The 576716-nt window shown below is 43.4% G+C and overlaps 1 protein-coding gene across 2 annotated transcripts; it reads right to left on the bottom strand.

Annotated features, from left to right (window-relative positions):
• Window positions 1-8400: 8400 nt before the first annotated feature.
• Window positions 8401-344803, bottom strand: IFNLR1 (interferon lambda receptor 1). Of its 2 annotated transcripts, XR_013608730.1 has the most exons (8): window positions 344700-344803; window positions 288351-288468; window positions 176585-176775; window positions 145015-145163; window positions 26839-26992; window positions 26623-26741; window positions 10545-14404; window positions 8401-10506 (listed from the first exon to the last, which is right to left on the bottom strand). XR_013608730.1 is itself a non-coding variant. In XM_078681256.1 (7 exons), exons 1-7 carry the CDS (start codon window positions 344770-344772, stop codon window positions 13502-13504), a joined length of 1707 nt encoding a protein of 568 aa, XP_078537382.1. In that variant the 5' UTR covers window positions 344773-344803; the 3' UTR covers window positions 8401-13501. The 2 variants fall into 2 exon arrangements, 1 of the variants encoding a protein (XP_078537382.1); XM_078681256.1 differs by having other exon boundaries at window positions 8401-14404.
• Window positions 344804-576716: the final 231913 nt, after the last annotated feature.

Consider the following 576716-nt stretch of genomic DNA (forward strand, 5'->3'; position numbering starts at 1 on the left):
AAGCAGATACGAGTGCAACCACCCTAGTACTTGTCCCTGAAGGCCAATCTCCTCCAGACGTTGTAATAGTCTGCTGTGGTCAACCGTATCAAAGGCGGCCGATAGATCCAGGAGCACCATCATAGCAGATGTTCCTGAATCCAACGGCCACCTAACTGACTCAGCCACCTCGATCAATGCGGTCTCGGTGCTGAAACCGGGCCTAAAGCCCGACTGGGTTTCGTGCAATATGTTATTATCCTTCGTGAATCTATTCAATTGACGTTGAATCAGTTTCTCCAGAATTTTGCCTGGTGCTGCCAGTAGCGAGATTGGGCGTAGATTGCTGAGATCCGCCGCATCTCCGTTAGGTTTCTTTTTCAGAGGGAGGAGTGTGGCGTGTTTCCAACAATCAGGAAACACCCCCGTGGAGATAGACATATTCCATATCTGCCGAAGAGTGGGCGCGATTGAGTCCGCCATCAGACTCCAAAGCTTAGGTGGACAAGGGTCATCTGGTGACCCTGATTTTCATCTCTTTATTTCCTTCAGAGCCTCAGCGAGTGTTATCGGCTGAAATTGACATAGGGTCACAAGAGGGGCGCTAGCCTCCGCCGTATCGGACATTACCGTGGGCCTAGATTGGGTGAAGGTGCCATTCACTTTCGTTATTTTATCATCAAAAAATTCAGAAATATTATCACAGAGAATCTCCGAAGGAATAACCTCAGTTTCAATGCTTCTAGGTTTGAAAAAGGTCTGCACCACTTTAAATACTTCTTTGCTAGAATGTTCTGCTTGTTGAATGGAGGTGGCAATAAAAAGTTTTTTTGCCTTTTTTATTGATTTATGAAGCTTGCGGATGGCTGTCTTATAGCGCTCCCTAGTCAGTTCGCAATAGTTTGCCCTCCACAGCCGCTCCAGCCTCTTGCAGTCTGCTTTTTCTGCCCTCAACTCCATTGAAAACCAGGGGGCAGAGGGAGAACCCCTCTGTGATACCGCACGTTTAGCTGGTGCAATAGAATCCACCATGTCGCCTATCCACCGATCCAGCGCCTTAGCATTAGCATTCGCATTAGCGGCAAATGCAGGAGGGTTCAGGGCCAGGGCTGGGCCAATGGATTCAGGTTGTAAATTTTCCATTGTCTCTGCAGGAAGGAGCATCTTCCCACCTCCCGCGCCCCACCTGGCAGTGTAACAACGAAGGGGATCAGAGCGTGATCCGACCACAGCAATGGCTGAGGCGCCTCAACTGACGTGTCCCTAACGTTGGAAAAAGTCAGATCAAGCGAGTGTCCCGCTCTGTACGTGGGCCCAGTGATTGTCAGTGTCAGGTTGGCCGCGCTCAGGGTAGAAATTAGCTGCTCCGCCAGGGGGCAATCGGCTCTATCAGCGTGCATATTGTAATCCCCCACTACTATGAAATGTGGGTGGAGAAGGGAGCTTTGGACAATGGAGTCCATAAGTTCAGCTGAACTAGCCTCAATACAGTCCGGTGGTCGGTAGATAACTAAGCCAGCCAGTGACTGTTGCGGGTTGACTAGGAGGCAAAAATGCAGCCCTTCCACCCCTGGAATCGTAGTTGGGAGAGACGATGTAAGCGTGTACCATTCTTTAAAGATGAGAGCCACCCCTCCGCTCCTTCTGGCGCCAACCCGATTTGAAAAGCATATTTTAAAGCCTGGAGGCACAGCTAAGGCAATACTGGTCATATTGTGGTCATTCAGCCAGGTTTCAGTCAGAAACATGGTGCCCCACTCCAAGCTCTCCCGCAGCAGCCAGATATCTTCTGCATGCCTCGCTAATGATCTGCAGTTCAGCAGGCCTGCTCTAAAGTTACAAGTGAGAGGGCCTGCTGAAGCATTAAGTTTGTAAGTGCTAGTAAAGTTAACCGTGCCGAGCGACTTCCCAAAGAGCACACACTCCTGAGGTAGTATGGAAGTAGCCAAATCAACTCTGTCTGTTTTGCACGGCTGTGCAAAATTCTGCACCAGTAGATCCTCCCTTAACCAGGAGATCCGCCTGGTATCTCTCCCCAAACTAGCAGCGTAACTGGCCCTGGCCGCATTCCGGTCGCAGACGGGTGCAGGCGGGCACGCCTTTGGCGTGCCAGCGGCGCGCTAGCTGCGCACGTGCGCTGCGCGGTCGTGTGCCCATCTCCCTATATGGCAGAATTCCCGGAAGTGAGGCAATAAGGAGGAGGAGTCACAGCAGCCGTGACGGACCGGGGACCGACCGGGAAAGTGCAGGGGAGAAATGTACAAAATAGCAATATGCAAAGTTCTGCCTGTAAAATCACACACGTAATTAAAATGTTCACAGATGCTCCAGCTAAATCACGGAAGTTTAAAAGTAATTTTAAAAGTGCGGCGGTTCTTGAGTCAACCACTCTTTCGCTTGAAGGAAGAACAAACACCTCTCATCCCCAGCGCCTAGCTCGCGCTGCTCACACCAACGCGGCCGATCACCCTGGCGCTTTTGTAGGCAATGAGGGGGAGGAGTTGCGTCCCTCCGTTCAAGCGGCACAGCAGCCGTGACGGACCGGGGACCGACCGGGTAAGTGCAGGGGAGAAATGTACAAAATAGCAATGTGCAAAGTTCTGCCTGTAAAATCACATATGTAATTAAAATGTTCACAGATGCTCCAGCTAAATCATGGAAGTTTAAAAGTAATTTTAAAAGTGCGGCGGTTCTTGAGTCAACCACTCTTTCGCTTGAAGGAAGAACAAACACCTCTCATCACCAGCGCCTAGCTCGCGCTGCTTAACAGGAACAGTGCCCATAATTCTCGCCCTGTTTGTGGCCATCCTACTACTATTTTTGCTTGTAAAAAATGGCTGCACTCCCTATAGTAACAACCATGTCCGCCAGAATATGCCTGTACGCAAAGCTACATCCATATCATTAAAAAATTGAACTACTTTTCCGCTGCCTGCCTCTATCTATTATCAGAGCTAGCTACAGCATGACATTTATTTACACATATGCAATCTGCTTGCAACCATCTTTTTATTGCAAAACTTGCCCATTCGACTGGCGAATGGATCTATGCCTTGCCAACATCTCAACAATCGCTCCCGATATCCAGCAGGTAATGGAGTATTTTGACAACCATGAACTTGATTGTTCGGGCACTGGAGCAATGGCGGATGCAACGCAAAAAAGTATCGTGGCAGAGCAGGATTTCTGCGCAGCTGCAAAAGATCTCCTGCAACGTGCGATCCTTGACAACATCGCAGATTGCCTGCCAATTCAAATTGCTGCTCCAACATTGGAGGAGCATTACTGTCCCTTTGAGGATATGAATTGGATCGCTTCCCTTTTCTCACACGATGGCAACAATGACCTCTTGTAACATTACGCATCTCAAGCCGCTGAAGAACTTCCGGACTGCAATCTCCAAGACTTGTAAGAAACTAACGTTATTCTTGGATTGATTTTTTCCATCTTTTTTTACTTTTTTCATGTAATTTGTTTTAATACACATTAATTTTACTACTTTCATATATTAACTATATCAGATGGAACTGTAACATGTATTGTGGAATTCACTGATGCAGGAGCTTCGATTTGAATACAGCAAAAGTGGTTGGAGTTTGCCTCAGCTCGATACCTTAGCTCTCTGCACAACAATGTTTTTTTGAAACAGCTGAAGACAATAATGTATGGTTTGACCAGAAGGGTACCGAATGTGCTTCTCAGAAGCGCAGTGTTTGAATTCCTCCTCAAAATTCCAATGCGGGTAGAACTATTACCAATTCTGACACGCACCAGATTGAATCTACGGTACAACAGATTGCTGACTGTTCTACTGTTGATATGTTGATAATTTTGTGTTACAAAAAAGCAGTACCAGCGTACCTAAAAAGTTTGATGATTACATTTTGCAATTTCTTTTTTTTCTTTGTTTTCCTAAAGGATACATGTGGTAATTGTATCCTACCTTTATTTTCCTTATAGAATTTAGTCATTCAAGTCTAATTGGTATTGTTTATGTCGCATGGAACTTTAAGATGTAATGTAATGTGGAATGCACTGATACAGGAGCTTACATTTGAATCCAGCAGAACAGGTTAGAGTTTGCCTCAGCTGGAAGCCTTAGCTCTTGCACCAATGGGTCCATTCATGGCACTTAAATGTAGACACTTTTTATATAACTTTCATACTCCATCGCTTTATTACACACAGCCACTTTCTTACACACACCTGATTTCACCATTTGTCTTCTGTGGCATTGCAACATTCTGCATTGTATTCTTCCAGATTATTTCTTTATTCCTGCTTGCTAAAACACTGCATTCTAGTCTTCAGACCGGTAGAGGTGAATAGTTTGCTTCCCACTCTCTGTATAGTATAAACGCATACTAACACTACTTACACAGGTATGCTACAGCGGCCAGTATACTACAACACCCCCATCACATCACTTTACAGCAATCAGCTCACGGCTTAGACTCACGGTTTCATCCCGTAGTCTTCAGACCGGTACCAGTGAGTAGTTTGCTTCCCTCTCCCACTATACTCTAAACACATACTACCACCTACGCACCTATGCTACAGCACCTAGTATGCTACAGCGCCCAGAGCACTCATCTCACGGTTTAGACGCAAGCTTTCATCCCTGACTATACCGACACCTCACCATCTCACTCTGGGCAAAACAGCACTTTCACACAGGTAGGGGTAAATACTTCACTTCACACGCCCTATATAACACACCCTGAACACCCCACAGATGTTACAGTGTTCCAACCCTCCTCTTTACTACTTATTTTGCCCTTTTTCCCCTTTACTCGCTTCAACGGAAACACAATATGGCAGGCAACACTTCCTAGTTTCAACCGAGTGCCCTGAGCACATGAGTTTATAGCACTCAACTCACAGTTTACACGCACGCTTTCATCCCCGAATGTACCAGCACCTCACCACAGCACCATCTCACTGTGGGCAAAACAGCACTTTCACACCGGTAGGGGTAAATACTTTACTTCATACTCCCTGTATAGCACTCCCTAAACACCCCACAGATGTTACAGTGCTCCTACCTTCCGCTTTCCTACTTTTTTCAGCCTTTTTTCCCCTTACTCGCTTCAAAGGAAACACAAAATGGCTGCCAACACTTCCTAGTTGCAACCGTTCGCAGCCAATAAGCAGCAAGCTCGTGCTTGTAACGTCTCAGCCAATCAGATGACAGGATTCCCAAATATCAATATCTGTAAATTTCGATATCTCCAAAACTACTGAACATATTGACACCAAATAAACAAAAGCGTGCTTTGGGGTAATTCCGTTCACCTGTTCGACCTGTAGCCTTGTCTAAAGTTACCGCCAGTAGCTAATTATAATATATATATATATATATACATATCTGTGAACAAGGGCGGACGCCCGAAACGCGTAAGATCTGGTGGCCTTGAGCGCTAAATAAATCGTTTTTAGCCCATAACGGACGTTGGAGTGGCGTGGCTTTCTTTTCCTTTACTGCTGTGGCGGCTGCTGCGTGCTGGTTGGGTGAGAGAGCTGCATTCGTGCATATATATACATATATATATATATATATACAGCAACGCTCCCAAGAGTGCCACGAACCGCAGCACCCTCTCAGAGAAGAACGGACACCAAGTCAGGTAGCGAGTGCAGCAGTGTCTTTTTTATTTATTTTTACATGTGTAGCAGGAGTGCCACGATCCGGACGCGTTTCGGCGACCCTGTCGCCTTGCTCACCAGATTACAGAGTGTTTGCCATCACACACAAGATTTTTAAAAAACGGCAAACCACCAATCAAAACACTTATTTCCATGTCATGTGACCGCAGATTTTGCCTCATAGAGATAGACAACAGACTTCATCTGAGTGAGTCGTCTACCAGAATTGACGAGTTTGCATCATAAATATTATCTGTACAAATACATACATGTATATGCTCCTAGGAATGTTCAAAAAAACAATTAACCTGACCACTTTTTATAAATAAATAGATAATATATATAAAATGTGATCCAGCTCGCGGATGACAGCGAAACGCATCAATGGAGGGCACTAAGGCTCATATCTGAGTCTTAGAGAGACACCACAATTGGAGCATCACAACACATTCCTGCTCGGCATGTACTGTTAAGTCCATCCCGTGCAGGAACTGGGGTTGCATGCATACAGGCGGGCACTACATATTCCCCCATCTTGCATTCCCTGGCTCTGAGGCAACAGGGGGCCCTGTAAGGCCCTCTTAATTTCCTCATCGCCACACTTTTTATGACAAACTCACTGCCAGAGAACTGTGTCGGTGAGGAAACTCGTAACATGCTTGGCAGTGCTTCAATGGCACCGCCAAGTATATTGCAGGCCTCAGACTACTGCAAGACCACCATGGATCGTGGATCCCTGGCAGTAGCATCAGTCCTTTGGTCGTCCTACTGCCCAACTCATAAAACAGTGGTTGGACTGCCGGTGCAGTAGCAGCACCATGACCACGGGTTTGACAGTCCATCCAACCGGCAAACTCGTAATTAGCCCCTATGATTTAAACATTTGATAATAAGTAATGCTGCACACCTGCAAGCCATAATGGATCATCTCGCTGTCTCCCAGGCTCTAGCTGAAAACTTTGAAGATTTGAAACTCGCACTCTGGAAGCATTGCGGTGCAGGACTGGGAGGCGTAATATAAGCAGTAGAGAAAAAACAAGCTTCAGACAGACTCGGTTTACCATTTGAAGCGCCCACAAAAAAAAAACAGACAAAGTGCATGTGAAGCCTGGTGGAAGTGTAGTTGGAAATAAATATGCTCTCTTAAGAGACCTGCACATAAGTAAATTATGCACTCCAATGCACTTGCAATAGAGCCTTCCAAGAGAGTATGTTCGAACCTTACAAATGCATGTAAGCACTATAAGGTATTGCTTGGAAATGTGCCTGCTCTTCTCTTTGCAGCTGTTCCTACAATGCTGACTACAGCGTGTTCAAGGGGTCCTGCTAGTCTTATTTTCTTCTTTTTCTTGTATGAGGCAGCCGTACAAACACACCAAAGAAAATCATCTCTATGTAACTCGAAGGCCAGATGGATACAAACATGTGTGCCACTTTTTAGTTATTGCAGACGACGTACGCTGCTCTTTTTGGGTCTGCAGGTTTCTGTTTCTACGGGCATAATAGGAGTGGCATAACAGAGGCCTCTACGGGGCCCCCCTCAGCACAGTACTCAGGCCTGAGAACTCTAGATTCAATCCAGAGCGGGAGACCCTCCATGTACCTAGCAGGGGGGGACCCGTCAACTTTCGTTACAACACTGGCCCTCTGATGTTTACCCTGGCACTTTATACTGAAAATGCCTTTGTGCTACAACCCCAAACAAAAGAATGTGCATGTCTGGAGAAAGAATGGAAGCCACACAGGAAACCAGCTTCAGGGCCTATAGAGCAAAGGGATCACAAATTAAGCTCAACATGCCAGGTATTTAGAACATTAGAGCAGCTCCTGCCTCAGCAGCGCTCAGGCTGTAACTACTGACAAGAACCAACAGACTTTTCTGGCGCCCCCTACTTGTTGTTCTGGGCACCTGCTCAACAATCAGTTTTGGAGAAGCATAGTTTAACCCTTTATGTTTTACTTCTGTTTTTCTTTTAACATTTTGATGGGAGTACATAATAATCATGAGTAGTCCACACTCACGTTTATTCTGTGGGACTAATTTAGTACTAAAAGGGTTAAAGTTCAAGATGTCAAAGTAATTCTTGAATTAATATAATTATCCATGTATGTTAGAAATGTAACTGACAACTTTGAATCTCATATTGACATCAGGTATAGTGTGTTTATTTAATATGCATAACATGGTGACATCTTGAGGGCAGGTAAGTAGCTGACAGCGCTCGCACTTTACCTGGGTCAGAAGTCATTCCCCCATCAGATAATATGTGCTTAAATAATTTAAGTTTGGTCTTGTGTAACTCCCACTTTGCTGCATTCAGAGTGAGACCCGCATCAGCAAGTAACTGGCACACTTTTCTGTGGCTCCAAATCCCAAAATGTAATTACTGTAATTAAAAGCATGCATGACAGGTTGAATTATTAGACATATAACATCCTGAGAGATTGTCTCTGTGTTATGGCGCAACACAGTATTTCTTCTTTCAGCTTTGCGAGCAGATTCTGGTCGCTTTTCAAATGTGCTCCTCTGTAAAGCCTTCAACGTCTTTGTGGCCAGTACATTGGCTGCAGCGGGGCTTCAACTCCATACACACCAACCTTGAAATGCTTCTCATCGTTTTGGGCGAACATGGCACATACTAGCAGTTTGCTGTTTCGTTGCAAACTCTTAGGGAGAGGTGACTCGTTTCTTCGGGTATGTATCCCCTACTCTTCGCCAGATGTATCATTCTCCCCAGCCATGCAGCATGCAAATGAATATACCAGACATGGAGCTCTGTAACAAATGCCTTTATTCCTCAGCACACGATCACACACTGCACTCTGATTACGTCATAACTGTTAATGACCACACCTTTTTACCTTCAAGCAAGTTATTTAATCCCTCTTTTGAGTCAGCCGAGAACTGTGAGGGTCGTAGCACACATAGTCTCACATTGCTACACACACTTACACACCTACCAATACTTTGTGAATTTGCTGGCTTAAAAACAATCAACGACAACCAATTTTAAGAGGAAAGGCTGTGACTGTCCACCCAACAATTCAAATATACTGGAAGTACAATATTTTAAACTGGCAACTTTGTGAAGCTGTATTTTTGAGTTTATAGTTAATTTTGATGAACATAACTTGTTTCTAAAGCAATAAATATAAAATACAAAACTTGTAATGAAACACGTCATGAAACATACCACAAATAACAATAATTAAACTAACAAATGGCACATTGAAAGCAATAAAACAAATGTATTGCACACTGTACAAGTGGGGGAGAGAGCAATAGACATAAAAAGTGCAAATCGCCTGATAACACAGGCTCGATTTTGGTTAGATATATATAATTGTATAGTGCTTCCCTAGTCCCAAAAGGAAATTTCAAAGAAATAAATTAAAAAATCCGTTAATATGTGTGTAAAGGTCCAGAAAAAATGGACGTTTAGCAGCGTCAAGAATCTTAAGAAAATATTTTCCATTTAAGTAGTTCACACCAAAAACTGAATGGTTGCTTACATAAAGTAGCGTTAGTAAATAATAGAGCTGGCATAATTATTCCATAACTGAGCTCCGCCCAAGTTGGGGGTCCCAAACATAAAATGAGGGGACCAAAGGAGGGGGAAGGGAAATTATCTACAAGAGAGTGCCAGTCCCAGCGACTGCTAATGGTATTAGAAAATGCTGGGAAGAGGATTGAAGCATACTCTGAGATCACCAACACGTCCAGCATGTTTTGCTGTCCCCCTGTTCCCTAACTGCAGTACCACTAGAAAGATGTGGCTGGGGAGGTTCAAAATATGCGGGAAGGTGAACTAAATTACACGTCAAGAAAAGGCAAATTATACAACGTGATGCAGCCTATTTATTACTTCATTAGTTTGCCATTGGCACACATGTGTTCACTGTGTGGACAAAGGTTTCACCCCATAACAGTGCGATTTAACACCTAAAACAGCAATAAGCAACAGGTAGGTGTTCAGTCAACCTCTATGAAGGACCTTCAACTGCTCTGTGACATGTGATGCAATTTAAAAAAATGTGGTCCGTATAACCTGGAAATAATTTTTTTGTTAAAATCTGATGAGGGACTATTTGCATATGCGGCAAACACAAACATTTGTCGAAAATGCAGCAGCTGCCAATTTACATAATTCCCGTGGCCTTTTCTAACTGTCATACTTTAACAGAAGGAGTTGCAAAAGGTGATTGGAAAACAGATCATCCTTTCAAAGAGCAACTGGAAGTCGAAAGCTCCCCACCCACATCCTGTAAGTATTCTCTCTCTCACGCCATGGCTGGTTTTACTATTCTCTTTATCCTGGACAAGCCCCACCACCACCACAGGTGTTGAATGTGGCACAGTAACATTGTTTTTTTGTAAGTAGCCCTGCACTTTTATCAGTGGGTCAATGTATACGACCCCTTAAAATGTACCTCTAAACACACCACTGTGGCTGCCTTTGCTGGGAGCAGCAAGGGGTCCCCAGCAGCCTTGTTCCTCAGATCCCCTCACAAATATACAAATTATAAGTAAAGGGCCCCTTATAATAAAATGAGCTATCAAGGAGGCAAGGTTGCCGTGGATAAAACGTACAACAGTGAATTAATACTGTTCACCCAAGTAAAAATCACCAGAAAGATATTTGTCCTGTGAGTGGTAGTTGTTTGGTGCCAACAAATTAATCTAAGAGTGAATGGATAAAGAAATTGCCATGAAGATGCACCAATATGAATGCTTACATGGCAGTAGTGAATGCCAATTTTGCACTGGTACTAGGTATTTTAAATCAGTTTTGAGCTGACATTTGCACCAAATGACATTTACAAAATTTTATTGGTCAGTGTGTTTAAAATATCGACCTGAAGTCTGGCTTGACAGCACAGCTGTTTGACAGATCTACTGTTACCAATTCTGTAAACACTGTATAGAGTGAGTCTTGGGAGTGGCACACTCCTCTCTCACCTCATTCTATTGCCCATTTGATGTATCCTGCCACCTCCTGTTGAATGCTTACATTTCAATGCAAATGTTATACATTTTTTTAAATCAGTGGTGGTTGATGATCTTTGAAAGGGGTTGGTCGTCGTACCTGCCCTAAACTGATTGAGTCAGTGAAACAACTGAGTCCCGCTCAAGGGTTGGCCGAAGAGTTTTCTCACAAAAAAACATAATATATGGGTTAAAAAGTGCATTTTGTTGCAAAAAGTTCCCCTCACATTTAAAAAAGCTTATCCAATTGAATGACACAAAATATTCCAGTATGTTTATGATGTATCAAGCAAATCCAGATGGATGGAGCAAGCATGTTTTTGAACTTGGAAGCTGGGAAGAGAGCATCGCGATAACTGGCCTGTGAATAAGGGTGGGAGAATAAAGACCATATCAGCTGCTTACCTGTGTCCTACATTGTCAATGTTGTGTGCAGCTGGAGAACGACTACAATATTGATCAGACGCAATTAAAATACACACGAAGTCCTCTGTTGCCTGGCTGTAATGGAGTACATGCAAGGCTTGTGAAAACTAAGTGCCACGCCTCCGCACCAAGCCAATCGAAGCCCTGCTCTCATGCTGTCTATAATAGTAAACAGCTGTGCTAGGATTGGCTGGAACAGCCGAACATAACGCTCCTCCTAGACTGATGGGACTGTGTCTCTACTTCCCCACCAAGCCAATAGTAGCACTGCTCTCATACTCTCCATAATAGTAAACAGCAGTGGTAGGATTGGCTGAGAAAGGTGAATCCAACGCTCCTTCCTAGACGATCAGACTGTGTCTATGCTTCCTCAGCTCCCTGACAGTGCTGATTGTGGAAGCCTGAACTGCGCAAGGTAGGCTGGCCACAGCAAGATACGCTTAATTTGACATGCGCAGTTCAGTTACACAGCCTCAGCTGACTCCCCTAATCAATCATGCCTACTGCGGGGAGAGACGGGCCCGTGGTAGTCCCTCCCCCATTCAGAAAGCAATGAATGTCATGAGGTACCATACGGATAAAGTATTTTAATTTCGATTTTTATTTTTTAATAGAGAGTCAGGAATGTTGTGGCACCAGTGGTGGTAGGGGGTCAACGCCCCTAAGCTACTCATGGCGTAACCGCTCCTGTTTAAAATATATATAGAGAGAACACATTTTGAAGTGACATATCCTCTTTCACCTCATGTTATTGGCTGTTTGATAAATAATTCCACCTCTGTGGAATACTTTCAATGCATTGGAGACTATTTATATCTCAATTGTACCCTCAAGCGCCACATATGTTGCGACATTGAATCCTTAATCCCACACATGCATGCATACATAGAGCATGATGCTAATGTTCCTACAAAATTGCACGACCATAGTGTAAAAGTGCACAGATAACATTAACCATGACTGCTGCTATGTTTGATATCTGTTCCATAAAGTTTCAATTGTTTGTGATACAGCAAGAGAACCTCAACACAACAATTGACTATTTTTCATCTGTGTTTGGACTGGTGTAGGGCTTCTCCATTGTGAAGAATTGCATGTTGGGATATGTTTTGCACCCCGTACCACAGATGAAGTCCTAAAGCACTTTAAGGTGAACGAGAAGAAGGTTACTCCCTTTCTTGCACTTGTTTGGAGGCGCGTGAGTTCATGAAGTAGCCTGTAAGAGAAGAGCTTTGATGTCAATCATGTTGTTAGAGGGGGGGCTCCATAGGCGTTGCAGCGAACCTGTCGCTGCACCTCCGGTTTGCGTGCGGTGAGGCAGAAGTGGTCAGTGAAGCAGCATAATGCCTCGGTTGCGGAGACATACTAATTATCTGTAAAATGCGTCATATTTGATCCCTTGCAGAGATGCGTTTAGAACGGGAGACCATACGTCGAAATCCAATCAAGATAGTTGGTTAATACACCAGCTACCATGATCTCAGAAAAACCTCTAGGCTAAAATTCAAGCAATAACGACTTGATCTTTCATGCTTCCGAAGTATTTGAAATTAGTTTCATTAATTTTGGGGAAATTATTAGCACATATTCAGTTTTCCAAAGAGCATTTAAAAATGTGACCGGTACATGGTACATTACACAAAGGTAGCTACACAAAGGTCTCAGAAGCAAAACGATGGCCCCGTGACGCTATTGGAGGACTTATTTTATTTTATGCCAGCTGAAAATAAAAAGCATTATTTTTGGCATCATGTTTAAGTTCCTCTGCCTTCTCTGAATAGATCAAGGTCAGTACTCCCACCTTTGAACCTGTTCACTAAACTATCTGCCATGCTGCAACTGCTATGTATCTTTTCCCCCAAATTCCTGCAAGATTTATGAAGTTCGGAGAAGCCGTTGAAAATATTGGTGATTTTGGAATTGTTCAAACATATTTACCCACTCACACTGGAGCATATCAGTAGGGCTGTACCATGGGATCAACACGATTGTATTAAATGTTATCCCTGTGAACGCTTCTAAATCTTAATTCACTTATATTCAAATGGAGCAAATTTCCATTTCCAACCTGACGTCATTGTTGCTGCTCATTGGTATTCATAGAAGGCCTAGGACCAATGGCAGTTTTCTGTCTATTAAATATCTTCTGATTTCTCTGGATTTACTTAAACCCTGCCTGAAAGTGTGAAACGTTCACTAAAGTGTCTTGTATCATGAGCACAAAATGCGATATTCATATTTTTCTGCCCATGCTGAATGATGGATGGGTAGTGAAGTTAGTAGGTAGAAAGACAGACAGACAGCTAGATCGATAGATAGGCAGACAGATAATTTAGAATTTTAAGAAATGAAAACTTGAAACTATGTATACACAATACATTAAAAAGGACAGTTTCACGAATTAGCAAAACCATGCTGTGAGGTAGTGTTTGAGGTTGTGGAATACTTCTGTGTTGATTGTTCTTAACACACTCTAGACATATATGCACTGTGGCCCTTTTCATCTTTCCACTTTTGTCCCTGAATATTGTCACAAGAGCTGTCTTCACTCAGACAAGTTTCAGTAAATGGTTCTGATTCGTCATCGCACTCTGCCTTTGAAAGCAGCTCGTCCCAATCTTCGATCTCAGAGTTGTCCAACACATCGCCAATGTGAGTGTTCGTTGCTACTAGAAGGCACATGCTCTGTTTTTTTAATTCTGATGAAGACATCAGATATGGAGTCTGTAACTGAGGACAAATGTCTTGCTGTGAGTGATTTATGGCACCACGTTGCATATTGGTCCAAATATCTCCTTTTGCTACTAATGTCAAATTGGAAGGTGACAGAGTGGCAACTCCCAACCCCCCTGGGACTGGCATAGTTGTATGAGGGACCTGGCAAAGGCATGGCAGACTGGTGTGTTTGGAGTATGCCTCCACCAACCTCCTTTCCTCCATTTCAAGGCCTTTTGGAGGCAAAATATTTTTAGTAAACAATTCACATAATGAATTCTCTGTAGATTCCACTTCATAAGGTTCTTTTAGATTTGTGTTTTCAACATTAAGCAATCCCGAGGGTTCCAAAGCTGGCGCACTGTCAGTTGACTCTGAATCATTGCTTCTAATGGAAGGCAGTGTCCTGTAAGGGTATTTCTTTGTCTCATTGGGGTCTTCGCTGGGTGCGTTACATTTAGGGTAATGGTGCTTTACACTGTAACCCCTGCAACTGCTACTGGTTTCTTCATGGTCGTCTAGTGATTCATAATATCCATTATCAACATTCCGTAAAGGTGGATCACTTATGGATAATTGGGATAAATTCAAGAGTAAATCATTTGGATCACATATATATGGTTGCAGGGAATGCTTGTCGATTGATAAATCCTATTTGTGAAAAAAAGAGGAATAACAATTAATAGGTCCCTGCTTCTGGAGTAATAAAGACACATTAATTTGATATTAAGCCTTCAAAGAAGCACTCACACATTTTAAGTTTTTGTATATCTCTTTTTAAAAATGTTAAGCCCACAGCTCCAACAACACAGGGCTAACGTAAATAATTGCTATAAGAAAACACTTATGACTCCATTAAAACCTCCGGTGTACCTTATTATCAATTAACACAATTCGGATGGAATTCAATTAGACAGAAATGTATCAACTGATCCTGTTAGAAAATACTAATGAATGCACAACAATAACTTAACATGCTAAAATATTTTGTAGTAGCTCCGTAGAATATACTCCTTCCATTTACACTACTTACCTACTTCAGATTTCAGAAGAGCCATCTGTTTAGTTTACGACCCTTTACAATTTCATATCAATGGAATCTATGAAATCTCAAGTAGGCTGCCACAATAGATTTAAAATACAAGTCCCCCTACTTTTTATAATAATAGTTAAAGTATTTTATTCTTGTTGAAAGGCTGCGGTAATGATGAAGCAGATAAACTGCTGAATCCTTGTAGCTGACACATAAAACTGATTTCAACACTTTTGAGATAAAAATGACAAACATGTACAAATAGTGCTAAAAATACATTGGAGAATCATGAAAAACAGATCATGAAGACTTAGGACCTTATTATGATGGTGGTCGGACGAGCATTTGGCTGCCAATATTGCGGGATGGATACTGGCCGACATGTAGTCAAATTATGATTCGACTGCCGCGCAGGCAGTCAGATATATGATGTTTTCTATTGCGGCTTTTGCAGCGGCCCAGAAAATGCACAAGCCACAATAGAAATAGACCTGGCACAAGGTCCATGGATGTCTAGGGGGCACCACATGCACCCCCCAACACCATAGCAGAGGCCAACAGGGGCCCTATTAGGTGCCCCCAAAGTCCTTTCCGTCTGCCTGTACATGGCAGTCGGACCATCATGTACAGGCTGAGGTAAACGGACTTTGTAACCCCTTCGGTGGTGCCTGAGTAGGCACCGCCCCTGTTTTTGGCATTACGTTTGCGCCTGTAAGAAAATGAGCAGTCTGTCCCTACGACCGATGCCTACGACTGCCGTATCATAATCCGACGGTTGGACTGCTTCTATGGATGGTGGTGGTCTCACTGCCATCTTAATGAGGCCCTAACGTACTGCATCATAAAAGCATGCAGAAGAAGAGTAGTATAGATAAAAGCATTAATTTGAATAACATAGGTTCGTGATTTACTAAATTGGGTTGGTATGTTTAACGTGTAGTAGAAAAATGGAAGTGATGGAAGTCTCATTTTAAAACTCCATGCTTTGCATACGTGAAAATGTGCACCAAGTGGTGAAAGGGAAACGGATGCTGCACATTTATTATAAGATTAAATGTTTTTACATTTTCAGAGAATAATATTCATATATGTACTAATGAGAATTTCCAGAAATTAAATTGATATGCTATGTTTTGAAATATTTTTATACACTAGTACTTCGAAAATGTAGTTATAAGTCATAGTTACTTGTGCTAATTACAATAAAACTAAATTGTTATATGAGTGCAATTGAGTTTAAAGAAATATATATGGATCTCAAAACTCTAGAAGGAAATGTATATTTAAATTATTTTATTCAATTTAGACCTGCATTTTCCTTACTTACTTGCATTTCATTCCCATGGAAAGGCTTCGTCAACTTACATTGTGAAATGAAACTATGTTTTATAGAGAAAGTTCCCAAGCACATACTAGGACTACTTGCAGACTTTTTGTTACTTTGGGAAGATCTGCCATGAGAAACTGTCTTTTGAACTTACTCATGTGCTTTTGCAAAAGAACCATTGTTAAAATCATATACACAGGATGGTTCGATGGCTTACGTGATGGTCACTACCTTTTTACTGTATAATATGTGTCTTCTTTATGTTGCAGAACAATCACCCTATACAAAGCGACCAATGGACTGAAGATGAGGTGACCCAGGAGATGTCACCCCAGAATTTATGGACTATTATACACTGTGATGAAGCAACAGAGTTGTTGGAGACCCTTATAATTTTCTTTGGAGATAATGCTTTTTTGCAGACTGAGAGACATCACTTGCTCCTTGAGGACTGTATTGTCTGGCATATGTGCTGTGTGCCCTATTCCCCAACTTCTTTCCTTCGTGGGAGAGACCCTTTGAGCTGTGATGGTTCATGAACTTTCCTGAACTTTCCTTTTTGGTAATCGATGGCCCACAAAAGAATACATTTGATTATTCTGTACTCCTAGAAGAAATAAATGCCGGATATTGATGTATTTACTCTTCTTAAATTTACTGATAAAACTAAACCATCCTCAAATTCAGTTTCTGTCTCTCTATATCTCATCTGGACAACTGATTATAATGTTAATATTCTGCATAACTCTGAGTGATTGGTTTGTATGATTTGAGTCTGACTGAATTTCTTCAGGAGATTTGGTCCAGCTGTGATAAATCTGTATTTGTATTGTGTAGTGTTCAGGGGTTATACATATGAATCTAATTACTAGTTTGTAGGACAGTTATTCAATTCTTGAGTCTCATTGGATAACTGGATTGGATCTCCTGTATCCAACACCTCTCAGCATGATTCAAGATCCATCAGAGGACCAAGTAAATGATACTTGAAATGTAGTGTCAAACGAAAAGGTGATAAAATGTAAATGGGCCTAGTGGTGCTACACACACTATGAGGGGTGGAGAGCACAAAACAACACATACAACAAACCAGAAAAACTCATCTGTTTGGAAAAACTGCCCTCACTCACATACCGAAGTATGTGACATGCTTCATCATTGGGCCTGCTTACAATACGCCCTGGTGTAGCCACACTCAGGGCGAAGCATAAGGGAGGGGTAAAAAAATAAAATACACACAACACAACGTAAGACCACAGAACTCAACACGTAACATACAAAGTGATAGAACAGTGCATATCACCAAGTGATTGGAACTAGTGATGCGACATAAAGTGCAGTTGAATGAGGATGTGATTTAAAACTGGTTAAAGGATACCAAACCAAACTTTATTCCAAGGTTCCCCCACCAGGATTAAAAAGAAAAAGGATGGGTAGTGCCTCAAAGAGAAAGTGAAGTTTCTCAAAACACCCCTCCTGGTACTGCTAGTGTCAACATGTTTCGACCGACTTACTGTGCCTGCACAGGCCACCCCTGTCTTCTTCAGGACTGATGTCGCTCCCAGTACCTCTTAAGGCCCCCCCGTAATTCGGTTGGTATGCCACAAAGAACATGAGCCGGTCTATTTAGATCCTGGCCCCTTTAGTCACGTGTGTGGAGAGTGCTCCCAATGTTGTAGGAGAACATAAACAAGTTTATATAATATATAAGCTCAAAATGATGTCTGGCAGGAGGGTATCCCAGGAGCACAACAGTTCCGTAGGCTTGCCCTGTTTCCTCTGCCTGTGAACCGAATCACCGTGAAGATGACACGTGATCCGTATAGTTAGTATTTTAAGTTTTCTCATTGGATAACTGGATTGGATCTCCTGTATCCAACACCTCTCAGCACGATTCAAGATCCATCAGAGTACCAAGTAAATGAAACCTGAAATGTAGTGTCAAACGAAAAGGTGATAAAATGTAAATGGGCCTAGTGGTGCTACAACAGTAACTATTACTTTTATTGCATGAGTAAACGTGAATTCTTACCAATCAAATAAGCAGGTTTCAATACTGTGACTTTCTCCTCTAGTAGATGGTTGGTTAGTGGTCCCCATCACAGTCCCTTTCTCACTTGACTTATAATTGTTTATTGTATTGTATTCAATTCTATTCTCTGCATTTGTAGAATGTGCTATTCTGGTTCAATGGGAATCAGTGGATGATACCAAGGAAGGTGGGAATAAAATATTAGTTTTGAGCAGGAAAGTTTTCAGTGATTTGCGGAATGCTTAGGGCCTTATTACGAGTACACTGCTGTACTTGTGTGGGTGGCGGTCTGACCACCGCCATACTGCGGTTCTGCCAGCAGTATTCTAAGTGTGGCGGTCCGACCACCATGAGACCGACAGCTTCACCAGGATCAAGGATCCCCCAGTCTGCAACCGGCCTGAATATGCTGCGGGTGCGGCTGCCAGCACCGCAGAGCAAATACGAGTTTCATTTTCACCGCTCTTTTCATGGCAGTGACCCTCCATGATGATGGTGGTGGAAAGGCAACTAAGGGGGGGCCCCTGCTGGATCTGGGCCTGTGGATGCTTGCATGGGGGGCACATGTGCCCCCTGTAATTTCACCCCCCGTTATTGCACAGTGTGGCATGTGTGCATGCCACACAGTGCAGGAATGTGGTGCAAACACTGTCACAACAGCAGGCTCTGTGTTAGGCTCTGGAGGCAGTATTGAACCACCTATGGATAAATTGACTTTTGTGAGTACTTTTAGTAAAAAATCCAATAACATCCCAAAGATAGTGCGGAGACGCTGGCGTATCTTGAACCAAAATAAGGACAAAATTGTACAACCTTCCTTTGCCTTTAAGAGGGCAACCAGCATAAGAGATCGTTTGGTTCATACACGCCCAAAGGAGGCGCCCAAAAGGATGATTGGTACTTTATGGAACCTCCCAGCTGCAGTAGGCCATCACCCTTGTGGGGTCTGTTCCGTCTGTCCCCAAACCAGGCATTCCGTGTGTGTGGACATTGGCACGGACCGTCCATGGGAACAGAAATGTTTTTCTAACTGTAATAGTTTGAACCTCATCTATCTTTTGACTTGTCCTTGTGCTATTAGATATGTGGGCATGACCGCACGAAAAGTAGGGATTCAAATGCTTGAGCACAAGAGTTCTTTCCGTTGCAGAAAAACCATCACAAGGCTCACTAAACACTACATAGACAAACAACATGGTGAAGAGGACTTCCAATGGACAGTATTGAAAAAAACGGTAATTCCATCTCACATAAGTGATGTCTCAAGGTATTTATTCCAAAAGGAGCGGAAATGGATTTTCAAACTTTGCTCTGATACCTTTGGGGCTGAACGACAATATCCCTTGGTCAAGTCTAAAAGGTTCATTCTTTACATCTTGAACATGAGATCTATACTGACCTTCAGGTAATGTGGTGACTCGAGACCGGGCCACTTTCATCGGCCATTTATACACTACTGACATGCCGAGTCAAAGTGCACAGTCAAACGGCGGATTGACAACGAGGCTGTTTGTAGGCATTGCTCACTGCAAGCTCTCGTTTTCACTGCAGACTGAGCATGGTGTAGAGATGACTAACTTTGATTATTTCAGTTATTAGAGCATATATTGTCACCTCTTTTGTTACACACCGTTGAAATTGAGTTTGATTACCTGCCGGTTTAATTTGGCATATTCTGGAGAACGGAATTTTTGGTATTTGATGTCTCCTTTCTGAGTACACACAATATGATAAATACATTTGGCAGTCATCATTAGCATCCTTCCCTATGAACATTTACTAGTCTTTATATATACATCGTGTTACCCACTTACTTATCTGCCTCCACATGTAGGGCAGTTTCATAACATATGTTGGATGAGTGGTTTAGTTATCCTGCCCTTTAGTCTTTACACGACTTACATTGAGAGCTGTTTGTGTGAATATCCTATCTTTCGATCTTTAAGGCAATAGGGATCATCCAAACTACAATATGCCGCCATTATGATGCCTTTCCGTAGTTTTGGGGGCTGTTCCATAAACCACGTGACCCGGATCGCGCTGAACTACACGCGCTATTTTTAATGACGTCATCTCGTAGTCGCGCGTCTCGTGAGCACGTCACCGTTAGTTTGCTTTGTTTGCACTACGCTTTATCAGAATACTTCGCAGGATGACTGAAACAGAAGGTATTTTACACCGAGTGATATCGAAGGCGACTGCTTGCTAAGTATTGAGTCATAGTCTTAACAGATGCACAGATATTTAAAGGAGCCTCCTCCCTCGGTCAGGTGCCTCCCCCTAGACTCAGAGCAGTCTCGAGGTACCGACGGATCGGTAGGCTCGAGCATACATGATTTTCAAACAAATGGCCATTACATCTATAGGACTTGCTTCCTTTTTAAACACACCACTTTCAAATATAATGTTTGGAAGGATTTGGGACTCTTGTTGTATCTAGTAATTGTTCAGTAGATACTGAATCAAGTGTCAGAGCATAATTAGCTGAGATAACCGACTAGAGGTTCGGTTAACAGCATATCCTCTATTTTTGTTGAGGTTGTTTTTGCGGGGGCGGGGGGGTGATTGAGTGATCATTAGCTGTCAAAGACAGATTGCCTCCTGGACAGTTCTTTAAGAAACAGAGATTTGTGCTGTAGGTCTCATGGTGAAATCTATTATCTTTCAAGTCCATGGTTCCTCTCGTTGCATCTCTTTGTTTTATATTACTGTTTACGGTGCGGGGCCTCCACACTCTGAGCATGGTCCAGGTGAGATGAGGTCCAGTCCCCGGTCAAGCTGGGTGAGCGAATTTACATTCATTAGATGTGGTATTTTTGATTATAAAAGGTACTCGAAGAAGTAACTAGAGACTTATAATGGTTTATTTTGATTTATTACAGATGATATTTACATCCCTTGATGTGGAGGATCTGATTTTGTTGGTTTTCACTTAAATCACAGCAAGACCCTAGAATTTAGATGTGCTTAATTTCACCATTGCAGTAGCAATTGTATAAGAGCAGAGGCCCTGAAGAAAGCTTTGGGACCAGTGGCCCACTCGGCTGAAACATGTTGGCCTTTTTTTGGCAGTAATTTGTTTAATACTGCAGTTTGCACTGTTCTGTTTTTTAATTAGGGGGTTGTTGTCTGCATTCTGAATAAAAGTTCCATATTGGGGCACACCACCCTATTTTAACTTCACCACTTTTCCTTGCACTGCTTTCCCTTTCTGCTTTTTCCAGTGGGTAATTACAGTATTACTCACTTAACTTTTCTAGAGTGAATTAGGGCAAGATCAAGCCTTCTATATATCGGTATGGCGTGCTCTATGATAAAGAGACCCATCACCCCTCGAACTGGCTAACCAAATGATAATATTGATCACCATGATGAGTTGATGGTCACCCAGAATCTGTTATAGGCCGATCCTTACCAAATATCACTTATAGTCTCAAGTTTCTTCTGTTTGAGTTTCTGGTTTTTGATGTAACGTAGGCTAACACTTTACCAGAAGGAGAGTGCCTTTGATGAGCCTGAATTGAGGCTTTTAGACCCCTGGTTCATTGTGTTGTTTACAAGGCTCTCCTATGAGCCTAACAGCCCACCGCTGTGAGACCGCCGCATCACCACCACAGCACCGCATGCCATAGATTACACTCGGGCTTGGCGATCCTCCTGTTAGCACGGAGGTGGTGGGATGACAGAAGGACTGCTCAACTCGTAATTAGGGCCTAAGTAATAATAAGGTGATGTGATAAAAAAGAGAAAGGAATTCCGTGTTTTGGCACGAAATATGAATTTTTTTGGGATTTCTTTTTATAATTTAACCCTCAGAAACAAATGTTTTGCTTAATTTAATATACTCTCAATAATATTTTTTTATTTTAAATTATTCTCAATTCTATTAGATTTTATATTTAAAATAAATATCCTAAATTATGAAACATTAATATTAACATAAAAATATGTTTACAATTTTTTTCAAAAAACGTTTAATACATTTTCACACTGTTCCCTATACTGGAGTCTCCACCAAGTGTGCGGAATGCCAAATATGGTTGTAAAATCCTTATTAGAAATAACATTACAGTTATATATAACTTTTTACTGACTTCTCTCCCCTTTTCAGGAGTGTGTACATGTAAGTCTACTTATTTGAGTAACTTTACACTCGTAAATGGTAAACAGTCAAAAGTAGAATTGGTATTCAAAAGTGTAAGAGTAAATTTACTTGTAGTAAATATAGACATGTAGATTTACCTTTATGAATAGGAACTAATATGTTAAGGAATTGGTAGCCTGTGAAGAGAGGAGCAAAATTGTGTGATAGAATAGTGACAGGGAACCTTGAAAATAAAGCAGTCTCTACATTCTAAATTCAAGACACACGAGAAAGGTAGAAGGAAGACCAATACATAGAGATTTATAGTAATCCAGGCTAGCATGAACAATGGCTTGAATAATAATCTGACATACATTGTGAAGCAAGAAAGGGGTAAACTTATGAAGCAAGAAAAGATATAAAAAAACAAAAATAGGAAATACGACTGAGTTAACGAGAGAGTGGCAGGACTTTATCCAGCGGAAAACTACTGACAAGGCAACAAAAGATCGTGTGGGTCCCAGTCTGAAACGCTGCCAGTCAGATGCCCAATTAGTGTAATTCAACAACTAGGACTACAGTGTTGATCTTAAGAACACTGAAATTCATCCAAGAAAGAACCAAAGTGACGCAGCTCTGAAAACTGATGCAATTGACATGTGAACAACCGTTTTGTTCTGACCAGGATCTCTGTGTCATTGGTGTATAAAACCAAGGAGAGACTAAAAGTATGTGTGAGATTAGCAATTAGAATGACATAGGCAAAGATATGAGAAGAGAGACTAAAAGAATGTGTGAGGTTAGCCATTAGAATGACATAGGCAAAGATATCAGAAGAGATGATAGACAATCCCTGAAGGGCCCCATGATGCACACCGAGTAAATGAAAGTAAATGAAAGTGGAAATTAGCACGATGGAAAACCTAGGAGTGGTCACTCAGTTAGGGCCTGATTTACAGTTTGCCAGACAGGAAACTCAACCACAATAGATTACTGTGCTTGCCAAAACCTCGTTCTTCCCACCTTATTGCAGATGGCCGGACCTTAAGTATTTTGCTGAAATAGCCCTGATTGGCTCTGTCCATGGAATACTTCCTCTCATGGCCCAAAGAAGGAGAGACCATCGCAGAAAGGACATTAACCTGTCAATTCTATTTAAGGTTGACAGTGTGCTACCTTATTTTCCTTGTCTGTTACCATCAGTAACAACCTGGTGGTGAGGGACAGGAAGAGAACAATAATGACCCTCACACTCTAGGAGAAAGCTCCGAGGTTGTTTGGGTTATTGGTGTTTTGTTTTTCAGAGAAAAAATTCCCATGACATTATAGGAGACAGTATCAAAGGCTACAGATAGGTCTTTAAGGATCAATACCACTGATTTGATTCCATTAGGGCTTTTTTAATAGTAGTACAACTAAGGGCTGTTTCCAGTCTTGAAGGAGCGAGTGGCATGTTAACTAGGGGTTACAAAAATAAGTAAGCAAGGGGGAGACAAACGATGGTAGATGGTTGATTATTGATCTTCACCACACTACCTTTCTCAATTGCTCTGATACTCGTTTATTCCACATTAAAACAGTGGATTTTAAGAAGAGGTAGACACCGTGGGGAAGGAGATTGTAAAGAGTAAGAAGGACAGTAAGAATGTTTTTATTTTAATGACAATAGATGTAATCTAGCTGGTGCATGGCACAGTGAAATAAATAGAGGCTCTCATAATGATGTGTTTAATAACTGGAAACTAATGGAGAGAGGAATGAAATAGTGTGATTCATGAGGTACAGGATCCTGCGGGGTCAAAAACTCAGGTGAGCACCTTTGCAAAAGCAGGTCGTTTTGTAATCGGTAATTATGATGTCTCCACAATACGTTTTGGGTCCTTCTCTGCTACGGCCACCTGGCCCACCCACACAAGAGAGGTACCATTTTTATCAAAAGGCTTTGGGAAATGTGGGGTGAGTAGAATTTTTTGTGGATCCACACAGAACCCATCACAGAACTTTGAGGAAAATTTGTTTTTTTACAAAGTTTGAGGGTTGCAAGGGATTCTGGGTAACAGAACTTGGTGAGAGCCACTCAAGTCACCCCATCCTAGATTCCCCTGGGTGTCTCATTTTAGAATTTTAATCGTTTTGCTAGGTTTACCTAGGTGCTAGTAGAGCTAAGGTTCGAAATCTACAGCTAGGCACTGTGCCAAAAAAAAGGGTAAATTTTCACAGTAAACATGTGGTGTGTCCATGTTGCGTTTTGGCCTGTTTCCTGTTGCGGGCACTTGGCCTACCCACACAAGTGAGGCACCATTTTCATCAGGAGACTTTGGGGATTGCAGTGTGTGGTAGACTTTTGTGTTTTCATGCAGTTTCCAGAACTTTCCATCACAAAAATGTGAGAAAATGTGTTTTTTGTGACAAAGTTTAAGGATTGCAATGGATTCTGGGTAACAGAACCTGGTAACAGAACCTGGTGGGAGCCACACCATTCACCCTCTACCGACACAAGTGAGTTAACATTTTTATTGGAAGACTTTGGAGAATGCAGGGTGGGTGGAATTTTGTGGATCCACACAGATACCAGAACTTTCTATGACAGAAATGTGAGGAAAATATGTTTCTTTTTAAGTTTGAGGTTTGCAAGTGTTTCTGGTTAACAACCTGCTGAAAGCCACACAAGTCACCCCATCCTGGATTCCTCTGGGTGTCATATTTTCAAATTTTATAGGTTTTCTGGGTAACTGAACCTGGTGGGAGCCACACCAGTCACCCTCTCCTGGATTCCCCTGGGTATCTAGTTTAAAAAAAAAAAATAGGTTTGCTAAATTTCCCTAGGTGCCGACAGAGCTGGGGTAAAAATCCACAGCTACACACTTTGAAAAAAAAGGGTCACTTTTTACTGTAAAAATATGGGGTGTCCATGTTGCAGTTTTTTTTACAAAATTCAAGGTTTGCAAGGCATTCTGGACGACCGAACCTGGTGAGAGCCACTCGAGTAACCCCATTCTAGATTCCTCTGGGTATCTAAGTTAAAAAAATGTATAGGTTTGCTAGGTTTCCCTATGTGTTGGCTGAGCTAGGGTTCAAAATCCACCCCTAGGCACTTTGCACAAAAAAAAGGGCCTGTTATAACTGTAAAAATGTGGGGTGTTCATGTTGCTTTTTTGGACCGTTGCCTGTCGCGGTCTCTAGGCTTAGCCACACAACTGAGGTACCATTTGTATTGGGAAACTTTGGGGAATATAGAATTGTATAGCAACTGTTATTACCTATTGACTTTCTATGCATTTCTGCCTTCCAAATGTAAGACAATGTGTTAAAAAGAAGTCACTTTGAAAAATGTCCTATAATTCAGATGCTAGTATGGGTACCCACAATTTAATTTGGCGATCTGCAAATAGCTACTGCTTCTAAACTCTATAGTTTTTTTCAATGTCAGAAAACCACAGGTGTCCTTGATACCTATTTTCCACGCTTTATATTTTACCAAATGAATTGGTTACCCGTTACACAATGAAAAACCATTGCAAGATGCAGCTCAGTTATTGGCTCTGGGTTCCTCAGGTTCTTGGTGAACCTACAAATCGTATAAATCCTTACAACCAGAAGGGTCCTGCGGATGTAACGGTATATTGCTTTAAAAAATCTGTCATACTTAGCAGAAGTTACAGATGAAAATGTTGGCACACATGGCTGTTTTCCACTCTTTTTCAAATTTCCTTTTATTTTCAACTGTTAGTTTATATAAAAAGATCAGAAGGATCTACACAAATGACTCCTTGCTGAATTTAGAATTTTGTCTACTTTTCAGAAAGGTATAGCTTTCCAGGATACATTATTGCTTTCACACCCATTTCTACCAGTAACTGGAAGGAGGTTGAACATACAAAAAGTAGCAAAAATAGGCAATGTCCCAGTAAAATGCCAAAACTGTGTAAAAATGTTTTGTTTGCTGACAAACATCTGCCTGTCCCTGAAAGCTGGGAAGATGGTGATTTCAGCACCACAACCCTTTGTTGATACCACTTGAAGGGAAAAAAACAGACGCTTTCCTCTGAAGCACTTTTACTCCATTTAAAAAAAGAATGCAGCTGTATTTTAGCTCATCTCTGGGTGCCCTCCAAGGAAATCCACAAACCCTGGGTACCTTTGAAATCCCCATGGTGTTGGAAGAAAAGGATGCACATTTAGCATGGATACCGTATGTGGACAAAACGTTACAGGGGCCTAAGGCAAACTACCCCAAATAGTCAATAAAAGGCTTCACACAAGGGGGAAAAGGGCCTAGCAGTGAATGGGTTAATTACATTAGACTGGCAGCCAACAACAGACCTAAGAGAAATGTGCTTATCTTGTACAGATTGGCCCAAATTTCTTAAAATAATTAAATGTGTGTACATACCAAAGAAGCTGGAAGTTTTACTCTGGGAAGTGTTTTAAATTTCATGATCAGACAGATGACCCCCACAATAACCACAACGAGAATAACTGATATTGCCAACAGTAAACTCCAATCAGTATCTAGGTCAGGAAACAAATGAACAACACAGAGGGTTGATGAAAGACATTTTCAGGAGAAACAAACATGCAATGTTGAAAGGTTTTATGTGATACTTACTTTTTTGATTCAGTTGTAGACACAATGGTTCAGAAAATGGGCTAAGCTTTTCTTTCGTCCCAATAAATGTTGTCCTGGCAACCATGCAGTAATTGCCATGAAGTCCTGCAATACTTATATTCACCTCCTCATACATTAGATGAGCTTCTGATATCTGTGGAAGAAGGTGCCAGATTTGCCAAAGTTGAAAACTCAAAGCTTAACATGTTGAATCTTTACATGATGTTGAAGGTGCATGATCACAATACTGAAATGCAGTCAACAACCAATCACCACTGATGAATCACATTCTCACTAAAATACGGGGGCCAAACAGAAAGACAGATCAATGAGACAGTCAGTCATTCCTTCCACAAATTAATGCAAAAGTTGAACATTATCAACAGATGGTCTGATTCACAAAGATAAACTTACACCTTTGTATTAGTTTATTCCTTTCTGGTAGTCACAAAACTGAAATGTAATAGCAACTCTATGACTGTAGAGACTCTGCAGTTGGGCCTATAACTCTGCTAATAGAAAAAGGCCTGTGTCATCTTTTTATGTGTGGAGTTCTTCTCCCTGACTGCACAGTCTTCTCATTTGTAACGTTACTGTTGAATTGCAGTTTGGTGAATACTGAAAAAGAGTAAACACACAAATGTTTACCTTTAGGAATCAGGCCCACAATTTGTAATGTGTTAATTGTGGTAGTTTAACTGTCTGCCACAGCTGCACTACAAATACGTTAATGGTATAAGAGTACTTGGAGCCTGATTTAGATCTTGGCAGATCTGGTCCTGCCATCACTTTTCCATTGCTTAATACAACCAATTACTAGGCGGTCCACCCACTAAACTTAGATTCTGGTGGTTCTATGGATGATAGTTCATCAGAGTCCCACCATTTCTGCCAGAATTTTCCCCACCCCGTGCCAACTGTGTTATAGGCAAAAACCCCAACCCACAAATGAAACTACCCCTGAGGTCTATCACCAAGCATCAATCTCAAGACGTGTAGAAGTTTATGTGAAGCTTGAAAGTCCTCCCCCACCCTCCCCCCCGTCCGCCATCAGTGCATTGTTGATAGGACAGACACTATGGAGCAGGAGTCTCGCAGTCAGCAGTTAGGGAATCATGTAGTGTACCTGTCGTGTTACGGGGTTGCAGTCAGATCGTTGCCTTCAGCGCCTAAGTCACTCTGTGTGTCGTGGTCGCGTAAAGCCTACACTAAGGCCTCCCATGCATGCGCAGTTTCCAGTGCCCTGTCATTCTGTTGCCGCCGCGCTAGCTGGTATCTCAAGGTGCTCTCTCCCCCAGCACATTTAAGAAACTCACTGCGCCATTTAGCCCCTGTTGGACCCATTCGTGCCTTCCATTGTTGCGTGATTTCCCGTTTCGCTAGGATTAATCCCATTTCTATAAATTTGCTGGTGATTTTCGTCTTAGGTGTATGCGGAAACCAATGAAGGATCCCCACCGCCATGTCGTACTGCAGTGTTCGTTCTGTCACCTCATTAAGAGTATCCCCCACCGTTCTCCAGTAAGAGGTCAATCCCGGGCAAGTCCACAGCATGTGACCCAGTTCCGCACCACGTGCTTGACATCTGGGACAGGCCGCAGAATCTGAAGCAAAATATTTTTGTATCTTTCCTGGGGTCAGATATGCCCGGTGTAGGATGTAGAAGTGGACTAGTTGGAACTGCGCATTGCGCGTACTCTTTCAAGCCCGGCGCATCAACTGAGCCCATGTGGTCCCCGGAATTTCCTTCCCTATGTCCGCTTCCCATTTTCCCCTGAGCGCCTCCAACGGAGGCAGCCTCTCATTAATCATCCTGGTGTACAGACATGTCATTGCCTTGACCGTTCCTGCTGCCATCATGACATATTGGCATGCCATTGTCGTCTTTGGTTCCTCCAGTCCCCCCTTCCAGTGCGCTTGTATTGCCCTCGCGATCGCCGCATGTAGTAAAAAATCGCCCCGGGGTATGTCGAATCGGTCCGAAAGTGCCTGAAACGACCACACCGTCCTCGTACAGATCGCCCATTACTTGGATCCCTGCCTCCTCCCAATTTTGCAATTGCGACAAATCCCCCCCATGTGGCAATGCCGTGAGCATTCCCAATGGTATTTCAGGGGCATAGCTCTACGCTGAGTACGGTTCCAACATAACCTAATTGTACGTTCTTCTTGTGTAAGGTCACGCAGGGCCATTCTCTGTTGCATTGCGATGTAAGAGAGTACGTGTCTAGGTATTCCTCGCACATCTTCAGGTCCCCGGAATTCACGTGCTATTTCCTGGGTATAGATCTGCAGCTTAGCTGCTAAGTAATACACTTCGAAGTCAGGTACAGCCAGTCCCACCTCTGCCTTGGGTCTCATTAAAGTCGTAAGCGCCACTCTGTGAAGGCCCGATCCCCAGAGGAAGGACACAAACAGTGTTTTCAAGTTCCAAAATACAGCGGGAGGAATCCAAATCGGTAGCGTTCTAAAATAGTACAGGAGTCTGGGGAGCGCTACCATCTTGAGCAGCGCTATTCGTCCCGCCACCGACAGGGGGAGAGTGGCCCAAAAGGACATGCTGCCCTTCAGCGCTCTGATACTACGGGAGATATTACCCTCCAGTACATCGGCCGGACTGTGATAGATATAGACCCCTAAGTACTTCAGGCAATTGGGTTCCCATCTGATCGCTCTGGGCGTGGTGGGTTGGGCACCAGATAAGGCTCCGTCAGCATCCTCAAGGAAGAGCAACAGGTCATCCGCGTATAGGGAGATGAATTGTTGCCCTGACAGGGTCCGCAGGCCTCTATAATGGACCCCCGTGCGGATCGACAGTGCGAGGGGCTCCACCGCCAGTGCAAAAAGCAATGGCGATAGCGAGCATCCCTGCCTCGTTCCTCTCTCCATCCGATATTGTGGGGAGATCAGAGCGCCCGACTTCACTCTTGCCAGCGCTGAAGCGTACAGCACTGTAGTCCATTGCAGATAGCCCTCTCCCAACCCGTAACAGATGAGCGCCTTACGAAGATAATCCCATTCCAGACTATCAAACGCCTTTTCCAGGTCAATCGATAATATCATGGGTGAGGGGCCTCCTCATGGTCCTCCTCTAACAGGCGGACTAGCCGGCGTATGTTCATTGTGGTATTACATTTGGGTATGAACCCCGCTTGGTCCACATGAACCAGAGTGCCCATGTGCTCCAGCAGTCTGGCCGCCAGAATGCTACTTAAGATTTTATAATCCGCTGTGAGCATCGACAGCGGTCTGTACGACGCTGGGTCACTGCTCTCCTTGTCAGGTTTAAGCAGGGGGATCACCAGCGCCTCACGCATCGTGTCCGGGAGATACCCCAGTCGTTTCGCCTCTTTATACACTATTGATAATCGTGGAGCCAACAAGTCAATATAAGCCGCGTAAAATTCGATGGGTAGCCCATCCAGTCCTGGGGTTTTGTTGCGTGCCATTCATTTTATGGCGCTACGGATTTCCCCTATTTCTATGTCTTTACCTAAGTCCTGCGCCTGTCCGGGTTCTAGTTTCGGGATGGGCAGTCCTCTTAAAAAGTCATCTAGGGAAGAGGTACCCACTATCAACCTACTCTGGTAGAGAGTTTCATAATAGCATGTAAAACTGTGGAGGATTTCGGGTTGGGTGTAGACCTCCACCCCCTCAGTATTACACATGGAGACCGTGGGGGAGCTGGGTCTCGTGGGGTTGGCTAGCCAAGCTAGCAGCGCTCCTGATTTGTCTCCCTCCGCGAGGGACCTGGTTATGTAAGCCTTATGGTCGAAGATACGCAGTCTTTCCACTTCGATTGCAACCGCTTCCTTCGCCGCTCCAGTCTGCTGTTGCAGCTCAGGGCGTCCGGGCCGCAAAAGCTCAATTTTTCGGAATTTCCGATCTGCTTTATCAAGGTCATCCAGGAGTACCCTTCGCGTTCCCACCTTCATAGCTATGCAATAGCCTCTCACTACTACCATAAAGGCATCCCATTCTGTCGCTCTCTCCCTAGTTGTGCCCTCATTCTCGGTGAAATAATTATTGATCCTTTCCCCCAATTCCCTTCGGAATATCGGGTCTTCTAACATTTCAGGGCGCAATCTCCAGGTTGGAACACAGGAGGCGCCCGGAAACCACTTGACGTCGGCTAGAAGAGGGTTGTGATCGGAAATCGTCCTCGCCAAATATTCAGTTCTTGTGATCGCGGTCACCAACGCCGTGGAACACAAGAGCACGTCCAGCCTCACGTGTAATTCGTGCATGCCTGAAAAATGAGAGTAATCTCGGGTGTGCGGGTGTTGGGCTCGCCAAATGTCGGTCAATCCCCATTTTGTTTGCCATTCTAATCTACCCTTGGCTATTCGGCGTGTTGGGGAGTCTGCCAACGGAGGGTGCGATCTATCAAGGGCTACATCCACACCCGAATTGAAGTCGCCTCCCATCAGTAGTGGCCCCACTAAGTAGTGGGCCAGGGAACCCGACAGTGACGCGAAGAAGGCTAATTGATCCACATTAGGTGCGTAAATGCTGCAAATATTTATGTCCTTACCTCCCAGTTTTCCCGCTATGGCTACAGACCGCCCGTCTGGGTCTATCATGTGTTTGGTCACCTGGAAAGGGACTCCAGCCCTTATCCAAATCAGCGCGCCCCTAGCATAAGCTGAGTATGTAGTATTGTATAACTGTCCCCTCCATCTGCGCTGCAGTGCCAACCCTTCCGTTTTCGTGAGGTGTGTTTCCTGTAGTAGCGCTATTTGCACTCCTCTGCGCACTAAGTAAGCATGTACTTTGTGTCGTCTCGTCATAGTATGCAGCCCTCGTACATTCCAGGTAATACATTTCAGATTAGATAATTCAACCATTGTCCCACAATGCCCTACTCACCCTCCTCCGCCCAGTCGCTATTTGGGCCAAATATAGTAGTTGCCCTGCACCGATGGCGTACCCACCCTCCAACAAATTAACATCCCCAAATCCCTCATCCCCCCCCCCCCCCCAGAACAGGACCCAAAGACCGTAATCTAGGTCCCATCCAAACTCTCCCCAAAGAACAGTTAGAAAATCCCGACGGTAGTCACCGCAGGCTTGCCATAAGGCAAAAATGGGGGCAGAGTACCGGCGGGAAGTCGCCCTCTGCCCGAGCTTCCCTTGTGCGATCGAGCTCTAATTACTTAAGGTCAATTTAGGGCTTAACCCCCAACCCATCTGTTAGTAGGCCATCAGTACCCCCCCCGTTTAAACACCACAATCCCTCCCATTGTTCGTTCCATTGTCGAATCAGCTCACCCGGAGTCATCCTTGCCCGTCCAGCAGGCCTTCCGCCGTCTCTGGGGTGATCGTGGGCAGGGGCACACTGTCAGTCTCAGATTCCTCCGTATCCGTATGGTCTTCCCCCTGCCAGATTCTGTACTCTCCGTTATGGGCACCCCTTGCGAGCCCGACATACTGGACACCACCTCCAAAAACCCTCGCCGCTCTGCTGTCGTCTCCAGTACTGAAGGCCGCCCAAGCCTACTTCGGCCATTTCGAATCCTCCTAGACTCCCGCCGTGGACTCTCCTCTAGTACCGTTGGAAAAAGTGAACCAGGGCCGTCCTTGCCGGCTCTATACAGTTCCAGCCAGTTAACCGCGTCTTCAGGGGTATCGAAAAATTTGGTCGTACCGTCCAGTATTATTCGGAGCCTTGCCGGGAACAGTAAGGAGTACTGTATACTTTCACTTCTCAGCTCACGTTTTATCGCTAGGAAAGAGGCTCTCTTGCGCTGTGTGTCATAGGTATAATCCGGGAAGATGTTGACCCTACTGTTCTCTACCTGGAAGGGACCATTCAGCCGGGCATTGTTAAGTAGTATATCCCTGTCCCGGTAGTGCAACAACCGCGCAACCACTGGGCGCGGGGGGCGGCCCTGTTGCGGCGGCCTGGATGGAACCCTATGTGCCCGCTCCAGAGTGTAGAATGAGGTCAATCCCTCGGGCGCCACCACCGTCCGGAGCCACTCCTCCAGGTAACCAACCATGTCTCCCCCTTCAATTTTTTTCCGGCAGCCCCACTATCCGAATGTTGATCCGTCTATTGCGCCCTTCAGCGTCCTCTGCCCTCTTCTCCAGTGCGTCAATCCGGTCCAAGGCATCCTTCATGCCAGCAGAGAGTGATTTTTGTGTCGGTTCCAAAGTGCTGATCGAGCTCTCCACCTCCTTGACCCTGTCCGAGAGCTTACCGTGATCAGCCCTGAGGAGTCCTAGGCCTGTTGCAACCTGTGCTATATCCTGTTGGAACGCCGTTCGAGTGTCCGTTATTGCCGTCAGGATCTTGTCTAGTTGATGTTGGAGGTGCGGGTCCCGCGGCGTCTCTGGGTCCAACTGGTTACCTCTGTCCGGCATCTCCGCATCTGATGTAGCCTGTGCGTTGCCCTTGGCTCCCTTTGGTTTCCCCATGGTACTCGTAACGCCCAACACTGATCAGGGGAAGCGGTGGGCAAGCTGGCCAACGGCAACCAAGCCACGTCAAGCCCCACTTCAGTACACTAGTCGCCGCTCCTCAATAAATATCTTCCTCAGCCTCTCTCCGTCCGGGTTCAGGTTGAGTGGTGCGGGGGGTCAGTCATCAGGCCATTCATCTCGTGCCTCTGGGATGCCAGGTCAGGGCAATACTAACCAAAGCTCATCAGCTCTCAGCTCCAATAGGCTGCCACAGTTCATTCACCGCTTCCATTAAAGACCCACCGGGGACTACAGGCCGGTCAGCCGCGGCACCAGCCCCGACCACCGCGGTCGGCCGCCTCGTGCTCCAGGCCTCCTGCAGATTCTCTTATGGCGGGCCGCGCCGCCGGGAGCCCAAGCGCAGGATGACTCCAGCCCCCCATGGCCCGGACTCCGGGGGGGCCTCCAGCTACGGCCGTCACTGACCTTCAATGTTCCTCCTGGGCCGTCGTCTCCCCCACTCCACCTCCAGCGCTACAGGCACTCTCCGCTCTCCGCGCAGACCCCACCAGGCCCCCAAGGCACCGTCCGGCTGCCCCCTTCATGCCGTTCCGCCTTCAGTCTTCCGCTCAAGCCCCGGAGGGCAGGTAGTGCATCCGCAGTGGTCACAGCGCCCTTCACGGGCTGCACCACCGATGGGGGCCACTATCAGGTGCTCGAATGCTGCGTTTGTTGAGTCTCGCACTCGGGCCTCCAGTGTCCGCCCCGCCACTCGGCCGCCTCTATAACCGTCTCCCTGGGGGACCACGAGCAGGCTCTACCGGCTCACATTCGCCTCGCAGTGCCCGGAGGGACGGATCGTCGCTTCCAAGTCCCGGTTTGGCGGAGGCCGTACTACTCCGGGGCCCGCCATCTCCTCAGCGCTCTCCTCCCTAGGGGGCGGGCCGGACCAGTACCTCCGATAGAAGCCGCGCGGCGGGCGTGCTCGGGAGCCGCTGCGTGGGAGTCAGTGAGTGCCACCAGCCGCCCAGATAGCCGGTACTTCTGCAATCCCGCTTTGGAGGGGGGATTCCGCTCTAGCCCCCGACGCCGCAAGCCCGCTGGCCGCTCCTGCTGGGTTATCACGGTGCGGGCGCCATTTTGTCCCCGGTGCCGATCGAGCCACAGGAGCTCGCCCAGCTCTGCTCACTGGTCACAGGCGCCCCTGGGAGCCGTCGATGCCACCTTTCAGCTCAGCGCCCCTTCCCACACAATAACTCGTGGGTTGGGGAGCCACCAGCACCCGAATACCAGGATTAATGGAGGCTCGATCGCGGAGCCGAATGCTCAGGCGACCTCCACCATCGGCGCTCTAGCCACGCCCCCTTGTTGTTGACTAATTTACATTTAATATAATTCAGTAATTGCACTAGACAAGGTAAAACCTTTTTTTTTAATAAATGTAAAATCAATGTTAGTTTTAAACTTAAATCAAATTCTTATTTATGCAGCATTTCCTCTTGTCTAGTGCATTTCCTATATTTTGTTAAATTGTATTTCATTGGTGTAAGGTGTAATGCATATGTGTTTAGTTTTTCACTTATTAAGTTAAGATAAACACACCTGTATTAACCCCTTCGCTGCTAGGTCTTTTCCCTAACTGTGCTAAGCCTTTTTTTGGCTATTCAGGGTAGTTTGTGCTTAGGCTGTAATAACTTTTGTGGATTCCCCTTGAGGAGACTGAGAAATTTGCCCAAAATACAGGTACATTTCAGGTTTTTGGGAAAAAATGGGAAAAAAGTGCTGCAGAAAAAAGCTTCTGTTTTATCCCTGCAAATGGTATCAATAAAAGGTTTGCAGTGCTTAAATCACCATCTTCCCAGCATTCAGGAGCAGGTAGACGTTTGTCAGAAAACCAACATTTTCTATACAGGTTTGGCATTGTAATGGGACAACGCCTATTTTTTGTGCTTTCAAACTTCTTCCAGTTAGTGGTAGTAATGGGTCTGATACCAATAATGAATCCCAGACAGCTATAGATTTCTGAAAAGTAGACTAAATCTTAAATTCTGCAAATGGTCATGTGTGTAGACCTGTCAAGGTTTTCCATTAGTAATAGTTGAAAACAAAATATTGAGTTGAATAAAACAGCCATTTGTGTCTACATTTTCACCAGTAACTTCTTCTAACTATGGCCGATTTTTTAAAGCAATATATTGTTACATCCACTGAACACTTCTGGTTACTGGGCTATATAGGATTTGTAGGTTCACCCAAGAACACGTGGTACCCAGGGCCAAAAACGGAGCTGCACATTGCAATGTTTTTGCTTTGGGTACCAGGTATACAGTAATTCATTTGGTAAAAAAATAAAGAGTGAAAAATAGGTATAAAGGAAACCTATCTATTTCCAAAATGGGAACCAGATTTGGAGTTTAGAAGCAGTGGTTATTTGCACATCTCTGCATTTGTGGGTACCCATTCTAGCATGTGAATTACAGGGTATTTTTCGAAATTACTTCTTCTTTACACGCTGTCTTACGTTTGGAAGGCAGGAATGCATAGAAAGACAATAGGTAATAACACTTGTACTACTATTCTGTGTTTCCCTAAGTCGCCCTATAAAAATGGTAGCTCACTGGTGTGGCTAGGCCTAGCGCCCATGACAGGAAATGTCCCACAACAGAACATAAACACATCACATTTTTCCACTGAAAACTGACCATGTTTTTTGCAGTGTTCCTAGCTGTGGATTGTGGGCTCTAGATCAGCCAGCACTTAGGGAAACCTAGAAAATCTGTGCATTAATTAAAACTAGACACTCAGGAGAATCCAGGATGGTGTGACTTGTGCAGCTGTCACCAGGGTCTGTTACCCAGAATCCCTTGCAAACCTCAAAAAGTTTGAAAAAACACATTTTCTTTGCATTTTAGTGATGAAAAGCTCTGGAATCTGAGGGGAGCCACAAACTTCCTTCCAACATGCATGTCTCAAAGTCTCCCGCTAAAAATGGTACCTCACTTGTGTGGGTAGGCCGGGTACCCGTGACAGGAAATGTCCCAAAACGCAACGTGGACACATCACATTGAAACCGGACCCTTTTTTTTGCAATGTACCTAGCTGTGGATTTTGGACCCTAACTCAGCCGGCACTTGGGGAAACCTAGAAAACCTGTACATTTCTAAAAACTAGACACACATGGGAATCCTGGATGGGGTGACTTGTGTGACTGTCACCAGGGCCTGTTACCCAGAATCCCTCGTAAAACTCAAACTTTGTCAAAAAACAAATTTTCCAAACATTTTGTGATGGGAAGTTCTGGAATCTGTGGGGAGCCACACATTTCACCCAAGGCTCTCAATAGGAATGGCATCTGACTTGTTTGGGTAGGCCTATTGCCTGTGACAGGAAATGGCTCAAAACACAACAAGGACACTTCCCAGTGTTCCACGGAAAACTGACCCTTTTTTTGCAAAAAAACTAACTGTGATTGTTGGACCCTAGTTCACTGTGGAAGATTAGCAAACCTGTACATTTTTTAACATTAGACACCCAGGGGGATCCAGTATTGGGTGGCTTGTGTGACTCTGACCAGATTCTATTTTCAAGAATCCCTTGCAAGCCTCAAACTTTGTAAAAAAAAAAGCACATTTTTCTCAAATGTCTGTTTTGGAATGCTCTGGAATCTGAGGGGAGCTACACATTTCCTCCCATCCAGCATTCCCCGCTGCCTCCCAATGAGAATGGTACCTCGCTTGTTTGGGTAGGCTTAGTGCCCGCAATAGGAAACTGCCTAAAACACAATGTGGCCACATCACATCTTTCCACTGAAAACTGACCCTTTTCTTGCAGTAAGCCTAGCTGTGGATTTTTGGCCCTAGCTCAGCCGGCACTTAGACAAACCTAGCAAACTTGCACATTTTTTAAAACTACACACCCAGATGAATCAATCCATGATTGGGTGACTTGTGTGGCTCTGACCAGATTCTGTTACCCAGATTCACTCGCAAACATCAAACTTTGTAAAACAAAACCACTCATTTTCCTCAATTATCTGTGATGGAAAGTTCTGGAATCCGAGGGTAGCCACAAATGTCCTTCCACCCAGAATTCCCCCAAGTCTCCTGATAAAAATGGTACCACACTTGTTTGGGTAGGCCCAGTGCCCTGGATGGGAAACTTCCCAAAACGCAACATAGATACATCATGTTTTTACACTGCAAACTGACCCTCTTATTGCAATGTACCTATGTATGGATTTTGGACCCTAGCTCAGCCAGCACCTAGGTAAACCAATCAACCTGTACAACAGACACACAGGGGAATCCAGGATGGGATGACTTGTGTGGGTCTCACCAGAGTATGTTACCCAAAATCCCTTGCAACCCTCAAACTTTGCAAAAAAACATATTTTCCTCACATTTCTGTGATGCAAAATTCTAGAATCTGCTGGGTGGGTGAAATTTTGTGGCTCCCCACAGATTCCAGAATTTTCTATCACAAAAATGATTTCTCACTTGTTTCGGTAGGCCTAATGCCCGTGAATGGAAATTTACCAGAACACAACGTCAACACATCACATTCTTCTACTGCAAACTGGTCCTTTTTTTGCAATGTGCCTAGCTGTGAATTTTGAACACTAGCTCAGTCGGCACCCAGGAAAACCTGCAAACCTCTAACAAATGTTAAAATAGACATCCAGAGGAATTCAGTAGGGGTTGACTTGTGTGGCTCTCACCAGGTTCTGTTACACACAATCCCTGGCAAACCTCAAAAGTTTCTAAAGAACACTTTTTCCTCTCATTTCTTTGACGGAAAGCTCTGGAATCTGAGAGGAGCCACAAACTTCCTTCCACCCAGCTTTTCCCCAAGTCTCCCGATAAAATGGCACCCCACTTGTTCGGGTAGGCCTAGATCCCTCACCAAGAAACGACTTAAAACGTGTTGGGGAGACACCAAAATTAGCTATCACAAAACCATCTGGTTTTGCAGGGGGGTAACCTGTGTTTTTGGTTCTGGCTCAGCGGCCATGCAATGAAACTTACGAAACCCAGGCATTTATGAAAACTAGACACCTGGCTGGGGGAGTTAAGGGAAGGGTGGCTCACGTGTATCCCTCAACGTTTTCTTGCCCAGAATCTCCTCTAAACCTCAAATCCAGCTAACAAAATTAATTCAAACTCAGCGTACCCCCAGGTCTTGCAATAAAATTGCTACCTCACTTGAGCGGAAGAACCAAGTGCCTGCGACAGGGAAGGCCCCAATTTTATTGTGGAGGCATCAAAATTATCGATCACAAAACGTCCAGGTTTTGCAAGGGGGTCACCTGCATTTTTGGTCACTGGCGTGGCGGCCATCTAGTGAAACCTACCAAATCCAAAACATTTTTTAAACTAGGAACCCGGGGCTATCGAGGGAGGTGTAGCTTGCATGAATCCTTCAACCTTTTCTTACACACAATCCCCTCCAAACCTTCAATTTTGCCCCAAAAAATCAAAGTTTCTTCACATTTCTGTGTAAGAAAGTTATGGGATCACCGGGATGACACTAATTTCCTACGACTCACCATTCTCTCAGGTCTCCCAATAAAAATGGTACTTCACTTGTGTGGGAGAGCCAAGTCCCTGCGAAAGGGAAAGGCTAAAAACTTATTGTGTAGTCATCAAAATTATCTTTCACAAAAATTGCCAGGTTTTGCAATGAGGGCGCCTGTGTTTTTGGTCCTGGGCTTGGCGGATATCTAGGGAAGCCTACCAAACCCAGACATTTCTGAAAACTAGGCTTCGGGGGTAGTCCAAGAATGTGGCAGATGAGCTTATAAATATCACTGATCTGCCCCCAAGGCTGGCAGAATCAGCTAAAATGTGTGGTTAAAAATAAGTTGAGCAACCCTCGACTATGGGGCTGCTCCCTAACATGCCCATAAAAATATTCCTGGTGATTAATGGGCTTTCTGCAACCCTCCCGAGGGGGTGGGGGGAAGGGTAGATTCGGTGTAATAACCACCTTCAGCCCCCCCAAGGGAGGCAGAAAGATGGTGCCCATTTTTTTAGAAGGTGGGGCATTAGCATATCCCTTCAGGGCAGCCAACACCCCTGCAGGCTATTGCCCCCGTATGCACCCAGTGGGGTGGAAAGACTGTGCCCATTCTTTTGGGGGTGGGGTGAAGCATTGACATGCCAACTCTGTGCACCATGAATGTGTGTATTTATTTAGTAAAGAGGTGTATATCACATACCCTATGTTAAACTACAATTAATAATTCAAAAACAAGTATCAATTTTTATTAAATTTCCTCCTTTTACACCTACAGTGGCAGGAGAACCCCCGCCATTATATGAACGCCTAACCGCAACACAAGCCAATTGAAAAGCTTGTGTATTATCAATTTGCCAGTTATTAAACAGGACAGTTGGGAACCACTTCTTTGTATGCAATATGGTAATAGATGTGTATTGACTTACAGCCAAACTGAATATCAATATCGGTGGCTCCTACTACCAGAGCATGAACCTTCCCAATACAAGCATAAGGTAGATGCCTGTTATGAATATTACAAATGCTTAGATAATCAGAGCATACAGCATATTGATCTATATCCTATTACTATTTTCAGACCCTAGTACTGCACATGCTACATCAAAAGCATTGAGAACATACAGTACAGTCATTTCCCGGATTGCATAACCGGGCCCCTGGTCCTCTAGGATATATCTGGAAACCAGTAATAAAATACAGGTAACTTAAGTCCCTGTTTGACATTACGTATTAGGTGATGTCACTATCGTAAAAGCTTCCCGATAAACAAATTTGGGGATTCACTAGCGGTGCCCCCTATAGAAGGTCATGTATTTTGACAATACCAATAAAGTTACCAATAATCAGTTTTTGACTAGCGCCAACCACTTAGTAGTTATAAAATGTCATATAGTATTAGCCAACAGGAAATGTTTTCTGGTAATATGCTTTGTTTATAAAAATCTGTAAACACAAAAAAGTAATTGTCTGTTTCCTTCTAGAACTTGGTCCTGAAGAAGGTTGTTAATTGTTTCTCCTTAACCGAAACGCCGCGTCGACCCCTGTTCTTGCGAATATATTTTAACCCATATTGTATAAATTGGCTTCGTTTATTATTGTGTTTTTATATGTTTTTAATTAAATGTACAATATACTGCATGTATTTTTTAACTATTCGTTACTATTGTGATAATTTTGTATTTTTGAATAAATACACAAATGACATATTTTTCCAAAACAATCTTCCTGTTTTGTGGTAAATAAATAAATAATACCTCTATTTTTGACTGGATATAACAATAACAGATAGCTCAATAAATAAGAGTCAAGATTCGAGGTAGTAGGAGTTTGCAGGTTTAATACAGCATAAGGACAGGAACAGGACAACCTGCACGGACAAGATCTGGGATGGCTAGCCAACAGGGGGCCCCGACAGCTGTCGGGCAGGAGCTGGAATGAGCGCGCTGGCTTTTAATAACAATACACAAGTATATATACTAAAACAATTGCATTACAGTACATACAGTAGGTGTGACAGTGGGTGGAGTTAGCAACAGTCGCGAAAGATAAGGATGAAAGTGGGTGTAACAGGAGGCGTATACATAGACATGTGATGTAGACGTAACAGAATATGTCATAAATGGGGCGGAAACATGGAGGGGGCTACCTAAGGAGCCGGGACCTCTAACCTAGTGGTGCGCGCAAGCTGGCAATGACGTGTTACTAGGGAGAAGCTAGGGGCTATGACTTCTGAGCTAGAAGGAGAGACTGAAGTCTGGAGAGTCAGAGCGACATGTACCTAAACACTATCTAGTATCTGATGTTTAGAGAACATGTTGATAGAATCCAAAAGTTATCAGGGTAAAGGCTAACAGACACTAAGACTGGTGCATGCATTATTCTACATGTAGTGTGTGTTGAGGAATATTAAATGACCATAAATACAGTATTTCTCTTACATGGAGACGTAAAGGCTAGACGATGACTGAAACTATTGATGCGATTCAGTAGCTTAGGAATGCAGAGAAGGAGAGCTGGACTGATAACTGGAATCATAACATACTCTTGGCAGACTGGCAGGCAGAGCCAGGCCGAGCCGGGCACTGTGAGGCAGGAAGTAAGTGAAGGGTCAGGGATACAGGTGGGGGCTGTATCGCTCCTCAGCGAGGGTTCAGGAGACAGGAGCTGAATCTGGTGTCCGGGCCCTTTTGAGGCCTAGAAACGGGGACTTCGCAATGAAATAACGTGCACACTGTAAAACGTGGCAACATAACTTTACATAGGCCTAATACTCGTAGCTTTCACGAGAACTGGAAACTGGCATACTAGAGATGGACACAACTGTAATTGCGTCTTTAATCGATCAGGGGGAATACATATGCATATTAATCATGCACATATAGCATAAGATGGGGAACACGTAGGGACACAGAACATGGCAAAATTTACTTTTCCACATTCCCTCCTTGTCACTACGTTTCCATCAAGAAACATCAATATTCATGATACCATCTATCATTTCATACAGTATCATTTGCTCGTCTCGAATTTTCTTGGAACGGGATCTAGGACGGGACTTGGGACTAGGAATACAAGAGGTAGCACAAATGCCGCAAATCGCAGGGCCACATTGTATACAGAGGCAGCAACTGAATATGATCGCTACTGCAATACCTAGAAATGACAATATTTTCCATCCCCAGGCAGAAATTATACTCCAAAACCAACCGGACCATGTCCAGGTGCCTGGATTCTGGTGTAACTGATGGGCAATTTTATGAAGTCTGGTTATAGCTGAATAAACAGACGGCGCGTTATTAGGAATAAAAATGCAGCAACTAGATCCGATGACTCTACATGCTCCTCCTCTATCGGCCAGTATGACGTCAAGAACGAGACGATTTTGGAGCACGACAAATCTCATAGCAGATTGCTCTTCGGTTAAGTTACCTAGGGCAGAAGCAGTCTCATTCACTACTGCCTCAAGGGTTCTGGTTAATCTACGGATTAACTTACTATTCTGGATAGGTCCTATAAAGAAAAAGAATCCTCTATTGAAATCTGTATACTGTTCTAGAGCAGTTTCAGTTTGATCGACAATCGGGGACTCAATCTCCCTTCTATGTCTACTGTGTACTAGATGTGTGTTTCTATGATAATCAGATGGGGCTAGGAAAACTGGTGGCAGTAGGAAGGCAATGTAACAGGTTCCATCCCAATCGAGGGGCAGACGAACATATGCGGTCTGACCACAAACAAAATAAGAATGACGTGAAGCTTTGAAAATAGATTTCCCACTGTCACTATACTTGACAATAGTAGTACAATCACTATGTCCTACATGTACGGAACCATTATTTCTGACACATAATTCGCCTTTGACTGGTAGTACTGAAATAGCAGGTAAGTCTGGAGTAGGATCAGACTGAACATTCAGGACCATAAAATTCGAAGAATAATTACCTAAATTATAAACTTCATTTTCTAGATCTAACCCTGTTCTGTGGGGAAGACCTTGCTTGTCTGGAAAACATATACTGTTCAGAAAGGAAATATCAGTTGAGGATGACGTTAACATGGACCATGCTCCACATGAGCCATTATGTGAGAATGGATAAGGAAAGAGTGGCAGAACTCCCTTCGGTGTCTGGAAAGGGGGGAGTCGACCACACACCCAACAATTTGTGGCATTGCTGGTCTGGTGTGAATAATGTAACATACGGATAAATGAATTGTTGCGCATAGCAAGACGATAAGATAGTTCATGAGGAGGCAGATCACTAAACGTGTGCTCTACTGTAGCATTAGAAAACTTATTTACATGAGAAGTTGGAAAACATAAATGAAATGCATAACTCGTGCAGGTAACCATCAGGCTGAGAAACAATATAAAACTTAGAAGAACGATACATCGGATTGAGTTTTGACTAACTCTCTCACTATGGGGGTCTATTTCATACATGTCAGATACCTGTCTAACCGTTTCACCTAGGGGAGGACTTAGACAATTAAACTGGCTGACTTATTTTACTAGACCGGAGCTTCAGTTTATACTCCTGCTGCGGAGTTTTCTCTAACAGGGAGGGCTTGATATCAATGTCATTTGCGGGACAGTCCTTAAGAATAGTATCTTGGCAGTCTTTAAAATCTTGACAATCCTTGGAAATGTTCTTGGAAACAGTTTTTAGTCCGTGAAATTTCTTGACGTGTGACAGGTGCACCCACCCCTTCCTGCCTTCCAACTTGACGGCAGTACGGGTGGTTAGAAGGACTAACTTCGGCTCCTTCCAGCGAGGCTCCAGCGGACTCGAACGATCGAAATTCCGGACAAGCACTAGACTTCCTGGAACGATTTCATGCGGTTTCACCTCGGTATTGTCTGGAAATGCGGCGGCAACCTGTGAACGACAAGAGTGTAGGGCAGACATCAAGGAAGCTAGGTAATCTGTCAGCATATTACTGGAAACATCTGTAATACTTCGGGGTCTAGGTGTACCCCACACGTTCGGGGGACGGCCGAATACGACCTCATAAGGAGACAGACCTGATCTGGAATGTGCGACCATGCGCATATAGAACAGAGCGACTGACAGGGCAACTAACCAGTCTACACCTTTTTCTTGACAGATTTTGGCAATGCGGATTTTCAAGGTTTGATTATGTCTCTCTACGAGACCGGCTGCTTCTGGATGGCGTACACAATGGAACTTCCACTGGTACCCTAACAACAGGGAAACGTGCTTCATTAATTCAGATGAGAATGGCTGGCCGTTATCAGAATACACGACCCTAGGGAGTCCATAGCGGGGGAAATATTCACGAACCAGCTGCTTGGCAGTGGTCGCGGCTGTGTAATCTGGGACTGGATATGCTTCTGTCCACCTGGACAAAGAGCATACAACTACAAGGACATACTTGAAACCTCGACATCGCTCCATCTGAATATAATCCATCTGGAGGACTTCAAAAGGGTGGTCAGGGGGCTGGAATCCACCTTGTTCCACCGGGACACTTTTACCTGGATTGAATTGACAACATATCATACAAGTACGGACTTTCTGCTTGGCTGCAGCTCGTAAATGCTTGTTAAACCAAATGTTCTGGATACTGTCTAACATGGCTTTTTCTCCTAAGTGTGCAGGACTATGTGCGGTATTGATAATGACTTGAACCATTGAGTCGGGGAGAAACCATGTGGCTCTACCCTTCGTCAACCATCCCTGATCTGTCTGGACCCCTCCTTGTTCGGACCATTTCTTGATTTCTTCGGGAGTAGCATGTAACTGGATATCTATGACATCTTGAGTAGGGTCCTTAACTGTCATACAAGTAGTCTGTTCTAGAGTGGATGTCGGTGTCTTGTTAACTGGTATGTCTGGTGTCTGTGCTGTAAGCTAGGCTGTTCGATCTGCTAGATCATTACCATGGGAAATAATGTCTGTAACTTTCGTATGTGCTTTGCACTTCATGATAGCAATAGATGTCGGTAAATGTATTGCATCTAACAGAGCTTGAATAAGGAGACCATGCTGAATCTTGGTTCCATGAGAAGTCATGAAACCTCTCTCTTGCCAGAGCACTCCAAAGTCGTGTACAACTCCGAATGCGTAGCGTGAATCTGTGTAAATATTAATTTTCAGGTTCTTGGCGTGTATGCAGGCTTGAGTCAGAGCAACTAGCTCTGCTGCTTGAGCAGACAGGGTGTCAATACGATGTGTTTCAATAACTTCAGTGTCAGTAGTCACTGCATACGCGGCTACTAGTTCTCCTGTACTCGTTCTCATACATGAACCATCCACATAAAGTGTCAGGTCAGGATCTGGTAATGGAATATCTGTCAGATCTTGTCTTGGTTTAGTCATAGTGTTAACAACTTCCACACAATCATGTGTGACAGGATTTGAAGTAACTGACGGTAACAGTGTAGCAGGATTTAGAACGTTGCAGCGTCTGATTTCTATGTGTGGCTGGAACAGGTGCTTGGCATAAGGCTTTCTTTAATTCATTAAAACTAAGTGTATGTTCAGATGTCCAAGGGAGGACAGTCGATACGGCTGCCTCCTGTGTCGTTAACTGTATCAGTGGCTTGGCTAGAAATACATACTGAGGAATCCATTGTCTGCAATAAGAAGTGAGGCCGATAAAAGCTCGTACCTCCTTCTGGGTCTTGGGCTGAGGAAGACTCGCTATTAACTGGATACGGTCGGGTGTCAACTGCCTACCCCACTTGGACAGTAAGTGGCCTAAGTAGATCACTTGCTGGACACAGAATTGAAGCTTTGAAGGAGACACCTTGTGCCCCATCTCGGCTAGGAAATACAGGACTGTAAGCGATGCTCGCTCGCAAGCACGTTCAGAACGGGCTGTGATCAGTAGATCATCGACATATTGGAGCAGGGCAGTGTCAGTTGGCATGTGAATGTTGTCTAGTTGTCTCTTAAGTGCTTGACTGTAAATGCTAGGACTTTCTGTGAAACCTTGAGGAGCTCGTGTGAATTTATAGCTCCTTCCATTTAAACAAAAACCGAAAAGGTACTGGCTGTCTGGATGAATGGGGACACTGAAAAATGCGTTTTTGATGTCTATGACTGTGAAAAATGTAGCCTCAGAATCAATGGCTGTCAATAGAGATGAGATATCTGGGACAACTGGGTACTGGGGGATGATACATTTATTAAGTTCTCGAAGATCAATCACTAATCGATATACTGGAGGTGCATTTAGATCAGTACGTTTCATGACTGGAATGATAGGAGAATTACATACATTGGAGTCAGTTTCTACAACTACTCCTTGAGCCATAAGCTCGTCAATAATTTTGGATAAGGCTGCTACAGCCTCAGGTGGCAATCTGTACTGTCTGATTCGTGGCAAGACTATACCTTGCTTGAGAGTCACACGATGGGGTGTGATTTGCATGAAGCCAACATCAGTTGGACCTTGCGCCCATAGATGCTGCGGAACATTAGATAATCTCGGATCAAAATTTCGTAAAACATAGTGACCCTTGAAGTCACGTAAAAACAAACGTATTCCCTCTGGGGAACAGCAAATAACTGCACCTAATTCTTTCAGTGTCTTAATGCCTAACAAATTTTCTGGACAGGACTTCGTAAGCAATAGATCAGTAGTTTGGGACAATGGACCTACTTCTAGAGTAACTGGTTTGGAAATCTCGTTAACAATTGGCTTTCCTGAAAATCCAAGGGAAACATTTCTAGAGCCTGAGAGCGGAGCCCCTGGAACCTCGTCGTGACTAATGGTAGTCCTACTTGCCCCTGTATCAATCAGAAACTTTCTGTCTTTCCCTAATACTTGACTGTGAACATAGGGACCTTCTTGATCTACAGGAATCTCGATGAGAGGCAAGCCTACCTCCCTCTCTAGGCTGTTTCATGAATATGCTTGATACTCTGGATACTCTGTCTGTGCATACTGGTACATCTGCTGTGTAACATGCTGTGTTGCAGCGATAGGCTGCGGTGCTGGAACTGTCTGTTGTGCATTCTGTGGCTGAGAAGTCTGTGAAACTTGTTCTTGTCTAGGCGGACGTGGTCTTTCTTTAGTTTTACCAGTGGCTATGTTGTGTTTCAGAACTGCACACTCGTTTATAAAATGACCTGGCTGTTTACAATAATTGCATGTCCCTTTAACGGGAGCTGCAGGATGACTGGCTTGATTCGGACCCCTCTTCTGACTGTCTTGAGGAACAGATTGTGCAACTAGTACTTTCATTTTCGTGTCTTTCATACGTCTTCTCTCGTGTTCTTGCTCTTCTCTGATTCTATTCTGGTGATACTGGAGCATTTGAAGCATTTGCGACGGGGTACTAGCTTGCCAAGTACTTTCGACTTTCAAAACTCGATTTTTAACTTGTGGACTTGAATTCTCGACTAATTTAGTAACAAAAAGATGAGGGTATGACTCACTACTCGTCTTCAAACCACTGTTGATGCTAAAACATTTCTCAAATCTAGAATAAAAATCACTAGTATCTTCGTCTTGTTTCTGTTTACAGGCTGAGATTGCATCCCAGTCTTCCTTTTTAGTGGCTAATAATCTAGGCAAAACTTGTATCACTAATTCTGGTAATTCTTTACATTTATCTCCAAGACCGGTACCTGGTACTCGTATCTTATCTTCAGCTTCTAGAGCTGTCCAATCGATCTTTTTCTCTCCCACCTCCCAATCTTTTTCCTTGAGTTTTTCGTATACCCCTGCGGGCAACAGGACTTTTAACATTTTAATAATATCTGGATACGTGTATTCTCCCATACGGAGCATGTCTTTTAATTCTCGGTGGAACCCTGCTGGATCTTTGTCGTGACAGGGAATTAATTTCTTCATCTCTAAGAGTTCCATCTTGGTAACTGGGGTGTAAACAAATACTCGTTGCATTTCACCATCTGGTGTCCTAACTGGGTGTACTTCTCGTAACGGATGCTGCCTGTCTATGTAAAACGGTTTACTTTCTGGAGGTGAGACATGAACAAAATGCGGATTTAAAAACGTTCTGTATTTGTGGCGCTGTTCTAGAATGACACTAATTAAATCGGTACCTAAACCTTTCCATCTATACTGGAGTAACTCGTTCAGGACATCATGTAACGGACCTGGATCAGAATGTTGACCCTCATACAGCGTAATGAGGTGCTGGATCATATACATACCCACCAGTCGCTGCACGGCTGGGGGCAGTTTCAGAAACATTTGTGCCACTATTTCGTCTGGAAAAGTGGTAGAATCAGTAATCCATCGGACTGCTGATCGGGCTAGTTCTTGTTCATGCATAGTACTTAATTCACTATAACCGATTCGTGATTTCAGAATTTGATCGGTAGCTTGAAATACTTGTTCTAGGGAACCTTGTTCCGGTGCTGGAAGATGAACAGTTTTCTTGTGTTCTAGGCGTAAATGTCGGTCTAGAATTCTAGATTTACCTACATACGCTATTCTGGCGGTATTCTCGTCGTCTACCTCTTCAGTAGAAGAGTCATTTTCTTTCTCGCTTACTTGTGCTTCTTTGCGTTGTTCGTGTAACCTTATTATTTCTTTACGTATTTTCTTGTACATACTCTCTATACTATTGAGTGTCTTGTGCTTACCCTCGGCTATATTATCACTCCACTTTGTCAGAATTTTCATTTCGGTCGGATCTTTAGTCGGGGAATCTTGTTCCCGTATTAAACAATTGATCAGGAACTTTAATAACATGAACTGGATCTCAGCTTTTCTGAGAGACATGACTTCAGCAATACTTTCTGGATCTTGTCCTGTACGAATGAAACGATACATTCTGTCTAGATCTTCTTTCATATTCGGTAGGGTGACCAAATACTCGGACACCTGTCTTATACGTACGGAATATATAACCATACTATCCTCGCCTGGGACTGGATCATAACAGCATTCAGTAAGAAGTCGCCTGATTTCTGCAATAGTCTTATATTTGGGCGTACGCTGTAACGCACGTTCATGTAATTCGACTGCTCCTAAACGTCTACTTGGCGGCGGGGTACCAGGAGGACCTCCTCCCGCGGCCCCTAAACTGGAATCGTCGACTGATACTCTTCGAGCTGGCAAAGTGACTGATGTGGCGGGAATTTGTACTACGGGCTGGACCGGGGGTACCGTAACAGGTACTGCAACAGGTGCCCCGGTGGCTGGAAGACCATGAATTACATTATTCACAGGAGCTGGTGGAACAGGATTTGCATATTCTGGGACTGTGTCGTCCAAATAGGACGAGAGAAAAATCTCAGCTGCGGTCGGTTTGTGACGCAGATTGGTCGGAACTAAGGGTGGCGGAAAATTACTGGATGCTTCCGGGGTTGCGTTTGGCAAGCCCTCGGCAAGAAGAGGATACATACCATTAATGAGGGCATTTCTCTGTCTATCTGACTGTTCGGTTTTAACTCGTTCACCTATCTCGATTAGTTCCCTTTCTTGGGCTCTTTCTAAGGATTCTCTACTTAATTCTGACTTTCTGATTTCTTTTTCGGTTCTTTTATGAGATTCTTTGCGCCATAACTCGATGGCATCTTTCTGTGACTGTCTGGCTTTCTTTTTCCATAATACTTCTTCTACTCGCATGATGCACTCGGCATCCCATGTACCCGATACGGGCCATCTGTACTTTTCTTCTAACTGTTTGGTGTACTCCACCCATAAATCTAGATATAATATGGCACTTATGCCATGCTTTTGATACATAAAATGACCTGGACGGGACAGGAACTGCTTCTTCTAACAGACCTTTTCTAGTTTTTAACTTGGAAAACAATGGCATGACTGGGCTGGAGTCTAGACACAATACAATACACAATGAACACGATGATTACTAAACAACACATTCATACCACGACATTGAAATACATGAATGACATTTAGGATAACAGTTCGGACAAAACACTACCTGGAATACTGAAAACAGAATACATGAATTTCTCGAGAACAGAACGGACTAGAACAGAAACTAGATGCACTGCTAAAACAGTACGAAACTTACCGGTCTCATAAAGAGACACGTCAGGACCCGCATCCACCTAAGTGGACACTTCGTGTTGGATCTGCGTACCCAAACCCACGGACCAGAGACAATGCAATTAACCCTGTCTAGATACTACCCCAGCAACGGTACTCACCGGGCAGCAAGAACGGAAGGCCTCGGACTGGACTGGACTGCTACGACGCCGGACGGACGAACTTCGGACTTCTGTTACGGGTGGGCCTCCGGATACCTCGGACCTTGGACTCTCGGCTTGGGCTCTGGTCGGGACTCGCCGCGTTCCTCCACCGCCTCGTCTGGATGCTGGACCGCAACCTCCGTCTCCTCCGTGGGCCTGAGGGATACTTGAAGCAGAAATATCTGCACGTGCACGGTATGGTTCCGTCACGGCTGCAGAGGATCAGGGGGCTTGCGTGGCTTCTCCGGCGCGTGGGGAAAGGGCAAGTCCCTATTCGGGCGCCATTATGTGGTAAATAAATAAATAATACCTCTATTTTTGACTGGATATAACAATAACAGATAGCTCAATAAATAAGAGTCAAGATTCGAGGTAGTAGGAGTTTGCAGGTTTAATACAGCATAAGGACAGGAACAGGACAACCTGCACGGACAAGATCTGGGATGGCTAGCCAACAGGGGGCCCCGACAGCTGTCGGGCAGGAGCTGGAATGAGCGCGCTGGCTTTTAATAACAATACACAAGTATATATACTAAAACAATTGCATTACAGTACATACAGTAGGTGTGACAGTGGGTGGAGTTAGCAACAGTCGCGAAAGATAAGGATGAAAGTGGGTGTAACAGGAGGCGTATACATAGACATGTGATGTAGACGTAACAGAATATGTCATAAATGGGGCGGAAACATGGAGGGGGCTACCTAAGGAGCCGGGACCTCTAACCTAGTGGTGCGCGCAAGCTGGCAATGACGTGTTACTAGGGAGAAGCTAGGGGCTATGACTTCTGAGCTAGAAGGAGAGACTGAAGTCTGGAGAGTCAGAGCGACATGTACCTAAACACTATCTAGTATCTGATGTTTAGAGAACATGTTGATAGAATCCAAAAGTTATCAGGGTAAAGGCTAACAGACACTAAGACTGGTGCATGCATTATTCTACATGTAGTGTGTGTTGAGGAATATTAAATGACCATAAATACAGTATTTCTCTTACATGGAGACGTAAAGGCTAGACGATGACTGAAACTATTGATGCGATTCAGTAGCTTAGGAATGCAGAGAAGGAGAGCTGGACTGATAACTGGAATCATAACATACTCTTGGCAGACTGGCAGGCAGAGCCAGGCCGAGCCGGGCACTGTGAGGCAGGAAGTAAGTGAAGGGTCAGGGATACAGGTGGGGGCTGTATCGCTCCTCAGCGAGGGTTCAGGAGACAGGAGCTGAATCTGGTGTCCGGGCCCTTTTGAGGCCTAGAAACGGGGACTTCGCAATGAAATAACGTGCACACTGTAAAACGTGGCAACATAACTTTACATAGGCCTAATACTCGTAGCTTTCACGAGAACTGGAAACTGGCATACTAGAGATGGACACAACTGTAATTGCGTCTTTAATCGATCAGGGGGAATACATATGCATATTAATCATGCACATATAGCATAAGATGGGGAACACGTAGGGACACAGAACATGGCAAAATTTACTTTTCCACAGTTTTTTTCTCTAGTTTAGACTGAATATAAATTACATGTGTGCTATACTGGTATAATTTGGTGTTTGATATATCTCCACAATGGTTGGCCTATGTCTAGTGAATTGAGTTGCATAAAAAAAATTTCTTTCTATATCTGTGTGATTGGTATTGCTAAAAAACAAGAAACCTAGCACCACTAGTACACTCTTTACCACCTTTGTGGCTAATTTGTGGGGCGCTCTTGCTTTTCTATGTTACTCCCCTGTCCCAAACTTGACAGATAAGGGGGCCTCCTTTACTTTTTATGATAGAATTCTGGGCAGCCTCCACCCCTACACTAGGGAAAACATCCCTGGTGCCTAGTAGGCTTTCTGCTCCCCAGGGGTTCAGATTGAGAGTTATTGTCTCACCTGCCCCCTAGGCGAGGCAGAAAGACTTTGATCATCACTTTTGTGGTGTGGGGGCATGACCATGCCCATTGTGGGCAGCGCCCACCCCTCTTTTATGAATAAGAAAATCTTTTATATTTTCTGTTATAAATGTAAGTAAGAATATGTATATCATATTTTCATCATTAACATTTTTAAGAATCAATTAAATGTAAATGAATAATAATGTTGAGCCAAACTTTGTAAACTTAAACTTTTTTGGTACATAACTGTGATAATTCTCTCAGGTAGTAAAATTAATATAAATAAGAAAAAAAGGGTTTTCAACAACAACACCTCATGGCTTTGTTGCCCATAAATTGCCTCCTAAATATAGGCCAAAGGGTAACCTCCTCAGAAAGGGGCATCTTTATGGCACAGGGCAAGCACTTCCAGGATTTTTCTTGGGAGGGGTGGGTTTATATTTGGTAGTGGTCAAGGACAGATAGGAGTTTAAATTATTGGAAGGATGAGTAAGGGTAGGAGGGGTGGTAGAGGATTGGATTTTGGAGGTAGAGGGAACTGGAGTGGATGATGTGCTTGTGTCTGTGTGTTTGGCAGTTGTAAGTTTTTTTGGTGTATGTTTATATGTGTTTTTTTTGCTGGTGTTTGATATTCTGGTGAGTGTATGCATTTGCTTTTGGTTGGTGTTTTGTGAGTAAGTGTGCTTTTGTGTGAGTGTGTTGTTGTGGTTGGTGTGGCTGTGGTTGTGGTGCTTGTGGATGTGGTGGTGCTTGTTGGTGAGGTTGTGGTTGTGGCTGTGGCAGTGTTTGTGGTGGTTGTGGTTGTGATGGTGGTTGTGGGTGTGGTGGTGTTTGTAGTCCTTGTGGGGGTGGTTGAGGGTGTTGTGCTTGTGATGCTTCTGTGTTTTGTTTACATAGTGTATATATATTGTATGCGTGTGTGTTTGTGTTTATGTGTGTGTGTGTGATTGTGCTGCTTCTGTCTGTTGGAGTGGGTGCCTGCAAAGAAGCTTGAGATTGGGGTGGGAGTTTGGATTTGTGTTAAATAAGGGACCTAGGCTGAGGCAGAAGGTTGGGCTGGTAGGGAGGCTGGGGTGAGTGTGGAGGCTGCTATTTTGGCAAAAAAACTCTGCATGCTAGACATTGGACTGTGAATGGCACCCAGAAATGCAACCATTTGCTGCATTTGGCGGGATAGCCCATGGATGGCATTCACTATCACAGTATGGCCTACAGAGATGCTACGTGATAGATCAGTATCCTCCTCACTCAGCGCAGCTGGGGTGCAGGGACAGAGGGTGAGGTGCCTGTGGCAAAGGGGACCCCAGCCCTTTTAGGGTTTTGGGTTTGCCCAACTGCGGGGATCAAGAGAGAGGGTGGAGATGTGTCTCTGGCTGGTGGACAAGGATGAAGTGTTTACAGTTCCGGTAAGGTCCACCACCACTAGGTACTGGTCTCTTGTGGAGGTCTCTGATGAAGATGACAATATAGTGGCTTCTCTTCCAGTCCCTTTAACTTCCATGCACTGTGTCCATCCATGTCTGATGTTTCATCACCCATTACACAGTGGCCAGCTGCTTCCCTGCCTTCTTGGCCAATATCTCCTTTGCCTGCTCTTGAAGATGTTGTAAAGACATATACAATAATTTTATTGTATCTGTGTAAATATAACTGATCTCGACGTTTTTTTCTAAAAAAACATTCTAAATGTATACATTCCACCTGCTTCAAGGCTTCTAAAGTTGAATTTATGTGTATCTCCTGCATGTAGGGAACATCTTCAGAAACCATTTGGTCACAGTTTTGTAATTTTCTATTATTGCTCCTAATTTATTTTTGATAATTTTTCTTAACTATTTTCATTTCTCCTCAGTAAGTGTTTTACACTTCTGAATGGTTCTGATTTGTTGTTTTGAATAGTGAATTTGTGTTACAAAAATGTAAAATAAAACAAAAATCCCTTTGTACATTGTGTGTAAAGGCAAAAAAGCTGATTACTATGGTAATTGAAAAAATACAAATATCAATTAATGTGTGCTAATATATACTGTAGTGTTCTATTAATATTTGAATGAACTGAAAGTCTGTTTTGAGGGACATTTAACAATGGCAAAACTTACTTTAATTGAATAAAGTATTTTTCAAATGTAAAAAATACATGTTGTGGTTCAATAACTAAGTTGCTTATTAATGTACAATGGCCTATAGATTTATGTATGCTGTTAAAGAAATACAAAAGATTTTTTTGTTTGTTTCTAATTACCTCTACAGCATAAGTAAATACATAATTCCTGATACATTTTCAAGCCACTATAGTATAAATAGAAACATTTAACATTTTTCTCTTAAATATCTGAAGTTATTTTTAGTTTGTTTTACCATTGTGAAAAAATATATACTGGCTTTCAGTTTAATCAAAAATTGGTACAACATTATGGTATATTTTTTAACACATTGATTCATATATATTTTTAAACTTTTAATGCATTTATAATATTTCTAAATGAGTATTTGTTTCTGCCTGATTTTGAGTTTTGCAGATGGAATACTCCAACATATATGTGACGGAATTTTCATCTGTCTAATTCCAAGTGCATTGTAAAATACTGATCTTGGAATAGTTTGGACAAAATATCAATTTTGTTTTGTTTCTATCTGCAAAAGTCCCTTAAAGTATTCTATTTTTTTCATTCAGGGTTTTTCATCTTGACAAAAAACGTAAAAAATGAATGTTTTTGGTGTATGTTACCCTATCACTAATATGTTCACATTCCTTTTTTTTTTTTTTTTAGATTTATTTTATTGCAGAAACACAAAAAAGGTACATCATAGTGAGGAGTCTCCTGACTCCCCCATGCCTGAAAACATTTTTAAAGTCACAGTTCATCACACGGCCCTTCAGCCCGCAACCCGGAGGTCGGGCGGCAATTCTCATTTCTCGCCATACGGCACTTTCACAGTATTCCGTGCATACCGGCAAAACACTCGGAAGTTTCTGCTTTTTTCTGTTTTCTGTTTGTTCGTTATCCCATTTTGGTTTCCAACTTTAACCCCCAACTCTCCCTCCCTCCCAACTGTACACTGTCAACATACACCCGCGCCCGTGTCCCAGAAGCGGGCATTTCACACATTTCTAGCTGCAATTGCAGAAGGTAGTCCAAAGACTTTTGCAAGACAGTATGGAACTTCCCTATCCCACCACCATCTAGTGTCTGTGTGTTTTTGTAAAGTTTAAATATGTTTTACATATTGAAGAATGAGTGGATGTATGAAAGACTGAGTGTGTGTGTGGCTGGCTGGGAGGTGTGTGACTCTGTGCATATCAATGTGTACTTGTATCAGTGATTGTATAAGAGAGTAAGTATGTGTTAGTATATGTGTGAAAAAGTATGGTGTTCTGTGTTTAACTGTATAGATGAGGAAATCGAAGTGTGATTGATTCTTTACAGGACTGACTAGGTATGTGAGTAACTCCATGGATGAGTGGCAGTGTGTGAGTGTCTGCATAGGTGTATGAGTGCATATGATAGTGTTGTAATAATGAGTGACTGTATGTATGAGTGATTGTATGGGTGAATGAGTGAATGTGTGTGTAGACGTAGGAATCAGTGATTGTGTATGTAGTAACTGGTATTGGTGTGTCTTGATGTCATCAGTGATGTCATTTGAGATGTCATCAGTGATGTCATCAGTGATGTCATTTGAGATGTCATCAGTGATGTCATCAGTGATGTCACTGAAGTATGGTGTTCTGTGTTTAACTGTATAGATGAGGAAATCGAAGTGTGATTGATTCTTTACAGGACTGACTAGGTGTGTGAGTAACTCCATGGATGAGTGGCAGTGTGTGAGTGTCTGCATAGGTGTATGAGTGCATATGATAGTGTTGTAATAATGAGTGACTGTATGTATGAGTGATTGTATGGGTGAATGAGTGAATGTGTGTGTAGACGTAGGAATCAGTGATTGCGTATGTAGTAACTGTAGTAACTGGTATTGGTGTGTCATGATGTCATTTGAGATGTCATCAGTGATGTCATCAGTGATGCCATTTGAGATGTCATCAGTGATGTCATCAGTGATGTCACTGACCATGTCATGAATGATGTAATATGTGACATCATCAGCAGTGGATTGCGGGTGCGCGATATATAGTTAGTGCAACTAACTATATATGGAATTTCATTGGTTTTATGTCAATAAGATGTCCAGCTAACTATATATGGTCTCTAACCTATGTTTTTTTCAGTGAATTTTCAAGGTTTTGTAAATGCAAATTCCTAACTATATATGGTCTATAACCTATGGTTTTTTCAGTGAATATATATATATATATTCACTGAAAAAACCATAGGTTATAGACCATATATAGTTAGGAATTAGCATTTAAAAAACCTTATTTTACTCACACAAAACCATTGAAATTCCATATATAGTTAGTTGCACTAACTATATATCGCGCACCCGCAATCCACTGCTGATCATGTCACATATTACATCATTCATGACATGGTCAGTGACATCACTGATGACATCACTGATGAAATCTCAAATGACATCACTGATGACATCACTGATGACAACATCCAGTGACTGTATGTTTCTGTAAAGTTAAAATATGTCTTACATATTGAAGAATGAGTGGATGTATAAGTGTCTGGATGAAGGATTTAGTAGGTGCGTGACTGACTGTATGAGTGAGTGATTAAATGTGTCTCACTGAATGCATGGGTTAGTGACTAAACTGTCTTAATTTGTGCATCATTATGTCTGTTGTGATGTAAACTGCTGCATGTGTTGATCATTAGCTATACGAGAGGCTATATGTGTTATTAATTGGTTGCCCAAGTATTTCTATGGGAGATTGAGTTTGTGTGGGGGTGGCTGGAAGGTGTGTGACTCTGTGCATAGATGTGTGAGCAGTTTATTCACTAGGTGTATGAGTTCAAGAGTGCATGTGGAAACAGCTACATGGGCAGTTGACTGTGTGCATGAGTGTATTGATGAGTGAATGGATATCTCAATGCTACATGTCATAGTAAGTACATATGTAAAACACAGTACATGTGAGAGTTGGCATATATAAATAACTGTGCATGAGAGCCACTGAATGAGTGAGTGGTTGTATCGATCATTGTGAACTTGTATCAGGGATTGTATAAGAGAGTAAATATGTGTTAGTATATGTTTCAATAAGTAAGGTGTGTATAACTGTATAGTTGAGGAAATGGAGGTGAGATTGTTTCTTTGCATGACTGACTGGGTGTGTGAGTAACTCCATGGATGAGTGGCAGTGTGTGAGTGTCTGTATACACTGAGTGTATCTAAGGTTATATTAGAGTCTGAAGAGGTTTATCGTATTAGCACAAGAATGATGTCAAATGAGATGTCATCAGTGATGTCATCAGTGATGTCATTTGAGATGTCATCAGTGATGTCATCAGTGATGTCACTGACCATGTCATGAATGATGTAATATGTGACATGATCAGCAGTGGATTGCGGGTGCGCGATATATAGTTAGTGCAACTAACTATATATGGAATTTCAATGGTTTTGTGTGAGTAAAATAAGGTTTTTTAAATGCTAATTCCTAACTATATATGGTCTATAACCTATGGTTTTTTCAGTGAATTTTCAAGGTTTTGTAAATGCTAATTCCTAACTATATATGGTCTATAACCTATGGTTTTTTCAGTGAATTTCAATGGTTTTTTAATAGCAAATATCATAAGCTGTCGAATGTCAAGTACGTGGTAAGTAAAAACATTTTCGTGTTTATGCACACTGATCTGCTTTGAATGCTGCCCCCCACCCCTCATTTCTATTAGGAGTACTCTCTCTTTGCAGATAGTGAAGGGTAGTTAACGCAGGCCTTTGCCCCCGTTGCCCCCGTTGTAATCCGTCGTGCCTGCTTCTCTCTCCATTTGATTGATTGTTCTCTTTGGTTCATTCTCTATTTACAAACAAGCACAGAGTCGCAATACTCTGTTTAGTCTTTGCAGATAGCGAAAAATCGTGTAAAAAAACAAAAGGAATCGAGCAAAATCAGTAGGCCACTAATGGGATCTCTTTTTGACCTCCCTAAAATAGAAACATTAGGAACAACCTGTTGATAATACCAATGTGTATGTACATAAGCGGCGTTCATTTGTGTTCACAGTACCCCTTGTTGATTGTTTGAATCGAGCATTGAATTGTTCGAAGTTGATTCTCTTAAGAATCTTCCCTGCCTGCAAACGAGGAAGAATAGGAATATTCTCTCTCCCTTTGCAGATAGTGAAGGGTAGGTAACGCAAACCTTTAACACGTCGTGCCTATTTCGTTCCTCATTGATTGATTGTTTCCCCAAACATTGACTGTTTGGGAATTGGTTCTTTTTGGAGGTATTCCCTGTTTGCAAATATACGTAGGAAAATCTTTGCAAATAGTGAAAGGGTACGTAATGCGGACCTTTCTCCCCCGTTGTAATCTGTCATGCCTATCTACTCCCCACTGATTGATGCACCTGTTTCACCCGGACCATTTACTAGAGATACGTCATCTGGCCCGACCAGAGAGCACCCCTAGTGAAAAGGACATATGCAATAATAACGAAGTGATCACTGTATCCTGTTAACAGAAACTTTAGCATGAAACAACCTGGAAAGAAAAGAATACGAAAACGAAAATCAGTAGGCCACTGATGAACATGAACTTTTATTAAACAACGAACAAAGAAACGATAACATAACGTAATGATAAAACCTATTAATGTCCTAGAAACAAGAAAACGTTAAAATATGCCAGTGGTGAGAGACCAGAAAAACAGTAAGAGAAACCAAATCACCCCTCGCTGTCCCACCGCCTGCCACGCCAAAAAAATCGATAGAGTAGGGAAAATGCAAGTCAGTAGAACATCCGCCCCCACTCTGGAAACTTCCAAGGTGGGGCAGGGTTGCGGCTACGCCCAGCCGGGAGCAGCCCATATAAGGCGGGTCCTGCTGCCACGCCTCGGCCAGGAGATCCTAACGTAGGGTGTAGCCGGAGGAGAGGCCGAGGCCAGCGGGACCCGGCCAGGGGATTGCCTTTACAACGCTGAACAGTTGCAGGGGGGGGGAATGTCTCCTCGACCCTCCCCTCTCTCTCCCAGTCCGGCCGCGGTGGCCCTTGACAGTTTCAGGTAGTTCCGCCACATGCTCTTCCGGTCCGGCCACCAACGGTCGGGGGGCCGAGGCCGACGGGATCCGGCTGCAGCCGATAAACCAAGAAACCCGTTCATGGGGCCAGAGCCAGGGGCGTCCGGCCGACATCTACCGGAAGCCCGGCCCGAAGACGGACGGGACACTTCTTCTTTCTTGAATAATGGCTGCGACAACACTGGGGGGGATGTCTTGCACATGCCTCCGACATCCCCCCCCCTCGTCCTCATCGCCTGGTCCGGCCATAACAAATCTCAAGCGAGACGCCGTGGGGTGCACTGGGAGGGAGAGACGGTGCGAACAGGCCTCTCCCGCCTCCCCAGGTGGAGGCTTCCCAGCTGCACCCTCAGCGCTCCAGGCGCCCGGAAAAGGGTTCTTCCACTGTGGCCATGCTGCAACGTCTCGCCCGGCAGGGTGGAGCCCGTCCGCTCATTTGACCCCGCGATCGCCAGTAGCTACCGAACTCTCAAAATGGCGGTCGACCTGGCAAGAGCGGGCCCAGCATAAAGAAATGGCCCGGTCACTGGTTGACTCCACCACCGTAGTCCTCCACGACCTTGAAGATTCTAGAGGAGCCGCGGGAGTCTCCGACCCCCGATGGGGAATGACTGCCATGATCGCCCGTGGAGTGACGAAACTGTATCCGCGGGACGTCGGCGCTCCCATGCTGGCGCCAGCCTCACTTTGAATTACTAGAATCCTGCAGACCTCAGTTCCGGTGAAAGCACAGTGTGACCCGGTAGGAAAAATTGTTGCACCCCCTCCCCTTTTTGACTGATAGTTCAAACCACCGATCCTTTCCTTTGCCCTTTTAACGGAACTTTGGACTGCCTCCCCCTCTTTTACATTTTCTAGAGAAAACAAAACATTAACCACTACATTAGCATAGCAGTTGACACCAGAACTGTATTCAAATTGAAAACCAACAACATCTTCAACAGAATCCTTTTTGTTTCTGCTGTGACCCTGCTACAGCACAGGCATTGTCCCCAGCAGTAATTCTGCAATGCCGGTAAGAATAGCTGTGGTGCCTACTGGACTCACTCACCCCCGCGGCGCCCCACGCCGTTATTTGCTGGGCGGCAACTTACTAGACATCACTTTCGTGCCATCTAGATTTCAGCGCGTTCTGCTGCCTTGGAACTATTCGCACAACAGACTGCTACTGACGACCCACCCCCAGGCAACATCTTCTGAATTTTCATAATTTGAAAGAACTAGTAACATGTCCTCATCAGGAATTCAAAAGAAATTGCCACGGTCTCTTCGTTGTTTAAATGTTTTTACTGTTTTTGTTTTGTTGTATATATTTATATGTTATTAAAGTTTTATATTCCTACTACTTTGTTGGAGTGCTATATATTTTTAATGTGACACATAATTGTAAAAACTTTGATGTACAAAGAGTCATTCCTGGAATCTTCCGCTTCAGGCTCGGTCCCCTCCCCAATCACAATACAGGATGGTTTTCAGATAGTAGGAACACGTGTGGTGTGACGGATCTCATCGGGTGTGGGCCTTGATCTACTATAACTCCTTTGAAGAGGGGTGATTCTTTACAGCTGGGGCCATAAACTACATCTGCAGGGCTAGGTGATAGCCTGGACAATCGGACACAGAGGAAGAGGAGTGTCAGAGAGTGCGGTAGTGAATAGGGCGAAAGGGAGGTGTCGGGCGGGCACAGAGTGTGATTTTCAGGGAAGAGCAGCGCAGATGGGGGGAGGTTTATTGCCGATGCATAAGACAGAGAGCGGGGGTGACCAGTGCCTGGGGAAGATGCTTGCGAGGGTGGGGAGCCATGCTACGAATCGACAGCGTGCAGAGAGTGGGTCTGGTCAAGGCATCTAAAATGGCTGCCGTGCACGACAAAAGTGTGGCATTTCAAAAAAGGCAAGATGGCGCAGACAATGTTTTTCAACACTTCCTCATTTCCTTCGAATTGAACGTTAACAGACGTTGGTGCATATTACCAAAGTTAAGCGATATTTATCGCTAAAGATGCTTACCAACGAATTTTTTACCGCTAAGCATCGTCAGAAATTATCGAAGATAAACCTTGCTATTATCAAGGTTTATCGCAAATGCGATAATAAACGGCCGCAATGCATGAATATCGCTAAAAAGTCAGCGATATTCATGCATTACCGAGCTAATGCTCTTAGCCATGTTATCCACCTCCCATTGGATTATATGGCTAAGAACTGCTCATGGCAGGTGTTACTTTTTGGAGATATTCGCGCTTAGCGCGAATATCTCAAAGTTGGTAATAGGAGATAGATATCTTGCATGTTGTAATGCAAATTATTGTGGTATATGGAACTCATACCATAATCTCTCAGGAAAGCAGAAACTGATCCTTTTGGGACCGCCTAAAAAGGCCTAGGGGGTGAGGGGTACTCTACTTTGCCCCCTTTTCACGTTCCGAACTATTTTATTTTACTCTCTTCTGTAATTACACAAAATAGCAGCGATAAGATGCATCGGAGACACACAGTGAGAGAAAGGAGGCCGGAGATGAAGAAGAGATGTCAAATACACATTGGAGATAATATAGTGGCAGAAGGGAAGTAAATATGAGTAAACTTACCATGTAACATAAAAATGTTGCACTCTATACTATAACTCTCATTTTATACTACAATCACTTCGCTACAACCTCATAAATTAAAAATAAAAATGAATAATGTCTCAAACAATTTTTGATTTCTAAATATAAATTTATTCTTCAGAATTTTCTAAATTTGAAAGAACTAGTAACATGTCCTCATCAGCAATTTCCTCATGAAAAGTCTGCAATGATGATTCTTGTAACTCTATGGTCTCCAAACATTCGATAAATTCGCCATCAACAGATTGATCAAAAAAATCATTCAAGTCATCTCCTCCTTGTGACAATATTTCATTATTGGTGCTGTCAATTTCAATCAATGTAGTGGAATCATTCAAGTCATCTCCTCGTGACAATATTTCATTATTGGTGCTCTCAATTTCAATCAATGTAGTGGAATCATTCAAGTCATCTCCTCCTTGTGACAATATTTCATTATTGGTGCTGTCCATTTCAATCAATCTAATGGAATCATACAAGCCATCTCCTCCTTGTGACAATATTTCATTATTGGTGCTCTCAATTTCAATCAATGTAGTGGAATCATTCAAGTCATCTCCTTGTGACAATATTTCATTATTGGTGCTGTCCATTTCAATCAATCTAATGGAATCATACAAGTCATCTCCTCCTTGTGACAATATTTCATTATTGGTGCTCTCAATTTCAATCAATGTAGTGGACAATTCAAAAGAAATTGCCACGGTCTCTTCATTGTGAGCCATTTTATTTTGAAATTGCTTGCTGTAAATTGCAGAAAAAAATAATCACTTTCATTTATCGTTTTTAGTAATACATAATATAAAACTAACTTTATCAAGTATTTAGTATAACAGAAGTACTGCAAATAAATAACAGAAAACATTTTTCAAATTATCTTCAAGTGTACAACATAGTTCCCCTTACAAATTAACAACTCACCTTTTTAAAAGTAGGAGAAGTGTTAGTACTGTGTAAATCAAACACCAGAAATTCACCACCAAAAATTCCTCACAAATGTACCTCAGACAGTAGTATCACAAAATGGCTGTGGTTTCCTCTCATTTGACATATATACATAACCAATTAACTTTCATCACACACAAATACAAAACCAAAGTAACATTTTAATTGGTTCTAAATTTCAACACTTTCAAATGTGTTTTCCCCATGCAATTTTCCATTGGACATTTACATACGTCTACAGCCTGAATGGCTGAACGGAATTACACCAAACTTGGCAAAATGGTACATCAAACCTAAGAGGTCAGGAAGGATCTACTATGCCCCCTTATGCTCATTTCCCCCTTCGCTTTGGCCTCCTCTTGTCTCTCAATCCTACCGAGAGACAAGATGGCGGCCGCTACGGACTGTTTGGAATGTTGACAGACGCCGGAGAACCAATCAGCTTCGCAAAGCTCCGTAACGCGAAAAGTACGCGAAGCGGAGCGCTGTTACAGATATATATCTTTTTTTGAACGTTAATTTCTCAAAATCCACTGGAGCACACATATTGAGACCTAGCAAAGGCACATCGGGCTACCAGTCCCTAATATTTTACCAAGTTTCGTGCAAATCCATTCAGCCGTTCGATTATTATTATTATTTTTTTTTTTGCCCCGCGGGGCCCTTTTAAAACCTCCACATCAAACCTAGGGGGTCAGCGAGGATCTACTATGCCCCCTTATGGTCATTTGCCCCTTCGCTTTGGCCTCCTCTTGTCTCTTGATCCTACCGAGAGACAAGATGGCGGCCGCTACGGACTGTTTGGAATGTTGACAGACGCCGGAGAACCAATCAGCTTCGCTTCACAAAGCTCCGTTGCGCGAAAAGTCCGCGAACCGGAGCGCTGCCCGGTCCGCTGTTACAGATATATATCTTTTTTTAAACGTTAATTTCTCAAAATCCACTGTAGCACATATATTGAGACCTACAAAAGGCACATCGGGCTACCAGTCCCTACAATTTTGCCAAGTTTCGTGCAAATCCATTCAGCCGTTCGGGCTAAAAGTGAGGCCAACCGCCCTATGGAAAACTCAATGTTAAAAACACGTTTTGGGACCCCCCTTTTTTCTCAACCCCCCCTGGACGAACCCCCCCCCAATTTTCAGGGGCTGCTCAGAAACAAAATGTGCCATTTTCCTGAAAATTTCAGCCAATTCCGTCCACAAACGCCAAAGTTATTAGACATAGAATTTTCAAAAAACCCATAGAGAAAAAATCCTAACTATATATACCTACTGGCGACCGCCAGTAGGTAATATATATATATATATATATATATATATATATATATATATACATATATATATATATATATATATATATATATATATTACCTACTGGCAATATAACTATATATACCTACTGGCGACCGCCAGTAGGTAATATATATATATATATATATATATATATATATATATATATATACATATATATATATATATATATATATATATATATATTACCTACTGGCAGTTGCCAGTAGGTATATATAGTTAGGATTGATTTTCATAGGGAAATCGCAACATTCTATTTGGAATAACTTTGGCGCCGGTTGAGGAATCAGCCTGAATTTTCCAGAAACCTTGCCTCGCGGCTCTCCGCTCCTTCCCTGAAAGTTTGGGGGGGATTTGTCAAGCGGGGGCCGAGATAAAGGGGGGGTCCCAAAACGTGTTTTCCCCATGTTAATTTCCATAGGGCGGTCGGTCGCACTTTTAGCTCGAACGGCTGAATGGATTTTCACCAAACTTGACAAAATTGTAGGGACTGGTAGCCCGATGTGCCTTTGCTATGTCTCAAGATATGTGCTCCAGTGGATTTTGAGTAATTTAGGTTTAAAACAATGTATATATCTGTAAGCGCGCCCCAGTACGCGCACCGGGGAGCGCACCGGGCGCGCCACGCGACTTGCGCACGGCAAGCTGATTGGTTCTCGGGTGTCTGTAAACATTCTAAACAGTCTGCAGCGGCCGCCATCTTGTGTCTCGGTAGGATCGAGCACCGGGGAGCGTACCGGGGAGCGTACTTTGGTGAAAAATAGTGAAAATAATAGTGTAAAATAATCATTTTGAGTGATTACAGGTAGGGTAGCTCTGAAAAGAGCTTTTGGGTTCTGTGGCTGTTTTATGTACCTACAAGTACATAAAACCCCACACCCCCACACACTCCCCACACATACCTCACACACGCACACCTCCACCTACACCCAAACACCCCACAGCCCTACACCGACACCTTACACATCCACACCCACAACCACACATCCCACACACCCAGACACACACACACACCTCACCCCCCAACACACACACACACACGCACACACAGATACGTCACAGACACACCCCACACATCCCACACACACACCTCCCCTTCACACACACACACACACCCACACCTCACAGACACACCCACACATCCCACATATACACACATATCTTACACACATACCCCCCACATCCACACATCCCCACACACACCTCACACACCCACACCTCCACCTACACTCAAACACCCCACACACTCACACCCACACACACACCTTACACACCCACACCCCACCAACACCCACATACCCCACACACCTACACACACCTATACACCCACATACCATAGTCTGTCAGGAAAACATAAAGAACATGGAGGCAGGAGATGAAAAAGAGATGTCAAATACACTTTGGAGATAATATAGTGGGAGAAAGGATGTATCTATGAGCAAAATTACTCTGTAAAACAAAAAAGTTGCCCAGTATACTATAAGTCTCACATTATATTATATTCATTTTGGTACTATTTCATTGATTACATATAAAAAAGAATAATGTCTGGAACAAGTTTTAATTATTAAATATAAATTTATTGCTCTGATTTTTCAAAATGTAATAAGACTTCCAACATTATCTCGTCGGGAATGTCCTCATTTGGATTACATGATTCCATTTCTTCCACATATTTCAGAAACTCTTCATCAAGAGACTGATCAAAAAAATCTGAATTGTTAATCTCTTCCTCTGGGTTGTCCTGAAGATCAAGTTCGAATGAAATATTAAATTTATTTTGATCTCCTTCCATTATGTTGCTGTAAATTGCATAAAAAATAAATATATCAGTAGATATAGGGCACTGTTGGGTTTAAGTTCAGACAGGTAGTTTTGATTTTTTAACAGTGAAGTTATCTTTGGGCAGTGTATGGTATCAGGCTGGAAGTAGAAATATAAAAAAGTGTATGTGATGAAACCTAAGTAAATTCATAATTATACAAGACAAGCCTAACTCCATCCATAACTATAACAGAGAAGCCTATCTCAATCTATAACTATTACAGAGGGATAGTATATAACTATCAGAAAATGTTTTCCAAATTAACTTAAAGTGCACAATATACTTCAGTTTTCCAAAAAACATCTTACCTTTGAAAAAGCAATTGAAGGTATTAGTGAAAATCCTTTTGAATTGTACACCAGGAAGTAGTAGTCAAAATGGCTGTGTTTCCCTCTCTTTCTTTATATATATTCAGGTACATAACCAATCAAATGTCAGGTAAAAAAAAGTAGAAAATGAAAGTAACATTTTAATTGGCTGTCAATTCTAACACTTCAGATGTGTTTTTGTGAAGTAATTTACCTCAGGATATTTAGACAGTGCTACAGCTCAAATGGCTCAATGGAATTCCATCGAATTTGGGAAAATGATAGGGATTGCTATGTAGTATGAGCTATTCTATATTTGGTGAAAGTGTCTCCAGTGGTTTTTATGTAAATTCATTTTTTAACATTTTTTGGGAGCGCTTACCGGTGAGCACCCCGGTACGCGTACCGGTAAGCGCAACGGGAGTCCTCCATTTTGTGTTTCGGTAGATTTGAGTCAGAAAATGGCGGACAAACAACGTTGGGAATGGGTATAAGGGGGCACGGTAGGTACTCCCTGACACTCTAGGTTTTCTGAGGGGGTCTTAGGAGGCCCATATAGGCCACAAAAAAATATATATTTTAAAATTTTCGCGGTGGTAGCGCCCGGTACGCGCACCAGGAAGCGTACCAGGGAGCGTACTTTGGTGAAAAATAGTGAAAAAAGTTAGAAAAAGATGATCATTTGGAGTGATCAGAGATAGGGTATCCCTGATAAGGGCTTTTGGGTTCTGTGGCTGATTTAGGTACCTACAAGTAGGTACCAATGCACAGTCTTAAATTCAGGAGGAATATTCTATTCCCCTCATCAGAAAAGTGCACACCATCTCCCCTGTAGATATCTTGCATGTTGTAACGCAAGTTATTATTGTATATTGAACCCATTCCATAGTCTCTCATGTAAGCAGAAACAGATTTATTCACATGTTTCCGTGCTTTCTCAAATTGTGGACAAAATTGATTGGACCACTTCCATTTCTGCCTTTGGCATATATTGGAATATACCAAGGCAGTTTGAGGAAAAAGTGCCATCAATTGATCAAAGGTGTCCTTTATAGGCATTTCCAGACCTACCTCAGTCAAAGTGCCCAAGTCATTTCCTCCACAGTGCACAATTAACAGGTCAGGGTGTGGCAAATGCAAAAAGGTTTTCACCAATGGTATCAATTGGTGACATTTCAATCCTCTGTGGCCAATCCATTTAATCTTCACATTTGGTAAGTCAAGGTTGTGGAAATGTCTGGTAGCTGCATACCTTTGAGCCCAGTGGATATAGCTATGTCCAATAATCCAGACAGAATACATGGTGAGAGGAGATTCTGATGCAGTCAGATGAAGTGTGGAAAAGAAATGGCAGTTGGAACAATAGGAGTTTGCAAAAAAAAAACTGTGGAGTTTCAGTGCTATTGAATCACAAGCAATGATTGGTAGAATGAGATAGTTGAAAACTGAAAGTTAGGGTGCATGGTTGTGTTCTGTGTAAGAAGTAATTTGAATGGTTAAAAAAAAGTCATTTAAAGAAACATTGCACCAGATAAGCTGGTGTATTCGCAGGTCAAACATCCTTGCTGAGGTGATTTGCAACATTGTAAAATAAATTTTTAACCCTGGGAGCTCAGTGAGGAGGGAGTTGCTATGGTAACAGGTAGAAAGGGCTGAGGGGAGGAAGGGTGTTGGTTTGAAAATAGAGAAGGAAGAGATTTGATTGGTTAACAAAAAGGGATATCTGTGTAGAATTAGAGGTTTTCTGTGCCTTTATGGTTTGCAGTGTCTGGAGAACATATCTTTTGCTCTGCTAAAGAAATATTGGTGTGTGTATCTGACACTGTTCTGAATCTCCTAAAATATTTGTAAAGGTGAGTTATGATTCATTTAATATACATAGAGACTTGTATACTCTATGGAGAAGATTTGGAAGGAAATTGTGGTCTTTACATGTTGCTTTGTGTCATGCTTTTTGATAATGCTTGGTAAAAAGTTTTTACTGCATAGAGTAATTGTATTTTGTAAAATTGTGAATTTTTAGTCGTGACATGGAATGCTTCTACGTAGGACCTGTGCTGTGTTTTGTAAATGTGATGTAAAAAACGATTTTGGGGGAAAAAAATAGTTTTTACATTTTTTAAAAGGAATAAAGAATGTGTGTATGTTTAATAGAAATACATTTGACTCTTTACAATGATGTTACCTGTGTTAACTCAGTGTAGGAAGCATATTGAGTTTGTTTGCATAGAGGAATTGTATTTTGTAAAATTGTGAAGCTTCATGTGCAAGATTTTGCCTCAGTATTATCCCTGCTGTGAGGCAGATGGTTGTAAATATGATCTGTGCTGTGTTTCCTAAATGTGATGTCAAAAACGATTTTGGGGAAAATAAATGGATTTTACATATTTGAGTATAATGTGGCGCAAAGGTTTAAAAAATGACGCATACATGCGTCACTTTTTAAATATGGGGAAAAATGGTACATGTTTGGGCTTTCCAAGGGGAGCCTAGGTGGTGAGGATTGTATCTAAGTGTGCAGTGGACTAGGCTTCATGAAGCATATCCCTGTCTGCATTCTTAGACATAGGTGTCAATTTGACTCTTTACAATGATGTTACCTGTGTTTTAACTCAGTGTAGGAAGCATATTGAGTTTGTTTACATTGAGGAATTGTATTTTGTAAAATTGTGAAGCTCCATGAGAAAGCGTTTGCCTCAGTCTTATTCCTGTTGTGAGACAAGTGCAAGATTTTGTCTCAAAACACCTGTGTCTAAGAATGCAGCAGAGATAGGCTTCATGAAGCCTAATCCACTGCACTCTTAGACACAAGCCTCAACACCTATGCTCCCCAGGAAAGCCCAAACAAGTACCTTTTTTGCCCCATATTTAAAAAGTGACGCATGTAGGTAGATGCGTCACTTTTTAAACCTCTGTGCCACATTATACTCAAAAATGTAAAAACCATTTATTTTCCCCAAAATCGTTTTTGACATTACATTTAGGAAACACAGCACAGATCCTATTTACAATCATCTGCCTCACAGCAGGGATAAGACTGAGGCAAAATCTTGCACCTGCCTCACAACAGGAATAAGAGTGAGGCAAACGCTTTCCCATGGAGCTTCACAATTTTACAAAATACAATTCCTCTATGCAAACAAACTCAATATGCTTCCTACACTGTTTTAAAACACAGCTAACATCATTGTAAAGAGTCAAATTGACACCTATGTCTAAGAATACAGACAGGGATATGCTTCACGAAGCCTAGTCCACTGCACACTTAGATACAATCCTAACCACCTAGGCTTACCAGGAAAGCCCACACATGTACCTTTTTTCCCCATATTTAAAAAGTGACGCATGTATGCGTCATTTTTTAAACCTTTGTGTCACATTATACTCAAAAATGTAAAATCCATTTATTTTCCCCAAAATCGTTTTTCACATCACATTTAGGAAACACAGCACAGATCATATTTACAACCATCTGCCTCACATCAGGGATAAGACTGAGGCAAAATCTTGCACATGAAGCTTCACAATTTTACAAAATACAATTCCTCTATGCAAACAAACTCAATATGCTTCCTACACTGAGTTAACACAGGTAACATCATTGTAAAGAGTCAAATGTATTTCTATTAAACATGCACACATTCTTTATTCCTTTTAAAAAATGTAAAAACTATTTATTTTCCCCAAAATCGTTTTTTACATCACATTTACAAAACACAGCACAGGTCCTATGTAGAAGCATTCCATGTCACGACTAAAAATTCACAATTTTACAAAATACAATTAACGCTTTCACATGAAGCTTCACAATTTTACAAAATACAATTCCTCTATGCAAACAAACTCAATATGCTTCCTACACTGTTTTAAAACACAACTAACATCATTGTAAAGAGTCAAATTGACACCTGTGTCTAAGAATGCAGACAGGGATATGCTTCATGAAGCCTAGTCCACTGCACACTTAGATACAATCCTCACCACCTAGGCTCCCCAGGAAAGCCCAAACATGTACCTTTTTCCCCATATTTAAAAAGTGATGCATGTATGCGTCATTTTTTAAACCTTTGCGCCACATTATACTCAAAAATGTAAAATCCATTTATTTTCCCCCAAATCGTTTTTGACATCAAATTTAGGAAACACAGCACAGATCATATTTACAATCATCTGCCTCACAGCAGGGATAAGACTGAGGCAAAATCTTGCACCTGCCTCACAACAGCAATAAGACTGAGGCAAACGCTTTCACATGGAACTTCACAATTTTACAAAATACAATTCCTCTATGCAAACAAACTCAATATGCTTCCTACACTGATTTAAAACACAGCTAACATCACTGTAAAGAGTCAAATTGACACCTGCGTCTAAGAATGCAGACAGGTATATGCTTCATGAAGCCTAGTCCACTGCACTCTTAGACACAAGCTACACCAACTACGCTCCCCAGGAAAACCCAAAGAAGTACCTTTTTGCTCCATATTTAAAAATTGATGCATGTAGGTAGATGCGTCACTTTTTAAACCTCTGCGCCACATTATAATCAAAAATGAAAAAAACAATCATTTTCTCCAAAATCGTTTTTGACATCACATTTAGGAAACACAGCACAGATCCTATTTACAATCATCTGCCTCACAGCAGGGATAAGACTGAGGCAAAATCTTGCACCTGCCTCACAACAGGAATAAGACTGAGGCAAACGCTTTCTCATGGAGCTTCACAATTTTATAAAATACAATTCTATATAACTATATAACTCAATATTTTCTTGGGAAGCATCGGTGGTGAAGCCTGTGTATAAGAGTGCAGTGGAGTTAGACATAGGTCTGATCTTCTTTGTAGTTGTGGACAGAGCTGTCTTCCACTATATTTTTCAATACAGGCCTCACCTTTTGTGCACCACTGGAGAATCCTCACCTGATCTGAAACCCTGTATTGATCGTTTGCTTTTTGTCATTGCTTTGTTGTTTGGTAATAGTGGTCTATAATGTGCTACTGTTTTTCTTTACCACAGATTGAAATCGTTATTTGAAGAAAAAGCAAAGATGCCCACAAAGGAAAGGACAACGAAACAACGTAACCGGGAAAAATCAAAAACAGCAACGGAATTACAGCATTCTTCCACAACAGATACTTCCAAAAACAGGAACAAAGCTCCTGGTAAGACAACTAAGTCTTTTTTACGCAACATATGTACATCCAGAAAAAATGATTGACACTATGTAGAAAAAGAAAATGAGAGAGTAAAATTGAAAAGGAAGGAGAGAACTTCACAGAATCCTAAAACTGGAGCAGGAGAGAATAATATGTATAGGAATAGAAGGCAGAATCAGTTTAGAGACATTCGTAGACGAATGTTTCGCAATAGAGTGGTTTTAAATTTGTTAAAAAATATTAAAAAAGGTAAACAGAGAGCTGCTTTTTATAAGAAAAAGAAAAGTGTAGAGAAGATTGTTGATCAGGCTTTTGAAGTTAAGAAAAAATTATTTATTTTAATAATCAATAGAATTAGGACACTTAACAAGACAATTGATGTTTTCAAATCAAACAGTAGATGGAAAAGAGAAATTAATCGGACTAAATTTTGTAAAGTTTTTTCTGGAGAATGGATGCACAGTTCAAGTTGTGAGCCATTTTTTAATGAGGAGAGTTACTTCCAGGAGAATGATTTAGTGCATGCAGTTGACACCAGTGGTCGAGCGTATGAAGTGAAAGACGGTTGTCCGATTGAAAAAGAGAAACTTGTGCCTAGAGAACCAGAATAGGTGTTATCTGATGGAGTTTTAGGGAGACGTACTAAGGGTCCAGTGTACACTTGGAAGTGTAGTAGTATTTGTAGTGTGCGACAGGAATCAATTGATTTGTTTTGTAATGTCTTACGTACATATAGTAAAAAAAGTATAAAGCAGAAAGTGAAGTTGTTGCAAGACTTAGATCCTTGCAGAGTGAGAGGAATCACAGGTTTGCAAGGCCATTCACTGGCTTGTCTTTCTAGAAAAGTCTGTCAGAGTGTTTTTCATCATTTTAGGATGCTAGCAGTGCATCATACCAAAATGAGGAAATTAGTGAGAATGTTGTATTATGCAAAAAGTCCAGCACTTAAGCTTAAACAATTAAACAGTGCTCTTTTGCATGGAACAGAATTAGATGTAAAGAAGATTTGTGAAGAAATTGAGATTTGTTATTTTCGTGAGCAAGAGGACAGTGTAGAAATTGAGACAGCAATTCAAGGTAATGTGGAAGACAATGTACAGATTTTAAATACAGAAAAGTTTGAGAAGGAAATTACCAGGTTTAAGGTGAAATCAAGTGAAAGGCCGAATTTTACTTGTGTGTGTTGTCGACGGACTCATTATAAGATTCAGACTAGGTTAGTTGATTTATATGCAAAAAGTGAAAAGATGGATAATTATGAGTGGAAAGATTTAGCAATTTATTTGTGGGTGGAGAATTCTTTTGATTTGAGTTCTGATCAGCGTATTTGTAAATATTGTTATGACAAATTAAATCAAAACAGAACGCCTGCTAGAGCTGTTCATAATAATCTGGAGTTGATAGACATTCCCCGTGAATTGATGGATTTAAATACATATGAGTCTATTTTGATTCAATGTGTCCATCCTTTTCAGGCAATTGTTCGCATGGAGCCTAAGATAGGGAAATTGCCTCCTACAGATTTGCAGAGAGGATTAAAGGGAAGAATTGTTTATTTGCCCCTAGATTTGAAAAAAAATATTGATACAATTGGTATAGAAAAAGTAGAAGAGGAACCTTTAGTTATTCTAGTTAATGGGGTTCCAACAAAGAGTAAATAAATCTGGCAAGATTTAGTGGATGTTAGGAAAGTCAAAAAGGCAACGTTGTATTTAGTCAAAAACAATGAGTACTACAAAGATGTATGTGTTGCAGCAGAGGAAACAGCTACAGATGAAGACAGTGATTGTTCAGGCGGCCAAATTGAAAAAGTTGATGTGTCTAGAAGTGAAGAAATATATGAACATTTTACTGTTCATCCTTTGCATTTCAAATAAGTAATGGGGAATGCAATTGAATTGTTTCAAATGAAAACAGCAAAAGGAAGTCCCATTAGTGTATGGGAAGAAAGTTTGGAAGCTCGTTGTTTTCCACAGCTATTTCCAACAGGTCGAGGTGGACGATATGACGATCGACCACTTCAAATTCCTGCATCTGAATATCGAACTGTAAGATTATATGCTGAAGATGCAAGATTTCATCAATGCATTCCCTATTTGTTTCATTTACTGTATGAAAGTGACTTGTCTGAGCTTTCTTATGCAGTAAACCATATTCTGAAAAGTGGAGCACATCTACAAAATGTTTCGGCGATGGACTTTATGGAGAAAGTGAATCTGCAAGATAATATTTTAGAATCTCATCTAATCAATCTCATGGCATGTCAGCGTGGTACAAATGAGTATTGGTACCGTCGCCATGGGGAATTGAAATGTATGCTAAGAAACTTAGAAACTCCTACATGGTTCCTCACTCTTAGCTGTGCCGAGTATGCATGGGAGGACTTACTTCAATTTCTACGAGAGGCCAATGCTAATATACAAAATATAGAATTCAAAACACCTGGAGAACTGTGTTCTTTGGATCCAGTGAATGTATGCAGATATTTTAATCATAGATTTGAAGCTATGATGTCTTTTATTACCAACAAAAAAAATCCTCCCCTTGGAGAGGTTTTGGATTTCTTTTGGAGAAAGGAGTATCAAGCGAGAGGTGCTCCTCACATACATATGTTGTTGTGGATTAAAGATGCACCCAAATTTGGAACAGATTCGGATGAGACAGTGATGAGTTTCATTGAAGAGTATTCAACATGTGCTGTTCCGAAAACTACGGAAGAAAACAGTTTAAGGCAACAAGTTTTACGCTTTCAATCCCATCGTTGTGGAAAGTACTGTCGTCGAAAATTCAGAAACAAGGACAAGTTCTACACAAAATGTCGTTTCAGCTTTCCACGACCAGTGATTTCTAAAGGAAGAGTAAATAATTTGATGTCTTCTCTGCGACATACTGTGACGAGGAAATCACCAAAAAATACATACAATTTAAAAAGAGACGAAGAGTCCAAGTACATCAACGACTACAACCCAGTGATTTTGTCCATGTGGAATGCAACATGGATATTCAATTCGTTGCTGACAACTCTATTGCTGTGGCTCGATACGTGACGTCTTACATCACAAAAAAAGAAAAGACAGAACTAAAGGAAATGTGGGAGGACATTTCACATGAAAAGAGTCTAAGCAAGAAATTATACAGTTACAGTCTGAAGATGTTGTCACATCGAGAAATTGGAGCATATGAATGTTCTGATCGATTGTCGTCAGCAAGTCTCTATGCCAAATCTAGAACCATCATTTGGGTGAGTCTAGGTCTTGCTGCAACACGAAATCGAGTTTTGAAATCTGTACAAGAGATAGAGTATTTGGCGGAGAAAGAACCAGAAAGTACAGATATTTTGAAGACAAACATGTTGGATACATACTATCCAAATAGAAGTCATCACCTTGAGAACGCTCGTCTCTATGAAGTTCTGCAGAGATATATTTATAAGAGGAACATCAGAGAAGATATCAATAATGGAATATATGGAGTCATTGGATGTGAAGGATGTCTAGTGAAACAGAAAAAAGGTCATTTGATTAATCATCGCAAATTGAGTTGTGATAATCCAGATAAAAGAGAATTTTATTATTTGGCTCTTTTGCAACTGTTTAAACCATGGCGTGAAGAAGAGGAACTTCTTGGAGATTTTCTCTGTTATGAAGACTCCTTTAATGCAACGAAGGATACCATAGAATGTCCTGTTTTTCCAAATTATCTGCAAATGTTGAATGAAGAAATAGAGCAAGAAGCCACAATTGCTGCAGAGATTGCGAGAGACAATTCTCAAGGCAGTCAGAGTTCTGCTTCATTGAGTCAGGATCCACTAGGAGGACCAATTATCCGAAATGAAGCTGCTACTGCCATGGATGAGGTGGAAAGAGCTATGGAACAAGGTCAAGATGATGAAGTTAACTTAGAAGATTTGGTGAAACAACTAAACCTTGAGCAGAAACAGATATATGACAAAGTCACAGAACAGATTGAACATGGATTCAGTCATGAGAAAAAAGAGTGCTCATGTACATCATTTAAGCCTGTCCAACTGTACGTGAGTGGAGAAGCGGGAACTGGAAAAAGTTTTCTGATTAAAGCCATTGCAACTTATCTGCAGAAAAGGACTGAATCACCGCTGTCTTGTGTTGTTACTGCTCCAACTGGGCTGGCAGCACATAACATTAAAGGGATTACTTTACATTGTTTACTGATGCTGCCAGTGGAGCATGATAACAAATTGGAGTATCACAAGCTATCAGGAGTAAGCATGGGCGGATTTTGCGAATTGGCAATCCGCGAACTTGCGTATTTACGGATTCGCAATCCGCAAAATCCACGAACTCTCGCGAATTTGCGGTATTTTTTTTTGTGTGTTCGCAAGGATTTCTGCCAGTTTGCGAGGGTTCTGTACCAGTTCGCAATTGCGAACTTACTTGTCGGCTCGCAACGGCCGCGACTATGTTGTTTCTACATCTGGTTCATCATCACAGGTTCACAGCACCCTCTGTTTCACCACTGCCACCCTCTGGTACACCCATGCCACCCTCTGGTACATGACTGCCACCCTCTGGTTGGTTTATCACTGTAGATTATGGGGGTGAAAAAAAGCAAGCACACCTGCCCTGCTTCAACTGACATGAATTAATTTGGGGTTGATTGATGTGTCACTGAATTTAAACTTCCGGTCTGGCTGGCACCTGCTTCCTTATCTGTAATTTGCTTTCTGTTGCAGTGCACTTTTTTTTCACAGGACCTTTGTGGCCTATAGTTGCAAGTAGGCAACTGAACTCTGAAGGGCCCCCTCAGGAAGCACTACAGGGAATGGTTACTAATGATAAGATTGAACTTTTGCACCTGCTGAGTGCTTTCAGTTTTGTCTGTAATTGCTTTCTGTTGCAGTGTAATTTTTTTAACAGGACCTTTGTTGTATACTTGTAGCTATTCTCTGAGCCTGCTGTGAGGGTCAGAGCAGGGTCATAGAATAGTTGCAAGTTGGCAAATGAACTCTGAAGGGGCCCCTCAGGAAGCACTACAGGGAATGGTTACTAATGATAAGATTGAACTTTTGCACCTGCTGAGTGCTTTCAGTGTTGCAAAAATCCAAATATCCAGCAGCATCCACAAAAAGTAATCCTTTCAGGTCAAGATCCAAATCAAAGTGACCAGCACATGAACAAAGCACTGGGAGGAGCCTGGTGGACAGGAACAGGAAGTTGGAGACTGTGGGGCACTTCCTTCCTCCCACCCCCACTGCCCCAAAATGGACTCCTTGCAAAGAAAAAGTGCAGGCAAATGTCAACCTGAGGAGTTATTCTGATAAAAATCATAATTTTCAAGGTTTATGCTGCCTGCTGGTGGATTTCTTGTGCGAAATTGCAAATTTTGCAATCTCGCAATTGCGAGATTGTCGCTGCCCGCCGCATCTACGTGTTCGCAAGTGTTTACTCCCGCAAAATTGTATAGTATTCTAGTTGGCAAGTGCGACCAAGCAAAAAATCCGCTTCGCACGGATTTTACGAATTTTCGGCAAGTTCGCGAGAGTTCGCGGATTGCGAATTTACCGAAAATCCGCAAAATCCGCGAGCGGAACGGATTTTACGCCCATGCTTAATCAGGAGATGCGTGTTCCGAAGTTTCGAGAGTCCTCAAGAAAATGAAAATTCTTATCATTGATGAAGTAAGCATGGTGTCAAATATCATGCTTGCTTTTGTGCATTTGAGAATGCAAGAAATTCTTAGAACAGACTATGATGTCTTATTTGGTGGAAAACATATTATTGTTTTTGGAGATCTTCTGCAGTTGACTCCAGTGAAAGGACAACCTGTGTTCAAAATGCTCACACATGAAGATACCAGGAAGTGCTTAGGGAGCATTGGAAACGTTAATATATGGTTAAACTTTAAATATGCAGAACTGCTTCAAAATATGCGGTAGGCAAATGATGAAGATTATAAAAATATTCTACAAGATGTAAGGATCGGAAAAGTAAGTCAGCAAGGGAAAGAAGCTTTACATGCACGATTAATTTCAAATTTGTACCCAAATGAAAACATTCTTCCAGAGAACATATTTAAGAAAATTAACGAGAAGACATCTGGCATATGTTTGTTGCCAACTCTGAAAGAATGTTCCATGTTCAACAAAAAAATGTTACAGTTAGAAAATGAAGAGATAGTGAAACTGGAAGCTATTGATAAAATAGAGCATATGGGAGCAACAATTATTTTGTCTGAAAATTTGAAATCAAAATTGGATTCATTAGAGAAGACTATATCTAAAACTGCTGGTTTTGAAAAGACTCTGAATGTGTGTTTGAATTGTCGTGTCATTTTAAGAAGGAATTTAAATGTTGAAAGAGGTCTAGTAAATGGAGCAATGGGTTATGTTGTTGGTTTTGTGAATTACAAAAATAGAGATGGAATTGAATTTTTAAAAATTAAATTTGATGACATTGATGAAATAGAACAAATTTGTCGTTGTTCAGCTAGATTTTTGCTCGTGAAAGACTTATATGTTTGCCGAAAACAGTTTCCTATTTGTTTGGCATATGCGGTGACAATTCATAAGTCTCAAGGTTTAAGTGTAGATAGCGCTTTAGTGAACATTGGAAGTTCTGTGTTTAAAGAGGGTATGGCATATGTGGCATTATCACGAGTCAGAACTTTATCAGGATTGTACTTGATTGAGTGTCATGAAACAAAGATTTGTGCAGATTTAGATTGTGTAAAAGAATACAATAGGTTAAGAAGAGAGTATGCTCCACATTTGCCTCAATATCCTCTGATTGAAAAACGTGTGGTAGGCCGAAAAAGAAGAAATGAGAGTAATTGCAGTGAGGTATCATCAAAAAGGCATAAAGTAGATAAAAGTGTAATTGTAAAGAGAAACAAAAAGGATTCTGTTGAAGATGTTGTTGGATTTCAGTTTGAAAACAGTTCTGGTGTCAACTGCTATGATAATGTAGTGGTTAATGTTGTTTTTTTTCTTCAAAATTTACAAAGACAGATTGTTGAAAATCGGGAACAAACATTGTGCTGTTTATGGAATTCTGTGTTAGACAAATGTAGTAGTGATAGAGCAAAAATAGAAAGTGTTTCAGAAATTAGAAATCTTCTAGATATATGTTCAGGTCAAAATCAATTTTCACAGAATATTCAGCAGGATTGTCAGGAATTTTTAATATATATGTTTGATGTATTACAAGATGAAGGAGTAGATATAAAAAATCTATTTGGCCTTTCTTATCAATGGCAACATGACTGTGATAACTGTGCTTCATCAAGTACTACTAGAATAGACTCTGAAAGATTTATATATTTAACTTTACCAGACTGCAAATCAGTGTCTTTCAATAATCTAGTTAAAGCAGCGGATCACAATATGGTGTGTACCCAATGTAAGTCTGCAATGCTGTCCACATTATTTCTACAAAATTATGGTCACTATGTTATTTTAATGTTCCAACGATGTAGACCTGATGGAACTAAATTGACAACTTCTATTAAAAATTTTGTGGCTTCTCAGTTATCGATATCAGGAAGAACCTTTGCAACTGTAGCTATTATTTTTCATGATGGTCCTTCTACAACATCAGGGCATTACACATGCTATTTAAAAACTTCTAAAGGTTGGACCCAATGTAACGACAATCATTTGACTTTCAAACAACGTTTGCCTTTTGGCTTTATAAATTCATATCTAGTGTTTTTACAGCCAAAATTTAGGTAAAGGTAATTGGCCTATGAAGACGGGAGGAGTACTCATATATACTCATACATCTGACACTATTTGGCCAAATGGAAAGGTGCAAGAATGAGTAAAGAGTCATGACTGAAAAAAAGGAGTATATTAAAATTTTGAAAATATTTCAGATGTTCTTGGAGCTTTTCTTGTAGAAGGTCGATGACATGGATTTCTAAGTGAACAGCAAAATACTATGCAACGAGAAAAGGACCTCCATGATATACTATTTGGCCTCAAGGAAAAGTAAGTCAATCAAAGATTAGCGTACATTTGTCATTTGTCAGTATGTAAGGTTTTTTTTAAAACACAATCTTTTAGATTGTGGTTTTTTTCCCCCCTGTCATATGATGAGTAATTTGAACTCACTACTTTAAGTGAAATTTAATATATTCTGAGAACAGCAAAAATAAACTATGTAACATGTTGTAGAAGTTATTCTATACTTTGGATTGTGTAAATTAAATTGTATTCCTATTCTCTGACACTTACTTTCCTTTTTTCATCTTCTTTCAGCTCTTTTTACTCACTTATAATGTCTTTCTCTCACTCTCTGTAACCCCCGTTCCCTTACTCCACTTCTTTGACAACCCCTCATTTTCATTTCTACTGTGTGTATCCCGTCTCTCCCTTGCATAACTTTTCAGCTTTCAGTCTTTCTGCTTTTCTTCTCTTTTCCATATTTTCCTCCTTTGCTCTTTTAGTAATTCCTGTTTACTCACTCAGCAGTATTATTGCACTCTATCACTATAAATCACCCACTCTCCTTAGCTTATCTTTGTTTGCTGTTTACTTTTGACCTCTTCTCTCTGTTTTTCGTTCACTACTTCTATGTCCTCAGTGCTTCACTCTACTTGTGTTATTTTCACTTGTGTTTATCTACCTTCTATCACTTCTTTTACAACAACTTCACTGCTCCTCTCTCATCGTTCTTCATCCCATTTCTTTTACTCTGGTTCCGTTACTATCCATCATTTCCTTTCTTTCAATGTCCTTCTCTTTACTTTCATCACCAAATTATTTTCTCTCAGTACCACTGTTGTAGTCGTCTTCTCCTCTCTTTCCTTTTTTTTGCAGACTTACTTTTTTTCTTTTCTCACTCTTTGTACTCCACCTCACTCAGTTTTTCTCTTAGTGTGTCTACGTTATAACTTCCTCAGTCCATTTCCTTCAATTGTTGTATATTATTCTGTCTCCCTTCATCCTTTCACTGTATGACTGTTCTTCTCTTACTCTCAGTTATCTTCTATTCCTCATTCTTCTAAATGCATCCTTAATTAGACTGTTTTCTGTCTCAGTCATTATGTTTTTACTTACTTCTGTTTCCTGATTTAGTTTTGCTAACTCACATTGTTTTAGTATCTTTCTTACCTTCAGTTCATTTCTCTGTACTTCTCTCTCTTTTTCTTAGTGAATCTATATGCCTTACTCTTTGTAATTTGCTCTCCTTCTATTTCTTTTTCCCTCATTTTGTCCTTCTACCTTAGTTTATTTCCCTTTCTGTGTTCTTCACTCTCACTTTATTTCTAAATAGAGTGTTATGATGTTTTTAGCTCTTCATTTGTATCTTTTAATTTAAAATACATATTTTACTAATTATAACTTATTTTTTCTTCTCTCTTTCACAGATACCAACTGTAGTAAAAAAAATTAAAGTTACATTTATTATATGGTAAGTATGACTAAAAAAATGTAGTTTGTTATCACCCTTTGCTTTAAGGTCACTAACATTTTCTCAATCTACCTCACTCCTGTGTTTTTACTCTGCTTCTTTCACTTATTCTTATTCTCCATGTTTACTCCCCTTTCCCTATTTACCCTCTCATATTCAACTTCTTTTGATCCCTATTCTTTACATCACTTACCCTCTGTTCCCTTCCTTTGCTTCTTCACTCATTCTCTTTTTCTTAATGATTTACCTTACTCCTACACATATAGCTCACCCCCCTCCCAACACATGCACACACCTGTAACATACACCCACACACACCACACACACACCTCATACACACAAAAAAACCTCCCACACACACTCTTCAAAAACACACACACATTCCATACACACACATACATCGAACACATATACACCCCACACTCATACACTTTTCATACATATTTCACACACCCTCATTTCTACCCACACCAAAACAGTCCACACAACCACACCCACAGACACACCTTACACACCCAAACTCCTACCTACACCCACTGACTCCCTGTAAGTCACACACATTGCATTACTTAACTTTTTTTGCTGTTTTACTCAAGCCCATTCAGGTACTGTTTCCTTTACTCTCTATGTCCACTCTCTATGTCACTCACCATGTGTTATCCTAATTCAATATTTCTCCCTCTTTCACCCCTCTTTACTTATACTATGGGTAGCGCACCGGGGAGCGTAACAAGGGGAAAAGCAAGAGAAACAGTAAAATAATATTTTAGAGTGCTTTGAGGTAGGGTAGCTGTTGTGTTGTGTGGGTGATTTACTTACTGCACTCCTTCCACTCTTTTTCTCAGTCCCTCTGTTCTCACAGTTCCTCACTCCCATTCACTCAGTCCGTCTCTCTTACTCTAATTGTCTCTGTCTCTTCACTCTTTCACTACTTGTTCATTATGCTTTCTCCCTGAAGTTCAAGCACACTACGTTATTTACATTTCTTTGCTGCTTCAATTATTCCCTTTCTGTTACTTCTTCTTTTCTTCTTTCAGTTTTTTCTCTCTGTCAATCCACATGTTTTAACTTTAGTCGATTTTATCCATCTTATTTCATCCCTCTTTAGTTATGGACACTACTTTTTTCTCTCTCTCCCTCACCAGTGTTATTTAAATCTGGTTCCGTTATTACCTTTTATTTGTACATAATTTTTTCACTTTCCTTTTACTCTTTACAGCCACTCACATTCTTCATGTGCCTCTGCTTTAGTATTATTCTTCTCTCTTTGTTTCACAGCCTTATATTTTTTCATTTTCTCTCTTACACTTTCTTATATCTTTTACACTGTTTTACTATGTATTATACAGTACCTCTGTGTTGCTCTCTCTTGCTGTCTGTCTCTTAACATTACTCTCTCTTTCTCTTTCTCTTATGCTCTCCTTCTCTTGTTTTTTTTTTATTTATTTTTTTATTGCGCTAACGGGGCGCTCTCCGGTTCGCGCACCGGGAAGCGCACCTATGAGAAAAATGAAGTCAAGAGTGCTAAAAATGTTAGTAATTTTTTAGAAATGGGAGGTAGTTCTGAAAAGAACTTTTTTTTAATGTTTTTGTTGTTTTATATATATATTTTTTTTCTGAACATTTTTTGTTTTTTTTGTATTTTTTGAACAATTTTATGTTTTTTTTGGATTTTTTTGGGAGGAACAACGAAAAACAGGCATTAGAAATGGCTCAACAGGAGCAGGAGAATACTCATATTCCCATATGAAATTAGTTCACCACAATAAATGCACACTAGCTTCATGTGCACAAAATTCTGTTGAATGTTTGGGACCGTCTCCCTCGCCTCTGGTCCCGATAGAGTTACCTGTGACGATGTACTGGCCACAGGAGTTGGTAGGTTATCTTGGAGGTGACGCAGCTCAGCAGCGCTGTAATTGTTTGGATGCCACCTCTGCATGTGGCGGTGCATAGTATAGTTACCAAAACTATACTTTTTGTTTGTACCTCTAGACAAAACATCTTTACAAATGAGGCATGTCACATATCGGGCATTGACCTTTTTTTGGTCTCGAGGAAAAGAATAAAATTGCCATATAAAATGGTCTTTGTGGTGTGATTTGCGGGGCTGTTCAGGCAAGAACTGCCTCCACTCTACGTCCTCTTCCTCTTCTTCTTCCTCTTCCTCTGGGTTTGGAAGGAACTGCGCAGGTGGTCCTTCCTTCCTAGGTGGTTGTGGTGGGGGTGGGGGTCCACCAGCTGCAGCTACTACAGATGCCATTATTTCAACAAGGAGAAACAGGTCTTCCTCTCACAAAGATGAAAGTCAGAGTGAGGAAAAAAGGAGGGGTTTTCATCATTTGGGAAAAAAAATAGTTCTAAACCAATGAAAAGTGTTATTTACAGGTCACATGACCTATCACGCTTACGTTACGCGTCCCGCTCCGCGCCCGGAGCGCTTCCGGGGTGCTGCGCTTCGTGCCTCGTTTGCGCTCTGGAGCACTTCCGAGTGCCCGAACGCGGTGCGTCATAAGACGCATTACGCGGCAACGCGATACGTCGCGCTTACGCGACGCGTCGCGATGTTGTTCTCGAACGCGGCAGTTGTGCAAACCGGACGTTTCCCGGTGCGCGGACCGGGTCGGGGCATAAAATTGAGCTAACGGGAAGCTACCCGGTGCGCAAACCGGTAGCGAAACTAAAAAAAAATATATATATATATATATATATACATAACAAAATTATATTAAATACATATAAAATATATTTTTCCTTTAAAAAAAGAATACATTTAACAGCTTTTAATATTTGCTATTAAAAAACCATTGAAATTCACTGAAAAAACCATAGGTTATAGACCATATATAGTTAGGAATTAGCATTTACAAAACCTTGAAAATTCACTGAAAAAACCATAAGTTATAGACCATATATAGTTAGGAATTAGCATTTTTAAAACCTTATTTTACTCACACAAAACCATTGAAATTCGCATATATAGTTAGTTGCACTAACTATATATTTCGCGCACCCGCAATCCACTGCTGATGATGTCACATATTACATCATTCATGACATGGTCAGTGACATCACTGATGACATCACTGATGACATCTCAAATGACATCACTGATGACATCTCATTTGATATGACTGATCACATCACTGATGACATCATTCATGTGATAAAACGATGAACTTCTTCAGACTCTAATATAACCTTATATACACTCAGTGTAAACAGACACTCACAGAGTGTCACTCATCCATGGAGTTACTCACACACCTAGTCAGTCATGCAAAGAATCAATCACACCTCCATCTCCTCAACTATACAGTTATACACACCTTACTTCTTCAAACAGATACTAACACATATTTACTCTCTTATACAATCCCTGATACAATTTCAGAATGATACATACAGCCACTCACACATTCACTGGCTCTTATGCACAGTTATTTATATATGTCAACTCTCACATATACTGTGTTTTACATATGTTCTTACTTTGACATGTAGCACTGAGATATCCATTCACTCACCAATACACTCATGCACACAGTCAACCGCCCATACAGCTGTTCCCACATGCACTTTTGAACCCATACATCTAGTGAATCAACTGCTCACACATCTATGCACAGAGTCATACACCTCCCAATCACACACACTCAGTCTCCCATACAAATAATTGGGCAACCAATCAATAACCCATATAGTTACTCATATAGCTACTGATCAATACATGCAGCAGTTTACAGAAAAACAGACATAATGATGCACAAATTAAGACAGTTTAGTCACTAACCCATGCACTCAGTGAGACACATTTAATCACTCACTCATACAGTCAGTCATGCACCTACTAAATCCTTCATCCAGACACTTATACATCCACTCATTCTTCAATATGTAAGACATATTTAAAGTTTACAGAAACATACAGACACTGGATGTTGTTATCAGTGATGTCATTTGAGATGTCATCAGTGATGTCATCAGTGATGTCACTGACCATGTCATGAATGATGTAATATGTGACATCATCAGCAGTGGATTGCGGGTGCGCGAAATATATAGTTAGTACAACTAACTATATATGCGAATTTCAATGGTTTTGTGTGAGTAAAATAAGGTTTTAAAAATGCTAATTCCTAACTATATATGGTCTATAACCTATGGTTTTTTCAGTGAATATATATATATATATATATATATATATATATATATATATATATATATATATATATATATATATATATATATATATATATATATATATATATGTATATATATATGGACAAGACCCCCAGAACAAAAAAGAAAACCAGACTGGGCAACAAAAGAAACAAAATAACAGTATACTACCAGAGTAACAAGGAGCAAGAGGGGCACTTTCAGAAAGTAAAAAATGATCTAACCGTCATAAACCTATCTAACAGACAACTTACGAAAGATGAAAATCAGGTTCGTAGCAAAGGACTCACTTTCTGCCTAATTAATAAATGGGATTATGTACAAACTAGAATCGATCTTTATCATTTCATCCGGAAATTAAAATTGAAGAAAATATTCTCTGGAAGAACTGTGACATCTGCAGAGAACATGGAGAGACAATCCAGATCCATAGATATTTTTAACAGTAGGAGATCTTACAACTTTGAGAACCCTACATGAACTGGATGGAGAGGCAACTCCATCTAGGGATGACACAGTGGAGGAAGAACGAGAATTCTTGGAACAAATAGATTTACCGCAAGTAGGTGCAACAAGTCACCTAAAAAGGAAATCCAAATACATTCCTAAAACAGCCTTTGACATGATTAGCAGTTTTCATGAGGTCATCATCAAGGATTTGGCCAAATTAAGAACTTCACACCAAGGAAATAAAGGAATGTCGCAGAATATAACTAAAAAGCAACAAGAAGCGATAAAGGCACTCCAAGTGGATACATCTATAGAGATCAAGCCGTCTGATAAGGGCGGAAATATTGTCATACTGGACAAATCGTCTTATCAAGAAGAAGCTATGAGACAGCTGAATGATGAGATAGGTCATGGTAAAATCACGAAGAAAGAGTATAATGACAGTATTTTGGACTTTTATCTAATGATTACTATGTGGAGGGATAGGGGGAAACTTACATCAGGAGGAATCTGTTTTTTTTAAAGTAGAGCACCCTGTGACCCCTACATTCTATCACATCCCAAAAATCCACAGAGATAACAAGAAACCTCCTGGGTGACTGATTGTGTCCTCCAAAGGTAGTCTTTTGGAGAACACATTAGTTCTAGTGAATACAGTGTTATGTCCATTTGTCTGTGATCTGGTATCGTATGTCAAGGATAGCACAGATTTCATCAGATCAAGCTCAGACATTCCATGGGAGGATGAATTTCTCTTAGTTACTCTTGACATTACCAGCCTTTATACAAGTATAAACCACTTACAGGGATTAGAGGCGGTAAAAACTTTTTAGGAAACCAGACCATTGAAATATGCTGAACACAACCAGATGATATTGCAATTCATATCATTCTGTCTGAACAGCAAAATATTTGTATTTGGAGATCAGCTGTACATCCAAAAGCAAGGTACAGCAATGGGCAGATGCTTAGCCACCAGATACGCAAATTTATTTGTGGGCTGGTGGGAGAAGCATGTGGCCTGGGCTGGGACCAATGAAGTCTGGGCACAGAAAATCGCTGTCTGGACCTGATATATAGACAATATTTTTATCGTCTGGAGGGTTTCCAAAGAAGAATTTGAGGCATATCTGGATATTCTGAATACCAATGTTTACAACTTGCACTTTACAAGTAATATGATCTCTTCAGAACTAGCGTTCCTGGACTTGCTGGTGTATGTGAAGGACAGGCAATTGATGACAAGAATGTATCATAAGCCAACAGCTGGGAATGCTGTCCTTCATTATACCAGTGAACATCCAAGATGCCTAGTGAATAGTATCCCATACGGGGAGCTACATTGGATTAAATGAAACAGCACCAACTGTGAGAACTATGAAATGGCAAAAGGTGAGACGCTTGACCGTTTCAGTGCAAGAGGTTAACCCCATAAAACACAAAAAATTGTAGCAGATAGAGCCAATCAAAGACAGCGAGAGGAGCTCTTAAATAAAAATCTGACAACAAGCAGGAAGAAGTGACTAGATTAATCTTTACTTACTCCACTGATTAAAAAGAGATTAATAAGATAATGACAAAAACACTGGGGCATCTTACAAGCAGATGGAACAATTGGAAAGACACTCCCTCAATATCTTAGTATTGCCTATAGGAAGAATACATCTTTAAAAGATCTACTAGTACATAGCCATTTTGAGAACAAAGGTAGGGGAACAACAGAAGTAAGAGGCTTTTAACCCTACCTAAATTGTAAGGCCTGCAAGAAAAGCATAAAAGTAAAAGACTACCAGGTTGCAGGAAGAGATTCTAAGAAATTAATTTTGAAACTTCTAAACTGCAATAGAGAATTTGTAGTTTATTACCTGGTATGTTAGTGCAACCTCCTATATGTGGGAAGCACAGTACACCAGACTAAAAAGAGAGTCCTGGAGCATATGCAGGCAATAACAAACAAGGACAAAAACTATCCTGTCACCAGACACTTTGCCATACACCATCAAAGTGATAGCAAACTACTAAGTTTTTTCTGTATAGATCAGGCACAGGTGAAGCAAAGAGGGGGTGATAGAGTAAAAACCCTATGATATTTATAGTCAAAATATATCATAGTACTGAGAATTAGCTCGACAAGGCCTCAATATTGAAGAGGAACTATGGGAACATGTCGGTTAGAGACAGGAATCGTGTGTATGAAATGAGCATGATATACAGCTAACCATATGAAATGTGAGAAATATATGAATATCCTTCTTTTATGCTGATGTTTTGATTAGTGAAATTATTCATCTTTTTAGATTGATTAATTGGGAGATTTTTAAACGGACCCAGTAATGAACTATCTGAAAATGGCAGATAAGGAAATATGTTTTTAATAACTGGCCTGCCCATGATGGTTGAGATTGGTGGATGCTTAGGTTTGTGTTGATGTGAGAGGTCGACCAATTTATAATCCAAGGTGCAGGATAATTGTGCATCCAGAACATTATAGTTGAAAGTGTTGTGGGATGGCCGTTTGACCAATTAAATATTCACATTTTTAATTTATATGTGTAAAGGTTTGCTACATAGACATGAGCTGAATAATGTGTATGTCCATTCAGGGCTAAAATGACGGATTTTAGGTTTGTTTTGATGTGAGAGTTCGACCAAACCCATAATCCAAGATTGAAAAAGAGTAGGACAATTGCCAATTTAGGGCGTTATGGGTAAAAGTGATGGTGACAAGGGCAATGACTAATTAAATGTCAAATTATAAGATTAGAGAAAAAATATTTTAAAAAAATATTTGAAACATTGTCTGCATATATGGTAGTAAGAAGTCGATTAAGGGAAACTACACCATTACCCACTGATTTGCACGTTCAAAGATGGCCGCAATGTAAATGCAACATTTTCTGGAGTCCTTTTTTCATGTCAACGAAATGAAATGTAACGTATATTTTGGGATGAAGAAGGAGCTGACATTGACAAAAGTCATCATGGCTGAAACACGTTTGTCAGCTACGGTGGATTTTGGACAATAAATTTTGATTGAAACAACGCGAGAGTGTGCCATGTACTTTGTGCAAACGAAGTGTCTGGGCAACATATATAGATATATAGGACAGTACACTCTATTGCAAGTGTACTTTACCAAACTTGCGAAATTTGCACAGTACTCTGACATCAGAGTATGGTGCTACGCTATAAGAGTTTGCTACTCATGTGCACTGGCACTTTATTCTCTAACAATTTGTGTAAATTTGCACAATTATACTTTCAAGTGATTAAATCAAGACAGCAGAACCATTAAGCAAAATACTTCCATATGTCTTTGCACCACAGTTGAAGAAGGAAGCTCTGCACTGGTTAAGAAATTTCTAACATGCTGTTATTTGGGAACATGTTATTTATTGCACGTGCACTTTATTTAAAAAATAACTTGCACTAAGCACTTGCACTTCATTACCAGCCTATATTGTGATATTTAAAGTGTAGGCGGTTGGGGTCATTTTACAGAAAAAGCATGGCACATTAATTTACCTGGTGAGGACAAACTGTCAGGCTATCTAGTGAATAACACAGCTGTGATTGCATTATCCAGTACAATGAGGTCCTGGTGGCAGCAGGGTCAAGTGTACTCAATACTCGAGCTAAGGATTCCCATGATATAGGAAGTTACCTATCCCTGATACAAGATTCAAACACTGTGGTACAATAAAGTTTTTTGAAATGTACAAAATGCAGGTGGAGCCATTCTGATTCAAGCAAAAGAAAACAATAATAATAATAATAAAGGGGTTTATAAAGCGCCTGGTGACGCCTCCCGGCGTATCCCCGCGCTGAGGGAAAAAAAGGTCAGAGATCAAAGGAGGGGAAGAGCCTAAAGGGCAAATAGATACGTTTTTAGTAGTTTTCTGAAAGTGGCTTCATTATTTGCTAGCCTAATATTGATGGGAAGGGTGTTCCATTTAATTGCTGCCAGGGAGCGGAAAGACCGACCTCCGTTTCTAGATTTTTTTATACGGGGGATCATGAGGAGGCCCTTTCCCATCGAGCGAAGTGCTCTGTTAGGCTCGTACGGAACAGCTAGGTCAGACAAGTAGGACGGTGCTTTATGAGAGATAATTCTATAGCAGAAAAGAAGTGCTTTAAAAAGAATTCTCTTTCTAATAGGCAGTCAATGAAGGGTTGCCAAGGTGGGCTTAGAAGCAACTCTTCTGGGTAGTCTCAATACTAGCCGTGCTGCTGAGTTTTGTAGCACCTGCAATCTCCTGACGTTCTTTTCCGAAGTACCAAGAAGAAGTACATTGCCATAGTCCATGCGAGAGGTTACTAGGGCCTGAGTCATGGTACGCCTGGCCTCCAAGGGGAGGAGGTCCAGGGTACGGTTGAGAGTTTTCATGACCCCAAAGCACTTCCCTACAATTGTATTTACATGGCTGTCAAAAGAGAGTTTGGTATCCACCCAGACACCTAGGTTCTTAGCTTCTCTGCCAGGGGTGGGTAAAGACCCCAGACAGGATGGCCACCATTCCTTGGTCCAGCTATTGAAATAACAAAATGAAATAAATATATGTATGAGATATGTGGTCAAAACAAGAATGGTCTCGAAATGAGGATATTTTAAATAAGCAACTAAAAGTGAAAAAAAACTGAGACTGAAAATAGACACACAGGGAGTATGTTGTCAGTGTCTATCAACATGTGATGTCCGAGAGTTTAAAAATGAAGTCAAGTATTGTGGCACATTGTGTGAGCAAGGCAGGTGACCCTGCTGAAATGCGTAACAGCCCTACAAAAAAAATAATTTTGGGAAACTAACTTTTGGTTTGCAGTGTTGTCTTTCCTGGCAGTGAAACTTTGGAGATCAGAAGTGGTGAAGAACTATATATATATGTATGTATATATATATATATATATATATATATATATATATATATATATATATATATATATATATATATATATATATATATATATATATATATTACCTACTGGCGGTCGCCAGTAGGTATATATAGTTAGGATTTTTTCTCTATGGGATTTTTGAAAATTCTATGTCTAATAACTTTGCCGTTTGTGGACGGAATTGGCTGAAATTTTCAGGAAAATGGCACATTTTGTTTCTGAGCAGCCTTTAAAAATTTGGGGGGGGTTCGTCAAGGGGGGGCCGAGAAAAAAGGGGGGTCCCAAAACGCGTTTTTCCCATGTTAATTTCCATAGGGCGGTTGGCCTCACTTTTAGCCCGAACGGCTGAATGGATTTGCACGAAACTTGGCAAAATTGTAGGGACTGGTAGCCCGATGTGCCTTTTGTAGGTCTCAATATATGTGCTCCAGTGGATTTTGAGAAATTAACGTTTAAAAAAAGATATATATCTGTAAGCGCGGACCGGGCAGCGGCCTAGGACGCGTACTTTTCGCGCAACGGAGCTTTGTGAAGCGAAGCTGATTGGTTCTCCGGCGTCTGTCAACATTCCAAACAGTCCGTAGTGGCCGCAAACAGTCCGTAGTGGCCGCCATCTTGTCTCTCGGTAGGATCGAGAGACAAGAGGAGGCCAAAGCGAAGGGGCAAATGACCATAAGGGGGAATAGTAGATCCTCGCTGACCCCCTAGGTTTGATGTGGAGGTTTTAAAAGGGCCCCGCGGGGCAAAAAAAATAAATTATAATAATAATCTTACGGCTGAATGGATTTGCACGAAACTTGGCAAAATTGTAGGGACTGGTAGCCCGATGTGCCTTTGCTAGGTCTCAATATATGTGCTTCAGTGGATTTTGAGAAATGAACGTTCAAAAAAAGATATATATCTGTAACAGCGCACCGCTTCGCGTACTTTTCGCGTTACGGAGCTTTGCGAAGCGAAGCTGATTGGCTCTCCGGTGTCTGTAAACATTCCAAACAGTCCGTAGCGGCCGCCATCTTGTCTCTCGGTAGGATCGAGAGACAAGAGGATTTTTTCTCTATGGGATTTTTGAAAATTCTATGTCTAATAACTTTGCCGTTTGTGGACGGAATTGGCTGAAATTTTCAGGAAAATGGCACATTTTGTTTCTGAGCAGCCTTTAAAAATTTGGGGGGGGTTCGTCAAGGGGGGGCCGAGAAAAAAGGGGGGTCCCAAAACGCGTTTTTCCCATGTTAATTTCCATAGGGCGGTTGGCCTCACTTTTAGCCCGAACGGCTGAATGGATTTGCACGAAACTTGGCAAAATTGTAGGGACTGGTAGCCCGATGTGCCTTTTGTAGGTCTCAATATATGTGCTCCAGTGGATTTTGAGAAATTAACGTTTAAAAAAAGATATATATCTGTAAGCGCGGACCGGGCAGCGGCCTAGGACGCGTACTTTTCGCGCAACGGAGCTTTGTGAAGCGAAGCTGATTGGTTCTCCGGCGTCTGTCAACATTCCAAACAGTCCGTAGTGGCCGCAAACAGTCCGTAGTGGCCGCCATCTTGTCTCTCGGTAGGATCGAGAGACAAGAGGAGGCCAAAGCGAAGGGGCAAATGACCATAAGGGGGAATAGTAGATCCTCGCTGACCCCCTAGGTTTGATGTGGAGGTTTTAAAAGGGCCCCGCGGGGCAAAAAAAAAAAATTATAATAATAATCTTACGGCTGAATGGATTTGCACGAAACTTGGCAAAATTGTAGGGACTGGTAGCCCGATGTGCCTTTGCTAGGTCTCAATATATGTGCTTCAGTGGATTTTGAGAAATTAACGTTCAAAAAAAGATATATATCTGTAACAGCGCACCGCTTCGCGTACTTTTCGCGTTACGGAGCTTTGCGAAGCGAAGCTGATTGGCTCTCCGGTGTCTGTAAACATTCCAAACAGTCCGTAGCGGCCGCCATCTTGTCTCTCGGTAGGATCGAGAGACAAGAGGATTTTTTCTCTATGGGATTTTTGAAAATTCTATGTCTAATAACTTTGCCGTTTGTGGACGGAATTGGCTGAAATTTTCAGGAAAATGGCACATTTTGTTTCTGAGCAGCCTTTGAAAATTTGGGGGGGGTTCGTCAAGGGGGGGCCGAGAAAAAAGGGGGGTCCCAAAACGCGTTTTTCCCATGTTAATTTCCATAGGGCGGTTGGCCTCACTTTTAGCCCGAACGGCTGAATGGATTTGCACGAAACTTGGCAAAATTGTAGGGACTGGTAGCCCGATGTGCCTTTTGTAGGTCTCAATATATGTGCTCCAGTGGATTTTGAGAAATTAACGTTTAAAAAAAGATATATATCTGTAAGCGCGGACCGGGCAGCGGCCTAGGACGCGTACTTTTCGCGCAACGGAGCTTTGTGAAGCGAAGCTGATTGGTTCTCCGGCATCTGTCAACATTCCAAACAGTCCGTAGTGGCCGCAAACAGTCCGTAGTGGCCGCCATCTTGTCTCTCGGTAGGATCGAGAGACAAGAGGAGGCCAAAGCGAAGGGGCAAATGACCATAAGGGGGAATAGTAGATCCTCGCTGACCCCCTAGGTTTGATGTGGAGGTTTTAAAAGGGCCCCGCGGGGCAAAAAAAAAAAATTATAATAATAATCTTACGGCTGAATGGATTTGCACGAAACTTGGCAAAATTGTAGGGACTGGTAGCCCGATGTGCCTTTGCTAGGTCTCAATATATGTGCTTCAGTGGATTTTGAGAAATTAACGTTCAAAAAAAGATATATATCTGTAACAGCGCACCGCTTCGCGTACTTTTCGCGTTACGGAGCTTTGCGAAGCGAAGCTGATTGGCTCTCCGGTGTCTGTAAACATTCCAAACAGTCCGTAGCGGCCGCCATCTTGTCTCTCGGTAGGATCGAGAGACAAGAGGAGGCCAAAGCGAAGGGGCAAATGACCATAAGGGGGCATAGTAGATCCTCGCTGATCCCCTAGGTTTGATGTGGAGGTTTTAAAAGGGCCCCGCGGGGCAAAAAAAATAAATAATAATAATAATCGAACGGCTGAATGGATTTGCACGAAACTTGGTAAAATATTAGGGACTGGTAGCCCGATGTGCCTTTGCTAGGTCTCAATATATGTGCTTCAGTGCATTTTGAGAAATTAACGTTCAAAAACAAGATATATATCTGTAACAGCGCTCCGCTTCGCGGAGATAAAATTATATCTGTATTACCTAGCTGTTGCTAACACCAGTTAGCGACGGCTAGTAGGAGATAGCGACCATCTTGGGCCCCACTTTGCATGTGAGTGATATTTATCACTAATGACATGCAAAGTGGGCATGCCAAGATGTTAGCGACTGGAAACAGTCGCTAACATCGCTATCTCCTATTATCAACTTTTGGAAATATTCGAGATAAGCGCGAATATCTCCAAAAAGTAACAGCTGCCCTGAGCAGTTCTTAGCCATGTTATCCTATGGGAGGTGGATAACATGGCTAAGAGGATTAGCTCGGTAATGCATGAATATCGCTGAGTTTTCAGCGATATTAATGCATTGCGGTCGGTTTTTATCGTATTTGCGATAAACTTTGATAATAGCAAGGTTTATCTGCGATAATTTCTGACGGTAAAAAAATCTTTGCAATGCATCGTTAGGGATAAATATCGCTTAACTTTGGTAATATGCCCCAACGTCTGTTAACGTTCGATTCGAAGGAAATCAGGAAGTGTTGAAAAACATTGTCTGCGCCATCTTGTCTTTTTTCAAATGCCACACTTTTGTCGTGCACGGCAGCCATTTTAGATGCCTTGACCAGACCCACTCTGTGCACGCTGTCGATCCTTAGCATGGCTCCCCACCCTCGCAAGCATCTCCCCCAGGCAGTGGTCACCCCCGCTCTCTGTCTTATGCATGGGTAATAAACCTCCCCCCATCTGCGCTGCTCTTTCCTGAGAATCACACCCTGTGCCCGCCCGACACCTCCCTTTCGCCCTATTCACTACTGCACCCTCTGACACTCCTTTTCCTCTGTGTCCGATTGTCCAGGCTGGTCCTAGGGTATCAGCTAGCCCTGCAGATGTAGTTTATGGCCACAGCTGTAAAGATTCACCCCTCTTCAAAGGAGTTATAGTAGATCAAGGCCCACACTCGATGAGATCCGTCACAGCAGAAGCGTTGCTATTATCTGAAAACCATCCTGTATTGTGATTGGGGAGGGGACCGAGCGTGAAGCGGAAGATTCCAGGGATGACTCTTTGTACATCAAAGTTTTTACAATTATGTGTCACATTAAAAATATATAGCACTCCGACAAAGTAGTAAGATTATAAAACTTTAATAATTTATAAATATATACAAGAAAACAAAAATAGTAATAACATATAAACATTTTTAGGGAAAAACAACGAAGTAGCGGTCGGCTGTGCGAATAGTCCCAACGCAGCACAACGTCCAGATTTCCGGCGTGGGGCGGGTCATCAGTAGCAAACTGTTGTGCGAATAGTTCCAAGGCAGCAGAACGCGCTGAAATCTAGATGACACGAAAGTGATGTCTAGTAAGTTGCCACCCAGCAAATAACGGCGTGGGGCGTCGCGGGGGGTGGGTCTTCAGTAGCAAACTGTTGTGCGAATAGTTCCAAGGCAGCAGAACGATGGCACCAAGGTGATGTCCAGTAAGTTGCCGCACTGGTTTTGGTATCCTACAATGCTGCTCCGAATAACGGCGTGGGGCGCCCCGGGGGAGGCGGCGTGAACGGGCCTCTCCAGGTGGAGTGTCATCTGTTGTAGTGGGGCGCCCCTTTACCGTTTCAGTTGCCATTCCGTCCGTTTTTGGTCCACTGTGTCAAAAGCCGCAATTCAGCTGAGTTGCGCCCACTCTTGCGGTGCAGCGATAGGCGGCTGTCACAGGACTCTCAAAATGGCGGCAGGCTCTTTCCTTTTTGGGCCTGGTCCACTGAAATGGCCCTGGGACACCTTGGAAATCGGACGCTTGTCTGCTAGGTCTTGGACCCCATTCTCGAAAGCGTCCCCTCCGCCTTGAGAATTCATCAAAAGTTTTGGGGGCCCCGACTCCTGCAGGCTTCTGGTGGGGAGCGGCTGCCATGATTGCTCGCGGAATGACTACGACGGAGCTACGAGATGGTGGTGCTCTCATGCTGACGCCAGCTTCAGTCTGAAACATCCAGAAACAAGGTGGGGCTTTCATCGTTTGGAAAAAAAAAAAGTTTTCATCCAATGAAAAGTGTTGTTTTTAGGTCATATGATCAAGCCTTCCATCATTAGGAAACCAAAAGTAAAATGAACCAATGAAAAGTTTTATAAACAAGTCACATGACCTGTTATGCGGCATAGGGTATAAAATGCGGAGAAAATACGTTGGCACGTGAGGCGGCGTCAGTAGCGGACCGATGTGCGAATAGGCCGAAGGCAACACAGCGCGCCAAGATCCGGATGGCACCGAGGTGGTGTCCAGCAAGTTGCAGCACTGGTGTGGCCATCCTACAATGTTGAAAGTCGGCGTGGGGCGCCCCGTTGGCCTGTGAGTTTGCGTCAGTAGCGGACCGATGTGCGAATAGGCCGAAGGCAGCACAACGCGCCAAGATCCGGAGGGCACCGAGGTGGTGTCTAGTAAGTTGCCGCACTGGTGTGGCCATCCTACAATGCTGAAAGTCGGCGTGGGGCGCCCTGTTGGCCTGTGAGATGGTGTCAGTAGCGGACTGATGTGCGAATGGGGCCAAAGGCAGCGCAACAATATTTTCTGACTGACACCACAAGGCGCTGAGATGCCAAGATCCGGATGGCACCGAGGTGATGTCTAAGTTGCGGACTGATGTGCGAATGGGGCCAAAGGTAGCGTAACAATATTTTCTGTATGGAAGATACCACTAGGCGTTGAGATGCCAAGATTCGGATGGCACCGAGGTGATGTCTAGCAAGTTGCTGCACTGGTGTGGTCATCCTACAATGCTGAAACTCGGCGTGGGTCGCCCCATTAGCCTGTGAGATGGCGTCAGTAGCGGACCGATGTGCGAATAGGCCGAAGGCAGCACAACGCGCCAAGATCCGGATGTCACCGTGGTGGTTTCATAGTTGAGAGGCACTTCATCTGCAGTGGGGCGCTGAGATCCGGATGGCACCGAGGTGATGTCTAGCAAGTTGCTGTACTGGTGTGGTCATCCTACAATGCTGAAAGTCGGCGTGGGGCGCCCCATTAGCCTGTGAGATGGCGTCAGTAGCGGACTGATGTGCGAATGGGGCCAAAGGCAGCACAACGCGCCAAGATCCGGATGGCACCGAGGTGGTGTCCAGCAACTTGCCGCACTGGTGTGGCCATCCTACAATGCTGCGCCGAAAGTCGGCGTGGGGCGCCCCGTTGGCCTGTGAGTTCGCGTCAGTCAGTGGGGGCTGTTTGAGGATCTGACTGCATTGGAAAGCAATGTGATGCTGTGCGTCGCCCCCAAGATGGAGGTTCCTCGGCTGCAGTGGGGCGCCCCTTGGTGTTTCACTCGCTATGCAGCTGAGTTGCGTGCGCACTTGTGGCGAATAGGCCGAAGGCAGCACAACGCGCCGAGATCTGGATGGCACCGAGGTGGTGTCCAGCAATTTGCCGCACTGGTGTGGCCATCCTACAATGCTGCGCCGAAAGTCGGCGTGGGGTGCCCCGTTGGCCTGTGAGGTGGCGTCAGTAGCGGACCGATGTGTGAATAGGCCGGAACCAGCACAAGGCGCCAAGATCCGGATGGCACCGAGGTGGTGTCATAGTTGAGAGTTCTGAGCAGCGCTTGTAACACTGTCTGAAGCTTATTTGCACCTGCTGCAGCTTCACTATTGCCCTGGTGTGGCCTAAGATCGCCCATGACATAGGCGGCCACCTCCCGGGGTCCGGCGGAACTTTTTTCCTTTTCCTTTGTGCATCTTGTCCCACAATCCGTTTGACCTGAAGACACGACCAGGTCCCTGAATGTGTGCAGGGGGACGCTATTGATTGAATCAAAATGGCGGCTTCACACAAAGCTGACTCAAGCGTTGCTGCTGATGCTATACAGAGAAAAACTGGTTTTCAGTTTGTACATTCTTCAGGATTTTTCCATCCAAGGCTGGTTGAGAGTTTGTATAACAATGGCTTCAGATTTTCAACATACTACTCTTCAACATTCTTCCTAAATGTAACAATGTGAGACTCACTAGGAGAACGGTGTAGTGAGGGCCACAAACGGCTGTTTGTCTTTCCTTTCAAAATGCTGCCAACAATATTTTCGGAATGGAAGACAACACAAGGCGCTGAGATTCGGTTGGCACCGAGGTGGTGTCCAGCAAGTTGCCGCACTGGTGTGGCCATCCTACAATGCTGCGCCGAAAGTCGGCGTGGGGTGCCCGAAGGGGGGGGGGGAGGCGGCGCAAACGAGCCTCTCCCGCTTCTCCATGTGGAGGCAGTTCATCTGCAGTGGGGCGCCGAGATCCGGATGGCACCGAGGTGGTGTCTAGCAAGTTGCCGCACTGGTGTGGCCATCCTACAATGCTGCGCCGAAAGACGGCGTGGGGTGCCCGAAGGAAGTGTCCTTATCCAGGGCATTATCGCTGTATCATGTCCTCCACTAAAATGGCCCTGGGACACATTAGAACTCGGACGCTCGATTTTTTTTTCCTTTCCTGTACATGCAAAAAAAGGTAAATGCCCGGTACGTTACACGCTTCATCTGCCACGATGAACTCTCCAGAGGAACCGAAAAAAAATATAGTTGTGGTAACTATACCATGCATCGTCATATGGAGAGGTGGCACCAATTAATTATAGTGCTGCATAAAAGAGAGATTTGGAGGAGAACCCCTGACCTGCTAGTACATTCATCAAAGAAGTGGCACTGAGAGCTTCAGAGGCAAGGGAAACGGTCCCAAATTTTTAGAAGAACTTTGGAAAGATTAAAATGACATGTTTAGATTGTGGCAAATTAATTTCATGTGGACAGATGAGTGTTACTCTAATAAATACAGCATATGAACATCATCATAGTCGATGGTTGGTAGAGACATTTTGACTATATCCTGGACCTGCCCGTCCTCGCCCAAAATGGCGCCGGAATAAATGGGACTCGTAACTCCTTGTTGTGTACTGGTTGCAGAACCTTGAAATCACGAGATACGTATGCAGTTTTGAAGCACATGGCGGGCGGGGACGAGAATTGATTGAGTATTTCGACATCCCTATTGATATTAAGTTCTGATGTGTTATTGATTACTGTACTGTTGAAAGTTCGAATTAACGTCACCCATGGTACTTGCCCGCAAATGTATATCTAGATAATTTTATTGTAACTGGCCCTGTCGTATTTTAATTATAAAATGTACGTCCACCGATTCCGTAACTGTTAGACACCTTAGTTCTTGCAACCTAATGGCCCGCCCGTTACGTTCCTCTACAGTGTAAATGTCTACTCATCACATACGATTACAGTTTGCTCCGTGGCCGGCCCACGTGGTTATAGGCTCGTATTTGTATAATGAAATTTTCACAATAAAGGTTTTTAAAAGAAAACATGGTAGTAGTATATACATTGGTAAAGTTTGTAATAATAGTCACTGTTTTAGAATCATTAAAAGGCAAGTGAAATAAAGCAGACCAATTACATGAAGGGTAAAAGGTATAATACGAAGGAACGCAGTAAAGATAAATGGTCAAGGGCTGTTGTGTTTTCTATTCCTGCAACATAAAGTGATCGATAAGAATCTCATATTCAGGCGTATCGGCGACTAAGACAGCAGGTCGACCCTCTTTTGCTCAACGGCTCCATCATGGGACGAAGAAACGCTCTTTTTCTCGAAAAAAGAATATATTTTACTTGCAGGACAGTTGTAAAATTTCCGGGAAAGTACATTAGTCTGGAACATTATAACATATATTTAAGAAAAAATAATGTTCGGAAGTAATGAAAAGCGTAATTTTTAGGTCATATGACCAAGCCTTTCATCATTACAATAAGAAAAGTAAAATGAACCAATGAAAAGTTTTATTAACAAGTCACATGACTTGTTATGCTTACGTTACGCGCTGCGCGCCCCGGATGACTTCCGGATGCGCTAACGCGGCGCGTCATATGACGCATTACGCGACAACGCAGGTCCAGAATATAGTCAAAATGTCTCCACCAACCAGCGGTCGGAACACAACCCCTTTCAGCAGGCTAAATAGTTCTGTTAAATGACAACAGAAGGGACAGGCAACAAGAACCATCAGTCAAAGAGGGGAGGGCTAGTTCTTCTCTACCGGGTTACATTGGGGCGCTACCGGAACTGATCGAATTGGTAGTCTACAGTGTTTCTGGATGTTTCAGACTGAAGCTGGGGTTAGCATGAGAGCAGCATCATTTCGTAGCTCCGTCGTGGCCATTCCGCAACCAATCATGGCAGCCGCTCTTTATCGTTATTTTGGGCGGGGTGGGTGGCGGAGCCGAGCTGTTTTGCAGCCATCATTGTGTGGAGTTCAGTTCATCTCACTAGTTTTGTATTTGTCATGAGGGGTTGTTCCTAATGTTTCTATTTTAGCGAGGTCAAAAAGAGATCCCATTAGTGGCCTACTGATTTTGCTCGATTCCTTTTCTTTTTTTTACACGATTTTTCGTTATCTGCAAAGACTAAACAGAGTATTGCGACTCTGTGTTTGTTTGTAAATAGAGAATGAACCAAAGAGAACTAATTCTAAAACAGTAAATACTTGGATAACAATCAATCAAATGGAGAGAGAAGCAGGCACGACGGATTACAACGGGGGCAAAGGCCTGCGTTAACTACCTTTCACTATCTGCAAAGAGAGAGTACTCCTAATAGAAATGAGGGGGGGGGGCACCATTCAAAGCAGATCAGTGTGCATAAACACGAAAATGTTTTCACTTACCACTTACTTGACATTCGACAGCTTATGATATTTGCTATTAAAAAACCATTGAAATTCACTGAAAAAACCATAGGTTATAGACCATATATAGTTAGGAATTAGCATTTACAAAACCTTGAAAATTCACTGAAAAAACCATAGGTTATAGACCATATATAGTTAGGAATTAGCATTTAAAAAACCTTATTTTACTCACACAAAACCATTGAAATTCCATATATAGTTAGTTGCACTAACTATATATTGCGCACCCGCAATCCACTGCTGATCATGTCACATATTACATCATTCATGACATGGTCAGTGACATCACTGATGACATCTCAAATGACATCACTGATGACATCACTGATGACATCTCATTTGACATCAATGACCACATCACTGATGATATTATTCATGTGACAATACAATGCATCTCTTCACATTTTAATATAACCTCTGTTTCACCCAGTGTTAAAAACAGAGTATAATTTTTGAAACCATTGACACACCAATACTAGTTACTACATACGTACTCACTGATTCCTACGTCTACACACACATTCACTCATTCACCCATACAATCATTCATACATACAATCACTCATGTTTACAACACAATCATATGCACTCATACACCTATACAGACACTCACACTCTGCCACTCATCCATGGAGTTACTCACACACCTAGTCAGTCCTGTAAAGAATCAATCACACTTCCATTTTCTACTCTATACAGTTAAACATAGAGCACCTTACGTTTTCAACCATATACTAACACATACTTACTCTCTTATACAATCATTGATACAAGTACACATTGATCTGTACAGAGTCACACACCTCCCATCCAGCCACACACACACTCAGTCTCCCATGCAAATACTTGGGCAATCAATCAATAACCCATATAGTTACTCATATAGCTACTGATCAACACATGCAGCAGTTTACAGAACAACAGACATAATGATGCACAAATTAAGACAGTTTAGTCACTAACCCATGCACTCAGTGAGACACATTTAATCACTCACTCATACATTCAGTCATGCACCTACTAAATCCTTCGTCCAGACACTTATACATCCACTCATTCTTCAATATGTAAGACATATTTTAACTTTACAGAAACATAGTCACTGGATGTTGTCATCAGTGATGTCATCAGTGATGTCATTTGAGATGTCATCAGTGATGTCATCAGTGATGTCACTGACCATGTCATGAATGATGTAATATGTGACATGATCAGCAGTGGATTGCGGGTGCGCAATATATAGTTAGTGCAACTAACTATATATGGAATTTCAATGGTTTTGTGTGAGTAAAATAAGGTTTTTTAAATGCTAATTCCTAACTATATATGGTCTATAACCTATGGTTTTTTCAGTGAATTTTCAAGGTTTTGTAAATGCTAATTCCTAACTATATATGGTCTATAACCTATGGTTTTTTCAGTGAATATATATATATATATATATATATATATTTATTTATATATATATATATATATATATATATATATATATATATATATATATATATATATATATATATATATATAGCTCGTCCCGATGTTGTCCGGGTATGAAATAGAATGTGTAATGTGTGTATTTGGCAAGGGCAATTTATTTTAAAATCTTGCGGTAGACAGCATTTTTTGTTTCATTAGAATAGGGACGGAGAAGGGCCAGCTGCAGCCCTGGTTGATGTTAGCAGGAGCGTGAAATCGGTGTAGAGATCCGCCGCCTGGGCCCGGCTACAGCCCTGGTTGATGTTAGCAGGCGCGTGTAATGTTGTTGAATTAGAGAGCCGCGGGTAAATCCGTTTAATGAGAGAGTTGAGTGGCAGCGAGTAGGAGAGGCTGCAGTAATTGTCCCCGCAGACACGCTCATTTGCGTGTTCCCCTGCTTGAGGCCCGGATGCAGGCCTGTTTGATGTTAGCAGGCGCGTTTTCCCCTGCTTGAGGCCCAGCTGCATCCCTGGTTGATGTTATCAGGCGCGTGTAATTAGTGTACTGATCCGCCGCCTGAGCCCAGCTAGAGCCCTGGTTGATGGTAGCAGGCGCGTTCAGTAACAGCGCGCAGGAGAGGCTGCAGTAACGTTACTTACCAGGCCTCCAGGTGAATGCGTTTGTCACGCCCCCAGCACACGGTCACAGCAGACAATCTTCTGATTAATGTACGACCCACATGGCATGAAGGGCGGAACGTAGCACACACCCCCAGCGTTTCTCACGCCCCCAGCGTGCCCCTTGATGTGGCGCAATTGCGTTCACATGGCATGAAGGCCGGACACACCCCCCCAGTGTTTCTCATGCCCCCAGCGTGTCACGCCCCCAGCGTGCCCCTTGATGCTGCGCAACAACGTAATTGGCTCTTGTATGTACAACTCACATGGCATGAAGGGCAGACACATGCCCCCAGCGTTTGTCACGCCCCCAGCACACGCCCACAGCCCACGATGTGATGGCCATACCACACGCCCCCAGCATTAGTCACGCCCCCAGCCCACACCCACAGCACAACGCAGACACTTCCACAAGGGACTACTTTGCTGGCGCGGTTCTTTTACCTTTTAAATGTATAGAGGAGTTGGCCTAACGGCTAAGGCGCTCGACCTCGAACCTGGAGATCTGGGTTCGAGTCTTGGTAACGACGCCAAACATCCTGTGATTCTGGGCAAATCATTTAATCTCCCCGTGCCTAACAAAAATGAATGTGTGTCCTCATATAACGTAACTGGTGCTATGTAAAGTGCTCTGATACCTGATTCAGTTCGGGTCAAGTTCGCGCTATATAAAACTCTGCAAAAAAATATATATATGGTGGCCGTCTGCATAGCCTATGTCCTTCTGCTGCAACTGCCCTTTCCAACGCTGTATTGGGTGTTGTGATTGGTGCTGTGGTTACTGAGATTACCGGCCTCAAAGGTTTCGGCTCTCTCTTTATAATATTAGTATGGATATATATATACACACACACACACCCACACACACACACACACACACGCACACAAGTCAATTTGTATTATAAATATATTTTCCACTTTTAATTGACATAACATTGAATGTTGCCACCAAGGTAATATGTGCTGCTCAAATCACTCCAACCATATGTGGTAGGCGAGCCAAAACATAAACATCTCCTTTCACAAAGACAAAATACTAATTTTGAGGTAACTGTATAAAGCTATTGATGTGTCTCCTCATTGAAGAAAGAATATCCTGTCGCACACTACTGAAAGATGGTTGTGACAGTCACCCAAACACTGTAACAGTGTATTAGAATGATCCTGTGGGCACAAAATGGAGTACTGTCATTTCACTATTGGTGTCATTGATGTGGGATTCCTATTGTGAGTTAGAAGATCTGGCTCCAGTGGATGACACAAATCAATATTAGTTTGCCTCTTTATTCAGAGCCTTTTGATTTTGTTTATGAATAGACAATCTTTAACTTTTTTAAATGTATGATGAACAAAATAAAAAGAACAATTTGAGAAAAGCAAGACATCAGTCTTTGAATTTGTAATTTTTTATTGAATTCAATTGAACAAAAACAAAAATCCAAGATGAAGTAAAAAAGAAACAAAAGTTAATCATGGTGAATGAAACTAATATTGAGGAGCCAAAAGTGTTTGAAATCCAATCTACACAATATAACTGGCATCAAAAAGGTAAAGGTGTCCAGAACTTAGTCCACAGAGTCGATGCAAGTCACACACTGGAGGAAATTAGGTTCTGTGTCTCTTGCTGGTGGTGGTGGATGTCTTGCCATTCCTCTCCTGCTTCTCCTGATGAACATTCCCTCCTGAGGGGGACTGTTGGATCCACAGTTGCAAGGACTGAGGTGGGTGCAGGTATTTCCTCCTGTGGCAGAACCTCCCTTTCTGTGTCTGAGACATATGTACCTTTTCTGTGGCTGAGGCATATGTAGTAGTGCCAGATATTGTTGGACCACAAACAGGGGAAGATGTTGCTTGGAAAGCCCTGCACATCTGGGTCAAATAATCATGCAGCACCTCATTTAGGGAGCCCAAATTTGAGTTGGGATTTTCCATGTGACGTTTGTGCTCCCTCTGCAACTGCTTCATCTTCTTGAGCTCTGTAAGTACCTGGCTGATCATGTCTTGGGACCAATTGAGGAATCCCAAGACTTGGTCGATGGTGGACCGGGTGACAATGAACCCAGTGCCCTCACTTTGCTAGCCATCATATTCCCTCCCACAACCCTTAGCCCCACAACCCTGCACCCTTGAACCAGTGTGCCCTATCCCACTGGGTCCTGTCTGTACTGGAGCTGGTGGTGTTGGATCAATAGAAGCCAGGACTGGGGGCACAAGATTTGTGTTACGTTCCTTTAGACACAGGAAGTGGAGGTATACGGAGGCTGAGATGTGGTAACAGCTGGGGTGGGAGGTGTAGGTGTGAGCTGCGTGATACTCACTGTAGCTGTCTCCCCAGGCAGCCCAGATGGACCAGCCTGTACCTCATCATCAGGACTTGCAGGAGTGGATTCCTCACTGAATGCTTGTATCTGGTCTGGAGTGGAGGCATTATGAGTAATAGTGGCAGATGGTTGTCTACGTATGCTGGGTTTTGGACCTGTAATATATTAAAAAACATATATCATTTTAAAAGTCTCTGGATTATACATCAAATGAGTTTGAAGCAAAAAATGAGGCAACCAAAAAGGAAAAAAGGAAATTAATATAATTATTACCTTTCAGTAGAATTGTAACAAATAACATCAATTCGAAAATATAACATGAAAATTACAACATACACAATTAAACAAAAATATTTTCAAAACATAGCATAAACTAGAGCTTGATAAATACATAACACTTTGCAATATTATTTCAACAAAACAAAAAAAGCCATCATGGTAGTTGTAGTCATTTCAATTAAACATTAACAACACTTGCAAAATTGTAAGTTAAATATAACAAGTCAAATTATGCAACATAAATAAACAGACATTTAAAATATAAAACACACATATCAAATATGTTTTTGGGTGAAAAACACTTACAAGCACCATAACATCATGTGAAATTTAATAAGGATTTAAACCTTTCATCTTAACTTCAACAAAATAGATTCAAATTAACAAACAAACAAGGCAAAGAAAAGCCATGAAGAGAACCACTCATATTGATAAAACATATTAACAATTAGTAAACCGATAGAAACAACAATAATGCTACAAATTTCCAAAGAACAACAACAAATTATATATAGGTTTATATTTCAACAAAAGGTGCAAAACACATTAACAACAGCTAAATTAAAAGCAAAAATGATATTTAAGTTGAGTGACACATTCAAAAGAATACTTTACCCATCTCCACTCCATCAGGGATTCCTGTCAATCCTACAGGATGTAGGTTCTGCAAGACTTTCTCCTTCCATGGATATAGTTGTAAGTGTGAGCTGGGAGAACTACTACCATTACTTTGTGCAAACAGGTGATGCTTTTGAAGGCCAGGAAATGCACCTCTTTCTAATTTCTTCTGTGTGGGCAAGCTGCTTGCTACAGCAATCACTCTCTCATCTATTTTGGCCCACGTGCCTTTTCTGAGCTATAGTTGTATTTCGTACTTGGGCTCCAAATAATTGTGCTTCTACTCTAATAGTTTCACCCACCATGACTGACAATATCCCTTAGTAAAATGGGGGTTTCTGTTTCCTGAAATTAACAAATAACTAACTGAAATAAATGTAATAACCCACCACAAGAAAAAAAAGAAAAATCTGAAAAAAAATCAACACGAAACAGAGAAAGCAAAAAATTACAACAGAAAAAGTTCTCAACAACAATGTACTGCTGCAGTGGAATGGCAAAGTATCATGGTCTGAATTGAGTGTATTGTATAGTGTGGTATGCATGTGAAACCAATTAGCCAAAACATATTGTGTGTGATGGTAGCATCCATTCAAAAGCCACAGGAATGGTAAGTAAGTAAATATCCATCTCGTAGAGCGCGCAAATGCCAAGGCTTCTTGGTACTAGCGGATCCAGAGTAAGACTACCAACTCTTTACTTAGTTGAATTGGAAACAGCCATGTTTTAGCTATTTCTAAAAGGGACTAAGTTGGATATTGATTGTAGTTCCGGGAGGCATGGAGTTTCATAGTCTGCTGGCTCAAATGGAGACATTTTTCCCGCCCTCTAGCCTTCCTGATTATTTTCACTACAACCAATCTTGCGGAGCATGACCTCAAATTCTGCCCCAGAGTGTACCATGCAAAAACGGTCTCGAAATAGGCTGGACCCCCGCCTTCCACAGCCTTATGGACTATGCAGAGAGCCTTAAATATATTTATATTGTTTATGAGCAGCCAATGCATTGCCCTAATTCCTTTGGAAATTGGAGAAAATTATGGGATGCCCAAAAGCAGACTCGCTGCCACGTTCAGCTATGATTGGAGCTTCCCATATTTGTGTGTACCTAAATGTACTTAATAGTAGTGCATTACAATAATTCAATTGTCATAATACCAACACTACTACAACCGTCTTCTGTGAGTCACTGGGAATAAAAGGAAAAACTTTCCAAAGTACTCTGAGATGATAAAAACAGGTCAAGGTAGCCTGGCTAACCTGGTTTGAAAATCACAAAGTATTGTTAAAAAAGAGATTTTTAGCTTTTTTCACCAGAGAAAGAAGCAGCCCTAAGTCAATGGGACACCAGGAACTATCCAGAAGGAGGTATCAGCACCAAAGATGATTACCTCTGTCTTACCTGAATTTCATTTCAAGCAGCTTACCTGCATCCAGATGACAATATTGTCAATCAGTTTTAAAATTTGTTTGCAACTTACTCAATGTTTGGTGGCACTGCTCCGACTATTTGTGTATCATCAGCATATGACACAGCTGTAAACCCATATGATTGAATACATTTAGGCAGGGGAGTGACGTAGATGTTGAACAGAGTGGGTGATATGGATGAACCCTGTGGAACCCCACAAGGAAGAGAGAATGCCTCTGGAAAAAGAGTCTCCAAAGGAGACTCTTAGTCCTGTCTCTAGCAAAAATGAGTGGAGAATGGCAATGGCTGCGCCCCCAACTTAGCGAATTTCAAGCAAAAATCTTGTGACGGAACAAAAATCTGAGTATTATTATATTTTGAAAGAGGGTTTATGGTTTTTAACTCACTTGTCGAATCCTTCACTGCATTTATTTTTTCTGCAAAATACTTGGCTTTTTCTACCATTATCAATGCTAAACATTAATACTTTTGTTTTTCGAACTCCTGGTATGCTTTCCTCCACATGCGTTCATGTGCCCTACATTTTTGTTTACTTATTTACTGGTCAGGGGAAACCCAGGAGGCCGAAGAACCGCCTTTTCTAAACATGCAGTAAATTCACTAGTTGCTGGTTCTATATTACTACTATGTTTAGGGCCCTTTTCCTTTAGCAATTTCTCCAGCTCACCACCATCTATTTTCCTACAAGGCCTGATTTTTACTTCTTTGATCACATTTGAGAGGTAAGCTTTATTTGTTGGGACCTCTGTATTACAAAACTCTGCTCAATGATTGGTCCATGATAACGAAAGTGTCTTGTCAAAAATAATTTTTAGGGTATTTGAAAAAGTGCCATCTAAAGAATAACTGGATTTGTGAGTAGGTTGAGTAACAATGTGACTCAGACCAATACTGGCCAAACAGTCAATCAAATGACCAGTATCCAGATATTCTTTGAGTTATAAATGAAAATTGAAATCGCCCAAAATTGTGAAAATGGAAAATTCCATGCACAATTCTAAAAATGTACCCACTAATGTTGCAAAAATATCTTTGGGCCCAGGAGGCCAATATATCATTGCCCCATCAAATGTAGTATTGTTATTGGCCTTGAAGGTGAACATTAATATTACCCCTTCTCAGATGTGTATCAGGATTTAGCAATGCTTTCAAGTGATTGCGATAAACTACTCCAACTCCCCCGCCTGTTTCCCTTGCCTGTCAATCAGGGGCAGCTCCTCCCTAACTGCGGAGGAGCATCGCCCGACTGGTCAAAGCCAGCCACAAAATAATAAAATGATAATAAAACAATAATATTGTTTTATTTTTCTGCGTCTGGCTGTGGCTGTGGCGTGCATGAGTGCGGAACTAGGCAGGGAGGATTGGTGAGCACTTAGAAGTGCGCATGTCAGTTTGGCCGGCTGTCTTAGGCACAGCTGGGTTGGAGAAAAGCCACAGGTTCCCAAGTACTGTCTGAGTGGCAGACCAGGCTGCTCAGACCTATTCTGGCACTGCTTTTATAGCATGAGAGCAGCCTCTGGATTGGGTGGGCAGTCTGCCAGGTGACTGCGGGGAGTGAAGCACGAAGACAGCCGTCAGTGCAGTGACAGGTCTATTTTTTAGCATAATTACTTTTACCCTAAATTCCCCTTCCTCTTTCCCCGTGCCCCTCACTACTCTCGTTTTGCTGTGGCCGCTACTGCTGTCAATTCTGAATAGAGGACATCCCTCAATTATTGCAATTTTTAAATCAGGTATGGCCCTAAATCAGTCCAGCTCTCTGTGAGAAACGCTATGTCTAGCATATATGAGTCCCGTAATTCTGCAAATTCATGCTTGTTCTTAACTAATAACCTTGTATTTAATAGCATGCACCTAGAGGTTTATTAGAATCTCCTACAATTTCTTCCTGACCAAGAATTGGGGCCTTACTTCCAATAATCCTTCTTAAGGCAGAACACTGAATATAAAATTGCACTTAACACAGTGAAAGTCCCTGGCCAAGGCATTGCAGTTATACATTTCACATTGTGACAACTTACCCCCATGCCATATCACTACAAGCTCTTCCCTAAAATGAATTTGAGCAGGAAACTGACCAGGGGTCATGGCGCATTGTCTGCTGATGTGCGCAAACAGGCTTGCCTTAGGAGCGCTTTTGGCACGTCAGTGGAGCGTCTGTGTCAGTTTCCTATGAGGGCTGACATAGGGGCATGGACAGTAGGAGAGGGAGTTGACAGCGTTGGGGAGTGAAGACACACCTCCAAATTTCGAAAACAATAAGGTGAACAAAAATGCCAGACTGGGGTCCAGCATCAGGCTCTCCTGCTGGCAAGTCTTACAGGTAACACAAACTGAAACTAAAATGATCATGTGAAACATTTCAATAGTGATATGTTGGATGTCTCCCATAATGAAATCCTACCATCTTGAATCCGGCGCTAGGACAACCCCAGCAGAACTGAGAAATCTGTATAAACTGAGTGAATTCCCACCACCCTGACAGCGACGGAGTATTGTTAGCCAGCAGATGAGTCTGCTGCATCATCAGAGGTGAGAGGCCTATGCAACCAAAAACACTCTGGGCCTTATTAGAAGTCCATAGGACCTCCGTACTCACTGTGGTGGTCTGACTACTACCACACTGCAGGCCCGCCCGCAGTATTACGAGTGTGGTGGTTGGTCCACCACAGAACTGGAGTGTCAGCTGAGTATCCAGAATCCGACTGAGGTTTCGCAGCAGTTAGGAGCAACAATATGCTGACAGTGCTGTTGCAGCACCACTGAGCATATTATGAGTTGGCTGTCCACCACCCCTTTCATGGCATTGAGCCCTCCATGAAAAGGTGAGCAGAGAGCAACTGTTGTGTCCCCCCTGGATTTTCACCCCCAGTTCCCACACTGTGCAGGAACATGCAGTTGATCTCTCCCAGCAGCGGTCTGCATGTTAGGCTCTCCCATGAGCCTAACAGACCACCGCCATCAACATCACTGTTGCAACGCCCGCCTGCCTGTCCAGGACTATAATCGATATCCACAGGGTGGGCACACCACAGCCTTGGCAGTCCTCCAGTGGACGGTGTAGTTGTGGTGCCGATGAAGTACTGGGTATTTCGGAACCCAGCGGTGCCAGGGTTACACCCTAAGACTTCGGGTCCTTCCTGTTTTAGACCACAGAAACTCAGAGTCTTCTAGGTGAAGTCAAAGATCGAATTTATTGGCTGCAACCAAGTAACAGACGTCCTAGAAGTACAACACGGTGTATATTCTCAGGAGACTGCTCAATCTTACAAAGCCAGCCTTCTCTTTTTATCCAAAAAACTACGCTTCAGGCAAACATTCTTAAGTTTACAGTTGACCATTCACATATTTTCACTACAAAGAAAAAGCAGAGTCATGATGACAAGCCCATATTTCAGTTCGTCCAGCCCACAACAAATTACCCGGCAAGGCCCAGTATTTTCATCAGATATCGGCGGACCCCCAATAAAAGCGGGCACCTCCTCCTCGTAAAGCAGGTCATAAAGTAGGAAACAGGGACAGGTGTGTGCAAGATTAGGCGTGGTTTGTGTGCGATGAAAGGTTTATGGTATGTTGTGCCTTGATACTATCTCGTTCGGCCACTGGGAGAGGAACTGACCGAACAGGTTTGGCCTTGGGCAGTGGAGTCAGCTTGCCCAGGTCGCAGAGAAGTCAGCAAAGGTGTACGTGTCCTTCAGAATCGTGTTTGGCCTTAGTCATTGGCCTATGTGAGGGCAACTCACAAAATGGCTGCCGTACACAAAACACAGCAACTCGATTGGATCGCCCTACATACCCCACCTCGGTCTGCAAGTATGACGTCTAACGCGACCCTGTTCTGAAGGGTCATAAGACGATCCGACTGGAGCTCAGCAGTCAAGTTACTAAGGGCACCGGCAGTTTCAACTACGGTGGATTCAACCACCCTCGTCAATTGACTTATGTTCCTGCTGTTAACTGTGGGTCCCCAGAACGGCAGAAAACCCTTCACGAAGTCTCCAAATTCTTGTCCTGCAGTGTCTTCTTTACTGAAGACACCTCTAACTATCCTTGTCTTATGGTAATCTGCCGCGGCTGTGTAGGTGGGAGGCAACAGGAACGAAACAAAGCATGTGCCCGAAAAGTCAGGCGGCAACCATGTATAAGCTCTATCATGGCAGATGAAATAGGTACCCTTAGCTGCTAAGAACGAAGGGGAAGTCTGGGACGCAAAAACATATGTTTCAGTGCAGATACTCTTCCCTACCTGAGCTCTGGGATTCTTGCCAGTTCCTTGCAGACATAAGTGACCCTGATTGGGTACAATCCAGATCGGGGAAGATCTCTTAGCTTGCTGTTTCTCACTCAGAGTAGCCCCATATCCGGTCACGTTCCATCCTATGTATACTAGTGTCTCATCTCTCGGGATAGTCTCATAGGAAATATCTTCCTTAATCATATCTACTATACCCTTAACTAGAGCACTATTCTTAGGATTGTCTTTTGCAGAACGTAGGAGGTAGACTTCATGTGCGTAGATGAACATTGTTCTGTATGCCCACACAGAACCATTGTGGCTGAAAGGCAGGACCAGGTAAGGGATACCTTTATCCCATGTGTGAGGCATAAGACCACACACCAAACAGTTAGTCGTGTTCATTACTAGTTGGTGTTGGTGCAAAAGCTGAATGAAGGAGTTATTAATAAACTCTAATCTTCTAGCGGATTCATGTTCAGGAAGAGGTTGAAAAGAATGTGAGGAAACCGTAGAAGGAGGAGGTTTGGGCGATGTAGTGGGTGCAAATGTCACTTGCAAAGAGAATAAAACATATCCTATTAAAAACATCATTATACTGAACAACATAAAAATGCATATTATCAAAAAGCTTTTCTTGGTCATCATTCTACATATTCTGGCGTTAAAGTTCATTGTTTTGGCAGGTCTCTCCATCTCGAAAAACTCCATCCTCTCTAAATGCTGCTCGCGATGGTAGGGTGTTCTATGCTAAGGAATGCTTCTGTCAGTCCAGGGCAACTCCCTTAGACCAACCAGAACTGTCGACCTAGCATCTTCAGCTGCACCCCAAAGACTTGGGCAACTGCGACCCTACAGCTGAACCCGGATGGTGGTTTGAAAAACAAAAATAAAAAAGTTTCACAGATGAGAGAGCTGCACTTTCAATATTTATCAAAGAAAAGGAAAAAAAATTATTTGTCCCTAGTTCTCAGCCTCAGATTATAGCGTTTCTTCCCAGGTACTGTCTGATCCTGAAACAGGAGTTTAGGCTCTGTAGTGTCCAATCGAATTGACGGCGGCACAGCTTCTTGCAAGAGATTGTCACTTTCTTTTTCAGAAATTGTTCCTTTTATACGTGCATCGCTGAAAGGCAGAAAATGAGGCACAGTTTCAGTCTCTGAGTCAGCGACACCCTCCTTGACCCACCAGTCGTACGGCAGAGGCAAAGGTACCCTCTTGCAGTGTACACCGTGGATGCAGTGCTTCTTCCCTTCCACTCGAACGGCTGATCTCGTTGAGAGCCGGTCCACCGGGGCTGGTCATTCTTTGTTCGCTGAAATTTCTTCACCAGCACCCAGGATCCAGGATCGATGTGATGACCTGGAGCTTCAGAGACCTGAGGCAGAGTATTGTGAACCTGTTGGTGTAAAACACGCAATTTAGCCGTCAATTCGTACAAATAGTCAAGTAGTACAGGGTGTTCGATCTCACTGAATTTTGTCGGCCTTGGCACTCCCCATATGTTGGCCGGACGGCCAAACACTATTTCATAGGGACTAAGTCCCACTCGCGAATGCACAGTCATTCTGGTTGATAGGAGTGCTAAAGGCAGAGCGTCAGGCCATTTAAGACCAGAGCTCGCTTGAATTTTGGCCAGTTTTAGTTTTAGCGTGCCATTATAGCATTCTACTAGTCCAGCTGATTGGGGGTGATTTGCAGCGTGGAATTTCTGTTGGATGCCTAGCCCTTCACATACTTTCTTCATCACTCGACCCACAAATTCACTCCTATTGTCACTCCAGACCATTCTCGGCATTCCAAATCTAGGGAAAAACTCTTTCACAAGGGCTTTAGCTGTGGATAAGGCAGTGTTGTCCTTTAGGGGATATGCTTCTACCCATCTTGAAAAGGCACAAACAACAACAAGTACGTATTTCAAATTGTTGCACCTTTCCATGTGGATGAAATCTAGCTGCAAAACCTCGAACGGATACGTTGGAGGCGCAAAATGACCAGCTGGAGTTGGGGTTCCCCTACCAGGATTGTATTTCAGACACACCATGCAATTCTTGACCACATTCTCTGCACACTTAGGAATTCCAGCATTTTGCCATACTGGAGCCAACAACTTACAAATCCCTTTCACACTGATGTGAGCCATTCCATGGGCCATTGTAACCACTGCAAGCATATACGCATCGGGTAACAACCATCTCTGATGCTCTGATAATTCAACCCAACAACCATTGGCATCCATTTTACCCGTACTTTCTCTCCACACACTCAATTCTTTCTCTGTAGCTTCAGTTTGAATAGACTTCACACTCTCTATCGTGTCTTCACACATTCCAACGTCACCAATCCATCTTGCAGGGCCTGCAACATACATTCGGCTCATCACATCCCTCGCTGTTTCTTTTGCGATTTCATCAGCGAATGCATTTCCACGACCAACATCATCAGTCACCTTCTTGTGTGCACTACATTTCACAATCGCAACTTGCAACGGCAAAGTAAGTGACTCGAGAAGCTCATTCACCAACTGACCATGCTGAATCTTGGCTCCATGCGAAGTCAGGAACCCACGTTCTTTCCACAATCGTCTAAAACTGTGAGCCACACCAAATGCATACTGGCTGTCGGTATATATAGTCACTTTCATTCCTTTCGACAACACACACGCTCGTGTAAGTGCAATCAACTCTGCTGCTTGAGCTGAATTATGTGGGATACGTGCAGCTTCAACAATCGTATGCAAAGTCGTGACAGCATATGCTGCAGTCGTATCACCATTCCGAAGCTTGAAGCATGAACCATCCACCCATAAGGTACCATCACACTTTACAAGAGGAGTGTCTTGAAGGTCTATTCTACCTTTCGTTTCTTCTTCTGTTCTAAGAAAACAATCATGCTGTTCAGAAGCATCTGTCTCTGCTACAATAGGCAACAACGTTGCTGGATTCAGCGTGTTGCATCTTTTTATGTGTACATGACTCGCTAACAGTGTCAACTCATAACCTGACAATCGAGCACTAGTTAAGTGCTGTGTCTTGGTCCTGTTTAACAACGTGTCCACTGCATGTAGAACCATCACAATCAATGTATTATTCATCACTAAACCATCAGACTGTCGAATAGAAACAGCTGCTGCTGCTGTGGCTCTCAAGCAACTCGGCAACGCTTTAGCTACCGGGTCCAAAGTCGATGAAAAATACGCGCATGGACGCTGCTTGTCTCCGAACAACTGTGTCAACACTAACAATGCACAACCTTCTTCCTCATGGACATACAATGTAAAGGGCTTACTGTAGTCGGGGGTACCCAACACAGGAGCCGAACATAATGCAATGCGCAACTCGGAAAAACTTTTCTGACACTCTTCAGATCATGGTAGGGGATTCGGTGTATCTTTACAGGTTAATGCCACCAAAGACTTGGCTAACAAGGAAAAATTTGGTATCCATTGTCTGCAATATGATGTAATGCCTAAGAAAGCACGCACTTCTCTCTGTGTCCTTGGTACACTCAATTTCGCTCTTGCCTGAATTCTTTCTGGGGTAAGTTTCCTTCCCTCCTTCGATAAGAGATGACCTAAGTAGGTCACTTCTTGTCGACAATATTGCAATTTTGAAAGAGACACTTTGTGGTGCAACTCAGATAAATGACGCAACAATGACAATGTGGCTTCTTTACATATTTCCTCAGTATCTGCAGCAACAAGCAGATTATCAACATACTGAATAAGGGTAGCGCCATCAGGTAAAACAATCGTATCAAGCTGTGTTTTTAAAGCTTGACTATATATCGATGGACTTTCACAGTAGCCCTGGGGAGCGCGTTTGAAGCGGAAGCTTCGGCCTCCTAAACTGAAGCCGAAAATATCCCTACTCTCCTTGGCAATCGGGATGCTGAAGAAAGCATTCTTCAGGTCAATCACCGAGAACCAGGTCGCGGAAGCTGGAATCATAGTCAATAGGGCAGTGATATCGGTAACAACTGGAAATTGTGGCACAACTATTTTATTGACCTCTGTAAGATCAATCACAAATCTGTAAACAGGTGGCTGGGAAGGGTCAGTTTGTTTCAAAACAGGCAGAACAGGACTATTGCAAACGTTGCCTCTTGTCTCTTCAATCACATCTTTTTCAATCAAATCATAAATGATCGCTAGCAACGCTTTTTCACCTTCACTAGAGATTTTGTATTGGGCAATGCGTGGCATTTTAACATTGGCTTTCAATGTCACAACATATGGCGGTATTTCCAAAAGACCCACATCATTAGGACCAGTAGCCCAAAGAATATCAGGAAGAAATGACAATTCTGTCGGAAGTTTATCCTTCGACAAATACATTGGAGAAACCACTTTCTTACCCAGTGTAAGTTGTACTCCCGAAGGAGAACAGTACAAAGTCGCATACAATCTTTTCAACAGATCCAATCCTAACAAGTTTTCACCACAACCTGTCGTTAGAATAAGGGGTGCTTCGAATTCACAAGGTCCAACAGAAAGGGACATAGGACTAGAAACCGGGTTTCTAACCGGGGCGCCAGAAAAACTTACTGAAACATTCGTTTCGCCAGACAAAGGTGCGCCAGGGAGTTTAGAGTGCATAATAGAACTCTTTGTAGCACCAGTATCCAACAGAAAAGGCTCTGACACACCTGATGTAATCACCTCAACGTAAGGTCCACTCTGATCTACTGGAACTGAAACAACTCCCTCTCTTTGTCTATGGCTGTCCTAGCAATCATTACCTTCCATATTCTCATCTTCTGCATAGCAGTCATCAGCATAGTACTGAGTCGTCCTACCAGATGCGTTATTCTGCTGATCAAAACTATTCATTGAATTCTGAGGCGGAAAGGAACGTGTGTTCTGGGGGAAATTTCCACGTCCTCTACCTCTAGGAGCTTGTTGAACACCTCGACCTCTTGCACCAGAAGCACCATTCATACGCTGTAACAAAATAGGACAACTATACTTGAAATGACCCTCTTCCTTACAATATGAACACTGATTGGGACCTACAGGAACACGCTGTTGAGGATACTCAAACTTTTGCGAGTTCCTCTGAAACTGTTGAGGTTGCTGATAGTTACTCTGACCACCACGTGGCGGATACGCCTGTTGTAAGAGAACCTTCGTTTTTAACTCTTTCGTTTTCTTGTCTGCTCTATCTTTCTCATCTTTGTCCCTATTTTCGTAGTACTGTGCAGTAGCCAATATCTGCGCTGAAGAGGAACCTGCCCAAGAACTTTCTGAATCTTTTAATTTCTTACACAACTCGGGAAGCAAATTGTGCACGAACTTGTCAACAAACAACCGTTGACCACCTTCTGTACTCATATCTTGACCACTGTGGTCGATAAAACGTCTCTTCAAACCTGGTGAAGAAATCAGACACCGTCTCATCTTTCTTCTGCTTACATGCAGACAATTTGTCCCAATTCACTCGTATCGCAGGCATTAAAGTTTTCATGTAATTAATGATCCTACCAGGAAGGTCTGCTACTAAAGGCTCAGGTTTAGCACCACTAACTTGTCGGGCATACGCAGCACTAATATTAGCCCATGAGTCACCTAACTCTTGATCATGATCCGCATGACAAATCTTTCCCCATAAAGGCTGTGGAACAACATTTCCAAACAACATGTCTATATCAGCTAAATTCATAATGCAAGAGCCTGCAGTCTGTGACAATTCCTTGTAATACCCTGCAGGATTTTTACAGGGGTCAGGCAGTGTCTGCTTAAGGGCCAAAACTTCAGCTCGCTTCCAAGGAACATGTACCCAGACACGCTGAAAATGTGCTGGTACAGCATCAAAATGAAGAGCGGCATCAGCCTGAATTGCTTCCTTCCATACCGGAGGAACTTCTCTCATTGGGTATTGTCTCACCTTCTTTTTGACAGAGGAATCAAACTCAAACAATGACCGAGAAACACCTTCACTCCTGAATGACAACAATGTCGCAACTGCTTTCTTAACATCTGAACCCACAATTGCGCCTTTCCCAAACTCGAACCGTACCCGACACAACTCAGGCGGATTGGGCTCCAAATCATTCTCCTCTAAATCCTCACAAAGGAAAGTACACATTTTCTCGAAAACGTACCTCTGTTTTGGTGCTTCCCACAGATGGAAGACATCCATAACAGACTCTAGCTCATATCTTATCGGGTCGGTAACCCATTTATGTGCCAAATAATTCAATGTTTCCTTCTCCCTAGAATCAGTCAGTTGGCTACGCAACTGTTTACGCTCTGAGACAGGGGTTGCACTTGTTGCTCCAAAGAGAGGATATAGAAGGCTAGCAACAGTGCTAGTCATTCTCTGGCGAACAGAGGGAGAAGTCGATGAAAGGACAGGCGGAAAAGCAGAGTGAGGCAAGGCAGACGCAGAGGCGGTGTCAGGAGGAATATCAGGAGTGGTAGTCGATATAGTGGTCAAAGTTGTAGGAAGTAAAGGCAGAGCAGATGTCAAAGTCGATGGCCCTTGAGGAGGCTGCACCGGAGGAATAGGAACCAACTGAAGAGCAGCTGGTGGTTGTGGAGGAGCAGGAGGCAATACAACCAAAGGTTGCGCAGCTAAAGGTGGCGGAGGTGCCGTAGCACTCTGCGCATAAGGGGGTGGCGAACTCAATAAATGCGACATTGGGGGCCTTTTTCAAGGTCTTTTGCTGCATCTTGCTGAAGAGGCGGCAAAACTGGATAACATTTATCGATCACCATTTTACGTTGCCTGTGCAACTGCTCGCTCATCTGTTCTTCTTCGTTATCTTTGAACTGCATAGCAGCTTGCATTATCGAGATACCCCTTTCTCTCTTATTTCTCTTCGCTTATTTAATTTCCTTCTGTTTGGCTTCCTTACGCCATAGGCGAAAGAGTCAAACATCGCCGGCCGGGCTTTCTTCTTGAAAAGTTTAACTTCGAGGTTATCTAAGATTTCTGTGTCAAAGCTACCATATTGGGGCCATTTTAAAACACCATCCTTTCTGGTGTATCGGATCCACACTTCATTATATGTGATGGGGCCTACTCCATGTTTCACATAAAGTTCATAGGTCGGAGTTCCAATCGGAGGAACCGGACACGAGTCCTCCAATCGGGAATCCCTATTACAACTAAGACAAAACAAGTTTCCAAGTCTGCTAAGACCAGGCATCTTCGCTCTCTAGTCTAGCTTCAAACTTCAAAGGATTATCGATTACGATAGTCTCGTGAATACACAAGTCCCTCAGCTTTGGTACTTGCAAGTTCCAAATCAAAGATCCCAAGGGGATACCTAAACTAAGAACCAAACTAAGGACTGGGAGACGCTCCACTTATACTTAACTGTGGTATCGATGACGTCACCAGAAGACTCGTCTATCGTTTCGCTCTACCAAACATCAAAGGTCCAAATCAGGGCGATAGTCAGGGCAGCAGTCCTTCGTAGCCGTCGGGAAGCGGGGAACCTCGCAGCAAAGACTTTCGGACCACGTCGACATGCAGGGGTCGATGAAGTGGCGGCCTTCCTCCAGAATTTTCACACGAAGCTCCTCACGAACCTCTGGCTTGGACCGGTACCGCTGATATCGCCCAACGTTGGGCGCCAGATGAAGTACTGTTTTTTTCGGAACCCAGCGGTGCCAGGGGTACACCCTAAGACTTCGGGTCCTTCCTGTTTTAGACCACAGAAACTCAGAGTCTTCTAGGTGAAGTCAAAGATCGAATGTATTGGCTGCAACCAAGTAACAGGCGTCCTAGAAGTACAACACGGTGTATATTCTCAGGAGACTGCTCAATCTTACAAAGCCAGCCTTCTCTTTTTATACAAAATATTACGCTTCAGGCAAACATTCTTAAGTTTACAGTTGACCATTCACATATTTTCACTACAAAGAAAAAGCAGAGTCATGATGACAAGCCCATATTTCAGTTCGTCCAGCCCACAACAAATTACCCGGTAAGGCCCAGTATTTTCATCAGATATCGGCGGACCCCCAATAAAAACGGGCACCTCCTCCTCGTAAAGCAGGTCATAAAGTAGGAAACAGGGACAGGTGTGTGCAAGATTAGGCGTGGTTTGTGTGCGATGAAAGGTTTATGGTATGTTGTGCCTTGATACTATCTCGTTCGGCCACTGGGAGAGGAACTGACCGAACAGGTTTGGCCTTGGGCAGTGGAGTCAGCTTGCCCAGGTCGCAGAGAAGTCAGCAAAGGTGTACGTGTCCTTCAGAATCGTGTTTGGCCTTAGTCATTGGCCTATGTGAGGGCAACTCACAAAATGGCTGCCGTACACAAAATGGAACCCTAGGGTTCAGGACGAAAACGACAGTTTCAGGGTGAAATCGTCACTCGAACATGACGAAAATGCTTGTGCATAGTGTACTAGCCATTCTCGGTCTGCTGATATCAAAATCGTCATGATACGATGATGTTTATAACACGGGTCCAGAATTTTAAATACTACACCGCTGGAGGAACGGCAAAGTCATAATAAGGCCCTCTGTCAACTCAAACAAAGGATCAGCCAGTCCACATCTAAATAGGGCAGGCGGGAATCCATCAGCTTCACGGAGTACTTGTGAATGCCGCCATTGAGGGACAATGGAAGTCCCGCCAAGATCTAAATTAAGCCCTTAATCAAATAAATATTAGAATACCATTTTTCAATATCTATATAAATGATTGATTTAAGTATGCAATAAATAAAAAATCTTGCCAAGGAAGCGTTGTATAATATGACGTAATTTGTATAAAAATGTGAGCAAACATTTTAAAGCCTAGTCATTTCTGACATTTATCAAAAGGTTAAAAAACAATACCTTAATGAAAAACTAGACCAAAGCGACAAGCCATCATAACTGCAATATTCCTGGAAGATGAACAATGTTGACTCTTGTGTAAAATATTCAGTTAAAAGGCAGCAATAGGCTAATGGCTTTATGGTAGTTTTATTCCGTCTGTATGTTCTACATTCATAGTGTTCTCATTTAATTGCCATCTTTTCCCACTTAGTTATATAAAGATGGTGCCCCCTCGCGTAATACCTGTAGGATTTGTAGATTGTATTTTTAGGTAATGGGACAAGTTAGCACTGGCACAATAGTTACTAGATTAAAAGCATTGAGAAAAGAAGCCCTTAGGAACCTGCCAGAACCACAGCCACATCCACTAATTCCCAGTGGACATCTTGAAGTATTCAAGGTGGGAATACAACCACTTCGAGGCTACAACCAACTGTGAGTTTTGGTAACTGAGACTTTGGGCCAATCGCATTCAGATTCAAAATAGCTTAATGGATGTATTCTGCAGGCCTCGCCCACAAGAACTAGCCCCAACTGAAAAAAATCTGGAAATCAGAATGTGCAGCTTGCCCACGCCTTACACATTAAACTCTTCCATCCACAGACTAGCCTATTAATGTAGGTTTTCTGACTTTACCTATTGATGGACTTTGGACAATAGTGTCCTTTTAATGGCATTTGGACATTTTCCCATTATACATTTTAAATTGTTAATCTCCTTGGTCCCTAACTTTAGTTTCATCAAATCTATATATTTTTATCCACACCATTACACCTTTGATCATCCGATAAGGGATATGGGGCCTGATGTAATTGCGCATGTTTCAAAATGTGGTTATCAATTGTGCACCAAATTTTGTGACCTTTCTCTGATTTTGGGACATGACTTATGAACTGATAGGTTATGTCGTAAAATCTCATGTCAAAGGTGGTCACAGAATCTAATGAATATTAGTTGGGTGCTATTTATGACCCTGTCATTTGCTGCAAGCACAGGGATGGTGTTGTGCAAGGAACAACAGAAAACCATCTCTGTATTTGGATTCCCAGACTAGAATCTCTTTTTTAAAGCAGCCTGTGTTCCTTAAAAGAACTGATGTGGTGTTAAAAAGTAAATAAAAATAGTTTCTCGCTTGGGAAAACATCAGGGGGAGCATGCAGGGGTCACCTGCACCAAAGTCTGCTATCCCAGAGGTCAATGACACAATTCAGATGGTCACCTTTTCTTGTGTTAGTAACTTATCAATAATTTGTGACTACAAATGCAATTGCAAACACTTGATTCATAGTGTTCAGACTTGCAATTAGGAGACAGTACTCATTCATGTACCCTCCTAATTGCGATAATGAATGAATAAACTCAGTGAGTCGGAATGGCTTTTCTGGGTCACAGAGTTGGCGTAGTAGATTACAGATTACATTTTGTGCTCTCATACCCTGTGATTTTTGCCCATTGTAGAGTTTGCGAATGCAAAAGTATTTAGCATTACAGGCCCGTACGGCCACATGCATCAACCTATTTAGGAAGTGCAAACGGTGCGAATCGGTAAATTCGTCCGTTTGCGATTCCTAAATAATTTTTGGGGATGCATCATACATTTTTGTGTAAATCGCTATTTTTAACGATTTCCAAAAATGCGATTGCTTTTAAGGAATCGCAAATTTGCGATTCCTTAAAAGCAATGCATGATTGTTTTTCAAATTGCGAATTAGCAATTAGGGGGTGCAAATTACCACGAGGTTGAACCTCGTGGTAATTTGCGAAAAGTTATAGAAATGCCCAAAAATGCATTTTTTAAACTTTCATGTTACAGACACACATGTCCTTAGGACATGTGTGTGTGAAACATGCACTTTAAACTACATTTCAGGGGTCTTTTGGACCCCCCTCTGCACCCTTGCAATGCATCAACAAATTGCGAATTCCCCCCCAAAAAATGCAAAACGGCATTGATTCTTATGGGCCTATGGGATTTGCAATTAAGGAATCGCAAATTCCGAAAATTAAGAAATCCTAAACAATGTTAGGATTTCTTGATGCATAGGATTGTGCAATTCCTAAATTACGATTCCTTAATTTTCGCAATTTAGGAAATGCAAAATCCTACAATGATTACAATGATGCATGTGGCCGTTAGTTCTTAACTGTGATATTCTTTGGTTTTACTTGTATACAAACAATCATTCCTTGCTGCTCTAGCCTAGCAGCAAAAGATGAAACAAAAGAAACTCTTGGGATAACGTGTTTACTTTTGAAGACTGGGCCCCTTGTTCCCTGTGAGGTCAATTTATCACACTTCAGTCTTAATGTCCCAAATAATGGTTTTAGTTCAGACAAAAAGATTGAAAGTACTTACCTGAAAAGGGTCAACTCTTAATTGTAAGGCCAATGCCAATGTATAATAAACAACATAAAATATCTGCCTCTATACTCAAATATGATCTATCGTGTCAGCAGTCAGGCAGGATCATACCTGACCCTAAGCAATAATCCTTTATTATTATTATTCTACCTTGAGTCATAGTAGCAAAGCATTTATACATTGTTTCTACTAGGTGAAGAGAGGCAGTGATCACTTCAAGCGGTGATCAAAACTAAATCAGCAGAAAGCAGCTCTGGTGACTTTCAGGACGCTGGTCAACCAAGCATTTGCCTTGTTAGTTTAATGATGAATCTGACCGTAGTGAAAACAATGTCTAACAAATATGTAGATGATTCAAATAAAATAAAATAAAAATTGTAGATTTCACTGCGTCACTTTTATGAGAGTTTCTTATGTCGGAACTCCCACCCTGCATACATTATACCTGACGCAGGTATAATGTAGTGCAGGGCTTTACAAGGTGATGCATCTCCCTAGATGTGTCAAGTTGTAAATGTGTCGCAATGTGGTGCATTGTTTACTACGCCACTGCATCACAAAAGTGATGTGACAGCGGCATAAAAGTGTTGCAAGGAGCTTGTAAATCTGCCCCAATATTTATATATTTTATTTAACATTACATTATTATTCCTTTATAATTGTAACTATTTTAAATCATTTCATTCAATTTAACATCATTTCCAATGGAGTGCTGTTTTAAGTCTCTGACTCCATTACTTTCTGTGGAAGGGTGTTAAGGTACAAATAGTTGGCCATGTGGGGTGCTGGATTTACACCACCTTTTAAATGGAGTGACTTACTACTGTTTTGGGTCACCTTTTGGCTGTAGTAACTTTAGAAATGTGTGCAGCACTGGGCTTGCCTATATTATGCATGCCCTCCACTAAATCCCTCCCCCACCATCCCTAAACCCTTCACATTTAGTTGTAAATACATATATACTTAAAGGACCGTTTAGTCCACAGCCACTTCCAAAAGATGATTAACAAACCAACTCAGTGACTCAAAACCAAAGGATTTGTAAAATGCCATAATTGCAAAGTTTGCATGTTGCAAAGAATACAACAGAAAATAAACAGGCAAATAATAAAACATGGAAAATCCAGGAACTGATAACATGCAAGAGCCAATTTGGTGTTTATGTCGTCGACCCATGTCCTTTGAAGTATGTAGGGAGTACAATTTGCGATTAAAAAAAAAGAATCCTAGAACATGTCTGTGCAACAATTAATAAAGACTGCAGCAACGCTATGGCAAAACACATGGAGTTACATCATGGAGGAAACTGAAAAGTCTTGCAATTCTATGCAATTGAAACAGTAGCATGTAATGACCGGGGCGGGGACAGGGAGAGAAAGCTATGCCAAAGAGAATCTTGACATATTCTTAAACTACGGACTTTCACCCTGTATGAGTTAAATCAGAGTGCAGAACTCTATGTACACCTATGATTCATTACTTTTGCTCCCCAAATTGTTTTTAAAGCACAAAAATCAACTTTATTCACACTGTGAGCACCCAAAAACATTTTTTTAACATGAACATAATTGCCCGCCGAGTAAAAGTTGCATTGAATCTTATTTGCCATGATATTATTCCATCGAACGATTGGACAAAAAACACTAGAGGGCATGAATTGTGTAAAAGTTGGTATTGAACTGATGCTCAAATATTAAACACATATAAATTGCTAATCGAATGAGGCATGATGCAAATATTGGGCATAATTAGTGCAACTATAACATCTATTCGTTGTTTTACTCAATTTTCACATACACAGCACTTTTCTGTCACCCTTGACATTATTTGAAGGTGTATTTTGTAATAGGAAACTACATCTCCAAGAATGCTCTGTGATGCAAAAACAGGAAGTGACCCAATTTCAATCACAATGTATATAATTGGTTTATTACATCACAAGTGTAATCATGAGCAAGGTCTCAGTGGAGACCGAAACTCAACGATATTGCTTTAAACACAATGGAATAAGAAATTATCCAAAAAACCTTCAGTGTGGGCGACCCATTCCTTTTTGGGAGAAGCGTGGATTTGTACAGGCCGGGCTCCGCCGCAGGGTTTCGCACCACTTGAGAGCGCCAGTAAGCTAGCAAAAATTGAGCCACTCATTGCACTTTTGCACATACAGACAATATATATATATATATATATATATATATATATTCAAATGTGTCTGTAGGTGCAAATGTAGCACTAACCTTTTGGTGATAAAACAAATATACTCTCCTGTACATGCCATTCCTATAAGTCCTCCTAATATACGTTAATGGATCCTCATGCACCTAGATCTACAATTGTTAATATGTCCTTTGGGTCACTACAAGCACTCGCAGAGGCGTCTTCGCTGTCCACTTCAGTCAATCCTAGCGGAGATTCCATATTATGCACATTCTGCCTTTCAAACATAGCGGGCAAAGTCTGAATTCCTTGTTTAGGCATGCGTGAAGTCACTACACTCTTCCCCCGACTTTCACCTCCTTTTTAGGTCGAGCTGGCGTTGGAGCGCGAAGCGCTCCCGCCAGCGAGTTCTATAGTCACTGTGTTAACTGGCAAGGGAGATAGAGCTGTGCACGAGCCGCTACTGGCCTGTGCACGAGCCGATTCAGCTCTGTGAACGCGCACGTCTCCGGAAGACGTGCTGCGCCCGAGCCGCCTCCCGCTTGTTTTGTATGCAAGCAAGAAGGTCCCTGAAAATGGCTGCACACGGAAAGCGCCAGGCGGCCAGAGATAGACATCAGTGAGCAGAGGCAGAAAATGAACTCCAAGAGGAAGGGCAGTGAGACGCCACACTCACTCACCAGGACATGTGTAAACAAAGCTACAGCCAAACACGTGAGCTGAGATTAGATGCCAGTTTTCAGACCAGAAATAGAAAGCCAGGTGCTGGTCTGACAGTACTCAAACATCCCCGTTAAAAAAGGAGGCACTGTCCGATCGGGAATTGCACGCGTCCGGCATAAACTCAATTTTTAACATTTATTGTGTGACAGAAATGTATGGTCTACGCAAGCACAGGTCACTTCAGACAAAGGGGGACGTCATGGCCAGTTCTATATTTTGAGCAATGATGTAGACTCATTTTTCCAGGAATAGCGGTAACAAGCGTTTTAGTGAGTGTTTCAGGTTATCAGGAATTAAGCACAGTGACTCCCCTGTTCCTTTTGAACCTAGTTGCACATTTCCTGCCGCTACTGCTTTGGCAGGAAGTAAATAACATGCAGCGCGTGTGAACGGGAGCAGTCACCCATTTTGTGAGCGATGTACACATGTGTGCTCCGGTGCACGCACCAAGCATGCTCCGTCCATAAGCAGTAAAAGAATGCACAGCCCTTGTAAACACGAGCACTTGTGCACAGCTCTGTGAGCGCTGTACCACCACCATGTGTGCTCTGGTGCACGCACTGAGCCCACCCCGCCCATAAACAGTCAAATTACGTGCAGCCCCTATGAATGGGATGAAAACTAGGAATACCCTGACCTTTTCTTACTTCTCTTATTCTGTACTGCCTCCTTCCTTTCTGTTTATTTCAACAACCATATGATTCTCCCCTCACCTGTCTCTTCCCCCAACATTCTTTTCCCTACACCCTTCTCTCCTCATACCCTTCTGTCTCCTCAATGCCCATCGTCACTTTCCTTGCCCGTCTGTTTCTTCCCAGCCTTTCTGTCTTTATTAAGGCTCCTATTTCTCCCCTGCCCTTCTTTCACACCACTTGCCCTTCTGCTTTTCCCCTTGCCCTTTTGTTTCTCCCCCTGCCTTCCTATCTTTACCCGTGCTTCTGGCTGTACTCCAGCCCTTCTGTTTCTCCCCTTGACCTGCTGTTTCTCTCTTGCCTCCCTGTCTTTCCTGTACTTCTGTCTCTACCTCTGCCACTCTGTTTCTCCCCTGCCTTTGTATCTCTACCCATGCTTCTCTTTCACCCCTGCACCATTGTCTGTTCCCCTCCTATTCTGTTTCTCTCCCTGCCTTAGTCTTTACCCATACTTCTGTCTCCACCCCTGCATTTCTGTTGCCCCGCCCTTCTTCTTTTTTCATGCCGGTATATCACCCCCCTGACCTCCTGTCCAGGGCACAAGCCCTAACAAGCATTTGCAATGCAATAGGGCTCGCATTTACGCAAGTTTAAGCTATTGGCATTGTAAATCACAATGCCTTTTATTTATGTTTTAAAAACAAAAATAAAAAGCATTGTCGTTTGCAATGTCAATAGCTCAAACTCACGTAAATGCGAGACCTATTGCATTGCAAATGCTTGTTTTAAATGCGCTTTAACATTACTAGGGGAGCCAGGGGTATCAGAGACGCTCTCACCTATTTCACGGGCTGTTTTCTCCCCTGTTTTTTCAGTGGGGTCTCCGACGGTTGATCCCTGGTTCCCCCGCTACGGGTATTAGCCTTCGCTGCTTCATTTCCCTTTGCAGGCGCTTTCGGTGGCATCTTCTTTTTCAGTGTGGCTCCTCCACATCCACGGACTAAGCCACACCGATACACTAAAAGCAGAGAGGGAAGGCGCCAATGTGGAGCTCTGTGCCGGATTGTTAGCAGACTGCCCAACATCCGTTATGATATCTGCCAGCACCAGTTAGCCGCGTTTCAACAAAATGCTGCAGCTGCAACTCCGACCGCTAAGCCTCCCGCAACTTCTCCCGGTCCGCGCTCAATCCGTGCTTCCTGACAACGCCACCGCGCCCTTGATTCCACCACGGCTTTCCACTCCGCTCCTCCCGGAGTCTCCTCTACCGCAAGCAGCGAAAAACGGGCTTTCTGGAGCAACCGCTGCCCCCTCCTCTCAGAAAAGGGGGGCCAATCGGCCCCCACGCAGGCATGGCGGGGCCCGGCCCCTCCCATATCCCGGTCCCTTCGTGGTGGCTAGCCCCCCGCCCTCGCCCCGGAAGTAGTTGTGCACTTCCGGGGCAAGGGGGCGGGGCCGCGACGGCGAAAGGGTTCAGAGCCTGGGGAGCGCGGGAAGCGGCCTCTTTGTGCCCACGCTCCCAGGCTCGTTCCTCGCCCCACCGTGGGGCTGTGTAATTTTCTTTCGCTTTTTCTTTCAGGTGTGCTTCGTGGCTAGAGGACTGTCGGAGGTTTCCTGATCTCAGGCCGACGCGTTGTAGCGGAGCGGGAGAATTTGCCGGGATCGAGCGGGCGTGGCGATCTGAAGAGTCAGACCTACGGAGGACTGCGGTGTTTTTGTGGTGGATCTCAGGCCAACGTCTTTTCTGTCGGGACACCACTGAGGCAGAGCACGGAAAATTTGGCCGGGACCAAGCGAGCGAGGAGATCCAGCGAGCGCACCGCCGAGCAGGGGTTACCAGATCGAGCATCGGGACACGAGGTATTTTGCGGGGGGGTGGGCGGCTAGACAGCGGCTTAGCACGAGAAAAGCCGGTATGTAAAGTGCCCACAGCACAACGTGCAAGTTATTACTTATTCCTGGAGGACCCACGGAATTTAATCGAGATGCTTACTTTGCTCTAATGTTCCTGTGTGTAGCAATCGAGATGCTTACTTTGCTCTAATGTTCCTGTGTGTATCAATTTGAAAAACAGTATAAGCGAGTCGTGTGAGCGCTGCCTTTTGTGGGGGAGTTTTAGATTTGTTTTCTGTTTACATTCCACAAACGCGGGGCAGGCTCGGCTCTGTTTTCTGCACACCTATTGGCAGAGCGTAAACGAGGTTAAGCAGGGACAGCTGGGGCAGAGGGCGGATGGGAGACCAAAGAAGGTTCTTTCATTGAAAGCGAGTTGTGACACAACAAAGTGCTAGAGTTTAATTTACAGAGCGAAGGTGCCCTTCCTGTTTATTTTAAGAAGTGTAACGTAACTTAGAGGCTGATTTTGTTTAATTTTCTCATGTGGAAGTGTCTCCATGTAATTCAACTGGTGATATGTAAAGTGCTCTGATACTATTTGTAAACAAGTTTAAGACCGTTTGTGTTTCTTACAAAGCGATAAGTTCGGTTACAGCTGGGAAGAGAAGTTTCCCATGCATAAATAGCCACAATTGGAATTTAACGTATTTTCTAATTTCAGGTAAACAAGTCTAGGATCTTGGTCCGTGTATTCCAGCTCGGGCGCCTTCAACTGGGTCAGGTACGGAGCACGGTGTGCTCATAAATATGTCTGCAAGAAGGGGGCATGGGAATGCAAACGTGGGTTTAATGTTTCAAAAAATGATGCGCAGAATGTCTGCAATGGATAGGCGAATGGGGAAGTTTGAAAAAATGGGTAAGACCGTAGCAGAATTGGGAGCGAAGGTAGATGCTCAGGCCGGGCCATCTGGAAGACCTAAGCGGACGATAGTACCGCCCAAACCAAGGGGCGTATTTGAGACACCACCCAAGCGGGCAAAAACTAAGAGGGTGGGGGGTCGTCCACGGAGTCCAACTCCCAATGTACCTCCAGCTGCACCTATCCCTCCACCTCAGGCCCCGTTGGGTGTCCCGGCACCGGTACCCCAGCTGCCAGTGGCAGTGCCAGTAGTGCCGGCCATTCCAGTGGCGGCACCAGTGGCGCCAGTGGCGCCACCGCCGACTCCGGTTCCCTTGGGGGGCCCGGTACCGAGTGCGGTCCCTAATTCTCTGCCCGCGTCGGGCCCAATGCCAACAGAACTGGCAGCCCAGGTAGCAGCTGTCCTCCCCTGGCTAGGGGGGGGAGCGCTGCCGGCCAACACGAACCTCACAGCAGAGCAACAAACATTGATTACTCAGATATTGTTGGCTAGTGGTCGGGGCAGCACGCCGCCTGCACCAGTTTCTCCCCAAACAGGTCCAACGAACAATGGAGGTGCTGCCAAGACCGGGGAAGCGACGTTACCCAGCGACAATGGTAAGGAGATTGCCCTGCCACTGCTGGGCGAGGGCGCAATGCCCTCCAGGGGGGAGAGCCTAGCGCAACATGTGTCACAAAGCGTGAAAGAGATGATTTGGGCTGACAAATATGTTAATATTTTTTCATTACTGATAGACAACAGGGAATGGGAATATGCAAAATCACAGAAGGATATGATGTTGCCTAGTGAATGGAGAACAAAATTGTACAAATTTAGGGTGGAAGAAACCATCATCAATTGGGTAAGAGCCTTTGCGGTGTACAGTGCAGTAATTGGTGAACGTTTTCCAGGAATGCAATCTGTTATGAGCTGCTATCAGAGTAGGATTACAATGTACCATGAGAATCATGTGGGGGATGTTTGGAAAGAATATGATATAGCTTTCAGAAAGTCTAGGGAGTTCGATAAGTCTTTGGCATGGGACAAGGTGGATTCTATTTCTTGGCATTCGCAATTTGAGAAGGGGCAGGGCGCAAGCACTAGCACTGCCTGGAGCAAATGTTATTCTCCCAGGTCACAACAGCCATTCCAGCAGCCCTTTCGAGCAGCGCAGGGTGGGGAGACAACCCAGAAAACCAGAGGCAATGGAGGTACGAAGGGGGTATGCTGGGACTTCAACAGAAGGACATGCAACAGGGCACAGGGCACTTGTAAGTTCAGGCACGCGTGCAATCTATGCGGCCACCCTTCCCACCCAGAGGCGACATGCCGGAATAAAGGCAATGGGTCTGGTAATAGGGGAAGGAAGAAACCAGAATAATAAGATCCATCCCATTATAGCACATTCACCTATTCTTTTGTCGGCAATGATCCCCTGGCTTAATAGGTACCCTAACCACACTTCTGCGAGACTGTTGCAAGAGGGTTTCACCCATGGTTTCCGAATTCCAGCTGGGGGTTATGTCGGGACACCACAGTGCAGAAATCAGCTGTCAGTACTTTCCAATCCCACGCTGGTGGCGACCAAAATTGAAAAAGAGTTGCGTTTAGGTAGGGTAGCGGGACCTTTTTATGTCATTCCTACTCAGAATTTTGTATGCTCGCCTTTGGGGGTGGTACCAAAGAAGGAGAAGGGAGAGTATAGGCTCATCCACAACCTGTCTGTACCTAAGGGCCTATCCTTGAATGATGCTATTGATGAATCAATCTGCAGCGTTAAATATGCGTCTTTTGATCAGGCAGCGGACATGCTGAGGGGCTTGGGCGCGGGGGCACTGATGGCCAAATCAGATATTGAGTCAGCCTTTAGACTGCTCCCTGTTCACCCGGAGGACCAGCGCCTCTTAGGTTTTTCCTTTGAAGGGAAGTACTACACGGACAAGTGTATGCCCATGGGCTGCTCCATTTCATGTGCATATTTCGAACAGTTCAGCTCTTTCCTGGAATGGACTCTAAGGCAATGTACGGGTCACCAGTGGGTAATGCACTACCTGGACGATTTTCTTTTCCTGGGTCCGGCGGGCTCACGGGAGTGTGCGTCAGCATTGCAGGAATTTTGCGTGCTCATGCGCTCTTTCGGGGTCCCTCTGGCACAGGGAAAAACGGTCGGGCCAGTAACATGCTTAGAATTTTTAGGAATTGAACTGGATTCAGTGGAGGGCTGTTTTAGACCACCAATGGAGAAGATACAAAGATTCAAGAATACCCTAGGACTATGCATACAGGCTAAGAAAGTTACTCTACAAATGTTGCAACAGACAGTGGGTCAGTTAAACTTTGCATTGCGGGTAATACCCATGGCACGCCCTTTTTCACGCTCAATTGCACAGGCCATGAGGGGTCTTCGGAACAAACATCACCGGACACGGCTATCTGCTGAGGTTCGCCAGGATATGCGCATATGGATCGCATTCCTGGAGGACTTCAATGGCAGAGTGCTGTGGGGTGCACCCACGCTGTCCTCGGAGGACCTGGGCTTGTGGACTGATGCGGCAGGCAGTGTAGGGTTTGGTGCAATCCTTGGTAGGAAATGGGTGGCACAGAAGTGGCCCGCCTGGTGGGAGGAGAGCGGGCTGACGATGAACATTGGTTTCCTCGAGCTCTTCCCAATCTGGGTGGCATTGAAAGTGTGGCCCGAGGATTTGGCCAATAGATCTGTAATCTTCTGGTCAGATAATATGACAGTGGTGGAATGCATCAACAAACAAGCTGCGAGGTGTCCATTCATACTGCGCCTGATGAAGGAGATTGTGCTGTGTTGCATGTCATTGAATATACTTTTCAGGGCGAAACATGTCCCGGGGGTGTTGAACAATGCAGCTGATGCCCTTTCTCGTTTTAAGATGCAGGTGTTCAGGGATCACTTGCCGGAGGCGGAGGCAGCCCCGGCCCATTTCCCGTCGAGTCTCTGGCAGATTGGTGCCCCCAACTACATGACCTCGTGGCAGCCAGCCTAGCACCCAAGACAAGGACAGCTTACGAAGGGGCGTTCAGGTCTTACTGTCACTTTCTGGGCCAAGACTGGGAGAGTGGGTGGACTATGGAAGCTAGCTTCAATAGGTACATGACCGCCTTACACAAAGAAGGGCGCACGGCGGCAACAGCCGGCAGGCACAAGGCGGCAATCTCCTTTTTCGCATGTGCAAAAGGGGTCAGGGATCCTACAAACAGCTTCCTAGCTCAGAAGGCATTGAAGGGATGGCGGCGCCTGCAGGCACCTTCCATAGATTCTAGGAAACCAATAGGTTTTGAACGCTTGTCTGCAGTTCTCCTCGCTCTGCCGGACACATGTAGCTCTGCGTCCGAGGTGGGCCTCTTTAAAGCGGCATTTTCGTTAGCCTTTTATGGGGCCTTCAGGGTAGGCGAACTGGTGGCGGCCAACAAATGTGATAGGGTAGGCGGCCTCCAGCTGCACGATGTCAGCATAAGGAGTGACACAATGTGGATTATAATCAGGAAATCTAAAACTGACCAGGAAGCTAGGGGTCAAAGCTTGGTGTTACACCGGGCACGGAGCAATCTCTGCTGTCCGGTGACACACGTGGAGGAACTGATAAGACAGCGGGCGCAAGAGTGTAGGGGGCCACTACTGATGCATAGGGATGGTACACCATTGACCAGATTTCAGTTCCAGAGGGTACTAGCCATGAGTATGGCCAGGGCTGGTTATAACCACAAAGAGTTTGGTACGCACTCCTTCCGGATAGGGGCAGCCACAGAAGCAACGGCCATGGGGTTGAACACAACTAGTGTGCATAAAATTGGGAGGTGGTCCTCTAATGCCTATAAACGGTACGTGCGGTTGCACATGTTGTGAGAGCTGTCGCCATTTGGAGTTTTTCTAACACCTGCTGTTGTTTGTCTGGTTATTTACAGTTTCTCTGGCCTGCGACGCAAGACGGAAACTATCCATGGATCATCACATCAACTCATCAACATCATGGAAGTGCCAGGAGGACAAACAGAAGACAGTGGTAGTGTGGGTTGTGGGACATTCGTATGTCAAGCATGCTAATCCTATTTTCCTTGCAGGATCGGGTAGACGGAGGGTGGAGAGCGGGGGGTGCACGGTCTCCTTCCATGGCAGGGGGGGGCTTCGCCTCAGTCAATTCAGGGAATATATGTCGGATTTATTAAGAAGACATACTGCGCCTCCTTCGGCGGTGATCCTTCATCTGGGGGGGAATGATCTGACAGGTCTGGGTAGAAGGGTCCTCCTGGAAGAGATCATATCAGCAGCGGGGTGGCTGGCCAAGCGGTTACCGGGGAGCGTGATTGTATGGTCACAGCTGATACCGAGAATGCAATGGAGAGGAGGGGACTCAGTCAGCGCGTTGAATAACTCGGTAAAGAGGGTCAACAACAAGCTGGACAAGTTATTTAGAACTCCGGTCCTACAGACCATACCTCACGGTTGCATCTGGGGAGAGCACTTCTACCTGCGGGACGGGGTCCATTTAACAGAGGCAGGGAATGCCCTTTTTATAAGGAATATCTTGGCATGGGTTGAGGTCTTTGCAGGGAGGTTATGACCTTTCTATCGGATGGTTTGGGGGGGGGGCCAGATAGTCGGTCAACTACACTGGCCTGTGGCGGTAAGGTCATAATCGGTGAGTAGCATTTTTAAGGTCCTTGGGGGGGGGGCGGGCCCATTCACGAAAGGGGCCGCCCGTCGGGAGGGGCCATTGGTCTCTCCCAGAACTTCAGGGGCAGGATATGATATCCATTACTTAGAAGGGTGCGGGGGAGGGAGTCTACGCTTTCCTCAGGCTGGTAGCCACCCCTCACAGACACTATGACGTCATCAAGGTGCGCAAGTGTCAGGGCCCTCCTGTTATGGTTAAATGGAGTTCAGGGAGCGCACGTGGGTGAAACGTGCCCTGGGTTGCGCATGCGCATCTCGAACGTGAGAGCATAGCTGTAAAAGGATCTGACACCGGTTAGCGACCTTGCCGTACGACTTAATTATTAGAATGCATTTTTAATTTTCAGGATGTTAGATTCGGTTAGGAAACACGCTGTACTAGATATTTGTTAAGGTTAGCCCATCATACCATGTCAAAAATGGATGTTAATCTAATGTTCTGAAATGTGCATTTAATAATTGAAAAATGTTTATTAAAATTTTAATTTTGTTTTTATATTTTATTAAATACGGCCAGGGGGGGCCCAGACCCCCTGACTTCCAAAGACCCCATGTGTTGAATGGTTGAATTAAGTAATGCAGTCAGTGTGTTAAGGAGGGGGGTGGCCGGTAGTCCCAGACCATGAGAAAAGGGGGGGCCAATCGGCCCCCACGCAGGCATGGCGGGGCCCGGCCCCTCCCATATCCCGGTCCCTTCATGGTGGCTAGCCCCCCGCCCTCGCCCCGGAAGTAGTTGTGCACTTCCGGGGCGAGGGGGCGGGGCCGCGACGACAAAAGGGTTAAGAGCCTGGGGAGCGCAGGAAGCGGCCTCTTTGTGCCCGCGCTCCCAGGCTCGCTCCTCGCCCCACCGTGGGGCTGTGTAATTTTCCCCACCCTCCATCCCCTTGATTAGCGGAACTTGGGTACAGTCAATGGTAAGTATACTATCTAGCGATGTACAGGATCATAGGAATAACATGCTTGCTTCATTAGGCCTTTTTTCCCGTTTACAGGAGGAATGTACAGATCTAGATGTTTTGTGCTTTGCTGTGGTTTTTTAACTAATTTTCTCCTTAGGCCTTTTTTCCCGTTTACAGGAAAATGTACATATGTATATGTTTTGTGCTTTGCTGAGTGTTAACTAATTTTCTCCTTAGGCCTTTTTTCCCTCTTAGTATAGCAATGTTGTATTTATTATGTGGGTCTGGCGGTAAGGTCATAATCGGTGAGCAGCATTTTTAAGGTCCTTAGGGGGGGGCGGGCCCATTCACGAAAGGGGCCGCCCGTCGGGAGGGGCCATTGGTCTCTCCCAGAACTTCAGGGGCAGGATATGATATCCATTACTTAGAAGGGTGCGGGGGAGGGAGTCTACGCTTTCCTCAGGCTCGTAGCCACCCCTCACAGACACTATGACGTCATCAAGGTGCGCAAGTGTCAGGGCCCTCCTGTTATGGTTAAATGGAGTTCAGGGAGCGCACGTGGGTGAAACGTGCCCTGGGTTGCGCATGCGCATCTCGAACGTGAGAGCGTAGCTGTAAAAGGATCTGACACCGGTTAGCGACCTTGCCGTACGACTTAATTATTAGAATGCATTTTTAATTTTCAGGATGTTAGATTCGGTTAGGAAACACGCTGTACTAGATATTTGTTAAGGTTAGCCCATCATACCATGTCAAAAATGGATGTTAATCTAATGTTCTGAAATGTGCATTTAATAATTGAAAAATGTTTATTTTATTAAAATTTTAATTTTGTTTTTATATTTTAATAAATACGGCCAGGGGGGGCCCTGACCCCCTGACTTCCAAAGACCCCATGTGTTGAATGGTTGAATTAAGTAATGCAGTCAGTGTGTTAAGGAGGGGGGTGGCCGGTAGTCCCAGACCATGTCAGCGGTTCTCTCTTCTCTCAGCGGACCATGATTCCGCCAAGCAACCGAAGGGCAACGTCCCTCCTCTCCACAAACGATCATCAGCTCGGGGTCCAGGAGAGAGGATCTGAGCTGCCTACACAGGCCACGCCACGGCCGCCATCTTGCCTCTGCTTATTATTATATTAATAAATTCAGGAGAAGCTCTTGAAGTAACTTTAAATGAGGAGCGTAGCTGTTCAGGACAGAATGGTTCGGACAGTTGCATTGTGGGAAATGAAGTTCCTGAAACAGTCGATGAACTACCGAGGGGCAGTTTGGAAAATTTAGTAGTGGAAATAGACCTGCTTGCTTTAAGTGAGGGCGCTCAAGGAGGAACAGTGAAACATGAATCTGGTGAAAACTTTTATTCATTGTCCGAAGCATCCTCTGATGAGGGCTCGAATGCGGGTTATAGCGAAGGCAGCAGTCTTGATGAGGATTCAATTCTAATATTAGTGCTACCACTATTAAAAGGCGGAAGGGAACAATGTTAGCAGAAAGAACTTTAACCTCCAGTGAAGCTGCAAATGTTAAACTCAGCGGTCCACGAAAAGGAGACAGAGGGGCAAGGCGGAAAAGAAATATCAGACAGCTTACCCCCACAAGAGATTACTTTGGCCACTATTTATGAAACAATGATGGGCCATAGAGCAGAGAGTAAAGCGGAGAATACCCGAATGCATGCTACATGTAGCAAGGTCAAGAACGCTGTTAGGCGTGTGATGAAACTAGGCACGGAAACAGCTGACAGAGTTACTGAAGCGGAGGCCAGGATTTCAGCTTTAGAAGATCATGCTGCTGTACAAAAAGTTGAGTTAGAGTCTATTAAGGCTCTTCGTGATGATTTGAGCCACAAACATTCGGAACTTGAAAATCAGGCCTGTAGGAACAATTTACTTTTTTTGGGGGTTCCGGAGAAGAAGGAGGGCTCGGATATATGTAAATTTGTTGTGGAACTGTTACAGGAAGCTTTTCCTGAACTGAAATCTTGGGATTGGTCTAAGGAAATCCAGCGGACACATCGGTTTCCGTTTACAGCAAGGAAATCTCGTCAAGGGGAAGAGAGTCTCCCTAGGGCAATCTTAGTCTGTTTCAACAATTTTTTAGCCCGAGGAGACATATATGCCCTGGCACAACCAGACAGAAATGCATCTGCTAAAGACTGTAATTTTTTTGTTAGACCGGATTTCTGTCAGGCCACAGTCTCACGGCGGTGGCATTTACGTCAACTAATATCGGACTTTCAAAAAAAGGGGGCGGTGGTGTACTTACAGAATCCGGCAAAACTCAAAGTTATGTTTAAAGGTCAAACAAAATATTTTTGGTCAGAAGTTCCGGCTAAAGAATACTTGGACACTCTGTAAGGGAAAGTGTTATAAGATATAATGCAGGGGAATTTGGGATAAAATGGGGGGGCCTCAGCTACGCTTTAGAGATCTTTTTTTGCTGAGTAAATTAATGCTTTTTCTTTCAGGTTTTGGTTTCTCTCTTCTAAATTGAGATATAGGTATATTTTCTTGTCTTCGGGGCCAGGGGGGGCAGGGGGGGGCACGGCACACCATATTTTGCAGCGACTAAAGGTCCTTGGGCCTCATATGTTGGGTAGGATGGGTGGTGGTGGGGGGAGGGGTGGTAATGGGAGGAATAGAAGGGTGGGTAAGGGTTTGGGCACGGGGTTTAGGTGCTGGGGAAGGAAAAAGACAGCAACAGACAGGAAAGGGTTTAAACAGGAAGGTGATAAGCCGAGGAAATTAAAATTAGACAAGAGCTATAAAGGATGTGAAAGAGACTACAAAATATTTATAGTCAAGAAGATTGGCTGCCCAATCTGGGAATTTGTTTCAGGTAATAATAATGTTTATGGAGAGGAAAATTAAGATCTGTGCATTAAATATTTGCGGCCTCAATGACCCTAAGAAACGACAAGTCTTAGCTAAAATCGTGCAGATATAACATATTGATATATTGTGTCTGCAGGAGACACATGTTGCATGGGCCAACAGGGGGTATTTAAAACAAATGGGTATGGAGCTGGTGGTTTGTTCTAAACAAACTGGTGTGAAAAGAGGGATAGCCATACTTAAAAGAAGGGGAGTGGGTGAGTGTATAAAGGCTACGGCAGACAAATGGGGCCGCTGGGCTATCTCCGAGCTTAAGGTTGGTAAGTGCAGCTTTACACTCTGTAATGTTTATGGGCCTAATCTGGACGATGCGGGACTTTTTAACTTTTTGAATTTAGAATTAGCACAGTGGACGCTACCAATGTTAATGTGCGGCGACTTTAATATTAATATTGATGCAGGTGTGAATGTTAGATCTAATTACGGGTACTCAGGAAGAAAGAGGCTGGTATATTCTGCGATCCGGTGTCTGATCTTGGATCATGGCCTTTATGATGTATGGAATCTAAAATACCCTGAGGATCCAGGCTTTACTTTTTTTCTGCCCTCACTCAAAATTCGTTCGGTTAGATTATTTTTTTACTACTTCAGTATTATTAACTAAAGCCAAAATCGAGATCCATCCTAAACTAGTTTCCGACCACAATCCGATTATATTAGAGTTGGCTTTAGATTCGGAAGAAAAAGCAGAGTTTCAACAGTGGTCTTTTGACAGGAAATTGCTTTTGGATAAGGAATACTGTCAGTTTATGGCTAAAATAATTCAGGAATTTTTTTACATTAACAAAGGTACGGATGCTCAGGAAGTAGTCTGGGACGCATTTAAATCAGTTGTCTGTGGCGAAACTCTCAGTTATTCTAAATTCAAGCGTAAAAAGAACTGGCTTAAACATCAACAGGATTTTGATCAAGTTTTAGGGGCTGAGAAGAAGCTGTCAGAGACAATGAGGTTAGGGGCAGAAACAGAAACACTTTATTTGGTTCAAAAGGATCTTACTAATAAAAGGGCTAGTGCATATGCCAATATTGCTGATCAAATTGCCGAAAAATATGTACATCATAAAGAAGCAGCATATGAGTTTGGGGAGAAAATGGGCAGAGCGTTAGCAAAAAGGGCGAGGGAGAAAGCAGCTTATAACGACATCCTTAAAATCAGAGATCTGCAGGGGGTTATGCAAGAGACTAAGGAAGGTGTGTTAACAGCATTCCAAGGATTTTATCAATCACTATATAGTGAGGATACATGTGGGGTGGAAGTGGGTGAATATTTAAGGGATGTGATTCCAGCAACATTGTCGGACACTCAAAGCACGCTATTGGTGGCACCACTAGATTGGGCTAAAGTTGAGTTAGCAATTTTAGGCTTGGCTCAGGGAAAGGCTATAGGCCCTGATAATATTCCTTTGGAATTTTATCGGACATTTAGGGACATGTTGCAAAAAGAATTGCTAGAAGTCTGTCAGCAAGCTTTTTTGTGGAAGGCTCCCAACTCATGGTCTAATGCCACGATTGTGGTGTTTAAAAAGAAAGGTAAAATAGATACTGAAATGGGGTCCTACAGGCCGATTTCATTAATGAACTCGGATAGCAAAATGTATTCTAAACTTATTGCTAATAGGTTAAATGATCTGATGCCGGGTCTGGTTTCGTTAAAACAACACAGGTTTATACAGCGTAGAGATACTACAGATCATATACGTCGGATCATATCTCTGCTGGACTGGTCACAGGGTACGCATTCTCCTGTTGGTGTGGCCCTGTTGGACGTTGAAAAAGCGTTCGACAGGGTCTCATGGAGTTTTATGTGGTCAGTCCTGGCAAGGAAGGGATTTCCGCCGGAAATTGTTAGGGCAATTCAAACAATGTATACTCACCCGTCTGCTGTTATTCGGGTTTCCGGAAAATTATCAGGGAAGATATTGATAGGAAGGGGGACGAGACAGGGTTGCCCCTGCTCCCCCTTGCTGTTTGCATTGTATATTGATCCCTTTATCATTACCCTGGAGAAAATATGGCAATTAAACCTGTACAGATAAATAATCGGGATTTTAAAGTTTGTGCCTATGCGGATGATATTGCGGTTCTGACATCAGATATTCGTAATGCATTACCTAATATTATAGAGGCCGCTGAGATCTTTGGCCGGCTTTCTGGCTATAAATGAAATATTGAAAAGACACAGCTTATTCACTCGGAGGCCGGCCGCCCAGAGAATATCAGGTTTGAAAAAGAGGCTATTTATTTAGGCATAAAGATCAAAGCAAAAGTTGAAGATATCATCCCTGCAAACTTGGATCCAATCATAGCTTCCTCTAATAAAACACTAGAACGAATAAATAACTTACATCTCTCACTTTTTGGGTGCACCAATGTATTAAAAATGATCGTCTTTCCCAAATTTTTGTATTTATTTCGGGCTTTCCCCTATCCTATATCCACTTATTATTTTTCCCGAATAGAGAGAATGTGCTCTATATTTCTCTGGGGATATCATCGCGCTCGGAGAGCATTTAGAAAATGTACGCTGCCCAGAGAGAGAGGAGCGTGGGGTATTCCAAATTTTCAATTTTATCACTGGATAACGATACTACAGCACATGGGGGTGTTAATATTACCGGAAGATCCAACTGAGGATTTTTCTGCCCCATCTATATATGAGATGCTTTTGGGCACTGAGGCAAAACAATGTCTAAACCGCATTATTGAGCCAAGCTACTACAAGAAAACCAAATTTAAGATCTTTTATACTGCTTATGTTGTTTGGAGGACAATAAAAAAGAGATTTGGAATAGGCCTTAAATTAAACCTTTATACTCCTCTCCAAAATTGCTCTTTTTTTCCGGAGATATTTAATGACCGGGTAATGTTAAGGTGGCACAATATGGGGATCCGTAAACTCGGGGATCTGTTTCAGGGGATTTATTTTGTTTCTTTTGATTATCTAAAGAAGGAATATAAGCTACATAGCACTGACTTTTTTAAATACCTTCAAATACGAAGTTTTTGTGAACAGAAAATATCAAAGAATATGATTGTATTAGGGAAAATTGAGATTATTGAAGCAATTCAGAACAGATATAAAATCGGGCCCTTATATCAGTTGCTTTTGGAGAAGGTAGAAGATGACTTAGTGGTTAATGAAGCAAAATGGCAAAATAAATTGAGTATCGAGCGAATTAATCTGGGGAGAAGTATAGAGGTGGCTATGAAGGTATTATTGAACGGACCATTGATTAGTCAACATTTTATGTCAGTTTTTGAGTTATATTACACGCCAGGTAAGCTGGCTAAATGGAATTCGGGGCGGGGGACTGAATGTAGCCGTTGTGGTTCATATGCAGCAGATGCTGCTCATATGTTCTTTTTTTGCCCTAAACTTTCTCGGTTTATTGCTGATATTGAGTTTTATTTAACGAATAGTCTTGGCATCCGAGTACAACTAACGGCACCAATGGTCATTTTTGGCTGTGAAGAGAGTATGGCTTATAAGGGCTCAGTTGCTGAAGAAGGTTTTATTTTTATATGTATGTCTGTTTATAGATCATGTATCACGTCTCAATGGCTCGATGTCAAATCACCAAATTTCATTAAGTGGCAAACAAAACTATTGTCTATTTACTATCTTGAGACTGCATAGTATAAAATTAAGGGCATAAGAAAGAAAACTTTTGGGTATCACTTATGGTCTCCAATTACTAACTGGATAGGAAGTTAAGGAAAACTGTCGTATTTGTATCTGTATTTGTATTTGTACTAGTATTCTTTTTTTTTTTTTTTTCTCTCATTATTTTTCTTTAAGTATTTTCGTGGTTTTGCTAACATACCCATGTGTTTGCTTACTGTTATGTATGTACTTTTTTGTTGTCTGTTTGCTGTCATAAAACTAAAAAAAAAATAGATCTACAGTTTTGCAAGAAAGTGTCCCAATCTGCCAACTTTTTTACGTAAGTGTGAAAGAAAGTGCTTTTTTTGTCAATATCTACACACGCAGTCATTGATAGTAACTCTGTGGATATATGCCTTCTAAGTCCATTGGAAAGTGATATTTTGGTGTGCTTATAACTTTGTTGTTATTTGACTATATGAGTGACAAAAGTAAATATGTTTTGGCAGCTAACATTTTTTGTTACTCCATCTAGGGTTGTAAAAATTAAAGCTAGTGTCAAAAACTGGCTTTACTATTTCAGCTTGGATAACAAACTTTGATATCCACTACATCAATCACTGCTGAATAGATTTACACCAAATATTACCCAAGGCTAAAATTTGCTCAGATCAGGACCTTTTGTTGGGTTAGTGTGAAGCAGTTCAGTAATTCTTGAGACAATTACATTGTAAATATATGTCACATAGGCACTGAAGGTTTCGTTTTAGAGGTATATAAACCATTAGTTTTTGGATACTTATGAAATCCAGATTCTCAGTTGCTCCGGTGGCAACATATTTGTAAAAAAAAATAAACAAATAAGAATGGAACAGACAGTATATGTTTATTTGTTCAATGTGGGATTCTTGTGTCCACTTCGAGTTTGGGAATCATGGAGTACTGATTGGCTGGCAGCAACAGATTTTTTGTCTTGGCAGCCTTTTCACTTTGCAAGTTTCCAAAGTGGAATAAAAGGTTTAAGACCAGCAAACTCAGACCTCAGGTAGGATGTGGTGGGAGTCTCAGAGAGTGAGATATTGACCCCACTTTTAAAAAGAAAAGCATTGGCTTTATTACTGGATTTGCAATCTCAAATCCAAAACTGTGGGCTATAAATTCACTGCAAGATATGCAAATATTTGGAAACATTCTATGTTTTTTGCAAATACTGAAAAAGGTAATGCTCTGAAGGAACTGCTTCCCTTTTGGGCTGACATGCTGCCCCCTTGCCAGAGTGAAAAGGACTGAACATGCAACTCTTGAACCCAAAACCCAGCGTGACTCCAAGGGCTACTTGGCTGACTTCCTAATATTAAGCCTCAGTGACATAACAGGCTTGCAACAACCTTGCATCTGGACTCTGCTATATGTGAATCTACCCTGCCATGTGTTGTCACCCCTATCCTGGACCCTTGGATGTGGGCTTAAGGTGCTTTGCCAGCCTCTGTGGATACAGCTGAACCGATGCATCTGCTTTGCTGCGTATTGCAACCTCAAACAGAACTGACGCATCTCAGTTGGTGTGTGGATTGGCCCCTGCACAAAGACCCAAATCGCCTTGCAGCTCTTTAGAACTGCTGCATCTTCCTGAATGCATGACAAATCCTTGGCTCAGGCCCTCGCTTACTTTGTCATCAGCAGCCGGGACGATGACAGACTCCACTTCGCAGGCCCACAGCTCCCCAGAATCAATGCATCTCCGAAGCTGCACACCCCATCCTTGATGCCAGCCTTCCCAACACAAACCCCGTTGACGGGATTCTTGACGATTCAGGCCCTCATAACTTGGAACTGATCCATCGCTTCAGCTGCGTGACACATCTAAGACAAAGACATGCAACGCTCCACAAACCAGGATTTAGGATACTTTGTTCAGCAGGCCAAACTGTGTCCCTGTAGCCAGCCCACACCCATCTCGGTCAGCCTGAACTTGTGACTTCATCCCGATCCAGGTTGACCAGATATCCAGAGTTGGTTCTTCGTGCTATTTGGTGCTATTGTCACACAATCCCTTAAACTTGAATATTTTCAGTTCTACTAATTTGATTTTTGTCATTTTGGTCTTGGTTTATTTATTAATGTAAGTCCTAGTTTAAAAAAAAATTGGTGTGGGATATTTTTTATGTGGTGTTTTCACTTTATTACTGTTTTAAAGTGCTACACAAATGTTTTGCACATTGCCTCTAAGTTAAGCCTGATTCCTCTCTGCCTAGATACCAGAGGGTTGAGAACAGGTTCATTTAAGTTTGGTTTCTGCCTTGCCCTGACAAGGATTGTGGTTTCTGCTTGACCAGAGCCCACATCCCAGTCAACCAACACACAGTAAAACAATAAAAACAAATGGCAGAAACATGCACAATAAGAACAATGGAGCCTGGGCCATACCCTTTGCACGGAGCCCACTGTGAACTGACAAAGATCATGTGTAACAGGTCCAGTTGCTAAGGGGACTAGGGCAGGGCCTGAGTTGAGGTCAGCCCTGCTCACACAGCCCATGACACATGACTGAAGGCCATGTCACTCAGATTTCATGGGACGAAGGCTGATGTTTGGCCTGGTCCTGCACTTATAGCATGCTGCCCGCTGCCAAACACCATGGCATACACAGTAGTGTTCATTACCACATCCACCTACATCTATGCATTGCCGAGCAAATACACCGCCACTGCACAGAACATCAGGAGATGAATGCTATGAAGGTTTGACCCTCAGCCAAGATACATGGAACGCCCTACAGCCAATCCCATTGGGGATGGGTGTCAGCCGTGGCCTTTGCAGGTAAGAGCTGTGGGGCAGCGGGGCTGGGTGAGGAGGGTTTCCAAGGACAATGATAAGGGGAAATTAATTAATTTCCCTCGTCATCGTTTGTCGATATCCCCCCTCACCGAGCCCCACCGCTCTTACCTGCACGGGCCACGGCTGATGGGTGTACGCTTTGCCCAACAGGGGCTGGGTGCCTGCTCACAAAATATTGAACACAGGATTTGGCAGGCAACATCTACTCTGTAAAGTTCAAGGCAATGCTCAGCCTAAACGGGTGCAAGGGAGATTGAGCACAGGGATTGGTTCCAGTTTTCTTTCTTGCATATCGGATTTGCTAGTGTTTTATTTTTAAATGCTTCGGTAGCTGAGAAGCAATGATTCGGTGCCGCTGACCTGGCACAGACAAGGAGAGAAAGTAGCCAGCAGCTACTTATAAACTTAAAAATGATTACTTTCACCTTTTTAGTAGTAATAGGATTTCTGGCAATATTCAAAACACACTTCATTGATTTTATTCTGGACCATGTTACTTTTCAAGGCAATTTTGGCAAAGATTTAGTTTCTTTATTTTTCTGCTTTATTCCTTACCCAATGATTACTCTTTAAACATCAACCTCCCTCAGTCCAAGTCTATTGGATTGCTGTCCATTTTTACTTTGGATCGTAACTGAATTTGGCTTTTACAGTTTAGCTATGGATTTATTCCTTGTTCAATGTATGTTTAGGGTGAGAAACTACATATATTTAACTTCCTAATGATATTCTGCCTTGGAACAGACATGATTCTTGCCTGAAAATGTTAAAAGAAGCGCCAAAACGTTTTACTAATTTAGGGCCTCACTTATGAAAAGTGTTGCATCGCTGTATGAAAACAGCAATGTAACAATTTTCACAGTGCCCACCTTACGACACCATGGCTGTGCCGCATTTACTGTACGGTGCTCCATGTCGCAAGATTTTACAGATACATCAGTATTCCTGATGTATCTGTAGATGCGAAAGTGAAGCATTGCTGGTATGTGTCTGAAAACAGCAATGTTTCCTTTCACATGGGGCAAGCCCCAAGTTCACACGCCTGCATCAATCTTACGCCTGCTGTGAGGCAGACATAAGGATTTGACGCAGTAGCGTCCTAGAAGTGGCACAGTGACATCTCAGAGATGTCACTGCGCCATTTCTATGAACCTTAATTGTAGGGGAACGCCCACCTTCCATACATTAAACCTGATGCAGGAATAATGTAGCGCTGGGCTCTACAAAGGGACACTTTGTAAGAATGGCACAACGTGGCGCATTATGTACCCCGCCGCGGCAGCACGGAAAGATACACAACAGCAGCGCAAAAGTGTTGAAAGGGGTCATAAATAAGCCCCATGATCTTAAATAAAGCATACTACACCAACCCTGATGCTCTTTTTTTTACAGCACTTACAAAATAGTTTAGAAAATACCCTATCAAGGCAAATCCATTAGGCAGTGCTTGTTTTTTCACTTGTTTTCTTTTTTTGTATTTCTGCTTTGATAGAGCTGAACACATCTACAAGTAAATTACAAACGACAGGATTGGATGAACTGCTCGCTCCTGACAAGTGTCGACACTGCCTTGTTTATATTAAAGCGACGTTTTCTAATGCACAGATGCTTTTTTGGTGCGCCAACAGTACAACATCAAAGACATTGCCGAAGAACCACTCTTGGACATTAGGAACAGTGGATAATCCATTTTTTTCTGGAGTGAAATCAGGTACGAAACTGCTGATGCCATCTGTACGAACACCACAACATGATTTAATTTGATTTGACTGACTTACCTTAAATCCTTTCTCAACTTCCCAAAGTGTCCACTCATATTTTATATCCAGAAAGGGAATCGTTGCGCAGGTTGGGCGATGCAATGTGGCGTGGACGATCATGTGTGTTTCTGCCAGTTTTACATGTAGCTGAGGAGGCCCCAGTTCCACTGCAGAGATAAACATATGTTCGTAAAATATTTTATTGGTTAACATCTTGTTCGTGCTACAAACAGGGCAGCGGAAAGGACGCTCACAACTTACTACAGGGCTTGTTTAATTTCTGAGGTGCACTCTGGCAGATATAAGTATCAAGGCTTGCTCCACAGAAACAAGACTGCATAATGGCTCAGGTCCTTTTGGGGCTCCTAGGACAAGCCTAAACTGTTCAAAATAGTACGATTGAAAATCGTTAAATCAGTTGGAACCATTGGTAGTTGCATTCAGTCATTTTATAGCTCATCTGCACCAGTACAGACAGGGGCCAAACATATGCAATTAGTCTTGTATTCACCCTAAAAGCTACCATCCTGGCAGAACTACGAGTCTAGTCCTCTGATAGAGAAGACACACAACCCAAGACATGTTATGACTTTATTGGGTCTGAGTCTCTATGACACATGAAACTACAGTACAAATCTCTGGACTTTCTCCTGCCACACAGAGATTGATTTATACACCATAAAGTAATTACTAGTAATGGTATAGATAAGTTAAAAACAATATAATGGAATTTGTTCGGAGAATATGGCAGTGTTTTGGATTGAGTCGAGCATGTATGTCACTTTTTTAATAACTGTTCAGTGCTGCCTTGTATTGTGACTGTCGGATAGGGATAGAAGCATCAGTTGAAACCAGAGAAGTGACTAGAGCTCCAACAGAGAAGTGGTATGAAAAGTGAGCACAGGAGAACTGACACTGGGTGGTCAAAGAACAGAGAGTGGTAAGAGAAGTAAAAATAGTAATAGTAATAATAATAATACTAATTAAAAAAGTAATACTTTTCTCCTTCTCCTCCTTATTCTTATTATTAACATAGTAGATGCCACAATCTTGAAAATAACAGATATATTTGATAATCAGGCTATAGGTCACACAGACAGTGATTTGCAGCCATGCAGAATACCAGTTGTAACACAGTAGACAATGGCCCTGAGTAATCTATCAGCAGCATACATTATTAGTGACAAAGTTAGAACTGGGGGTCTCTAGTTGGCAGAGGTATGCACCTTTGTCCAAATAGGGACCCTTGCTTCTAGTAAGGGTAAGCGGGATACTAAGAATTTGTACTCAAAGCACAGAGTAACACAGTGATAACACCACAAATGGACTCCACACCAGTTTTGAAAAACAAAGTATCTTTCTCTAAACTCAACAAGACCAAAATGACAAAAATCCAACATGCAGGTAGTAAAATAACACTTTAAAACTTATATTTCCAAAATAAAGCATGGAGAAAACAAATAGCTACACAAGGGCAATTGCGACATCGTGACAGTAATAAAATCAACATACGGTGCCGACCGCGAGGTGCGAGGCGTCGGGCATGGAGTCACATGGACCCCCAAACAAACAGTCAGTACCTTGGAAACAAAGTATATGACAATGCATGGCGTCTTAGAGGTGAGGCGTTGGTGCAGAGGCCGGCTCCCTGGCTGCCATGGGGGAGGCAAGGCGTCGTGGCTGTAAGGAGGTGACATGTCAAATCCAGGACAGGGGATGCGGCATCGGTTCAAGTGATGATGTGAAGTTGGCGAGTTCGTGGAATCACCCTTGGCGGTTATCAGAGCCATGATAAAACGATGCAGGTGCTGGCGCCGGGAATGCCGATACCTGCAGGTGTTGGCAGGTGTGGAAGGGTGTCGGAGCTGTCATGCAGGCCAGGTGGTGCGTTGTAGACTTCACAAGTGGTGCCCCTGGCCTCAGGTCACGGCATCATCACTGACGGCGTCAGAGATTGCTTTACTTGCTTCTTTCACATTGCTTCCAGCTCCCAACAGCAGGAACAATCTCCAAAGGCCCAAAACTGGGACAGGCACTTCCTGGCAAGTCAGAACTCTCAGCAATTGAGTTCAGGGGTACTGGGGGTGTAGTCTTTCTGTCCCTGAAATTTCAGAACCGGAGACCGGCACAGAAAGGCCCTTGGAGATTCTTCTTCAAGGAGATTTCTAAGCAAAGTTCCAGTCTTTGTCCTTTGTCCAACTGCAGGCCAATCCCAACACAGCACACAGCACAAATGGCAGTACTCCTCCTCACAGCTCTCCAGCTCTCCTCATTAGCAAAGATTCTTCTTGAATCCAGAAGTGATCTAAAGTTCTGGGGTTTAAGATCCACTACTTATACCTCATTTTGTCTTTGTTCTTCTTTGTGCAAGGGTCTCTGAGCCCAGTTCAAACCAGTTCTGCCCTCACTGGTGCAGTATGATGAAAAGGGGGTGGGACAGCATTGTACAAGGGAGACAGGCCCTATTCAGGTGCAAGGAAAACTGCAGCCAAGGTCTATTCAGCTCAGCTCTGAGTCATCCAGGAAGGGGCAGGCACACCTCAACCCCCCCCAGTGGCAATCTTCAGTGAATGCACATCCTCAGCCGCTGTCACTATAAAGCCACACAGACAATCCACAAACAAGCAGAGGCACACAGAGTGGTTAAACAAGAAAATGCATACTTTCTAAAAGTGCAAAAAACACAGTTGATGGACAGAATGTAGAACAATGTCATACATTAACCCCAGTACAAGGATCTGGGCCTAAATCCATCGTTTTTTTGCACTCCACACCAACTTTCTAAAAGTGGCATTTTTAAACACACCATTTAAAAACCATCTTTCCTGAAAGATGTCTTATTACATTCAGTTCAGAGAGCCTATACTATATTTCTCCATCTTGTCTCAATGGAAAGTTATACTTGTAAGATGTTGCAAACTATGTCCCATGTTATCCTATGGGACAGATATCCTTTCAATAGTAAAAAACAAAATTGGCAGTATTTCACGATCAGGACATGTCACACACAATAGTACATGTCCTAACTTTCACATACACTTTACCCTGTCCTGTACCTTTCCGGCCCCCGTGGACTGAAACATGTCGGCACTAGGGTCTTAGGACCATTAAAATCCAGAAAAGACCCGTTTTATTTATCTTTTAACAACCGGATCTGACCCAAGAATAAAGGGAAACCAGGGGTCAGCTCCAGGTATTTTATCTTTAAGTCCCCCGCCCGTCATCTATCTAAAGAGCTACCCAACACTGTGGTTGAGCCCACCTCGACTTTTAGGAATCGTGGTGACCCGATGATGAAGCATGACATCACTAGGGTGTGTGAGGGTAACTAATAAGAACTAGTTGTTTTCCCCCTTAACAAACACGGTCATGATTAGCATGATCCACATACCCTAGGTAGGAAAGTGCGTGATCCATACCACTACTTACATCCCTTTCTTTAGAGTACGCACTATTTAGCAACACGCTATATCGTAGTGCAATTGGAGTATCTTTTGTGTAAATATATTTCTAGGGAGGACATACTCCGGTTTCTCTTCCTCTCTGAACCCCCCGACCCCTGGGGAATGCCCCAGTAGGTCTCTTGTGATAATGATAACCCAACATAGATACACCGGATTGTTTTGGGTGAGTGGTATGAATATTGGCACTATGCGCACATTATGACATCATCTGGATGGGATACTGTAACTGTGTGCTGGATAGGGATTTGGATAGCTCGAAGCTTACCACCTGTCTACTGGGAAGGTCCTCTAGGGAACTACTTCTAGGTATAGACTCGCTGAATTTACTGGACTTATGGAGGGCACGGCATGGGCAGACACCAGGCTATTCTTTTAATTCCCCACCACATGGGATATTCTCCAGAATCGATTACATGTTCATACACCCAGAACATGCAGCAAATTTTGGTTCAGTCCAGTATCTGGACTGGACTTATCTCCACTCATGACAGAGATGCAGGGCCAGACCTTTATGACTCTAGTGCCACAGCGGCCCTTTCAATCCAGGCTTTGCGTTTAGGGAGGACATCAGAGATGCAATACAGGAGCACTTTACTGTCAAAGCAAGGGTTGGCCCAATACACTGGAGTTATATGGGAAGCCATTGAGATGACCATATGGTGAAAATATATAGCCACAACATGAGAGGTGGAGAGATAACTGAGGCACACAGTCACACACCTGGAACAACAGATAGTGGACAGGCAAGCTCCACACACAGATACAGTCTAGGAAAGGCTACACAGGTTATGGGACGAGCTGGGTGAGGCCTGGGATACCTCCAAGAAAAATTATTACTGAACATATACAGAAATACAGCATGAGCAGGTCGATACATCTGACTGATTGCTTCTGTGGCTAGTTAACATAGACATGGGGGGGGATGCTGTTACGTCCCTTTGGGAGCAGGCTGGGGTGACCCTGGTGGCAGTTTGCAGAGTATACACAGGACTATATGCACCACAGAGTCAGGGCGATGAGGCAGGAATTGCCACAATACTTGATAAGCGCACTATCCACAGTGGATGACGAAACAAGGGCCCTACTGAATTCACCAATAGACAAGTCAGACATTTGGTGGGCTATCAAATGTATGAACACAGGGAAGGCACCAAGTAATGATGAGCTAGAGGTTGAATTCTGCCAACATATCTGAATCTTATGTGTGCACCCTTGGTGACCATTTATAAGGAGGCGTTTTAGTAGGCGGTGTTGACGCCATCTCTGATGGAGGCACACGTAGTGGCCCTACCTAAGCCAGGGAGGGATCCCACTGATTGTGAATCATGTCGGCTGTTATGGATGCACAGATGGTGGGGAAGACACTGGCCCTGTGAGTGATTGGTGAAGGCTGCAGAGGAAAACATGCACACAGACCAGGCGGGATTTGTGGGTGGCGGCAGTAAATCCACTAATATACAAAAAGCATTTCTAATTCATAGAACCTGGTGCTCTAGCCAGTTTGGATGCTCATAAGGTCTTTGATATTGCTAATTAGATGTTAATGGAGAGGACGATGCTACAGTATGATTTTCAGGTGGACTACCTGAAGTGGGGGAACTTATTCTATACTGATAGTAGGATGAGAGTGAAAGTAGGTCATAGAATCTCTGACAGCTGGCCAATTGAGAGGGAGACCCAGCAGGGGTGCCCTCTCTCCCTGATGATATTCACCATGGTTATATAACCGCTGGCAAAAGAAATATGTAATATACACAAGGAAGATACAATATTGATGGGGAGCAGACAGGAGGTCATCTCAATATATGCGGATGACATCTTACAGACCATGAGGAGCCCGGTAGCTGCATGAAATGAGGTCAGTGATACAATAGCTGAGGTGGGGGCACATTATGGGTTTCCATTAAATGCTGACAAATCTGTGCTGTATTCCATATCAGCAGCTTGGGTTTCATGTGAGGCTCTGCCCACTATAAGTTTACAAACCACCCCGGGTTAAGTAGCTGGGGGTATACTTGACCTCTGATGCCACAATCTTGAAAATAACAGATATATTTGATAATCAGGCTATAGGTCACACAGACAGTGATTTGCAGCCATGCAGAATACCAGTTGTAACACAGTAGACAATGGCCCTGAGTAATCTATCAGCAGCATACATCATTAGTGACAAAGTTAGAACTGGGGGTCTCTAGTTGGCAGAGGTATGCACCTTTGTCCAAATAGGGACCCTTGCTTCTAGTAAGGGTAAGCGGGATACTAAGAATTTGTACTCAAAGCACAGAGTAACACAGTGATAACACCACAAATGGACTCCACACCAGTTTTGAAAAACAAAGTATCTTTCTCTCAACTCAACAAGACCAAAATGACAAAAATCCAACATGCAGGTAGTAAAATAACACTTTAAAACTTATATTTCCAAAATAAAGCATGGAGAAAACAAATAGCTACACAAGGGCAATTGCGACATCGTGACAGTAATAAAATCAACATACGGTGCCGACCGCGAGGTGCGAGGCGTCGGGCATGGAGTCACATGGACCCCCAAACAAACAGTCAGTACCTTGGAAACAAAGTATATGACAATGCATGGCGTCTTAGAGGTGAGGCGTCGGTGCAGAGGCCGGCTCCCTGGCTGCCATGGGGGAGGCAAGGCGTCGCGGCTGTAAGGAGGTGACATGTCAAATCCAGGACAGGGGATGCGGCATCGGTTCAAGTGATGATGTGAAGTTGGCGAGTTCGTGGAATCACCCTTGGCGGTTATCAGAGCCATGATAAAACGATGCAGGTGCTGGCGCCGGGAATGCCGATACCTGCAGGTGTTGGCAGGTGTGGAAGGGTGTCGGAGCTGTCATGCAGGCCAGGCGGTGCGTTGTAGACTTCACAAGTGGTGCCCCTGGCCTCAGGTCACGGCATCATCACTGACGGCGTCAGAGATTGCTTTTCTTGCTTCTTTCACATTGCTTCCAGCTCCCAACAGCAGGAACAATCTCCAAAGGCCCAAAACTGGGACAGGCACTTCCTGGCAAGTCAGAACTCTCAGCAATTGAGTTCAGGGGTACTGGGGGTGTAGTCTTTCTGTCCCTGAAATTTCAGAACCGGAGACCGGCACAGAAAGGCCCTTGGAGATTCTTCTTCAAGGAGATTTCTAAGCAAAGTTCCAGTCTTTGTCCTTTGTCCAACTGCAGGCCAATCCCAACACAGCACACAGCACAAATGGCAGTACTCCTCCTCACAGCTCTCCAGCTCTCCTCATTAGCAAAGATTCTTCTTGAATCCAGAAGTGATCTAAAGTTCTGGGGTTTAAGGTCCACTACTTATACCTCATTTTGTCTTTGTTCTTCTTTGTGCAAGGGTCTCTGAGCCCAGTTCAAACCAGTTCTGCCCTCACTGGTGCAGTATGATGAAAAGGGGGTGGGACAGCATTGTACAAGGGAGACAGGCCCTATTCAGGTGCAAGGAAAACTGCAGCCAAGGTCTATTCAGCTCAGCTGAGAGTCATCCAGGAAGGGGCAGGCACACCTCAACCCCCCCCAGTGGCAATCTTCAGTGAATGCACATCCTCAGCCGCTGTCACTATAAAGCCACACAGACAATCCACAAACAAGCAGAGGCACACAGAGTGGTTAAACAAGAAAATGCATACTTTCTAAAAGTGCAAAAAACACAGTTGATGGACAGAATGTAGAACAATGTCATACATTCACCCCAGTACAAGGATCTGGGCCTAAATCCATCGTTTTTTTGCACTCCACACCAACTTTCTAAAAGTGGCATTTTTAAACACACCATTTAAAAACCATCTTTACTGAAAGATGTCTTATTACATTCAGTTCAGAGAGCCTATACTATATTTCTCCATCTTGTCTCAATGGAAAGTTATACTTGTAAGATGTTGCAAACTATGTCCCATGTTATCCTATGGGACAGATATCCTTTCAATAGTAAAAAACAAAATTGGCAGTATTTCACGATCAGGACATGTCACACACAATAGCACATGTCCTAACTTTCACATACACTTTACCCTGTCCTGGACCTTTACGGCCCCCGTGGACTGAAACATGTCGGCACTAGGGTCTTAGGACCATTAAAATCCAGAAAAGACCCGTTTTATTTATCTTTTAACAACCGGATCTGACCCAAGAATAAAGGGAAACCAGGGGTCAGCTCCATGTATTTTATCTTTAAGTCCCCCGCCCTTCATCTATCTAAAGAGCTACCCAACACTGTGGTTGAGCCCACCTTGACTTTTAGGAATCGTGGTGACCCGATGATGAAGCATGACACCACTAAGGTGTGTGAGGGTAACTAATAAGAACTAGTTGTTTTCCCCCTTAACAAACACGGTCATGATTAGCATGATCCACATACCCTAGGTAGGAAAGTGCGTGATCCATACCACTACTTACATTCCTTTCTTTAGAGTACGCACTATTTAGCAACACGCTATATCGTAGTGCAATTGGAGTATCTTTTGTGTAAATATATTTCTAGGGAGGACATACTCCGGTTTCTCTTTCTCTCTGAACCCCCCGACCCCTGGGGAATGCCCCAGTAGGTCTCTTGTAATAATGATAACCCAACATAGATACACCGGATTCTTTTGGGTGAGTGGTATGAGTATTGGCACTATGCGCACATTATGACATCATCTGGATGGGATACTGTAACTGTGTGCTGGATAGGGATTTGGATAGCTCGAAGCTTACCACCTGTCTACTGGGAAGGTCCTCTAGGGAACTACTTCTAGGTATAGACTCGCTGAATTTACTGGACTTATGGAGGGCACGGCATGGGCAGACACCAGGCTATTCTTTTAATTCCCCACCACATGGGATATTCTCCAGAATCGATTACATGTTCATACACCCAGAACATGCAGCAAATTTTGGTTCAGTCCAGTATCTGGACTGGACTTATCTCCACTCATGGCAGAGATGCAGGGCCAGACCTTTATGACTCTAGTGCCACAGCGGCCCTTTCAATCCAGGCTTTGTGTTTAGGGAGGACATCAGAGATGCAATACAGGAGCACTTTACTGTCAAAGCAAGGGTTGGTCCAATACACTGGAGTGATATGGGAAGCCATTGAGATGACCATATGGTGAAAATATATAGCCACAACATGAGAGGTGGAGAGATAACTGAGGCACACAGTCACACACCTGGAACAACAGATAGTGGACAGGCAAGCTCCACACACAGATACAGTCTAGGAAAGGCTACACAGGTTATGGGACGAGCTGGGTGAGGCCTGGGATACCTCCAAGAAAAATTATTACTGAACATATACAGAAATACAGCATGAGCAGGTCGATACATCTGACTGATTGCTTCCGTGGCTAGTTAACATAGACATGGGGGGGGATGCTGTTGCGTCCCTTTGGGAGCAGGCTGGGGTGACCCTGGTGGCAGTTTGCAGAGTATACGCAGGACTATATGCACCACAGAGTCAGGGCGATGAGGCAGGAATCGCCACAATACTTGATAAGCGCACTATCCACAGTGGATGACGAAACAAGGGCCCTACTGAATTCACCAATAGACAAGTCAGACATTTGGTGGGCTATCAAATGTATGAACACAGGGAAGGCACCAAGTAATGATGAGCTAGAGGTTGAATTCTGCCAACATATCTGGATCTTATGTGTGCACCCTTGGTGACCATTTATAAGGAGGCGTTTTAGTAGGCGGTGTTGACGCCATCTCTGATGGAGGCACACGTAGTGGCCCTACCTAAGCCAGGGAGGGATCCCACTGATTGTGAATCATGTCGGCTGTTATGGATGCACAGATGGTGGGGAAGATACTGGCCCTGGGAGTGATTGGTGAAGGCTGCAGAGGAAAACATGCACACAGACCAGGCGGGATTTGTGGGTGGCGGCACTAAATCCACTAATATACAAAAAGCATTTCTAATTCATAGAACCTGGTGCTCTAGCCAGTTTGGATGCTCATAAGGTCCTTGATATTGCTAATTAGATGTTAATGGAGAGGACGATGCTACAGTATGATTTTCAGGTGGACTACCTGAAGTGGGGGAACTTATTCTATACTGATAGTAGGATGAGAGTGAAAGTAGGTCATAGAATCTCTGACAGCTGGCCAATTGAGAGGGAGACCCAGCAGGGGTGCCCTCTCTCCCTGATGATATTCACCATGGTTATATAACCGCTGGCAAAAGAAATATGTAATATACACAAGGAAGATACAATATTGATGGGGAGCAGACAGGAGTTCATCTCAATATATGCGGATGACATCTTACAGACCATGAGGAGCCCGGTAGCTGCATGAAATGAGGTCAGTGATACAATAGCTGAGGTGGGGGCACATTTTGGGTTTCCATTAAATGCTGACAAATCTGTGCTGTATTCCATATCAGCAGCTTGGGTTTCATGTGAGGCTCTGCCCACTATAAGTTTACAAACCACCCCGGGTTAAGTAGCTGGGGGTATATTTGACCTCTGATGCCACAATCTTGAAAATAACAGATATATTTGATAATCAGGCTATAGGTCACACAGACAGTGATTTGCAGCCATGCAGAATACCAGTTGTAACACAGTAGACAATGGCCCTGAGTAATCTATCAGCAGCATACATCATTAGTGACAAAGTTAGAACTGGGGGTCTCTAGTTGGCAGAGGTATGCACCTTTGTCCAAATAGGGACCCTTGCTTCTAGTAAGGGTAAGCGGGATACCAAGAATTTGTACTCAAAGCACAGAGTAACACAGTGATAACACCACAAATGGACTCCACACCAGTTTTGAAAAACAAAGTATCTTTCTGTAAACTCAACAAGACCAAAATTACAAAAATCCAACATGCAGGTAGTAAAATAACACTTTAAAACTTATATTTCCAAAATAAAGCATGGAGAAAACAAATAGCTACACAAGGGCAATTGCGACATCGTGACAGTAATAAAATCAACATACGGTGCCGACCGCGAGGTGCGAGGCGTCGGGCATGGAGTCACATGGACCCCCAAACAAACAGTCAGTACCTTGGAAACAAAGTATATGACAATGGATGGCGTCTTAGAGGTGAGGCGTCGGTGCAGAGGCCGGCTCCCTGGCTGCCATGGGGGAGGCAAGGCGTCGCGGCTGTAAGGAGGTGACATGTCAAATCCAGGACAGGGGATGCGGCATCGGTTCAAGTGATGATGTGAAGTTGGCGAGTTCGTGGAATCACCCTTGGCGGTTATCAGCGCCATGATAAAACGATGCAGGTGCTGGCGCCGGGAATGCCGATAACTGCAGGTGTTGGCAGGTGTGGAAGGGTGTCGGAGCTGTCATGCAGGCCAGGCGGTGCGTTGTAGACTTCACAAGTGGTGCCCCTGGCCTCAGGTCACGGCATCATCACTGACGGCGTCAGAGATTGCTTTTCTTGCTTCTTTCACATTGCTTCCAGCTCCCAACAGCAGGAACAATCTCCAAAGGCCCAAAACTGGGACAGGCACTTCCTGGCAAGTCAGAACTCTCAGCAATTGAGTTCAGTGGTACTGGGGGTGTAGTCTTTCTGTCCCTGAAATTTCAGAACAGGAGACCGGCACAGAAAGGCCCTTGGAGATTCTTCTTCAAGGAGATTTCTAAGCAAAGTTCCAGTCTTTGTCCTTTGTCCAACTGAAGGCCAATCCCAACACAGCACACAGCACAAATGGCAGTACTCCTCCTCACAGCTCTCCAGCTCTCCTCATTAGCAAAGATTCTTCTTGAATCCAGAAGTGATCTAAAGTTCTGGGGTTTAAGGTCCACTACTTATACCTCATTTTGTCTTTGTTCTTCTTTGTGCAAGGGTCTCTGAGCCCAGTTCAAACCAGTTCTGCCCTCACTGGTGCAGTATGATGAAAAGGGGGCGGGACAGCATTGTACAATGGAGACAGGCCCTATTCAGGTGCAAGGAAAACTGCAGCCAAGGTCTATTCAGCTCAGCTCTGAGTCATCCAGGAAGGGGCAGGCACACCTCAACCCCCCCCCAGTGGCAATCTTCAGTGAATGCACATCCTCAGCCGCTGTCACTATAAAGCCACACAGACAATCCACAAACAAGCAGAGGCACACAGAGTGGTTAAACAAGAAAATGCATACTTTCTAAAAGTGCAAAAAACACAGTTGATGGACAGAATGTAGAACAATGTCATACATTCACCCCAGTACAAGGATCTGGGCCTAAATCCATCGTTTTTTTGCACTCCACACCAACTTTCTAAAAGTGGCATTTTTAAACACACCATTTAAAAACCATCTTTACTGAAAGATGTCTTATTACATTCAGTTCAGAGAGCCTATACTATATTTCTCCATCTTGTCTCAATGGAAAGTTATACTTGTAAGATGTTGCAAACTATGTCCCATGTTATCCTATGGGACAGATATCCTTTCAATAGTAAAAAACAAAATTGGCAGTATTTCACGATCAGGACATGTCACACACAATAGTACATGTCCTAACTTTCACATACACTTTACCCTGTCCTGGACCTTTACGGCCCCCGTGGACTGAAACATGTCGGCACTAGGGTCTTAGGACCATCAAAATCCAGAAAAGACCCGTTTTATTTATCTTTTAACAACCGGATCTGACCCAAGAATAAAGGGAAACCAGGGGTCAGCTCCAGGTATTTTATCTTTAAGTCCCCCGCCCGTCATCTATCTAAAGAGCTACCCAACACTGTGGTTGAGCCCACCTCGACTTTTAGGAATCGTGGTGACCCGATGATGAAGCATGACACCACTAGGGTGTGTGAGGGTAACTAATAAGAACTAGTTGTTTTCCCCCTTAACAAACACGGTCATGATTAGCATGATCCACATACCCTAGGTAGGAAAGTGCGTGATCCATACCACTACTTACATTCCTTTCTTTAGAGTACGCACTATTTAGCAACACGCTATATCGTAGTGCAATTGGAGTATCTTTTGTGTAAATATATTTCTAGGGAGGACATACTCCGGTTTCTCTTCCTCTCTGAACCCCCCGACCCCTGGGGAATGCCCCAGTAGGTCTCTTGTAATAATGATAACCCAACATAGATACACCAGATTCTTTTGGGTGAGTGGTATGAGTATTGGCACTATGCGCACATTATGACATCATCTGGATGGGATACTGTAACTGTGTGCTGGATAGGGATTTGGATAGCTCAAAACTTACCACCTGTCTACTGGGAAGGTCCTCTAGGGAACTACTTCTAGGTATAGACTCGCTGAATTTACTGGACTTATGGAGGGCACGGCATGGGCAGACACCAGGCTATTCTTTTAATTCCCCACCACATGGGATATTCTCCAGAATCGATTACATGTTCATACACCCAGAACATGCAGCAAATTTTGGTTCAGTCCAGTATCTGGACTGGACTTATCTCCACTCATGGCAGAGATGCAGGGCCAGACCTTTATGACTCTAGTGCCACAGCGGCCCTTTCAATCCAGGCTTTGCGTTTAGGGAGGACATCAGAGATGCAATACAGGAGCACTTTACTGTCAAAGCAAGGGTTGGTCCAATACACTGGAGTGATATGGGAAGCCATTGAGATGACCATATGGTGAAAATATATAGCCACAACATGAGAGGTGGAGAGATAACTGAGGCACACAGTCACACACCTGGAACAACAGATAGTGGACAGGCAAGCTCCACACACAGATACAGTCTAGGAAAGGCTACACAGGTTATGGGACGAGCTGGGTGAGGCCTGGGATACCTCCAAGAAAAATTATTACTGAACATATACAGAAATACAGCATGAGCAGGTCGATACATCTGACTGATTGCTTGTATGGCTTGTTAACATAGACATGGGGGGGGGATGCTGTTGCGTCCCTTTGGGAGCAGGCTGGGGTGACCCTGGTGGCAGTTTGCAGAGTATACGCAGGACTATATGCACCACAGAGTCAGGGCGATGAGGCAGGAATCGCCACAATACTTGATAAGCGCACTATCCACAGTGGATGACGAAACAAGGGCCCTACTGAATTCACCAATAGACAAGTCAGACATTTGGTGGGCTATCAAATGTATGAACACAGGGAAGGCACCAAGTAATGATGAGCTAGAGGTTGAATTCTGCCAACATATCTGGATCTTATGTGTGCACCCTTGGTGACCATTTATAAGGAGGCGTTTTAGTAGGCAGTGTTGACGCCATCTCTGATGGAGGCACACGTAGTGGCCCTACCTAAGCCAGGGAGGGATCCCACTGATTGTGAATCATGTCGGCTGTTATGGATGCACAGATGGTGGGGAAGATACTGGCCCTGTGAGTGATTGGTGAAGGCTGCAGAGGAAAACATGCACACAGACCAGGCGGGATTTGTGGGTGGCGGCACTAAATCCACTAATATACAAAAAGCATTTCTAATTAATAGAACCTGGTGCTCTAGCCAGTTTGGATGCTCATAAGGTCTTTGATATTGCTAATTAGATGTTAATGGAGAGGACGATGCTACAGTATGATTTTCAGGTGGACTACCTGAAGTGGGGGAACTTATTCTATACTGATAGTAGGATGAGAGTGAAAGTAGGTCATAGAATCTCTGACAGCTGGCCAATTGAGAGGGAGACCCAGCATGGGTGCCCTCTCTCCCTGATGATATTCACCCTGGTTATATAACGGCTGGCAAAAGAAATATGTAATATACACAAGGAAGATACAATATTGATTGGGAGCAGACAGGAGGTCATCTCAATATATGCGGATGACATCTTACAGACCATGAGGAGCCCGGTAGCTGCATGAAATGAGGTCAGTGATACAATAGCTGAGGTGGGGGCACATTCGAGGTTTCCATTAAATGCTGACAAATCTGTGCTGTATTCCATATCAGCAGCTTGGGTTTCATGTGAGGCTCTGCCCACTATAAGTTTACAAACCACCCCGGGTTAAGTAGCTGGGGGTATACTTGACCTCTGATGTGACTGAGACTTATGACTCTGATGTGGACACCCTACTGGAGAACCTGGAATGGTGTGCGCTAGTGTTTGCAATTCCTAATGTCTCTGAAGGGGCTATACCTATCAGTAAAATAATCATGCTGCTAGAGTCTTGCATGTGCAGCAACACATGCCGATGCATATACCAGAATCCTGCTTCCCCAAACTGAACACATTGCTCAGGTTGATGTACTGGAGACAAGGAAGGACACAGATTAACTTTGAGATCCTGAAACTACCACGGGATGGAGGAGGGATACAGGCACCAAATGTCAAGGCTTACTACTCGGCTGCCCATTTGCAGGATACAGTACTGTGGTTCGAGGGAGGGAGCACTGACCATGTGATTTGGTTTCTGGAGCACTTGGTCTGTCCTCAGGAACTTTTAGTGTTGTCTCTGGTCCCCCGGAAGGAAAGAGCTGCCTTGCCTCTGCAGGTCAGGACTCTGCTGGATATATGGGCGTGGGCAACCTAAAGGGACAGAGATGAATATATGTCAACATATAGCAACTGATTCCTTGGCACATGGGGAATAGTCCAACAATGCCTGTGTTCTTAAAACACAGAGACAAAGGAGATATCCCATGAAGCATAGAGCATGACTATAAAGATGGTCGAATGGTTGGTTATTCAGACTGCTGTGCTAGATGGGGGTGGGTGGCGGCTGCTTTCTGGCATATGCTGGTTTAGTGGCATCAATTCATAAAGCCTGGGTGTTTTTCTGCAGTATCCAGAGAGGCACTTTTTGAACCAAACACTATTGGAAATTAGGGCTGGTGACAAGCTTATGATGCACATGTATGCATTGTTGGTGCTGTGCTCAGCTGCCCGTATGGAACCACTGAAGCTACAGTGAGAGTGACGTGGGGAGGTGATGAGGGAACGCAATTGCATATTTATATTGGGCAATTTCAGAAAGGTCACACACAATGTGCACCTGAAACTGATTCACTATAAATGCGTTCATAGAGACTACACAATGCCCCAGTGGTTGCACAGATTAGAACCCTTGAAACCAGAGCAATGCCCCAAAAGCAGGACGGCTAGAGAGTCCTTTATACATATGTTTCGGAACATGCCTTGAAGTGATAGTATTTTGGAGTTAAGTGATTAGGGTACTAGGGGACTTGACCAATTTGCCGATTCAGCCAATAATTTTGCTATGCTTGCTGGGCCTAGTGACTTGAGCGAAGCACACCAAATACGCAGAGAAAGTGCTGTAGTTCGGATTGGTAGTGGCAAAGAAATGCATTGCTCTAAGATGGATGACAATGTAGAAAGCGAGGGCTAGCATAGCACGTGATGCCATTATGGCAGTCGTGCTCGTCCCCGGGGTTGGGAGAGGGGTGGGAGGCCGCGCCAGTCAGTGACGCGGCGTCCCCGCCCACGCGGGTGACCAATCATTGAAAGCCGGCACAGTTGAACCAGAAGCACTTCAGTGCTTCAGGTTCAAACATCCAGCCTGCGTCTAGGCAGACTGGTCTGGACCGGCCAGCCTGGGCGCTTTCCTTAAAAGGGAGCGGGGGGGAGCAGAACAGTTTTCTTGCTCCACACAGAACCATACACCGGGCCAACTGGGGCCCGTGACCATTTTCTTTATATTTTGCAGGTTTGGAGTGGTGCATCAGAATCATTGCGTCGAGAGTGTGCAAGAACAGGAGAAAGGAGCTGCGCATCGGACCATCGCGGCAGGAGCGGAGCGTTTTTTCTACTTTATCGCCCCTGCAGGTTTTCGCGACAGTCTGTGTGCGGAGGAAGGTCTGGAGCGGTGTGTTTCGCCAAAGCATCTCAAGGAGTTTTGCGGAAGCGGAGGTCGAGAGGACGTTGGGAGCCTCATGGCGGTGTGTGCATCGTGGTCTCAGCAGAGCAGTGCCTAAGGCAGTAAGCGTTCCCGAGAACCGCCTGCTATCCCCGATTGCATATGGCCTTTGAGTAGGGTGTTGTTTGCGAGTGCACCATCCTGGGGATTAGGCTCACACGCGGCAAAGCAGATCTCAGTAGGCTGGTTAGCTTACGTGTTTAGAACATAGTGCTGCTGCTTACTAGGGATACAGGCACATACAGGGTCACACATTTTCTCCTGATACAGGCCCATTATCCCCGCAGAGGAGTCTCTGTTAAAGGGAATCGCTACTTTTAATAAGGCACATGTGGCCTCAGTACAAGAACCCACGGGTGTTGGGCTGATTTGGGACACTACCAGGGTTAGCACAGCTATTTGAAGGGCCAAGCTGTGTTTTGGGTAAGTGGTGGCATATCTTGCTTTGTCCCCCCGATTCGCGTGTGGCTTGATACCTTACATTTAGCTGTTTTAGCTAATCCTATACTGAGCTACATCTAATTTAGTGCTGACAGCACCAACAAAGATGTGTGGTTATGCACCTGATGCCCAGTGTGGCCAGTTGCAAGGGACCCTGGGAAAAGGTGCAGGCAGGTGGCAAAACAGGGGAGCTAGGCTGCTTGGGTATGGGGCAATCAGAGGTGCCTGTGAGAGACAGATGCAGAGCCTCGTGCAGCGAAACCAGTTTTGATAATTTTTTCAGCAGTCACAGCGATCATTGCTGGGAGGACAAGGCTTTTGCCAGTTCAAGGAGGTCGTGGGGGGACACTGGAGGTATCTGCTTGGGCAGCACCGGCTATCCAGCATCTCATCGCTTCCGGGAGCCACAGAGGGTTTGAGCGGGCGGCTCACTTGAACCTACTGGGCTAGCCAGTAGGTCGTGGCTCTGGTTGCGTGGGTGCAAGGGTTGGCTGTGGCTGCTGCTTCTTGAAGGTAAGAGGTGACACAGTCATCTATCTGGGGCTGCGGGTTACGCGTGTTACAGGTTACGTACGGGCAAGTCCCAATAAAAAATAGTCTCAGCTGCCATGGCCCCTAAGGTACGGCGGAATGACAAGCATTCTCGCATTGACGTCATGCTGGAGGCATTAATGCAGCAAGGACAGGTAATGGGGCAGACCCTCCGCAGATTACAAGATAAGGTGGAGGGTCCAGAGGTGTAAGAAGGGAGGCCCAAGTGGCCTATTGTGCCGCCAAAAACCTGCTCCCCACCATTGCCAAATTGGAACAGGCACAAGCCCAGCGGGAGGGAGGCTGGTGAAGGCCTGGGGGTGGCACCAAGAGAGGCGGTGCAGGTACCCCCTACACTTACGCCAAGCCCTCAGAGTGATGGTGGCCCAAGTGATACATTGCCCGTTGGGCTAACGGAAGGCCAAGTTATTGTCCCGGTGCTCCCACAAGGGAAAGGTCCAGGGGATGCTACGCCGGATCAGCCGGACATAGCGTCCAACCTGGCGGCAGTACTCCCATAGTTGGATACGGTGGGGAACTGGTCTCACGCTGCAGGGGCGTCCTCCGGCAGGGGTGAACCAATCACAAAGAGTGGTTAAACATAATTCAGAAATACAGGGTGGAGGAGAATCTGGCCAATTGGATACAGGGCTTCACTATATACATGGCTAACATGTTGGGTCTGAGATGGCATGTTAGCAGAATAGGATCACCGTCGCACACGCTACAAAAGGGGTTGATGGGTGGAAGGAATATGACAAAGATTTTAGGAGGGCTAAAGCAAAGGATCCATATTTAAGATTGAACCAGACTGACATTTGAAACATTTGGTCCAGGGCCCAACAGATAACGTGCGGGGGCAGGCACCGGACAGCGTGCGGTTCCAACCATTTAGGGCAGGCCTTACCGGTAACACGGGGGGGTCACAGGAAAAACAGGGGGCACATGTAGAAAAGAGGTCTGTTTTGATTATATTAAAAGAACCTGCAGTAGAGTGCCAGATACATGTAGGTTCAAGCATTCTTGTGGTAACGCATCCCATCCTGAGTACAGGTGTCACAAAAAATCTAAAGAGAAAGGGGGCAAAAAGCAAGAATAGTAAGGATCATTTAGAAAAGGCTAGATCCCAGGTTAACGTCAGCGCCATGATCCCCTGGTTAGAAACGCTCCCCTGATCGTCCTGAAGCAGCCAGGACGATCAGGGGAGCGTTTGTTGAAGGTTTCAGGATACCAGCGCAGGGCTACAATGGGGTGGCCCACTGAAGGAACCACCTCTCGGTTTGGTCCAATGAAGGCATAGCAGCAGCATAGATTCAGAAAGAAGTAAGCCCAGGTAGGGTGGCAGGCCCTTTTGAGGACATCCCAATAGAGGATTTTGTATGCTCACCTCTTGGGGGTGCTTCCTAAGAAGGTGCCGGCGAATTCAGAATAATTCACAATCTTTCAGCCCCTAGGGTGAACAATGCTATTTCAGACACACTGTGTAGTGTAAAATATGCATCCTTTGACCAGGGAGTGGACATGCTCAGGTCGTTAGGGCAAGGAACTTTACTGGCAAAATCTGACACAGAGTCCGCTTTTAGGTTACTGCTAGTGCACCCTTCTGATTTTCACTTACTGGGTTTTCAATTCCAGGGGAAGTACTACGAGGACAAATGTATGACAATAGGTTGATCAGTGTCCTGTGCTTACTTTGAAAAATTCAGCTCTTTTTGGAGTGGGCCTTCGGGAGGGACATAGGGCACCAGTGGGTGCTGCATTACCTCGATGATTTTCTTTTTCTGGGGGCACCAGACTCAGGGGAATGCGGGCAGCTCTGTCAAAGTTTTGTACCTTATGCAGGATTTCGGTGTGCCCTTGGCACCCGGTAAAACAGTGGGTCCGAGCATACGATTGAATTCCTGGGGATTGAGTTAGATTCTGTGCAATGGGTGTCTAGATTACCAGCAGACAAGGTTGAGGATTTCAGGGTAGTGTTACAACACTGCCTCAACAGTGACACTGCATCATTTACAACAGGTAGTAGGCCAGTTGAATTTTGCGCTACGCATAATCCCAATGGGACGCCCATTTTCCAGCACCATCGCGCAGGCCATTTCAGGCCTCAGAGAAAAGCATCATCACACCAGGCTGTCCAGCAAAGTCAGACAGGACATGCTGATTTGGAAAGCATTCCTGCTTGAATTTAATGGTAGAGTGGTCTGGCCTAGCCTGCCCAGGTCGAATCCGTAACAGGGCCTGATGACCGACGCAGCAGGTAGCAAAGGTTTCGGGGCTATTCTGGGGTGCGAGTGGGTGGCTCAGTGATGGCCAGGTTGGTGGAGGGACTCTGGGCTCACAAGCAACATAAGCTTCCTAGAACTTTTCCCAATCCTAGTGGCACTGTCCGTCTGGGAAGAGGGGCTGAGGAACCAGTCTGTAATTTTCTTGTCTGACAACATGGCAGTAGTGGATTGCATTAATAGCCAAACTGCTAAGTTCAGCATGATGCTGCGCTTGTTGAAAGAGATTGTGTTGCAATGCATGAAATTCAATGACCCTTTTAAAGCTAAACACGTGCCAGGTATTTTGAACCATGCAGCTGATGCATTGTCTCGTTTTAAAATGCAGGCATTCAGGTCACACATCCCAGAGGCAGCGGTGCACCCAACAACTTTCCCAGAAAAGATTTGGCAGCTTGGTGCCCCCGATTATCAAACCTCTTGGCAGCAAGCCTAGCGCCCAGAACCAGGAGTGCTTACGAAGGGGCGTTTGGGCTTTTTTGTCTTTTCTTGGGGGAGAAGTGGGAACACACGTCACACAATACTGAGTCAGTGGTGGCATATCTTGCTTTCATGAGGGAACAGGGACGCACAGTAGCAGGGGCAAGGAGCCATATCACAGCAATATCATTTTTTGCAAAAGTAAGGGGAAGGGGGGGATCCCACGAAGAACTTTGTAGTGTGCCAGGCTCTGAAAGGATGGCAGCGCTTGCAGGGGGGTCAGCCAGATGTAAGGAGACCCATAGGACTTGAAACGCTAGGGGTACTATTGGGGGCCCTGCCGCAAGTTTGTGTTTCCCCAGGTAAAGTGGTCCTTTTTCAAGCAGCATTCTGCCTTGCATTTTATGGGGCTTTTAGGGTAGGAGAACTAGTGCCAAGGAACAAGAAGGATTTGCTGGGTGGCCTACAGATAGGACACGTAAACTTAGGTAGGGATTCCATACTGATTCCTGTACAGAAGTCCAAAACTGATCAGGAGGGAAGGGGGAGAGCATAGTACTACACAGGGCAGGGAACAATGCATGTTGCCCCATTTCCAGGATGGAGGCCTTTATGGCCCATTGTTCACAAGTCACAAGAGGGCCTCTCTTGATACATAGAGGCGGGTCACCCCTCACTATATTCCAGTTCAAGAGAGTCATGGTTCTGGCATTGCAGAATGCTGGGATAGACACTGCTGACTTTGGGACTCAATCTTTTAGGATAGGGGCAGCCACTGAAGCGGCAGCAAGAGGGCTGGGGGATGAGCGTCTCATGTGGATTGATAGGTGGTCTTCTCATTGTTTTAAGAGATATGTGCAGCTGCACATGCTCTAGCCTGTGTTACTAGTTGTTTTACATACAAATTGCGTCTTCCCTTCATCCTGTGACTCAGAGAGGAGGGAATAGTCCACTATGAGATACTGCTAGGTGCAGTTTGTTATGTGTTCAGCATGCTGGTGTAGCAATGTATTTACCTGGGCTCTCTTTTCCGCGTTACTTGCAGTTTCTTCATTCTGTGACTCAGGAGAGAAGCCTGCATTTGTCCTCAACCAAAAGCCACAGCGCCAACCGGAGGAACGTCGGACGACAAACATCAAGCAAACAACAGAGGTGTTGGCGCAAGTTTACTCTTCGCCCCAAGAATCTCAAGATTTGTGTTGTAGGGCATTCATATGTCCGCTGTTTAAAATCTTTCTTTTCAGGGACCTTTAAGGTCAGGGTTTAGCAGCTGGGGACTAGGATATCATTTTTCGGACAGGGTGGCTTCTGCGTAGGTCAATTCAGGGAGCTGGTGAACAGCGCTTTACAGACAAGTAAGGGACCACCTGCAATCGGGATCCTGCACTTAGGGGGTAATGACTTGACCCGACTAGGCCGGAGGGTGCTAGTGGAAGATCTGCTCACTGAGGTGGGGTGGTTGGCGAAGAAGTGTCCTCAGTCGATAATCGCATGGTCTCACATGATCCCTAGGTTCCAGTGGAGGAGGGGCAAGTCAGTAAGAGCATTGAATCACGGGGTAAAGCGGATCAACAACAAATTTGATAAACTATTCAGGACCCCTAGATTGAGGTCAATAGGACACCGATACATCAGGGGGGAGCAGTTTTTTCTTCAGGACGGGGGCACCTCTCACACAGAGGAAATCAGGCTTTCATGGATGACATCCGAGCTTGGGTGGAGAGTATGGGGCGCAGTACATGGCCTTCCTTGTGGGTGAGGGGGAGGCCAGATATTCGGGCAACTACGCTGGCCTGTGGCGGTAAGGACATGATTGGTAAGCAGAGCCTTCCGTCCTTAGAGGTCAGCACCATGTAACTCCAGGAGCAGTGAGAGCTGGTAAGTAGGCTGTTGGGGCACGAGGGCCAGGGGAGTCATCCTTCCTAGTGGGCCTGGGGCCAACCCCGTATGCGCATGTGCATCAAGGCACCAGTATACAGAAGTCTGCAGCCCCGGTGATGGAGTTGAAGGCACAGGACGTAGGGGGGGCCTGAGGGAAAGTATCCGTCCGACAAGCTGTACCCCCTGCGCAACATTACTCCGGGAGTAGTATTGGGAGTACACTGAGATCAGGGGAGCTGCCTGTCATTGACCTTGCCGTAGGCTCTAAATGGGACACGCAGAAAGTAAATATATGCATTGTTAGATTTACGGTAGGAGTGTCTTGTGTTTTAGACTGTGTTAAGGTTAGCCCCGTAACAACATTTGTCTATCAATGTATCTGTACTTTCTGCATAATGTTTTGTACATAATGTTTTTAAAGATGTTTTTTAATTGTAATAAATACGGCTGAGGGGGTTATACCCTCCCCAATCCAAACATGGTGTAGTTTCAATGATGTAGCCAGGGGGAGGGAGGTGCCGTCTATTCCCCATAAGTTATAGAGTCCAGTAGTAGAGTAGGGGATCTAGGTAAGTACCAGACCATAATAGATTTCCCACGCAAAAACAATGGCTGTAAAAATGTGCGAGATGGGTATGGGCCGAATGTCGGGTTTGACACCAGTTCATATACAGTGAGAGGGGCCATGCGGAATGGGATATGTTAAAAGTTTGCTTGAAGCAGGAAATGGAGGACCCTGCAATGGAACAGGATATCGGACAAGTATATGGTTGACTGAATGGCATGGAAATGGAAATATTGAGGTGCACAGTGCATAAAGGTCAGATATGAATATTACCTATACTGCCAGGTGCTATTTGCAAAAAGATGACAAATGTAATTGTTACAGCATACACACATTTTGGGTAGTGAGGGGCTGGTGGGAAACATTCTGTAAGTATAATGTTGTGTTCTTGCTGAAACCAATAAAAGAAATATGGACATTCTGGTTTAGATGGATATAATAGTCATGATTAAAACAATAGTGCCTAGTTTAAACACATGCAGCAAAGAGGAAGAAGATTCAATACCTGGTATTTTTATCTGACTCCACACCAATATAACTCTGGCTGAATCCATATGGACCTCCAAGTTCAGTTGCCCCGCCCTCCCCCCACCTTTCTTCCAGGAAAACCAACTTTTTTTAGGATGAAGCAATTAAGGGAGAACGCAAATAGACAAGAGTGTATGGTAAGAAAGAACATTAGTGAGTAACAACCTTCAGCAAGTCCAAGGACCAATAATCCCAACAAGAGACCAGCAGGATATAGATCGTGAAGTTAATCTCGCTCCATTTATTTTGTGTAAGGAAGAAATGGCGGTTTTGAAAAAAGGTGTTGATTTTGTCCCCACTAAATGTATATTCAAGCTATGATATGGAGTTGCTGAGTTCTTTTGAAAACTTTGAGTAAAACACTCTTCAGGGACTCTTCAGTCTCTCCGATTGATGGCAATAGTACAGACCTCAAAAGAAAGTCCTTTTTCCACCCTCCTACCACAATCATGCCTCCTGAGGTTATAACTTTTGAACAAGAAATAGTAAGGGAGATCCAAGACTTAGATACGCCAAAAATACATTACCATATCCAGACTTCTAAGTAGAGAGTAGCTCTTGAGAACCTCGAAAGGAGATATGATATCGTCATAAATCCTGGAGATAAAGGTGGGGCATTAGTTATACAGACCAAAGAGACATACCTGATTAATTGCACTAGCCTGCTGAATAATCAGTACAAAGTTCTTACAACAGAACCAATGAAGAAACTAGAGGTACACATTAAAGATCACTAGGGCATACAAACAGGAGTGCATTACAAAAAAGGAGACAGAGTTCCTTGTAACTTAAAATCCTCTTTTGCCATACTTGTACACATTGCCCAAAAGCCACAACCAGTGGCACCTAGTTGAAATTGCTTCATATATAAAGGTCACTTCACACCTGCTTAACACTATAAAAGGGAATACATTTTGATCTCAAAATGGAATATTTAGTAGACATAGATGTGGACGCACCATACAAAAGTATTCCACACGATGGAAGCTTAAAAACCATTGAATAACTTCTACACCAGACCATGGCTATGAAAACTCCTGATGGAATTCATTATGACCCTTGTCATTCTAACACTTAAAAGAAATGGTTTTGAATTGAGGAGACAGTTTTTGAACAACTCATTAGGTATTACCTGTCATTGATCTAAGGATTGGGTTAGAGAGGGGAAGATCGACATCAAGCCCACAGTTAAGGACACTTTGCTGCACTTTAATAGCGCCCACCCACGCACACTTACAGAAAGCCTGCCAGTAGGATTATTCCTTCGGATTAAGTGTAACTGATCTAACTTCGCTGATTACAGAGTCAAGGCCAACATGTTCAGTATGAAACTGATCGATAGAGGTTACCCCAGATCACTAGTAATGAAAGCAGAATGGAGAGCCAGATACAACCATAGAGACAATTTGGTAGCAGACATCACCAGAAGTGAACCACAGCAAGGAATCTGTGTAACCTCCTACACCAACACTTCCAATGTAGTGAGAAGTATCATAAATAGAAATTGAAGTATACTAAATAGCAATTGCCTCAACTTTGAGAAACCAATGTTTTTCGTTAAACGTAAAACTAGCATTAGAGACGTATTTGTCCATACAAGACCTAGAAGAATCGACAGATAGGACCACAACACTTTATGGAGTTTACCACAGGTAAAGGGCCACTTACCATGTGGCCAATGCTCAATGTGTGGACTTACTACACACAATACTAGAATTGACCTAGGACTAGAGCACCCCTGAGAACAAAGGTCCCATGCGAATTGTAACTCTAACAAAGTTATCTTCCTGATTGTATGCCCCTGTGGACTTCAAAATGTAGGAATGACTACTAGAAAAGTTAAACAGGGGATTATTTGACATTGTATCACTATTAGGTGCCAAGCCATACCAACTAAAATGAAATCTCACTTTGTACAAGCTGGGCGCAAGGAACAATACCTTAGATGGAGAGTATTTAAGAGACTATTACATAATGGTAACATGACCAGAACCTTATTGGATTGAGAGTAAATGTAGATCTATAGGTGTGAACCTATCAAATTCTCCTCAACAATGAAATCCCATGGGCTCTACTTAATTCCATGGGCCCTGTGTTCCCTCTGGGAATTTCCATAGGGTGAACACCTTATAAATATAAGTAAGATATGCTGATCAAACAATTTGTTAGAGTGTTGTTGCTGTTGACTGCAGGACTGTAGATGGTTTTGAATATAATTGATAAAAATGGTACCACAGAGTATTTCCTAAAGCTACTACTCCATAACAGAACGTTAAGGACTCGACATGTGCTAAAGAGATTTGTCACAAAAAAGTAATAGGAGCACGATTGGAGCATCAACTGTATCCAGTAAAAGGAGTGATAGTGTGGACAACCTAGAAATAAAGCTGGGAATAAGTGCGCCCGGTGGTTCCAGTATTTAACATTAGTTTTATGGAAATCTACCAATAAGGGTATGTTAATAATAATGAGGGAGGAACTACATTTCCCATTAGCCTTGTGGTATAAAAGGCCTAAGCATGTACACAACGTACACATGATAACAGGGACAGAAAGTAGACCCATGCATCGTAGCTGAAAGAAAAATACATTTCCTGGCATCCACATAGATACATACGCGGAATAACACATATGCATGGGATGATGCAGTGGAATTTAGTAAACAAGTAAGATAAAAGAGGGTCGTATAGTTGTGATTGGCCTCCAATATGTAACCTTTCTACTATAAAGTGTGGCTACAGGGGCATGACCTCGGACCTGTCCTTTAAAGGAATGTTTAAAGCTCCTTTAAAACCCCCTTTGGGGTAAGCATAGCTACAGGGTTTTATCACAGCATGTTCTAAGGTTGCTAAGTCTGTGTGTATATATACAATGATTTAAAACACACTCACACAACGCATTACTTGTCCTGAGCATTTCATATTGCATGTTGATAAGCAGTGTTTTTGTCTGTCAACTGCTAATGTTTTTGTCTGTCAACTACTCAGTGTAAAAAAAGTGTGTTCTTTGTTTTTAATATTATGTGTTCAAATGCACAAATTATTCATTGATCTCTCATCCCTTTTGATAAACAGGCATTAATACATGCTCCAACGATAGGCAAGTAAGCCTGCATTACTTTGCTTATTTATGTTGTCCATCTTGTATTGTCTTAGAGAGCCCTGACTGGTAGTACAAACATTCAGGATGTAGGGACGAACAAAACCCCAGAGTCTGAGTTGCCTACAGATTGAGGGCAGAAACATGTTGCTGATTACTAGGGTGTAGGAAATCATACCCAATCTATAACACCCTGCACCATACCAGGGGCATTTTAAAATAAATAGATGACTGGGTGTACCCTAGGTATATTTAATCATATATCATCTATTGGAGAAAATATCTCTAGTGCTCTCTAAAGTATGGTCTAGTCCAACCAGGTTTATAGGGACCAGGAAAATACCCAGTGATGAAAAATGACACCAATAGGGTTTGTGAAGGTCACTAAAAATAAACAGTAGGGATTTGGGACTTGAGGTCAGTAAAGTAACCTTGATATCCATTCAGGTAGTTTTTAAAACAGGAACAATTGTCATTGAAGCTATGTATGGCCAACAATGGTTGCATCAAAATATAGTTGAACGATTGTGACAAAATTACACCGCACTCAAGGTTGTTTCCTTAAATTGAAAAGTGCTCAATCCCAAGACCAATCGTTCACAAAGCCCCAATTTAGCACATCATAAAACCAGAAAGGAGGAGCACAAACAGATAGGCTTATCATTATGTATATACTATGTGATTATTTCACAAAAACATGTAACACACGGAGGTTACAACACAATAACAGTAAAAGACATCAGAAAGTTGATATTGTTTTATAAAAACTTCATCTTTTATTCCTTCTTTTCTTGCACATAGAAATAGGTACATGAACACAGTGAAGGACACAGCCAAAGACACAGCCAACGCGTTTCGTCCTTTTATATAAGGACTTCCTCAGGGCAGATTTTCTTGTTCTCTGTAACCAATCTTTAATACAATGCCATTGTTTTTTCAAAGAATCTGAAAAGGAACATTCCAGATTTTCCTATTCTCTATAACCAAACAACTGTGTGCTTAGGGCTGTTTAAGGCCGAACCTAGGAGTGACATATATGCATTAAAAAGGGAGGTTTAGGCCCAGCAAAAAGTTTATTTGGCAGTTTGTATTAGCAGTTTAAAACTGCACACAGGCTGCAATGACAGGCCTGTGGCAATTTTGAAAAGGCTACTTTAGTGGGTAGCACAATAATTTCTGCAGACTTACTAGTAGCATTTAATGTACAGGCCTTGGGTACATGTAGTACCACTTTATTAGGGACGTATAAGTAAATTAATTGTGTCATTTGGGTGTAAGCCAATCTTAATGTGTTTAAAGGAGAGGACACAAGCACTTTAACACTGGTAAGCAGTGGTTAAGTGCACAGATTCCTAAAAGCCAGCAGAAGCAGATTCAGAAAACAAGTGGGTGAAGGCAAAACATTTGGGGGTGACCCTTCAGAGTGGGCCAAGTCCAGCAATAGCCATAATGGAAATTCCAAGGCTATCCCTTAATTTATTTAAATTAAACTAAATTAAATTAATAATGGCAACCTAACCCTAATGCTACCCATAAATCTATTGTTACTTCAAGTGTAAATATTTTGTCTTTAATCCATCATTCTACTTTGTGTTTAACCTTACTTACCTTATTTGATGCAGTGGTGTTTTCAATAGTGATCATTTTAATTGGAGTACCTCAAGGTAGGGGGCTAAAAAAAGAAGTAGGTCACCATCTATGGTACAACATTGAACTACCTGAAGATTAAATGAAGACAACACACACAAACACATGCACACACACTAAACAGCCTAGGTAAAGTGGTAAAGATTTTTAAAGTACTAAGAAACTACCAAGAACTTCAAATGGAAATGGTTTTGCTCATTACACAGCAAAGTTTTGGAATCAACTACCACAGCAACCAAGAACAGAGCAGTACCTATGGAACTTTTATGAAGACTGTGCTATTCTGATCATCTGTTCTCTTCCCTCTCTTCATTGATGAGCCTGGTGATGGCTTAAAAGTATAGTAAGAACTGTATAAAAAAGGTACATTGTCTCTAAGCACTTGAAACATTTGATCAAAGACTGAGTGCATCCACTGCACACCATGACAATCTTCAGCCTTTATGTTATTCAAGGATGTCCGACATTCTTGCATTCTCCCATGTCAATTATTAGAGGGGGAGACAGGAAATGAATTATTTTACTGATAACAGTTGAATCAGCCTTATAAAACATTGTCCATCAAACTTCGCGATGTATAGCTTGTGAGTCCTGTTCCAGTTTAGAACCTACCATATGCATCAAGAGACAGTGTTGTGCACATATGTTACTAGGCTATCTTTGTGTTTCCAAGTCCCTGGTTGTGCCTCAGTGATGTTGCCCCTGCTCTGTTGGAAGGAAACCCATATGCCTGGGATTGGTCTGGATGTCCATATTGCAGAGGGGTATCCTAGACTAAAGGAGTAACATGCCCTCCATACTCTAAATCAGGCCATAACCTCCACCGAAATAAATCAGTGGAGGCCCTTATCTAAGAAAGAGAGCTTGATAATCTGAGGTGGAATGGGCATGCCATAGGGAGAAGAATGCTGAATGAAAGGCAGAATAATCAACCTGGGTGAGACATCATCTAGTGACGCACACTCCAATGTAAGCTGTGGAGAAACTACCCAGTGACAGGAATAACCTGGTGAAGGACCTCGTGGCCTAAGGGACAGATGAACTAGCTGGTGAGACACAGACCCTGATTTAAGATACAGATGAACTAAGTGAGAGACACCTTTTAGTTAGGTGTCAATGAACAGAGAAACCTTGCTCAAATGTTCATGAGTTAACCAGGTGTGACATATCCTGACCTTAGGTGCACAGGAAGTAAACAGGTGAGATCTGAGGTACACATGAACTTACTTGTATGGCCACACTCTGATCAGAAGAGCATCAAACTTGGAAAGAGAGACACCAAGATTTGAGGAATGTAGAGACCATTTTTCTAAGCTGCAACTATAGAGAGACAAGCCTGCATAGAGGCAGAGATCTTTGTCCACAAGGCAGATAATCACTTTGATCTAAGGGTCTGATATGCTGTCACAGCGAACATGAGAAAATCAGATATATTAGGGAGAGGCACTCTTGTCAGTGGTGCAGTTGCCCTAAGATAAGTTTTAAATACGTTTATTGGTACCATAGTTCATTATACTATCCAAAAGATAAGACATAAGCATATATACCATCATTAAAACACTCATCCCACTATTATAAATTAGCCAAGATCCAGGATATAAATACGTTAAAATATGAGTAGGTAAAGTCACCAAATCAATTACCGCCCCTTAATATTCTTACCTATTGTTTGTAAAAATGTCCCTTTTGCACTTATTGCCTCAAATGAAAGCACATAAAGACTGTAATGATGCCTGGCATATTTTGATATTGGATTTCATGTATTTCATTAAAATGGGCTTTAAAAATCTATAAATAAACAATTAAAGAGTGATTCCAAATAATTTGCTTACCCCAGGAGTCACAACTGTGTTTTAAAAGAACCCTTACTCACCAACCTAGTTGGTGACATGATTCATCATAGGGTTCCCACCCGAAGGGCTAAGTGCCTCTCGGGTGTGCTGCGACGCCGAATTACAGTGGAGCGGGTTTTGTTGGAATGTGCAGTGAGTGAACAATAACACAGTGAATATTAAAATTGTCTTTACTTATCCTAAACAATTTTAATAATGGAAAAGTAAGACAAGATTAAAAAATGGCGATAGTGGTTGACCTGTCATCACATATTCACTTATATTCACTTAAGGATGCCAGAGGTCAATTTAACCAGTTTAAACATGCACTATTGCCATTTTTTCTCCTACTTATCCCAGTCATGATGACCGCTCATGTAAAAGAGTTCTGCACCATAAAGAACTTTTGCTTGCACCATCACTTTGCAAGCTTGTAAAACGGGGTCATGTCAAACCCCCCTTGGTCCCTATTGAACTTGCCAAGGTTACAGGAAGTGCATTTGCTTTATTAGAACTCCGATGTGGTTTCCAGTCTAGATTTGAAGAGAAATTTGGACCAAAGTACCTATGTGTGGTAACTCAATCTACCCTTTCCCTATTAATAAACCATTGATATTAATCACTAATTTTTTCTTATCGCAATATATGGTGACAGCCTCCAATTTACTTTGTAGTCCTATTGATATTACATCCATGATTACCAAGTTGTCAACATATAGCAAACAAGGTATGTGTCATCCTCTCATTTAGGGAGAAAGTGCACACACTCCAAATAAAATGTGGGGTAGCTCTAATGAATAAAAGACAATCAAAGTGGGGGCCAAGACAAAGCCCTTTCACAGACCAATATTGATTAATATTTTTTGGGATAGCAGGGCTTCCTGATATACTTCCGCCCTTGCACAATTACCCCTGTGCAGTTCCTTCAGAATATTTATAATCCCTTCATGATTTTTTTAATTATTCATTTGGTCCCACAGAATATCCCGATTTACAAAATCAAATGCTAGAAAACAATGGTCAGTGGTCGAGTGACCTTTCCTAAACGCCCCTTGCCCTACCGGTGTAAAATCCATAATGCCTACACGTTCCCCTAAAAGTTATGAGAACACTTTTAATCTCAGGTCAGAGAGGCTAATAAGCCTATAATTCGAGGGGACATTTTGGTCACCCTTTTTAAATATGGGTTTCTTGTAACTCCTCCTTCCAACTTTCAGGCATAGTGCCAGTAGTTATTACCATTCTGAATATTTGAAAAAAAGTGATGACCACCAGTCACTATTAACCTTAATCGACATTGAAGGTAAATTGTCCTGGTAAGCATTACTGCGTTAATCAGCACTTTAATTGTATTAACTGGTATACTCTTCAAGAGATCCTCATCACATATTTCCTCTACTATGGGATGATCATTATACCCTTTACTACATCTCTGCACCAGAAATTCCATCCAGTGGGTTTCAGGGACAATTCAATTTACTTTTATCGAATCCATGCCTGTTACATCTTGTACTAGCTTTCGAAATTCCTTACATTCCTTCGTGTTTTTTGACTGAATCCCATTAAGCATCGTTTGCCATTTTCTCATTTAGAATGACCTCTTCTTCAGCTTAATTAGTGATCTATCTTCTTGTTTGACTCTTTGCAATAATGTACAATGAGAGAAAGAAAGAGAGAGCGCGAGATTTAAACAGAGTCGGAAAGAGACAGAGAGAGAGGCAGGGAGCTACCATCCCGCTGGCGCTACGTCAGAGGAAGAGGCTCTGACCTGAGACCGAGACATTCTCATCTAAGGGTCAAAGGCCCATACCCTCTAGTCTACTCCTTGGCGTAGGAGTAGATATGGGTGTGAGACTCCCTGGTGGCGTTAAATTCCCAAACCTTGCTTGAGACTCCCTACATGTGGTAGGGATATTCGGATGTAAGATGGGAACTAGCCTGAAGCAAGACACAGCAATAAGAAGAGACGTCCTTATCCACCCACTCACTCTTCATCTGGCACTTCAGACCAAATTGGTTAATGTCTTTGAAAAGTTCTGGGCCACAGAAAGCAGTCTTACTAAACTGATTGATCACTCCAGGTGCTCTGGCAGTCCCTCCAAGCCTTAAAGGATGAACATGTGTGACTTACCATCGAAAGCGAACGTGAAATTGTCCTCCGATTCTGTCCAGGGCGACTCCTGCGTCATCACAGCTGCTTTCACACGGGCTTTGTCTTTTTTATATACATCATATCCAGCCTTCTCACAGGTGACTTTGCATTGTGTGTCGGAAATATTCTGGCACTGGTGAAGAGGCTCCCAGTTCGGATGAGGGCCCTGCCTTGAAGGAAAACAAACAAATGGTTCCTGAAAAAAGCAGCAGTAAAATAATGCATGGGACAGATCATAAAGATGAAAGTTTGATACAAATGCAACACTAAAACATATATAAAAAGACACTGTGAGGAATTAATGTGAAACAGTAGAAAGATGACAGCCAAGAAGAGTACAGGGTATGCATGTGGTGAGTTAAGGGAAAGTGAGAGGGAGGGAGTGTAAGAAGAATATTTGAGGATGAAGAAGCAGAGACATAAAAAATAAGCTTGAGACAGGAGAGTGAGAAAGGAGGGGATGTCAAACCGAGAAAGGTGGGTAAGAGGTTGAGAAAGAGTAAGATGTGAGAAGCATGGATTTTAAGAAAGAGAATGGAAGAGAGAAATGATATCTAGAGAGGAGAATTGAGAGATAGAGGACAGAGTGTGATAAAGAAGGGAGGGCAAGTACATTTTTTGGGAAAAGAATACTCAGTCGATGTCTTGGCTGTCACCAGAAAGGAATGTCATGTTACTAGTATACATATCAAATTCCCCGCTTTTGATAAAAGGGGTAGTACAGAGAAGTATACCTTCATCTGAGGTGGTTAAAATCATTGATCTGGCCCTAGGTGGCAGGGAAGGAGATCGTAGTAGCAGACAGGAGAAAGTAAGAGAGAAGGTTGAACTAGAGGTATAGCCTGACCGTAAGGAAGATGTCCAAATTCTAGTTCTGTATATGGCCACTCCAAATTGGATGAATTTTGTGATGAGGCATTGTGACCTTAAATGCTAATGTCCATGCTGCCTTATGAAGTTTGCCTGTGTACACCAGAGGCGGGCAAAGGTAAGTGCGGTGGGGTGGGGTGGGGCTCAGCGGGGGAAGCCGACAGATGATGGAATAGGTATTATTTATTTATTTAATTATACCTATTCCAACGTCTGTCAACTTCCCCTCACTTCTCCCCGGCCTTAATACCTGTGCTGGCCGCCGCTGCCTGTGTAGTTTGAGCAGATATTGGTGTGATTGATGCCAGGCAATACAGCAGAGCAAGAGCTCTTACAGAAGGCTGTGTGTCCATCTAGACAGCTTACTGTGCATAAAACCAGGCAGCAGTGAAGGGAAATGTTGTAACAACGCGCGGTCTACTACAAGACCAAAACAGCAAAAATCCAGTAAGTGTAACCGGAGTTATGATTTTTTAAAGAGTTGGTGCTATCTCGTTGCACTAGCCTGGGCCTAATCCAAAAGTTGAGTCTGACCACAATGGAGCACAGGTCAGATATTGGACCATGCTGGGCCCCCTGCAAAGTACCTCAGTTGCGACATTGAAGGAGCCGAGATGCAGGAAGCAAAGAGGCAACGTGTCATTGTTGAACCACAGGTTGAAGGTGATGCGTCAGCGCAAAGGCAAAGATGCGCCAGAGTCCAGGTGCTATAGCAAGGGAGTTAGAAGTCTTGATATCCCTGAGACTTCAAAACCAGCAACCCATTGGAGTTACTTTGGTTCTGGGTTGGAAAGATGCAGGTCCAATCCTTCTCTCTCTCAGGCAAGGAGGGCAACAGGCAGCAGGTCAGCACAGCAGAGCAGGAGTCCAGCAGGGTAGCAGTCCAGCATAGTGCCAGTCTTTTCAGCCGTACAGAAGTCCTTTTTCCTGGCAGAGTATCCACAGGTCCAGACATGTACTCCGTGGTGTCAGAGGTCCAGTACTTATACCCAGTTGTGCCTTTGAAGTGGCCCAGCCCTTCCTGACCTGGCTCCAGACACACTACAGAGAGGGTATGCAGTCGTATGTGTGGGTTCAGGACAAAGCCTATTCAGAAGTAAGTGTCAGCTCCTCCCTTTCCACCATGCCAAAGAGGGCCCATCAGGATGGCCCATCAACCTCACCTAAGCTCTTTGTGTATGGCTGTCTAGAGGGACTGCACAAAACCCAACTTCCACCCACCCCAGACGTCTATTCAGAAACAGGCAGAAGGCATCAAATGGCTAAGGTAGGAAAATGTCTACTTTCTAAAAATGCAAAAAGAACAATTAATGGACGGAATGCTGAACAATGTCAAACACTCACCGAAAGTCCAGAGCTCTGGGCCCGAATCCATTGTTTTTTGCTTACCAGGTCATTTCAGTGTGGACCCAGCCCTATGCAAATCAGTCTTGACCCCGCTCCCCATGAGAACAGTTCAGCCCTAACTGCTAGGCCAGGTCCTACCTGGACATGAAACAAGCTTGCGGGCGACTCAATAAATTATAACTTTTGTACATGTCAGACATGCCCACTGGTGCAGCAGAGCACAATCTTGAGCAGATTAGAACAATGTTGCACTTTATTTCTCGGGCACAAGACTATCTACTTAACTGTCTCTACCAGATACACGTTGCCACAGCTAAGTTGGCCTTTTTTCTTCTCGGGTCTTCCCTCATCTGAGAGCTTCTTTGCCTCTGCGCCCGCATCTGTAATACTGTTGTGTTACATCAAACAAATGATAACCGGAATCCTGACAATGCAAACATTCTCCCCAGTCAAAAGATCTGGGTTAAATCCATCATTCTTTTGCCCACTACCTCACCCCAGTTTAGGCGCAGCCATATGCAATTCAGTCTTGACCCTGTGCCTCATGGGAACAGTCCAGACAGAACTGCCAGGCCAGGTCCTCCCTGGACCGGAAACAAGCATCACACTTAGGGCGAAAAGTGTTACATCAAACAAATGATGAACGGAATACAGACAATACACACATTCTCCCCCAGTCAAAAGATCTGGATTAAATCCATTGTTCTATAGCCCACTACGCCACCCCAGTGGCACAGGGTCAAGACTGATTTGCATATGGTTGGGTCCAAACCGGAATGGCATGGTGAGCAAAAAATCATCTCTGTACTGGGGTGAATGTATGACATTGTTCTGCATTCTGCCCATCAATAGTTCTTTTCACATTTGTCACCCCGAGTGGCACGGGTATGCTCAGACGTGAGTCCCATGCTCACCATGCCACTGGAATCAAGCAATCCTGGCTGAAGAGGGGTGAAACCCCGAAACCAGTCCTAGGATGCTTGTTTCCAGTCCAGGGAGGACCTGGCCTGGTAGTTTGGGCTGGACTGTTCCCGTTGGGTGCAGGGTCAAGACTGATTTGCATATGGCTGGGTCCAAACTGGAATGGCATGGTAAGCAAAAAAAGATGGATTCAGGCCCACATCTCTGTACTGGGGTGAATGTATGACATTGTTCTGCATTCTGTCCATCAATAGTTCTTTTCGCATCTGTAATACAGCACGGGCACAGAGGCAAAGGGATTCCCTCGTTTGCATGGGGCATGCCCCCATGCAAATTAGGTAACACCCCATGAAGATAGCGCTTTGCTATTGGTATTACAGAAGGGGACGCACGAGAATCTGCTGCCCCGTCTGAAATACCAAAGTCCCCCAGGGGGCACAATGGGCACAAAGCCCATTGTGCCCCTGGGGTACTTTGTGCAGGACGGATCTGTCTGTGCGCCCCCTGAGAGCAGCCCTCTGGAGGGGCCCTGTGGCCAGACATCCCATTGCAAGTGAGTGCAGTCCCAAGGGGATCCCTAATCTCTAATTCCCCCTTCAAAGTGTAGGTTGCCACCTGCACTGTGAAAACAGAGTGGCTTTAAAGCAGTGGCTCCATTTTTCATATGAATGTGCTGCACCCAGGGCAGCACATTTATCATAATAGGACGCATTTTCCTTAATTGCACTGGGCGCACCTTTTTTAAGGTGCGCCCAACGCAATGAAGGAGGATGCGCCTCATGTATAATGCAACCCCTGGTGTCATATCTTATAATCCAAATGTTGTTATTTTCTGTAGATACTACTACTATAGATTCCTGTAGGTACTACTGTTATTATTGACATGTATACTTGACATTAGTCTAGGCTCGCAAAGGTTGATACCATATTTTGCTTATACAGAGACCTTCCCAGCTTGTTGTGTAAAAGGAGAAGAGAGGCAAGTGCCTGCTGGGCATATCTGTAAACAAAAAACAAAACGGCAACAATAAAATCTGGACCTCTATACTGCTTTTGGCTTTCCTTCTCTTTTGCTCCCTACGATCTCTATATTGGCAACATTCACATATTAGCTTAATAATTACTTTAGATTAAGCACTTCTTTCAGAACTCTGTTGGTAACCCACATGCAATCAATACCTATGCGTGCATTTAATGAGCGATGGAAGCTTGCAGTGCTGCTACCGTCCTGTTTTAGGTCTCGTTGAGTCAGCGCGCATGCGCTGCATAGAGACATTTAGTAGCGGCTTTTAGAAGTGCTACCAAAGCGGTCACCAGCTTGCGCTAATGCGCACAAGCACGAGCGCTACTGCACGCGCATCCCTTGCGTGCTTTAGTGCGTCATCGCAATCACTTTCACTTTCACAGCGATCGTGATCACGATTACTTTCTCTTTCACGGCTGCGTGGCGTTACAATTACTGCCGTGCGGCCAATGCCATCAGTTGCAATACGACCGCCACCTTTTTCCCCCTCATCCTCTCCGCCCCCGAACCATTTCATTTAAGTCCACATCTCTCTCCAGCTCCCACGTGCACTTCCCCCACCCCTCTCACTTGTTTTCTCCATTGTTAATGCTTCTCTCTCTCTCTAGATCCCTTCTGTACATTTTCCAGCTCCTACGGTCGGTCGCTACTGGCAGCGCTCCTTCATTTAACAGAAAGCCAGCTCACCCTCTATCAACTGCTCCGCTCGCCCCCCTCGTCCCCGCACTCCTTCATTTTCCTGGAATCCAGTTTTAATTGATAAACTTGCACCTGAGAAATGCGGCATCAAAAAGCAATGGACAATGTCGAAGGTGAGCCACCGGCATCCGCGGTAGGGTACTGCAGACGCCAGCGGGGCTGTGTGTGCCCTGAAACATAAGCATGTGGAAACATTCTTCAAAGTCCTCCATTTGTTCATTGTTGTGTCGAGCATAATTTCAAATGTACCATGCACAAAATATACAGCTTATTAGTGCATTAAATGGTATAACAAGCAAAAAAAAATGTATGTTCGGTCACACATCACATTGAGACTCTGTTTTTGGCAACCTCACACTAGAACAATCAAGAAATTTCAGTACACAAACATTGGAAAAGGTTCCATATGAGTTTATCGTTTCCAGACTGGTGAACTCTGAGGTCGACAGGGAAGGCTAAATGTTAACAGAGGGGGTTAAGAAACCCCAACAATTGGGACTGTTCCGACTGATGCTTTGTGATGTACATGGTAGCGATATTTTATACGGGCTCTCGATTTGCATGACGCTTGATCACACACACCTCTGAACGTCTATTGTCAGCCGCAATCTCCTTTGTGCTAGTCTACACTTTGTAATGACCAGTAAACGGGCAACACTTTACAAAGCTTTAAAGAATAATTAATACATCATAATATTGTTTTTATTGGTGTGTAGCCGGAAGGCTTAAATAGAATTTAATGCACAGCATGTATTCACAGCAGCAGGAATAGAGCATACAAGACATTCAAGGTTGGCGCCTGCACTCTCGCGAAGCACAGAACTAACAGAAGACGGTCAGAAATTTAAAAAAACATCAACTACAGGGCCTCGCCGAGATTACGCTAATTTACTGCATGGTACTCGGAATTATTATTCATGCCATTTGATAAGGTTAATTAACAAGAGTATGTTTTTTCATGCCATTATGTTCCTTCTGCCTCTTCTCTCATTGTTGAGCTCAGGGTTCACCGCTATACAGCAATAAAAACATGAACCCTGGGATAAAATAAAAGCTAAAGTAAGCCAAAACACTGTTGTGTATTTTTTACACATTCTCTAAGTGTTTCACTTTCCCAAGTAGCTTGATCCCTTCACTAACCTTTAATACAAAGGGTTTTTGCGGAATTCTATCAAATTACGAAATAAGGAGATTTGTCTCTTTCTGTACCTTTTGAGAATGTAAATAAATTAGAATGTGCCAAACTATGCAGCTCAATCGTCGTATCGTTGCTATAGCAATTGGGGTAATAAACTTAAAAAGGCTGCAGAAGATTTATGTTTATTAATAAGAGCAAGGTCACCTGTGCAAGATGAGGTGCTTAAGTCGCCAGTGACGACAACATGTAAAAATCAATTGTTTGCGGGCAGAGCAATGGGTTTGTTTGCATTCATGTGCTCATGCTTGCCGAGTATGAATAATTTTACAATGTACTCATGCTTAGCCTCAGCCTCTGTTTGCAAGTTGGTGGGGAAGGGGAAATGTTTCACATAATGCACAGACATTAGTGTTCAGCATCAGTGCTCCTGTTTTAATCGTGCCCACCACAGCATCACTCAGGGCCACTACAGCATCACTCCATCACTCAGCATCACAAAAGTATCACTCAGCGTCACCACAGTATCACTCAGCGTCACCACAGTATCACTCAGCATCACCACAGTATCACTCAGCGTCACCACAGCATCACTCAGCGCCACCACAGTATCAAGCAGCGCCACCACAGCATCAAGCAGTGCCACCACAGCATCAAGCAGCACCACTACATCATCAAGCAGTGCCACCACAGCATCACTCTGGGCCACCACAGCATCACTCTGGCCCACCACAGCATCACTCTGGCCCACCACAGCATCACTTTGGGCCACCACAGCATCACTCAACACCACCACAGCATCAGTCAGCACCACCACAGCATCATGCAGCACCACCACAGCATCACTAAGTACAACCGCTGCATCACGTAGTACCACCACCATAGCTAATAGGTCTCGCTTTTGGGACCTTATAAGTATTTAGTTATGCAGCACAATATCCTTGGTGCAACAACATCAACTGTTGCATGGCTAAACACTTATAAGGTCCCAAAAGCGAGACCTATTGGCTATGCCAATGCTTGTTTCTGTTCTGCAGGGACGGGACAATGGCTCTGTGTCTGCCTTCTGTGAGAGAGACTTAAGGTCGTTTTGTCCCTGCCATTACTGGTTCTGTCTGATTTGTACCTTTCCTCTGAGGTGTAATCACCGCTGCTTCCCCAGTTGTTCATGTCCTAAGAGAGACAGATGCTTGTTTTACCTGGCCTATGAAGAAGGGATGTTGCGCCTTTGTTTCCCAGTATTTACCTGTTCTGAAGAAGAAAAGCCTGCACTGTTGATGCTCCTGTTCTACCTATTCTGTGAAGGAGGAAAGCTTTCAATATGTTACTCATGATATGTGAGAGTGTGTGTGTGTCTGTGTTGTGTGTGTGTATGAGAGAGAGAGATAAAGAAAGAGAGAGAGAGAGAGAGAGGGGGGAGAGAGAGAGAGAGAAAGACTGCACTACAGCTGCTTTTATTGTTCGAATGTCAAGTGCAAATGAAGCTTGGTATAACCCTTTTCACTGTACATGAGCCAAAAGTATTAACATTGTCTGTGCTTATTTTAATGCATGGTGTGAATGAAAGTGTGAACTATGGCAAAACATGTGAACAGAGTGTACTTCTGGTTTCCCTGTAAAACAAGCAAGCCCGATCTTTCAAAGTGGCTTAGACCACCTTGTAAAACGTAGCTAACAAGTTACCTGATAGCATGTGTGACACTTTTAGCCAATTCTGGATTTTTAGCAAATATCATTTGCTGTTGGGGTTTTTAGCCAAACTGCACACTTGAGAATTAAATATATTGTGTGTTGCAAAGCTAGGACTGGCTAATGGTGCCACAAGCCATAGAGTCACGTGGCAGCCTTGTGAAAAAGAAAACAACATTCACTTTTTAATTGTGAAGGCAAATCCCACCCGTCATTTGATTATTTACAGAAGGAACAGGACACAAATGGAGATAAAAACAATGACTAGGTGATTCCAACACCCAGTCGCAGTCTATGGATTGAGGTGCTCGGAGACTTTAGGGAACAGGCAAGTGGGCTATGGCTCAGGGCGTCCACCATTCAAAGGGCCCCTTCATTGGGCTCTCTAAAATCTTAAAATAAACAATATGTTTAATTGCTTTTTTTAAGCAAAAACATGCTGTCTGGCCAGCCTGCCACTGCCTGAGAGACAGAGAAGGTAAATTAAAAATATCTATTTGCTACGGCTAGATTGAGCAAGCACTTTAAGCTTTCAAAGTGCATAGGCCTTGCCTTTCTTCATCATGGACCGCTAAAATAAAGTTAGGCATTGTGTGCTCCCTCCGTGATTGCATCCTCCTTGTGGATCTGATGAAAGGAGGTGCAATCCCAGTCTGCTGCCTAGTGAGTCCGAATGCCTGTTGCACACAGCACAGGTAGTACAGTGAACAAAAGCACCCATCAGCACCAGAGCCTGACTGGTGATGACAGACTAACTACAACACACATTGCGGGCAGGAAACGTGATTGGATGACAATTGTTTCTGCTTTTCTGACGGGTTGGCCATGTGCCATTTTGCTGTGCAATGAGGCATTAATTGTTTCCGCCATTTTTGTACTGTACACATGAAGTATCTGTTGAACCAGTGTAATCACAATCACAGCCTAGTGCCACCTGGCTCAGAGCTCCTGTTCCTCTCTTAGCATTGGCTTCAATGTAGTAAACAAACAAATCATTCTCCATGTTCACAAGCCAACATTGTGAAACACCTGTCTATCGCACCACATGCAGTGGGCTTGTCTAGGCCGCTAGTCTTTCGGTCTCTCTGGTGCTGGGGGAGACCATTTGCTCTGGGCCCAGATACGGGCTGGCCAAGAAAGAGTGTTGTTAATGATTCGACCATTGTTGCTGAGTGTATGTTATGTAAATCCAAGCAAAGGGCCGCGATTTTTTTTTTCCGGAGGCCCCTAAATTCCTTTAGATATTCCTTGGTGTGCTTTAGGTGTCGCATCTCCAACACTTCTGAAAGTAACTTGCCCAGAAGCGGTGCCACACATGTTGCGGATCATGCCCCGTAAGTGTCGCCAGTACATGGAGTCCATTAGCATGTGTACATTAAAAACTGGTAGTTTGTACAGAAATGCCAACCTTATGCAGCAATGCCCCCAAGAAAAACTGGGGAATCACGGTAGGATAAGTACTATGTATAAAAGAGAAAAATAAATGACAGCTTCTGAACACATCTCTAATAAAGCAACAAACCTGTTCAGTTCAAAGCACTATAACAACAGAATGCGTCATTATTACCCAAGGCCAAGACAAACAAAGAAACAGTCTACTTGGCCAGCGAGCAAATGAAGCAAAACAGATACGTCCAACCCACTGGGAAACACAAATGCCAACAGAAAACCTTATGAAACCTGACACAGTATGGGGGAATGAGAAAGCGAATCAAAACAGTACTGCTTTCCAGTCTATAACCCTTGTGGGATTTCTGCTCCAAGTGAGCGAGAAGCCATTCCCGTCTCATTTCCCAAGTAATTTCTCCACCAGTAAGCATGAGATACCCCCAGAAATTAAGGACTACATCACACCTGGATCTGAAGTAGGTCACGTTCACGAAAAAAGATTTTTTGAATCAGACATTGTATTTTGATAATTCTGCGGCTTTGTTAGCATTCAGTTTGCAAACCCAATATTGTACTTCACTACCAGCATAAAAAATAAAATAAAATGATTTTTTTTTAAAGCACTATCGGCCAGATTAATCGAACGAAAATCGGCTCGCAAAGGGCCAGATTCTGAGAATCTGGCCCTTTGCGAGCGCAATTATTGCATTTGGGATTCATCATCCTAAATGCAATAATCGCTATTATAGAATTCGCTATTGTGCGAGGAATTGCATTTAAGGAATCTCTATTTGAGATTCCTTAAATGCAATTCATCAACCAATTTTAAATTGCGAATTCGCAATATTTGGCCGCTATTTACCACGAAGTCTGACTTCGTGGTAAATAGCGAAAAAATAGATTAAAGCACTTTAGTGCATTTTTTTCTTTTGCATGTGGATGCAACACCTGTGTAAATTTTCATTTCAGGGGTGCTACAGGGTGTCCTTTGGACACCCCTGGCACCCTTGAAATTGCATCCTTATTTGCGATTAGCAAATTGCTAATCGCAAATAAGGAATAACTCCCCATTCATTCCTATGGGGAGTTATTCCTTATTTGCGATTAGCAATTTGCTAATCGCAAATAAAGAATGTGTAGGAATCGCAATTTATTTAGCAATTCCTACATGAATCCCGTTTTGCAAGTCCTTAATAGCGATTCCTTATGAATCGCTATTAAAGACTCGCAAAACGGCCCTTTCATGAATCTAGCTGTATGTATTTCATATCTGTACTTTTGAAGAATACACAATGTGGAGGTATAAAGTGTGATTCAAAATGGCCACCTGAGTTCTAATATCTTGCAATCCTGTCAACCTCAAACCTGTTTAGTCACCTTTGTCAGTTAGTACGCTCTGGCATAGAAATTAGAAGCAATGTGTACTGCTACAGGATCTGTCTTCAGTGAGCTGTAATATAGTCTTATAGCACTCTGCTGAGGGCTTCACAGTGTTTTAAAGACCCTGAACCAGAGTTATAGGCCAAAGCCACAGGTGAGGGCCTATAATGACAGACTGGAACTTTAACAACCGATATACACCGAGGCAGAGCGGTTATAAGGTTATTAGAACGTTCCACTAATGGAGAGTAGAATGTTCTAAATAATAAAGGAAGAAACATAAAGAAAAACATTGGAATGTTATGGCAAAAGGCTTAAACCAGCCACTATTAGCCCTGAGCCACCCCATTCTCTTCAATGCAGTGCCCGCCATGCTAATGTTCTAATATCAATCATATTTCTGCAGCCCCAATCTGTAAGGCTGTGAATTCTCTCTCCTGGGATCATGGTCCTGCCAAATGAGGCACATCTAAAGATAAACACTTGCATATTGTGTGTGATGAAGAGGCACACAATAATTGTTGCACTCGCTCTCTGCTATCTTTTCAAACATGATATTTTCTAGTGGTTCAGGACCTGCTAGTGTGTAGGCTCTCACAAATGCTAAGTCATGTTGTGCATGTAAACACAATGCATGTGCGATAGGGAGGAGAGGAATTAGGTTGATTCTTGCCTGTCAGGTTGACAGGAGCATTGATGCCTGCGGACTGTAATATGGTTTTCTTCAGAGAGAGAATGTTTTAAATCCTATGCTTCTTGAAAAGCATTTATGTCATATTTTGGAGTGAGTGTGAACATATTTAATAATACATACGGCGCATACTGCCTTTTTGGGCTTTGAAATACATAAACTGCACGTGGAGGCCATATTTTTTAAAATAAAAATAAGCTGGTAATCCACTTTCTGTGGAAAGATTTATCAAGGTAACATTTATTGAGAAATTAACATGGTTTTGTATCATTAACCTACACCTTTAGGATACTTTTTGTAAAACAGTACTAATCTGCTAGGATAAAACACTTCCAATAAAAAACGACTTTTTAATACCACAATGGAATTATTAGGTTGCAAGATTTAAGTTCTTTTATTTATACATAAAATCGGTGTACTTGAACAGGGATATAAAGTCTGCCTTTTACAGAGGTACACAAATTAAGGTGCTTATTTATGAGAGCTCGCATCACTTTTTTACCATGTAAAGTGGCACATGCATGATGCAGGGCTCTCATAAATATGTATGAAGCCACGCAAAGCCATCCTGCATGGCTGTGAATGACCTCATAAATCATGTGTAAAGTGATGCAGCGCAAATTACTGCATCGCCTTACTCTGCGCCTGGGAGGTGCTCAATGGGCATTGCAGTGGGTTTTCCCACGCAACACACACTCAATTTGACGCTGCCTCAGATTTACTAAGTGATGTAAACCTGGAGAATCGTCAAATCCATCCACCTCCAGTGGTGAAGTATATTGAGGAAACATACGTTAATTTCTCCTCGTTTTTTCCTCTCTCCATGTGTTCTGCATTCTGCAGCACACATGGAGAGAGGAACACATCTTGTAGGAATGATTCTGTGCAGGAAAGTGCCTCTTCCTGCGCAAAAACAATCCTGCCTGCAACGGAGGCACCCTTGCACCATGGTGCAAGGGTGCCTAATGGTGCAAGGATGCCTAAGTTGGTGCTAGGCTGCCAAAACGGCGCCAACGCAGGCAGAAAGGACAGGAATGCACCGTTTTGCCTAAATATGGTGCATTCCTGCCCTTTCACTTTGGCGTAGGGCAGCACAGCAGGGTGCCTTGCTGCCCTATGGCAAAATGCCATAAATGAGGCCTTAAATTTGGGCAAGCTGTCAATTCTTCCCCTCATTTTAAAAGGAAATTATGATTGGATCAATATAAGGGTAATGTGTCAAAATTCATACATTTGAAAAGTGCATTTCCTTTATTTTTGTTTCATACACATTTATGTTTGTACAGGCATCTAGCTATTGGACAATGGATTTAATTCCTGGCCCAAATAAATATCGGTGCTTAATATACCAGTGCCCATCACAACATGCAGGGTTCTTATTCACAGGATTTTCTTATGGCGAGAAAGGAGTGGAGTTGGATGGCCAGCATGAGTTAGAATTGGTCTAGCTTTTCATGCACATCAAATTATCAGATCACACATTAGTGCCCAGCTCAAATATGGGAGAAGGAAGGAGAATTGATTGCTATTGACATCTGGTCCCAGACCCTCCAGAAATGTGAAGTTTCAGACCACATTTCACACAATAGGACCTTGACACTTCACTCCTTCTAAGGGACTAATATGAAACAGGTGCACCAACACATATTCAGTACTTGGGTGTTGAGGGATGGGACTATTTAAACAGCAGATTTTGCCCTATATGAACTGCAATCTGCCTACTGCTGATCTTAACTGGTACAAGAAGCCGGGTGTATATGCAAGCGTTTACACCCAGTTCTGTATTTGCACACCAATGGGGACCAGCGCCCCAGTATTTTCCAAAGTTAGGAGTACTTGCTTGAGTTCAAAGAAGCTAACATGGGTTGCTAAAAGTTCTGAAGGTCATTTATAAGACTTTTAGCAGTAAATCCAGCTTCTTGTGGCTCTTCAAGCTATTTCAGATCTTGTACACCTTAACTTTTAGTTGGTTGCCATGTTATGCTTAAACTTTCTAACATTTTCCTAAAGTTTTTTTGACCATCTCAACTATTCCATAAGGGAAACAAATACTCTGTATAATGTATGGCTTTAAGGTTTATTTTTCATAGGAGGCGAGAATCTTGCTTTCTGGCACCTTATCATACTCCCAGTACTCATTCTTACTTTTACCTTTTTATGTTTATAAATGTTTAAAAATAATTGGCAATGTGTGTTAACCTGCTGCCATTTTGGAATAGTGAGTATGGCACAGCTCCTGACCCACACACTCAACCAAAAATTGTGAAAGGGTGCAGCAAGCCTTCTAGGCACTCTTTCTGAACATAGGCACCCCATTTCTTGTAACATGGATGTTGTTGACTTATTAATTGCAATTGCTTTCCAACAAATACAAAAAATTGGAAATAATCTATGCAACTTTCTTTTCAGGCTTGGTGGTATAGTGTTTGCTATAATCATCGACTAGATCATGCATATGTCTCACCTATGTCTTTACTTCTGAAAAGAGAACATATTTGGTCCCCGGTCACTATTTTCCTAGACACATCTGCACACAAATCTTCCCATCACCACCCTCTACTGGAAGAAGTCTCCAAAACTCCATAAAATGTTTTTTTACTGTTATCCTATGTATTTAGTTACCTATTGCTATATAATTTCCTTCCCCTTTTTCTCCTCTTTAAAGCATTATTACAGCTATTACATTTTAAGAGGTTGATATCTCTTTATAGTATATTGAGTTTTCCTATGTATTATTACATATTTACATACCCATGCTATTATTGTATCCTTTCTCTTTCTTCTTTTCCTTCTCCTTCTTTTCTTTCCACATTCCTTACAATCCTTTTTCTAAATGCAACTATTTGACCTCTCTTAAACTTTCTCTTCTCATTATAGGATATTAACTCAATTATTGCTAACCGATATTCTGTGACTTTATTTCTATTATGTATACTTGGTTGTATTTCATTTTTCTAACTAAAGCTCTCTGTTTAAAAAAAAAAAAAAGCAAGCCTTCTTATATGAAGTCTTGGGAAATTAATATATAACTAAACAATTGTCTTAAATAGATGGTTTGCACGGTCTGAGTGCAGGAAGGAGACTTCCTGAATCAGTTACAAGGCGCTTTGTGAGTAGGCACTGTGCTTTGGGTTCCTATGGTGTCTTGCACATTATAGGGAAGATGCTACACTTGGTTCCATTTTATCAAATTTGATGCTTGCTGGATCACTCTCCTGTGTCCCGGCCTACCGCCAAGAGCCACTCCTCATCTGTGTCCTTGTCACCACCAGGGCTGGACGGGGAACCTAAACCGGCCCTGGCAAAGTGCTCGGCCACCTCCCCCCCCTTGGGGGGCTGTGGGTGCCGCTGAGCTGTTTGCCAGGGCCGGTTTTCGGCCGATTTTGTTACAGGGCCGATTTTGCAGCTATGCTGCAAAAACGGCCCTGTAACAAAAACGAATCTATGACATAATATCGACAGACAGAATATCTACATACAAAAATATCGACACAAAAATATCGAAATCAAAAATATCGGAGTCCTATCTTCATAAAGGTAAGTACAAAAATATCGAAAAATTAATATCGTAGTACAAAAATATCGAAAATAAAAATATCGTTTTTTTAAATATATTAATAATAATGTAAAAATAATTTTAAAATACATATAAATTTACAAATATTAAATAAAAACATTAAAACATAATTAAAAAATTAAAACTAACACATATACATTTAAAATAAATTAAAAACGTAATAATTTAATGTAATTTTTTTTTTTATTTCATTTAATTGATTTAATTTAAATATAAATTTATTTTATTTTTACCCTGCACGCCTGTACCTCAAAAACCCAAAACTGACCCTGAACCCTAAAAATACCCCTTTACCCAAAAACCCAAAACTGACCCTGAACCCTAAAAATACCCTTTTACCCAAAAACCCAAAACTGACCCTGAACCCTAAAAATACCCCTTTACCCAAAAACCCAAAACTGACCCTGAACCCTAAAAATACCCCTTTACCCAAGAACTAAAAACTGACCCTGAACCCTAAAAATACCCCTTTACCCAAAAACTGAAAACTGACCCTGAACCCTAAAAATACCCCTTTACCCAAAAACTGAAAACTGACCCTGAACCCAAAAAATACCCCTTTACCCAAAAACTGAAAACTGACCCTGAACCCTAAAAATACCCCTTTACCCAAAAACTGAAAACTGACCCTGAACCCTAAAAATACCCCTTTACCCAAAAACTGAAAACTGACCCTGAACCCAAAAAATACCCCTTTACCCAAAAACTGAAAACTGACCCTGAACCCTAAAAAGACCCCTTTACCCAAAAACTGAAAACTGACCCTGAACCCAAAAAATACCCCTTTACCCAAGAACTGAAAACTGACCCTGAACCCTAAAAATACTCCTTTACCCAAAAACTGAAAACTGACCCTGAACCCTAAAAATACCCCTTTACCCAAAAACTGAAAACTGACCCTGAACCCTAAAAATACTCCTTTACCCAAAAACTGAAAACTGACCCTGAACCCTAAAAATACCCCTTTACCCAAAAACTGAAAACTGACCCTGAACACTAAAAATACCCTTTTACCCAAAAACTGAAAACTGACCCTGAACCCTAAAAATACCCCTTAAAAAAACTAAAACATATAAAATTTAAAATATTATTATATACTTACCTATACTTACGTTGTAATGGTATGCGTTGTAAAGGTACCTGCGTTGTAAAAACATGCGTTGTAAACACATGCGTTGTAATGGTTTTTGCGTTGTAAAAATTTCGTTGGAATGGTAGTGCGTTGTAAAAGTTGCGTTGTAAAGGTTGTTTCCCCGGTGGATAGCGTAGGGGTAAAAATTACTATTTACACTCCAGAGGGTGCAACAGTAGGGAAAGCGTTGGATAGCATGGGGGTAAAAATGTATTCCCACTTTAACACACAACACACTACACATATAAAAAAGACAATTAATATAAATTTCAATTAATCAATTAATAATAATTAATATTACTAAATTGATGTAATTATAAATGAACTAATTAACACATATTAATTACTAATTAATTAACAATAAATACCAACAAATAAATACAATCGCTTTAATTAATTAAATTTAATTATATCACACCCTATCCACCTATAAACACACAACCCACTACACATAAATAAATCACATCATTTAATCACTTAATAATTATTAATTACCAATTAATTATTAATTAACAATAACAAAAACAATAAATATATTAGCACATTAACTCTAATTAATTTAATTAAATAATTAATAATATTTAATACGAATTAATTATTAATTAACAATAACAATAAATTAAATATATTAGCACATTAACTCTAATTAATTTATTTTACTAATTAATATTATTTAATTACCAATTAATTAATTAACAATAACAAAAATGTATATATATTAAAACATTAACTCTAATTAATGTAATTAACTAATTAATATAAATTAATTACCAATTAATTAATAATTATTAATATTTACAAAAATATATTAATTAATTAATTATTATTAAATTACTTCCCACCCTATTCCCCTATAAACCCACAACCCGCTCTGATACTAAAACGCAAAATGTAAACAAATTTACTAATTTTCAAACATACATTACAAAACATATTTAACAAACATATAAACAAAATAATAAAATACATAACACTAAACAAATTTTAGATATTACTAAATTTCGATATTTTCGATATTATTAACATACATACCTTAAAAAAACGATATTCTGTCTGTCGATATTTTGGACATCGATATTCTATACCATCGAAATTAAAACATCGATATTATTGTATATCGATATTTTAATTTCGATATTTTGTCTCACTACCAACAAAAACGGCCCTCATGGGCCCCAAACCGGCCCCCTGGGGGATCGCCCGGTGCCCGCTACGGCCAGTCCGGCCCTGGTCACCACTAACATACAGCCGCCGCAGACACTGGGGCCCACAGGGAGGAGAGGGTGGCTGTTTGCACCTTGGTCGTCGTCCCTGTCTGTCCACAAGGATGCGTATTTGTGGTTTAGGTTTATATACTTTAACATTCGCCTAACTACTTATTGAATTGTTGTGCCACTTTTCATCCCTGTTCTCCTCTTCTGCCTTCATTAGGGACTTTTCACAAATACTCTGATTCGAATCCATGAATCTTGTGTGCTTTGGTTTTCCATTTCCTTTTTGCAGTGTTATAAAGTGTGTTCTAGGCCGGGGTGGTATTAGTTCAATATTTTATGCAACTTATAAGAAGGAAACAATTACCCTACAGCCCTCTACTGGTAGCCGTCAGAGCCTATGAAATGGCACCCAGCGAAAGGTAGACACATATGCAAGAAATTCGTAAGCATTTTTTTCCTTCATCTAATTTTTCCTGTCATCTTTGACATTCACTTTTGATTTAAACATTCACAAGTCAACAAAAGTGCTTCAGATGAACGGGTAGACAATGTGGGAGACAAACCGAAATGACTTGGTCTAACCGCCCGGATGTGTTTCTGTTACAGGTAAGAATCTTCGCAAAGAGAGAACAACAAAAAAATAATATAGGATCACAATGCAATAAAGAACATAAAAGACCCTGACAGGACAAAAATCTCAGGAAATAAACAACACGTAAAAACTTAAACGCCAGACGTCTCAGGCACCCCTATGAAGAGTGAATGGAATCCGCAACATAGCAAATAGTGGACCAGCACGGTAAGCATAGCAGGACACCAAACACACAACAATAGGAAAGAATGTATGTACGTGATAAATGGGAGAAGTACAGGGATACACTCACTCAGTAAGGATATACTGCTCCTGCTGGGGCGTACTTTATGCTTAATTACCATCTTGGCTCTATCTAATGCTTCAAGTAACTGAACTAAAAATAAAGATATTACTTGGAACCTACAACCTGCTTTCTTGAAGATTCTTACTTGTAACATTTTAATTTCTATCTGCTGAGAAGGAAGAAGTGTTTTGGGGTTCACCTTTTAACCACATTGGGCACTGATCTATCGATGTTGCTGTGCAGCCAAGATAGTGGGGCACAAAGAGTGAACATCGTATGTCCGTGTTTTTTATGGGCTGTCTCGGAGACAGATTATGGAATTTAGCTGGGCTGATGTTTTCTTTTTGCATGGCTGAGCAATTACAAGAAGTAATTCATTTTCTCTGTAAAGGTGCGGTAATGGGTATATGAACACAATGGGTGCCGCAGGGTTGATAAGATATTTTTTGCCATTGGCTGGGGCTGAATTTAGGTAACTATAAAGTATGTTCTGAAATGCAGTGATTTCAGATATAGTGTTTTCACCATATGTTTTAAATGCTGTAATTTACTTGTAACATTTTAATGTTAAACCTGACATCCTTGATGTGGTACCCCAAAACGTTTTGCCTTCACATCTCCTGTTGGGCTTAATATGTTTTTGTTGGCCTTAGGGCTGTGTGCACTTTACCTCAGCTAACCAGGTATAAAGTGCTTGTACTGTCGCCTTAAAACATGATAAAACTGGCCTAAACCTAATTGGCACATTTAATTTACTGGAAAGTCTCTATTAAATGCTAGTACGTGTACATAGGGCCTGTAAATTAAATGCTACTAGTGGGCCAGCAGCACTTATTGTGCCACCAACTAAAGTAACTTTTTAAAACTTGTCTCGGGCCTGCCACATTAGCCTGTAGTGCAGCTTTAAAGTGAAATTTTGACCTGGCAAGATAAAGCGTTTGCCAGGCCTAAACCGTTCTTTTTAATATTTACACATCACCCCTGTGGCAGGAGATAAAGGCACATGGGGCAGGGTGCACTGTAGTTAACAAGCATTTGCAATGCAATCGGTCTCTTCTTTTGGACCTTATATGTATTTAGCTATGCAGCCCATTAGCATGGGTGCTGAAACACCAACTGTTCTTTAACATGGAGGGAAAGTAAGCACCAAACTGCGTGACACGCCAGGTGTGGGAACACATGGAGAGAAATATTGTCTTTCAGCAGGAAATGGTATAGTCTAAAACTCTGTTTTTAATTTGCAATCAGGGCCTTCAGTGGTCATATCACTGAGAATACAAGATTTGAAAAAATTATTATTGTCTACGGGTGCTTGTGGAAGACAATTTCTATGGACTAGAATCTAGAGAATGCTAAAGTGATTCTGGTATTTTACTGACCTCAACTGGTCGTTTTCTATCAAGACATATAATTAGAGGCAGTTGAACAGAAAAAATGTCCCTAAGCAGAAGCAGACAAGTTCTAGGGCTGAACTCCAAAGCCCACAGAGTACATACACATATGAGTATATACTAAAATATATACAAGAGGTCTTGAATGCTCGACCTAAATCTTAGGACATGTATAGTTATGTTATGTATAGTTATGTTTTACATGTCTTGGTAGTGAAAAAATCTCTCCCATTGACTAACACTAGGTTACCTTATTACTTTTAATAAGTGGTAACTTTGGATTGTTTTGATTGGTTCTGCATTCCGTCCATTAATTGTGTGTCTTTTGCTTTCTCACCCTAAGTGTGCTGGGTATGCTCAGACGTGGGTCCGGGGCTCACTGTGCCACTGGATTCAAGCTATCCTGGCTGGTATGGGGTAAAACCCTGAAACCAATCCTAGGATGCTTGTTTCCGGTACAAGGAGGACCTGGCTTGGCAATTCAGGCTGGACTGTTCCCATGAGACACAGGGTCAAGACTCATGTGCATATGGACAGGTGTAAAACGGGGTAGCATGGTAAGTAAAAGAATGATGGATTTAACCCAGATGTCTTGACTGGGGATGAATGTTGGACCCTGTGGGTCGTATCAGCAAGGTTATTGCCGTTTTACAGCGAACATCGCTGGAAAACCAGCGATGTTCCCTGTAAAATGGCAATTTCCCCGCTATCCATGGAATCTTTATCGCCCTGGAGTAACGCGTTCTTAATAACGCGTTACCAGGTGAGAAATTCCAGAGATAGACGGCGATAAAGAGCTTTGCGTTTATTTATCGCCGTCCTTGTAGATATGCCCCCTGGAGAGGCAGTAAACATTTTCAGGGATACATCTTGCAAATTAATCAGATGTGAAGAGTAGAATAATTTTCCATATTGGTGCTTACTGCTTGTCTGAATGATTCACATATTAAGGTGCACAATTTTATAGAGCATTGATTTTTTTTCTGCTGAGGAAGTGGGCTGCTCTTTAAGCAGGACAAGATAATGTCCGTACAGAAATGGTCTGACACAGATTTGGAGTGAGCCTGCTAAATAACTAAAGTAAATGAAAGAAAAATGTAGTTAATTGCTTACTGCAAGACAGAACTATCTTGAAGTCTGGGACAGCACCTCTACTCATCTTTCCATCGTTTCTGTAGGCGGTGGCTTGCTAGGTATTTTCTTGTGCTATTTTTCAACCAGGGTTTCCTGTCCTCATATGCTGGTGTTTCTAGGGTTTTCTTGTGGTAGAGATGTTTATATATTAACTCAGTTTTAGTTCTTTCGTGCCCTCTTTGGCGAGATCACTAAGTGCACAGGTACACTCATCCAAACTGTAAATGTGTTTAATCTAGTATTTATGGATGTGTGTTTAATATAGTAACACAGCAGCAGCACACTAATATTACTGCAAATAACCTTTGTGACCCCCTCTAATTTCTTACATGTGAGGTCCTGTTCTTTTCTAGGAAAGGTTTTCTCTGAATGTTGCATGAAACATAATAAAGTCTGCCATAAACTCCCACACATCACCCACATTAAAAATAAATGAAAGGAAAACGGCTTCCAAAACAATTTGTTGAAGAATTATTAAAGGTAATTAGGGCAAGACTCTGCAGAACAGAGCTGGCTGTATCACGGGGCCCTCTGAAAGGCTGAGGTCCTGGGCCAGAATCCACATTGCCAATGCATTTAAATGTGTACGAATGCTTTCTGCATTTACCTGCCATTAGCCCGAAGTGTGATCAAGGCTGCACTCAGCTAAAGGGCTCCTTCCCCTTGCCAAACAGAATTTGCAGCCTCACCATCACCTGTGCCATCTACTAAAGGGCAGTGATTAAGGAAAGCTAATCAGCAGTCCCTTGCTAATAAAGGCTACATTTCCTTTCTAAAGGAAGTGCTGTGGCCACCCCTTTTATACAAGTGGTTAGATCTCCACCTTTTAGCCACAGGAATGTAGGCAATACACTTCCACCATCTCTCCTCCCCCTCATCTTATGCAGTGTCAAACTAGAGACATCCACAAAAGGATCTCGCCTTTTCTTGTAATTAATACTGTGAGCCAACCTAGAGGGAAAACATCAGAAGATTTCCACTCCTGTATTTGCAGATTCTCCTTTGCGATGTTTGCATTAGTCCCCTCTATTTTCTCACATTGAGATGAGAATGATGTTACTGCTTACTTGAAGTACAGTCTGAAGCTCCTAGGATTTCTCTATATAGGCATCTAGGCATTACTTTACGCATCCAACTCCTGAGCTGATCAGCTCTACTTGCTGAAATAGCGGCCTAGCGGCTGCCTAGCAGTGACCAGAGTGTTTACTTTAAGACAGAACAGTGCATGGTTGGAAACTAATAATAAAGCACTAGACCACTAAAACATTTATGAATATACAGAGCATTAAGTTAGGTTTTGTTTTTCATGGGATGGTGTGGTGCAGGACACAAGGGCCTGACTGCCCATCAAATGTACTAATGTAGTTCTATCTTCACATGCACATAACGTTTCTTCCTGCAGTCTTGCTTCCTTATAGTGCACGCTATCTCAAAAATCATCCTCCATATGTCTAAAATATGGCATGAAACTGGCTGTAACTCAAAACGTCAGATTGTTCCTTTTTTTCAAATGGACATCTCATTCCCTTCCATCTTTTCCATCCACCTTTCTCTGAACACAACTTATTCTGAGTCACATGCATGTTTGCATTAGTCATTATTAATGTATTTTTGCAAATTGCCCACAACTCATTTCAAAGAGCACAACCTCTTTTACTTGAAAGTCGTACCCCTGCAGCCTAACAACACCTACTCTCCTCTAGTGTATCTATTAACCTAACAAACACTTTACATGAACTCACATACCTTGGCCCCATTAATGATCACACCTCACTCTTGACTATTAATTCCCTCTACTACAAAGAAACTAGAGTGAATGCATGAAATTGTTTCATTGAGACCACAAGATTAATTCCAGTATCCAATAACCTTGTGTTCCAGAGTAGCATGCTGCTTGACTTAAAGTGATTCAAATCTTTCTTAGGTGAGGAGTATGTAATAAATACATGAAATCACAATTACTCTGTATTCTGAGCAATGTTTTATTGCCTTGGTTTTCTTTTTCTTTTGCAGTTTTATGAAGCCTGAACTTGAGCCAAGGGAAATAGAGAATTTTATATGAGAGCCAGATTACATTACACAAACTCAGATAAGTGTTTTAAGGCATAGTTGGATTAAATGAATTGCCCAGCATCATATGATGTCGAGCCGATATCTGATTCAAGCCTGGTTACCCATGGTTTGCCCTGCTATTAGGCCACATCTTCTACTTTATGGATACAATCTACAAATACAAGGAAGTACAGGGTTTGGATAATATTTATATACAATGAAGAAAGTTTTTCCACAAACTGCACAATTCCAATGATTGTTTTCCTTATTTCATGTTTTACTTCCCATGATTGTGTGGTTGTTTAGTGTGCACAGAATGTCTTTCAGTGCCATACAAACATTTTAGCAAACAATATAAGGACTCTGCAACTATCTCTGTGTGCATACTACCCTGCAACGTATATGAGCATATAGCTAATTGTTAAACAATGCCCTATGGGCCATCATTGACATCTTGCTCATTATTAGGTAGCAAAAGGTCAAGGCTATCTGACCAGGCTAATTGCTATGCTTAAGAAAGAGATGAGGAACTCTGAAGTGAGACTGCCAGCAGGATACTTATTTAATACATCTTCTAGGAGTTTGACACTGTGTTATGCAAAGCTGATTAAGTAGAATTCACCAACGGGCAATCTTCATTACTTTGATGTTTCTTTCCTTGTCCCTGTATGTAACCACATGAGGGTGGAAGCAACCTTTACAACGCAACTTTTACAACGCGCTACCATTACAACAAACCTTTTACAACGCAAGATCCATTACAACGCATGTCATTACAACGCAACCATTACAACGCATGACACTACAACGCAGACCATTACAACCCATGTCATTAAAACGCAGTCGTTACAATGCATACCATTACAACGCATACCATCACAACGCATAGTACCCTTACACTATCCAACACTTACCCTACTGTTGCACCCCCTGGAGTTAGAATAGTAATTTTTTACCCCTACACTATCCAACACTTACCCTACTGTTGCACCCACTGGAGTTAGAATAGTAATTTTTACCCCTACACTATCCAACAGTTGCCCTACTGTTGCACCCCCTGGAGTTAGAATAGTAATGTTTACCCCTACACTATCCAACACTTACCCTACTGTTGCACCCCCTGGAGTTAGAATAGTCATTTTTACCCCTATACTACCAATACTTACCAAACATGCGTTGTAATGGTAAGCGTTGTAATGGTATGCGTTGTAAAGGTAGTATGCGTTGTAATGGAATCTGTTGTAATCTAAGCTGAATCTAACTAACACAAGACCAAAATGTAAAAAATCCAATAAGTAGAATGAGAGTTATGAATTTTGGAAGAATAGCTTGAAATATAGTACTTAGAAACATAAAGCTCCAACCGGGATATCTGGTCCCGCTTGACCGGGTCAAATCTGAAAGTTCAAGCCGACTGGGGTGGAGCACAGGTCAGAAACAGGGGCCAACCTTGTCTCGCTGAAAAAGTACTTTGGATGGAAGATGCTTCGATGTTGAAGACCCGATGCAGAGAGCAGAGGAGGCGATGCATCGGTGCTGATCCTTACAGATGTAGGCAACACCTCAGTTCTGATCTGCACTGTCAGAGAGGCATTGTTGGCAAACCCTTTATGAGGAATCAATGCATACCAGGTCCAGAAGTGTACTGGAGTGGTGGTGTCTGAGGTACACAGTTGTGCCTTTGAAGTGGAAGAGATTTCATAGAGAGGCCTTTGAAGTGCACAGAGTTGCTGCCCTTCTGCCCTGGCTACAGACCCACTACAGACAGGTATGCAGCTCTTTGTGCGGTAACACGCACACCCCATTCAGGGGCAGGTCTCAGCTCCTCCCTTCCACCCCACCCAGGATGACCCATCAAGATGTTGATGGCCATCAGTCACACCTAAGCTCTCTTTGTGTGTGGCTTTCTGGAGGGATTGAGCAAAGCCCAGCCGTCACCTACCCCAGATGAGTATTCAGAGACAGGCAGAAGGCACCGAATTGTTAAAGTAAGAAAATGCCAACTTTCTAAAAGTGTCATTTGCAGACATGCAACGTAAAATCCACTTTACCATAAGTTGTGATTTTAAATTGTGAGGCCAGTGACGCCAAACTTGAAATTACTATCTTTTTCCAAGTGAAAATTACAAAATGAAATTAGGTAATTCCAATGTTGACCAATTGGAGAGCTAGGCCTTGCAGTAGTGAAAAATGAATTTAAGAGTTTTTTACTATCTGGGCATATAAAACTTAAAAGTACATGTGCAACTTTTTAAATACACTGCACCCTTCCCTTATGGCTGCCTAGGGCCTACCTTAGGGGTAACTTAAATATATTAAATAGAAAGGCTTGGGCATGGCAAGAGGATGAATTTGCCAGGTCGACATGGCAGTTTTAAATGGTACACACGGGCTCTGAAGTGGCAGTCCTGAAACATGTTTAAAAAGCTGCTGTAGTGGGTGGCACAATAAATGCGGCAAGCCCACTAGTAGCATTTAATTTACAGGCCCTGAGCATATATAGTGCACTGTACTAGGGAATTATATGTAAATGTATTATGCCAATTGTGGATGAGCCAATGATACCACGTTTAAAGCAGAGAGCATATGCACTTTAGCACTGGTTAGCAGTGGTAATGTGCCCAGAGTCCTATATCCGACAAAAACTAATTCATCAAAAAGAGGACGAAGGCAAAAGGTTTTGGGGTGACCATACAGCAAGGGCCAGGTCCATTAAGTGTCCGAGTAGGTCAGGAGATGTATCAGAATATTGAGGGCCATTAAAACAAACTGGAAAACTGTTGTTAAAGGGGGGGCAGTACTTACAATGAACCATTTTCAGAACCAAGTAACCTATTTGGATAATTGACTGTCTCGGGGAGCAAAATTCAAATCCGCCTTTTCAAGACACACATTCTGAGGGAGGAATCCAAGTAGCTTATACAAACGCAAAGCCTGCAGGGGCATGCATCCGGGGTGGATGCAGACCCGGGGATGTAACTGGGTCTAAAGACAGTTTTAGAGTCTATATTCAATTTCAATTCTAGGTTTATGTTGCCAACCTCACAAAGCAAATAATTTGTGGGAAACAGTGATATTTTGAATGGGGAAGGAAAACAGAAAACTCCATCTACCATACTATGAGAGACTGATGGGCTATTTTAATTCTTGATTGTAAGGATACTCTATCGTATATGCAATGGATTTCTGTATTCTTGTAGAATATGGTCCACCCGTTAGATTTAGATGCAGTGGGAACATAGGTTCAATCAAGATGCAGACTACTCCATCTCTGCTATGAGTAAACCCTCTGACAGCCCTGTGGAGTAAGGGCCATTGGAGGCCTAATTGTAATTATACCCATCTCATTGTTGGAATTTTAGGTTAGTTTCCACTTTCCTTCACTGCCAGGAAAACCTTGGATAGTGAACGCTGCTAAATGCTTCCCTCGCCATCGGAAAGGACTGCCCTGGTGAGTTTGGTGCATGGCTCCATCATGCTGACAGAGCCATGCACCAAACTTCACAAAGCATTGACAGGTCTTGCCGTGATGGTGGCTCCAGTCAATGTTTTGAGTTAGCCCACGTGCATGGCAGCAATTTCTCAGTTTGGGAGGCAGAACCTCTGTCAGGACTACGCATTATCTTACTCATTCGCCCTGATGGAGAAACACCAACTTTTAAGTTAGGCCTTAAGTAACTATATTATGAAAATAATAAATCATAGTGTAGACTGTAGAGTAACAAAAATAAATACTTAATGAGACCGACCCACTTGAGAGGTAACCTATAACTTCTGATGCAGTTTGTAGCATGGACCCAAAGGTCGAGTGTCACCCAAGCAGCTGCCCTGTATATCTCTGCCAAATATAACCCTTCTGCCTCCGATGAAGAAGCAGATGCGTTTCTCATAGACCTACCCTAGATTGTGTCTGATCAGAAGAATGCTACCTTTTTAGAGGTCAGTGACATGACAGTCTTGTGCCACCTACTTACCAACAATATTTAACGTTTATATTAACAAACTTGATGTCTCTGTTAAGACCCTTGATGCAAACATCCCTCAAGTGGGACGTAAAACAGATTGATGGAGCAAGGATTCGCACGTAAAGCGCCTTGCTTGTAATCATGAACCTCGAATAACTTTAATGTATTAATCAACCTGTTTGTCTTATTAATTTACCCCGTATTCCGACATTTTGGGTGTCCGAGAGACGCTTGCCTTTGTGTTTACTAATCCTAATACGCTTGCTACTTAAGATGGCTGCTGCTACGCGCGAATTTCTTCTGTGCATGCGTCGGTCATCCATGTGACGTGACGTACTCGCAGTTCTGGTGGGAAACTCTTTGCACTTGCGCAGTAGAACTAAGATGGCTGCTTTGTGTCCTCACATGCCTGAAGCTTGCATCGCTGCTTTTGCTATGCTGTTTGTTCTGCATTAATCATTAAGGTTATAGTTATTATGAAATAATGGGAGTAATGTAGGGATTCATGGCATACAGTGCATCCATCTTTCCCGTGTTTTAAAACTGTTTCTATTTACTTTTCATGTATCGTAATCCTTGGGCATGAGGGACGGGAATACTCCATTCTGAAAATCCTTTCTGCGCATGACAGTCCACAGCCAGAGGATGAACTCTGTATCATTGAACGCTAGCCAGATGGAAGCACCAGCCAAGATGTGCCTGGGAACTCACGCTTGACCCTACTAAGAAGAAGTCAAAAGACTACAATGTATTTGTCAATAGACTGTCCATTGTTTCACAAACTGAAATCATCATGTGAACCTGAAATTCGGTGGGCGGGTATTAAAGATTCTAATGAGGGGCTTGAGAAAGTCAAATCCTCGGAGGTGTGATGACCTGTCCTCTCTTTCGCCCAATCGAAATTGAGGATCCTTACACTTGCAACATTTGGGGAGTAGTACACTGAGCCAAAAACAGTATAACTAGCCTAGGTTTAGCTAGAGAATTTGTCCGACTCGTATGAATAGCTGACCTGTCACTGACCCAACGCACTCAATAGCCGATCGAGAACAGAGGTGCTGGCGAAGCACTTTGCTGGGGAATTCGAGAACCCAATCGGGGTTTTGACTGATAGCAGCAGAGAGGGTGTAGCGCAGGTGTTGCAACTGAACTGCGGGTGCTGGTCTCAACTTTGGTGGTCCTGTCCTGATCCTAATCTGGTTTTCCTGTCCTGGGTTTCTATTTCTGCACCTGCTGGCCTACTGGCGACTGCATTCTTTGGGGTTCTCCTGTCCTTAACTGACCCGTGGCCAGGGTTGGTCTCCACACCGTTCTAGGTAAATATAATTATGTGAGGGAAACACATTTGCGTCCTTTCCTTGCTTTTCTAACTAGCTAAAAATCTTATTTGCACATTTGTTCCTTTTCTTACCCTCCCTGTGCTGACCAATAATAAAGTTTTACATTTTAGCTGTTTGTTAGCATGTTCCATCAATGGTGAAATACTGCTCATGAAATATAGTTGTTCCCTTTCTTTACCCTTCCTTTAGCCAAATTAAAGTGGTTGCTCTGAATTATTAGCGTGTTCCATTTTTCTTACCTTCCCTATAGCCACATGGTTATCTCAAAACTTCGTCATTAAATTAAAGTTCCTTTCCTTAATCACCTTTCCAATGGTACTCCAAATTTGACATTCTAGCATGTTCCTTATTTTCCCCGTCCTTTAGACACCCCATACCAAGTTTGATTTCTGAAATTTCTTACTAGCATGTTCCCTGTTCTTACCTTTCCTTTAGAGTTCTGATGGTTGGCATAATCTATTTTCTGCATGGTTATACGATTTTCATGATTTTGGTCATTGATAGTCTGCTCGCTGTGAATTTCATGCTTTCTGACTTTGATGAGAACTAGAGAAAGGTTTTTAAAACTTCCTGAGTCTGTGGTTATTATCAAGAGTGCAAATGTTATAAATGGTTGTTTTAGACTGCTTATCTTTTCAGCTAGCTCCCTGATCCATTGTGATCATAGGTACCTGTGACAAGGATTGGTAAGTCGGGTATATAGGAAATAGGTAGGAACAAACTGGGTTACTGGTAGTAGAGTGTAGGTTACCCGATTAATAAATATGGTAAATTAAAACTATGAGCCCAAATGTGCATATAATGAAATTATAGTCGGGTGACCTGCGCGCCCTATCAAGATCCTCTGCGTCATTAAGCAAATGACGTTTTATGGGCCAATGCCAACAATGTCACAAGAATTCTCTTTGGAAACAGAACTGTGCCTTGGGATAACAGGACGTCAGAATGTAGGGGCTGAGTCTCTCTACAACACCAGTACCTGCGGGCTCAAATCTCACTAGCGCACAGTGCCTCACATGAAATTATGTGTGGATGCTTCTTAGGAACTTGGGAATCATGGGTGGGTGTTTCTTAAGAGCTGGAGAATCATGTGTGGGTGCTTCTTAGGAACTGGTTCATAAAGGGGGTGGTGATGGACAGAGTATCTGAATTAAGCAGAACACTCCTACCCAGTCAAAAGATCAGGCCTTGATCTATCACCGTTTTTTAGCTCACTGCACCATCCCAGCTCAGAACCTGGCTACATGCAAATTAGTCTGACCCTGGCCCAGTGCATCATGGGAACAGGGCAGACCAAACTACCAAGCCAATTCTTTGCTGGAAAGGAAACAAGCTTCCGGGGACCGGTTTCTGGCATTACAGCCGTCTTCGGCCCGGCTTGCTTGAATCCTGATGGTGCAGTGAGCAAGGGACTCACATCTGAGCATACCCTTCCACACTTGTGGTGGCCAAAACGATTCATAAAGGGGGTGGTGATGGACAGAGTATCTGAATTAAGCAGAACACTCCTACCCAGTCAAAAGATCAGGGCTTGATCCATCACCGTTTTTTAGCTCACTGCACCATCCCAGCTCAGAACCTGGCTACATGCAAATTATTCTGACCCTGGCCCAGTGCATCATGGGAACAGGGCAGACCAAACTACCAAGCCAATTCTTTGCTGGAAAGGAAACAAGCTTCCGGGGACCGGTTTCTGGCATTACAGCCGTCTTCGGCCCGGCTTGCTTGAATCCTGATGGTGCAGTGAGCAAGGGACTCACATCTGAGCATACCCTTCCACACTTGTGGTGGCCAAAATGATTCATAAAGGGGGTGGTGATGGACAGAGTATCTGAATTAAGCAGAACACTCCTACCCAGTCAAAAGATAAGGGCTTGATCCATCACCATTTTTTAGCTCACTGCACCATCCCAGCTCAGAACCTGGCTACATGCAAATTAGTCTAACCCTGGCCCAGTGCATCATGGGAACAGGGCAGACCAAACTACCAAGCCAATTCTTTGCTGGAAAGGAAACAAGCTTCCGGGTATGCTCAGACATGAGTCCCTTGCTCACTGCACCATCAGGATTCAAGCAAGCCGGGCCGAAGACGGCTGCAATGCCAGAAACCGGTCCCCGGAAGCTTGTTTCCTTTCCAGTAAAGAATTGGCTTGGTAGTTTGGTCTGCCCTGTTCCCATGATGCACTGGGCCAGGGACAGACTAATTTGCATGTAGCCAGGTTCAGAACTGGGATGGTGCAGTGAGCTAAAAAATCGGTGATGGATCAAGCCCTGATCTTTTGACTGGGTATGAGCGTTCTGTTTAACTCAGATGCTCTGTCCATCACCACCCCCTTTTCTGAATCGTTTTGGCCACTATAGGAGTGGCAGGGTATGCAAAGACATGAGTCCCTTGCTCACTGCACCATCAGGATTCAAGCAAGCCGGGCCGAAGACGGCTGCAATGCCAGAAACCGGTCCCCGGAAGCTTGTTTCCTTTCCAGTAAAGAATTGGCATGGTAGGTTGGTCTGCCCTGTTCCCATGATGCACTGGGCCAGGGACAGACTAATTTGCATGTAGCCAGGTTCAGAACTGGGATGGTGCAGTGAGCTAAAAAACGGTGATGGATCAAGCCCTGATCTTTTGACTGGGTATGAGCGTTCTGTTTAACTCAGATGCTCTGTCCATCACCACCCCCTTTTCTGAATCGTTTTGGCCACTATAGGAGTGGCAGGGTATGCTCACACATGAGTCCCTTGCTCACTGCACCATCAGGATTCAAGCAAGCCGGGCCGAAGACGGCTGCAATGCCAGAAACCGGTCCCCGGAAGCTTGTTTCCTTTCCAGTAAAGAATTGGCTTGGTAGTTTGGTCTGCCCTGTTCCCATGATGCACTGGGCCAGGGACAGACTAATTTGCATGTAGCCAGGTTCAGAACTGGGATGGTGCAGTGAGCTAAAAAACGGTGATGGATCAAGCCCTGATCTTTTGACTGGGTATGAGTGTTCTGTTTAACTCAGATGCTCTGTCCATCACCACCCCCTTTTCTGAATCGTTTTGGCCACTATAGGAGTGGCAGGGTATGCTCAGACATGAGTCCCTTGCTCTCTGCACCATCAGGATTCAAGCAAGCCGGGCCGAAGACGGCTGCAATGCCAGAAACCGGTCCCCGGAAGCTTGTTTCCTTTCCAGTAAAGAATTGGCTTGGTAGTTTGGTCTGCCCTGTTCCCATGATGCACTGGGCCAGGGACAGACTAATTTGCATGTAGCCGGTTCAGAACTGGGATGGTGCAGTGAGCTAAAAAACGGTGATGGATCAAGCCCTGATCTTTTGACTGGGTATGAGCGTTCTGTTTAACTCAGATGCTCTGTCCATCACCACCCCCTTTTCTGAATCTTAGGAACTGGGGAATCATGCGTGGGTGCTTCTTTAGAGCTGGGAATCATGGGTGGGTGCTTCTTTGGAGCTGGGGAATCATGTGTGGGTGCTTCTTTAGAGCTGGGGAATCATGTGTGGGTGCTTCTTAGGAACTGGGGAATCATTGGTGGGTGCTTCTTTAGAGCTGGGGAATCATGGGTTTATGCTTCTTAAGAGCTGGGGAATCATGGGTGGGTGCTTCTTAGGAACTGGGGAATCATGCGTGGGCGTTTCTTTAGAGCTGGTGAATCATGGGTGGATGCTTCTTTAGGGATGGGGAATCATGCGTGGGTGTTTCTTTAGAGCTGGGGAATCATGGTGGGTGTTTCTTTAGAGCTGGGGAATCATGAGTGGATGCTTCTTAAGGGCTGGGGAATCATTAGTGGGTGCTTCTTTAGAGCTGGGGAATCATGGGTGGGTGCTTCTTAAGGGCTGGGGAATCATGGGTGGGTGCTTCTTTAGAGCTGGGGAATCATGGGTGGGTGCTTCTTTAGAGCTGGGGAATCATGTGTGGGTGCTTCTTAGGAACCGGGGAATCATGGGTGGGTGCTTCTTTAGAGCTGGGAATTATGGGTGGATGCTTCTTAAGAGCTGGGGAATCATGCGTGGGTGTTTCTTTAGAGCTGGGGAATCATGCATGGGTGTTTCTTTAGAGCTGGGGAATCATGGGTGGATGCTTCTTAAGGGCTGGGGAATCATGGGTGGGTGCTTCTTTAGAGCTGGGGAATCATTGGTGGATGCTTCTTTAGAGCTGGGGAATCATGGGTGGGTGCTTCTTTAGAGCTGGGGAATCATGGGTGGATGCTTCTTAAGAGCTGGGGAATCATGCGTGGATGCTTCTTAAGAGCTGGGGAATCATGCGTGGGTGTTTCTTTAGAGCTGGGGAATCATGGGTGGATGCTTCTTAAGGGCTGGGGAATCATGGGTGGGTGCTTCTTTAGAGCTGGGGAATCATGGGTGGATGCTTCTTAAGAGCTGGGGAATCATTGGTGGATGCTTCTTGTTAGAAACGGGACCCCCGGGCGGCCAAGGCTCACGCCAAGGTCAGTCAGGGATCACCATTTCTAAGGTCAGGGCAAGGGAGTCACACACCAAGCTAACCCCTGCTCACCCTCTAGGTAACGTGACGCGAGCAGCAAGGCTAATCTCGGAGGCGATGTGTAAAGCGTTTGCGCGCGCACCCCAGCGACAACACCCTAGGCCCACCACAAAGGAAACTCCACACAAGGTTATATCAAAAATAGCCTTTGTATTATAATAATAAAAACACATTAGATAACACACACACTTTACAATGTGCCAACAGGCACGGGCAAGATTTACAAGGGATTATGTACAGGACAGGGCCACCTGGACCACTGTCAGGGGTATGCACTTTTTAGAAATAATACTTGTAGGTATAACACTTAGCACATAAACATATAATGACTGTAACACAGAAATAGTAAATGTAGCATACAACCAGTAACTACTGGTAAAGGGTAAATACCTCCTACGCCACCCTAAACACTGTAGGGAAATCACGCAGGGAACTAGGACCTCATCATCAGGACCTATGGAAGGAAAACCTATCACCTAAGCAAGTCACATTTAGCAAAGGGAAGGAAACCTAAAATAATCACCTAAGCAGGTCACTTTTAGCAAAGGGAAATAAACCATAAACAATTACCTAAGCAGGTCACTTTTAGCAAAGGTAAACAAACATTCCTCTAAGCAGGTCACTTTTAGCAAAGGGAAATAAACCATAAACAATTACCTAAGCAGGTCACTTTTAGCAAAGGTAAAACAAACATTCCTCTAAGCAGGTCACTTTTAGCAAAGGGGAATAAAAACATAAAGAATCACCTAAGCAGGTCACTTTTAGCAAAGGTAATAACAAACAATTGCACATGAAACATTAAAACACATTCAGAGGTGCAGGTAGAACATTTGCGCAGGAATCACATAAGCAGTAAATCATAATGCGCAGGGTGCACATGGCACAACACTAGAACTGTCCCTCAGGCCAACTGGCCTCGCAAGGGGCTGAATGCCCTGAGTCTCAATGTCAGGGAAGGCTGCGCAGGCAGCCAGAACACAAAGCCTAAACGTAGCAACTGTCCACTAAGTGCTGGACAGTTGTAAATAGGGCTGGGCAACGTTGGAGCCTCGTGGGCTCAAGAACAATGGTGAGGGCAAGTACTGCGTGGGAGCCTCGGGGCTCTAACCACCTAACTGCCCTCTGAGCCTCACTGGGCCCTACATCAAATATAATGCCACCCAAGAGCCTCGGGGCTCGGAAATTGCTGTGGGCGAGGGAGCCTCTCGGGCTCTAAATAACAAATGGCGCCGTGAGCCTTCTTGGCTCGAAGAACAATGAGGCCGGGTCTGAGCCTTGCAGGCTCTTAAAGCAAATATGTGGCGCGCTGAGCCTCTCGGGGGACTCAGGAAACCATGGCCCTTCGTGGGAGCCCCTCACGGCTCTACACAAGGGCGGGCACCTTGGAGCCTCGTGGCTCAACTAACAAAACATGCCCCCGGATCGTCAGAGCGGCCCTCTGCCAACTGGGGCCGCTCACAAGCACAAGGAAACTGCCCTCACTCGGGGAGAGCACACCGGGGGGGCGGGCACCGGCAATGTGCCCCGACGCCCCCCTCTGCAATACCTCACACCGGGACCCACTCACCGGCTTGCTGTCAGCTGGGCTCTGCGGCGGCTCCTCTTCACTCGGGAGCCTCCTCACGACGCGGCAGGCTGCTTCCTGCTTCTCCGGTCCGCCCAGGCAGCCAATCACAGCGCGAGTCGCCCGGCGAGCCTCCGGCAGCTGTAACCAATCACAGCGCGGCTCTCCGGGTGACGTCAGCGGCTGCACTCTCTCGGTCCCGGGGCTGTGGCGGTGAAACCACGGGGCAATGCCGGGTGGGCTCCGGCTTTAAATAATAAAATAACAGCGGGGCAATGCCGGGTGGGCACCGGCGTCCAATACTAAAATATAAAGCGAGGTGGGCACTCGCTCTGCGCAAAAATCGGCAAATCGGCTCTGATGCCAGGTGGGCACCGGCAATGTCGATAAAGCGCTCCCAAGGCACAGAGAAGCGCGCTCAGCGCTAAGGGGGAAAATAAAGCGCTTCCAGGCGCTCTGGCCACAAGCAAAGTCCTTTTAGGCAGGCAGGGGAGCAAGGCAGGGCCAGAGCCAGCACACTGGGTCTCCAGGCAGGGAGACAAGCCAAGTGGCGGTCCTCCTGGCCCCAGCAGCAGCAACAGCCCCCTCTGGCAAGGATCCAAAAGTAGAACAAATTGTAAGGGGACACAGCCCCTTCTTATACTGTGAAATCCTTTGTCTTCAGGGTGCAGGGTGGGGGAAAACCAGTTGCAGCTGGCTTGGGAGTACCCTTGATGGCCCAACCACCCCTTTCATTCACTGGGGAGGCTTGGGTCGTTAGACAAACCACAGGGGGGCGGAGCCAGCATTGTGTGGGGAAAACCCCAGCCCATCAAGGACCCAGGTGCACTCCTCCCACACATCACTCATGCTGATCTCACACTCACCACCGGGCAGACCATCCAGACTTCCTGGAGCCTGGCATGCCAGCCAGCTCCAGCCAATCACGCTCCAGCACCCTCACTGCACACATACATCAATGTCCAGAAGTAGCCCTTCCCTTCTAGACACATACAAGCCACACATACCATCGCGCAGCATTCATTCTCACGAGTTCACACATACCAAACTCGAGCCTGCACTCCCCACACATCAGGAACTAACATGGACACACACATTCCCCATGCATTCCTATGGGAGAGCAGGCCAGGCATACTACATGCCCGCATTTTACTCTGGGGCACAGGGAAAAAGTGCGCAGAGACCCAAAAATCACTACACAGGGTCACAAATAAAAGCAAAAATATTAGGGGTGAACCTGCCCTAAGGCCCAAGTCCAACACTTCTTAAGAGCTGGGGAATCATGCGTGGGTGTTTCTTTAGAGCTGGGGAATCATGGGTGGATGCTTCTTAAGGGCTGGGGAATCATGGGTGGGTGCTTCTTTAGAGCTGGGGAAACATTGGTGGGTGCTTCTTTAGAGCTGGGGAATCATGGGTGGATGCTTCTTAAGGGCTGGGGAATCATGTGTGGGTGCTTCTTAGGAACTGGGGAATCATTGGTGGGTGCTTCTTTAGAGCTGGGGAATCATGGATGGGTGCTTCTTTTGAGCTGGGGAATCATGGGTGGGTGCTTCTTTTGAGCTGGGGAATCATTGGTGGGTGCTTCTTTAGAGCTGGGGAATCATGGGTGGGTGCTTCTTTTGAGCTGGGGAATCATGTGTGGGTGCTTCTTAGGAACCGGGGAATCATGGGTGGGTGCTTCTTTAGAGCTGGGAATAATGCGTGGGTGCTTCTTAAGAGCTGGGGAATCATGCATGGGTGTTTCTTTAGAGCTGGGGAATCATGGGTGGATGCTTCTTAGGAACTGGGGAATCATGGGTGGGTGCTTCTTAGGAACTGGGGAATCATGGGTGGGTGCTTCTTAGGAACTGGGGAATCATGGGTGGGTGCTTCTTAGGAACTGGGGAATCATGGGTGGATGCTTCTTTAGAGCTGGGAATCATGCGTGGGTGTTTCTTTAGAGCTGGGGAATCATGCGTGGGTGTTTCTTTAGAGCTGGGGAATCATGGGTGGATGCTTCTTAGGAACTGGGGAATCATGGGTGGGTGCTTCTTAGGAACTGGGGAATCATGGGTGGATGCTTCTTAGGAACTGGGGAATCATGCGTGGGTGTTTCTTTAGAGCTGGTGAATCATGGGTGGGTGCTTCTTAGGAACTGGGGAATCATGTGTGGGTGTTTCTTTAGAGCTGGTGAATCATGCGTGGGTGCTTCTTAGGAACTGGGGAATCATGGGTGTGCACTTCTTTAGAGCTCGGAATCAGAGGTCTACTAACCAGCGTAATGAGGACACATCCTTTGCGTGCTAGGATGAAGACCACATGCCTGCTAGGTTGCAGAAGGCTTAGGCAGTCACTTACTTATCTGCCACCGATAAGTATAAATCTAAGCACCAGATTTAGTTGCACTCCCCAGGAGGGTTCTCTGACCCTGGAAGCGGGAGTGAAACGCTGCACACTAATGGTCCTAGGACTGAAGCTCTGCAGCGGGCCAGAGGAGAGGTTGGCCCAATCTCTGAAAGATTTGAAACACGTGAACCCCACTGAAGTCTGTCTGCTCAGTCTTTGCATCGACGCCCGTACTTAACGGCACAAAAGCCCTGGGAGCATGGACCGGGGGTTTATGGGAAACGTCGAATCTTGGTGGCAGAGTTTGAAAATAATAGAAAGTAAACAGACACGTTCAGTATCTGTTGCTGCCTTCACAACCTCGCAGATCCATGGTCCCACAGGACAAGCAGGGGTAGCAGCACTACCCACTCTCTACTCCTAATTGACAGTTGGCTGCCCAGTCTACCTGGGCACGCATGATGAGTTTTTGAATCGAGTTTTGCAAGAGTGGAAGCTTTACAAAAACATTTGTGAGAAATGAAATGAAATAATCATCACAAACGTGCATCTTAGTTAGTGTGTCTATAACGACGTTTTGAGAATAAAGTGCCAGGTGCGAACAAAGGATTTTTTGCGCATTTGTTCATAATAAATGTGGTCATGTGCAATATGTACAACCCGCCAGTAAACTGTGCGAACAGACTCAGAATCAGTATTTTTTTTGACCGAAAACAGTCATCTTCATCTTGGTGTAATACCTTTGTTTGTTTATAGAATTATATTATTTTAATATGGGGCCTAATAAGTTTATAGCCCATTGCAAATTATTTATTTTTGATGCTCATAGATAGTGCTGGAGATCAAGCCAAATAGTTTCCAGGCACAGTTTTACCCCCATCCTTATATTATGTTCTTAGATTATTATAATATAGTGTATCATTTATCTCGTGGCGGCTGTGTCTGTGGAGTGCAATTGTGGGTTTTCCCATTGGGGTTCTCAGGATGGGATTAATGGGGCCTTGGTTATCCCTATGGTGGAACTGAGGAGCGGCCCTTATGGTGTTTGCAAGCTAGCCTGGGTGTAGGTGATGTGTGACTAAGGCTCACCCTAGTGGGTGGGTCCCGGTAGTAGAGTTCTTATCTGACAGCCTAATATTTAACCTAAGTCAGCTGTGTTGCCTGTCACTAACTTTGATCTTATAGGCTGATGCCAGCGGCAGGAATCATGCACCACTCCAAGGGCCAAGTGTGACATAATATGAGTAAACCTAGAGCGATGACTGATCCCTCCTGCTCTCTCCTGGGGAGTTGTGTCACTGATCTGGGAAAATGCCACACAGGCGGCTTGTTCTGAGCTTGTACTTGGGCTACCACAGCCTCCTCCGTGTGTTTGCCTGTCCCAGTGTCTTTGTGCCTCCTGGTACTACACAGCTACTATATGATGGGTTCTATATACCTTTTGTCCCCAGTGCTCGTGTTTCTCTGTCCCAGTGTTCAGATATTCCTGCTCTGTAAGCCCCCCTCCCACCACCATGCCCCAGGCACAGGTACCAGTACTGGCCATGGTCGGAATACACTGTGCTGTGAAGAGAGAACGACTGGGGCATAAGTGGGACAAGAGGGAAGACAGAATGAGGAGTGGGGGGGGGGGCAGAGCGATGGAGAAGGGAAAGTGGAGGAGAATGTTAAGGAAAGTAAAGGGGGAGACTAGCGATGGAGGGAAGTAGGGGGAGGAGAAGAGGGCGAGGAAAGGGAGAGGAGAGAGAAAAAAGTGTGATGAGAGAGGAGGAGAGAGACAAGAGGGGAAGAGTGAGACCAGAATTTTGAGAGGGAGAGGGGGCGGGAAGAGTGAAATGAAACGACGAGGAAGGGAGAAGAGAGAGAGGGTAATTGAGCGGATAAAAAGGAGGGGAATAGTAGGTGAAGGCTGAGGGAAAGAAAGAAGGAAAAGAGGGGTAGATTGGAGAGGGACGAAGCGAAAGAGAGAATGGAGAGTGACCGAAGAAAGCAAGGAAGTGTGGATAGGAGAGAAGAAGGTACACAGACAGACAATGGAATACGGGATATGAACCTTACCGGTAGCAGGGAAGGGCCAGGGAGCAGACAAAGAGAGAAGAGATAGTAGAGGTTAAAAGAGGAGAATACGAACGAAAAGAGAAGAGGCAAAGAACATACTGTGAGACAGAGAGGGCAGAAGAGGAAGTGAAAGAGACACAAGTGGTTACGAGGAGTGACGGAAGAGAAAGGAAGAATGAAGGAGGAAATGACGTGGGTAGAGGTGAGGGAAAAAGGGGGTTGGAAAAAAGGAGAGAATGAGTAGGAGGGAAATTAAGAGAGGAGAGCGAGGAAGCGCGGTGGGGAAGAAGAAACAAATAAGAGAAGAGAGACATTGAATTGAGAGGAATAGAGGATGAAAGAGGTAGTGCAGGATAGAGAGAGGAGGGAATGGCAGAAGAAGGGAGGGGGAGAGGATGGAGATACAGGGAGAGAGGTACAGGAAAAGGTGTAGTGAAAGTACACAGTTAGAGAGCAGGAGACAGGGAGAGAGAAGAGAGAGATGTCATGGAAGGGAGAAGTAAATATAAGGGACAAGCGGGGGGGGGGGTGAAGAAGAAAGTGCAGAAGGGAGAAATGGAGGGAGAAAAACGAGAGGGAAGGAGGTGAGCGGGGGTGCAAAGGAGAGAAAACGACACAGAAGACGATAGGCGAGAGATGACAGGAAGAGAATAATTAAAGGTGCGAGAAAAGGGGCACATCTTTTTGCAGAGGGGCAACAAAAAGTTGTGACACGACGGTGTGACACGACGGTGAGGCAGGGAGGAGAGAGGAGGAAGTGAAAGTTTTAAAGAAACGCGTCACACGTTGCTTAAGACGAGAGTGAGCTGTGGAAGCTTCTCTGCTACTCAAGTGACGCAAATAACCTTCTAGCCGCCTCCCTGGAATCCCTGGCGGCGCCTAATGATTCCCAACCAGCTCTCCCTATGGACTTCTCTTCTTTCGCTGCAGTTCACCCGCGCACTATCTTTACTTAGTGACAAGTGTTTTGATAATGTGGTGGCAACACACTGGTGCCTTACTTGAAATGCAGCAGGCGAAAGGTCACCATACCGATGAGAGCTGGCTGAAAAACAAGCACACTCGCGGATTTTGCTTTCTATCGAACTCTTTCACAGGGCATGAATGCTAAATACATACCAGAACTTCGTTGCCTTTTAGACACTTAAAGACATTCACCACCTTAAAAAGGTTAGGCTATCTGTGTGAGAAAGACACTTAGGCATGTGTCTAATTGTTGATTGGTGTTATGTGACACAGCGTATAGTTTTTGCAAAATAATTTTCAGGCTGAATTTTATTTTACTGACATTTTTAGAACCTACTTCTATAGGATGTCTTCTCGCCATAACAAAAAAAAGCTTAATGGTCCTCTTGAAAATATGATAGTTTTGAAAGAGGTTGCAGTAAGAAACTGTCAGCAACACACACACACACACATATATCTATATATGCATATAGATCTTATATATATATATATATATATATATATATATATATATATATATATATATTCTCTGAAAAAAACAAAGGTTAAAGCGACGTTAGGTGAAAATTTGTGCTAACATAACATTTGAATCTAAAAATACACTGAAATCCACAAGTTATGTTTAGTTCTAGTAACTCTAACTCATGCCCTAAGGTGACTATAATTTCGCACCCCCTCCATGCAGAGTTTTCTCATTAATAATTTTATTGCAAATGTTGCAGTGATATTATCAATGTCATAGAACATGTCATGAGTGATGTAATATGTTGGGAAATAAGCAGTGGTGACTGGGATGTCCCAAGGGTGACGGGGCAAAAAGAAAATACTTTAGATAAACTAACCTACCTGCAATGAGGTGAAGTTCTCCGTCGTCTTCTCTCCTTGAGGCAAGCACCCAAGCCAATCATGGAACTGCTCTCATCACAGCAGCACCCTGACTGGAGGGTGCAGCCTCTGTCAACGCTCCCGAGGGCACTGGATGTCTGCACTTACTCTCAACACAGCTATCTCAAGATAGCTGTGTTGAGAGATTTAAAGTACACGTGTCTGGCTGGACATCACAAGACAGCCGTCCAAAGAGACATGCACACTTTAAACAAGTGCAGCAAGGCAGCCCACCCTCCTCCCTACTGCTGCTGCCATTCAGCAGCCCCGCCCCCCTGTCCTTACACTCAGTTCAGGGCGGGGTGCCGAAAAATAAAATGGTAATAAATTAGCCTCATTGCATTTTCTTTTTCGTCTCTGGGGCCATTTCAGTGGGAAGACGTTCCTCCGCTATAACAGAAGACTCGCCCCTGGAAATTAGCAGTACATGGCAAGGGCATGAGTTGTAGTTACCTCAGGAAATATGTTATAGTTGCTGGAGACAGCCATAACTGGTGAATTTCAGTGTTTTTTTGTTTGAAACGTTGCATGGGCACTAACATTCCCACCTAAATATATAACACTTAAATATATAACGCTACTTTCACCTTTAGTTTTATCAGTAGATTTCTAGTGATTTTTTAATGTAAAGTAATATTTTTTTACCGTATGTAAAGTTAATCTCCGCCGTGCACAGCCTGCGGCCTGGCCCTGCGTTCAAACCCTCGCAGTCAAGCAACCCACTGCTCACACAGCCCCCTCCTCAAGGCACTATTGGCTCTGGGTACCCCATCCCCTGAGGCCAATACATTTATTATTAGGGAGGTTAGAGAGCAGCACCTCCCCTAACCCAAATTACTGATAGGGACCCCATTCCCCGGGGCCACATTTTGATTATAGGGAGGGCTGCATGGACGATTAAAAATATCATAATAAACATGGCTGGATGAAATGTCCCTACTTAAATTGACACACGAATAATACAAAGATTTAAATAGCAAGATGGATAAATCAGCAAATTATTACATCTGTTAAACAGTGAATCTATACTCATGGTAAAATTAAAAAAGTAATATATCAGACCTACAAATCTGAGTCACACTGTACAAAAGTTTATATTCTCAGAATAGTTTAGAGCCCCCAAAATCATAAACTGCAGAAACAACCATGAAGAAAAAGTGGCAGGTAATGAATTTACATTCAAAATATATCTGTTCAGGAGAGGCTTCGGGGCAAAAGCCCAGGGGTCATCAGTACTTTTTCGAATAGGATAAGCTCAAGGGTAGTGGTATCCCTAAGGTCGAGAAATGTATGTCAATCTGAGCATTCAAGAGTAAACAAAGCATATCATCTGTAAGTATCAATATCTTCTTAGATTCTAAAAGAGGGTTCCAATGTAATTTACTATCAAATAGTATCTCCTGGTGGCAAAAAATACATTGCTTGAAGTTGTATCACATACACATACCACAACAGTTTGAATTTATACTTGCCAAAATGGTAAGATATGAATTGTCTTTACATTGATTTTAAGATCATTGGCAGATGAATAAGAGGCCAGCTCTTTAACCGCATGCGTGCGGTAGGATTTCCGCCCGTACGCTGGGTTTTAGGGATTCGCACTTTACATGACGAGCTGGGCTCGTCATGAGCGTGCGAGGAGGCTACCTCATGACGAGCCCAGCTCGTCATCAGCGTCGAAGGGGTTAAGAGTGTTGCGGGTTGTATTGCTGTATTCTAAAGCGTAGGACGCCTTCTATGTGATGTACAGCTGTGATTCACAGGCCGGCCAAAGAAGGAGGATTCATATGGTCTTACCCCAGTGTTACATTTATATTAAAAAAGATACATTACTAGGATGTGTTCCTGGTACATATGAGACTGACATTCATTCTTGCCATGTATAATACTCTTATTGCACATTTTCAGTGTCAAGGTACAGCTCACCTACAAGCTAGAAAGACACTTCGGTGCAACAAGGTGTAACATTTTATTCCAGAGAAGGGACCTATTAATGGAATTGAAGTCTTTGGAAAAAGCTACAAAATCACTGTCCTGTAGAAGTACATTGCTGCATACAGTGCTAAAGCTATCATATAGTGCTTGACAGAAGAGCTCTTACGAAATCTAGTTTGAGTGGTGCTTATAATACTATTGTTTTACCCCGAGCTGTTAAGTCAGTAACATTTTTGCAAATACCTCTACAGGTGAGCAGAACTTTGAAACAATTTGTTTATTCCTAGGATCTTTATCTAAATCCTTCCTAAAGAGTGACCATAATCTCCCCTTTTCAAACTTGAGAAATGCAGCATTTAACTAGAATCCCATTGAGGTATTTGGCCAAAGGTAGAGGCCACAATTAGATATATTTTTCAGCAAGTTACTCTTCGTTTTATTTTGTGAATGCACAGTACATTTTGGTATGCAAATTACACGCAATTGCACTTAACTGCAAACTAACAGTTTTCTCTATATTTTAGTGTGAAATGCACCATTGCGTCAACTATGGACTTGGTGACTCATTTTACAGTAGAAAATATAGCATGAACAACACAACCACCGCAAAAAGCAGTCACTAGCGTTCTGACTGTTTGCGTTGTTTCCATGTACTCACATTAAATTTTTCTCTTGAACAGCGTGTAATTATGCGGCATGGCATAATAGCGTAATTTCAGAAAATACGCATGGTATGAAATTATCGAAATTAAACGAAATTACACCTGGGCCTAATTAAGACTCACAGCAGTAATGCCGCTGGCACCACGACACGAAGGGGAGTATGGGGGGACAGCGCCCTAGTCCCACACATCGGGCGAGCGTAGCCTGCAGCGCGCCCCCCTGAGACGCCCCCCCGGCCAACAGCCAATGGGGAGGGCTCACCTGGGGACGGGGGATGCGTGTCCAAGGTTATATGACCGGGCCAGCAGCTAGGCTCGGCCTCTTTAGTTCCCGCGCCTAGCCGAGGCTGCTCTGCGCTGGTGTCTCGCGGCGGTTTTCGTATCCTCGGTTCCCGGCGCGGCTCTAGCGCTGTTTTGCTCGTCGTGGTCTCGCGGCGGGTTTCGATCCTGAGTCTCCGGTGAGTGTTTGTTTATTTCTGTCCACGAGCCTGCATGCACGGGGGCTGTGAGCTGCCTTTTGGGGCACTGCCTCCCGGCGGGGCTCGGGAATCGGACAGAAGGGAGAAAGAATGTTTTGGAACAGCGGGGTAGGCGCGGAGGGCGCTACGAGTTGCGCTAAGACTGTAGTGCTTTGTATGCTGGTAATGTCTGGCGAGTGTAGGGTGGCGCGGGTCGGGAACGGTGCTTGGAGCGGAGACTCTTTCTCGTCCTAGCTCCCGGCACGCCCCCCCCCCCTTCTCCTGGTTCGGCTACTGTTGTCTTATGCCGGAGCGCGTGGGGTATGGACAGTATGCGTTAAGGCATCTTTTGGCGCATGAGCAGGGGTTGATAACTAATCAGGGCGCGCTTGGATGGGTTTCTGGTGGGCCTCAATAAAGCCCTCCCTTTGTTACGCTGTACACATCGAGTCCTGCTTTGTGCCTCAAGATAGTCGCGTTAGCTCTGGGTCACTGGGCCCATTTGGCAAGCCATGGAGGGTTGGCCTGATGTGCCAGGGCTCCCATTACGGGGGACACTAGCAATTTCGAATGTGGCGCCCACATGTACGAGGCCCCGCGGATTTATATATGGGCCCAAACAGTGCGCGGGTTTGAGTAGCATGTTTGAATATGTGTCGTTTAAGATATGGTGTTATAATTCCCAGTCCCCTCCATACAGCGGGCGGTGTCTGGCTCGGCGACCACACGGTGGCCGCGTGGCCTAAAGGGTAAGGAGTTGGGCTTCAGGGTAGTGAGTTGGCGGTTCGAATGTCTAGGTGGGAAGTCGGACAGTAGCCCGCATCAAGTTGCACATGCCACTATAAATTGCGTTTTAACTTAACATTGTTATTGTCCGAGTGCCTAGCGGGTAGGTCGTTGCTTCGCACGCGGGGCGTTTCATGCGCGTTGTCCCGTTTCGATTGTATACAGCATCTCTATCGGCCCGGGTGCACGGTTGCATGCGGCGACGGTCGGACAAGGTGAGGTTACAGGCCCAGCCTGATGGTGCGCAAGTTAATACCCTGGTTCATGAGCACAATCATAGTTGTCCTCCTACACCCTGTTTGGAACGTGCCCTCATTCCCTTACGTAAGGAACTAAAGGCTGAGAGGCAGATAGCAAATAGACTGCTTACGAGCCCGGAAGGACTGTAAGTTGCGACCAGATACTCTTATTCGGAGGGAACGTAAGATGTTAATACTCAGTAAGGAGGAACGTAAGATGTAAATCATCAGTAAGGTAATCAATGGATAACTTTTAAAATATAACGAGGGGACCGCGTTAATATATGAGGTGGTACCGTAATCCCTTAACTCGTCAGGGCCTGGTATCCCCATTGTCGTCATGAAACACTCGCCAGGGCCTGGTATCCCGATTGTCGTCATAGTGATGGGGTTCACCAGGAGGCCACAGGTGGAGGGCGAGAAGCTGTAAGAGCCCACTGGGCCATACTTTGAGTATCACTGTTTTAGCCAGTGTCCTGCGAGGCAATCTCAGCTCTTATTGCCAGTATTGCACAGAATGAGTCAGGTTTTCAGGTTTTAATGTCTTTATTTCGATAATAAAATCATAAAAGACAAACTGTCACAACATACAAACAATTATATAAAACCTAATTTAAACATGCTAACAAAATTACAATAAGGCTAAAACCACGACTAAAAAGTTATTAAACATTAGTGGGTTCCACAAGACATTAAATAAGCCTGGTTCCAAAAATACAATAAACACACAAAAAAAAATTACAGAATATAATTAAGAAAAAGTTGGGTTCCTTCTGACTCTAATTGCCCAGGCCCAGCCTAAAAATTTGGCCAAGCATATCACGATAAATTCAGAGGTGTTTGTTTTTAGGGCCCATATTGCGTCCGAGGATTTTCTACAGGGTAATCGTTTGAAAAGGGGTTTTAACCACTTGGAGCGGGGTTCAGTATATTGAGGACAGGCGAACAAGAAATGGCCCTCGGTTTCTTTATAGTCAGGGCAGCAGCTACAAGCACTTGAGGAGGTTTTACCCCAAGATGAGGTAAAGGAATTCAAGGGTAGCGCACCCAACCGAAATTGATGATAAAGTTTTTTATCCAATGGCCTGGTGATGGAATCCCAATAGGTCTCGCGGGCAGGATCCAGCTTAAAGCTTAGGAAACGCCCCGTTTGACCCTCAGAACTAGAGGCATGTACCAGGGAAAGGCGGGTTGAGGCCCAAAATAAATCCTTAAATTCCTTTTTCGAGGGAAAAGTGTTAATACCTGGGGACACCCACAAATGAGTTAAGCCCATGTCACACAGACTCTTTTTCACCGAGCGGAGCCATGGGATCCGCTCAGAACCCCACATGGCCTTCACTTCTGCTAACTCTTTTGCGAACAGTACAAGATCCTCAGAGGTCCATAAGCGCCTCCAAGTAGACACTACTCTATATCTTGCCATATCCGTAATTGGAGGACAACCCATATCATGACAGAGAGGGATCAATGGGGTCGATTGTGGTAGCCCTACCAGGTTACGAAGAAATCTACACTGGGTTCAATATAGACTCGAAAGATCCATAAACCCCCATAGCTCTGCCCCATAAAGTGTGGCTGCGTTTATTTTGGTATCATATATTCTCAGGGCGGGGATAACCCGTTTTGTGATGGATTTCTTCTGCTCACGCAGAAGACATCCAGTCAGTTGGGCGAGTTTTAACTGCTGGGTCGCTATTTGTTCTTTCCAGGACAGACGACGGTCCAGGGTGACCCCCAGGTACGTCATGGTTTCAACTTGTTCCAAGTTGACCCCATTTAATTGTACGCTGCTACGTATTAGGTTTTTCCTGGATAAAACCATAAACTTGGTTTTACCCACGTTTATCTGGAGGTCATTTTTTTTACAAAACTCCTCGAAATGGTTTAAGGCCCGCTGTAGGCCTCCCCTGGTCTTTGATAGGAGTAGGGTGTCGTCGGCAAAGATCAACATAGGAAATTTAGTCCCCGCCAAGGATGGAGCATCAGTATGTATGGACATGAAGAACTTAACTATTTGGTCAATAAAGAGTAAAAAAAGGGTGGGAGCGAGAACGCACCCCTGGCGAACTCCTCGTGTTACTCGGAACGAGTCCGTGAATTGACCTTGTGCTCCCCACCTTACCCTGGCCTAGTTCTCATCATGTAGTCTAATAATTATCTCGACTAATTCACCCGGCATACCCAGATCCCTCAGAACCTGCCATAGTTTTCCCCTCGGTACCAGATCGAAGGCTGACTTCAAATCTATGAAGGCAGCAAAAATAGTGCCACCGCCAAGTGTAACAACCTTCCAAAAAATCATACAGAAACGTAGCACCTGATCAATGGTACTTGTACCAGATCTAAAGCCCGCCTGCATTGGGGACAGTATATTTTCAAGATCCATCCACCCCTGCACTCTCGCCAAGATCATGCGAGCGAAGACTTTTTGAAAACAATCAATTAAGCTAATCAGGCGATAGTTGCCTGGGTTAGATCTATCTCCCTTTTTGTGTATAGGGAGAATCTCGGCCCCCTTCCATGTTTTGGGGATACAAGCTCCTCTCGCTATAGCATTAGCTATATTTGTTAGATAAGGTACCCAAAGGGCAGTATTAGCCTTAAACAGATCAGCTGGGATTTGATCCAACCCAGGGGCTTTCCCCCGCTTTGTCAAGCCTAAAGCTATCTCCGTTTCTGTTTCGGTGAAGGTCATAATCGCATCACAGGGGGGCATTACGTGTAACAGGTTTAGTATGGATGGTGGATCAACAACCTCTGTGCAGAATTGGGAAGAATAATAGTTTATCCAGGCTTCAGGGGATACATGGTTGGATGGGGTGCGAAAATCACCATCCTTACCACATTTAACAATTTCCCAGAATTTAGTCTGATTATTAGACTTACTAGCATCCAAGAGATCCGCCCAATAGTCATCTTCCCATGCCCTCTTAGCTTCCCATTGTACTCTTTTGTACCATTGCCTAGCCACTTTTACTTCGCCCATATTTCTGGATTTCACTTTCTCAATTAAGGAGCTATGGGCCTCCCTACACTCTCTGTTATACCATTTTGCTCTTGGGGCTTGCAAATGCCCAGTACCTTTCTTACAGGGTTTCGAGAGAAGTTGTTTAAGCTCGATAAAACATTTATCATGCGTGCCCATAATCTTATCTAATTCAGTATGACCCCTCCCAACAACATCAGTCCTCATGTTATTTAGTGCAAGCTTCACCACATTTTCTATACTAGCCTGTATAGTTACATCAGTTGATATAGTGGACCATTTGAGTCTCCTCCGATCATTTGATAAAGTTAAAACCCCTTGCCCCATGGGATCTGGTTCCGCCAGTCTTATCAGATCATACATTTTAAGTTTCATGGACAGGGGATTGTGATCGCTTTCCGGGCGCATAACAATTTCCATATCAACAATTAGGCTCCAAAGTTCCATTTAAAAAAAAATATAGTCAATACGGCTTTTTCTCACACCGTTATCAAATGTGAAGTTGGCGCCAATGTCTGATTTAGTACGGCCATTTATGGCCCTTAATCCCCAGGTAAGACAAAAAGCAGTCCAACTCAGGGCGGCCTCCGTTGCTTTAACTGGTGTTTGATTTGTTAGCTCCGGGATTTTCCATGTTGCGTCCTCTGCAAACCCCCAATTATCCTCAGGCAGATAAAGTGGCTCGATAGTACAATTTATATCACCAGCTAACATGATAAATGTTCCTTTATTCCAGCCAGTTAAAAGGTGGTCTAGGACACCTATCAACTGGGGGCATCGCCCACCAGGAAGGCCACGAGAATAAATATTAATAATAAGCATATCCTGGCCCCCTGCCTTGCGCAACCTAATTGCCAAGATGTCAGGATTTTCCACATATAATTCAGAGACTGAGTAACCCCAAGCCTGTTTTACCCACGTTGTCAGTCCCCCTGATGCACGCCCTTTATTGCTCTTTATTGCGGGCTTAAAAAAATGTATGTACCCAACTTTGTGTATGGGTGCTGTAGCCCAGGTTTCTTGAAGTAGCACAACCTCGAATTTATCAACGAACTCTGACCAATCCTCAGAGTCCAAACGGGTCTTTACTCCGGCTACATTCCAGGACACAAAGTTAGATATCAATGTATCCGTTTCTACAGGGTTCTTGCTTACATTGGCAGGGGAATTGGTATTAGGTGAACTAACACTTGTTGGTCTAATACTGACATCCTTTTCTACTATTTTAACAAACAGCGCCTTTTCCCCAACTGACGCAGCCGGTATTCTAACTTTCTTATTGGACATAGGCTGGTAGTCCATATTTAATTCCAAGACAGAGTTGGGTGGATATTGCACTACTTCCCCATTCTCAATAAACAGGTTAGATGACAAGCTGGATGCACACAGTCAATCAATCCACTCTAGGTCTGACAGCGCCTCAAAATGGTTAAAGAGCGGGGGGTACTGTTGGGGGTAGGGTGTTATTGGCTCTCGAGACCTCCCCCCCCTCATTTTCCACTGGTTGGCACCCATTGGGTAGTTAATGTGGGTATGGGGATAGAAGTAGCCAAGGTCCAGGGTCTGAACATCACCAAGACGGGCAAATCTAGCTTTCCTTCGAATTCTGTCCACCACCCAAGGGTCTTTAAAAGAAATAAAAATGCAGTCCCCCTCAAGATCTTTTAAACCCTTACCCACCCAATCAACTCTCCTTACATAGAGTATTTCGGTGGGGGATGAGGGAGGGAGAGGACGGTGTTTATTTAACCAAAATATAACCTTATTCCGCAAGTCCCCTTGTGTCTCTTTAGTACCATCTTTTAAAGGGGCCACCCCGGTTAAAACGATGGTGTATTGGGACGCTTCTGGTGGTAAGTTAACTCTGGGTGTTGATCGTATTTTTCGGTTATCCGTCCTCTGGGACCTAGACGATTGGGAATTGTTTTGATCTTTACCCATTATTGGTAATTGCACTGAGGTATTGTTTGCTTGGTTTAACATGCCATTTGGCAAGAGATGTTTCATTGGGGCGTTGCTACCAGTTAATGGGCGTTTATCCCTCAGAATATCCTTTGCGGGAGCTCTACTGACACTGGTCAAAGTGGCAGCAGGTTTAACCCCTAATGGGGGATTCTTATTATTAGCAGCTGAAGTCCCTGCAGGGATCGTTGTGGATTTTCCCACTTGTTGGTTTGTGGCCCAAGTTGAATTACAAGCCCCCAACCCAGTAACGGGTTTTGTTAGTTTTTGCAATAGACCCATATTGGTATTGACAGCTGATTCCAAAACATCTATTTTAGCGGTCATCAACCTTGTTCTCTCTAGGACAGGGAGCAATATGGTTTTTATCATTGCTTCCATTTTAGCCAACAGAATATCATCACTGCTAAGACAAGTTGGGCAGGGATTTGATGAACCAGAGGGGGCTAATGAAGGGCAATACACCATTGGTAAACTTTGGTGGGGCTGGGAAAGAGATAAACTCGCCCTGTTGGTTAGATCAATTTTAGGTTGTTTTTGGACCTTTTCCCCCTGTGGACTTGAAACATATTTTCTTTTCCGGGATGTTGGGTTTATACTATCTTGTGGCAAGTTAGACACACTGGGGGGAGTGGGAGCATAAGACTGTGATGCATCAGACGGGCTGCATTCATCATCCTCAATATACTGGCTATCATCCTCATAGCTTATATGATCGGTAGGTGGGTTCAGTTCTCTGTTTTCGTGAGGTGGGGATGTAATAACTCCATCGCCATCTACATGGACTATCGCCTCTGTGGTAGAAATGCAATTAAAAGCTGCATTTGTTACAGGGCTTTTAACATGGGCTAGGGCACCAATTGAAGAACGCTTCCCGGTAACTAGATCCAGGGACAGTCTATGTTCTACCATTTCTATTTCCTTTTCTAGGATTCCTGTCGCTCTGGTGATAAAAGCATCAAGGGGACCAGAAACAACACCCTTGGAGGTTTGTATAGGAACTAGACGTTGTTTCCCAGATCTTAATGCCATGTTTACTGACTGAGTGGGATAATATATAAAATACAATATAATATAAATATTAAAATGTCCACTATGCCACCTAGAAATACCAATACAGCCCCTCTCTGTTAAATGCAATAAGGCTAGATACCACACAAGACAAGTTAGTATAAACAAGAATAAATTTTAACCAGGGCTCTGGGCCCAACCCAACCTTGTCCGACCACGGACGGCCACAGACGGTCCCGCCCTTGTCCCGGGCTTCTCCCGGTCGCTCCCGCTCGCTCCCGCGAGGCGGAGATACTACACTCCTTATGACTCTACAACTGTATGTTCATTGGCTGATAGGCGGGGGGCGTGGCCAGCGGGGAGAGCAGCCCAGGTGTTGCTGGTTGGGCGCGCAGGGGCTACTGGACACTGGAGTCCCTGCCTGTGCTCGCAGCCCCGCTGGATCACTCGCCTTTCCCCGCGCTCCTCCTAGATGCCTCTCTGCAGCCTCCCAACACAAACGACGCGCTGCGGGACCCGCGAAGCGGGTCCGGCGAGTCGTGGAAAAAGTAGTGGCAAAGGTCAGCTCCGCTCAAGCAACAGGTCCGCCGCGCCGCGCTCCTCCAAGGACCAGGTACAGGCAGCCAAATCGGTTCAGAAGGGTCCCACAGGCTCTAAGGTAAAGCCCGCTTTTGACTCCGTCGGCGGGGGGCGGGGCCAGCGGGGAGAGCAGCCCAGGTGTTGCTGGTTGGGCGTGCAGGGGCTCCTGGACACTGGAGTCCCTGCCTGTGCTCGCAGCCCCGCTGGATCACTCGCCTTTCCCCGCGCTCCTCCTAGATGCCTCTCTGCAGCCTCCCAACACAAACGACGCGCTGCGCCGCTGAATGAGTCACTTTGTTATGCTGTTTTGACACCTCACTGATTGAGTGTTTATGGCTAAGGCTTGTTATTTGCAGGCCACAGGTTCGAACCTTAGGAAAAATGATGGAGCATTTCATCCTTTTGAGTTTATAAAAATGAACACCACGGAAATAGGGTAAAAGTTAATCCTGTTGTGTGCTTCTTAAATTGGAGGTCGCTTCTGCAATATAAGTCCTCAAAAGGAAAATATTTTCTACCAGAGTTAAAAGTTGCACTGATTTAGCATAACCACACTAGATTCGGCTCGATGTTATGGAGTGCGAATAATGAACCCAGTCAATGCAGACATGGTCTACGAGACGCTATTCAAACTACTCCATGTGGCCCACAGTCCTCCGAGTCTTAAAGCTACTCAGGCAGCTGGCATTCTTCCGACAACAGTGCATATGCTGCGCTCCACAAAGACGTTATGCCCCTAAGCCAGTACCATCTCCATTTTAGCGGGCCTGGGGAAGATATATTTTAGGGGTCTCCGTACAAAACAAATTTAAATGGGATTGCCAATCTGCTTCCGCCCTCCTCAGCCTGTGAAGTGTTTCACGAGATGCAAAGCACAAGCTCGTTAGAATCCGCTGCCTGAGTGACGTTTGATCTCTCAGTTTGGCTCTCATCTGAGCCTCCATTTGGCAGCGCCGGAGTTCTCTTGCACGGGGTGTGCTCTGGACTGCAGTTTTGTAAGCGGGTGTAGCGCGGTCGGTCTGGCGTGAAGTGCTTTGGGACCGGCACCAGGTTAGTGGTCACTGGTGAGTACTCGAAGTCTATGTATCTCTTTCACGGGGAATATAGTGTACCTCTAACCCAACTATGCGGAATATAGTGTACCTCTAACTCAACTGTGCGCAAAGAGAATTACACGGGTGTCGGGTTATGCCACAAGCTGTATTTTAGGCTGTTAATGACATTCCCTTATGTACAGGATTGCGTGACATTAGCACGTCCATTTCGATCCATATTAATTAGCTGTCCATCATATCTAGAGCAGGCACAGGCAGTACGTTGATATTTACATCCACTACAACCCTTAGTTGAAAACTAATGTTAATTTACATAGCGCTCCGTTCCTCATCGGCCGTTCTAAGCACTGTAATGAACAGACGACCCACACACAATGTATGTTGCCCTACACTGGCCTCGGAAGGATGTAAGGTTGAGAAGGCCGAGCACGGACTCATTAGCAACACGCAGGGGACCGTATTTGTCACGGGCAGCACAGGCGCTACAAACACAATACCTTTCACTACTTCTATCTGGGAAAGAAGGATCACTATGGCTCACATAATGTCACCAATAACTGATGTCACTGAGGCGCGCTCCGTAGGAATGCCCTTGGGAAGCGCTGCGAGGGGGAGAAGATCCGGTACCTACTCCGGTTCTGAGAGGGCAAAGCCAGTTGGGAAAAAAATAATGACATCTTCGCAGTTTAATTAAACAACATGAACAAGGCATAGATACCGGAATAATTGTCGTTGAGTTATGGCATGTGAATTTCTTTCATACAGCGAGCAGGAGGGAGGGGCGTTGCGGGCTCATTCAAACCGGCCCCGCTTCATGCTCGGTTTTATAGCACGTTTTAAAAACTCCATGCCAGCTCAGGCCCACCCACGTAAGAAAGTACGTAAGAAAGTGCAAAAGTCAGGAAGCGGGAGATGCTCATGCTTGGCTTGCTGCAACAGTGCGACGTGGCGGACACCATAGGGCAGGGTAAAGAGCTTCCGCCGGCAACTATTATATGGGCATATCTGCAGGATCATTTAGTGACTCGGCAGGGGGGCGAGTAGGCAATAGCCTGGAAGAATTCGAGTATAATACATAAGGAATTTCTTGCCGACATGTTAGAGAAGCTCCTAGTGGTGACTCAGGTCGGACTTTGTCACGATGTTTAATCAAATGTCACCGTAGTACTGCATGGAAAACACGTCCATGTACTGCCATGTGGGTTTCCTTAGCAAACCCGCTTCAATGTTAAGCCCTTTCGTTGCTACATTAAGCAATTTGAATGAGGAAAAAAGCCAATGCCCTCTTTCTCTAGGTCAGTAACGTGTTTCTGAACGCCAGATTTACCTGAAATGTTATGGATCAATGCTTTCGAAGCTCTCGGAAAAATGTATGCGCATCCCTGAGGGACCATGTGGCGCCTCACAAGCGGCAATTGAACTAAATCTCTCATAGCTATTTCCCATTGCCATAGAGGTCTGTGGATTCTGTGAAGGCCTGCCAATGAGCACTCGAGCAGTCCAGCGGAAGCCATCAAAGCCTGCAATGCTGTTCATGCTTTACAACTCAAACTCATTTAGATGATAAAAATGGTTCTGAGGGCTTGTTTTATAATCATTCCAATCTCAAGGAAAAGAAGCAATTTACGAGATCGGTACTAGACATGATTGTTTGTGTTTTCCCCATTTCTGTGAATAAAGTTCAACTTCCAAGTAGAGTCGACACTCCCATAATAGCAAGGGTTTCCATACTATCGAAATAACGAAGATTGTACAGGTAGGCAGGACGAACAATTCAGTGCGTGAGACGTGGGCTAGGTGGGAGAAACATGGGATTACATGCCACAGGGGTGATGTGCAAGAAAACGTACATGTGTAGTATTTTAGATGGGTGAACATATGCACTTATGTAGTGCAGCTTCGACCACTGGTCTCTCAATTGGCCTTCATCTCCGAGTTAGGGTGTAGTTTAATGTATAGCGATGCGTGAACCTCATAAAGTGAGGGTGTAGTTTCATGTATAGCGATGCGTGACCCCCATGAAGTCTGCAAGCACTTTTGAGTAATACGGTATTATGCTACTCCTTGTGTTCAGCCTGGTTGAAAGTGCGTGGTTGTATAGTGCGGAAATCTACTGGTCATTAGGTAAATTAAGACCCACAGGCCTATTAATGTAGCTGTTTTGACAATTTGGGTTTCTTGTTCAAAGTTTTCCTGTCTGAAAAATGGCAATACATAACGTGTTGTTTCTAAAATCGTGATTATTTCTGCAATCTACAGCAACGACAGCCTTATATATGTATATTAGTAATTTTTAATCAGAAGCAATAGAAAACAAATCATGAGCTTGTGTAACGTACCTACCTAGATAATTTATGTAGAGTAAACCTACACTGGAGCACCTTATAATGCAACAAGGAAATAGAACAGTGAGATAAATAAACCGCGGTTCCACAGTTCTGTATAGCATAAGCCAGGTGTCAGATGTTTTATACAATGTTGCATGCAACGGAAAACTAGAGAGGGAGGGACAGTTGCATTGCATGCGGTCACGTTGAATTGGGCAGGGGAGATTGAATTATTGGTATGGCAGTAAGACGGTGCATCTATTGCGACAAAAGTAAATGTTAACTATTGCAAGAAAAGGAAATGTTAACATAATTACAGCAGTTCTCTGCCATTTTGTGCAATGAGTTAACTTGCTGTGTTTATATAAACACATTCCCATGTGTTTTGGTGTGTGCTGCAAGTAATTCAGCAGTCATGAAATATCATCATGTCTTGCCTTAGTCCCGCCCCAGTTCCGGAGCATAAATCACTTGTGGGAAAGGAAAGGGTTTTAACTGCCATCCTTTCTGTTGAAGCATCTTCAGGCAAGGATGGCGGATCAGGGGGGATTTACCCAACAGTGACAATTTTGATGTCTTCCAAGTATGAGAAGAGATAACACGCATTACAATGCAACGGTCTCGCCTTTGCAAAATTTAGAGCAATTGGCATTGTAAATGACACAAATTTATGTATGGTTGGTCTTTGAAACAGACGAAGGGAAAACAGCAGGGGTAGTTGAGGAACGTGCGAGGCAGTGGAGCACAAACAAAAGTATGCACAGCGAGTACATTTTGTTCTTTCAGATCACGCCTAATACAAAAGAGTACCACGCACAGGTGCAAGGATAATATTGCAAATAATGGCAGATACTTCACAGGGACTGCACCACTCTTTCCAAGGCAGGATGGGGAGCGCTAGGAGGTAACAGGCACACGATACATGGACATACATTGCGTAAGGGGGTAATTACAGCAGTATACATGAGGGGTTACATGAGACGGCGAGGGATACAAGGGATAGGAGTACCACCACCTGTTAGGTGTATCTGCTACAGCCATCAGGTAATGACCTTGCAGTGTTTAGCTAGGACATGCACTGTCATAATTGTTTCGGCTACTGTGTCCAGCAGCAAGCAATTAATCCTGATCACAGGGTGACTTCCATAATGCCTTCGCTTGCTTGGTCACATATCACGGGTTTTCCAGCACCAGATACAGTAAGGCAAATAGGCACTGGCCGAAAACTGCTGACGCTTGTTCCCAAGCAGATAGTACGGAAGGTGTACTACTGACACCTTGAAATACCCCCTTAAGTTCCCTGAGGGGAAGGATGGAGCATGTGGGCGAGATCATGGCACTTGGAAGGCCTCTAGCAACGATACCGTTACAACATTACACTGGAAGGAGGATTGTTGGAAATCCATGGTCATATTGACTACATGCCGTGCCCGTATTACGGTTACATGTTACAAAAGAGTACTAAACACAAGTACAAAGATAACACTGCAGCCAAATGGCAGTGACTTAGGACAGTCATGCCTTGACTTGTTCATCCTACATATAAGTACAGGCACTGAAAGATTGCCAGATGTCTTTCTCTGTCATTGTACTTACCCAAATACGTTTGATGAAGCACTATTCATTCCTTACAGCACTACTCTTCTCATTCAGGATGGTAGAGCGCTTTTAGTAACATGCACATTATACAGGTACAATACATTGCGTAAGTGGGAAACCACAGCAGTATACATAGTGTTCATGTGACGGCGAGGGTCACAAGGTACAGGAGTCCCATATCCTTCACAGTCCACGGTGGTACGTTAGAAGGATTCTAGTATGAGCTGCAAGTAAAGCTATAACAAACACGAATTTAAGCAGTCATCTGTTGATACATGATGGCTTTACACTGCAGGCATTAACGTGATGCCTGCCATACCCATCCCTTTTGGTTCCTGGGATCAATACCGGTCTTCACTAGCATCCGATAAAATCTTGCAAACAACAGGCAGAATGCAACAGAGAAGCTCAATTCAGGTCTTCCATTAGCATCCAACAAATCTTGCAAATAACATGCAGAATGCAACAGAGAAGCAGGGACTAAGCGAGGACATGCGGCCCCTCTTGTAGAGATTGACAGCTAATGCCAAACAGCTTAATTCAAACTGCGGGATTCACAAGAGGTGGAGGGCCCTGGGCCAGGTACATATTAAGCGGGCGCCCTGAGTCAGTGAATTATGGGTTATGCAGGTCCCAAGGTGGCGAGAGCAATGTTGTGGTATCCAGTCCCGTGTGAGTAGGACCTACCCTTGTAGCATAATCCAGTGCGCGCAGGTTCAGATGGGGCGTTACCATGCGACAACTGGGTATCCAGTATGTGATAAAGCACTTGAGGCTCAAACAAGTACAGCACCCTGTGTACAAAGGTGTCCGTTCTACCTGTACATACGCATCCCCATATGAGGTGCGGCTTCTGTAACTAAGGGCGTGTCTACGCAATCCTCAGTAGAGGTGCGGCCAAGGAACTAAGGGCTTGTCCACACCATAGTGGTGTGGCAAAGGGGACTATGATAGAGGTGCATGAAACAAAAGGGGAAGATGATAGAGGTGCACGAAACAGTGTCAGAAAGTAGATAGGTGGGTGGGGGGCTCTGTCATCGACGGAGGCCTCCTCCAGAGCTGTGGCGGAGTACAGGGCGATCTGGAAGCAGATGGAGAGTAGGGGTACCTCTGCGGCAGAAGGATACAGTCTAAATACCTCTGCCTGGCACAGTAGGGTGCCCGAGCCAGGAACCTGGAGCCGAGGGGGTTCCAGGAAACAGCGTCGGCGCCCCGTTAGTCCTTCGGGCGGTCGGGGGGCCTGAACCGACCGGGGGTGTGCCTCATCTCCCGCCCTGACAGGGGGGGGCGGGAGTCTAACGAAATAAGTGATAATGTACTGCACCGTCAGAGCATCGCCTCGCCGTGCAAGATGGCTCCTTGGGCATGCGGGTCAGCGAGAGGCTGCTGCATTGGATCGACTGTAAGATGACCCACCTATCAGTACCTGTGTTGTACGCAAATAAACCTGCACCACTGGTTTCCCACAAATATGTCTCATGAGTTTCCTTGGTATGTAAGTGTAATGAGCGCATGGGCGAAGCAAGCACTGATGGTGTGGGCACTATGCCGCTGGCACCACGACACGAAGGGGAGTATGGGGGGACAGCGCCCTAGTCCCACACGTCGGGCAAGCGTAGCCTGCAGCGCGCCCCCCTGAGATGCCCCCCGGCCAACAGCCAATGGGGAGGGCTCACCTGGGGACAGGGGAGGCGTGTCCAAGGTTATATGACCGGGCCAGCAGCTAGGCTCGGCCTCTTTAGTTCCCGCGCCTAGCCGAGGCTGCTCTGCGCTGAACCCACCCTGAACCGTGACCCAGCTGCAGAGCGGCGGGCACAGTTTTTGAAGACCTTAATGATCTTGTTTTATGTTGCAGGCGGAGTCACAGGGCGATCTGGAAGCAGATGGACAGTAGGGGTACCTCTGCGGCAGAAGGATACAGTCTAAATACCTCTGCCTGGCACAGTAGGGTGCCCGAGCCAGGAACCTGGAGCCGAGGGGGTTCCAGGAAACAGCGTCGGTACCCCGTTAGTCCTTCGGGCGGTCGGGGGGCCTGAACCGACCGGGGGTGTGCCTCATCTCCCGCCCTGACAGGTGGGGCGGGAGTCTAACGAAATAAGTGATAATGTACTGCACCGTCAGAGCATCGCCTCGCCGTGCAAGATGGCTCCTTGGGCATGCGGGTCAGCGAGAGGCTGCTGCATTGGATCGCCTGTAAGATGACCCACCTATCAGTACCTGTGTTGTACGCAAATAAACCTGCACCACTGGTTTCCCACAACTATGTCTCATGAGTTTCCTTGGTTATGTAAGTGTAATGAGCGCATGGGCGAAGCAAGCACTGATGGTGTGGGCACTAAGGATTTACTGGATTGTATCACTCTAGGAATACTCTCAGAGGTTATCTGGTGAAACTGCTGCGGAAAATAGGACCGGCAAAGAATAGGGCTAGGTTCGAGATTGATCAGTATTACTAATATTAACTGAGCAGGTTAGATAATTTTTCTTGGATTTTCTTACTGCTGCCAGTCCAGGATTTTTCCTGTGCCCAGAAAAACCTTACATTAATATGAATTGTAGCATTGAACATGACAAGGCAATTTTTAAAAACATCGACTTTTATTTTGTCTTTAGTCTTTAAAGCCAGATTAGCCCATGTCATGTTATAATCAGAGGGCTTTTAGAGGTTCATTATTGTTCATTTAACTGCTCTGGAAAAATTACTTTAATGAAATGAAAGTTAAAAGGTAGGCAAAGGGTGAGAGTGAGGTATTTCATCCTGGATTTTGTTTTTTGAATACGAGAACAAGTAGGGCTGCAGAGCAGTCAGACAGTTAGCAAGAGGCCCACTTTGGGCATATAGGGCCCGATTCACAGAATTAACTTAAGACAAAATCCTAAACTTACTACTTTTGGGATTCACAGAATGCACTTACTACTTTTGGTATTCACAGAATGGATTTACGACTACTAACTTTACGTCCGCACTCGGGCCGGAGCTTCCGGCCCAGAGGCAGAGCTTCTAGCTCAGAGGTGGAGCTTCCGGCCCAGAGGCGGAACTTCCGGCCGGGGGTGGAGTTTTAGCCATGGCCTAAATCTCCACCTCCGGGCCCAAAGCTCCGCCTCTGAGCCAGAAGCTCTGCCTCCGAGCCAGAAGCTCCGCCTCTGAGCCATAAACTCTGCCACTGAGCCACAAGCTCCGCTTCCGGGCCGGGATCTCCGGACCGAGTGCCGATGTAAAGTTAGTAGTCGTAAATCCATTCTGTGAATACCAAAAGTAGTAAGTGCATTCTGTGAATACCAAAAGTAGTAAGTGCCTTCTGTGAATACCAAAAGTAGTAAGTTCAGGATTTTGTCTTAAGTTAGTTCTGTGAATCGGGCCCCCAAATTGTACGGTCAGATAACAAAATTATACATCTACAAATTTAAGAGCACTTCTCACTTACCACAGCAGGAAGTGACATTTTAAACACCTAACTTGCAATATAGTTGTTGATATTTCTTTATGCCAAGAAACGGGGATCTCTTGGGAGCACTTTATTAGTGATTTGAAATTCTTTTAGTTCTAAAGCTTGAAGAACTTTAGCAGCAGTGAGGGGCATATTTACATTAAAATGGCACAGCGCGGTGCTGCAAGCAACTTTGCTGCATCGAGCTGCATCATTTTTTCAAAATGCCAGGATGCGCCATATTAACAAGAATAGGCGCATCCCTGTGCTTACCCCTGTGCTGACACTAAAAAAGCTGCCTAGCGCCAACACAGGCACCCTTGCACCATCATGCAAGGGTGCCTGCATTGCAGGAATGATTGCGTTTGTGGCAGTGGCCCCCTTGAAAAGTACAGGAAAGGTGCCCCTACGAACCGGGACCCAGTTAGGAGCTCTCAGGCCAGCAGCCTGCTAATCATGCAGTGTTGGAGGGGGCCCCTCGGGGCTCAGGCCCTCCTTGCAGGTCAGTGACTGCAGGGGCTATTGTTCAACCACTGGCTTGTGCAGAAAGGAACACCTTGCACAAAAACAAACATTAATGGCATTTTGCTCCTTCTATGTGAGTTGCGCCACGTGAAAGCCTCCTTTTGAAAGGCGTTAGTTTTTGGCGCTGTCTCAGATTTACAGATTCTTGTAAATCTGGAGCAGTGTTAAAAAGCCCTGGGTGTTGCTGGGAACGCCCATAGCAACATCCACTGCACTCCCCTTTGCCATAGAAAACTGCGTTGCAGAGGGCTATATTTACAAGGCTGTGTTATGCACTTGCATATAGCGCCACCGCAGCGCCAAGAAAAGTGACACTTCAGTGGTGTTAGAGCCATGTCAATATACCCCCAAGTTCCTAAATATGACTTTCCGGATGATCTTTTATAGCGTTTTTGTCAACTTTTCTATAATTAACTAGATGGGACTCCGGTCTCTAGTCACTGCTGCATTTATAATTAATACCAGCACTTTTTGAGTAGGCCAAAGATTAAACACTAGCACTATATTAATGACTGGTTTTAATTAGGAGTGGACTTTTTTGGCAGTGGAAAGTCCTTTTAGTCTTCTTAAAAATAGTGTTTAGCATGAAACCTATTTTAGTGTGTTATCAATTGTTTAATGTCGCTGATTTTGCATTGTTTGGCCTATCTTTGAGAAACTTATACAATAAAGTATACTGATTCTGATTCTGAACACTCATCAGTATATTGAAGTGTAAACATTTGACTTCTTTTTTCACTGATTTCATGCATTTGTTTCTTTTAAACCACCCGGACATTCTTTAATTGAAGCTTTGCGAGGGCCATAGTTAACCTATTTTGGAGAGGACCACAGCCCACCTACATGGATTTAAAAACAAGTGCAACTTCCCTTGGAGATCCAAGAGTTGCGGATGTACCACATATGTCTACCATTTTGAGCTGCACAAACAAGTTGTATCAGAAAACACTGCTTTCTTAATGCTTTAATGCATTTGCCTATTATGCTTAGGCAAGCCCGTCTGCGCCCGTCCGCGGCCGACCGGGGCAAGGGGCCACACCCTCTGTCCAATCAACCCCAAACCATGCCACCACAATCACGTACGACTCCCAAACCCTGTTCAAACTCATGCCGCCTATCCCCTACAGCTGCCTACACTCTATTGTACTCGGCAACTCAACCAGCGCATGTACCCACTGCAGATACCGCCCTACGTGCCAGGCAAAGCACTCACAACCTGCCAAAATATACCAAATGTTTCTCCTAAACTGCCGCTCGCTTACTAAACACGCGGTTCAAATGTCGCTTCTTTTAGAGGACATTAGCCCCGATGCCATTTTTCTCACAGAGACATGGCTCAAAGAGGCATCAGACCCTGATATCACCTCCCTCCTGCAACAGGGATATCTACTCCAAAGAGTCGACAGGCCGGAGGGCAGAGGAGGAGTAATAGGTATCCTTTATAAAAATCAATACCATTGTAGGACTAATGCAGGCTCAATATCAAACTGCGAAAGTATGCAGTTCGCCCTCGATCTATCACCTACGGCGACCTTTTCAGGCATACTTATTTATCGCCCCCCAAACCAAATGGGAGAATTCCTCGACTCCTTACAACTCAAAGTCGCTGAACTAGCTGTCACTAGCTCACACTTCACCATATTAGGTGACGTTAACATCCATCTGGATAACCCAGATGACCCCTCAACCACAGCCTTGCTAGATAATCTGGAAGCCATCCAACTCATGCAGAAGGGCTTCGAACCCACTCACGAGAAAGGCCATCTGCTGGACAGAGTGTTTAGTAACGACCACAGACTGGTAGTAGGGACCCCTATGGCCCTCACATGGTCTGACCACCACTTGGTCCCCCTACGGTGGCAACACACCGCCTCTGCCACGCCACCCCCGCGTACATCGCTCCAGGGGAGAGAATGGACTAAACTCTCTGTCGACAGGTGGACAGATGCTTTGCTCGCCACCATCCCACAAACAAAAGACGACCCAACACTATTGTATGACAACTACTCCCTTTGGATATCCAAGGCCCTTGACTCTGTGTTACCACAAACAACCCTAAAAGAAAAGACTAAATCCAAGGAATCACCATGGTACACTCCCAAACTTAAACAAATGAAAAGACATTGTAGGAAGCTAGAAAGAACCTGGAGGGAATCTCGCAGCAACTCAGATAAAGTAAACCATCATGATGCTATAAAAGAGTACAAAACCGAGATTAACTCAACCAAGGCCCGTTTCTTTGAAGACAAAATTAACAACGCCCACAATTGTCCCAGAGAAATATTCCAAATTGCTAAATCTCTAATTGACACCCCGTCCACCCCCCCAGATTGCAGTAAAGCACAATTTCAATGCAACAATCAGGCGGAATATTTCTATAAAAAAATACAAACAATCTCATCGGCCTTTGTGGCACCAAATCTAGCTGACCTGGAAGGAGCTATGCCATCCTGCATCACACCCCATAAATTAGCAGAGTTCCCCTTAGTAGGAGCTGACGTTCTGGATCACACTATGAAAAAAGTTAAATCTGGATCCCCAAGTGATCCCGCACCTCCATGTCATTTAAAAAAGATTATAGACACAATACTACCAGTTATTCTCAACATCCTTAACAATTCCATCACTACTGGCATAGTCCCCACGGCCTGGAAAAAAGCGCAAGTACGAGCTCTTTTGAAAAAACCCACCTTAGACCCAGACAACATGGCCAATTATCTCCCAATATCCCTGCTCCCCTGGGTTAGTAAACTGCTCGAAAGACATATCAACACATCTCTCACACAGTATTTGGAATCAAATAGTATACTCCACGACTCCCAAGCAGGTTTCCGCCCCAGGTTGGGAACGGAAGCGGCCCTTCTGACAGTGACCGAGTTAGCCAGGAAACAGATGGACTTAGGCGGTGATGGAGCGAGATAGAAAATAAAATTTTGTTTAAACTCGCGAAGTCACACTTTCATAAAATAAATTAATAATATTAATGATTTGTGACGTGTTATTCTAACCTAACCCAGATTAAACTATATACATGGGGACCTTAACGTGTGTGCTCATAAATGTGCATTATTGTTGCATCTTTTGTTCGTGTAAAAATAATCAATTAATTTGTCGTTTTCATTTCTTGTCATTACTAACTGCTGCAGAGTTTTAAGTGGCATGTGCTTATTTTTCTTTCCTTGTCTATGTGATGTCATTTCTACTATTATAGGTGCATATAAGATTTCATGGATTCTTGAAGACTGGTAGATATAAAATGCTGCTTTATTTGTTTGCTTCTTGCTAGGTAACACTAGACTAATAGGGTGGGTTAATGAAGTAGTAAACGAAGGGTGGAACCAGAATAAAATAAGATTTCTTACATTAATACTTTTCTTGTGTTTGTTTTATACTAGAAAAATAAGTTGCCTGCTTTTGGGCCTAGTTTGCTCGAGTTTGCTAAAAGATGAATTCAATTTCTGCCTGAATCACGATGTCCACCATAAAGTTTCCGTGAAAGATACATTCACTAAACAATGAAGAAGCGCTGTCATTATTTTTGTCGGACGTGGCCAAGGTCAGAAACCGGCAGAAAGAAAATTTGATAACTTGGCATCTGAGGAAGTAAAATGAAGTCAGTGAGAACTCTTGTTCAAATTGTTGCAAACTAAGGAACCTTTGGAACACGTACAATAAAGACAATGGTCTCAAAGAATATGACAGAATGGAAGTTTTGAAATATGGGGTGACATGTCACTTGTCACTTTCGGACCAATGGGACATCGACTTTTGCAGAAAATTTTCCTTTACTTAGATTAGCTAGCTTAGAAAGGTAAAAAAAACCCTTGCCCTATGGTTAGGGCTGGCTGCTGCTTTTCAACTTTCGGATGAGGGTGTCGTGCCGACAGACTTTGCGTGGAGCACGTAAGAACCCTTAGAGACTTTACTTTCTTTCCATTTATTAAGCTTAGCTAGGGACTTAGGATTTTAGAAATGCTAAAATTATAATTTCATGCTAAAACTGTGATTTTCTATAATGTTTTCAAACATGCTTACTATGATTCTAATAAAATTACATTTATAAAATTATATTCACAACAATCTATAATTAGTTAATAAAATCTTACTTATGAAAACAAGCTGGTCTTGGTTATTCAGAAGTGTGGGTTACTATTAGCTAGATGCCATCGCCATGGTGGTCATATAAATAGTTAGGTTTGTTTTAAAATAATGAATTCTTTTACCGCGGTTGTATATAAATAGTAAATAAGTTGTATATAAGTTTAATTTGGCCACCTGATTCAGTAGGTCAAAATATGTCATATTTGATTAATGGGTCCATGAGTTAGAGTAGTGCTAAATGATATAGGTTAAAGAGTTAGGTAGCTTTGCTTATGACATATTTCCTATAGGCCCCTGGATCAATTCTTCTGGTAGCAGAGATTGATGGTTGCTAAAGGTAACCAGTTTGTTATGGTATAGATATAGGATCGATGTTTAACACATGTTAAGTTCGTTTTTGTGCTATATGTGAGTAGTACCGGTACAGATTGTGTGATGAGGAGGCAGTCACACAGGGCATTTGATCTGTTTCAGAGTAGTGATATCGCCATGTATCACACCTGTTGTGGCCGTGCAACACTTGTTAGGGCTAGGTGTGAATGTTGTATAGTGAGGATTATCTAAGAAATTTGAACAGCATGAGTATAGGGACAATGTGCCCGTTCTAAAACTCACTGTGATTAAAGTATTAGTATATATTCGAGCTCGAGTGAAGGGTAGGGTAACGTCGGTGCATGATTATCTATAAACAGGTGAGAGTCCTGTAGGGGTACATGTTTTATATCTATAAACAGGTGAGAGTCCTGTACGGATAACTTCGTTATTCTACTAACGGTGCATGATTTCTATAAACAGGCGAGAGTCCTGTACGGATTTCATGTGTGATTGAATTTAGGGACTTTTTCCGTGTGAAAGTGCGAAGTTGTTTTGTAAATTATGTTCAAGTGGAACTTTCGAACAGTCACTTAGTTGTGCGTTCTGAGGAAAATGAGTTCATAATTACTTGTTTGAAGGGTAGAGTAAAAAGATTACTGTACTAGCAATTGTATATTCTATGGGAATAGCGCCTTATATTCCGAGAAAGAGAATACTTGAGTGATTGCAATTCTATCACTTATTAGAGAAACAGACAGATGCGTCTTTCTTGTCGTTGTTAAAATTAATTTTCACTGAAAAGGCGTTTTTAAAATGGCGCCGTGAAAAGATTCTGTGAAGGAGGGGTAAGCGCTGAGAGTGAGACGCGAGAAACCGCAGCTACTGTGTACGTCACAGAGCCGCGCTGTGATTGGGTGATATACGTCACTAGCTGTGTTCTGATTGGTTCTTGGGTTTCTGACAAACTGTTAGCTGATTGGTTTTTCAGAAAAACTTCACATCTATTGGTTGAGCAAGATAGTGACGTAGCTCAACTCTCATTGGCTTGTTAGTGTGTTTCGCGCACGGATTGGTTGGCTTTGCGGAACATCCCGGAAATATTTTACGAACAAATTGTTAATTGAATTTAACTTTTAAAAATGAGTTATCATTTTAAACACGTTGAGAAAAAGCCAACGTTATTCCAGAAATTTAAATTTTTTATCTCACCTGATAAGAAAATTGAAACGCAAGGTGGTAAATTACTTCATAAGTATAAAACACCTGCAGCGTACATGGAAGGTGAATATGGTTATCATACAGTTTTGTGGTTTGATATTTGGAAACACTATACTAAGGATGATGGTGTTTTGTCTTGGCCTGACGATGGTTCATTTAACGTAAAGGTTTTAAGGAATTTGAGAGAGAAAATTAATGCTCTTATTCCAAAACCGAGACCTACTCAATTCGAAGCTTTAGTCGAATGGGAAGATGAGATGTTTCAATTACAAAGAGAAGCAAGTGGAATTAAAAGACCTCCTAAAACTCCAAGCTATAGAAGGGAGACTCATGAGGACAGAATGAGAATGTGGAGACAGGGAAGTATGAGTGAGGGACTCTATTTAATTAGAGAGATGGTTTTAGGTTCTCCTGGTGAAAAAAGAACTGAAAAGAAAAATAATGTTTCTGTAGAGAGTGAAACTGAAGATACAGTTTTAGAAGAAATTTACACTTCTAATAAAAAGAATGAGCCTTTGAGACCCCCTAGGTCATGGTCTACTCCGATGACTTCTACAGAAGTCACACCGAGTGCATCTCCAATTAATGATTCTTCTAAGATTTATCCAAATAATTCTGAATCTTTTGAAACTCCTAGAAAATATGAAACTGAGACGAATGCAGATGTCTGTATTGAAGGTAGACATTTTTCATTAATTCCAAGAGATAGGGAAGCTCCAAAAAATTATGTGAGAGAAGTCAGAAATGTGAAAGCTGTGAATTCTTCTGAGTATTTACGATCAAAAGAAGAATTAATTCGACAAATAACAAAAGGCATGGAAGCTGTGACTGTTCCAGTAACAATTGGTCCTGTTCAACCTGTCTTTGAGCAAAGAGAAGTTAACAAGCCAGGTTTGACTATTCCTTTAAATGCAGAAATTCAAAAGGTTGCTGAAAAATTTTATTCAGATATATCTGAAATTAATTCTTCAAAAACGAGAATGCCTAATTTAACTTATAATGAGGATTCATTTCATAAATCACCGATGGGTGCAGAATCTGATGCTGAGTATTCTGAAATCAGGGTAGCAAAATCTAATCTCGACGTTGCAAAATTAAAAGCAAATTTGGAGGAATTAATAATTGGAACGATAGGTCCTGATAGTTTAAAATTTTATCGAGATGATGAACTACTGTTCATTTGCAAAAGTATTCAGTGGAAAACAAAAAATAAATAAGATCAATTGGATGAACTGGCAGCAGAACTTGAAATTGATTTGAGCAGGCAAAAGAATTTTGCAAAACATTACAGATTAGATTTTTCAGAAAGTGACATTGAGAACTTGAACTCAATGGGAAGAATAATGCACATAAAAGATTTAATTGTTTATATAAAAAAACTGGGAGAATTGAGTAAGTGGAGAGTTAAATGGACAAGAAAGAAGGAAGATGAAAAACTGGAAAAATTATCAAAACAATTTCCAATGAGAGAAATTGCAGGTGGAGGGTATGTTCATGTCCCTTGGTCAAGACAGGATATATTACTTTTTACAAATGAGTTTCCGAGGCTGAGAGAGAAACCTGTTGAGTGGTATAGACAGGTAGACAGGTTCATTAAAGTCTCAAAAGTTCTGTGGATTGATCTGGATGGATTTTTTGACATTGTTGTTCCATCAGATCTTTGGACAGAATGTAAAATATCCATAAGTTGGCCAAAAGTAGAACCTGATCGAATAAAAGAAACAGGTGCTCCTAATCCGATTGTAATGGATTTTTATGAAAAAGTGATATACTGGTTAAAAGAAAAAATTCCCCCTTAAGAGGTTGATTGGGTTAAAATAGAAAGAACAAATCAGGAACCAAAGGAATCAGTTCATTCATTTTATGAAAGATTGTTGTTGATTTTTAAACAATACAGTGGCTATGAAAAACTAGACGAAAAAGATATGAGTCATTTCGTCTACAGATTTGTTTATGGTTTGAAACCAGAAATTGCTGATATGATTCGGAACAGTATTGTCGGATGGCAAGCTCTTTCTGTTGATGACATTTTGAGAAAGGCAAAATACTGTAGTGATGAATTAGAAGTGAGACAAAAGAAGCTCAAGGAAAAAGCAATGTGGGCTCAAGTAAAAGTGGCTGAGCAACAAATTGCTAATATTGGAAATAAAAACACAAATTTTGTTCAGACTTCAAACTCAAATATTGGTCAAGGAAAATTTAAGAGTAATAATATTTTTAGAAAATGTAATCCTAAAATTGAAGAAATGAAACAGAAATTACCTTGTTTTAATTGTGGCGAGATTGGACATTGGAGAGATGAATGTAAGAAACCTCCAAGAAATTTAAAAAATCCATTGTTAAATCCACAGATGCAGAGTGATGTTGATCTGCAGCGACAGCTACAGTTACAACAGAATATTAATGAGTTAAATCTTCCGCGACAGCTGCAGCATCAGGTGAATCACCAACAGAATCAATTGCCACAGGCTCCTTTTCCTAATTCTGAGGGAATACAAAAATATAATTCTGGTGTGGGATTTCAAGGAGATGGACAGGTAATAAAAACCCAAAGGCAAACTGTGCAAAATGCTTCGCAACAGTTTTTACTAACAGAAGGACAGGGAAGTGATTCTGATGATTACTTCTGACAGTGCCCGAGAGAGGGGGAAGAGTGTGTTATTGGAGCCACTCTTGAGGTTGACCAGTCTGGTCCTTTTGTAAATGGGAAAGTTAATGATGTAGACATCACTTTTCTAGTGGACACTGGTGCTACCCGTTCTACTGTTAGATCAGTGGAAATAGAAAACCTACCTCTCTCTGGGGAAACCATCCAAGTTGTCGGAGTAAGTAATCAACAGATCAGAACCAATTTAACTGATCCAGTACCGGTCGAAATTGGAAATTTTAAAGACAAACACAGGTTTGTAGTTTGTAACAGTAGTCCAGTAAATTTATTGGGCAGAGATATATTGTGCAAAATGAATTGCAGAATATATTGTTCTCCTGATGGAGTTGAATTACAAACAATAGAAGAAGATGGCTTATACAGAATGACAATGATGTTGATGGAATCAGAGGAATCAAAGTTATTTCCCACATTAGAAAAAGATATTTTGCCCGATGAGCTAAAAGGTACAGTAAAAACTGAAATTTGGGATTTGACTGGAAATGAGATGGGTCTGATGAAACATGTCGATCCAGTCAAAATTACATTGAAGCAGGGAATAGAATTTCCTAACATTCCTCAGTATAAAATGAAAGCTGAGACAATTGAGGGAGTTATACCTGTGATTGAAAAATTCATTAAACAAGGTGTTTTAAAGGAAATTGGGAGTAGTCCTTGTAATTCACCGATCATGGGAATTAAGAAATCGAATGGAACGTACAGAATAGTTCAAGATTTGAGAAAAATTAATCAGATTGTAGTTCCATGTTGTCCTGTAGTTCCAAACCCAGCAGTCATTCTGTATCAGATCCCACATGATGCTGAATGGTACACAGTCATTGATCTTTGCAATGCATTCTTTACAGTTCCTTTACATCCAGAAAGTCAGGAAATTTTCGCTTTCAGATTCCAGAGTAGGACCCTTGCATGGTGTAGAATCCCTCAGGGGTATACAGAGAGTCCTTCAATCTTTAATGAGCTGTTAAAAAGATCCTTGGAAGATTTGAATTTACCTGGCAGGTCAACGTTGGTGCAGTATATTGACGATTTGTTGATTGCTGCTAAAACAAGAGAAAATTGTGTAACTGACACCATAACTCTTTTAAACCATCTTGCTGATGCGGGACATAAAGTGTCTCCAGCAAAATTGCAGTTTTGTAAACAAGAAGTAAAATATCTTGGTCATAGAATTGCTAAAGGGAAAAGACAGGTGACAGTTGAGAGAATAAAAATGATTCAAGCAATGCAGCCTCCGAGAACACAGAGACAGGTTAGGATGTTTCTAGGAATGGTTGGCTACTGTCGACAATGGATAAGTCGATTTTCAGTAATTGCAAAACCACTACAAAGACTTACCAAGTCTGATGTTAAAGATCCTATTATTCTTAATGAAGCTGAGTTGGAGTGTTTTGAGAATTTGAAAAAGAGCTTATGTCAAGCTCCTGCTTTAGGCATGCCAAATTATGAGAAAGGTTTTGAACTATATTGTAGTGAAAGAGAAGGATGTGCATTGTCTGTGTTAATTCAGAGACATGGGAATTTGAAGAAACCCATTGCATATTTCTCTGCAGTTCTTGATCCTGTAGCAAAAGCCTTACTAGGTTGTTTGAAAGCAGTTGCAGCTACTAGTGTTAGTCTTGTACAGAGTGAAGGAATCATAATGGGATTTCCTGTGAAAGTTTTTGTGCCTCATTCAGTTGAAATATTACTGACAAGAGGTAAAACTCAACATTTAACCAGTAGCAGGTTGACGAAATATGAGAAAATCATTCTAGGAGCAGACAATGTTTCCATTTCAAGATGTCTGAATTTGAATCCATCTACGTTATTACCTGATTCAGAAATCATTGATGAGAATGAAGTGGAACATGAGTGTTTGGATGTCATGGAATTTTGCACCAAACCAAGACAGGATATTAAAGACGTACCTTTACCTGAATCAGATGTCGTCTACTTTGTGGATGGCTCCTGTCTGAGGACAGAAGGAGGTGTTTTGAAAGCAGCGTACTCAGTTTGTACAGTTGCAGACGTTGAAGAAGCATCATGTCTTGAGGGAATTCGTTCAGCACAAGTGGCTGAATTGATTGCTTTAATTTGTGCTTGTGAAGTATCAAAAGATAAAAGAGTTACCATCATTACTGATAGTCAATATGGGTACGGAGTTGTGCATGATTATGGACAGCTCTGGTCCCAGAGAGGCTATTTAACTTCAGCAGGGTCACCAATTAAAAATGCAGTTTTTATTAAGAGATTAATTGACGCTATACAATTGCCAAAAGAGATTGCAATTGTAAAGTGTGCAGCTCATACTAAAGGAGTGGACTATATTTCAAAAGGCAATGCCTATGCTGATGAAACTGAAAAATTTTGTGCGAAAAATTGTCGTGCATATAATCGGGAAAAGAGTAAGGAATGTGATTCAAATTCATTGATGCTAACAACAACGGTAGAGACATGGCAGGAGATCAGGGACTTACAAAATGAAGCAGATGATGAGGAAAAAGATTTGTGGTTAAGAGCGGAATGTAGACCATGTGATGAGGATGGAGTGTGGACTTACAAGGATGGCAGAATAGTTTTACCAAATTGTTTGATTGCTGACATGGCCAGATTATATCATGGTCCAGCTCACCTTGGAAGAGATGCTATGATCAGACTTTTCCGAGAGACTTGGTTTAACACAAAATTCAGAACAATTGCAGAATCTTTTTGTCAAAGGTGTTTGTCATGCCAACAAATGAACCCCAACAGAAAATCAGTTGTTGGGACAGGAGTAATTAGTCGAGAGGGTGGTCCTTTTACCAGGTTGCAAATGGATTTTATTGAAATGCCTCTACACAATTGTTTAAAATATGTTCTTGTGATTGTTTGTTTGTTTTCAAGATGGGTGGAAGCTTTTCCTACACGACATTGTGATTCAATTACAGTAGCAAAACTGCTGCTCAGAGAAATTATCCCAAGGTTTGGTTTTCCAGTCACTATTGAAAGTGATGGTGGAAGCCATTTTGATACCAAACTTATGAAACTGATATGTGAGGCATTGAACATTGATCAGAAGATACACTGTGCATACAGACCAGAGGCATCTGGGTTAGTTGAACAGATAAATGGGACAATAAAAAACAGGATTGGAAAAATGTGTCTGGAAACTGGTGTAAAGTGGACTGATGCTCTTCCACTTGTCTTAATGTCATTAAGAAGTACACCTGATAGAAAGACAGGTTTGAGTCCTCATGAAATTCTCATGGGCAGAGTTATGAGACAAGCTTTTGTACCTGTAGGTAAATTGTTAAGCATAAATGACAGTGCTATTTTGGATTACTGTAAAAGGTTATCTGATATAGTAACTTCTGTGTCTAATCAGGTGGGAACTGAAGCACAATCAAATGAAAAAGTTCAGACACATGATTTGAAACCTGGTGATTGGGTCCGAACAAAAGTACATCGAAGAAGAAATTGTCTGGTCCCTAGGTGGCAGAAGCCTAGACAAATTATTCTTGTCACTACTAATGCAGTAAAGTGCAGAGGATTGAAAAGGTGGATCCATCCTAGTCATACTATTCCAGTGCCTACTCCTGAAAATTCTAATGATGAGAGTGATACTACGGAAGATTCTGATTCCGAAGTAGAAAGTGGATCAAATCCAGATTCTGAAGATCGACAGGGAGGTCGACATCTGGAACATGTACCTGTAAATAAAGAGTTGAGAAGAAAAGACTTGGAAATTATTGAAATAGATTCTGGAGAAGAGGAGAATCTATTGAAGGGAAAAACAACTGAGGATTCAGTTAAGAAGATAAATGGAGTAAATTCTGTTGAAGACAGAGAAACTGAACAAATAGAAATTTCTGACCAGGAGAGTATCGAAAAGCAGAATTCAAACTCTGAGGTAAGGAACGGAAGACCAGAAACTGGGAAGTTGGAGGTAATTGAAGAAGAGGTGGAGGACGAATTACCGAGTACCAGTGATGGAAGACAAAGCATAGTTCCTGACAGAGTGAAACTGCCGATTAGAAAAGTTCCTGAGTCAATCATTGAAGTTTCAGACTACGATACTGGAGAAAGTGACGTTGAAAGTGAAAGCAGAAATGCAAAGAAAAGATCTTGGAAGTCAGAAGTAAATGTTTCTGAACCAAAAAGAAAATTCTTGAGGAAAAACAGATTTTTGGCCAGGTGGAAGGCTGAGAGTCAGATTAATCAGAAAACCGAAGGAGCAGGTGGAAGAAATTAGTAGTCAAAAAGATGGTGAAAAGGAAGTTGGAGTTGGAAGAAAAATTGAAGTAGTGACGAGAAAGACGAGGAGGATTATAAAGCCAAATCAAAAATATAAATCTCCTGAGTGGTCTTATTTAGTGATTCCCCCTGTCATCGATATTTACGATAGTAGCCAAGAAGAAGAAGAAATTGAAGAGATTAGTGACAATGATTGAAGTATAGAGATTTTAATTTGGATTTTTGGTTTTTAATTTTGGCAAGAGGCCGAAGAAGTCTTGTTAGGTGACATAAGGTCGAAGAAAAATTGTTTAGCTGTGAAAATTTATTTGTGACATAAGGTCGAAGAAATACTGTTAGGGTTAAAAAAAAAAAAAAAATTCTTTTAAAAAGGGGGGTGTATATATAAAATTAGTTAAATCATTTTTAAAACAATTTTTGTTTTCTTTTAAGGCAAAGCTAATAAAAAGATGCCTTACGTCAAGGAACAGAGTACTTCAAGGTGTTCCATTTTTAAGAGATGCTGTAAGATGACTCTGGTGTGTGTGCTCATTTTGATTCTGCTCTGGTTAATTTTAGCTGTTGTTATTCCTTTTGAAATTAAAAAAGATTTTCATAAAGTAAACATGACAAGCAAAGCTTCAGTAAGTCAAAACAAACATAGTGTAATAGGCAAAGTTATTGATCATCGACCTAACATTCATCAGGACAAATCAATTAGTGATTTTTCAAGCAATACATTTACAAGGCTTTTGAGCGAATATGTCAAGGTAATGAATGCTAAAGACTGTTATGTTTGTGTTAAATTACCTGCTTCTGTTTCAGAGGGAGTGACATACAATATGCTTCCTCTTACATATGGTGTAACATGTAGTGTGTTAGCTAGTCTGTTCTATCAAACTGGACGCTTAGAATATTATTATTCGAATTACGATGAAATCTTCGCGAATTTAAAAATTGAAGCTACTTTGAATAAGCATAAAAAGGCTAAACAGATGAGGGAATTTTTCCTTGTTACTAATGAACTCACATATGAGTATGCTTACAAAAATAATCTAACCTGCAAATTAAGTGTTGAAGGAAATAAATTTTTGAATCTAGCTGAAGAGAGGAGAGCAATTTATAAGAGAAATGAAATAGTCAAGCAGACTAAGTCTAGGTTCTGGCAAAAAGAGGATGAGAAGTTAAATGGTAAAACACTTGATAACGCTGCAATTCACATAGATAAACCAATTAGTGGTAAGCTTTGCATTAGAAGGGACAATACACTTTTTGATAATTACTTTGTGGGTGTAAGCAATTGTGAAGATACATATCAGATTATGGGAGGTTGGGGATTCAAAGGTGGAAAAGATCCAATTTTCCCTGGGATATATTTTGTTTGTGGTGACAAAGCTTACTACAACCTTCCTGACCATTGGTATGGGACTTGTTATGTTGGGATTGTTTTTCCTAAAATTTTCCATGTTGATAGAAATACAGAAGGATTGTTCAAAATTAATAATTATGTAAATAGGGCTAAAAGAGAAACTTTTACAGAAATTTTGGGAGATATTTTTGAAGCAGTGATACCTTTAGTAGGTATAACCCTGAATTCAGGGAGAATCAGAAAATTGTCCACACTTGTTGACAGATTGTCAACAGATACAGCTGATGGTTTCCAATTAGTGAACGTTGAGGTCATTGCAATCAGATCCATGGTGATTCAAGATCGACTTGCTTTAGACATACTCCTTGCAAAAGAGGGAGGGGTCTGCGGCATTTTACATGTGCAACATTGTTGCACTTACATTCCTGATGAGAGTAAGAATATTGAGATGTATATTAAGAACATTACAGAAATGCATTCAGAGATAATTCCATTAGAAGAAGCAGATTTTTCAGAAAGACTTTCAAAAAGATTTCAAACAATAAAAAACTGGTTCCATGATATTGGAAGCTCAATTCTTGGCAAGATGTTGGCGCCTTTGATTGTTATAATATTCATATTTGTTCTGACAAAAATTGGTTGTTTGTTGCATAAGACGAAGAAGCAAATGAAGGAAAAGAGAAGAATTTATAAAATTCAAAAAGAAGAAGAAAGGGAAATTGAGTTACAAGAATTACACAGAGCGCAGTATGACAATTGCAAGGATTTTGCAGAAACAAATTTCTAGAAATACTAACTCCAATGAATTTGAATAATTTCCCAGGAAGTCTAAATTTTCTAAATTTTTTGGGCTATGGTGTGGTGATTTGTTAATCACCAGATGAGGGAGTTGATGGAGCGAGATAGAAAATAAAATTTTGTTTAAACTCGCGAAGTCACACTTTCATAAAATAAATTAATAATATTAATGATTTGTGACGTGTTATTCTAACCTAACCCAGATTAAACTATATACATGGGGACCTTAACGTGTGTGCTCATAAACGTGCATTATTGTTGCATCTTTTGTTCGTGTAAAAATAATCAATTAATTTGTCGTTTTCATTTCTTGTCATTACTAACTGCTGCAGAGTTTTAAGTGGCATGTGCTTATTTTGCTTTCCTTGTCTATGTGATGTCATTTCTACTATTATAGGTGCATATAAGATTTCATGGATTCTTGAAGACTGGTAGATATAAAATGCTGCTTTATTTGTTTGCTTCTTGCTAGGTAACACTAGACTAATAGGGTGGGTTAATGAAGTAGTAAACGAAGGGTGGAAACAGAATAAAATAAGATTTCTTACATTAATACTTTTCTTGTGTTTGTTTTATACTAGAAAAATAAGTTGCCTGCTTTTGGGCCTAGTTTGCTCGAGTTTGCTAAAAGATTAATTCAATTTCTGCCTGAAGCACGATGTCCACCATAAAGTTTCCGTGAAAGATACATTCACTAAACAATGAATAAGCGCTGTCATTATTTTTGTCCGACGTGGCCAAGGTCAGAAACCGGCAGAAAGAAAATTTGATAACTTGGCATCTGAGGAAGTAAAATGAAGTCAGTGAGAACTCTTGTTCAAATTGTTGCAAACTAAGGAAGCTTTGGAACACGTACAATAAAGACAATGGTCTCAAAGAATATGACAGAATGGAAGTTTTGAAATATGGGGTGACATGTCACTTGTCACTTTCGGACCAATGGGACATCGACTTTTGCAGAAAATTTTCCTTTACTTAGATTAGCTAGCTTAGAAAGGTATAAAAAACCCTTGCCCTATGGTTAGGGCTGGCTGCTGCTTTTCAACTTTCGGATGAGGGTGTCGTGCCGACAGACTTTGCTCGGAGCACGTAAGAACCCTTAGAGACTTTACTTTCTTTCCATTTATTAAGCTTAGCTAGGGATTTAGGATTTTAGAAATGCTAAAATTATAATTTCATGCTAAAACTGTGATTTTCTATAATGTTTTCAAACATGCTTACTATGATTCTAATAAAATTACATTTATAAAATTATATTCACAACAATCTATAATTAGTTAATAAAATCTTACTTATGAAAACAAGCTGGTCTTGGTTATTCAGAAGTGTGGGTTACTATTAGCTAGATGCCATCGCCATGGTGGTCATATAAATAGTTAGGTTTGTTTTAAAATAATGAATTCTTTTACCGCGGTTGTATATAAATAGTAAATAAGTTGTATATAAGTTTAATTTGGCCACCTGATTCAGTAGGTCAAAATATGTCATATTTGATTAATGGGTCCATGAGTTAGAGTAGTGCTTAATGATATAGGTTAAAGAGTTAGGTAGCGTTGCTTATGACATATTTCCTATAGGCCGCTGGATCAGCGGCACGACAGCAATCATTTTGCTTGATCTTAGTGCCGCCTTCGACACCGTAAACACCACCATCCTTATTCACCGCCTTAATCAAATAGAAGTGACAGGAACAGCCATTCGATGGCTACAATCTTTCCTGGAAAACCGCTCATTTAGAGTAGTTGAGGGCACTACTCACTCCAGAACCTGGCCTCTTGCTCAGGGTGTGCCTCAGGGCTCGTCCTTGAGCCCCACCCTTTTTAACATATATATGCTCCCCCTGGCAGACATTGTCCACTCATTTGGCCTGGAGTTAGTCACATACGCTGACGATACTCAATTGATCGTCTCCCTGAACCAAACTAACACCTCCTCGCCTAATCTCAGTAATTGTCTAGTAGCAGTCAATAAATGGATGGCCACCTCCCATTTAAGACTCAATGGCGATAAAACGGAGCTCATGATTCTTGGGAACCCAAACATCCCCTGCCCATTGCCTGACTGGCCCCCATGCATGGGCACCCAGCCTCAGTCCAAACCGCATATAAAGAGCCTGGGCATCTGGCTTGATGCTAATCTTAATTTTAATCACCAAGCAACCATCATATCTGCCACCTGCTTCGGCTTGATGCGTATGCTTAGGAAAGTATTACCACTTCTCCCCCCACAAGCCCGCAGGATCATGGTGCAAGCCATCATTCTGTCCCGTTTGGACTACGGGAATGCGCTGTACCTAGGGGCTCCGGCCACTACAACGAAGAAGCTCCAGGTCACGCAAAACGCAGCAGCCCGCCTCCTGCTGGGCCTCAGTAGGCGGGACTCAGGGCTGCTGCCCTAAAAAGACTCCACTGGCTGCCCATTAAGGCCAGAATACTGTTTAAATCAATGTGCTTTATGCATAAGGCCATGTGGAAGGAAGCATCAGCAATGATCTGCTCGCTGGCTACTCCATATCTCCCTCGCAGGTCGCTGCGCTCCAGTACAGCCTTTTTGGCTACTGAGAACAAAGTCAAACGTGCCAGATGGGGGGGCCGCTCCTTTTCCTGGAATGCGGCCAAGGCATGGAACTCCCTGCCGGCCTCCCTGCGCAGCGAACCTAACCTTCTAAAATTCCGGAAGGAACTAAAAACCATCCTCTTCACTTAAATCTCACTGTCCTCACTTGCCCCCCAGTCATACTCAGCGCTACGAGGCCTCCGGGTAGTCTGCGCTTAACAAAACCCATTTAATAATAATAATAATTTAATAATGCTTATACTCATCAACATGTTGCCTTTTGGCATTTCAGAACGCATTGTTGCAATTATACATGTACAAAGAGTTTGCTAGCTTAGGTCATAAAAAAACCCTCAGTGATGCAGAAGGGAGTTTTTCTAGGTAAAAGGCTGCATTGCCATGTGCCTGATGGTGAGGTAAACACAACAAAGTGTTCGGACTGCAATTGCTCCTCCTGTGTATGGTTAGGAATAAATATATAAAGTAGGAGAGAGGAAAATATGTAATAAACTGCTGATGTGAAAGATTTTTCCTGAACAGTGTCTAAGATGACATTTTGCTCTTTGGATGCTGCATTCCCCAGCAGAAAGAATTTTTTTAGACCATAGGTTATAATCTGGTGCCCTCCTGTGGTCATTCTCTATGGTGCAGTAAGGCAGCTTTTGTAGTGGCCTTAATATAGCATCAGCAATGTGGCTAGATCTGAACAGCTAAAGTACTGCAACGCATGATTAGCAACTGATCCACCTTTACCAGTTTTCAATCTTGCGTGGCCTGGGAGACAATTGTTGGGGCAATTTGCTGGTTACACATCTTGAAAAGTGCAAGTGCTTTGTTTCAGCTCTCAAGGTAGGTTGTGCGTGCTAGAGCCTAGAGCACAGAACTTCAATGGAATTGCTCCAGTGTTTTTGTGGCCGTAAAATGTACTGTACTATTACAAATTATAGGTTCTTGAGTGCTACCTAGTGCAGGGACAACTTCTGCTTGTGGCCTGAGCTCCAGAAATCATCTTGTGCACCGTGCAGAGCCACTGAATGTATTCTGGCTGGAGACAGTGTAGGGCTTTTAAGGTGTCATTTCTAATGGCATTTTTCATGTTGTACAGCGTACAGTGCCTGTTAAATTATTGATGAGCAGATCCCTCAAATGTTAAAAAGTTCAAAGGGAACAGGACATCAGACTGATGAGATCACAGAAAACAATGTCTAGACAGCAACACTTTAAAAAGAAGTGACCACTGTGCCTAAAGACGAAACTACAGGCAGTGGAAAACAATGCTCAACTTAGAAAGAACCACTCACACGGAAACAAATGACCGCAATAGATGGAACAGATATTTCAGAACCCACTGAAGTGGTAAACCGAGTATGAACTCAAACGTAAAGTACATTTCAAAAGACCAAACACATTTACTGAAGTTCCTCTTTTCTTTTCCCCTTTTTGGCAGATGCATTTTTCCATGTCAATTACATTCTTTAAAAAAGTAATTGATAAAGCAGAATCAGTACCTTATTCTTTTTTTGGTCAAAATCTTTTTATCGCATTTTCAAAAATTAACAACTTATGCCAACAACAAACAAAATAGAACAGAAATAAACAACGAAACAATCCTGTGGTACTTGTGTCACATTTCTATAGTGCACAGAAGAGGGTGCAAAGAGGACAAAGGCCTTATCGTGGGTAAGGGCGGGGGTCCTGTGGTTCCCGGACCTGGGTGTGGGGGATATCCACTCATGCGGGGAGATGCCAAAGCCTCAAAGGCCCCAGGGCCCCAGAGGGACCACTGCAAAATCTAAGTTTGCTTTGTCTGGGAAAGGTGCAGGGCCCGCAATCTCAGACCACAGGTAAGGAGTGGCAGACCCTCCGATAGGAACCCCACCTCCCAAAACTCCATGGGACAAGCATGTGAAAATAGTTTTCTCTCAAACATGATTCATGATATCCCAGCAGAAAGTTTTTCACAGACTCCAAATGTATTCAAACCCTTTTATAGAGTCCGTCATAATGTCAGTCATGCGCTCGAGGGCTAGTGCCCTCCACAGCCGCGCATACCATGGGGAGAGAGAGGGGCCTCCGGTATCTTCCACGCTGCTGTCACTGCCATTTGTATTGCCCCCAGGCATAACCATATGATGGAGCGGTCCCCAAGGGTTTGGTGTTTCAGGCTGGGGTAGCACAACCCCAGCAAGACCTGTTCTGGGAGTCTAATATTGGATATCCTAGTATCTTTTTTATCTGGGAGAGAATGTCCTTCCAGAAGGGTTAAATAGCGGAGCAGTCCCACCATAAATGGCGGAAGTCACCCAATAGCCCACATCCCCTCCAGCGTCTGTCTGCTGTATTTGGAAAAAGAGTGTGCTGTTTATAGGGGTGTAGGTACCACTCATCCATGATCTTATAATGGGCTTCCCTGAGGAACATAGAGAGTTTATATTTAGAGTTATATTTATATAGAGAGCTCCATTGTTTCTCTGTTATGGGGGTCTGCAGGGTGGCCTCCCAGAAAGCTGTATGCCGCGGGGGCAAAGAGGAACCTGCTGTAAGAAGGAGCGACTGGAGGAACGAGCTGTAGCCGTTAGCCGTGCTTCCGGCCATGCCATATTATTTTGTTGATATATTGTAATTCCTCAATGTAAGAAAGATTGAGAGCTAGGGGTCCATTTTTTACAATGCTGTACACTCATATGGCAAACAAAGGTCCCGCAATTATAAAGGTTATGGGTTTTGATTTTACTGTGTGTAGCATTACCTCACTAATTCGAATTCTGAACCTTGCATTGGAGGATAATATGGTAGTATGGTGTGCTTTCCCATCCCAAGGTTCAAATCACACAATATTGCAGTTTTCCCCAAACATGTTTTTACAGGTACTACCCGGCTCAATTGTGTGGAAAAAAAACCTGCTAGTTGCTGTAATTATCACAAGACTCAGAATCCCAATTTGTGCACAAATTGTCAGTTGCTGAAGAGTTTTAAAAGAAAGTACTCTCAACATATGTTTGACTGTTTTCTCTACATTGTTCATATTTTTTTATTTAGATTGCTTTTTTCTTTTCATATTTCCTATTTTATTGTGTGAATTTGCTATTTTTGTTTGTTAAGGGGTAATTAGAAGCTGGCTTGTGTACAGACTTTTCCCCTACAACATAAATAAACAATACAATACATAAAAAGTCATGTGAAGTGCATTGAGGTGGGTGTTAAGCTGTGTAGCCACCTTTTTGTTGGAAACATCAATGGTTTTTATTAGGTCAAGCATGGGCAGCACATGCACTGCTCTGTAAGGCATGCTGTATTTAAGTGAGGACTTGAAGCTCCGCCCACTCTCTGCCCACTTTTTTCATTGGCTTGTGTCATTGTCCACTGTAAACTGTGGCTGTTCATTGGTCAAACAGCTTAGTAGTCCCTCCTTAGTACCGCCTTGCCTCATTTTGTAACCTCCCATGGCTACACCAGCTGTTACATGGGTTGTTGTCCCGTAGGCTTCAATTACAGCCTCCAAGCACTATTTTCTCAAATAGCGTTGTCCTGCATGCTGTTGCAGACAGGACACGCTCTCTCCTAACCCTTTTAAAGAATTTTATAGCACACATTTGCAATGCAATAGGTCTCACATCTGCGAGAGTGTAAGCTGTTCGCATTATAAATGACAATGCTTTTTATTTATCTGTTTCAAAAACAACACATAAATAAAAGGCATTTTCATTTACAATGACAATAGCGCAAACTCTCATAAATGCAACACCTATTGCATTGCAAATGCTTGTTAGTTTTTGCATCACAATGACAATGTATTTTTTTTATTTATAAACTGTTCATTTTGTTACTAGAGAAGTTGCACTGTGGATCTTAATAGAAACGTTTTTTCACATGCACAGATTTTTGTGGGTCTTTAGAGTCCAAGCAATAAATAAAGATGCCTTTAAATTCTACATTTATTTTGTCACATTTGCTGCGCTTCAAAGACAAATGCCAAGTATCAGACTATCCTCTGACCTGACAAACTGCTGCTTTTAGTGGGGGAGGCCACCTCAGTCACCGCTTTAACTGCTCATCTGTCTATTGGATATGTAAGAGACAGTAATAAAAACCTTATTGAATAAGCATCAGCAAATAAAAGTACCCACAAAGAAATCTAAAAGTGATCCTTAAATAAAGACCTTAAAAACTACTGAAAGGATGCACATGTACAAATAAAATAGTACTGTGCAGGCAATTACAATATTCAGCACTACATATCTTTCATTATCTAGACAGCAAAGTTATAATGAATCAAATAACTATAGGTAACTTGAGTCTGTTCGTTTGGTGAACTGCAATGAATTTGTTTAAAAATGAATACATATAACTGACAGATTATATTTTGAAAACAATCATTTACGCATCACTGCCCAGTAAACAATTCACTGAAATACTCAAACAGAAAGACATTTACGGTCATGGAATTTTTTTCTAGGTTTATTGTTTCACTGATGTTCATCAATGCGCTCATTTTTCATGCTTTACTTTGACCCATTAGGGCATCTATAAGTTATAATTTATCGATTCCGCGATGCGGCGAGCACAAGGTAAGTGGTTTTATTTATTTTATTTTCCCTATCCCATCATATGTCGACTCCCCTGATGCCCCTTGACCCCACCCACATCCCCACCCCACTGCTCTTACCTGTCCCGGCCACGTTTGGAACCAAACAACCTCCATTAGGATGGCACAACTATTTTCATACACTACATAAGGATATCTGCTTGCGAGCATTTGCTCCTTAACACTGACATCACAAATCTTTAAAGCAGGTCACAATAGTAAGCTGAAATTGCGCAATGTGTCATATCTAACTCATATGTGTGAAGCATGCTATGCTCTTGTTAGCAGTGTCAGTGGAAAATACAGTAAGCACATACTTTTAAAAACAATGCATGGCCTGAGACAGAGTGACAAGCATTAATCTGCCACAGTTAATATTTATTTTATTTATTTATTTTATATTCTTATAAAGCGCCAGACTAGACTCCCGAAGGGGTATCTCCGCGCTATTGCTGTACCGCGAGAGTGTGCTAATTCCGAGAGTGTGTCTAATATAGGGTGCAGAAGCTGGAAAGCAATTATTTGTCAGGATACAAATACGTTTTTAAAGTCTTCCGGAAACTCAGATGACTGGGAATTGATCTGAGTTCTGGAGGCAAAGAGTTCCAGAGTGCTGGTCCGGCATAAGCTAATGCACGGCCACCTTGTCTGGCCTTTTTTACTCTTGGTATCTGCAAGAGCTGCTGATGACTGGAGCGCAGAAGTCGCCCAGGGATGTAGGACTGAAAGATCTTGGTCATGTATTTCGGGCCCTCCCCTATCATGCTCTTGTGAATAGTGCATAAAGTCTTGAATTGGACTCGCTTCCTCACCGGAAGCCAATGGAGTCTCATCAGCAGGGGACTGGAAGGAGTCCTTGCTGGAACATTCAGGACAATCCTTGCTGCTGTATTTTGGATTACTTGCAATTTACTGAGCTGCTCCTCGTTAGCTCCGAGGAGCAGCCCATTGCAGTAATCCACCCTGCTGATGACCAAAGCCTGCACGAAAGTTTTTCTGTGATGGTCTGGTATGTAGGGGAAGACTCGTCTCAACATCCCAATAGCCCGGAAGCAGGTACCAGCAACCTGATTAACATGTCCCTTAAAGGTAAGTTGCTGGTCAAAGAGCACTCCCAGGTTCCTAACAGAACTCTTGGGGGTGGGGACAGGACCTAGCTCCACGGGCCACCAGTCAGATGACCAATATGTTGCCGCTTGTCCAAAACACATGACCTCCGTTTTCCCCACATTACACTGCAGACAGTTAGTTGACATCCAGTCTGCAATGGCTCTCATGCCATCTGCAAAAGATCTTTTTATTGCAGATGTGAGAGTTTTAAAAGGGAAAAGGAGTTGGGTGTCGTCAGCATACGACACCGGGGTGAACCCGAAAGATCTAGCTAAGTTGGCTAGGGATGCCACATACACATTGAAAAGTGTAGGACTAAGGCATGAGCCTTGTGGCACTCCCTTATTGAGCTCCCTTAGCGTGGATTTGTGGGAGCCCAGCCTAACTTCTTGGACACGACCAGTCAAAAAGCTCTTCATCCATGTCAGAGCCTCTCCCTCCACACCCACCTCACCTAGGCGGTCAAGAAGCACCGTGTGAGACACCGTATCGAAAGCGGCGGAAAGGTCCAACAGCACCAGAATCATGGAGCTGCCCTCATCCAGTGCCATTCTGATGTTATTGGTCACTGTCTGAAGGGCTGATTCTGTGCTGTGGTTTGGCCTGAAACCAGATTGTGAATAGTCCAGGCCATCCGTCACTTCCAGATGTTGAGAAAGATAGGTGTTCACGTGCCTCTCTGTAACCTTGCCCAGGTGAGGCAAGAGGGAGATAGGTCGTAAATTGGAGAGGTCTGTCCAAGGAGAAGATGCCTTTTTTCTAATCGGGTTCACCACCGCCCTTTTCCAATCTGCAGGAACCTGGCCTTTTGTTAGGGAGATGTTAATCACATCCAACATGTGCGGTCCCAAAAAAGAAATCATGGGGCCGACCATTTTAGTTGGAATAAGGTCATTAGGCGACCCAGATTTAATGTGGCTGCAGAAGGAATGGAGCTCTGTGTTGGTGATCGGAGGAAAAGATGAAAGGGTGGGTTTGTTGCTAGATACCAATATTTGAGGATGGGGGTGGCCTGTGTTAGTAATTTTTATAGCGTCATTGGCTACTACTATTTTTTCATAGATGTTATTTATTTTATCCTCAAAATATCTCGAGACTTCATCACATAAGTGTTGTGAGAAGTCCTCAGAGCTGTCACAAGCAGTCGGCTTAATAAAATTCTGCAGAATGTTAAAAAGCTCCTTAGAGCAATTGCCAGCCTGTGCTATCTGCTGCGTTAGATGTTGCTTCCTGGCTTGCTTGATGTTTTTGTAATACTTGGATTGAGTGTCTAGGAAAGCTACTTTACTGCTCTCGGTCTTCCCTTTTCTCCAAACTTTCTCATCTCGTCTGCAGTTTTGCTTAGCTACCCTCAATTCGTGGGTATACCAGCTATCTTGTTTAAGCACAGGATACTGTTTGTGTTTTTTTAATGGGGCTACAATGTCAATAGCTTGCTTGATAGAGACATTGAGCTTAGTTAAGGCCATATCAGCGGTGTCAGTTGCTGAAATTTCCGGATTTGTCCAGAATTCCTGGATTTTATTGGCAGTGGCTTTATGCCACTCTCTTCGCCAAATAGGGGGAAGAGGAGCACTCTTAACAATTCTTACAGGGGTTACCAAAAGAAATTCAAGCATGGAGTGGTCTGTCCATGCTATTTCTTTTGCCGAGGAACAAATTACTTTAGCACAATTACAAAAGAGTAAATCTAGCGTATGTCCTCCTTTATGGGTGGGTCCATGATTTTGTAATTCCAGACCTAAGTTAGCAAGGTCTGTAATCAGGGCAGTGGCATCAGAATGTGTAGGTAGATCAACATGTGTATTGAAGTCTCCCAGAAGAAGAAAATCTTCTTTAGATTTAATGTGAGGGGCTAAGATTTCTTGAAGAAGAAGAGCAAAATTCGTATTGGGTGCTGGGGGTCGGTATACCAAAGCACCTTTCCAGGTTATATGATTGGTGAGAGTGAATTTAAAAATCATTATTTCTAACTGAGGGTGCATGTGTTGCTCACTTATAGTAACTTTTATACAATCTTTGTGTATAATAGCGAGACCGCCTCCGGTTTTTATTTCTCGGTCTAGATGTTTAATTTTATACCCAGCAGGGATCCCCATGGCAATGGCAGTAACTGTGTGTGGTTTTAGCCATGTTTCAGCCAGGAAGCAGATGTCTGGTTGCATAGAGTAAATTAAATCCCAAACTTGATGTTGGTGTTTGGGTAATGACCGTACATTAAGAAAGAAGCTCCTAAGGCCCGAAGGAGGGGGTTTAAGAACCGAGGGGGGAATACTGTTTCCAGATAGACGCCGACATTGCAGACAGGAGAAACCTCCCTCTACACGGTGCCATGGAATTTTAGTGCTACATGACCGTGATGGTCTAAGGGTCAGAAGCGTTTGGGCCGAGTAGCTAATTATCCGTGTGCTCTTACCAGTCAGAGCTCGTTGGGTAGGGTCAGAGTCCATCGCCCCTCGCCCCGTCCTGTCGCGGACGGGCGCAGACGGGCTATTCTTCGGCGCTTCTTAGGCGTGCTCGAAGGCGCCCCCTGCGCGCAACCGCTGCGCGCTTATGGGAAGGGCGCGGCTAAATAGCCCGGAGTGAGGTAGCCACTAGAGCGCTAACCTCAACTCCGGGAAAACCGGAAGTGCTGTCTGCCTGGCTCTTGCCTGTCCGCCCTCCGCACAACGGCACTATTGCCGGGTCAGAACGAGGCGGGCAGGCGGTAAGATCGAGCCCAGGTGATTAGAGGGAGAGAAACAGTTTTTGATGGAACACGTGAGTCTGTCCAAGTAAAAACACAGTAATACAAATTAAAATACAACAGACTTTAAGATCAGTCCGCTCGTATTAGCGCTTCTCGCAGCCCCCTATATTTACCAGTTCTTAGTAAAAGTGAAGGACACTCTCTAGCACAGCAGCGGGTCTGGGAGACACTGCCACCGTCTCCCTACCGCGTTAGCTCGAGGGTCAGGACGGCCTAAATAGCCCGGAGTGAGGTAGCCACTAGAGCGCTAACCTCAACTCCGGGAAAACCGGAAGTGCTGTCTGCCTGGCTCTTGCCTGTCCGCCCTCCGCACAACGGCACTATTGCCGGGTCGGAACGAGGCGGGCAGGCGGTAAGATCGAGCCCAGGTGATTAGAGGGAGAGAAACAGTTTTTTGATGGAACACGTGAGTCTGTCCAAGTAAAAACACAGTAATACAAATTAAAATACAACAGACTTTAAGATCAGTCCGCTCGTATTAGCGCTTCTCGCAGCCCCCTATATTTACCAGTTCTTAGTAAAAGTGAAGGACACTCTCTAGCACAGCAGCGGGTCTGGGAGACACTGCCACCGTCTCCCTACTATATATTAACATTTAGGCTCAAAGCAAATGAAGGCCTGTAAGACATTTTGCATGGGGGGTGAGGGGCATAATTTTGTGTAATTTCACTGTGTAGGACAATTTTTGTAACACCCAGCAAAATGTAAATATTTGTAAATTAACCCTACACATTCAGGAGTTAGGAAAGCAAAAATGAAGCACAGTGTTTAGAATTCTGAAGTGTAATGGAAACAAAGATTTTTAAAGGATCATTATAAATCAAAACACTTTACTTGGTGGTTAACAAATGATGACTATTCACTGAAACCCAATTTCCAAACATTAACATTTGTGTGCAATATATTTTTATCAGTCTAACTGTATGGCTGTGCAAATGTAGTGGCCATTTCAATGGAAAATGTGCTGTCTGTAAATGATAGTGAGCTACCACATGATGTTTTAGTTATATTAAAAATCGCCTGTCTCATGTCCATTAAAGCTAGGTGGGTCATGAAAGTATGTCATTCTAAAAATTGTGTTGTGGTCTTAAAATGTTTTGGAATTACTGCGATAGGGTACTAAATGCTGAGGCATGGACATTTCACTGCTGCATTCATATTATATATATAAGGATATTGCCTAGGCAAAGCAGAGAACCAAAATAGTGATCAAACTATTAAGAGGGGGCTTTGGGATTGGGCAAGAAGGATCCCATAGAGTCCTATCAGGTCCTCCTCCAAGTTGGGAATTCTCAGTAAAATATTTTACTTTGTAATTTGGGAATGCCCATAGTACACATTTTACCAAAGGGACTGACAAAGATCATGCATGTGCAGTAGTGGCTCCTCCGCTAAGGCTGAGGAGCATCGCCCCACTGCTTCATGTATTGTAAAAAAAGGAAAAATAAAATAATAATACCTCGAGGTTATTATCATTTTATTTTTTCCTGTTGTGGCGTCTTTGTGGGGTGGGACTGCTCTCAGAGCAGGGGGAGGAGTGGTTTGCACTCCCTATGTAAGTGCTTGGCTGGCCCTCTCAGGCCTCCCACAACAGTCATGCGCACCTACTGTGCTCTCCATGAAGACTGCATTACAGTCTGCGTGGAGAACATGCCCACCCCTCCAGCTGATATTGCAGTATTATGATTGGCTGCGGGGAACGTGGGAGCCATGGTGCCTCCTGCTTCCTTTATCCCGCAAGAAGCCAGGATGAGGATGTAGGAGAAGCAACATCGGCCAGCCAGTAGATAAGTGATTTTTTTTTTACCTGATCCCCCTCACCCCTTTCCCCACCCCACCCCACTGCTGCTTCCATCTAGCAGCCACCTATCAGCCACAACTGTGTGTGTGTCATGTTATAGCTATTTCAAACAATATGTATAGTTGCCTTCCTACAACATCTATTTCATAGAGAACAGTGAAACAGCTCCCAATTTATGTGGGAAAAGTAGAGACAGGCAGTTGACACCTACACCATGTCCCATTTTACCTGTACAGCTATCACCTATCCCGGTCTCATCAGAGGAACCCTTTTCTGCCCTGTAGAACCAAGACCGCAGCTGCCATGCTCTGGTTTCAGGAACCATTGGGTGGAAAGGGGGGAGTGTCTGCCCCTCCACCTAGCCTGCAGACCTCACTAGGGCAACATCAGTACCATGTCAATGGCACTTATAGCCTATGCCAAATGGCACTTCTCATGTCAACTGTGATCTTTCTGATACATTCATCACAAGTAGCACCTTCGTAATCCATTCTTTTTTTTTTGTCAACACTTTGATCTCTGAACGTGTCATTAAAATCTGCATTTTTCAATTTTTTTGCACAGGATGTTATAACCTATAGAAATAAATGATTGCAGAAGAACATCTAGCAACTACTAGAATAATCAAAGGGCAATGTTAGAACTGTCAGCCTACGGGTTGTCTTTCCCCAGACATTTTGCCTGCTTATTGCCTCTGTTTGTTGGCCTTAGGACTCAGAGCACCTTATCACTGCTAAGTTGTGCTAAAGGTCATGTGCTTCTCCTTCAAACATGGTGACATTTCTGTATACACCATTGACCCATGTAGTTTACCTGTAAGTCCTTTGTAAAGTGGTATACCATATACCCTGGGCCTGTAAACTAAATGCCATTAGTGGGCCTGCAGCACTAATTGTGCCACCACATACGTAGCCTTTCAAATCTGTCTCAGGCCTGCCATAGCAGGGCATGTGTGTGCAGTTTACTGCCACTTCAACTTTAACTACTTAAAACCTCCCCTTTTATCACACAGACGTCACCCCTATGGTAGGCCCTTGGCACACCTAAGGGCAGGGTGCAGTGTGAGTAAAAGGTAGGAGATGTACTTTTATGTTTTGCATGACCTGGTAGTGACAAACAGGTATATAAATGTTTTACTACTGTGAGACCTGCTTCTCTCATAGGTTAGCATTATGAATTTCTTAATACACTTTTAGGTTGCAATTCCTGATTAGAAAGGAGTGGCTGTTTCATATCTTACATCTTTGGAAGGGTATTGATAAATCCCCCTTACTGATGAAGTTGGATTTAACAATACTGTTTCAGAAATGCCACCTCTAGAAAGTACACAAAAATCATGAGGGGGCCGAGAAAGAAGGGATTGCGATCCATTCAGCTTCCTTATTCATATAACAAAAACATCAAGTGAGGTATGGATCACTTGTCATGAGTAACCAGGGTTTTTCAAATTTCGTATATTGTACCGAGTTATTAAAAAATTAGTTCCGTGCGCATGGAGACTATTTAGGGATCTCCTGCACCTAGTATGTCCGTAAAAAGGTTGACATGTTTCAGCCCTCGTGTTTGCCCTGGCGGGTCAAGTGGGCTTTCTTCAGGACCTAGAGTGAGAAGATAGTGATGGAGACCGTGTGTCTCTGTGGATTTAATCCCTGTATTTGTCAGGGTCTTAGTGAATACAGGTATATTAACCTGATTCCGGTGAAGTAAGATAGTACCTGTAATTAGAAAGGAGGAAACAAGACAAACATAAAGAGAGAGATTGTCAGGTATGCATTGTCCCATTGTTAATGCCGTCTATGTGCAAAGACATAAAAGAAACTAGAAAATGGCAATTCTTTACATCAAGAAAAAATTCCTTAGGCAGACCGTTTAGGCAAAAGATCTCTCTTTATTCTCTTATGCTCTCCACATTGGTATCAAATTCCAATTCATTTGTAAGAGAAATAAGCGTGATTTAATGCACACTAAGCTGAAAGTAGTTCACTAACGTATTAACATTAGCATCCGTACTTGTGCACATTTACTTTGCCAGTGTTTGTATGTGTGGCAATACTCTGCGAATGTTCTTGAGATATAACTGATGATGGTGTTGTAACTATAAGCAGATGGCTCATGTTTTATACTAGTTGTACTTTCAACAGTAATTGTTTACATCATAGTACTAAAGTGTTTATTTATTGCCTTGCTGTCTAACACGCCAGAGTAGGATATACATGCGGTTACTGTGATTATGCAATGGCAGAAAGCTCTTTGCTGACTATTGTGATTCTATTTTCGTGCTATGGTGTGGAATAAATGCGCCGAGTATTTGTTCAATAGGGCGCTTTGTGAATTATCACTCCGTTATGACAGTGCAATAAGGCCAATGCTGTTATATAATTGCACTCCCTCACTCGTCACCTTCTAGTAGATAAACACCTATTTGACTAATTCAACAATGTTCAGGCCAGCTCCCCTCGTGCCCCCGTGTCAGCGTACTTTATGTCCTCTTGTGCGGACATCAGCAGGCCGCCAGTGGGGTTAGTAACCTGCTAAACAACAGATAAAATGTTTAAAAATTACACATTTTTAGATTATACTTTACGCCAGAGCTTTCCAAACTGTGTGTCCCGACACAGTATTGTGTCGCCTGCAAATGGTGGGTGTGTCGCGTGATGACATCAGTATTAAGGGCACTTAGCACATAACTGCTGCTAATTAAGAGGCATTCCTTTGAAAGAGTGTCTCGGAGTCCGCTGCAGGAGCGCGGACTCTGAGACACTCTGCTCTATGGGAGCCATTCACAACAAAACCTCATTAACAAGTAAATGGTCTTTTAAAAGACCTGTGAAGTACTCGGGTGCGGCTGTGAATGTGCCCGGGAAGGTGGGGTGAGGTGACAGAGTGTGACAGGCAGAGGGTGACAGGCAAAGGGAAGGAGACAGAAGAAGATAGAGGGAGGAAGACAGAGAGAGAGGGAGACAGAGAGAGAGAGACAGAGAGACAGAGAGAAAGAGACAGAGAGAGGGAGACAGAGAGAGGGAGACAGAGAGGGAGAGAGGGAGGGAGAGAGGGAGGGAGGGAGATAGAGGAACGGAGGCAGAGGAACGGAGGCAGAGGGAAGGAGACAGAGGGAAGGAGACAGAGAGGGAAACAGGGGGAGACAGACAGAGGGAGGGAGGGAGACGAATAGATGGAGGAGGGCGACAGAGGGATGGAGACAGAGGGAGGGAGACAAATAGAGGGAGACAGATGAAGGGAGACAGATGGAGGGAGACAGAGGGAGGTAGACAGAGGGAGGGAGACAGAAAAGAGGGAGACAGACAAGAGGGAGGGAGACAGAGGGAGAGAGAGGGAGGGAGACAGAGGGAGAGAGAGACAGAGAGGGGGAGGGAGACAGAAAGAGGTAGACAGAGAGCGAGATGGAGACAGAGAGAGTGAGACAGAGGGAGATCGAGGGAGACAGCGAAAGAGAGTGGGAGAGAGATAGAGAGAGGGAGGGAGACGGTGAGGCAGGGAGACAGAGAGAGAGGGAGGGAGACAGAGAGAGAGAGAAGGACAGAGACAGAGACAGACAGAGATAGAGATAGAGACAGACAGAGACAGGGACAGACAGAGACAAATAGAGGTAGAGACAGGGGCAGACAGACAGAGGCAGGGACAGACAGAGACAGAGAGGGAGACAGAGGGAGAGAGACAGGGACAGACAGGGACAGAGAGACAGATACAGGCAGAGACTGAGCCAGACAGAGACAGAGAGGCAGAGAGGGAGACAGAGACGGAGAGGGAGATAGTGGGAGACAGAGGGAGAGAGAGAGAGGGAGACAGATGGTGACAGAGGGAAAGAGAGAGAGGGAGACAGATAGAGGGGGAGACAGAGAGAGAGGGACACAGAGGGAGGTAGAGGGAGACAGACAGAGGGAGGAGGGCGACAGAGGGAGGGAGACAGAGGGAGCGAGACAGACTGAGAGGGACAGAGGGAGGTAGACAGACAGAGGGAGACAGTGGGAGAGAGAGGGAGGGAGGGAGACAGAGGGAGAGAGAGGGCGACAGACAGAGGGAGGGAGACAGATAGAGGGAGACAGACAGAGGGAGACAGAGGGAGCGAGACAGACTGAGAGAGACAGAGGGAGGTAGACAGACAGAGGGAGACAGACGGAGACAGGCAGAGGGAGACAGAGGGAGAGAGAGAGAGGGAGAGGGAGGGAGGGATAGAGGGAGAGAGAGGGAGGGAGACAGAGAGAGGGAGACAGTTAGAGAGAGAGAGGGAGCGAGAGAGAGGGAGACAGACAGAGTGAGTGAGAACCCCCCTGAGCTCCCATTAGGTGGTTTGGGCTCGCTCACTACGCTCGCTCGCTACACTGCGTGCCAAAATGATGCATCTCCAAAAGGTGTGTCACCAACATGAAACGTTTGGAAAGCTGTGCTTTACGCTTTTGTTGCCTGGAGAACTCGTGGTCTTCGCTTGCTACCTGCTTCGTTAATACAGCATGACTTGTGCTGAGTCTTCCTCTGGGGACCCGGTTACGTTTCTCTTCCGTGTGGTGTGATTTAAAAACAAAAGAAGAGCTGTCGGGCTTGAGGAAAGACTGAGACAGTTCCTTTTCTGCGTTTTATTTTAATATAAGGCGGGTATTCACGATGTGTGCGAATACTTGTTTTGTCATATTCAAAAATACTTATAGTAAAGAATATATGTATATAAATGATCACAGGCAGGAGTTTTCTTATCTTCCATATTGAGGTATCTGGGTCATGGAACTCAATGTTATGAAGGCTTTGAGCAGTTATTGTTTGCCTATTTTTACACTGAGGGGTGCTCCTATGCTGGTGTTAACTGAGTCGGTTGGGGTGGAACATCCTGTAGGTGCACAGCCCTGGCAATTTTTGGGGTTATGCCTCAGAAAGAGCATTGTGAGTACTTAGATGCCTTGTCAGTACTCAATGCCTCTGAAAGGTATTCAGTGATTTACGCTCAGCCAGGGGATGTTATCATTAAGCCCATGATCATTGGTTCGGAGGTGGTGTACCCACCTCTGCTCCTTTTCAAATAGCACTTTTTCAGCATTACGATTCTTTGTTGTGAGAGTTTCCAAGATAACCCATTTTAAATCGTTCACTGTGTGTTTTGTTTCTATGTAGTGGTTACTCATTTTTGTCATATTTCTTTTACATTTGACATTTGGCTTAACTTTAAGGCATGCCATCCCTATGTAACGTAGGGCACAAGGACAGGTGATCATATCAATTGGGTGTGTTGTATTACAATTAGTATGATACCTGATTGTCCATTTGAAGTCTGGGAGGAGTTGTATAGTTTTTGTTGCTGTGGTCATATTACAGACAGAACAGGAACCACACGGATAGTGTCCCATTACAGGATGGTTATTCCACAGGCGTGGGATCATTTCTCATCGTGTATCTGGTGGCGGTCTGGTATGCACCAGGATGTCTTTGAGATTTCTAGTTTTTTTGTTTGCGAATCTCGGTTTTGGCCACTTCAAGGATCATGAAGTCAAGATTCTCCAATTCTTGTTCCAATTCTTGTTTTCTATTTTCTCTACATTGTTAGAAGCTGCGTTGTAGGTGGTCACACAGTTCACTAGATCTTTTTCTGGTCCTTTAGGGGTTTGTCTAGAAGGGTTTCTCTAGGTTGGTTTTTGGCCCTCTTTTGACATTTGTTAACCGCATCGATGCGGCGACTTTTCCCGCTGTCTGCGGCAATTTTAAAATTACCGCGTTACATGACGAGCTCAGCTCGTCATGAGCGCACGGCAGGTTACGCTCATGACGAGCTGAGCTCGTCATCAGCCTGGAAGGGGTTAATTATTTTTTCCGGGTACTCGCGGTTCCTCACTTTATTGCACAGATCTTCCGCTTGTCTTTTGTTGTCTTGGGTTTTGCTACTGTTGCGCCTGAGATGCAGAAACTCGATGTAGAGTAGATTCTCCCTGAGAGGTCGTGGGTAATAATAGCTCTTGTAGGGCAGCAGACTGTTTTTTGATGTTGGCTTAAAAAGGTCTTGGTTTGCAATGTATCATTCTCAGCGTAGATTGTTATGTCCAAGAAATCCAGTCTCTTCTTGTCTACTGTGTAGGTAAATTTCAGCCATTCATCCCTGGTATTTATCCATCTGTGGAAATTTTGCAAGCTTCCCATATCACCTTCTCAGATCAGGATGATATCATCGATGTAGCATTTCCAGAGCATGATCCTCTGATGGTAAGGATTCGAGATGTTCGGTATATGGGTCTCTTTGAAGTCACTGACGTACAACCCTGCCACACTAGGGACAAAAGTGCTCCCCATGGAAGTCCCATGGCATTGCTGGTACCAGGTGTTGTTGTACTTGAAGTAATTCTCCGTTAGGGCTAGCCTACAGCATTCTAAGACGATGTGTCTTGGAGTTTTGAAATCCCATTGTTTGCTAAAAATTAGAGCCTCCAGGGTGTCTAAGGTCTTTTGTTGGAGGAGGCTCGTGTAAAACTTTCTACGTCTAACCGTACGAGTAACATACTCTCCTCTGAGTATGTTTGGTCTTTTAGGAGGTTCCGCAGGTCTCTCATATCCTTCAGATATGTTGGTGGGTTTTGGACCGTGGGTTTCAGGTATTGATCTGCAAATTGTGAGAGGGCTTCCAGAATGGAGCCTATTCCTGAGACGATAGGTCGTCCTGGAAAGGGGCCTCCGTTCTTTATGAATCTTGGGTAAAGAATAGAAATATGGCATTCTTGGTGTCTTAGTTTGAAGGAATTCCGCCTAATTTTTTGACATCCAGTCGTTCAATTCAGCTTCATCAACCATAAGTTCTATTGTTCTTTGTAGCCTTTTTGTTGGATCTGTCATGAGTGTTTTCTCGAAGTTTTCATCTACGGGTAATTCTGTACATTGTCGTTCGTAACCCTCTTTGCTCAGCAGAACAATTCCTCCGCCTTTCTTTGCAGTCTTGATCACTATTTCTCCATTTTGACATAATTCGTCCAATGCTTTTTGTTCCTCCCTCGATATATTCATAAAGAGTTATTTCGTGTGATTTTTGAGGTCATCTATTTCCTTCATTACTGCCTGTTCAAAAGTTAATATTTCGATCGGTGTCTGGTGGTTCAGTGGGCAGAATTTGGACTTGCGGCGTAGTGTGGTATCTCCATCTGTAACATAATCCTCTTGGTTGTTGAAGAAGGCTTTTTGTTTTAGCTTATGGCAAAATTCTGCCATTTTGCACTGTAGTTTAAATGTGTCTTTTCTTGTTCTTTGCTTAGGATCTTGTCTGTTAGGTTGATGATGAGGTCGTGCTTGTCCCTGGTTTGGTTCCCGTCATGCTCCTGGTGTGGACCTGCGATTCTTGGTCTGTCCAAGTTACTCCTTTTCGCCTGGTCCTCTGGTTAGTCTGGCCTCTTCCTAAAAAAGGCTTTCTTTGTGCGTAGTTCAGGCCCATCTGTGGTATCATTGGGGGTCCCATTGTTGGTGGACCTTGAAAAGATGGGTTCATCCACCTATGGAAGTTGGGGTTAAATGACTGGAAGGGGATCCCTTGTGGTTGACTGCCATAATAAGGTGTATGCCATGTATTCGGTCTGCGGCGGTTTGGACATCTTTTTTGTCCTCTGTTTCTTCTTGGTGTGTAAGAGTCATAACCACTCCAATCTGAGCCTTCTAGGGAGGAAGCGGCACTAGAGTTATTGTCGGACACGTTATCTGGGGCTTTATAGTCCTCGGAACTGTACGTATGCATACGTTCCGTTGAGAACTTCTTCAAATCTTTTCTATGTTTTTGTATTTTGTTATGTGTAATGTATTCCCTTGTCTCGTTCATTTCTTGGTAGATTTCCTCGAGTCTTTTTTTGTACACAGTGATATGTACCATGTTCTTTAGTTTTGCCTCACTCATTTGGATCTTGATGGTGAGTTCTTCCGTTAGTCACGTGGCAGTTTTAATAATTAGCACTAAATAGTCCCTTGCACATTTCCACGAGATTGCTGACCAATCTTTGCGAAATATTATATCCCGGAGGAAAATGCGTGGGGCATTGTTGACCCAAAGTCCTTTGGGTGCCACATTGGTGCAGAGATATTCAGTCATTATAATTCCATGAATAGCTGTTCTCACTTATTCCTTTTTTGTTTCTGAGAGTTCATCCCAGTCGTTAGTTTTAGCCAAAGCCTGGGTCAGGTCTTTGTCTTGTAGTAGTGAAGGTAGGGATAGAATTGCATTAATTTCTTCTATCGAATAGCTAAGGCCTAAATTCTCGGCCATTTCACTCTCCTGAATGAAAAAATAGTGATCAAGCCTGCAGATAGAGGCGGAGGAATTGTTCTGCTGAGCAAAGAGGGTTACGACCGACAATGTGCAGAATTACTCGCAGATGTAAAATTCTACAAAAGAATCATGACAGATCCAACAAATAGCCTACAAAGAACAATAGCTGAATTGAACGACTGGATATCAAAAATGAGGTGGAATTCCTTGAAACTAAAACACCAAGAATGCAATATTTCTATTCGCTATCCACGATTCATAAAGAACAGAGGCCCCCTCCGGGACGACCTATCGTCTCGGGAATAGGCTCAATTCTGGAACCCCTCTCATAATTTGCAGATCAATACCTGAAACCCATGGTCTAAAACACACCACATATCTGAAGGATACGAGAGACCTGCTGAACCTCCGCAAATACCAAACATACTCAGAGGAGAGTATGTTACTCGTAGGGTTAGACGTAGAAAGACTTTACACAAGCCTCCCCCAAAAAAAACCTTAGACACCCTGGAGGCTTTACTTTATAGCAAACAACGGGATGGAATGCCGTCGGTTAGCCCTAACGGAGAATTACTTTGAGAACAACAACACCTGGTACCAGCAATGCCATGGGACTTTCATGGGGAGCACCTTTGCCCCTAGTGTGGCAGGGTTGTATGTCAGCGACTTCGAGGAGAACCATATAGAGAACATCTGGAATCCTTACCATCAGACGATCTTGGTCTGGAATGCTACATCGACAATATCATCCTGATCTGGGAAGGTGATATGGGAAGCTTGCAAGATTTCCACACATGGATAAATACCAGGGAGGAATGGCTGAAATTTACCTACACAGCAGACAAGAAGAGACTGGATTTCTTGGACATAATAATCTACGCTGAGAATGTTACATTGCAAACCAAGACCTTTTTTAAGCCAACATCAAAAAACGGTCTGCTCTCCTACAAGAGCTATCACCCATGACCTCTCAGGGAGAATCTACCCTACAGCCAGTTTCTGCGTCTCAGGCGCAACTGTAGAAAAACCCAAGACTACAAAGACAAGCGGAAGATCTGTGCAATAAATTGAGGAACCGCGAGTACCCGGAAAAAATAATTAACAAATGTCCAAAGAGGGCCAAAAATCAACCTAGAGAAAGCCTTCTAGACACAACCCCTAAAGTACCAGAAAAAGATCTAGTGACCTGTGTAACCACTTACAATGCAGCTTTTAACAATGTAAAGAAAATTGTAAACAAGAATTGGAGAATGTTGACTTCAGGATCCTTGAGTTGGCCAAAACCGAGATTCGCAAACAAAAGAACTAGAAATCTCAAAAACATAATGGTGCATACCAGACCGCCACCAGACACACGAGGAGAAATGATCCCACGACTATGGAATAACCCCCTGTAGTGGGACACTTTCCGTGTGTTTCCTGTTCTGTCTGTAATTTGACCACAGCAACAAAAATTATGCAACTCCTCCCAGACTTCAAATGGACAATCAGGTATCATACTAATTGTAACACAGCACACGCAATTTATATGATCACCTGTCCTTGAGCCCTACGTTACATAGGAATGACATGCCGCAAAGTTAAGCAGAGGATATGCGAACATAAAAGCAATGTCAAATGTACAAGAAATACGACAAAAATGAGTAACCACTACAGAGAAATAAAATACAAAGTGAACGATTTGAAATGGGTTATCTTGGAAACTCTCACAACAAAGAATCATAACGCTGAAAAAGTGCTGTTTGAAAAGGAGCAGAGGTGGGTACACCGCCTCCGAACCAATGATCATGGGCTTAATAATAACATCCCCTGGCTGAGCCTAAATCACTGAATACCTCTCCGAGGCGTTGAGTACTGACAAGGCATCCAAGTACTCTCAATGCTCTTTCTGAGGCATAACCCCAAAAATTGCCAGGACTGTGCACCTACAGGATGTTCCACCCCAACCGACTCAGTTAACACCAGCATAGGAGAACTCCTCAGTGTAAAAATAGGCAAGCAATAACTGCTCAATGCCTTCATAACATTGAGTTCCATGACCCAGATACCTCAATAATGAAGATAAGAAAACTCTGGCCTGTGATTATTTATATACATATATTTTTTACTATAAGTATTTTTGAATATGTCGAAACAAGTATTCATGCACTTTGTGAATACGGGCTCTATATAAAAAAAAACGCCAAACGCCGAAAAGGAACCGTCTCAGTCTTTCCTCTAGCCCGACTGCTCTTCTTTTTTTTTAAATCACACCACACGGAAGAGAAACGTAACTGGGCCCCCAAAGGAAGAGTCAGCCCAAGTCGTGCTGTATCAGCGAAACAGGTAGCAAGCGAAGACCACGAATTCTCGAGGCAACAAAAGCGTAAAGTATGATCTAAAAACGTGTAATTTTAAAACATTTTATCTGTTGTTTAGCAGGTTACTAACTCACTGGCGGCCCACTGATGTCCGCACAAGAGGACATAAGGTACGCTTACACGGGGGCACGAGCGGGGCTGGCCCGAACATTGAATATTGAATTAGTCAAATAAGTGTTTATCTAAGAGAAGGTGACGAGCGAGGGAGCGTAATTATATAACAGCATTGGCCTTAATGCACTGTCACACCGGAGTGGTAATACACATAGAGCCCTATTGAACAAATACTCAGCGCGTGTATTCCACACCGTAGCGTGAAAATAGAATCATAATAGTCAGCAAAGAGCGTTCCGCCATTGCATAATCACAGTAACCGCATGTATATCCTACTCTGGCGTGCTAGACAACAAGGCAATAAATAAACACGTTAGTACTGTGATGTAAACGATTACTGTTCAAAGTACGAGTATAAAACATGAGCCATCTGCTTATAGTTACAATACCATCATCAGTTATATCTCAAGAACATTCGCAGAGTATTGCCACAAATACAAACACTGGCAAAGTAAATGTGCACAAGTATGGATGCTAATGTTAATACATTAGTGAACTACCTTCAGCTTAGTGTGCATTAAATCGCGCTTATTTCTCTTACAAATAATTTGGAGTTTGATACCAATGTGGAGAGCATAAGAGAATAGAGAGAGATCTTTTGCCTAAACGGTCTGCCTAAGGAATTTTATCTTGATGTAAAGAATTGCCATTTTTTAGTTTCTTTTATGTCTTTGCACATAGACGGCATTAACAATGGGACAATGCATACCTGACATTCTCTCTCTTTATATTTGTCTTGTTTCCTCCTTTCTAATTACAGGTACTATCTGACCTCACCGGAATCAGGTTAATATATCTGTATTCACTAAGACCCTTACAAATACAGGGATTAAATCCACAGAGACACACACGGTCTCCATCACTATCTTCTCACTCTAGGTCCTGAAGAAAGCCCACTTGACCCACCAGGGCAAACACGAGGGCTGAAACATGTCGACCTTTTTACGGACATAGTAGGCTCAGGAGATCCCTAATAAGTCTCCCAACGCACAGAACTAATTTTTTAATAACTCAAATCCAGACTTATTAAAATTACCAATCTGGCTAAAAAAGTTGTTTAACAATTTTTCCCTTTCTTCATTTTTTGATTCACTGCACTAGAACCCCTCAATCACTGATCACTATTGTATTCACCAGGGGTACACCTCCGGGCGGAGGAAGCATAAGAACTAACCCTATGATGATACTGTCACGTTTTTAAGAGCCAGGCAGAGAATCAAGATATACCACCACCCCAACCTCTGTACGTGAATGAGGTTTTTTTTTATCAGTACACTATACGAAATTTGAAAAACCCTGGTTACTCAGGACAAGTGATCCATTCCCCACTTGATTTTTTTGTTTACCTATAGAAAGTAGACATTTATCTTCACTTATAGCTCTGCGTGCCTTGCAGCCTGTCTCCAATACACATCTAGAATGGGTGACAGCTAAACCTTGCGCATTGTCTCTATTCAGTCACAGGCACAGGAAGGCTTGGTGTGTATAAGTACCCATTTATATACATCTGCATTATGCTGGCCCTGCCTGGGCAGGGAGGGGGGCTGACACCCTTGAATAGTTGGTGGCCTGACACCACCTAAAAAGCTGAGTACCCCCTACAGGCAGTCTGGGGCCAAGACTGAGTTGCAAGAAAACTTGTGTAATTCAAAGACAATTCCTTGAAATCACCCACACCTTAAATGCACATTTGGGTATAAATGCTGGGTTTGGGACCCCACCAAATCAGTCACTTCTGTACCTTCAAGTGAAACTCTGTCAGAAGAACTGCTGTTCTGCTTAAAGGACTCCTTGCTGGACTGCTGACCTGGAAGGGGTGCTTTTTCCTGTGCCCCCTTGCTGCCTGCTGCTCTCTGACTATGTTGAAGAAGATCTGGACTCTGCCTTCCTATCGAAGTGTGCTCCAAGGGCATGTTGGCATGCCTCCTGTTGCTCTGGACAAAGGGATATCAAAGTCTCTACCTCTGATCCTATGCCCAGAAACTTGCATCAAGGAATTCGACACATCTCCAGTCTGTGTGTAGCAGAACAAGTGCATTGACCCAATTGTGAGAGTAGAATTGGTGCATTGCTCTCGGAACCAACGCATCACCAATGTATCAGAATCTCACATTGCCGACGCAGCATCTTGGAGAAATTGATGCGACCCCTCAACTGCGTACAGGAACCTGACGCATCGCACTTTATAACCGATGTATCTCGGCTCAGCATCTCGTCTGCGGAACCAATGCATCACCACTACTGCGGGATCGACATAAGCCCATTGCTCAATGGCACCGCGCATCTGGCAGTCGCAATCAGGAGAAGGTACTGTGTTCACCGGGTAGTGCAAGGATCCTTTAGCCGGCCTGGGCTCCATCACAATCGGCTCGAACTGTTGTCTTTACTACGGTACAGTGCGACCAGTTAACCCCCACTGGTGTTTATCGCTTCTAAGCTCTAGAACTGTTTTTAATCTTTAAAAATTCATATCTCAACTTCTACTGATTAGAATTTTGTTGTGTTGGTCTTGATTTATTTCGAAAAACATAATCTATTTATCTAAACTTGTGTGACATATTTTTGTGGTGTTTTCACAGTGTTACTGTTGTATTGCACAAACACATTGCCTATTTAGATAAGCCTGACTATTCTGCATCAAGCTACCAGAGGTTGAGCACAGGTTATCTTTTAGTGTGTATCTAGCTTACTGTGACTAGGATTGTGGTGCTTGCTTGGACAGGGTCAATACCTCAGCCAACCAGAAACCCAATTTGTGACAGGCAAGCATCACGTTTTAAGAGTCCACTGATTTCTAAATTTAACCTTTCTGTCTATTCAAAACAACAACATTACCTCTATGTTTGAACCAAGGAACTGATTAATATAACATTCTTTAGATTGTATCTCGCTTTTCAAATAAAAATATATTCACTAATAAATCTGCACTACTTAGATGTCTGAATCACAATTTCCTCATGTCTCGCTCGCACCTAAATAAAGCCATAACTTGCACGGCACAATTAAATTTTTTTTCCTAAACATTAAGCAATTGTATATAGTGTAAATCTCATGGGTAATCTACTCACAGATGAGTAGATTGCCTAGTCACATTTCTTTTTAACTGAGTTGTACCAACTGGCTTGGGCAAGAGTGTGTGTAAGTGTCCAGAGAGTAAACACACACTGAAATCTAATTCAGTGGATATCCACACATGTGAGAAATTTGGTTGTTAGTTGACTGCAACCACAATCCTTGCCAACGTGAGGCACAGCAAATCTTAAATAAACCTGTGCTCAATCTTCTGATAGCTTGGACCAGAGCAGTTAGGCTGAACTTAGATATAATGAGTAAAGAATTTGTGCAACACTTCAAACAGTAATAAAGTGAAAACAGTACACAAAAAGGATCCAACACCAGTTTAGAAATATAGCGCAGACTATAAAAAGCTTAAACAAAACCATAACGACAAAGATCTAGTCAGTAGAACCAGAATTATGAATTTTTAAATATTTAAGCGTAAAAAATTGCCAAAAAGCACAAAGTGCCATCTGTGGCCATCTGGTTGTGCCGACTGCGATAGAGCGTGGTTTGGTTACAGTAATCAAGGTTGGGCTCACTGAAGTTTACCTTCTTAATCTTGAGTCCTGTTCGGTGCGAGGAGCAAAGAAGGCGAAATGGGAAGCTGCCTGAGTAGAGTGAAGAGCAGGTCAGATGTTGCGCAAGGGTGTTGCTGGAGCTTTGCATTGGCGGTCCCCCACTAGCAGTAAGTGGTTGCTACCCGAGCTTTATGTTGAATTGTTGTGCAATCTGCGAGGTCTTGGTGCACACGGGCCAATTCGCAGTCACAAAGTGCCGAAAAGCTTGAATACAGCTCCCTGAGCCACACCAAGGGTCTGGGTAACGAGTGGCACCACCTGGGGGACAAGAACTCACTGCAACTGGGTCTAGGGCAGAGTTCTTCAACCTGGGGGGGCGCGCCACCGTCTCAGGGGGGGCACGAACTCCACCCATAAATCTCACCTTTGTCTCACCAGCAGGCTGAGGCGCACCTAGAGTCAAATTTCGGGAGGGGCGTTTTATTTTTATTCTTTAGGCAAACGGCAGAGTGGGGCTTCAGGGTCTCTAAGAAGGGGTGAAAACCATCAAAGCCTCATTAACATGAAACGGTCTTTTAATGACCTGTGAAGTACTCTGGTGCAGCTGTGCGGGGAATCTGTCTCAGCCTGGGCTGACACCCAGGGGGTGTCAGCCCGGACTCTCGGACTCTGAATTTTCATAAGAGAAGGCAATGGACTATTGTCCTACTTTCAGTGCTAGGGGACATTCGTGGGGTACCAGCAATAACACAGCCATCATTGGTGCAGCAGGTGCAGTGATACCCCAATTATGGCTGTCTTTTACTACCCAACGAGGCGGCAGGAAGCCCTGGTTTCTTGTTTGCATTGGTGTCTATGGAACCATAGCAGCCCCAGTGAGTTTTGGCTGCAGCAGCGTCTGAGAGCTTCAAGTTTAGTAACAGTGTGGTTTTGGCCTGCAGTCATTGTCTCGGACTATGGGGTTTAATGACAGAGGTGGTATCGGCCTGGGGGCCTGGAAATGGAATGCTGAGCTGGAGCCCTATCAGGTAGACCACTCCTCGCCCCCAGCATCACATGTGCTGTAGGGTTATGTTTTACAGACCTCAGCAGCCACGACACCCTGTTTGTAGAAGTAGGACATCCTGGGACAATGCAAACTGCAAAAACAACCTGTATACACAGCAGCGTATATAAACCGCAGGACCATCTGCTTGGTCAACACAATAACACAGGTTTGGGTAAAAGGCTACTTACTGGCTTGAATATGTTGGTGCACACCAGCTGATTAAATGGGCCTTTCCTATCCTTGACTCCAGATTTACAATCACTGGGTACAACAAATGGGCCAGCACTTCCAGACTTCTCATCCTATCAGAAGACGAGCAGTCAGCGAGCATATTAAAAAGGTGCATCGGCTTCTCACTGGAAAAGCCTCAGTAAGCCCTATACTTGCAAAGAGCAATAAGGATTTTACTCCACTCACGAAATTCTTTATATGTCTTGCTTGACAGCGTATCTATCTATGAGACCTATTGTTAATAATTCTTTACAATATACATAATGTGGGCTGTGGCTCCGTCCAGAAGACTATTACTCTCTCACCTGATGAAACTGGCAGTTTGTTGCATCATTCACCTTGTATGGAGTGCTTGCATTGTAATACATGAGTGGCCATTTTACTTCTCAATAGTACACATTGAATTATTTAACTCATAAATGCATTGTATATAGAAAACGCATTTTTGTATTTTTCATTGTAGCAGGTTTTTTTTAACGTTGTACTCGGGAGTCAACTGCACTCCAGACTTTTGCCTTTGCTTGTTTTGAACCCGGGCTGACACACAGGGGGGTTGGGGGAGGGGCTGTTGCAATTTCAACCGAGCAAACCAGGTTAATTCCTACAGCTGAAATGCTATGTATGGATAACGACACAGCGCGAATCACAGCAAACTTATATCTCAGACATGCTCAACCTTCACATAACCTCAGCAGTGAAAGGACACCCTTTAACCCTCGAAGCCTTGGGCATCTGGAAACCCTTCTCTCAGCCACCCTCGGAAACTCTGGATTCTTGGAAGTTCTTAGCTCCCTGCCCACCTTATGCTCCCAACTCTAGGAGATACACACAGTGCGCAAACTACTACCCTCGACACTTAGACGTATAAAACAGCACACAAGAGCAAATACACCAAAGAAATACAACTGTCGATACACATTGCCCCGTAACAGGAGCAGAACAGTAACGAGCAAACAAAAGGGGGTAATGCCAACAGGATCAGTCACTCAGGCAGGACAGTGCACATGCGCAGTACACCCTGAACACTGCACTATCCGCAGCCCAGAATTATTTTCAATGTCAGAGGGAAGCCCGCACATATAGGTAAGCGTTCTTCCCCGCGCGCCACATGACACACCCGCACCTCGATTCTCACCCGGATTTGAATGAGTCAGATATGTACAGGCAGTAACATACACATCACATGTTACCGCACACATGACCCCACTGCTCTGTTTCCCCTATAACTGTTGCACAAGGCAGGCATGTACCAGAGGACTACAGCACGCTGACGGTGCACTGAGCCTTCTAAGCACCTTAAATTACAGATGTGTACATCTCAATTTCTACAGTGCTACCTTTGTTGAAAAGGATAATAGGCTGAGTTGGCCCTGCCGTGATTCTGAGCTGTGCTTAACACGTTATGCCGGGATTTCAACAACAGGAGTATATTTCACAGCAGCATCTATACGTATGGAGAGAGGAGAGAGGCGAGGGGCCTCTCAAGGGATAGTGGGGAGATACCAAAGTGAAAGCACTCACATTGCACCTGTCTTTGTCTCACATCTGGTGCCTGAGCCCCACAGGATGCGGACTCGGTGAGGCGCAAACACAACTCAACACATGGAAAAGGTGTCTCTGTTAAATGGCAGGTTTAGGGCCTTCCGCAACGGAAATCTACAATTAAACCACATTTTGTGCTCAGTTAAATCTGTGGATTTTGCACAAACCACTGCATGCATTAGTGGTTCCAGCAAGTTCAGTCTAAGGAGCAACGGCACAGGCTTCGCTCACACACAGATGTGAATCATGAGTGGCACCGCTGGCAGCAGGACAAGCGTCCTTCATTCACACGGTACACTGGTGTGACAGTCTCCAGCAGTGGAAGCTTGCTGCACAGACCCACACCAGATACAGCAGCACTGCTTTCCTTATACTGGAAACTGTGACAGACTTTCCTCACGCACAGGGACAGGAGCAGTGTAAACATGCTCACAAGTACAAAGCAAGAACAGAAAGGGAGCCGTGCACTATAGCCTCACTAACCGAGAAAAGGCAAAGTACATGCATCAGCACTGCAAGCTTCCCCCACACAAACAGAGAAGGGATTCCTTAGTGTTGCGACAACAGTACATTTATTCCTCTTGCATGCAGCACAGATATGATACAGCCTGCGGCAGGACAAACTTCCTTCACACTCAGAGAACTGTACAAACTCTCCTCAAATACATATACATCGTGGAACATAGGGGCAGCAGTGCAAGCTTCCCCCATATGAACGGAGCTGGGATTCCAGGGGTGTGGCAACAGCAGTACTAGTATCCTTCATGTATGCAGCGCAGATAGGAAACAGACAGCAGCAGGTCAAGCTTCCTTCACACCCAGTGAACATTACAAGCTCTCCCCAAATATATGTACATCATGGAGCATTGGTTAGCAGTGCAAGCTTCCCCCACACGAACGGGAAAGGTGATATAGCGAGATGAGGTGCATTGTTGGTGAGTGGTAGTGAGGGAATTCATGGAGAAGGAGGAAACCCATTGTTTTGGACATTATTTGCGAGATATGGCCCGGGATATGCAGGTGGCGGTCGATTATGTAGTGTACCAGATTCCAGAAATTTCTGTCAGGTGGTGGGGGGGGCCGACATTTAAATAAATTCAGCTGGGGGGCTCCACCTTCAAAAGTTTGAAGACCTCTGGTCTAGGGACTGGTGCAGCATGTTGGGGAGCCTGTTATGTCCCCAAAGCTCAGATCATAAGGCTAGCAGACTATTCCTTGGAGTTATTCTGGTGTCTGGGTTCAAGGGTTAAGTTGAGGGTACAGTTCTTTTCTCACCCAGCCAAGAGGGCAGCAGGCAGGTCAGCACAGCATGGCAGCAGTTCAGCACAGCATGGCAGGTCAGCACAGCATGGCAGCAGTTCCTTTAGAGCAGCAGTCCAGCTGATTGGTAGTCCGCCCAGCAGCACAGCAGTCCTTCTACCCAGCAGAGTATCCATAAGTCCAGAAGTGAACTAAAGAGTTGGTGTCTGAGGTCCAATATTCGTACCCACTGCATTTGAAGTGGGAGAGGCTACTAGAAGCATGCCCGTGAAGTGAGCAGGTGCCCTAACAGCCTAGCCCTGCCTAGACCTGGCTCCAGACTAACTACTGGGTGCATACAGCCCTTTGTGTGGAAACATGACACAGTCTATTCAAATGTAAGTATGGTTGGACCTAGCTCCTCCATTCCATCCTGCATGTGATGGCCCATCCAGTCCCCATTGATTGTGGCATTCTAGAGGGAATACACAAAGTCCAAGTATCACCTACACCCAGTCAAGTCAAGTCAATAAGCTTTATTCTGATAAAGAGTACCAACCATAAAAGCAAATGTACATACACAGATACTAAAATCTAATTATTTTAAAAGCAGCAAAAGTTCAGTCACAGTACATAATAACATTAAAACATCACACTTTTTCTGACACAAATTGATCTTAAAATGTATGTTGCAGCATGAAAACATATCTCAGGCTCTCTTGTTGTAAATAATAAACTCATAACAGCATTGATGGATTTGACATTATATTTCTTAAACAGTGGTTTTAAGTAGGCAATTCTAAAATTCAAGTACAAATCACATTAAAGTAAAAAGTGCAAGGTGCTCTTTTTAGTGTGCCCGTCACATGGGCACGGGGAGGCTGATCGCTGTTTCATTATGGGGAATGCTACTAAATGTTGAGCAAGGCCAAGTCTCATCCTTGTTAAAACTAACGTTAGATAGCCTTGAAAGCCATCAATATCTAGATGCCAATGGTAGAACCGATATGTATATTGCTTCTCTACAGTTCTCAGCCTGGACTCCTTCTTATGATACAAGAAAGTATTCTTTATTTCCTGTTTAGTCAATCCCAGTACATCGTTTGGGTTTTCCATGATCAATATACTGAACACATCTCTATATACCTTAGCTATGTATTTGAGCCAGGGGATCTTAAGACAATTGTCCAGTCGCAGGCCGTCCTTAATAATTGTTTTAGTAAATGTAGTCTCCTCCTTTGTCCCTATTGATATTCAAAGTAGTAGGGGTCTAAGTGCAATCACGTCTGACAAATAATTGAGCCCCACTCCGCAATTAATCAGTTCAGAGGATGCTGAGGCAGGCAGACTTAAAAGCTTTTTTTTTTTAAAGGAACTTTACTTTGTTTGCAATTCTTGGCTGGAATGGTGACCCCAAACCCCTGCGCCATATAGTGCAATAGAGGCGCATATAGCTTTATGAATATAAGTCTTGTCTTTGATGCGACGATCCTCCAGTTAGGTGCAAACCAAAATAACCCATACACACTTTTTGTCATTTTAACCAGAACATTGGACATTTCACGCACCCATTTGCCGTCACCAGCGAAGGACAACGCCGGGTAACAGAAATTATCAATATTCTGTATTTTCTTCCCATCTATAAAAATAGATTTCATATTCCTGGGTTTCGAGCCATAAACCATTGTATATGTTTTAGCCTTGTTAATCAACAACTTCCTCTCATTAATAACATTTGCAAACCCATCAATTAACCACTGTAGGCCTACCGGTGTTCTATATAAAAGCACTGCGTCATGCGCGTAAAGCAGAACTGGTACATCCTGCCCCTCAGCTTGGTCGGCGTCTGCCTGTATCATTTTAAGAACTGCGTCAACTTCATTATTAAAGAAGGTAACATTAAAATTAGGGGTACATTCGCCCCTTTTGCCATACCGTACTTTGGTCGTTAGTTTCTCGTATAGCATAGCTAAAAAGTAAATAATGGGCTCCGGGGCCCCAAGATTGAGTAGAACTGGCCAAAGTATATCGTGATCCACTAGATCAAAGGCACTACTAACATCTGCGAAACATAAAAAAAAGCCGTCCTTGTTTAGCACTTGTATATTTTCCAATTAAAAGCTCTAAGTTAATACACTGTTCAATCGTGCCCAGCCCCTTTCTAAAACCGTATTGTGCCTGTGACAGTATCCCTTTATTCACAACCCACTGTTCCAGTCTCACTAATAAAACCCTGCTCATGACCTTGACTGATGAATCTAATAGGGAGATCAGTCTGTAATTCTTGGCTTCTGATTTATACCCCTTTTTAAAAATGGGGATAATAATGGATTCACCCCAGGTAGTGGGAGCTCCCTCTGTTACTGCTGCATTAAAAACCCTGGTGAGAATCAGGCCCCACAGTTCCGGCACAGTTTTATATAAATCAATGGATACACCATTCAGGCCCGGTGCTTTTCCCCCTTTGCTGCTTCTAATACCTAACTCCACCTCATCAAGGGTGATATTTAGGGGGATAGTTGGCCATTTACTTGGATTAGTAGGACTCTCAAAATTACAATCACATGGGTTACCTGGGTTAAATATGCTAGAGAAATGTGCCACCCATTCCTCACAGCTAACGTGGCATAGAAGTTCTCGGTAGGATTCATTTTTAAGAAATGTCGAGTTGACAGTTTCCCAGAACAATTTATTATTAGATGAATCTGTGGCCAGTGCTAATTCATCCCAAGCCTCCTCATGGAGTTCCCTCTTCCTCCGTTTTAAATTTAGATTATATTCTAGTCGTAATTTTTGGACTAGCACCTTATCCCTAGGTCTACTGGACAGTGCTCGCTTCAGCTGGTTTAGTGAATCGGTACAAGAGTGGTTGAACCAGCACCTTTTCTGCATATGTTTCCTGTGTGGGGGTGCAGTGAATATTTTAATAATGGTATCATTAATTTTACAGAAATTACTTAGCATCATGTCTGGTTCAACCTCAATTTCTAAACTATCATAGATCTTGTTACCACATTCCAGAATAATATGTTTTAGAGTTTTAGCTGAGTTAGTACCTTTCCACCTGATTCTAGTGCCATTTGGTCTAAATAGGGCAATATTACTGATAACAGTTTGTTGTACTAGAGGTTTGTTCCCCCACACCAATATTGGCATGGTAATACAATTGTGGTCGCTCAAAAACAATTCATCAAACCATGGGGCAGAGCATAAGTGTAAAATATTAGCAGATACTATTACATGATCGATGATGCTAGGTGCATTTCTTCCAGTAAAGGTTGGTATCTCCCTCCCGTACCCATCCTTTGCACGTTGCATAACATCAAGGTCATATTTTGCCAAGACGTGTTTAAGGAATCTCCATAGCTGTTATGTGGGAAATGGATACAGTAATCCCATTCATTGCTACTAAACCCGCAAACTTTGGTCATAGACAGAGTACAAATTGAGATGTTAAAATGTCTGACCCATATAATCGCAAAATTAGTATTTTCTGTTACGATCAAATTATCTACTTCTGCCTCTAATTCAGGGACTATTTTATGACGGGTAGAATCAAATATATCATTATAAAAATTAATCAGTAAAACATCCCAGCCATCTTTATGGTATAACCACAGTATCTGCGAATGATGCCCTACATTAATAACCCTTTTAATTTTTAGGGGCAAAATAGTTTTCAAACGGATTAACAGCCCACCCTTCCCTCTACCAGACATAGAGGGAGTTACTTGTATATCATAAGAGGTGAACCCTTCGAAGTATACATGATCAATGCTCCACATTTCCTGTAGACAAATGATGTTGTGTTTATTAATAAAATCCATCCAACCCAACATATCATTTTTAAAGCCAATCCCTACACCCAGTCATGTGACCCTGAGGCGGCCTGCAGGCACCAAATGGCTGAGGCAAGAAAATGCCAACTTTCTAAAAGTGCAAAAAGAACAATTGATGGGTAGAATGCAGAACAATGTCATACATTCACCCCAGTACAGAGATCGGGCCTAAATCCATTGTTTTTTTGCCCCCATGCCATTCCAGTTTAAACCCAGGAATATGAAAATCAATCTTGACCCTGTACCCATGAGGCACAGGATCCGAAGATGGTTGTTTCTGGTCCAGGGAGGACCTGGCTTGGCAGTTTGGGCTCGATTGTTCCCATGAGGCACAGGGTCAAGACTGATTTGCAATTGGGTGGGTCTAAACTGGGTTGGCATGGTGAGCAAAAGAACGATGGATTTAACCCAGATCTATTAACTGGGGGTGAATGTTGGATTTGCTCTGCATTCCGTCCATCATCTGTGGGTCTTTTTCTTTCTAAAAGTAGCATTTTCAAAATTGTAATTTAAAATAAGACTTTACCGTAAGTTAGGATTTGAAATTTAAATTTCAGCGGCACTAAACGTGAACTGGGTACCTTTTCCTCTACCAATATGACACTTATACATTTTAATACAGTAACTGCACTGTTATCCTATGAGTGTGGTAGGCCTTGAAGTAATAAAAAACACATTTAAGAGTTTTTCACTAAGAGGACATGTAAAAGTTAAAGGTACATGTCCTACTTTTTAAATACATTTCACCCTGCACTCTGGGCAGTCCAGGGCCTACTCCAGAGGTGACTTTTATAATTTTAAAAAACGTATTTTATTGCATTTCAGTAAACATAAACGCATCCTTTTGCCATGGAAATTATCATACATGGTGGAATGGCCAACCGAAAAGCAACAGTTACACATCTATATGATAAATCATGGTTAGGTTGGATTCAGCGATGAGCCATGAACAGTACTTGAATTTCTGATGTTATAAATTACATAAAGACCGAATAAGGAGAAAGCAAAAGGAAAGTTAAACACAACCATCTCCCAACATCGTGCACATTGTTAGTGTCACATCCACCATTCAATCAACATAAAGCAATGAGAGTGTGAGTCAACCTTCCACACAAGATGTCACCAGAGTCAACGGTCAATACTGATAAGAGGTACTAGGGGAACATCAAGGGCAAGGACCTGCCAGTGCATGCCCCAACTCATGCATAAGGATCAGCCAGTATCCTCACCTTGGGCTTTAAATTGTTGCAACATGGCATCCCATATCATAGCTATAGACTGCTTACTCAGTATGGTATGGGCCTGGCAAAAGGTTTACTTTGCTGGGTTGAAATGACAGTTTAAAACTGCACACACACAGGCTTCAGTGGCAGGCCTGAGTCATGTTTAAAGAGCTACTTGGGTGGATGGCACTATCAGTGCTGCATGTCAACTAGTAGCAATTTACAGGCCCTGGGCACAAATAGTGCCACTTTACTAGAGACTTACTAGTAAATTAAATATGCCAATTGAGAATACGTCAACATTACCATGTTTAGGGGAGAGAGCACAAACAATGTATCACTGGTTAATAGTGGTAAAGTGCACAGAGTCCTAAGGCCAACAAAAATGAATTCAGCAAAACTAGGACAGAAGGCAAATCATTTGGGGACGTAAGGGTCAGGTCAAACAACACTCATGTGTGAATGATTTTCACCCACCATTGGTCACTTCCTAGTAACACATGAAAGAGTCAGGTGTACCTGCAACAGGAAGTTTTCGGACTGACAGTGAAGGCAATATTCGGTAAAGTCAATAGTTAACGTGGAAATGTATTACACTTTTTCTAAGCCTAGTCATATGTACTCTACACAATATGCAAACTAGCCATATGAAGTGCTAGTACGACAGGTGTAAGGGAGATTTGTTTGTGAAAAACTTCCAATTACATCTATTTATTCAAGGGTGTTAAATTAAGTATGTATGATGGAAGCATGGACGTAAATAAATAAGCAGGTAGTCATGGGGTGCGACGGGTACCAATGGCTTGCGTTTTGGAACCCTTGGGAATTCCATTGTATCCCCGGGTTTGAAGGTTCAGGAAGAAAGGATAAAAAACAAAGGAAAGCAAACTTTATTATACATTGCTTGCTCCTTAGTACCAAAAATGAAGCTGTTGAAGGACTAAATGGGGGACAGGTGATTCATGGTAACCTCTGGCATTTTGATGAATCAACGTCCATGGTGAGAAATTATGGTGAACAAGCCTAACAAGTTTAACTTGCACTTGTCCTATTTAACATTTGTTGTAATGAATAAGAAACATAGTGAAAGGCTTGCTTATTGCCCACCCTTAGAAAGGTCCATTCCACCATTCTTAGTTAATGGGCACCCTATATTTGACAGGAAAGTGACACTTTTTGTTTGATATTGAAGTTTACCCGTGTTCTACTGTGTATCGGACGTCTGCAGGATATCCAGCACGTGGAAGCCATTTGATGATGATAGTGAAATTCTTTGTGTCAAAGTGAACATTCTGAGGCGGTTGTAGCAATTGTCCTGAAAAACAAAAGTGAGAAAAATGTCTAAACTTAATTCTTTTGGCAACTGACAATTGGCTTGCTGCAGTATTCTTATTAGAAAACAAGGATGCAAAATGTGCACAGTGACTGGTTTGTGAATGGGAATGCAGTTTTCAATACTACTTGTGTACTAATAGGCACATCAACATTATAAATTTGCAGGGTTTTGCGAAATGACTAGCCTAATGAATATTTTAAGAGGCAGGCCACAACTTGTGACCCTCCTTGTGATCTTGCAATCTTTGTGATTATCTGTGAATGCAAGGGTAGTGTCCTACAAGGAACAGCAAACTACCACTCTGACAGCTACTTTCCTAAAAACTGGAAAGATTTTTAAAAAGCTGTCCAGTGAAGGGATCGGGGCTGCTTTTTAAAGCTCTTTTTTAGGAAGAAATTGGGACACAATACAGTGATCTGCTGGACCACTGCATTGTCCCCCAAGATGGCCTCAGGGTTCCAAATTGGGAATCTTATATATGTGGACATCTTTGCCTCTGCAGATCAGTTACCACCCTAGCTCGGGGTTAGTAACTGATGCATGATTTGCACCCTCTATTGCTGTTATGGACCAATTAGAAACTCCATTGCAAATCACAAATAGAAGGGGGAAGCTGCTTTCAACTTTACTCCTATTTGCAGATCTATTGGATTGCAAAAACCCTTATACGACTTTTCCAGCTCTTAAAAGAGCGTTGATACTTTTCAAAAGTGTTTTGCAGTCACAAACCCTGTGTTTTTACAAATTGCAATTTTTGTGACGGCCACACAAATGTGTATGAGGTCGAGTGTCATGTAATCTATATGTTCATTTCAGTTCCAGCCCTTCAGGAAGCTGGAAACACTTCATATAAATCATTTAATATGAAATCAGCACTAAACCGGAAACCAATACCTCCCTCAGATCCAGGGCGTAGCTTAAAGGGGGGTGGGGGACGGGGTGGTAATAGATGGATGTTCTGATAAATAGTCGGGTACAGGTGCTTTCAGTCCTGTATGGTGAGGTGTTTGTCCGATTTCACCAGGAATTATTACATGCACACAGACAAAACCACACAAGCACTCCCACTTTCTTTATTTTGAAAGTCCTCGAACATGTTGGTTCTTTTACAAAACACTGTCTTTTCTTTCACTTAGTACTTTTGCTAATCCGCATTTATCTCCCTTTCCACTGCCCCGTAGGCCCCTCTCATGCCCCCTGCTTGTTGTATAATATATTTTAAAACAATATGGGCTATATGTAGGTAATCTCTATTTACCGATTCTTAAATACCGAATTTTACCGATTCGGTGTTCAAGAATCGGTAAATAGTATGTAGATAAAAATTCGGTAAATTTTACCGAATCGGTAATATTCGGTATTTAAGAATCAGTATTTACTGATTCTGTAATTCCCATTCATTCCTATGGGCCTGGGGGCCCATAGGAATGAATGGGAAGCTATTCACCATTACCGATTCGGTAAATACTGAATCGGTAATAGGGGGAACATATTCAAGGGTGGCAGGGTGTCACATTGACACCCTGTTGCACCCCTGAATCGTGCATGTGTGCACATGTGGAACACATACATGCCCTAAGGGCATGTATGTCTGCCACATGGCACTTTTTCCATATTTACCACCAACTTGTAGTTGGCGGTAAATAACGAATCCTTGAATCAAAAATGCACTCACTTGAGTGCTCCCTACATAGGATTTTAGGATTCGGTAATTTACCGATTCAGTATTTTAAGGAATCGCTAATTTACCGAATCCTTAAATTACCGAATCGGTAAACTACCGAATCCAAAAATCAAGCCACCTACATTAGAAAAAGCTAAATAATGATCGCTAACCGCAAATTTACCGATTTTCGGCCGTTACCGACCGGTATTAAGCTACCTACATATGTCCCTATATGCTAGTGTGACTGTTGGATGTCTGAAGCTCACTTTCCCCCAATCTTACTGACCAAGCTACGCCCCTGCTCAGAGCTAATTCTATGACATTAAGGTCACAATTACAGGTCATATCTCTGGCTTTTAATTTTACTGACAGTGAATAAACTATATTCTACCTACAGACACAACAGTAGCAAGGGAGTGAAAGACCAGAAAAAGAAATAGAGTTGGTGGGAAAGAGGGTCTCATACAGTGGTAGCTCCTCCACTAAGGCAAAGGAGTGTTACCCACAGCTTTGCAGCAGTGAAAGAAAGGAAAAATAAAATGATAACTTGAATTATTATCATTTTATTTGTTTATTCTGCAGCAGCATGGGGTGGGGCTGCTCTGCTTACAGAGCAGAGCAGGGGAGGAGTGGAGGGCACACTAAAGTGTGCATGACGCTTTGTCCGGCAGTCTCGGGCCGGCCAAACAGTCATGCGCACCTAGCATGTTCTCCACCCACGCTGCATTACAACCTGGGTGGAGAACATGCCCAGACTCCCCGTCCCCAAACTATGGCATTCAGACCAATCACATCTCTGCATTACAGTGTTTTGATTGGCTCAGGGGAGCCTGGCTGCTTCCTGTTTGGTAGACATGGAGGAGAGCCGACGTGGGAGAGAACAGCCATGAGGTAAGTGTCTTTTTCTTTTTTTACACCTCCTTACCCCCTCGCCCCACCACCCCAAATCTGTGCTTGCCACTACTGGTCCCATATTAGGTCCTCATTACAGATATCTTTGGGAATATCCCACTAGTATATCTACACCTAAATTACCAACACAGTGGGTATCAGTAATGTGAGGTGCAGGACTACTGTCTAATTTGAATATCCTCTGAGAAATGGAGAATTACTTCCAAAAGGGGAATTATGGGTCTCTTAGAATTAGGGCCTTCATGTTTAAACATACGCCATACTGATATTTCAGAAATGTTTTTAATATAAACCAAATGAATATTTAAAATGAGATAACGATAATATTGGCAAGTTTAGTTTTCTTGAGATAATTCTAAACAAAATATACATTCATTGGAATATATTGAAAATACATATTTTCACTTAACCTCATCGCTGCGGCGCAAATTCCGCCACCGTGCTGAACATTCCGATCGCGGGCGTGGTCATGACGGCTCCCGGCCATCATCAGCACACGCCCACCGAGCCGTCATCAGCATGGAAGAGGTTAATTCAACTGAGAATGAACAGTGTGTTGTATTAATAACTCCAAGGGACCACAGTATAAACTAAGTCACTTCACTTTATTTGGGGCAACCCATACAGCAAGTGCTCAGCATCAGCTGCCATTGGCCATACAATGACCATTCCATCTTCTACATGGCAAGTTCTGCTTACTTACTTATATTCTATTGCCACATAGGCATTTAAGCACTACGCTAAGCATTGGGATTCAGTTCAGTTCAAATCACTTTATCCGACTGCCAGGGCCATAAAAGTACAACAATATAAATACATAAAATCAATAAATCATACGTAAAAGATTTTCCAGCAAAGCAGGCTGAGAGGTAAAAAGTTGATGTGCCATATAAAAGAAAAAGTGCACAATGATACTTAATCAAATTCATTAACTGTCTAGCAATGGTGGTGAAATACACAACTCCATAGCCTTGAGGGACTGGACACTGTCAATAACATTAAACGTGGCCATAAGATTAATTGTTGTCCTTGAAACAACAGCAGCAGTTGCCTGGGTTGTAACAAGGGAATCTTCAAAATAAATATTATGAAAGTAATGAACCCAAACAGAAGAGGGGACATTGTTAGTAGGGTCCAATACAATGGTAGAGAGTTCCCATGCAGCCAGTGACCACAATTTAGAGAGGTCACTTGCTGAGCATGTCTCCAGAATGTTCTTCCACCTCTGATCATCTCAATCTCTATGGGCATTGGTAATAGCCTTTTTATAGTCCTTTCTTAACAGCTGAATGTGGGCCATGTCTTTGGCTTTAATGGCATTACCTAAAGAACGATTAAGTGTGCGGCATTCTTTATTGTACCAAAACCGATGTTTACCATGGCACCGGAAAATGTGGAACTCTCTGCCACCGGATGTCCATCAAATCTCATCTATCGCTTCATTCAAAAAAGGAAGTGAAAACAATACTAATGAACAGGTTTCTGCCTTAAAATACCTTGGTTCAATTGTTTACTTACATGCCCTCTATTCTGATGCACTGGTTGACACTACATTGTTGTGCAAACATGAACTCCAGCTTTACCATGTTATTCCCATATATGTAACGAATGTTCTTTTCCCACAACTGTATCCTACCTACACTACAATGTGAATCACTCTGATACCACCAAGAGCCATGTTCGCGCTATCCAAAACTTTATAAATAAATAAATAAACCAGTGCTTTCCTATTATATGCATTTGAAATGGCAAAGGAGGATAAACAAATGTTCAAATAATGCCCTGTAAATAAACAGCAGTTGATCTAAAGAACTGGCATGGACATCCTCAATGTGAGTAAGAACCACATTAAGGTCCTTGTGGATAGCAGCTAAAATTTCATGACGGGCAGCAATCTGCTGGCACATCAGATGGTGTTTATCAGCGGATAACCCTGGTATAAGAAGTCGGACAAAGATCCGTAGCGATACTCTCACAGAGAGCCTGAAAGTATGAGGATAAGGGATTATGACCAATTTCTGTATGACTGCTGGCCATAGTCTCAAATCAACAATAATATCATCTATACAGCTTATATGAAGGAATTTATTAAAAGTGTGGGCACCTTTAAGGTCAGATTTAGTCCAACCATTAAGTGCCCTCAGGCCATGCTCAACTGTTAGTGCCTTTAGATGGACTGCAGGGTGGGTCCAGCTACGGATGGGTGGAATATCAAGGAGGAAAACCACCCACCCTGCCTCCTCATCCTTGGTTAGGTAAACATCAGCATTGTCCAGTGGCTCAAATGCTAGATTAAAATCGCCTGCTAAAATAAGAAAGTGTTAGTGAGGATGCTGCTCGAGAAAGTGCTCAAGCACTTGTAAGGTGCACGAAACTGACCCATTCATAACCCCTCTTACGTAAATATTAAGGATAGTTATTTGATAGGTACTACCTATGTCCCGCTGGATGCCTAAAATGTCATAGAAATCTATTTTGAGCTGGTGTCTGTTGCAATTTAATGAGGCTTAAATCCAAATAACGAGGCCCCCGGAGGCCCAGGCCCTTGAACTGGGATTAGCTGGCATAAAAAAAGATATATCCTGGTCTGTGGATAAAATCCAGAGACCAGCTTTCTAGAAGGAGCCAAACATCATATTCATCCATAAGGCCATTCCAATCTGGAAGAGTTATTTTGGATCCAAGACCATCTATATTCAGAGAAATAAGGAGCAACTCACCTGGGGCAGAAGGAACATGGCCCTGTGTGGGAGGAATAGACTGGAGCGGGTAAGGTTGGGTGCTAGTGCTAGATGCCACAGGGGTTGAAATAATGCCAATGTTGTAGATAGGCTCATTGTCATGCAGATGGTCAAAAACAGAAGCTCTCAAGAGCAGTCTCACAGGTGACCCTGAATGAATTAAGTGGTCAGTCCCCCCTCCAGCCAACGGAGGGTCTGATAAAATAGAAATTGGGGACCATGAAAAAGATGGATCACAAGATGTGACAGTCACCCCTCTAAATCAGTGTATATCGATGAGCCTTGTGATGAGAGTAACAGGCACCTTGCTAATTGCCCTGACTATATGCTGGTGTGACCAGCGATATTTAAATTGAATATTTGAATGCCCATGGGGACTAATCCTAGCATCCAGGCCCACAATGTTGTTAACTAAGACCTTGGACGTAAGAATTCGTTTTAACGTCTCAAAATTTGAATTAGAAGAAGTGGACCTTTTAACACTGGTGATGTCATCCCGAATAAAAGAGCAGCAACCCCTGACATGGCGTATCCAGTGAGTAATTTTTTTCTTCAGCGAATCTTCCCCATCATAACTAGGGCTGGGTGTAGTTTGCGAAGTAGCGCTTCGCGAAGCTATGCGAAGTGCACTTCGCACTCCGTGAACTACGCGTAGCACTACGCGAACTACATAGTAGCCTGTTCGCACTGTGCAAGATTTCGTTTTCATTGATTGCACAGTGCGGACAAGCATCTGGCACTGTGCAATCATTGGAAACAGCATCTTGCGCAGTGCGAGCTGTAGTTTTCTGCCGCTCGAGTAGATTTTTACTCGAGTGGCAGCTTTCTCAACACGGACTGGTAGTTTCTCATCGCGAGTGGTCACGAGCATACTCGACCACTCGCAATGAGAAACCTGACCTCCCCGCGTTGTTTAAGTCGTGGATTCTCGAAAAATACAAACATGTGTGAAGCTTACCAAAAGAAACATACACGCTGGTGTAAAGCCCTCCATGATTACATGTTTTGTTAAAATAGTTTAAAAACAGAATAGAATACAGTAGAATTAGATTGAATAGGTACATCAAAGGGGCTGCCTGTGCCTGGAAACGGAGGCGGGGACCCACTGCACGGTGTTCAGTTCGAATTTGAACCTGCAACTGACGGTCAATGTGAGAATGAGCCTTGCAGTGGCATCATTCATTTAATTGCCCTTTACCTCATTACTGTGCAATAAAGCGCCTAACTATATAGACGCATGGAACTCAACTGGGCTCAACACACCAACGTCTTTCAACAGAACAGACGGAGAACAGACATGAAGAGCACGCGCCGCGTTCCTGACTCCTGTCAGAGCTGTTCATGACAGCACGTGGTCCAGAGAGAACTGGGAGTCAGTGCGGAGCTCACACATCATCTAGAAAGGCGTGCGTCGTGACTTGCAGAGGTTGCCCCCGAAGGGGGCCTCGAGGGCCGTCGCCATAACGGACGCCACAGCCCGGGAAGGATCCAGTTCCAGCCGCCGGGAAGGGCCCTGAACCAGAGGGGGCACTTCAGCACGGCAACAACTTGCGCCAGGATGGCGCCTGGGCACCTGGCCAATAGGGGGGCCAGGTGATGTTGACCCTCCCCCAAAGGGCAGAACTGCCCGGTCATGGCGGGAAAATGGTGGAGGAGTATAAGACGCCGCTCCCCATACTGCAGCCCGCAACTACATCGTGGAGCTGGGGAGCGGCGCAGAAGAATTTTCGAGGACATTTTGTTGACACAGGAGTAATGGGACATGAAGCATAGCTTTGCCCAAGTTCGCCAGATGGAGTGAGGGGATTATGGCACTGCCTGTAAGCCTTTACAGTCATTACACTGAGAATTTGCTGGCAGGCAGAAAACCGGGAGACTAGGGTTTGCATGGTTCATTGTTTCTCATTTAACTACATAATGCGACCCTAGCAAAAAAAAAAAAAAAAAAAGAGGGCTGTTCATTTCCGCCCCTCAGCCCTTAGGGCCCATTGTCTACTGTAAATGAGGGGTTTAACAAATTAGCTTAGCCTAAGTGCCCACGGGGGGGGGTCGCCCCTGCAACCCCTTAATAAATGGGCGAAGCGAAGCGGGAGCAGGACCCCCGATTTTGCCCTAGGTCACAACATTGATTGTAACCCATTGGTTCCCTCGACCTCGATCCGAAGGGATCAGAGATTACTCCGTTGGGGTACGCGTGGGCTTGCCCGTGGCCAGAAGCATGGTTAGCGTAGAACTTTTATGTGACCCGCACACCTGGTTCTCATGACTGTTATGGTTTGAGCAGCAACGCTTCGAAATTTACAAGCCCTGCAAAGAGCGCAGGGAAGGCAGGCCTGGCACGCCCAGGCCAGTCTGGCCCCACTACAGTACCGAGGTATACACTGAAAAGGAGGTAGGCACTCCAAAGATGTCAAGCCGGCATGAGTGCGGGACACTGATGCGGGACAATGGGTGGGACTTCACCCATCTGCGGTGGGGTGCATCCCACACTCCTCGGCTGGGAGCCGCCTGCTCCTGCGAGGTTGTTGGGCTAACATATCTACTGATGGTGGCGATTACAAAGCAATTGGGATGGTTTGCAGCAACAAAATGCTTTCGGAATACTGCTATGCTACTTTAACCCCGGCTCCAGCACGAGAACAAATACACTCAGCCGTGCCTGCATGTTTGAGCTCCAGTATTCAATATTGGCCCTAGGCTGGTTCCAAGTTACTCCCTGGAATGCATACAGTCTTGCATGCTCTTAAATGAAATGGGAAATCTGACAGATATTTCTTTTGTGAGGGTGTGTCTCAAAATGCAGGTGCTTCTCTTGCCATGACCCCTTTCGAGTAATTGCAGCGGCTTTTCATACTTACTCGTCAAAAGGTGCAACTGTTATAAGTAAGGATATTCGCCTTTAGGGCCTTATCAGGCTTCCATAAGCTGCAGCTGACTGTCTCCCAATTTCTATTTTCATGTATGGCCCGTGCCGGGCCGAGACGATGCTGATGAAGCCGAATGGTGAAGAAGCGGACCAATATATAACGGCGAAGAGGGGGCAGAGCATGCCATTGACAACAGGCTGCAGAAAAAGAGCAACAGAGATGGAAATGCGAGCGGCACAGGAAGGGGGAGCCGCAGGAAGACTTAAGCCTCCCTGGCGGCGTGGCGGATAAGAGATGTACAGCGGATGGTTATGGAGGCACACCGACAGGGCGGTGTGTAGAAGGAGGGCCACTCACACTGGGATGCCGAACGGCAGGGTGAGTAGGCCTGACAAAAAGGGGGTAGCAGACAGAGACGGCACTCGCAGCCCAGACCCAGTCGGACGGCAGGGCACAAAAAGAGACTAGTAAGGTAGCGAGTTGGGGGCCTAACTCTGGGGAGAGGCTACCCCCCCACACGCAAAGGGGCGTAGAAAACAACAGAACAAGATGGACCACGAAAAACATCCAAGCTATGGCGGTCCAGGACACAAATGATTGATGGTACACAAATGATTTATGACACGTGATGTATGACCCTCTGATATGCAAATAAGTGATGATAGACAAATGATTTATGACCGATACAAATGATTTATGTCCAACAGAATGATTTATGACCAACAGAATGATTTATGACCAACAGAATGATTTATGACCAATGATTTATGACTGGCAACGCTAATCATGTATGACGTCCAATTTATCATGACAACAACTGATTTATGATATACGAATGATGTATGATGCGTAATTTATGATGTGCCATAATAGTGATTTATGACCCTGGCCATAAAGGTGATGCCCAGGAGACAGAAAAATTAGTTGGTATATAATGGTAATAAACTGCGGCCAACAACGACCACAACAAACTACAACTCGTGGTGGCTGTGATTTTGGTAACATGTCTGTTTCCGGAGTGGGCCCTGTGCGAGGGTTATTACAGAGGCCGCTCCCGAAGGGGGCCTCGAGGGCCGGCGCCATAACGGATGCCAGAGCCCGGGAAGGATCCAGTTCCAGCCGCCGGGAAGGGTCCTGAACCAGAGGGGGCACTTCAGAGCGGCAACAACTTGCGCCAGGATGGCGCCTGGGCACCTGGCCAATAGGGGGCCAGGTGATGTTGACCCTCCCCCAAAGGGCAGAACTGCCCGGTCATGGCGGGAAAATGGTGGGGGAGTATAAGACGCCGCTCCCCATACTGCAGCCCGCAACTACATCGTGGAGCTGGGGAGCGGCGCAGAAGAATTTTCGAGTCCCACCCACCCACACCTACATACCAGCAGTGTCGCAGTGCTGGCGGATACGAGAGGTACAGCGGATGGTTATGGAGGCACACCGACGAGGCGGTGTGTAGAAGGAGGGCCACTCACACTGGGATGCCGAACGGCAGGGTGAGTAGGCCTGACAAAAAGGGGCATCAGACAGAGACGGCGCTCGCAGCCCAGACCCAGCCGGAAGGCAGGGCACAAAAAGAGACTAGCAAGGTAGCGAGTTGGGGGCCTAACTCTGGGGAGAGGCTACCCCTCCACACACAAAGGGGCGTGTAAAACAAGAGAACAAGATGGACCACAAAAAACGTCCAGGCTATGGCAGTCCAGGACACAAATGATTTATGGTACACAAATGATTTATGACACGTGATGTATGACCCTCTGATATGCAAATAAGTGATGATAGCCAAATGATTTATGACCGATACAAATGATTTATGACCAACAGAATGATTTATGACCAACAGAATGATTTATGACCAACAGAATGATTTATGACCAATTATTTATGACTGGCGACGCTAATCATGTATGACGTCCAATTTATAATGACAACAACTGATTTATGACATACGAATGATGTATGATGCGTAATTTATGATGTGCCATAATAATGATTTATGACCCTGGCCATAAAGGTGATGCCCAGGGGACAGAAAAATGAGTTGGTATATAATGGTACTAAACTGCGGCCAACAACGACCACAACAAACTACAACTCGTGTTGGCTGTGATTTTGGTAACATGTCTGTTTCCGGAGTGGGCCCTGTGAGGGGGTTATGGAGAGAAGCAAATTGGAGAGGGAGGGCAAGAAAGTGGAATAGCTAGAGGGCTGCTGAGGGAAAGAACATGTTCATAGTATGTTCCACCAAATATGAAGTCTGCCTGTTTGTCTGTCTGTCTGTCTGTCTGTCAATCTATCTATTTGTCTATCTATCTATCATACTGAGCATCCTTTCGCTCTCTCCACATCCTCCCTCCACCCCACCCACTCTGCTTTTTTGTCTCCCCTATTCATCGCTGCCTGTGTAAATTGTTTTCTTGGAAGTGCCTGCTTGTCTATATGTGCTTCTGTTTTTGTGTGTGTATGTTCATGTAGATTAATATGTGTGCGTCGGATGTATGACGTTACAACGCAGACTATTACAACGCCTGCCTTTACAACGCGGTTTTTACATCGCATACCATTACAACGCATAGCGCTTTTGGGTATTGGATAGTTTAATTTACTATTCCAACTCCAGTCCCCATGGACACTAGGGAAGGTTATTGGATAGTAAATTAACCTATTCCCTATCCTAGAGCGCCCCCCAGCGCAATGCGTTGTAATAGTTTGCGTTGTAATGACCGCGTTGTAATGGTAGTGCGTTGTAAAAGTTTTGTTGTAAGTGATGTTTACCGTGTGCGTCTCTATCTGGGGAATGGGGATAAGATTATGCTTTGTGTGCGTGCGTGTTTGTGTTTATACTTAGCAATTTCTATCCCCCAGTATGTCTATATGTTGTCAATGTGTTGCATATGTGTATATATTTGTGTATGTGAGTGATTGTGTGCGTGTGCCTGTGTGAAGTGGGTGTGTTTCTGCAGCCTGAGAGCTTCTTTCCATCTGGCCTTTTGTGGGAATCTGCGTGTGGAGGTGAGGGTTAGTGTGGTTGGGTGTGTGTTTGCCTCTGTGAGTGTAGACGTATGCTTCAACCTCAATACAGGTGGAGAATGTCATCCTCATCCTGTAGCCGCAAGTCCAGCCGAGGTATGACTGACACAGCTCTAGGCGCTGTTGGGTGTACATTTTAAGGCTGGTGTTGTTCTACACGTGGGGATTGGTTGTCTCCAGTCATGAAAGGAAACCCTGTTCGTTCTGTCATTTCTTCCACGGGTCTGCCAGTCTTCCAGGTCCAGACAGACTTGGAAGTAGAGGCTGGTGAAAGAAGAATACAGGCTTCCCACCCAAACCGTGGCTGATGGGCGTCCCTTCCCATCAGCCTCAGACCTTCTAACAGCCGGCAAAGCGGGAGGGCAACACATTCAGTACAGCAAAGACCCCTCTGAAACTCACCATGCCCAACCCTGGGGCGCAGGAGAAGAACAAGAGGCCCTTGTTTACATAAACATCACTGTAACTAACACACTTCCGTAGAATCCAGGTTTTATGTGCCAATATAACCATAATGCCTTACGCCCTAATATTTCTTCTTCTGTGTGTGGACTGATAGGGCACCCTTGATTTCTTACTGATGAACTACTCTCCCCGAAGGATTGGCCTGAAAGTCTTTTCAAACGTGCAGGGTTCGTGCACATTCCTAGAACTACATTGTGCATGCGCCTCAGTGCCCCAACATGGCGTTAGTAAGCGCTTTATAACGTCTGCAATACAATACAATACACACACAGGCACACCCAAAAGATAGGGAAATAGTTAAATGGGACAAAGGCACACCTTCAATCTACAGAAAACTCCTGACCCCCGACGTACTCCTCAATGACGAGCAGTATAAGGCCACGCTTCCCTCCCCACTCTTATGGTGCAAGGTCCTACCGGCAACTGAGAGGGCAGCTGTCAATATTCGAGGCAACTGTCTATCTGCATTACAAGAACTTATTAAGGATAGTCAACATTTCCACAACGCAGGCTCTGATGCATTAAGAATGCAGGCGCATGCGCACACTCACAAGCATACACGCGCAGTGCAAAGGGCAAGGAAAAATAGGACAACACAGGCGCAGCACAGGGACGGGAACTGGATGATACACCCCAGGAACATAACCCTGCAATCATAATATTATTTATAGTCATAATCACAGGCAGGAGGAAGCACTTTCCCCGGAAGCAACGGGAAAGCACGCGGCTACACAGCATTACAAGGTGCCCGGTAGCCCTGCCCCCCAAGGTCGACGGCCCAGACTTTGGAATCCTCTGAGGATGAGCCCACTCAAGAGATACTCACAGCCACAAAAGACAGAGTTGTGGAGCACTACGTAATAACATCAGGGTCCATTTGTGAGAAGTTGGCCTGGTATATGATGTTCACTATTCTAGTGAGCACCTTGCACCAGTCCAAACAACCCTTATGGTGATGGTTGTAAATAGACCAGCTACCCTTGTGGTAGCATTGGCAAAAGCAGTCTTAGGCTAAACTCAAGAGGGCATGTGAAGCCAGCTGTTTTACCATATGCAATCCCTTTAATACCAAATGAAAGGACACCACACAGGTCATATATTCAAAATATATATGTATTTATTTCTAAAATAACCCTCTGTACTCTTTATGAAAACAGAAGCACAAGCGCATAACAAATTACTTAATATAACATACAAAAGTTGCACATATATGGATAGGCCCTGGTGGCCCGCTAAACCATATACTAAAATAGTGGTATAAGAACCACGTCACGAACAATGGTAAGGCCTAGGGCCTTCGGAATCGCTGGGGATACACTGGACTAACAGTAATTAGGGAGCAGGAGGCCCACGGGATGCGGGTGCAGTGTCTAAATGCACACGCGTGCACACATAGAAGTCAATGGGTGCATAAAGTTACAAAGTTAAAGAATTAGGAGTCTTCCGACTGGACTAAAAACTAGGACACTAGGAGAGTTACTCTTTACAGGAGCACCGCAGTACTCGCATTACCTCACCCAAAGGAAGCGGGTGCATAGGTGTCAAAGTGTGTCGGGTTTCGTCGTGAAGTTCTATGGAGCCTTGGAGAAAAGATGCTGCAGGCGACCAGGAGAGAAGAGTCCGGTTGGATCCAAGGGTGGATCGAGGATGAAGAGTACCTGAAAGCAGAGGGGACAGAGTCTGGGTCACTAGCCAGTGACCAGGAAGGAACCAGGAAGGAACCAGGCGATGTCGGGAAGCAATCATGTGATGTTGTGAAGGTTGTCTCTGCAGCCACGTGGACCAGGAGGTGTCGACGACAACCAAAAGCTGGATACGGACTGTCTCAGTTGGCAGTGTCGAATCTTGATTCGGAGTCAACAGGCCTTGGCAAATGCAACCCACGCAGGAATCAAAGATAGCTTCTTCCTCAGGCCAGCAAGGACTGAGGGGCTTCTCCTTCGCAGGGAAGCAAGGGTCAGTCTGGAGCAACCAGACCAGTGGTGTAGATTCCAGATTTCATCGTCACAGAGGCCACTAGCCATCGGGCAAGTGACCGGACAGACGCATCAAGCAGGAAAATGCAAAAGGGCCCCACGCAGCACTCAGTGAGTGTGGAGATGTGATCTTTGGTGCAGGTGGTGCTCGGGGCTGGGGCTTCTCAATCCCCAAAGCACAACTTCGAGGGTGCCTCAGGAGTTGCACAGAAAGCAATTCGCTGGCTTTCCAAGATGGCCGGTCCCACATGTCTCGTCGCCTCCACGGGTCTCAGCTTTGCTGTGGCTGTGGATCGGGCTGTTGGATGTCTGGAAGTCTGGGACTTGTCAGGCTCTGTGTTTGAGCTTTGGCGGGAGCAACGACAAAGCAAACCGTTGAGCGCTTGATGGTGCCTGCTTGCACAGGGTGGTCACTCCTTGACCACAAGGGAGATTCCTCAGTCTTCTACGTCGAGTAGGATGTTGAAGGGTCCAGAGTTTCATATCAGAGTTTCAGTCAGGATGATCTAAAGTCTAAGGACACAGCTCCTACCTATATACCAAATCTAGGGGCTGGATTACCTGCTAGGTCCCTCCTATGGGTGGGACCCAGGAAGGGGGTGGTTACACCCCTTTCACTTTGTCCAGTTTCGCGCACCAAATGTGATGCAGTGCGCGCAACGAAATTCGTTTTATTTATTTATATGCTTACTTACCTGTTAAACTCCGTAATCCATACATTACTACCCCCCACCCTGCCCCTCTCCCTGCCCACGTCACCGCCCTGCAGTAACTCCTACTGCCGACCGCTACTGGCTGCATCCCAACGTTCCAAGTTGGCCACCCAGTAAGTCGTTACCGCATCACTTCTTTTGGCAGATAGGGCTTGTTTTTTAATCTTCACTTTCATGCTCCCAAATATGCACAATGCCCCCTGTTTCCCTCTCCTCTATTTTGACAGTACATTATGCTTGATTCCTCTTGGATGCATCCCAATCTTCCAAAATGGCTCTCAAGCTCCTGATAATTTTTTCTATAGAAGATTGGGCACTCCAAACCGACACCAACTGCCTCAGCCAAAGCACACCTACTCCGATGTCCGATCGAGGTGCATCCCCAAATTTCTATGTACTCTCAGCAGAATACATCACCACCTCAGAAGTACTCAGAATCCAAAACACTGTGCCAGTGAGTATACATTTCAATAAGTGATATCAAGCCATTTCCTTAATTCCTACTTTTTAATCCAATGAAAGGTAATGCCAGCTCCTCATACACCACTGTTGAGTTGCCTTGTCGTTTTGGTCATTTCCAGAATTGTGGTGTATTATTAACTCCAAGGGACTACAATATGCACTAAGCTAGTCCGCTTTATAGAGGGAACCTCATCCAGCCAGTGTTCAGCATCAACTGGCTCTTCAATGTCCATTCCATCTGCCACATTTCAAGTCCTACTTGTTAACATTCTATTATTACATAGACATTTAAGCTTCATCTCAAACTCAGCTTCCTCAGTCCAACCATGTGGCATCACCTGTATATCCATACATATAACTCAACCCACAGCGCCAGCCAGTGACTAGTATTGTCATTAGTTTGGTCACCATGACCAAAATAGCTGTATGTGACCAAAAGCTTGGTGTGTAGTAAAATAAATATGTCACAATTCATTGATTGTCATTTCTTTCTCAAACTCAACAAACATTGGTAATGAGAGGTAAAGTAGAAGCCCAAAGAGCCTACCACTTAAAGACTGTCACTGGCATGGGCTTGCCTTTGAGTGTTTTGAAAAAGTACCAGGCATGATGATACGCCAAGGAGACTAAATAGTGTCTTTACTACAGTCTTGCTGCCTTGTAGAGCATGTTCTTGCTGCCCTTCATCTGCTGGATGAGGTTTGTGGGATGTTGACTTTACTACGCCCTCATTTTCTAGCCCTTTTACCATTAATACACTCCACTGCTTTGTGAGAGCTCCGCAGTCTGCATGGATTGTCATCATGTTTTAATAATGGTTTAATCATCGACCAAGATCTAAACTTGAATGAACATGTTCCAAACTACCCCAATCTGCTGCTTAACATCTACATCAAGAAGCTAAAGGTTTTCAACCTGCTCTCATACTTCATAAATATAGTTCAGGCACTCAGTCGTAGCTGCTACCGGGAAGCAGTAGTGGGGAGGCTGGAGTTTAAAATAAAATACTTACCTCCCAGCTGGCCGGTTGGCTGGCCACCACCCACTTTCCTGCGTCCTCTTCCTGGCTTCTTCGGAGAAACAGGAAGCACCAGGGCTCCCACGTTCCCCATAGTCAATCACAAAGCTGCAATGCAGAGTTGTGATTGGTCTGAGCGCCGTGACACAGCACTCAGCCAGGGGCTGGAGGGGTGGGCATGTTCTTCACGCAGGCTGAAATCTAGCTTGCATTGAGAACAGGGAAAGTGTGCATTTTTTGGGCGGCTTGAGAGGGTCGGTAAAACAGTCACTGCGCGCTTAGGAGTGTGCTACCATTCTACCTGTTCTGCAGCCCACCCCTTCATGCAAGCCGCCACAGCAGGAGGACAAAATATAATGATAATAACATTACGTTATTATCATTTAATATTTTCCTTTCTTTTTCTGCTTCATGGCAGGGGGGGGTGATGCTTCTCCACCTTAGCGGAGGAGCCGCCACTGCAGGCACTTGTTCTCAAGCACTTAGACAGAGGAAATATAATAATAGCTGGCCTACCCAAATCTTCAACTAAGAGCTAGACTCCATGCTGCTCCATGTTTGGTTAAAAGACCAAAGCTTTGGACCATATCACACTCATCTTGAAACATCTGCTCTGGATCTGGCCTCTGGTGAAAGCAAGGACTGAATTCAAGATTGTATGTATAACCCACAAAAATGTGCACAATGGTTTATCCTTCTACTTGAAAAATGACTGCAACTCATGGGTGTAAAAAATAACAAAGGGAAAAGAGAGACTGTTTCTAAAATCTCTTAGACCTAGAAAAGCAAAACTTTGAAACAGGTATTCTCTTCTCTTGCCACCATTATTATGGGACTCTATTTCTAATCACATCAGACTTAACCCAGAAATACTGGCATTTTGTAAAGAACTGAAAACACACCTCTTCAAACTATTTTGTCATAACTCATTCGCTTACCGATTCATGCTTATCTTGTGTGAACTGCCCGAATGCATGCACAGTCAGACGCAGGAGAGTTTAGCGTTGTTTGTAGAATGTGGGCACCGCCTAGAAAGATGCTCTAAGTCTCCAATGGACTTGCTATTTGAGTCACACAAATGAAGTTTAGGAAGACTAGGGGGCATATTTACAAGTCCCTATCACCTCTAAAGCATCACTTTTTTGACACTCCGTTGATGTAGCACCATTATCAATATTTACAAGGTGGCGCTAAGCTACTTAGCTTGGCTTAACACCACCTTGTCAATATGCCCCTTTCTGCCGCAAAGGGGCGTGTAATTGTTGTTGCTGTGGGCGTTCCACAGCAATACCCATTGCTTTTTGGCTCTGCCCCAGATTTACAAGGAGGTGTAAATATGTGGCAGCACCAAAAACTTACACCATGCAAGAGCAGGCGTTAAAATGGCTCACATTGAGAAATGCTTTTATTTCTCCACGTTTTTGCTTTTTCTATGTGTGTTTCATTGTGGAGCACACAAACAAATTGGCAATTAATAATTGTTTATGTGCAGGAAGCATAACACATAGAAGTAGCAAATCGTCACTATTTAATGATTGTTTATGGGTAGGAAGGGACGCCTTCCTGCCCATAAACAATCATTCCCTGCAATGCAGGCGCCCTTGTTCTGTGGTGCGTGCAAGGCTGCCTGCATTGGTGCTAGGCAGCTATTTTTAGCGCCAGTGCTAGTGAAAACACAGGGGTGCACCATATTGTAGTAATACGGCGCATCCCTGCGTTTTGAAATGCCAGAGTGCTGAGCTGCTAGATTTGCTGCAGCTCCGCGTTCCGACATTTCTAGTAAATATGCCCCTACATTTCCTATTGGGCCACAGGACTATCCAGGGCTCGAGTCAGGGTACCACGCTGGTGGACGGCGTCCCCCCACTTATTTTACCAGGGGACGCCACCCCCCCTGCCAAACAGCTGGACTTCACTCTTTGGCCTCTCTGGGATGGGGAGCTCGGCACCTTTGGTGACGTCACTTCCTGTCATGACGTCACTTCCAGTGACAGCGTCCCCCCACTTCTTTTTTAATGACTTGTGCCCTGGGACTATCACAAGATTTGCAAATGATGGTGAAAACCTTGAACTCTTAAATATGATGTCCCAGTGGGCCAGAGCATCACTGCAAGGCAATCAAAGTACATATTTGCTGCATTCGTTTTGGAAGATTACAACATACTGGACTGGATACAGAGAAGTGTTCTTCCACAATACTTGTTTTTATGGATTAGAGGCTAGATGTACGACCCTTCCAATTAGTGAGTCGCAAATTGCACTGTTTTGCAGGTCGCAATTGGCAACTCACAAATTAGAATATACAACAGTTTCTCAGACACTGTTTGCGATTCCTAATGGGGTCAGAAATTGCTTGCTTAATTTATATATTCATGCGCCAGGTGCAATTGGGGATGGCAAGCTTTCCCAGGGATGGTGGCCTACTGGGGACAGCAAACCACCATGTCTGTGACGGCTTTTTAAATAAAGTATTTTTTTTTTTTTTAATGAAGCTTGTTTTTCTTAAAGAAAAATGGGATGCATTTAAAAAATAAAAATTGGGACCACTGCCTGCTCTTAAAAATAATAGCAAGTCGCAAACCCTATCTTGCGAGTCAGTAATAGGTTACCGACTCGCAAAATAGGGTTTGTACATGAGGCAGACCTATTTTGCAGTCACAAATGGCCTGATTTCCCGCTTGTGAGCGCAAAAAATGGTTGTACATCTGGCCCTTAGACATTGAAATGGAACACTATTTCCAGGCGCCATCTTTCGAGGATTGTGATCTTTTATATGCACCCTCACCAACAAATTTGTGTCTGGATAGAAAATGCTGCATTTTCCATAAAAATAATAATTCAGACAGCAAATTGTGCAAATGTAAACCAGATCAGTAAGTTAAATAATAATCTAGTCTGAAAGCAGATGAATAACGTTGTCTCTGTCTTCAGATGCTATAATTAGTCTACAACATTTTGGAAGTGGTGCTATTCTCTGTAAATGTGGGCAAGAGGTTTAAGTGGTGTGAAATGCAGCTGTTGAAGGTTTGAGAGGTAATCTACCATTTGAAGAAAGGATAGCCCAAAACCTGGGATGCTGCATAAATGTAATGTTTCCCATTTCAAAGCTTATTTGAGAGATATTTTAAAGTTCAGAGGACAGATTACTTAACTGGTATATTACCCTGATTTGTGCATGAGCACCCCCTTCAAGAGTGTTAGATGCAAACTGGGATAACACAGTCCATTGACAAAGAAAATCAATCTTTGTGAGATCAGTTCTATGTTTCAAACCGGTGCCCCTTGCCTTTTGTTGGGTTGTGTACTTAAGTCTTGTTGTAAGCGTGTTATAGCCAATTTGCCTACTTTCTAAGCCTTCTCGGAGGTGGGGTTCAAGGCACCTCACAGCCTACCACTAGAAAATATTGAGCAATCTCCCAACTGGCTGTGGATTCCACGTATTCATTAACCTCCAGTAATGGTGTGGGAAAAACTTGTGAGTTACTGGAACCTCAACGTTGCCTTAAAGGCAGGTGGGAGTACCTAATGTGCACCCACTTTGAGGTAGGGCACATCCCTATTGAGATTTTTTTGTCTTCGAACATTCTTTAATTATAGGGAGCATTTGCATGAAGAATGGAATTCCTTTATTAGCTCATTCAAATGAAGGAAGACAAGCGTCACATGGCTGGAGTGATTGTTGGGCACACAAATCACATTTAAATGAGTGGCTGTACAAACACGTCTGAGAGCTTCTTCTGTAACATTAAAATAGTCTGCTTAGTAGAAAAGTACCTAATGTCTATTGCTCTGCCACTGCACTTTTGTATAACATGTCAATAAATCCTGTTTTTTAAGGGTATGCGAAATTTGTGTTATTTGCTTTTACATAACTATGTGAAATTTCAGGAAAGTTCTGTGAAAATACAGGTAATTACTTGAAATGCAAAACTGCATTTAGCGCTTATTTTAGTGTGAAATGCACTTCTGCATCAATTTTTGGCGTAATTATTCAACGTGGCACAATAGTGTAATATCAGGAATATCACTGAACAAGCATAACACCACAGGGGAAATTTACAATGAAATGGCACATCACTGCAGTACTAGCAATTTAGTTGCACGGAGCTGCGTCATTAAAAAAAACGCAGGGATGTGCCATATTTATAGGAATATGGCGCTACCCTGCAAAATCCAGAGGAAGGACCACCTCCACTGCCCAGGAGGAGGACTCGCCATCACACACAAGACCCCTCTCCGACTCTCCACCTCCAGCATGACTGACCCCCACTCCAACACTGAACACCTCCACTTCCAGATCCAGACCAGCTCCAGGACCATGCTTCGCGGCACCCTCATCTACAGACTGCCGGGACCTCAAACCCAGTCCGCAACCACCATCGCCGAGCTCGCCGCACCCTACGCCATCACCTCCATGGACTACATTCGACTCGGGGACCTGAACTTCCACCTCGACAATTGCAACAACCCTGACTCCACCACTCTCCTCGACAACCTCGACAACCTCGACAACCTCGCCAACCTCGGACTGAAGCAGCTGATCAACACACACACTCACAGAACTGGACACACCCTCGACCCCATCTTCACAGGAGGGACACACATCTGCTTCAACCACACCACCCAGCATCCCTGGATGGACCACCACTGCGTCCATTTCACCTTCAACACCACCACCGCACGAAAGCCCGCCCCGCATCCACCACGAAGGAACTGGAGCAAGGTCACAGAGGAACAGCACCCTCCTCCAAGACCCCCCCAACGCCACGACCGGGACCAACTCCTTAGCCAAAGAACTTCTTCGCTGGATCTCCTGCTGCACCAACAAACTTGCACCCCTCCGCCACCCTGCCAAACCACGCCCTCTGAAGGCCACCTGGTTCACAACAGAACTAAAAGAAGCCATGCGCTCCTGCAGGTGCCTAGAGAAAACCTGACGAAGCCAGTAAAACCACTGAAGCACGGAACAACCACAGGAGCACCCTGAAGGAATACCACAAGCGCATAAGAGACATCCAATGGAACTTCATAAGAGACAAAGCCCAGACCAAGGCGACCAATGCCAAGGAACTGTTCAACATCATACAACAGTTCGCCAAACCCCCCAGCGAAGCGACGGACCTCACACCCTCCCGAGAACTCTGCGACAAGCTCAGCTCCTACTTCCATCTGAAGATCAAAGTCCTCTACGACAACTTCAGTGAACAGGCGCCGGACACCACAACCCTCCCCGCAGCCACCGATAAGCCAACCGCCATGACCTGGAATCCCACCACCGTTGAGCTCATCACCGCAACCATGAAGTAAACCCCTTCAGGAGCCCCAAAAGACCCCTGCCCACAGCACATATTCCACAGGGCCGTCGCCGTCATTGCACCCGAACTAGGATGGACTGTCAACGCCTCCTTCGGATCCGGCATCTTCCCAGACAAATGGAAGTGGGCGGAGGTCAAACCCCTCCTCAAGAAACCAACGGCCGACCCAACTGACCTGAAAAACTGCCGACCCATCTCTATCCTCCACTTCGCGGCCAAAGTCACAGAGAGACTCGTAAACACCCAGCTGACCACTTTCATAGAAGAGAACTCCATCCTAGACGCCTCCCACTCTCGATTCCGCAGCAACCACAGGACCGAGACCGCCCTCCTTCCCGCCACTGACGACATCCGCATGCTACTCGATCAGGGACACACTGCGGCCCTCATCCTTTTAGACTTCTTCACAGCCTTCAACACCGTCTTACACCGCACGCTCACAGCCAGACTTCACGACGTGGGGATACAAGGAGCCACCCTCGACTGGATCCAATCCTTTCTCTCCAGCAGAACCCAGAGGATCAGACTCCCTCCCTTCCTCTCCGAACCCACTGATATCAACTGCGGAGTACCCCAAGGATCATCGCTCAGCCCCACGCTCTTCAACATCCACATGGCCACCCTCGCCGCCATCGTCAGACAGCATGGGCTTAGCATAATATTCTACGCGGACGACACCCAGCTCATCCTCTCACTCACGAAGACTCCAGAAGACACCAGACTCTGCTTCCATGAAGGACTGAATGACGTCACAGCTAGGATGAAAGATAGCTGCTTGAAGCTCATCTCAGAGAAAACCGAGGTCCTCATCCTCGGATCCTCCACCTGAGACAATATCTGGTAGCCCTCCGCCCTCGGGTATCCACCTACCCGTACAGACCACGCACAAAACCTCTGCGTCATCCTCGACACCTCCCTCTCCATGAATCGCCAGATCAACGCCAACACCTCCAACAGTTTCAACTGCCTGCGCATCCTCCGCAAGACCTTCAAATGGATACCCCGTTTGCAGAAGGACCGTCACCCACGCGCTCATAACCAGCAGACTGGACTACGGCAATGCCCTATACGCCGGAATCAACAGAACTCTTCTGCACAAACTCCAAACCACCCAGAATGCCGCGGCCAGACCTGTCCTCAGGACACAGCGTCATTAACACATGACCCAATACCTACTTCACTGGCTCCCCTTCGAGAAGAGGATCACCTTCAAACTCCTCATCCACCCCTACAAATCCCTCTGCAACATCGGACCCAAATATCTCAACAAGAGAGTCTCCTTCCATGTACCCAAGAGGAACCTCTGCTCCGCCGACCTCACCCTGGCAGAAGTCCCCAGCATCCACAGAAACAGAGCAGGTGGGAGAGCTTTCTCCTACACCCAAGCCAAGACCTGGAGTGAGCTCCCGGTGAAAATCAGATACTCCCCGACCCTGCACACGTTCAGGAAGGACCTCAAGACCTGGCTCTTCGACTGACCCAGAGCTGCTCCCCGGCCCCCCCTTGCACCATGAGACCCTCACGGGTGAGTTGCGCTCTCTATAAACCCCCTGATTGATTGATTGATTGATTGACCCTGTGCTCTCCCCTGGTGGTAAAACAGCAGCTGTGCACCAATGTAGGCACCCTTGTATCATGGCTTCTAGGGTGCCTGCGTTGCAGGGATGTTTGGGAATGTGCCAGATAAATAATCATTAAAGGTGATTTGCTCCTTCTATGTGTGCTGCGGAATGCAGCACACATAGAAAGAGCAAAAAACTAGAAGAAATAATAGTATTTGTCCTCATTGCGCCACTCGCCTACTTTTCATGGCATTATTTTTTTGTGCTGCCTCAGACTTACAGATTTTTGTAAATCTGGGGCAGTGTCAAAAAGGTGTTGCAGTGGAACACCTGCAGCAACACTCATTCCATGCCCCTTTGATGCAGAAAACTGCATGAAAGGGTACGATATTTACAATGCGGCATTAAGCCACCGGAGCATCGTAAAAAGTGACGCTTCATTGGTGCAATGCCTTTGTAAATATGCACCTGAATTTCCAGAACTACACAAATTACCCCAGTCTAATTGACAGGTCACACATACCTGCAGTGTTTTTGTAAAAAGACAGTGAGGGCCTCATTTATGAAAAGTTTTGCATCGCTGTGGTAAAACAGAAATGCAACACTTTTCAGTGCGCCCTACTTGCGACAGCATGAATGCACCGTATTTACTGTATGGCGCTCCATGTCACAAGGATTGACTGATACATCAGGAATCCTGATGTATCTGTTGGTACACAAATGGCACATTGCTGGAGTGTGTCTGGAATCAGATGCAACTGTAGCTAAGTGTCATTTCACATGAGGCAAGCCCCATATCAAAATGCCTGCGTCACCCCTTACACCTGCTTCAAGTAGGTGTAAGAATTTGACACAGTGAGGCCGTAGAAGTGTTGCAGTGAAATCATATAGATTTCACTGCAGCACTTCTACAAGCCTTTTCTGTGCTGTAATGCCCACCCTGTATACATTATATCTGACACTGGTATAATATAGCACAGGGGTTTACAAAGTGATGCATCTGCCTGCATGCGTCACTTTGTAAATATGGCACAGTGTGGCGCATTTTTTCCCCCACTGCAGCGTCACAAAAAGTGATGCAACAGTGGCATAAGGGCCTCATAAAAAAGGCACTATGAGTATCTGATCATATCAATATAATATTTTAATCATTTATTGTTTAAAGCTATTTAAAGCGTTATTCACTGGAATATTGCCCCGATAATTGAACTATGCGGGCACTGGTTAAAGGGTCTGGTGAACTTCTTTCTCATCAATTTCTCAGAACCATCAAGCATATTGCTTCCCCACACCGCCTCACAACCGCCAGGGAGGTTTCAGTGGTTCCATGGCGGTCCGACTGCCAAACTCGTAATTTGATGGTCGCACCGCAGGTGTGGCGGTCCCCAACCTTTACGGCACCTCCACCACGAGTACGGCAGGCCTATGGACCGCCATACTAGTAATCAGGCCCTAAATCTATACTCCGTCTTCCAATGCTCAAATTTCTTACTAAGATGGCAAAAGGTCATTTTCTTCAGCGTTGCAACATCAATACCTGAATTTGGATCAACCGAAACATCTCTACCTCTATCCTGTGAACACCTTGTACTACTGATTGTGGAGCAACACCTTGCATATCACAATCAGTCCCTGCAAAGGACATACTCTGAAATCCTCTCTAAGGAAACTTCCTCTGACCCATCATAATTTTCCTCTCATACCTCAGAATCCCATCTTATGACTTTCTTTGCCAACAAACTAGGGCTGGGCGGCAAATTCCGTTCCGCTTGCGGAATTTGGGGAATTTCGCGTTCCGCAGTGAACGCAAAATTGCCCAAAATTCTGTGTTCCGCGACTTCGCAAAATGTTTTGCTTGTTCGCGTTCTCAAAATGCGTGTTCGTAAGATATTTCCCCCCCCGAGCACGCAATCAGCGATTGTGAACAGGAAAAAAGCATCGCGAACAAGCAATTCCGCGTGTTCCCGGAATTTCTGTGTGTTCGCGGAGATTTTTTACCGTTTCGCGGAGATTTGCATAACGTGATTAAGCAAATTGCGCCCACCCCTACAACAAACCACACTTTGCTGTACATGCACACTATGCACACTGATCTGACTAGACATCATTAGTCCAATGACAAACTGAGACACAAGGAATCTCATGTCACTCGCATCAGTATATTCTCTCCCACTGAGTTGTTGAAACTCCTGAAACAATATTTCATTAAATGAATGATTCGATTTCTTTTGTTCCTGGGCTGTTCGATTAATTCTAACCCAATCCAAATATTTTGGTGGCACTCTGCCCTTCATGGAAGTAATCACTGCCTTATTTTTCTCCATATCTACAGAACATGGGAGCATATTATCAAGACAGGCGATACAATGATCGCCGTTTTAGCGGCAGAAAACTGCCGCTAAAACGGCGATAATGGCCTTGATAATATGCTCTATGGAATTCCAATTGAAGCCTATGTTAGATGTGAAGGACATCTAACATGAGCTTCAATTGGAATTCCATAGAGCATATTATCAAGCCAATTATCGACGTTTTAGCGGCAGTTTTCTGCAGCTAAAACAGCGATAATTTTATCGCCTGTCTTGATAATATGCCCCATGGTGCATTATTGCGAGCATCTCTCGTTAACTCCTCACTTGGCCATTGCTTCACAACCTTACATTCAGACCACAAATCAGTTGACATTGTAGTGCCAAAGAACATTTGCAAATCAAACCACAACACCTTTGAAATTTCAACAAATCCATCAACTTGTGCATACCCATGCACAGGCTTGTCTCTCAATTTTGGAAAATTGTTTGCAAATGCTGTAAGTTCATGAAAAATACATGAAAATACACTTCTCCCGTTATTTCTCTCCATGGCTCATCAACTTGTGTATTATTTTTCTGAACTAGGTCTGGAGGTTTCTTTTCTTCTCATGTTTCCTTGCCCACTTGCTTCCTAATTTCCCCAAACCATTCAATTTACGAATGCATTTTATAAATTCTGTAATGTGTAATCAAACCCCTGAAGAACGCATTCTCTCAATTGCTTCATCATCAATCTAGATATACTCTGAAACTTTCCTGAAAAGGAAAATGTTTTGAAACATCCATCTCATATTTCCAGGCCAAATCAGTCAGTTTATCACATGCAGTTGCTGCACGTATTGTAATTTCCTCCCTTAGGTAAATTCATTATTTTTCCTGATACTAGTTCAAATGCTGAAGACATGAACATACTCTGATAACTTCCTCAAGTTCAATTTTTAATCTTGAAACATTAAGCGGTCTCTCTTTTTCGGGTTCTAGGTCAACTTCTTGTACCGTGCTCTTTGTCTTCTTAAAACTTGCTAATTCCGCAAACCATGGTCGAAACATCCCATCTTCAAATCATTTGTGTTTCCCACTGAGCTATTGGTGTTGTAAAAGCAATTCTTTCTCTGTCGATCAATTCTTGAACAGCTAGGGTCAGTTTCCGTTCAATATTGTGAATTCTGAGATGTCGCAATAAACCCTAATGTAGTTATTTCTTCTATGGCTCTTTGAGATTCTTCAGTTTAGACAATAATAATTGCTGCAGTTACAATTTGTCTAGGCACTGTCTGTGCAGCTACAGTTTGTAGCATTTGTACCAGATCAGTTACAATTGAAGCAGTAATTTGAAATATCTGCAAAGGTCTCTCAATCTGCATTACTTTTGGTTCAAAAGAAGCTGTAGCCACTAAAGTACTTGCTGGTACATTACTATCAGCGTTTGTAGTGGGGACCACATAAGGTGGAGGACACTCAGATAGCAATGCATTCAATATTTTACCACTATCAGTTTGTGGATTTTTATCATCCTAAAGTTCCAAGGCCTGCTGATCCTTTTTTCTGCTCCTCAGGTCTCCTAGTAGTAATGGCTTTGTATAATCTATTTCTCTCAGCTATAACGTTCCTCCATCACTCTAATGCTTCATCCCAATAAGCTCTGCATAATTATGCTTTGCTCTGCAAGTCTTGTTTTGGTATTTCTCTCTTTCTTTGTCTCTTGCTGTTTTTTCCCACATGTTTAAGGCTTCAGAATTGTGTAGGTCTAGATGATGACTTTATTTTACTTAACAATTCCCTTCATGTCAAAAAGTTGCAATTCAAAAGTGCCATATTTTGTAAAGCTCAAAGGACCGTCTTTCTCAGTAATCTTTCACCATTGGTGAATCCATAAACATGAATTTAGTCCCAAATGTGTTAACATAAAATGTGCAGGCATGCCCTCAAGTGGGACTTGTCACCTGTGCAGGCATGCTCTCAAGTGGGACTTGTCACCATCCCAATTCAAACTTGTCACATCACCTCCAAACATATTCTTAAAGCCCTTAAACCATTTCATATCTGCAAGTTTAATGCAATGTTTTGATTCTATTCGGTAAACGTCAGATTTCTTTTCTACAATACTGTTACAGTTTAAATTCTTGAAGACTTTCAACCAATCACAATGAAGTAATCATACAACTGACCTATTGCAGGACACACAACACCATCAACAAATCACATCTTAACAATCCAAACTCAACCAAACTTAGCGCGAAACAATATGACGCATAAACTCACTCCTTGCAGCAGCAAACCCTCCTTCACAATTTTCCTCACAAAACTTGAAAAAACTACTTCTTTAAGCAAAATTGTGTTTACTCTGCTAAAAGAAAAATCACGAGTATTTTACACAACCGCAAATAAAATCTCGACCAGCGTGAAATTACCCTAATCAATGCAGCTTTACACTGTGTAGAATCAGATTTCACTAACACTAAATAATTTTAGTCAATAACAAACAAATTAAATTTCAAACAACTATATTAACGATATAGGTGATGGTACCTCATACTCCATACCTAGAATCCTGAAAACAATTCTAACTGTTGTATTATCCCGGGATCTTTCAGCCCTGACGAGCCTGGAAATTTCAATCTCTCCTCATTAACTCCTTATCGATCTCTTCACCACTCACTCATGTATTCATACTCTTAATACCGCAATCTAACCCAGCAAAATATACTACAAACAACACTGCTCCCTATTAATACTCACACCTTCAACAGCAACCTCCTTCTCGTATCGCCTTATAATACAGCTTTGCCAGTCTTCATGTTTGGGATTTATTTTATAGCTCCGTTCAGGGCTTAAACCTAAGCTCTGCTACCATCTGCTAGAGCCTACAATTTGGGAACCCAATTTATGACCAGTGAAAACCCAAAACACTTACAGCAAAGGTCTTCTATTTTGGCATTCCTCCTCCTCAGCCCAACTTGGTCTTGGCCAACGAGTATGAATGAATCTATAATCAAATGTATTTCAAATATAATAAACTTTCAGTATTTCAATGTTCAATCAATGATGAGAGGTTTGAGTAGTTTTAAAGGGTTTAGTTTTCTAATTAAAATTTAGGTTTTTTGTATTATTTATTCATTTGTCAAATATCAATCAGGCAACAGAATTGATAATAGAAATGCATGGTTAGTGCAGATCATAATATAATGTGAATACAACACATTTCTTAAAGGAAAGGATCCTTACTCAAAGAAATGGATTGCAAATGATGTCATCCAGAACCCATGAAGAGGTCAAACTAAATGCAAGAGTGTGATTAGCATAAATCTAAAAATCAATAATTAATAATTGCATGATTTCAAATAAAGAGAAATAAAGCATAGAACACATAAGCCTTGGCAAAGCCAAATAGTCAAAACATAAAGCTTGGGTTTCAATAAATGTCCAATAAACACAACCTGTTGTTTCTCTTCTGAATCTCAGCTGATCTGCCTCCCGTCTCCTCATGCACTAAATCTCTCCAGCTCCATCTGATTTTCCCTCATCCCAGCTGATTTGCCTCCTGTCTCCTCTCGCACTAAATCTCCCTGCATCCGGATCTGTTCCAGTAAAATCTCTTTCTGATCTCCTCTCTCCAGCTAAATCTGTGCTCTTCTAAAATGAATCTGAGGCTCTAAAACTAGAACACATTTTTAAAAGGCAATCAGTTCAAGTTTCGAACCATGTTCTTTTCTTCTTCTCCATCCAATGAAAATTGAGCAATTTATAAAGGTACATCTCGTCCTTTGTGCTAACCACATGTCATCCATCATGCCAGCTGGCTATTTTCTTTGTTGCAACATATAAATCTCTACCACAGCACATTTCGAATCTTATTTAAAATGACTTCATTTCCTAACCTTCTGATAAAGTAACTATTATTTTAACTAAACACATGGTATGTAAGTTGCAAGGAAAACTTATCAGATACAATAAATAGTAATGCGTTTTGAAATACGTGTGTTTTCTGTTCTTCCTGGCAAATTAGACAGAGCTTTAAGTTAGGTATGAATGGGGTTCTGGTCAAATGATAACATTTTACCAGTAACAAATACAATATCAGTGAAGGTTCCACGGCTACATGGTGTAATTTATGTGAGGTGTCTGTATTTCACAAACAAAAGACACATTCTACTTTTATCTTGAAGGTAAAGCTGAAGTCAGATCTTCAAGTAAGCTGCATTTCTACAAACCATTAGTTCTAGTTATCTGTCACTGTTTTCTGCACTTTTAAATATTGTGTTAATTTAATACAAACGGTATGTTAATTCTGTACACTTGCTTAATATTTATTGCAAGTTAAAAAACACATTCTATAGTGTTAGGCCTGATATCTTTGACATGTTTTTCCCCTGTCTATTTTGCTTCTGACCTCCATGTTTTTGAATGTGTGTTGCATTTTGCTTTTTGCTTGTTTTAGGACTCTGAGCACTTTACCACTGCTGACCAGTACTAAAATGCAAATGCTCCCTGTGTAAATTGTATCTGCAATTGGTATCCATAATTGGCATATTTGATTTACTGGTATGTCCCAGGTAAAGTGCACTGTGTGTGCCCAGGTCCTGTCAATCAACTGCCCCTAGTAGGCCTGAAGCACTGATTGTACCACCCAGATGAGTAGCCCTGCAACCATGTCCCAGACTTGCCCCTGCAGTGTATATATGGGCAGTTTGAAACTGCCATGTCGACTTGGCAAGTGCACCCACTTGCCAAGCCCAAACATTTCATTTTACAACATACAAGGCAAATCTAAGGTAGACCCAAGTTAGCTGATGGGCAGGGTGCAGTATATTTAAAAGGTAGGACATGTACCAGTAGGTTTTACTTGCCCTGATATTGAAATACTGCTAATTTCAGTTTTTTCGCTATTGCAAGAACTATCTCTCCCAAAGGTTATCATTGGAGCTGGCTTGTAATCTCTTACGATTATACCTTCCAGTCGGGAAGAGATAGATAGTTGGAGTCTGGGGTCCTTGAACTCACAATTTTAAAATACATATTTTAGTGAAGTTGGTTTTTAAGTTGTATGTTTGAAAATGCCCCTTTTAAAAAGTGGCCATTTTCTTGCTTTACCATTCTGTGCCTCTTCCTGCCGGTGCAATCCACATCTGAGGGAGGGTGACAATTGGGCTGTTTGTGCATTCACTCTAGACAGTCACACAAAAGTACTTAAGGTGTACCCTGCACATCCTAATGACCCATCACCAGGTGATGGGTCTTCCTGAGCTAGAGTGGAGAGAGGAGTTGTCACTGACACCAGAATAGTGCTGCGCCTGTCCTCACACAAAGCTGTTTCCAACCCCTCTATTGTGACTAGAGCCAGGCAGTGTCTTGTGCACTACAAAGACTTTCATTTGAAGTTTGCCTACTTCAAAGGCAGAAACTGATATAAGTACTGTACCTGTGAGACCATAACTTCGGAACACTGCTAGACTAAGAGGACATTCTGCCAGGAAGAAGAGTTGGATGTGGTAGGAGGGACTGATGCTCAGCTTGTTGATTTGTTGTACTGGGGTGCTGCTTTCTTGCTTCTTCTTTTCTGGGAGTGAAAGGACTGGACTTTGCTTTCTACACCCTGCTTTCCAAGATTCTCCAAGGGCTTGTGCAGACTTGCCTCCTATTGGGAAGTCTCAGGACCATCAAAGACTTCACCTATCTAGCCTGGGCTCCTCTGCTGAGAGTCGGGACCAAGTGATGTCAAATCAAGTTTCTGGACCGTGAAAGTAGAATCTGGTAATCTTAGAAGAAAATTAATGCATCAGCTTTAAGTGCCTGTTTTTCCGATGCAGCGCCTGCCGTGCAGCTGAAAGATCACTACAACCTGAGTCCCAAGCAGCGTGTCATCGATGTCTGTAGCACACGCTCCAACTCCAGCGTAGACCCTGCTATGAGGTTGAAGAAATCAATGCATCACCTGCTTCGTGGCTGTGAAATTGCATGTTCCACTGTCTCTGCAGTGAATCAGCCTGTCTGGATTTGCGACGCTTCATCCCAGGGAGCTAAGTTCCTCAATGACGTTGCCCAGCAGGAAGTAACCAAGGCCGCATATCCAGAGATCAACGCATCACCTCCCCTCACAGTAAGGAACAGATGCATCACCTCCCCTCACAGTAAGGAACCGAGGCATCACCTCCCCTGGCAGTAAGGAACCAATGCATCACCTCCCCTGGGAGTAAAGAACTGATGCATTGCTTTTCTTTCCCGGTGCCTCAACCCCCCTGTGCCTGTTTTTGCCTGTGGTTTCAATGCAAGCCAGGTACTTTGTGCTGGAAATTACACATCAAACACAACAATGATGGACAGAATGTGGATCAATGTCACACATTCACCCCAGTCCAAAGATCTGGGCCCAAATCCATCGGGCTGATGAGAGGTGTTACCTCGAAACCGGGCCGGTCCTCGGATGCTTGTTTCCGTTCTGGGAAGGACATGGCTTTTGTAGTTCGGACTGGACTGTTCCCATGGGGCACAGGGTCAGCGCTGATTTGCATATCGCCATTGTCTAACCCAGGGTGGTGTGGAGTGGAAAAACTATGGATTTGGGCCCATATCTTTTGACTGGGGTGAATGTGTGACATTGATCCACATTCTGTCCATCATTGTTGTGTTTGCAGTAACCGCTCTAAGTGTACTGGGGATGCTCAGACGTGAGTCCCAGGCACTCCACACCACTGGAAGCAAGCTAGCCGGGCTGATGAGAGGTGTTACCTCGAAACCGGGCCGGTCCTCGGATGCTTGTTTCCGTTCTGGGAAGGACATGGCTTTTGTAGTTCGGACTGGACTGTTCCCATGGGGCACAGGGTCAGCGCTGATTTGCATATCGCCATTGTCTAACCCAGGGTGGTGTGGAGTGGAAAAACGATGGATTTGGGCCCAGACCTTTTGACTGGGGTGAATGTGTGACATTGATCCACATTCTGTCCATCAGTGTTGTGTTTGCAGTAACCGCTCTAAGTGTACTGGGGATGCTCAGACGTGAGTCCCAGGCACTCCACACCACTGGAAGCAAGCTAGCCGGGCTGATGAGAGGTGTTACCTCGAAACCGGGCCGGTCCTCGGATGCTTGTTTCCGTTCTGGGAAGGACATGGCTTTTGTAGTTCGGACTGGACTGTTCCCATGGGGCACAGGGTCAGCGCTGATTTGCATATCGCCATTGTCTAACCCAGGGTGGTGTGGAGTGGAAAAACGATGGATTTGGGCCCAGATCTTTTGACTGGGGTGAATGTGTGACATTGATCCACATTCTGTCCATCATTGTTGTGTTTGCGGAAATTACACATCTGCAGTTCGTATAGACTGACCTTCTTTGAACCTTTTAAAAGTGATATATTGACTTATGCATGTTGGATTATTGTTGCTTTGGTCTTGTTTGATTCAGATAAATGTTGGTTATGTTTCTAATCTGGCGTGGTGTCATTTTGTAGTGTTTTCACTGCGTTACTGTGTGTATGTACACAGGGGTATCACTAGGGGGGTGCGGAACGCACCGGGTGACACCATCACATGGGGTGGCACGCACTGTGCAGGCCTGCCAAGTATCACCATAGGGCTTGACGCTAACGCATTTCAGGCACATCTGACACCTGTGCGTGCGCCCGGAACGGCAGGCTTCCCTTGCCAGCGCAGGCTCAATAACAGTTAAAAATCTCTCTGTGCCGTGCTGCAAACTTACAATATGTCCTATGCTGCCTTTAGACTCCCAGGCGGGGCCTGCCCTCAGCAGAGTCGTTGCGTTGCAGGCTCTGTGTCGCCGTTGTGGGGGAATGTGACCTCACGTCAGACAGAAGCAGCGGGCCGGAGCTGGGGTCGGACTCGACTGGCATGGACACTATCTGTGCACCTACTGCGCCTCATGGTTCCAGGACTGCATTTGCTGAGGGAGTAATTGCAGCCATGAGAGAGACCTTTTCAATTGCCGCTTGCATCCTCAAAGTAAGTGAGTGCCTCTAAAGTTACAGGGAGCCCTCACGACGCTGCAACCTGTTGTGAGACAGGAACACAGTGGTTCAAGCCTAACAGAGGGTGGGAACTGTCTAAGTTTCCTTTCGAAGAACATGACTCTTACGGCGGTAGCGCTGTGTGGGCAGCCGCGGTGGGTAACTCAGAGGGAACAACTTTCAGCGCACAGGTGACAACTGACAAGTTGGAGCATGAAACTGAGATCGTCTGCGAGAAAACTCATTCTGAGGAGCTCCCCAACAGCAGAGACCCTGCTGGAAGAGCCTGAGCAGCGATTCTCAAGATAATGAAAAGTCGCAGTCTCTCAACGCACTCAGCATCAAGGTAAACACCGACGCTCACGTGGTTCTATAACTATCGTGATTCGTGACATTGTTTTTTTTTTTAAGATTCGGCATGAAGTATAATGCACTACAGTGCTTTACGTTTAGTTATCAAATGCTAAAGTACAGACTGTATATTTATTAGCCTTCAAGATGCAATGGTGTTACTAAGCAGCAGGACTAAATAAACACTATTTGTTCCTAAAAGATTGCATCTTTGTAATCAATGACAGGGTCGAGTGTATATTTTAAAGGGCGAGTCTTTTTTTTCAGTGCATTCTGCGAGCAAACTGATTTAGCTCGGGCCCTGAATTTAGCGCCTGTGAAAGGGAATGTGTCGGAGTTAGTGCTCAGGGCGCAGTTGGGATCAACATACTTGAGCAGGTGTGTATTTAGAACAGGCTGTATGTATGTTTATTCAATCTTTGGCCTCTGTGTGGAGTGTCATAAATATGACTACGGTGATTTTGGTGGGAGCAAGACTCCAATGGGGCTTATTTACAAGCCCCTTGCGCCGCGCCAATTTTAATATGGGAAAATGCGAAGTACCAACGGCGCAAGGGGCTTGTAAACAAGCCCCAAGACTGCTTGGTTTAAGTGGGTGGTCCCAGACCAGGTTGTAATTAAAAGTAATTAAAAGTTAGCATTTCAACTGGTGTCACTTTTGGGCCTAATAATCATGTCCCTAATTTTACCGTCAAAAGCACTGCTCAATTTCTGACCAATGGATGTAATCCAAATCTGTGATTTAGCTTCTGTTTATATTGGACGTGTTTTACTGGTCCCGGAGTAGCGAGCTACTCGCCGAAAAAGTGCTTTGACACCGCGTCAGGGGTAGTAGTAACTAGTAAGAGCTATATAAATGCAATTACAATACAATACGTAATCTTCCATTCCCAAAGAGTGTTTATTAATTCTTGGGTGCTATGTTTCTGTAACCTTTGCAGTTTGGTTTGCCCTGTTCCCATCATGCACTGGGACAGGAACAGACTAATTTGCATACAGCCAGGTTCTGAAACTGGGATGATGCAGTGAGCTAAAAAACGGTGTTGGATCTAGCCCTGATCTCTTGACTGGGTGAGAGTTTTCTGCTTAATTCAGAGACTCTGTCCATCACCACCCCTTGTTGTAAATTATTTTGTCCACCCTAAGCGTGGAAGGGTATGCTCAGACATGAGTCCCTTGCTCACTGCACCATCAGGATTCAAGCAAGCCGGGCCGAAGAGGCTGAAATGCCAGAAACCGGTCCCCGGTAGCTTGTTTCCTTTCCAGTGTAAGAATTGGCTTTGTAGTTTGGTTTGCCCTGTTCCCATCATGCACTGGGACAGGAACAGACTAATTTGCATACAGCCAGGTTCTGAAACTGGGATGATGCAGTGAGCTAAAAAACGGTGTTGGATCTAGCCCTGATCTCTTGACTGGGTGAGAGTTTTCTGCTTAATTCAGAGACTCTGTCCATCACCACCCCTTGTTGTAAATTATTTTGTCCACCCTAAGCGTGGAAGGGTATGCTCAGACATGAGTCCCTTGCTCACTGCACCATCAGGATTCAAGCAAGCCGGGCCGAAGAGGCTGAAATGCCAGAAACCGGTCCCCGGTAGCTTGTTTCCTTTCCAGTGTAAGAATTGGCTTTGTAGTTTGGTTTGCCCTGTTCCCATCATGCACTGGGACAGGAACAGACTAATTTGCATACCGCCAGGTTCTGAAACTGGGATGATGCAGTGAGCTAAAAAACGGTGTTGGATCAAGCCCTGATCTCTTGACTGGGTGAGAGTTTTCTGCTTAATTCAGAGACTCTGTCCATCACCACCCCTTGTTGTAAATTATTTTGTCCACCCTAAGCGTGGAAGGGTATGCTCAGACATGAGTCCCTTGCTCACTGCACCATCAGGATTCAAGCAAGCCGGGCCGAAGAGGCTGAAATGCCAGAAACCGGTCCCCGGTAGCTTGTTTCCTTTCCAGTGTAAGAATTGGCTTTGTAGTTTGGTTTGCCCTGTTCCCATCATGCACTGGGACAGGAACAGACTAATTTGCATACAGCCAGGTTCTGAAACTGGGATGATGCAGTGAGCTAAAAAACGGTGTTGGATCTAGCCCTGATCTCTTGACTGGGTGAGAGTTTTCTGCTTAATTCAGAGACTCTGTCCATCACCACCCCTTGTTGTAAATTATTTTGTCCACCCTAAGCGTGGAAGGGTATGCTCAGACATGAGTCCCTTGCTCACTGCACCATCAGGATTCAAGCAAGCCGGGCCGAAGAGGCTGAAATGCCAGAATCCGGTCCCCGGTAGCTTGTTTCCTTTCCAGTGTAAGAATTGGCTTTGTAGTTTGGTTTGCCCTGTTCCCATCATGCACTGGGACAGGAACAGACTAATTTGCATACAGCCAGGTTCTGAAACTGGGATGATGCAGTGAGCTAAAAAACGGTGTTGGATCTAGCCCTGATCTCTTGACTGGGTGAGAGTTTTCTGCTTAATTCAGAGACTCTGTCCATCACCACCCCTTGTTGTAAATTATTTTGTCCACCCTAAGCGTGGAAGGGTATGCTCAGACATGAGTCCCTTGCTCACTGCAGAATCAGGATTCAAGACAGCCGGGCCGAAGAGGCTGAAATGCCAGAAACCGGTCCCCGGTAGCTTGTTTCCTTTCCAGTGTAAGAATTGGCTTTGTAGTTTGGTTTGCCCTGTTCCCATCATGCACTGGGACAGGAACAGACTAATTTGCATACAGCCAGGTTCTGAAACTGGGATGATGCAGTGAGCTAAAAAACGGTGTTGGATCTAGCCCTGATCTCTTGACTGGGTGAGAGTTTTCTGCTTAATTCAGAGACTCTGTCCATCACCACCCCTTGTTGTAAATTATTTTGTCCACCCTAAGCGTGGAAGGGTATGCTCAGACATGAGTCCCTTGCTCACTGCACCATCAGGATTCAAGCAAGCCGGGCCGAAGAGGCTGAAATGCCAGAAACCGGTCCCCGGTAGCTTGTTTCCTTTCCAGTGTAAGAATTGGCTTTGTAGTTTGGTTTGCCCTGTTCCCATCATGCACTGGGACAGGAACAGACTAATTTGCATACAGCCAGGTTCTGAAACTGGGATGATGCAGTGAGCTAAAAAACGGTGTTGGATCTAGCCCTGATCTCTTGACTGGGTGAGAGTTTTCTGCTTAATTCAGAGACTCTGTCCATCACCACCCCTTGTTGTAAATTATTTTGTCCACCCTAAGCGTGGAAGGGTATGCTCAGACATGAGTCCCTTGCTCACTGCACCATCAGGATTCAAGCAAGCCGGGCCGAAGAGGCTGAAATGCCAGAAACCGGTCCCCGGTAGCTTGTTTCCTTTCCAGTGTAAGAATTGGCTTTGTAGTTTGGTTTGCCCTGTTCCCATCATGCACTGGGACAGGAACAGACTAATTTGCATACAGCCAGGTTCTGAAACTGGGATGATGCAGTGAGCTAAAAAACGGTGTTGGATCTAGCCCTGATCTCTTGACTGGGTGAGAGTTTTCTGCTTAATTCAGAGACTCTGTCCATCACCACCCCTTGTTGTAAATTATTTTGTCCACTCTAAGCGTAGAAGGGTATGCTCAGACATGAGTCCCTTGCTCACTGCACCATCAGGATTCAAGCAAGCCGGGCCGAAGAGGCTGAAATGCCAGAAACCGGTCCCCGGTAGCTTGTTTCCTTTCCAGTGTAAGAATTGGCTTTGTAGTTTGGTTTGCCCTGTTCTCATCATGCACTGGGACAGGAACAGACTAATTTGCATACAGCCAGGTTCTGAAACTGGGATGATGCAGTGAGCTAAAAAACGGTGTTGGATCTAGCCCTGATCTCTTGACTGGGTGAGAGTTTTCTGCTTAATTCAGAGACTCTGTCCATCACCACCCCTTGTTGTAAATTATTTTGTCCACCCTAAGCGTGGAAGGGTATGCTCAGACATGAGTCCCTTGCTCACTGCACCATCAGGATTCAAGCAAGCCGGGCCAAAGAGGCTGAAATGCCAGAAACCGGTCCCCGGTAGCTTGTTTCCTTTCCAGTGTAAGAATTGGCTTTGTAGTTTGGTTTGCCCTGTTCCCATCATGCACTGGGACAGGAACAGACTAATTTGCATACAGCCAGGTTCTGAAACTGGGATGATGCAGTGAGCTAAAAAACGGTGTTGGATCTAGCCCTGATCTCTTGACTGGGTGAGAGTTTTCTGCTTAATTCAGAGACTCTGTCCATCACCACCCCTTGTTGTAAATTATTTTGTCCACCCTAAGCGTGGAAGGGTATGCTCAGACATGAGTCCCTTGCTCACTGCACCATCAGGATTCAAGCAAGCCGGGCCGAAGAGGCTGAAATGCCAGAAACCGGTCCCCGGTAGCTTGTTTCCTTTCCAGTGTAAGAATTGGCTTTGTAGTTTGGTTTGCCCTGTTCCCATCATGCACTGGGACAGGAACAGACTAATTTGCATACAGCCAGGTTCTGAAACTGGGATGATGCAGTGAGCTAAAAAACGGTGTTGGATCTAGCCCTGATCTCTTGACTGGGTGAGAGTTTTCTGCTTAATTCAGAGACTCTGTCCATCACCACCCCTTGTTGTAAATTATTTTGTCCACCCTAAGCGTGGAAGGGTATGCTCAGACATGAGTCCCTTGCTCACTGCACCATCAGGATTCAAGCAAGCCGGGCCGAAGAGGCTGAAATGCCAAAAACCGGTCCCCGGTAGTTTGTTTCCTTTCCAGTGTAAGAATTGGCTTTGTAGTTTGGTTTGCCCTGTTCCCATCATGCACTGGGACAGGAACAGACTAATTTGCATACAGCCAGGTTCTGAAACTGGGATGATGCAGTGAGCTAAAAAACGGTGTTGGATCTAGCCCTGATCTCTTGACTGGGTGAGAGTTTTCTGCTTAATTCAGAGACTCTGTCCATCACCACTCCTTGTTGTAAATTATTTTGTCCACCCTAAGCGTGGAAGGGTATGCTCAGACATGAGTCCCTTGCTCACTGCACCATCAGGATTCAAGCAAGCCGGGCCGAAGAGGCTGAAATGGCAGAAACCGGTCCCCGGTAGCTTGTTTCCTTTCCAGTGTAAGAATTGGCTTTGTAGTTTGGTTTGCCCTGTTCCCATCATGCACTGGGACAGGAACAGACTAATTTGCATACAGCCAGGTTCTGAAACTGGGATGATGCAGTGAGCTAAAAAACGGTGTTGGATCTAGCCCTGATCTCTTGACTGGGTGAGAGTTTTCTGCTTAATTCAGAGACTCTGTCCATCACCACCCCTTGTTGTAAATTATTTTGTCCACTCTAAGCGTAGAAGGGTATGCTCAGACATGAGTCCCTTGCTCACTGCACCATCAGGATTCAAGCAAGCCGGGCCGAAGAGGCTGAAATGCCAGAAACCGGTCCCCGGTAGCTTGTTTCCTTTCCAGTGTAAGAATTGGCTTTGTAGTTTGGTTTGCCCTGTTCCCATCATGCACTGGGACAGGAACAGACTAATTTGCATACAGCCAGGTTCTGAAACTGGGATGATGCAGTGAGCTAAAAAACGGTGTTGGATCTAGCCCTGATCTCTTGACTGGGTGAAAGTTTTCTGCTTAATTCAGAGACTCTGTCCATCACCACCCCTTGTTGTAAATTATTTTGTCCACCCTAAGCGTGGAAGGGTATGCTCAGACATGAGTCCCTTGCTCACTGCACCATCAGGATTCAAGCAAGCCGGGCCGAAGAGGCTGAAATGCCAGAAACCGGTCCCCGGTAGCTTGTTTCCTTTCCAGTGTAAGAATTGGCTTTGTAGTTTGGTTTGCCCTGTTCCCATCATGCACTGGGACAGGAACAGACTAATTTGCATACAGCCAGGTTCTGAAACTGGGATGATGCAGTGAGCTAAAAAACGGTGTTGGATCTAGCCCTGATCTCTTGACTGGGTGAGAGTTTTCTGCTTAATTCAGAGACTCTGTCCATCACCACCCCTTGTTGTAAATTATTTTGTCCACCCTAAGCGTGGAAGGGTATGCTCAGACATGAGTCCCTTGCTCACTGCACCATCAGGATTCAAGCAAGCCGGGCCAAAGAGGCTAAAATGCCAGAAACCGGTCCCCGGTAGCTTGTTTCCTTTCCAGTGTAAGAATTGGCTTTGTAGTTTGGTTTGCCCTGTTCCCATCATGCACTGGGACAGGAACAGACTAATTTGCATACAGCCAGGTTCTGAAACTGGGATGATGCAGTGAGCTAAAAAACGGTGTTGGATCTAGCCCTGATCTCTTGACTGGGTGAGAGTTTTCTGCTTAATTCAGAGACTCTGTCCATCACCACCCCTTGTTGTAAATTATTTTGTCCACCCTAAGCGTGGAAGGGTATGCTCAGACATGAGTCCCTTGCTCACTGCACCATCAGGATTCAAGCAAGCCGGGCCGAAGAGGCTGAAATGCCAGAAACCGGTCCCCGGTAGCTTGTTTCCTTTCCAGTGTAAGAATTGGCTTTGTAGTTTGGTTTGCCCTGTTCCCATCATGCACTGGGACAGGAACAGACTAATTTGCATACAGCCAGGTTCTGAAACTGGGATGATGCAGTGAGCTAAAAAACGGTGTTGGATCTAGCCCTGATCTCTTGACTGGGTGAGAGTTTTCTGCTTAATTCAGAGACTCTGTCCATCACCACCCCTTGTTGTAAATTATTTTGTCCACCCTAAGCGTGGAAGGGTATGCTCAGACATGAGTCCCTTGCTCACTGCACCATCAGGATTCAAGCAAGCCGGGCCGAAGAGGCTGAAATGCCAGAAACCGGTCCCCGGTAGCTTGTTTCCTTTCCAGTGTAAGAATTGGCTTTGTAGTTTGGTTTGCCCTGTTCCCATCATGCACTGGGACAGGAACAGACTAATTTGCATACAGCCAGGTTCTGAAACTGGGATGATGCAGTGAGCTAAAAAACGGTGTTGGATCTAGCCCTGATCTCTTGACTGGGTGAGATTTTACTGCTTAATTCAGAGACTCTGTCCATCACCACCCCTTGTTGTAAATTATTTTGTCCACCCTAAGCATGGAAGGGTATGCTCAGACATGAGTCCCTTGCTCACTGCACCATCAGGATTCAAGCAAGCCGGGCCGAAGAGGCTGAAATGCCAGAAACCGGTCCCGGTAGCTTGTTTCCTTTCCAGTGTAAGAATTGGCTTTGTAGTTTGGTTTGCCCTGTTCCCATCATGCACTGGGACAGGAACAGACTAATTTGCATACAGCCAGGTTCTGAAACTGGGATGATGCAGTGAGCTAAAAAACGGTGTTGGATCTAGCCCTGATCTCTTGACTGGGTGAGAGTTTTCTGCTTAATTGAGAGACTCTGTCCATCACCACCCCTTGTTGTAAATTATTTTGTCCACCCTAAGCGTTGAAGGGTATGCTCAGACATGAGTCCCTTGCTCACTGCACCATCAGGATTCAAGCAAGCCGGGCCGAAGAGGCTGAAATGGCAGAAACCGGTCCCCGGTAGCTTGTTTCCTTTCCAGTGTAAGAATTGGCTTTGTACTTTGGTTTGCCCTGTTCCCATCATGCACTGGGACAGGAACAGACTAATTTGCATACAGCCAGGTTCTGAAACTGGGATGATGCAGTGAGCTAAAAAACGGTGTTGGATCTAGCCCTGATCTCTTGACTGGGTGAGAGTTTTCTGCTTAATTCAGAGACTCTGTCCATCACCACCCCTTGTTGTAAATTATGTTTCTGTACCCTGGCAGCTGAAAGGAAGGGCACAAATTGAAACTTTGTATGTCACATAAAGCTGTCCCTGGGCAGGCGCTCTGCATACCAGTCGTGAGGGGGTGACACCATGAGCTACCGCACTGGGTGACACCAACCCTAGTGACGCCACTGTATGTACAAATACTTTACATGTTACCTTTGAGATAAGCCGACTGCTCGTACTGTGGAAAAGTAAATTTTGCCATGTTATATGTGCCTACGTGTTCCCCATCCTATGTTATATGTGCATGATTAATATGCATATGGATCCCCCTATGATCGATTAAAGACGCAATTATAGTTGTGTCCAACTCTAGTATGCCAGTTTCCAGTTCTCGTGAAAGCAACAAGTATTAGGCCCATGTTTCCACGATTTACAGTGTACACGTTAATTCATTGAATTGTCCCCGTTTCTAGATTCCAGATTCAAGCTCCAGTCTCCTGAACTCACTCCGAGGAGCGATGCAGCCCCCACCTGCATCCCTGACCCTTCACTTACTTCCTTTCGCGCAGCGCGGTGCCCAGCTCTGCCTGCCAGTCTGCCAAGAGTATGTTATGCTTCTAGTTATCAGTTCAGCTCCTCGTCTTTGCATTCCTTAGCTACTGAACCGTATAAACAGCTTCAGCTATAGTCTAGTCTTTATGTCTCCATGCAAGAGAATTACTGTATTAATATTCATAGAAGATTCATAGCCCACGCATTACACGAAGAATATATGCATGCACCAGCCTTAGAGTCAAGTAGCCTCTGCCCTGATAACTTTTAGTTTCTATCAACATGTACTCCAAACACAAGATACCAGATATGCCATAGGTACATGTCGTCCTGACACCGTAGACTTTAGTCTCCTCTTCTAGTGCAGAAGTCATAGCCCCCAGTTCTCCCTGGTAACACGTCATTGCCCGTTTGCGCGCACCACTAGGTTAAAGGTCCCAGCTGCTCTCAGGTAGCCCCCTCCATGTTTCCGCCCATTCATGACATTTCTATGACGTTTCACATCACATGTCTCAGTGCACGCCCTGTACACGCCTTCTTCTTCCACCAATGTGTCCTTATCTTTCACGACTGCTACGCCTACTGCTACGCCTACTGTATTGAATGTAATTGTAATGTATATATATCTTGTACTGTTACTTAGACGGTGCAGCTGCCATCCATTCTATTTCCGTGCAGGCTATCCCGTTCCTGTCCCTTCCCTCATGCCTGATTAAAGCCTGTTAGACTCAGATACCTCGAATCCTGTCTCTTATTTATTGAGCTATCTGTTTTATTCAATGTATTCAAAAATAGTACCGGTAATTAATTATTTATTTACCACATAATGGCGCCCGAATAGGGACTTGCCCTTTCCCCACGCGCCGGCGAAGCCACGCAGGCCCCCTGACCCTCTGCAGCCGTGACGGAACCATACCGTGCACGTGCAGATATTTCTGCTTCAAGTATCCCTCAGGCCCACGGAGGAGACGGAGACTGCGGTCCAGCATCCAGACGAGGCGGTGAGGAATGCGGCGAGTCCCGACCAGAGCCCAAGCCGAGAGTACAAGGTCCGAGGTATCCGGAGGTCCACCTGTAACTGAAGTCCGAAGTTTGTAGTCCGACGTCGTAGCAGTCCAGTCCAGTCCGAGGCCTTCCGTTCTTGCTGCCCGGTGAGTACCGTTGCTGGGGTAGTATCTAGACAGGGTCAATTAATTTGTCTCTGGTCCGATGGGTTTGGGTACACAGATCCAGTCCGAAGTATTCACCTAGGTGGATACGGGTCCGACGTGTCTCTTTATGGGACCGGTATGTTCTGTACTGTTTTAGCAGTGCATCCAGTAATTCTAGTAAGTCTGTTCTCGAGAAATTCATGTGTTCTGTTTTAAAATGTACCAGGTAATATTCTGTTCGAACTGTTATTAATGGTATTAATGTATTTTAATGTCGTGGTATGAGTGATTTGTTTTGCTATTCATTACTGTGTTTATCGTGTATTGTATTGTGTTTGGATTCAAGTCTAGAATGCCTCTGTTTTCCAAGTTACGTCAGATAGGAACCCGGAAAGGGTTACTCGAAGAATCAGTTCCTGTCCCGCCTAGGGACAGTCCAGGACATTTTATGTATCATAAGCAGAAAAACAGAGTTAAGTAGGGAATCCTCAGAGAGAGCCCAAGAAAGGGAACTTCTAGAAGAAGGTGAACGAGTTAGAGCAGAACAGTCAGACAGACAGAGAAATGCTCTTATAAGGGGCATGTATCCTCTTCTTGCCGAGGGCTTGCCGAAGGCAACCCCGGAAGCATCCAGTAATTTTCCGCCACCATTAGTCCCGACTAAGCTACGTCATAAACCGACCGCAGCTGAAATTTTTCTTTCGTCCTATTTGGACGATACAGTCCCAGAATATGCAAATCATATTCCGCCTGTTCAACCTCAGCACCCTGTTAATAATGTAATCCCTGTTCCTCTAGCCACTGGTCCCGGGGACCAAGTTAATGTACCCCCGGCCCAGCCTACAGTAAATGCACCCGTTTTACCAGTCACGTTACCAGCACCCGCACGTCCGGTATTACCTGACGACTCTAGCCCAGGAGGGGCGGCGGGAGGCGCTCCTACCACCCCGCCTCAAACGAAACGAATGACGCTGAGAGAAGCAGCGTTACAACGTACACCGAAAGTCTCTACTTACGCAGCCCTCAAGAAATACCTTACTGATTGCGTATATGATTCAGTACCAGGTGAAGATTACATGATACTGTATTCAGTACGTTTATGACGAGTTACCACCTTTTTGGTTACTCTGCCAGACATGAAGGACCATCTAGATAGAATATATCGTTTTATCCGTACAGGGGAGGATCCAGAAAGTATTCACAAAGCTATGGCACACAGAAAAGTCGAGACTCAACATCTGATTTTACAGTTTTTTATTAACTGTTTAATAAGAGAACAAGACTATCCTGAGAAAGATAAAGATAAGATGAAAGTCATGACAAAGTGGAGTGATAATATAGCCGAGGGAAAACACAAGACACAGAATTGTATAGACGCTATGTACAGGAAAATCCGTAAGGAAATTCTAGACATACACGAAAAAGAGAAAGCAAGGAAAATAGCCGAGAAAGAGAATGACTCTTCAAGTGAAGAGGTAGACAGCGAGAATCCCGACAGAATAGCGTATGTAGGTAGAACTAGACTTTCCGACAGACATTCACGTCCAGATTACAAGAAAAGTTTTTCTCCTCCAGTGCCAGAACAATGTTCTCTTGAGCAAGTATTCCAAGCTACCGATAAAATTCTGAAATCACGAATAGGTTATAGTGAACTTAATACCATGCATGAACAAGAACTAGCCCGATCAGCAGTCTGATGGATTAGTGATTCTACCACGTTTCCAGATGAAATCGTGGCACAAATGTTCCTGAAACTGCCCCCAGCCGAGCAGCGTCTGGTGGGTATGTATATGATTCAGCACCTCATCACATTGTATGAGGTTCAGCATTCTGATCCAGGTCCTTTACATGATGTATTGAACGAGTTACTCCAGTACAGATGGAAAGGTCTAGGTACCGACTTAATTAATGTCATTTTAGAACAGCGCCACAAATACAGTACGTTCCTGACTCCGCATTTTGTTCCCGTTCCACCCCCAGTAAGGAAGTCATTCTACATAGATAGACAGAATCCGTTACGAGAAGTACATCCAGTTAGGACAACGGGGGGTGCTCTAGAACGAGTATTTGTTTACACCCCCATCACGAAAATAGAACTTTTGGAGATGAAAAAGTTAATTCCCTGTCATGATAAAGATCCAGCAGGGTTTCACCGTGAATTAAAAGACATGCTCCGTATGGGAGAATACACGTATCCTGACATCATTAAAATGTTAAAAGTCCTGTTGCCTACGGGCATATATGAAAAACTCAAGGAAAAAGAATGGGAGGTGGGAGAGAAAAAGATAGATTGGTCCGCATTAGAAGCCGAAGATAACACACGAGTACCAGGTACCGGTCTTGGGGATAAAGCTAAAGCTTTGCCCGAACTGTTAATACAAGTCTTGCCAAGATTACTAGCCACGAAAAAGGAAGACTGGGATGCCATCTCAGCCTGTAAACAGAAACAAGATGAAGATACTAGTGACTTTCATTCTAGATTCGAGAAATGTTTCATTATTAATAGTGGTCTGAAAACAAGTAGTGAATCGTATCCACATCTTTTTGTTACCAAACTAGTCGAGAATTCAAGTCCACAAGTTAAAAATCGAGTCCTGAAAGTCGAGAGTTCTTGGCAAGCTAATACTCCGTCACAGATGCTCCAGATGCTCCAGTATCACCAGAACAGAATCAGGGAAGAGCAGGAACATGAAAGAAGACGTATGAAAGACACGAAAATGAAAGTATTAGTTGCACAATCTGTTCCACAAGACAGTCAAAAGAGGGGTCCGAATCAAGTCAGTCATCCTACAGCTCCCGTTAAAGGGACATGCAATTATTGTAAACAGCCAGGTCATTTTATAAACGAATGTGCAGTTCTGAAACATAACATAGCTACTGGTAAGACTAAAGAGAGACCGCGTCCGCCTAGACAAGAACAAGTTTTACAGACTTCCCAGCCACCGCAGAACGCACAACAGACAGTTACAGTACCGCAGCCTATCGCTGCAACACAACACGTTACACAGCAGATGTACCAGTATGCACAGTCAGAGTATCCAGATTATCAGCCATATTCATGAAACAGCCTAGAGAGGGAGGTTGGCTTGCCTGTCATCGAGATTCCTGTAGATCAAGAGGGTCCCTATGTACATAGTCAAGTATTAGGGAAAGACAGAAAGTTTCTGATTGATACAGGGGCAAGTAGGACTACCATCAGTCATGACGAGGTTCCAGGGGCTCCGCTCTCAGGCTCAAGAAATGTTTCCCTTGGATTTTCAGGAAAGCCCATTGTTAATGAAATATCGAAACCAGTTACTCTAGAAGTTGGTCCACTGTCCCGAACTACTGATTTGTTACTCACGAAGTCTTGTCCAGAAAATTTGTTAGTCATTAAGACTTTGAAAGAATTAGGAGCAGTCATATGCTGCTCCCCAGAAGGGGTCCGCCTGTTCTTGCGTGATTTTAAAGGTCATTATGTATTACGTGATTTTGATCCAAGATTATTGAATGTACCACAGCAATTATGGGCGCAAGGTCCAACTGATGTAGGTTGTATGCACATTACACCCTATCGTGTCACTCTGAAACAAGGTGTTGTATTACCACGAATTAGACAGTACAAATTGCCACCTGAGGCTGTAGCAGCCTTATCCAAAATTATTGACGAGCTTATTGTTCAAGGAGTGGTTGTAGAAACTGACTCCAATGTATGTAATTCTCCTATCATTCCAGTCCTGAAACGTACTGATCCGAATGCACCTCCAGTTTATCGATTAGTGATCGACCTTCGAGAACTTAATAAGTGTATCATACCCCAGTACCCAGTAGTCCCTGATATTTCATCACTCTTGACAGCCATTGATTCTGAAGCCACATTCTTTTCAGTTATCGATCTCAAGAACGCATTCTTTAGTGTCCCTATTCATCCAGACAGCCAGTTCCTTTTCGGTTTCTGTTTAAATGGAAGAAGCTATAAATTTACACGAGCACCTCAAGGTTTCACAGAAAGTCCTAGCATTTACAGTCAAGCACTTAAAAGACAACTAGACAATATTCACATGCCAACTGACACTGCCCTACTCCAGTATGTCGATGATCTGTTAATTACAGCCCGTTCTGAACGTGACTGCGAGCGTGCGTCACTTACAGTCCTGTATTTCCTGGCCGAGATGGGGCACAAGGTGTCCCCTTCCAAATTGCAATTCTGTGTCCAGCAAGTGGTCTACTTAGGACACTTACTGTCCAAGAGGGGTAGGCAGTTGACACCTGACCGTATCCAGTTAATAGCGCATCTTCCACAACCCAAGACTCAGAAGGAGGTACGAGCTTTTATCGGCCTCACTTCTTACTGCAGACAATGGATTCCTCAGTACGCATATCTAGCCAAGCCACTGATACAGTTAACGACACAGGAGGCAGCCGTATCGACTGTCCTCCCTTGGACCCAAGAACATACACTTGTTTTTAATGAATTAAAGAAAGCTTTATGCCAAGCACCTGTTCTAGCAACACCGAACTACAGTAAGCCTTTTACACTTTTTGTTACAGAACGTGATGGTACTGCATTATCTGTTCTCACACAAGATCAAGCAGGACAATACAAGCCCTGTGCTTATTTTTCTAGCACATTAGATCCAGTGGCCCAGGCTCTGCCTGCGTGCCTCAAGTCAGTTGCAGCCACAGCTCTAGCTATCAGACAAAGTGATTCCGTAGTGTTAGGACACTCCCTGACAGTACAAGTTCCACACTCCGTGGAAGTTCTTTTAAACCGAACTCAGACTCAGCACTTGACAATTGCACGTTTAACAGGTTATGAACTGACACTGTTTCAGCCACACATAGAAATCAGACGCTGCAACGTTTTAAATCCCGCTACACTGTTACCGTCAGTTACTTCAAATCCTGCCACACATGACTGTGTGGAAGTCGTTAACACCATGACAAAGCCAAGACAAGACTTGACAGATATTGCATTACCTGATCCTGACCTGACACTTTATGTGGATGGTTCATGTATGAGAACAAGTACAGGAGAACTAGTAGCCGCGTATGCAGTGACTACAGACACTGAAGTTATAGAAACACACCGTATTGATACCCTGTCTGCTCAAGCAGCAGAGCTAGTCGCTCTGACCCAAGCCTGTATACGTGCCAAGAACCTGAAAGTTAACATATATACAGATTCACGTTATGCATTCGGAGTCGTACACGACTTTGGAGTGCTCTGGAAAGAAAGAGGTTTCATGACTTCTCATGGAACTAAGATTCAGCATGGTCTCCTCATTGAAGCTCTGTTAGATGCAATACATTTACCGACAGCTATTGCCATTATGAAGTGCAAGGCACATACGAAAGTTACTGACATCATTTCCCAGGGTAACGACCTGGCAGATCGAACAGCCAAGCTTACAGCTCAGACTTCAGACATTCCAGTTAACACGACACAGACACTCATTCCAGATCAGACTACTTGTATGACAGTTAAGGACCCTACACAAGATGTAATAGATATACAGTCACATGCCACTCCAGATGAAATCAAGAAATGGTCCGAACAAGGAGGGGTCCAGACAGATCAGGGATGGTTGACGAAGGGAAAAGCCACATGGTTTCTCCCCGACTCAATGGTTCAAGTCATTATTAATACCGCACATACAGCCTGATTCATGTAGGTAAATTGCACTCGCAAAGGGCCAGATTCTCAGAATCTGGCCCTTTGCGAGTGCAATTTTTGCATTTGGTATTCATGATACCAAATGCAAAAATCGCTATGTAAGAATTCGCATATTTGCGTGGAATGGCATTTAAGGAATCTCTAATAGAGATTCCTCAAATGCTATTCATGACACAAAACAAAATAGCGATTTTGGACTTTTGGGGCCGCTATTTACCGAGAGGTCAGACCTGTCGGTAAATAGCAAAAACTCAGAATAATGCTTTTAAATGCATTTTTCTAAGTTGCATGTTGCACACACACATGTCCTTTGGACATGTGTGCGCGCAACACCTGTTCAAATGTGCATTTTAGGGGTGCTACAGGGCGTCCTTTGGACACCCCTGGCACCCTTAAAATCGCTATCTCATTTGCGAGTAGCAAATTGCTCCTCGCAAATGAGGGATACTCCCCATTCATTCCTATGGGCCTCTTGGCCCATAGGAATGAATGGGGAGTATTTGCGAGTAGCAAATTGCTACTCGCAAATAAAGAACATGTAGGAATCGCTATTTAAGTAGCAATTCCTACATGAATGCCGTTTTGCGTGTCCTCAATAGCGAATCGCTATGATTCGCTATTAGGGACACGCAAAACGGCATGTACATGAATCAGGCTGATAGTCCAGTACACCTAGGAGAAAAGGCCATGTTAGACAGTATCCAGAACATATGGTTCAACAAGCATTTACGAGCAGCAGCCAAACAGAAAGTGCGTACCTGCATGATCTGTTGTCAGTTCAATCCAGGTAAAAGTGTCCCGGTGGAACAAGGTGGATTCCATCCTCCTGACCACCCTTTTGAAGTCCTCCAGATGGATTATATTCAGATGGAGAGATGTCGAGGTTTCAAGTATGTCCTCGTAGTTGTATGTGCTTTGTCCAGATGGACAGAAGCATATCCGGTTCCAGATTACACTGCCGCGACCACTGCCAGGCAGTTGGTTCGTGAGTTTTTCCCCCGCTATGGTTTACCAAGGGTCGTGTATTCAGACAACGGCCAGCCATTCTCATCTGAACTCATGAAACAAGTATCCCTTCTGTTAGGGTACCAGTGGAAGTTCCACTGTGTACGGCACCCCGAAGCAGCTGGTCTAGTTGAGAGACATAATCAGACATTGAAAATCCGCATTGCAAAAGTATGCGCAGAGAAAGGTGTAGATTGGTTGGTAGCACTGCCAGTTGCCCTTTTTTATATGAGATTGGTTGCACACTCTAGATCAGGTCTGTCCCCGTACGAGGTCGTATTCGGCCGTCCTCCAAATATGTGGGGTACACCTATGCCCCGAAAGATTACAGACGTTTCCAGTAATATGCTGACAGATTACCTAGCTTCCTTGATGTCTGCCCTACACTCTTGTCGTTCACAGGTTGCCGCTGCTTTTCCAGACAACACTCAAGTGAAACCGCACGAAGTCGTTCCAGGTGAACTCGTGTTGGTTCGAAACTTTGATCGTTCAAGTCCGTTGGAGCCCCGTTGGAAGGAGCCCCAGCTGGTGTTATTAACAACAAGGACCGCAGTCAAGCTCGAAGGACGCAAGGGCTGGGTGCATACCAGCCACATCAAGAAATTCCATGGATTACGGCCAAAGACATTTATCAAAGACTGCCCCGTTCTTAAGGACTGTCCAGACACAGACTCTAAACTTCCCCTGTTAGAGAAAACTCTGCAGCAGGAGTATAAAGCAAAACTCCGGTCTAGTAAAATAAGTCAGACAGTTTAATTGTTTAAGTCCCTCTCGGGTGAAGCGGTTAGACAGGTTCCTGACATGTATGAGATAGACCCACATAGTGAGAGAGTTAGTCAAAACTCTAAGAGAATACGCTATCAAAAGAATATTTGCAGTAGATGCATCGTTACTCTGTTATTTTTTATGTTTTTGAGTCTTATGGTTACCTGCATAAGTTATGCTTTTCATTTATGTTTTCCTATTTCACATGCACATATGTTTCCTAATGTTACAGTAGAGCACACATTTAGTGACCTGCCTCCTCACGAGTTATCCTATCGTCTTGCTATGCGTAATAACACATTTATCAGAATGTTACACTATTCACACCAGACCAGCAATGCCACTAATTGTTGGGTGTGTGGTCGACTTCCCCCTTTCCAGACACCGAAGGGAGTTCTGCCACTCTTTCCCTATCCGTTTTCACATAATGGTTCGTGTGGAGCATGGTCCACATTAACGTCATCCCTAACCGATATGTCCCTTCTGAATCGAACATGTTTCCCAGACAAGCAAGGTCTTTCCCATAGAACAGGGTTAGATCTAGAAAATGAAGTATATGATTTAGGTAATTATTCCTCGAATTTCATGGTTTTGAATGTTCAGTCCGATACTACTCCACATTTGCCTGCTATTTCAGTCCTACCCGTCAAAGGCGAATTATGTGTCAGAAAGAATGGTTCCGCACATGTAGGACATAGTGATTGTACTACTGTGGTCGAGTATAGTGACAGTGGGAAATCTATTTTCAAAGCCTCACGTCATTCTTATTTTGTTTGTGGTCAGACCGCATATGTTCGTCTGCCCCTCGATTGGGATGGGACCTGTTACATTGCCTTCCTACTGCCACCAGTTTTTCTAGCCCCATCCGATTATCACAGAAACACACATCTAGTACACGTTAGACATAGAAGGGAGACTGAGTCCCCATTTGTCGATCAAACTGAAACTACTCTAGAACAATATCAAGACTTCAATAAAGGTTTCTTTTTCTTTATAGGCCCTGTCCAGAATAGTAAGTTAATACGTAGGTTAACCAGAACCCTTGAAGCAGTAGTGAATGAGACTACTTCCGCTCTAGGTAACTTAACCGAAGAGCAATCTGCCATTAGATTTGTCGTGCTCCAAAATCGTCTCGTTCTTGACGTCATATTGGCCGATAGAGGAGGAGCTTGTAGAGTCATCGGATCTAGTTGCTGCATTTTCATTCCTAATAACGCGCCGTCTGTTTATTCAGCTATAACCAGACTTCATAAAATTGCCCATCAGTTACACCAAGATCCAGGCACCTGGACATGGTCCGGTTGGCTCTGGAGTATCATATCTGCCTGGGGATGGAAAGTATTGTCATTCCTAGGTATAGCAGTAATGATCATATTCAGTTGCTGCCTCTGTTTACAATGTGGCCCTGCGATTTGCGGCATGTGTGCTACCTCTTGTATTCCTAGTCCTAAGTCCCGTTCCAAGACAATTCGAGACGAGCAAATGATGTTATATGAACAGATAGATGGTATCATGAATATTGATGTTTCCTGATGGAAACGTAGGGCACAAGGAGGGAATGTGGAAAAGTAAATTTTGCCATGTGATATGTGCCTACGTGTTCCCCATCCTATGTTATATGTGCATGATTAATATGCATATGTATCCCCCTATGATCGATTAAAGACGCAATTATAGTTGTGTCCAACTCTAGTATGCCAGTTTCCAGTTCTCGTGAAAGCAACAAGTATTAGGCCCATGTTACCACGATTTACAGTGTACACGTTAATTCATTGAATTGTCCCCGTTTCTAGGCCTCAAAAGGGGCCCGGACACCAGATTCAAGCTCCAGTCTCCTGAACTCACTCCGAGGAGCGATGCAGCCCCCACCTGCATCCCTGACCCTTCACTTACTTCCTTTCGCGCAGCGCGGTGCCCAGCTCTGCCTGCCAGTCTGCCAAGAGTATGTTATGCTTCTAGTTATCAGTTCAGCTCCTCGTCTTTGCATTCCTTAGCTACTGAACCGTATAAACAGCTTCAGCTATAGTCTAGTCTTTATGTCTCCATGCAAGAGAATTACTGTATTAATATTCATAGAAGATTCATAGCCCACGCATTACACGAAGAATATATGCATGCACCAGCCTTAGAGTCAAGTAGCCTCTGCCCTGATAACTTTTAGTTTCTATCAACATGTACTCCAAACACAAGATACCAGATATGCCATAGGTACATGTCGTCCTGACACCGTAGACTTTAGTCTCCTCTTCTAGTGCAGAAGTCATAGCCCCCAGTTCTCCCTGGTAACACGTCATTGCCCGTTTGCGCGCACCACTAGGTTAAAGGTCCCAGCTGCTCTCAGGTAGCCCCCTCCATGTTTCCGCCCATTCATGACATTTCTATGACGTTTCACATCACATGTCTCAGTGCACGCCCTGTACACGCCTTCTTCTTCCACCAATGTGTCCTTATCTTTCACGACTGCTACGCCTACTGCTACGCCTACTGTATTGAATGTAATTGTAATGTATATATATCTTGTACTGTTACTTAGACGGTGCAGCTGCCATCCATTCTATTTCCGTGCAGGCTATCCCGTTCCTGTCCCTTCCCTCATGCCTGATTAAAGCCTGTTAGACTCAGATACCTCGAATCCTGTCTCTTATTTATTGAGCTATCTGTTTTATTCAATGTATTCAAAAATAGTACCGGTAATTAATTATTTATTTACCACAGTACCAAGCTACTAAGGGGGTGAGCAGGAGTTTTCTCAGCTGTGTAGTGTCCTTACCCTGACTAGAATAAGGGTCCTTACTTAGACATGGTGCAAACCACTGCCAACTGAGACCCCCATTTCTGACATATAGTTAAGATGAAACCCAAACTAGTCACATTAAAGTCAAACTATAAATTATATTTTTGCATGTTTTAGCATTCTAAAGAACATAATTTATAAAAGGGAAAGAGTCTGGTTAGAGGCCTTTGAATATAAAAGGCTCTTGTTTTTGTGTTTTCAGCACCAAATGTCAGCCGTCGTGCCCCATTCACCATTTCAGACTTAAGACCCTAACCTGAAACTGGGAGTCATGCATTTGTGCTGTATTGCTGAAATTCTGTATTCATAAGCAAACTTTCAAAATATAAAATTCCACCAGTTCAGTTTCTTTGAATTAGCGCGTGGAATGTATGTTCAGAAAATGATGTTTTTAGGCACCCAAGTAAAATTAGGGAGTTAACCATCACAAAGGTTCCTGGGAATTTGAATAACTTACTTTAAGTGTAAATCCCCTCTTGCCGTGTGACAAACCTAATTATGTTTATTAATTGAAAGTGTCCATAGACTTTAGCTCACAAGTCAGGGGGGCTTTCCCATCCAGAACAAATGCCTCCTCTATTAGCATCCTCCTCTGTCTGTAGCCTCTTCCAGGGTGTGACAATGACAAGTCACAATTAAATGGATGGGGGCAATGTGGGCACAACTCACAGAGCTCAGAGATGACAAATCTCATTGAATGGGAAGAGACAGAGGTTCATTGGACAAACCAATGTTACAGAGGGAAAAAGAGGAGGCCCATTATATCCTACATTCTTTGTGTGCATTGGATTGAATTGGAGTTTGCTAGAAGCATCCATAAGGAAGAGCAGCCAGAAGACGTAAGCATGCAACACAGTGCATCACAGGGGTAGTGCTTGGCATGGGTCCAAATACATTCTGAGATTATGGCATGCCTTCATTTTGGAAACTAAGAGCAAAATATGAAAGGGTTAAATAATTCACTGTGTGTGTTGATATCAGGGGTCTTTTTCAGGATATTCATGCATTTCACACAACTTTCTTGCAGTAGCTTTCCTCATGTGGGGACAAAAAGAAAATCGGTCACACCAATGTCCAGCTTCTGCTGGAATCTCACTGCCAAAAGAACAAAGGTATCAGTGCTCTTCACAAACCAGCTGGTTGGGAAGATAAGCAGGAACGGTGCACGATTTCCCCTTGAAGTATTCCTTGCAGGAACTTAACATGCTTTGTTTCAGGCATTCTGGGTAGTCATGAGCACACCTATCTCCCTCAACAACAAAAGCAAAAGTACTGGCCAGAATGAAGAGACACCAGAGGCACAGGATGTTATGGGGAACATCCCAGACTGGGGTATCTCATTTCATACACTCCTACATAGACAACCAAATGTCCCTTCGCACACACATCCTCAACAATGCCTTTCCATTTCACCCCTCCCTACTCGACTGTTCTTCATCATGGTGTAGTCACATAGACGGTTACATGTGTGATCAACCACTCAGGTTGAATGACCAATGTCTGAATTATACAAAGTGTCCTGAGGGAACAAAAGGTTTGTGATTCCTCTTTTTTGGCTTAGAGGCACTATGGTATTACAGAAGTGGCCGCAGATGCTTGTGCCACACCATCTATAACATGAATCTTGCCAGCACCAAACGTGCACATTCTTAAGGAGCATATCCTCATTTGCACGGAGGTGAGCCTAATGCAAGTGAGGAAATGTACCTAGTTTTATTTATTTACACTCTCGCAGTGATTAATTTATTTTTCAAAAAAACATCAGATCACTTCCTTTGAAGAGTAAAATTGTAATGCACTAGAGCACAAAAACGCCACACCCACCTATCATGAACAAAGGTTAGCGTGTCTAAAAAATGTTTGCCAAGGGTGAAAGAACAAGGAGAGCAGGCCCAGATTAGCTGCAAGAGAAACAACGTACCTATGACGCAGAAAACCTATTCAGGTTTGTTTTCGCCTGTAGAGATCGCGGGCCGTGTTACACTGACAGGCTCCGCACAGGTTGACCTTGGCGCGTGCCCTCCCCTCTCTGAGGCCAGAGCTGCGTGGCTACGCTGAGTTAGCTCACATGGTGGATGGAGATATCCAGTAGAGAAACACGCAGCTTCACTTTACACCTCCACAAAGTGTTTGTCCGCAGGTGCTACACAGCATTTGAGGCGGATTTTGAAGGTCTTTGGTTAGAGTCTAGACCCTTAAGACTGAGTATAGTTAAAGCTCCCACTGACGGCCGTCATGGAAGCCTCATGGCAGTACTGTTACTGTCACTGTAGGGTCAGCCCAGACTTCCTTTGAATGGATGGGGCGAGGGGGAAGCCTAGGACCTTCGTTCCTCCGCTCAAAGGGCACCCTAAGGAAATACAGTCACTGTGCGTCATCTGCTACATGGCACACGTATCACATCACTCGAGAGCCATTGATGTTACCCATGCCTGTGCACTTGCATGCGTCATATAATACAGATGCACAACCAAAGACTTTAGTTTATTTCCATAGGGACACCCCCTGTATTGCATGAGCACTAACTGTACATCTGCGCAATGACCGTTAGAGAAGGGACTGCACAAATATTAGCAAATACGTCAAAAAGCCTCCAAAAAGGTGCAGTTGCCTGTTTCGCACTTTTGTTTCCTTGTGGTGAATGCAAGCTCCTCATTAGAAAAGAAAATATCACAGCACATACTTGCCAAACTGCTTGTACGTCATGGACTATCACTGTTGCATGAAGGGTTGGACAGTGATACTAAAGGCAACGCTACTAACTAGGCATATATTCCGCATAGGGAGCAAGGTTAACCATCTACAGGGAAATTTAGAGGGAGTTCTACAGAGAAGCAAATGAATCATCCCGATATATCACGATCTGGCAGAGTCCCAGGAGCGGTCTTGCTCCAGCGCAGCAAATCATGTACGTATAGAAACCGTGTGTGCCGCGCCCTGCGCGCTGTTTCAGGAGCATCCCGGGCGGCTGAGAGACGTCCCATGCACCCGTCCTACATGGGGGTTTGCTAGTCCCCCGGACCCACTTCAGCTCTGCGCAGTGCGTACTGTGATTGACATGATATCTAGTTACACAACACTCACATTGCCATTTCAGCACATAGACGCCATTTACTGAGAGACGCCCACACAAAACTTGCTGTATTTACTCTGGCAACATTAGTTTACTGAGATACGTAGCACATATTTGTATCCCCTCCTGTTTAATTCAGAAGAGTCTATTCACACTCTCACATCCCCAGTCGCTCCCTCTTACACATATATATATATATATATAGTGAAAGGTACATACATACCTGCGACCATTTGCAATAAGCACAGACCGGCAAAGACGACGCTCCCTGCGCACACAGACATGTTAAGAGTCATGTGCCAGTGCACTTCCTGCTTCTTCGAACTTGTCTGTGCGTACTTTCACTTTGTCTCAGGTTGTCGTAGGCTGCTGAGTGATGACTACCGAGCCTCTGAATAAGGAAGTGGCCAATGGGGAAAAAAACGGTTCCCGTGAAATGGAATGCAGTCTGGCAGCTCAGGGCAGCGTCATTGGTTGGAAACACGTATTGTGTTTGTTCACGCCAGGTGAAGGCAGCCTCTCTTCTATATTCAAATAGAAAACATGATGATATCAGGTGTGTGGACTCAGCCATCCTTCAATGTACAGGGTAAACTGTAAACAAGTGCATGCACCATAGCAACAGCCCGGTCCAGTTTTGCTGGTTTTCTATAGCCCCAGAGCACGTGGACAGTGCACTAAATGTGGGAGCAACTGTCCCAGATCTAACTACGACGCCACACTTTCATCATTCAAAATGCAAACGTTTGTTTTCAGTCAGTTTGAGAAAAACAGTGACCTTATTCCTAAAAAAAGAAACAATAGTAATTACAAATCTGCACCTACCTTTCTTAGAAGGTTAGTGAACTTTTAGACTTTGCAAAATATTCTAAGAATGCGCCCGGCAAGGTCTGGCAGAAGAGTATGCATTTTTAAATATCATGCTACAAAAATATCATAGCAAAAATATCAACAAACAAAATATGGACTCATTAAGTATATATACGTAAGTATAGGTTTATATATTCATACCTCCATGTAAACGTACCTTGAAGATTTATATATTCAAGGTATATAGGTGTGGAGTAAGAATAGTAAATCTATTCTGACCATATACACTTATCTTCATGACAGTTTTTTTTTGCAGTAATATTCTTGTAACGTGATATTTCTAAAGGCACTATTGTGATATACAACTCCTGGGAAGCTGCGAAAATTGCGGCTTCATAGGATTATTCTTACAGCTTCCCAGTTATGAGGGTGATCTCGTCTCATTCCCACCCTAGAAACTGATTAACGCCTTCATTGAGAGGAGTAAATCTCTGTTTCCGGACTTGGCAAGGACTAAGAAAATGTTTGTGTACCCACAACCATATATGTTTGTAGGACTTCTCAAATGTTCAGGGCATTTGCGCCACTGTACACCCACTCCCAGCTCTCGAAATAATGTTTACTCACATACACACAAATCTATGTATTGATACATTTCTTGTGAGTTTCAAACAATTTTTTGTGAATGACAAAAGTGAGTTTATAGTCATAAAAAAGCTATTTACAAACCTACTTTCGGCAATAGCTTTGAAAACTAAGCCCACAGTATTTTTCATATTTCTTGCAATAAATTCAATTTTAAACTGTTTTGATTTCAAACTTACGTTTTGGCATTTGTAACCAGTACGAAAACAGGTTCCTGGTGAACAAGTTCTAACACCTATCATAGTATAGATACAGAGACGATTACAAAAACTAATACTTTCTCAACAGTAGCAATAACTGAAAAAAAATATTCGTAAACATTAATGGCTATTCTCTTTGTATAAACAAGAACAGTTTATTCAAAGACCCACCAATGTTTGGTTGCAAAAGGGGAACCTAACTTCAGGTTGTACTATTTCAATCAGAAATCAGTGATAGATAAGACAAACACCCAGTGTTATGACACTATGACATACGAGTGCTTCTCATTTGTATTAATTGTGTTCAACCTGCGATATTGTAATGAATCCCTTCGCTGCTAGGACTTCCCACCCTGTACTAAGCCTTTTTTTTTATATTTGGAGCGTTTGCTCTTAGGCCCCTGAAACCTTTGACCACCTATGGTATCCACGCCAAATTTGCGTCATTTTCTTCCAATATCATGGGGATTTTAAAGGTACCCAGGATTTATTGATTCCCCTGGAGAGGACCCAGAAATTAGCCAAAATATAGCTACATTTTTTTTGGGGGGTGTGGGCGAATAGGAAAAATGTGCTGCGGATGAAAGCTTTCAGAGACTAACATACCTTTGTCAGAATACACATTTTTTCTTACACAGTTTTGACATTTTATTGGCACATAGCCTATTTTTGCTATTTTTTGTGATTTTAACCTCCTTCCAGTTAGTGGTAAAATGGGTATGAAAGCAATAATGGATCCTGGAAATCTATACATTACAGAAAAGTAGATAACATTCTGAATTCAGCAAGGGGTCATTTGTCTAGATACTTCAAGTTTTTTTAAATTTGAACTAAGATTTGAAAATAGTATAAATAGAAATGAGTTGAAAAAACAGCAGTTTGTGCCAAAGTTTTGACCTGTAACTTCTTTTAAGTATGACACCTTTTTTAAAGCAATATATATCATTAAATCCGCTGAACCCTTCTGGTTGTGGAGATATATAGGACTTGTAGGTTCATCAAGAACCAAAGGAACCCAGAGCAAATAACAGGGCAGCGTCTTGCAATGTTTTTTATTGTGTACCTGGTATATAGCAATTAATTTGGGAAAATATAAGCAGTGAAAAATCAGCATGAAAGACACCTATGTATTTCTGAAATGGAAGCAAAATATAGAGTTTAGAAAAAGTAGCTATTTGCACATCTCTGAAATTGTGGGTACCGACACTAGCATGGGAATTATAGGACATTTTTCAAAGTGACTTCTTTTTTACACATTGTCTTACATTTGGAAGCAAGAAATGCATCGAAAGTCAATAGGTAATAACAGTTGCTCCACAATTCTCTGTGCCCCTAAGTCTCCCGATAAAAATGATACCTTACTTGTGTGGGTATGAATAGTGCCCGAAACAGGAAACAGCCCAAAACTCAACGTGGACACTCCATAGTTTTACAGTGGAAACAGACCCTTTTTTTGCAAAGTGTTTGGCTGTGGAATATTAACCCTAGCTCAGCCGGCACTAAGGAACTCTAGAAAACCTATACATTTTTGAAAACTAGACACCCAGAGGAATCTAGGATGGGGTGACTTGAGTGGCTCTCACCAGGTTCTGTTACCCAGAAGCCCTTGCAAACCTCAAACTTTGTAAAAATAAAACACATTTTCCTCACATTTCTGTGATGAAAAGTTCAGGAATCCGTGTGGATCCACAAAATTCCACCCAAACCGCATTCCCCAAAGTCTTTCAATAAAAATGGTACCTCACTTGTGTGGGTCGGCCTAGTGCCTGTGACAGGAAACTGCCCAAAACTCAATGTGGACACACCACATTCTTAGAGTGAAAACTGACCCTTTTTTTGCAAAGTGCATAGTTGTCGATTTTGAACCAAAGCTCTGGCTGCACCTAGGAATACCTCGCAAATCTATACATTTTTGAAAACTTGACACCCACGGAAATCCAGGATGCGGTGACGTGTCTGGTTCTTACCAGGTTCTGTTACCCAGAATCCCTTGCAAACCTCAAACTTTGTAAAAAAAACACATTTTCCTCACATTTCTGTGATGGAAAGTTCTAGAATCTGCGTGGCTTCACAAAATTCCACACACCCTGCATTCCCCAAAGTCTTCCGATAAAAATGCTAACTTACTTGTGTGGCTAGGCCTAGTGCCCGTAACAGAAAAAGGCCCAAACCGCAATGTAGACAAACCACATGTTTACAGTGAAAACTGTCCCTTTTTTTTGCAAAGTGCCTAGCTGTAGATTTTGAACCCTAGCTCCGCCGGCACCTATGGAAACCTAGAAAACCTATACATTTTTAAAAGCTAGACACCCAGAGGAATCTAGAGTGGGTGACTTGAGTGACTCTCACCAGGTTCTGTTACCCAGAATCCCTTGCGAACCTCAAATTTTGTAAAAAGAAAACCACATTTCCTCACATTTCTGTGATGAAAAGTTCTGGAATCTATGTGGATCCACAAAATCCCTCCCGCCCCACATTCCCCAAAGTCTCCTGATAAAAATGGTACCTTATTTGTGTGGGTAGGCCTAGTGCCCTCAACAGGAAACGGCCTGAAACTCAACATGGACACACCACATGTTTACAGTGAAAACTGACCCTTGTTTTGAAAAGTGCCTAGCTGTAGATTTTGAACCCTAGCTCTGCCGGCACCTAGAGAAACCTAGCAAGCAAACCTATACATTTTTAAAAACTACACACCCATGAAAATCCAGGATGGGGTGACTTCTCTGGCTCTCACCAGTGGCTGTTACCCAGAATGCCTTGCAAACCTCAAACTTTGTAAAAAAAAAACACATTTCCTCACATTTCTGTGATGGAAAGTTCTGAAATCTCCATGTATCCACACAATTCTACACAACAACAGTATCTAGGGGTCAAATATAAAGCTCACCTGTGGACATGAACCCCAGCAGAATACAAATAAAGAAACCCAAAACAATATGCCATATGGTAAACACTCAAACAATGAGCAATTGTTCCCATCATTAACCATTCGATACCGTCCTTTTTAACATCATTTGGGTTCTCCTTGCCCAGGAGACAAGACAAAACAACATAGCCTACTGATGTTTTTCTACGACTATGTGTGATGTTAAGTAAACGTGTTGGCAAAGAGGATGGTATATTCAAAGGAATGTAATTTGTTTGTGGTTACTGAATAAGCAGTGCAAAAAAGTGAATCAAACAATAAGTGTAAGTGCATAAATAAAATTGGATCAGTTGAGTAGATTGTGAATTTATTGATATCTCTCAAATGTCCAAATGTTAAAAGAATTGTGAAAATACAGATTTAACATAATATCTGTAAGCAATATTGGTCGACATGTTTCAGCATTTTAAGATGGAATAGTTCCTATGCTTTCTACAGGACCCGTTGGAAACTAATGCTTATAAAGTGAGATTTAAAACCAATCACCTGTAATTTTCAGGTTTCGTGATCAACCACATACCATTTGTAGTGGTGATGGCGCTTCACCCCACCTGGCTGCAGCTCAGGTAAATAGGAGCACCGCTCTGTCCGTCGGTGTCTCCGCACTCTCGTCTGTGCTGACTGGGGAGACAATTCTACACACCCTGCATTGCCCAAAGTCTTCTAATAAAAATGGTAGCTTACTCGCCTGGGTAGGCCTAGTGCCCGCAACAGGAAACGGCCCAAAAAAGGCAATGTGGACAAACCACATGTTTACAGTGAAAACTGTCCCTTTTTTTTGCAAAGTGCCTAGCTGTGGATTTTGAACCCTAGGTCTCCCGGCACCTACTGAAACCTACAAAACCTATACATGTTTGAAAACTAGACATCCAGAGGAATCCAGGAGGGGTGACTTGTGTGGCTCTAACCAGGTTCTGTTACCCAAAATCCCTTGCAAACCTCAAACTTTGTTAAAACAAACCATTTTCCCAGCATTTCTATGATGGAAAGTTCTGGAATCTGTGTGGACCCATAAAAGTCCACCCACCCAGAATTCTTCAAAGTCACCTGATAAAAATGGTATCTCACTCGTGTGGGTGGGACACATGTCCGCAGCAGGGAAGGGCCCAAAATGTATTGTTGAGACATCACAATTGCCTATCACAAAACCACCTGGTTTTGCAAGGGGGTCACCTGGGTTTTTGGGCTCGGCGGCTATCTAGGGAAAACTAAAAAACCCACACATTTCTGAAAACTAGACACCCGGGGGCTCCAGGGAAGTATGGCTTGCGTGGACCCCCCAGAATACCCTGCAAACTTCAGATTTAGCTGAAAAAACACTTTTATCTAAAATGTTTGTGTGGGAAAGTTGTGGGATCACCGGCTGACACAAATTTCCGACCACTCAGCGTTCCCCCAGGTCTCCTGATAAAAATGGTACCTCACTTGTGTGGGTGGCTCAAGTACCCACGATAGGCAAGGGCCCAAAACGTATTGAGAAGACATCAATATTACCTAGCACAAAATGACATGGTTTTGCAAGGGGGGTCACCTGGGTTTTTGGCCCCCGGCTCGGTGGCCATCAGGGAAACCTACCAAACCCACACATTTCTAAAAACTAGACACCAGTGGGAGTCCAGGGAGGTGTGATTTGCATTGATCCCCCAACATTTTCCTTCCAAAAATCTGCTGCAAACCTCAAAACTAGCTACAAGTCACATTTTCCTCTAATATCTGCATGGGAAAGCTGTGGGATCACCACTTGGCACACATTTCCTTCAACTCAGCGTTCCCCTCATGCCTTACTTGTGTGGATGGGCCGAGTGCCTATGATATGGAAGGGCCAAAAATGTGTAGGGATTGAGTGAGACCCAAGGCGGGTCCAAAAGGGAAGTTTGTTTATATGTTTTTAGCTGACACTACTTTGGGCACCCACACAAGTGAGATATCATTTTTCTCGGGAGACCAATGGGAATGCTGGGTAGTAGGAAATTTGTGCCTGCGCAGTGATCCTACAACTTACTCACACAGACATGTGAGGAAAATGTGACTTTGTAAGTACATTCGAGGTTTGTCGAGGATTCTGAGTAAGAAAACGCTGGGGCAAGCCACACCGCCAGACAAGAATCAGTACACGCACACCACCATCCATACAAACCACCAGCCAAGTGTCATTCACGCACACTGCCAGCCAAGTACCATCCAAGTACACCGCCAACCAAATGCTATCCAAGTACACCGCCAGCCAAATGCTATCAATGCACACAGTCAACCAAGCAATATCAATGCATACCGCCAGCCAAGCACCACTCACGCATTCCGCCATCCAAGCACACTGCCAGCCAAGCAGGGCCGGACTGGGAACAGCAACCAACACTGGCAGATTTCTGTTCAACCAGCCACGGGGAGGGATGGAGGAGGGGGGCATGCTAGTAAAAAGCACCGCTCCCATGTTTGGTACTGGGGGACGATATTGCAGAACTGCTGTAAAACCCACCCCCAGTGACAAAACTGCACCCGACAGCCAGAAAACCAGCCCAGTGCCCGCTATGGCCAGTGCAGCACTGCAGCCAAGCACCATTCCTGCACAGAGCCAGCCAAGCACAAGTTCACGTACACCACCAGCCAAGCGCCACTCCAAACACACCACCAGGCAAGCGCCAATCTACACACACCGTCATCAAGCACGAGTCCACCCACACAATCAGCCAAGTGCAGGTCCACACACACCACCAGCAAAATGCCAGCTAAAGGTCAGGAAGCTTGTTTCCGGTCCAGGGAAGGCATGGTTTGGCAGTTCGGGCTGGACTGTTCCCATGAGGCACAGGGTCAGACTGATTTGCATATGGCCATATCTGAACTGAGGTGGCAGAGTGGGCTAAAGAATGGTGATGGATTAAACCCAGATCAGTTGACTGGGGGTGAGCGCTTGTATTGTCAACGCTCCGTCCATCATTTCCTTTGGTTTTGCTTTGTTCGCCATAAGTTGGCAGGGTATGCTCAGACGTGAGTCCCTTGCTCACTTTGCCACTGGATTCAAGCAAGCCCAGCTGAAGACGGCTGCAATGCCAGAAACCGGTCCTGGGAAGCTTGTTTCAGGTCCAGGGAAGGCATGGCTTGGCAGTTCGGGCTGGACTGTTCCCATGAGGCACAGGGTCAGACTGATTTGCATATGGCCATGTCTGAACTGGGGTGGCAGAGTGGGCTAACGAATGGTGATGGATTAAACCCAGATCAGTTGACTGGGGTGAGTGCTTGTATTTTCAACGCTCCGTCCATCATTTCCTTTGGTTTTACATCTGCACACAAGCACGATTCAGGGGTGCAACAGGGCGTCAAAGTGGCACCCTGGCACCCTTGAATGTGTCTCCCATTTTACCAAATCGGTATTTACCGATTCGGTAATTGCTATTCATTCCTATGGGCCTCCTGGCCCATAGGAATGAATGGCAATTACCGATTACCGATTCGGTAAATACCGAATCTTACAGATTCGGTCATTTTTACCACATTTTTTGCTACATAGCATCTACCGATTCTAAAATCGGTAAAATACGTCTGGCCCTTAAATACATAGACGCTGTAACATCACTAGGGTTGTCACATCAATTCTCCATCAAAAAAGTCCAACTCAATTGTTTTGCATTTCTGTTATAAAAAACGGCCAACCCTAGAGCTATGTCAACATTTTTAACTCTATATGTTGAATCAGCAGGACTCATTTGGACAAGGCTGCCAGTCTAATAGCTTTTCCTTTGAATTTTCATTTGCTCGTCATACCGGGCGTTCTCATCTGTCAGCTCAATTCATAGGTATTGAATATATTTTTTTTAAGTTCTTGTTATTAACATGCTCAGTATTCAACAATTTAATTACATATTCATTAAAGCATATTACAAGTTACATGTTCTTCATCTTGGCATTTCCTAGCAGGTATATACATAAAGCTTCGGTCTTGTCCCCCCCACCCTGCCTTCTTCCTGTGTCTATTCATTATCTGCCTCGATATGTTCGCCAGAGACCCCAGATGTGTTCCCATTTCGTCAGGCACACTCTTTTTGGGTAGAACCTGTGTTCTGCTTGTTGACATCAGTCGAGGTCAGAGATCCAGTTTGCCACTTCAGGAGGGGCAACCGCCCCCCCCAATGTTTAGCAATGTTACGTTTGGCGACTACTGATGCCAATTTTAGCCATAGTTTTGTGTAGGTGGGCCACATTTGCTCATTCGGTATTGGCAGTAGGAACCTTTTGGGGTCACTTAAAACCTCTTTCCCCACCACCTCTGTCATTATTTTCCCAATATTTTGCCAATATGTTTGCAGCACTGGGCACTCCCACAGCAAATGAAAGAAGAATCCCTCCTGCAGACACTGCCTGTGGCACTGACTTTTCCCGGTGCATCCTCTATGGTGTAGTGTGGTTCGGGGATAGTATCTCCTGTGCAGGATTTTTAGTAGGATGGGTCGGAATCGGGCACAAATTGCTACTTCACGCGGTCCCTGTGCAGCCTCTGTCCATTCTTCATCATCTCTCTGCCCTAGGTCATTTTCCTATAGAGCTCTCAATGTCCCTAGGGGGTCTTGCGAGTTATTAAGGAGTTTCCTGTATATAATTGGTATGGCTCTGGTGGTCAGTGGGTCTGTCAATACTCTGTCTTCTAGCGGAGATGCTGTTGGTAGGGTGGTCACTTCATGTACATCATTTTTAAGGGCGTGTCCTAGTTGGAGATATCTCAACCATTCTCCTTGTCCTAGTTCATACTCTTTTTGCATAACTGCAAACATTATTTAGGCCCTGTGTCTCCATACTTCCCTCAATTTTTCTAAACCCAGTGGCTTCGATTTATTGAAACTTTGCAGTGTGCCAACCTTGTGGAGCTGCTTGCTATCACATAACGGGGTCATTTCTGTAAGCTTGCTCTCCCATCCCAGGTATCTGGTAGCCGGTCTCCATGCCATTACTACTGTTTGTGCATGTGGGGGAGATCTACAATCCTTCCTTTACCATAGAGTAGGTGTGGGTACCCTCTATCTCCCATATTTTCCCTATCAACTCAGTAGTCCGGTTCGTCCTGTCTCCAAAAACCTAATCGTTAAAACGTATTAACTGCGAGTCCCAAAAGTATAACTTGATGTCTTTCACAGCTAACCCCACTTCGTAAACTCCTTTTTGTAGTTTTCATAAGGCTATCCGTGTGGGGCCCCATTCCAGATTAAATCTCTCAATTAAGCCTCAATTCATCTGAAGAACAAATCTGGGAGCTCATTGGGGTGATTTGTATAACATACAATAATTGTGAGTGGGTAATCATCGCAAATAAGGCTGCACAATCCATCAATGTAAGGGGCAGTTTTTTCCAGCGTTCGGCGTCTGCACTGAACCGGATAAGTTGCCTTTCAGCATTTCTCTGATAGAATTCTTGTGGGTTTCTGGTTATGTTTATTCCTAAGTACTTAAAGCCTTCGATGTCGACTGGGATCGCACATCAACTTGTGAGTTTCGGGGTGCCTCCTGCTAGGGGAAAGAGTAGCGACTTGTCCCAGTTAATACAGTATCCAGAGTAATCTTCGTAGATACAGAGAATTTGATGTATTCTGTCCACTGATTGCCTTGGCCTCCTGACGTAGAGCTTCATATAGTTTGCATACAAGGATTTGCTTTCTTCCCATTCCTCCCAGATCGGTTTCCCCCATATCAGTGGGGTGCTCCTTACCCATGCTGCTAGGGTTAGCAGGGCCAGGGTAAAAAGCAGCGTGACAGTAGGCATCCCTGTCTAGTACCCTTCTGTAGTGTAAATATTCAGGAGATGGTTGTGTTAACCCTCATACTCGCAAGGGGTTGGTAATATAAAAGCCTCAACCTTTTGATAAAATTGGGTCCAAAGCCCAAATGAGCCAGTACCACAAACAGGTCCAATCTATGTTATCAAAGGCCATTTTAGCATCCAAGGATAGTAAAGCTGAAGGGTTTAATTCATCCGTGGATGTTATATGTAGGACCCCAAACAGTCGGGCAGGTTGAGCCTCGTACTTCTCTGGGGCATAAATCCTGCCTGATCTGGGTGCGTAAGGGTTGTAATTACTGTCACTAGACATGTCAATAAAGCCTTGGACAAAACATTTGCCTCGTAATTTATCAGAGATATTGGCCTGTATGACTCACATTGCTCAGGGGGTTTACCCTCCTTGGGAATTACTAATATTTTCGCCACTCTCTGATCAGGTGGAATGGCCCCTTCAGTTTTAGCCTCTGTGTACATTACAAGTAGATGTTCTATATATCCGTTTTATCCAATATCGATTTAAATAGTTCAATCAGCAGACAATTCGGTCCCACCCTTTTCCTGAATGTAGTGCTCTTGTTGCGGTTTTAGGTTCCTCTACTGTTAATTTGCTGTCTAGCATTTCCCTATCTACCTCCGAGGGGTTGGCATTTAATAGTTCCCTGAGAAATTCCATACATTCATCTTCGGTTTTTGCTGAGGGGGAAGAGTATAACGACTCATAGTATGTAGTGAAGGCCTCCACGATTGATTTACCTGTCTCGTGTCCTTGACCCATCTCATCTATTTTTCTGGGGACCCACTGATGTTCAGTTCTTTTCTTATCTAACCATGCCAGTAGCTTGTTTGCTTCGTCTCTTATGTCATATAACCTATGTTGTGTGGCCCGGGCCTGGGTTCTGGCACTGTCTTCCATTAAATCCCTCAGCTCTTTTTGCTTTAATTGCAGTTTATGTCTTGCGTTTGTATTGTCTGTCTCCTCTTCTCCCACTAGGGCATCCAGACACCTCATTCTCCAGGGCAAGGCATTCATTTTTTCCCCATTTGTTATCACTGTCCCTGTTCTCTAATCACTGCTTTAAACGCCTCCCAGAGTATTACTTTTGAGTCAACTGAACCCACATTTCCTTCAAAGTGGTGTTCTGCCCCTTTCCGAAAGGCCTCCTTGAATTTCTAGTCTTTAAGGAACCATGGGTCAATTTTGCAGGCAAGAGTATAGTCTTTCTCGGGCCCTCAAGAGCCACCTTTACTGGGGAGTGATATGAAACTCCTCGTGCTATGTGGACTTTAAGTCATGTGTATATTGTTTGACTCAAGGGTGCTGATGTCTCCAAATATTTCTGAGTCACATGGTTTGGAGGAACTCGCCCAATGGGCCTATTCGCTTCCCCGCCACTGCGCCTCTCAGGGTGTCTAGTTTGCCAGAGATTACATCATTTATGTCTCCCCCAATTATTAGTCGGCTCTCTTGTAGGGCCAGGAGTAATGGCCCCAACCAATCAAGAGTTGGAGGCCCGGGGTGGGGCGTATACCGAGTACATGTTTAAGGCCCTGCCCTCCCATTGACCACTTACTGCCATATAACTACCCAGTGGGTCTGACCATTGCTTGGCTAATGTATATGGAAATGATTACCAAGGAGATGGGTCTCCTGAATCAGGACTAAGTCCGGTGTATGGTTTTTAATAAATTGCAGCACCATTGTACGCTTTAGACCTACATTCAGTCCATTGGCATTCCAGGACCATATTTTTTTAAGTCCTTGTGGGGTTTCAGGGGACAACATTAGTTGAGCCTTTTTTGTTCTCCCTCCTCCCTCCCCAACCCATGGTGGCATGTATGTTAGCTGGAATGCCGATCTGTCTAGTTTTGTAACTTCTCTGCATCATCTCCTGAGCATTAACCTGAACTGTATTACTACTACTATTGTTAGTAGAAACCTCTGATCCGCCGACCTCGCCCTCACCAAAACCCCACGCATCCGCAAAGCCAGGACAGTGGAAGAGCCTTCTCCTACATCGACCATCCTACAAGATCTGGAACGAGCTCCCAATTGACATCAGATGCGCCCCCTCCCTGAACATCTTCAAGAAGACACTCAAGACCTGGCTCTTCAATTGAACTAAGCTACTACCCCCCCCCCCCCGAGCGCCTTGACACCCTCACAGGTAAGTAGCACACTTACAATTCCCCTGACTGATTGATTGATTGATTGAACTTCTTGTTTGAGATTGGCTTCCCAGATATCACCCCTCCTGTCATTCCCATACCTCTTCTGCATTGACAAAGTGCCATGTCTTACTGTCTGTTATGATTTTGAGTTTGACTGGAAAGAGCATTATATACTTGATTACCCTCTCGCGTCATTTTCTCTTTGCCTCCTCAAAGCTCCTGCGCTGTTTCTGCACTTGTAAGGTGAAGTTTGGGAAGAACCTAATTTGGGTGTTTTCTAACTGTATTTCTCCTGCGGCACTGGCTTTTTGGAGGAAGGCATCGCAGTCGAGGAAGTTTAAGATTTTTGCTATTATTGACCTGGGGGGTGGGCCCCGGCTTGGGTGGCGGGATCGGGGCCCGATGCACCCTCTCAATGGAAAACAACTTGGACAGGGTCTTAGGTTTCAATTTGTTTACTATAAAGTCCTCCACGAAGAGCTCTACACTGGGGCCTTCTATCCCCTCCGGACCCCCATCATTCTAATGTTGTTCTGCTGGGCTCTGCCCTCCTAGTCTTCGAATTTGGCCACCATCATCGTGGTGTGATGAGTTAGTTTCTGTACTTGCCCCTCTAGTCGCTTTGTCACTGGTTGTACCTGAGCAATTTGCATTTCGGCAGTCGTTACTTTATCTCTGAGTTTGGATAAGTCAGTTCAGATTAAATTTGAGATTGTGTAGCTGTCCATTTTATTTGACTGTATCACAGACTGCCCTTTAGGCTTCACCATTATGGGTTTGGAGGCTTGACTTCTATATGCCCCGCCATCACTGGATTGATGTATGCAGTCTCTCCACTGGTGCTCAAAGCATTCACGCTACTCAGAGGCCTCCGTTGGTTAGTCTCTTCTGGCAGCCCTGTGTCACTCGATCTTCTCAGGTCTGTCTGATCTCCCATGGGCAGGGAGGAAGGACAAACCCAGGTTCCGGAATTCCAATTTAAGACCCTGGACCTCCGCTGTCCACGCCGCTGCCAGGTGCTTTAGAATCGTCCAGCCAATCAGGGTATTCGCTGTATTTTCCCCATCTCCGGTGGCATCTGTTTCCTCCCACGCAACTCGGATCTCTGGGTCGAGGTGCCCCCCTAGCACTCTGCCATCCCAGACTACGCAGCAGGAGGGCTCTGCAGCCTTCTGCCTGCCTTCATGTACTCTTGGGCCCTTCACCAATGCAGCTTCACCCGTTCATTGCGTCTCAGCCTCGGGACACGATTTCCACTGTCTAGCGCACCTTCAGGGAATGAGCGACGCCGCCACGGACTCCAGGGCCCGGTACTATCGGCACAATCAGCACTCTCTCCCCTATACAACTTCAGTCAGGAGCAGTCTCGAGCCTCACCTCCGCCCTCCAAGGGTGTCCTGAGGTACCTTTTCACTGCCCGCGCATATCTCAAGGTGGACAATTTTTTTCTATTTTTGGGACTGCAGGATCTCCGGCTCACGTTCCAGGTCTCGGTCTTGTGGTCTTCGGTTTCGTTTTCCGGCTCTCACTGTTCTCCGGTCAGTCTCCATTGTCCCTCGGTTTTCTTGGGTCTATAAATATGCCCGATGATCAGGGATTTCGATTCCATCGTTGGATGGTTGAGAGTTCTTCAGATTATGTGCGGATGGCAGGATTAATTGCAGTTAAGTGCGGAGCTAAGAGCTGCCATGTTCGCATGTGGCCCAGCCACGCCTCCTTGTATTGAATAATTTAACAACAACACACTTCAACCCATCACAATGTATTATGGTAAGCTTGGAATTAAATCTAGAGCTACAGATCACTGTCTGTTATAATGTAGCTGTGAGTCTGCGCATCTAGTGCGAATGAAAGTACTGGAAATCTGTTAACATGTAATTAATGTGATAAACATCGTGCTTTTTGTGTATCTATATATATATATATATATATTTTCCACAAACGCCCTAGAGCTTTTCAGGACTCACTCGTGTTCAGCCTGCCATCCGGCCTCACTGGATTATCTCCCCACTGGCTCACAGGTATATCATGATGCTTGCCTGACGCGTTTCGAGGTCACTCGCCTCTTAATCATAGGCGGCTCAGAATGTAGTAACAGAGACTTCATTTTATTCGTTATTAACATGCACGCATGCCATTGGTTGAGGGTTGGCGTTTTTGTTCATGTTGCATGCTGGGAATTGTATTTTCCACAAGCTCTGGGTCACAAACTAGTTTTGAGCAATTGTTCGTTCCTAAGTGGAAACCCGTGATACCAAGGAGAGTTGCATTCAATCCGGCTTCACACGCTGCGTAGAGCGGCAGAGTTCCGTTCCACAGCCCCTCCAGTCCGTTCCCCGCTCCGCGGTGACTAGAGATGGTGCGTCCTGTCGCGGTAAGGACCCCGCGCTGCATAAATTTTCCACAAACGCCCTAGAGCTTTTCAGGACTCACTCGTGTTCAGCCTGCCATCCGGCCTCACTGGATTATCTCCCCACTGGCTCACAGGTATATCATGATGCTTGCCTGACGCGTTTCGAGGTCACTCGCCTCTTAATCATAGGCGGCTCAGAATGTAGTAACAGAGACTTCATTTTATTCGTTATTAACATGCACGCATTCCATTGGTTGAGGGTTGGCGTTTTTGTTCATGTTGCATGCTGGGAATTGTATTTTCCACAAGCTCTGGGTCACAAACTAGTTTTGAGCAATTGTTCGTTCCTAAGTGGAAACCCGTGATACCAAGGAGAGTTGCATTCAATCCAGCTTCACACGCTGCGTAGAGTGGCAGAGTTCCGTTCCACAGCCCTTCCAGTCCGTTCCCCGCTCCGCAATTCCCAGCATGCAACATGAACAAAAACGTCAACCCTCAACCAATGGCATGCGTGCATGTTAATAACGAATAAAATGAAGTCTCTGTTACCACATTCTGAGCCGCCTATGATTAAGAGGCGAGTGACCTCGAAACGCGTCAGGCAAGCATCATGAGATACCTGTGAGCCAGTGGGGAGATAATCCAGTGAGGCCGGATGGCAGGCTGAACACGAGTGAGTCCTGAAAAGCTCTAGGGCGTTTGTGGAAAATTTATGCAGCGCGGGGTCCTTACCGCGACAGGACGCACCATCTCTAGTCACCGCGGAGCGGGGAACGGACTGGAGGGGCTGTGGAACGGAACTCTGCCGCTCTACGCAGCGTGTGAAGCCGGATTGAATGCAACTCTCCTTGATATCACGGGTTTCCACTTAGGAACGAACAATTGCTCAAAACTAGTTTGTGACCCAGAGCTTGTGGAAAATACAATTCCCAGCATGCAACATGAACAAAAACGCCAACCCTCAACCAATGGCATGCGTGCATGTTAATAACGAATAAAATGAAGTCTCTGTTACCACATTCTGAGCCGCCTATGATTAAGAGGCGAGTGACCTCGAAACGCGTCAGGCAAGCATCATGATATACCTGTGAGCCAGTGGGGAGATAATCCAGTGAGGCCGGATGGCAGGCTGAACAAGAGTGAGTCCTGAAAAGCTCTAGGGCGTTTGTGGAAAATTTATGCAGCGCGGGGTCCTTACCGCGACAGGACGCACCATCTCTAGTCACCGCGGAGCGGGGAACGGACTGGAGGGGCTGTGGAACGGAACTCTGCCGCTCTACGCAGCGTGTGAAGCCGGATTGAATGCAACTCTCCTTGGTATCACGGGTTTCCACTTAGGAACGAACAATTGCTCAAAACTAGTTTGTGACCCAGAGCTTGTGGAAAATACAATTCCCAGCATGCAACATGAACAAAAACGCCAACCCTCAACCAATGGCATGCGTGCATGTTAATAACGAATAAAATGAAGTCTCTGTTACCACATTCTGAGCCGCCTATGATTAAGAGGCGAGTGACCTCGAAACGCGTCAGGCAAGCATCATGATATACCTGTGAGCCAGTGGGGAGATAATCCAGTGAGGCCAGATGGCAGGCTGAACACGAGTGAGTCCTGAAAAGCTCTAGGGCGTTTGTGGAAAATGTATGCAGCGCGGGGTCCTTACCGCGACAGGACGCACCATCTCTAGTCACCGCGGAGCGGGGAACGGACTGGAGGGGCTGTGGAACGGAACTCTGCCGCTCTACGCAGCGTGTGAAGCCGGATTGAATGCAACTCTCCTTGGTATCACGGGTTTCCACTTAGGAACGAACAATTGCTCAAAACTAGTTTGTGACCCAGAGCTTGTGGAAAATACAATTCCCAGCATGCAACATGAACAAAAACGCCAACCCTCCACCAATGGCATGCGTGCATGTTAATAACGAATAAAATGAAGTCTCTGTTACCACATTCTGAGCCGCCTATGATTAAGAGGCGAGTGACCTCGAAACGCGTCAGGCAAGCATCATGATATACCTGTGAGCCAGTGGGGAGATAATCCAGTGAGGCCGGATGGCAGGCTGAACACGAGTGAGTCCTGAAAAGCTCTAGGGCGTTTGTGGAAAATTTATGCAGCGCGGGGTCCTTACCGCGACAGGACGCACCATCTCTAGTCACCGCGGAGCGGGGAACGGACTGGAGGGGCTGTGGAACGGAACTCTGCCGCTCTACGCAGCGTGTGAAGCCGGATTGAATGCAACTCTCCTTGGTATCACGGGTTTCCACTTAGGAACGAACAATTGCTCAAAACTAGTTTGTGACCCAGAGCTTGTGGAAAATACAATTCCCAGCATGCAACATGAACAAAAACGCCAACCCTCAACCAATGGCATGCGTGCATGTTAATAACGAATAAAATGAAGTCTCTGTTACCACATTCTGAGCCGCCTATGATTAAGAGGCGAGTGACCTCGAAACGCGTCAGGCAAGCATCATGATATACCTGTGAGCCAGTGGGGAGATAATCCAGTGAGGCCGGATGGCAGGCTGAACACGAGTGAGTCCTGAAAAGCTCTAGGGCGTTTGTGGAAAATATATATATATATATATATATATATATATATATATATATATATATATATATATATATATATAAATCTCAGACTTGTCATGTTTTTGCCCTGTGCCCTCTGCACTAATGTCTATTTGCTAAATATTAGGTTCAGGCATAAAACTCTGCTCCATTCGCAGAGTTTGTGGAATTCCGCAACTTCGTGTTCTACGGAGAACGCAGAGTTACTGTTAAACTCCGCAATGGAGTGGAGTTTTTTTTGGTCCATGCGCTCGAAATTTCATTTTGTGCATGCAGGAGCCACTTGCCAGGCACTCATGATCGCCAATGAGATTTTTAAGGCCATTTGCGGCGCCACAAGATTTGCTAGCAGGCCGCTTGCTCCTGTGAGTTTTGTGGTCGCCAGCACATCATTCAGGCGCACCAGTGGCTTCCGGCGGACGATTTCTGCTGTATGCGATCTCAAAAGTGCAGGATCCACCGTGGCTGCAATCTGGGAAAGAGTTTCTCATTAAGCAGCATCAAAATCTTCCTAAACTGATAATTAGGAGTTAAAAACCTCCTTGAAGTGACATTTGGCTGTGTTTTTTTGTGTGAGGAGTCATTTTTTGGTTTTTGTACTTATTATTGAACTGGAAGGAAGTGTCCCCGAGTCTCCAACTTCTAGTTTCTGTCCAGCAGACTCCTCCCAGTGCTTTGCCCATCTCTGGTCTCTTTTTATTTGGGTTTGGAGCTCGAAGGATCACTCTTTGTGTCTGATTCATGTCCCATTAGATTTAAGGACCTTGAATTTGAGATTTCACAAGTAAGTTGAAAAACTGGTCTTGTTTGATTGATTGGGAACATGCACCTGGATTTATTTGTACTTTTAAATGATTTTTAAATTTATTGTGGTGGGTGGCCTGTTGTTTTGGTAGGGGCCCAGTGATTTCTTTGCATTCCAATTTTCTTCTTTTGTAAAGGAAAAATGTTTCACTGTTTACTACATTTTCTACATGTGTTTTTTAATACACAACATTTTGCTTTAATTCACCATGTGGCCTAGTCTGCCAATTGGCCTTCCAGCCACCAGGACCCGTGCTAGTCATGGGAGCATGAAACAGTTTCTGTGGTGTTTACAGCATTTAGGCCATGGATGGATTTGGATTGAAATACAACATTTATTTTTTTGTGGTATTTCCTGTTTTTTTTCCATGTAAGCAGTGTTTATGACTAAGTAAAAAGAATGATGTTTCTTGTTGTAAAATTTTTATTTTAGCCCAGTAATTTTCATTTTTGGTATTGTTGAATTAACTGTTTTCTCTGTTTTACCATGTCTTCTTTGTCTGGCCAGTGTGTGTGTTTGTGTGTTTGCCATAGGCCAACAATTGCCTTTGTTTCAGATGCCATGTGGGAATGGGCCAGGGGCCATTTTGTATAGTCAGTGGACTGTTCCTGGGTCTGCATGTGCTGTTTGTTTTACAGGCTCCCTGCCTCTTTATGTTGCTTGATACTTATTGTGAGTGACCATATGGCTGGCAGCTGTTTTATATATGCAGCCAGTGTGCTTTTGCCCTAGGCCTGCATGCATTCAATATACTAGGCCTGCATGCGTTCTTGGTTCTAGGCCTCCAGCTTCTTGTTGTGACCATGTGGCTGGCGGGCATTTTGTGTAGGTAGCCAGTGTGCTTGTGCTATAGGCCTGCATGTGTTCTTTGTTCCAGGCCGCCAGCTTCTAGTTGTGACCATGTGGCTGAAAGCCATTTTGTGTTAGTAGCCAGCGTGCTTTTTCAATAGGCCTGCAAGCGTTCTTTGTTCTAGGCCTCCCGCTTCTTCCTGTGTGACCATGTGACTGGTGGGCATTTTGTGTAGGTAGCCAGTATGCTTTTTCAATAGGGCTGAAAACTTTCTTTGTTCTAGGCCTCCTGCTTCTTGTTGTGACCATGTGGCTGGTGGCCATTTAGTGTAGGCCAGTGGTTCGCCAACTTTTGACTCCTGAGGACCCCCATTGAGTCACCACTGGAAGCCGGGGACCCCCAAGCAATTTGTATGATTTACATTTCAAATATTAAAACAGTCATTAGAAAAAAACGCACATGTGCACACAAAACAAATACCCAAATTACTAAGGATTTTGGGGCCAGATGTACGACTATTTCATTAAGCGCCTCGCAATTGGCGACACATTGCGAGTGGCAAAATGCGAGGCACTAAATGAAATGTACAACAGTGTGTTTAACACTGTTTGGGATTCACAACGGGGTCGCAAATTGCGAGGCTTAATAATATTAATGAGTCTCTCGCAATTTTGTCAGCCATCCCAGGGATGGTGGCCTGCTGGGCTCAGCAGACCACCATGTGTAGGACTGCTTTTAAATAGAGCAGTTAAAAAAAAATGCAGCCTGTTTTCCATGCATTAACAAAAAAGAAAATGAAATGTTTTCATTTCATTTTTTAAGGGCAGGCAGTGGTCCTTTGGACCACTGCCTGCCCTTAAAATATAGTTTTGCATGCATTTGTAAAGGGGAAGGGGTCCCCTGGGGACCCCTTCCCATTTGCAAATGCATTACCATCTACTTGAAGTAGGTGGTAATAGCGAGTGTTTTGCGACTGCAATTGGGGTCACAAAACATTTGTACATGGTTTTGAGACTCGCTATTTGGAAGGGAATGCCCCTTCCAAATAGTAATACGCAAAACGTATTTAGCGAGTTGCAAAACAATTGTGACGCGCAAAATAGGCCATGTACATGGCCCAATGGGTTTTTGCATGCGCAAACAGGTTCGCGAACCCGTTTGTGCATATAAAAATGGGTCGTACATCTGGCCCTTAGTATTTTATATTGAAGGAATTTGCAAAAAAGGAAAACATGTAATGGGAAGGTTGGTGCTGCATCTCCCTGACTAACTTTTAAATAGTTGGTTTTATTTCACAGTACGATGCTCCTGCTTCTGCCAGGGCCAGACTGGAAACCCAAAGCAGCCCTGGCAAATGTTTTCAGACCAGTCCCCACACGTTGCAAGTGCGAGGAGCGAGCCTGACCACTACAAATGGGGCTTTGGGAGGCTCTCCCCCTCAAAATATTTAGGAAACAATGGTGCAGTCTACAACACATTTTTCATTATATATTGAATTGTATTAGCTTTTAAAGAATAGTAATTGAAGACCTTACTATGAACCAGGATGCGACAATCTTAGTTGGGGTTCTTCGATGATTCCCTTATTATCACCCTCATCTCTCCATAGCCCCTCTGTCACATGTATTTCATTTGTTTTATAGCATCTCTCATACCATTGTAGGATGTCAGAGCCCTTTACATCACACACATATAGAGACAATGAATCATACATGTAAATCAGTGTATAGAGAATGTTACATATGGTAAAGGGGACTAGAAGGTGTAGTAATCACATGTTATTCATACTGATAGGCATTTTTAAATAGTGCTTGGTCTGGAAAAGCACAAACTCAGGATTCAGAACATAACACATTGGCTAGCGCTGACTTTCACATTAAAAATGTATTTCCACCCATATAAACCTTTTTAGCAGCATCAGGATAATGAATGACTGGGAAAAAACATAAGTTACTAACTGGTACCATGCAGATTGCAAGCAGCGCTTTGATGACAGTTTATAGCTCACTGTGCTAGATTCCGATTGTCACTTATGAAGTGCACAGTAACAAGAGAATCTCTATGACAAAAGCAGTAACCACAGACTTATACACATAGAATTTTTTTTTTTTAATGCATGGTACACATTCTTTGCAGTGGGCATATTAACCCTCTGTGCTACAATAATTAAGTCAAAGCTGTCACTGAACAAAACTCTCATCTCTCTCCAGCAGGTAAATTATTCACTGGTGTTATCTTGACACTTTTATTGTTGCTCGAAAGCTGTTATTTATACAACAAACTTTGCTGTGCTTTTAAAACTGCTGCCTACAGACCCTCTGGAAATGTCATAGAACCCTGGGGGTCAGCGGACCCCAGTTTGTGAAACACTGCTGTAGGCAGCCAGTGTGCTTCTGCCAAAGGCCTGCATGAGTTCTTTTTTTCTAGGCCTTCTACTTTTTGTTGCGTGACCATGTGGCTGGAATTTTGTGTAGGCAGCCAGTTTGCTACTTTTGTCGTAGGCTTGCATGTGTTCTTTGTTTTCTAGGCCTTCTGCTTCTTTTTCTGAGTGTGTGACCATGTGGTTGGTAGCCATTTTGTGTATTCAGCCAGTGTGCTTTTGCCATAGGCCTGCATGTCTTCTTTGTTCTGGCCAATGGCCATGCATTTTTTCTGGTTGTTGTTGTTGTGTGATCATGAGGCTGGTGGCCATTTTGTGTAGGCAGCCAGTGTGCTTTTACCATGGGCCTGCATGCGTTCCATGTTCTAGACCTCCTGCCTCTTGTTGTTGAGACCATGTGGGTGGCAGTCATTTTGTGGATCTAGCCAGTGTGCTTTCCCAGTAGGCCTGCATGTCTCCTTGTCCTTGTTCCCAATGAATGCCTTCCTGGTCAGTGTTGTTGTTGATGACAATGTGGTACTAGTTGGCAGCCATTTTGTGCATCCAACCAAATTCAGCGCTTTTTTCCATATGCTAAATGGATGGTTGAGCAATGAGATAGCAGTTTAATAGTTTAATAATAACTTATTATTATATCTTTGAAGATAACTTCACTTATGTTTAATTATTTTAATTTTTCAATCTTCTTAAGTAATTGGTAAATAATTTTTTCTAATTTTTCCTTTCTTTTGGTATAATTTCAATTGTTTTTAGTTTATACCATTTCCCACTACATTTTGCATCAATCAACCCATGTCTGCTATAGGCGCACAACAGTATTCATTGTCTCGGGATTATTCCTTCCATTGTCGTTTGTCAGGTGCAACTTCTTCAGTGCCACATTACATGTAAGTAACTTGACGTAACGTGCCTTGCTGAGTGGTCATTCACCATGAAAGTATATGTTGGTGTGGTTTTCCATTTTACGAATGAGTAGATATACGCTGTATTGTTAATTAAGGGAGTAACAGCAGTGGTTGACCACACAAAATGATTTTTTGTTGTTGCTACTAATTGAACAGCAACAATGCCATGTTTCACCGATGTCTTTCTTGCGCCTTTTCTTTTAGGTGCACGAAAAGACAACAAGAAGAGACAATAAAATGTGACATCACCCCCAGTACTGCCATATTGCCAAAAAGAAGGCCTGTGCAGGGCGTGAGTCTGAGGAGTGAGTGACCCACACATCATCAGACATCTCTTCAACTTGTGACAAAGTGCTCCTGCTAACTGACAGCTTCAAGATTGCCCCAAAGGAAGATGCTAAAACTGCTACCAAGAAAGTGGCCAGAGAGAAGAAGAAGGAGCTTACCACCACCACTGGCATATCACCCCAGATGTTTTTTGGTAAACAAAAAAGTGTGCCTGCAACACTGGCCTCTGGGGAGCAAGCTGGGAGCAGCACCCCCAAATCAGTGGAGCCACCCCAATCTAGGCCCAAGCCCATGTCTGTCGCAGAGGCAGCCAATCTAATCACGGCAACACCGACAAGCAGTGATGTTGATATTGACTTATCTCTATTGCAAATTAGTACCCAATCAATGCTGGAAAATCATAGAAGTTAATAACAACAGCCACAACCACCAATAGTTGTTCCTCCTGAAGTAGGAGCAGTTCAAGAGATTGAGCTTCATGCTGAGGAAGTAGAGCAATCTGCTCTAGAAGATCAATTATCTTCCAGATCTCTAACTAGAAAAAGGAGGATTAGTGGTGCATCATCTTCAAACACCCATTCTGATGATCTAAACACCACTTGGATCCCGCCTCAGTCTGAGTGTGAGACATGCCATGAGACAACTTAGACAAGGGTAGAAAAAAGGAAGGTTACAGAAAGCCTTAGAGTTACAGAGGCAGATGTACAAAAGGAGTATAACGCTGAGCCAGTCATCATGGATATTAGCCCAGTCCCAGTGGAGACAGATATTACCCCATCCGATTTTCCCAGGGGGATGTGGCAGTGGCACCACAGATGCAACCACTGCCAGCTGCCATATTTTCAAAGTCCCAGCAGTGACCTACATCTGCAACCACCTCAGTAGACGTAGGTACTGCAGAGAGTCAAACGTCAAAACTCCCACCTACTGCCAGTTCATCCGACATTGGCAGTGGCACCAGCATCAGAAAGTTGAGCTTCCCAGTTTGGGATTTCTTTTTGGGTTAGCCAGATGGAGACGAAGATTGCCATATGCTCCCTTTGAAGAGCAAGTGTTAGTCTGGGTAAGCTTGGCACAAACAATGTCAATGGGGCCATAAAACCTATTTGAGAAAGCACCATATGATCTGTTTTGAGACACACCTTAGCAGCCCAAAAACTGCAGATGTTGTTGGAGAAGGTGATGAAAGCTGCTTAGCAGGGAATCTAAATCCGATCCGATCATGGTGGAAGGAGAAGAAGAGGAAGGCATCTTCATCAAGCAAAGCAGTTCTCTCCCCAGCAGTGCAGTAGTGTTGCTCACATTAGCAACATCCAATGGCACAAGACTCAGGCCGAGACATCAAGACAACAGAGAACAGTGACTGCCCCGCTGAAAAGCACATTGAGTTTGCCATCGCCTGCTCTTAAGAAGTCACCTACATCAGTGGCATCAGGAAAGAAAAAAATTCAGGCTACTCTTCCTGTCATGTTTAGGCCAGAGGGGCAGTATTAATGCAGCCACCCAACAGCACGTTTGTACAACACGAAGCTGGCTAAAATGTTAGTGGTGGACTGCCTTACTTTTTCTGTTGTTGAAGGAGTAGGATTTCATTTATTTTTTCAGAGTTTTATATAGCGCAAACTTGACCTGGAGGTATTGGGTATCAGAGCGCTTTACACAGGCACCAGTTGCGTTTACATGAGGACATATTCATTTTTGTTAGGCACAGGGAGATTAAGTGATTTGCCCGGAATCACAGGATGTTGTGCGTCCTTGCCGAGAATCAAACCCGGTTCCCTAGATTTGAGGTTGACCGGCGTAGCAGTTAGACTAACTCCTCTTGAATTTGTGGCAGCCATCTGCCTGAAATGGAAGGATCCCAGCTGGTCCCAGTTTGCCAGAGTTGCTTTTCTGGCGCTACATCATGATGTACTTGAATTGCTTGGAAAAGATTTGCAGCAGAGTGCTGTCCACGGTGTCTACCTGACAACAAACATATGGACCAGTTGCCAAGCGACTGTTTACATGTGCCTCACTGCACACTGGATCTATTTTGTGTGGGGCTAAAGAAAAAATATCTGCAGGTGTTGACACTGCTGATGTTTATAAAGCTGCTCGGGAGCATGCAGCAGTAGCGATTTCCACTTTGTAGAAATCCCATACAGCTGCAAACATTTTGAAAGACTTTAACAACAATGTCTTTGAATGGCTGTGACAAAGAGGGCTTAAAATTAGATTTGTTGTCACAGACAAAGGCAGTAATATAGTTAAGGCCATGGCCGATAGTGGTTATTTCAGGGTCCTGTGTTTGGCACACTGTATCAACATCCTTGTACAGGATTTCTCAAAAAAGAAGACCAAGTAAGCAACTTACTATCCACCTGCCAAATAATCTGCACTCATTTCAGCCATTCATTTAATACTTGGAAGCAGCTGAGGGTCATCTAGCATGTTAATAGAATGCCTGTCAAAGCACTCATACAGGAGGTGCCAACACGCTGGAACTCCACACGGAATATCAGCAAAGAGGACAGTACCATGGGCCAAGGTATCCTATTGTTGCACATGCTACAGGAACAGCTAAAGGAGATGTGTGCAATGTATGTAAATGTGGAGGAAAAAGATGTGTATGATGTGGTGGAGCGCTTAATCCTTCGCTTCTCTACTAATACAAGGATGCAAAGATCCATTGTGTCCTCCAAACATTACATCTGTGCCACAATTCTTGATCCACGGTATAAACCATTACTATCAACTTTAATTCCTTTTTTAGACGGGGATGTACAAAACATGGTTAGATGAGCAAGGCAGTGAGCTAGAAAAAGAACGGGAGGGAATTGTAGGTCAACAGGTCCAGGGCTAAATTCCTGTGGGGCAGCCTTCAAGTTCAGAGCCTGAGACCAGTGCTGTTGACTCACAGCAGCCAAAACCAATGACAAGAACACCATCAACAACACCAGGACTAGGAGCATCAACCACAAATCTGCAACTGAGTGGTTTCTACTGGCAGGGCTTAAGTCTAGTGCAGAGGCGAGGGCAAAAGAGTTTGAGCAAAGTGGAACACCAGCAGTGAACATTAAGCGAATGGTCCAGGCCTATCTGGTTGATGCAACAGAGGTCTACCTTGATCAAAAGCCATTGGTGTATTGGTATGAGAAGAGGCACCATTGACCACTGCTCAGCAGTCTGGCAATAAACTATCTGGCTTACCCTGTAGTCAGTGTCTTCGCTAAGCGTGTTTTCAGTACTGCTGGTGCCGATGTCACATGGAGAAGGACCAGTGCCTCGCCCCAAAATGTAGGGAGATTAACCATGATCAAAATTAATCAGCATACCTGAAGTACCACAGGAGAAAGATGACGGAGACTCAGGTCATGGAAGTAACGTGATAACCTACAGCTGGACGAACCACCAGAGTTTGAGGATTAGCTCTGCATCCCTGACCACTAGGCTTTCTTTTTTTGACACCCCCAAAAAAGTTACTAGACCCGAGAAATCGGGTATCATAGCACTTCACATGAGTACCAGTTGCTTTACAGACAGACACATACATTTTTGTTAGGCACAGGGAGATTAAGTGATTTGCCCAGAATCACAGGATGTTGAGCGTCATTGCAGAGACTTAATCCTGGTTCATCAGCTCTGAGGTTGACTGCTCTATTCGTAAGGCTACATTCTTTCCCTGAAGGGCATATTATTTACTGTAATATTTGTGTGTGTCTGACTGTCTGGTTGACCAATTTATCCCAGCCGATTTACTCATACACATTTTTTTTGCCAGATTGGAGTTGCAACTGTGTGCAGCCAGGTAAGAAGTCCTGACTCACTCTCCAAAGCCATTTCCCTCAAGCCAGACATTGGATGGAGGATGCAAACAAAGGTGTGCCTGCCTCAACCCTGATTCAGAAAAGGGGGTGGTGATGAACAGAGTGTCTGAATTAAGCAGATCACTCTTACCCAGTCCAAAGATCAGGGCTTGAACCATCACCGTTTTTTAGCTCACTGCACCATCCCAGCTCAGAACCTGGCTACATGCAAATTAGTCTGTTCCTGTCCCAGTGCATGATGGGAACAGGGCAAACCAAACTACTAAGCCAATTCTTATACTGGGAAGGAAACAAGCTTCCGGGGACCGGTTTCTGGCATTTCAGCCGTCGTCGGCCCGGCTTGCAATGAGCAAGGGACTCACATCTGAGTATACCCTTCCTCGCTTATGGTGGACAAAATGATTCAGAAAAGGGGGTGGTGATGAACAGAGTGTCTGAATTAAGCAGACCACTCTTACCCAGTCCAAAGATCAGGGCTTGATCCATCAACCCTGAGTCGTGAATATCTAGGCTTTCCTACCCTAGAGGGATAGCCCCACATGTGACATTTATAATTCGTTTTCCACTGGCAACTCTCTGCTTCGTGAACATAGAAGATCTGCATACTGCAATGTACTACCAATGAATCACTGTTACCACACCAGAAGAACAGGTAAATGCTGGCATGCATTGCTCGCTAAGTGAATATTGTTTGTTGTGATGTGAACTTGTTGTGATATGTCATCATCATGTGTGTTGAGATTAAGAATAGATGAGATGATTCATGTACTGGCAGGCAGTGTGACACTGGGTGTTTGTTTGTTACACTTAATGTGTTAGTGATGAATTTGACATTCACAGTGTTGGTGGCCTCCAGACAGCTGATCAATAATTTTGAATTTTCCCCATAAGGGTATTTCCCCCCCCCCCCTTTGAAAGATAGGATAGCGAGAATCCTTCACCGGGTCGAACTCCACTCCACACAGTCCAACCTGCTTTGTTTTTTATTGTTTTATACTTTATACCCCTCAAAGACTCAGACCCTACCAATCCCTTAGATAATGTAAAGTTTGCAAACACAAATCAAGTCTATATAAAAAGTGACTCAATCTTTCCCTTCTTGATGTTTGATAACAACATTTTACTACTACAGGCTGATCTATTGCAATTTGAGTCGGGACTCATGACACTGTTGGTGCGGAGTTGGACACCATACTCGGGGTCAGACTCAGGAGGATCAGAGATGATGGAATGACTCAGAGGGTCAGTGTGACTACTTTGAGAACTACCACCAGAAGAAGATGGAAGTTTTCAAATTCACTGAAACCAACCGATTTGGATGATGAAGACTTTGAAGTGGCCTAAAGGTTAACAAAACCAGACCTACACAAGTCTGTGTAGTGGTGGTGGTGGTGAGCGGGGTGACTGACAGCCATGTGTTGATTTTTTACTTGATTGGGAAAATGCTGTGTTGCTGTATGTGTGCACACTGCTCAGTGCTGTCTGGCTATTATTTGTTGTTTAATTCAAAGCTAAGTGGTGGTTGGGTGGAGGGGCAGTTGTTGAGGTGACTAGAGGAAACAGACATTTAGCCATGATGCCTCTGTGTCTTCTCTTCTTGTTGCACTCCTCATGCTGTTTAACATTTCTCCTTGACTCTTCAATATCATTTTTGCTTTCCAATCTACAGGCCCTGGCCTTAAGCCTATGCCATACTGGAAAAACAATGTAACATACTCACACTTACCTTACTGAAATGTATCTGCCAGGCACCCAAAATTGACAGACAGTCCAAGAGGAATGCAGATGCAACTCCCATTTTTTCAATACAGTTTCTCTTTAATAATTACAACTGTGTGTGTTGTTTGTATTTGTTTACTTGAATGATGAAGATATTTTAATTTTAATTGATATCTTTCAAAGCTCAGTACAACTGTAACAGAGCATAATGTAACTTGGGTCTCTCTGGGGCAGATGGACAATTTGATTTGGTTTACCTGTACTAGTACTCATCATCATGCATACATTTCCTTTTCCTTCCATAATGGATTTATGATGGTTGATTGCCAAGATGAATCTTGTCCTTGTGTAGTGTTTGTCTTTGTCAAACCTTTTCCTCAAATCCCCCTTCCCATCCATGCATCAAACTCCTAACCCTCTTCCCCCGGGTTCTGTGATTTATTGAGGTGTGACTAAATTAAATATAAACCAGTAATTGATCACACACTTGGTGGGGTGGTTGTGATGAAAGAAACACCAACTCAAAGCAGGGCACGGGTCTACTTTAATATAGCCCACACTGGCAATATTATATATATTAGATTGCCCACCCATGCCCAGTATTCTATATTCATTTTGTTTCCAGAGGAAAATAATCCATCATAATAATTGCCAGCATCATCATCCTTCCAGCACTAAATGTTATTCTTGTCCACTTCATAGCTCGAGTTGCCTTCAGTTTGTACTAGCCCAACATTCTGAATATTTATTGTACTTTAGCATTGCTTATCATGTTTTCTTGTTCGGCAGACTTCTTCTTGTGTGCTACTAGTCATACTCTAGTCTCCCTCTGGTGACTGTCTAATTTGTTTTTAAAAGCTTGCATATAAATTGGCATTAACTCAGTAACATTTTATTTCAATTTAATTAGTTCCCTCTGTTGAATATTTCTCAATCCTACAGTTTGAGTTCAGCTAGGAAGGAGTGGAACCTTGCTTCTGGATCTGGTGCTTTCACTAGTATTCAACTAGCCCATCTAGAATGCTGCTACTGTCTACTATCACCACCATGGCACCTTGGCAAACCATGCAGCCATCGATTTGCCTAATCACAGGTAAGAGCAGAACTGTGGGGGATTCTTTGTTGAGCTACAAAAATCCACATACTATGGAAATTCACACCCCCTCTGAGTCCTTAGGGGCTAATATAGTTGCAGACTTCAGAGACTAGGAGGAGAGAGTAGTAGAACAAGTGAGGGTACAGCATAACTATTAGTGTGTTACACTATCAGCAGATTAAAAAATGGGCTGCGGGCCTGCGGCAAAGGAAATAGTGTGAAGTAAAAGAGTAACCTCCCCAAAAATTTTTAATCATATGTACAACCATAAAAAGTAATTTCCCATACAAATAAACTAGAAAACGTACAATACCTGGCGCACCCCTCTGCCTAACGCCAACCAATTTCCAAAGTAAGAAAGTCCAAATAATTGTCCAAACAAATGTCCATAAGTAATTCTGCCAAATACTCCAATATTTCCTTGACTCCCAAATTCCCACCCCCTCCCTAAGAAGTCCCACCCACCAAACAAAAAATTAAAAAAGGGGCAAGAGAGACCTTGCTGCGGGCTAGGAGCATTGTCTCCAATTGGTTGAACTACTCCTCTATCCTGGCTTCCAGGCGCGCCATCGTCAGGAGCATGCAGCACTCAAAAGCTCTATAGAGTGTATAGAGAGGAGCAGCAGTGGTTGATGTATGGCAGCAGGTAGCTACCTGACCACAGCGCTGTACAACCGGAGGCACTGGGGCCTGGAAGGGGCCCAGGGCATTGGAGCCTGCAGCTGCTGCCACCTCCTCCTCCTCCTCCTCCTCGGCCACCAGGCACTGGCCGTCTGCCCTGATGGCCTCCACCTTCCTTTTCCGGTGCTGTCTGCTATCTCCTGTCTGTTGGGTTGTGAGGATGATGGTGGATTGGCAGGAGTAACTATATCAAGATAGAAAAAAGACAAATTGTAACCAATACTCTTAGCAAAACAGTAACATATAAAATGATATAGTGGCACAGTAGCACTAGCAGTACATAACATTTGCTGGTATCCTCCATTCCTCGGCCCATTCGATTTTGATGTGATTACAGTTCCAGGCATTAAGCACAATGGAGTATACAAGTATTCTTCTTCTCTCTCATTTATCTAAATTAATGTAGGCATGACAGCTCCGCTTGTGCCCTAGACAGACATACTCGTGTTGTGTTATACTCTGCTACTGTCTGCAGGTGTTGCAGCTGTACCACACAATTATCTCTTTTCCCATCTTGGCCATGCTCTGTTAAATCAAATGCTCACTTTCACCCTGACTACAACAAGGCAGATGAATGGCTACTAATAAATTAATGATATACGGCACAACTTGAGGTACTATTAATGTAACCATGCAGTCGATAGGCCACCCATGGCTGACACTGACGAAATACCATGGGTAAAGATAGTGGTACATCATATATGTTGGGCTTGAAAACTACTGTGAGTCAAGGGAGTAGTCTGAAATACAACCTCGCTTAAACCTTTGAATCAAAAACCTTGGTAATGAAACATTTCTTCTTCACTCTTCTTCCCAGGTATTTTTTCATTTTTCACCCTTGGCTGTGCTATTCAGTCACCATTTAAGTTTTACATTCTCTTCATCCAGTCTTCACTGTGAATACTACTACCATCCATCCATCCAAACGTGGCTATCATTCTCAACAAACCTTTCACCAACACACATTTGTCATTTTAACCACTCATGCATTCTTGCTTTGACCCATCAAACCACCTGGAGGATTTATTTCACCCATACTCTTTCCCCCACGCAGGCAGGCATCATTTTTAAATTCTGTTCCTATCGTGGAATTTGCTGAATTTTGGCAATGCCGCGGAGAATGCTTAATTGCCGAAAATTCAGCGATCTGCGGCGTAGCAAATTTTTTTCCTTGTCCGCGCTTTGAAAATGTGTGTTCGCGCAAGCGGTAGCGACATACCCTGATCCCTGGTTTCGCTGATGAGTTTTCCTATCCGTTCGTGTGCACTGCAAGAGTGTGCGATCACGAACACATCATTCGGACAAGCCGCCAGACATGCGTTTTCACGAACAGGAAACACGCATCGCAAGTGGGTGGAGCAAGTGAAACAAGATGGCCACGCCAATTGGCGACCGGATGGGTAAGTTTTCAAGATATTTCCCAACAAGCATGTAAACAGCATCCCCGAACAGGAAAAACACATCGGGAACGGGCGGAACAAGCAATTCTGCATACTCGCGGAATTCTGCAAAGCTCGCAGAGATTTTTTACTGTTTCGTGGAACTTTGCGTAAGGCGACTATACAAATTTCACCCACCCATGCTTCCTCCTTACATCCTTCTTTCCCATCAACCCATCTAGGTCTGACTCTTCTTCATAAAACTTTCTCTGCTGAGTTGATGATAGAAGCGGCCATTAGTTACTCAACTCCTGCTGTATGTGCTAAAGTAAAGAGAGGTGTAGTCAACTGTTCACAACTTAGTCTCACTCTCAACAGTACAATGTACACCCTTGCAGCGAGTATATAATTTGTCAATAAGCAAGCAATATGACTTACCAACGCTCACCACTGCTGCTGGCTCACCCCCTACGGCAGCCGCATCTGCTCCCTGGATGGTGCCGCCATACCCACTGGCCCCGGCACTGGTAGTCGGTGCGGCTAGAAAAACATTAAACATTTTTTCTATGCTTTATGCGCCTTCCGCTATTTATTTTTTTCCATAGCAAAATTGGAAATACATACACCAAACACATCACTAGCAATTCGGATACAGTCACAGTATATCCTATCAAAAATGATAAAATATCCAATTGGGTATTTTGTTTATGTTGCTGGCAATTTTTTAAAAGCCTCCCAGGAAGACAACCTGTAAAGGACTGAACTGAGTGGCGAGAGCTAATTGTGAATCTGAGTTTTTGAAAAGAAATAAGACTGGCCAAGTGGCCGGACAAACGGATATAAGGTCTTCTTTGTTGGCAAATGTAACAGTGCTGTCCTCCTCATACCTCCTTCTAGCCATGGTGAATGATAATCAGTTCACCATCAACTGCTGCTAATAATACTGGCCTAGATAAGAAAAAGACACAACTTTGAGGTGTCCAACATGACCATGGCAACTCTCTTCTTTTACTGATTGAGCGTAAGAAAGTAAAAGAAAGCCTTCTCAGCTCAACAAACATGCCTAGAATACCTTACTTGTGCATGCATGCTGCATGGCAGAGTAGTAGTACTATTACTAGTAGTGTAGTAAGGACCAATGGGTTCTCTGAGTCTTACAGAACCACCAATAGGCAGTCCACAAAATATAAAAGGGAGAGGAAACACTGACCGAAAAACCAGAAGAAAGGAAGCTTCAAACTAGTACAAACAAAGACAACTTGAGGTAAAATACAGGCTCTAGAAATATAAAATAACTTAGTAAATAGGAAAATGCACGGATAAAAAGATTTTTGAAACTCATAAATCGAAGAGGATTTGTGAAACAAATTCAGAAACAGGTAGAAAATAGTTAAAATTAAGGAGCAGTAAAAGTTATGGAAAGGCCTTTCTAGCTCCCCCACCGGCCTAGGATGACCCCTTGCCCCTGGATGTTGATGTAAGACATAATTATAGAGACAAGAAATAATTGGTGGTAAATAAATAATCTGTCAGAAAAAATGTTTGGACAGGAAACGGCTAGTGCAATTAAATTAAACTTTCCTAAATCATATTGATTAGTAGTAAACTAGTATCGCGAACGGTCCTATTGCTTCCACAATTCCTAAACCTACCTGGCTTGCGTATTCAAAAGACTTTGGACTAAATTGCAACAAATGATATATGCTTTTAAGTTCCGATCTCATTATTTTTACCCCCCTTCGACAGGCCAATTCATAAAGTCTGCAATTTGTCTTGAAATGCATAAATGGAAGCATGCATACACCAAATTGGTTGGTTGCTTGTCCCTGTTTGAGCTACAAAAAGATTCTAAGAACTGAAGTGAGAGGATGTGCCCCTTAATTACTAATACTAACAACCACTATCTTAGTGACAGGACAAAGGAAAGAAGTTTCATTACTTAAGTTCTTACGTAATCAGCCCAAGCAAGCGCAAAGTTGCAAACAGATATAATCGGGTAGCGCCGAGCACCTGTCTAGAAGAATAACGATCGCATATTATAAGATTTGAAAACATAACTTGCATGTGAGCAGCATGCTTGCTATTTGGGAAAAATATTAACAATGACATAGACCACCTCAAGAGATAATAATATTAATAATTAGCTGCTCACCAAGCTCCTCAACCTCAAACCCTTGCAGGTTCAATAGGTCCTGCTCTCGGCCAGGATGTCGGACCACCGGTGCATCAGCTGATTGAGGGGGCACCGGACTCTAGAGCAGTGAGACACTGCCCGGTGTACCCTTGTCCACCGCTGCAGGTACTCCTGGAGCCTGTACCCGGACGCAGGCATACCGCCTGTGGCCAGGGTTGAGGGGAGGTGGCGCTGCACCAAAAAAAACAGCACTGACACATCGACCACTGAAAACAAGGCCCGGGGTTCTACCCCTCCCTCAAGGAAGGTGGCTCTTCTTTGCTGCCTTTTCAGTGGCACAGATCTCTGCCAGGATGCTGGGGGGGAATGGGGGCGGAAACGGGAATGTAGAAAGTATAACAAAATTAAGGAAGAAGAAGGAAGGAAGTAGAAAAAATTAGGTAGCAAGTAATAGAGAAAAACAGTACAAAACTCACTAAAAACACACACAGTAGAAAAAAGCAAAATATACACTTATATAGACTGAGAGATAGATAACAAGTAAAAAAGATCAGAAAAAAAGTTTTAGGAAAGAATGATTTAAATGATTTAGGGAGGATTGATAAGTAGGCTCCAGAACCATAACAGAGAAGAAACCAAGATGGCCGCGCCCATGCGCAAACCCGTGGTGCAGTTTGCGTGATATTTTGCCCCCGAACACGCAATCCACATTGCCGTACAGTGGAAAAGACACACAAACCAGCAGGACAAGCAACTCTGCCCTCTCGCGGAAACTCCAAGAGTTCTACCCAGGCTTACTAAATATAGTATGTTTATACAGTAACACAATACCATATTTTACAAAGAGTGGCCTACGGATGCATTGGTTGCATTTTGCGCATTTGGTGAAGGTATCTGTGACTACGATCAATATGGCACTACTAATTGAAATAAATCAGCCTTTAATGAACCAACATCAAATGGGCCACCCAAATTATGTCACAATAGATCTCAGTTAAAGCGCAATTTTGCTCTTTCATTTGTAGGGTTGTATCTTAGTCATGGGTAGTTTGCACCTACACATAATCTTTTATTTTATTAACTTAGGCCAGTAGAACGTAAACTGTAATGGAAATGTGAAGTGTTAGAGATAATTTCAATGTAAACGTGAAGAAATTAACGTTGCAACTACATGTGGTTAGACGAAAACATTATCGTGCAGAATTTGTACATTGCTAACAATTATTCACACAACTGATGTGCATATGTAAGGTGTTATCTTAGCTGTGCTCAGTAATAATGTTCGTTTATATGTGTAGCTTCATGAACCCTTTTGCCATTCCTTTTTTTTTAATTTTTTTAATTTTTGTTTTAGTCCTCATCAAGCAAAGAAAATTTAGAGTATGGAGGGGTCAGAGGCCCCATTTCTTTGAATCAACCCTTTTTCCTCGAGATATTCTGTTTACCTTGTCCTTTGGGGCCTCCTTTTGTCCATCTCTTGCCACATGATTAAAGGAGGGGGAAGAGCTAGTCATTTTGACTACTCAATTCAAGACTCAGCATGAAATCAATGGTACCTTTGCCTTTATCATTGGACCCCCTATCCATTACCCATTTATACATTTCCCAAATGTTCCAAAACCTGTTTTTCTTACTCTGCCTCCCCTGTTTATCCAGTTTATATACCCTTAGGTTTGAGTTTAACCAGTCAGAGTGTCTTGGTGGTGATTGTTTTATCCAGTTTATACATATTTCCCTCCTGGCTAACAGGATTAGTAAGAAGAGGATATTTTCTTGCCCCTTAGACACTATGATGTTTTGTGAGTATCTACAACACCCGAAAATAATTAGATCCATGCTTACCTCAATGTGCTGTTCTCTAACATCGGAAAGCGTCTTACCAATCTGGTCCCAAAATTCTTCCAGCCTCGAACACTCTCGGAACATGTGTAGATCGTCCGCTCTCTCTATTCCGCATTCGGGACACTTCTTTACCGTACTATTTTTAAATTTTTACAATTTTTTGGGAGTCCAATATGCTCTATGTATTGTAAAAAAGTGATTCTTCTTCAAAGGGGCAGATTTTATCACTCTGCCTGCAATAGTATTCGAAGATTCTCAAAGGTTCCCAATGTCGAGGTCTGGCATAGAGTTACCCCAGATGTCTTGAGGGACTTTATATTCTTCTTCTCCTGATCTTATCAAAGCCCAGTACCAATATGATATCTCTTTCGTGAAAGGCACTGTGTTTTGGAGCTTTTGTTCAATACATTCATCCCCTTGAAAGCTTTCTTTTACTCCTTTAAGCCAACTGGTTAGTTGGTAGTATTTGAATCTCGATAGCGTCCCATGGGTCTCCCTATCAAGAATCTCCCATTCTGTAATCTTGTTTCCTTTTATCAACTGACCCAGTAGTTTATATTGGCTTCTTTTAGTGGGTTGATTAAGCTATCTTTTAAACATTCTGGTATGCCTGGGGATTCCCAAATTGGGGAATATTTACTGTAATATGGTATTACCAGGGTAGTTCTTATGTCATACTAGATTCTTGCTGCTGATCTTATCATCTTCAATTTGATTTTTTTTAAATATTTGGGATGTCCAAATTTGTATAGATAATGGTCGTTTCCAGGTCCGATTAGTGCTTTCCAAAGGCCATTCTTCAGTTTTGCCTAGCAGAATCCTTATATTTTTGAACTGGAACGCTTTATAATATTCCAATAGGTCTGGGCTGGCTGTGCCTCCTTGTAGCTTGTTTCTTCTCAGCATTTTCCAGCTGATCCTTACTCCTTTTGACCCCCATATAAAGCCAGATATTTCCCCTTGCAGTTTTTTGATTTCTTCCTTGCTGAATTCCAATGGGAGTGCATTAAACAGATATGTGCATTTTGGGGATACTGTCATTTTTAATACATTTGATTTACCTAGGAAGGATAGGCGTAGGCCTGACCAAGTCTTTAGGAGTCTGCTTATTTCTTTATGTACTCTTTTGAAATTTAAACTTGCTATTCCGTCGATATTTTTAATGTAATCAATTCCCAGGTACTTTATTTTGTTCTTCACTAAAGGGTGTCCTGACACAATATTCCATTCCATTATTTCTGACTTTAGTTTATTTACTTGGTAGCCTGAAACTGCCCCAAAATTACTTATGATATTTTCTATTTTTGGAAGTGAGGTGATTAAATTCCCGGTAAATATCATTAAGTCGTCAGCAAATAATGCGACTTTCTTGTCCCATCCCTGATAATTAAAGGATATAATCTCTTCATCCCTTCTTAAAAGGCAAGCTAAGGGTTCTATGTAAAAACTAAATAATAATGGGGACAGGGGGCAACTCTGCCTGGTTCCTCTCTTTATATACACATTTTTGTAAGTGTCTCATTAACCAATATTTTAGCAGTTAGATTTTTATAAATATTTTTTACAGCTTTCTCAAAATTATTACCCAGATTGAATTTTGCTAATGTGGCGCTCAAGAAGGACCTATTGTCGTCGAGATGCCTCTCAAGGGAGACAGACCGGGGCACACGCGGCGATTCTGGTCTTGTGGACGCGCACGTCCACACTCATGGAAGCACACACACGTGCGCGCACACACACAGCCACCCCCTTCCTTGAACACACACACAGACGCTCGCACACACAGAGACGCGTGCACCCCCACACGCACACACACACGCTCACATACACACACGTACATTGCCCCCCGCCCCACTCACCGCATCGGTGGCCGCCACTTCTGACTTCTGCAGCCATCGCGGGGCTCTCCCTTGGCCATGAGAGCCCTGCATCAGTACTGCTTCTCTGCCAATCACTCCGTGGGCGCGGGCTTCCCATAGAAAACGGAAGTCCCGCCCCACGAGAGTCGTAACGCACCCGAACTTCCGGCTGCACATCCCGACATTAGTGCCCGTGCGTAGCTCGCAGCATGACTCAGGACGTGACTCACACTGTTGCTTTCGTAGCCCGAGAGAAGCAGCAGCAGGGGGCGGGCGTCCACCGGAACCAGGAGGTCACACTGAGATCGGATATGACCTCATCACGTCCGGCTGCACAGGAAGTGGTCCCTGGTCGTTAGAGTGGCGGGGGACTCGACAGAGACAGTCAGTGACTGGTCGAGTGCCTGCTGCCTCAGCCTGCACATACTTTTAGCGGCCGGGCGGGGATGAGACCGTACCGGCAGCATCATCGACACCTGCAGTGACCTCACGGACTGTCAGTCTCAGCAATGGGCCTGCGCATCAGGCAGATCGTGATCCTCCTCCAGATGATTGCGGGAGAGTCACGGCCGCCGGACCGCCGGCAGTGTGAGACAGTCAGAGAGAGATAGCAGTAAGTAATAAATGGCCAGGCAGCCACCACTGACGTAGGTTGTAGTCATGTGTTGTGAAGTTGTTGTCAGGCACAGTTGCAGGCAGGGCTGGTCTGTCTAGTAATCCTTCTGAGGTGTATCTGCAAGAAAAGTTGATGTTGATGATCTGATTTCAGAATCTGCAGGCCGCAGGGGAGGGCTGCTCTGTCTCGTGACACTTTCGGTTTTTCATTGGGCTCCTAAACCTCATTGAAAGCACTTAGTTTAGTAGTATGTACTTGGCCAGGCAGCCTGCTGCCACTCAGCACTGACCAAGTTGTTGTGTGCGTTGTAACTTCTTGTTGTCACACACTGACACACACAGCATGGAGCCGAATGCACGCACTGCAAGATCTTTAATTTCAGACACAGTTGCAGGCAGGGCTGCTCTGTCCCGTCATCCTTCTGAGGTAGGCTTATCTACAAGATCTGATTTCAGAAGACAGTTGTAATTTGCAGGCCGCAGGAATGCTGTCTCTCGTGACACACCTTCTAAGGTTTTTAAATGCTTGGGCTCTACCTCATTGAAAGCACTTAGTAGTAAGTACTTATTGGCCAGGCAGCCTGCTGCCACTGACTTTGTAGTGTGCTGTTGTAACGTACTTGTTGTCACACTGTGACACAGTTGCTCCTCAGCAGCTTAGCAGCACCCTAGTTTTTCCTGGGCAGCGGCTGCTGAGCCACACAATCATGCCTGGGCCGGTGTTTTCTGCGGCGGGAGTCTTTGCAGTGAAGTGCGGCCCATACAATTGCTGCTCCTTGAGTCACCTCCCAAAATAAGTTGTGCCTCAGTGAGGTATCTCTCTTTTCTTCAAAATGTGCTTTAAATTTTCTTAATAGGGCTCGCACCCCACCAGTGCTATCCCTTAGCAATTACTTTCAGCGCCAGCAACGTTAATTCAGCACAGCTCTCGCGGTCAGTGTCTGTGTAGTAACTGTGACAGCCCATAACTTCTGAACACAAATGTGTGCACGGGCCTCTCTGTTCATATGGGCAGAGTGCGGGCTCTGCATTCACATTACGATACGCTATGCTAGAGTCCTGCTTGGGATTTTTTTTTAGAAGTGACACTAGCGAATTTAAAACCAAAACCCTTCCATTTACGGATCCTACCTGCAAACTGATAGTTTCTTTATACGATTCCACGCTTCTCAAAGGGTGAGGTGAATGATTACAGTTTCATATCTACCACTGCTCTGTCATACTGATGATTCACAGTATTATGTTATATATCTTGTTACGATAGCGCTTAAGGTGCCTTATGGCTACCTCATTGTACTTAAACTCAATTAAATATTAATGAAATCGGTGTGGCGCAGCTTTATAGGTGTGTTATTTTGGACAGCTCTGTTTCTGATCTCCACAATTGCGTTGTTGTCTAAACGATTACATTTGGACTTTCTTTAGCCATTATGGCATCTTGAGGTCACCTAAAAGTGTTGGAGAGTTCGGGAGCTAGTTTTCATGTTACACTCACGCTGCCATCCGTACGTGAGGGTGCACGTGCCCTGCTCTCCACATCCGGCCTAAGCAGTATATTGCTTGTAAGACCTGAGCGCTTCTGTTTTTATAAATGACAAAAACCTTTTCTGAAAAGCAGCGTGAAAATGCAAAAGGTAGAAATGGTCCCTTAGGGGGAAAAAAGCACACTTTGACTAGTTAAAGTTCACATTTAATGGTTCTAAAAATTATTTCCTAATTACCCTGATTGATCTATGGTCTGCAATTTCTATCTCCATGCAGTTTTAAAAGATAAGCCTGTTGCTAGCCTGAAATATGAAATGGCTCCTCTCGGATCCCCTTCCTGTAACCATCATCTTAGAAAGGGGCTGTAGGTTAGTGACTTTGCATTTGAGGGGTGTCACAGCAGCTTGAAAGTCTTTCCAAAGCTTATTATTGTCCTAGAGGGCATATTATCTGGTATTTAATATATACATTTTTCTTTAGTCGGTATTTCACAAGGAAAACCATAAAAGAATACGATTTACATATTTACACAGAAAGAGAAAAAATATTTTAAAAAATGAATTTTCATCAATGTTAGATTACACGATGCTGTTATACAGGTTTTTCCTATGATTCATAGTACATTTTAAAAAATTGAGAACTATATAACAAACATCTTCAGAATCTAACATTTGCAATCGAAGGAATGCTGGCCGACATCGTCTAAGCAGACCCTCCAGGATTTCGCGATTTCGCGATTTCGTGGTTTGCCGCGAAATCGGCACTCTTGTAAAAATGCCGCGATTTTTACAAAAGTGGCCGCGAAATCGGCACTTTTGTAAAAATTGCGGGATTTTTACTAAAGTGCCCGCGAAATCTAGACATCCAGACCCCTTTCAAGGGGGCGGGACGGGTCTGCGGAGGGTTGGGGGCGGGGGGCGGGGGTGTGGAAAGAGCCATCTGGTCGATCTCACACCTCTGGAGGCAGTGGCCGGGCGCAACCTCGCACAGGTCATTTGAGAGGGATTTCCATCTCCCTGGTAAGTCTGATGCTGCTGTAGCAATAGCGATGTGCACGATTGTATTGCTGTACCTTCATTGGTTGTCAACCTTGTACGTGTGGCCAAGGGGAGGGGGAGGGAGGGAAGGAGGGGGAGGGGGATGGGCATTGTGTATCAGGAAAGCACGGACACTAAACGTGATAAGTATAACTGATTAAGCTGCGCTCATTTCACCCAGGCCTCCATTTATAAACACACACATTATGCAGGCACCTATGCAATTTATACTGAATGTCAACCCATTAACCAGGGATTATATTAATCATTTAAACAGCCCCATTTTCGGCATGGGTTATTTGGTTTAGCGGTCACTCGGGGCTCCATATTAAGTGAAATCAGTCTTTCCCTTGACGGATTTTACAACTCCTATGCCTCTGCAATTTGAAATTGAACAAAGGTTGCGATCTATATTAACAGGTTTGATAAACAGCTCACCACTTATAATTGTGATCCCTGCACAAAGAGGCGTTTGACTAGAGGACTCAAATTAACGGGTTAGTTGTCATAAGGCCCACGATCCGCAAGCCCGTCTATGTTACAGGATGCAATATAAAAAGGAGGGGTTTCTCCTGAAATAAAACTATGAGATTAATACGCTGACCGAGGCAGCAGCCCTGACCAGCTCTTATTCGCTCTTATATTGTTTTCATCTGCTGGGAGTTTAACTAGAGAAGAAAACACGACCCACATAGCAGAATTAATGTCACCAGCAGGTCAGGCTGCGCTGCCCTTTGAATATTGGTGTATTACTCCACAGGGTGACCACAACAACAGGCCAGAGTGACCTTTGACACATGGACAGAAAGAAACAAGCCCTGCAGCCTCCAACCCTGGCTTTCCTATTCATTTTGAACAAACGCTTTTACAAACCAGGAGTCAGCAATATACATAGGATCAAAGGTTACAAATATATTTTTTGTATTTATTCTTAAAACTGAAGTGCTACATTAATAATGCAACCATGCCACCGAGGAAAGCACCGTTTAAATACTAATGGAATATAGTGCTATTACTAGCTAAGATTTAGCAATACATGTATAGGGTTATAGGTCAAAATAAAACACCAGGGACCAACACACACAGACCACAAACACACACAGACCACAGACACACCAGGGACCAACACACGCAGACCACAAACACACCAGGGACCAACACACACAGACCACAGACACACCAGGTACCAACACACGCAGACCACAAACACACCAGGAACCAACACACACAGACCACAAACACAAAAAACTAAGATATCTGTGTTTGTTATAGTAAAAACCGCCAAATAAAATGCCGCTAAATTGCCGCTAAATTTCCATATTTGTGCTGCTAAATTTCCATTTTTGTGCCGCTAAATTTGCTAATTCATGCCGCTATATCCTGGGCGGTCTGTCTAAGGCCCCAGCGCCTCAATGTAGGGAGTAGCCAAGTTTTTCTGTGCGGATGATAGAATTTACAGAACATGATCACATGTATGTTAGTCTGGGTAGATTTCCCATCACAGGGACATAGGGGCAGACTTGGATCCCAACCATTGTTCAAAGAGAAAGTAACCAGTCTGAAAAAGGTATCCAATCTGAATCTTGTCATCAACATTCTTTCATATGTTGTAATCTGCAAGGTTAAATACGGTTGAATACCGTAAATTGTCTGCACCAGATTCCCATGGATGACTGAAGGTTTTGATGACTCAGTTGCTAATCTTAGTGTCTCTAGGTGATGAAGGGCTTGTTGCTTTAGGGCTTTCTTCGACAGGTCAGCTATAGACTCTGGCTGGAGGTAGTAATTCTCGAGGCCAAGGTCTTTAAAAAAGTTTCTGATGTAGGAGAGCCACTTTACTTTTGAGGACTGGTCAAGAGACATTGTGTCAGCCACAATTGACTGGGTTAGTGCATTTTTAACAGATGTCCAAATGCGCCGCCACAGCATCAGTGGTTGAATCTTGAGTAGATCCTCTAGGTAAGGAATTCCTAGTTCCATATGAGAGGCATAGGTTGACGTGCCTCTCGGGGTAGCTAAAAGAAATCTTAAGAAGGTGTTTTCTGCTACCTGAAGGGCTCTGGTATCCGTGTGTCCCCACACTCCCGCTCCATACAGAGCAATGGCCTGGCACTTAGCATTGTAAATTTTCAGTAACTCTACTGGTGCCCTCCTCCCCAGCCTCTGAGAGAAGCTCGTTAAGGCCGCTATCGATCTTTTAAACAAGTGACATCTTGTCTCTACTGCTGGTTTCCATGTCAGTCTATCGTCTATCATGATCCCAAGGTATGGGTACTGGGCGGTGATCTCAAGTTTTTGGTTATCGAGATATATCTCTTTTACACCTTTTTTCCCAGTCCCTGAGATCATGACAAACGTTTTTTTGACATTCACTTTTAGGTCTAAGCCACCCATGAAGGTTGTGTATCTGTTTAGGGAGCTCTGGAGTTCGCGCGGGGTTCGCGCGAGGAGGACGGCATCATCCGCATAGAGAAGAGCGGGAATCAGGCGCTGTTTTACATGTGGGAGGTCCTGGGCCCCCCTCAACATGCCCACCTCCAAACCATTGATATAGAGTGAGAACAGGAAGGGGGCCAGGACACATGCTTGCCTGACTCCACGCTCTACTCCAAAAGGCGCCGTCAGCTCGCCGTTCCTACCAAAGCGAACTCTTGCCGAGGCTCCAGAGTAGAGCTCCCTCAGAAAAACTAGTAGGGGAGAATCTACTCCCATTTGACTTAAGACCGTCCACAGCTTTGAGTGCGAAACGCAATCAAAAGCTGCGGACAGGTCCACATAGACCATATAGACCATATTCTTCTTGGCCTGTATATATTTACCCATTATCAGGCTAAGATTGAGGGCCTGCTCTACCGTTCCGAACCCCTCTCGGAAACCAAACTGAAGGTCGGAAATAATGCCTCTTTACTCACCCCACTGCTGAAGTCTCTCTAGGATTACTCGCCCTACGACCTTGCCAAGTGAGTCCAGCAATGAAATGGGACGATAGCATTTCACATCCTGACGGTCCCCTTTTTTAAAAATGGGGACCATAATTGACGTAGTCCAAGAGTCTAACACTCCCTCATTTGCAGCAGCCGTACATACTCTTGTGAGAATGGGCGCCCATAGGTCCAGGTTGTGTTTAAAAAGGTCCACTGGGACACCATCTGGGCCTGGAGCTTTCCCAGACTTACTCATTTCCAGGGCCACTAATAGGTCAGATATATCAAAGGACACCGGGATTGGATATTGTGCCTTTATAAGAGTATTCGTCGACCCACCTATACTCGAATCATCTTTAAAAATATTTGTGAAGTGGGCCACCCAAGTTTCCTCGTCTATAGCCACCTCTATCCTGGGGGTATTATTTTCTGTAAGATAGGGAGATCTAACCGTACGCCAAAAGGCCTCGCTATTTTTGGAGAGAGCACTTATATGCAGATCTTCCCAGAGTTTCTCTTTCAGTTCTTGGGATCTTAACTTACGTTCCCCAATATTTTGGCGTCTAAGAAGTTGGATCTGGCCCACATCTCTAGGTTTGTTGTGCAAGGCAGATTTTAGTTTGGAAAGGGCTCTAGTACAACTGTGATTAAACCACCCTTTCTTGTTGCGATGTTTAGGTATTAGTTTAGCCGTGAGCAGTCCCTTAATTATCTCTAAAATTTGTTTAAAGTTATTTAAGACTTCTTTGTGATTTACCGAGAGATACAAACATTTAATTATATTAGGATACGCCCGCTCCACCAGTTTTTTTGTAATTTCATTTGGGTTAATTTTTTCCCATTTTATTGAGTAGCCGTTCTTTTTTCCTAGGTCCAACTTATTTTGGGCGAGGGTATTTGCTATTTCAGTGTTTTGGGGCTTATACTCGATTAAATGAAGGTCCATCCTCAGCGCAGAATGATCGCTCAGTGGATTAGGAATGACCTGGAAGGCTTTGGCTATGTCTAGCAATCCAGGAGACAGGAGAATATAGTCAACTGTCGTTTGATGGCCTCTACCAACGTAGGTCGGAAAAAAAGAATTTTTATCTAGACTTGGACAGTTAGCAATTACAAGATCCAAGTCGGAGAGCAAGTTGTTCATTGCATACCCCAACTTGGTGTGGACAAAGTGGGCTAGTGGAGCCTCAAATTCATCCACAATCCCACAACATTGTGAATTCGCCAAAGGGCATGGATGGAGATTAAAATCCCCTCCCCATAAAAGATGAATTGCCCCAGGTCGATCCTTCCATTGATAGGAGTGTCTTAATCTCTCCTGGATATTACAGACAAGGGTCAAAAATTGATCTTCCTCTAGATTATTATAAAAATTTACTAGAAGGATAGACTCCTTGTTTGCAAAGGACAGAGAGAGAATCTGGCAGTTAGGATCAGTATGGATAATGGACACTTTTAGATGATTGAGTGTATTTGCAATATACGTTATTAACCCTCCTTTAGGCCTGCCTATTGCGCTACGCACAGCTGGGGAAAAATACGTTTTGTAACCCAAAAGATGGAGCTCCGTTATGGACCAAGTCTCTTGAAGGCAAATTATTTTCCCTTGTTCAAGAAAGTTCGGGGCCGTCCCATCCTCAATTTTTGGGCGTAGACCCGGCACGTTCCAAAAAAGGAGGGGTATAGTCGATGTATCGGCTTTTAGTGTTACTGGTTCTAGGGTCGACCGGGGAGTTTTTATTTTAGGGGGCCTGTATGGTGAATTAGAACCAATATATTCAGCGTCCGTTGATGGTCAATCGACCATTTCAAGTGCGCTGAATCTATTAGTCAACGGGATGTTGTACCAAGGGTCCCAGCGGGGCTGTTCTCTATGTACCGTCCTCTGGAAATGTGGACCCCATTCTTCCCAGTTTCCTCCCTGATAGCGTGGTCCCACTAGGTGCCAAGAATTATCGTACTCACGGTGGCGGGGGCCCCCATATTGTCTAGTATCATAAAATGCAGCCTGACGAGGGGGAGGTGCAACCCAGGGGGAGCCAAGATCCTCAAAAAAGTTATTGGGTTGTCTTACAGGGTAAAAGAAAGAGAGTGGTTTAATACCAATACCTCCGTTTACGTTTGTTTGATCCCAGGAGCAGATGTAATCTGCTACCCGGGGATCTTCGAAAGTGATCACAATACAGTCCCCTGGGATCGTTTTTCTACTTTTGCCAACCCATGGTGTCCTACGTGCTGAGGAAATCCTTCCATGCCAATTTGGCGGCATGGGGCGGTTTGTCTGTAAACAGTGTTGTGCCTTATTTTTCAGGGACCAACTCGGTTCCACATTATGGGCCGCTAACTCGGGAACGCCAGTCATAACCGCTACATACGGTGAAGCATCTTGTGGCAGATCAACAGGGATTCTGACCTCTCCGGAACCTCTAGGAACATGTCTTTTGGCTGTTTGGGCCGGAGGGTTGGGTGTCGGAGTTTTTGATGTTACATTATTTTTTGCCACTGGCTGTGATAAAGATGTTATTAGTGGCACGGCATTTCCCTGTGTCAATGTGGTGGCTACGTTGTTGATTAGATTTGATGTACTCGTAGTGGACGTTGATATAAGGGTTGCACTAGGGATCGATACTATAGGTGTTGCAACCTGCAGTACGTTCTTTTGAAGAGTGACAGATTTCGAGATGGCACTTGCAGGTTTCAAGGAAGGTTGCTTAATATGATTGGTTTCCCCTCTTTTTTGAGCCCCAGCCGGTTGATTGTGGTGTGAGAGATTAACAAGCTTGGACATCTGACTCTCTAACTTTGCTAACTTTTGTTCTACTGGCTGTAGAAATAACTTAAAGAGGTCAGCGATCTTATTTAGGAGGAGTGTATTATCGCTACCTGTTAATCCCTTATCAGTAAATAGAAGAATTGGGGAGTCCGTAATCACGGGGGTAGGAAGTTCCTGGTCAATATGATGGATTAGAGCTGGAACTATTCGTTGCTCTGGTCTTGAGGGAGAAAGCTGTAGAATACTAGGGGAGTGTTCCGGCAGAATGAGGGTAGGGTTTTTCTGAATGTTCTTTCTTTTACTAATTGCACCCTCCCTCCTTCCCCTTGCTTGAATTCTCTCCAAGGATGACGTTTGTGGGGGGGTTTGAGGTAATAACTCAGGAGTTTTTTCTAAGTCAGAGCTCAATTGTGAGACTGCGAGCTCAGACACCAACAAGTCCACATTATTAGGCAGACTACGTCTCCCCTCACCATGCTCCCTCGATCCTTCTTTGTTATTACCAGGGTCAGGTGTTCTGGTGTCTGCCAGTTTGCCCATGGAGGATCTTTTAGCAAATGCTAGGTCTAAAGAAACCCTTTCCTCTATCAATGAAATGCTTTGGTCAATAAAAGTATTAGCCTTAGTGATAAAGTCATCCATCGGACCTAGCATTTTACCCACACTCCCCAGAACCATCGTTTTCTTTCCTCTAGTCACCACCATATTAACTAAAAGTAACTAAAATGGGACAAACAGGAAGTGAGAATGAAAATAAATTAAAAAGGGTATGGCCCAGTCCAGTCTCTCCGGTCCTCGAACAGCCTCAACCGGCCCGCCCTTTGCCCGGGCTTAGCCCCGGGCTGAGTCCCGCGCGCGTCCCGCGTGCGCGGTAAGGGAGGGGTTAATATGACGAGGTTGAGGAGGAGTCCGGGAAGAGGGCACAGGTGCCCGTGATGTGATGAGCGCTAAGCACTGTGGGCCTCGCAGTCCCGGACTCGGTGCTCCCGCGGCGGTTGTCTCAACACCCCAGGAGTCACAGGCAGAGACGAGGTAACATCAGGAAAGGGTCTTCCTCACAAGGTAAAAGGCGGCGATCCAAACAGAGTCAAAGTTCCGACTGCGAGCGGCACCTGGTATTTAGCTTTTTCCATGGACTTAAGTGCTTGTTTTATTCAGGGTGAAAAATGTCTATGAGAACTGCAGTCACGCCATCTGTCTCCGGTTAGTGCCCTTTCATTTGTGGTGCTTTGCTGCAGTTTTAAGATCTTTTTAGAGTTGCTTGTTGCTCGGATGGGTGTATTTTCTGATATTTATCTGTTTCCCTCGTCGTCATTGCTTGATGTTGCTCACGAGAAAGTTTCACTCATAGTCGTTGTATGTCACTCATAATTACACTGACATCATGAAAATATCACACATAGCAATCTGAAACCTTGACAGCTATGCACACAGGGTAAGTGCCTACCGATGCCAAGCACTAGATAATGTCCTCATGTGCCTACCAATGCCAAGTGCTGTCTCTAGATAGAGTTCCCGTATGCCCACTGATGCACTGTCTCTGGATTGTGTTCCCTTGTGCCCGCCGCTGCCAGCCTCTAGATAGTATTCCTTTGTGCCTACTAATGCAAAGCACTAGCGTTACCTTGTGTCTACTACCGATACCAAGCCACCTCTCTCTCTTCAGTGGACCTCGTGTGCCCGGCACTTTCTTTGCACTGACTCACCCTATGCTCCCGGTGCATACGCCAGTTCCTCGTGTGTTCACTGCGACTTACACAGAGTTACACACTTGTTATTTTTGCTGTCGCATAATTACTCTTTTAAAGATGCTGTCAAATATCCTTCATCTACCAACCTCCGCCCCACTGTTGCTATTATGTTCAGCTACTGGCCGCAAATCATTTGGTACCTCGTATTTTTTTTGGGGGGGATATATGCACAATTGTCACTATTGCCTCCTGTAACGTAACTTTTCGTTTTTGTTACAAGCTCACTTGTAATTTCCTGCTCCTGTATCATTACTGTTCCTATTGTGAAGCGCTGTAACGCCTTCGGTTAAAGTCCATATTATATGGAAACACATTGAAATTTAAATGTATTTAAACAGTATGGTCACTCTCTTATACTAATAACACATTTTTGCGCATTTCCCTCTGCAATACAACCGAGGATGCAGCCAACTCATTTCTTTCTTTTCCTAATACTTGTTTTACATGCATTCTCCGCCGATTGATCTGTAGGCCAGTTACCCGAGACAGATTTTCTGCTGAAGTAATTTAAAAGAAGTTAAAATTCTTCTGCAAGACATTTTGTTGATTAGATGTACGTTTTTCATCAAGACCGTTAGTATAAAAACTCTAGCTAATTGAAATTAAATGCTTCCAAAATATATGAATGTATTTTAAGAGTTGAGTTGTAATCAGAATGAATAACTGGAGGTCCCTGTCCCCACTGCCTGGTTTCTGCATTCTGTGTCAGTCTGGTCGGTTTCACGCTGCATGTTTTCACCATTATGTTTCTTGCGCAGCATGGGGCAGGCCTGGGGGTGCCATTTGTTGGCTCGGGGCCTGGCACTGACTGCTTCTGCCTCATCTCTACCAGCAGTTTAAAACATGTGCCAGCTGCCAAGTCTTCTTACTTGCCCTGTATCTCTATTTGATTTTTGGGCATCCAGGTGGTGTGTGAGCATTCCACCACGTGTCTATCGTAGATCCTTAAAAGCATCTCAGGGAAGGAGGCTTTACCTGTCCATGTGAGACAAAAATAAACAATAGAACTGACGAGAATAGCAACCTGAAATTTATAGACCAAAGTATTGCATTTACAGAAACTACAAATTGTGTGTTGAGGGCACCATTATTGTAGGCATCGAAAACAGCTGAGTTGATATTGAAACAAGCCCCAAAGCCCCTTTCGAGGGTAAGAGAGTGGGATTGGTTGCTCTTCTCGCTTGTTGTGATCCCAGACATCGAAGTAAGACCTGGCAAGAGTAGGAGGGCTTCCCTGTCTTGAGTTGCCACTGGAAAAAATGCATTTTAATTTGTGTTGGGATGAGAATGAGAGTTATTTTCAATTTAAAAGGGCCTCATTATTGGAACACATAATGAGTGATGAAGGTTTGCGTAGTGTAACATAAAAGGCAAAATGCAAAAAAAAGTAAATAATAGGGGCACAGTCTATCCAAAATTTGGAGGAGAGGGAGGATCATACAACCTTTTAAGGAGTTTGCACTGCCATCCCAGCTAGGACGTAATACCAGTAAAAGAAGCAAAAACAGTGGTTCAATGTATTGCAGAGTATTTCGAAATACTATACGCCAGGGACATTTCTCTGATATTGAAATTAGGATAATTCTGTGGAAGGCGTCATCTGGACAAAGGCCAGGGTGCTAGGCAGTCTGGTGTGCATGTGTCTTGCAGTAAATTTGGTGGGCCCTTATAAATGGTTTGCAACTGCAACTCTTGAATAGAAGGGGGACTCTCTTTTTATGCTCACTCCTATGTGTAATTCATAATAGGTTGGAAAAGCAGTTTTGAGACACACAAAGAATGTCCCATCTCAAAAAAGGTGTTTTATGCTCACAAATGTTGTGATTTTGCGGACCACAGGCTTTCAACTGCAAAATCCCACGGTACATCATGCCCTTGTTCCCTACAACTGTTGTAAACCAAATATGGAAACATCACTAAAATATTGTTAAATATTTAACATTCCATCAATACTTGGATTTCAATGTTCGATGAAGACCTCTGCTCACAAATACTAGGTGGGACGTACATAGAAGAGTAGGTGAGAGCAAGAGATTTTGACCACTAAAATGCCATTGAAAACAAATCTGAAATATTGATTTAACTTTTGTCTTTTTTCGATAATCGTAGACTTTATGCATTTAATTAGACTGACTTGAGTATGTGTGCATACCCCTAAATGACCGTTGATGACAAAACAAAAATATTCTCAGATGAAAATGTGTTATATTGCTTCCATTCTGTGCATCTAGATTCATTTAAGGATCTCTATAGACGTGGTGTTATTACGTTTTAATCTTTCTAATGGCTACACAATTTAATATTGCTATGGTTTTTAGGTCTCGCTGAAGCAATGCACAAGCATTGTTCGGCGAGATTATAGTAAGAAGCTTTCAAAAGTCTACCCACTTCGGATTAGGTGCAGCTCATGTGAGCCAGGCGCGTGCACATCACCAGCCACATCGCACCATACACCATTTGTCTGAGCCTCGGCATCAGACTTCAAAGGAAGCCGCTCCCAAGCCGCTCCCCTGCCCCCATCAGACTTCAAAGGAATGCGCTCCCCCGCCCCAGCAATGCCGAGAGCTTGTTTTCCTTGTAATTTAATGTCATAATTGACAGCATTTCAGCGAGGCGCATCAGGTAGAAATTATCCCAATCGCAACTGTATAATGTTCTGTATTGGGGTGCTTCCTCTCTTTACAGTACCTCTCATGTCTCGTATCTCTTGAGCAGGTTTCTATCTAAAGTTACGATTTGCTCTGAGTCATAATTGTTACTTGTGAACCATCTCCAGCTTGTGCTTCTTTTTCCATTTTATTTGTTAGTCACTCATTAGCCTCTTCCAGGTTTTATTCGTGCTTTCTTGCGCTTATCTTTAAAGGAGAACTGGGAGCTCACAAGATTTGTACTCTTCTTTTAGCTGTCCGTCTTTTATTTTTAGTTGCCTCTGAACAGCCATCGCAGCCCATACCGCTTGTGAATACATATGTCTTTAAGTCTTTATAGTATTATGTCACCCTCATCTGCTACCCACTAGGATCATTTGTGCAAGGCTCGTATTTTTAGTGAGTGTTATTCTGCTAGTATTTACATCTTGTATACACCCAATATGGGATCGGACCTGTTCCAGGTATAATAGGAAGGAAGAGCTTTATACGCTCACGAGTCAGAGACCCCTACAAGTGTTCTCTATTCAGCTCCTTATTTATTCCCGGGTTTATGTTGGCATTCTGTGGACCCCTCTGGACACAGATAGACCCCTGGATGCATATTCGCCAGAAAACTTAACAGGTATGCTTTCTGTTTTCGAGAATTCAACCCTTGAATCTACAGGTTTTTTCCATCAATACTTACCTTTGGTCTCCCTTCTTTTTTCTTCTTAGCCTTGAAATGTATTTACATGAGGTGCCTCTGATCTAAACAGCTCGTGTTTCACTCTCGTGCACACACACAACCCCACCACACACAACCTCACCACATTACACCCACACCCCCAAACACACCCCCTCCCACACACAACCCCCCACACACAACCTCACGCACACAACCCCCCACACACAACCCCACACACACAACCCCCCACACACACACAACCCCATACACACACAGCCCCCCCACACACACAACCCCCCACACACACAACCCCCCCCACACACACACAACCCCCCCCCCACACACACAGCCCCCACACACACAACCCCCCACACACACAACCACCCACACACACAACCACCCCAAACACACCCACACAGGCACAACCCCCCCAAACACACACCCTCCACACACACACCCTCCACACACACACCCTCCACACACACACACACACACACCACACACACACCCACACACACCCCCCACACACACCACCCACACACACCCACACACACACACCCACACACACAACCCCCCCACACAACCCCCCCACACACACAACCCCCACGCATACAACCCCCCACACATACAACCCCCCACACACAAACCCCCCACACACAACCCCCCCACACACAACCCCCCCACACACACAACCATCTATCTATCTATCAATCTATCTATCTATCGCCCTCACTCTATCTGTCTGTCTATCTATCGCCCTCACTCTCTCCATCTATCGCCCTCACTCTATCCATCTATCGCCCTCACTTTATCTATCTATCTATCGGCCTCACTCTATCTATCGCCCTCACTCTATCTATCGCCCTCACACTATCTATCTATCTATCTATCTATCTATCTATCTATCTATCTATCTATCTATCTATCTATCTATCTATCTATCTATCTATCTATCTATCTATCTATCTATCTATCTATCTATCTATCTATCTATCTATCTATCTACCTATCTACCTATCTACCTATCTACCTATCTATCTATCTATCTATCTATCTATCTATCTATCTATCTATCTATCTATCTATCTATCTATCTATCTATCTATCTATCTATCGCCCTCACTCTATCTACCTATTGCCCTCACTCTATCTATCGGCCTCACTCTCTCTATCTATCGGCCTCACTCTATCTATCGGCCTCACTCTATCTATCTATCGGCCTCACTCTATCTATCTATCGGCCTCACTCTATCTATCGGCCTCACTCTATCTATCGGCCTCATTCTATCTATCTATCGGCCTTACTCTATCTATCTATCGGCCTCACTCTATCTATCAGCCTCACTCTATCTATTTATCGGCCTCACTCTATCTATCTATCTATCTATCTATCTATCTATCTATCTATCTATCTATCTATCTATCTATCTATCTATCTATCTATCTATCTATCTATCTATCTATCTATCTATCTATCTATCTATCTATCTATCTATCTATCTATCGTCCTCACTCTATCTACCTATTGCCCTCACTCTATCTATCGGCCTCACTCTATCTATCTATCGGCCTCACTCTATCTATCGGCCTCACTCTATCTATCTATCGGCCTCACTCTATCTATCTATCGGCCTCACTCTATCTATTGGCCTCACTCTATCTATCTATCGGCCTGACTCTATCTATCGCCCTCACTCTATCTGTCTATCTATCTATCGCCCTCACTCTATCCATCGCCCTCACTCTATCCAGCTATCGCCCTCACTCTATCTATCGCCCTCACTCTATCTTTCTATCTATCTATCTATCTATCTATCTATCTATCTATCTATCTATCTATCTATCTATCTATCTATCTATCTATCTATCTATCTATCTATCTATCTATCTATCTATCTATCTATCTATATATCTATCTATCTATCTATCTATCTATCTATCTATCTATCTATCTATCTATTGGCCTCACTCTATCTATGTATTGGCCTCACTCTATCTATCTATCGGCCTCACTCTACCTATCCATCGGCCTCACTCTATCTTTCTATTACCCTCACTCTATCTACTGCCCTCACTCTATCTATCGCCCTCACTCTATCTATCTATCCCCCTCACTCTATCTATCTATCGCCCTCACTCTATCTATCTATTGCCCTCACTCTATCTATCTATCAATCGCCCTCACTCTATCTATCGACCTCACTCTATCTATCCATCGCCCTCACTCTATCTATCTATCTGCCTCACTCTATCTATCTATTGCCCTCACTCTATCTATCTATCTATCGGCCTCACTCTATCTATCGCCCTCACTCTATCTATCGCCCTCACTCTATCTATCGCCATCACACTTATCTATCGCCCTCACTCTTATCTATCGCCCTCACTCTTATCTATCGCCCTCACTCTATCTACCTATTGCCCTCACTCTATCTATCGGCCTCACTCTATCTATTTATTGGCCTCACTCTATCTATCTATCTATCTATCTATCTATCTATCTATCGCCCTCACTCTATCTACCTATTGCCCTCACTCTATCTGTCGGCCTCACTCTATCTATCTATCGACCTCACTCTATCTATCGGCCTCACTCTATCTATCTATCGTCCTCACTCTATCTATCTATCGTCCTCACTCCATCTATCGCCCTCACTCTATCTACCGCCCTCTATCTATCTATCTATCTATCTATCTATCTATCTATCTATCTATCTATCTATCTATCTATCTATCTATCTATCTATCTATCTATCTATCTATCTATCTATCTATCGCCCTCACTCTATCTATCTATCTATCTATCTATCTATCTATCTATCGCCCTCACTCTATCTACCTATTGCCCTCACTCTATCTGTCGGCCTCACTCTATCTATCTATCGACCTCACTCTATCTATCGGCCTCACTCTATCTATCTATCGTCCTCACTCTATCTATCTATCGTCCTCACTCCATCTATCGCCCTCACTCTATCTACCGCCCTCTATCTATCTATCTATCTATCTATCTATCTATCTATCTATCTATCTATCTATCTATCTATCTATCTATCTATCTATCGCCCTCACTCTATCTATCTATCGGCCTCACTCTATCTATCTATCTATCTGCCTCACTCTATCTACCTATTGCCCTCACTCTATCTGTCGGCCTCACTCTATCTATCTATCGACCTCACTCTATCTATCGGCCTCACTCTATCTATCTATCGTCCTCACTCTATCTATCTATCGTCCTCACTCCATCTATCGCCCTCACTCTATCTACCGCCCTCTATCTATCTATCTATCTATCTATCTATCTATCTATCTATCTATCTATCTATCTATCTATCTATCGCCCTCACTCTATCTATCTATCGGCCTCACTCTATCTATCTATCTATCTGCCTCACTCTATCTATCTATTGGCCTCACTCTATCTATCTATCGGCCTCACTCTATCTATCTATCGGCCTCACTCTATCTATCTATCGGCCTCACTCTATCTTTCTATTGCCCTCACTCTATCTATTGACCTCACTCTATCTATCGCCCTCACTCTATCTATCTATCGCCCTCACTCTATCTATCTATCGCCCTCACTCTATCTATCTATTGCCCTCACTCTATCTATCTATCGCCCTCACTCTATCTATCGCCCTCACTCTATCTATCCATCGCCCTCACTCTATCTATCTATCGCCCTCACTCTATCTATCTATCGGCCTCACTCTATCTATCTATCGCCCTCACTCTATCTATCTATTGCCCTCACTCTATCTATCTATCGCCCTCACTCTATCTATCGCCCTCACTCTATCTATCCATCGCCCTCACTCTATCTATCTATCGCCCTCACTCTATCTATCTATCGGCCTCACTCTATCTATCTATTGGCCTCACTCTATCTATCTATCGGCCTCACTCTATCTATCGCCCTCACTCTATCTGTCTATCTGTCTATCGCCCTCACTCTATCCATCGCCCTCACTCTATCCATCTATCACCCTCACCCTATCTATCTACCTATCTATCACCCTCACTCTATCTATCGCCCTCACTCTATCTATCTATCTATCTATCTATCTATCTATCTATCTATCTATCTATCTATCTATCTATCTATCTATCTATCTATCTATCTATCTATCTATCTATCTATCTATCTATCTATCGCCCTCACGCTATCTGTCTATCGCCCTCACTCTATCTCTCTATCGGCCGCACTCTATCTAACTATCGGCCTCACTCTATCTATCTATTGGCCTCACTCTGTCTACCTATCGGCCTCATTCTATCTATCTATCGGCCTCACTCTATGTATCTATTGCCCTCACTGTATCTATTGCCCTCACTCTATCTATCGCCCTCACTCTATCTATCTATCGCCCTCACTCTATCCATCTATCTATTGCCCTCACTCTATCTATCGCCCTCACTCTATCTATCGCCCTCATTCCATCTACCCATCGCCCTCACTCTATCTATCTATCGCCCTCACTCTATCTATCTATCACCCTCACTCTATCTATCTATCGGCCTCACTCTATTTATCTATCGGCCTCAATCTATCTATCTATCGGCCTCACTCTAACTATCTATCGGCCTCACACTATCTATCTATCGGCCTCACTCTATCTATCGCCCTCACTCTATCTATCACCCTCACTCTTATCTATTGCCCTCACTCTTATCTATCACCCTCACTCTTATCTATCGCCCTCACTCTTATCTATCGCCCTCACTCTTATCTATCGCCCTCACTCCATCTACCTATTGCCCTCACTCTTTCTATCGGCCTCACTCTATCTATTTATCGGCCTCACTCTATCTATCTATCTATCTATCTATCTATCTATCTATCTATCTATCTATCTATCTATCTATCTATCTATCTATCTATCTATCTATCTATCTATCTATCTATCTATCTATCTATCTATCTATCTATCTATCTATCTATCTATCTATCTATCACCCTCACTCTATCTACCTATCGCCCTCACTCTATCTACCTATTGCCCTCACTCTATCTATCGGCCTCACTCTATCTATCGACCTCACTCTTTCTATCGGCCTCACTCTATCTATCTATCGGCCTCACTCTATCTATCTATCGGCCTCACTCTATTTATCGGCCTCACTCTATTTATCGGCCTCACTCTATCTATCTATCGGCCTCACTCTATCTATCGTCCTCACTCTATCTGTCTATCTATCCATCGCCCTCACTCTATCCATCGCCCTCACTCTATCGATCTATCGTCCTCACTCTATCTATCGCCCTCACTCTATCTATCGCCCTCACTCTATCTACCGCCCTCACTCTATCTACCGCCCTCACTCGATCTATCTATCTATCGCCCTCACTCTATCTATCTGTCGCCCTCACTCTATCTATCTATCGGCCTCACTATATCTATCTATTGGCCTCACTCTATCTATCTATTGGCCTCACTCTATCTATCTATCGGCCTCACTCTATCTATCTATCGGCCTCACTCTATCTATCTATCTATCGGCCTCACTCTATCTTTCTATTGCCCTCACTCTATCTATTGCCCTCACTCTATCTATTGCCCTGACTCTATCTATCTATCACCCTCACTCTATCTATCAATCGCCCTCACTCTATCTATCTATCGCCCTCACTCTATCTACCCATTGCCCTCACTCTATCTATCTATCTATCTATCTATTGCCCTCACTCTATCTATCGCCCTCACTCTATCTATCGCCCTCACTCTATCTATCGCCCTCACTCTATCTATCCATCGCCCTCACTCTATCTATCTATCGCCCTCACTCTATCTATCTATCGCCTTCACTCTATCTATCTATCGGCCTCACTCTATCTATCTATCAGCCTCACTCTATCTATCTATCGGCCTCACTCTATCTATCGGCCTCATTCTATCTATCGCCCTCACTCTTATCTATCGCCCTCATTCTTATCTATCGCCCTCACTCTTATCTATCGCCCTCACTCTTATCTATCGCCCTCACTCTTATCTATCGCCCTCACTCTTATCTATCGCCATCACTCTATCTATCGCCATCACTCTATCTATCGCCATCACTCTAGCTATCTATCAATCGCCCTCACTCTATCTATCTATCGCACTCACTCTGTCTATCTATCGCCCTCACTCTGTCTATCTATCGCCCTCACTCTGTCTATCTATCGTCCTCACTCTGTCTATCTATCGTCCTCACTCTATTTATCTATCTATCTATCACCCTTCCCTCTATCTATCTATCGCCCTCCCTCTATAAATCTATCACCCCACCACAGCATCACTCAGGGGCACCACCGCATCACTCAGGGGCACCACAGCATCACTCAGGGTCACCACAACATCACTATGCGCTACAACAGCATCACTGAACGCCACAGCATCACTCGTCGCCACCACAACATCACTCAGCACCACCACAGCATCAATGTGTGCAACCATTCAACAACTGGTTCAAATATGTTCTCTCAATGTTTCAAGCTTTATTACAAATGTCACAAAAAGATGTTAATATTTCACTTCTGTTCTTGGATTTTCGTCACAATAAAATACACTGAACATAATATTCTCAAAATTTATTTACAAAAGTTTAAGCTATTGCAATTATAAATTACAATAACTTTTATTTAAGTAATAATTATTTGAAAAAATTAAAAGCCATTGTTAGTTGTAATACAATACATCTAAATCACGTAAATACAAAACATGTTGCATTAAAAATGCTATAATGTCACATTTACAAAAGTTAAAAGTATTGGCATTGTAAATGACAAAGCTATTAATTTCGCTATTTTCAAAACCAACACATAAATAAAAAATGTGTCATTTACAAGACCAATGGCTCAATTTTTCCTAATGCGAGACCTATTGCATTGCAAATGCTTGTTAATTCTATGTTGAGCCCCATTAAATCTCTTTCAATATTTTTTATAAAGACTCTTTTCTCTCTATTCTTATGGGCCATTATACTCATAATTTTCCCCCTTATACAGGCTTTATATGTGTCCCACGCTATTTGTTTCAAGGTTCCTTCTTTGTTTAGGTCAAAGAACTGTTGTGTCTCCTCTGCCAGGCTGGCCACACTTGATTCATCTAGAAGTATCCTCTTATCTACAGTCCACTTTTGGGGCGTGGGTAACTCTGATAGTACCAGGTTTCGTTGTACCGCGGAGTGGTCAGACATATGTTCTGGGATGTGTTCCACCTCTCTTGTATACTCAACAAGGTTACGGCTAAGAAGAAAAAAGTCAATTCTAGATTCATGACCTAGCCTTTTGTTTTTTAAGGTGAATTAATATTCTTTGTTCCCTTTCTCTTTCCAAATATCCATTATCCCTAAATCCTTCATGCAAATTCCGACCCAATCTCTCGTTTTTGGGATTGATGGTAATTTCCCTAACGGGTATCTGTCCTCTTTTGGGTTTAATAAAATGTTGAAATCGCCTCCCATTATTATAGGTGTATTTACTGTAAGTAAGTGGGAGTACAGATCTTGTATTGGTTCTGGATCATCCACATTTGGTCCATAGTAACCAACCACTGTGTATAAGTTGTTGAATATTTTTGCTGTCACACTTGCCCACCTTCCTTTCTTGTCTACTTCTTATCTCTCTATTGTAGCTTTAAGGGATTTCTTAAATATAATCACCACTCCTTTAACGTTACAATTTTGATTTGTGCAGATACAATGATCTATCCAACTTTGCTTTTTCCATATAGGTTCCCATTACTCTTTTGTTAAGTGGGATTCTTGGATGATTGATATCTCACAATCAATGTTTTTAAATACTCGATCGCAGCCCATTTACATTCCAGGTCAATATGTTAAGCTTTTTTTCCTTCCCTCCTATATTTGTACTACTCATTCTTGGTCACTTTTGTGCATCTTGCTTGGCGGCCCCTGAACTCCTCTTGACTTGTTATTAGGACTTTGTTTTTTTTTTGTTTTCTCCCCCATTTTGCTCCCTACCCAGTGAAAAATGTTTTATTTTCAAGGTTTTTTTGTGAGCATATCTATGGTGTGTACCCCCCGCCCCCCTGGAGAAGCCTCCCTCTTCTTTCTTCATTTGGGCATATATGCCCCTTGTTTTGAGCTCCCTGTCTTTAAGTGCGTACTTAAGGTTAATGTTTCCTTGTATTCCCACCTTTATGGTTCTGTTAAATTCCTCGAGCGTTTTAAACCATTTTAGAGAGTGTGCCTTAATTACGTGTGAGTGCTAGTATGAGCACCATCTTCCTGCTGGGCCTTGATTTGCTCCACTAGTCTTTCCACTTCCTTTAGATCCCTTATATTAAACATTTTATTGTTCCACATGATCCTCAGGGAGGCTGGAAAACGCAATTGGACATTTGCACCTAATGTCTTAAGTTGTGGCATAAGTTGGCCCAGCTCCTACTGCCTGTCTTGTGTGGTTTTGGAGATATCCGATCTAATCCTGCAAATCCACCCATCTTTGGAGAATGGCACCGCTTTTAGCCATTCCTTATGTTGACCGATTTCTGTAGGCCTGAATTGTTTTTTTCCCTGGAGGCTCTAGCATTAGATTTATAAGTGAAATTAATTTGCAAGTTGAATTTGTTCTTTCTCACGGTTCTGCTGCAGGTGGAGAAATTCATCCTTGTTAGCTGTAATAATGTCTTTGTTTTAGGAGTTAGGCTTAGGGAGGAGAGGATACATTGAACGGCTATACTAATAATAAAGAACTGTTGTATTTTCTCATCAGAGTAAGCCTGGGAATCAAGGTCATCTTACGAAAGCCTGAACGCATCGTTGCCGTGTGGAAAGTTACCGATGAGGGGGTGGCTTGCATGGATGTGTGATGTTGCAATGCATCTTGGGTTACTCTTGCCAAATGAAGTATCTAAGTTAGGGACAGTGTCCGGGGACTTCTACATTGCCTTGAGAGAGAGAGAGCATCTTAATTTAATTTAATTTAATTTAATTGTGGGTTTATATAGCGCTAGGAATCGACTCCCGGAGGAGTATCTCCACGCTTCGACCGCTGGGGAACCCGTCCTGGCTCACCCTGAGAGATGGTCCCAGATGGGTATCTCTAAGGTGCGACCAAGCATCCCCGGCGATCTGGGGGGGCCGTTGTGAAGATGAGGCAAGCTGATGCCCAGAGTTGCCGCGTGTGGTCCCTGACTAGAGTAGGCACCGAGGCGAGAATTATCGAGTCCGCTGACCTTGGTCCACGACCCTGCCGCGTCGGGAATCGAACCCTGGTCCCGGGCCGTTCTCTGCTTACGGGTCTGCTGCCTCTAACCAGTGAGCCACACTTCTCCTCTTAGAACAAGCTCTTTAGCTTCATGCTACTTGACCCATCTAAACATGAAGAGACTTTTCAGGAAGACTTCACACGCTGAACCCTTGATGGATCTTGCCTTGGGAAACGCTAAGTAGGGATGTCACTTTAGTGGTAGAGTAGGGACAGATTAATGCTTTATACCTCTGAACCTCCAATAAAGGAGAATCTCAACCTCTGTACGATTATTTTCTGTATCCTGATTCTCAAACTGATTATTCTGTGCCTTTTGCACCGACTTAACTTCACCTATAGGTTTGGCTCTGTATTAGTTCCAATGTATTTGTACACCCTCATTCTGAGATGTTTTTGTATGTCCAATTATTTTTGGCTTTGTAATAATCATGGCCTGTGGACAGTTATGCATCTCGCCTGTCTACTCCTGCCTGGAAAAATACAGAAGCTGGGGAAGGCACACTGACCTGCTCAATGAGTCATACCTACAACTGCCACAAATGCCACATAAGATGAGAAGACATACACAAACTCCCCTGCCAGCCCCAATATGACATCACAGCACACTAAATGACCACCCTAGAAACATTTGGCGATCAGACAGTAGAGCTGGCTCAAACTAGGGTCACTTAAAGAAACCAATATTGCTCAAAAAACTAACTTGGCTACATCAGCTGCAAAATCAGACATCAGCTGCATAATCAGACATCAGCTGCATAATCAGACCTAGCAACAGTCGAGCCTAACATGGCCAGTTTAATAATTTTCTGATGCCTATTTAGAATCTAGTGCAAAAAATCACAATTCTAAATAACATTTGTGCTGAGGGTTTTCAAAGTTTTTGCCTCATTCATTCTTTTGTGAAAACAGCATTTGCACCTATTTGTTGGCCATTTTTGCTCACTTTGTCAACTTGTGCCGGAAGTTATCTCTAGGTAAACCTACTGCTGTGTATAAGTATAACAAGGGAGCAGTAGTCATTTGAAGTCACTTCTCAAACAGAGTTAGTACCATAGCAATGGAAAATGTAGTCTGTGTCCATTTTAGTAGTAACACCGTGGCATTAATGAAGACCATTTTAGACCTGTTTCAGCTCTAAACATTAGGCTACAAAAGGCTCCATCAGTGCTTAATTTGTGCCGGACTTTCCGGTGCATAGCACCGGCACGTACTCATCAGGGCCGGGTCTACTCTCTGCACGTCACATATTATATTGCAGTCGATATTGAATTCAATTGACATATTTAATTTACATCCTTACTGTAACTAGACTCGACATCTGTCTAGCGCACTTCCGCAGAGTAGTATTGTTCTTGCGACCCGGTCAGTAGCGGTGTTGCGGGACTTGCGATAGCGGCTGAGACTGAGCCTGAGCCAAGTCAGAGCAGTATGAGATTGAGATTCATAAAATATTGCTTGATTGATAGCAGCCCTTACTTCAGTGTTGGGGGTGGGTGGGACACTGACTCATTAGTCTGGAGTTTGGTTCTGCGGGCAGGGTAAGGGCTGTGCGGCAGCGTGTGCAGATTTTTTCCAGGTTGCCACGCCCCAGCGTGCAGCATAATCATGAAAAGGCCCGAAGTCGGTGTGAATCTTCACTGTGCAGTGTGCAAGCCTCAGACATACGCTTTCATTTATGTAGTGCACACCACACACTAACATGTCAGTTACTACTTTAATCATGCCCTCCTAGTACCACGCCATGGCACACTGCTGGTTTGCACCTAGTTATCTGTTATTTTATCTCTGGATTATCCTGTTAAAGGGAGAAGAATGGAAATCATAAAATAAAGTATACAAAAGAACTTGTAAAGCGCATGTTCACCCAAGGGTATCTTGGAGTTGAACAACAGATCGTTATAGTTACCCAGCTCAATGGTACTCATTTTATCACCTCAGAACAGTGTAAGACTGGGGACCTGCCAGGATTTAAACCTGTGACCACACAGACAGGAAATTAGAACCTCTACCTGTGGTGGGTGACGACGCCCATGGCTCCATTTATTGCCTGCCATTTGAGCAGTTGCAAGTTTTAGTATTAATCCACATATTTAGGCTTGCATTAAAAGATCAGTAAGACTGAGAGTGAGTAATTATCCTCACACTCTTCTGAACGAGAGCTTAATCACAGACCGCAGATTCAAAAATGGTCCATTTATGCCCCACTTTACCTCGAATGAGTGGCTAAGCTGAGCTCTTGTTTCAGGTCTGACTCAAGATATTATTCATGGCTGTGTACCTTCTCTTTGCTGTCATAGAAATCTGCTCTTCTGAACTGCTGATTCAGTATATTTACTTGCTAAATGCTAAATCTTCTAATGATAAAATTCCACATTTTGTGTTATATGGCTGTGTAAGCACATACAGATGCCATCCAAAAACCTGACATGCCTCATGGCTGTTTTAATCTTCTAAAATAAGCATTTTTTTATAGCCAAGACACGATTCCAACTTAAAAATGTACGGCTAAAAATCAGCATGTTTCTGGTAACAGTTTCTCCAAAAGCCCACCTTTCTCTTTGCATTGCTTATTTGGAGTTCTTTCATCATGCCCTTTGTACCTAAATCTAACTGCTCCCTTCAGGTCGTACTTGCATCAAAGACTAGTATAATGGCGTTCTCCCCTGGGCATTTCTATGACTGTGTGGTTTGTCACTTACTTCTGGCAATACTCCTGCCAACAGAAAAGCCAGATGATGCAATACAGTTGATAGCATATCACTGATTTATTTATTCAAAGTACTAGAATTTGCAAAGCAGTATATTTTATAGGCTGTGAACACCATCATACAGAAGCTTATTTTTTGTAATGAGATGGGTAAAACAGCTGCCTTCAAAAGCATAAGCTTATTCAGTGCAGTAAAACAGAAAATGACAGTTCGTGATATGTGCTAAGCATTCTATGATACCCCAGTATGGTCCTTTCCCAAAATCAGGACATAGAGCACTGAAATTGTCCCTTTTCAATGCATTAGTGCTTTTAGCTAATGTATTCCCAAATTGTGCTTTAAATAAACTTTTGATTTAATCTTTTACAAAATGTTCACAGGGCATGGGGAACCTCCTATTAAAGTTTTACTATGAGGAAGGCTCCCTTACTGAAATGCAGATCAGGTGTTACATCTGACTTTTAGTACTGCCAGTTGAAGATGTGGGTGAAGCTAATAGAGCAAGTGGGTGGAGCCAGTTGAGGAAGTGGGTGGAGCTGGAGAAAGGTAGGTGTGGCCTCCGGCAAACATTTGAGCACCGCACTTCATATTTTACAAATTAAGCATTGGGGACAGAATTGTTGACAGGCATGAATGGTTTTATTCCTGTGTAATTCTCCACAATGAGTTTGTAGCTAACACAGTAGTAAACCCAGAGTAATATATTGGGTGTAGGCATGGTTTGCCGTATGTGATAAAGAATGATTGGTAACTTGTGGGTTGGTTGCTATTCACGAACTCCCATCCGACCCTTTGTCACCATGGAAATGGTTGGAGTGTTACTTCATGAAAGGACTGGAGTAACTCTTCTTTGCAGTGGTTAGGGGTACGGTTCATCCTCAAACTTGGTGGTTGTATAATGAACATGGTTTCTAATGGATAAAATGCCTTTTCTGCGCAGAAAACAAAAAATGTGATTTGAAAATCAGGCTGCATTTGCCAGTGCAGAATTCTACAATTGTACAATTCTGGCTTAGGTAAGTGGACACACAGGCAATATGTCACATAAGTAGGCCAGGGGAAATTTTAAATTACGCTGGTGTAATTCGGGTAATTTCGTGAATTTTGTATTGCTCTTGCAAAGTGAAATTCCTGAAATTACTCAATTGTGCCACTTCGCCTAATTGCAAGCCATTCACTGTAAAAAAAATACCATGAATGATGCAATTCAGGTAATTTGTGTTAAGAAATTTACCACAAACGCACAAGAAGAACAGAATGTGAGCGGCTATTGTTCACAATGCTCTTTTTTAAATGGATGCTTATTTTAAAAATTGACACAAGGATGCATTTTGAGTTAAAATACAGCAAGATATGAAGGATTTGCTTCATGCCCAGATTTGCTGAATTTTTCCATGATTTGTAATTACACAAAAGCAAATAAGAATTTCGAAATTTGCTGCACATAAGTTAACCACTTCACTCCAGGTCACTACAGGCAGGGTCTGCAGTCCTGAGCTTTTTATCATCAAATCATTGCTGTCAAGTGTGTTAGGCCAATTTGTTCAATGGAAGGAAAGGAAGCCTACAACACCTAGAACGTATTAGGTGATCACATGAAAGTTCAGGGTAAGGAATAGTGTTCGTAAAGACCCAAAAAGCGGTGGTCACACTAGGGTGACTTGATATTTCCAGTAGTACACCTGGAGATCTGCGACTGGGGCACCTTTTCAGACATACAAGCGAGAATGTCTGTAAACTCCCAAAAGTTCTACATTTATACCTGTGCGTGGGAATCCTTCCACAGGTGGACATATACAACTTTTCGTTGTGAACCTGCCATATTTGTTCCCAGCTCTGTGCTCAAGGTCCTTTGCTTTGCTACTGAGAGCGGTTAAAATACAGATATATGCATAACGTTGGTCTCGGACAGTTTCCACATAACATATTTTTAGGATTATTGTTCAAAATTCTTCAAAATATACATAGAGAGGGCTTTGGTTCTGCCTAGTGATGTATTTTATTCTCACCAGACGCTACTGCGGTTTGGTGTATCATTCCCCCTCCCATTAAGTGCCTGTTTTCCAAGGCATAAAGGGTTTTATGTAGATTTAGTGCTTTTTATGAAGTGTTGTTTCTAGACTTCATGCGTTACCATTCTTATTACAGCTCTAGCTTGTTGTGCACTTTAAATAATGGAACGTCTCCTGATGCTGGTAAACAGGATGCACAGAGGACCATTTTGGGCAATGCATGTTTTGCTGGAGGCACGGAACTGCATGAACCACAAATTATTTTCTTTTCAACAACCGTGCTAGCTAATAAAAAAAATTAAAATGCAGGCCGAACCTATTGGCTTTCCTAATGCTTGTTACTTGTCAAGATGGAGGGAACCGGCAAACCTTAGCCAGTTAAAACAATTCAGGCACTGTTTTGCTTTCATACCTTTAGTGCTTATGTTCCTGAATTCTGTTTAATCTGCCAGCTGCTCAGACCTCAGGTGGCTTCCGCTTTTTTTTGTCTTTAACTTCTTGATTTCCAGTTGCGGTCACTGATGTTCAGTCTGAAGCAGAATCGCTTCCTTCTTTGAGTGTTTGTAGACCTTGGGTTAATTATCCTCCCCTGGTCACCTGATCTGTCTCTGTAATTGGGTGTTCCTATTGACCAGTGTAACTCTTATGGAATGGTTTATTTTCAATTCAATTGCTTGCTTTTACATATGATGCATTTTACTAAAAATATATACATTTAGCCGTCCTGTTCTTTGATTCGCTTCATGTTTTTATACTGAAGTAAACAAATTATTAGCTAGCAATTAAATGTGTGGATGACTGAAAAAACAGTATGCTGTAGAATGATACTACATTTCTAGAAATTGCACTGGGACTTTGCCTGTAGGAAAGGCAATCTGCAGAGCACCGCAGTATGGATTTGGAAGTAGCAGACAAAGCCTGGTTAAGATGGTTTCCTAAAAAACAGATGAAATAATCACAGCACAAAGTGAGATGAAAGAAGCTGCAATCACCTCCCACGGGTATACTCCCTCATTTCGAGGGTATTTCTGACTATGGAGTGATCCACTCGGGATCACTGAAGCACCAGTGGAAATCTATAGCAGTTATCGATTTCTAGATGTGCTGCCTTCACAAAATCAATTCGCACAGATTTTGTTTTTGTGGCAGGGTCAGCCTGTTTAAGTCAAGTGGAAAGGGTGGATTTTGTACCATTGACGTTTTCATTTTTCACAATATAGAAAAAATGGTTACCAGTGGAGAAACTGACTCCAGGGCACGCTATTGAATAAGGGGATTCTCACCGGTGAAATATGTTATTAACTATGGGGCATATTATCAAGGGGGGTTTATCTCCGCTTTTTTGGCTTTAAAAGCCAAGAAAGCGGAGATAAAATTATCTCCCTATTACCTAGCTGTCGCTAACACCAGTTAGCGACAGCTAGTAGGAGATAGCGACCATCTTGGGCCCTGCTTTGCATATCAGTGATATTTATCACTAATGACATGCAAAGTGGGCGTGCCAAGATGTTAGCGACTGGAAACAGTCGCTAACATCGCTATCTCCTATTACCAATTTATGGAGATATTCGCGCTAAGCGCGAATATCTCCAAAAGCTAACACCTGCCCTGAGCAGTTCTTAGCCATGTTATCCAATGGAAGGTGGATAACATGGCTAAGAGCATTAGCTCGATAATGCATGAATATCGCTGACTTTTCAGCAATATTCATGCATTGCAGCCGATTTTTATCGCACTTGCGATAAACCTTGGTAATACCAAGGTTTATTTGCGATAAAAATCGCTGCAGCTTAGCGGTAAATTTTTGTCTCTAACCAAGCAATAGCGATAATTATCGCTATTGCTTGGTAATATGCCCCTACATCCTTCAGTGGTTTACGCCTAAAAGACTGCTCAGATCATCCTCTCACAGGAATGTGATTGTCCCCAGATTCCGCAAAACCACATGGGCTCCTTCTCGGTGGCGGCGGCTAAATTGTGGAATACTTTGCCTCTGCACATTGCGGCCCTAGAGTGCTTCTCTGTGATTCTCAAGCTTTTTAAAACCTGACTCTTCTCTCTCCTATGAGTGTTGTTTCTTGATTTCTATCGGTTGTTCCCAAGTATGCATTACGCTTTGATGCACTCAGTTTTAGTGAGCTTTCTAAATTTCATTTCATTTCCTTCAATAATGAATTTCTGAGGTGTAATTTTGAATCTGAATCCATGCTGCAGTAGACTAGTTAGAAATATGTGAATACTGAAAATGAAAAACTTTGAGGGTGGTTGCCTACTGCGCCAGGATATTCCCTGCTCCATCCGAAATGACTCCAGTCCATATACCAAATTTACAAAGGGGTTTAGTCTGCCAAAGTTGCAGACTTTTTACTGTCACAAGCACTCAACGATCATAAAATTAGGTTAATCCTGATTTTGGTAATCAGGATGTGAAAGTTATGATTTAAAATATCTTTTGCATATTCAAGTGTCACTTTGATGTACAAAATATGGTGAAATGTGTATTTTTTTAGCGGGAACCGACAGGCAAAAGAGTCAGAAGCAAGATAATCCATAAAGAGGCCGCCTAATTGGAGAAAGTCTTGCTGCCAATGTGGTTCTTTTGAAAGTGGGCATAGGCAACAGGTTTTTTTTGTTGTGGAATATTGAGCACTGGCAGTTTTTGATTAGGATTCCCAGTTTCCTTTTTTATGATTTTTGCAGAAAAGTAATAGGAAAGCAATTTGTTTTCCTAGTAAAGGATATAAAACATCCTGGTGCTCTTAGGCTCTCGGGTGGTTGGGGAGCCTAGGCATAATCAGGAGGAGGTGGTTCAAAATGTTGAGACCAATTGCACATTTGTAACCATGACACATTGATCCAAACATGGTAGAATTTAATGGCCACTCTGCATAGAGTTCTCCATGTTAATCGACATTAGGATAAAATACCATTACCTCCGTCCTCACCCGTCTTTATGGTCCCAGTCCTTACAAGTGCTGGTGACAGACGACAACAAGCGGGGGGTGTTTAGCTAAGCCAACGATGGAGAAGAAAGAAAGAAAAACGTATCTTGCCCTCATGGTTTATCACTGCCCATAAAAAAGTGATGACGGTGGCAGACCGTCCTTCCTGCCGCCCTCTCCCCCAGCCCCCATCTATGCCACTGCTGCCAATTTTTTCACGGATTTGCGGATGCTACATGCTACGTGCTATGTGCTACGTGTACCATAAATAATGTCTAAGTCGAATGCAATAGAAGTTTACCGCTTTCCTTGAGGTGAATGGTTATGTTTTTTTAGACACAGGGAGAAAGGAGTGGGTATCCATCGAGGTCATGCTTCATGGCCCAGCAAAAGAAGGATTCACAGCACGCCATAGTCAGACATCCAAGAGTACTGTTCCCTTGATACAAGTGTGTCGGGAACACAGAATGCCACCCTTGGGTATTTTTTATATGACTAAACCTCTCTTTTAAAATGAGAGTTGGTTGCTAAGCAACCACTATTTAAGGGAGTGCCGTTCATTTCCTCTGTGTGCTAAAACAGAGGATAAAGTGTCAACAAAGAGAAAGCATTCAGAGCCTTCACAGGAAGAGGGGGCAGGCCCAGCACCTGGACAGCTGGACACCATCTCATAAACCGCTTAATGATTGAGAATGCGGTCAAAGCAGTGCTTGTTTCCAGAGAAGGGGACTCATCTCTAAAGTTGCCCAGAGTGTCTTCAGGTTCTGATGACCATACTCAAGACTGCTTGAATGATGAGGAGCTCGAGGGCCTTTATGTGCAGTGCACTAAGTATCAGAGCTACTTCAGCAATTGAGTGTAAACCTATCCTTGCCAGGAGCGAAGAAGAGGATTACTTCAGTCATTATCAACACAAAGAACCAGAGTCACATCCAGTCCATGCAGCAATAAGGAAGGTACTATCAACTGACTGAAAGGACATAGTGATCCCCAAGCTTCTTGCAGATATCCCTTGCAGAACTTTTCTGAGGAATTCCCACCTACGATGAAAGATGACTCCCTTAGGACAGGTCTCTCCTTCCAAGAGGGGAAAGTTTCAGAGGGGGCACGGCTTCCGGAGTCTATAGGTTAAAAGGTAGAAAAGCAGTAGAAAGATCATATGTGGCTTCTATTTTCACAGTAAAACAACCAACTATGCTAACTGTATGATTCAATCTTTATTGAAAGACGTTCAATCTTTGGCGGATCAGATACAGAATGGTGTCCATTTATCATTTACTCTTGCCATCATGGAGTAACAGGTGCACTTTTTTTTCATAATGTTTGTTTCAATGTATTGGGCATTACCACATCATCTACAGGGGAAGCAGTTAAAGCCATAAGACACTTATGGATGCACTCTTGGAAAGACGCAGCAGCCCAAAAGGCGTTGTTGATGTATTTCTCCCTCACTGGTTCCTGGTTATTTGGTCTACAACTTAAGATACTAGTGACAAAATCAGTGGATGCTCACAAATCATTACACAACATTCAGGGTTGCTCAACATTCAGGGTTAGAGGAGCACCATACAAAAGAGGTACTACCGTAGGGTCAAGAAGAGCTTCTTAGCCCTTTTGAGGAAGGGGTGGTGGCTGTTGGAACCCTGTCTCGGTCAAATCCCAGTCCCATTCAACCCAACTCAACTCTTTGACCAGCCCCCAAATGCTCGATTATGCCAAACAATTTCAAATTCTAATAGGGGGTCAGCTACAGTTTTTTTCAGAAAAACTGGTAAAAGCACATTTTGGACCAATGGGTCCTCAAGATTATTCCTTCAGAATATCAGGTGAAGCTTGCTCAAAATCATTTATTTTAAGAGTTTCATATAGCGCTGGCTAGACCCGGAGGTATCAGAGCGCTTTACATGAGGTTCCACAAAATTACAAGATTACATCAGTTCCAATTTACATCAGACAAACAATTACAAGAGCATAGAAGACAAGATAAGTGAAGTGTAGGGGGGAAGGGGGGGAAGGGTAAAGGGGTAGGAGAGGGATACGGCAGAAAGACGGAGGAAAGTCTGCCCAAAGTCCGGCGGGTAGGTGACGGTCAAGGGGGAAGTCCCAAAACCCATCTCCTCTATAGCTATTAGGTAGCTCCACCAGGCATTGGCCAAATAGCTAGGTCTCAATGGGAAAACATTTAAAGAACATGGAGGGCACAATAAATGAGCGTAGAGGGGAGGGGGCAGGGAAGGTGAGAAAGGGAGGATAGGGGAAGAGACAACAAGAACAAGGAGAGACGAAATGAAGTCTGCCTAAAGGCCGACTGAGTAGTGTAGTGATTCCAAACCACACAAGAAGTAGGTTCCAGGTAGATTTATTGTACAGAAGAACAGCTTAACAACCACAAGTAGGAAGATGAGTTTCTTCCAAGTCCAACCTCTGTGCAACTGGCACTCTAATCCAGGATAAACATTCTAGATGACATGAACTAATTCCAAATGACATCAGGTCATGGAATACCACACACCTCCCCCCTTTCAAAAAATTAAAAAAAACAAAACCCCAAAAGAAAATAGATGAATAAGTAAATAAGTTAGTAAAAAGTTAAGTCCAAACATAGTCTTTAAATTTTGAAGGAACACTTTTTACGCGCTCGCTACGTTTTAAGGAAATTTCTTCACAATCTATATTCGATGAACAATTGTCAACTTCAGTACAAGAATCAGACCTAACATCAGAATTGACCACTACATCAGAATTATTTACAAACTTATTTTCTAAGTTGTCATATACTTCGAGTGTACCAGGAAAGCCATCAGAATTATGATCTCAAACATACTTTTCTGGCAAAGTGATCTTTTGAGTGAAGGGAACAACAGTAGTCTTGCATAAAGAGATTCTTCTCAAGTTCCATATTGTCCCTCCATCCACTCTGATAGCTTTGCTAAAAACTTCAATAACCTTAACAGGATCAGACCATTTGGATACCCTCCTATGCAATAATCCGCCCAATTTCACACATACAAAATCACCGATTTTTATTTTACAAACATTATACTTCTTCTTGGAAATATGTTGAACCATCCTTTCCTGGTATTTTCCAATTTTATCTTTCAACTCTTTAAAATCCACATCATAAGAGGAATTACCTTTTAACCACCAAGGTATAAGTTGAGAACCTGGTTTCCTGCCACGTAACAACTCAAACGGAGACAAACCAGTCACAGAATTAGGAGACAAACGATAAGTCAACAAGGTCGCTTGAAGAGCTTTCTTCCACTTCAAACCACTCTTCACAGCCAGTTGACAAGATTCCTTGATGACCCTGTTAAACCTCTCAACTTGGCCGTTAGCTTGTGGAAAGTAATTTGAGGTTCTTTTATGTACATTTCCACATTTACTAAGAAAATCTTCAAATTCTCTACTGATGAACTGTGGACCATTGTCCGAAATAAGTTCTTCCGGTAGTCCTTCCCTTGCAAATATTTCATCAAGAAATTCAATCACATACTCAGAAGAAGTTCTCTCAACAATTTTCAACTCCGGCCATTTTGAAAAGTAGTCAATTAGGACTAAAGCAAACAACTCTTTTCCAGATTGATAATTGAAAGGTCCAATGATGTCAATTGCCAGTCTCCGCCAAGGACCATGGGCGTACTCAATAGGAGTCATTTCAACAGTAACATTCTTCACAGTTTTGTCACTCAACAAACAAGGAGAACAATTCCTAACCCAGTTATCCACCATAGCATCAACACCAGGCCACCAGTAATGTTCCCTAATCCTCCTTTTGGTTGTAGACATACCCATGTGTCCTTCATGTGCCAACTTACAAATAGTTTCCCTTAGCTTCAACGGAGGAATAATTTTATCAGATCTTACAATAATGTCTTGACTCAACATTAATTCATTTCTGACTTTGTAAAATGACGCCAATTCACCGGAAAGTTTCCTCTCTTCAGGCCAACCCTTAGTCAGGAACTGCTTAACCAGATTTAAAACTTCATCATTGTTCATAGCTTCTAACCAATCTTCCTTAGAAAAAAACAGAGAACCTTCTTGACTTAAAATCACATTCACATCCGCAAAAGAGTATGCAACATCACATTCAACACTTTTACCAACAGCTACACTTGCAGGAAAACGTGACATACAATCCGCGTGAATATTCAAACGTCCTGGAACATACACAACCTCACAACGGTATTCTTGTAATTTGGCTGCCAACCTTGCTAAACGAGCAGTAAGTACTCTTCCACCCCCAGCTGACAACATAGTGATTAAGGGTTTGTGATCAGTTCTCAAAGAAAATTTAGTTCCCCACAAAAATTGTCTAAAGTGTTGAGATGCCCAAGTACAGGCAAGTAACTCTCTCTCAATTGTTGAGTAATTCTTTTCAGCGTCACGTAAAGCTCTAGAAGCATACGACACAACAAACTCACCAGACCTATCTTTCTGCATTAATACGGCACCTTAGCCAACGTTGCTTGCATCGACATAGACAATGCACTCCTTACCCACCGAGTATGGCATCAAAAATGGAGCCTCAACAATTTTGCATTTCAAAAGATTTCTGTTGTTCCTTGCCCCACTCAAATTTAGCATTTTTTTTAGTAAAGTCCTCAAAGGCTGTACAATGTCAGAATAGTTTTTTACAAATTTACCGTAAAATTCAGTTAGACCTAAAAAAGAAAGTAATTGTTCTTTTGATTTAGGTGCAGAAGCATTAACAATACTCTGAACATGGTTAACCTTGGGTTTGAATCCGTCCTTCGAAATTTCATGGCCTAAGTACTCAACTTTATCTTGCCTAAACTTGCATTTATTAAGTTTCAAGTAAGACCTTTAGACTTTACTTTTTCCAAAACAGAAACTAAATTCTCATCGTGTTCATTGTTGTCTTTCCCAAAAATCAATATATCATCTTGGAAGGCTATAGCCCCTTTACATTCCATCAATAACTCTTTCATTAGACGCTGGAGAACCGAGGCTGCCTTCGCTAAACCAAAAGGCATACGCAAAAATTGGAACATCCCTTCTGGAGTAACGAATGCAGTTAATTTTCTGGAATCCTCGTGTATTTCCACCTGGTGGTAAGCACTAGCTAGATCATTGGAGGAAAAGACTGTGGCCCCGGATAATGCAGCAATCAACTTGTGTATATTTGGTAAGGGGTGTTTATCTATCCAAATTTCTTTATTAAGACTGCGTAGATCTGCACATAAACGAAGATCGCCTGAGCCCTTAAGTGATATCACAATGGGCGAAACCCAAGGGGATGATTCAATTGGTTCAATTATGTTATTTTTGACCAAATCATCTAACATTTCCTTTAATTTTGCCCTATAAGCAAAAGGAACATTTCTCACTCTATGCCTAACGGGGACAGCGTTATCATTCAAAATGATTTTGTGTTTGAAATCAACATATTTTCCTAATTTCTCATTAAAGATTTCAGGAAACTTCTCCAATACCTTCTTAGTGAAACTAATATTGTTAGATGTGTCTAGGGTTAAATTCACTGTAGAGTCAATTATTGATTTCTCAAAACGAGGCTCATCAACATAGACTGGAGGATCTGCATTTGGGTCCAATTTAATTCCTAAATCACGTTGGTGAGGCCAACCAAGAATAGATACACCTTTGGTAGCAACATAAACTTTTGCTCTGATGTCCCAATTCTTGAAGGTTAGCTTCGCCCAGAAAAATCCTTCTAGTGCAATCTTTTGTCCCGTGTACCCACCAGGATATATATCTGGACTTAATAATTCTCTTTGGCACCACAAATGTTCAAAAATATTTTGCTAATGATAGTGTACCATGCACATGAATCAACAAAAATTGCGACGGGTTTATCATCCATCAAAATTGTACATGAAGGAAAATTCTTTTGAAGACATTCATCCACAGAAAGTATACAATTCAAACTATTAAGAACCTCCTCTTCTTCAGGTGATATATAATTAATTTTCTGCCCTGACTTGCATACATTATCAAAATGCCCTTTTTTCTTGCACTTTACACAGATTTTGTCCCTAGCAGGACAACCTCTGTAATTACCCACATGGTTGGAACTCCCGCATCTATAGCAGAGTGTTGTACCCCTCTTAACAAAATTTCTGTTTTCATTAGCGTTTCTTACATATTCCTTCTTGAAATTACTTTTACTACTGGAAACACTCGAGGTAGGTTGGCTTTTGACAATAGCTACTTCTATCTCAGGAACATGTGTCTTCTGATTTTTCCCTCTAATTTCTGACACAAATAATTCTATTATTGTTCTATACCTTTTGCTATATTGACTACTGCAGCTAATGTAGTCTCTGTTCCTAACCAAAGTCTCTCTTGGATCTTCTTGCTTTTGGTCTTCATCATAATTTGATCCCTAAGAACTTGTTCATAAGATATAGTTTCAAAAGAACAAGAGCAAGCAAGAGAACGTAATGCTGCAACATAATCTTCAATTGTTTCATCAGCCTTCTGCTCGCGAGAATAAAATTTGAACCTTTCCATTACAGTATTTATTCTTCTACCAAAACGAATTTTCATTTGCTTTGTGGCTTTATCAAACACATCCATGTCACCAGGATCCTCTAAAGGTGGTAAATTATCAAATTCTTTAATCCCAGCACCCCCAAGACAATGTCTCAAAAGAGCTAGTTTTCTTTTTGCAGAACAACCATCTTTTTCTAATACTTCTACATATGCAATAAACATAGGATACCAAAGATCCCATTCTATGTTAGGATCACCTGCAATTTGAAGAAAATGTCGAGGTGCAGCAATATTAGACATTTTCTAATTAAAAACTGGAAGAGATTGAAAACAAATGAATAAATAAATAAAAATTCTTTAAAAAGGAATAATAGTAATAGTATTGGTGTGCAAATCACCGTAATTAATGATTTGCTAACGTCGAAGTTTTGAAGTTGGTGTGCAAATCACCGTGGTTGTTGACTTGCAGGATGTTACAAACGATGCTTACTTTCCAAGAAAATATTTCTTTACTCGCTATGTTTCTTCCTGTCACGAAGTTTTCAAATACACGCTGAAAAATTGTTTCAGTCTTAACAAAGATGGCCGCCGTGAACGTCTTGTTTTGCGCGATGACGTCAGAATTCCCAGAATGCACTGCGTTAAGCTCGAGCAGAAGAAGAATTCCGGAGACAGAACACTGAAGCTCGTGGTAAGCTTTCCTTAATTTTAAAAATAAATAGTTCAGGAAAACGCTTACATCCCCATTCGATTCATAAATCCAGCGAAATAATCCAGAATTTCAATAACAGCGAACACCGCTCGATGAGTGCGGTCGATAAGACGATAGAAACGGCCAAAACATTGTGGAATTTTAACATGAATCCAAAGTTATTTTGAGAAAGAAAAAAAAAGAAAAAAAATTATATTTGTAGAGCCATACGGGATCAGATCTTCTAGCAAAGTCTCAAAAACATTACCGCAGATGAGTTTTTCTATGCTTGGTCATGGGTTGCAGGCTTTTCTTTGTTAAGAAACGAGTGAACACCGTCTTCTTTAAATCTAGTCCTTCCAATCGTCGCCAATAAATGTGTAGTGATTCCAAACCACACAAGAAGTAGGTTCCAGGTAGATTTATTGTACAGAAGAACAGCTTAACAACCACAAGTAGGAAGATGAGTTTCTTCCAAGTCCAACATCTGTGCAACTGGCACTCTAATCCAGGATAAACATTCTAGATGACATGAACTAATTCCAAATGACATCAGGTCATGGAATACCACACACCTCCCCCCTTTCAAAAAATTAAAAAAAACAAAAAAAAAAACAAAACCCCAAAAGAAAATAGATGAATAAGTAAATAAGTTAGTAAAAAGTTAAGTCCAAACATAGTCTTTAAATTTTGAAGGAACACTTTTTACGCGCTCGCTACGTTTTAAGGAAATTTCTTCACAATCTATATTCGATGAACAATTGTCAACTTCAGTACAAGAATCAGACCTAACATCAGAATTGACCACTACATCAGAATTATTTACAAACTTATTTTCTAAGTTGTCATATACTTCGTGTGTACCAGGAAAGCCATCAGAATTATGATCTCAAACATACTTTTCTGGCAAAGTGATCTTTTGAGTGAAGGGAACAACAGTAGTCTTGCATAAGGAGATTCTTCTCAAGTTCCATATTTTCCCTCCATCCACTCTGATAGCTTTGCTAAAAACTTCAATAACCTTAACAGGATCAGACCATTTGGATACCCTCCTATGCAATAATCCGCCCAATTTCACACATACAAAATCACCGATTTTTATTTTACAAACATTATACTTCTTCTTGGAAATATGTTGAACCATCCTTTCCTGGTATTTTCCAATTTTATCTTTCAACTCTTTAAAATCCACATCATAAGAGGAATTACCTTTTAACCACCAAGGTATAAGTTGAGAACCTGGTTTCCTGCCACGTAACAACTCAAACGGAGACAAACCAGTCACAGAATTAGGAGACAAACGATAAGTCAACAAGGTCGCTTGAAGAGCTTTCTTCCACTTCAAACCACTCTTCACAGCCAGTTGACAAGATTCCTTGATGACCCTGTTAAACCTCTCAACTTGGCCGTTAGCTTGTGGAAAGTAATTTGAGGTTCTTTTATGTACAATTCCACATTTACTAAGAAAATCTTCAAATTCTCTACTGATGAACTGTGGACCATTGTCCGAAATAAGTTCTTCCGGTAGTCCTTCCCTTGCAAATATTTCATCAAGAAATTCAATCACATACTCAGAAGAAGTTCTCTCAACAATTTTCAACTCCGGCCATTTTGAAAAGTAGTCAATTAGGACTAAAGCAAACAACTCCTTTCCAGATTGATAATTGAAAGGTCCAATGATGTCAATTGCCAGTCGCCGCCAAGGACCATGGGCGTACTCAATAGGAGTCATTTCAACAGTAACATTCTTCACAGTTTTGTCACTCAACAAACAAGGAGAACAATTCCTAACCCAGTTATCCACCATAGCATCAACACCAGGCCACCAGTAATGTTCCCTAATCCTCCTTTTGGTTGTAGACATACCCATGTGTCCTTCATGTGCCAACTTACAAATAGTTTCCCTTAGCTTCAACGGAGGAATAATTTTATCAGATCTTACAATAATGTCTTGACTCAACATTAATTCATTTCTGACTTTGTAAAATGACGCCAATTCACCGGAAAGTTTCCTCTCTTCAGGCCAACCCTTAGTCAGGAACTGCTTAACCAGATTTAAAACTTCATCATTGTTCATAGCTTCTAACCAATCTTCCTTAGAAAAAAACAGAGAACCTTCTTGACTTAAAATCACATTCACATCCGCAAAAGAGTATGCAACATCACATTCAACACTTTTACCAACAGCTACACTTGCAGGAAAACGTGACATACAATCCGTGTGAATATTCAAACGTCCTGGAACATACACAACCTCACAACGGTATTCTTGTAATTTGGCTGCCAACCTTGCTAAACGAGCAGTAAGTACTCTTCCACCCCCAGCTGACAACATAGTGATTAAGGGTTTGTGATCAGTTCTCAAAGAAAATTTAGTTCCCCACAAAAATTGTCTAAAGTGTTGAGATGCCCAAGTACAGGCAAGTAACTCTCTCTCAATTGTTGAGTAATTCTTTTCAGCGTCACGTAAAGCTCTAGAAGCATACGACACAACAAACTCACCAGACCTATCTTTCTGCATTAATACGGCACCTAAACCAACGTTGCTTGCATCGACATAGACAATGCACTCCTTACCCACCGAGTATGGCATAAAAAATGGAGCCTCAACAATTTTGCATTTCAAAAGATTTCTGTTGTTCCTTGCCCCACTCAAATTTAGCATTTTTTTTTAGTAAAGTCCTCAAAGGCTGTACAATGTCAGAATAGTTTTTACAAATTTACCGTAAAATTCAGTCAGACCTAAAAAAGAAAGTAATTGTTCTTTTGATTTAGGTGCAGAAGCGTTAACAATACTCTGAACATGGTTAACCTTGGGTTTGAATCCGTCCTTCGAAATTTCATGGCCTAAGTACTCAACTTTATCTTGCCTAAACTTGCATTTATTAAGTTTCAAAGTAAGACCTTTAGACTTTACTTTTTCCAAAACAGAAACTAAATTCTCATCGTGTTCATTGTTGTCTTTCCCAAAAATCAATATATCATCTTGGAAGGCTATAGCCCCTTTACTTTCCATCAATAACTCTTTCATTAGACGCTGGAGAACCGAGGCTGCCTTCGCTAAACCAAAAGGCATACGCAAAAATTGGAACATCCCTTCTGGAGTAACGAATGCAGTTAATTTTCTGGAATCCTCGTGTATTTCCACCTGGTGGTAAGCACTAGCTAGATCAATGGAGGAAAAGACTGTGGCCCCGGATAATGCAGCAATCAACTTGTGTATATTTGGTAAGGGGTGTTTATCTATCCAAATTTCTTTATTAAGACTGCGAAGATCTGCACATAAACGAAGATCGCCTGAGCCGTTAAGTGATATCACAATGGGCGAAGCCCAAGGGGATGATTCAATTGGTTCAATTATGTTCTTTTTGACCAAATCATCTAACATTTCCTTTAATTTTGCCCTAAAAGCTAAAGGAACATTTCTCACTCTATGCCTAACGGGGACAGCGTTATCATTCAAAATGATTTTGTGTTTGAAATCAACATATTTTCCTAATTTCTCATTAAAGATTTCAGGAAACTTCTCCAATACCTTCTTAGTGAAACTAATATTGTTAGATGTGTCTAGGGTTAAATTCACTGTAGAGTCAATTATTGATTTCTCAAAACGAGGCTCATCAACATAGACTGGAGGATCTGCATTTGGGTCCAATTTAATTCCTAAATCACGTTGGTGAGGCCAACCAAGAATAGATACACCTTTGGTAGCAACATAAACTTTTGCTCTGATGTCCCAATTCTTGAAGGTTAGCTTCGCCCAGAAAAATCCTTCTAGTGCAATCTTTTGTCCCGTGTACCCACCAGGATATATATCTGGACTTAATAATTCTCTTTGGCACCACAAATGTTCAAAAATATTCTTGCTAATGATAGTGTACCATGCACATGAATCAACAAAAATTTCGACGGGTTTATCATCCATCAAAATTGTACATGAAGGAAAATTCTTTTGAAGACATTCATCCACAGAAAGTATACAATTCAAACTATTAAGAACCTCCTCTTCTTCAGGTGATATATAATTAATTTTCTGCCCTGACTTGCATACATTACCAAAATGCCCTTTTTTCTTGCACTTTACACAGATTTTGTCCCTAGCAGGACAACCTCTGTAATTACCCACATGGTTGGAACTCCCGCATCTATAGCAGAGTATTGTACCCCTCTTAACAAAATTTCTGTTTTCATTAGCGTTTCTTACATATTCCTTCTTGAAATTACTTTTACTACTGGAAACACTCGAGGTAGGTTGGCTTTTGACAATAGCTACTTCTATCTCAGGAACATGTGTCTTCTGATTTTTCCCTCTAATATCTGACACAAATAATTCAGAATGTTCTATACCTTTTGCTATATTGACTACTGCAGCTAATGTAGTCTCTGTTCCTAACCAAAGTCTCTCTTGGATCTTCTTGCTTTTGGTCTTCATCATAATTTGATCCCTAAGAACTTGTTCATAAGATATAGTTTCAAAAGAACAAGAGCAAGCAAGAGAACATAATGCTGCAACATAATCTTCAATTGTTTCATCAGCCTTCTGCTCGCGAGAATAAAATTTGAACCTTTCCATTACAGTATTTATTCTTCTACCAAAACTAATTTTTATTTGCTTTGCGGCTTTATCAAACACATCCATGTCACCAGGATCCTCTAAAGGTGGTAAATTATCAAATTCTTTAATCCCAGCACCCCCAAGACAATGTCTCAAAAGAGCTAGTTTTCTTTTTGCAGAACAACCATCTTTTTCTAATACTTCTACATATGCAATAAACATAGGATACCAAAGATCCCATTCTATGTTAGGATCACCTGCAATTTGAAGAAAATGTCGAGGTGCAGCAATATTAGACATTTTCTAATTAAAAACTGGAAGAGATTGAAAACAAATGAATAAATAAATAAAAATTATTTAAAAAGGAATAATAGTAATAGTATTGGTGTGCAAATCACCGTAATTAATGATTTGCTAACGTCGAAGCTTTGAAGTTGGTGTGCAAATCACCGTGGTTGTTGACTTGCAGGATGTTACAAACGATGCTTACTTTCCAAGAAAATATTTCTTTACTCGCTATGTTTCTTCCTGTCACGAAGTTTTCAAATACACGCTGAAAAATTGTTTCAGTCTTAACAAAGATGGCCGCCGTGAACGTCTTGTTTTGCGCGATGACGTCAGAATTCCCAGAATGCACTGCTTTAAGCTCGAGCAGAAGACGAATTCCAGAGACAGAACACTGAAGCTCGTGGTAAGCTTCCTTAATTTTAAAAATAAATAGTTCAGGAAAACGCTTATATCCGCATTCGATTCATAAATCCAGCGAAATAATCCAGAATTTCAATAACAGCGAACACCGCTCGATGAGTGCGGTCGATAAGACGATAGAAACGGCCAAAACATCGTGGAATTTTAACATGAATCCAAAGTTATTTTGAGAAAGAAAAAAAAAGAAAAAAAATTATATTTGTAGAGCCATACGGGATCAGATCTTCTAGCAAAGTCTCAAAAACATTACCGCAGATGAGTTTTTCTATGCTTGGTCATGGGTTGCAGGCTTTTCTTTGTTAAGAAACGAGTGAACACCGTCTTCTTTAAATCTAGTCCTCCCAATCGTCGCCAATAAATGTGTAGTGATTCCAAACCACACAAGAAGTAGGTTCCAGGTAGATTTATTGTACAGAAGAACAGCTTAACAACCACAAGTAGGAAGATGAGTTTCTTCCAAGTCCAACCTCTGTGCAACTGGCACTCTAATCCAGGATAAACATTCTAGATGACATGAACTAATTCCAAATGACATCAGGTCATGGAATACCACAAGTAGGTGACGACCAAGGAGGGAGTCCACGGCCCATCTCCCCTATAACTAAACCAGGTAGCTCCATCGGGCATCAGACAAAATAGTTCAGTCTCAATACATTGAGAGAGGAGAGAAGGAGAGACATAATAGAGGGAGGATCCGGGAAGAGACAACAGGAGAGACAAAAGGAAGTCTGGCTAAAGACTGACTGGGTAGATGACGTTCAAGGAGGGAATCCACGACCTGTCTCCCCTATAGCCAAACCAGGTAGCTCCATTGGGCATCAGTCAAAATAGCTAGGTCTCAAATGACGAAGGAAATTTCACAGATAAGCAGGGTGGGGACTAAGGGCCAGGACAGAAGAGGGCAGAGGTCAGTAGCAGGAAAGTGGAGAGGAGTAGAGCGGGGAGGAGGGAGGTACAGCGGAGAGACGAAGGAAAGTCTGTCCAAAGTCCGGCTGGGTAGGTGACGACCGAGGGGGAAGTCCACAGGCCATCTCCTCTATAGCTATCAAGGTAGCTCCACCAGGCATCGGCCAAACTGCTAGGTCTCAACGGTCGGCAGCAAGTTCGCAGATTCAATGTCTTGATGGGTTAGCCGGGTAGGGGATATGCTTGAGGACTGGTCGATGATCAATAGTAGTAGCACAACGTGGTAGAAGACCACTATGGGTCAGAGGGGGTCACTGGTGTCTTGAGGAGGCACGGGTATTTGGTAGGTTTTCCGGTGTGGTTTCTGGTCCGGTTGCGTTCTGTGAGAACCTTGGTTTCCCCATTATGCTGCGTGTAGCTGGTGTCACCTGATGGTCCAGTGTAGTGTACTGTCTGTTGTCTGTGCAGTTCCCCAGCTCAGAAAATCGTGTGTGGCCTCCCCCTCAGTATTCACTTGCGGGCAAGCGTAGTCCACACCCCACTTCCCCGTGGGTACTCAATGCGCGGGTGATGGATTGCGCCTCAGGAACTCAGTCTATCTGGCAGGCGCTGGGAGGCCTCACTCCAAAGATATCAGTGGGGAGGGAGGTTGCATCAAGCTGGGTGCAGACCGGGCGTTCCGGCGGCCATCTTAGGTCAGGCGATGACCTCCTGCCGTACCTCTGACCGGTCTAGGTCAGTATAGGGGGGGTCGTACGGTAGACATCAGGCGGCTCAAGGGGGTCTCACAGCCTACCTCCCGAACTCAGTTGCTCAAGCCCTCCTGGATAAGGCAGGTTCATATTCAATAATCTTTCTGCTAAAAAAGAAGTTATAAAGACTGTGTAGATAAGAAAAAAGGGGGAGGAACCCTATATTCTATGATACTCTGGACGGGGTAACGACAGGAAACAAAAGGGTCCCTGGTACAAATTATTGAGATCATGGTTTGAACCAAAGCCTGATGCAATATAACAAATCATATATTAATGCACAGTGATGAAACATGCTAAATAAACATAAAATCAATGAAATGTTCAACACATGATCCCGATATTTTGTAACAGGGACCCTTTTGTTTCTTGCCATAAAGAGCATGTCAATGCATATGTTCCATACCAAACGTTCAAAATGACAATCTTGACAACCTTGGTCTTCCCTTCCTGAAGCAAGGGGTCTTTATGGCCCAATAGACCTCGTAGATGCCCAACCAGGTGTGCCGATGTGCTAGGCTTCATAGACATTTCTGAGATGTTGTGTTCAGGACAATAACTGCCAGTTCCAGGTTCTTTCACTTGGTCTGGCAACTGCACTAAGAGTGTTAACAAAGTTCTTGGTCCCAGTGGCAAGTAGACTGCGTTCCTTAGGAATGTTGCTCTTCTCTTACCTCAGTGATTGGTTGAATGGGTTGCTTTCTTTTTCTAACGGATCCGAGGATGTAGCTTTATTGATCAATGTTTTGGAGGAACACAGATTTCTAATGAATAAATCCAAGTTGCATCTCATCCCGGCACAATCAATCCAGTTCATAAGAGCCTGGTTCAACTCAGAGGTGGGAAGAGTGTTTTTACCAGAATACAAAACAAGAAAACTTCTATCCCATCTACAAGGTCTCCAATCATAATGCAGGACAGCAGCACACAAATGGCAAACAGTCCAGGGGGCTAGGACATCTATTGTTTTCCTCGTCCCATGGAGTTGTTTACAGATCTATATACTAGTAGGACACCTGGTAAACCAATGGAACCCTCTGTCATTGGGAATACGAGCATGTAATCCATGTAACGCTTCAGGTTTCAGTCTCCCTTCAACGATGGCTCAAAACGGAGAAGCTATTCAGACCTTGTCCCTTACAGTTTCTGCCTCCCAAGGTAGTGACCACAAATGTGAGTGTGACAGTTTGGGGGGAACCCTGAATTCTTTGGCGGTACAGGGGAAATTAAGTTACCAGGAGTTATCCATGTCGTTCAATTGGAAGGAGTTAGTAGTAGTTCTGCTGGCTTTGATGCATTTTTCCTGGTCCTAATCCAAGCTAACAATATGGGAGACAAAACCCTGAGAGGCGGAGCAGGTTCTCTAGATTTGTATCAGGTATTACAGGAGATAGGTGTCTGGATGGAGCACAGTCTAATCCTTCTCAGTGCAGTCTACTTCCCAGGGAAACAAAATTCTGGAGTCTGCATCCAAGGGTGTCTTAGGCAATTGCCCAGATATTTGAAGTCTCGTGGCTGGATCTATTTGCACAGAAAAATAATGTATTTCTCCTGCAATTTTATTTTCTGGAATGTTCCTATAAGGCCTGGGCAGTGGAAGCCATATCTATGGTATCACCTCAGGAACTACTATATGCCTCCCCACTAATTCCACTTATTCCTTATTCAGACGATTCAGGAAGTTGATTCCCGGATGTTGTTAGTAGAACCTGTTGGCCTTGCAGGATTTGGCTCCCTTATCTCCATAGACTGTCACTTTCTCCCCCAATTTCCAACTCATCCCTCCCCATTTCTGGCTGAAGCAGCTTTGGTTATGCTTCACCTAGGGGTTTGGAACTTGAGAGGTTAAATCTCAAAGTGCAAGATTGTTCTGAAGATGTAGGAAATACCATCCAGCAGTCCGGACATCGGCAACTTAGAAGGTTTATAACCAACATTGGACTTCCTTCTTGAAATGGTGTAATTTGAGAGGTTTTCTTCCTCTGTCTTTTGAGTCTCCTAAAGTGCTCTTTTGTTAGGCCTGGTATTCTATTGGGGCCTGCTGTGCCCACCCTTTAGAGCCAGTGGGCATTACTCAAGACCTTTAGAAGGGGGGAAAAGCTAGTTGGAAGAATACTGAAGAGTTTTGAGCTACAATATCACATTCCCCTATACCCTCTTGGGACCTCCCATTGGTGTTTAGGGCTCTGCAGCCACTCCTCTGCAAGCCACTAGAAACAGTCAAATCAAATCAAACAGCCTTTGTATAGCGTAGCACTGTCACTGCTAAGGGTATCTGGGTGCTTATGGTGCCGTGCCTGTGTCAAAAAGCAGGACTTTTTTAAGTTTCTTTCTGAAGTCTGCCAGGGAGGGTGCTGTTCTGAGGTGGAGGGGCGGCAGTTCCAGGTCTTGGTGGCAATGGAGAAGGAGATGTGCGTGCGAGGGTGAGAGAGACGGAGCATAGGTGTCTTGCCGGCAGGTGGATGTTCAATTGGTGGTTAATGTATGATGGTCCTTGTTCGTGGAGAGTTTGTTATGCGTGCGTGAGGATCTTGAACTGGCATCTCTTCTGGATGGTTAGCCAGTGGAGGTTACTGAGGTGAAGGGGGATGCAAGTCCATTTGGGGAGGTCCAGGATGATTTTGGCTGCTATAATCTGTAAGGTCTGAAGTCTTTTGAGAAGCTGAGTGGCGATTCCAGTGTAGAGAGCATTGCCATAGTCGAGGCGGCTTGTAGAAAGAGCTTGCATGATGGTCTTTCTTGTGTTGGTGGGGATCCATCTGAAGAGTCTGCGAAGCATGAAGAGGGTGTGGAGCAGGATAAGGTGACTGCCCTGACTTGTTATTTCATGGTAAGTTGGCGGTCGAGGATGATGCCGAGGTTGAGTGTGTGGTCTGTTGATGTGGGATTTGGTCCAAGTTCTACCGCCCACCAGCTATGGTCACATACGGAGTTGTTTCTTCTGGAGATCAACACTTCTGTTTTGTCAGAGTTTAGTTTGAGGCAGCTGTCTCTCATTCAATTTGCCACATTGTTCACGGCATTACAGAAGTTGGTTTTGGCGTTGGAGGAATCCTCAGTGAGAAAGAGGATTATTTGAGTATTGGCAGCATGTTGAGTCCCTGGAATATAACGACATCTGCGAGGGTGATCATTTAGATGCTAAACAGGCTGGGGCTGAGGGATGATCCTTGGGGTATGCCAAAATTGATGATCTTGGGTGCAAAGGTGCAAAGGTGAAGGGGAAAGCTAGATGCTCTAAGTGTGTCCTGTAAGGAAAGAGGCAATCTACCTGAGGATGTTCTGCTGAATGCCAATCTTGTGGAGTCTTTAACTGAGGATGTGGTGGAACATGGTGTTGAATACAGCAGAGAGGTTGAGGAGGATTAGGGCCACAGTTTCTCCATGATCGAGGAGAGTTCTGATGTCGTCTGTGGAAGCGATCAGAGTGGTATCAGTGCTGTTGTTGGCATTGAATACTGATTGGGAGGAATTGATTGTGTGTTTTTTTATCTAGGTATATCGGGCCCGATTCACAGAACTAACTTAATATAAAATCCTAAACTTACTACCATTTTGGTATTCACAGAAGGCAGTTACTCATTTTTGTATTCACATAAGGCACTTACTGAGTTCAGTATTCACAGAAGTTAGGAGTCTTAACTTTAGGACTCCTAAATGCCTTCTGTGAATACCGAAAGTCTTAAAGTTAGGATTTTTCTCAGTTTAGGAGTCCTAAAGTTAGGAGTCCTAACTTTCCTACTCCTATACTGAGAAAAATCCTAACTTTAAGACTTTTGGTATTCACAGAAGGCATTTAGGAGTCCTAAAGTTAGGACTCCTAACTTCTGTGAATACCGAAATGAGTAAGTGCCTTCTGGGAATACCGAAATGAGTAAGTGCCTTCTGTGAATACAAAAATGGTAGTAAGTTAAGTTTAGGATTTTGTCTTAAGTTAGTTCTGTGAATCGGGCCCTCAGAGAACTGTTTCTTTAGGAGAGGTCTGACCGCTTCGTGTTTCCATAGGTCTGGGAACATTGCTGTGGAGATGTAGGTGTTGGGGATGCTGCTGAGTTCTGTGCTGATTGGGTTGGCTCCAAGGTTGAAGAGATGGTGGGAGCAGGGGCAATTGGGCACCTCGGATTGGATGGATGACATATGGCTGTGATGATCTGGGTAGTGAGTGGAGACCATCTGATTATCGTTTGGCTGGTGTTCGCTGGTTGGGTGAAGTTTTTGATGGTGAGAGTGGGAGTTGGGTGTCAAAGTTCTTGTAGAGGGTGGCAATCTTACTGTGGAAGTAATCTGAGAGATTATTGCTTAATTCTTGGGAGGGGTGGATGGTGTTCTCTGTGGTGGTCAGGTTGGAGTATTCATTGATGATTTTGAAGCGTTCCCTCTTGTGGTTGGCTCTGGTGTCGATGCAGGTGGTTAATGCTGCTCTCTTGGCTTTCTTTATGCTCAGTGGTAGTTGCTGATGTCTGCTTTGTGGGCGGCTCTATCCGAAGGGCTCTTGGTGGCATGCCAGATCTTCTCAAGTCAGTAACAGCTGTGCTTGGTGGTTCTGAGCTCCGGGATGTACCAGCTGGCTTGGTTCAAGGGTTCGTTGGTTTTCGCTGGTTTAAGTGGGGTGACTCTGTTGGTGCATTTGTTTATCCAGGCAGAGAAGTTCTGGACAGCCTGGTTATTGAATGCTGAAGTTTCAGCTTGTGTGGTGTAGAAGGCTTGTGTCCATACGGTCTTGGTTACTTTTCCCAAGCTGCTGTGGAGGTTGCAGTCCGTGGTGCCTGGTGGTGGGCTGCTGTGCATTTGGGATGGTAAAGTGAATAATAGGGTTGCCCGTCCAGGTGAGTTCTGTGATGTGGTGTGGGTGAATTTGATTCTGTCATTAGAGGTAAAAATGGCATGAGTGTTTGTCCGGCTTTGTGTGTAGCTTCGGTGACCAGTTGAGTGAGGCCAATGTTGTTGAGTATGTCCAGGAGGGCGATAGGCATGGAAATTGAGGTTACTGATCAGAACATAGTGAAGGGAATCAATGGCAAGGGGGGAAAGGAGGTTGGAGATGGCATCACAGAAGGGTGATTGGGGTCCCGGGGGTCTGTAGGCGAGGGTGCCTCTGATCATGGACTTAGCATTGGTTTGTAGTTGGAAGTTGAGGTGATCCATAAGAGGCATTGAGTCGTCATTGGTGACGGTGCATCGGATGGTTTCCTTGAAGGTGATAGCGGTGCCCCCGCCGTGTTTGTCAATGTGGTCTTGGTGTATCATCTTGTAGCTGTTGGAAGTGGCGGTGGCGATGGTCGGGTTTCGGTGATTAAGGCAATGTCCGTGGAGAAGATGGTGATGTGTCACAGATTTCTGTGGGTTATTTACAGTGGGAGCGGGTGTTGATCAGGATGCATTGGAATGGTTCCAGGCTGTTCATCGTCTTCAGAGTAGCAGTGCTGGCGGGTGAAGGGTTCTTTGGTAAATCGTGTAGAGGAAGTGAAGCCGTTGGTGTTTCGGCGTTCGGGTTTCAGGTCCAAGAGCTCCATGGCGGTGTAGAGGCAGGAGGTGGGGGCCAGGGGTCCCGGTGCTGGGCGTGGTCCAGACGTGGACGGGTGCAAATAGGCACAGGTGGGCGTGCCTTTGGTGCACCATTGCCCCAACCATACTGCTGCCCCCTAAGTAGCCCTGAGATAAGGTAGGGGCTGTCAGGGAGGCAGGAGGGTGAGGAGCGGGAATGGTGGAGGGGCCTCAAAATTTTTTCCTACAAGACACTATGGGGCTCATTATGATGTCGTAACATTCGCCACCACTAATCTGGTGGTGGCGACCGCCACGACATTGTAACAAGTGAAAACCTCTGCCACATTATAATGGCAGTGGTTTGACAGCAGACACAAGGTGCGTATGCCGCTTTTCCGCTGGTCGGCAATCATCCTGATCGCCGGCCGGGCGGAATTGGCCCCATATATGGTGGAAGTGCCTAGCAGGCGCCGCCATCCATATTAGGATGGTGTGTTGTGAAGGCCTTTCCATGGAGGCTTTGCTGTCATGGAAAAGCTGGTGGGGATATTCTTTGGGGGCCCTTTGTGGGCCCCGGAGGGTGCACTTGGGGGGTACCCATGGTACCCCCTCCATTTACATACAGAAGGTGGCAGGCACCGCGAGGTGCCTGCCACGTTGTGCATGCAAATACAAAACATGCCATTTTGGCATTGCGGTGGGTGCTGCTGTACACAGCTCACACCGCAATGTCAAATATGCAGGATGCGACAGCCAGGGTGGCGGTCGCACCCTAATCTGGACTGCGGGATCGCTTCATGTTTGGCTGCCTGTCCCGTTTCCACTGGGATTAGGACTAAAGTCTGCCCACCATCCTAATCAGCCCCCTATATTTGGGAGCAATCTGTTTGGGATATAGAATTAGAGAACTAGATGCTTTATTGTGCACTGATCCTTTTTTACGATTATTGTCAGACAAAGTGGTATTACGATCCAACTACTCACCTAAGATCCAGTCTTCTTTCCATATCTCTTAGGGTGTGGTGCTTCCCTATTTCTTTGCAAATCTATCCTCCTTGGGAGAAATATTGTGGCATACTATAGATGTGCATCTGGCTCCTACCTTCTATCTTAAAATACAGCTCCATTCAGGAAAGTAGACAAGTTGCATGTCACCTTTGGTCTGGATGGTAAAGTTCTGAAGCTGTCTTACTCCAAGCTGAGTAAATGATTAAAGACAGCGATTATTATTCCTGAACAGATAGAAGGCAGAACCTGTCAGCGGCTATACAGGGAAGAACCGCTTGTGAGGTGCCTACTTCATGGACCCTTTTTAATTGAGCATCAATGAAGGCATTTGTGCATCAGCTTTGTGGGCTATGCTCCACACATTTATGTCTCATTGTAGACTACAGGTAAGACCTGGACTCTGAGGAATTAATATTATTAGTAAGTAACAAGCCCATTAACCAAGAGGGCTTAAGTTCTCCTAAAACGATTAGAGTATATCAGAGAATATATCACACATGTAAGCAAGTTATGCTAAAGACAGGTGTAAGAAATTAGGGGCCTCATTTATGAAAAGTGACGCATCGCTGCGTGAAAACAGGGATGCGTCACTTTTCATTGCACCTTCCTTGCGACATGATGGATGCCTCATATTTACTGTATGACGCATCATGTTGCAAGGAATGACAGATATGTCAATTTTACTGAAGTATCTGTCGGCGCAAAAGTGAAGCGTTGCTTCTTTGTCAGTTTGTCAGAAGCGTGACACAACTCCAGCAATGAAAAGGGGGCTATGGATGTAGCACTGCATCACCCTTATGCCTGCTATAAGGCAGGCGTAAGGTTTTGACGCATTTGCGTCCTAGAAGTGGCGCAGTGAAATCTCCTTGATTTCACTGCGTCACTTCTACAAGGCTTACTTGCGTGGGACGCAGGTATAATGTAGCTCAGTGGTTTACAAAGTGATGCATCTGCTTAGATACCACACTTTATAAATAGGGTCCAACAGTGGGCATGTTTTACGTCGCTAATGTGTCACAAAAAGTGACACAACTGCAGCTCAAAACTGTCACAATCAATCAATCATGCCATTTGTATAGCGCACTACTCACCCGGGAGGGTCTCAAGGCGCTTGGGGGGAGGGGTATGCTACTGCTCGAAAAGCCAGGTCTTGTGGCGAGATGGTCCTGGGTCAGCCGAAGGTGGATGGGGAGGGAGTTCCAAGTCTTGGCAGCCAGGTAAGAGAAGGATCTTCCTCCGGCGGTGGCTCTTCGGATGCCTGGTACGGCTGCGAGGGCGAGGCTGGTGGACCGTAGCTGGCGGGTGGGCGTGTAGAAGGTCAGGCGGTCGTTGAGGTACTTGGGGCCCAGGTCGTGGAGAGACTTGTGTGCGTGGGTGAGGAGCCGGAACGTGATCCTCTTGTCGACGGGGAGCCAGTGCAGGTTCCTCGGGTGGCTGGAGATGTGGCTGCGTCGGGGGACATCCAGGATGAGTCGGGCGGAGGCGTTCTGGATGCGCTGGAGTCTTTTCTGTAGCTTGGCTGTGGTTCCGGCGTAGAGGGCGTTTCCGTAGTCCAGTCGGCTGGTGACGAGTGCCTGGGTGACAGTCTTCCTGGTCTCGGTCGGGATCCAGCGGAAGATCTTGCGAAGCATACGCAGGGTGTTGAAGCACGATGAGGAGACGGCGTTGACTTGTCTGGTCATCGAGAGGGAGGGGTCCAGGATGAAGCCCAGGTTGCGTGCGTGGTCGGTTGGCTTGGGTGCGGTGCCCAGGGCTGGGGGCCACCAGGAGTCGTCCCAGGCAGAGGGCGAAGATCCCAGGATGAGGACTTCCGTCTTGTCCGAGTTCAGTTTAAGGCGGCTGTCCTTCATCCACTCGGCGACGTCTTTCATCCCTTTGTGTAGGCAGGTTCTGGCGGTGTCGGGGTCTCTGGTGAGGGAGAGGATCAGCTGGGTGTCGTCGGCGTAAGAGATGATGTTGAGGTTGTGCTGGCGTGCGATGGCTGCGAGAGGTTTCATGTAGATGTTGAAGAGGGTGGGGCTGAGTGAAGATCCTTGCGGGACGCCGCAGATGACTTCGGTGGCCTCGGAGCGAAACGGGGGGAGGCGGACTCTTTGTGTTCTTCCGGCGAGGAACGAGATGATCCACTCCAGTGCCTTCTCTTGGATACCGATGTCGCTGAGGCGCTGGACTAGGGTGCGGTGGCAGACCGTGTCGAACGCAGCGGAGAGGTCCAGGAGGATGAGGGCCACTGTTTCCCCCTTGTCGAGCAGGGTCCGGATGTCGTCGGTGGCTGCGATCTCGGTGCTGTGGTTGGCTCTGAAGCCAGACTGCGAGGGGTCGAGGGATCCGTTCGTCTCGAGGAAGGTGGTCAGCTGTCTGTTGACGATCTTCTCGATGACTTTAGCAGGAAAAGGGAGGAGCGAGATGGGGCGGAAGTTATTGAGATCGGTGGGGTCCGCTGTAGGCCTCATAAATAAGGCCCTGCGTTTCTGGTTGGCAGAGGTAAGCAGAAACCACAATCCTGGTCAGGATAAGTCAGTAATACACTTATTTGTCAGGGGCAGTAAGCTCTATTTAAATTCAATTACAATACAATACAATACGATACAACCTGTGCTTACCCTCTGGTAGCTTGGCACAGAGAAGCCAGGCTTAACTTAAGAGGCAATGTGTAAAATATTTGTGCAACACTTCAAACACTAAAACACAGTTAAAACACCACAAAAAGACTCCAAACCACGTTAGAAAAACATAAAACAAGACAAAAACAGCAAAAATCTAATAGGCAGAAGTCAAGATTTGAATTTTTAACTCATTGCATGCTGAGGACAGAATGGTTCCATCCTCAGTCACAGTGGGTGTGTGCTGGGAACAAAACCGTTAGGTCCTGGCACCTACCCACGGCGAATGTGCCGGTGCTCCCCTTTTGGTCCGCTCATTTAAACACTACCACCAGGAATGGCAGTGGAAGTGCTTCTGCTGCAACCTCTAACCTCCCCTGTTGGCGATCTGATGTCATCAGTGTGCGCACAGCGCTCTGACGTCATCAAATCCAGCCGTGGATGTGCTGCAAGCCAGTTGCTTCCAGCATGTCCAGAGAGAGGACGTCGGTTCAGTGCAGTGAGTCCTTCTTCAGGGCGTGTTTATTTTTTGGTAAACAGATACAGGGAAAGGAAAGAGTTTTTCTTCCCTGTGCCTGTTTGAAGTGGATTACTGCTCCAAGATCGCGGGTGGGGTCGCAATTGTGCAACAGGAATCCAAACCTTAGACCACCAGGGACTTTTTATCTTTTGTTGGGGTGAGCAACCTCTTAGACAAGGGCCATTCTATGCCCCTGGGGGCATAGAATATCAATTATTATACCCCCCTGGGGCTAATTCAGCCATTTTTTCAGCCTATCTGCCCCCAGGATGGTCGAAACCCGCGACAAACCAGTGATTTGTTTATAATGTTGATTATGAGGAGCGACCCCTTGGACAAGGGTCGCTCCCCTTGGAGGACACTATATTTGTGAATTCCGCCCCCACCCTAGAGGGCAGAGCGGGCATTTTTAGGCTGATCTGCCATCTGGGGGGCAGAAGTCCACTAGAACAAGGGAATGTATTTTTTATATGTCAGGGAGTGGACCCTTGGGTAAGGGTCAACCCCTTTTAGTGGGAATATAATTGGATATTTTTTTGGTCACTGTCTGCCCCCCTTGGATGCAGATTTGCCTTCCTTTAGGCTGATCTCCCCTCAAGGGGTGTTGAAATCCACTAGACACCAGGGATTTGAATATTTATATGTCAGGAAGTGACCCCTTGGGCAAGGGTCACTCCCTTTTATTGGGGCAATATTTAGGCTTTCTCCTTGGCGGCAGATTACCCATATTTTTAGGCCCGTCTGCTCCTGAGGGGGGCAGAAAGCCACTAGACACCAGGGTTTTTCTTGTTTATATGTCTGGGACCGGCCTCTTGGGCAAGGGTCGCTCCCCGCATGGGGTTAATATTTTGTCCATTTTCTGCCCAACCTCGGGGCAGATTGGCCATATTTTTAGGCCCACTAGACATCAGGGAAAATGTCAGTGTGTGTGTGTGAACTGGAGTTCGGCTGATTGTCTATGTGTACGGGCGTTTGGCTGACTGCATGTGTACAGACATTTGGCTCATAGCATAGCACAAAGCAGCCAGGCTTAACTTAAGAGGCAATGTGTAAAGCAATTGTGCAACACTTTAAACACTAACACAGTTAAAACACCACCAGACTCCACACCACATTAGAAAAACGTAAAAGAAGAAAAACGACAAAAACAACAAAAATGTAATGGGAAGAAGTCAAGATATGAATTTTTAACTCATTGCATTCTGAAGATGGAATGGTTCCATTCTCAGTCATGGTGGCCGTGTGCTGGAACAGAACCATTAGGTCCTGGCACCCACCAATCCACGGGGAATGTGCTGGTGCTCCCCCAGTGAGCCGCCCATTTGAACACTCCCACCAGGAATGGCAGCGAAAGCACTTACGCTGCCACTTCCAACCTCCCCTGTTGGTGATCTGATGACATCAGTGTGTGCACGGCGCTCTGACATCATCAAATCCAGCTGTGGATGTGCTACAAGCCATTTGCATGTCCAGAGAGAGAACATCGGTTCAGTGAGTCCTTCTTCAGTGGATGTTTGTTTTTTGGAAACAAGACATGAGGAAAGGAAAGGGTTTTTCTTCCCCCGTACCTGTTTGAAGTGGATGGGGTCGCGATCATGGAGCAGGAATCCCAACCTTAGACCACCAGGGAGGTTTTTATCTGTTGCTGGGCGAGCAACCTCTTAGACAAGGGTTGTTTCCCTGGGAGCATATAATATCTATTATTTTACCCATATGGGGGCTAGTTCCCTCATTTTTTCAGCTGATCTGCCCCCAGGTGGTCGAAACCCACAAGAAGCTAGAGATTTGTTTATAATGTTAATTATGAGGAAAAACCCTTGGACAAGGTTCGCTCCCCTTGGAGGACACTATTTTGTGAATTCCGCTCCCACTCTAGAGGGCAGATCGGGGATTTTTAGGCTGATCTGCCATCAGGGGGGGTGGGGTGGAAGCCCACTAGACACCAGGGATTTTATTTTTTATATGTCAAGGAGTTGCCCCTTGAGTAAGGGTCACTCCCATTTTAGTGGGAAAATAATTGGATATATTTTTGGCCACTGTCTGCCCTTCTTGGATTCAGATTGGCCTTACTTTAGGTTGATCTGCCCCCAAGAGGTGTAGGAATCCACTAGACACCAGGGATTCGAATATTTATGTTGGGGAGTGACCCCTTGGGCAAGGGTCACTCACCTTTATTGAGGCAATATATAGGCTTCCTCCCTGGTGGCAGATTGCCCATATTTTTCAGCCCACCTGCCCTAAGGGCGGCAGAAAGTCACTAGACACCAGATTTTTCTTGTTTATATGTCAGGCACCTGCCCCTTGGGCAAGGGTCACTCCCCATTATGGGGTTAATATTTTGGCAATTTTCTGCCCCACCTGGGGGCAGATAGGCCATATTTATAGGCCCACTAGACACCAGGGAAAGTTTCAGTGTGTGTGTGAACTGAAGTTCAGCTGATTGTCTGTGTTCACCGGCGTTTGGCTGGCTGCATGTGTACTGACATTTGGCTGGTGGTTTGTGTAGGCTGGCGCTTCGCTGGTGGTGTGTGTGGACTGGTGCTTGCCTTTCAGTGTGTGTGGACAGGTGTTTGCTTGGCTGGCGGTGTGCATAGACTGGCATTTGGCTGGTGGTGTGTGCAGTTGGTGACGTGTGGACTGATACTTGGCTGGAAGTGTGTATTTATCTGACGCTTGGCTGGTGGTGTGTGTGAACTGATGCTTGCCTGATGGTGTGTTTGGGCTGGCGGTTGGCTGGCATTCTGCATGGACTGGCACTGGGCTGGCGGTGTGAGTGCACTCATGTTTGGCTGATGGTATGTTTGAACTGGGGATTTTGTGGCTGGGTGTGTTGACTGGCAATGTGTATGGCTGGCATTTGGGTGGTGAGGGGCAGGAATAGAATTTTATAATGTTTTATTTTCTGTCATCATTTGTGATTGTAATGTTTTAGTTCTCCTTTTTATTCTAGTCTAAAGGTTTTAATTTCCTGTGCTGTGACTCCTGTTCACAATTTCGGTACTGGTAGCTTTGCAGTTTGTATAGTTATATTTGTTTGGTAAGAAAACGTTTTTGAACTGTTTAGTGTAACTTTGTACCATTTTCCTGCATGAATGTGATTTTTGTAAATGCTGTAATAATAGCAGCATATTTAGCTTCTGTTTTATGTTGTCTGAAATTCTCCTTGGATTTGTGTACAATTTGCAATGTGTTGTCTTGTGTTTAATTTTCTTTTGTTCTGCCTTTCTAGGGATATCCTGGGTGCTTGATGTGTCTGTGCAGAGTAGGTGCTGGTGAGTCTAGCTGTCTCTGGCAAGTGAATGGTATTGTTTTTCAATTTATATGTGCTTTATATTGATTTACTTTACCTTTCAGATTACCAGTAGTTTCACTTTCTGTTTGGTAAAGCCACACTTTGTTTATTACTTATTTTACACTGTTGGGTATTGTTGACTTATTTGTCGAGTTACTTTTCTTAGTAAGGATTATGGCTAGTCACATGATTACTGCTCTGCAGGTTGTTGATATGCTTTTTAAGTCTTCCTCTGACCATGATTATTTGACTGACTCTGCCTCTGATGCAGAGGAGGAAGTCCAGAATTCTGGAAAAGTATTTGAATAATTTGATGAAGAAGCAATTCTCAGTGCGGAGGAAGTGACTCATTTAGAGGTGGACACTGATGTGCCGATAGTGTAGTAAGACTGTTGTCTATATTGGCACCACCTAAAAATACAGAATTGAGCTTGAAAAGACTTTATGAAAGCCTTAAGTAGAAAGGAAGTACAAAGGATTTTGACCTTCCCTGGCTCCATGTAAATACGATGTGGTGACCAAGACAAAGGAATAAGGTCCTTTAATTAAGTGCCATAAATGTCCTTGTTTAAATAACTGGGCATTAGAACCATAAAAACGGTTCAGGAGAAAATGTCTTTGCTTTTTTGTGTCTGTCTTTATGTTTGTAGATATTGTAGATATTGTACAAATATACATGTTCAAAAATGTTAAATATGTTTATAAATGTAAAAAAAAGTAAATGAGAATTAGAAAAAGAGAACATTAATTTTTCTTAAAGAAAAAAAGATATGGTTTACTAAAATAAGTTATAAAACCATCTTTTTGTTTGTTGGATTTATTGAATTGTTTGGATGGTGACTAGATGAATGATGACAAAGTAGATTTTGATATTAATTCACGAAGTATTTAAGAAACTGAAGACAGATAATTGATGGTACCTGTCTTACATTAGAGAGTCTAGAAAGTACTGCCATAGGCATCCCTTTTGATAAGGATAGTTTAGTAAGAGGCATCTGGATTGCAGAATGGGGCTGAAATTCTTCCCATTGGAAGAGCTGAACTCTGGGGTGCCCCAAACATGGTGCAGCCAGCGTTGCCTATCTTTAGTAGTCCACAGACTCAGTCAGTCGCAAGCCGGTGTGATTGCTGTGTCAGTCATGTGGGTGTATGAAAGTGATGGGTCATTGAGTGGCACTGACTGTAGATGTTCTGGGCCCCCGGCTAGAAGTATAAATGGTTTTGTGTGTTTCACATATGAAAAGTGCGTGAATGGCCTGTAAAACGGTTTGTGCCTTGTATTTGTTTTACAGCCCACGAGCTGTTAGTCATTGGTCCAGTTTTTGACCTTTCAATTATTAACAGTGCATTTCATTTTTGTGAAATCTCTTGTTAATAAAAATACACTTTGAAACTTTCACTCACCATCATGCCAAATCTAACCAGTATGTGTGTGTACTTGAGGAAATTAGGATTGCACCGTAATATTTGTCTTTCTGTCTTTTTCTGTCAAGGTGCAAAATCTACCAGTTCTAGATATTTTCACAAACTAGACACCCACGGGAGTACAAGGTGGGGTGCCTCTCATGGGTCCCAACACGTTTTCTTACCTACGATGCCATGCGAACCTCAAAATGTGACTAAAATCATACATTATCCTAGTATTGCTGTGTCATATTATTCCAGAATCAGAAAGAAACCACACAATTCCAACCATCCAGTGTTCCCCCAGGTTTCCCAATAAAAATGCTACTTCACTTGTGTGGGTGGGTCAAGTACCCGCAACAGGAAAAGGCACAAAATGTATTGTGGAGACATCAAAATTATCTATCACAAAATGCCCTGGTTTTGTATTGGGGTCGCCTGCATTTTTGGTACTGGGCTCGGCATCCATCTAGTGAAACCTACCAAACCCAGACATTTCTGAAAACTCGACACTTGGGAGCTGTGTCTTGCATGGAGCCCCCAACATTTCCTTACCCAGCATCCCCTGCAAACTTCAATTTTACCTACAAAATTCACATTTTCCTCACATTTCTGTGTGTGCACTGCATAGGCACAGATTTCCTACCACCCAGTATTTCCATTGGTCTACTGATAAAAATTGATACCTCATTTGTGTGGGTGTCCATAGCAGAGTCAGCCTAAAAATGCATTAAAAAAACCTCTGCACTTATGGACACTCTTCGGTGCCCCCATCATCTTGTTTTTGACCCTTCCGTGTCGCAGGCACTTGGACCACCCACGCACGTGAGGTACCGTTTTTATCAGGATACTTGGCGGAATGCCCGGCTGTCAAAAGTTTGTGGCTCCCTGCAGATTCTAGAACTTTCCATCACAGAAATGTGAGGAAAGTGGCATTTTTAGACAAAGTTTGAGGTTTGCAAGGGATTCTGGGTAACAGAACCTGGTGAAAGTCATACAACTCACCCCTTTGTGAATTTCCCTGACTATCTAGTTTTCAAAAATGTACAGGTTTGATAGATTTCCAGAGGTTATGGCTGAGCTAGGGCCTAAAGTCCACAGCTAGGCACATTGCAAAACAAGCATTGGCATAGCCAATAGGTCTTGCCTTTGGGACCTTATAAGAGTTTAGTTATCCAGCACAATATCCTTGGTGCAACAACATCGTGTTGCATGGCTAAACACTTATAAGGTCTCAAAGGTGAGCCGTATCAGCTATGCCAATGCTTGTTATCCATTTGAGCTAGAAACAAAATGATTTTGGTAATATCTGCAAATTATGTAGAAGATGTTGGATTATGTGGAAATACCATCACTGCAAAATCTCATAAGTCAAGTGGTCTTCCTTCTCCCTCCATTGCATGAGGTTATAACTTTGCAATACTGCATGCTCATCTTACAAATTAGTCTGAAGTGTGGCAGTAAATCTTTTTTGTTTGAACGACACCAAGACTGCAGGTCCCAGAAAGCACTAATATAATAAATTAAAGACTAGATATCTCCATGTGATATGAAGTCATATGTTAATCCCAATTTGAGGCAGAACAATCTGCCCCTCTATGTCCATCTGAGGAGTTGGGTGACAGTGGAGTAGACACCTGTATTACTTTCAGCCTCAAGAAAGCCACCCCATCTTCATGGAGTGAGGAAAACAGATTGAAGACAATTTTAAAGTACATTTAGGAGGAAGGGCATTAGAGTAATCCCAGACCCAGAAGTGTACAGCCAACTTTTGAAGATCTTGGAAGGCCAATTCCTAGATGTATTTCTATGGGCAGATCATGGGGCATTCAGGTTCCATCCCTTCGCTAGTGAAAATCATTCCCATGCATTCTTCACTAGTGACTCCTGTGATCACTGTTGTGTATCCTCAACACTTTCTTGAAATCAAATGGTAGAAGTCTGAGAAGGATCTGTTATCACGTCAAACCTACTTCTTACCAATAAACCTATGGCCTGTTCAAAATTAGGGCACTGCTTGGCAAGTGCCACATGGTGGGGCGGCCCTAATTCCCATTTCAAATCCTTGCTTCTTGAGTGATCTTTGGCCAGATACTTATTATCCTGTGGTCCACTAGAACAGCCATTTATATCATATTCACGCATTTACTTCAAACCTGGTTGCTTGCTACCTTCAGTGGTGGCTGTAATGGGGCAGCAGAGAGGTCTCGAGTATGAAGTGTAGTGTGCACCTACCTGAGAAAGATATATATATTCACAAAAAAACATAGGTTTCAGGGACGTTATAGTTAGGTTAGTTGGACATTTGACTCATATAAAAACAGAGAAATTATAGTTGAGCTAACTATAACTTGCACGCCCCGCAATGCACTGCTGATTACGTCACATATACTGCCTTAAAACATATGTAGTTAGTCACACATATACCACTGAGACATTCATTCACTCACCAACACACCCATACACACACTAACTCAGCCATACAGCCCCTCCCAGATGCACTTTTGAATCCATACAACCAGTGAATCACCCACTCAGACATCTATGCACAGAGTCACACACCCCCTCACTCACCCACATAGACACTCAGGCACCCATACAGATACTCAGACAACAAATCAATAACCCATATAGACACTCATGTAGCTACTCACCAACCCATGCAGCCACTTACACACCAGATGAGAAACTAATACAGACTTCCACACAGTTTAGTCATTAACCAATGCATTCAGTAAGACACGTTCTATCACTCACTTATACAGTCAGTCACGCACCTACTAAATAATCCATTCAGACACTTGTAAATCCACTCATTCTTCAATACACCTTGGCATAGATATATATGAAAAATATTTAAACTTTACAGAAATACACATTTACTGGATGATGTCATCAGTGATGTCATCAGTGATGTCACTGACCATGTCATGAGTGATGTAATATGTGATGTCATCAGCAGTGCATTGTGGGTGCGCGAGTTATGGTTACCTCAACTAACTATAACTGGTGAATTTCTCTTGTTTTATATGAGTCAAATGTCCAACTAACTATAATGGCCCTGAAACCTATAGTTTTTTAGTGAATTCCAAAGTTTTTTTTAATGCTAATTCGTAACTCTAACGTCTGTAAAACCTATGGTTTTTTCAGTTAATTTCAAAAGATTTTTAAATGTAATTTCATATTTTAATATTTATAAAACCTATATTTTTTCTATTTTTTTGTAATATTTTGGAACTCTATTATCCTTTTTATTTTAACTTTAAAAATTATGTAATGTTTTATATCTTAAAAAAAACTATGTATATATATTTTTTGGGGGGGGAGAAAATTGAAGTCCCGTACCGGTAGTGTACCAAGCTTCATCAACAGGCGAATCCTAACCGCCATATTGCTAAACTCGTAAATGATGCACATTTCGTATCCGATGGGTTTGTGGCACCCCATCCCGCATAACATCATATACGTATGAGGTCGCGCCAGCTGCTACTTTGGTATGCAACGGGTTCAATATTCGTTGTCTGTACAGTAGCCTTCCATGTGTGATGGCCATGCATTTAAAACATTATATCAAAAAACAAATGTGTGTTACACGATGCCCTTGGTGTGTGTGTGTGAGCGCATTATTGTGCTGCCTTTCAGCCTGGGTATTGGTGGCTCAAAGGGGTATCATCAGCCACGGACAGAGTGTATATCCTTGATCACATGTGACAAACAGTAAAGAGTAATGTGTAGATTTGTGTTGCAGTATGCTCTGTTGTCAGGCTTTACCAGTATAGTAGTGTGTCATATATGAGACTTTCAGATTCACATTTGACATGCATTGCTTGACTGTAATGAGCGTTATCACTGTGTATGACGTAGCCTCATTGCTGATCCTCCCTCCATCCGAGCACATTCACATGGGTGCGCTGCGCGATAGCAACACTTTCAATAATACCACACACTATTGACATGCGTGTCTGCGCATATCCACAAGCGTGTCTGCGCATATCCACAAGCTTGACAACGACATGTGATGTTGGCCATTCAATGTTTTCGGACAGCATCTCATTGGCGATAGTTGCCGCCCTCCTGGTACATGCTACATTAATGTAAATTGTGCATTGTGCGACGTTAAAACTGTAACAGGGACACACACATAAGTGCACTTCCTGGCCAGGCAGGAAAAGAACAATGTCCAGGAATATTTATTCACACCCCTACGCTGGCCTAGCGTACGCCCAGCCCACTTTCCGTACATATAAATAGGATAATGACGAAGTCACCTGTCCCAGTTCTTCCACACTGCCTCAGGTGATATGGCCGCATCCACCTCGCATATCAATGCACAATAAAAAAAAAAGGAATCCGTGAGGTGTACACCATCCTGGCAATCAAAACTCCATCTGAATTGTGAATCATGCTGACCGTAGTGTTTGGACACACAACAATGACAGCAGGTAAGCAGTGCAACCTGGGTGCACAGGGGCTGCAATTCAGCCCAGTGCGGCGGGAGGGGTGGATGCATCAGCTTGGGTGCGCAGGTGAGAACAAGCGATTTTAGCTTGCGTAATGATGTGATCTCTGACCTCATTCAGTCACATCTCTGTCTCATTTTAAGGACCTGCTGGATCTTACTGTAGGCCTGAGCCAGCGGGCAGCACTGCCCTACAGACACGTGGTGTTGGCTTTTGGGGCACTATAGTGAGCTGATTACTAAGTGTACATGCACACAGGCTTCCGCCACTGCATTACACGCTCACAATATGCTTCAAGCATGTGCTCTGTTCCTTTTTATGTGAACGTTGGCATAACATATTTTTATTTAACCTTCTGTATTCTCGTGCACTTCAACTCCTCTTTGAACCATGATTATCACCAACAGTTGGTAGATCGTACTTCAAGAAGGAAGGATGCACTCAACTGGTGTTCTCTATTAAGCTTGAAATAAACCTTCATTTACATCAAGACGTTTCCAGCATTATATTATTTCTCCCTTTTCAGACACTGAGTTGGTTACACCAAAATGCGTGGAGCAGGTCCTCAGCCCGTGATAATGCCCTGGGCATTCTGACGCCTTCCATCGTGGTATCAAGACACCGTCCCCGACCGGCGACCTGCTGTGCCACCCTGAGAGAGGCACCCCGGAGTCGGAGCTTGCACCAGCCCTACATTCTAACATTACATACTTACATTCTAGTAGCATTATTACATACTAACATTCTACTATGACTTACATTGGAATACTACACAGAGCACATGACTTAACAGCAATGACCTCGTGGTTTCATCCATGAGTCTTGAGACAGATAGAGGTGAGTAGTTTGCTTCTTACTCCCTGTATTGTATAAACGCAAACTAACACTACTTCCACAGGTATGCTACAGGGCCCAGAGCACATCACTTTACAGCAATGAGCTCATGATTTAGGCTCACGGTTTATTCCTCGAGTCTTCAGATCTGTAGGGGTGAGTAGTTTGCTTCCCACTGCCTGTATAAACACATACTAACACTACTTACACAGTTATACTACAGCGGCCAGTATGCTACAGAGCCCAGAGCCCATCACTTTACAGCAATCAGCTTGGTTTGATCCCCGAGTCTTCACACCGGTAGGCATGAGTACTTTGCTTCCCACTTCCGGTATAGTATAAATGCACGGTAAGGGTCAGCAGTTCGCTTCCCACTCCCTGTATGGTATAAACGTCTACTAACTCTACTTGCACATGTACGCTACAAACACCAAAACACATCACTTTACAAAAATGAGCTCACTGTTTAGGCTCTCGGTTTCATACCCGAGTGTAGCAGCATCTCATCTCAGCACCATGTTACTCTGAGCAACACTGCACTTTCAGACCGATACGAGTGACTACTTCACTTCGCACTCCACCACAGAGGTTACAGTGCTCCTATCCTACTGTTTCCTACTCTTTTTGCCCTTTTATCTCCTTACTCCTTTCAACGGAATCACACATTGGCTGCCAACACTTCCTAGTTGCAACAGCTTGCAGCCAATAAGCAGCAAGCTCATGCTCGTAAAGCCTCAGCCAATCAGATAGCAGAATTCCCAAATATCGATATCTGTAAATTTCAATATTTCTCCAAAATTGCTAAACGGATTTACACCACATAAACAAAAGTGTGCTTTCTAGACCAAGACCCTTCTCCCTGCCAAATTTGGGGTAATTCCATTCTCCCGTTCGACCTGTAGCCTTGTCTAAAGTTTCCTATGGAAATTCCATGGAGAAAATACGTTTTGGGACCCCCCTTTTTTCTCGGCCTCCTCTTGACAAATCACACCCACACTCTCATCATAGGAGCTGATATGAACAAAGAATCAGTTTGGAAAATGTCATGAAGATTCATCAAAGGACACCAAAGTTATAATGCTCTTCCTATGGAAACTTGGTCCTAACTATAACTACCTACTGGCGACATGGAGCTTCAAGCTTCAAGCAGTGATTTAGGCTGTGGAAGAGATCGGCTGGGCGTTTTCCTCCGTACCTGAAATATAGGACTTTGAAGCTTGAAGCTCCATATTGGTTATTAGCGTGCCTCTCAACTGTTGGAACCAAGCTGGAGCTTTGATTTTTGGTGGCCATGATCCCCTCTAGTGTGGGGTGACAACACAGGATTTAGGAGGAGCTTCGCCCCGCTGAGACCCATCTGTGGGTTTTAAATGTGTCAGCAGCATGAAATTGAAACACTACAAAAGGAACATATTTCCTGCTGGGACCCCAACTCCCAGAAGTACTTGCGCAGGGTCATAGTGAACAGCCCATCCAAGGGCGCGCAATCACACGTACTTAAGAGGCGGGGACCAGACTGTGTTGTATCCTTATCACCAGCAGCCTCTGAGGAAGAAATGAATTTTCGAAACGCGTAAGGCAGCAGTGATTTAGGCTGTGGAAGAGATCGGCTGGGCCTGAAATAAAGGAGTTTGAAGCTTGAAGCTCCGTGTTGTTCATTAGCGTGCCTCTCAACTGTAGGAACCAAGCTGGAGCTTTGATATATATACATATATATAGATATATATATTCACTGAAAAACCATAGATTTCACACTTGTCCTATGTCCTATGCTTAAAGACTTTGCTGTAGAAATTGTAAAAGACTTTGTCCTTTTCTATCTCGGCGTGGATTGCACTGTGCTAATCCTACTCTTAAAGACTTTGATAGACAAAACAGACATTTGAGGTGAGCAGATCTAGAGTGTCGCTGGTGTTGAGAGTGCTCTAACAGGAGCTGCTTTCCACCTAAACTTGAGAACTACCCAGAGTTCTCTCCTTCTTTTTTGCATAATTTATGCGTCACTCTATGCCTGAAAGGGTTTTGTTTTGACTTATACTGGGTGCTCCCTTGTGTCTGGACAAAGCTATACCTCTCTGAAGAGCTCTAATTAGAAAAAAACACTGTGTCAGGGGTTGCGTTTACGCATTTCAGGTTGGCTTGAGTTGGTATTTTACCAATTCAAAGCTGTAATACTGTGCCTGGAGTGATTAATGGCTTTTGTCATTTTGCAGCTCGGCAAGGACAGCACTGTGCTAGTCCTATGCTTAAAGACTTTGCTGTAGAAATGGCAAAAGACTTTCTGTAACATGCATCAATATTGCATTTTGCGATTCCTTAATTGCGAAAAATAAGGAATTGCAAACTGCAATGCGTCAAGAAATTGCAAAAAAAATAGCGATTTCTTAAAATTCCTTAATTGCGATTCTCTAATTGAGAATCGCAATTAAGGAATACCTCCCCATCCATTCCTATGGGCCTAGAGGCCTAGAGGCCCATAGGAATGAATGAAAGAAAAGACATTCTTAATTTGCAATTCACCATAAGAAATTCGCAAATTAAGAATGCAATTTCAAGGGTGCAGGGGTCTCCAAAGGACACCCTGTTGCACCCCTGAAATATGCTTAGAAATACATTTTTCACACTCGCATGCCCCAAGGGCATGTGTGTGTGTAAAATGGAACTTTGAAAAAGGCACTTTAGTGCATTTTTCAAAGTTTTCGCAAATTACCATGAAGGTCAACTTCATGGTAATTTGCTGCCCTTATTTGCGAATTCGCAAATTTTAAAAGTTTGATGCATTGCATTTAAGGAATCTCAATTTGAGATTCCTTAAATGCAATCGCAATTCAAGAAATCGCAATTTTGCGATTTCTTAAATTGCGAAAATTACAAACATGTTAATGCGTCCCAAAAATCGAAATTGCATTCGCAAACGGCCGAATTTTGCGATTCGCACCATTTGCGAATGCCATTTCCTTTGATGCATGTGCCCCTTTGTCCTTTCCTATCTTAGCGTGGATTGCACTGTGCTAATCCTACGCTTAAAGACTTTGATAGAAAAACAGACATTTGAGGTGAGCAGATCTAGAGTGTCGCTGGTGTGGAGAGTGCTCTAACAGGAGCTGCTTTCCACCTAAACTTGGGAACTACCCAGAATTCTCTCCTTCTCTTTTACATAATGTATGCGTCACTCTATGCCAGAAAGGGTTTTGTTTTGCCTTATACTGGTGTTGTAAACCATAGTTTCTAGTGACCTCCGAGCTAGCTGGCACTCACAATTAAGTCTAGTATATTTGATAGAGACCGAGTAGACCTCAGTCCTACGTCTAATCTATAGGATATATTACTCCAATGCGCAGAGCCTATTGGGAATATAGGAACTAAACTACACTGGGTTCTCCCTTGTGTCTGGACAAAGCTATACCTCTCTGACGAGCTCTAATTAGAGCGGAGGCCCTGGTTGGACATTTGCACAGTCCGCCTTTATCATGCTGAGGTTGGTTTATCTCGTGGGCTTGCACATATTCTCGGCGTTGGTGCAATCTGGACTCCTTGATGGCCACGGGTGGGTCGTCAGCCTTTACGTGTTCTGTGTGGCCGTGCTGCTGCCTCACTCTGCCCGTCCACCTCGGGCGGAGCCGATGGCACCGCTTTCCGCGAGTTCACATGGGGCGCTTCGGCTCATCTTTCCGGTCGTCGCGTGGGAGACTGAACTGCGCCCCCCTCCGGGGATGCGTGACTTCATGCTCGCTGATTCCCCACCCCGGGTTGACTTAGTGCCTTCTGGTAAGCCCACGGCAAGTTATCGGCAACTGCCTTTTAACCATTAACCCACTCCTGTCTTTCTCCTCCTCCCCACTTAGGTACCTTTACCTTTAGGTATCCAGCACATCAGGAGACGACCGTTGAAGCCATTCTCAAGCCTAAGTAGGGTGAGATTTTCAGTTTATTTATCTGTCTTTTTTACAGTTGTAGCCTCTGGTGAACCCCGATTCAGTCACTATACCTGGCCCGTATTTACTCCCACTTTGGATTAATTGCATTGCCTTGACGTTAATTACGAGGCATTTATACTACCGATAACAGTAATTACCCAATTTTCTCTCACCCCCCCTTTTTTTGCTATGAATGAGGAAGTAACCTTTGGTGGTGGCCTAGATATATTACACTACACACTGTGGACATTAAGCTGTACCTTTTTTCGCCCTTTCTTAGGTTCCACTTAGAGACTGCAGGACCACCTGGCCTGCCTCGATTTAACCAAGTGGAAGGTAGTATTCCCCCTTCCCTTGCTGTGTAGCATGCACCCCTTGCTTTTTTAGGTCCTGACGAATTGCTCTTCCGAGCATGAAACATGTTGACCTTCAGGTAGATTAAGACACTGCTGGATCATAGCACTAGCGTGTCACATTCTGCTCACTTTTTTTTAATAAAGTAGTGAACCACACCATTAAAATTTCCTGTGGATTTACTAACTTTTTCTAACATTTCCACCTTCACACACACGTCTACACTTTCCCTAAAACCCTCATACCCACATGCACCAACTGGCAGGAACAAAAGATCTCTGGTAAAGAGCCCCTTTATGGAAGCCCGTCAAACATTGCAGTGCCAGTTTGACGAGGAGCAAAACCCAAATGATGAAGCATGACACCTAGCTTGCTGGGTGTGTGAGGGTTTTAGTTCCGGAAGGGGAATCCCCCCCCCCTTCGTGCCCCCCACTCCTTGTTGGGCCTGGTTACGTCCACTTTCTTCCCCTTTCTCACTCCCCAGGGAACAGCGTAAATCCTTTGTTGTTATGATGTCACTGACCATGTCATGAGTGATGTAATATGTGACGTCATCAGCAGTGCATTGCGGGTGCGCGAGTTATAGTTAGCTGAACTAACTATAACGGGGGAATTTAAATGGTTTTGTATGAGTGAAATGTCCAGCTAACTATAACATGTGTGAAACCTATGGTTTTTTCAGTGAATTTCTAAGGCTTTTTAAATGCAAATTCCTAACTATAATGGGGCTGAAACCTATGGCTTTGTCAGTGAATTTCTGAGGTTTTTTAAATGCTAATTCCTAACTAGAACGTTGCTGAAACCTATGGTTTTTTCAGTGAATTTCAAAGCTTTTGTAAATGATAGTTTTTAAATGTAATAATTGTTAAATTTTTTTATACTGATTTACTACATTGTTTTTAAGTATTTATTTTTAGATATTTTTTTTAAATTACATTACATATTTTTAATATAAAGTGAAAACAAATGTTTTTAAAAGTATTGAAATTGTAATATTTTTATTTTTATTTTATATATTTTTTAATATATATATTTTATATAGCAGGCAATGATATCCTATGGAAGAAAATTCAAGTTACTGGTAATTACGGTTAAAATTACTTTTCAGGATCAGTACTAGGCTGAAAGAAGCAGCTCTGAGTTCTTTCCTGATAACAGGTGAGTAAATCGGAAGTCGTAGTTCGGCTGATTGTAGAGGAATATTTTAAAGATCCAATACTCCACACTTAGAAGAATTTCCAAGTGAAACCAGTCAATGTTAGCCTATGGAAGGAAATTCAAGTTACTGTAAGTATGGTTAGAATTACTTTTCAGGATCATTAGTGTGCCGAAAGATGCAGCACTGAGGTATCTCCTGATAACAGGTGAGTAAATCGGAATTCGTAGTTCGGCTGATTTTAGAGACATTTTTTAAAGTTCCAAAACTCCACACTTTGAAGAATTTCCAATTGTAACCAGTCAATATTTACGGAAGGAAATTCAAGTTACTGTAAGTACGGGTAGAATTACTTTTCAGGATCAGTAGTGGGCTGAAAGATGCAGCACTGAGGTCTTTCCTGATAACAGGTTAGTAAAACGGAATTCGTAGTTCGGCTGATTTTAGAGGTATATTTGTATGTTTCAAAAAAAGACACTTAGAAACTTTTCTGGTGAAAACCACACAATAGATTCATAAGGAAGGAAATACAAGTTACTGGTAAGTACACTTAGACATAATTTTCAGGGTCCGTACTGGGCTCAAAGTTGCAGCACTGACGTCTCTCGTGATAACAGGTGAGTAAATCGGAATTCGTAGTTCGGCTAATTTTAGAGGAATATTTTGCTCAATAGTGAAGGAAGGGGGTGGGGCCTGGGGTGACATGTGTGCAAACACGCCCAGTGCTGCGTTTTAAGTTGGGGAATTAATTCCTCTTCAATTCTGAGGTCCCCTGTGGGCCAACTAGCCCATCAGGTACCTCCAGTATGTGCCAGGGAGCTGCGTTGCAGAGAGTTGTTCAGAAGCCACATCCCTTTATTACAACACTCTGCAACGCAGATCCGTAGCGCTTACTGGAGATACCTGTTGGGCTAGTTGGCCCCTAGGGGACCTCTGGATTGAAGAGAAATTAATTCCCCAACTTAAAACGCGCCACAGGGCATGTTTGCACACATATCACCTCAAGCCCCGTCCCCTACCTTCACCACTGTGCAAACCCGCCCCGTAGCGCATTCTAAGTTTGGGGATTAAGTCCTCTTGCATACTGGGGGTCCCTGGGGGCCAACTAGCGCACCAGGAACCTCCAGTTTGCGCCAGGGAGCTGTGTTGCAGAGAGGTGTAAAAAGGGGCGTGGCCTCATTACACCTCTGCATAGCAGCCCACTGGTGCGTTTCCAGAGTGGGAACTAAATCCCCTTGAATACTGGGGGTATCTGGGGGCCAACTAGCCAACCAGGAACCTCCAGCATGCACCAGGGGGCTGCGTTGCTGAGAGTTGTAAAAAGGGGCGTGGCCTCATTACACCTCTCTGCAATGCAGCCCCCTGGTGCATACCGGAGGTTCCTGGTGGGCTACTTGGCCCCCAGGGACCCCCGTATTCAAGGGAATTTACTTCCCCCTCTGCAAACGCGCCGGGGGCGTGTTTGCATACTGGTGCAGGGAGGGGGCGTGGCCTCCTCCCCAATCCCATTTTTAAAAAATGTTCTTTAATATTAAGAAGGGGGCTGTGCAGACCCCCTTTTTTTTCTTTTTTTTGGGCCCTGGGGACCCCATACCCCGGGGCCGGACCCCAAATATATATATATTTATTTTTTTAACGGGAAGGAGGCCGAGTGGCCCTCCTCCCATGGCTAATTCCCGGCCCCGGGGACCCCATCCCCCAGGGCATGGTCACATTTAAAAAAAAAAAATTTAAGGAGGGGGCTGTATAGCCCCCCCTCCTCAGCCAACTTAAGACCCCCATCTCCCGGGGCCGGCCTGCCTCCTTTTTTTCCTTTTTTGTATTATTTGGGGAGGCGGGCCGCGTGGCCCCCATCCAGGGCCACTTCTGGCCCCGGGGACCCCATCCCCTGGGGCCAGGCCCTCTCTGTTGGGGACTGTGGGGGGTCCCCAAGGCCCCCACGGTCACTGCCGGCTCACTGCATCCTGAGGAGCCGGCATTGCTTTTCTGCATGGGGAGCAGCTAACATGCTGCTCCCCATGTAGAAAAGCAATCGGCTTTGGTTTTTGAAAGAGAGAGCAGGTTTCCTGCTCTCTCTTCCAAAAACCAAAGCAGTTTGCTATGGTAGGGCGGGAGCCGCGAGGCTCCTGCCATACCATAGCAAACTACAGTGTCCCGGGGTAGATACCCAGGGACACTGCAGGAGCCGGCCTTGGGGGGTGGCAATCCCCAGGGCCACCACAAGGCTCCAGGAGGGGGGCTGCACGGTCCCCCTCTCATCATTCAAAAGCCCCGGGGATGGTGCTCCACGGGGCTGGGGGGTCCATCGCAGAACCCCCAATTTAAATATATAGTGCCCCGGGAGGTGGCGGTCCCCGGGGCGTGTGGGGGGCTTAAGGCCCCCACACAGGTTTTTTAATTATTTTTTTTTAAAAAGAAGCCCCGGGGGTGGTGTTCCCCAGGGCTGCGGGGGAGCCGTGAGCCCCCCGCATACCTCATGTTAAAGCCTCGGGGTAGCGGTCCCCGGGACTCGGGGGCCTTAGAGGCCCCCCTCATTATACATTTAAGCCCCAGGGGTGGTGGTCTCCGGGGATGCAGGGGGCGTGTGCCCCCGCTATAATACATACTTGGCCCCAGGGGGTGGTGGTCCCCGGGGCAGTGTGGAGGGGGATTGGGCCCCCCACACTGTATTGTTATAAAGCCCCTGGGATTTGCCCCCCCGGTGGCTAATTAACATTAAAGCACGGGAGTCCGTGCTTCGTTTTTTTTTGGATCGGCAGGGTACGCGTACCCTACGCGCATCCCGTGATTTAAAAAAAAAAAAAAGAATTTGGGGCCTTGGGGGTCCTTGTGGGACCCTCGAAGCAGGCCTAGGGGGTCAGGGTGTTTCTACCCTGCCCCCTTTTCTTGTTTTTTGCATTTCTTTTTCTGTTTTCTTGTGCCTCGGTTTTACCGAGGCACAAGATGGCTGCCAACACTTCCTGGTTTGGAGTGTTGACTGCCAATTAGCATAAAGTTCGTGCTTGGGAGGATAAGCGTACGGTACTTCGTCTCTAGATATATCTATGATTTTACTTTTGATTTTCTCAGGAACTACTGCACGGATTTACACCAAAAAGCGTAAACTGCGAACCAAACTCTACCTTTTTGCCAAATTTGGTGTAATTCCGTTCAGCAGTTCTGGCTGTAGCCTCACTTAAAGGTCCCTCTGGAAAATTGCATGGGGAAAACATGTTTTGGGACCCCCCTTTTTTCTCGGTCCCCGCTTCACAAATCACCCCAAAACTTTCAGGGAAGGAGCAGAGCGCCCCACCTTCTTTGAGAATTTTGCGAAGATTCATTAACCGGCGCCAAAGTTATTTCAAATAGAAAATTGTGGATTTCCTATTAAAACTAGGTCCTAACTATGACTACCTACTGGCTCCTCTGTTATAGTTAGTTGTACTCACTATAACTCACACGCCCGCAATCCACTGCTGATGATGTCACATATTACATCATTCATGACATGGTCAGTGCTTACCTCATCAATAATCAGAAGTTTCATTTTCTTCAGCACTCTTGAAACTTCACAACAAGATTCTGCAGATAGCTTGTGATATTCCAATTTGTTTTCATGCTCCACAGGTAGCATCATTAAACGATGTAATGTAATTCCTTTAATGTTGTGTGCTGCCAACCCAGTTGGAGCAGTCACAACACAAGACAAATGTGACTCAGTTGTTTTCTGTAGATAACTGGTGATTAATTTAATTAAGTAACTTTTTTCTGTTCCAGCTTGTCCACTGACACACATTCATATAGGTTGGAATGATACGCATGTGCATTCTTTGTTTTCATCAAGCAATCCATGATCAATATGTTGTCTCACTTGCTGATATATTTCTTTCTGTTCAACATTTAGTTGTTCTTCCAAGTTTGCTAAGTCCGTTAAATCTTCTTGAGCTTGATGCATTGCTGTTTCCACCTCATTCCTAGCGATTGCTGCTTCATTTTCAAAAATTGGTTGTCCTAGTGGATCTTGACTCAGCGCAGCAGAACTTTGACTGTCTTGAGAACTGTCTCTAGCAATTTCAGCTGCTATAGCAGCTTCTTGATCAATTTCATCGTTAAACATTTTCACATAATTTGCAAAAACACTGCATTCCATGGTATCTGAAATTCTCCAAGTAATTCCAATTCTGAACGCCACAGTTTGAACAGTTGCAAAAGAGCTAAATAGTAAAATTCCCTTTTATCAGCAGTGTCGCAACTCAGCTTTCTGTGATTAATCAAATTTCCTTTCGTTTGTTTCACCAAACATCCTTCAGAACCAATTACTCCATATTTTCCATCATTGATGTTCTCGGTAGTATTCCGTTTAAAAGTGTAGTTTTGCAGCACTTCATAGAGACACATGTTCTCAAGATGATGACTTCTGTTTGGGTAATATGTATCCAACATATTCGTTTTCAAAATGTCTGTACTTTCTGGATCTTTTCTGCTAAATATTCAATTTCTTGAACAGATTTCAGTACCAGATTTCGCATTGCAGCAAGACCTGCCCAATTTATTTTTCTAGATTTGGAGTATAGACTTGCAGATAATAACAGATATGAGCATTCATATGCTCCAATTTCTTGATGGGATAACATCTCCAAACTGAAACTGTATAATTTCTTACTTAGAGTCTTCTCATGAGAAATCTCTTCCCATATTTCTTTCAATTCCGTTTTTTCTGATTTTGTAATGTAGGACGTTACATATCGAGCAACAGTAATGGAATTGTCCGCAAGGTACTGAATATCCATGTTAGCATTGCACATGGACACAATAACTGGATTGTAGTCATTTATATATTTTGACTCTTCGCTTCATCTTAAATTATAGGTATTTTTGGAGACTTTCTTGTGATGGTATGTTGCATAGCTGACATAAAACTGTTCACTCTTCCTTTGGATATTACAGGACGTGGAAAACCAAAATGACATTTGGTATAAAACTTTTCCTTAGACTTGTACTTTCGTCGACAGTATTTTCCACAACGATGGCTTTGGAATCGTAAGACTTGTTTTCTTAAGTTGTTTTCTTCTGTGTTTTTAGGTACAGCATATGTGGCATATTCTTCAATAAAAGACAAAGCAGTATCATCCGTATCTGTTCCAAATTTGGGGGCATCCTTGATCCATAACAGCATATGTATATGAGAAGCACCTCTTGCTTGATACTCCTTTCTCCAAAAGAAATCCACAACCTCTCCAAGAGGAGGAGTTTTTTAATTGCAGATAAAAGACATCATAGCTTCAAATCTATGATTAAAATACCTGCATATATTAACAGGATCCAAAGGGCACAATTCTCTGGGTGTCTCGTATTCAATATTTTTTATATTGGAATTTGCCTCTCGAAGAAATTCAAGTAAATCATCCCAAGCGTACTCAGCACAGCATAGGGTAAGAAACCATGTAGGAGTTCCTAAGTTCCGTAGCATACATTTTAGTTCTCCATGACAGTGGCACCAATATTCATTAGTGCCACGCAGCTATGCCATCAGATTAATCAGCTGAGATTCTAAGTGATTATCCCTCTGGTGTACTATATCCATAAAATACTTTGCAGAAACATTTTACAGATGTACTCCTATTTTCAATATGTGATTGACTGCATATGAAAGTCCAGACAAGTCACTTTCAAACAAAAGATGAAATATATAAGATATACATTGTCAAAATCTTGGATCATCTGCATACAATCTTGTTGTCCGATATTCAGATGCCGGAATCTGCACAGGTCGTTCGTTCATCATATCATCCTCCTTTTCCTGTTGGAAACAACTGTGGAAAACAACGAGCTTCCAAGCTCTCTTCCCAAACACTCATGGGACTTCCCTTTGCATTTTTCATTTGGAACAACTCAATAGTGTCCCCCATCACTTCTTTTGAATGAAGTGGATGTACACTGTAATGTTCATAGATTTCTTCACTTCTTGACATTTCCACTTTTTCAATTTGTCCACTTGACGTTCCAGTATCTTCTGCTAAAGTATTTCTTCTTCTCCCATATAAACATTTTTATAGTACTCATTGTTTTTTATCAAATACAAAGTTGCCTTCTGCACTTTCCTAACATCCACTTACTCCTGCCAGATTTCCTTACTCTAAGTAGGAACGCCATTAACTAGAATAACTAGTGGTTCATTTTCTATACTCCCTACACCAATAGTTTCAATATTTTTCTTTAACTCTAACGGTAAATATACAACTATTCCTTTTAATCCTCTTTGTAAATCTGAAGGAGGCAATTTACCTGTTTTAGGCTCCATTCGAACAATAGCCTGAAACGGGTGAACACATAGACTCACAGGTATTTAAATCTATCAGTTCTGGAGGAATAGCAACCAACTCTAAATTATTATGTACAGCTCTAGCGGGCATTTTATTTTCACCTAATTTGTTATAAAAATATTCACAAATACGCTGATCAGAACCCAAATCAAAACAATTTTCTACCAACAAATACGTTGCAAATTCCTTCCATATATCATTATTTTCTCTTTCACTTTTTAAATACAGATCAACACTCCTAGTCTGATTTTTATAGTGAGTTCGCCGACAACAAATACCAGAAAAATTTGGCCTTTCACCTGAAATCACCTTAAACTTTGTAATTTGATCATCAAAATGTTTTGTAATAGTATGTTCCACATTCTCTTCAACTTTTTCTTCTATTATTGTATCAGTGTCTGCACTCTCTTGTTGAGGACCAAAGTAACAAAACTCATTTTCATCACAAATCTTCTTCACATCTGATACTGATCCACGCAAAAGCATTGTTCAACTCATTTAACTTTAGTGCTGGACTTTTTGCATAATACAATCTTCTGACTAACTTCCGCATTTGAGTATGATGTACTGCTAACATCCTGAAATGGTGAAAAACACTTTGACATACTTTTCTAGAAAGACAAGCCAGAGAATGACCCTGAAAAACAGTGTTTTTTTCTCACTCTGCAAGGATCTAGTCCTTGCAACATCTTAATCTTTTGTTTAACACTTTTTTAGTATATGCTTGTAAGAAATTCTGTAAAAGATCAATAGATTCTTGTCATACACTCCAAATACTACTGCAATCCCAAATGTACACTGGGGTTTAGGACGTCTGCCTAGAACGTCATCAGCTATCACTTCTTCTGCATTTCTGGGAACCATTTTCTCTTTCTCAATTGGACAACCATTTCTAACCTCATAAGCTCGACCACTGGTGTCAAATGCATGCAACAAATCATTGATCTGAAAATACCTCTCTTCATAAAAGAAAGGATCTGAACTTGAACTGTATTTCCATTTCCCCCCCAAAAAATAACAAAAATGGGTTCTATTAATTACTCTTTTCCTCTTACTTTTGGCCTTCATTAAATGGATTGGTTTATCTAGTGGTCAAATTCTGTTTGAAACTAAAATGAATAGTTTTCTTTTTACTTCAAAAGCCTTTTCAACAATGGATTCAATATGCTTCTTCTTTTTATAAAATAGTGCTCTCTTTTTATATTTCTTCATATCTTTCAGCAAATTATGTACTACTCTATTATAAAATATTTTTTTGCGTATTTATTTATACTGATTTTGTTTTCTTTTACCATACGTCGTATCCTTTGACTGTACATTTGCTTTTTTTCCTTTCCTATTATTTTGACTAGTTTTTCTAGTTGAAGCATTGTAATTGGTTCCAACATTATGAACATTCTTTCTGGGCCTAGAAAGATTTTTAATAATTTCCTTAGCGGTCTTACCAGAAGATTTTGTCTTTTTAGCCACATTATGTTGGTCATCCAATACTTTTTGTTGAGTTTTCTTTAAGTAACTTTCCTTTAGCTATCTTTTTCTATTTCGTGATTTTTCAGGCATGATACCTTTATTTTAATGATCATAAACAATATCTGTAAAAAATAATCATAAATAAATGTATATTAATAACAATATAAATTATAATTTTCTATTAATATACAAACACATTCTATATAGATACTAACTGAGGAATTGTAGACCGTGAGTACATGCATATTGACTGAATGATTACAGTACTACAAGGAGAGACACTGGGTGAATTCATAATTGGTTGAGCTTTACTTTACTGAATGGATTAGTACATGATACTGAAAGAGTCACTATGGTATTGCAACAGCAGTCACAGAGTGTTTGCTGGAGTGTATGGATACTGACTGGGGAATTGTAGGCCTGAAACACAAGCGTGAAGGTGGTTAGACCACTACATGCATAGTGCATAGGAGTTTGAAGCACTCCATGCCCTAAAGCCTAGTTCACTGCATGAGTACATGTATACTGACTGAATGATTACAAAACTATAAGGAGAGACACTGGGTGAATTCATAATTGGTTGTGTTTTACTTTAGTGAATGGATTAGTACATAGTACTAAAAGAATTTACTATGGGATTGCAAGAACAGTCACAGAGTGTTTGCTGCTGTGAATGGATACTAACTGGGGAATTGTAGGCCTGAAACACAAGTGTGAAGTTGGTTAGACCACTACATGCAGAGTGCATAGGATTTTGAAGCACTCCGTACCCAAAAGCCTGGGTCACTGCTTGAGTACATGCATACTGACTGAATGATTATAGTACTATAAGGAGAAACACTGGGTGAATTCATAATTGATTGAGTTTTAATTTAGTGAATGGATTACTATATGGTACTGAAAGAGTTAGTATGGGATTGCAAGAGCAGTCACAGGGTGTTTGCTGGAGTGTATGGTTACTGACTGAGGAATTGTAGGCCTGAAACACAAGTGTGAAGTTGGTTAGACCACTACATGCAGAGTGCATAGGATTTTGAAGCACTCCTTCCCCAAAAGCCTGGGTCACTGCTTGAGTACATGCATACTGACTGAATATTATAGTACTATAAGGAGAAGCACTCGGTGAATTCATAATTGGTTGAGTTTTACTTTAGTGAATGGATTAGTACATGGTACTGAAAGAGTCACTATGGGATTGCATGAGCAGTCACAGAGTGTTTGCTGGAGTGTATGGATACTAAGTATGGGTGCAATTTGCGAATTCGCGGTCCGCGGATACGTGCGAAATTGCAAACAAAGTCCGCAAGTTCGCGAATTTTCCCATGAACTTGCAATTTTTGTGCCATTTGCCCAAATATGTGATCACATGTGCCTGTAACTTTGCCAGCGCGGCAAAAGGCGTGAGGTCCCTTGAGTGAGCTGGCCATTATAGTGGGGACGGGCGGGAAGACGATTCATACCGCTAGTGTGTGGTGGATGGGGCCAAACGGGCGGGGCTTCTATTCGAGTTCACATGCATTTTGTTTATAAAGGGTCAGAGACCGAGCAGAGCAGCAGATGAGGAGAAAGCAGCTTCCTGGTCACAGGAGCTACACGGGGATGGCGCTCGGGAAACTCATGGATGCAAAAATACGTTTGGCACAGGACCCCAGAATCCTTCAGATGTCCAAGATAGCTCTGCCGCGTGTGTTAGTACAAAGCCATTCTGATCCTGTTCAGTGGGTTCAGGCGCATGCAGCTGCTGCTGTTGGACGATGTCCCATCTCATACTAAACTGCCCCGTACAGGCATATGCTAGCGCTGGGCAGTAGGGCGCAGTGGCATGCGGGTGCTCCACGCCTGGTACATGCGCATACCGGTGCCAAGGGGGACACGTGTTTATTGGTGCTGTGTAGCAAGTTATGACTTTACATTTTGACTGCACCAGATGGTGGTACCACCTACACGGATCAGGAGCATCCAGGCACCAGACTTCATGGTGCAAGAGCATAATGGTGCTGTGCGGTACGGGTATATATGTACTGGGGGCAGGGGGACACTTAGCACAATGTGTGCTCACACCCAGAGGGCTCCCAGACAATTGAGCACAAATGATTTTCACACTGAAAGTGCTCTGGGGCAGTTCAGCAGCACGGGGGCTCACACCCACTGGGCCCCGGAGCAGTTCAGTAGCACGTGGGCTCACAACCCCTGGGCAGCCCAGCAGCGCAGGGGCTCACACCCACAGGGCTCCCGGGCAGTTTAGCACCGCCACCCTCTGGTTCATCACTGTCACCCTCTGGTTCACCACTGCTACCCTCTGGTTCATCACTGCCACCCTCTGGTTCACCACTGCCACCCTCTGGTTCACCACGGTCACCCCCTGATTCATCACGGTCACCCTCTGGTTCATCACTGCCACCCTGGTTCATCACAGCACCCCCTGGTTCACCACTGCCACCCTCTGGTTCATCACTGTCACCCTCTGGTACATCACTGCCACTCTCCGGTTCATCACAGCACCCTCTGGTTCACCACTGACACCCTCTGGTTCATCACTGCCACCCTCTGGTTCATCACTGTCAGCCTCTGGTTCATCACTGCCACCCTCTGGTTCACCACTGTCATCCTCTGGTTCATCACTGCCACCCTCTGGTTCACCATTGCCACCCTCTGGTTCATCACTGTCACCCTCTGGTTCATCACTGCCACCCTCTGGTTCACCACTGCCACCCTCTGGTTCAACATCGTCACCCTCTGGTTCATCACTGCCACCCTAAGGTTCACCACTTCCACCCTCTGGTTCACCAATGCCACCCTCTGGTTCCTCACTGTCACCCTCTGGTTCATCACTGTCACCCTCTGGTTCACCACTGCCACCCTCTGGTTTATCACAGCACCCTCTGGTTCACCACTGCCACCCTCTGGTTCATCACTGCCACCCTCTGGTTCATCACTGCCACCCTCTGGTTCATTACTGCCACCCTCTGGTTCACCACTGCCACCCTCTGGATCATCACTGTCACCCTCTGGTTCATCACTGCCACCCTCTGGTTCACCACTACCACCCTCTGGTTTGCCACTGCCACCCTCTGGATCATCACTGTCACCCTCTGGTTCATCACTGACACCCTCTGGTTCATCACAGCACCCTCTGGTTCACCAGTGCCACGCTCTGGTTCATCACTGTCACCCTCTGGTTCATCACTGCCACCCTCTGGTTCACGACTGCCACCCTCTGGTTGATCACTGCCATCCTCTGGTTCATCACAGCACCCTCTGGTTCACCACTGCCACCCTCTGGCTCATCACTGCCACCCTCTGGTTCATCACAGCTCCCTCTGGTTCACCATTGCCACCCTCTGGTTCATCACTGCCACCCTCTGGTTCACCCCTGCCACCCTCTAGTTCACCACTGCCACCCTCTAGTTCATCACTGCCACCCTCTAGTTCATCACTGCCACCCTCTGGTTCACCACGACCACCCTCTGGATCATCACTGTCACCCTCTGGTTCATCACTGCCACCCTCTGGTTCACCACTACCACCCTCTGGTTCATCACTGCCACCCTCTGGTTCACCACTGCCACCCTCTTGTTCACCACTGCCACCATCTGGTTCATCACAGCACCCTCTGTTTCACCACTGATACCCTCTGGTTCACCACTGTCACCCTCTGGTTCACTCCTGCCACCATCTGGTTCATCACAGCACCATCTGGTTCATCACAGCACCATCTGGTTCACCACTGTAACCCTCTGGTTCACCACTGTCACCCTCTGGTTCATCACTGCCACCCTCTGGTTCACCACTGCCACCCTCTGGTTCACCCCTGCCACCCTCTGGTTCACCACTGCCACCCTTTGGTTCAGCACAGCACCCTCTGGTTTACAACTGCACCTTCTGTTTCATCACAGCACCCTCTGGTTCACCACTATAGATTATGGGGAGAAAGCACACCTGCCCCGCCTCAACCGGGGGCTGGTTAATATGTTACTGAATTTGAGCTTCAAGTCCGGCACCTGCTTCCTTATCTGTAAGTGCTTCCTGTTGTTGTTTAATTTTTGTGACAGCCTGGAGCATTGTGCCATACTTGTAACTATTCTCTGACCCTGCTTCGAGGGTCAGAGCAGGGTCAGAGAATAGTTGCAAGTAGGCAACAACTCTGGAGGCGCCGCTCAGGAAGCACTTACAGGGTTAGAGCAGGTGCCCAAGTTGAAGCTAATTTCTTTGTAACCATTTACAAAATGGTTACAAAGAAATTAGCTTCAACTTGGGCACCTGCTGTAACCCTGTAAGTGCTTCATGTACTTCAGTTTTTGAAAATCCGTCCTGAATGCTTCCTTATCTGTAAGTGCTTCCTGTTGTTGTTTAATTTTTGTGACAGCCTGGAGCATTGTGCCATACTTGTAACTATTCTCTGACCCTGCTTCGAGGGTCAGAGCAGGGTCAGAGAATAGTTGCAAGTAGGCAACAACTCTGGAGGCGCCGCTCAGGAAGCACTTACAGGGTTAGAGCAGGTGCCCAAGTTGAAGCTAATTTCTTTGTAACCATTTACAAAATGGTTACAAAGAAATTAGCTTCAACTTGGGCACCTGCTGTAACCCTGTAAGTGCTTCATGTACTTCAGTTTTTGAAAATCCGTCCTGAATGCGATTTCGTGGATTTTTCTGCAATTTCGCGAGATTCGCGGACTGCGAAATTGCAGAAAATCCGCAAATTCCGCGAACGGAACGGATTTTAGGCACATGTTAAATGGATACTGACTGGGGAATTGTAAGCCTGAAACACAAGTGTGAAGGTCTTTAGATCACTACATGCATAGTGCATAGGAGTTTGAAGCCCTCCGTGCCCCGAAGCCTGGCTCACTGAATGAGTACATACTTACTGACTGAATGATTGCAGTACTATAAGGAGAGACACTGGGTGAATTCATAAGTGATTGAGTTTTACTTTAGTGAATGGATTAGTACATAGTACTAAAAGAGTCACCATGGGATTGCAAGAGCAGTCACAGAGTGTTTGCTGCAGTGTATGGATACTGACTGGGGAATTGTAGGCCTGAAACACAAGTGTGAAGGTGGTTACACCACTACATGCATAGTGCATAGGACTTTGAAGCACTCCGTATCCTAAAGCCTGGGTCACTGCATGAGTACATGCATACTGACTGAATGATTACAGTACTATAAGGAGAGACACTGGGTGAATTCATAATTGGTTGAGTATTACTTTAGTGAACTGGATTAGTACATGGTACTGAAAGAGTCACTATGGGATTGCAAGAACAGTCACAGGGTGTTTACTGAAGTGTATGGATACTGACTGGGGAATGGTATGCCTGAAACACGAGTGTGAAGGTGGTTAGACTACTACATGCATAGTCCATAGGAATTTGAAGCAGTACACGTGCTAAGGCCCTCAATCGCTGCATGAGTACTTGGATAATGACTGAATGATTATAGTAGTACATCCACACATGAAGTTACCAAATGCTTCCCTCACAATGCTTTATAAATGCCTACACACTCACAGTGTGATTCTAGACAAGCAACACTATTCACTAGTCTAGAAGAGTTAAGATGACTGCACATATTCCAAATATTTCGTTACTGCCTTTGAGAGTACAAGCCTGACACATTTTAAAATACATAAGCAAAGACTGCTTTCAAATTCTACCACAACTTGGCAACAGGATAGGTTTTTAACCAGTTATATATCTGCAAACACATGAAGTACCCAAAGGCTTCTCTCACAACAGTTCCAAAATGTACACAGTCTCACAGTGTGATTCTGGACAAGCAACACTATCCCTTGGACTTTATCAAAACACATTGACTGATCTAGAAAAACTAAGGTGACTGCACACATTCCACATATTTCAACACTGCATTTTACTGTTAAAGCCTAACTCGTTTTGTAAATACATAAGCAATGACTATTTTCTAATTCTATCAAAACTTGACAACAAGAAAGGTTTTTAAGCACTAAGGTGTCTGCAAACACATGAAGCAAGCAAATGCTTCTCTCACAATTTTCCCAAATGCACACTGACTCACTGTGTGATCCTAGACAAATAACAGTATCCCTTGCACTTTAGCAAAAAACATTTAGTAGTCTGGAACAAGTGAGATGACTGCACACATTCCACATATTTTATTACTGCACTTTAGAGTACAAGCCTGACACATTTTAAAATACATAAGCAACAACTGCTTTCAAATTCTATAAGATAGGTTTTTTACCAGTTATGTATCTGCAAACACATGAAGTACCCAAAGGCTTCTCTCACAACAGTTCCAAAATGTACACAGAGGCACAGTGTGATTCTAGACAAGCAAGACTATCCCTTGGACTGTATCAAAACACATTTACTGATCTAGAAAAACGAAGGTGAGTGCTCACATTCCACATATTTTAGTACTAAATTTTACTGTTAAAGCCTAATTAATTTAGCAAATACATAAGCATTGACTATTTTCTAATTCTATCAAAACTTGACAAGAAAGGGTTTTAAGCACTTATGTGTCTGCAAACACATGTAGTAAATAAATGTTTCTCTCACAATTTTTCCAAATACACACTGACTCACAGTGTGATTCTGGACAAATAACAGTATCCCTTGCACTTTAGCAAAAAGCATTTAGTACTCTGGAACAGGTGAGATGACTGCACACATTCCACATTTTTTAGAAGTGCAGTTTACTGTGGAAGCCTTACACATTTTACAAATGGTATACAACCTTTACAACGAAACTTTTACAACGACCTACCATTACAACGCAACTTTTACAACGCAAACTATTACAACGCATTGCTCTGGGGGGCGCTCTAGGATAGGGAATAGGTTAATTTACTATCCAATAACCTTCCCTACTATCCACGGGGACTGGAGTTGGAATAGTACATTAAACTATTCACTATCCAGCACCCCAAAGCGCTATGCGTTGTAATGGTATGTGTGGTAAAAAACGCGTTGTAAAGGTAGGCGTTGTAAAAGTATGCGTTGTAACGTCATACATCCTTTACAAATACATAAACAAAAACTGGCTTCTAATGCTACTAAAACTTTACATCATTACAAGTTTTAAACCAGTTACCTTTCAACAAATTCACGAGGTTACCAAATGCTTCTCAACAATGGTTCCCAAATGAACACAGTCTCACAATGTGATTCTAGACAATCAAGACTACTCCATGGACTTTACCAGGAGAAACACATTAATCTTATTAAAAATAAACACACCACATACAACCCCTCGCCAATTAAAAAATTACCTTTCAAATTGATTTGTAGATTAAGAAGTATGTCAGTCACACACCGGATTTTCTTATACAGAATCTCTGTACTGTGCAGCTCTTAGCAAAACCAAACAAAAAAATTGCAAACTTTCTCATTCTGCACACATATACATGTAAATATCAAATCACATTGCTTCCCACATTATCAAAAGCTAACACACATTTTTATTGGTTACACATGTCAGCCCTTTCCAAATAACATAAGTTTAAACCCTACCCCAATCTGCTCACTGCCTGTTACCATAGTAACAGGTCATAGAACACTCAACTGAGCACACAGGTCACAAGTTCAGCACACAATGTTGATAATCCAAACAGCAAGGGTGCTTGACTTTTCAAAATATCAAATTATCCTATTTAATGTTCCTTTCAAACAGTTTTTCTTAACCAATAAGAAACATGCTTTTAAAAAACAGAAACATGCAACCTACTTTCCAGACTAGCATGATCTCAAACAGCCAATCATTTCTTTTCTTTTTTCAAAACTGCATCTTATCCACCATTTTAGAAAAATCTCAATTCTCAAACTGCAATTTCACACACAGACACCTTCTGAATGCATCCAGAGCTCCCTTCAAGATGCTTAGAGTGTGGATTATAGGACACAGCTATATTTTCTGGAGCCAAAGGTATGCAGAAAATAGAGGCATGGACAAAGAGCTAGCTTTGCCAAATGTAGACATTAAATGGATTGGACAGCGAGGGTTAAAGTGGCACCAATTGATGCCATTGGTTAAATCCTTTTTGCATCTTCAACACCCTAATCTTATAATTGTGCACTGTGGTGGCAATGACCTAGGCACTTTGACTGGGGTAGGTCTGGAAATGCTTATGAAGGACACCTTTACAGAATTGATGTCACTTTTCCCCCAAACTGTATGCCAAAGGCAGAAATGGAACTGTCCAATAAATGTTGTCCACAGATTGAGAAAGCTAAGAAACATGTCAATAAATCTGTTTCTGTTTTTCTCAGAGATTATAAGATGGGGTCAATTTACCACAACAATCTGCGTTTCATTATGGATGGCATCTGTAGGAGAGATGGTGTATATTTTACAGATGAGGGTAACAGAGTCTTCCTCTACTGTAGAATCTGCATAGGTACTTTCTTGTAGGTACCAAAATCTCTCAATAAACACAAGGGCTCTTTTTAGAGCCACCCAAGATCTAAACACATAAGCTTGATGTATATCAGAAAAAAATATCTTTTTTTTGCTTCGAGTCGCGCACCCAATGCATCAGAGTCGTGCATCCAACACGTAGAAGTCGTGCACCAAACGTGCTGGAGTCACGGACCCTACAAGTTAGGAGTCGTGCATCCAACACTTGCACACCAGGGGGCCACTCTGAGCGCCGCGCTGGGTGCGCGACTCCTAATTTTACCGTTAAAAAAAAAAATAGCCCCTATCACTAATTTCTATCATCCCCGGGGGCCCCATCCCCGGGGCTTATATAAAATATTGGGGACCGTGGGGGGAGGCCCAATACCCGCTCGGTCCCAGCCGGCTCTCCGCATCCTTCAGGAGCCAGCATTGCTTTTCCACATGGGGAGCTGCTAACATGCAGCTCCCCCAGTGGAAAAGCAATATGGTTTGGATTTTGAAAGAGAGAACAGGTTTCCCTGCTCTCTCTTTCAAAATTCAAACCAAGTTTGCAACAGGAGGGCGGGAGCCACGAGATTCCTGCCCTCTCATAGCAAACTGCCGTGTCTCGGGGTGGGTACCCTGGGACACTGCAGGAGCCAGCATTTACGGGGGTGGCGGTCCCCAGGGCTACAACAAGGCTCCAGGAGGGGGGCCACACAGCCCCCCTCCAACAGTACACAAATCCCTGGGGGGTGTTGGTCCCTGGGGCTTGGGGGGGCCATTGAGCCCTACCCACGTATTTTGCTGGGGGGGCCTTGGAGCTCCCCCCAACAATTTATTTTGTGGCCCCATGGGGTGGCAGTCCCCGGGGATGAGGGGCCCCTCAGCGCCCCTCATTGAATTTAATAATTTTGCCCAGTAATTATTAAAGAACCTCCTTTTTATTTTTTATTTTTTTTACGGCAGGATCTGCACACCTTGTGTGCCCTTTGCCATTTAAAAAAAAAGCCCTGGGAGTCCTTGTGGAGTCCTTGTGGTCCTTGTGGGACCCCCTAAGCAGGTCTAGAGGGTCAGGGTATTTCTACCCTGCCCCCTTTATACGTTTTGCACACTTATTCCACTAACTTCTTCAGCCTCTCCTCTACCGAGGCACAAAATGGCTGCCAACACTTCCTGGTTTTGAATGTTGACAACCACTTGACAGCCAATTAGCATTCAGCGCGCGATCGGGACAGTGCGCTTAGGGTGCGCTCAGGAAGCACGGATCCAGCGTGGCCATAGATATATATGTACTTTTAAATGTCATTTTCTCAGGCAATACTGAACAGATTTACACCATTTAAGCAAAAGGCACGAGTCTGAACTAAAGACTACCTCTTTGCCAAATTTGGTGTAATTCTGTTCAACAGTTCGGGCTGTAGCCGAGATGAACGGTTCCTACGGAAAATTGCATGGGGAAAACACGTTTTGGGACCCCCTTTTTTCTCGGCCCCCGCTTCACGAATCACCCCGAGACTTTCAAGATAGGAGCGGACCAAAGCTGGCCATTAGTTTTGAATATTTCGCGAAGATTCGTCAACCATTGCCAAAGTTATTCCAATAAGACTGTTGCGGATTTCGTATGTAAAATAGGTCCTAACTATAACTTCCTTCTGGCGACTGCCAGTAGGTAATATATATATATATATATATATATATATATATATATATATATATATATATATATATATATATATATATATATATATATATATATATATATATATATATATATATATATATATATATATATATATATATATTTATATATATATATATATACCCCTGACACAGTGTTTCACTCTAATTAGAGCTCTTCAGAGAGGTATAGCTTTGTCCAGACACAAGGGAGCACCCAGTATTAAGTCAAAACAAAACCCTTTCAGGCATAGAGTGACGCATAAATTATGAAAAAAAGAAGGAGAGAACTCTGGGTAGGTCTCAGTTTAGGTGGAAAGCAGCTCCTGTTAGAGCACTCTCAACACCAGCGACACTCTAGATCTGCTCACCTCAAATGTCTGTTTTTCTATCAAAGTTTTTAAGCATAGGATTAGCACAGTGCTATCCACGCCGAGATAGAAAATGACAAAGTCTTTTGCCATTTAAACAGCAAAGTCTTTAAGCATAAGACTAGTACCGTGCAGTCCTTGCCGAGCTGTAAAATAACAAAAGCCATTTATCACTCCAGGCACAATATTACAGCTTTGAATTGATAAAATACCAACTCAAGCCAACCAGAAATGAGTAAAAGCAACCCCTGACACAGTGTTTCGCTCTAATTAGAGCTCTTCAGAGAGGTATAGCTTTGTCCAGACACAAGGGAGCACCCAGTATTAAGTCAAAACAAAACCCTTTCAGGCATAGAGTGACGCATAAATTATGCAAAAAAGAAGGAGAGAACTCTGGGTAGGTCTCAGTTTAGGTGGAAAGCAGCTCCTGTTAGAGCACTCTCAACACCAGCGACACTCTAGATCTGCTCACCTCAAAAGTCTGTTTTTCTATCAAAGTTTTTTGATAGAAAAACAGACATTTGAGGTGAGCAGATCAAGAGTGTCGCTGGTGTTGAGAGTGCTCTACACTCGATGAGATCCGTCACAGCAGAAGCGTTGCTATTATCTGAAAACCATCCTGTATTGTGATTGGGGAGGGGACCGAGCCTGAAGCGGAAGATTCCAGGGATGACTGTTTGTACATCAAAGTTTTTACAATTATGTGTCACATTAAAAATATATAGCACTCCGACAAAGTAGTAAGATTATAAAACTTTAATAATTTATAAATATATACAAGAAAACAAAAATAGTAATAACATATAAACATTTTTAGGGAAAAACAACGAAGTAGCGGTCGGCTGTGCGAATAGTCCCAACGCAGCACAACGTCCAGATTTCCGGCGTGGGGCGTCGCGGGGGGTGGGTCATCAGTAGCAAACTGTTGTGCGAATAGTTCCAAGGCAGCAGAACGCGCCGAAATCTAGATGACACGAAAGTGATGTCTAGTAAGTTGCCACCCAGCAAATAACGGCATGGGGCGTCGCGGGGGGTGGGTCATCAGTAGCAAACTGTTGCGCGAATAGTTCCAAGGCAGCAGAACGATGGCACCAAGGTGATGTCCAGTAAGTTGCCGCACTGGTTTTGGTATCCTACAATGCTGCTCCGAATAACGGCGTGGAGCGCCCCGGGGGAGGCGGCGTGAACGGGCCTCTCCAGGTGGAGTGTCATCTGTTGTAGTGGGGCGCCCCTTTACCGTTTCAGTTGCCATTCCGTCCGTTTTTGGTCCACTGTGTCAAAAGCCGCAATTCAGCTGAGTTGCGCCCACTCTTGCGGTGCAGCGATAGGCGGCTGTCACAGGACTCTCAAAATGGCGGCAGGCTGTTTCCTTTTTGGGCCTGGTCCACTGAAATGGCCCTGGGACACCTTGGAAATCGGACGCTTGTCTGCTAGGTCTTGGACCCCATTCTCGAAAGCGTCCCCTCCGCCTTGAGAATTCATCAAAAGTTTTGGGGGCTCCGACTCCTGCAGGCTTCTGGTGGGGAGCGGCTGCCATGATTGCTCGCGGAATGACCACGACTGAGCTACGAGATGGTGGTGCTTTCATGCTGACGCCAGCTTCAGTCTGAAATATCCAGAAACAAGGTGGGGCTTTCATCGTTTGGGAAAAAAAAAAAGTTTTCATCCTATGAAAAGTGTTGTTTTTAGGTCACATGATCAAGCCTTCCATCATTAGGAAACCAAAAGTAAAATGAACCAATGAAAAGTTTTATAAACAAGTCACATGACCTGTTATGCGGCATAGGGTGTAAAATGCGGAGAAAATACGTTGGCACGTGAGGCGGCGTCAGTAGCGGACCGATGTGCGAATAGGCCGAAGGCAACACAACGCGCCAAGATCCGGATGACACCGAGGTGGTGTCCAGCAAGTTGCAGCACTGGTGTGGCCATCCTACAATGCTGAAAGTCGGCGTGGGGCGCCCCGTTGGCCTGTGAGTTTGCGTCAGTAGCGGACCGATGTGCGAATAGGCCGAAGGCAGCACAACGCGCCAAGATCCGGATGGCACCGAGGTGGTGTCTAGTAAGTTGCCGCACTGGTGTGGCCATCCTACAATGCTGAAAGTCGGCGTTGGCCTGTGAGATGGCGTCAGTAGCGGACCGATGTGCGAATGGGGCCAAAGGCAGCGCAACAATATTTTCTGATTTGAAGACACCACAAGGCGCTGAGATGCCAAGATCCGGATGGCACCGAGGTGGTGTCTAGCAAGTTGTGGCACTGGTGTGGTCATCGTACAATGGTAAAAGTCGGCGTGGGGCGCCCTGTTGGCCTGTGAGATGGTGTCAGTAGCGGACTGATGTGTGAATGGGGCCAAAGGCAGCGCAACAATATTTTCTACTATATTTTCGGAGTAGAAGACACCACAAGGCGCTGAGATGCCAAGATCCGGATGGCACCGAGGTGATGTCTAAGTTGCGGACCGATGTGCGAATGGGGCCAAAGGTAGCGTAACAAGATTTTCTGTATGGAAGATACCACTAGGCGTTGAGATGCCAAGATTCGGATGGCACCGAGGTGATGTCTAGCAAGTTGTGCCACTGGTGTGGCCATCGTACAATGGTAAAAGTCGGCGTGGGGCGCCCTATTGGCCTGTGAGATGGTGTCAGTAGCGGACTGATGTGCGAATGGGGCCAAAGGCAGCGCAACAATATTTTCTGACTGACACCACAAGGCGCTGAGATGCCAAGATCCGGATGGTATCGAGGTGATGTCTAAGTTGCGGACTGATGTGCGAATGGGGCCAAAGGCAGCGTAACAATATTTTCTGTATGGAAGATACCACTAGGCGTTGAGATGCCAAGATTCGGATGGCACCGAGGTGATGTCTAGCAAGTTGGTGTGGTCATCCTACAATGCTGAAACTCGGCGTGGGTCACCCCATTAGCCTGTGAGATGGCGTCAGTAGCGGACCGATGTGCGAATAGGCCGAAGGCAGCACAACGCGCCAAGATCCGGATGTCACCGTGGTGGTTTCATAGTTGAGAGGCACTTCATCTGCAGTGGGGCGCCGAGATCCGGATGGCACCGAGGTGATGTCTAGCAAGTTGCTGTACTGGTGTGGTCATCCTACAATGCTGAAATGTAGTGGGGCGCCCATTTACCGTTTCAGTTGCCATTCAGCTGAGTTTCGGCTGCTCTTGATGCTACAGCGACAGGCGGCTGCAAGAGGACTCTCAAAATGGCGGCCTGTTCTTTGGATTTGGGCCTGGTCCACTAAAATTGTCCTGGGACACCTTAGAACTCGGACGCTCGATTTTTTTTTCCTTTCCTGTACATGCAAAAAAAGGTAAATGCCCGGTATGTTACACGCTTCATCTGCCACGATGAACTCTCCAGAGGAACCGAAAAAAAATATAGTTGTGGTAACTATACCATGCATCGTCATATGGAGAGGTGGCACCAATTAATTATAGTGCTGCATAAAAGAGAGATTTGGAGGAGAACCCCTGACCTGCTAGTACATTCATCAAAGAAGTGGCACTGAGAGCTTCAGAGGCAAGGGAAACGGTCCCAAATATTTAGAAGAACTTTGGAAAGATTAAAATGACATGTTTAGATTGTGGTAAATTAATTTCATGTGGGCAGATGAGTGTTACTCTAATAAATACAGCATATGAACATCATCCTAGTCGATGGTTGGTAGAGACATTTTGACTATATCCTGGACCTGCCCGTCCTCGCCCAAAATGGCGCCGGAATGAATGGGACTCGTAACTCCTTGTTGTGTGGACTGGTTGCAGAACCTTGAAATCACGAGATACGTATGCAGTTTTGAAGCACATGGCGGGCGGGGACGAGAATTGATTGAATATTTCGACATCCCTATTGATATTAAGTTCTGATGTGTTATTGATTACTGTACTGTTGAAAATTCGAATTAACGTCACCCATGGTACTTGCCCGCAAATGTATATCTAGATAATTTTATTGTAACTGGCCCTGTCGTATTTTAATTATAAAATGTACGTCCACCGATTCCGTAACTGGTAGACACCTTAGTTTTTGCAACCTAATGGCCCGCCCGTTACGTTCCTCTACAGTGTAAATGTCTATTCATCATATACGATTACAGTTTGCTCCGTGGCAGGCCCACGTGGTTATAGGCTCGTATTTGTATAATGAAATTTTCACAATAAAGGTTTTTAAAAGAAAACATGGTAGTAGTGTATACATTGGTAAAGTTTTTAATAATAGTCACTGTTTTAGAATCATTAAAAGGCAAGTGAAATAAAGCAGACCAATTACATGAAGGGTAAAAGGTATAATACGAAGGAACGCAGTAAAGATAAATGGTCAAGGGCTGTTGTGTTTTCTATTCCTGCAACATAAAGTGATCGATAAGAATCTCATATTCAGGCGTATCGGCGACTAAGACAGCAGGTCGACCCTCTTTTGCTCAACGGCTCCGTCATGGGACGAAGAAACGCTCTTTTTCTCGAAAAAAGAATATATTTTACTTGCAGGACAGTTGTAAAATTTCCGGGAAAGTACATTAGCCTGGAACATTATAACATCTATTTAAGAGAAAATAATGTTCGGAAGTAATTAAAAGCGTAATTTTTAGGTCATATGACCAAGCCTTTCATCATTAGAATAAGAAAAGTAAAATGAACCAATGAAAAGTTTTATTAACAAGTCACATGACTTGTTATGCTTACGTTACGCGTTGCGCGCCCCGGATGACTTCCGGATGCGCTAACGCGGCGCGTCATATGACGCATTACGCGACAACGCAGGTCCAGAATATAGTCAAAATGTCTCCACCAACCAGCGGTCGGAACACAACCCCTTTCAGCAGGCTAAATAGTTCTGTTAAATGACAACAGAAGGGACAGGCAACAAGAACCATCAGTCAAAGAGGGGAGGGCTAGTTCTTCTCTACCGGGTTACATTGGGGCGCTACCGGAACTGATCGAATTGGTAGTCTACAGTGTTTCTGGATGTTTCAGACCGAAGCTGGGGTTAGCATGAGAGCAGCACCATTTCGTAGCTCCGTTGTGGCCATTCCGCAACCAATCATGGCAGCCGCTCTTTATCGTTATTTTGGGCGGGGTGGGTGGCGGAGCCGAGCTGTTTTGCAGCCATCATTGTGTGGAGTTCAGTTCATCTCACTAGTTTTGTATTTGTCATGAGGGGTTGTTCCTAATGTTTCTATTTTAGCGAGGTCAAAAAGAGATCCCATTAGTGGCCTACTGATTTTGCTCGATTCTTTTTCTTTTTTTTTACACGATTTTTCGTTATCTGCAAAGACTAAACAGAGTATTGCGACTCTGTGTTTGTTTGTAAATAGAGAATGAACCAAAGAGAACTAATTCTAAAACAGTAAATACTTGGATAACAATCAATCAAATGGAGAGAGAAGCAGGCACGACGGATTACAACGGGGGCAAAGGCCTGCGTTAACTACCTTTCACTATCTGCAAAGAGAGAGTACTCCTAATAGAAATGAGGGGGGGGGGGCACCATTCAAAGCAGATAAGTGTGCATAAACACGAAAATGTTTTCACTTACCACGTACTTGACATTCGACAGCTTATGATATTTGGTATTAAAAAACCATTGAAATTCACTGAAAAAACCATAGGTTATAGACCATATATAGTTAGGAATTAGCATTTACAAAACCTTGAAAATTCACTGAAAAAACCATAGGTTATAGACCATATATAGTTAGGAATTAGCATTTGAAAAACCTTATTTTACTCACACAAAACCATTGAAATTCCATATATAGTTAGTTGCACTAACTATATATCGCGCACCCGCAATCCACTGCTGATCATGTCACATATTACATCATTCATGACATGGTCAGTGACATCACTGATGACATCACTGATGACATCTCAAATGACATCACTGATGACATCACTGATGACATCTCATTTGACATCAATGACCACATCACTGATGATATCATTCATGTGACAATACAATGCATCTCCTCACATTTTAATATAACCTCTGTTTCACCCAGTGTTAAATACAGAGTATAATTTTTGAAACCATTGACATACCAATACTAGTTACTACATACGTACTCACTGATTCCTACGTCTACACACACATTCACTCATTCACCCATACAATCATTCATACATACAATCACTCATCTTTACAACACTATCATATGCACTCATACAGCTATACAGACACTCACACTCTGCCACTCATCCATGGAGTTACTCACACACCTAGTCAGTCCTGTAAAGAATCAATCACACTTCCATTTTCTTGTCTATACAGTTAAACATAGAGCACCTTACATTTTCAAACATATAGTAACACATACTTACTTTCTTATACAATCATTGATACAAGTACACATTGATCTGCACAGAGTCACACACCTCCCAGCCAGCCACACACACACTCAGTCTCCCATACAAATACTTGGACAATCAATCAATAACCCATATAGTTAATCATATAGCTACTGATCAACACATGCAGTAGTTTACAGAACAACAGACATAATGATGCACAAATTAAGACAGTTTAGTCACTAACCCATGCACTCAGTGAGACACATTTAATCACTCACTCATACATTCAGTCATGCACCTACTAAATCCTTCGTCCAGACAGTTATACATCTACTCATTCTTCAATATCTAAAACATATTTAAACTTTACAGAAACACACAGTCACTGGATGATGTCATCAGTGATGTCATCAGTGATGTCATTTGAGATGTCATCAGTGATGTCATCAGTGATGTCACTGACCATGTCATGAATGATGTAATATGTGACATGATCAGCAGTGGATTGCGGGTGCGCGATATATAGTTAGTGCAACTAACTATATATGGAATTTCAATGGTTTTGTGTGAGTAAAATAAGGTTTTTCAAATGCTAATTCCTAACTATATATGGTCTATAACCTATGGTTTTTTCAGTGAATATATATATATATATATATATATATATATATATATATATTGCTACGTCTCTTCTCACCCCATGTGTATTTGGCTGAAGTCACGGCACACGGCACAGCAACAGGTCAGTTGGTAGAAATGTTCTCTTTATTTACACACCATGTGCAAAGTTAAGCGTGCATCAAATAACGGACGGCCTACGCTTTTCGGCTACTTCTAGCCTTCCACTGGACCATAGTGTCCTTGGGGTCTAGACCTTATTTAAAGTGCTCAATGTAAGTACCCTCTTCCCTTTCCATAGTCATCTAGACCATCAACCTTGCTCAGTTTTGCTGGCTTTTTAGTTCAGCCATTTTTCACTTTTTGTTATGTTTCAACATTACAGTAAAGTACTCCAATTAAAGAAACTCAAAGCAATATATATATATTTGAAAGAAAAGAGTTCCCCCTCCGGCGGCGACCCACTGGGGAGTTATTTGTAAACTACCAGTCCCAGAATGCCTTGGACTACTCACTTGAGTGTGCATTGTGAAACTATCAATAAAAGAGGGAAGTCACTGGTAGTATTGAGTTTGCCGTCATTCACTAAGAAGCTGTCCATAAAGAAGGGCGCCACGCCTGAAACGCGTAGCCAGCATGCAGGTTGATGGGGATTGTGCGTGCACAGGCTGCTCCTGCTGTTAGGATGCGACTTACCAGTCAGTGTTAGAAGTGGGCGGGGACGGAAGGGCATGGCGTGCCCCTACTTTGAAAAATTATTTCAGTCCGTTCCCCTACTTCTTTGTTTTAAAACAGCGTCCCGGGACTGCAGTAATAGCCATACTTTAAAATGACATCTTTATTTTTCAGCCAGTGTGGTGCACAGTGCACATCCACATCGCCCGGCCTCACCCCCTTCCCCTCTGAGTCTGGGGGCCTCAAAGAGACACTGAAAGGGCCATCAGTCTTAGCATGGCGCGTAAACTGCCACCTCTGATGGCCCTGCTGCTGCCGCGATTCACCCCTCATTAAGTGAGGACGCCACTTGCAAGTAGCAAAGCAAAGCTGCAGTGATTTACAGCTCATTACTGTCGAGACTACCTTCCTGCCCCCACTGTGACCAATGCAATGGTAAATAATGTTTGTAATTAGGAGTTCTTGTTTGCAGTGTAGTGCTTATTCTGCCGTTTTTTTTGTTGTGTAGGTTTCCTACGTGATAAAACTTGTCAGTATGAGTGGAGTATCATTTTATTTATTAACTGTATTATAACAGTGCTAGCCTGTGTGCTGTGAAAGATGCAAAGGTGTTTTTGTTTGCGATTTAACCTGCATTTTTATGAGCGATGTGGAAGGGAGGGTGAACAAAGTTATGAGCATTGTTTATTAAAATAATGCTTTTTTTGTTCTTGATGTTAATATGACGTCAGGACATCTCTTCACTCCCTTGTGAAAACAAAATAATAAGTGTTGACTAGAACGGGAAGCAATTGAGTGTAGGTTTTAAGAAATTAATTGTTAGCAAAACCTCACCTGTGAATCCTAATGATAAGTAAACTTCACTAATTATTAATATTTGGAATATAATGAGCAGAAACCAGTCCAAAAAGGTTTATGTAGATAACAATGTAACACCAAGCAGGTGAGTCATACAAATAATAATACTGCAGGACCATTACATATTTCCTAGAAGATTGATTAAAAAACATACTATTGAGCTTGGGAGCACAAACACTAGTTATTACAGTGGTTAAAAACGTAAGCAATAAGGAATAACAGGCACACAGCTATTTTGCTGAACAGAAGTGCACTGAGTAGCCGAATATAGTATTGTTATAAGAGTACAATACGTGCAGGACGAAAAGCAGCTGAGACACAGATAGTAGCGTGAGATGGGTGAAAGACCCCAACCCCACAGTGACACAGATACAGTGTGATCTTCCTGTGATTGGTATAATTTTACGAGAGGGTATCCATGATTTTATAAATTAAAATTAGTAACATAGTTTTGTACTTAAAACTAAAACAATTACCATTTTTAACAGTCTATTGCATTTAAAAATCAGACGTAAATCTTACACATCTCAAAAGGCACAGATATATGTTTTCTTCAATATAACTTCATCACATTTATGTGGAATTTATTAACAACTTAATAGTTACCACTACACTATTATCAGCACAGGCCTGTTTCACCCTAAACCCTAGGAAATATTCCACTTGAGCAAATACAACTCTCTTTATTTTGTCATCATTTTGCAAGCCAGAAACCATAGTTGAACGTACAGATAATTGCCAAATAGCTGGTATCCGTGGGTCATAAATATGTCAAATTTGTTCACTTTTCCACAAAAGGGTATAAAATGCTAGTGGCCTTAATCCAACATAAGGGAGTAGCAAAGCAAAGGTCATTGATCAAGGGGGTCTGGATCATGTAGTGTAACCACAACTGTTGAGAAGTATCAAAACTGTCCCTCAATAATGCGAAGCTCACTCAATGTATGCGAAAATACTGAGCCTAGCTATAATGAAAATGTGTACTAACTAAGGTCTAAGGCTGCTTTTGAACGTTGTTAGTGGACAAAGATGATACCAAAGGGGATGATGGACAGAGCGTTTGAGCAAATCAAACACTCACCCCCAGTCAACTGATCTGGGTTTAATCCATCATCATTCTTTAGCTTACTCCGCCACCCAAGTTTATACCTGGCCATATGCAAAACAGTCTGGCCCTGTGCCTCATGGGAACAGTCCAGCCTGAACAGCCAAGCCATATCTTTCCTGGACCGGTAACAAGCATCCTGGGACCGGTTTCTGGCTAATCAGCCGTCATCAGTCGGGCTAGCTTGAATCCCGTGGCAATGTGAGTAAGGGACCCACGTCTGGGCATACCCTGACAACATTAGGGCGAACAAAGCGATACCAAAGCGAATCAAGCTATCCTGGCTGAAGAGGGGTTAAACCCCGAAACCGGTTCTAGGATGCTTGTTTCCAGTCCAGGGAGGACCTGGCTTGGCAGTTCGGTATGGACTGTTCCTATTGGGCGCAGGGTCCAGACTGATTTGCATATGACTGGGTTCAAACTGGAATGGCATGGTGAGCAAAAAAACGATGGATTTAGGCTCAGCTCTCTGTACTGGGGTGAATGTATGACATTGTTCTGCATTCTGTCCATCAATTGTTAATTTTGCATTAGTGGACAAAGATATTGGATGCCATGCGTCTCCTGTAGTCAGTCAGCAACTGTGCTTTTTTAAACGCGTAAAATAATCTCCACTACTTAAGAAATGCAGCATTATACCCAAAATGCATAGTTTTGTATACATATTTTCATCCCAATCTACTACGGACGATGTGTAACAGACTATTAAACGATAATAAAGAGCATATGACTCTATGAAGTGCACACAGTTGCGTGGTTCAACTGCAGATTTTTTTTGTTTAAAGCGTCATAGTCAAACTCTCTATAGTTAAGTGTGAGAAGTTGGCCTGGCATATGATGTCCACTATTCTAGTGGGCACCTTGCACCAGTCCTTTTGACCCTTATTGATGGTAGGTTTAAAGTCAACCTTATAGAAAGCTATCCTAGTGGTAGCTGTGGAGAGCTAAGACTTGGAGGAAAGTAAAGCAGCTTGTTTTACCAAGTCTATAATCTCTCGAATGATCAAATGAAAGAGCACCACACAAGGTATATATAATAAAACATATGTATTTATTCTAAACACAACCCCCCTAGTCTCTTTATGAGGCTAGAGGTCAAAGTACAATACAAGGACTTAATTTAGCACACAGTAAATTGCACAGTATACGTTTTGACCTAGGGGCCTCACAAACCACATACTAAGAAAGTGGTGTAAGAACCACGTAGAGCATAGACACAAGGCCTAGGGTTTGTAGTACCGCTGGGGCAACCAGGAACCACCCAAGATAGGGACGCAGGGGACCCACGGGGACGCGTGCAGTGTCTAAACACAGCTGGAAATCACCATTGACTTCTATGGAGGAAATCAGAGTTACAATTTTAAAGAATAAGGACACTTAGGGGTGAACTACGATGGAACCCTTTTAGACTTAGGCACTTCGAGAGTGAAGACCCACAGGAGCAGCGTAGTACTCGTGTTACCTCACCCAGGGAAGCCGGGTGCATAGGTGTCTTTTCGTGTCAGGGTTTTGTCGTCGATTCCAGTGGAGAGCTGCGAAGAAGTGCTGCAAGCGACCAGAGGAAAAGTGTCCGGGTAGATCCAAGGGTGGATCGGAGATCTGAAGAACCTGAAAGCAGAGGGGACAGAGTCTGGGTCACAAGCCAGTGACCAGGATGGCGACGAGAAGATGCCGGCCGATGTCGGTGCTTTCAAGTGAAGGAGGTGAAGCTTGACTCTTCAGCCACGGGGTCCAGGAGGTGTTGACGACAACCAGGAGCTGGATTTGAGCTTTCCCACAAAGGATGTCGAGTGCTGCAGTGGTGGTATCCGGATTGGACCCAACAAGCCTTGAAAACAGCAACCCACGCAACCCACGCAAGATGACAAGATTGGCTTCGGTGCAGACCAGCAAGGTCTGAGGGACTCACCCTTTGGAGGGGAGTCAGAGCACGTCTGGAGCAACCAGGGAAGCTCAAGAAACCACATACTAAGAAAGTGGTATAAGAACCACGTAGAGCATAGAGACAAAGCCTAGGGTTTGTAGAACCGCTGGGGCAACCAGGAACCACCCAAGATAGGGACGCAGGGGACCCACGGGGGACGCGTGCAGTGTCTAAACACAGCTGGAAATCACCATTGACTTCTATGGAGGAAATCAGAGTTACAATTTTAAAGAATAAGGACACTTAGGGGTGAACTACGATGGAACCCTTTTAGACTTAGGCACTTCGAGAGTGAAGACCCACAGGAGCACCGTAGTACTCGTGTTAAATCACCCAGGGAAGCCGGGTGCATAGGTGTCTTTTCGTGTCAGGGTTTTGTCGTCGATTCCAGTGGAGAGCTGCGAAGAAGTGCTGCAAGCGACCAGAGGAAAAGTGTCCGGGTAGATCCAAGGGTGGATCGGAGATCTGAAGAACCTGAAAGCAGAGGGGACAGAGTCTGGGTCACAAGCCAGTGACCAGGATGGCGACGAGAAGATGCCGGCCGATGTCGGTGCTTTCAAGTGAAGGAGGTGAAGCTTGACTCTTCAGCCACGGGGTCCAGGAGGTGTTGACGACAACCAGGAGCTGGATTTGAGCTTTCCCACAAAGGATGTCGAGTGCTGCAGTGGTGGTATCCGGATTGGACCCAACAAGCCTTGGGAACAGCAACCCACGCAACCCACGCAAGATGACAAGATTGGCTTCGGTGCAGACCAGCAAGGTCTGAGGGACTCACCCTTTGGAGGGGAGTCAGAGCACTTCTGGAGCAACCAGGGAAGCTCAAGAAACCACATACTAAGAAAGTGGTATAAGAACCACGTAAAGCATAGAGACAAGGCCTAGGGTTTGTAGAACCGCTGGGGCAACCAGGAACCACCCAAGATAGGGACGCAGGGGACCCACGGGGGACGTGTGCAGTGTCTAAACACAGCTGGAAATCCCCATTGACTTCTATGGAGGAAATCAGAGTTACAATTTTAAAGAATAAGGACACTTAGGGGTGAACTACGATGGAACCCTTTTAGACTTAGGCACTTCGAGAGTGAAGACCCACAGGAGCACCGTAGTACTCGTGTTAAATCACCCAGGGAAGCCGGGTGCATAGGTGTCTTTTCGTGTCAGGGTTTTGTCGTCGATTCCAGTGGAGACCTGCGAAGAAGTGCTGCAAGCGACCAGAGGAAAAGTGTCCGGGTAGATCCAAGGGTGGATCGGAGATCTGAAGAACCTGAAAGCATAGGGGACAGAGTCTGGGTCACAAGCCAGTGACCAGGATGGCGACGAGAAGATGCCGGCCGATGTCGGTGCTTTCAAGTGAAGGAGGTGAAGCTTGACTCTTCAGCCACGGGGTCCAGGAGGTGTTGACGACAACCAGGAGCTGGATTTGAGCTTTCCCACAAAGGATGTCGAGTGCTGCAGTGGTGGTATCCGGATTGGACCCAACAAGCCTTGGGAACAGCAACCCACGCAACCCACGCAAGATGACAAGATTGGCTTCGGTGCAGACCAGCAAGGTCTGAGGGACTCACCCTTTGGAGGGGAGTCAGAGCACTTCTGGAGCAACCAGGGAAGCTCAAGAAACAAAGCATTGTCCTTCGAGGGGACCCACTAGCCAACGTACTAGGGATTGCGAAGGAGCCTCAAGCGGAAATGCAAAAAGCGGGCCCAGGGAACACTCGTGGAACACATCACATTCGCTCGATAGACAACTTATCAGCTTTCCGGAAAGCAGTGAAAACTTTTCTATTCCCTTGCCTGTAATCCTTCCTCTATCCATGGACTCTCCACGCTTAGGATCTGATCCGGGTTCCAGCGCCGGGACGCCTCATTGCCGGGGCAGCTGTAGCGCTTTACCAAAACAATAAGATAAGATAAGATAAGGTCTCTGAGCTGCAGTGCAAAAGGTGCTCAAGGCAGGGGCTTCAAATATCCTCAATGTACAACTTCAGGAAACTTCAGGAAGTAGGTGCACTTGCATAATCGCAGGATGGCCAGGAGTTCTGGTCCCACGTCTCGTGATAGCTACAGGTCTCAGCTTTGCTGGGGACTCGTGTCAGCCTTGGAGATGTCTGTAGATCTATGTCCTGTGTCGCAGATTGTTCGGGATCCGGCGGGAGCCTCAAAAATGCAGACCAGCAAGATGCTTCTTTGGTGCCTGTTTGAATAGGGAGGTCACTTCTTGTACTCAAGGGAGATTTCTTCCATCTTCTAGTTGATATGGTCCAATATTTATGTATCAGAGTTTCTTCCAGAGTAATCTAAAGTCCTAGTGACAGGGTTCCTATACTTATTCTAAGTTTAGGGGTTGGACTAACTCTAGGGTCCCACCTATGGGAGGACCTGGGGTGGGGGTGGTTACACCCCTTCCCCTTTGTCCTGTTTCATGCCAGAGCTGGGGCAACCGGTTTGAACTGGGAAATGCATGGAGCACCTTGTGTGCCCCAGGCAGTGTCTAAAAAGCATTCACTGAATGCAGCCCTCCCTGCCCCAATATACTAAAGTCTGTCTGGGGAGGTGCTGGCACCTCCCTGGACAGGAAACCTATTGTCCAGGCCTCCCCTGCTGGAGTTTCATCCAGCAGCAGGAGGTCAGACTCGTGTCTGTGGCAGCAGCATCCATTTTGTGATGCTGAGGCTCTTTTAAACATTTACCAGGTAAGTAAGTGTATAACTGTCTTCTCCCTCTAAAAGGGTGGAATGCTACCCCCACACCAGAACTGGCAGGGTGGTATTATTCCAAAGTGTTTGACACCAAACACAACATGTTTTTGATAAAGCCAAACCAAAGTTAACATTAACCACGAGGATTATAATGCACTTAAGAGTATACGATATGGATATATCATAGAGCAGCTATAAGGAGATGGTTCTGAAAGCTGCAGAGGGGCTCAGCCCATGCTAGAGCACCCTCTCACATAAAACCAAGCACTCTGCCTTCAGGATTGTCAAGGCTTGCCATAGGAGTGACTTATAGGTTAATATGCATCTCTCTCTCTCTCTCTCTATATATATATATATATATATATATATTACCTACTGGCGGTCGCAGTAGGTATATATAGTTAGGATTTTTTCTCTATGGGATTTTTGAAATTTCTATGTCTAATAACTTTGGCGTTTGTGGACGGAATTGGCTGAAATTTTCAGGAAAATTGAACATTTTGTTTCTGAGCAGCCCCTGAAAATTTGGGGGGGGGGTTCGTCAAGGGGGGGCCGAGAAAAAAGGGGGGTCCCAAAACGTGTTTTTAACATTGAGTTTTCCATAGGGCGGTTGGCCTCACTTTTAGCCCGAACGGCTGAATGGATTTGCACGAAACTTGGCAAAATTGTAGGGACTGGTAGCCCGATGTGCCTTTGCTAGGTCTCAATATATGTGCTCCAGTGGATTTTGAGAAATTAACATTCAAAAAAAGATATATATCTGTAACAGCGGACCAGGCAGCGCTCCGGTTCGCGGACTTTACGCGTTACGGAGCTTTGTGAAGCGAAGCTGATTGGTTCTCCGGCGTCTGTAAACATTCCAAACAGTCCGTAGCGGCCGCCATCTTGTCTCTCGGTAGGATCGAGAGACAAGAGGAGGCCAAAGCGAAGGGGCAAATGACCATAAGGGGGCATAGTAGATCCTCCCTGACCCTCTAGGTTTGATGTGGAGGTTTTAAAAGGGCCCCGCAGGGCAAAAAAAAAAATAATAATAATCGAACGGCTGAATGGATTTGCACGAAACTTGGCAAAATTGTAGGGACTGGTAGCCCGATGTGCCTTTGCTAGGTCTCAATATATGTGCTCCAGTGGATTTTGAGAAATTAACGTTGAAAAAAAGATATATATCTGTAACAGCGCTCCGCTTCGCGTACTTTTCGCGTAACGGATCTTTGCGAAGCTGATTGGTTCTCCGGCGTCTGTAAACATTGCAAACAGTCCGTAGCGGCCGCCATCTTGTCTCTCGGTAGGATCGAGAGACAAGAGGAGGCCCAAGCGAAGGGGCAAATGACCATAAGGTGGCATAGTAGATCCTCCCTGACCTCTTAGGTTTGATGTACCATTTTGCCAAGTTTGGTGTAATTCCGTTCAGCCATTCAGGCTGTAGATGTATCTAAATGTCCTATGGAAAATTGCATGGGGAAAACACATTTGAAAGTGTTGAAATTTAGAACCAATTAAAATGTTACTTTGGTTTTGTATTTGTGTGTGATGAAAGTTAATTGGTTATGTATATATCTAAAATGAGAGGAAACCACAGCCATTTTGTGATACTACTGTCTGAGGTACATTTGTGAGGAATTTTTGGTGCTCAATTTCTGGTGTTTGGTGTACACAGTACTAACACTTCTCCTACTTTTAAAAAGGTGAGTTGTTAATTTGTAAGGGGAACTATGTTGTACACTTTAAGATAATTTGAAAAATGTTTTCTGTTATTTATTTACAGTCCTTCTGTTATACTAAATACTTGATAAAGTTAGTTTTATATTATGTATTACTAAAAACGATAAATGAAAGTGATTATTTTTTTCTGCAATTTACAGCAAGCAATTTCAAAATAAAATGGCTCACAATGAAGAGACCGTGGCAATTTCTTTTGAATTATCCACTACATTTATTGAAATTGACAGCACCAATAATGAAGTATTCTCACAAGGAGGAGATGACTTGAATGATTTTTTGGATCAATCTCTTGATGGCGAATTTATCGAATGTTTGGAGACCATAGAGTTACAAGAATCATCATTGCAGACTTTTCATGAGGAGATTCCAGATGAGATGATTGAAGAGGAAATTCCTGATGAGGACATGTTACTAGTTCTTTCAAATTTTGAAAATTCAGAAGAATAAATTTATATTTAGAAATACAAAAATTGTTTGAGACATTATTCATTTTTATTTTTAATTTATGAGGTTGTAGCGAAGTGATTGTAGTATAAAATGAGACTTATAGTATAGAGTGGAACATTTTTATGTTACATGGTAAGTTTACTCATATTTACTTTCCTTCTTCCACTATATTATCTCCAATGTGTATTTGACATCTCTTCTTCATCTCCGGCCTCCTTTCTCTCACTGTCTGTCTCTGATGCATCTTATCGCTGCCATTTTGTGTAATTACAGAAGAGAGTAAAATAAAATAGTTCGGAACGTGAAAAGGGGACAAAGTAGAGTACCCCTCACACCCTAGGCCTTCTCAGGCGGTCCCAAAAGGATCAGTTTCTGCTTTCCTGAGAGATTAGGGTATGAGTTCCATATACCACAATAACTTGCATTACAACATGCAAGATATCTATCTCCTATTACTAACTTTTGGAGATATTCGCGCTAAGCGCGAATATCTCCAAAAACTAACACCTGCCCTGAGCAGTTCTTAGCCATGTTATCCAATGGGAGGTGGATAACATGGCTAAGAGCATTAGCTCGGTAATGCATGAATATCGCTGACTTTTTAGCGATATTCATGCATTGCGGCCGTTTTTTATCGCATTTGCGATAAACCTTGATAATAGCAAGGTTTATCTTCGATAATTTCTGACGATGCTTAGCGGTAAAAAAATTCGTTGCTAAGCATCGTTAGCGATAAATATCGCTTAAATTTGGCAATATGCACCAACGTCTGTTAACGTTCGATTCGAAGGAAATGAGGAAGTGTTGAAAAACATTGTCTGCGCCATCTTGCCTTTTTTGAAATGCCACACTTTTGTTGTGCACGACAGCCATTTTAGATGCCTTGACCAGACCCACTCTCTGCACGCTGTCGATTCGTAGCATGGCTCCCCACCCTCGCAAGCATCTTCCCCAGGCACTGCTCACCCCCGCTCTCTGTCTTATGCATGGGCAATAAACCTTCCCCCATCTGCGCTGCTCTTCCCTGAGAATCACACTCTGTGCCCGCCCGACACCTCCCTTTCGCCCTATTCACTACCGCACCCTCTGACACTCCTCTTCTTCTGTGTCCGATTGTCCAGGCCGGTCCTAGGCTATCAGCTAGCCCTGCAGATGTAGTTTATGGCCCCAGCTGTAAAGAATCACCCCTCTTCAAAGGAGTTATAGTAGATCAAGGCCCACACCCGATGAGATCCGTCACACCACATGTGTTCATACTATCTGAAAACCATCCTGTATTGTGATTGGGGAGGGGACCGAGCCTGAAGCGGAAGATTCCAGGGATGACTCTTTGTACATCAAAGTTTTTACAATTATGTGTCACATAAAAAATATATAGCACTCCAACAAAGTAGTAGGAATATAAAACTTTAATAACTTGTATATATTTATAACAAAACAAAAACAGTAAAAACATTTAAACAATGAAGAGACCGTGGCAATTTCTTTTGAATTATCCACTACATTTAATGAAATTGACAGCACCAATAATGAAATATTCTCACAAGGAGGAGATGACTTGAATGATTTTTTTGATCAATCTCTTGATGGCGAATTTATCGAATGTTTGGAGACCATAGAGTTACAAGAATCATCATTGCAGACTTTTCATGAGGAGATTCCTGATGAGATGATTGAAGAGGAAATTCCTGATGAGGACATGTTACTAGTTCTTTCAAATTATGAAAATTCAGAAGATGTTGCCTGGGGGTGGGTCGTCAGTAGCAGTCTGTTGTGCGAATAGTTCCAAGGCAGCAGAACGCGCTGAAATCTAGATGGCACGAAGGTGATGTCTAGTAAGTTGCCGCCCAGCAAATAACGGCGTGGGGCGCCGTGGGGGGGGGGGAGGCAGTCCAAAGTTCCGTTAAAAGGGCAAAGGAAAGGATCGGTGGTTTGAACCATCAGTCAAAAAGGGGAGGGGGTGCAACAATTTTTCCTACCGGGTCACACTGTGCTTTCACCGGAACTGAGGTCTGCAGGATTCTAGTCATTCAAACTGAGGCTGGCGCCAGCATGGGAGCGCCGACGTCCCGCAGCTACAGTTTCGTCACTCCACGGGCGATCATGGCAGTCATTCCCCATCAGGGGTGTCTGCGGGGGTCGGGGACTCCCGCGGCTCCTCTAGAATCTTCAAGGTCGTGGAGGACTACGGTGGTGGAGTCAACCAGTGACCGGGCCATTTCTTTATGCTGGGCCCGCTCTTGCCAGGTCGACCGCCATTTTGAGAGTTCGGTAGCTACTGGCGATCGCGGGGTCAAATGAGTGGACGGGCTCCACCCTGCCGGGCGAGACGTTGCAGCATCACCACAGTGGAAGAACCCTTTTCCGGGCGCCTGGAGCGCTGAGGGTGCAGGTGGGAAGCCTCCACCTGGGGAGGCGGGAGAGGCCTGTTCGCACCGTCTCTCCCTCCCAGTGCACCCCACGGCGTCTCGCTTGAGATTTGTTATGGCCGGACCAGGCGATGAGGACGAGAGGGGGGGGGGTCGGAGGCCTGTGCAAGACATCCCCCCCCAGGGTTGTTGCAGCAATTATTCAAGAAAGAAGAAATGTCCCGTCCGTCTTTGGGCCGGACCTCCGGTGGATGGCGGCCGGACGCCCTTTGCTCTGGCCCCATGAACGGGTTCCTTGGCTCATCGGCTGCAGCCGGATCCCGTCGGCCCCAGCCCCCGGCCGTTGGTGGCCGGACCGGGAGAGAGTGTGGAGGGACAACCTGCAACTCTCAAGGGCCACCGCGGCCGGACTGGGAGAGAGAGGGGAGGGTCGAGGACACGGACATTCCCCCCCCCCTAAAACTCTCCAGTGTTGTCAATCCCCCTGGCCGGGTCCCGCTGGCCTCGGCCTCTCCTCCGGCTACACCCTACGTGATGATCTCCTGGCCGAGGCGTGGCAGCAGGACCCGCCTTATATGTGTTGCTTCCGGCTGGGCGTAGCCGAAAACCTGTTGCCCTTTGGAAGTTTCTAGAATGGGGCGGATGTCTGCTGACTTCTATCTTTCCCAGTTTGCCGTTATTTGGCCGTGGCAGGCGGTGGGACAGACACGTTTTGGGGCAGTGAGGGGCGATGTTTTCAGGTTTCTTATTACGGGCTTACTTCTAACGTTTCTTGTTTCTAGGACAATAATAGGTTTTATCATTACGTATTGTTATCGTTTCTTTGTTTGTTATTTAATAAAAAGTTCATCAGTGGCCTACTGATTTTCGTTTTCCTATTCTTTTCTTTCCAGGTTGTTTCATGCTAAAGTTTCTGTTAACAGGATACAGTGATCACTTTGTTATTATTGCATATGTCCTTTTCACTAGGGGTGCTCTCTTGTCGGGCCAGATGACCTATCTCTAGTAAATGGTCCGGGTGAAACAGGTGCATCAATCAGTGGGGAGTAGATAGGCATGACAGATTACAACGGGGGAGAAAGGTCCGCATTACATACCCTTTCACTACTTGCAAAGATTTTCCTACGTTTATTTGCAAACAGGGAATACCTCCAAAAAGAACTAATTCCCAAACAGTCAATGTTCGGACAATCAATCAATCAATGAGGAATGAAATAGGTACGACGTGTTAAAGGCTTGCGTTACCTACCCTTCACTATCTGCAAAGGGAGAGAGAATATTCCTATTCTTCCTCGTTTGCAGGCAGAGAAGATCCTTAAGAGAACCAACTTCGAACAATTCAATGCTCGATTCAAACAATCAACAAGGGGTACTGTGAACACAAATGAACGCCGCTTATGTACATACACATTGCTATTTTCAACAGGTTGTTCCTAATGTTTCTATTTTAGCGAGGTCAAAAAGAGATCCCATTAGTGGCCCACTGATTTTGCTCGATTTCTTTTGTTTTTTTACACGATTTTTCGCTATCTGCAAAGACTAAACAGAGTATTGCGACTCTGTGCTTGTTTGTAAATAGAGAATGAACCAAAGAGAACAATCAATCAAATGGAGAGAGAAGCAGGCACGACGGATTACAACGGGGGCAAAGGCCTGCGTTAACTACCCTTCACTATCTGCAAAGAGAGAGTACTCCTAATAGAAATGAGGGGTGGGGGGCAGCATTCAAAGCAGATCAGTGTGCATAAACACGAAAATGTTTTTACTTACCACGTACTTGACATTCGACAGCTTATGATATTTGCTATTAAAAAACCATTGAAATTCACTGAAAAAACCATAGGTTATAGACCATATATAGTTAGGAATTAGCATTTACAAAACCTTGAAAATTCACTGAAAAAACCATAGGTTATAGACCATATATAGTTAGGAATTAGCATTTACAAAACCTTGAAAATTCACTGAAAAAACCATAGGTTATAGACCATATATCGTTAGGAATTAGCATTTAAAAAACCTTATTTTACTCACACAAAACCATTGAAATTCCATATATAGTTAGTTGCACTAACTATATATCGCGCACCCGCAATCCACTGCTGATGATGTCACATATTACATCATTCATGACATGGTCAGTGACATCACTGATGACATCACTGATGACATCTCAAATGACATCACTGATGACATCACTGATGACATCTCATTTGACATCAATGACCACATCACTGATGATATCATTCATGTGACAATACAATGCATCTCCTCACATTTTAATATAACCTTTGCTACACCCAGTGTTAAATACAGAGTATAATTTTTGAAACCATTCACACACCAATACTAGTTGCTACATACGCACTCACTGATTCCTACGTCTACACACACATTCACTTATTCACCCATACAATCATTCATACATACAATCACTCATCTTTACAACACTATCATATGCACTCATACACCTATACAGATACTCACACTCTGCCACTCATCCATGGAGTTACTCACACACCTAGTCAGTCCTGTAAAGAATCAATCACACTTCCATTTTCTTGTCTATACAGTTAAACATAGAGCACCTTACATTTTCAAACATATACTAACACATACTTACTCTCTTATACAATCATTGATACAAGTACACATTGATCTGCACAGAGTCACACACCTCCCAGCCAGCCACACACACACTCAGTCTCCCATACAAATACTTGGACAATCAATCAATAACCCATATAGTTAATCATATAGCTACTGATCAACACATGCAGCAGTTTACAGAACAACAGACATAAAGATGCACAAATTAAGACAGTTTAGTCACTAACCCATGCACTCAGTGAGACACATTTAATCACTCACTCATACATTCAGTCATGCACCTACTAAATCCTTCATCCAGACACTTATACTTCCACTCATTCTTCAATATGTAAGACATATTTTAACTTTACAGAAACATACAGTCACTGGATGTTGTCATCAGTGATGTCATCAGTGACGTCATTTTAGATGTCATCAGTGATGTCACTGACCATGTCATAAATGATGTAATATGTGACATCATCAGCAGTGGATTGCGGGTGCGCGATATATAGTTAGTGCAACTAACTATATATGGAATTTCAATGGTTTTGTGTGAGTAAAATAAGGTTTTTTAAATGCTAATTCCTAACGATATATGGTCTATAACCTATGGTTTTTTCAGTGAATTTTCAAGGTTTTGTAAATGCTAATTCCTAACTATATATGGTCTATAACCTATGGTTTTTTCAGTGAATTTTCAAGGTTTTGTAAATGCTAATTCCTAACTATATATGGTCTATAACCTATGGTTTTTTCAGTGAATATATATATATATATATTCACTGAAAAAACCATAGGTTATAGACCATATATAGTTAGGAATTAGCATTTACAAAACCTTGAAAATTCACTGAAAAAACCATAGGTTATAGACCATATATAGTTAGGTTATAGACCATATATAGTTAGGAATTAGCATTTACAAAACCTTGAAAATTCACTGAAAAAACCATAGGTTATAGACCATATATAGTTAGGAATTAGCATTTACAAAACCTTGAAAATTCACTGAAAAAACCATAGGTTATAGACCATATATAGTTAGGAATTAGCATTTAGAAAACCTTATTTTACTCACACAAAACCATTGAAATTCCATATATAGTTAGTTGCACTAACTATATATCGCGCACCCGCAATCCACTGCTGATGATGTCACATATTACATCATTCATGACATGGTCAGTGACATCACTGATGACATCACTGATGACATCTCAAATGACATCACTGATGACATCATCTAGTGTCTGTGTGTTTTTGTAAAGTTTAAATACGTTTTACATATTGAAGAATGACTGGATGTATGGAAGACTGAGTGTGTGTGTGGCTGGCTGGGAGGTGTGTGACTCTGTGCATATCAATGTGTACTTGTATCAGTGATTGTATAAGAGAGTAAGTATGTGTTAGTATATGTGTGAAAAGTATGGTGTTCTGTGTTTAACTAAAGATGAGGAAATCGAAGTGTGATTGATTCTTCACAGGACTGACTAGGTGTATGAGTGCATATGATAGTGTTCTAATAATAAGTGACTGTATGTATGAGTAATTGTATGGGTGAATGAGTGAATGTGTGTGTAGACGTACGAATCAGTGAGTGCGTATGTAGTAACTGGTATTGGTGTGTCATGATGTCATCAGTGATGTCATTTGAGATGTCATCAGTGATGTCATTTCAGATGTCATTAGTGATGTCACCAGTGATGTCACTGAAGTATGGTGTTCTGTGTTTAACTGTATAGATGAAGAAATGGAAGTGTGATTGATTCTTTACAGGACTGACTTGGTGTGTGAGTAACTCCATGGATGAGTGGCAGTGTGTGACTGTCTGCATAGGTGTATGAGTGCATATGATAGTGTTGTAATAATGAGTGACTGTATGTATGAGTGATTGTATGGGTGAATGAGTGAATGTGTGTGTAGACGTAGGAATCAGTGAGTGCGTATGTAGTAACTGGTATTGGTGTGTCATGATGTCATCAGTGATGTCATTTGAGATGTCATCAGTGATGTCATCAGTGATGTCATTTGAGATGTCATCAGTGATGTCATCAGTGATGTCACTGACCATGTCATGAATGATGTAATATGTGACATCATCAGCAGTGGATTGCGGGTGCGCGATATATAGTTAGTGCAACTAACTATATATGGAATTTCAATGGTTTTGTGTGAGTAAAATAAGGTTTTCTAAATGCTAATTCCTAACTATATATGGTCTATAACCTATGGTTTTTTCAGTGAATTTTCAAGGTTTTGTAAATGCTAATTCCTAACTATATATGGTCTATAACCTATGGTTTTTTCAGTGAATTTCATTGGTTTTTTAACAGCTAATATCTGTAGCTGTAAAATGTATTCTTCTTTAAATCCAAAAATATATTTTATATGTTTATTAATAACTTTTTTTTAAAATATGTTTTTTTTCTTCGTTCCCGCTTCGCGAATCGGGAAGCTTCCCGTTAGCTGACCTTGATGCCGCGAAATAGACCGCGAGCCGGTAAACGTTTCTTTACCGCAACTGCCGCGTTAGAAAACAACATCGTGACGCCTCCCGTCCGCATGACGTTTCGCGTTGTCGCGTGATACGTCATATGACGTGCTACGTTAGCGAACTGGTACGCTTACCGAGTCGCAAAGCACAGGTTTCTGGAAGCAAACCGGGAGGCCCTGCAAAGCGCGTAACGTAAACACAGCAGGTCATGTGACTTGGTAATAACACTTTTCATTGGTTCATTTCACTTTTGGTTTCCTAATGATGTAAGACTAGGTCATATAATCTAAAATGAACACTTTTCATTGGTTGAGAACTATTGTTTTTCCCAAATGATGAAAATCCCTCCTTCTTTCCTCACTCTGACTTTCATCATTGTGAGAGAAAGACCCTTTGTTACCAGTGAGCAATGGCTTCTTTAGTAGCTTCAGCTGGTGCTTCCCCACCACCTCCACCACATCCAAGGAAGAGTGGACCACCTGCTGAAGTTATAATTCAGCAAGAAGAGGAAGAAGAGGAACAGGACGACGAGCACGAAGAGAGGCACTTTTTGCCTGAGGAGCCCAGGACGTCTCACCAGAAAGAAAACTTCATTTGGCAATTTTTTAAAATTCCCAAAGGTCAGAAAAAAGTAAATGCAAGATACGTAACTTGCCTTATATGTCAAGATAGACTGTCCAGAGGGACCGACAAAAAATACAGTTTCGGAAACTACACAATGCATCGCCATATGACTAGGTGGCATCCTAACAACTACAGTGCTGCACAGTTTCGTAACGACCTAGATAATCTCCCTATTATGGCCAGAAGATCTGTTGTACCGGAAGTAACGGGACCAGAGGGCAGGGAGATGGTGCCAAATATACAAACGAGATTTCGTGAAGTAAAACAAGTCTGCGTACATTGCAGTGGATTCATTTGCTACGGAGAAAGTAGCATCACTCTGATCAACAGAGCTATTGACTATCATATGCAAGTTTGTACGAAACGCCCCAAATAATAAATTCTTTTTTTTTGTTTTGTTGCTCCTGTTGAGCCCTTTACAATGAATCGTTTTCGTTGCCCCCTCCGAAAAAAACCCCAAAAAAATATAAAACTGTTCAGAAAAATTCAAAAAATGTTCAGAAAAATAATAAAAAAAATATAAAACAACAAAAATAATAAAAAAAAAGTTCTTTTCAGAACTACCTCCTCGTTATTAAAAAATTGGTACAATATTTGGAACTGTGCCAACCTCTATTTCTCTTAGTTCGCTTCCCAGTTCACTCCCCGGTACGCGAACCGGAAGCGAACCAAAATTTTTTTTTTCTAAAAAAGAACAGTAAGTATAAGGGAAGGAAACAGACAGTTATGTTAAAAGAAAGACAGCTATAGGGGAGTAAACTAGAGATACTATTACCCGTAATCCACTGCTGATGATGTCACATATTACATCATTCATGACATGCTCAGTGACATCATCAGCAGAGGATTGCGGGTAACAGTATCCCTAGTTTATTCCCTATAGCTGTGTTTCTTTTAACATAACTGTCTGTTTCCTTCCCTTATACTTACTGTTCTTTTTTTAAAAAAATGTTTAGATCAGTCAGAAACAGTGAAAGTAATGAAATATAAAAGACTACGTAGAATATGAGCACTGTATGCAACAACTTTGACACTTACAGAAGCCTCACCTTCTCCATGCCTCCTACACAGTTCTACATGTACATCATAAATGCAAACAGAACAGAATTAATTATACATGTTAAATGGTTTATTTTTGCTGTTCTCAGAATGTATCAAATTTCACTAAAACAGTGACTTGAAGGTATTCATCATATAACAGCGGGGGAAAAAAAACACAATCAAAATGATTGTGTTTAAAAAACCCATACAACATAACAAATCAGAATTCAGAACTCCTTAAAGTTAACTTACTTTCCATGACGGCCAAGGATGTCCTATGAACAGCTTACACTCTGTTGTGCTGTTATTACTTTCAACCCGCCACTTTCTGAAAGAAAACCTCCATCGTTTTCAAAAACATGTTACATACAATAAATGACTTCTCGCTCTCTACCACACGTTTCCACAAGGCCAAATCGTGTCTGAGCCATTTATAACTCTTAGAATTCTTTTAAGCCAATCCCGTCATGTTGTATTTCCGCAACTTTCACAATTAAAATGTTGAAGATCATTTTCACAATCCTGGACTAGTAATATCTTCCCCTTCTTGCTCAATCATGTTCTACATTTCCTATCACACTGATACTGCTTACTATGAAGCAGACTTACACTACCTTTATGACTAGTATAATTATTTAATTCTCTACGTCACTTTTAATGACAAAGCAATGTAAAACAGTAGACAGCATTGCAGACTTACATTCCCTCTACTCCATGTTTTGATTGGCTACTTCAATTAGCTTATAAAAAGAAACAGTTTTTCTGAACTCATTCAAAGTGCACGTATTTCTCCATGACGTCCAGTGTTATGGTAAGAAGTTATGTCTCTGTACTACACTTATCCTCAAGGCCAAATCGTGTAGGAGCCATTAGAACTTCTTGAAATTCCTCAGAGCACATCCCGAGATTCTTTCCCTAAAATTTTGGTTTTAAAAACACCAGGTAAGAGTTTTTAAGGTCATACGGCAATTTTTTTTTGAAAATTAAAACAGAATCATTGCAGAATGACCAGCCATTTCTACACTTTAAATAAGCTGTATAATGTCCTGATGTTATTGAAGGACCATCATGATATATAATTGCTACAGTTACAAAAGTCCTTCCTGATATTGACAACTGTGAAGCCACAACATTTTTAATTAAAGTTGTCAATTTTGTTCCATCAGGCCTACATCGTTGGAACATTAAAATGACATACTGGCCATATGTTCGTATAAATAATGTGGACATCATTTCAGATTTACATTGGCTACACTCCATGTTGTGATCAGCTGCTTTTACTAGCTTATTAAAAGAGACTGATTTACTGTCTGGCAAAGTTAAATATATAAATCTTTCTGAGTCTACACTAGTAGTACTTGATACCCTACAGTTCTCGCAGTCATGCTGCCATTGATAAGAAAGCCCAAACAGGTGATCTACATCTACACCTTCATCATGCAATACATCAAGCATATACATTAAAAACTCCTGACAATCTTGCTGACTATTTTGAGAGAATTGTGTTTGGCCTGAACATCTGTCTAACAGATTTCGAATTTCAGACACACTTTCTATGTTTGTTCTATCAGTGCTACATTTCTCTAACACAGAATTTAACAAACTGCAAAATCTTTGATCAGAATTGACCACAATCTCTTCTTTTACATTTTCTAGAGAAAACAAAACATTAACCACTACATTAGCATAGCAGTTGACACCAGAACTGTTTTCAAATTGAAAACCAACAACATCTTCAACAGAATCCTTTTTGTTTCTGCTTATAATTTCAGGTTCATCGACTTTTCGTCTTTTTGCTACAACCTCCCCAGTATTGGTCACATTTCTTCGTTTCCGGCCTACCACACGTTTCTCAAACAAAGTATACTGAGGCAAATGTGGCGCATACTCTCTTCTTAACCTATTGTATTCCTTAACACAATCTAGATCCGCACAAATGTTTGTGACATCACACTCAATCAAGTACAATCCCGATAAAGTTCTAACTCGTGACAATGCCACATATGCCATACCCTCCTTGAACACAGAACTGCCAATATTCACCAATGCACAGTCTACACTTAAACCTTGCGATTTATGGATTGTCACCGCATATGCCAAGCAAACAGGAAACTGCTTACGACGAACATATAAGTCTTTTACAAGCAAAAATCTAGCAGAACAACGAGCAATTAGCTGTACTTCCTCAATGCCATCAAATTTAATTTTTAAAAATTCAATTCCATCTCTATTTCTGTATTTCACAAAATCAACAACATTACCCATTGATCCATTTACCAGACCTCCTTCAACATGTAAATTCCTTCTTAAAATTATACGACAGTTCAAGCACACATTCAGAGTCTTTTCAAAACCCGCAGTTTTAGATATACTCTTCTCTAATGAATCCAATTTTGTTTTCAGATTCTCAGACAAAATAATTGTTGATCCCATATGCTCTACTCTGTCAATAGCTTCCAGTTTCACAATCTCTTGCTTTTCTAAATGCAACATTTTGTTGTTGAATTTGGCACATTCTGCAAGAGTTGGCATCAAACATATTCCAGATTTTTTCTCAGTAACTTTCTGAAAAATATTCTCAGGCACAACATCTTCGTCTGGATATAAATTTGTCAGTAATCGTGCATGTAAAGCTTCTTTCCCATGCTCGGTCACTTTTCCAATTCTAACATCTTGTAGAATAGTCTTGTAAACTTCATCCTTTGCCTGACGCATATTTTCATGCAGTTCAGCATAATTGAAGTTTAACCATATATTGACGTTGCCAATGCTCCCTAAGCACTTCCTGGTATCTTCATGCGTGAGCATTTTGAACACAGGTTGCCCTTTCACTGGTGTCAGCTGCAGAAGATCTCCGAAAACAATGATGTGTTTGCCACCAAATAACACATCATACTCTGTTTTGAGAACTTCTTGCATTCTCAAATGCACAAAGGCAAGCATGACATTGGAAACCATGCTTACTTCGTCAATGATAAGAAGTTTCATTTTCCTCAAGACTCTTGAAACTTCAAAACAAGCATCTCCAGATAGCTTGTGATATTCTAATTTGTTGTCATGCTCCACTGGCAGCATCAGTAAACGATGTAAAGTAATCCCTTTAATGTTATGTGCTGCCAGTCCAGTTGGAGCGGTGACAACACAAGACAGCGATGACTCTGTCCTTTCCTGCAAATAACATGAAATTGCTTTAATAAGGAAACTTTTTCCAGTTCCCGCTTCTCCACTCACATACAGTCGGACAGGCTTCAACGACGTACATGAGCACTCTTTCTTGTCATGACTTAATCCATGATCAATTTGCATGGTAAGTTCGTCATATATTTTCCTCTGCTCAACGTTGAGTTGTCTTTCCAACTCTTCTAAGTTAACCGCATCCTCCTGAGCATGTGCCATGGCTCTTTCCACTTCATTCACAGCAGTGGCAGCTTCATTTTCGATAAGAGGTCCTCCTAGTGGATCCTGACTCAATGAAGCAGAACTCTGACTGTCCTGAGAACTGTCTCTGGCAATCTCGGCTGCAATCGTTGCTTCCTGCTCAATTTCCACATTCAACATTTCTACATATTTGGGAAAAGCAGGACATTCTATGGTCTCCTTGGCAGCACTGAATGAGTCTTCGTAACAAAGGAAATCTCCAAGCAGTTCCTCTTCTGCACGCCAAGGCTTAAAAAGTTGCAAAAGTGCTAAATAGAAAAACTCCTTTTTTTCAGGAGATTCGCCACTCAATTTTCGATGGTTTATCAAGTGGCATTTTCTTTGCTTGACCAGACATCCCTCACTTCCTATTACAGCATACACTCCTTTCTCAGTATCTTCTTTGATGTTCCTCTTGAATATGTAATTTTGCAGAACCTCATACAGACAAACATTCTCGAGGTGACTGCTTCGATTTGGATAATATGTATCCAACATGTTGCTCTTCAAAATGTCGGTACTGTTTCGCTCCTTTTCCGCCAAATACTCAATTTCCCGCACAGGTTTCAGAACTCGATTACGCGTTGCAGCAAGACCAACACTCGCCCAAACGATACTCCTGGACTTGGCATAGAGACTTGCTGAAGACAACCGGTCAGAACATTCGTAAGCTCCGATTTCTCGATGCGACAACATCTTCAGACTGAAACTGTACAACTTCTTGCTGAGGCTCTTTTCATGGGAAATGTCCTCCCACATATCCTTCAATTCTGTCTTCTCTTTTTTGGTGATGTAAGATGTCACATACCGAGCCACAGCCATACAGTTATCAGCCACAAACTGTATATCCATGTTAGCATTCCACATGGACAAAATCACCGGGTTGTAGTCGTTGATGTACTTAGACTCTTCGTTCCTCTTCAAATTGTATGTGTTTTTAGGTGATTTCTTCATCACATTATGTCGCAGCGAAGACATCAAACTGTTCACTCTTCCTTTAGAAATCACCGATCGTGGAAAGCCGAAACGACATTTGGTGTAGAACTTGTCTTTGTTCCGGAATTTACGACGACAGTACTTTCCACATCGATGGCTTTGGAAACGTAGAACTTTTTCTCTTAGGCTTTTTTTCTCCTTTGCGTTTGGAACAGCACACGTAGAATACTGTTCTATGAAACTCATCACTGAGTCGTCTGCATCCGTTCCAAATTTAGGTGCATCCTTGATCCACAGCAACATATGTATATGAGGAGCACCTCTTGCTTGGTACTCCTTCCTCCAGAAGAAATCCAACACCTCTCCAAGAGGTGGATTCTTCTTATTCATGATGAAAGACATCATACCTTCAAATCTATGATTGAAGTACCTACATACATTGACTGGATCCAAAGAGCACAGTTCTCCGGGTGTCTTGAATTCGATGTTTTCTACGTTAGCATTTGCCTCTCGTAGAAATTCAAGTAAGTCTTCCCAGCCATACTCAGCACAGCTCAAAGTGAGGAACCATGTGGGAGTTCCTAAGTTCCTCAGCATACATTTTAAATCACCATGACGACGGTACCAGTACTCATTAGTACCACGCTGACACGCCATGAGATTAATCAGGTGAGAATCCAAAATACTGTCTTGGACATTGACTTTATCCATAAAGTCACTTGCCGAGATGTTTTGCATGTGTATACCACTTTTCAAGATGTGGTTCACTGCATATGACAGTCCAGACAGATCGCTTTCAAACAGGAGATGAAACAAATAAGGAATGCATTGTCGAAACCTAGGATCTCCTGCATACAATCGCAAAGTCCGGTATTCAGAAGCAGGAATTTGATGAGGTCGCTCATCATATCTTCCTCCCTGACCTGTTGGAAAAAGCTGTGGGAAACACCGAGCTTCCAAACTTTCCTCCCAAACACTAATGGGACTCCCTTTCGCTTGTTTCATTTGAAACAACTCAATAGCATTCCCCATGACTTCCTTGGAATGCAAAGGATGAACACTATAATGTTCATATATTTCTTCACTAGTACAGGGTTCTACTTTCTCAATTTGACCAGCACACAAATCGCTATCCTCTTCCTCACTTACTTCCTCTTCTGCAACATATACATTTTTATAGTATTTATTATATTTTTTCAAATACAATGTTGCCCTTTTGACTTTCCTAACATCTACTAAATCTTGCCATATTTTCTTATTCTTTGTCGGAACCCCATTAACTAAGATAACAAGAGGTTCCTCTTCCACTTTTTCTACTCCAATTGTGTTAATGTTTTTCTTCAAATCTAGAGGCAAATAAACAACTCTTCCCTTTAATCCTCTCTGTAAATCTGATGGAGGCAATTTCCCTGTCTTTGGCTCCATTCTTACAATAGCCTGAAAGGGATGGATACTTTGAATCAAAATAGATTCATAAGTATTTAAATCCTTCAATTCAGAAGGAATCTCAACCAATTCCAGATTATTATGAACTGCTCTAGCAGGCATCTGGTTTTGATTTAATTTGTTACAACAATAAGTACACACACGTTGATCCAATCCCAAATCAAAACAATTTTCTACCATCAAGTATGTTGTAAAATCCTTCCATTCACTATTATTTTCCCTTTCACTTTTTCCATATAAATCCACTAACTTAGTCTGATTCTTATAATAAGTGCGTCGACAACACACACAAGTGAAATTTGGCCTCTCACTTGATTTCACCTCAAACGTCGCAATTTCCCTCTGGAAATTATCTGTACTGGAAACCTGTACACTATCTTCCACATTACTCTCTTCTTCTTGGTCAATTTCAACATTCTCCTCTTTACTTCCAAAGTAACAAAACTCAATTTCTTCACATATATTCTTCACATCTATTTCAGAACCATGCAAAAGAGCAGCGCATAATTGTTTAAGCATAATTGCTGGACTCTTAGCATAATACAACATTCTAACTAATTTCCTCACTTTATTATGATGCACTGCTAGCATCCTGAAATGATGAAAAACACTCTGGCATACTCTCCTGGAAAGACAAGCCAGTGAATGACCATGCAAACCTATCACTTCTCTCACTCTGCAAGGATCTAATTCTTGCAACAACTTCATTTTCTGCTTCAAACTTTTCTTATTAAATGACCGTATAAAATCACAAAGCAAATTGATGGAATCCTGTCGTACACTGCAAATACTACTACACTTCCAGGTGTACACAGGACCCTTAGGACGTCTCCCTAAAACCTCATTACCTAACACCTCTTCTATCTCTGTTGTCACAAGTTTTTCTTTTTCAACTGGACAACCATCTTTCACTTCATAAGCTCGACCACTGGTGTCAACTGCATGCACCAAATCATTATCCTGGAAATAACTCTCCTCATTAAAAAATGCCTCAGAGCTTGAACTATGCATCCATTCTCCAGAAAAAACTTCACAAAAATTACTACGATTAACTATTCTCTTCCATCTACTATTTCTTTTGAAATCATAAATTGCCTTGTTTAGCTTCCTAATTCTATTGATTGTCAAAATAAATAACTTACGTTTAATTTCAAATGCCTGATCAATAACTTTCTCAACTATTTTTTTTCTCTTATAAAAAACCACTTTCTGTTGACCTTTCTTAATATTTTTTAACAAATTGCCAATTATCCTGTTGCAGAACATTCGTTTACGAATGTCCCTAAACTGTTGTTTCCTTCTACTTTCATGCATAGAGTTATCTCTTACTCTAGCAGTAACATTTCTCATTGGCCTTTCCTTACCGTTTGAATTGCTTCTCCTTTTCTGGACTGAAACATTTTCTGTAGTAATATTGTTGTATTGATTAGCTTTATTCGATTTCAATATAAAATCATAAAAACAACAGCAACACATATATATACATCAACACATCAAAATCTTTTCATTTCACAGGAAATTAACGAACGTTTAAAAAATAAATAAATAAATAAATAAATAAAAAAATGATTAAATCAATAGAGGAATTCAGCTAATCACTGGACAACAGAAAAAATGGACAAATCAAATAAAAATAAGGAGAAAGGGGGCCATTCAGTACAGGACCACATCTAGTCGTCCAGAAGTTACTCTGAGTTACTTAGCGGTGCGACGGGACATATAAAGATCTAGGGTAAAAATCGCTTAGACTCCAAGTCGATATTGGACCATCGCCTATTTGCGGCTGCCAAGATTTGAGGTATGGGACAACATATTTATTGCTGAATTTTACGAGGACCAAATCGCCCACAGTATTTTTTACAAGAGGTCCTAGCCAGCCCACCCTTCTGACGCTTAGTATAGTGCCATCTATATTGGGGGGCAATGGCCTATTTTTAGTTAGCCAGAACACTACCTTGTTCCTTAGATCCTGCTGTTTTTCATGTTTCCCCTTTGGGAGTTCTGGTATACCTGCGAGGACGGACACAATAGGAGCTGCTTCTGGAGGCAAATGAAGGTGATTTGTTTTACGTGGGATGGTGTCGTGACTAGCCACTAATCTATTTTGAGATGGCATTTCTTTATTGTGCCCAACCCTGAGGTAAGAGCGCTGTGGTATTGTGGCTGCTTTAGAATTTTTTAAAGTGTTCATAGGTGGGGCAGCTATTTGTTTACTGGTGTTTGTGTTTTGTATAGTAGAATCAGGTGATTCTATAGGGGGTGGGCGCTGTAGTTGTACTGGTTCTCCCAAGGGTTTTGTAGGTAGCGAATTAGCCTTTATTGCTTCTTCAAGTCCCGTGAGCCTATCCCCTAGGCTAGTTATTTTATCAAGCAATGGGGATAAAATAGATTTCATAATATTTTCAAGTGCGGGCAATAGGGAATCCTGTACAGGTACTTTCGGAGTATCAGTGCTTGGGGTATTGTGTACTGGTCGGTGTAGGTTTAATTTTTGTTTCTTGACCTGACTGCCCGTTTGGTTAACTTTATCTCTCTTCCTTTTGACCGAGGACGCCTGGGTAGAGACGGTGGGTAAGGAATATGATATTGGGTGAGTTGTATCCTGTAAGGTCTGAGTTGGTTGGGAAGAACGACTGGGACCAGGACTAGTCATAGCTATGGGGGAGATTGAAACAGGAGTTAGCACATTTTCTATATTCACAGGGGCATACGAGGCTTTACACATTAGATTGAGTTCTTCCAATAGTGATATCGCTGGGGCTAAATCAGCAGACTGTGAGGGAGAACCCTTAATAAGTGAACTGTCCAAGACTGGAGATCGTTCTAGTCTCTCCAATTCACTAGTAATGGGCAATATAGCACTCTTAAGATAATAGTCCATTATTCCCCTGAGCAAGTCACCCTCAGAGGAGTGTTTTCTAGAGACCCCCTTGCAAGACATAGTATGACAGCTTGTAACAATCAGAACACAAACAATATCGGGAGTCGAGCAACAGTGACCCTTGGCGAGACCCCGTGGAATAAACCAAGTATAGTCAGTTGGTAAAGTACCTTGAGTCAGTGTTCCTCATAGCACGTAATCTGACCAAAAGCAAGGGGGATGGCCCGGCCTCCTCTGGCCTTAGATGGACCCGCCCTTGTCCCGGGCTTCTTCCGGCGCTACCCGCGCGCTACCCGCGACGCGGAGGGCAGTCCTTCCTTTAAAGCGCACCCTGGTTGGTGGAGGCGGCGTCCAGCCGCTGAGGTTCCTGGGGGGTGTAGTTCCCTGTCCCGGCTGCCGCGCTGCGGTGTCCTGGCAGCGGCGCCGAGGCGGGGACAGAGAAGCGCTAGGGTATGGGGCGCAAGTCAGAAGGTGGCCCCACGGAGCAGATACAAGAGCCTCCCCTCCGGAGGCATAGAATTCCTTTTTAAACGCTTTAGAAACGCCTTAGAAGCTTAATTACTTTTTATCTCTCAGTGTGTCTTAGAAAGTCTTAATAATAAGTCTAAATGTGAAGTTCAAATGTTAATTCAGCAACAACACGAGCAAATATATTTCAGCCTCAAATGCCTCCAAAAAGAACCAGGGCGCCTCAAAGCCAACTTCACCACTGCTTCGAATTGGGAGATCCAAAGCAGACCCAGGGCAGTAAAGTTTCACTCCCCAGTTTGCCTGAAGCAGAGCCTGCCTCCCCGTTACCACGCAACTCCACTGCTAAGAAAGAAAAAAGAGAAAAGTTTGTTTTTCCTGGGGAGCTTGCCGCTAGGACACAGTCCGTTCCGCTATCGCCCTCGCATTATCGCTCCTTTGACAGGAAAAAAAAAAAACACCACCAAAACGGTAGCAGAAACGGTATTTCCTACCACGTTCAAGTTTGCATGCTCTGCAGGATTATCTGACACTCCTCAATCGGCTCAGCATACTCCTGTACTCCTGCTCCAGTGAGCCGTTACCCCAGCTGCTCACAATCAAACGAGCACAACGAAGAGGGTGGAATTACTTTTCTCTCATGGAGCTCCAAGCTCCGCGCTCCGTGTTCTTCTATGCAGGATGTTTTTCACCCTCAAGGGAGACCCAGAACTAAGACCATCTGCGGGGGGGGGAGGGGCTCCAAATGGTCCAACCGCCTTAACCTCGCGGGAAATCCACAACAGGAACATGGACGCCCACTGCACATAGAGTAGCTCCCAGCTCCCAGACACCGCAATATTTTTTTTACTAGAGATATTTCTTATGAATGTTTTTGTACTCTTACCTGGTGCTTTCCTGGTGACTTGACAAATCTTTTTGTTAGAGGACTGCTGCTTTTTTTCATTCACCTGCTGTCTTTGACGTTTTGCAGCCTTTCTCACTCTTTCTTTGCTTGGCATCCTAAAATCTGGAAATAATCTGCAGTTGAATCTGTGGTAAAATATAATAAAAAATGTTATTAACCACTATTACCCAACAGTAAATTAATAACAGTCATCAAAAACTTAACACACTACTTAACATTTTTACATAGAAGAATTTTTTGTACATGGCAAATTTAGAATACAGAAATAGCAGAAAAGAAATGGAATTTATATTCATTTTACCTGTGCTGTTTTATATATGAATCTGATCTAATTTTATGACCATATTTTAATATTTTATTGAAGACACTACACATAACCTGTTTTTGAAGGTGTCTTTATTTTTAAATTAAACGGTTTACATATTTACTTTTTATTTATTATAAATTTATAAAATAAATGTTTATAGTTCCATAGGCTCAAGCACGTCAGCTTCCCATCCTATGTCATACAATTCTGACAAATCTGCATCCTCATCACGTTCTTCTTCATCCTCAGGATTGAAATCATCCAAGGGATCAACATCCACTGATGTTTCAATTACGAGTTCAATGATGAGGTCGAAATCAACTGATTGCTGATTGTCGCTCATGTTGATGTTGTCTTTATCTTTAAAGAAAGATAACAACAATGAGATGTTGCACAGTAAGAGACAAATCTCAGAGATTATAATAGTAAAATTGTTTAACAAGAGTAACATTTTGCAGCTATTATTTAACCATGTCCAACGATGCTGAGGAGCAGAGGAGGTGAAGCCTATCTCCAATTTTTCACTGAACAGGACTCATCTCTTCTTAACCTTAAATAAACCTCACCGACTCTGTGTCCCCTGCACATAATTAAATGTAAAGGGGCAGATTTATATTAACTAGCACATCCCCAGGGATGCACCAGTTAACGTGCACCGCTGCTCTGCCACCCACGGTGTGCCGCATTTACAATCAGATAGGACAAAGCTGCATCAAAACCCTGCACCTGCTTGAAGCAGGCATAGATCTTGACGCAGGTAGGCTGAAAGCTAAAGCAACAACTAAGTGTCGTGTGCAGAAGTTGCAAAAAAGGAAAAATGGCGTTTAAACCAGTAATGAGCCCATGCTAACTTAACACAGTGTAAAGATATCCAGGATCTACATCAGTTTGGGGTTCACGAACCTGGCAGGTACAAGGCACTGAGGCTTTGCACCGTGCATGTCTCATCCCAAATCATATGTTGTTTGTGAATGAAACAATTTCCCAGACCAAATGCTTTGGATTGGCTACTTCTAAAAAATTAAACACCCCTACTATCCCGGAGTTAGAGGAATATGATGGTTGGAGTAATTTTACTCGGTTGTCCATTAAAGATTTACAGGCCCTACTCCGTAATTCTTCCTTTAACATTTCCAGTATAAATCCAAAAGGTTGGCTGCTTTGGCAACGTGCCTTATCCACGGTTTAATAACGCTGCCTTTTGCTTTATATAAGTTTTCAAATTGTATGAAATATATACCAATAGGTCGTTATGAACCTTTAGGTAGTGGTTTTCTTCATGAGGTCTGGTCGCTTCCATACACATACAGATTTTCAAAGATGATCAAGAAGTTTATCTGAATGGAGAGGAATGCACTGAGACGCCAGATCATTCACTAATGTGTAGGCACATACAGTTACACGGTTCATGCAACAAACACCGACCAAATATGGCTTGCGTGTTGCAAGGCACGCCAGTTCCTGCTATCATCCCCACGTTCAAGTTGTTGGAAAATGGTAGTTATTTGATGCTCAATAATGAAGATTGTTCTGGGTTAATTAAAAGTATTCCTTTTCTCGTAACAGTAAGTGAACGGGTTATTTGCTGCAGAAATGTTCTATTTCCTCCCACACATGAACATAGGGAGTTTTCAATCTGGCCACAAATACCAACCTTGGGAGCACATTTTAACGGCATGGCAAGAATAAGAGCTCTTTTGTCTCAGAGAGAGGTGGCCTTGAGTTCGGCCCGTGAAACTTTCGTGCTTCACATAGCGAACACCCGTACAGAGGTGCAGACCCTTTTAAATACTGATTCGCCTTTGCATTTCAGCGACATGGTTCGGACTATCTTTAACGCGTCCTCCACAAAGGGCCTGGCGCACTTTTTTAAAGTTGTTACCAGTGGTCTCGTGACTTCATTTGAGAAAATCTTTGGAGTCATCCCTGCTTTCTTTCATTCTATTTTTTCCACTGTGCTTGGTGGATTCCCATTTTTACTTGCATTACCAACGGACGCTCTTGTGCTTTTTTACATTTTTAAATATGGATGTCCCTCCTGTGCAAGCTCCCGCCCTGCAGCTGCTGACGCTGTTCTGCAATCGCATGCTTGAATATTATGGCACAATGCCGTTGGTGATATTAAGCACGGCATATGGATTATCTTTTCGATTCTCCTACTTCACCTGTGTCCAGCCTGTATTTCACTGCCTGACCTGTGATTTCGATTGGGCCATTGATTTGTGTCTCTGCGGACCGGTTTCTCCTGACGTCGACTTTAATCAGCTGATGACTCCTATCATTACTCACGAGTTGGTTTGTCCTGGCGAAAGGATTATGGCTGTGGCATTGATGCATGGACTAATTGGTCCCTGGAATTTACTGGCGGCAGCACAGTCTTTCTTGGAACAGAGCTTTCTTGAAAACCCACCGAGCTGTCCTCTGATGGTGATAGAGGATCCGGTGCTGGGAGAGCACGTATGTTCTTTTCCGCTTTTAAATTGGATGGCTGAACTGTTTTCGGATGAAGACGGTGACTTCCTATTGGAGGCTGTTGCAGCTTATTTTGCATACACAGTTATGTCATAGACCTTTTTCATGTTTGATATGCTGAGTACTAGCATTTCATTGACAATTCATTGACTTATTTGTCAAGTTTTTATTATTTACCTTGCCTATTGGCTTAAGACTAGATAAAGTACTTGGCTGTTTTATTTTTCTTTAGCATTAAATTTTGCTAGTTTTTAATGTTTTACCTTGCGGACCGTGCACATATAAAGTTGCAATCTGCTCTCATGAGATGGTACTTCTATTATCTTATTCAGTTCGTTTCCGGATCATGGGGAGGTGTCATGTAGATCCTGGATATCTTTACACCGTGTTAAGTTAGCATGGGCTCATTACCGGTTTAAACGCCATTTTTCCTTTTTTGCAACTTCTGCACACGACACTTAGTTGTTGCTTTAGCTTTCAACCTAATAGTTCATCGTGATTTACATGAGAATAATATGTTATTGCTCTACTATCTGCTTTACTTGTTAAACTATATCTGTACAGCGAGTGCTGAAGTTTCAAGAACAACACCATACAGAATTGTTATGAGGTCTGATCTCCACGACTTCATACTCATAACATAAGTGCAGCTTCTGCCAATTCTGGGCATGAGGCGGGTTTTATATTGCTTTGCCGAACACACATACACAACACTTGATGCGGTTCACATGAAGAGAGAGCTGGTGTATGCTGATGTGATTCCTTCAAATCTAAGACACTAAAGTATGGGCACGCCCTAAACCAACACAAAGAGACCTTCTTAGCAAATAATATAATATGTGTATTAGGGAGGGTGAGATATAAGCAGCCGCGGGCCGTGGAGGGAGTTACGGTGGGGCAGGGAGGCGGGGAGGGGGAGGGGCAGGGTGGAGCCCTCTCCACCCTGCCCCTCCCCCTCCCCGCCTCCCTGCCCCACCGTAACTCCCTCCACGGCCCGCGGCTGCTTATAAGTGTTGCTAACTCTTATTCATTTACAGCATGTTAACATACTGTCACCATTCGCTTTTTATGTACTAGTAACTATGCTGGTAATTTTGCTACTGATAATATGTGTACTTGTATTATCTAAGATACTACGCCTGAGAAGACGGCATTAGTAAATAAACATTTCAAATACACATGTGTTCTTCTTAACTCCATGTTCTGGTTTCTAAGAAATATATAACGACCGACTGTTCATGAGTTCCACGTATCCTGAGGTACTATAAGTTCATATTCTGGATTGTCTAAACATTGAGAGTTTGTTATATCCAATGTGACACTGTACCTAGCTTGCTAAGGGGTTTTTGATTACTAAGGTGAGTTTTGGGGCACCCTAATTCGCCGAGGTTCCAATCCTCTGTCCACAGTTCTGTGTGAGAACAGAAACCCTGCGACAGGGGCACCCCTGAGCCTTGCTGGAGCTTCATCACACTTGCGATACAACTCCAGCAATGCGCCACCTTTACGGCACAGATACGTCACGCATCTGTGCTGTTTTTGCCCCATGATGCGCCGCATTGTAAATGCAGCACACCATAGGTGACGGAACAGCGGCACAGAATGACTAACACATCCCTGGTGATGTCATCATAAATCTATCCCTGTGCTTCTTATCTTGTTAGAGATGAACCGCCATATGTATCATCAAAGTTTTTTGCATTTCCTAAATAGCGAACTTTAAGGAATAAATAGCGATTCTTTACCATTCCTAGTTTGCGATGAGCTATTTGCTAATTACAAATTACCCATTCATTTCCATGCAGCAGGAGGCCCATAGGAATGAAGGTGCAATTTGCGATTAGCAATTACCTCATCGCAAATTACGAATTTTTCCGAGGGTGCAGGGGTGTCTCAAGAACACCCTGCTGCACCCCTGAAAAAGAAATTTGGGGGCATATGGCGCACATACATTTTGAAAACATTCCTTTACCTCAAAAACGATTTTCAACTCATAATTTGAAAACACTGCACATGGGGAAATGACTTAAAATGTCCTTAAGACACATAAAAGCGTTTTTTGATTGCCTTTGCAGCATGTTTCAGTCACCTTTAACATGCCTATGTAACGCAAACATTCAAAATCTAAATTTGCCATGCACAGGTGGGAGCATATTTACAAGCAATTTGCTCCACAGACAAACTTCTTACATTGAAATGGGAAAAATAACATCAGAGACTCTCAATTACCTTATAAAGAAGCAGACACCATTATGTCCTTGTCATCAATATTAAAACCATTGCTTTTTCTCAAAAACGATTTACAAGTCATAATTTGAAAACACTCCACAGCTCCTATGCACATAAAAACCCTGTCAGTACTAATACTTCACATTTTCTCCAATTACAATTTCTCAAAGAAACAAAATCTATTTGTAAAACACTTGAGACAAAGCAACATTTGAAAAACACAACTTTCTTCATAATTTTCTCCTTAAAGCACACTATTTTCTATCTAAATTAAAGAAATCTTTTCTCACCTTAGCAAATACTTTGAGTTTCAAAACAGTCTCAGAAACACACCAATTTGTCTTCAGCAGAGCAAAAGGTATGCACTCCAGAGTCTGCAGCTATCAAAAGCACAGAAATGCTGTAATTCTTCACACATATCTCTCATGTCACCCAATCAAAACTCTTCCCTCACTTTTTTTCAAATCAAAACCCTTCCCCCCTCTGCCCCCTCTCTGCTTTTTCTGCATAGCAACCACCTCTTGCAAGACCTCTGGTGTTTCCAAGTTCACACAACAATGTTGCAATTGAACTCTGAACTCTCAGTGCACCTGCATATCCAGTGCAATCTTTCATTTAATGATTTTTTCTTCGCCACTCAAAATACATCTTTCAACGAACTCATCCATGCACCCTAACTTTCTGTTTTCAGCAATCAAAATCCACCAATCACTCTTACTGCTTCATTAACACAGAAACTCCTCAGTTTTTTTCATTTTACACTCTCATTTTTTCAACTGCCATTTCATTGCCACACTTCATCTGACTGCAGGAGAACCTTCTCTCGCCATGTTTTCTGTCTGGATTGTTAGACATAGTTACATCTATTGGGCTCAGAGGTACGCTGAAAACAGGAATTTACCTAACCTCAATTTACAAGATGTGGAAATTAAGTGGTTTGGCCACAGAGGATTAAAATGTCACCAATTGATACCATTGGTGAAAACCTTTATGCATTTGCCAAAACCTGACCTGTTAATTGTGCACTGTGGAGGTAATGATTTGGGCACTTTGACTGGGGTAGGTCTGGAAATGCTTTTAAAGGACACCTTTGAGCAATTGATGGCACTTTTTCCTCAGACTGCCTTGGTATATTCAAATATATGCCAAAGACAAAAATGGAGGTGGTCGAACCAATTTTGTCCACAAATTGAGAAATCGAGGAAGCATGTAAACAAATCTGTTTCAGCTTACAAGAGAGACCATGGAATGGGCTACCTGTACAACAATAACTTGCGTTACTACATGCAAGATATCTACAGAGGAGATGGAGTTCACTTCTCAGATGAGGGCAACAGAATTTTCATTCTGAATTTAAGAATGTGCATTGGTACCTACTTATAAGTACCTGAATGTACCATAAACCCAAAAGCTCTTCTCAGAGCTACCCTACATCTGATCACTCACAATTATTATTTTACTCTAACTTTTTTCACTAATTTTCAAGAAAGTACGCTCCCCAGAACGCTTCCCGGTTCGCGAACCGGGCGCACTCCACGCAAAAAAACAAAAAAAACGATATATTTTTTTTTTGCCCTGCGAGACCCTTTTAAAGCCTCCACATCAAACCTAGGGGGTCAGGGAGGATCTACTATGCCCCCTTATGGTCATTTGCCCCTTCGCTTTGGCCTCCTCTTGTCTCTCGATCCTACCGAGAGACAAGATGGCGGCCGCTACGGACTGTTTGGAATGTTTACAAACGCCGAAGAACCAATCAGCTTCGCAAAGCTCCGTAACGCGAAAAGTACGCGAAGCAGAGAGCTGTTACAGATATATATCTTTTTTTGAACGTTAATTTCTCAAAATCCACTGGAGCACATATATTGAGACCTAGCAAAGGCACACCGGGCTACCAGTCCCTACAATTTTGCCAAGTTTCGTGCAAATCCATTCAGACGTTCGATTATTATTATTATTTTTTTTTTTGCCCCGCGGGGCCCTTTTAAAACCTCCACATCAAACCTAGGGGGTCAGCGAGAATCTACTATGCCCCCTTATGGTCATTTGCCCCTTCGCTTTGGCCTCCTCTTGTCTCTCGATCCTACCGAGAGACAAGATGGCGGCCGCTACGGACTGTTTGGAATGTTTACAGACGCCGGAGAACCAATCAGCTTCGCTTCACAAAGCTCCGTTGCGCGAAAAGTACGCGAACCGGAGCGCTGCCCGGTCCGCTGTTACAGATATATATCTTTTTTTAAACGTTAATTTCTCAAAATCCACTGGAGCACATATATTGAGACCTACAAAAGGCACATCGGGCTACCAGTCCCTACAATTTTGCCAAGTTTCGTGCAAATCCATTCAGCCGTTCGGGCTAAAAGTGAGGCCAACCGCCCTATGGAAAACTCAATGTTAAAAACACGTTTTTGGACCCCCCTTTTTTCTCGACCCCCCCTGGACGAACCCCCCCCAATTTTCAGGGGCTGCTCAGAAACAAAATGTGCCATTTTCCTGAAAATTTCAGCCAATTCCGTCCACAAACGCCAAAGTTATTAGACATAGAATTTTCAAAAATCCCATAGAGAAAAAATCCTAACTATATATTACCTACTGGCGGTCGCCAGTAGGTATATATAGTTAGGATTTTTTCTCTATGGGATTTTTGAAAATTCTATGTCTAATAACTTTGGCGTTTGTGGACGGAATTGGCTGAAATTTTCAGGAAAATGGCACATTTTGTTTCTGAGCAGCCCTTGAAAATTTGGGGGGGGTTCGTCAAGGGGGGGCCGAGAAAAAAGGGGGGTCCCAAAACGTGTTTTTAACATTGAGTTTTCCATAGGGCGGTTGGCCTCACTTTTAGCCCGAACGGCTGAATGGATTTGCACGAAACTTGGCAAAATTGTAGGGACTGGTAGCCCGATGTGCCTTTTGTAGGTCTCAATATATGTGCTCCAGTGGATTTTGAGAAATTAACGTTGAAAAAAAGATATATATCTGTAACAGCGGACCGGGCAGCGTCCCAGGACGCGTACTTTTCGCGCAACGGAGCTTTGTGAAGCGAAGCTGATTGGTTCTCTGGCGTCTGTCAACATTCCAAAAAGTCCGTAGCGGCCGCCATCTTGTCTCTCGGTAGGATCGAGAGACAAGAGGAGGCCAAAACAAAGGGGGAAATAACCATAAGGGGGCATAGTAGATCCTCGCTGACCCCCTAGGTTTGATGTGGAGGTTTTAAAAGGGCCCCGCGGGGCAAAAAAAATAATAATAATAATAATCGAACGGCTGAATGGATTTGCACGAAACTTGGCAAAATATTAGGAACTGGTAGCCCGATGTGCCTTTGCTAGGTCTCAATATATGTGCTCCAGTGGATTTTGAGAAATTAACGTTCAAAAAAAGATATATATCTGTAACAGCGCTCCGCTTCGCGTAACGGAGGTTTGCGAAGCTGATTGGTCATTCTGTCACTGGGCTATAGTTGGGCTACATCTGGCTGATATTTGGGCTACATTTGTTTTTTTGTGTGTCTGGCGGCCATCTTTGGGCTACATTGGGCTACATTGGGCTTCATTGGGCTACATTGGGCTACATTTGGGCTCCAACATATATATAGGCCAATGTAGCCCAATATATATTTTTCAAAGTTAATTTTCGTAAAAACCACTGGAGCATATATCTTGAGACATAGCAAAGGCACATCGGGCTACCAGTCCCTACAATTTTGCCAAGTTTCGTGGAAATCCATTCAGCCGTTCGAGCTAAAAGTGAGTCCAACCGCCCTATGGAAATGAAGGAAATGAATGGGTAATTTGTAATTAGCAAATAGCTAATCGCAAACTAGGAATGGTAAAGAATCGCTATTTATTCCTTAAAGTTCGCTATTTAGGAAATGCAAAAAACTTTGATGATACATATGGCGGTTCATCTCTAACAAGATAAGAAGCATAGGGATACATTTATGATGACTGGCGCATCACCAGGGATGTGTTAGTCATTCTGTGCCGCTGTTCCGTCACCTATGGTGTGCTGCATTTACAATGCGGCGCATCATGGGGCAAAAACAGCACAGATGCGTGATGTATCTGTGCCGTAAAGGTGGCGCATTGCTGGAGTTGTATCGCAAGTGTGATGAAGCTCCAGCAAGGGTCGGGGGTGCCCCTGTCGCAGGGTTTCTGTTCTCACACAGAACTGTGGACAGAGGATTGGAACCTCGGCGAATTAGGGTGTCCCAAAACTCACGTTAGTAATCAAAAACTCCTTAGCAAGCTAGGTACAGTGTCACATTGGATATAACAAACTCTCAATGTTTAGACAATCCAGAATATGAACTTATAGTACCTCAGGATACGTGGAACTCATGAACAGTCGGTCGTTATATATTTCTTAGAAACCAGAACATGGAGTTAAGAAGAACACATGTGTATTTGAAATGTTTATTTACTAATGCCGTCTTCTCAGGCGTAGTATCTTAGATAATACAAGTACACATATTATCAGTAGCAAAATTACCAGCATAGTTACTAGTACATAAAAAGCGAATGGTGATAGTATGTTAACATGCTGTAAATGAATAAGAGTTAGCAACACTTATAAGCAGCCGCGGGCCGTGGAGGGAGTTACGGTGAGGCAGGGAGGCGGGGAGGGGGAGAAGCAGGGTGGAGAATACAAGTACACATATTATCAGTAGCAAAATTACCAGCATAGTTACTAGTACATAAAAAGCGAATGGTGACAGTATGTTAACATGCTGTAAATGAATAAGAGTTAGCAACACTTATAAGCAGCCGCGGGCCGTGGGGGGAGTTACGGTGGGGCAGGGAGGCGGGGAGGGGGAGGGGCAGGGTAGAGAGGGCTCCACCCTGCTTCTCCCCCTCCCCGCCTCCCTGCCTCACCGTAACTCCCTCCACGGCCCGCGGCTGCTTATATCTCACCCTCCCTAATACACATATTATATTATTTGCTAAGAAGGTCTCTTTGTGTTGGTTTAGGGCGTGCCCATACATTAGTGTCTTAGATTTGAAGGAATCACATCAGCATACACCAGCTCTCTCTCTTCATGTGAACCGCATCAACTGTTGTGTATGTGTGTTCGGCAAAGCAATATAAAACCCGCCTCATGCCCAGAATTGGCAGAAGTTGCACTTATGTTATGAGTATGAAGTCGTGGAGATCAGACCTCATAACAATTCTGTATCGTGTTGTTCTTGAAACTTTAGCACTCGCTGTACAGATATAGTTTAAGAAGCAAAGCAGATAGTAGAGCAATAACATATTATTCTCATGTAAACCACGATGAACTACTAGGTGGAAAGCTAAAGCAACAACTAAGTGTCGTGTGCAGAAGTTGCAAAAAAGGAAAAATGGCGTTTAAACCGGTAATGAGCCCATGCTAACTTAACACGGTGTAAAGATATCCAGGACCTAGATGACACCTCCCCATGATCCGGAAACGAACTGAATAAGATAATAGAAGTGCCATCTCATGAGAGCAGATTGCAAGTTTATATGTGGACGGTCCGCAAGGTAAAGCATTAAAAACTAGGAAAATTTAATGCTAAAGAAAAATAAAACAGCCAAGTACTTTATCGAGTCTTAAGCCAATAGGCAAGGTAAATAATAAAAACTTGACAAATAAGTCAATGAATTGTCAATGAAATGCTAGTACTCAGCATATCAAACATGAAAAAGGTCTATGACATAACTGTGTATGCAAAATAAGCTGCAACAGCCTCCAATAGGAAGTCACCGTCTTCATCCGAAAACAGTTCAGCCATCCAATTTAAAAGCGGAAAAGAACATACGTGCTCTCCCAGCACCGGATCCTCTATCACCATCAGAGGACAGCTCGGTGGGTTTTCAAGAAAGCTCTGTTCCAAGAAAGACTGTGCTGCCGCCAGTAAATTCCAGGGACCAATTAGTCCATGCATCAATGCCACAGCCATAATCCTTTCGCCAGGACAAACCAACTCGTGAGTAATGATAGGAGTCATCAGCTGATTAAAGTCGACGTCAGGAGAAACCGGTCCGCAGAGACACAAATCAATGGCCCAATCGAAATCACAGGTCAGGCAGTGAAATACAGGCTGGACACAGGTGAAGTAGGAGAATCGAAAAGATAATCCATATGCCGTGCTTAATATCGCCAACGGCATTGTGCCATAATATTCTAGCATGCGATTGCGGAACAGTGTCAGCAGCTGCAGGGTGGGAGGTTGCATAGGAGGGACATCCATATTTAAAAATGTAAAAAAGCACAAGAGCGTCCGCTGGTAATGCAAGTAAAAATGCCAATCCACGAAGCAGAGTGGAGAAAATAGAATGAAAGAAAGCAGGGATGACTCCAAAGATTTTCTCAAATGAAGTCACGAGACCACTGGTAACAACTTTAAAAAAGTGCGCAAGGGCCTTTGTGGAGGATGCGTTAAAGATAGTCCGAACCATCTTGCTGAAATTGAAAGGCAAATCTGAATTGAAAAGGGTCTGCACCTCTGTACGGGTGTTCGCTATGTGAAGCACGAAAGTTTCATGGGCCGAACTCAAGGCCACCTCTCTCTGAGACAAAAGAGCTCTTATTCTTGCCATGCCGTTGAAATCTCTCCCAAGGTTGGTATTTGTGGCCAGATTGAAAACTCCCTATGTTCATGTGTGTGAGGAAATAGAACATTTCTGCAGCAAATAACCCGTTCACTTACTGTTACGACAAAAAGGAATACTTTTAATTAATTCAGAACAATCTTCATTATTGAGCATCAAATAACTACCATTTTCCAACAACTTGAACGTGGGGATGATAGCAGGAACTGGCGTGCCTTGCAACACGCAAGCCATATTTGGTCGGTGTTTGTTGCATGAACCGTGTAACTGTATGTGCCTACACATTAGTGAATGATCTGGCGTCTCAGTGCATTCCTCTCCATTCAGATAAACTTCTTGATCATCTTTGAAACATCTGTATGTGTATGGAAGCGACCAGACCTCATGAAGAAAAGCACTACCTAAAGGTTCATAACGACCTATTGGTATATATTTCATACAATTTGAAAACTTATATAAAGCAAAAGGCAGCGTTATTAAACCGTGGATAAGGCACGTTGCCAAAAAACCCGCAATCCTCTGCTGATGATGTCACTGAGCATGTCATGAATGATGTAATATGTGACATCATCAGCAGTGGATTACGGGTAATAGTATCTCTAGTTTACTCCCCTATAGCTGTCTTTCTTTTAACATAAGTGTCTGTTTCCTTCCCTTATACTTACTGTTTTTGGTTCGCTTCCAGTTCGCGTACCGGCGAGCGAACTGGGAAGCGAACTAAGAGAAATAGAGGTTGGCACAGTTCCAAATATTGTACCAATTTTTTAATAACGGGGAGGTAGTTCTGAAAATAACTTTTTTTTTATTGTTTTTGTTGTTTTATATTTTTTTTATTATTTTTCAGAACATTTTTTTACTTTTTTTGAATTTTTCTGAACAGTTTTATATTTTTTGGGGTTTTTCTTGGAGGGGGCAATGAAAACGATTCATTGTAAAGGGCTCAACAGGAGCAACAAAACAAAAAAAAAGTATTTATTATTTTGGGCGTTTCGTACAAACTTGCATATGATAGTCAATAGCTCTGTTGATCAGAGTGATGCTTCTTTCTCCGTAGCAAATGAATCCATCGCAAAATACGCAGATGTGTTTTACTTCACCAAATCTCATTTGTATATTTGGCACCATCTCCCTGCCCTCTGGTCCCGTTACTTCCGGTACAACAGATCTTCTGGCCATAATAGGGAGATTATCTAGGTCGTTCCGAAACTGTGCAGCACTGTAGTTGTTAGGATGCCACCTAGTCATATGGCGATGCATTGTGTAGTTTCCGAAACTGTATTTTTTCTCGGTTCCTCTGGACAGTCTATCTTGACATATAAGGCAAGTTACGTATCTTGCATTTACTTTTTTCTGACCTTTGGGAATTTAAAAAAATTGCCAAATGAAGTTTTCTTTCCGGTGAGACGTCCTGGGTTCCTCAGGCAAAAACTGCCTCTCTTCCTGCTCTTCCTCGTCTTCCTCTTCTTCCTCTTCTTGCTGAATTATAACTTGAGCAGGTGGTCCACTCTTCCTTGGATGTGGTGGAGGTGGTGGGGAAGCACCAGCTGAAGCTACTAAAGAAGCCATTGCTCAGTGATCACAAAGGGTCTTTCTCTCACAATGATGAAAGTCAGAGTGAGGAAAGAAGGAGGGATTTTCATCATTTGGGAAAAACAAGAGTTCTCAACCAATGAAAAGTGTTCATTTTAGATTATATGACCTAGTCTTACATCATTAGGAAACCAAAAGTGAAATGAACCAATGAAAAGTGTTATTACCAAGTCACATGACTTGCTGTGTTTACGTTAAGCGCTTTGCAGGGCCTCCCGGTTTGCTTCCAGAAACCTGCGCTTTGCGACTCGCTTCGCGTACCAGTTCGCTAACGTAGCACGTCATATGACGTATCACGCGACAACGTGAAACGTCATGCGGACGGGAGGCGTCACGATGTTGTTTTCTAACGCGGCACTTGCGGTAAAGAAACGTTTACCGGCTCGCGGTCTATTTCGCGGCATCAAGGTCAGCTAACGGGAAGCTTCCCGATTCGCGAAGCGGGAACGAAGAAAAAAAAATATTTAAAAAAAAAATTATTCATAAACATATAAAATATATTTTTGGATTTAAAGAAGAATACATTTTACAGCTACAGATATTAGCTGTTAAAAAACCAATGAAATTCACTGAAAAAACCATAGGTTATAGACCATATATAGTTAGGAATTAGCATTTACAAAACCTTGAAAATTCACTGAAAAAACCATAGGTTATAGACCATATATAGTTAGGAATTAGCATTTAGAAAACCTTATTTTACTCACACAAAACCATTGAAATTCCATATATAGTTAGTTGCACTAACTATATATCGCGCACCCGCAATCCACTGCTGATGATGTCACATATTACATCATTCATGACATGGTCAGTGACATCACTGATGACATCACTGATGACATCTCAAATGACATCACTGATGACATCACTGATGACATCTCAAATGACATCACTGATGACATCATGACACACCAATACCAGTTACTACATACGCACTCACTGATTCCTACGTCTACACACACATTCACTCATTCACCCATACAATCACTCATACATACAGTCACTCATTATTACAACACTATCATATGCACTCATACACCTATGCAGACAGTCACACACTGCCACTCATCCATGGAGTTACTCACACACCAAGTCAGTCCTGTAAAGAATCAATCACACTTCCATTTCTTCATCTATACAGTTAAACACAGAACACCATACTTCAGTGACATCACTGATGACATCACTAATGACATCTGAAATGACATCACTGATGACATCTCAAATGACATCACTGATGACATCATGACACACCAATACCAGTTACTACATACGCACTCACTGATTCGTACGTCTACACACACATTCACTCATTCACCCATACAATTACTCATACATACAGTCACTTATTATTAGAACACTATCATATGCACTCATACACCTAGTCAGTCCTGTGAAGAATCAATCACACTTCGATTTCCTCATCTATAGTTAAACACAGAACACCATACTTTTCACACATATACTAACACATACTTACTCTCTTATACAATCACTGATACAAGTACACATTGATATGCACAGAGTCACACACCTCCCAGCCAGCCACACACACACTCAGTCTTCCATACATCCAGTCATTCTTCAATATGTAAAACGTATTTAAACTTTACAAAAACACACAGACACTAGATGATGTCATCAGTGATGTCATTTGAGATGTCATCAGTGATGTCATCAGTGATGTCACTGACCATGTCATGAATGATGTAATATGTGACATCATCAGCAGTGGATTGCGGGTGCGCGATATATAGTTAGTGCAACTAACTATATATGGAATTTCAATGGTTTTGTGTGAGTAAAATAAGGTTTTCTAAATGCTAATTCCTAACTATATATGGTCTATAACCTATGTTTTTTTCAGTGAATATATATATATATATATATATATATATATATATATATATATATATATATATATATATATATATATATATATATATATATATATATATATATATATATATATGTAGATATAGGGATACTAAGCTAAGTAAGGGGTGCTCACACCACCTTACCCAGGCTGCAAGTGCAAACCTGTGGTGTCATTTTGGAAGGCTTCCCAGGGGTGGCATAATACATGCTGCAGCCCCTGGTAGGCCTTGTGTGCACCTATGCCCTGGGAACCTATGGTACACTATACAGGGGCTCACAAGGGTCACCCAGAAACCAATCTGGTATGTACCTAAAGTACATGGTATCAATTTAGAGAGAGAACAGCTGGGCTGTGATCCTGATTAGCATGGCCACAGTCAGACTAAAGTCGAAAAACCAGTGAATCACAGCAAAAAGTGGGGGTAACCATAGGAAGCAGATCCTACTCTCCTACATTAAGTATTTGCAGACAATGAACCGTCTTGCTTTATTCGCTAACGATAAACATATTACATTTGAATAACTCTAGAAAGTACTATATCCCAATCCACACACGCATCTCAGGGGCAGATTCTGTGTAACCCTCTACTATCATAAAATAAGATCTGTTTGTTACATCAATAAGTAAACCAGAAGAGTTGTGTTACAACGTTTCTCTTCTATTTGTTAATTTAATTTTTTGGGTGGTTGAATATGTAAATATTAGCATTTGTACAGACAGCCCAGAGGCTGTCACTGACTCCATCCTACATTACCCATATCCTCCCACTCAAATTTATTAGGCGGTGCTGCACTGGCATCAGCACCTAGGGATATCATAGTAGTTGTTATGACTAGAAATGTATAGGTTGGGTGTTAGTTCAGTCTAGAAACTCTGTGGTCACAGATCTAATGCAGTCAATGCTTCTTCTCCAACAAGGACCAATGCTTAGCTTAATGTGTCCACTGATCCCTTTACTGAAGAGACAGGCTACTTCAGAAATATCAGCACACTTGCCACCACAATTCCTCTGTTTGAACAGCACATTTTCTCTAACAACCTAATTGATGAACCTCTGTACAGTGATAAGAAGAAGCTCATATATACCCAAGCTGAAAAGCACTCAAAAATAGGTGTACAGTGACAATTCCCAGCACAATTCTAACCTTTCTAATGACCGAGTTGCAGGGGCTCGGTGTTCCGACAGGCTGTATTTTTCTCCCTGTAAGTGTCCCGACCGGCTGTATCTCTCTCCCTTCCACTACTCCACAGGCTCATATGTTGATTGGCAGCCAGCCTTTCAGGCATTTCCGGTTTAAATCGAAAGCCGAAGGCACACAAGCAACCCAAACAAGATGGATCGCCGAGATATCGAATGTCTATCGCTGCAGAACTAACGTATCCTGAAGCTGGCGTGATAACGCAAGTTGCAGAATTTATATGCTGTGTGTGACGTACTGCAGGACAAACAGCTTTAGCACCCAGTGCATCCCATATTCTCATGATGGTGGTGAGAACTTTTTTAGGAAAGTGTAGCTCCTGGGTCAAAGCAAGCAGAAGAGGATTAAGGTAGTATAGAGAGAAATAGAACACACCCATGCAAGACCGGCATAGATAATTGCCCTTTCTGCAGGTTTATGACAGGCACGTACTTTCTCCATTTCTGATAGTGCACTCCACGTGCAGGGCTGAGACATCAACATTCACACTGAACCCTCCCAAGTCACAGGAACAAAGATGGTGTCGGGCTGTCCAAATGGGCCGTTCTTAAAGTGGACAAGGCGGTTACCTTAAATCCCCATTGCCAATCACGCACCACCGTTTAACATAAACGCTGACGCAAGCCAATTAATAAGAAGGGCGTGGCCTAAAGTTCCCTTCTCAAACCGTATCGATTCCAAAAGGCCCTTGCATGGCGAGTCAACGCATGCGTGCTGCTAACACCCGGCGAGACCTAAAAAGGGCTTCACTGAGGATTTTGTGACCTGCTGTAAATCTGCTCTACACCCAGCCAGAACTGAAAAATAGGCGGACAGCGGCTGCTGTAGAAGAGGCCCTAAGCTGACCCAGCCCCACCAGCCTCTCCTGGAAAATGTTCTCTGTGCCTGCTCAGAGGTACCCGGACCCTCCTTTACAACTCTGCTCTTGTCTCTGTACTGGGGCCTGCAAGAGGAGCCTGGACTGCTTCTCAACTCCACAAACATCACGTAAGTTGGGAAAATAAAATACCTGGTGCATTTTCTTTAAATAACTGGAAAATGTTGCATGTCTTATCTGCTGTTTTATTGTTATTTTTTTTAATGTGTACCACTGCTTTGTTTGTGTATAGGGATGTGGTCTATTAAAACAAGCATTTGCAATGCAATAGGTCTCGCATTACTGAAAGTTTGACTTATTGGCGTTGCAAATAATAATGCAACACCAAAAGCTCAAACTTTCAGTAATGTGAGGCCTATTGCATTGCAAATTGTTGCTTTTTCAGGCAAAAGGAGATTAAGTGATTTGCCCAGAAACAAAGGATGCTTGAGCCTCCTTCCAGACCCGAACCTGGTTACATTAAATAAGAATACTAGGAAACAAATGGCTTATGATTCCACTTATAAGCGTATTTGTAACATTCTGTGATTGGAAACATGTCCCACATTGTAAATGAATTAAATGTTAACAACTTATATATTAAACCTCAAATAAACATGTTTATCAATTATTTGATTTAAATGACGTTATAAGCTGTAACTGGTCAGTGAAATGTCAAACGTACAAAAAAATTGGTATGTTTTGCTATTTCTAGCCACACTTCTGACTCCGCCCACTGATCCAATCCTCTGTTTATTCCCCCCCCCCTGATTCTCCGCCCACAGTTCCCCTACTTTTTTTCCCCCACTTCGACCACTGACTTACCTGCGTGTGCTTTACCTCCGGAGGGGGAACTCTTTTCTTTCAACTAATGTGGCCAGCCCAGGTCATGGTAGAGCACGACCGCGTGACTTTTGTGGGTCCGTCGCGGCTCACTTTTTCCAGCAAGAATGGAGCAGGAAGCTTTCTGCGAAATCCGGGGCGGCTTTGCAGGACACTAAAATGCCTCTTGAATTAAATTGCATTGGTGCAGGGACGGCGGCGACCCACTGGGGAGTTATTTGTAAACTACCAGTCCCAGAATGCCTTGGACTACTCACTTGAGTGTGCATTGTGAAACTATCAATAAAAGAGGGAAGTCACTGGTAGTATTGAGTTTGCCGTCACTCACTAAGAAGCTGTCCAGGAAGAAGGGCGCCACGCCCGAAACGCGTAGGCAGCATGCAGGTTGATGGGGATTGTGCGTGCACAGGCTGCTCCTGCTGTTAGGATGAGACTTACCTGCGTGTGCTTTACCTCTGGAGGGGCAACTCTTTTCTTTCAAATATATATATATATATATATATATGCATTTGTGTTGCGTAAATGCTGTTTTGCAAATGTGTGCCTTTATTTATATGCCTATACATTTATACATACATATATGTGACATATTTATAGCAATTATGTTTACATAGTATTAGCTATGGCATTACCTCCACCTTGCATCCCCCTGCCCTCCTCCCCACTCTCTCTTTCTGCTCGGAGCGGGCAGCAGACCAGCTTCTGTGCTGCTAGACAGAAACAAATAAATTACTTGAATTGTTTCAGACTTCGGATGTGCCCCTGAAGGGAGAGCATACCTTTTAATTCTGCTTCGCAGGATGACCTCACTGTTGTCCCAAAAACAGAAACATATATTTAAAATTAGGAAAGGCGTTGGTACACCGGGACAGTCCTCTGAAAACCGGGACTGTCTGGTGAAATCCAGGCACATGTTCTAGGAAAAGCAATCTACGTGCAACATAGCAAACTAAGAGGAAAATGAGGCGCATTTTAGAGTTTTAATTGGTACTAAAGAAATCAGGATCTTCCAATAAACTGACAAGCATCATTAGCAAGAACCTTTATGGCCACCTTATTCAAGATAACTTTTGGTTCGGTTACAGCTAAATGAATATACCGTTAATGAGAGAGATAGAGTATAATATCCGTTACTTGCTAGGAATGACACCAGGGTGTTAGGTACAAGAGGTAAAGAATTTTTTTCTGCTAGAGCGCTTTCCCATCTACTTAAGAAAGCAAGCGTTTTTCAGCTGTTTTGGTACCTCGGTACCACTTCATGCGGTCGATGAGGCAGTGACCTGGCTAAAACGTATGGATGCACCAGACCAAAATATTAACAACTTAGCTGCTGTTGCTGCTGACCTCGCACCAGGTCCCCCATCTCCCCTACAGTACTGAGCCCTTTTGGGAGTTTGGGGTACTTCATAATTATTCATTCATAATTGTCTTTTTTTTAATTTTCAGAAACCTTCCTGCACATAAACAATCATTTCCTCAATGCAGGCACCATTGCACTATGGTGCAAGGGTGACTGCGTTGGCGATAGGCAGCTGAGTTTAGCGCTAAGGAAAATGCAAGGATGTGCTGTAACATTGTAACTAGGGTGTATACCTGTGCTTTTTAGAATGGCAGAGCATGGATTTAGCAATGTTTGCTTAACACTACTCTTCGCCATTCCCTTGTAAATACGTCCCTTTGTTTTTTGTGGAGGCGAAAGGGGAAAGAGCTGTGCAAAAAAGTGCATGTTCAGCTTTTTTTCTTCTTTTTAATGGTATCAACAAAAGGTTTACTGTGTTAAGATCACTACCTTCCCAGCTGTTAGGAACAAGCAGGGTTTTAAAAACATCGGGGCATATTATCAAGGGGGTTTATCTCCGCTTTTTTGGCTTTAAAAGTCTCACTCCCACTGATGGAAATTTGTAATAACATATTCTTAACAGGCCAATTCCCTAGTATATGGAAGAAGGCTGTAATTAAACCCCTCCTAAAAAAACCTTCCTTAGATCCCACTGCTGTCGCAAGTTACAGACCAATTGCGTGCCTGCCCTTTCCTGCCAAAGTATGCGAACATCTGATGAACCAGCAGCTCTCAGAGTTCGTCGAGACTCACCAACTTCTCGACGAAACGCAGTTTGGATTCAGGAGAGGGCATGGAACAGAGACTGCCTTGATAAAGGCCTCTGATGAGATCAGGACGATCATGGATCAGGGAGGGGCGGCTGTCCTCATCCTTCTGGATTTGTCGGCAGCCTTTGACACGGTCGACCATGTCACTCTTGTCGACCGTGTCACAACTCTGGGTATAAATGGTCGGGCCAAGGATCTTATTTCATCCTTCCTGGCAAACCGTACCCAGACAGTAAGGCTCGGAGATTTTTACTCTCCCATCTCTGCACTCCCTTGTGGAGTCCCACAAGGCTCCTCGCTAAGTCCTATGCTCTTTAACATCTATGTAGCGGACTTAGCGAGGATAATAAAGGCCTATGGGATACAGTTAACATCGTATGCAGATGATACCCAGCTGGTGCTGGGTATCCATAAGGATGGCCTTACTGTAGCAGCCAACTTCCAGAAAGCCATGCTCGAGGTCAGTACCTGGATGGCCTTGAACTGTCTTAGGCTTAACTCGGACAAGACCGAGATCATGACCTTCGGAAAACTCTCTCCTGAATGGTCTCTCGGTTGGTGGCCAGATAAGCTTGGCCATCCACCTGTCCCAGTGGAAAAAGCCAGAAACTTGGGAGTGATTTTCGACAACAAGCTGGTCTTCGACCTCCATGTTAATAAGGTTGTGTCATCTTCTTTCTACATCTTGAAAAAGATTAAGAAGCTGCTACCTTATCTCCCTCCGTCAGCCGGGAAGACTTTGGTCTCTACCTTAGTCTTCTCAAAAATAGATTACGGGAATGCTCTCTTTCTCCACACTCAGAAGCGTGTCATCACGAAGCTGCAATCTATTCAGAACGCGGCTGCTAGGATTCTTCTTAACATCCCTCGCCGCAAATCCACCACCTCTGCTATCCGCCAGCTTCACTGGCTGAGAGTTGAGAGCCGTGTTAAATTTAAGGCCCTCTGTATTGCCTATAAGGCCTTACATGGCGCAGGACCCAGATTCCTGATCGAAGCTTTTCAGCTCTATACCCCCAGAAGGCACCTTAGATCGGCCAATGCCAGTCTTTTGCAGGTGCCACGTACAAGATCAGTCACCTGGGGTGATAGGCGCTTTTTGGTGGCCACTCCAAAACTTTGGAACCTTCTGCCAACTGCCATAAAAGCTGCTCCGAATCTGATTAGCTTCCGTAGGCTCCTGAAAACATGGTTGTTTAACCAGTGAGAAGACGGTAGGATGATGAACTTTGTTGCTCCACAGCGCCGAGACACCTTCGGGTATTTGTTGCGCTATAAAAGTTGCGTAAATAAATAAATAAATAAATAAATAAAGCGGAGATAAAATTATCTCCCTATTACCTAGCTGTCGTTAACACCAGTTAGCGACAGCTAGTAGGAGATAGCGACCATCTTGGGCCCCACTTTGCATGTCAGTGATATTTATCACTAATGACATGCAAAGTGGGCGTGCCAAGATGTTAGCGACTGGAAACAGTCGCTAACTTCGCTATCTCCTATTACCAACTTTTGGAGATAGTCGCGCTAAGCGCGAATATCTCCAAAAGCTAACACCTGCCCTGAGCAGTTCTTAGCCATGTTATCCAATGGGAGGTGGATAACATGGCTAAGAGCATTAGCTCGGTAATGCATGAATATCGCTGACTTTTCAGCGATATTCATGCATTGCGGCCGTTTTTTATCGCATTTGCGATAAACCTTGGTAATACCAAGTTTGTCTGCGATAAAAATCGCCGCAGCTCAGCGGTAAAATTTTGTCTCTAACCAAGCAATAGCGATAATTATCGCTATTGCTTGGTAATATGCCCCATCATTTTTACCAGAGTGTTTTTAATCTTCTAACTGGTAGTATTTTTTTCGTATTTTTGTGCTTTCCACCGACATGCAGTTTGTGGTAGAAACAGGTTTGAATCCCATTGGTGAACCAAGAAAATTATACTGAAAAGTAAATACAATTCTGATATCGGCAGAGGGTCATCTGTGGAGATCACCCACTGTTTTCCTAAAGAATCTCATATTTGAAATAAACAAATAATTAAAATAACTTGGATAAAATGGAATTAGATAACGTTTTCACCTGTAATTTGTTTACCCTGATGGCTGATTCACAAAAGTCATATCTTTACATCCATCAGACCCTTCTAGATGCAGTGATATATAGTGTCTGTTGGTTGTATAAAAGTGCACTATACCCAGAGTCAGAACCTGCGTTGCAGCTCATAATAATATTCCATTGTGTACTGATCATGCACCAATTCATATGGTTAAATCTAATGAATGAAAAATGGGAATGAAATAAAGGCATGTATTAGTTAAGGGTCCCTAAGATTTTGATTTTAGGAATATCGGCTCTTTATATCACTCTGAATTTGAGGCTAATCATGATATAATGTGATTCAGATAGCATATGCAAAATGTATTGTTTCTTGCACACTGGCTTCAATTTGTAACCGACAATGGAGGGAAATGCCTCTGTCCTGCCACCTGCTTGGCACCATGCAGAGATAGTAGTCTTTCCAAAATCCGGTCGGCCAGCCGATGAATATTCTTTGCATCACCCAATTTCCTTATTAAACCTCGAAGTAAAGATTCTGACGAAGGCGCTCGCAAACAGACTGGTATGCCTGATCCCAGTTTTGGTGCATCCAGACCAATCAGGATTTATGTCTCGCCATGCCACTTGTCACAATATTGGACACCTGTACAATGCGATAGCCCTCGCTGACAGTTTGAAGAGTCTTCAACCTGTCGGCGTTTCCCTTGCTTTACACTGACAAAGCCTTTAATTCTGTGAGCTGGGAGTATCTGTTCGTCCTCCTTCAACACCTTCATTTTGCTCCCAGATTTCTCTCTCGTGTTAAATTACTTTATACTACCTTAACAGCGTCAGTCAGGGTGGCTCTCAACCAATCAGCTCCATTCCCAATACAGCAGTGAATAGGATAGGGTTGTCCACTGCGGGTACAACCCTATCGCCTAGGGTTTCATGGTGAAAGCAAACAGCAGGGGGGTGCTGTTTGCTTCCACCATGAAACCCTAGGCGATCTGAGAAAGAATGGACGCCCAGGTGCGGGGCTTTGAATGGGGAGAGGGACTGTCAGATAGAATAGCTCTGTACGCTGACAATGTCCTTTTCTTCCTCACATCGGCTGATGAATCAGGACCCCGGGTTCAACAGAGTCTGCGTATTTTCGGGGAGACTTCAAGTCTCCACATTAATATGTCCAAGACTATAGTGTTCTCGACAAGTGCATGTCACCAGGATTTCGATTTGGCGTTGGGTGCCCAGGTGGCCCTGTATTGATTCAAATATCTGGGCGTGTTTGTGTCTCCTGATGCGACTCTGGTGCTGTTACACATTAGGGAGCCATTTCTAGCTCGCCTACTGGAGGATGTCTGGATCTGGTCTGTTTTGCCTTTGTCCTTGTCTGGGAGGTCTGTCATTATTAAAATGGTACACTGACCTGGCTCCTTTATCAGCTACAGAACTTCCTGTACGAGGTTCCTCATCAGTGGACTGTAGATTGAATTCAATTTTTACTGCGTTTCTTTGTGAAGGGGGACCAATCATATAGCCCTGAGTAAATGTTTTCAATCCACAAACTGTGGGGCCATCGCCGTGGTAGATATCAAATCATATTATCATGCAGCCCATCTCTTAATAATCATTGATTGGTAGTATGGTGTCCAAGGAGATCCTGCTTATGTGTCAGAGAAATGGGCGATGTGGGATACCCCTATTCTTTCTTACTTATATGGTGGTGGTGACAGAGACTCTCTTCCCTCAGCAGAAAGAGTAGTTTTTAACCTGTGATGTTCCTTCATCTGGTGGATGGGGTGGTGGAGCAGGTTGACGGAATGGACACCACTGTAGGGGTGTAACATTTTCTCCCAGGTGGCGGTACTGGAGGGTTTCCATAGGTGGGATCTGATTGGGATCTCTATCCTTCTAGATGTCATGCAAAGGTAGTTAAGTCCTGTCAGAACCTACAGGTGGAATATCAGCTTCATCATAGCCAGTTTCATAGGTACCCTCAGCCTCGCCATGCATTGACCTCCTATATTACTGCTCTGACTGGCCTTCCTGAACCCACTAGAGGACAAGCTCCTTATGGGTGATCTGAGTGATCACAAAATTGCCAAGGTTTATCAAACACTTTTAAACAAAATTACCCAGACACATTTTAGGCTCATAAGGCTGCATTGAAGGGGGGGCTCTTGACAACGAGGATTGGACTGAGTTATTAGTGGCTCCTCGTGTGGCTGCCAATGTGGCCCAGCTCAGGCTGATCCAATTTAAATACCTCCTCAGAGTATATTTTACATGCCATAGACTTTGGTGCCTGGGCGTGATCGCCTCTCCTACGTGTCTCCATGGTGGGATCTGGGTTGCATAGATTCTTGCGCAGAGTGACGGCCTGCCTGGGAGCAGTTCTCTCTTGGTCCATCTCAATGGACCCCAGGCTGACCCTTCCTTACTTCACTGATGGCTTGGGTGGTAATAGATAACGATTATCCCTACTGTACTTGGGCCTAACTCTAGCTAAGCGAGACATAGCGTGAGATTGGTGGACAAAGGCTCCGCCATTCGTGGCAATATGGAAGAGGCTAATGGACCGTTGTATGGGTAGAATGCAGAACAAATAGAAAAAGAAAATAATGAGGAGAAATGAAAACATTTCTCCTCGTTGTGCCCCTGGTGTGGCGTTAGATTCTGACGCATTTCCTGGTTTATGATTTCTCGTAAATCTGGGACTGCTTCAGATTCCATGGGTGTTGCGTGGGAACACCCACAGCAACACCCATGATACACTCCTTTCACGCAGCAGTCTGAGTGAAAGGGGAGCATATATACAAGGCCTTGAAAAGCCACGTAAAGTGGTTTTACGTAGCCTTGTAAATATGCCAGAGGCACATTGCGCCACAGGAACGTCAAAAAAGTGACGTTCCGGCGTGCAATAGTGCTCATAATTGAGGACCTGAAGGTGCTTCTAAGGAACACTTTTAAAAATCTTTATTTACAATGTGGAATTGTGCCCACCCCATACAATTCAGCTTGTTTTACTATCAGCTGGCATCTGTATACGAGCATCAATTTGTATTTGTATCCTTGAGACTGCATGTTAGTAGTAGCATACAATAAAACAAAACGCCTATGGAGGTTAATCACCCTTGTCTGGGTTCAAACTCATAACCATTAAATGCCATATTATTTCTAGGGCAAGTGCTCACATCCCTGAGACATGGCTTCTTGCTTCTGGAGTTGTGCGTCACTGCATGAGATCTGAATACGCCAGGGCAGGAAATGTCTACAAACCAGTGAGCTCCACGGTTCCCTTTTCATACCTTATCGAACGGGGGGCAAGTTCAGTCATTTATCACTAACATTCTTCATCATTTTTCACATGACGAGTGACCGTGGCCTCTCAGTAAGTCCTGTCTGATGGGAACGCAACAACGAGGCTTCTTTTGATAAAAGACGTCTTGGAGCTAGATACAGTGATAAAAAATGTGTCGGTTAAAAATGTTTAGAAGGGAAAGAAACATTCTTCCATAACATTAGCACATAAAATAATACTTTCCGGGTTGGCAATAGGGCCTTTAAAGTCATTTGCTTCAATATATATGATAACTGAAATGTGCATTTATTAATTGGCCTGAAGTGTTTGCTTTCCTGTCAGTAGTGACGGCTTTATGTGCTGTTTGTCGCTTAATGCTCGTCATTGCAAAAGTTTTGTTTTTAAAGCACCGTACCGATTTCTCTTCCACACTTTTACTAGCGTCACACAACTGACACTTTTATATATTATGTGATTTTAAAGGTTGATTTCCTTCCCAGTTGCACATATGTCACGTATGTAAATGAAAACATATTGTTGCCTTCAATTCCGTGGGAAGCAGGAGAGTGTCTTATAGTACCTACGTTGAACGTAGCATTGAAGTTATCACGGCTGCAGGGGACACACTCATATTAATCCGTACCCATTTATTTTGATAGGATATGAGGTTACCTGCTGCCTTTTTGCTGCTGTGAGTATTCTTCCCACGATTCAAATAATTTTGTAAACATGTTTAATAAAACAGCCATATGATGCAGAAGGATGAGCGATGCAAAAGATTTTAAATGTTATACTCTTTCTCTAGTGAAAAGTATAGAATTGAAAATCTTTTGCATCGTTCACATGAAAAATAAATAAAAATGAGCTATAATATTAATGTGACCTCTTTCCTATAATGAATCTTGTGTGGCTTTAATATGCTAATCTATGCATGTACAGGCCTGTACTAATTCAGACTTGTATGCGTTAGTAATAGCATAATAATTATAAACCTTTTAGCTTTACAAGTGCTTGTTTTAGATTCGTTTTATGACTGTTTTCGGCTGCAATGTCGAGGTTGGAAAAGATCGACGCTATACCAATCTCTTACCACTAAGTGGTGCTCCATCCAAAGTAACAGCATTTCAGAAAATGAACTTGAGTAAACCGATAAAAACGATAAGGAAAGCGCGTGTTCATTCTTGGTGGTGCTTTCGAGTGACTGTTTCAAGAAAAACGTGAAAAAAATGAAAGACCCGTCCGTTCTGACTAGTCTGACTCCCAAAGCAACTTTTTCCAATTTAGATCAAATTCCTAACCACGATGGTCAAATGTTCACTACAATTTGATGCTGCTCCTTGAGTGAATTACTTTAGTACTTAGAACTTTAGTACTTTAGCTACCTTTCAAACTGTTATGTGCTGTCTGACTTAGATCCCTGTTCGTGTGATGAAGAGTCAACCCAATCAAATATGCACATTGTGGGGCAGATTTACAGGCCCCTTACGACACTTTTATGCCGCCGTGGCGTCACTTTTGTGACGCAGTGGCGGCGTAAACAATGCGCCACTATGCAACATATTTACAACGTGACGCATCTAGTGAGATGCGTCATGTTGTAAAGCCCTGCGCTACATTATACCTGCATCAGGTATAATGTATGCAGGGTGGGCGTTCCGTCGCAAGGAGGCCCAGTAAAAGTGATGCAGGGAAATCTACAAGATTTCACTGAGTCACTTTTACGTCCCCGCTGCGTCAAAACCTTACGCCTGCTTGTAGCAGGCATAAGGAGTGCCTCAGCACAGCAAGTATAGGGCGCCCCGAGCAGTGATGGAGTTGCGTCGTGCTTGCAACACAACTCCAGCACTGCATCACCTTTACGGCATCAGATGCCTCACGCATCTGTCTATTCTTGCGCCATGGTGCGGCGCAACCATGGTGGTGCAAGAGGTGCCTGCCGTGATGCACAATAACTGGCGCATTCCTACTGTTCTGCAGGGATGCGCCAGTTATTGTAAATCTGCCCCTGTGTTTTTCTGCTCCTTTTATGAAGTACCTAAGAAAAATTTGATTTTTACCATTGTTTAAAGTTTTAAAATGTCATCAGTGCAGACCTGCTTTACTCATTCTACAGCAACTGCACTGCCCTCTGGTCTGTTGCTCTACGGCGCTTTATATATGACAGATCAAGAAAGTAAGGAAGTGCGCAGTAGCTGATAGGTAACAGGGAGGTACCGCCTTCTTAATGATTTGAATTGTATGTTTTTATTCCCCTGTATCAATTTGGGGATGTAAGTCAGTCAGTCAGAATAACTTTATTTCGCCAACACAATGTAGGCATAAAAAGTATACTACACTAAAAAGAAACATTTGCAATGTTTCACAACATTACAGTATGGTTAAAATATATAAAAATTGTAATATAAAAATACAAACTCATAATTATTTACACAATACAATAAAATCAGTTCATTGTTCGGTGTATAATTTTAGCAAATTGTACGCCTCTTTTTTAATGCAGCTAGCAAAAAGGACTCCAGAGAACAACAAACAAAAGGGTCAGGTAATGATTGGAGGTAATAAAGGGCTACATAACACTGTCTGAACTTCATTTTACGCATAATGGGGATAATAAATCGCTTCCTTTCATCACAATAAAATGTACAGAAAAACAAAAAGTGTACGTCATTCTGAGCAGATTGCTGATCACATGAACCTGATGGGAGGTCAGAAGCAACATAAACATTACGGGGAAAACCCAGCATTAATCGGTATATAATTCAGACGGAATCTCAGCAGAATGTACCTATGTTGTAGATTAGTGACGAAGGTTAAATATATGGTATTTGTATCCTTTTGCATTATGCTAGGAGAAGTCAAGTATATATTTACTGTCAACAGATTAATATTTTTCGCCTCCCGTTTTATCTGCCGATTAGAAAGCAATTGCATTTTTAGGTAATTTTTTGAGATTGAACAACAAGTAGTAGGGTCCAAAAAAAGGCGATGTAGCACAACCGCTTTCAATGTGGATTCAACATAGGTTAACCAAGTGATGTTACCCACCCCATCTAATTTCAGAACATCCTTTATAATGTCTCTTGTTAAGGCAAGGGTCTCTTTTCGCCATACTGAATGCCACATAAGAATCGGCGCCACTGCAATGGTGTCAGTAATGTAAGGTGCTCTTAGTTCCATGTGGCACTTATAGTTGGCACATGAGTTTGGTAAAGATAGAACCCTTTTTAAGAAATTATCTTCAATTATCTGCAGTTTTGCACAATCCCTTGTTCCCTAAAGAGCTGCCCCATAGGTGGCAGCAGACACAGTCTTTGCTTGATACACTGTTTTTATCATATCTATAGGTTCTATGCCAGTTTTTTTAATGAATTTTGTTAGTGCCCCAATGTTCTTCTCCATCTGGGGCCCTCTGTTAGCAATCATCTTCCGCCAATTAGTTTGGGCATCAAACCTAATCCCTAAATAATTAAAAGAGTCAACAACTCCCAGTTTGCCCCCTTCAGTAATGATTTGTGAACAAGTTCGCTGTTTAGTAGCTGCCACTAAAATAAAAGACTTAGAATAATTAACCTTCATATCTAGGTTATTCATGAATTGGGTATACTCCAGAAATAGGCGGCGTAGCGCATTGCCCGTATGAGCTAAAAGCACTGCATCGCCCGCATACAATAAAATTGGCACCTGTGCTGACTTTATATAAGGGACATCCGGAGTGGAACCTGACAGAGCAGATTGTACGCCGTTGGTAAAAAGAGCAAATATGAAGAGGGCAAGGACACACCCCTACCTTACGCCTCTTGCAATTTTAAAGGATCTAGTACGCTCGCCGTCCCATCCATAGCGAACACATGCTGTGGCACCTGAATTCAGGTCACAAATAATACTAATGATATTCAGGTCGATTCCCATGGCGTCCATGATCTGCCACAGCCTAGGCTGTGCCACGCAGTCAAAGGCTGCGGACAGATCTAATTTGGGGATGTAATTTTAGCATTGTACGTTAAACTAATTTGTACTCCATGATCATTTATTGTATTGACCTTTGAGAGTTGATTTTATCATGTTTTTGAATATTTTATCTTGGGTGTTTTATGTGTGTATATTTATTCCTTTATGCTGCTGAAATATAGAGAATAAAGAGGGCAATTGAAGTATATTTCAACCTATGTTCCTGAAAGAGGATGGATCTTGCAGAACTTGCTGAGCTGTCACACTGTGCGCCATCAGCTGAAAACACGTGCTACCACAATGGCAGCAGAAGGGAGCGCGAAACACAATTCAGCCATGTTCTTGAAATGATTGCTGTCATTCGACACATCTAAGAGTCAGAACATTGGTGCCAGATGGACTGCATAGATTGAAACATTTGATGACTTCATAGATGCACTCAAAGAAGAAGATGATAAGAAAATGATCAACTATTTGAAAACTCTTGCATGGGATGGAGTGAAAGAAAGATCAAAGAAAGTTCCACAGACTGACGCAGCATCGTACCGAAAAGTGAAGGAAGCCCTAGAAGCCAAGTTCTATCCAATACTAAACATTGATTATGAAAGGTAAACCCAAACGAAGATAGATGGTGATGGTCCAATCGAATAGCACTTCACTCTTCACCTTTTGGTACCTCTGGTTACAGATTTTCAAAGCGTTTTAGACAAATGGAGGTGCACTGAACATAATACAAAAAAGTCCAAGTTGTTTTCTTTACTTTCATCTTTAATTTCAAGAAAAGGTGCACAGAGACAGCCAACGCGTTTCGTTCCTCAACAAGAACACAGTTTTGGAACCTCATCAGGGCTTTACAATTCAATAAATAAATAATAATAATATTTTCTATTAAATAAATTGTATGTGTACTAATGGAATCTGTTGCTTTGTTGTATGTCATGTATTTATTAATTTCCATTTCCTCTGCTTTTTGTATTTTGTCTGTAGTGTATTAATGTGGATTGTTTTTAAACTAATGAATTAATGTAGAAAGTTTAAAAAAAATACATTTATAATTTAGTTAGAAGTTCTGTCCGTCATTTTTATTGTCTTATATATGTTTTTTGAGTTGTTTGTTCACAGCATTGATTATGAAAGGTGTATCTTCAGCAAAGCACAACAGTCTGGTGAAACAATGAATGAGTTTGTTGAAAGACTTGATGCACTTATCAAACATTCAGTCTGGTGAAAACACAAACAGGGGCCAGAGCTGAGGAACAAGAAGAACGGAAGCAGGGATGGCGTTCCATAAATCATCGTTGACCATGAATAGTAAGCACAAAAGAGGTGCATGAAAGTTGACATCAGTGGAGAAGGAAAATCTATGCTACTAATGTGGACTTTCATTTCCCCATGAACGTCTCTATTGAGCACCAGCAAAGAAGATGAGTGTGTGTTGATGGTGTCTACCTAAAAACTGCGCACACATGTGGGGTTCGCTGTCTGCCTAGAAGACCAAAGTTTTAGAAAACTAAGCCGGGGCGGAGTTCGCTGAGTTGTGTTCCAAAAACTTACTTGCACTACGCGGAGTTCCACAAGCTGGCGGAGCTAGATCTACTCGCCTCTCGAGTGATGTATTACGCTTCCTTCAATGCGAAGAGCGTTCTCGAACCAGAAATTGCAAACAAACGACACCATGCGATTCACACCGGGACAGCCATCTTCATTTTGCTCTGTTTATGGTGCCTATTTTTTCAATCTTTCTTTAATCTCTTTAATCCTAATTTGTATTTATTATATTAGTGTGTGTCTTGCGTTTGAGTGTTTTACATTTTTTGTAATTTTTTGAGTGATTTTTTTGTGAACTTTAGTCTTTTTTCATTTCTTGCTCAATTCCTCTTTTTTCCCCTCTCTTCCTTCCTTTTCCAGTTTCAGTCCCCCCACCCAACACCATGGCAGAGCAGGGGAACTGCAGAGCTAGGCCCCCTGAACCACCCACTTCACCAGCTGCCTACCTTGCATTCAGCCACACCTTGAAGGGGTACAGCTGCATCGTTTTTCAGAGGTAGAGTTGACTGTCCTAGTTTTTGATGTCCAGCGCAACCTCCCCTCCCTCCTTGCAGCAGGCGGTGGAGCTGGCACTGGGTATGGCCTCCAGGAGCGTCAGCAGCACTGTGAGAGGGTGTGCTAGGCTGTGACCTGCAGCTCTAGGGTCCAACACACTCAACAACAGCTGACGCACTGTTGGGCTAAAATCCTGGATAGGGGACAGGACCTGCTCGACCTGCTGGGCATTGAGTTTGCCGGGCTCGGTGAGTAATAATTATTTATTTGTTGTCTTCTATTGCTAATATATTTTTCCCCAATATCAAGCATGCTGCTCGCACTTGGAGGTAAGTTAAGTTTATGTTACAAATATTATGTGATCATCATTTAGCCAGATGCTTGGCACTACCTAATGTCGCTCACTTGGGCTGATTATTTAAGATGTTATGCAGAAACTCTCCTGTCCTGTCACTATGATCATGGTAGTTATTAGTATTAATGAGTTAGCTTTCTCTCTCTTCTCTGTGCCTTTATTGTTTTTGTAGCTTGCACAATCCCAAGCAATGTCACAGTGATGTCTTGTATGCATGCATCTATGTATTGAAAACAATGCAGAGTTGGCCCATCAAAGGGTGTTGCGAGATTGAGAAAGAAATGAGAAGAAAAGATTATTCATTTAAATGTATTAGTAGTTAAAAATGTAATTTAAGAAATTTGGATTAGTGTTAGGTTTAGGAAATTAGGAATCTGATTTAGAAAAGTTTTAGCTTTCCCTGTCAAAATATATGTGGGGGTATTATTAACTGTACCATTAATCTTTTTTTTATTTTATTTTCTTTATTTCTTACATCAGCAACCGGGAGCAAGAAGAGGGCTGGGACTGGAACCACCAAGGCGGGTGAGGGAGCCCAGAGTGCCTCCACAAGTGCGGTGGCAGATGGCTCTGCTGGCCCCAGTAAGTCCTCGTGTTAATATTATTATTATTTCTCTAACTTTTACCCCTCCACATTTAGCAATATTTTCCTTATTTTTACTGTGCTTGTCTCCTAATTTCTTTCCCACTCCTCTTCATTCTATCTGTTTCCTAAATTCTTCTTTTCCCTGCATTATCCTATTTACTTATTTTATAGATTTAAAAATTCTGTATTTGACTTCAAACTGTCTATACTAGTCTGTCTGTAGTTTCCTTTCTTCTGCTTTGTCAGTAGGCTTTCCCTCTCCCAGAATACCCATTTTATGTCAGGTACCCTACTGTGAAGATTGCATAGCCAAGGAAGTTAACTATTAGACACATGTTTATTAAGATGGCTTTATTTGTCTTGCTCATGCTTTAACAGTCTAACGAGAGTGTGGCCTAGCTCATGGTGGACCCATCAATGTTGTGCATGTATTATTATCTTAGTATACCAGCAGTTGATGACAGTGCAGCATGGCTGAAAGTATGACAATGGCCCTATTGGATTTTTCAACCAAGACCATATGTCCTTCATTGACCAATTATTCCACCCCTTGATTGAGCTTCAATGACTCAGATTCATCATAGCTCTGCCCCTCCATTGCAAAATGTTTTTGGTTGGCTTGATTACCTGGCTTTTCAAACATTGCCAACCAACAAAATGCTAAATGGGATATTTTGATAGAAGATACTTTAAGCAAACTGTAGTGATGTATTGTGGTTGTATTTTGCTAAAAAAATAAATAGGGGGATGTTTATCTGACATCTAAAATGTGCAATGTTATTCTAGCCTCATAGACCACCAGTGCCGGGGCCCACAGCGAGAGCGCCAGTGGACGCGTTAGCAGCGGCCGAAGAGGAGGATCTCAGCGGCGGCAGGGTCGAACGGTGGTAAATCAAATTTCTTACTTATTAACAATGAGTAATATACTCACTGCAAGGGGGTTGACTCATCAGTGAACACACTGCTGTAGCAGATACAGAAGGAGTTGAGTAGTTAATGTCCTCTTCTATCTGCAACTTAGCAGACATAGATTCATAATGACCTCTAACAACAATGGGTTGATGGAAAATGGAGAAAAGAATGGAAGGAGAAAGGATGGGTGAAATGTAATATGAGTGAAAGGATGCATATAGGTAGGTGATAGGATGCACATGTTGGGGAAGGATGGGTGAAAGGATGCCTGCCTGGGTGGGTGAAAGGAATGCTCAGGTGGGTTAAAGCAGGATGGGTGAATGGGTGAAAGAATGAAAGAATGTGTGGGTGGGTAAATGGATGTTGATGAAAGGTTCGTTGAGAGCTACGTTTTGATTGATGGATATATAAATGGATGGATAGTTTTCATTGGTGAAAGACTGGATGAGAGAATGTAAAGCTTAAATGGTGTATATCAAAGCCAAGGGTGAAGAATACTAGAACAATGAAATGATGAATGTATAATTGCTTTGATAAATGAACAAGGAAGCGCTTCTGGATAGAGGCATGATCACCTAATTCACTTGCTTGGAATAGTTTTATCAAAGCTTTCATTGAAAGGGTTGAGGTGGTATTTCTGTCTATTCCATTGACTCACAGTATTTTTTAAGTGAGGCCGATAATATGTATCCCACCCATCATCAATCATCACATTCATCCCTACCCATGGCATTTCACCAGTGCCACCCATGATGACCTAACTCCTGCATGGTTCAATTCAACACTGCAGTTTTGTCTGTGCAAAGTGCATCTGATTCAGTTGATGAGGCATGTACAAAGTTTTCAATGCATGGCAATGTGAAAACAAGGTGTGTTTACCCTCCCTCCCAGTGCCCACTCAGTCCCTTCCTAGTACTTCACTCCTTTATTTTTAGTTTTTTTCCTACGTTCTGTCCCAGCCTACCCAAAAATTAGAAAAATCAATTCTTGGCATGTGCCACATTTTTTGGGCCAAGTGATACATTTCATCATGGCTGCCATAACTGATTTACGCCTATTCAAATTTTCCCCTTTCAACTTTGTCAACCACAGTGATTCACTAGCCAAAGCTTAGGCAAATGATGATGATCAGTGACACCGCACTAATCTGTATATTTATATTATATTTCAAGTTTATTGTTTGATTACTTAAAATTATTATAAAATGTTAAAACCTTATGACTCAAGTATACATATATGAATTTAAAAAGGAACGGAAGAAGAACTTTGATTAATACAACAGCAGTGCAATTGTCTAGCAATAAAATTGAATACAATTTAAAAATTGTCCGAATGTGCGTTTATCTTTTACAAATCAGCTTCATTAAATAGCATACCAGTCACAGAGTGGATTTAAAAAAGTTTAAGCAGGGGAATTAAGTCAATATGACAGCTGGTTTTGGGGAGCTGAGCACGGTGTCCATGTAGGCCTTGCGGAGGAGGTCCGGTGGCCTCTTGAGTTTTTATTACAGGGTGATGTCTGAGCCGACCGGCAAAAGAAATGCTGCCTTTTCTTTTCCCAACGTTTTTACAGCTCTGGCAACAAATTTGGTAAACCGGATGTTTAGGATTATATTTTCTTGACTCATAGCTGCAATTATTGCCTGACGACGTGTACGAACACCTAATTTAATCTACTCTTCTCTCAGTAAGGTCATTCTGTCTTGTAGCAGAGCTGGGCATGCGCAGGATATGTGCTCCAGGCTTTCGGAGTGGTAGCCGCATTCTCTGCATTCGATTTTCTGATTGGGGCGCCGCTGTTGCGGTAAATGCTTTAAAAAAGGCCATTCACCTAGCCTTAGGGCCATAAATTTGACTTCCAAAAGATTGAATAGGTACTTGATAGGTAGGCTGACTCAACTCCCGGTTTGTAGACTGAGACAACGGCCCAAGCGTGCTTCCTTCTGGATAATTTTTCTCTGTCAGAATGGAAGGACCAGAGATGAACGCTTCGCTTAATTACGCTCTTCAGTGCCTGTTGTGAGGGGTTTGTCCCCCAATATTCTGAAATTCCAAGGAGCTGTAGGGATTGATCCAAGTGGAGCCGCTGTTTTTGGCTTGATATACTGGTCGATATTTAGTTCCAGAGTTTGATCTTAAGACTGTTTTCCGGGGAATTACGCAGTCTATTACAAAACTTAATGAAAGCACCAGCCTCAACACCGCTGTGGTCTAGCAGACCAAGCGCTAATCTGACTTTCCTGGAAATGGTTGCTGGGAGATTGAGCTAGGGAAAGCGCCCATCTATGAGCCGCCAGCCGCAGCGTCCTTTAATCGCCCTGCGAGCAGTGTTCCTCTGGCAGTAAAGCCCATAAAGGTCCAGCATATTCTCAACTTCATGGAAGCCTTGGGATTTACATCCACATGAGATGCTGTGTTTGCGACAGAAATTCAATTCACTTGAATATTACAACTAATAGAACCTCCACGCTTGTGGTACCTTTAAGATTTAGTGTTGTTCGGTCCTGATGAGAACCCCGAACCAGCGGGGGTTTGAAATGCGTAGACCTTTTTTTTGCTCCCAAAGAACCCAATTAAGCCTCTTCACAATTGTGGTATTGATCAAACTGAATCTTTAATTATTGTTTAACTGTAAGCTGCGATACATCCACTTTGTGCCGCTTTTTGGTTGTTTGGTATGAGCTTTGGCCACTGTATTAAAATAAACTCCGGTGGCGTTTAGGACTTATGTAGTGTTGTGTGTTTGAAAGCAGTGTGAGTGTGGAATGGATGAAAAATAGAGTGAGTATGAGGAAGGTGTGCAGGAATTCAATGTGATTTATTTTTGTATGTTTTTCTTAAAACTGTTTTTCCTGATCTGCTTGTACATATCAATCTAAATTCATTTTTTTATATAGTAATAAAGGCAATTGATAAGCCTAAAGGTGCATTGTTTCGTAATCCTTGCACACTTGTCTACATAAGACAGTAAATAATTATCAGTATTGGCATTTTTAGTTGGAGATGAAGACCTCGGCAGACGCCATGCTCGCTTGAAGATTCTGATGATTGATTTAATAAGTACGATGTTTGTCGAGCCCATCATAATCTCATGGCCATATGATAGAGAATTTGTGATCTTGGCCTTCATCACCTTGAGCAAGGGGGTTGGGCTTGGTCCTAGTAGATTTTTTGAAAGTTTTGCCGACGTGGCCTCCAGGGACAGTGCCTTAGCCTTGATTGCATCTTTTTGTGTAATAAAGGAAGCTCTTGAATCAAGAAAAATTCCTAAATATTTGCAGTGTGGCACTGTATCGATGATTTTGTTGTTAAAAAACACCTTCTTTTCGACTGTTTCTGTATGCTAAAATGAATTATTTTTGTTTTTGACAGGTTCAATTCCAGGGCGTTTTCAGATGTAAGTGTAAGAAGAGTGGTGTGAGGAGGCCTGACCACAACGTTTCGTCTGATTTAAACAAGGCCTGAGGTAGTCCGTTAGGGCCGGGTGCTCCATCCGACCTGCCTTTCCTGATAATCCTGGCGATGTTATTTATTAGGATTCCGTGTGTTGTCGGCGTTCCTGGTGTGAGGTCGTTTAGTAGCTCCTCAGATGATGGTATGACCATAGAACCTTCTGTCTTGGTAGATGACCCAGCGTTTCCTGTGTATTGATCTTCGGTGAGTGGTAGCCGGGATTTGAATGTCAAGTGAGGGCTAGGGGACACTAATCTGTAGTAAAATGCCTGATTACATGGCCTAATCCCTCTAATTTACCCTTCAGTAGAGTATGTTAAGTTTCCTTTCCTTACAGCCAAGCAAATGTATTTGTTGGGGAAAATAAATATAAATAGTGGTGGAGGGCGAGGCCAGGGAATAAAGTGAGACTATGTAAGTGCGTTGACTTTTGCAGATGGGATAGTCTGTGACGAATGTGCCAAATACAATCTGTATCCCATTCCTTAATCCTTTGCTTGTACTGCAGTGCATCACTTTTCCCACAGTCTACTTAAGGCATACAGGATGTCCGCATGATTTTTTACGTGGCGTGTATCATTCATTACTATTCATATCTGCTTTGTAGTCTGGGTAAAATTGGACGGCATTTTGGAGAAGAGCAGGACAATTGGAATAAGATTGTCGATTACAGCTGCAAAACAGCAGCCTGCAGAGAGTGGCAAAGTATGACTAACAAGTACGACTAGGGCGCCACCTATCATCCCGTCATTAATTTAACACAACAAGAGAGAGAACACTTGTACTCCACAGTGCATAATGCCTTACATATTAATGAGAGGCAACTTATTTTTATGTTTCACACCAAGGGGACTATTATAATCTTGGTCATAACGACTGAGATTGTCGGTTTCAATTCCAACTGGCTGTGTACAATACAGACGGTCGGATTTGAAACTGGTCAGTCATTCCGGCTGGCTTCCGAAAGGCTCAAGGAGCTCGTCGGTCAGTCGGAACCAGCCCATAATCCATATGGAAGGCATTTTACGCCGTTCAGATTACGATGCACGGTTCCCAGCAGGCTTTCCATGCCGGGCATTCCGACATGAAAAGCCTGTTGGAAAGCAAGTTTGGGGGGGCCTAGTAGGGCCCCCTTCTGTTTTTGGCCTCCAGTTGGGGGGCGAGGGGGCCCTATTGATCCCTGCACCTTGTATCATGCACCTTGAGATGCCTGCCATGGGGTGCAAGGATTAACACAACCTCCCATTTCCCATTGGGAGCTTGTGCTATGGCTAGTTAATAGCAGTAACACATGCTCCCAAAGAGAAATGTGGGAATGCAGCTGCACCCTGTGCAATCGCATCATAATTAGCCGGTCGGTTCCGTTTCCGCCACGGTGTCAGTAGTAGGAAACTCCGACCGACATTGTAATAAACCCCAAAGTGTCTGTTTAGTTTTTTTTTTACTAGGAAATCCTTCAAAAGAAAAAAAAAGAACTATTTTTTTAAACCGGTGAGCTGTTTATTCTGCCTTAATTCCTTTCAGACAGTTAGTGCAATTACTATTTGCCTTTAGTTTTATGTGAGGCATGTGTGGGTAATGGCTGTGACTCTAATCACATCAAAATTGAATGGCCCTAGGGAAACAGCAATGTACTGCTACTGTGCCACAAGTGTTTTGCACAGAGCATTGCTTACAATTTGTCTTTTTTTTCTTTCTTGATATAGCTACTCCTGCTGGTCCATTTCAGCAGGCTATAGCAGCCTGGCTGAAGCGGCAGAGCTGGAGGCCATATGGGCAGAGTACCAGTGGCTGGTGGCCCAGAAGGAGTAGGAGGAGGCAGCAGCAGCCTAGGGCACAGCCAGCCACCAGCACCTCCAGCCACTGGTGATGCAGTCAGCTGGCAGCCATCTACCGTTGTTCCATCACTCCTGCCCCCCTCCCTCAATGTCAGACCGCACCTTCCAATTTCACAGCCTGCTGAGGCTGGCAGTCTAAAATTTTGCCACAAGATATTGATTGGGTTAAGATAGATTGAACTACCCAAGAGCCCAAGGAATCAGTCCATGTTTATTACGAAAGGTTCTTGCAAGCAGGCACAGATGGAGTGGCACCTCAGAAAGCTCTAGTGCCCTCTTGTTTACCCCCTTTTTTACCATTTGTTCTGATGGGTGGGACTCGTGGTTGGGGAGGGGGGAATGATGAGAGTTGGGACAGAAACAGTTTGAACTTTAGTTTTTGGGGAAAATTTGGACATTGGTTGGGGATGGGGAGATTTGTTTTGGGAGAAGGGTGGGCAAGTTGTGGGTCAAAGGAGTAGATTTTATAATATTGCTCAGAAGGGTCATAAATATTTATTTTACTTTATTTATGCCTCAAACATTTTTGGGAGTATTTTACTTTGCACTGCTGTCTTAGAGCAGCCTGATTTTAAAATCTGGAATAACAATTAGCTGTGCAGTACCCTTGTCTTACTACTCTTTCAAGTCTCTGCATTCTGCAACTATATTCACCACTAAGGGACGTGGGGGTTACCATTACCTGTATTGCCTACAACAATGCTCCACGGTTCTCTTACCTGAATAGATGAAGCAAGGGCTGCATGGTTTGCCATTAGCTGATTTTGAACATTATCACATTACCAGTAAGGTAGCCGTGAACTAACCCCACGTTTTTTCAATTAAAATTCTTACTGTTCACGTCCTCTTTAACCATATCACGACAGCAATCACGATACTCAGCACTATATGCCCACTTCCATTTCTAACCATTAGATTCAGTTTAATACAGAGTTCCCTCATGTAGTAAAACGTATTCATAATATTTACAGCTGGTTGTTCCCTTACGAAGGGTCTTACACCCAAAATGCATTGGAGCATGAGGAGAAATAACTAACAACTTGAAAATAATATTGTGTATGAAATACCTAAAGGAACAAATCCATATCAAGGAAATAAACATGAAGAAGTGAACATTGATTTGAGTAGTGACGTTCATACGACGATCATAAACTCTTACAACCCCTTTTGGGACCCAGTTGTGCCTGAGGAGACGTCCCCTATTGTTGGGTACGCAGCTTATATATATATTAATGTGTACATGACTGGAGTACACACCCAAAGAGCACACTAAACAGTATCAAAACGTATTTTGAAAAACAGGTAGTGCGCGAACAACTGCACATTAATGGTTTTCCAAGGTGCCATCTTATGGTGGTGGTAGTAGTAGAAGGCTAGCCTACTAACAGTGAAGAAATCAGAAGCAAGGTCCCACTCCGACCTAGGTGAACTCCAACTGTAGGATTGATCAGAAGGCGCGGGCAACTAAATTGAAATAAAGACACCGAGTTAATGAGTTCTTTATTATTATTATATCATAGCTCTAGAAACAATTGGGACCATATTACTACACAACAAAGAATACCTGACAATGAAAACATGACAAAAAAACAATATTACATTACTTAGAGTAATGGTGAGCTAGTATTTTAATTAAAACTAAAGTTACAAAATACTCAAATCAATGCCTGAATGATGATGCTGACAAATGATTTTCTTCTATATTCGGTGTACAGTCATAATATCGAGTCAATTATTTCGACTGGACAGAATATCGAGTAAAAAATATAGAATGGACATAATATCGACTAGACATAATATAGACAACAAAAATATCGACTAGAGAAAATTAATATCGAATAGAATGGACATAATATCGAATCAAAAATATAGAATGGACATAATATCGACTAGACATAATATAGACAACAAAAATATCGAATTTAAGGTAAGTTAATAATAATTTTTATTTTTTGTGTAATATAAGTCTGTAGCGGGTTGTGGGTTTATAGGGGAATAGGGTGGGAAGTAATTTAATTCTAATTAATTAAATATGTTAATTTATTTATTGATATATATTTAGAATTAATTGTTAATTAATTATTAATTGGTAATTAATTAAAATATAATTGGTAATTAATTATAATTGATTAATTGATAAATATTTTAATTTTAGTAATTTATTTTCTGTAGCGGGTTGTGGGTTTATAGGGGAATAGGGTGGGAAGTAATTTAATTATAATTAATTAAATATGTTAATTTATTTATTGATAATAATTTAGAATTAATTGTTAATTAATTATTAATTGGTAATTAATTAAAATATAGATGGTAATTAATTATAATTGATTAATTGATAAATATTTTAATTTTAGTAATTTATTTTCTGTAGCGGGTTGTGGGTTTATAGGGGAATAGGGTGGGAAGTAATTTAATTATAATTAATTAAATATGTTAATTTATTTATTGATATTTTTTAAAAATTAATTGTTAATTAATTATTAATTGGTAATTAATTAAAATATAATTGGTAATTAATTATAATTGATTAATTGATAAATATTTTAATTTTAGGGTTCAGGGTCAGTTTTCAGTTTTTGGGTAAAGGGGTATTTTTAGGGTTCAGGGTCAGTTTTCAGTTTTTGGGTAAAGGGGTATTTTTAGGGTTCAGGGTCAGTTTTCAGTTTTTGGGGTAAAGGGGTATTTTTAGGGTTCAGGGTCAGTTTTCAGTTTGTAGGTAAAGGGGTATTTTTAGGGTTCAGGGTCAGTTTTCAGTTTTTGGGTAAAGGGGTATTTTTAGGGTTCAGGGTCAGTTTTCAGTTTTTGGGTAAAGGGGTATTTTTAGGGTTCAGGGTCAGTTTTCAGTTTTTGGGGTAAAGGGGTATTTTTAGGGTTCAGGGTCAGTTTTCAGTTTGTAGGTAAAGGGGTATTTTTAGGGTTCAGGGTCAGTTTTCAGTTTTTGGGTAAAGGGGTATTTTTAGGGTTCAGGGTCAGTTTTCAGTTTTTGGGGTAAAGGGGTATTTTTAGGGTTCAGGGTCAGTTTTCAGTTTGTAGGTAAAGGGGTATTTTTAGGGTTCAGGGTCAGTTTTCAGTTTTTGGGTAAAGGGGTATTTTTAGGGTTCAGGGTCAGTTTTCAGTTTTCGGGTAAAGGGGTATTTTTAGGGTTCAGGGTCAGTTTTCAGTTTATGGGTAAAGGGGTATTTTTAGGGTTCAGGGTCAGTTTTGGGTTTTTGGGGTACAGGGGTACTTTGTAAAAATAAAGTAAAATTACATTTAAATTACATTTATTTAATAAAATTAAATTATATTAAATTATATTATAATATTTTTTATTAATTTATATTCAAAAAATTATTATATACTTACCAATACTTATGTTGTAATGGTATGCGTTGTAAAGGTATATGCGTTGTAAAATCTTGCGTTGTAAATGTATGCGTTGTAAAAGTTTTTGCGTTGTAAAAGTTTTGTTGTAATGGTAGGCGTTGTAAAAGTATGCGTTGTAACGTCATACATCCCTGGAGTGGGAATAGTAATTTTAACCTCTACGCTATCCAGCGCTTTCCCTACTGTTGCACCCACTGGAGTGGGAGTAGTAAATTTTACCTCTACGCTATCCAACACTTTTGCTAATGTTGAACTCACTATAGTTGTAACAATAAATTTTAAACATTTTCTAAAATGTTATATATGTTTATTTAATAATATGTTTAAATATATATATATATATATATATATATATATATATATATATATATATATATATATATATATATATGTGTGTATGTGTAATTTTTGGTGATGTAATTTTTTTAATTAGATAAATTATTTATTAAAATTATATTTTTTTAATAATTATTTCTAAGTTTATATTAAATATATTTATTACTATATTAGTTTTAACTTACTTTTAAGACATTTTAAAAAATCGATATTTTGACAGTCTATATTTTTGTAAGTCGATATTTTGGAGTCGATATTTTGGTACTTACCTGTTTGAAGATAGGGAGTCGATATTTTGTCAATCGATATTTTTGACTCGATATTTGTGTATCTCGATATTTGTGTCGTCGATATTATGTCAGTGATCCCTATATTCATAATATTGATCACTATTTATGCGTGAGTGGTTAAATGGATCACATGTGGGCTATTGTTGAAGTAATAGAACTGAAGATCCTGCAGTGTGTTGGTGTTGCTTTCACAACATCCTCTCTACCAAGTGTGTGAGCAAATAATGTTGTAAATTAAGTCACACCTCAATAAATCACACTGTCCAGGGGAAGAGGGTGATGGAGCGTGATGGTGCTCTTTGTTTGTAGGGGTGCATTATAATCATGGATAGTCAGCATCCACATATATACTAGTTTGTTGTGTTAACAATATTTATTGGGTCGTGTGTAGCAAAGGATGTGACCCGTACGTCAAAAAAAGCTCACGAGAAATTGACAGAATTAGCACAGAGGTATGATGTAGACTTGTCCAAGACGAATATGTTACAGGGAAGTCGTAGGCTAAATTTCAGTGACCAGGAATTGGAAGAGAAAAGAGTCATAGGGTTAAAAACACATATTCGGGAATTGATTATAGGAATACGTGCATGGAGCATTTTTGACAAGTGGGAAGAGAGGTGGTTCCAGAAAAAGAGTCTCAAAAAGAGTATAGGAGATATGCCGCCTCCAGGTGGAGGAACAGCAGGAGTGGAGGATTACCCATTGTGAGAGGTACCGAGTGAAGGGTACGTGCATGTGCCTTGGATTAGGGGTGATCTGGAAGTGTTCACAAATGATTTTCCTCGGCTGAGGGAAAAACCTGTTGAGTGGCACAAGCAAGTCAATCGTCTTGTCAAGATTTCAAAGGTACTGTGGATTGATTTGAATACATTGTTTGACATGGTAGTACCAAGTGATTTGTGGTCAGCTTATAAAATGGTGTTGAGTGGCCAATGTCAGAACCAGAGCGAGATCCTGTTATGCATGGTCCTTCACCTGTGGTTATGAAAAAGTTGTAGTTCGGACTGGACTGTTCCCATGGGGCACAGGGTCAGCGCTGATTTGCATATCGCCATTGTCTAACCCAGGGTGGTGTGGAGTGGAAAAACGATGGATTTGGGCCCAGATCTTTGGACTGGGGTGAATGTGTGACATTGATCCACATTCTGTCCATCATTGTTGTGTTTGCAGTTACCGCTCTAAGTGTACTGGGGATGCTCAGACGTGAGTCCCAGGCACTCCACACCACTGGAATCAAGCTAGCCGGGCTGAAGAGAGGTGTTACCTCGAAACCGGGCCGGTCCTCGGATGCTTGTTTCCGTTCTGGGAAGGACATGGCTTTTGTAGTTCGGACTGGACTGTTCCCATGGGGCACAGGGTCAGCGCTGATTTGCATATCGCCATTGTCTAACCCAGGGTGGTGTGGAGTGGAAAAATGATGGATTTGGGCCCAGATCTTTGGACTGGGGTGAATGTGTGACATTGATCCACATTCTGTCCATCATTGTTATGTTTGCAGTTACCGCTCTAAGTGTACTGGGGATGCTCAGACGTGAGTCCCAGGCACTCCACACCACTGGAATCAAGCTAGCCGGGCTGAAGAGAGGTGTTACCTCGAAACCGGGCCGGTCCTCGGATGCTTGTTTCCGTTCTGGGAAGGACATGGCTTTTGTAGTTCGGACTGGACTGTTCCCATGGGGCACAGGGTCAGCGCTGATTTGCATATCGCCATTGTCTAACCCAGGGTGGTGTGGAGTGGAAAAACGATGGATTTGGGCCCAGATCTTTGGACTGGGGTGAATGTGTGACATTGATCCACATTCTGTCCATCATTGTTGTGTTTGCAGTTACCGCTCTAAGTGTACTGGGGATGCTCAGACGTGAGTCCCAGGCACTCCACACCACTGGAATCAAGCTAGCCGGGCTGAAGAGAGGTGTTACCTCGAAACCGGGCCGGTCCTCGGATGCTTGTTTCCGTTCTGGGAAGGACATGGCTTTTGTAGTTCGGACTGGACTGTTCCCATGGGGCACAGGGTCAGCGCTGATTTGCATATCGCCATTGTCTAACCCAGGGTGGTGTGGAGAGGAAAAACGATGGATTTGGGCCCAGATCTTTGGACTGGGGTGAATGTGTGACATTGATCCACATTCTGTCCATCATTGTTGTGTTTGCAGTTACCGCTCTAAGTGTACTGGGGATGCTCAGACGTGAGTCCCAGGCACTCCACACCACTGGAATCAAGCTAGCCGGGCTGAAGAGAGGTGTTACCTCGAAACCGGGCCGGTCCTCGGATGCTTGTTTCCGTTCTGGGAAGGACATGGCTTTTGTAGTTCGGACTGGACTGTTCCCATGGGGCACAGGGTCAGCGCTGATTTGCATATCGCCATTGTCTAACCCAGGGTGGTGTGGAGTGGAAAAACGATGGATTTGGGCCCAGATCTTTGGACTGGGGTGAATGTGTGACATTGATCCACATTCTGTCCATCATTGTTGTGTTTGCAGTTACCGCTCTAAGTGTACTGGGGATGCTCAGACGTGAGTCCCAGGCACTCCACACCACTGGAATCAAGCTAGCCGGGCTGAAGAGAGGTGTTACCTCGAAACCGGGCCGGTCCTCGGATGCTTGTTTCCGTTCTGGGAAGGACATGGCTTTTGTAGTTCGGACTGGACTGTTCCCATGGGGCACAGGGTCAGCGCTGATTTGCATATCGCCATTGTCTAACCCAGGGTGGTGTGGAGTGGAAAAACGATGGATTTGGGCCAAGATCTTTGGACTGGGGTGAATGTGTGACATTGATCCACATTCTGTCCATCATTGTTGTGTTTGCAGTTACCGCTCTAAGTGTACTGGGGATGCTCAGACGTGAGTCCCAGGCACTCCACACCACTGGAATCAAGCTAGCCGGGCTGAAGAGAGGTGTTACCTCGAAACCGGGCCGGTCCTCGGATGCTTGTTTCCGTTCTGGGAAGGACATGGCTTTTGTAGTTCGGACTGGACTGTTCCCATGGGGCACAGGGTCAGCGCTGATTTGCATATCGCCATTGTCTAATCCAGGGTGGTGTGGAGTGGAAAAACGATGGATTTGGGCCCAGATCTTTGGACTGGGGTGAATGTGTGACATTGATCCACATTCTGTCCATCATTGTTGTGTTTGCAGTTACCGCTCTAAGTGTACTGGGGATGCTCAGACGTGAGTCCCAGGCACTCCACACCACTGGAATCAAGCTAGCCGGGCTGAAGAGAGGTGTTACCTCGAAACCGGGCCGGTCCTCGGATGCTTGTTTCCGTTCTGGGAAGGACATGGCTTTTGTAGTTCGGACTGGACTGTTCCCATGGGGCACAGGGTCAGCGCTGATTTGCATATCGCCATTGTCTAACCCAGGGTGGTGTGGAGTGGAAAAACGATGGATTTGGGCCCAGATCTTTGGACTGGGGTGAATGTGTGACATTGATCCACATTCTGTCCATCATTGTTGTGTTTGCAGTTACCGCTCTAAGTGTACTGGGGATGCTCAGACGTGAGTCCCAGGCACTCCACACCACTGGAATCAAGCTAGCCGGGCTGAAGAGAGGTGTTACCTCGAAACCGGGCCGGTCCTCGGATGCTTGTTTCCGTTCTGGGAAGGACATGGCTTTTGTAGTTCGGACTGGACTGTTCCCATGGGGCACAGGGTCAGCGCTGATTTGCATATCGCCATTGTCTAACCCAGGGTGGTGTGGAGTGGAAAAACGATGGATTTGGGCCCAGATCTTTGGACTGGGGTGAATGTGTGACATTGACCCACATTCTGTCCATCATTGTTGTGTTTGCAGTTACCGCTCTAAGTGTACTGGGGATGCTCAGACGTGAGTCCCAGGCACTCCACACCACTGGAATCAAGCTAGCCGGGCTGAAGAGAGGTGTTACCTCGAAACCGGGCCAGTCCTCGGATGCTTGTTTCCGTTCTGGGAAGGACATGGCTTTTGTAGTTCGGACTGGACTGTTCCCATGGGGCACAGGGTCAGCGCTGATTTGCATATCGCCATTGTCTAACCCAGGGTGGTGTGGAGTGGAAAAACGATGGATTTGGGCCCAGATCTTTGGACTGGGGTGAATGTGTGACATTGATCCACATTCTGTCCATCATTGTTGTGTTTGCATGAAAAAGTTGAAGCAGGTAATCACGCTGTTACAGTCTAAAATTGTGCCACAAGATATTGATTGGGTTAAGATAGATTGAACTACCCAAGAGCCCAAGGAATCAGTCCATGTTTATTACGAAAGGCTCTTGCAAGCCTTCAAACAGTAAAGTGGATTTAACGCACTAGATTCCAAACACATGGGACAGTTTGTGTCCCAATTCATCTGAGGGTTGAGACCAGAGTTTAGCTTCATGATCCAACAGCATTTGCTCTGTTGGCAGAACAAATCTGTCGATGAGATTCTACGGTATGCCAGGTACTGTACTGACGAACTAGACTCAAAACATAAGGTCAAGGATAAGTTGATGCTGGTCCAGATGAGGAAAGCAGAAAGGGTGGATCAGGCACAGCCGAGTGAAGGAACACTGGAGCGAAGGCAGGGGTACAGTCAAAGAGGGGCCCAAAACTCGTCAGGTCTAGTAAGAGGGAAACCTGTAGACACCAAGACAGGGATGGATGTTGGTACTCTGAAGAAGACTACTGCATGCCATTATTGTCACAAAATCGGGCATTGGAAGCTCAAGTGCAGGTTAAATCCCATTAATCAGGTCCAAGATGAGGAGATATATCAGGTACCTAAGACGGTAAATACAGCAGTAAGAGCCAGGTCTGTACAAGGGGGGAGTTTGGGACCACAAGTGCAAGTTCCCCAACCACCGAGAATTCCACAAGCAAACTGAACTTATCAGCAGATGCCGCTCATCGAGACATTCAATGAGTTCACTTCAGACCCGTTACAATGATGGTGCCTGAGGGGGGGAGGAAGACTGTACCCTTGGAGCAGTCTTTGAGGTAGACCAGAGAGGACCAAATGTAGAGGCAAATGTTGACGGTCACCCCATCACCTTTTTGATCGATACTGGTGCTACTCGTTCTACAGTAAGATCTGAGGTAGTCCCAAACCTACCCCTCTTGGGACAATCAATACAAGGAGTTACAAATAAGAGAATGGCCAATCCCTTGACAGATGAGATACATGTGAGAATAGGAACCTTTCACGATTTACACCAATTTGTGGTGTGCGATTCAAGTCCAATCTGTTTGTTGGGTTGTGACCTCTTGTGTAAATTGAACTGCACCATCTATTGTATGCCTAAAGGAATAGAGTTATAGACTAATGATGATAAAATAGCATTCAAGCTGGCGAATCAGAATCTCTACATAGAGATGTTCCCTGTGTTGACAGTCGAGAACTTGCCACTTGATTTGAGGGATTTCGTCTCTTTGGAAGAATGGGATTTCACAGGGGAAGAGATAGGATTGATCAAAGGGATTGAGCAAGTTAAGATTCTGGTCAAGCCAAACGCTGAATTCCCAAGAACGCCTTAGTACAATCTGACACCAGAAACAGTGGCAGGAATTAAGACTGTAATTGAGTCCATGATCGAGCAGGGAATTTTGAAAGAGGTAGCCCATGTAATTACCCTAAAATGGGAATGATGAAACCATTTGGGAAATTTAGAATTGTGCAGGACCTGTGAAAGGTCAAGACGATTGTACTTCCATGTTGTCCTGTGGTACCGAACCCATCAGTGATCTTATTTCAGATAACATGTGAAGCTGAGTGGTTCACAGTGATTTCCCTATGCCAAGCATTTTTCTCAATACCTTTCAATGAGGAAAGCCAATTTTTATATGCTTTCCATCTGGAAAATCATGTTTTAACGTGGTGTCGTATCCCACAAGGGTATACAGAGATTCCATCGATTTTCAATCAGATTTTGAAAAAGAATCTTGAGAGTCTTATACTGACACATAATTCAGTTCTTGTGCAGTATACTGATGACCTCTTGATTGAGTCTAAACCAGTAGATGCTTGCAAGATTGATACTGTTGCATTGTTGAATATTCTAGCAGTGAACGGACACAAGGTGTCCCTGAGCAAGCTACAGTAGTGTTTGACTGGGGTTCAGTACTTGGGTCACCGAATTGAAAAAGGCAAGAGGAAGGTGCCACCAGACCACGTTGAGGCGATCATGAGCATGACTGCGCCTACATCACAAAAGGAAGTCAGGATGTTTCTGGTAATGGTTGGGTATTGCCGTCAGTGGATTCCCAACTTCTCATTGAAGGCTAAACATTTGCAGATTGATGCACAAGGATGTAAGTGATTCGGTACTATGGGATAACAACTGTTTGGTCACCTACTTGGAGCTGAGAGAAAACCTTTCTCCCACTCCGGCTCTAGGAATGCCTGATTACAATAAGTCCTTATCACTATTTTGCTGTGAGAGAGAGGGTTGCACACTGTCAGTAATAACACAAACTCATTTAGGTGTCCGCAGACCAGTTGCCTACTTCTCAGCTACCATAGACCTGGTAGCTTCAGCGTTGCCCGGATGTCTCAAATCCGTTGCTGCAACAGGTGTCAGCATTGAAAGGTGTGAAAGCATTGTGATGGGTCATCCACTTACTGTATATGTTCCACACTCAGTTGAGCTTCTGATGATGGGTACAAAAGACTCAGCATTTGACAAACAAAAGACTCACATGTCATACTTGCCTCAGAGCATGTGACCCTGAAAAGATGTTCTGTATTGAATCCTGCTACTTTGATGCCTTTACTAAATGTTGATGATGAAGATTGTGAGGACCATAACTGAACTTTGCACCAAACCAAGACCTTACATTGTCAATGAACCTCTACCTCAATCTGATGGGGAAACATTGTTTACAATGCATGCAATACAACGCATGCGGTACATCGCAATCGATTGCAACGACAACATCACATTGTTACATCGCATGCCACTACAATGTAAGTTGGTTCAATGACTTGCTGTAGGGGGCAGAAGATGTTGGTTTTCTTGGATTTTCAATCCAATACCTTCCCTACTGTTGCGCACACTGGAGTTGGATTAGTATATTATACTATCCCAAGCTCCAGCGCCCCCCTACAGCAAGACATTGTAACAACTTGCATTGTAATGGCATGAAATGTAACAATGTGTCATTGTAACGATTTGCGTTGTAATGGCTTTCGTAGAAAACGCATGCATTGTAACAAGTGCTATTCATCTGATTAGCTCTTCTTTGTAGATGGTTCATACTTAAGAGACAATGTGGGCCATCTGAGAGCAGTGTTCGCTATGTGCACCATTTCTGGAGCTGTAGAAGCTGCTTGTGTACAGGTAGTATACTCCGCACAAGTGGCTGAGCTCATTGCTTTGACACATGCTTGCTTGGTTGCTGATCAAATCTGAGTCACCGTCTACACTGACAGCCAGTACGGATTAGGGGGCCGATTATGATTGCGGTTTTTCCGCATCCTCCGGGCCGGCGGAAGCCACTGCCGGCCCGGAGGATGCGGAAAAAACGCTGCGGAGCCTCCAAAGACTCACTGCCAAATTAGGATGGCTGGTGGGTCTGGAATTCCGTCCGCAGCTTTTCCGCCGCGGTCGCCTTCCGACCGTGGCGGAAAAGCTCTAACATGGCTGGCGGTGTCTATCAGACACCGCCAGCCATATTAGGATGGTGGTGAGTACATGCTTTTCCACGGCGGCTTTTCCGCCGTGGAAAAGCATACGGACTTTCACTTCGGGGGCCCGTTGCGGGCCCCCTGGGTGAAAGGGGGGTGGGGGGTGCACATGGGGGGTACCTATGGTACCCCCCTCCATTTGCATGCACAAAGTGGCAGGCACTGCGCAGTGCCTGCTGCTTTGTGCATGCAAATGCGATGCATGCATTTTTAACCTTGCGGCGGGTGCAGCTTGAAGCTGCATCCGCCGCAATGTTAAAGATAGAGGATGTGACCGCCACCCTGGCGATCACATCCTAATCTGCTCAGAGGGAACGCCACAGCCCCTGCGGACGTTCCCTCCTCCTCAGGGGTTGCAGACGGACTCAAGTCCGTCCGCGATCTTAATCGGCCCCTAAGTGTGGTTCATAACTTTGGACAGCTATGGTTACAGAGGGGATTCCTAATGTCATCAGGATCTCCGATCAGAAATGGAGAGAACGTGAGGCAGTTGTTAGAAGCCTTGCAAAGTCGAAAGGAAATTGCAGTGGTTAAATATGCCACCCACAGGAGGGAGGAAGACTTTGTCATGCTTGAGAACAGATATGCGGATGAAGTTGCATGTTTCTGTGCCAAACAAGGGTGCATTTTCACTGGAGAATATACTGGAGAGAGGTAGAAAGAACCAAGCTCAGCATGATGTTAGCCATAGCAGACTCTTGAGACGAGCTCAAGCGCCTGCAGGGAGAAGTGTCACATCAAGGCAGGTTGTGAGAAAACACATGATGGTATTTGGGTTTCAACTGATGGTCGAGCAATTTTGCCAGATGATTTACTGAGCCCTCTGGCAAGGCAGATTCATGAGGAGTTCATATTGGAAGAGATGCCATAGTGCGAATATTCAGGCAGACGTGGTTGAATCCACGTTTTTGTGCATTTGCTGAAGCAGTGTGTCACAGATATGATACGTGTCAGCAAATGACTGCTGGGAAAAATACTGTGGTTGCATTGCATCACGTTGGAAGATCTGTGGGACCCTTTAATAGGATTTTGCTTGATTTTATTGAAATGCCTAAATGCAACGGATTGAGGTACATCTTGGTTGTGGTGTGTGTCTTCTCACGGTGGGTGAAATTGTATCCAACAAGGAGGTATGATAGTCTCACAGTAGCAAAGTTATTGCTTAGGGAGCTTATACCACGTTTCAGATTTCTAACCTCATTGAAGTCGCATAGAGGAACACACTTTAATAGTTACATTATGAGGATGCTTTGTGCTGCCTTACAAGTTGATCAGAGACTGTATTGCAGCTACAGGCCCGAGCCATCTTGGATTGTGGAGCAAATCAATAGAACTCTCAAGATGAGAATGGCAAAAGTGTTTTCATCCATGTCCCTGAAATGGCCTGATGCATTGCCCTTTGTGTTGATGAGTATCCGTAGTATTCCCGACAAGAGGACAGGTCTTTCTCCTCATGAGATCTTGATGGGAAGGGTGATGCGCTTGCCTGCAGTGCCATCTACAGTCTTGATAAACATCACATATGATTTAATCCTTGATTATTGCAAAGGAATGGCTGACGTAGTCCGTTCTGTGTCTCACCAGGTTGAAGCTGTGACTGCCCTGACCTGGAAGAACCTGTACCATGACTTATGCCCAGGTGACTGGGTGCTTGTTCACAAGCATGTGATGAAGAGTAGCCTTGACGCCTGCTGGAAAGGTCCATATCAAGTGATCTTGGCTCACATACATCTGTGAAGTGTGGAGGCTTGCCGATCTGGATGCACGCCTCTCAAACACGCAAAGTTTCAGGACCCTCTGAAGAAAAAGCTCCTCTCCCAGAAGAAAATCCAGCTGTGGTTGCGAGGCCACAGGAGAGGACAAGCCAAGCTGTGAGGGTTACTGACGAAGATGGTTGGCCACCAGAGCAGGCTGAGGGGGGTCCGCTACACAAGGCTCAGGTGTTGACTCTGAGGAGACTGTAACGTTGAGAGTGGTATAGAGTCAGACTCAGCTGAAAGAACTGGTGTGAAAGGTGGTCGGATGCAGAGAAGAAGAGCAGAGCTTGCAGAGGAATAGTGGCCTGAGAGATAAAGGAGGTTAAATCTGAGATTGGCACCTGAAAGAGATCTTGCTTCTGTGTCTAAGATATCTGAATTGGAGCTAAGTGATGCAGAACAAGTACAAAAAAGTCTGAGAAGGTCAAGAAGGGCAAGAGTGCCTTGTCAGAGATACGCTGCCTCAGAGTGGACTTATCTGGCTACAAATGCCGGGAGCAGTGAAGACTGGGAAGCTAACGTCTTCACGGGTGGTAAGCAGGACCCCAGAGCTGAAAATTGATATTGAGCTGATAGTTCCTGGTCTGGAAATAGAGGGGGTGTTGACAGTGACAGTACCAAGAGCTCCAATTTTGAGTAAAGTGCAAGTTTTGATTTTACGAGATTTGTCTTTTCCAACTTTTGGAAATCAGTCACCAGCTCAGGAAGTTGCTGCTGTTTGTCTTGAGATTTTTCAACATAGTAGAAATTGGTCCTGAGCTTATCATAGACTGTTGATTGAACTGTGAACTGTAAATAATCCTGCTTTCAAGGAGATAACCTAGGCCTGAGTGGAAGAAGAATACATTTTAGGATCTTTCCATAGAAGAAGTGTCACGTTTAAGCCAGGTTGAAAGAATGAATGTGGAAAAGAGACTTAGAACTACATTTCCCAGAAAACCTGGAGATTGGCTCTGTCTTCCCTGTTTACTAACTTTTCCAGCTACTTCCTATATATGCTCCTACTTTTCTATGGTGCAGTGCTTGTCACCTGTGTTCTATGGTGAAGTCCGATTGAGAGGAGAAGAACGCTCTTGTTATTTTCTGACCGCATATTTGCCGATGTTCCTAAGAGGATGCCATATTGGTTGCATACTTGTCTTCGTTGAGTCTTGAAGGCGTCCTGTACACACGCTGGCAGAGCTCTGTAGCAGCGGGTGTTACCAGGATTATTTCAGTTGATCCGCGATCGCACTGGAGCCCAACCGCGACCTCTTACCCGCCAGCAGCGTCTGGCAGCATTTGGGGGCTTGTAGCTCATGTCGCGCTGAAGCGCAAGAACGAGTCAGAACCCGGTTATTCTTTCACCAAGTTTAATGCTTTCCTGCTTCCTGGTCCCGCATAGACGCGCTCGTGAGGAAATGAGCGGATTCATTGGTTTTTTCATTTTGGATTGTTTCACCTGCATGGAAAGGGTGGTTCAAGCAAACATCTTTTGAATTACTTTACATATTTGAATATTGCCTAGGGGAGCCGTTGAGAGGCTCGGATCAGTAATTTATATCCTGGATAGCAGCAGGTTGTTGTTGTTAAACCCTGTGTTACAGGAACCAAGAAATACCTTCAGATTGCAAGAAGTCTAAAGAAAGACTCACGACGGCGCTTTCAGATAAGTAGATGTCTTCTGTGACTTTCTATATTTTTTGAAATAATTTTCTTGCTGAAACAATTGCAACCTTGAACAATTAGAAGCAAAGAACTCTTTTCTTTTCTTTACTTTATTTTTACATTTTGTGCCTTTTATATTTCTCAGGATGATTGTGGCAGATGTTATGTGAGTTGGTCACCTCTTCAATATATATATATATAATATATATATAGATTGCATATAGTGGGTGAAGGGGAGAAAGCTCAAGCCTGTCTATTGTGTCTCTTATACAGGGAACAAGATGTAGTCATAGGAGTGAGGCCTACAACTCCTTCAACCCATGCTGTAGAGCAGTGTTCTTTAATCTGTGGGGCGCGCCCCCCTGGGGGGGCACTACACCTTCCCTGGGGGGGGCGTGCACTCCACTACAATCTGACCTTTGTTCCCTGCGTCCTCCGTCCAAATCTTCTTGGAGGACTCCGGTATGTGGAAGGGGGAGGGAGGGGAGATCGATGGTGCAGGAGGTGCCCGTTCTTTTGTCTGTGTAGCTCTCCCATGAGGGGGTTAATTCACGGAGGTGACAGCTTCAGCTGCAGTGTGAGGCAAGGAGTCTCCTCTGCTAAAAACAAAAGCAAACAAACAGACACGCTTTCGGTTTTAGCAGAGGAGACCCCTTGCCTCCCACTGCAGCTGAAGCATTTCAGCTCTATGAATTAACCCCCTCCTGGGAGAGTTAGCTCTTCCCAGAATGGAGACAAAGTTTCCAGAGTTCCAGTCTCGGCATTGAAGCTGAACATCCTGTGATTCTGGGCAAATCACTTAATCTCCCCATGCCTAACAAAGAAAATGAATATATCCTCATGTAATGCAACTTTTGCTATGTAAAGCGCTCTGATTCCATGATTCAGGTCAAGCTCGCGCTATATAAAACTCAGTTTAAAAAAAAAAGTGGGCTCTGGCCCAGGGCCCCAGCCTTTCAAAGGGGGTGGGAGTGTGTGTGGGGGAGGGTGAAAGAGCCAGCACTATTCTACAGAGTCTTGCCCTCATGACCTTGAATCATTTTAAAACACAATGTTGTAAATAGCGTTTTTTAATCATTCATTTTCAATGTGTATAAGTCTATTACAGACATTTTGCAGACAAAATGTGTTTATGCGTCATGCGACATCCATATAAAAAGTTTATTTTAGATCAATACATGACCTCACATATGAGAAATAGAAGGGTGTGGCAGATTATTTGCATTAATATTAGTGAACTGCTGTTGTGTTACATACTGAAAACACACATCACTATCCCCGAATATCCGATGTACACACATTTAGTATTTGACCAAAGAAGGCATGAAAGAGCTGAGACTAGATCATAAAATCAAAGCTGGTCTGAACAGGGGCCCCAAAAATACATTTGGCCCACAGGCCACAAAATCCTTAAAACGTCCCTGAAAGTTTATTTAAAAATTACACAGGCAGGCGCGCAAAATGCCAGCCAGCCATGTGTTGTTTAAACAGCTTGCAAATTGCTAAATATAGTTATAAATAAGTATGTATTCATTTGTAATGTTAACGAGCTCCCGGTCCCCCCTTCTTTTTGTTGATTCATTTGTAATGTGACTTTTTTTTATCTTTGCTCCCTTTTATTATTAGTCATTGATCATTCAGGTATCCCTAGAAAACAATTAAAAGTTCTATATATTTATATTTGCTGTTCAAAGTATGCACAGACAAGTGCTGAAAATACAGCTTTAGGTGACTGCTTATTTTTATACCATCTGTGACATCTAAATAATGAGCTGGCAACCCTAATCACAAGACTGGAAGTTTGTTGAGGGATCAGCACATTATTTATTTCCTCCACCCTAATCCCTGGTTACTGCCATAATATCAATAGTTCAACACCTACGCTGCCGTATATAACATGCTGAGTTACTTCAAGTGTCTGGGAATGCACCCTGCATTCAGACCACTCACTCCTCATTCTCGCCCTTCACTTTCACTCTCACCTAGCACTCACACTGACCCCGATGCATTCACACCATTCACCAACTTACAGTGATCACTCTGCACTCACTGCGATCACAATGCGCTCACACTGATCACTATGCACCCTCACCATTCACCCGCTCACCCTGCACTCACACTGATCACCATGTTCTCACACCATTCACCCACTTACCCCCACTCACAGTGATCACTCTGCACTCACAATGCACTTGCGCTTTTCACCCTGTACCTCACCCTGCAGTCACACGAGCACACTAGTCAATCTGCACTTGTAACACTTCACTCACCTGTCCCCCTCACTGTTCAATCTGCAATCTCACTCCAATAAGCCCACCACTAACCATACATTCATTCGTCCCACTCTGCACTAACATGCGCACCCAAATTCATATGGTCGCCTCACTCACCCCTGTACACAAGTATGGGCATGTCGTGCCCCATTAAGGTTTTCATCCTAAATTACAAAAGGAGACATCTAAATGCATTACAATTCAGCCTTCCAGGGGCCCCTTGATAGAGACACTTCTGTTTTTGCCCTGATGGACTGGAATGATTCCTAAACCGATTCTTGCAAATACCGTTTTGTTTAATTTCTTTTTTAAAGTAATTAATGTGAGGGAGTCTATTACTATTTGTAGAGAAATGTGTTTGTTTTATGCAACAACTATAAAAAAGTTAACCATAAAAAAGTTAGATCAAAGCGGGTCCTCACATATGAGAAATTGGAGGATATCACAGATATTATTCACTGTAAAATTAGTGGGCGGCTGCTTTGTTACAACAGTGAAAACACATCACTATCTCTGATTATTAGCTGTAAACTATTTTAGAATTTTGACTACAGTGCCTTTGCACCGTTAGTAGCCTGGCTAAATAGGGTATGGCAGAGCTGAATCTAAATCATTAAAACTCAAATCTGTACTGAACAGGGGCCCCCAAAATAGTTTTGGCCCAGGGCACCCAAAGTCCCTAACATGTCCCTGCCATCACAAAGTCCGTCAGACAACATTACTCTGAAGTAAACTAGACAACATCATTAATTTATTATTAGTTCTATTTTTTTTAAACATAAGCCTGACGTGGCCAAACCCCCTCTGCTTCAGGCAAGCAACTTATCGTACCACTAAGGAATTCTCAATGAGGGTTTTGTTCAGCACCTTCTCTGTGGACTTTCAACTGTCTTCGGATCCATAACTAGTTGGTGGGCAATTATCCCATTATAATGCTGCTTAAAACGTTTATTAATGATATCTAGAGAAGATTTGTTTCTCGTGTACCAGCTCTGAGCTAGGGAGTTCTCGAAACATCTGACACACTGTCTCCCCTTACAGTCCCTGTCTTGGCTGAAAATGTCTGCAGAATATTCAGCTTTGGGAGAAACTGCTATCAAAACTCTCTTGCCTTTCAGCTCGTCCTATTTATGTGCGATTGGGTTCTCAGCACTTGCGGTATTAAAGACTAAGGGGCCGATTATGATGTCGGGCGGATTGCCGGCCTGGCAGAGGCAATCCGCCCGACACCTATGCCCGGATTGCCCCCGCCGTATTAGGATGGCGGGGGGAGCGCGGCAGACGGAAAGACCGTCCGCCGATTTACCGCCGCGGTCGCCTTAGAATAATGGAATAATATGGTGGCGGTGTCCAATGGACACCGCCAGCCATATTACAATGGCCACTGAGGTGTCTTTTCGCGGCGGCAATGCCGCCACAGAAAGGCAGGTGGTGTGTGCTGCGGGGGCCCCCTGCGGGGCCCCCAGGTGATGCTGGTGTAGGGGGAGGACAGGGGGTACCTATGGTACCCCCCCACATATGCATATGCAAAGCGGCAGGCACCACGCGGTGCCTGCCGCTTTGCACCTGCAAATGCGTGCACGATTGTTTTGCATTGTGACGGGCAGTGCAGAGTGCACCGCCCGCCACAATGCAAAACATGGAGGACGTGCCCGCCACAGTGGCGGGCACATCCTAATTCTCCCTACGGGACCCCCGCCCTTATGGCGGGCGGTCCCGTTCTCCGTCAGGGGGGCGGGCGGACAAAGTCCGCCCGCCATCCTAATGAGCCCCTAAGTTCGTTCAAGCCTGGATGTGGAGCACAACCTGAGGATGGCAGTAGCAAAAATCCATCCACAGATTGACCGTCTCTGAAAAACAGGCAAACCTGTCACATTTATGTTGGTGGTGTTATTATCAATCCATGTCATATGTAAAACAAAGCATCCTAGTAAAAACAATTTGCACACATTTTATCATAGAAAGTGGTGTTTTGAGCTGTGTAATAAGCCTCTGTCATTTCACCACACCCACCCACTCCCAAACCTGCAGTTTACTAAACAATCTTATTGTATTGAATGTTATTCGCTGAATATGCCCGGAATGCGCGCGTGGCGGGGGGTCCAGAAATTTCTGTCAGGTGGTGGGGGGGCCCAACATCTAAAAAAATTCAGCTGGGGGGGCTCAACCTACAAAAGTTTGAAGACCTCTGCTGTAGAGTGTTCTGGCTGCCACAGTTTTTTGTTTTGTTTATCCCTTTTTTCCCCTTCCCCTGCTTTGTTAATTTCTGTGGAGTGATTACTTACAACTAGCAGGTAGTGCCACAATCAGGGAAGGGGTTAGCTAGCTTCATCATCGCTCCTGCTGTACCCGGCTTTTCAAGGTTAGCCAACCGTCCTCTATTGTGACAGAGTGACAAGCCCACTGTTACCTACGGCCCGAGCGATGGATGCCAACACTGTGCTTACTTCGGTGTTGGAAACCCTAACAGCCTTAAGGATGGAGGTGGATGCATTCAGAGGAGAAAATCTAGAAATGAGAAATGAGATGGGTACCAAAAGACGTGAGTTCGTGGGTCTATCCCGAGCAAGTCATACCAGTACCAGAGGGGTTAATTACATTATGGATTATATATTACCTCCACCTGCGCTTCCGGTTCCATCACACAACAGGGAAGACAAGGCCCATCTACCATTCAGGTTATTCAGGCTTTACAATTACCCTTAGCTCCTCCAGAGAGATTTTTTGGGGATCCTAAGAAGTTTGGCACATTCCTGGGGCAGTGCAAACTGCATTTCATGTGCAAACACGCTGTGTTTCCTGATGACCACGCAAAGACAGCTTTTATGATGTCCTATTTGGGAGGAAACGCAGCGAGCTGGTCATTCCCTTTGATAGAGAGAAGCGATCCTGTGTTGTTTAATTTTGCTAACTTTTGTGAAGAAATGCGCAAACTATTTGACAGAAAAGCACATATGCTCTCACTAGATAAAGAACTCATAACACTCAAAGAGGGTTCACAAGACCTTTTGACTTACATTACCAGCTTTAATCGCCTTGTCATCAAAACTGATTGGCCTGTAGAAAAAAGGATTTCCTTGTATTATCAAGGGTTGAGAGGAGAATTGAAGGACGCATTGGCCCAAGTGGTTCATATGCCCACCACATGTGAAGAACTTATCGATCTTACGGTACAATTGGATCACCGTCTGCAGGAGAGAAAGGGGGATAAACAGCGTCCCGACGTTAGGTATCAAATATCCCGACTAAGGGCGTTCACTGAAGGAGCCTCTTCATCAAGTGATGGAACAGAACATATGCAGATAGGAGGCGTGCGTGGACCACTGAGCACCGATGAAAGAAACAGAAGACGCAGCCAAAAACTGTGCATGTACTGTTGGAAGGCAGGTCATTTCATTAAGGATTGTAAATCAAAGACCAAGGCCATATACAAAGATGACAAGAGTGCTAGAACTGTTCCCGTGGTGGAGTACTCATCTAATGTGTCGGGAAACGGCTATGCTCAGACAAGTTAGAGACCCCTTGTTTGAGTTCTGGTCATGAAGAGGTCTTTCACGTGGTCGCGAACACTGTGCAAACTTCCGTGCCCCATATGAATTTGTGTGTCGCTATAGAGTGGCCTGGAGTGCGAGCCGGTGATGGTGCATGCAATATTGGATTCTGGGGCTACGGGTAATTTTATCGACCAACAATACGCACAGAGACTCGGAGTGCAGTGCATAAGAAAAAAGATTCCTGAACCTGTTAAGGCAGTGGATGGTACAGAGTTAACATCTGGTCCGGTGTGCTTTCATACACGTCAACTCGTCATGCAAGTTGGACAGAACCATTATGAACATATACATTTTGACCTTTTAGATGCTCCCCAATTTAAACTCATTTTGGGAATGCCTTGGCTTACACAACATGATCCTGTAGTCCAATGGGCAGCTCGCACGGTTACCTTAAACTCCTCATTTTGTCTTGGAAATTGTACTCAGGACCGAGTTCACAAGCAATACCATACGGAGAATCCTGCTACCCTGCTAGCCAGTGGATGCCGTGAGTTGAGCATTTGCCTGGTCTCTACACTTCCAGAGGCCTATATACAATACAAAAATGTATTCAGCAAACAGGAGGCCAACAAACTGCCCCCACATTGGGATTATGATTGCATAATAGAGTTGGAGCCTGGTGCAAGCATTCCTTGTAGTCGGATATATGCCCTCACTGAGGCAGAAACTACCTATTTGCAACAATATTTAAAGAAACTCTTAGGTTTCAGATTCATTCATCCATCAACCTCTCCTGCGTCCTCGCCCTGTTTTTTATTCCGAAACGTGAGGGGGGCTTACGGGCTTGTATCGACTACAGAGCAATCAACAGGGTGACAAAAAAGAACAGGTACCCCCTTCCTTTAATACCGGTACTGCTGTACCAGTTAAAAGATGCGAAGATCTTCACTAAACTGGATCTGAGGGGAGCGTATCACCTTGTGCCAGTGCGGCGGGGGGACGAGTGGAAGACTGCCTTTCGCACAAAATTTGGGCTCTATGAATATCAAGTTATGCCCTTTGGCCTCAGTAACGCCCCCGCCGCATTCCAATTTTTTATGGATGAAGTGCTCAGAAGATTGCTGGATGTTTCATGCATCATTTACATTGGCGACATCCTCATATATTCCGTTACGCAGGAAGAACACGTCCATTACGTATTAGCTGTGTTAGAGCGCCTGAAGAAGCACGATCTGTATGCCAAATTGGACAAATGCCTGTTCCACGCTACAGAAGTAGAGTTTCTGGGGTATGTCATTGGGCCTAATTGTCTACGAATGGACCAGAAGAAAATACAAGCTATCATCCAGTGGGAGTTCCCTTCATGTGTGAAGGCCTTGCAGAGTTTCCTAGGCTTTGCAAATTTCTACAGAAGGTTTATTAAAGAGTTCTCCAAGATAATACAACCATTAACACACCTTCTTAGAAAAGGAGCCGTCTTCCTTTGGACTGACTCTGCAGAACAAGCATTCCAGACCTTGAAAACATGCTTCACAACGGCGCCCACTCTACGACATCCTGAGGCAAGTCAGCCATTTGTGGTGGAAACTATGCCATCGGAGGCATTCTCTCACAGAGACACCCTGAAACAGGACAGCAATATCCTGTTGCATTTTTTTCTCAGAAATTATCAGCTTGTGAAGTCAATTATAGCATCACGGACAAAGAATTGTTGGCGATAAAGAGGGCCTGTGAGGAGTGGAGACATCATCTACTGGGGGCCAGACACAAAGTGGAAATATACATTGATCACCGGAATTTACTCTTTCTAAAGAGTGCGAGAGCCCTGACTCCTCGAAAGCTACGATGGTCCTTTTTTTCTTTTCTGACTTTGATTTTGTGATTAAATATAGAACAGGACCACAGAATGGCAAAGCTGACGCACTTTCAAGACCCTTGCCCATCCCCGAAACAAACCCTAAAATAGCTGAAGAACCTCCAATAATTCTCCAAAAGGCTTCTTTGCCAACAGAAATCATGGCTCTGACAACCTCTGCTGACTTCCTGGAATAGGTAAAGGAAAAAACAGAATCCTTGGATGAAAAGGCCTGGGTTGCTAAATATTCATTGCACCGATCAATAAAGAACCATTTACTGTTTAATGACAAACGGCTTTTCATACCGGATGAATCTCTGCAGAGACAAGTTTTGCAATGGACTCATGATTCTACCTTGAGCGGCCATTTGGGAATACAGAAAACTTTACAGGCTGTGTCTAGATATTTCTGGTGGGAAACATTGCGTAAAGACACAGAAGAATATGTCTCCAAATGTTCCATCTGCACGTAGGCTAAAGCTCAGCATCAAAGAACTAGTGCACTACTGCGACCAATACCAATACCCCTTGCTCCTTGGCACACCGTGTCTATAGACTTTATAGTTGAAATGCCTCTCAGTTTCGGAAACAATACGATACTCGTAGTTATTGACCATTTGACCAAAATGGGTCATTTTGTAGCCTTAACCAAGCTACCCACATCTGGGGAATTGGCTACTGTATTTCTGCAACAAGTAGTACGATTACACGGTATTCCTTCCATCCTCATTACGGACAGGGGAACCCAATTTACGTCGCGGTTTTGGAAGGCTCTGTGTGATATCATAAAAGTAGATGCCCATCTGTCAACAACTTACCATCCCCAGACAGATGGCAAGACAGAAAGGCTCAATCAAACATTAGAGCAATATTTAAGGTGTTTCACATTACAACAGGGTGAGGAATGGAGAACGTTTGTGTGGACGACTGAGTTTGCATATAACCACGCTACCCATTCCTCGTTAGGTTGTTCGCCCTTCTTTTGTCTTAATGGGTATCATCCCAACTTACTATCATTTGAGCAACCAGGGGCGTCCAACCATCCCACAATTCAGGAACATCATGCACACCTCAAAACTGTATTACAGAATGCCAAAACACACTTAGAAGCATCCATAATCCGAGACAAACTACATGCAGACAGATAAAAAAAAAAACCCGAGCCAGACTTCAAGATCGGAGATAAGGTGGGGTTGAACACAAAACATCTGAGATTCAAGGGTAATACACGGTTGCAACCTAAATTTGTGGGTCCCTATCCCATAGTCGCTGTGATCAACCAAGTGGCCATGATACTAAAACTCCCTTCCACATGGCACATACATCCGGTGTTCCATGTTTCTCTATTGAAGCCTTATCTTCCTGGAACTAGGGTATCTGTAAGACCAAAACCAGTGGAGGTGGAGGGGGAAGAGGAGTATGAGGTCCAGACCATTCTAGATTCCAAACGCATAAGGGGACGGGTACACTACCTTATAGATTGGAAAGGGTATGGCCCAGAGGAGCGTACCTGGGAGCCTAGCAACCATCTTCACTGCCCTGGGCTCCAGCGACATTTCCATGCATTGTTCCCCACTAAGCCTGGTGGACCGCCAAGACGTCGGTCGTTGAGAGGGGGTTCTGTCACATTTAAGCCAGGTTGAAAGAATGAATATGGAAAAGAGAATTAGAACTACATGTCCCAGAAAACCTGGAGATTGGCTGTCTTCCCTGTTTACTAACTTTTCCTGCTACTTCCTATATATGCTCCTCCTTTTTGATGGTGCGGTGCTTGTCACCTGTGTTCTATGGTGAAGTCCAATTCAGAGGAGAAGAACGCTGTTATTTTCTGACCGCATATTTGCCGATGTTCCTAAGAGGATGCCGCATTGATTGCAAACCTGTCTTCGTTGAGTCCTGAAGGCGTCCTGTACACTCGCCGGCAGAGCTCTGTAGCAGCGGGTGTTACCAGGATTATTTCCGTTGGTCCGCGATCGCTCTGGAGCGCGACCGCGACCTCTGACCCGCCAGCAGCGTATGGCAGCATTTGGGGGCTTGTAGCTCATGTCTCGCTGGAACGCAAGTACAAGTCAGAGCCCGGTTATTCTTTCACCAAGTTTAATGCTTTCCTGCTTCCTGGGCCCGCATAAACGCGCTCGTGAGGAAACGAGCTAATTCATTGTTTTTTTCATTTTGGATTGTTTCACCTGCAGAGAAAGGGTGGTTCAGGCAAACATCTTTTGGATTACTTTACATATTTGAATATTACCTAGGGGAGCCATTGAGAGGCTCGGATCAGTCATTTATATCCTGGATAGCAGCAGGTTGTTGTTGTTAAACCCTGTGTTACAGGAACCAAGAAATACCTTCAGATTGCAAGAAGTCTAAAGAAAGAATCACAACGACGCTTTCAGATAAGTAGATGTCTTCTGTGACTTTCTATATTTTTTTAAACATTTTTCTTGCTGAAACAATTGCAACCTTGAACAATTAGAAGCAAAGAACTATTTTCTTTTCTTTACTTTATTTTTACATTTTGTGCCTTTTATATTTCTCGGGTTGATTGTGGCAGATGTTATGTGAGTTGGTCACCTCTTCAATATATATATATATAGATTGCATATAGTGGGTGAAGGGGGGAAAGTTCATGCCTGTCTATTGTGTCTCTTATATGACGCAGTCATAGGAGTGAGGTCTACAACTCCCCCTTGACCCATGCTGTAGTGTGTTCTGGCTGCCACAGTTTTTTTGTTTAGTTTATCCCTTTTTTCCCCTTCCCCTGCTGAGGTCATATCTGTGGAGTGATTACTTACAACTCGCAGGTAGTTCCACAATCAGGGAAGGGGTTAGCTAGCTTCATCATCGCTCCTGCTGTACCTGGCTTTTCAAGGTTAGTCAACTATCCTCTGTTGTGACAAGAAGAAAGAGGGATAGGGAAGTCTTTTGGAACTGTGTAAATAAAAGAAGAACGAACTGTCAATTTATTTCCAGAACTTCAGTGAACTGCATTCGAGTTAGTTAAAAACAATCAGAAGCAGAGAAAGAAAAAGAGACTTTGTGCTAATACCCTTGCTGTGCCAAACCGACTATTGAAGACGGAGTGTGGAAACTTTAATCTTAGTTGTAAGTGTGTAATAGGTACACTCACAGTAGGAGTGATAATAGTAATAGCTGTAGTTATTATTGTGTCTGTGAAATTTTCACATGATGCAGAAGTTGAAGGGGTGTTAGTGAAGGGGATAACCACAGCCGTTGCTAGTAGTACAAAAGAGGGTATGGTAGGAGCTGAAAAGGCTATGCCAGATCAGACTAGTCTATGTTAGACACACAACAAAAATCCGACAGTGGAACCCTCAGAAAATACAGCACCTAAACTGCTATACCTCTACAATTCTGACCCCCCTATATTTCTTGGGTGTGTGTGCACACTTAAACGCACCCACCATCACAGTGCAAATCCTCATAGGATCATAACAATTTAAAACATAAGCACAGGTGCACCACACAACAATTACAAAAACTGAGAGAACAAATATATAATCTGTATACTATACGAATATTGTTCAAGATTTCTTCTTTTATTCCAATTTTCTATTGCTTTAAAAACGTAGTCACAAACATCAAGTTTCACAATGATAGCCCCGTTCTTTCTGCCATGATATCTGGCTCTTGAAGTGTCGTTTACATCCTAATACCGGCTGTCGACATTTGTTCTAGCACATACAGCTTACATTTGAATCTTGAACAATATTCGTGTAGTCTCTCCGAGCCATTTACCATCACAAGGGGCACACGGCAGGGGTGCCCTTTATCCCCTCTGCTTTTCGATCTCTACATCAAGCCTTTTGCTCAGAAAATTCGCCAGGCTAATAACATCAAGCCTTTTAAGTACAGAGATTGGGAAAAAAGGGTGTCACTGTACGCTGATGATGTTATGATTATGACGTCAGAGATCAGCACCGCGTTCCCTGCAGCTATAAATCTAGCACGGGAATTCGGGAAAATCTCAGGGCATGAGATTAATGCTTCTAAAACCGAAATTATGGCATGGAACAGGGATCTAGCAGGTTTCAATGGGCAACTAAGCAGTAACCTCAGATATCTTGGTCTAAGAATCGTTAAAGACATTAATATGATTGCATCTACCAACTTTGCAATAGTTGCAAAAGAATGCCGGAAATTAATGGAGTCTTAGAAGCATCTCCCCTTGACAGTTCTGGGTTGTGCAAATTTGGTGAAAATGTCTATCCTACCTAAATTGACCTTTATTTTTAACACTATATCATTATTCTTTGACACATCACTCGTGGCGAAGATGCAAAGCGACATTTCTTTATTTATTTGGAAAAACAAAAGTGTAAGAATAGCTTGGAAGAAAATAAGGCGGCGCAGGGAGAAAGTTGGATTGGCCGGTCCCGATCTTCAGATATATGCGTTGGCCTTTCAGATGACACACGCTTGAATGTTGTTAAACATTCCAGCAGACCAAGGCATAGGGTCGATGTTTACGGCATTGTTACAGGGTGAAGGAGTAGGGCAATTGGGTTTCCTTTTCAAGTTTGGTGACCCTACATTTTTCAAGAAGATCAAATTAAAGGTGTTGCAGGGCCTAGCAAGAACTTGGTACAATCTCAGAGCTGCAACCAAACTTGGATATTACTCAGACAGATCTCCAATATGGGATCTTCCTGCTGCTCCTGGCTGGACAACCGATGCATTGGTGATCCCACTAAAAGACGCCGGTATTTCAACATGGGGTGACTTGTTTGTGGAAGGGACCATGCTTTCCTGGGAACATCTAGCGAGCAAGGTGGGTCCAAACTTCTCCAGATTAAAGTATCTCCAAATCTCAAGTTGGGCCCAAGCGCAGCTAGCTAGACCCCCTCGTCTCCACAACAGGCCTTTAGGAGAAGGCAGTCAATTGGAATCCCTCTTGCTCGACAAACCAACAGTATCCAAAGAAGTTTCCCTATGGTATAATTTAATCTTGGAGTAGATGGATGGGGAATTCCACCTCCCAGAAACACTATGGGGTTCCTCGATGCCATCCTTGAACCTTAACGATCTATGGCTAATGTCGTGTAAAGTCTTGTGGGACCTTTTAAACCAGCCTGGCTCCGCAGGAACCATCTTTTCACCCTTCATAGGGCTTATTATTCCCCTCAGAGGTTGTCTAAATTTTCAACAGGGGGCTTGGTGGCATGTGCGCGATGTGGCCTCGTGGCAGCCTCTGATGCACATATGTTTTTTGACTGCCCCCAACTCAGGTCTTTTTGGGATCAAATTAGCAACAAACTTACATCTTCCATCGGTTGCACAGTGTCTATCGATCTTCCGCAAGTAATCTTCCGTGTTGTAGACCAGAAGGGAAGTGCTACCAATAACCTCCTATTCTATTCCATCTTGGTGGCCCGTAGAGAAATCTGTAAGCGGTGGAAAGAGCCATCTCCCCCTTCTCTACATGATTGGTGCACTTCAATGCTACAAGTATCAAAATTAGATCTCGCCAGAGCGGGGAAACCAGAAAAAAGAGCTTTTTGGCACTTACTTGATTGGTCTCGCTAGGCATGTGTTTTTTTCCCCCCCCCGCGTCCGATGATTACGAAGCCATGATATACTCTCTCTGCTTTGCAATCTCGCCTTCTTTGATGGGTGTAAAGGTTGACATAAGCAATAATAGTAACTGGCTTATGATTTGCATCTGTCTAACAGCTACTGGGGGTAAGATCGACAGGGCGAATGACATAGCATCAGGGTTTTGGCAATCCCACGAATCGGCTGCACCCTTACCAGTTTTCGACTGAGTTAGCATGTTAGCACTACACGTCTTTCCAGCTCGACAGATTACAACCATGGTGGAGATGAGGACAAAAAAATATATATATTTGTGTAGTATACAGATTATATATTTGTTCTCTCAGTTTTTGTAATTGTTGTGTGGTGGACCTGTGCTTATGTTTTAAATAGTCTATGTTACATGTAGATTTGTCTAAAGGTGATCAAACTGCTTAATGCTTACACCAAGCTGCTATATGAGTATGTCAACACGATGGATGTGAGAGATTGCTATGTGTGTATGCAATTTCCTGCGTCTGTGGAGGAAGGTATTCATTATCACCATCTTCCTTTGACATATGGTATTACATGTAGTCTATTGCTTAGTATGGTAAGGGTCATTATGAGTATAACTTTTCGAACTACAATGTGGAGCTTTCAGAGGTTTCCAGCTCATAAGAACCTGAGTAAGTATGATTATTACAAGCAGGAAGAGAGAGTGGGAAAGTATTATATACCTACCGTCACAATAGATACAGCTTATGCACATTGTCACAATTTGACATGTATGTTAACTGATATAGAAAAGAAATTTGCAGATCAAGTAAAAGGAAGACATTGGCAGTTGTCAGTAAAACTTAATAGTAAAGAGGGGAAAATTGCTTCGAACAAGGAGGGATTGGCACACAAGGAGAGTGGGAGCTCTGTTCCAATAGCTTTAGATTTTGTACAGAGAGGAAAGCTTTGTATTAGACAGGTACAGACATAGTATGATAATATCTATGTAGGAAAGAGTGTGTGTGATCACATTTTTACAATCGAAGAAACTGCAAAGAAGTTCTTGCAGGATATGTTGCAAGTGGTACCAAATGCATATTTCATATGTGGGAAAATGCCTATGTGTGATTGCCGCTGAATAGTTATGGTATATATGTTAGGTGGCTATTGTGTTTCCCAAAATTTAACATGTTGAGGGTTTAGGACCTTTGGAAGGTGGAGTACATCATAGAGAGAAACGAGGTACAAGTGCAGGAGAGATAGTTGGAGATGTATTTGGACCAATGATACCAAGTCTCTGAGAAGTTCTGAATGACATTAAGATTAGAAGGTTGTCAACTATTGTTGATAAGTTGTCAGCGAATACAGCTCAGTCATTATTGTTTGTAGATGGAGAGATGATGACGATAAGAGCTATGGTGATGCAAACCGCCTTGCTTTGGATGTCTTGCTAGCAAAAGAGGGCAGAGTCTGTAAAATGTTGAGGGTCCAACAGTGCTGTACTTATATACCTGATAGCAGCAAAGATCTGAGGAAGTATATAAGTAACATCAATGAGATTCATCATGAAGTGCATGATTTGGACAAGAGGGTGTTTGGTACTAGGTTAAAAGAGGCTTTAGAAGGGTTGGACGTTGGTTAACTAACCTTGGAAAGGGGATTCTTGGTTACATCTTGAACCTAATCTTCATAGTTGTGGTTTGTGTGATCATCTTGTTGGGATTGGGGAAAGCTTACAAATGGCATAAAGCAGGTCAGGCCATGAGTATCTCAAGAGTCTAGAGAAGGTCTGACACGGAAGACTGGCTACAACTTCTGTTTAGGTCGGTTCTTTCTCCAGGGAGTTGTGATTAGTTTTTATGACACTTGTCAACAGAGGGCGGTACTGATGGAGCGCGATGGTGAAATGAAATGAAATGAAAACAAATTTATAACGCGCTGACACAGCCCATCGGGCATCAAGGTGCCTAACAAAAAAATTATATATTTTTCATGTCCAGAGAATTGAATTACTGGTAGGCTTTCTTGAAACACCATGTTTTTAGGGCCTTTTTAAAAAGGGGCAGAGAGGTTATGGATTTGAGTTCCAGTGGAAGTGCATTCCAAAGGCGCGGGGCTACTTATGTCGGTCGATTTCTGTAGGCCTGAAATTTATTTTTCCCTGGAAGCTCTTGAATAAGGCTTGTTGGTGAAATTCATGTGCATGTAGAATTTGTTCTGTTCTTACGTTCTTTTGTAGGTGGAGAAAGTCATCTTTGTTAGTTAGAACTATGTCTTTTGTTTTTCAGAAGAGTTAGGCACGGGGAGGAGAAAAGATTATGTTTAAGGAGCGCTGATATTTGGGAGACGGTGTTCTATCTCACTGAGAGAGGCCTGGTAATCAAGGTCATTGAACCAGGAGCTGGGAGTTCGACACTGCATGGAAAATCACCTATGAGAAGTGTCCAGTGAGATGAGGTGATCTGTGGGCATGTTCTACGTTTTGTGTTTTTGTATTAGGGACAGTGCTCGGGGTGGAGGTGCGGAGATGGAAGGAGAGAGAAGGAGCATCTTCGAACGAGCTCCGTAGCATTGTCTACTAGACCTATATAACGTGAGTGTACTTCTTAGGAAGTCTTTACACTCTGACACCTTTTCCTGATCTTGCTGGGGGAAAGCTAAGTAGGGATGTCATGATAGTGCTAGTGTAGAGATAGACTAATGCACTTTATTCATTCAGCACAGATGAAGGTGGATCTTGACGTGGGGGCCATCATTGCGTATGTTCTGCTTCTGGAAATTGTTATTCTGTTTATGATTCATCGCAATTAACTAGCTTGTAGGTTTGGATTTGCATTAGTTCCGATGAATTTCTACAACCTTGCATTGTGGTGCTGGTGCATACAGTGGTTTTTGACTTTGTAATAAACCCACTTACTTGAAATTCGGAGTCAGTGATTCTTCAGAGTCATGGTCTTATAAATTGTAGTCTGCTTTGATGAGTTATTTTCCCTTCTACAATTCTCAGCAGGTTACAAAGGTCCATCAGCCAAGAGTTCCAGAGTAGGTTGGTAGGAAGTAACTCAGCCTTATCAATGGTTAGGTCTTTACTGAATGGATGGGAAAGGGAGTTTGGGGAAAGGTGTCAGAAAAAAACATTACACTAAGACAATATTTATCTGGGCAATGAGCAGCCAACCATCATAAATCTGTTCTAGAAGGAATGAGTATTGCACAGTTAAGTTAAATGCATTACAAACAGTCCGTCAGCCCCAGAGACCCAAGTTAATATACATCTAATTATTCTGTGATAAAGGTTTGATCAATAGTAAATACAAATTATGGAGGAGTGAAGAGAATCCATACAGTTCTAAAAAATTATTCTTGGAAGTAAAATGATACTGTATTGGAAACTGGGTAGCGCATCTGCATTCTTCTTGGAGTGCCTGTCATCCTCGGGTGCCTGACTGAAGTGGTCTGATAAGGTAAGCATGAGTGTTATGGTACTTCTGCCTTTTGTGCAGGAGAAGAAAAGGACAGTGGGTTGTAAAACAGGCATGATTTTGCGGATTTAAGAAGAAGGGCAGAAGGAAAGCTTCATGAGGAGTGTATCAAGAAGACTCAGAAGCAGAGCAAGAACATAGTCCTTTGCAATCATTCCTTTTATGACACATGTGCGATGAATTAAGTGAGACAATTCCAACAACCAACAATCACAGTCAAGTGGCTGCATGTATTCAGCTGATCAGACTCCAACTGTCATGATAATCATAACATTTAGCCCAGCATGCATATAATGTTATGACGCAATATGACATCATCACGTCTGTCTCCATTTACCAACAATAACAGGTCCCCCATCCAATCACATAGCTTAACAATTTGAGCCAGCCAGCACACACACTCAGAAGTATTGCATTTCCCAAATCAAGTAATCAGCATACCTCTCACCAGTCCGCATAGTTGAGTAGGTCTCTTCGAGTCATCGCCATGTTGGTTTCAGTGACGTTGACAACTTCCTTCTTCTGGCAGTTGTTGAGGTAGTCATGCCATGAGTTCTTCCATCAACTTCCTGACTTCATGTAACAAATATGTCCAACTCCGTTTTGACACCCTACCCAAATGAGAGAGATCAACCTGGAGTGCAATGCTGTTGATGAACAACAAGAGAAGCATTGAGTAATATTTTTGTACAGACTAGATTTCTGTTTGTTAGCTAAACTGACTGGTCGGGTCTTTGAGTAGTGTGAACCAGAAAACAAAGCAGTGTGAACCCGGCAAACAAATCTCACTAAGTGGGAAAGGGGAAGGAAAAAAACACCTTCAGGAAAAACGGATCACCTATTAGGCCACCAGCATTGAAAATCATCACTAACCCAACCAAGCTTACACATTATAGTTGAACACCCACCCTTACTGTTTGCCACCACATGAATCATCTCAACCCTCACAAACAATCACTCATATACCACTCATTGATGCATTACTTACCTGTTCCATTTCAAACATGGTGGTACATGCCGATCCTCTTTGATTCACGCAACACAGATTGGTCAGCCTTGCAAATCAAATATTTTGAGGCAGTCCTGCTAGGGGATAAAATAAAGGAAAGTCAGGTGATGGGGCTGGCAGTGTCTCGCCAATGCCCTTGAAGTGAAAGGGGGAGGCTTTTTCACTGCACACTGGTCAAACTCAAATCCTGCCATACATGTGTCTAAAATGGCGAGGCTGCATTAGTTAGTCAGACACAAACAAACAAAATAATAAAATGTTCTGCTAGCG

Source organism: Lissotriton helveticus, chromosome 3_1 (genome assembly GCF_964261635.1).
Source record: "Lissotriton helveticus chromosome 3_1, aLisHel1.1, whole genome shotgun sequence".
Taxonomy (NCBI): domain Eukaryota; kingdom Metazoa; phylum Chordata; class Amphibia; order Caudata; family Salamandridae; genus Lissotriton; species Lissotriton helveticus.

Coding starts and splice junctions, on each gene's coding strand:
- IFNLR1 (XM_078681256.1), bottom strand. CDS start 344,772: ATGACTCTTAACATGTCTGTGTGCGCAGGGAGCGTCGTCTTTGCCGGT. Junction 176,776..288,350: donor CGATACACAGTAGAACACGG/GTAAACTTCAAT, acceptor TTTTCCTTCAAG/GCAGGGCCCTCATCCGAACT. Junction 26,742..26,838: donor TCTACAACTGAATCAAAAAA/GTAAGTATCACA, acceptor TTCCTGACCTAG/ATACTGATTGGAGTTTACTG.